Genomic DNA, 569182 nt, shown 5'->3' on the forward strand with positions numbered 1-569182 from the left:
CAAGGCAAATGCCCTACCCGCTGTGCTATCGCTCCAGTCCACAAAGAAAGCACTAATTAAATGGAAAAAGTTATACATTGGACCACATCATTACTACAAATTTCTTTTATATTAAGATACTGGTAAGGCCTGACCCTTTGCTTACTGCTTCACCAGTTCAGGTGAAGCTTTGCTCTGGCTGTTATCACTTGGCTTATTACAAACAGAGGCAGAGCCCTTCTCTCCTGCCTGGGGTCCAGCAACAATACACCTGACTTGCGCCATACTACGCACAACAAAGATCTACTCAACAGGTTACACACTGCTCACGGTTATTCTTATTGTCAATCTGTGAGGTTGTCTGGAAGAGAAAGAGGTCAACCTTTAGCTTAATTCCTCGGCATTTTCTAGGGGAGTTGACTACTACAAAGACCACCTTGGTACAGCAATAGCCCTAAAGAAACAATAAGGACAACATACAGTAACCTACCTAGTTCAGTGAGTGAAAACAATATCACCAAAGACATAAACAATACCAGGAAATCCTCCAACTGTGACTCAATGACACTGTGAGGAGGTTGTTCTGAGTTCAAAGAAACAATATTACAGGGAGTCAGCAAAGCATAAAAAGATATGAAAGTCTAAATGAAAAAATTACTACAATCAACAGTGAGAGAAATGAGTAGCATGGTAAATGTGGTAAATGTTATTTAAAAAGTCAATAGAAACACTAGATAACAGAGCAACAGAAGCTGAGCAAAAAATTGAGGATCTCCAAGATGAAAAGGAGAAACTGCTTAAAAAAACAGCAGAAATTGGAACATAGTTTGAAAAGAAATGAACAGCAAACGAGACAACTATGATTGAGTTCAAGAAGAACAATATAAGAATCATTTGAGTCCATGAGAAACAGGAAGGCAAATGTGATACAAAACTGTTCAATAAATCATCAAAAATAATTTCCCAGAGTTGAGAATTATGGGTCCTAAGATCCAAGAAGACTGAAGGGCCCCAGTGAAATGGACCAGTTAGGAAAACCTCAAGAGAAATTATACTCAAAACTTACAAAATCCAAAGATAGAGACAGAATATTCAACACAGCCAGATCAAAAAGAAAAGAAACTCACATACAAAGGAAAGACCAAAGATACATTGCAGATCTAACAAATGAAACTCTAAGTCAGAAGAATACGAAAGAATATAGTAGAAAATGGAGATGTACAAATGGAATGGAGATGTTACTGAGACCGCTAGAGAAATTCGATGATCAACAGGATGATGATGATAATGATGATGATGATGATGATGATGATGATGATGATAGTACAAAAACTCAGTGAAATAAACACCTAATCAAGAATTCTCAATCCAGTTAGATTATCATTCAGGTTTGTAGGAACTATACAGAGATTCATCAACAGATGAAAGGTTAGGGAATTCATAGCCTTGAAACCACTTTTGAAAGATGCATAGGAGAACACCTTTAAAGAACAAGAGAAACTTCCCACTCTGTGTCATTGAGCATAGCACTCACTAATGGTACATAGGTTTCCTCTACTAGATTAAGGAAGGTTGAAGACATATAGCAATCAATCATCTCGTATCTCTTCAGTTTCAGCAATGGAAAACAAATTATCAAATGCTTCCTTTCCAGCAGGTCCGACTCTAGTGGGGGGAACTCCAAACAGTAATAGTGAGATTTTTGTTTGTATGTAATTAAAGTAAAGAGAAAGTAAAGTGGAATTTATCAGCTACACAGGCAGGGTGGGGGACTGGGGGGCTGGGGGTGTGGGGGTTGTGGGGGATGTGGGGGAGGTTTACTGTGATTCTTGGTGGCGGAATATGTGCACTGGTGAAGGAATGGGTGTTCGAGCATTATGTAACTGAGACTTAAGCCTGAACGCTTTGTAACTTTCCACATGGCGATTCAATAAAAAAAACTTAACTTTTAATGATCTATTTTATGAGAATTCTATTTTCCCTTCTTTTACTTTTTTTTGGACCAAGTAACATGAAATAAATTGGTTATATGTCTGCCAGGAGGGCAAAATAAAAAGCTTTCATTTATGACAGGGAAGATATGATGATTACCATAAGATCCAAATACAAAATAAAATTTAATGCAATATATTTTAGATGCAAGGTTTAAAAAGTAGTTATGTAAATGAGAATAGGCAGTATAATATATTGTATTAAATTATTTCCATTTCTTTACTTACATGGATTAAAATCTATCACTGCAAATTGACTTGTTGATTCTCTTTCTGATGATCCTTTGCCATTTCTTTAAGCTTTGTTGGAGCAAACAATGTGAAATAAATTTGTTAGATGTGTGCTCACTGGGAGGTGGCACTGCTGTAGGTAAGGGGATGCTGGTGGCGACTTTGGTGTTGAGACACCATGTCTGAAAAAACTCTATCATGAACAACTTTGTAAATCAAAATCACAGTGTCTTGATAGAAAATCTTTAAAATAAATAGAATAATTTACAATTTAAGACACTAGAAATAGGAAATTTAAAAAGAGATACTTATAATCGTTTTTAAAAAGCAAACTATTGGAGCCAAAGTTATAAATAGTACAGCAGGGAGGCTGTCTGCCTTGCAAACTTTTTTTTTCTTTTTGGATCATACACAGCGATGCAAAGGAACAACTCCTGGCTCAAGCACTGGGGAATTACTCCTGGCAGTGCTTGGGGAACCATAAGGGATGCTGGGAATCGAACCTGGGTAGGCTGCGTGCAAGGCAAAAAAAAAAAAAGTGCCCTACCAGCTGTGTTCCAGCCCTGCCTTGCAAACTTTTAACTGCGATTTAATCCCCAGCACTCCATATGATCCTCTAAGCACCACTGAGAGTGATTCTTGAGCACAGAGCCAGGAGTAAACCTAAGCACCACTAGGTGTGGCTCAAGAAACAAAATTTTTAAAAATAGTAAATACCTAAATGAAAAGCAAACTATGGGATCAAAGCAATAGTACAATAACTGTGATAGGGCACTTATTATACAGTTTGACCTAGGTTCAATACCCAGCACCATATATGGTTCCTACGTCCTGCCAGGAATGACCCCTGAGCACAGACCCCTGCACACTGCCTGGTGTGGCTTATCACTCCAAAATTTGCTATGAAGTTTGTTTTCATATTTATAAAACTTAAATTCAATAGGCAGTCCTATTAAATATTTAATATACTCGGGCTATGGTGCCACCAACTGGTCAACCTGTACCTGCAGGCCAAGTTGCATCAGCAGCCTGATGGTGCCATTTACAGACTTGTACAGTTTAAGCTCTTTATGCATATTTGTATGCTATGTATCATAGTAAAAATGTTATACTCCGGGGGTATGGTGCCACCAACTGGTCAACCTGTACCTGCAGGGCAAGTGCATCAGCAGCCTGATGGTGCCTTCAGGCTTCCTGATACCCCAAAATTGCCATTGTGCCTTTGGTCAGACCCCAACAACTTGAGACCAGGTTTACCAAGAAATTAAATGGCCAAAATTTATATATGTGAGAGCCACAACTACAAACCACCTCCTGTTCAGCTATACAAGCTCATGGCTTTCTCAGAGTTGGGCTACCTCCCCCCACTTCCCAATATACATGGAAGCACTGGCAGTCACCCCCCATGAACCAAATCTAGCGCCACCCTGTAAGTTCTACTACTGGCCTTGCTTCAGAGACCCCTAAATAAATCTTAAAAGAGATCAAAAGCCACAGTTAAGCTTGGACCCATGCATGGCTGAACAGACCAAAGTAAATTGGAGAGGGCGGGTTGGCCTATGCCCACCCAAGCAGAGTCCCCGGCAGCCACTTGCTTCCACAATCCAAAATCACCTCTGTACCCCCAGCCTGACTCCACTGTCTCTAGGATGGATCTCATTAAGATACACAAATCACGAATCACGAATTCCCATTGATCGTCAATTTCTTGAGCGGGCTCAGTAACCTCTCTATTTATCCTATCCCTGAGATTTTAGAAGCCTCTTTCCACTCGGCCTTCCCAACAATGTTGCACTGGAGGCTCTTTCAGGGTCAGGGGAATGAGATCCAGCTTGTTACTGGCTTTAGCATATGAATACACCATGGGAAGCTTGCTAGGCTGTCCCATGTGGGCAGGAAACTCTCAGTAGCTTGCTAGTTTCTCCCAGAGGGATAAGTAGGTTATAAGATATCGCTTCTGGGAGCTTGCTTTTAAGTCTCTGGATGTTGGCCATTGATGGGATTACACACACCTGGGTTCCTCTGACGGTACCTTCGTGTGTGAGGCCTGTCCGAATGTGTGGAGAGGGGCCTTGAGCATGGCTGTAGCTAGGTTCCGGTGGTCTTTGGCCACTGGGAACTCTGCTCGGGGTGGGGAGGGAAGCTGGAGCTCATCCCCTCCAAGGGGCCCTGGGGAGGACAGCCAGGTGTGCGGGCAAGAGACTCTCTGGCTAGTCCAAAAGTAGTGAGTGGTCGCAAGGTCAACCTAAAGTCAATCTGCAGCAAACTATCAATATACAATCTGCTGAAAATTTTGTGGTGTGGATCTTAGCACACCAACAGCCCTGGCTCAGTGACATTACAGCACTGGAGGACTCTCAGGGCCCCATACTGAGCCAATGTCACCAGGGCACCCGAGATGGAGAATGTGCAGTCTCCCTGCCTACTCCAGGTGGAATCCTGGTAATCAAGAGCTTCCATGAGCAAGGCCCAGGTGTGAGGGTTCTAGGACTGGATCTCAGGGCCTCATGCAGAGAACCCAGTCTGTTCTTTCCTGGGTTCCCGCCCGCCCAGAAGACTGGCTGTCACACCCACAATTTGCCTCTAGGTGCCATCTTAGCACACCAATAGCCCTGGCCCAGGGACAGAGCAGCAAATTCCAGAAGATACCACAGCACCGGATATCTCTCTGGGCCCCACACTGGGCCAATATCACCGGGACACTCCAGATGGAGCAGGTGCAGTCTCCTCGCCTACTCCAGAAGGAATCCCAGTGACCAAGAGCTTCCACAAGCAAGGCCCTCGGTATGGGGGGGTCTAGGACTAAATATCCAGACCACATTGCAGCAGAGGACTTGGACTGTCCTTCCCCAGGTCCCAGCCAGCCCAGAAGACTGGCTGCCATGCCCACAATTTGCTTCCATCTTAACACACCAACAGCCCTGGCCCAGAGACTCCCAATTGAATCCCAAAATGGATTAGTGCCATACAAAGATGTCTTTGGAACCCAACCATTTGCAACCTGGAAGTTTACATTTATAATCACAGCCACATGAATTCTCATGATATTAAAAATGAGCAATGGAAAATAAATTATCTAGCGTCTGCCTCTGGCAGGTAGGCTTGAATTGTGGTGGAAAAATTCAAGCAAAACTGTTACTGTCACTGTCATCCCATTGCTCATCGATTTGCTCAAGCAGGCACCAGTAACGTCTCCATTGTGAGACTTGTTTGTTACTGGTTTTGGCATGTTGAATACACCACGGGTAGCTTGCCAGGCTCTGCCATGCGGGCCAGATACTCTCAGTAGCTTGCTGGGCTCTCCGAGAGGGGCAGAGGAACCCAACCTGGGTCGGCAGCGACCAAAAGATAATGCTCAAAATTAGAGAGAATTTGGGAGATTGTCTGACATAGAGGTGAGGTGAGAACTAGGATGTGGGAGTAGGGATACTAGGGGCATGGATGGTGAAAAATGTGCACTGGTGGAGGGATGGGTGTTCCAACATTGTGCGACTGAATCTCAAACATGAAGTCTTTGTAACTATCTCACAGTATCACTGTATCACTGTCATCCCATTGTTCATCAATTTACTCAAGTGGGTGCCAGTAACGTCTCCATTTGTCCCTGAGATTTTAGCAGCCTCTCCTTACTTGTCTTTCCCAATGACTGGAGGCTCTTTTCAGGGTCAGGGGGATGAGACCTGTAATTGTTACTATATTTGACATATCAGATATGCCATGCGGAGCTTGCTAGCCTCTTCCATGTGGATGGGATACTCTCAGGAGCTTGCAGGGCTCTCCAAGAGGCATGTATGTATGTATATATATATATATTTTTTTTTCCTTTATTATGATGTGTCGCGCGGGCAGTCCAGGAATATGTTCACTTATGTCTGAGGCCAGGCCTGAACGTGTGGAAAGTGGTCTGGCATGTGGCAGTTGTGGAGTAGTGGAGGCCCACTGCTGGGGCTGGGTCCCTTGGGGCTGGGAGGGCTCTCACCCCTCCCCCCCTGTGGCACCACTGCTGCGGAGTCTGGTGGCATGGTTATGCGGGCCTCATTTTATGCTCCCTTCCAGGAGAAGCAGCCATGAGTTCTGGGGGGGTGGCTGATGAGGAGATTTTTTTTTAAACTTTTTATTAAATCACCATGTGGAAAGTTACAAAGTTCTCATGTTTACATGTTAGTTATACAATATTCAAACACCCATCCCTTCATCAGTGCCCATATTCCACCACCAGAAACCCCAGTATACCCCCCGCCCCCACCCCCTATCCCCTACTGTATAACTAATGAATTTCACTTCATTTTTTCTTTACCTTGATTACATTCCATAATTCAACACAAAACTCACTATAGTTGTTGGGAGTTTCCAACCAAGAGAGACAGACCTACTACATTTGATAATTAGTTTTTCATTGCTGGAAATGAAGAGATATGTAGCCCCACTGCTACAAGTACATAACTCTCTCTCTCTCTCTTTTTTTTCCTTTTTCCTTTTCCCTTTTTTTTTCTTTTTCCCCCTCATCCCCCTTCCCGCGCCTCATAGTATGATGTACGCCACATCGCGTCGGCCAGCGTGGGGCTTTTGCTTAATTCACAGTCCAGAGAGGTGGCTGCTACATTAAAAACATTCAAAATTTCAACAAAAACTTACTGTTATTATTTGGAGTTTCCCCCCCAAGTCAGACCTGTTCAAAAGGAACCGTTTCACATTGCTGACAATTATAAATGTTAAGTCACCGTCCACGCGGTTTTGGATTTCTGTATAAAGTCCAGGGAAAATTCTGCCAGAAATTACATAGCCCAGCTCACAGTCCCAGTGCATTGCTGTAAGAAGTCTCTGAATTCAAAGTCTTTAGGCGCAGAGGGTTCGATTCGCTCTCAGCGGCTCCGGATTTATCTGGGCCGAGGGCGTGCCGGTTACGCCCCCTTCCCATGAGTTCCTGGGAGCCCCAAAAGTAAAAACCGAATACCTCTGGGTTTGGAGTCACAGAAGATGGAGCCTGCCACGTGGGTGCCGCCAGGCCGCTACTTTCCGTGCAGGAAGACAGGGTGGGGAGGAAAAAAAAATCTACCCCCGGCAGCACAGAGTTGTAGCCCAGTTCGCAGTCCCAGTGCATTGCTATCGGATGCTGCGCTGGATGCCCGAATGTGTTACATCTGTGGAATCAAAGTCTTTAGGCGCAGAGGGTCCTGATGAGGAGATTATCAGAGTTCCATCCTTGGCGTCCATGTGGTCCACAAGACAAGGTTGATCCCTAAGTGCAGTTCCAGAACTAAGCCCTTACAGTTCTGAAGGTCTGAAAGCAAGTCTCCAGTAGAAAAAACTCTTTCCTGAAAATTCTAGGGAAGAATCCATGTGTTCATGCTTTGATGCATTTAGAGGTCACCCACATTCTATGTCTCCTACTTCTTTTCTTCCATTTTTCAAAACCAACCAAATCAAATTTCTACTGGATTCATCTTCTGTGTTGACATCTCCCTCTGACCCCAGCTAACATCTCACAGTAATACAATAAAATTAGGGAGTGGTGTGAACTTCATGCCCAATTCAATCAGCATAATCAATGACTGAACAAATTGCAGTATTCCTACATTATTTTTTTAAAAAGTTATACTCTCCATATAAATGTATTATCACATATATAATACTACAGATATTCAAGTGTTAAAATACAAATTCTATTAATGAATGAAAGGGCAAGAAAATTCATAGAAAGGATGAAAGACTTGAACATATACAGAAGATAGGCATATGGTGAACAAACATAAAAGGATGCTGAATTTTATTAATTATCAGGGAAATATAAATGCAAAAGCAAAACTACAGTGAATTGCTTCAATCAAACCACCTGCATGATAAAAGTGAAGCAGCAAGAAATACCAAGAGATGGAGATGGTAATTTGTCTCTCTAAAATTAACCTTCAAGGAGGACCTATGTTCTTACATTAAATAGTATCACAAATCACGAAATCCCATTAATCACTGATTTCTAGGGTGGGCTCAGTAACATCTCATTTTGTCCTTTCCCTGAGATCTTAGAAGTCTATCTCGACTTGGCCCTCCTAAAGATGTTGCACTGGGGGCTCTTCAGGGTCAGGGGAATGAGATCCAGCTTATTACTGGATTTTGCATATGAATACACCATGGGAAGCTTGCAAGGCTGTCCCATGTGGGCAGGAAACTCTCAGAAGATTGCCAGTTTCTCCCAGAGGGAGAAGTAGGCTAAAGTAAGCTAAAGCTCTATCAAGCGGCCGCTTTGCGATAGAGCTTGCTTTAAAAGTCTCTGGATGTTGGCTGTTGGGGGGATTACACACACCTGGGTTCCTCTGCCGGTACCTTCATGCATGAGGCCTGTCCGAACGTGTGGAGAGGGGCCTCCAGCATGGCTGTAGCTAGGTTCCGGTGGTCTTCGGATGCCAGGAGCTCTGCTCAGGGTGGGGAGAGAAGCTGGAGCCCATCCCCTCCGAAGGGCCCCGGGGAAGATAGCCAGGCGTGCGAGCAAGAGACTCTCTGCATCACTCTCTTCTGAGAGCTTTGCTTTTAAGTCTCTTTCTGGATGTTAGCCATTGATGGGATTACACACACCTGGGTTCCTCTGCCGGTTAAATAGTATAGGTCTTAGAATACAAAGGGTTTGCAAAAGCGTACCCAGAAAAGAATAGAATAGACAACAGGGCAAGCAGAAATGTTCCCATGAAAGTATAGTATAAACTCTTTAGGGTTTTTTTAGATGTAGGGACATCATGAACAAAAATAGAATAGGAAATGTAAGGACATTATATTTTAAAGACAGCTCCTGATAGTGATGGGAAACATCCCATTTCCCAGTCTCCACCCCTCATGTGCCTATTGAATGTTGTTGTGCTTACTGACTGTCCTCAATGTCTCTGTCTGGGTTAACAATAGCTCACCTACTGGGAGCACAGGAGGATGATGGGGGATCGGTATTGTATTGAATAAATGACCAAGTGTCCCTAAGGTTTGGGGAGAATATGTGTTTATCTGTCTCAGTTTTGTGCTTGTCTATCTCCTATGTGTGTTTTTGTCTCATTTTCTAGAAGCCTGCTAGATGGGATCAAAGTTGCCAATCATTTGTCTAAAGCAAATCAAATTGACCTCCTTTTCCTACAACTTAGATGATAATTAACAAAAGTACTTTTCAATTAATATATCATGCTTCTTTTTGGTATATTTTACTATTGCATATTAACAAATTGTAAAATAATAAAAAAACCTTTTTATATGCACTGGGAAACCAAGACATTTGTGTGATACCATATCATAGTGATCTAGAATCAAGTTTGTAACATTCCCATAGCAAACACAAAACAAACCAACATCACATGAAACAGCAGTTATTTAACAAACTTAAATACTATGTATTGTTTTATATTAAGTCTTATTTTCTTACCCTTGAATTACATATACTTTAAGAATTTTGAATTTTCACAGATTCTGATTTAAAATGTATTAAGCAGTAAGGATACTTCTTATTGTTCACATGTATTAAGGTAAATAATATTATGTCTTAAAGAGGAAGCTAAGACCCAGAGTTAACTAACTTCCACAACAGAATGGCTTGTAAATGTTATAGTTGAAATGCTCACCTCTATCTTCAAATTCCCTGCCCTACTTATTTTTCTACCTGGATTGTGTACCTTGCCTTCTACTTCTTATTTTTCAGGTGGTGATGTTTTCAGATCTCCTGGATCTGTGCTCAATGATTACTCCTGCGGGCTCAGAGGAGCATATATGGTGCTGGGAATGAATCCAGGTTAGCTGTATGCAAGGAAAAAGCCCTACCTGCTGTACTCTCCCTCTGGTCCCAAGGGTGAAGGAAATTTTGCCAACAGCCAGCACTTGCATTTTAAAAAGTTTGAAAATGAAGTCATTGGGGATTGTAAGCTCTGTCCCAACATAGGGAAAACAAGCAAACAAAAATAATTCTGACCAATTTCTTGATTTCAAAGATTTTCCAACCTTGTAGTTGAGAGGAGGTTTATAAAATCTCAGAGACTCTCAGATATCAATCAAGTGAGTAAAGTCTGTAACAGTGCAGAGTACGACAGCAGCTGATTGCACTGTGGGGCACTTGGGCTTTATACATGGAAAAGATTTTCATAAAGTCAGAAAAACCTTCCACATGAATGTATTGGCATGAACAAAGGCATGCAGCAGGAAATCATGACAAAATGTGAGACTATTTAAGAAGACATGCCATTTGTATATTGTCTTCTCTGTGCAACTATCCCCTCTGCTTGCAGCGTGGATGTGTGAAAAGAGGTGAGTATTGCTATACTGCACTTACCTTCTCTCCTGAGATTTTGTCATTTTATGTATTCTTGTATTTATTTATTGCTTTTTGGGTCACACCTGGCAATGCACAGGGGTTATTCCTGGCTCTGCACTCAGGGGACCATATGGGATGCTGGGAATCGAACCCAAGTTGGCTGCGTGCAAGGCAAATGCCCTACCCGCCATACTATTGCTACAGCCCCAGATTTCTTCCTTTAAATCTGGATTTTTTTCTTATCAATTTGCTTCTCATTCTTTTCTGTAGTCACAATCTCTATCTCTTCCCTAACTCCTTTCCAACAGCATTTTAATATTCTTAAATATCTGTCCTCTTAAAAAGTAATGCTCCCACAAAATGCATTTTCTTCCATCTCTTATTTTTACAGTCTGATTTTTCTGCTCATTGAAATGTAAGTGGCAAATAACTGAAATAGAACATCATACTAGTTGTAGGTGTGCACATATTGATTACTATTTTATGCATTGCCTAATAATTTCTATGGCAAATATATTGCCTTTCTTTCTATTCTTAGCAATCTTTCAAATTTGCAATACAGTGTGGAATGATATATGAATGAGAGCCCACAGAGTCTATGCTATAAATTATATTCCCATGGCTTATTTATTTCATAACTCCATAAATCCAAATCTGTTCTCTGGATATATAAGTTTGATCTTGCTTTGTTTTTATATTTTACATTTAAATAAGTAGCCTAAAGCAACTGGATTTTTAAACTGTTCTGTAAAGTTGAAAGGGGACAATAGGGCAGAAAGGGAGCCTGAGAAGAAGCCCCTGAAACAACAGTAGAGGGAAATGAGCTCTCAGGTGGGTGAGGAGTGATGCTGAATGCTTTATGCATGAAACACTATCATAATAGTGAAGATAAATTTTACTGTTATAGAATGATGAAAACAAACTGGTATATTTCTGGTGGACACAGATAAACTCAGTGGAGAACAAAGTGTACAGAAAGAGAAAGCTGGAATATATGACAAAGACTCTAGAAAAGTCCTGCATGGTATTTTTATTTTGCTTGTCTTAAAGTTTTTAGACTGAATTAATGAGAATATTTTGCTTTAAAGGTATACATAGTTCTATATTGAATATTTTGTGGTATCAGAAATCAAACCCAAGGTTTCACACATGTAGCATATGCACTCAACCACTGAGTCACACCCACAGGCCCTTAGTTTTTTTATTTCTGTGTGTTCAAGAGGAACCACCCAACTGGGGTACTCAGGGGCCCTAGGGACAAGTCCTGGCATTACTCGGACAACTGAGTAGTGTACTGTTAGAGACAGGCAATGCTGTGCAGCTCAAGCTAAGGTGTGTCAGTGTCAGGGATATCCAGGCCACCCTATTAATATTTGGGGACATTAAAGGCCATATCATCCCCAGTGATGCTCAGGGGGGTCATGTGATGATGGAGATTGAATCCAGGTTGATGCATGATCATCATGCTAACTGCTGTACTATCTTCCATTCATATTTGAATTTTTCTTAAGTATATGAAGATGTAAACTATTAAATTTCTGCCCTAAAGATCTAGGGCAGTGGGTCACACAAGTAGTACAATGGATAAGGGGCCTTGCATGCTGCTAACTCCAGTTTGAACTCCGACATGCCATGTGCTTCCCTGAGTATCACCAGGAGTGATTTCTGAGAACAGAGCAAAAATAACCTAGGATAATTGTCAGGTGTGGCTCAAAAACCAAAAATGAAAAATATTTAGGAGAAATTGTACAGTTAAATTTCACCTAAATAATTCTGAGAATTCCTGGAGATTTTTAGTTCTGTTACATCCTATGCTTCATTAACTTTCTCTTATTTTTCACTTTGTATAAGATACCTCACATGTGTCTAATTCAAACAAAGATTCTTTTTCATTGTCACTGTTCAGCCATCAAGAGAAAATTGTCTGAAATTATCTTTTTCCTGAAGTGTTTTATAAGTAAGCTGATAGAGTCTTTTCCCTATTCTGATCCTTTCTCTTGCTGTATTTCTTTCTTCACTAGATCTGTTTATGGGCTTGTAATTTTTCTCCATCCATATTTTTAGAATTCAGAGGTCAAGAGTAATTATAAAATGTCCTGTAGGGCCCAAGAGACTCTCAAACGTGTGGATCTTGCATACACCATATAATCACCGAAGTACTGCTAGAAATTACTCTGGTAGTTACAGGCACCATTGGCAGGAGCACAGACCAAGCTGGAAGAGATCTATTGGCAACAGACCCTTAGAAATGTTTTATACCATGTTATGTGTACGTTATATATTAACAGGCCCATTTTTGCTTTGCCCACTTAATACCCCAAATACCACAACACAGCGCCATCTGATATATACACACTTCTCCTTGCTTCTTTCTCTATCAATTATAGAACAACTTAGTGACCGACATGGAAGCCAGATTAACTAAAATGACTGATAATTTAAGGAGACATGCTTCTTTTTGCTGGTTTTTTGCAGAACAATAAAGTAGGCAGATTAGGTGTTGTCCTGATCCAGAAATTATAAATATCTCAATAAAAGTGAATAAAAACATGTATCAAACCTTCTGCTCATTCGGCATTCCAGGATAGGTTAACTTTCTGGCTGATAGTCCTGGGGCCATTTTGGAAATGCACATGGATTTCCCTCTTTTCCCTCTGATAGTCCTGGCAGTTTCTGTACCTGACACCTACCGACTCCCCAGTACTGCTTCTACATCTCAGATCCTATGCTTGCTCATTTGTTGTTATAGGCCAACACTCCCATATTGTACACATATTTTTACTCATCATAACTTACACTCTGAACCATCTAGTGCCATATATTCTCAATGCACCTCATTCTGCACTTATTTACCCCTCCTGTCACAGAGTGAAGACCAATGAAAAGGAAAACATTCATACCCAGGCTAACGCCACAGAAACTCCAATGATGGCAACTACAAAAATTCACTCTCAAAGCAACACAAATACAATGAAGAAGCTGCATGGAAACCCAGAAAGCTCAGTGGAAAAGAAAAATAGATGGACAGCTCTACCAATATAAACCAGCTCTGCAAACTTTCAGAGAATAATTTTAGTAAATTTAGTGAAACCATGTTGAGAATGTTTGATGAGATTAAAGAAATTCATGTACATGTACAATAATGAGATATCATCATAACACCACAGAGACTGGCACACATTCAAAAGAACAAAAGCAACCAGTGCTGGCATTGATGTGGGGAAAAAGAGATGCTCTTTCACTGTTGGTGGGAATGCCAATTGGTTCAGCCTTTTTGGAAAACGATATGGACATTCCTTAAGTAACTAGAAATTGAGCTTTTTTTATGACTGCAATACCACTTCCGGGAATATATCCTGCGGGTGCAAAAAAGCACAGTAGAAATGACATCTGCACCTGAATGTTCATTGCAGCACTGTTCACAATATCCAGAATCTGGGAACAACTCAAGTGCCTGAGAACAGATGACTGGTTAAAGAACTCTGGTACATCTACACAACGGAATACTATGCAACTGTTAGGTAAGATGAAGTCATGACATTTGCCTAGAAGTGGATGGTCATGGAGAGTATCACACTAAGTTAACTGAGTCAGAAAGAGAGGGACAGACATAGAAGAACTGCACTTATTTGTGGAATATAAGATATTATAATATGAAACTAACACCCAAGGACAGTAGACACTGTAGATTGCTCCATGGTTGGAAGTCTGCCTCATGAGCTGGAGAGAAGGCAGCTGGAGTGGAGAAGGGATCGCTAAGTCAATGATGGCTAGAGGGATCACCCAGGATGGGAGATGTGTGCTGAAAGTAGATAAAGGACCAAACATGGTAGCCTTTCAGTATCTGTATTGCAAACCATAATACTCATAAGTAGAGAGAGACTAAGAGGGAAATTGTCTGCCATAGAGACAGAGGGAGGGGTGAGATGAGGTGGGGGAGGGATACTGGGGACCACCACCAAAATTATTATTGGTGGTGGAGGATGTGCACTGGTGGAGTGATGGGTGTTTGATCATTGTGTGATTGAAACTCAAACATGAAAGTTTTGTAACTGTATCTCATTGTGATTCTATAAAAAGTAGAAAGTCTAAGCATAAGAATAACAGTAGTTAAAGAAAATACTAGTATTCTAAATACTAGATTCTATATAAGAAAATACTAGATTCTATATAAGATGCAGGAAACCTTTATAAAATAATAGAAAATGGGGGGCAGTTTAAAATGAAATAGAACACACACCAGATAACTATTTAACAGGCACAATATAAGAATTATCTGAATCCCTGAAGACTGAGTGAATTCAATGAATAATCACTAGTTAAAGAAACCATAAATAATAATTTTCCAGAGTTAAAGAGTGTAGGCACCAAGATCCAAGAGGCCTGAAAGGTCCTAGAGAAAATAGGGCCAAATAGAAAAACATCAAGACATATTGTACTCAGACAAAGATAGAGACCATTGGAAGCAGCAAGGTAAAAGAAAGAACATACACACGCACAATAAATAAAAACTCCAATAATATGCTGAGCAGTTAAATGAGGCTCTACATTCCAAAAGAGACTGGTGGGATAAAAACAAATCAAAAGAAAATAAGAAAAGTCTCAATGAATGATTTTCTCACCAAGGTTATTCTCTCCAGCTAGATTATCATTAAGATTTTTAAAAAAATAATATAATGATTTATGAACAGGCAACATTTTAGGCTATTCATAGTCTTGAAGCCAGTTTTTCAAGAAGCATTAAAGGAATTATTATTAGCTTCCTGGAACATATTAGGCATTTCATCAGTACTTGTTAAATGAATAAATGAACAAATGAATAAACAAATGAACAATGTAAGCCCTTCATGTTGATCGTCTCTTACTTTCCAAGCTTTTTCTCAGAGAGTTACCTTTGGGTCATAGTGAATAGAATCAGATCCCTGACCATATGAGCAGAGCAGGACATAGGGGAAGTATTCCAGAATTAAGATCACCCTGAAAACAAAATGAGCTTTTCCGACATCCTCACTTTACTAGCAGAAGCCTCCCCTATGTGCCTATTCCTAGAAATTAAGTCTAATTATAAATCTGCCGTATTAGTTAGGCACCTGATAGTTTTCACTATTGAATTCTTATGGTTTGTTGTGCTTAGTCTCAATGGTTCTCTCTCTCTCTCTCACTCTCTCTCTCTCTCTCTCTCTCTCTCTCTCTCTCTCTCTCTCTCTCTCTCCCTCTCTCTCTCCATTAGGGTCCTCCGTGCTAATTTTTTCTCAGTGGGTATAAAATATAAAACCTGATTGCATTTCTTCAAAGAAAAGTTTGAGTCTCTGCAGGGATCTTTTTTATTCGTTATTGATCCTTTTTTCCATCTATTTCTAAAGGCCGAACCGGAGTGATAGCACAGTGGTAGGGCGCTTTCCTTGCACATGGCCAACCCGGGTTCGATTCCTTTGTCTCTCTCAGAGAGCCCGGCAAGGCTACCTCGAGTATCCTGCCCACATGGCAGAGCATGTCAAGCTACCTGTGGAGTATTAAATATGCCAAAAACAGTAATAACAAGTCTCACAATGGAGACGTTACTGGTGCCTGCTCGAGCAAATTGATGAGCAACGGGATGACAGTGATACAGTGATATTTCTAAAGGCTAATAGTGGGAAAGAAATATATAGGAATGGCATAAAGCTAGTCATGTTCAAATTTTAGTTTTTAAGTGCCTGAGATGGATTTCTCAGACCTTTTTGGTTTTGGGAAAAGTTGTTTTTAAGTGATCAGGATCCTCTACTCTCATGAAATGTTTTGTTGTTTTTTTTTTTAAGAAAAAAATAAAGGCTTGTTCTTAGGATACTTTATAGAAGAAGAACTAGATAAGAAATTCCAGCTGAAGCACCACAACTGTTGGACAAGATGTACCCACTCTCAAACTTCTTTAGTGAATACATATATAAAGACCTTATGGTCCTACCACTACCTTTGCTAACTTCCTCCCCCACCCCCACCCCCCACTTTAATTTCTTGAGGATAGAGGAAGACTCTATGGTTTGCAAGTCTTCAGTTACTTGATTACTCATCTCTTGTTTTGGCCTGTTTAGAATGTTGTAGGAAGAATACCAAGGGCTAGATAGATTAAATGGCATAATTTATTTCTTACAATTCTGAAAACTAAAGAGTTGAAAATCAAGGTGCAAACAGATTTGGTGTCTGTTAAGTCACCAATCTGTCTGACTTGCAGAGTCCGTATTTTCATCATGGCCTCTAATAATGAAGACAGGAATCATTTTTCTAGCATCTCTTAAAGGCCCAAAATCTCATTTATGAATTCTCTCCTCTCTTGGCCTAATCATATCCAAAATGCCCCACCTCCAAGCACCATCACAATTTATCATACAAATGTGTTGTGGGGGTATGGGAGGAGCATACATAGTATGTAGGGCCTCTCCCTCCTTTGACATGAAGGCATTACTCTTAGTAATATATGCCTTTCATGTATTACATTGATCATCTCTTACTTTCCAAGCTTTTTCTGAGGAGTATCTTTGAGTCATGGAGAAAAGAATTAGATCATTGACCATATGAGCAGAGCAGGACTTAGAGGAAATATTCCAGAATTAAGATCACCCTAGAAACAAAGGGGGGATTACCCACAGCTTAGAGGCTGGCTTCACGTACTGGGGGGAAAGGCAGTTCAGTTAGAAAAGTGATCACCAAGTAAATGGTGCTAGGAGTGTCCACTCAGGATGGGAGGCACACTCTGAAAGCAGACTATAGGCCAAACATGATGCCCTCTTAATACCTTTATTGCAAACCACAACACCCAAAAGGAGAGAGAGAGAAAAAGGGAATACCCTGCCACAGAGGCGGGGTATTGGGGGGGGATGGGGTGGGGATGGTGGGAGGGATGCTGGGACCATTGGTGGTGGAAAATGGGATGGCCACTGGTGGAAGGATGGGTACAAGACCATTATATGACTGAAATGCAAGCACGGAAGTTTGTAAGTCTGTAACTGTATCTCACAATGATTCATTAATAAAAACAATTTTTTTAAAAAAGGGAGCTTTCCTTATTGTACTTCACACAGCGTTTTTGCTGATCAAAGTAGATGTCCAAGACATATAAATGTATTATAATGATGCAGTATATGTATGTGTATATGTATACATATAAATGTATTATAAAGATGCAGTGTATATGTATATATACATAGTATTTACATATATATTCATAGTATTTCACTGTGTGTATATACCAGCAAGTAATGATTAAATCATGCAATTTACTACAACTTGAATGGAATTGGAGGATATGTGTAGTGAAGCCAGAAAGAATAGCACAGGATAATATCATTTATCAGTGATATATAGAATAATAAGATGAGGAATGCAAGTCATTAATGGTAGGATGTCTATATCATCCTTGACCTTAGTGTATAGAGAGGATTTTAGGGAAGAAAAAGGTCCTTGGGGAAACTAAGAGGAGGAGAATGGGAAGGAACAGGGTCTGGGATCAGGGACCCCGGGCATTGAGGTGTAGGTGTGGTCCATCTATATCCCAAAACTATAGAGTCAACTGTTAGCAGAAGATCTGAACTACAACAAACAAAAATGCTGAGGATCAAATCTGTGTCATCTGCACCAAGACAAGTACTTTAACCCCTGTAATATTTCTCTGGTCTTGCTGATATAATTTTTATATAATAGAGTAAATATGGATAGTTTGATAAATTTTGAGTATAACAAATGGTTACTTTCTTGCCTTAATTGATTTTTAAAGGACTATAATGATTTTTAAAGTATTTATTGTTTTTAGATGCATGTTTTTTACACAAATGTTAATAATATGATTAAGGAATATTGCTCTATAAAAGAATTAGTGGCCTTTGATATAATTGCATTGGAGCCTCACACAGCAGTGGACCAGAAAAATTAAACTTAATAGAAAACAATTAGAGGTTGCTCAAATTGGAGAGGAAACAAAGCCATGGAAGTTGACATCCAATTTAATTCTTAACTCTCAAATTTTGTTCTTTTCTGTCAATCTAATATTCAGAAAATTATCTTATAAATGTTGTGTTGAATAACTTTACTTGACACTGGAATCTTGAATAGACTTTTAGCTTAATTATGTCTAGAATAATTAATATTGCAATTGTCAATACATGATAATTACCGTGTTTTTTTAAAAAACCTGAGATGTTCTTAAAACCTGAGATGTACGGCACGTTTGGTGGGAGAGCATGTTTTGCATGTATCCAACTCTGAGTCTGATCACCAATGAGGCAAACAAAAAATGCTGCCTATTTAGATTTCACTAACAAAGGCAGAGGTTAGAAGGCAAAAATAAGTAAAATGGAGTTCTCATATGACCTAGCAATTTTAATTCTCAGCATCTAACACACACAGCCCCAAAAAAACATTTATTCAGAGAGATATATGCACAACTATGCTTATTGCTGCATTTATAGCACTTAGCTAAGTCTCACTTATGGAAACAATCTAAATGCTCACTACTGGATAAATAGGCAGGAAAGAATGTAGATATATGTATATATACGTATATACACATATACACATATATGTGTACATACCATGCATTCCATATATGTATCAAAATATTGGATGGGCTATGTCATGTTAAGTGAAATATGTCACATACAAGAACAAATATTTAACTATTTCATTTATCTGTGTAATATATAAAAACAGAACAAGGTAATGCACTGTTTAGGTGATGAAAAACTCTTGTCCTTTAATTATAAAGCTGAAATTACAAACATTGGTGGGGAATATTGAATTCTTTAACAACAGGGGTGTGGAGTAACTATATACTAAAACCCTAGATGTTAAAACTTTGTAAAAATATTACCGATACTACAATTTTTAAAAAGCAAAGAAAGTAAATAAGTTATTATGAAATACAGCACTATTCATGCAAAATAGTAATATCAATATAGGTATATCCATTAAACGCTTTGTATTGAATGGTTACCTGGTTTCAGGCATTGGGTTTTTATGAAGTTATTATTTAGTTTCATTTTCAAAACACAATAAGGGATCACAACTATGTCCTCATTTCAGGATTTAAGATACTAAGCAGATCATTTCTCAGAGGGATCTGGAGGAAAGAAGAGCAAAGAGAAAGGGAGGCAGAAGATAATAAGAGAAAAGGTGAGATAAGAAATAAGTTGCTCAGAATATTACTCTCCAGAAGTAATACAAATTGGTCATTAGGTTTTCTACTTTGTGTGCAGAGAATATTTAAAAATGAATCCTATTATGTGTTCAGGGTCATATGTACAGTTATGCACTATCTAACTATAGTAATTTGGTATACTGACAAGTACTTAAGAGAAAATAATATGTAGAAACTGATTTCAGAGAGCATTTGTTTTCTTTAGGTATGATATATTATTTTCACTCTGAACTCAAAATATGTAATTTTAATAAAAATGTAAATATTTTTCAAAATATAGATTTTATATGGGCTGGAGTGATAGCACAGTAGTAGGGCATTCACCTTTCACACATCCGACCTGTGTTCGATTCCTTTGCCCCTCTTGGAGAGCCCAGCAAGCTACCGACAGTATCGCGCCTGCATGGCAGAGACTTTGATAGCAAAGATAGATTTATGCAAATATTTGGGAGAGAATTTTGACCATAGGAAAGATGGTCACTTTTGAAACTGCAATTGGAAAGGGATTGTCAAGGTTCAATTTCTGGGTCCTAATTTTATAGAAAGAAAGAAAGAAAAGAAAGAAAGAAAGAAAGAAAGAAAGAAAGAAAGAAAGAAAGAAAGAAAGAAAGAAAGAAAGAAAGAAGAAGAAAGAAAGAAAGAAAGAAAGAAAGAAAGAAAGAGAAGAAAGAAAGAAAGAAAGAAAGAAGGAAGGAAGGAAGGAAGGAAGGAAGGAAGGAAGGAAGGAAGGAAGGAAGGAAGGAAGGAAGGAAGGAAGGAAGGAAGTCTGTCACTTTTAGATTTTATCCTTCCTTCCTTCCTTCCTTCCTTCCTTCCTTCCTTCCTTCCTTCCTTCCTTCCTTCCTTCCTTCCTTCCTTCCTTCCTTCCTTCCTCCCTCCCTCCCTCCCTCCCTCCTTCCTTCCTCCTTCCTTCCTTCCTTCCTTTCTTTCTCTTTCTTTCTTTCTTTCTTTCTTTCTTTCTTTCTTTCTTTCTTTCTTTCTTTCTTTCTTTCTTTCTTTCTTTCTTTCTTTCTTTCTTTCTTTCTTTCTTTCTTTCTTTCTTTCTTTCTTTCTTTCTTTCTTCCTTCCTTCCTTCCTTCCTTTCTTCCTTTCTTTCTTCCTTTCTTTCCTTATTTCTCTTTACCCATAAGTTCTATCTCTGCTTATGGTTAAAGAGAAAGGAAAAAATGTAGTTAAATTTTTAAAGAGAAAAAGACAAAGTTCTGTTTTGTACCAATTGAAAAACTTGTGACCTCAGTCATGGATGCTCAGGTGACTCTAAAGTTTGGATAGTACTTGTGTGTGTTTGCTAATATCTGAGATCAACTCTACCGGCTAGGGATGTAGGATTAGCTTGACAGGTTAGAAATTTGGATTTAAACAAGGTTTGTAACATCTCTGAATTCAAACTCTTTTCACATTGAAACTATTGAGCAGCAGAGAAGGTTCCCATTGGGACACTACAAATCCCAGAAGAAGGTTCTGCACACTCAGACGCCACTCTAGAAGAAACAGGGGACGGAGAAACCCCAACTGACTGGGGTTTCAGAAGCTACTCACTGAAAAGGGTCCCATTGAATATGATGATCCCAATGAATTAAATAGAAAACTGACTGATTGGCAAGTTTTCTTTTTTTGTACCATAAGTAGAACTAGAGTTTTAGTTTTTTAAGTGAAAGAAAGATCACGTTCTGCTCTGTACCACTGATTTATACTGTTTATCTGAGAATACTAGCATCTGCTCCAGAAATGGTTAAGAGTAGGAATGGGATTAAACAATACATTTGATTTCTATGCACCTCTCACCCCCACTGTGGGTCAGGAGCATAGGAAATTTCTTCATTCACTAGCTTCCTCCATTTCTCCAATGTGCAGAAATGAGAGTCCAGTGAGCCCCTCGTCTGTATCACCTGGCAGTCTACAGGAAGGCTGTGGCCTCCCCATGCTGCAGGTGGCACACTTACACCATGTTCTATATGGACTCTGCTCCCCCAGAACCATCAGTCTTGATGGAGATCCCCAGTGATGCTGACTGCTAATATTTAAGTACCACTACTGAAGTCATGTTTCATAGTCTCCTCTGGACAAATGCTCCCTGCTATGCTCTTCACTCTCCGTCCAGACTGGACACAACTTAGGGAACTTGTGTACTTAGTAGAAGAATTTATTACATCCTATCTTCTTTAGGTTTTAAAATGATAGAAAAACAAATGGATCCTATTAGTCAGCTGGCTGGAAGAAGGACCAAGAGAAGCAGTGCATTTATTTCTAATTGCTGCTGCAACAAATTACCACAAACGTGTCTTAAAATAACAGAACTTTTTTCACTGCTCCAGAACCACAGATCCAAAAACCAATGTAACTGGGTTGAAATCAAGATGATGGCATGGCTTTACTCTCTCTGGTAGCTGGGAAAAAGAAATTGATTCTAATTTCGTACCCATTTTGTTTCTTGGTTTGTGATCTTACTATTTTTGTTTTCAAAGCCATCTTCAAACTATTCTTCCTATGATCTTCTTCTTCATGTGTACCAAAGACCTCCTCACTTTCTTCTTATAATAAGAGGTATGATTGAGTTAGCCTCCATTGTAATATTGCAGCATAATATCCCATTCCAAACCTGTTGAATTAATTACATTTGCAAACATTTTTTCCTAAAAAATATTGACATTTACAACTGTAGGAATTAGGACTTGGATATCTTTATTACGGATAGTATAAGTCAGTTTTTGTAGCAGTATTTGCACAGTTTTCTCCAACATTGGAGTGTGTGGGAAGATCAAATTGGTCAATTCCAAGCAACTTTCCTGGAATCATGAGTCTAGGGGGCTCTGGGTGGAAATATAAGGCTCTGATATCCCTCTGAGAGGAAAATTAACTCTAGAAAGAGTTATTGTGCATCTTCCATGAATGTTAGAGTCACATTTATGTGTGCTGAAAATATACCAAATAAAACAAGATGTTAACCTGTCTTGGAAAAAAACTGTGGAAGGGAAGTGAAAACCAAAGAAATGCTCAATTTCTATTCAATGTACTATTAAAACTATGAGATTATCTTATGGTCACAAAAAGTAGGAGTTTAGTTGAGAAAAAAAACCAATCTCATCACAAATGAATGCCATCTGATATCCCATTGTTCCTTATTGAGACTACTGGGTACTTCTGTCAAGTCAGTTAAAATTACCTACAGCAGTTCTCTGCAGAAAATGTAGATCATAGATCTCAGTTCTTCTTGGCAATTTTGTTTTTGCCAAACTAGAACACAAAATTTTACATGCAAGGACTGTATGGACATATTGAATTTTAGATCGTCTGATTAATTCTGAATTGATGCTGAATTATAAGAAAAGAGACTAGTAAATAATGTAGTATACTTATATCTTTCAGTGTCTTATTTATAACTCACCTTGTTATTTTCCTATAACCATTTTAAAAATGAATTTAGAACTGATGTTAAAAATCATTGATATCTAAAAATGGTAGCATAATATTATGGATTCAATATAATTATAATAAATGATTATTACATGGATATTTCAAACATAAAAATCTTACTCCCAGATAAGTCCCTAATATTATTTATGACAGAAAGTTTAGAACTGTATTGGTATTTCTGTCATATGTCAGAATTTTAGTTTCCAAAACAACTTATTATGACACAGTCTTCTCTCTTAATGAACATTTAAGCCGTTCCTTTTCATTACTGACTTTCACTCTTCAGGATCTGCTACCCCACAGTAGTTAATCTAGCTATACTACCTCTTCTCACCCTTTGAAGAGCTCCACACTCAAGTCAGATCAGAGTGAACAGCAGTTCTTTTAAACCTGAGACATATATCTCATTTAACCAGTTTACTACTAAACTGTGTAAAAATATTTCTCCTTAAGAAGTTGAATGCCAAAGTTTAGGATGTCACGGGGAGAGGGTCGGTAGAAAGAGCAGGCCCAGCCATTTTCATTCACAGGGACATACTGATAGGATTTAAAGCAGGAGATATCCATTAGACAACTGTAAAGTTATATGCTGAGAAAAATGATCCACAATTCAAAAGAGAAAAAAAAGGATGATGTTATGTCATTTAATATCATTCTTAACAAATATGTCTAGGAAATAAAACTTGTTTTGCACAATTGATTAAATTTCAGTCATTTTCCATGTTGTGGAACTGATAAAGTGTGATAAACTTCTCTCCTGGTGGAGGAAGATATGATGATTCATTGATCTGTGGCACATTCCCCAAATGGTTCCTAGTAATCTTATTTTAACTTTTCTGTATGTCTTTGACTACAAAACATTTGTTTTCAATTGATTTCATTTGATTTTTTTGATTTTTCATTTGATTTTTTGAATCAAGTTTTCATTTGATTTTTTTGAACGTGGTATTGTTACTCTTATGCTTTCCCCACAAGTCAAATAAAATATTTAGTAAAAATTGTTTTTAAATATACTGAAAATTTTCACACTTTTAGACTCTAATGCATATACTGACTTGTAATTTGATACTGCTTATAAATCTCTCTGCATGTGTTTGGGTCATATGGCATTATTTGTGAAGATAATTTTTTTAATGTAAACATTTAAAATGTGTCACAATTTTTATCTCTCTGTCTTGTACTTATTTGAAAGAGACATTTCAAGTGACGAAAGAAGCCTTTATTGAGTTCTAAAAACTCTTATACATCATCACCTATTGAAATGTGCTAAAAATGTGAGAAAGTCTCTCCTTGTTGTTAATTTTCAGTGAAATTATAAAAGACTAATTAAACATTGAGAAACATTAATACAAAGCTCTCCATTCCTTCCTGAAATAATAACCTAAGAGAAACCATTCACTTTGTTGATTTTTATGTCTTCCTAAAAATCTGTGTACCATTAACAACTGACATAGAGTCACACGTAAAAAGCATGATGACCATCCAAAGATTTAGAAAAAACTATTTTTCAGTAATTGGTCAGTTATGAACATGGAATTTGGGGTTCCTGAAGACTGACAAAATACCCTACCTTCGACTGTTGAATGGGCTGGAGTGATAGCACAGCAATAGGACGTTTGCCTTGCACACGTCCATCTTGGGTTCGTCTTCTTCACCCCTCTCGAAGAGCCCGGCAAGCTACCAAGAGTATCTTGCCCGCACGGCTGAGCCTGGCAAGCTTCCCGTGACATATTCAATATGCCAAAAACAGTAACAAGTCTCACTTGGAAATGTTACTGGTGCCCGCTCGAGCAAATCAATAAGCAACAGGATGACAGTGACAGTGATACTACTGTTGAATTTAGTAATAATCAAACTGCATGTTCTTTTCATGAGTCTACTGGATTTGTATAGTACACTACCAGTTTACATAGTCATCTTGAGACAATTTCAAGAATCACAAACACAACTAATTCCAAAGATGAACTCATGAAACTCCTTCTTGTCTTTATTATATAATCAATAGTAACAACTATCTCATTACAAAAGAATTCTTATCACATTGTAGTTAATGTCAAAATAACCTTCTTTTTTTAAAACCAAACTCCAATAATCCTATAACCAAAATGACAGTGAAATCATAAACATATCTCTATGTCCTTTGAGTTTATTTTAGACAAAGCAGCATTTTCGTGTCCTAAATGGCTTCCAGTTTCTTAATTCTTTTTTTAAATCATCTTATTTAGATATTGGATTTGCAATGGTGTAATACTTTTCATGCATAAATCGTTCCAATATCACATCCATCACCAAACTGTCTGCTTCCCTCCACCAGTGTTCCAAGAGTCCCAAGGGACCCTCTAGCCACCTCCCTCTCATGGAAGCTCAGTTCTATGGTCTCTTAATGATTGCAACAAATCAGGTACTTGCTTTTGTCCAAATTTTGTAGAACAAATGTACAAATAAACAAAGACCATTTGTCAGCTCTCTGTTCCCTTGGAGTGAATTTAGAGACTCTAGGTTCATTCAATTTCCACATTAGTACTGGAAAGTGGACCTGCTTCTTAAAAGTTTCTCAAAAAGTAGACAGAGAGGAGAATTTCTGGGATCAGAGCAAGTCCAAAAAACAAAGCCTTCATGAAAATAGCAATTCAGAGTTTTCTGTATCCTCTGTTTATAAAGAATTCCAGGGAACATGAACATTTAGGAGAGTTCTGGAATCTAAGGGGGGAGAAAGGAAGAATGAGATTTCTAAAATGTCTAAGTAGTCTGGAGCACTCCATGGTAATTAGGAGCTTATCCTATATACAATTTATTAAACAGACTTCAATACCAATATGTCTGCTAAGTTTATTTGAGTGGAATGTAATTTCTAAGAGAACTGAAACTAGCTCCATTATTTCCTATCACAGCAATCTAACATTATTATTTTTAATTCCTCCTCACTAGGAAAAGTGGATCCCCTAAGTTTATCTTATAACTTTTTATTCTCAAAAGTGTCCCTAGCTCCAAAAAGATCAGACTTAGAACCCAATATATATTAAAATGAAAGAGCTCATGCTGAGTCAGTGATAAAGATGTGGCCTCAGTATCTCAGTAGACCAAATTTCATGCTCCATTCTGAATCAGTCTTGCTGGGCTCCTCTGAATAACACACAGAAATCCAACTATTGGGTCATCTACTGATTAATGGGATTGCAATTCAGTGGTATCAAACTTTACAATCACAACTTGTTTTACTATACATTAATCTAATTAAGTTAATGACATCAAAATACATCCTGTTCAAAGAGTCTCTGAGAATAGTGAAGCATGAAATAAACTAATGAGAACATAACTTTTCATGATATTGATAAACACACTAACTTCTCATCCTGAAGTCTAGCTACAGAAACAGCTTCTCTGCGTATTTATATGCTATAATTCTGGTGTTTCAGTGACATAAGGAAAGGTTGCTTATCTTCCTCACAGCATTCAAGCAGGCATAGGGTTTAGCAAATCACTGCTTCAGACTTGGAAACCTTTCTGGTCTTCTTGATTATATCTATATTAAGTACCCTAGGCTTATCTTAAGTTCCCATTCCTCTTCAACTAAGATATCAAAAACAAGAGTAGTATACTCATGCTGCCAAGTCTATGCTTTGCTCAAGTACTTCTTTACTGCCTGAACAAGCCTTCTGCTTAGCATATGTGAATGGATTCCAAGCAATGCCCCCTGTACTCCACCAGGAGCTGTCACTGTTGTCTCCTTTTCTTCCTCCACTGAGTGAAGATGACATTATTTATATTTCATTCCTTAACTTGCTGGGACCAGATTTCAACATGATGCCATCCTCTATGACAGATGCAAATTAGTTCAGATCCAAAGATCCATGATCTGTGATAAATTAAGATAAAATTAAATCTAATACTTGTAATAGAATATGTTTTATGTTGAAATATGACTCATGGTTTGGGGTAAGCAATTTAACTATCATCTATCCCTAACAGAACTGATTGAGAAAAATGCCTGGTTGTGTATATCTAATACAAAATACAAATGCTTAGACAGGGGCCAAAATTCCATGAAGTCTAAAGAAACCTGCATTCATGTCTGCACAAGCAAAAGTAGATATAATTTTAGACCTCTCTTTAATATTTTGTGAATCTTTGAGGAATTATTTATGCATTTTTATTGAAAAGCAAGGTTATATCTGTGCTCTGAAAATATTTCTTTCTTAATAGATATGACTTAATTCCTCTTTAAAGAAAAAAATCTATAGATTATAATTGTTTAGATTGAAAGCTAAGATTTTCAGGAACTTTTAGTGAGGAAACTAGTGTCTCAGTTAAATACCTATATTCACCAACTCTTTCTTCCCTACTTTTGTCTTTACTCAGAAGAAGTTCTACCTTTAGACTAAGGAAAATTCATCCTGTATGTGGTAAATTGTTAATCTAGTAATTGAATTCACATTTGCAAATTTCCAAAGCTTTTATTGTTTTTTCAGCCACCGATAAAATTCTCTACCAAGTCTATTTATAGCTTTCATTTCTTTTTATTTCAGTCCATTCACCCACTTTCCAAATTCCTCCCAATATATTCTCCATATTAAGACACCTTTTCTCATTCATTTCCTATTTTGTCAAGGCAGGAACAATCACAGGAAAAGGGAAATTGATTATAAGAGACCTGTAATACAAATATAATGATCTTTATTCTCCATCAGTTGAACTAGATATTAGAAGATCCCAGGAGCTTTCAAACAAGTATCCTCATCTAAATTTGTTAGTCATAAAACAATTTCCTATTTTCCTTAGGGAAAATTACTCCTTTGGGTACTAAAGCTTCATATTAGGTTTCTTTTACAATAAAACCTCATTAAGTTTGTCTCAAGTCATTTGGAAAGTGCCATAATGCCCCTGCATTAGGAGAAATGGAGAAATGATTGCTTTGGTGCTTATTTTCAGTTCTAAAAGGAACTAATATACAAATAAAGTAATGAAGTAAACAAGGAACATGTATAACCTACTTTAAAAAACAAATATTTAAATATTCATCACATAAAAATTGTGTATGTGTTAACACAGTGCTCTCATACACTGCTATCATGTACTATGTTAAAAATAAAGTTACCAGAAAGGCACTATCTCTACTATTTTATTATATTTTATTTTTACCTAATATCTGGTTTTCATATATTTAGAATCATGCATATTTCTAAACAAAACTACATGTTGTCAGATAGATGGATGACAACTCTTCATTCATAAATAAAATCTCAGTAACATTAATTTTAAAAAATGTATAAAGTTTACAGACTTCTATCTAGTGATAGCACAGCAGATAGTGCATTTATCTTGCACATAACTGACCCGGGTTTTATTCCCAGCATCCCACATAGTCCCCGAGCACCGCCAGGAATAATTCCTGAGTGCAGAGCTAGAGACCAAGAGGTAACCCCTGTGCATTGCCGGGTGTGACCCAAAAAGCAAAAAAAATAAATAAAAGAAAGAAAGAAAGAAAGAAAGAAAGAAAGAAAGAAAGAAAGAAAGAAAGAAAGAAAGAAAGAAAGAAAGAAAGAAAGAAAGAAAGAAAGAGACAGAGGGTGGGAGGGAGGGAGGGAGGGAGGGAGGGAGGGAGGGAGGGAGGGAGGGAGGGAGGGAGGGAGGGAGGGAAGGAAAGAAAGAAAGAAGAAACTGAAAAGAAAGAAGGAAAGAAAAAGAATGAAGGAAAGAAAGAAAAAAACTGCTGAAAATTCTATTCTGAAGCCTATTTCTCTCTATATCTCCACTTATTATTTATTTTAAATTTTGGCATCACAACTTACAATACTTTTAATAATAAGCCTTCACGCATAAAAAATTCCAGCACCACATGCTCTGACAAGTGTCCACTTCCTTCCACTACTGTCCCAGTGCCCACGCCATCTAGTCTCCCCACCTCCCGCACCTAACTCATAGTAAGATTCCAACTAATGACCAGTTTTCAGTTTATGTTGCCTTTTGGCACTTGATATTACCCTGCTGTATAGATTTATATTTTATATATGAGAGAGATCATTCTGTGTCTGTCCCTCTCTTACAAACTCTTTTCAGCATGATGCTCTTTAGATTCATCCACTGGAGCATCAAATTGCATGTTCTCATCTAATCTTCTAACAAAGTTTAATTCCATTGTGTATATGCACCATGTTTTCTTTATCCAATTGCCTATTAACACGAGTTGTTTCTTATTTTGGCTATTGTGACTCATGCTGCAATGAACATAGGAGTGCATCTATCTTTTCTGAATAAAGTTTTTGGGCTCTTTGGGTATATTCCAAGGAACATAATATTTAGGACACATGGAAGCTCAATTCCTAGGTTTTTGGTAAGTGTATGTATTGTTTCCAAAAACAAACAAACAAAAAATCCTGGATCATTCAACATTTTTACTAGCAGTGAATGAGGGGCTGTTTTTCATCACATGGACCTGTTGCTTTTTTTTTTTCCTTTGTGATATGTGCTGAATTTACTGGTATAAGATGACAAGGGATCAGATAATTCATTTATAAAACTTTGGACTACCTGTATGTTTCTTTGAAGAAATTTCTGTTCATTTCTGCCTTTCAAGTTTTGATTGGTTTGGTTGTATTTTCTTTAAAAGTTCTACTAGTTCTTTTTTAAAAATTTTTAAAAAATATTTATTTATTTATTTTTAATTTATTCTTTTATTGAATCACCATGTGGGAAGTTACAAAGCTTTCAGGTTTAAGTCTCAGTTATACAATGCTCAAACACCCATCCTTTTATCAGTGCACATATTCCACCACCAAGAATCACAGTATACCTCCCCTCTACCCCCACTTCCCCAGCCCCCCACCCCACCTATGTAGCTGGTAAATTTCACTTTACTTTCACTTTACTTTGATTACATTCAATATTTCAACAAAGAACTCACTATAATTGATTTGGAGTTTCTCCCCCCTAAAGTCGACCTGCTGAAAAGAAAGCATTTGATAATTAGTTTTCCATTGCTGAGAATGAAGAGATATGAGGATGAGAGGCCGCACTAGCAGCTGCAGGGTTTTGGATTTCTGTATTTTAGTACTTTAGTAACTAAGTCCAGAGAAGTATCTGCCAGAAACAAGCAACATTGTAAGCTTGTACCTCTCAGCTACTTTATATTCCACAATCTTTCTATGTCTGTTTCTTTCTTTCTGACTCATTTAATTCAGCATGATACTTTCCATGTTGATCCACTTATATGCAAATTTCATGACTTTATATTTTCTGACAGCTATGTACATAATATTCCATTGTATAGATATACCGGAGTTTCTTTAACCAGTCATCTGTTTTTGGGCACTCTGTTTTTTTCCATATTGTGGCTATTGTAAACAGTACTGCAATGAACATATAAATGCAGATGTCATCTCTACTATACCTTTTTGCCTCTCTGGGATATATTCCCAGGAGTAGTATTGCTGAGTCAAATGGAAGCTCAATTTCTAACTTTTTGAGAATCTTCCATATTGTTTTCCAAAAGGGCTGAGCCAGTCGGCATTCCCACCAGCAGTGAAGGAGAGTCTCTTTCTCCCCACATCCACGCCAACACCGGTAACTATTGTTTTTGGGGATGTGTACCAGTCTCTGTGGTGTGAGATGATATCTCATGGTTGTTTTGATCTGAATCTCCCTGATGATTAGTGATGTTGAACATTTTCTCATGTGCCTCTCAGCCATTTGGATTTCTTCTTTGGGAAAGTTTCTGTTCATTTCATCACCCCATTTTTTGATCGGGTTGGCAGTTTTCTTCTTGTGGAGTTCAACTAGTGCATTGTATATCCTTGTTATCAACCCTTTATCAGATGGGTACTGCATAAATATCCTTTCCCATTCTGTAGATTGTCTTTGTATTTTGGTCACTGTTTCTCTTGGGGTGCAGAAGCTTCTTAGTTTGAGATATTCCCCTTTTTTTAATCTCTGTTTTCACTTGTTTGGCCAGTGATGTGTCAGCTTTGAAGATAACTTTGGCTTCAATGTCGTGGAGGGTTTTGCCAACCTTGTCTTCAATGTACCTTAGGGATTCTGGTCTGATGTTGAAGTCTTTAATCCATTTTGATCTGACTTTAGTACAGGGTGATAGGTAGAGGTCTAAGCCCATATTTTTGCATGTAGTTGTCCAGTTTTGCCAGCACAATTTGTTAAACATGCTTTCCTTGCTCCACTTCACATTTCTTGCTCCCTTATCAAAGATTAGATGATCATATATTTGGAGGTGTGTGTCAGAGTATTCAACCCTGTTCCATTGGTCTGCAGCTCTGTTTTTGGTCCAGTACCATGCTGTTTTAATGACTATCGCTTTGTAGTAGTGTTGGAAGTTGGGGAGGTTGATTCCTCCCATTTTCTTTTTCCCAAGAATTTCTTTAGCTATTCGTTGGGGGCTTATTGTTCCATATGAATTTCAGGAGCGCTTGCTCCATTTCTTTGAAGAATGTCAAGAGTATCCCTATATGGATCGCATTGAATTTGTACAATGCTTTGGGGAGTATTGCCATCTTGACAATATTAATTCTTCCAATCCATGAGCAGGGGATGTCTTTCCATTTCCTCGTGTCCTCTTTTATTTCCTGAAGTAGCATTTTGTAGTTTTCATTATACAAGGATTTGTATAATGAAAACTATCTGCTAGTTCTTTATACATCTTGGTTACTGATCCTTTGTTAAATGAATGGTATGATACTTTATCCAGGTCAGTTTTGTGATTTTTTAAAAATTCTAGACATTTCTTGTCTGGTCCAGAAATTTCTTAGCTTAACATAGTCCCATTTGTTTATCTTTGCTTCAGTTTGCTTGACCACTGGCATTGAGTCATTGAAGATATTTCTGGCTTCAATGCCATGGTGTGCTCAATCTTTGTCTTTCTCAATCTAGCTGAAGAATTCAGGTCTTGAAGTATTTGATCCATTTTGGTTTGATTTTTTGTGCAGCTTTAGAAAGGGGTCTGATTTTTTGCATGTGACATATCAGTTTTCCCAACACAGTTTGTTGAAGAGGCATTCACTGGGCCAACTTTATAATATTTCCTCCTTTGTAAGAGAGTAAACGTTTATATATCTGAGGCTCTGTCTCTCGGCTCTAAATTCTACTCCATTTCTCTGGGAGTCTGTCCATACTTCACTACCAGGCTATCTTGATTACTACAGTTTTATAATATAATTTAAAAACTGAGAAGAGAGAAGACTTTTTCTTAGCGTTGTTTTATTTTGTGTGATTTATTACTCCATATAAATGTCAACTATATTAGATCTATGTCTTTAAAAATACCATGGGTGTTTTATAGAGATTTCATTTAATTTATGCAATGCTATCGGCAAGATTGTCATTTTGACAGTATTAATCTTTCTATTATATATATAAGAGATTGTTTCCGTCTCCACATGACCTCTTATTTATTTTAGTAGTAATTTATAATTTTCCTTGTACAAGTCTATACCTCTTTTATTGTGCTGGCTCAATGTTAGTTAATTTTATGAGGCAGAGAATCTTTTTGTTTCTCTTCTTTATCAAAGAAAACTTTCAAGGATTTGACCATATTCATATAATCAAGTCCGGCTTCAAGTCTTTATTTTTTCAAGTATCACCATATATAAAAGAACTTGAAAATGGAATCTTTGCTCTGCCATTATATATTACGTAGTACCTTATAATACCTTAGCACTGTAGCACTGTTGTCTCATTGTTCATCGATTTGCTCCAGCGGGCACCACTAATGTCTCCATTGTGAGACTTCTTGTTACTGTTTTTGGCTTATGGAATACTCCACAGGTAGCTTGCCAGGCTCTGCCCGGCGGGCAGGATACTCTCCGTAGCTTGCGGGGCTCTCCGAGAGGGGCTACAGTTTTACTACTCAGAGTTCCTGGAGAGGGTGGTGGCCTTCTACCAGGACCTGCTGTCCAACGGGACCCCCAACAGGGTGGTCGTGCCCAGGTTGTGGAGCGGAGCGGGCAGCACAGCCAGCGGCCAGCATGCTGGAGGGCGTCGAGGCGTCACAGATCTCCCGGCGCCTGGAGAGCCAGTGTGGCCCGCACAAGTGCAGCTGCTGGCCCCTGCCGCTCATCAAGGAGGTCCTAAGCAACACACAGAGATAGACTTCCTACGCTTTTCTCGAGGCTCTCTCCAAGCATCACAGGATCAACCAAGCCCTCAGAGCTTAGCCTGGCAGAGGGGACTTGATGCACGACCCTGCCATGAACGAGGAGCTGGAGCATCTGCTGGTCCAGGTCCCCTGCCCGTCACCCCAGTCTCAACCAATCCGGAGGTCAGCTACCTGCCTGCGGGGAACCCCCACCCCGGGTTGGCTCCCCCTTGGAGAACCCCCCTACCTTGCCCGCAAAGCGGATATGGAGAGCGACGGTTCCAACGACTAGATGGACGCAGAAGAACCCGAGACCTGAGCAGCCCAGGGGTCCCTGTGCACTGTCCCTTCCCCGAATCCCACCCAGGCCCAGGGACTCCCATCCTGCACCCTCTCTGCACCCTGTATAATACCTTTTAGCGCCAAATAATTTTTCACACCATTTGAGTGCTTATTCATCTTGAGGAACTCAGTGAATCTCATTCACTCACCCTAAAAAATCTGTTTATAAGAAAGTTAAGGAAGCCTTCTCATAAATATTTCCATCAAGTACGTTTTCAAAATTTCTTATCACAAAACTTCATTACTTTAAAATACTTGATATTCCATATTATGGTCATTGAAACAAACTCCCCTATTTCACTTCTAATCTACTTTGATTCCATGTTTCAGAATAAACAAGCTAAAATCATAGTAGTTTTGGTGACCGTCCTCACACAAATATCAATTGTATTGCCTCATTAGAAATAATGCAGTGAGCTGACCATGCAATTGCTCTGTGCTAATATTAGGTACGTTTTCCTCACTCACTGGAATAATTGCAATGATAAGCTGCTTATTCAGAGTCATTTCTCCTTTCTGGAAGTCTCAGTGGTTTCAAAGATACAGAAGGCCTCTTCTAATAGTGATAGATTATATACCAACTATTACTATTAATAATGAAGGTTATGGATATGGTTGTTGACCATATTTTCTAGGTTGACATAGATAATGAAGAACAACTTAGAGAATAAAGAATATGAAGAGATTCCATTTTTAGAAAGCAAAACATATAACCAGCTTATGAAACAAGAGTGAAATTTATAGTACTATTACTTAGTTATACTTATTTCCTTTAAGTTATAAAATTTTCCTCCGCAACATTCTAATATATCAAGTAAGAAGCAAGCAATGAAGAATTGCCATTTTTTTTTTTTAATGTCCCAGCCTCTTACAATGTAGAAAAGCACCAACCATAGCACGGTGCTTTGAGGGCAGCTCAGTCATGAGCCTGAAGGTTATCTTACTCCTCATTGTTCTTCCAAAATGATTTTGGAGAGGAAAACCTCTTGTCAGAAGTTTCCCCTAACCAAGAAACAAGAGTGGTTTCTTATCCACAGGATTCTGGGTGAGGATCTTTGCCCCACTTCATACGTTGTTTCTTCTGAAGGCCCAGCTGAGGAAGCTGCAGTGATTTTGGTCTCTTAGATTTACTGCTTCCTTCCCTGGAAATAATCGGTGCATGAGAAAGCACTCTTTAATAAATGCCTGAGTTTGCTTGTCCTCTTGTCTGTCTGACTGTAAGTTTTAGGGTTTCTGCTGAGGCCTTAACCTTTTGTTCTTACCTGCCCCGTCCAGGCCTGTGCCAGACAATGGGTTTCTCACTATCTCCAGTGATCTTGAGGCCTCACACAGAAGTTTTACTTTTCCTGTCTGACTCAGCTCAAGAATCTTTTGAGGACTTAACGACTCCAGAGGATGTTCAATCAGGATTCAATTTTGATATTGATAGAAAAACTCAAAAGTGCACAGAGGTGTAGCTGAGTCAATATTAAATTAATATATACTGTAGCACTGTAGCACTGTCATCCCGTTGTTCATCAATTTGCTCGAGCGGGCACCAGTAACATCTCCATTGTGAGACTTGTTACTATTTTTGTCATATTGAATAGACCATGGATAGCTTGCCAGGCTCTGCTCTGCAGGCGGGATACTCTCGGTAGCTTGCTGGGCTCTCTGAGAGGGATGGACAAATTGAACCTGCATCGGCCACATGTAAGACAAACTCCCTACCTGCTGTGCTATTGCTCCTGTATAGGATAATGTTTTGTCTGATAAAATATTTGTGTTTCACCTGAAAATTCCCAATTATTAACTTGCACAAACAATAAAATAATTTGTCAGCAGTGACACTCCAAACATGAGTTTCAAAATTCTAAATATATTCCAAAAGAAATTATATGTTTATCCTATCATGTGGTTTTCTTCTTCTTTTTCTTGATGTTCCTCTTAGGGTCTTTGGGTTTTTCCTATTTGTGATGGTGATGTAGGCAGGTAGATAGGGAAAGGCCCTTGGCAATGAAACAGATTATCAAAGTCTCTGGGAAGGAGAATCCTGAGACTGACCCACCTTGTGGATACAGAAAACAGACCTGATAAGACCTTCAGCCGACCCTGAGGAGGTTGGACCCCTCCCCATGAAGTTCCTGGAATTCTATCGACCTCTCCCTTAATCTGATTAAAATGTGATCCAGCCTAAAGAAAACCCAGCCTCCCTGGTAACCTCCTTAGCAACGGACTTTTACCTGGGAAGAAGCCCCCACGTGGGGGCAGGTTGAAGAGACCCTATAAAAGACACCTTGAACAAAGGAAGTGCGCACATATGCTGCCTGAGCCCACGTGCTGCTTGTGCCCACATGTCCGAGCACATGTGGTGCCCAAGCACATGTGTTGCCCGCATCACCCCCCTTGAGATGTGTACTTTCATGCTTTCATGTCCAGTGCTAGGATGTGTGTAGAGCTTCCTCCACCCTTGGAGAAGCCCGCGTTCTCTCTTGAGCGCATTACTCCTATTGTTTTTTTCCTTTCCACTTATCCCTTCCTCCTTCCCTCAGAAACCTCTAAATAAAATCTGTTACTTCACTGCTTGTCTACTCCTGAAATTCTTTTCTGCGAGCGAAGACAAGAACCCAGTAACTCTGGATCTTGGGTGGTAGAGGTGGCTGGGGAGAAAGTGATGTCTTTTTTTTTCCCTGCTTCACAGAAGTCACCCGTGGGGCCCACGGACATTAATGGGACATTTCTCTCTGGCTCTGTGTTGCCTGTTTTTTGTAACCAGGTCAACTTGTGGACTTTATGCTGCAGTTTCAGTCCCCTGAATAAATATTCAGCACATTCTTAAAGCAAGATATCACTGAAGGATACCATTTACCAAGAAGTATCTTATGAATGTAGATATAGTTTGATACTATTTAAGTGAATTTAAAGCATAAAAATTATATTTGTCTAAGCTCTATCTTAAAATATATAAACAAAAATCATGATTCTAAAACTAAAGTCTATATGTTGCATTAACAACAAAAAGTCCTAATGTGATAACATTGAATTATGCTATTTGCAAAAACTTTTCAGAATATCAAAAAAAGTAGTATTTGGATATAATATCTAAGCATAGAATTGTATGATTAAAATTTCTTTTCATTGTTGTGTCTCTTTTTGAACATAAAAACTTCATGGGAGGCCTTTGGAAAATGACTTACCATCTGAATAGCTCTCAGCCTCCCTAAAAAGTCCTGCTTCTGATTAGTCTAGTTTTGCTTTGCCAGTATAGTCAATGTCAGACATGTGGAAATGGTCAACAGAATCACCTGTGCTTGCTCTTCGCATGCTTTCTCTCTGGAAATGGCTTGGATGTTCCTGGGCTGTGCATCCTTCCTATTCATGGCTTGAGGCCTTGCATTCAGAAACTGACCTTCAGTCCGTGGGCCTTATGTCAGCATCATGCTTCACAGATTTTTATTCTTCCACTCTTAACACCATACAGGTCAAAAGAAACCTATACAAAATAGCAAAAAAGAAGTAAGACACACAAAATAACTCTGATAGGAACATTAAAAGAGGAAAGAGGTTCCAGACTAAAATTTAAAAAAATAACGGGAGAGATAAAAATTTTATTTAAGATAAAAGCAATAGAAAAGAAATTTCTTTATTGCACATAGGCCTGAGGCAGCCCTTAAGGTCACAGTAAAATTATTTTTACAGCTTGGTACAAATCCCTGGGCTCATAAGTGGACCCAATAACTGCATCCTTCCCAGGAAATTTCCTTGCACAAAATGCATTAGAAATGAATGTCTTCTAAAGAAATTTTGAGGAAATTTTAATATGGATATTGAAATTATAACTAACGAGACTATTTGTTAAAGGATAAGGTTGAAAAATAGAGTTAAAAAATAATAAGAAAGAGCTTGTCTAAACTACATAGGGATTTTGGTTTGCTCATTTGTTTTGGGGCCACACCAGGTGATCCTCAGGGATTACTCCTGACTGCACTCAGGAATTGGTCCTGGTGTTGCTCAGGAGACACATGTGCTACCAGGAATTGAACTGGGATTAGCCACATGCAAGGCAAGTGCCCTCCCCACTGTACTATCACTCCAGTCCCTAAACCACATGGAGTATTTTTAAAGGAAAAATACCTTAGCTTGCTATATCTTCCACTGCCTTGCTGCATCTTTTTTTTCTTATCTGCTTTTTACTCATTTTCTTTCTTTCTGCCTTAAATTGCCTAAAGCTAAAACTGCTTGCTGTTTTCATTAGCATTACAATTGACCTCTAGCTGGTTTTCTTATTAGACTGAGATAAAGGGAAAGGACTATCTGCTTGGTGTTGATCTCCTGCTTTGAATATCCCAGAATCTTTCAACTGGTGGATTTTTCTCCCATCCCTCTATAGTGAGCCATGCCAGGAGACAGGCAAAGGAGGGGTACTCCTTCACAGAGCCCATTCAGGTGCTGCCTGGGGTGCAGGACTTAGCCATAGTGACTTGTAGCCAGCATCTATGCCAGAGCCCCTCTAGACCATATATCCTCCACAGAATTACAGGCTTCCCATGCAAGCTCCATAACTTAGAGGGACTTAGAGTGCCAGGTCTTGGAGCCACAAAAGTCACACCTGATAGGAGGAACTATCAAGGTGCTCAAGTGCACTCACATGAACGCAGAGGTTATTACCACACCGCACCACCCAGAGATTTGCAATCTCGACAATAGATTTTCATGGATTACCTTCTTCCTTTGGGGGTTCTTCACTGCCAACTCCTAGCTGGCTTGCCAATTATGAAATAGGTGGCCCCCAAGGGTGACTTATGTGAGGGAGAGAAGAAAGATGGTCACTTTCTTCTGATTTGCTTCTGCCTCTCTGGGGCTGCTGGAAGAGTAGGGCAGATAAAGTCTGCAATGAGCCCCTTTGGGGCATGGACCAGAGCCCAGCCAGACCCACTGGGTGATCATCAAGCCACACCTGAAGTCCACTTGGTCTCTTTGGCATGGGAGCTGATCCCCACTACCCAATTTCTCAGGGAGCCATGGACTCAGGTTGGGGCAAGGAATTGCTCTTTGCAGGAAAGGAAAGTCAGTCCTTGGCATTACCTAGATTACCAGGTTCTTGTCTTGCCTCAGAGAAAGGAATTTCAGGAGTAGACAAGCAGTGAAGTAAAACAGATTTTATTTGGAGGGTTTTAGGAAGGGGAAGCTGAAAGAGAAAGTGTGTGTGTGTGTGTGTGTGTGTGTGTGTGTGTGTGTTAGAGAAAGAGAGAGAGAGAGAGAGAGAGAGAGAGAGAGAGGGAGAGAGAGAGAGAGAGTATTGCATTCAAGAGAGAATGTAGGCTTCACAAAAGGGCCCTTCCACACATTCCAGCATTAGGTACGGAAATGTGAAAGTACACATTTTCAAAAGGGGAGGTACAACACATGTGCTCAAATACATTAGGCACATAGGCTCAGGCAGCATATGTGCACCCTTCCTTGGTTCAATATGACTTTTATAGGGTTTTCCCAACCAACCCCACATGGAACGTTCTAGCTAGGTAAGAGTCCATTGATATGGTTGTTGCCTAGGGGGTAGAGTTGGGAATGGTCTTCTTGAAACTCTTTTTCATGACCTTTATTCCTGCTGGATCTTCCCTCAGAGGGTGGGTCTAGCCTTCTCCAGTCTGGGCTAGTCCTGAGGGTTCACTATCACTGTCTTCCCGTTGCTCATCGATTTGCTCGAGCAGGCACCAATAACGTCTCCATTCATCCCTGTCACGTTCAGGGTCAGGGGAATGAGGCCCATTATTGTTACTGTTTTTGGTATATCAAATAAGCCATGGGTAGCTTGCCAGGCTCTGCCGTGCAAGATTCTGCATCACTCTCTTCAGGGACTTTAGTGTTTTATAGTCTCTGAATCTTGGCTATTGATGAGATTACATGGGGCAGTTTGTGGGTGTGGCTGCCAAGCCACTAGAAAACTGGGGATTTGAGTGGAGGCCCAATCCGGATCTGAGCAGGCTTGGAGATCTCAGCCACGAGTCCTGCATACCTAGGTTCCTCTGACGGTTCCTTTATGGGTGAGGTTCCTCCGAGCATGTGGAGAATGGCCATGGGCATGGCTGTGGCTGGGTTCTGGAGAGTTTTGGCTGCTGGGGCTCTGCTTGGCACAGGGAGGGAGACCCAACCTGCCCCCTCCAAGAGGCCCTAATGAGATCAGCCTGTTGGAGAGGTTAGCCCGGAGGGTTAACCAGATTAAAGGAAGGAATTGAGGATCCTTAAGGCTTTTTCCTTCAGTTCCTTTCTGTAGGGAGGGATCTAGTCACCTAAGAGTCTGCTGCTGGAGAAGGTCTTTTTAGGTTTTGCTTTCTGTATTCACACTTAGGACTGGTTACATAATTACTTTCCAGCAATTTCATTGGCATGATGAAGGGTCTCGGAACCCTTCCATAATCTACTTGCCTATATTAGAAAGGGCTACATCTGCTCTTCCTTCTATCTCAGCAGGACCAAGAGTGTCACTAGTCCTGACTTCAGGAAGCATAAACAGCCTGTGAAGGCCTCATCTCAGCCTAGAGACTTGTACAGACCTCCAACATGCACTCCGAGACATATTTTTCTTGATCCCCATCTTCCAGGCATATACAATATCTCAGAACCCCTAGACTCTCCTCTTCTCTGAGATACTAAGGCATTTTCCTTAGGACAGACTCTGAAAAAGCTTGATTCCCTGGGAGATGACCTAGAGGCCATTTGTCCTCAGGTCCTGTGGCAGTGCAGCCTGCACTTTTCTGATAGGTCCCCAGGTCACAAGAGGTGCAGTGTGTAGGGTAAAGGCAGCAGAGGCCTTGGAGTCAGCCAGATCACCAGTGACTATCAGCTGCTGCCAAGGCTCCTGAAGAAGTGAGTCAACCTCCTTCTCACTCATCTCCAGGTCATTCTTATTCAGCTGGCTTAATCCCCTTCCTTCTCCCTGAGGCAATTCACAGATCTTTTGTTCAAGTATTAAGTAGCTGATTGGAACCTCCCAGTATCTACCCACATACCATCCCCTCTATTCGGGCTAGTGCCTGTTCATATCAGCTCAGGGTCTGGAGCTGATAATATCAGCACCCAGAGATCCTTTGCCCATCCAGGACGGGTTATTCCAGGCCTCAAGGTAGGGTCTGACATAAGGCTAAGCACAGTGGTCCTTCTCTCCTGGCTAGGCTCTCCATATATCGGAAGCACAGTGCCATTTTTATTGTGGGGTTTCTTGGAGGACAGTTTGACTTTATTGTGAAGCATGGCACTTATGCAGGTGTGTAGGATAACACTGGTTTGCCCTTCCTTCCTGGCCACAGGGAGCTTCTGTTTGTTGATTGCCCCCCAATCTGTCAATTACCTTTGCCTCTTGATCAGACTCTGCTGACTTGTAAATATTGTCTTTCTCTTCTCCTTACTGTCCTGTGCATCGTTAGCTATTTCAGAGCAATTGCGTTTTGTATGGACACAGGAAAACAATGAAAAAGACAAGCCTGTAATTTGGGAGCTTATTGATTCCAGATAATATTACCTCCTGGACATCTGCTCTCTCGATTTAAGCCTCAGTTGCCCTTACTTCCTAGATCCCCCAAAGTAGGGTCCCGATGAGGAAGTGGATGGACCCAGGCAAGCGGTGAGCTATGAGATACCCTGGCATCCAAACAGGCCTGGCCAAAGTGCCATAATACTTAACTATAAGTTAAGAGCATCGTCATGGACAAATTCTGTCATGATCCAAAAGTAATAACTAGATTTGGACCCTGCTAGGGTTAGAAATGATTAATCTGGCCTGAGCACTATAGTCTGAGTCTGTGGTGAGATGTCCCCAGGAGAGTCATCTTACAAATCTAATTGTGTCTATTACTGTGTCCATACAGAATGGCAAATATTAGGAATTAGAGTTAAGATGTTAATTAAATTACTGGTCTAAGGAAAGGAGAAACTCACCTTAAGTGCTGTTTTGTCCTCATGGGCTTAAGGTGGTCAGAAAGGCTTGAAAAACATGTTGATTGTGCTTGGGGGGGTTGTGGTTTGGGAGGCTTGGTTGGAGAAGAGGAGGTAAAAATGGTAGCTGTGGAAAGTATGTGAATAAAAGAGAGAAGTAGTGTTGGAGAGAGGCAGAGTGGGAGCTGTGGGCAGAGCGAGAGACAGAGTAAGTGAACTAGAGTTGGAGAGAGCATTGTGGAGCATGTTAGAGAAAGGGTTGGAGAGAGTTGGGAGCGAATTGCGGAAAGTAGTGAGAGTTGTGGAGAGGGTTTGGGAGAGACGAGAGATGGAATAAACAGCAACTGATCAACAACTACCTTGACCCTCATTCCTCCTTTGTCTACCCAAAGCAACAGCCATCCCTGGTGGGGAAGTAGTTCGAGAGCACCGAACACGGGCAGTGAGAGAGAGTGGCCCAAAGAGCCAGGAAACATCTGTTACTGTGTCATCACTAATAGCTCACCCGAGTGAAAGGAGTCTACACAGCCCTGAGAAAAAGGAGTTTACACACAGGTGCAGGCATAAGGGACAGCGAAGTTCACACAAGACCATTTGAATATATGCTGCAAGTTTTAAGCTTCTGCGTGGAAGGGGCTGATGCAGGCGAGGCAGAAGCAGCAGTGGCGGGTCTCTGTGTTCATTCTCAATTTCAGGTTCTTCAATGTTTTCAAGAATAAAAATACTGAATAATAAAGATGCTCAGACTTAGAGTTGAAAAGTAGAAAAGTTTATTGGAAAGTAGAAAAAAAGAAAAGGAGCTTCCAAGTTGGGGGGAGGGGAGATTTAGTATAGGACTATGTTAACTTGGCTCTTTTTGAGAGATTTTTATAGGAAAACCAGGTCTTTGTGTGACAGAGAACACAGGGAATCTATAGGGTTGTGGGGCTGGTTTGTCGTTATGGTCATCAGCCTTGGATATTGTTCATTATCTTAGTCTTGTGACTCCTAGTTCTGGGACAGAAGAATAGGGTCCTGGGTAACTCCAGGAATGTTATAGATAGGGCCTTGGGGCTGGGGTGTGGTAATTGATGGGAAGAATGGAGTTGCTGGTGAGGGGAAACTATAGGCTCCTCTTTTGTTGAGCAAGGGGAAACTGAGGCTTCCTCTTGCAGGGGGACACTCCTTTCCCCCTGTTGGCTAGTGAATGGGAACCCAGGGCACCCCTAGGACTCTCCTTTTTTCTACAGATGGAGATCTCCTCCTCCAGAATCACTCCCAGTAAGTGTATTGGGAATCACTCAGATCATTTCAGAGTTATTCGGTATCATTCAGACCATTCGTGAAACTGGCAAGCATTTGATCCTGATACTCTCAAGGACAGGTTGTTGTGTTCCTGCCCTGCTACCCACCCCAAGCCTTGCTACCTATTTTTCAAGCCTATGAAAAAATGGTGAGAACCCCACATTCTCCCCCCACCCCATACACACACATTTCCTGAGTACTCTGGAAAGTGCACCTGGCAGTTCTAGCTAGTTTGCTAGCACCTCCCTGCTTTGAGGTGGCTCAGGAGCCTTGGCCCTGGTGTATTCCCTGGATCCCCTCCTGCTAAGATAGCCAGATAACTCTGGGGGCATCCTGCAGGGTCTCTCTCACAGTTCTTTGTTCCCTGTGCATTTTTCTCACCAGAAATGGGGAGAGCTGCCAGAGTAACTTCCTTGTCTCAGTGGCCCCTGTTAGTCCCCATTCTGATGGGTGGCACATTCACTCCTTTCATTTGAAGTCAATTCATCTGTCAATCTCTCTGTTTGTGTGCGGAACACATGAGTGTTAGAGTCACGTTAAATCAGAAGTAGAAATCCTTAGACCTGTAAAGCTGAATCATTACTGTATGTTAGAGTGACATGCAACCCAGCAATGTAAAAAGTTTAGGTGTTTTTGGACCTTGTTAGATCAGGATTTAACTGAAAGGTTTCTAAATGGAATGGCATGCCTACAGAGAAATTGAAATTCTCTATCTAAATTTATTATTGTGTTAAATCCTAAAGATGAAATTAGAACAGGAATGTACTCCTTCCTGTGAAAATAGGTAGAGGTTAGTCCAGAGGGCCAAATGTGGAAGTCGATGTGGAGGTCTCTTTCTGTTCAGCAGGGAGAACCCTTGGTAGGGCAGCCGAATGAACAGACACAGAGCCCGGAGGAGGGAGAAAAGGCGTTTATTCTATGGCAATTACAGTATTTATACCTCCCTGCTGGGAGGAGGTGGTGCCGGGACCCCCAGTAGAAATGCAGGGTGTGGCACGGGATTTAGCTAGTAATAAACAAATGCTGATAGGATAAGATCAGTAAGATTAGGAGTGGCAACCTTTGCTAGGTGTGGTATGGGGTTAGCTAGTGATAGGATAAGATCAGTAAGGTAAAATGGCTCCCTACAGCCAAAGCCATTATGATCACCTAGCGTTGATTGCAAAAGTCAAATAACGTAGTCACAGCATATGAGTTAAAATGTTACTGGCTGTGAAAATAAGATGTCTTAGCCTCTCCATTTGCTTCTGTCCATATGCTTTGCCTTATTAAGAATGTGACAATTGTGAAAATTCCACCAGGTGTTTCTTATATTGTGAATCTGTAACAGTATGTATTGTAGCTTAAAGTAGGGCTCAGGGTTCTGAGTCTCGAATTTGTGAACCCACAGTGCTGTGCTAAGTATGAGTGAGATTAAAAATTCTTTCTCTTTCTGATTTCTTCGGAAAGTGTATTTATGGTGAGCATCAAGAGTCTCGGAAAAGCCAGGCATAATTGGAGAAAGTTAAATGGTTCCTAACACTTGAAGTTCTCTTGATCTTCAGAACCTGTACTGTCTAGAAAGGGTTGCAGAACTAACTGGTGTCAGAAGCTAAAGTAAGATAAGAGCTCTGTGAGACTGTAGGGATATAAAAGCTCTGTGAGACTGTAGGGCTTTATCTTACATACCACAGACAATGTTAATGAGAAATTAGGCTATTTCACAAATAACTAAGGTAAAAGAACTATCAAAATGAAGTCAAAGAATGTTTTCTTATGTTTCATAAAAATTGGCAATTCAAATGTTTCCTTGTGCTGGTACCTAAGAGTTTAGAAAAGAAACAAAGGCTTCTTTCTATGTCTAAATATACATATTTGTTTTGTTTCTACATTGGATTATTAGACTATTTGACCTAGAAAATCTTGTGTGTTGAAATAATTGTGGTACATAAAAGTAGGTTCAAAGAGTAATGGTTTAGTTTAAAACATGGGTTTCTAGAGTTATAAAATTTGCTGAAAAAACTTTTATCTTACTAGAGTTTAAGGGTTAGAATTAGCTCTTGTTACCTAAACAAGAAAACTGATCTTTTATGAGTTTTTGTCTAAAGTTATTTGCACTAATAATTTCCAAGTCAGGTTAACTTGGTTGAAAGGCAAAGGAGTGAACCAAAATCTAACACATCTAGGATTATTTGACCTCTGAGGCTTTTAGTAACTTAAATTTCCAGGGCTGCTTCGCAAAAATTAAATAATGGGGTTATCTCAGACCTCATCCTGATAGCCTGAAGTCACAGCGTAGTGTCTTGAAGTTTCAAAGATATCAGATTTTCCTGCTGAAATATCAGACCAGCCTGAGGAGATCTTACTGGAAAAAAATTTGGTTTAAAGCTCAGTGCTGCTTCAACTTTAAGATAACTTTATTTCATGTCAGTTTTATCATCAGATCTTAGATCTAGTCTTGACCTTGAGAGTGAAACCTTTGGACAACTTTAAAACTGGTTTAAATCTTTTTGTCTAGAGAGGTCTGCAGGAAAAAAATAAAAAAACAAAAAACTATCTCTGGAGTGTTGTATTGTTGACTAAAGAGAGCTGTACCATCCTGGAGCTTACCACACGTATATTCTTTAAATGTGTTCTTTGTGCAGGTGGTTATTTCCTGTTATAAGTATTTAATTATGGCAACAGTCATCAAGGTCGATAATTGCCACCTTCACTTTACAAATGAGGAAACTGAGATTTACAAAAAACATATAACTAGGAGTCTGGGATAGATCAGAACCCAGGCATGACTGTAGAACTCTCTCCTGCACTACTTAGCCCTTTCCCTCTGCTTGTTTGAATGCTTCTTCGCATCAGAGGGTTCAGGCTGCTGTTGGCTCCCACTGCAGCTCAGTGTGTGCATGGGAGAGTCAAAGCCTCATGTCTTGTGGGATAACACTGCGTTGTTCTTGCTGCTCCTGCAGGAAGTGTAAGGCTTACTGAGCCACTCCCACAACAGTACCCCTGAGGCACACCCAATTCCATCAGGCACTAATAATCCTATATTGCCTTTCTCTTTCCTTTATGTCATGTGCATGGTTTATTTAACAATGTCCTTTTTGTATAGACACAGGAAGACAGTTGATGCTATGTTTTGTAACATGGGAGCTAATTGACTCCAAAATAATATTTACTCCTGGGCAACCATATTTACTTCTCTTAAGCCTCAGTTACCTTAGTTCCTAGCACTCTAAGAGCAGGGTCCCAACGAGGGACTGGATGGACCCAGGACAAGCTATGAGCTACACGGGTATCAAAATGGGCCAGGACAAAGCGCCATAATACTTAACTATAAGTTAAGAGCATGGTCATGGATAAATTCTGTCATGACCCAAAAAGAGGTAACCGAATAAGGATCCTGTTTGAGTTAGGAAAGACTAACCTGGTCTGAGGACTATGGTCTGAAACATATAATGAGATGTCCCTAGGAAGAGTCAAACTTTAAGCTTAATATATCTCTTACTGTGTTCATACAAAATGACATTGCTAGAAATATAAGAAGTAAATTTACTATGACTGTTTAAATGGCTTACTAGCCAAGGAAAGGAGAAAGCAATAGATCCTGGATGGAATCCTGCCCTTGGGTGGATCTCTTAGTAACCTGGAGTGCTGAATGCTCAGATGAAATTTTCCTGGGTTAATCTCCTGAAGGAGAGGCTTTACATCTCTTTCTTGTTATGATAATGTTCAACAACACCTTTTTATCCCAATCTTTCATGATTTCTACATACTTATGTTGTAGGGGGTAAGAAAACAGGACTCTGAAAGAGAACTGCTCGGGGACTGGACTCTAGGACTGGACTCTGGGAAAGAAATGCTGAAGACTAGATGCTGATGACTGGATGCTAAGGATGAGATGTTGAATGTGAGGAGACTAGGGTGATGGAATTCTGATGATTGGGACTATGACCAAAACTATGACTACAATTGCACTGGAAAGGAAGAGATTGGACCATGCTGGGCAGGAGAGAGATATATACTGACAACAGGCAGCCTGCGGCCTGGTTCCTGTGTCTCAGTTCTCCTGATCCTTAGCTGCTTGTCCAGCCAGGGGAGGTGGCTCGAGGTCACCGAATGATCAAGTCCCCTGTATGTGTGGGCCCATAATATCTCATTCATTTTTCATTTTTTACTTTGATACTTACAATGTCTGTATCTCAGACAGCAAAACTTGGAAACACCTAAAAAAAAGGAATATTTCATCAAAATTCATCTGACAACTGTAATTGTAATGAAGAGTTCTGAAATCTTCTCTCCTACTTTACTTCTACTTTTGGGAGAACTCATGTTTGACTATGGATGTCTGGGTTATGGCCTCTGAGAAACAAGAATCGCTACTACCTCACTTATCACTTGTCACTTGTCATCCCGTTGATCTTCGATTCACTGGAGTGGGTGCTGGTAATGTCTCCATTCATCTGTGTTGCATGCTAGTGTGGCCTAATGATACCTGTTCACTCCAGCAACAGGAAGAATCTCAAACCATTCATTCAGGGTTTTTTCAAAGAACTCTGACCATCTCATTGGTGGGCGGCCATGCGGTCTTTTGATGTCCCGTGGAATCCAGTAGGTAACAGTTCTAGTCCAGCATCATCTCTGAATTGCTTTACGTATCTAACCCATCTGATTTTTGATGCCTTGGCAAATGAGACTGCATCCCTGATTCTTGACCATCGATGGAGGTCGGAACTCCAGATTCCTTCTCTGACTTGAGTGAAATGTGATACTCCAAGCATAGCTCTTTTGATTCCTATTTGGGATACCTAAATTTCCTTCTCATCCTGTTTTCATAGGGCACAGGTCTCTGAGGCATATGTTAGTGCAGGAAGAACAGTAGAGTTGAAAATATGTGCCCAGAGCTGAAGGTCCTTCATCCTCTTAACCACTTCTTTGATGCTCTTAAAGGCATACCACGTTGCTCTCTTCCTCCTATGCAGTTCTGGCACCAAGTCATTTCTCAAGTTGAGTTCTCGACCCAGGTACACATAGCTGCTGCATTCGGAGATGTTCATTCTGTTGAGAACAAATGAAACATCAGGGACTAGTTTGTTTTTCATGAAAATTGTTTTGTTGAGATTCATCTGCAGTCCGACCTTTCCACAATCATGGTTGAAGTCAGCCAGCATTTGTGCTGCTTAGCTAATGTTTGGTGTTATGAGAATGATGTCATCAGCAAAGTGGAGGTGGTGTGGTTCCCGACCTATTTCTTCCCATTCCAGTCATTGCATGACATTCTCAAGGGTGGCACTGAAGAGTTTCGGTGAAATGGTATCACCCTGCCAAACCCCTCTCTTTATATCAGTGATGACTTCCTTCCTTGTAGAATGGTGAACCTGGTGGTAAATCCATACACAGCTAGAGGAGGATATTGATGTACTGAGTTTGAACACACTGTTTGGCTAGGGCTTCGATGACCACTTCAGTCTCAACAGAATAGAAGGCCTTCTTTAAATTGATGAACATTAGACAGGCGGAATCTTGAACTCTCGCGAAACTTCAATGAGCTTGATCACTGTGTGGATATAATCAATCATGCTGAATCCTTTTCAGAAGCTGGCTTGCTTGCATGGTTGTCCTTCATTTAGTATTCTGCCTAGAGTGAAGAACTTGTAGATGACGGACAACAGGCAGATTGGGTGATAGTTTCTTATGTCATGGATGTCTCTCTTGTACAATAGAATTGTCCTGCCTGTTTTCCGTTGGGACAGAACCTTGCATACAAACAAGTAGTGTGTGAAGAGCCAGTCCAGTGTATTGACGAGTACTGGTGGCAGATTCTTCTGGTGTTCGGGTCTGACCTTGTCTGGACTGGGTGCTGTACGTGTCTTTACCAATGAAATGGCGTGTTGGATTACAGAAGGGAGGACGTCGGGAATGACAGGTTCATCCTGTGGAATTTGGTATGTGGGCAGGTGGATGTGGCTGTCAGAGAGATCCGAGTAGAAGTCATGAATAATCCTCTCCATTGCCCTTCTGGGAAGATGTGATAGATCCATCAGGATGTCAGAGGGCAGTCATCTTGGTCTTGTAGTTGGTGACGGATAGGTGAGCATTGCGAATACTTCTCCTGGCTTCTGCCACATCGGCCAACACTGCTGCTCTTCTCTCTTTGAGGTTTTCCTTTATTGCTTCTCTGCACAGCTTTGTGAGCTCGGATGTTAGCTTGTGGCTGCCTAAGGCTCATACCAAACCACGTTGGCAAATGAGTTTGAGAGTTTCTGAAGACAGGCATCTGTTTGTGGCTTTCCCATTCTCGGCATCTTCACACAGTCATGGAGGTGCTGAACCAGTCGATCATATTCGTTGTCAATGTTGCCAATGATGGTGTCTTCCCACATTGCCGCAATAGTGCCAAAGAGCTTCCAGTTGGTGGACATTCTGGGAGTTCTTTTCTTAAACTTAAACTTTGCAGACCTTTCTCCCCGCTCTGTGAAGAAGAATTTTGCATGAAGGAGATGGTGCTCCAATCCCATTTGGAATTTTGGGACAATAGCGACATAGGTCAGGCTAAACCTTCAATTGAATATGATTTGGTCAATATTTTTGTGGAACTGTACACCAGGAGACACCCATGTCCAGTGTTTATATTTGGCCTTCTGGAACTGTGAGTTACCATGGATGGTCTTGGTCAACATGATGAACTCAGACAGTCTCTCACCCTGTTCGTTCCATTTTAGGCCATAGGTACCAACGTGGAGTTTTTTGGGCAACCTTCTCAGTCCTATCTTGGTATTAAAACCACCAACAATGATCTTGTAGAAAATGTGGTCTTCTTTATAGATCTTCTCCAGTTCCCATGTAGAACTTCTTAATTTTTTCATTGTAGTTGTATGTTGGTGTGTAGATAATGAAGATAGAAACTGCAGGCAGTGAGCCACATCTATTCAAGTGTAATTGTCTGATTTGGGTTGTTAGGCATTTGAATGAATCTATGCTCATGGCCAAGTTAGTGTTGACAAGGATGCTGATGCCACCGACACCTCTGTTGTTGCATGTTCTGAGGAACAATTCTTCTCCAGTGTCGAAAATGGCGTGATGCGATTAATGCCTTCGTGTTTCAGTCAGACCAGTGATGTCGTACTTGATCTTCTGCTAGTTACAGGAATAAGAATCACGGGGAAAGTGTGTTAAGGGGTTAAATTTTAGAAATGGAAGAAATGGGGAAAGGAAATACAGTCTGCCTATACTCCACGTTCTCTTCATTCTGCCTGTTTTCTGCTCTGCCTTGCATCCTGACTCTTCTAACTCCTCCTGGTGAACAAAGGTCTGTCCACATGTCTACCTGAGGGAATGACATGTAATCAAATCACAGAGCCACAGATCTTATTTTGTGTCTCTGTCTCTGTCTCTCTCAAACATCAAACACACAGACCCAGTTTCTGCCCCTCAGGGATAAATTGGCTGCCCCCCTCTATCATAAAAATTTGAACAGCTGGAAATTAAAGCACAGAGTTTTCAGAATTCTAAATCTCTATCCTTCTCATAACTTCTCACCACCTGTCCCTCACAAACCCATTATACAAAAATAAACTGGTTAGTTAAAAAAATTTTATTAAAGTACTCTGACCCCTGTTCCCCAATTTCTTACTTTTTTCATCCTCCTTCTCCCCTTGATTTCTTTTGAGTCATGTCCCTGATGTGAGAAAAAAGATTTAGGTGGTTAAATATACTGTGACAGTTTAATATGCATATATACATTTTATAACATTGAGAAAATCACTTTCCATCTACTCTGTTGGTGTTTTCTTTTCATGGTCATGTTTACATATTTCTAAATGCTTGTTTACTGTGTCAACTGAAATATATGAGTTATTTTTCTTAATATGTTCTTGTAGATTACATATTTTCTTACATTTTACAACTCTGACATTCTTTGACCAATCCTGCTAGTTAGTATATTCATTCATTTTAATATACTATTGTGTGGTATATGTGCCAGATGGAATATTACTTGCTTATAAAATGGAAAAATATGCAATTTGCTTCTATGTGGATGGAACTGGGTTTGATAAGTATTTAGTAATTTGTGTGCGTTAATAAGTTAATAATGTCAGACTAGCCAGTGATAGGGCATTTGTCTTGCATGCAGACGATCGGGGTTTGATTCCTCCGCCCCTCTCAGAGAGCCCAGCAAGCTACCGAGAGTATCTTGGCTGCACGGCAGAGTGTGGCAAGCTACTCATGGCATATTCGATATGCCAAAAACAGTAACAAGTCATTTCACAATGGAGACGTTACTGGTGCCTGCTTGAGCAAATCAATGAGCAACAGGATGACAGTGACAGTGACAATTTGTGTACACCACTATTAAATCATACAGAGTATTAAAACATCTTTATCAAATCAGCACAAGATAAGTGAAGCAGCACTCTCATGCTCAGGATCTATGGCAGTATTTTTTAAAGCTAGAGTAAAACCACTTCTTTCAAAAGTCTTTCCTCTCTTTGAATTTGTATGGTGTTCACATAATCCAAAGATGTGTGTAGGTTATCAGGGAAACCATGATCTCTTGGTGACCCTGGGTGGGATATACATCCAGAAAGGGCACGTTAGAGGCAATGTTTACCATAATTAGCTGCACTTCTTTTGGAATAAATCCCAGCTATACTCTCCATCTCCACTCCAACTTCACTCTTAACAGGGGAGAGGGCCATCTTCATAATTTTACCTTTGAATTATACTCAAGGGTGCTTTGAAAACCGATTTTAAGAATTTTTATTTTTTCCCAAGAGTAGCACATCATATTTGATAGGGTTTTGTTGAATATTAACCCCCAAATTTTTAGGCTTCATCAGTGAATTGTCCCTTTTCCTCTTCCTTGTGAAGTTTGCAGTGCTCTTGTGAGCATCCCTAACCCCGGAGTTCATCTTTAACCTTTCCTTTGTTTTTTATACCTCATTGTCACTGTTCCCCAAGTCAATCTTGGTTACTTAAAAGCCAAACTTTCTGGTAATTCTGGGTTTTGTATTTATAGTGAATTACTAGCTTTTCTATTTCCCCTATAGCCTTTTCATATTTTACTATAGAGCAATGTTCTTTGGTTAAACACAGAAAGATCTTTTGCTGTGCTCCTAATATTTGGAAGTTGATTGACTCTGAAATATATATACTCCTGGGCATCTGCAATAATTTCTTGACTCAGACTCTGGTTTCTGTAGTTACTAATACCCCAAAAAAAAGGTCCCACCGTGGGACTGGGATGGACCTGGGGCGAGTGGCAAAACTACCCTGGCATCACAGTAGGACAGTCTAGAAAGCATAAATGCCTGGTCTTGATGTTAGTTGTTATGACTTAAGAGACAGGACTTCCATGGGGAAGGACAAGCTGAACTTGCCTGAGGACTTAGTCTGATATTTATGGTAAAACCCTTGCTTGCTCTTAGAGCCCAGAGAACTAAGTTTTGGGACCTTTATCTCTTACTGTGTTTATCCAAATGACTACAAGTATTAGTAAGAAGTAGAATTAATTGTTTGACTAATTGCATGACTTAATTGTTTGATATATATATGACTAGATGAAAGAGAGATGCAATATAGATATCCCCTGGAAACAGAGCTATTCTTGAGTTTATCTCCCCCAGATAATGGCCTCTGCTGGAATGTTTTCCCTCTGTAAATCACACGGTTATGCAGCCCTACACCTCTGGCCCCTTCAGATATTTTATAAATATGCTAGCAGCTCTGCATTAAACGGGTCATTTTCACCATCAATAAAGAAAGAATTTTTTTTAATTTAGACACTGATATATATATTATTATAAATTATAGTGTCCAAATTAAAAAAATAAAAAGTTCTTTTTTTTCCCCTGGGAGCTTTGTTTTTCCCTCCCTGCCCCAAACAGAGCCCTGGCAACTGAAAACCTCTGGAACCCAGCCTCAGCCATGCTCAGACAAGCCTCATGCATGAAGGAACCAGCAGAGGAACCCAGGCATATGAAACCTGGGGCTGAGATCTCCAAGCCTGCTTGGATTGGGAGTGGGCCTCCTCCACCCAGATCCCCCATTTTCCAGTAGTTTGGTAGTCACACCCACAAACTGCCCTCGGTGCCATGTAATCCAATAAAGGGCCAAGATCCAGAGACTACATAAAACAAAGCTCCCAGAAGCACAAGGCCGAAAAGCAGCTGTGGGACCTCTTAAAGTCTAGCCTTCTGATGTGCCTAAAGCAGCACACATGTGTTTGGTTTTAACATACTTGCTTATACTCTCTGATATACATTCTCCATCCCTCTGGCAAGCTGCCAAGAGTATCTTGCCCACATGGAAGAGCCTGGCAAGCTCCCCGTGGTGCATTTGATATGCCAAGTATAGTAACATTAATGAGTCTCATTCCTCTGACTCTGGAAGAGCCTCCAATCATTGGGAAAGATGAGTAAGGAGAGACTGCTAAAATCTCAGGGCTGGGATGAATGGAGACGTTACTGATGCCCGCTTGAGCAAATCGATGAACAACAAACAGGGATCACAGTGATACAGTGATGATTTATAATAGAATTTCAGACATGCAATTTTCTTCCTCCAGCCCTACCATTCTATATCCCAATCCTCCATCAATGACCCAAAGTTTCCTCCTGCCCAACAACCTGACTTTGATGGACACATTTTGAAGATTAAATATTGTAGTTTGGGACCCATGCTTTCAATGATCTTGGGTCTAGTGGTTTACATCACGGTATCACTGTCATCCCATTGCTCATCTATTTGCTTGAACAGACACCAGTAGTGTTTCCATTTTGAGACTTGTCGTTACTGTTTTGGCATATCAAATATACCACAGGTAGCTTGCCAGGCTCTGCCGAGTAGACAAGATACTCTTGGTAGCTTGCCGAGCTCTCCGAGAGGGGCGGAGGAATCAAACCCGGATCAGCTGCAGTTGTGTGCAAGGCAAATGCCCTACGCACTGTGTTACTGCCTCAGTGTTTTACATATACGAAGAAAACTTGTCTCTGTGCCACAGACAAGCCAAGATCCTCCTGTACCTTCCCCTATGTTATATCCAGACTTTCTCTCCTTTATGCACCCCTCCAATTTTCTCCTTTTTGACATTTTTGATTCTGTAATCTAGAGCCAACGTTTTTTTCCATCTTTGATACATTCTATTCCCTAGACAGATTAGTGAGAATATTCAATACCTATCCTTGTCCCTTTGATCTATGTCACTTAATACAAGATCCTCCAGTTTCATCCAAGTTGTCATGAGCTGTATGATTTCATCACTCCTTGTGACTACATGGCGTTCTACTGTATTTATATGCCACAACTTTGTCACCTGTCGTGGAACATCTGGGCTATTTTCATAAGCCGGCTATTGGAATAAAATCTGCAACAAACATATACATGGCTCTTTTCAAAATGTGTTTTGAAATGTGTTTTCAGAATGTGTTTTGTTTCTTGGGATTAATATTTTGAGATGTTAATCAAGCAACTAATTTAATTTTGAGGTTTTCTTTTCTAAGAAAAATAACCATTAACATATAGAATTGGCTGGAATATTTTTTGATTTAATTTTTTTTTAATATTTTGAATCACCATGAGAACAGTTACAAATATTTTCAGTTTAAGTCTTGGTCATACAATGACCAAACACCCATCCCGGTCATACGATGATCAAACACCCATCCCTTCACCAGTGCACACTTTCCACCACCAAGAACCCCAGTATATCTCCCATACCACCCCTCCCCCTGCCTTTGTGGCAGATGATTTCCACATTACTCTCTCTCCACTTTGATCACATTTAATATTTCGACAAAAAACCCACCATTATTACTTGAAATTTTCCCCAACAATCAGACCTGTCAAAAAAGCATTATTAAGTAATTTGTTTTCCATTGCTGATTATGAAGAGCATATATCACGTGGCTGCAAAGTGGCCATGCAATTTTGGATTTCTGATATTTTAATAATAAGTCTGGAGGGATTTCTGCCAAAAGCCTCTGGGTTCTGAAATTGATTTGTGTGCCTTTGGAATCATGGCCATTCAGGAGCCAGGAGCCATTAGTGGGCAGCAACTTTGGGCCTTGTCGGGGTGGGGAGAGGGGCTGGTTCCACCCTCCATCCCATGAGGCCCTGCGTGTCACCGCTCTCTCCTAGTTTTGGGCAGGGACAGATGCTAGATCATTTGTTTTCCATTGCTTACTTTGCATATCAGGAAATGTTGTGTGGCTGCATAAGCGGCCACATACTTCAGAGGAATAGTCCCGATCGCTACATACCAGAGCCATGCTTGTAGAAGCTCATGGTTTCCAGGATTCCATCTGGAGAAGGCAGGGAGACTGCACCTGCTCCATCTGGGGCATCCTGGAGATATCGGCTTGGTATTGGGTCTGGAGGATTCTCTGGTGTTGTGGTGCCCACCAGGTTTCTTCACTGCTGAGTGCGGCAAGATGGCCTTCACTGGAATATTTTTTACCCTCAACTATGGTAGATATTAAGTTAAATAATATAATAGTAAATAGGTTTAATTATTAAATATAGAAACATTAAGTTTAATGTATTTTTCTTAGCACATTTTTCTTAGCATGGGGGATAAGTGCAATGTAAAAACACTCGAATTGTAGTTGAGGTCACATAGGGCTGACCCTGCATTCTATATTTTTTCCCAGAAAATATTTTTCAAAAAGTCTCTGCATTTTCTAGTATTCCAACTGAGAGAGCACGGTGAAAGAGCCTTTGCCCCTGTGTTTTAGAGAGCCTCTAGCTAGAAGTACTTTTTTGTTGTTTGTTTTTGGGTTACACTTGGCGATGCACAGGGGTTACTCCTGGCTCATGCACTCAGAAATTACTCCTGGCAGTGCTCAGGGGACCATATAGGATGCTGGGAATCAAACCCAAGTCGCCCGTGTGCAAGGCAAATGCCCTACCCGCTGTGCTATCATTCCAGCCCCGCTAGAAGTACTTTTGAGTTTAAAATAATTCCTTCCTCTGCTTGGAAAGAGTCTCTGTGTCCATTCACACACCTCACCTCACCGTGGTGTCTCACATCTTCACTGAAGCTGTGTGGAAATTTAAAATTCAGGCCTTCTTAAGCAACTTTGTTGGGCTATTGCATCTTCAGAGTTCCTGTGCTCTTGGCCAAGGCTCTTGGGCAGCTCTACTTCTCCCTCTGGTTAAACAAGTTTGCTTTTATTATTACTTTCTCAGATTCCTAAAAAAAATCATAAATGCAAATCCCTATGACAACAGGAATTTTCTGGGAAACAAAGTTGCTAAAATATATTTTTGAACTATATTACTCTCTTCTTTACTAGAAAACAAAACTATCACATTTGTAGGCACCAGTTAACCTTTTGCAAATATTAATGATAAGATACTGTAAGTTGGTGGACATTGATATGTTAAAGCTAAAATGAAAGAAAAAAATTGGGGCACTACAGGGGTCAAAGTACTTGCTTAAATGAAGCTGACCAGGGTTCTATCCTTGGCATTGCACATGATCCCCTAACCACTGCCAGGAGGGATCCCTTAAAACAACTAGGTATGGCACCAAAAGAAAAAGTTTTTAAAAAAGGAAAAAAGTAACAAATTGATAACATTAATTTTTAATGGAATGTTTAACATGAAAACACGAATATTTTTCTTTTTGCATTATTACAATGCTGTTGTAATGTATTCAGTGAAAGGATAGAGAGATCAGAGATCTAAGTCTATTGTTTTTTACTTCAAGTAGCCCAACTTCAAATAATGGTAAACCATATGGAACTCTGAGCACTGTCAGGAGTGATTCTTGAGTGTATCATCAGGAGTAACACCTGAGCATCACTGTGTGTGGCGCCAAAGCTAAATAATAAATAAGAATTCTAATATACCCAGCTGTTGGTACCCACGCACGCGCGGTCCCCAGACCAATCTCCAACCAGTGTCCAGCGGAAAGGGACTCCGCCCCTCTCCACAGCTCAGCCTGCGTCTCCTGCTTCCTCATCCAGGTGCAACTCTTTCCCTTCCTGAGTTTCCCAGCCATTGGTGCCTGTGCGGTATGCGTGCGGCCCCTGGACCTATCGCCAGCCAGTGGTCAGTGGTCAAAGGGGGCGTGGCCTCTTTGGTAGTGGGTATGGCCCCGCTGCAGTGGGCATGGTCGCCGGGATTGGCGGCTGCTTATGCAGCCGCAGTTATTTTCCCCTTTACTAGTATACTTGACAGACGTTGCAATCCCCATTAACTAACTTTGTGGCGATCTCCCCAGTTACCTCAAACACAAAAGACTAGATTAACCACTAGCCTACTCCAATTGCAACAAAATATCGAAAATTCAGGAAAAGAGAGATTAGCTTTAGTGAACTGGCAGGTCCCACCTCCATACAACCATGAAAGCATGAAGAAACAGCACAAATCCCCACAGCAAGGAGAGGACGAAGAAAAAAGTCTAGAAACCTCTACAGGAGTTTCCCACAAATGTGATATCTCTGATAAAGAATTCAGAGAAGAAATTCTGAGAATGTTCATTGAACTTAAAGAAACTGTGGAGCAGTCAGCAATGAAATTACGGGAAGAAATGAGAGCAGAAATAGGAAAGCTACATTCAGAAATGTCATGAATAAAAGACACTGTAGACGAAATAAAAAACATAGTTGGAGCCCTCAAGAGTAGAAGGGCTACAGCTGAAGAGAGAATTAGTGAGCTTGAAGATGAGCAACAGAAATCCCACAGGCTACAACAAACAATTGGAAAAGATCTTAAAATAGCTCTAGGGTCAATCAAAGACCTAGGAGAGGAGGCCAAGAGGAATAACATAAGAATCATTGGAGTTCCCGAAGGTCAGGGAGGCAACCCTAATGAGAAAGCCACAGTTAAAGAAATCATTGCTGTAAAGTTCCCAGAGCTGGATAAGGCAGACATTCAGATCCTAGGAGCCAGAAGGGTGTCAGCTATAAGGGACCCTAATAAAAAGACTCCAAGACATAGTCAGAATGATGGATGCCATGGATAAGGACACAATACTGCAAGCAGCAAGGTCAAAGAAAGAAGTCACATACAAAGGAGCACCCCTTAGATTCAGAGCAGACTTATCAGAGGAAACCCTCCAAGTAAGAAGACAATGGTGGGATATAGTGAAAAAACTCAATGAAATGAACGCCTCACCACAAATACTTTATCTGGCTAAACTCTCACTCAAACTTGAAGGAAACCATACACAATTTCATGGATAAACAACAACTAAGGAACTTCATAGACTCAAAACCAAGCTTAAAAGAAGGACTAAAGGAGCTTTTGTAAGACGAGGAAAAACCCTACAAGAACAACAAACCCCACAGAAAGATGACACAAAATCCTATGACAATAATCTCTCTCAATGTCAAAGGCCTAAATGCACCAATTAAAAGACACAGAGCGGCAAAATGGATTCAGAAACAAAACCCAACATTCTGCTGCCTCCAAGAAACAAACCTGAACAGTCAGAGCAAGCACAGACTCAAAGTCAAAGGATGGAAAATAATCCTGCAAGCAAACAACTTTCTTAAAAAAGCTGGGGTTGCCATACTAGTATCCGACAACATAGATTTCAGGTTGAAAAAGATTAGAAGGGACAGTGAAGGTCACTTCCTATTTATCAAGGGATAGGTACAACAGAAAGAAATCACACTCTTAAACAATATACATCTAACAAGCGACCGGCTAAATACTTAAAATAAGTCCTAACAGACTTTAAGAAGGACATTGCTAGCAACACAATAGTAGTCGGAGACTTCAACACCACCTTATCACTTCTGGATAGATTGACAAGAATAAAACTCACCAAGGAAATACTGACACTGAAGGAAAAAATAGAAGAGAGAGGCCTAATAGACCTATACAGGGCTTTACATGCCAAAAAGAAAGAATACACATTCTTTTCCAGTGCACATGTAACATTTTCCAAAATACACCATGTACTGGGCCACAAAACATACCTCAACAGAATCATAAAAATAGAAATTGTATCAACTACCTTCTCAGACCATGGTGCACTGAAAATAGAAGATAACCACACACAGACGCAGAGAATCAAAGCAAACACCTGGAAATTAAACAGCTCAGTGTTGAACAGTGAGTGGGTCAGAAAGGAAATCAAGGAAGAAATAAATAGATACCTCGAAACAAATGTACCAAAACCTATGGAACACAGCTAAAGCTGTGTTAAGGGGAAAATTTATAGCTCTGCAAGCATTCCTTAGGAAGGAACAAAGAGCCTACACAGATAGCTTGACTTCACAGCTCAAGGCCTTAGAAAAGGACCAGAAAAAAGAACCCAAACCAGACTGAAGGAAAGAAATAATGAAAATTAGAGCAGAAATTAATGACACAGAAACCCAGAAAACAATCCGAAAGGTCAATGAAACCAAGAGCTGGTTCTTTGAGAAAATAAACAAGATTGATAAACCGCTAGCAAAACTCACAAAGAAAGAGAGAGAGAACTCTAATAAACCGAATCAGGAGTGAAAAGGGGGACATCACAACAGAAACCAATGAAATTCAAAAGATCATCAGAGACTACTTTGAAAGTCTATATGTCACGAAACAAGAGAACCTAAAATAAATGGATGAATTCCTTGACTCCTATAATCTCCCAAGACTGAACCAAGAAGACTTGGAATTCCTGAATAGTCCCATTAAAATCAAGGAAATTGAAACTGTAATCAAAAGTCTCCCCAAAATCAAAAGCCCAGGTCCAGATGGATTCACTAGCAAATTCTTCCAAACATTTAAAGAAGACTTGTTGCAATTCTCCTCAAGCTTTTCCAGGAAATTGAAAAAACAGGAACTCTCCCAAATAGTTTCTATGAAGCACATATCTCCCTAATACCAAAAGCAAACAAAGACACCAGTAAGAAAGAAAATTATAGACCAATATCCCTGATGAACACCGAAGTGAAGATCCTCAACAAAATATTAGCAAATATGATCCAATAACCCATCAAAAACTCACCATGACCAAGTGTGACTCATCCCGGCGATGCAAGGATGGTTTAATATTCGGAAATCAATCAACATAATCCATCATATCAACAAAAGTAAAGATAAAAACCATATGATCATATCAATAGATGCGGAGAAAGCATTTGACAAGATCCAGCATCCGTTCATGATGAAAATCATCACCAAAATGGGTTTTGGAGGAACTTTACTCAAAATAGTCGAAGCCATCTACCACAAGCCTACAGCAAGCATTATCCTCAATGGGGAAAAACTAAGTGCCTTTCCTCTAAGATCAGGCACAAGACAAGGATGCCCACTCTCACCACTTCTCTTCAATATAGTACTGGAAGTACTTGCGATAGCCATTAGACAAGAAAAAGAGATTAAGGGCATCCATATAGGAAAGGAAGAAATCAAACTCTCACTATTTGCAGACGATATGATACTATACCTAGAGAAGCCTAAAGCCTCTACAAAGAAACTCATAGAAACAGTAGACTTATATAGTAAAGTTGCAGGCTACAAAATCAATATGCAAAAAATCCATGGCCTTCCTATATACAAACAATAAGGCAGAGGAAAGGGACAATAAAAAAGCAATCCCACTCACAATCGTGCCCCAGAAAATTAAGTACCTCGGAATCAGCTTAACCAAGGAAGTAAAAGACCTCTACAAAGAAAACTATAAAACGCTACTCCATGAAATAAAAGAGGACATGAGGAAATGAAAACATATACCCTGTTCATGGATATGGAGAATCAATATTGCCAAAATGGCAATACTCCCCAAAGCATTATACAGATTCAACGTGATCCCTACAAGGATACCCATGACATTCTTCAAAGAAACGGATCAAACAATCATAAAATTCATACGGAACAAAAAACGCCCACGGATAGCCAAAACAATTCTTGGGAAAAAGATGGTGGGAGGCATCACCCTCCCCAACCTCAAACTACACTACAAAGTGGTAACAATTAAAACAGCATGGTACTGGAACAAAGGCAGAGCTACAGACCAATGGGACAGGGTGGAATATCCCTACACACAACCCCAAATGTATGATCATCTAATCTTTGATAAAAGAGCAAGAAATGTGAAGCAAGGAAAGCCTCTTTAACAAATGGTGCTGGCACAACTGGACCACCACATGCAAAAGAATGGGCTTAGACCTCGACCTGACACCATGCACAAAAATCAGATCAAAATGGATTAAAGACCTCAACATCAGACCACAAACCATAAAGTACATTGAAGACAAGGTCGGCAAAACCCTCCAAGATATTGAAGCTAACGGTTTCTTCAAAGATGACACACAACTGACCAACCAAGAGGAAACAGAGATAAACAAATGGAACTACATTAAACTAAGAAGCTTCTGCACCGCAAAATACACAGTGACCAGAATACAAAGGCAGTCTACAGAATGGGAAAGGATATTCACCCAATACCTATCAGATAAGGGATTGATATCAAGGGTATATAAGGCACTGGTTGAACTCTACAAGAAGAAAACATCCAACCCCATCAGAAAATGGGGCAAAGAAATGAACAGAAACTTTCCCAAGGAAGAGATACAAATGGCCAAAAGGCACATGAAAAAGTGCTCTGTGTCACTAATCATCAGGGAGATGCAGATCAAAACAACCATGAGATACCACCTCACACCACAGAGACTGGCACACATCCAAAAGAACAAAAGCAACCACTGTTGGAGAGGATGTGGGGAGAAAGGGACCCTTCTTCACTGCTGGTGGGAATGCCGACTAGTTCAGCTTTTCTGGAAAACAATATGGATGCTTCTCAAAAAATTAGAAATTGAACTCCCATTTGACCCAGCAATACCACTACTGGGAATATACCCTGAAGAAGCAAAAAAATATAGTCGAAATGACATCTGTACTTATATGTTCATCGCAGCACTGTTTACAATAGCCAGAATCTGGAAAAAACCCGAGTGCCTGAGAACAGATGACCGGTTAAAAAAACTCTGGTACATCTATACAATGGAATGCTATGTTAGAAAAAATGAAGTCATGAACTTTGCATATAAGTGGATCAACATGGAAAGTATGATGCTAAGTGAAATGAGTCAGAAAGAGAGAGACAGACATAGAAAGATTGCACTCATCTGTGGAATACAAAATAACAGAATAGGAGACTAATATCCAAGAATAGTATAGATACGTACCACTAGGTTGGCTGCATGACTTGGAAGCGGGTCTCACATGCTTGGGAAAAAGGCAGCTCAGATAGAGAAGGCAACACCAAGTAAAATGTTGTTGGAGATTCGCCAGGGAAGGGAGATGTGTGCTGAAAGTAGACTAGAGACTGAACACAATGGCCACTCAATACCCCTATTGCAAACCACAACACCCAACTGGAGATAGAGAGATCAAAAGGGAATACCCTGCCACAGAGGCAGGGTGGGGTGAGGAGGAGATGGGATTGGAAGGGGGAGGGATACTGGTTTATTGGTGGTGGAGAATGGGCACTGGTGGAGGGATATGTTTGTGAACATTGTATGAGGGAAAAACAAGTTCTAAAATGTGTGAATCTGTTTCTGTACCCTCATGGTGATTCACTAGTTAAATAATAAAATAAAAAAAAGAATTCTAATACATAATACATTGAAGCCTTATTTGCAAATAATTAATCTGATCCAACATGCATATTTGGAGTAAATGGATGCATGAATAACAAGGGTATTTTTCACTGTGTACTACTAGGAATAGCAATAATTGATAATAAAATGCAGTATCCACGGAATTTGTCATCATGTACTCGTTCAGAATAAATCCAGGTGCTACCTGTGCCCAAGAGAAAAAAATGTAGTGTAGGGGCCAGAGTGATAGCACAGCGGGTAGGGCATTTGCCTTGCAAGCGGCCGACCCGGGTTCGATCCCCTGCATCCCATATGGTCCCCCGAGCACTGCCAGGAGTAATTCCTGAGTGCAGATCCAGGAGTAACCCCTGAGCATCGCTGGGTGTGACCCAAAAAGCAAAAAAAAAAAAAATGTAGTGTAAATATAGGAATACACTAAGATCTGTTTCCCACACTGGGTAACCTAAAAGACTCCAGTTTCAAGTATCCTATTCCTATGAAAAAACTTGATAAAAGATGTATAGTGCAGTGCAAATAACCCATCTAAATTTAAGTCAGAGAGCCTGAGATTAAAGGTAAAGTGCTGAAAATGTCATATGGAACACATTCATATTTGGGGCTCCATAATTAAATACATTTTTTAAATATTTGGGGGTCTCATTAAAATACAATAGTATTACAATGCAATAATTTTGTTGATGAGGTGACTTTTTGAGTGACTTTTCTGTAAGTTTATTAGAACTTAACAATTTCATTTTCAATACTATAAAAATGTCAGTTGCTCTTGGAAAATATAGCAAACATAATTTTTAATCTTGTGAAGTATCTTTCTGCTAAAACAAATGTTACTAGAACTTAATGGATATTATAAATTGTGACATAATGTTAATCTTCCGGGGGCTGGAGTGATAGCACACGGGTAGGGCATTTGCCTTTCACGCAGCTGACCCGGGTTAGATTCCCACCATCCCATATGGTCCCCTGAGCACCGCCAGGAGTAATTCCTGAGTGCAAAGCCAGGAGTAACCCCTGTGCATTGCTGGGTGTGACCCAAAAAGCAAAAAAAACAATCTTAGTTCATCCTGGCAACTAGAACCAAACTATATTATAAGTTGGGTTTTTAAGAGACAGTGCTTCAAAATGATTCTCTGAATGTTCCTACCTTTGATGAATTAACTCTCTCACAGCAAATTAAATCTTAATTCTGGCCTTTTAAAATCACATTGTCCACTTTAGTTCCACTGATACAAACACTGCACATTTCCGATGTGTGGAATTGTTTTTCCTTTAATTAAATGAAGGGGGTGTAGTTATTTTCATCTCTCTGCACAAATTACTACCTAGTAGCAACAGAATAATATATTGTAAGTAGTACTTAGTCTATTTATTGTCCCATTTATTGGTGTGTGTTGGACTTGTGCTATTTCAGAGACACTGCTATGGTAACTAGGATCCTGACAAAAGCTTGTGTCAGAGCAGAATTTGAATATGCAAAACTGCCATTAAGTGATGAAATAAAGAACCAACTTTAATAGATTTATAAATAACACTTTGGAAGATATTGCTTTGTTCTTGGGTAAATTTGCCATAAGTTCAGCAAATTCTAAAAGGCAAATCATTGAAGATACTGGATACTGAACTGGTACCAAGCAAAATGACATGAAAAATATCAGATTACAAGTCTTTTAGTTTATCTGATCAACATCTGTTTTTTCCCATCTTGATTCTGGGGAGTCAGGTTCACAGCTTTAGGAAGAAAGTACAACCTAATATTCCAATTTTGTAGATCAGGGGCAGCTCTCTAGAGAACCAAGTCCACACGTCTAATAAATAGACATGGCTCTGCCAAGCTGGTGCCTTTGGCAAAAGTGGAATAACATTTCCAAACTCTTCACTTATCCTCTTTGGAGAGCCTATGACTTCTTAATAACTTACTTCTTATTTTAAGAGAGAGGGTGGTGTTTGGGCCACACTCAGCAGTGTTCATGGCTCACTCCAGAATCTTCACTCAAGAATCACTCTAGGAGCATTGAACCCAGGGAGACACATGCAAACAAGTACCTTACTTGCTATACTGTCTTGCCAGCCCTTTCCTCTTTTTGAAGGAAGTGCAAGGATAAGAGAAGAGGAATCATGACAAGGGAGAATACTAACTTCTGGACAGTTTCGTTGCTCCATGAGGAGTGAAGGTGTTAATGTTCCACAGTGCATGTCTTCATCTTTATGGACTGTGAACACTAGAATTAAACCAATGAAAGCAAAACTCCTTTCCCTTTGGTATTTTACTTTGGATTTTTCTTAGTAATGATGTATCTCAAGTTCTTCCCCATTTCTTAATTATGGAGAATAATTGATATATAAGTTACTACTTTCCTTTTTCTCTCCCCCAAATTCCTTCCGTTTCTTAAAGTTCTTACCAGCCCAGGCTTGTTTGAGCTGAATTGTGCCCAGGAGTAGAAAAGTGCTCACGGACCTGGTTCTCTATGAGCCATCATATAAACCTTTTACTGGTTTTTAGAGTCAGTATGACAATGATCATTTTTCTCATTTTCCAATAATTTTAGCCTTTGTTCATGACTTGAAAAGCGGAATTTATCCCACTTTCATTCTTTCTAGAAGAAATACACCTACTCTTTCTCATAATGTTTACCTCACTAGAAGCACAAAGAAAATATGGGCCTATAAAGGCTGCATACGGAAGCCTTGATGCCCAGAGAGGAGGCTACTGAAATGTTCCTAGATGCCCTGGCTAAGACAAAAGCAAACCAGGGCAAATAGCAGCATAGGGAAAATGGAAGGATTTATTAACATATGAGAGAAATAATTTCTTGATAAAAATCAAATTTTGCAAATCATGTAGGAATCATAGCTTTTCATTTTAAACATAACTCCCAGTGCCCAATAATTGAGAAATGATTATAAATTTGGTTTAGATTGGCAGGCTGATCAACCCTGACTATTATTTCAATCAAATTATTTGAGCTGCAACCAAGTTTTCCTTTTCCCACTACCTCATCCTGAATATCACCTCTCTCTTCCCACCCCTCAAGCATTTCAGTTCTTGGCTCCTTTTCATTGATCTTTCATTGATCTTACTTGCTATACTTACTCCTTACTCTACTTACTTACTCCTACCCTGAACCAGGCCTGAATGCCTAAAATGTTTTTAATGTTAAGGGGTCACTGGATCAGAAATTTAAAATGTGGAACCTGGATTTAGAGCTGATATAGCTCTTCTCAACTTTGTCACCGGTTCCAGATTTTTTAATTGGCGATGGAAATCCAAATCTCTCTCTCTCTCTCTCTCTCTCTCTCTCCCTCTAACTCTTTCTCTCTCTCTTACTCTCTCGTTTGTGTGTGGACGTGCACCTATAACCAGAATTAATGGCCAGTCCAGAATAAAATAAAATAATCATTTCTCTCCCCAGAGAAATGATCCTGTCTATTATCCTTACCAGGTAGGGAATTCACAGGAAGTTAGCCTATATTTCATACATTTCTCCTTTATTTAGACAATTCTAAATTGTGAACTATTTTCTTTGTAAATAGGTAATGCCTTTGCTGTGTGGAGGAAACAGATTTGGGCATCATGATGGACTTGTGACAGAAGATATAAAAATTTGTTTTAATTAGAATCCTTTTAGGTTAAAAAGCAGACTGAATAATATGTTCGGTGATGGTAATCTTTTGATTCTTCTGTAGTGAAGGGTTCACAATTTGGAGGGGAAAAATAGGAAGGATGGGAGGAAGGAGTGTTTGAATGTCCACATCTGGAGCAAATGTGAGAGGTGGCTTGCAAGCATAATGGACTGGACAAATTCCTGAAAAATTGTGGGAGAAAGACCAATATCTAATATGTTCTCTATTCTTAGGGGTGACGAAATACTACCCGTCTGCGAATGTTTGAGATGTTAATTATAGTACCTGTGGATGTCAGCAGAGATCTTTTTTAAAAAATAACTTAAGTGCCTAAAATCCCCCCAAGAATACAGAGCCTATTTTAGAAATGGCCTCAAAGACAACAAAGGCGAAATGCGCAAATGCCTTCTACGCAGGGTGGTGCTGGGCAACCAGCCTGCACCCAGCCTGCTCCCCCCGCGCCGCCCCTCGCCCCACACTCTGTTGCTAGGAGACATGAGGCTATACTTCCATCATCTCCATACTTGCTAGGAGATTGAGTAATTGGGCTCTGGATGTGCGTGTGCTGCTTCCCAAAATATCTCTTTAGAAAGATGTGAGAAAGACTCGGAGCCAGTCCGTGGGGTGCCGGGAGGCGGGCTGTGTCTCAGGGGGGCACTGTGGGTTTCCAGGAGACACTGAGGTTGGGTGGGGAGCACACGTGGCAGAGGGAGCGGGGGCTGTTGACTGCTTTCCCACCGCCAGTGTTAAGCGGAATCTGGAAATTAGTGGGTTCACTTAAAATTCAGGGAGCAATGTGGTTTGATTTCTCATTCTTATTATGAAGACAAAAAGAGGAGAAATATTTCAATTCTACTTTGCAGATATTTAAAGTGTAAAGGTGTGCTGTTTATAGTTATTAAGTGTTGTACCATATTTTGATTAGAAGAGGGCTGAGGAAAGAAAGACGGCATGCCATGGACCCCTAACCCCAAAACAAAACAAGCAAAAAACCCAAGCACACAACATTATTAAAATGCCAGTTTCAGCTGCATAGTGTCAAAGAATAGACAATAAAAGCCCTTAGCTCTCCCGGTTCTGGACCTTTGGAAATGGGGGCGGGGCGCTCTCAGGATTACCTCTGGTAACTAAAAGACGTTTAATAAGCAGTCTGTGTCTCAGTACCTTCATTTGTAAACCTAAAAATGTTGAGTCATTATGTGCCAAGATATGCTTCAAATCTCCAAATTTGTTAGATTCCAACTTCTAGCCCCATTTTCTTTACAGAGCCAGGGGACAATGTGTGTGTGGAGGTGTTCAATATTATTATTTAATTAATGGGAAAGACTGTAACACATTTTGAATTTTTTCAAATATGCATTCCCCTCTATATAGTAAAATATCTGACTAGCAAATTTAGAAATTAAACAACTGACTATTTTTGTTCACAATTTCCACACAAATGCAACTTAATCCAACTTGTTTGTTTGGGGGCCACACTTGGCTGTGCTCGGGGATTACTCCTGGCTCAGCATTCAGCAGTTATTCTTGGTGGTGCCAAGAGACCATGTGGGATACTGGGGATCAAACCCAGATAGGCCATGTGCAAGGTGAATGTCTTACCCATTTTACTATCTTCTGGCCCCCTCAAATCCAATATTTTTATAAGAAGCCATAGTCTGCTGTGTGAAGGGAGGCTGAAGGCACTCCCAGAGAATTGTCTCCTGGTACTTTATCCCAGTGATGCTTGGAGGAGTCAAAAATTCAATTTTTGAAGTCAATGACTAGATGCTTGAGTACAATATTAATTTTAAGAAGATTCTCTTCTAATTTTGACTCTCTTGCTAATTCTTGAGACTATTGTCAAAGCCTTTTCTGTAAAATAGGTTGAAGAGAAGCAAAATTCAATTATATATGTAAATGCCCTTTAGAATGTAAAAAGGGTGTACAGAATGTTCTACATTATTTTCACTGTGTGCCTTAGAAATTTATTCATGTATTCATCAAACGTTTTCTAAAATGTTGCTGCCACCTCGCTACTCATTCATTCACATGGCAGGACCACGGGCACTGTCAGCCATCTTCTGTCCTGACCCACAATTTCAAGGAGAATGATCCTCTTACTTACAGATAACTTAGTTTTTAGTGATGTTGCTCCCTGAGTACCTGACATTCTCTTAGATTGAGCCTCTGTGCAGTGTGAGATGCTCTCAGATCACTTTCATGAGTATGTCTTACTTTGTTCTTCATTGTCCCCGAGACACAAACCTCAGACACTTTACTTCCTGTGGTAATGAATGTTATTGCCTAATCATTGAACAAGCAGGTGTTCCTTAGGGAAAACAAATAAAAATTAAAGATATTTTTAGGTTAGAACACACCCTCCTACTCTTGACTATACTGAGAAATATATAATTCCTTTTGCCATTTCTTTCCCCTTCTCAGAAACAGCAGCTAGAACTCCATACTTAGAGCTTAGAGCCACACTTTCTCATTTCTGTTTTTAACAGTCTCCAGGCAGGGAGATTTGGGGTGTCCCTCAACTATAAGTTCTGTGATAAACTTTAGTCATATGCCCAAAACTGAAATGTTATTTTTCCTGGAGGACACACAGCTCACCTTTAATAACTCTGATCCCTTAAAAGCTTACTTTCTTTTGCCAAGAATGATTTGAATACCAGAAAACAGTCAGGGAAAGATAAGCTGATGATACTAAAGAGTAACCAGGGAGCTAAGGTTTGAGCAGTAGCTTTACCAGACAGAGCTGGGTCTCTTGTCTTTTTTCCTGGATATTTGGCAAGCATTATAGAGTTTTCTGTAGGGGGATGGATGTGGGAGGAAGAACACAAGAGAGTCATAAAGTGATGCCAAGTAATAATGAATAAGAGTCATTCTGTGTACTCCAAGGAGATCTGAGCCCATGGGTACTAGTTCCAAGGAGGCAGATGTTGAGTCAGCAATAGGACAGGATTGCTAAAGAAACTCTGCAAAAGGAAAATACAGTGGTTTGGTGGTAGGGGAGCAGGAAGCAGTGTTGAAATAAACTCACTTTCACTACAACTTGACATGGATTTCATAGACTCATATGCTATTGTTCCTCCAACTCTATAATTTTTTATTCTTTGGGACATCTATGAGAATCATTCTGATTCTCATTTACCCTTCCAGAGTCAGAAAGACCAATGTTAATTTCCATAAAAGTTAAAACTCCAAACTAAGTATTACATAATTTTGAAAAGTGCTTTTCAAATGTGCTCTCCAGAAATGTCCTGTGGTTAAGTTGAAAAGAAGAAAGTAATGAACATTCTAAAAGTATAACTAAATTATATCTATGCTTTTCCATGTGACATATGTGTGAAGTTAGTCCTTTCCAAACAAAGATTAATATCACACTCTTGAAAATACAAGTTTACCTTTAAATTTTTTTCAGGCCACACTTGGTTCAGGGTTTCAGTTTGACTCTGTACTCAGAGATCACTCCTGGTGGGTCTTAGGTGACCATATGTGGTTCTAGAGGTTGAATCCGGATAGGCTGCATTCAAGGAAAGCATCTTATCTGCAATACTATTGATCCAACCCTGATATGGGTTCATTTTTAACAGAAAACTGCCATAGTAACTCAATTGTCTACTTGGAAATAAAACACAGCTCCTTTTAAAATTCTTAGTAATCTTGCTTCTTCTGGAACTCTATTGGGACTTCCACATTAAGTAAATGAAAAATATCTTTATAGGAATATTTAAAGTATATTAGATAATGGCTTACTTCATGGTATCAAATAATAATTCAGCTAAAACTGAAGACAGAAAATTTCCCTATTAAGTACGATGTAAATAACCATTATTTCAGTGGCTTGGTAGTAATGACACCCCTTTCGGGGAGCATGGTACAGTCTTTCAAAATTACAGTGGATCTGACTTTGGGTTCTTTGAACTGTGTGTAAGAAGACCATGTGACTACCAGATATCTTTCCCATTATAGTTCTTTATTTTACAGCTTAGTAGCATTGATTGCTGATTTAGCAATCTCAAGCAGCAGTGTAAGCAACTTCTGCTCCAATACAGAAGCCAAGCCACAAAATGCCACACCTTCTTATTCCTCTTCATACTTCATCTCCTCTCTTCTCCTCCTTGCTTTCCCCCTTTTCTATGAAGTGGTCTGAGCTAAATTTCATATTCCCACCCCTTAGCTATATTTGCTATCTGGTTGGTTGTACACCAATATTTTATATACATCATAGCCAATCATATCACAAATTATGTGACAGACTAACCAGACATTCCATCTGTGCTAACTGTCATCCTCTTATTCAGTGGCCTAAGAACCCATCCTTTAGTTATTTATTTTATCTGACTACTATCACACCAATTGGATCATGGGTGAGGAACTAACTGAAGGGTTTCTGTATTTTCTCATCTGTCTTCCTCATTATTTCTTCCTTAGTTGGTTTCCTCCCCACTATTACCTCACACAAGATCCTCACAATTTCCTCAGTAACATTAGTATAGTTTTCTGACCTCATAACTTCATTCATTCACTCATCCATTTATTCAGAAGCAAGTGAGTCTCACTTGTGTCAGTAGTCACCCTGGACATTCTGAACTAATGACATTAAAATCTCTGTCTTAGTGAGAAGACATCCTGAGCTATGAATTGGAAAATTAAACCCAATTAAAATCTCCCTTTTGCCCAAATAAATCTACAGATCAATATAATCCCAATCAAAATACCAGTGGAATTTTTCAAGAAAATAATTTTAAAGTTTGTATGCAAAAGACCCTGAATAGCTAAAAGAAATTCTTAGAGAAAATAAAAATAAAGATACCACAGTTCCTGACTGAAAACTATATTACAAAATAATGGTGACTAAAACAGTATTGCAACAAAAACAGGCACATAGACCAACGTACACATATCCAAGAAATAAATCCATGCATATATATGCATCTAATATATCACTTGAGACTAGTACCCAAGGCCAAGGATAACGGGGGCCAGGAGACAGGTCAATGCTTGAAAGCTTGTCACATGTGTTGGGGGTGAAGGGCAGCTAGGATAGAGAAGAGACCAGTATGAAAATAATAGTTGGAAATGATAAACTTTGGACAGGAGCTAAATGTTGAAAGTGGATAAGAGAATATACCTGGTAAACTTTCAGTATCTGTATTGCAAACCATAATGCTCAAAAGGAAAGAAAGAGCATGAGAGAGAGTGAGAGAGAGTGAGAGAGAGAGAGTGAGTGAGAGAGGGAGGGAGGAAGGGAGGGAGGGAAGGAGGGAGGGAGAGAGGGAGGGAGGGAGAGAGGGAGGGAGGGAGGGGAAGAGTGCCTGCCATAGAGTAGAGATGGGGTCGGGGAGGGAAACTGGGGATACTGGTGGTGGAAAATGTATACTGGTGAAGGGATGGGTGTTGGAACACCATATATGACTGAAATCTAATCATGAACAACTTGTAACTCTGTATCTTACTGTGACTCAATTGAAAGATAAATTTTAAAAACTAAATAAAAGCAGAATATATTTTTTAAAAAATAATATATCACAAAGGATATAAGTCCACATATTGGAGAAAAAGAAACATATTCAGCTACCACTACCAGTGCTGAGAAAATTGGGAAGCTAGCAGGAAGAAGATGAGACAAACAAGAAGACAAAGATTAAGATGGAGGAGGAGATAAAGAAGAAAATTGATCATTAAACAATCAACTGAAAATTAATTAGATTTCTATATTAGACCTAATACCCTAAAATGTATGGGAGAAAGCACAGGTGATACCTCATTATCTGAAATATAATTGGATACTTAACTCCACTGATGAGGGAAGCAAAAACAAGAATAAATAAACAGAATTTAATGAAATACTTTTTCAGAAGGAGAAAATTTATACCAAAATAAATTTCCACAAAATAAAGCAATATAGCACATAGAAGATATTTTGCATATCATGCTCAAAGGATTTATAGCATGATTTCACAACAAAAGAACCCAATTTAAAAAAAATAGGAAATAGCCTAAATCTGCAGTTCTCAATAGAAGATATACAGATGACTTATCAACACATGAAGAAGTGCTCAGCATTATAATTAGGCAATGCAAATCAAGCCATATTGTTTTATGGACCCAAAATAGTGATAGTGGCCTATATAAAAAAGACTGGAAATAAGTGTTGATGAGTATAGTAGAAAAAAAAGAATCTCATTACACTATTGTGGAATGCAAATTGATGAAGTATCTATGGAAAGTAGTATAGAGAATTATTTAAAAATAAGTATGTAAATGCCATATTGCTCAGTAATAGACTACTAACATTTATCCAAAGTATATGAAAATAGGGGTTTGAGAGAGTACAATGGGAAGACGCTTCCCTTGCATGTTGGTAACTCAGGTTTTATCCCCAGGACCCCATATAGTATCTTGAGCACTGCAGTACTGAAAACTGACTTCAGATCTGAGTGATCACTCACCTGAACATTACTGGTTGTGGCCCAAATGCAAAAAAGCAAAAAAAATATATTAAATTACTAATTAGGAGGATATTTCTCCAAGTGTTCAAAGGGGAATTATTCACAATGACAAACACATCAAATCAACCTAAATTCTCATTGACAGACAACAGAGAAGCTCTCATGTACTTAACAAAATTCTATACTTTCATTTAAAAATATGTAATTGTGCAATGGAATACTATGCAGCTGTTAGAAGAGATGAAGTCACGAAATTTGCTTATAAATGGATAGACACGAAGAGTATCATGCTAAGTGAAATGAGTCAGAAAGAGTGGTACAGACATAGAAGGACTGCACTCATTTTTGGAGTATAAAATAACATCACATGAGGCTGAAACCCAAGGACAGTAGAAACAAGGGCCAGGAGGATTGCCCCATAGCTGGAAGACTGTTTCATTAGTGGAGGGGCAGAGGCAGATGGAATAGAGTAGGGATCACTAAGAAAATGATGGCTGGAGGAACCAGTTGGGATGGGAGATAGATACATGCTGAAAGTAGATAATTGACCAAACATGATGACCTCTCAATGTCTGTGTTGCAAGCCATAATGCCCAAAAGTAGAGAAAGACTATGGGGAATATTGTCTGCCATGGAGGCAAGGGGAGGGTGAGAAAAAGTGGGGTATACCTAGGATATTGGTGGTGGGGAATGTGCACTAGTGGAGGGATGGGTGTTTGATCATTGTGAGATTGTAACCCAAACATGAAAGCTTGTAAATTTCTCACAGTGATTCAATAAAATTAAATAAATAATAAAAATATGTAATTGTGACATTTGAGACAAAATAATGGAATTTGATTGATTATACTAATGGAAATAATAAAGTTAATGACAATGGGTGAGTAGCTTCATTCTTTTTTTTAAATTTATTTTATTGAATCACCATGTGGAAAGTTACAAAGTTCTCAGGCTTATGTCTCAGTTATACAATGCTCAAACACCCGTCCTTTCACCAGTGCCCATATTCCACCACCAAAAAAAAAACCCAGTATACATCCCACCCCCCCCCACCCCCCAAACACCCCCACTGCATAACTGATAAATTTCACTTCCTTTTCTCTTTACCTTGATTACATTCCATATTTCAACACAAAACTCACTATTGTTGTTGGAGTTTCAACACAGAACTCACTATTCTTGTTGGAATTTATCCCCCAAGAATATGGCCCTATTGACAGGGAAATATTTGATAATTAGTTTTCCACTGATGAGAATGAGGAGATAAAAAGTCGCGCAGCCGCTACTTTTTAAAAGGCTGCGCGGATTACAATTATTGTATTTTAGTAATTAAGTCTAGGAGATTTAAGTTGGAAATTGAATAATTTCCCTTTCTGGAGCAGCATGGAGCAAAAGCTTAGTTCATAGTCTGGATACACGGTTGCAAGCACTCGCTGGAGCTCCGCCATTCGACCCTGGTGGCCATGCCTTTGCACAGCCACTTGGCTGCTGAACGAGCAGGATCCAGAGCCAGCTATATGACTTGGGGTTCCAGCGAGTGCTTGCAACCATGTATCCAGACTGTGAACTAAGCTTTTGCCCCACGATGGCTAATAGAGGAAATATACTTCTTCCTTGGTTTTTCTTCCCTCCGGGAGGAGGAGGTGTGGTGTCCACCATTTTATGGGACTTTTGAGCAGGTATGAACTTGGTGGCACAGGAAAAAAAATGTGCTTTGAACTTGAAACAGCGGGATGCCTGGGCAGTCTTGGGCCGGGGCTGGTGCCGGCTCGAGCTCCCCTAAGATTCGACCCGGGTGGCCATGCCTTTGCACAGAGCCAGCTATATGACTTGGGGTTCTAGCTTCATTCTTATGTGAATTACAAATAACTGTAGTAAACAGACTGGCAAGAAATAAAACTCACTCTTAATCTCAGTGAAAACTATAATAATTCTGGGAGAGAAAGAAAGTCATTTTGATGGGTGGATAGCACTGAAGCGTTAGGGTGGGTACATAAAGCTGATACAAGTACAGAGATATTAAGCTACATTCCTGAAATTTAATATTTTTGAGAATCAATGATGGCAATAAAAGGATTAAATAAAAATAAATAACATAGTCTCCCGGAGAGCCTGGCAAGCTACTGAGAGTACCCCTCCTGCATGGCAGAGCCTGGCAAACTACCTGTGGTGTATTCGATATGCCAAAAACAGTAACAAGTCTCGCAATGGAGACATTACTGGTGCCCACTCAAGCAAATCGATGAACAATGGGATGACAGTGCTACAGTGCTACAGTGCAACACATTCAATAAATTACAATATTGTGTTCCATGCAAACATAAGGTAGTCTTACCATGCTCTGGAAGAAAACTCACTGGGGCATGTCTTTCCAGTTCACTCACCCTTCACTACAGGGATGACACATAGTAATCTAGTGGGAATGAATTTAGACCCTTAAAGATACTGCCCTGGGAGATAAATAACTTTTAAGTTGCCCCTTCTGCTCCCCTACAGTCATCAGAGGCTACAATTTGATATAAATATTGCATAATTTCAAATTTTGTTGTATCCTGCCAGTTTAGTTTTCATCATTGGCCAAGTAAAACAGCCTTGTGGTTGGTCTGTGTATTATAGCAAGCTAGCAGCTGTATCAGACTCCTCAGAATATATAGTTTGAGAATCACCAGCTGTTCTGGCATATAGGAGACCTGAAATACCAGTCTTTTAGATGGCCAGGGTTGATTGATTTATTACCTTATACACTGGGCCATAGAGCTTTGCAAGAAATATTTTCCAAGAGAACATGTACTCCATTGTTCACCCTCTTAGATTGGAATGATCTACATTCTAAATCTATTGTTCCTTTTATTATTCTTAAAAGTTTTAGGCTCTTGTCTATTGAATCCAATCTATGCTAAGTCAAGTCCAGCACCACTTGTTTTTATTTATGCAATTGAATTATTTGGCCAAATTTTATCATACCATGGAATAATATTTTCCCACTTTAAGTTTATATTAGAAAAAATAAAATTATTATTGATCCATGAAGTCAACAAATCCCTACTGCAGTAAAGAGACACATGTTCCATAATTGCTAAGATTGTATTGTGACCCTGAAAGATGTGGAATTATGTCAAATATATCCTTATTTCAAGGACATGAAGAAAGTGGCATTCCCCACACTTGAGTTGATAGTTAAAAACTCATTTCTACCAGTATAAGAGAAAAGGGTATAGTCCACAAGAATGCTGTTACACTGTCTGTGGCAAGCAATAAAGTATATACAGGGTAATAATATGTGCACTTAAATATTTCTGGATGTATACTAAAAGTGATTAGGTGTCATGACACTTCTAATTATATAGAGATGCCATATATATTTCTCATTCACATGAGAAGAGACTTTGCTATCTATTTTTTCTTTAAAATATTATTATCAAAGCCTGCTACTCAATGTAAGAGACATCAGAGACTGGGTTTGTGTGAAATAACTCATTCTGAAGATTGTGCATTTATCAGAATAGTAACAAAGCACCATTATTGCTAAATGAATCTGGCAACCCTGACTTCTGATGCCTTACCACAGTTTGAAGTAATGGGATTTGACCTCATTGGATCTGGTCCCTCCCTGCTATTTATCTAAATAGAGGTCAAACTGACTCTCAGTATGACATCATTGTATCTGTGTCTGAGAATGACTTTCATGCTGAATGAGTGGGGAGGGAGGTTCTTGGCCTACATAGCAAATATGTAACCTTAATACAGCCTTTCATATGGCTTTAATCATGGAAGTATACCAAAGAAATTAGCAAGAGTAATAGCTAATTTTGCTATAATAGCTTATAGCTTATTATAAGAGATATGTCTAATATCTCCCCAAGTTTTAGAGCTCCACTATAAGGAAACTCCATCTGTCTGCAGACTCTTCCTCCACAAAATTAATGCCTGGGCAATTGAATTTTAGAATGTTGAGTAGCACTGATGGATCTCTATGGTAATTCACACTTGATTTTGGGCTTTGGCTCAATGGCCACATCCTTACCTTGCCCTTAATGACCAAAGCCCACAAATCCCAGATTTAACTTCCAAGAAACTCTCACATCTCTTCAAGTCTTCGCACTGATGACCTTGTTGCTAAATGTTGGACTATTAAACAACTCTTTGTCAATACTTAATAGCCATAATGCCCAGATTTAAATACAAGTCACATGGTCAAGCAATACCTCAATGAAAGGCTTCACTAAGCCAATCAGACACCTATATTTTTGCCAGGTGAATTTTTCCATCGCTTTGAGAACTGAATAAACTAAATAATTACCTCCCTGGTAATTCACGTTGATTGAAGAGTTGGTTATTTCTTAACTCTGATGTCTGAATTTTCTCATCTGTAAGCTAGATATAGTGATAGTACCTATCATCTAGAGTTGAAATAAGATTTGGGTGAGTTAACATATTGTAGCCAACTGAATTATTGCCTCCTAATAAGACAACTCACAGAGTTATCCCTGGATCTTGTGACTATGGCCTAAAATGGCAAGAAAGATAAGAATATTGAACAGAGAAATTCATTCTGATTACATATGGGCACCGCATTTAATCACACAGACCCTTCTAAGACAGACACATAGGTAAGGCTATACAAAGAAGCAGCAGGAGCAGCAGGAGCAGCAACATAACCACAGATTCAGAGTTAGAGTGATGCAGCCTCAATTAAAGTAAATCTGGAGTCATTAGAGCTTGAACCACATAAGGAACAGACTCTAGGATCTTGAAGGAGTAATTATCCTGCTGACACCTTAATTCCAGACTCCTATGCCCCAGAGCTGTGAGACAATGTATTTATATATATATATTTTTTTTTTCTGTGGGTCACATCTGGAGATGTTCAAGGGTTACTCGATTCATTAAAAATGCCTGATTTAACTTATTATAAAATAATTATGAAAAAACTTCAAAAGTACAGTTTTCATCTAAAAAATCTAGGGGTTATCAAGAATTAATAAGAAAGTAGGAAGGGAGCCAGTTGATGGAGAAGAGTGTCTTGTAAAATGTATTGAACTGTATATTCAACAGAGTAGAAACATCAAAAGGATTCTATGAGTGGCCTGATGACAATGAAAGTGCATGATGGCCATGAGACCTCACACAAGCAAAGAGAAAGGAGACAGTGAGTTTCTGAGACATCAGTTCATGGCTTAGAGAGGGGCAAAGGAGCTTAAAGGAGACAACACTGCTTCAGAGACAGTTAAAGCTGCTCACATTGCGAGGGTTGAGGAGGCAGGTATAGTGAGTGCAGTGAACTCTGGTTTTCTGATACACCTCCATACCCACAGCCTCACCAATCTCTACCTGCATAAGACCTAGACTGGAAACTGATTCAGTACCCGTAGTCTCCGAGAAAAGTAAAGAAGCAGGGATAGAAGCTTATACCAGCTTCCATGTACAAGTGCACACTATATTGGCCAGTAATTCAGGCAGAAGCTTCTAGCACTAGATGGTACAAGGTGTCTAAAAAGAGGATATTCCCCACCCACCGCCCCAAGCCAAAGCTTGGGACAGGTAGATTTGGAGACACTCTTAGTCCATACCCAAGCACGGAAGGAAGAGAGCACTGGGAACTGCAAAATCACACCCTAGAGCCCTCAGGACATAGTTGATCAAATACTAACATGCACAAGCCCCCACACTTGGTAGTCTGGAAGTTCCCCACAGCGTCCACCAGTTCCTTTAACCTCTCACAAGATGGCTTTAAAATAGCCTTGATAAAAATATTTAATGATTTAAAGTAAATGAACAGTCTCTTAATAAAGAAAGAGAAAGCATAAAGAGGAAATGAGAAACCTGCCATCAGAAGGGATAGCTCCTGTAGGTAAATTAAACTCATTTGAAAGCTTCAGAAAGCAGAGTGACATACAGAGAAATGAATCAGTGATCTTGATAAAAAATGAAAGGAGTCATCAATAAAAGAAGATGAGAAAAAAGCATCAAAAGAAATGAAAAGTATACAGATAATTATGGGATAAGTTTAAAGAGAGCATGTAAGATCAACAAAGAACTACTGGTTAAAGACACTATAACTATGAATTTTCCAGAGCTGAGAATTGCATGCACCCAGATTAAAGAAAGTCAATGAGTTCCAGCTAATATAAACCCAAATGGAAAAAACTCCAAGACACATTGTAATCAAAGTAACAAAAGATAAAGACAGAGATTTGTGAAAGAATAAAGATCTTTTAAGGAAATTACATACAAAGGGTCATCCATGAGATTCACATTAGACCTATCAAACACAACTTTTTAGTCCAGAAGAGAATGGTAGAAAAAGAAGATGAATAGAATAAATATCTCAGCAGGAATATTCAATTTTGCCAGATTATCATTTAAATTAAAAAGAATTGTACAAAATTTTTTGTACAACTCCTGGTCAAGCATCAACTTAAAAGGAATGATAAGAATAATTATCATGATTATAGTTTAAGTTAATAGGATTAAAATAGTGTTAAAGTTTTTAACAAATGAACTCTGTTAAAGGTCAAGATGATTTTCACAAACACTCATAACTTCTACAAAAAGAGGACAAATTCCTTCATCTCAATAATCATTAGTTATCAATGGGATGACTCATTAATCAAGAGACAGAGAATTACAGGATGCATTAGAAAATAGATCCAGGACAGGAATGATAGTATAAGCTGTAAGGCACTTGTGTTGATGCAGCCAACCTCATTTGATCCCCAGATCCATATATTTCCTCAGAACCATCAGAAACGATCCCTGATCGGGGCTGGAGCGATAGTACAGCGGGTAGGGCGTTTGCCTTGCACGCGGCCGACCCGGGTTCGATCCCCGGCATCCCATATGGTCCCCCAAGCACCGCCAGGAGTAATTCCTGAGTGCAAAGCCAGGAGTAACCCCTGAGCATTGCTGGGTGTGACCCAAAAAGCAAAAAAAAAAAAAAAAAAAAAAAAAAAAAGAAACGATCCCTGATCAAAGAGTCAATAGTACGCCCTGAGTGAGCAGCACCAGAGATGGCCCCCAAACTAAAAAGCAAACACAAAAATAAAACTAAAATTTGGACCTAATCTTGTACCATACACAAAAATTAACCCAGAATGTATTAGAGTCCTTGATATTAGAACTAATTACAAAATATATAGAGGAAAACATACTCAGGACTCTACATGATATTGCTAGAGAGGACAAACAAAAAGAAGCAAAAATAAACAAATGGGTCTAATATCAAGTTAAAAGGCTGCTGCACTGCAAAAAAAAAAAACAGCCTGCACATTGGAGAAAATATTTGTTTACTCATCAAACCTGACAAGGAGTAAACTAGCAAAACTCAGCAGCAAAAATAACCGCATCAAAAATGGGGAGAAGATCTGAACAGACATTTCCTCAAGATATACAGATGGCCAATAAGTATATGAAAAATTGTTCTGCATCACTATCATCAGGGAGATGAAAATTTCAAAACAACTATGAGATATTAATTTACACTGGTGATATTGGCACATGTAAAAGAACAAAGTAATATTGCATAGAATGTGGAGAAAAAGGAACCATCATTCCACAATTGGTGGGTATTTTGTATTATTTTACCTCTATATAAAATAGTATGGAGACTTTGCATGGTTTCTAAAAATAAGCTCTGAAAAATTAATAATTTTGGTTAAATCAAGAAATTTGTATCTACACTACTAAGAAGTGCATTCATCAGGCAAAATTTCAAAGGATATGTTTGAGGCCTCCACTGAGAAGGCTGTCCCAAGCAAGGGCTTTTTAAAGGCAAGTGCAGGAGGACAGACCAGGGAAGTCTGACTGTGACACACGCAAAGATAAAAATGTAGGGGCCTTGCTCTGGTGGGGAGAAAGAAACAGTCTAAATATCCTTTTAAGTGCTCCTTCAAATTTACAGGGTTAGAAATGAGAGATACCAGAAGCCAAGATATGTGTTACAGTTATTTCTGTTTCTCGGTCATCCCAATTTTCTCTGCTACCCTAACTCTAGGATGATGCCTGCACTTGTTTTTTTCCTTTTGGGCCACACCCAGTGATGCTCAGGGGTTATTCTTGGCTCTGCACTCAGGAATTAATCCTGGCAATGCTCGGGGGAGCATATGAAATGCTGGGAATCAAACCCAGTTTGGCCATATGCAAGGCAAACGTCCTACCCGCTGTGCTATCTCTCCAGCCCCGACGCCTGTATTTCTACTGATAGATGTCTTAGGTCATATCTTTTAAAAATCACCGTGAATATTTCTTATCATTTTCTTCTAACACCGCAATGACAAGGCACAAGAGCTGCTTAAATATAAAGTATTGGAAAGGAAAAATATAATTCAGTTCTTTATACACACTTTTTTTCACTTTTGAGGTGCCACCATGCTTAGTAACTGGCATATTTTTCAGTGTAGATGAAGTATGTAGAACATTGTAGGATGTTCTAGTGGACATCCATGTTCTAATTCTCCAATATATAAATTAAGTGTATCAGGGTACAGAGGATTTGCCAGAAACATGTACTGGAATCCACCTATTCTCATGACTTTCATCGAATGAAGGGATCTGCTGTGACTGTACAGAAAATAGACAGATACAGACCGGATTCAAACAATAGACACTTTAAAAATAATCACTCCAGGTCACTTTTAGTCTCTTTTGGGAAGATGTTATTTATTGTAAGACGTCATTTTTATTAAATACACTGTAGTACAAGAGACTCTCCATGTCAGGTTGAGAGAAGCTGGTCACATGATTTACAAATAAAACTGTTTTTGTTGTTGTGTTGTGTTGTTTGTTTGTTTGTTTAGCACTGATATTCTGGTGTCACTTTGAGATCAGCCAAGATGCAGAGGGTCTTAGTAAAGCAATGAACCTCAAAACATTGCAAAACAAGAACCAGTAAATATTAGCACACAGACATCACGTCAAAAGGAAAAGAAAGCAAATAAAAGAATAGAGATTTCCAAATACCAGGTCACAATTTAAGGGGCAATATATATCTTCAGAGAGATATTAAAATGTGTTATATGGCCTGGATATATACAAACCTCTCTATGAACAAAAGAAATGCAGTGTATCCACATCTCTAGGCAGATTTGTAAGTGATAAAGTATTATCAATGAATACAGGGAGCAATATTTCACCATTTGTTATTTGTTAAGGGGTTACATATTTAAGATCCACATTTAATTCAAATACCATGTATTTAAAACATTTCCAGCTGTTTTATACATTTTTAAAGAGTTAGTAAGATATACAAGCTGCAAGCTATAGGTTTTTATTTTTATTCCATTTATGTTTTCCATTTTTTCCAATTCAAATACATAACTACCAGCAGCTTATGCTATGTTTGCTCCAGTATGTTTAATGCTCGATCAGTCTTTACTCAGAATCATTTTTCTAATCACAAACCAAATAAATAAAACAAGTATGGACCTGGCCTAGAATGCATAGACTAAAAAACCAAAAAAATACATCCCCACATTTTCCCAGTTCATCTCCTGAGACATATGTTAAGATGACAAAATTGTTGCTTGGTTGCTATTGTGAAATTCACAGTGTTTTGCCTACAACACACACATATATGTACATACATATGGGTTTTTTTGCTTTGCTTTGTGTTTGGGATGAATGTAGCAAGAGATATATAAATAAATGCATAAATAAAAGTTAAAGGAAAGGGGGAAATCGAATAAACTAAGTGTATTCAAGGATGTTAATTTTAGCAGTAGTGAATCATTGCAGTTCTGACAACCAGAAAATAGTCCACAATGTGCTGTCATCTTTATCTGTAAAGCTCTCCCATCTCTAATTCTTTAAAATAGTATTTGACATTATAAACCTAGCATTTCATCACTCCAAAATTAAGCAATGTAAATAACCAGCTTTAATTGTCCATTCAACTATTGAACATTTGCTTCATTGGCCCAAATGAAATCTTCAGTAGCAGTTTTTAGGGTAAACTAAAACTAAATATTAAAAAAAATCTCAGATGAAAGGATAAAATGAGAACTGAGGATGTGTGTACTCAATAATTGATAATTTAATGTTCTAAGCATTATTGAAGGTCTAACATAGAAAAAACAGAAAGTCCACTCATGACCAGAGGCTGATGTTTTTGACTCTGAAAAGAACAGCATTTTATACTTAGATATGAGAATTCCCCCCTTACCTTGAGGTGGGGCATTGGACTTCTCACCATTGACAATCAAGACCCTGGTCCCCCAACATTCCAGATCTCTTTTGGAATGCATGTCTCTTCTAGAGACAAGGGGTCACAGTGGGAAAAGATGAACATAACACAAATGTGCAAAATGTTTTAAGAAAATATATTTCCCTTTCCTGGATATTTACATAAAGAGATCTAGTTCTGTCTGTATTCTCCTTTGCAAGGAGCTAGAGAAAGGACTCAGTATATGGGGATGGCTTTGATTCAGTGGTTTTGGGAAGTTCATTATTTTAAATATGTCTTCTGCCCAGGCAGTACTGCACAGAATTGGGAAGTGTAACATAGTCTAACCATGTGGAGAACTGAAACACTAACAGCAATATGGCATTAAAAGTTTTGGTTACTTAGCAGATTTTAACTTATTCATAGTTCACCCTACTTATAATTATTTATATTACTGTATGCCTCTAAATTTATACATAAGCACATAAACACACTAGGGATGTGTGTTAGTATATGTATAAATCAAGTTATATAACACCCAAATAAATAGATGAAAATACAAGTAGTGCTGATGTGAACATATATGCATACTATGAATTCTAATATAATTCTTTATAGCATAGTTCAAAATATTTTCTATATAATGCCTGATTATGACATTTATTCAGTGTATGAGGGCTCAGCTGAAGCTATGAGCATGATTATATGTCCCATTTCCTCAGCAGCTTGTCATCTCATGATATATTCCAACAGAATATATTACATTTTGTTCTAACTGTATATGATGTTCATTGAATTTCTTAGCTTGCTTGCTTTTCTGAACTGCTTACATATATATGTCAGAGACTCCAGCAGACAGAATCATAAACTTCAGAATCAGAATTCTTCCAATTAAGTCCCAGTGGTGCCAGAAGCTAGTGTAGAGATTTCTAGTATATGATTTAACTTCTTTTAGTCTCAACTTCCTCTCCTATGAAACAATGCAAATATTTTGCTAACTTGTGTGAAAAGTGTTTGGAAAATTATCAATTGATAAATGTCATGATGTCAGATTGTGATTGAACTAGAGATTTAGGTGGCTTAATATATTTCACAGCACGCTACTAATCACTATATTTTAGGATGAGGATACTCTTAAAAATGTGAAGAGCATTAGAAGAGAGGATGGTAGAGAAACAGTGATGAATATTTAACAATATATAGTGGATCATTCATCTAATTTGAAAGCAAACTGTCTTTCAATGCAAGACGTCTCTCAAACCAGCACATACTCTTGAGACAGCAGGGGGGAGGGATACTTAGCAACATAAATAGCTATAAAACTTTGCACTTGCATAGAACCTTTCATATCAAGAAATAAAAATTCCCTAGATGAGGCTTGTCAGAAAATAAAGAGAATTTTTTTTTTACTTTTTCTTTCTTCCAGAGGAAAACACAAATCTGAAATAGAATTCCGTGTTTCCACCTTCTCATTTATCTTAAACAAATTCCTGTTCTTAAAACTACTCAACCCTCCTTGAATTTTATCCCTAAGCTTATTATTTCCTTTATTCTCTGTTAAAATAAAACAAATAACTTGCAGCCTCTTCTCCCAGAGCAGCTGGCTGGTCATGCAAATGATAGACCTATGTATGTTTTCAGATCAGTGCAGATGGAATCAGGAAAAGTTTGTACAAATCTGCCCCTTTACTGCTTCAGATGCCACAGTGTTTTAACAGTACCACGGGCCCTTAAAAGGATATATATACAAGTATATATCCTGAAGATATGGCTTTCATTATATTATGTGTTTTCTGAAGGGGTTGTTTATTCTGCAAAGAGAACAAATCAACTCCTGTGTATCCCTAGACCAGCACAGAACTTGAGGGTGCTGTAAAGTTCACCTTGTCCAACCCCTTCACATGCTCACGTGTTACAGGATTTCCTTTTGCTTTCTGTTCACTGACTGCCCCCGCCCCCTTTTTTGAGAACAGCCTTTCACAACCTATAATGGAAAACAAGGTGTTCCAGCAATTAAAGGTGCAAGCAAAATCTAAATAAAGCAATCACATTTTTAGAAACATATGAAATAAATGCCTAGGATGAATAAAAATCACTCCTATTTCAATCCAGTCTTGTTTTAAAGATGTCATGTTAGCAAAATTGCCCTCACAGAGGGTAGCAAGTTTTCTTGAGGACCAGAAATATTTTTTCTTCCTTTATATAATTAAACAAATATCTCTAAATTTCTGCTTAAATTTACAATTTCTCTTTTGCCCCCCACCCCCCGACAATGGTCAAAACATATCTCCATAGCTTGGGTCAGGGCATTGTCTCTCATTGGCATGCTGTGACTGATTTTAAAAAAATAACAAACTTATTTTAATGGACTGAAGAAAATAAAACAGCATACTGACAATGGAGTATGTTGGATTGAAACCACTCTCCCAGACAGATCCAAGAGCAATGGCTTGGCGTGCATACACTGAACATCAAAGCATGTGATGTCCCAGGGGGAGAATTCTTTTCCCTCAGGCAGAGACTCTGCCCTTCCCACAGTTCTACAATAGGTTTGATGTATCTGAGGGCATCCCGGCTTCAGGGTTCATACACATAAAACCCATCACCACCATTAAACCCAGAGACATTTATACTTGGCTAATAAACTCCATTAGCTTCCCCTAATTCTATAAGTTATACCTTTTATGGATCTGCTCTAGCTATCAGGGGCACAACATCTGGAGTGGTAGTTTCTGCACACAAGGTATTAATCGACAAAGACCATGCACAATTTTGCTTGCACAGTAAAAAGGACAGGTGAGGCAGAGGGTAGGGTCAGAAGGAACTGCTACCTGAAAAGTTCACTCTAAGAGAAACTTGCCTTCAAATGGATAGCTAGTCCAATCTTTTCAAAGTCCTTGACTTTACCACCTGATCCTAAATGAACAAGAATCCATCTATTTTCAACTGAACTTGACAAAGGCTCAGTGGATAACCCTTGAGAAGCAAACCAGTGCCATCACCATGACCTACAAGGACAAGACCAGTGAGTCTGTGATGCGCCATCTTGTGTGTCACGGAAGCCATCTTTCTCTTGCTGTTCTCTAGGGCTTCTGCTCATGGGAAGAGAATAGTCCATGGCACAAAGTGCAACAGTCTTTGCTCCTCAGAAAAGTTCTCAGGGGGAAGTTCCAAGATACATTCCTCTCAGCTGACAGTTGCTGGGCTTTTCCCAAGTAGGGGCAAATAGCAGCTGATCCCAGTAATAGCAGTGATCCCTTGTAGAGTGTGGGTTACAATAAATCTTCTTTCTCTCTGACTTTAATCTCCCATAAAGGCTTCCCAGATTGAACACAAAGTTTTCCTTTTTCACAGACAGACTGAAGCCATAAAAAAAAACAGTAATAATAATAACAGTAATAATAATAAATAAGTAGAAGTGAATCCAAAGAAACTCTCTATGTCTGTACAGCAGAAGTGACAAAGTTTAAGTCAAATATTTGTTTCCCTTTTATTCATCCACATCAAAGGCAGGAATTCAACAAGGCATTGTTAGTTGTGGTGGGCAAACTGGAGAGTCTGCTGATATAACAAATTAGGTTTGTTAAGGCCTTTGTCTATGCAGAGTTTAGAGTAATGCAGAAGCCAGATTGGTTTTGAAAGAAAGGATAAAAATTGTGAAGCTGGGAAGACTTAAAAACAAAGTAAAAAGAACAGATAAAAGACAAAAATAGGGAGCAAACCAAGGGAGATGGAAAAGGAGAGAGAGAGAATGCCAAAAAGAAGTCCATACTGTGTCTACAATGAGAAGTCCACATTGCTTCCCTCTGAAAGCTTTGCTCTGCATCTCTGTGGTTAATACTGTCAGAGTGAAGAACAACAGGTTGGTGGCATCCAGTGGCAGTTACAAGATGTTCATCCTCTTGGCCATCTGAGTAGGTGCTTTGGGAAGGGTAGGTCTGGGAGAAAGGGCTCTAGCCTAGAATATCCAGGTAGACTGGAGATGCCTTGGCCAAGTTCTGCAGGAGGGTGTGAATACCCTTGATGTTCTTCCTCATGTGGGGCTCTCTCTGCCAGCACCCCAGCATCAACTCATAGACTTCTTGCGGGCATGTTCGAGGTCGTTGCAAGACTCGGCCCTGAGTAATGCATTCTATCACCTGGACAAGAAGGAGATCAAGATAGATTCAGAAAAGAGCAAAGTGAATGCAGAGAAATGAAAGGCAAACATAGTGCTACTCATAGCAAAGCCCACTCAATGTTGACTTTTGTTGGAAGAGAGAAACCAATGAAAGATATATAATAGTTTCTCCAATGGATATATAACCATCTTTCAATCCAGACTGAGTTCATAAAGCTGGTGAAAAATAATTTATTTTTATGAACAACTCTCAAATATGATTCTAGAATGTCAAAGTGTTTTAGTTTCAAAGGCCTGAGGTGGACGTTGAGTCACTTAGTGTGAGGGTGTTCAGTGACAAGGAAACCCCAGGGTATATAAATAATAAACATTTTGTATAACAGAATTGGCTAAAAGATATAGATGGACCTGCAGAAAATTAGCAAAAGCATTAGACTGGAAAAACAAAATATTTGAATTTTTGACAAGAAGTGAGTGAAATATGTTAAAGGGGGAAGAAACAGAAATCTTATTGGAATAAAAGTAGTCTAGATGGGTTTTAAGTGCACTGGGATGTCACATATGCTATTAATTTACTAGATAGGCAACACAAAGTGAATCTTCAGTCCCATTTCCAGATTTGTTGGTGAACACTAGTCTTTTCTTTTTCTAGTGCACTTTAATTTGGAGAGTGAATGCTCTTTAGTAACAACCTCGAGATGCACAGGCAGCCATGCCATGTGGGAAGTGTAGTGCCCAACAAAACCACATAAAATCGTAATATTTTGTCCTTATTTCCAGCCTTGGGACACATAATTCTTGATTCCAATCTTGAGAGGGGAAAGAGAGGCTTGGACTGCCGCACACCTCATTGTTCGATAGCTGGTACCAGGGTTGCTTGCCATATGTAAAGATCTCCCACAACACGACTCCCAGACTCCAGACATCACTTTCTGTGGTGAACTTCCTGTACATGATGCTCTCTGGAGGCATCCAGCGAATGGGCAGCATTGTGTGACCACCAACCTGGCAGAAAAACAACAAAGAGTTATTTATCGCTGCAAAATCAAGTCTCACCATGACGGAAAAAGGTATGAAAGTGAGAGGTGGGGGACAATTTTTAACTTTGTTTATAAGTAAGACAAACATCATTTCTTTATCACCTTAAGCAACAAAGGGCAAAGAACAGGAAGCATAGTTTTACCTGTTGCTTTCAGTGTTCTTCCTCTCAAAACTTGATATAACAGAAATGATGACTAGGCAGATAGTCATTTTGGATATAATACACATATGTACTTTCAGTATGAGGGCAACTCATAACATTAAAAAGATAACATTGAACAAAATAATAAGAGGGAGTCACAATCCAAATGACACCCCCCCAAGGAGGACTCCAAGAAAAAGCTCTGACTCCTTTGAAATGTCAGATCCTCACTGCTTTAGGATGTTCTACTTGTCTGACAACTGTGCAGCTTCCTTGCTTCAACACAGCAGTGTGAAGATAAAAATTTATTCCAATTTTAGATGAGTCAAGTGAAGTTCAAGTTACTATAAATGCAAAAAGACAAGACTGCCCAGCATTTTTAATAACAGAATTAGCTAAAAGACATATATGGACCTGAAGAAAGTAAGCAAAAGCATTAAACTAGGAAAATAACTTGAATTTCTGAATAGAGGTGAGTGAAATATGAAAAATATTAAAAGGATAAAATAAGTTACAAATTCAGTTGTCAAGAATTTAGAATACATGGGGCTGGAGCAATAGCACAGTGGGTAGGGCGTTTGCCTTGCACGCGGCCAACCCGGCTTTGATTCTCAGCATCCCATATGGTCCCCTGAGCACCGCCAGAAGTAACTCCTGAGTGCAAAGCCAGGAGTAACCCCTGTGCATCGCCGGGTATGACCCAAAAAGAAAAAAAAAGAATTTAGAATACCTAAGTGATGGGTAGAAAGAGGTAGGGAGGTAGGGATAAGGCAGACTAAGTGACATGAGGACAGTATCTTTGTAAGAGAGAAAGAAAATTAATTCTGTTGTCAGACTTGTACCATTCTGTATATTCACTAAAAATAAATTATGAGGGGTGCCTTGCGTAGTGGCTCTCTCTCCGCCGCCTGTGTTCGGTAGTCTTGGGCCACTTCCCCCACCCCAGGGAGGTCGATGGCCAAGGGAGAATGAAGGAGAGAAACAAGGGCTAGACAGTTTGTGTCAGTTGTAATTTATTCCAATCCCATCTCTATTCTCCTCTGATTCTCCTCCTGCTTCTTCCTCCCACCTCTCGATTCCCCAGCCCATTCTTATAGCTTAGTTAAATCCTCAAGTATGAGGGTTTGGGGCTTACATATAGTTGTGGTCACAATCAATAGGGGTAAAATCTTTCCTTCAGGGGATGCTTCTTCTAGGACAGATACTCATATAGCAGGACGACCCACCCAAGAGTGGAATCCCATGGGTGTGTTTCCCCTCTCCTTGTCCAGCAAACATATAGGCATTCATAATAATAATCATTTTCTATGGACAGAGTAAGGGATACATTAAGCTTATAGAATTGCTCTCCTGGGGTCATCTCAATCTCAGACTACAGTGCTCAGGCCAGATTAGTCTTTCCTATCCCCAGCAGGGTCCTAATTTTGTCATTATTTTTTGGGTCATGACAGCATTTGTCAATGACCATGCTCTCAACTTATAGTTGAGTATCATGGTGCTTTGGCCTGACCCATTTCGATGCCAGAGTAGCTCACAGCTTGCCCTGGGTCCATTCAGTCCCTCATCAGGACCCTACTTTGGGGATGCTAGGAACTAAGGGAAATTAAGGCATAAGTCAAGAAAGCAGATGCCTGGGAATGTAGAATGTTTGGAGACAATTTACTCCCAAGTTACAAAAGCATAATATTAACTGTATTCCTTTGTCCATACAAAAAGGACATTGCTTTAAAGTATAGTTTATTCAAAAGACAAAAGGTGAGGAGAAAGGCACTATCAACTTACAAAACAAGTTCAGTGTCCTAGAAGAATCTGACCTTAAAAATTAACAGAATTTGATTAGGGAAAAAGCTGATTAACTGGTTTGGGAAGAGAGCATAGAGAAGTGATTACAGATAGAGAAATGAATGGGAGTGACTCGGGGGCACTGTGATGGGTGTGACTCAATACACCTAAGTTTCCTGTTGCAAGGGAGAAAGGACAAACCAATGTTAGGCCTAAAATATTTAGAGCTATATTCCAACACCATTCCAGGTCTGTAGATTTTATTATCATGATTGGATTTTGGCAAAGCATCTCTCTGGGGGAGCTAAACCCACCTTTCACTAGCATTCCTAGTCAAAATGTTAAGCTTGATGCCACAGAGTAGATGAGTTTATTGGGTGGCAGAGTTTACTTGACCTCACCAAGAAATCACAGACCCTGAGTTCTTACACTATTGCAATATAGAGCTTTTGTTAGTTGTAATTCTTGATATTTGTTTATAACCCACTAAAGAAATAGGTTAACAATGCCTGAAAATGCTGCTTAGCTCTAGAGCCCAAAGACCAGGTTTTCATTGACATCTATTATGTTCAATGATTTCAAATGATAGTCTTAGTATCAGGGGGGAAAAGAGACCATAAAAGGAAGATGTTAATATTCCAGTGTATAACATTTGCCTTACATGTGACCAACCCAGGTTAAATAAAATTCACTAAATATCTCTGAATGCACAAAAATATCCTTGAATACACCCAAATATCACAAGCTAAGTAGAGACTAGTTTGCTTCTGTCAGCATTAGATTTCCTGGCATTTATCCTACCTGTCAAAAGAACGAATTTCTCTTCTGGGACTGCCAAGATGTTACTGAAGGTGATGCTTACACCCACCACCAGGGTTTTAAAACATAATATGTATGGTACAGGTACCGATGGTCAGAAAAGACATGTAAAACTTTACCACCCTATACATTTTGGGCTGCTATCAGTCCATGAATCAAGAATATTCTGGCATACAAGGAACTATCAACAGAGACTGCACTACACAACGGCATCAACAAGAGACATCGACACTGTGGTTGCAGGAGCTATATAGCACAGACTTAATTGGAAGTTTCTGCCCTGCACCAGGTTTTTAGTGAAAAAGATATTTTCATGGTAATATTAAAAATTAAACCTAATATGTAAATTGGTGAGAGGATTGAGGGATAAAAAGAGGACTCAAACATTCTGAACCAGCACAGTGTCTTCAAAATATTCTCCACTAGCTCCCTTAAAATGTTCTTTGGTACATTTGTCAAATACACACACACACACACACACACACACACACACACACACACACGCGTAATCTTCTTCACATCTTATAAATTTGTAAAGTGCAAAGCCTTACAGTTATTTCAGGAGTTTGGTAAAAAACATTTAATTTTAACTCAGTGAATTAAGCAAATCTGAATGTGGGAAATGAGGAGAGAGAAAACCACGTATCCACGTCACATAACCAAGAGCTATGCTGACATGTCTCAATCTAGCAGGAGTGCAGGCTCTCTCCCCCACCTCCTGCCCCAAGACTTCATAGCCACATGTAAGGGACATTCATCTCCTTATTCCACAGGGTGAAAAGGTACAAATTTCCAGCTATCAAAATAATATCGTGGGAGGATGATTTACTGCACATGACTAGAATTAATAATGTATTTCATATTAGAAAGTTGCTTAGGAGTAATTTCAGCAGAAGAAAAAAAATGTGCAACTATGCTTAGTGAAGTATGTTATGGGAATTTGGGGGGTTGATTATTTCACAATGTACAAATAGTAAATTATTGACCGCCTGAAATTAATGTTACATTCCAATTTGCATACATGCTGACTAATGGTCAAGCTATCAGTTTAAACCTCAATTTAAAAGTACCCTGTATGTGCAAGTCCTTGAGTTTGATCTCCTGAAACCACAGGGACTGCACTACCCACCTCCCAGCCCACCACTCCTAGCGCTGTAATGCGGCCCTGGTCACGCAGACAGAAGTTGTGCAATTGCTTGATGAATATTAATGGACTAAATGCTTCCAAGGTGCTGTTTTCTTCTCTGTAAGTCTCACTATCTTACTTCCTCAGTGGGAAACAGTTGTTCCTAAAATTTCCAGAAAAGTCAATACAGAAAAGCCCCCCTGGGTTCCTCTCAGCAATGACAAGTGCATCAGTATTCCAAGGAAGAAGAGCAATACCTACTGCGTTGGGGTCTGTCTTACTTTGCTAAAGACAAAGCTCGTTTTCTTTAGAGGAGACAAAAAAAAATAAAATCAAATTTTGATTTACATGTTTTTCCATCTGATCATTTATTTTATCCTTTCAGTCTCCCTGGGACAAATTTTTCACTTGAATTCTTTCAAGATTTCCTTCTGGGATTTCACACATACTGTTATAAATAATGCTGTCCTTGTTCTGATAGCAAATGGGCAAGTGGTGGGAGAATCTAATCAAAGTTCAGACTAGGTTCACAAATTTGCAAAACCTGATTAGAACATTTCTGAGCTTTTTTTTTTCCTCATATTCTTTTAAGGATTTTGGAGAATTGTTGCAAAAATAGTCCTATCAAAAAAACTCAAGTCACCATTGTTTCAAACTACACATTCCAGTCAATGACTAGATGGTTGGGGAGCCTTATAAAATCACATACTGTGCAGCAGCAAACACAATGAAACATTTGTTTCATATTGTGCTACTTGACAACTGCCCTCACATCCTTGCTTAAATATTTGTGAGTTAAAATGTCATCCTAGGTATGATGCTGGGAGTCAGAACTGTTACTTTGTCTGCATAGCACTTACTGAAAGAGGCTCCCCAGTGATCAAGTTAGATCAAGTTAGGTCATTTTCCTCATGTATAGCACTAGGTTCAACTCTTGAAAGAAGGAAAATCCAATTAGCTGAGGTTTTCACTTGGACTTGGTGATTTTTAGTTTCCTCAATTCAAAAGAGTAGGTATGTAATCACCCACCACCAATTAATAGCACACTCATCTATCAAGCCCCACTCAGTTATCTCACTTGAACTCAATAGTTACCTTCTAGGGTAGACACTGTCTTATCTTCATATTACAAATAATGTTCCAAGAGTTTAAGATAGTTAAGTCACTTTCCTAAAGCCACACACTCTCTATATTTCTGGTTTCTGTAGCTTATAGAACATGTCCTGTGTTTAGCCACAAGTCTATTTATTCTTCCTCACCAAACCTACAAATGCTGTTTGATAATCTTTATCTCTTTCTTTCTCATCTATTTTCCAAAGGAGTCCTAAAGGAAAGTGCAAGTTCTCCCATTCCAAAGAATTCTATGCTATAGCTTAGTGAAGCTTGAGTGCATTGGGAAGTCCAGGTCCCTTAGCACAGCTCTGGTAACAATATAGACACTCTCATTTGGCTAACAGAGAGATTGTCTCAAGAATAACTCTTATTAATCAGTTATGATTGTAAGGGCATTAAAGTGGGTATTTGGTAAACATGCCATATCTTTAAGTGGGTTTCTTGTGAATGCTGCTATTTGAGGAGAAAGTCTCAATGTGTTTTCTCAAAGAGATCAGTATTCACTATCTTTCTACTTCCTCTTTTTACAAGTTTTTTTTTTTTTTTTTTGCGGGGGAGAGTCACGCCCTCAAAAAAAAGGGCTAACTACTGGCTCTGTATTCAGGTATCACTCCTGGCAGGCCCCGAGGGCCATTTTGGATGCTGTTAATTGAACCCTGATCAAACGTGTGCAAACATCCAGCCCATTGCATTACCTCTTCAACCTTCCTGGTTATCTTTTTAAAATAAATGATTTTATTTTTAGAAATGGTAAACACAAGCATTTTTTTTTTTTTGCTTTTTGGGTCACACCCAGCAATGCTCAGGGGTTACTCCTGGCTTTGCACTCAGGAATTACTCCTGGTGGTGCTTGGGGGACCATATGGGATGCCGAGGATCGAACCCAGGTCGGCCGCGTGCAAGGCAAACGCCCTACCCGCTGTGCTATCGCTCCAGCCCCAACACAAGCATTTTTATGACATCTCATGATGATATGTATGATGATTTGGCTAAAAAACAAAAAAAAATGTTTTCTAATTAAGATAACGTATTTATATACTCTCTAAATCTTTTGGCTTGAAAGGTATTTAAGACATTGCATTCTGGAGACAATACCAAAACATCCTTGCTGAAAATGACTTCCATTAGAAAGAAATGATTTTATTATTTTTAAATTAAAATATATACCTTTAACCATATTGAATATGATATTCATTTCTTATCCCCAAAATTGTCTTTAGGAACATCTTTGGTCACTGCATTATAATTGTAAAAATTTCCCCATGCTTAAACAATGGTTTCTTTTTCCACATTGAAAATAGAATAAAGAATTTGTAGACAAAGTATAAATACGAATTAGTGACCAGATGTATTGAAAACAGTTCTCTATCACAGCACTGCTTATGCAGATATCGATAATCTTTCTCATTTTTTACAAATAAACAAAGCATTTTAACCTCTAGTACAAGTTAATGAGGTATGCATTTCCCAGGAGTATGGAGAGGTGACAAGCTTATTAATGATTGTTCTGTAGGGTTTGACATAGAACACATGTACTTTTTCTTTGCTCTCTCAGCATCTTTTTATCTTCTACTATATTTATCTTTTTCATTGTTATTCCCTCTTAGACCATTCCTAATTCCCTTTCTTTAGTAGGGTCCTCATATCTCACTGTTGAGTCCCACTTCAAATGTCAGTGCTGCATTTAGGATTGATCGATTCATTTCTTCTTTCTGTAAATGACCATGCTTGTGGCCATCACAGCAGGGTCTCCACCCATGCTAAAATCTGGTCTCCTTTCATTATGAGTGGCACAATAATGAGTTAGAACTTTTCTATACACCCAAAACAAAGGCCTATTGGCTTTGAAATCACCGTTGATTTAAAGGTGTGTAATGTTAATTTGGCACCTCCTAAAACCAGCTCCCAAAGGCCAATGATGCTTGGGAGGCTATGTTCAGTTTTTAGTATTTACTAAAGAATTGCTACATATTTGGGAAGTCAAGCAGTTTATTCCCTTAGAAACATTCAGGTCAAAGGGGAAGCCCCATTAAGAGTTGATTAGCTGTCAAAGAGGCTTCTGGCTTCATTAAACTTTAAAATGGCTCCCAGATCACACCCTACATGCAATTGCTTTATTTCATTAGTGTCTCTGATCAGTTCCTCAAAAATTCATGAAAGCTGTAAATTTTAAGAAATAGCTAGGCTTTATCAATTATACATCACTTCTATAATACGAAGTTTAAAAAAGGAGAAACAATTTACAGAATATACTCCTTGGAGAACATTGAATCACTGTAGTCAGACTGTGAGCACTTTATAGCCTCATCCCGGAAACCAGAATTCTGCTATTAGAAAGAGTGATGAGGTGCTTAAAGAAACCAGGGGTATGTGGCTACTGGACCTGAGTAATACTTTTCAAGAAGATATTCAGACCTCTCTGGCTGGCTTGGAGGGAGCACAGCTCAGAGGTGCTCTGGGACAGCCTGAGCATCCTCTCTTTAATACTACAATTGATTACTACTATGACCAGTAAGAAGTGGTCTAGCATTAGGCTGTGAGGACACGCCTGGCTTAATTTCCTAATTAAAATGCCTGAAACACAGGTAGTCCCTACTAACATTCAGCTCTCCCCAGAATATTCTATCTTCTTCACTGTCTTTCTAATTCTGCTACTCAATTCCTATTACTGGCCCAATTACTCGCTTAACAGGAGTTGTTTAAATTTTATTTTTTACACATTTTACACACTTCTCATGATATGCTCAGATAATTTTATATACAATTCTCTCCCTTCCTGGGAGTGGCTACATATAACCTGCTCAGCCAATTCCTCGAATTGGCAAATCTGTGGAAAGCAGAAACTTCCTGTTTTAGCAGTACAGCAGTACAGAGACAAGCAACAAGACTCCCCGAGAGCATGCTAAGGACCTCTCTCTCTCTCTCTCTCTCTCTCTCTCTCTCTCTCTCTCTCTCTCTCTCTCTCTCTCTCCCCACTCCTGCCATGTGTTTCTGTGTGTGTTTGTTTTTCTGTTTGTCTGTCTGTCTCTCTTTCTCTCCCTCTGCATGTGTCTCTGTATATCTCTGTCTCTCTCTGTCTCTCTCTCTCTCTGCCTCCACTGAGTCAGCTCAGTGAGTGCACTCTTTCTCTAATAAATTGAAGTTGTTCTTATCTAAACAGTTTCACTCCCTTGGAAAATTATTTTACCAGTCCATGACTCAGACCCTGCAAGGCCCAGGTTCTGTACTTTTTTATGAGAGAGAAAAATTCCTGTTGGCATACTAGATATAACTTAAAGAACCAAAGAGCCTTAAAAATGTCTTAGAAATGATTATAGCATTACATAATTTTACTTTTGACTTTATCCAAGAACAAATAATTTTTAACCAATCACAAAAATGAAATTTGGGGCAGAGTCACTTGCATGGAGTTGGAGGGTCACTAATGTACACCACAAGCATTAACAATAATACTAGTATGAACAAATTACCTCAGTAAAATCCTTTTGGGGACGGATGCTTTGAAACAATACTTGGGACTCCCAGGGACTTCTCTGGCTGTTCTCAACCAACCCTGCCAGTAGTTCAACATGGAGGCCTGAAAGTGCAGCACGACTTAGGCCCTCCAGTGCTGGGAATTATCAGACCTCCTGATGGTACTCTGGAGCCTCAGAAACTGCACCAAAGGAAGCTAGGACTATTATTTGGTGCCAAGAATCAAACTGGGTTGAGCCACATGCCAGGCGTGCACCTTAACCCCTGTACTGTCTTGGGATCCCAATAATTAAATGTCAAACACACACAAACACACACACACACACATACACACACATACACACACACTTGATTCTAGAAGCAAGTATTCTTCACTTATAACATAATAGATAGTAATGATATGCTTTTCTACTTCCTCTCACTGCCTCTCCCTTCCCATTCCACTTTCTTTTGTCAATCTTGAAATTTTTATTATTTTATTATTTTCTAATGTTTATATTCAAAAGGATTTTTTGGTTTGCTTTGCATTTTCTTTTTGAGTCACACCTGGCGATGATCAGGGGTTACTCCTGGTGGTGCTTGGGAGACCATATGGGATGCCGGGGATCAAACCCTGGTCCGCCACGTGTAGGACAAACGCCCTACACACTGTACTATTGGCCATGCCCCTACAGAACTATTGACGGTTGAGTTTTAGGCATATAATATTTAAACACCAACCCCAATACCAATGTTTCTATACTCCAATCTCCCCACCTCCACTAACCCCTCACCTGCCATCTTGAAGGAAACGTTACAAAGTTCAGTGGTTGCAGCATAGACTTCATGATTTCAGTGCTATTTGGTGTATACTTTGGATATATAACTATAAACTCTCCCACATTATCAGTATAACAAAAGTCTTGACCCCTGTCCTCCATTACTTTCCTTTCTCAACCTCTTTCTTCCACCCTTGCTTTTCTGTCTTCTTTGCCCTTCTCTGTAAGCTCTGGGGTCATGTGTAACCTGAGATGTTCATCCAGTTATTCTGTATGACACAAATAAGTGAGATCAACTGTGTTTGTTTTTCTTTTTTGGGGTTATACACTCAAAATGATGCCTTCAAATTTCAACCAAGTTTCAGCAAATTGCATGATTTTACTGTATGTTGCAATTGTGCAGTATTTTATGCATATATGAAATATATACATATGTAATATATACCACACAAATATATATATGTATATATATTATATCTGCTATCTCTTTTTATCAACCTTGATAGGGAGTTTCCCAATTGGATCAATGGGAAAAATTGCTTGCCACACGATTGTTGAACTTATTATGGTTCATTAACAGAAACCTGTACAGTTCAAGTAGTAATGGCAGTTTGTTCCATCAAACTGCCATTGTTTTAGTGTTCAGTGTAACTGAGCTGTTTATAGACTCTGGAATATTATGATTTTAAGCCCAAGGGACCATCTGACTCTTTAGCATTAAACAACAAAATATAGCATCCTTCCTGGTGAAAAGTCTTCAGGGACCAATGTGTATTGAGTAAAGGAAATCATAAAAGAAAGAAAGCACTATGCCCACAGCATTGTCTATGCTAAGGTGATTGCATTGTGTTATTTCAGTGCCCATATTACGATGTAAAATTGTGTCTATGTAAATAGGCTGATATTCCAGTTAGCTTTTCAGAAAAGATACAAATTAATAAATTTCCAATACAGTAGGGAAGAAAAGCTTCTTGATATTGAAACAGCACTTTGCACACCAGCTGTGCCTCCTGTGATCATGGACAGTAAATGGAGAGATCGGGTTTCTGGTTGACAACACATATGTCTGCCATTAACCCCCGCATATTAGTTAACCCTGAAGACTGTCAGAATGTGCTTCCCATAATTAACCTGAGATAATCTTTATGCCCAAAGTCAACAGAAAATAAAATCATTTTCCCTCAAGGTGAACAGTTTATTCAAATACAGAAAATATTATTTGTATCCAAATAATAGAAAAATTGCCTTCTCCAGAGATCTCTGAAAGCACACCTTCCGTTATCTTTATGACCCTTTCCTGCTCTCTTGAGGCTATTCTACACTAGACAGAGACAGTGCTTTCTCGTGATGATTGTGAGAGTGATAATGAAAGGTATGCTTAATTATGTAACACCTACTCTGTATGCCACATTCCATGCTGCAGACACTACTGGGTTGGAATAATAATAAAGGGGTTAATGTGCTGACCTTGCAAGTACCAACCCAGTTCGAATCTCTGGAACCACATATGGCGCCACCAGTACTGCCAGGAGTGTTCCCTAAGTACAGAGCCAGGAGAAAGCCCTGCACACCACTGCGTGTGGCCCAAAAACTAACCTAACAAAAAACAACTCTATCAAAAATGGAGATAAGAAATGAACAGGCACTTCCTCAGAGAAGATGTATAGATGGCCAAAAGGTGTATGGAAAAAAAAGTGCACTTCATCATTTACTTATCAGGAAAATGCAAATCAAAATAAAATGTATCATCTCACACCAGTGAGGTAACACACAACAGATATTTTTAGCATGGATGTGGAAAGAAATATTACGGTGGGCAGGACACTTGGCCAGCACATGGCCAACCTGGGTTTGCTCCCCAGCAACACATCAGTCTCCTGAGATCCACAGAAGTGATCCCTGAGTGCAGAGTCAGGAGTAAACGTTCAGGACTGCTGTCTGTGCCCATAAGCAAAATGAAAGTAAAAGTAACCCTGCTTTTGAATTCTAAGTAGCCCTGGCTACTGTTTGACCCTAGGGACTCAGTCATACTGCGCTCTACAGCGGCTCAATGTAAGAAAACTCGATGCTGTCTCAAGAGTCCCATTCCCTTTGCTTATTCCATGGCAGGTGGCATTGTTCATGCTGACCTCTCATGAGGTCTCCACTCCTCCTGTGGCCCCATCAAATTCCCCCGCATGAGATAAGCTTAGAGATTGCGAAGAAGCTTGTCTTGGAGGTGCCTGGGCATCACTCATGCATAGTCACATTGGCTGAAAAGGGAAGGAGGGAGGAGGAGATTTGTACAAGGATTAACTAACATTGGTAATACCCCCTACATAACTCTCTGCTACAACCCTAATTTCACAATCTTAAGTCTTAACTAGAATTTTATGATAAAGAACAATGAAGAAGTTCAACTTTAAGTCCACTTCACCTCTAAAATAGAATTTATTTTCATCACAGCACATAATGTTAATTGAAAAAATGTTAGTCTTTGTATTTTAAAACTTCCTTTGCCCAAAGTATAGACAATCTTTAAAATTATTTAGTTGATAACTACATTTATTTAGAATGATTCAATAAAATTGTATTGACCTTTTACTGATATTGTTTATTGTTCTACACAGTATGGTTTTGGATGTAAACCAATTCTATGCCCTCCTTGAAGCTCTCATTTTAGTAGACTTTATAGACCATAGTTAAATCAATTAATACCTAAGCATAATGATGTGCTATAGTGATGAATACTATTAAGAGAGTGTAAGAGGACAGATGAGATAAAGCTTTCACCTAAAAGATCAGCAAATAATTTTATGATCATAAAATATCTAAAAAAAATCTAAAAAGATCTAAAAAATATCTAAAAAGATCTAAAATATCTAAAAAAATATCTTAAAAGATCAATATCTAAAAAAACTGAATAAAGTAAATTAATAAAACATAAGGATAAGTACAAAGGGCTTTAAGGTTCAAATAGCCTCCATGTATCTGAATGCTAAAGAGGCCATGATCATTGGAATGACTGTTGCTAGGGCTGAGGGTAGGAAAAGAGGGAGAGAGTAACCCACAGCTGACAATGTGGGATTTTGTATAATGAACATATGGACTGGAAGGTGTCTACACTACGCATCCATAACAGTATCCATATTTACACTTTATCACTATTTCTATATATAAATAATATGATGCATCCAAACAGTACTAAAGGCAAGAACTCCTTCTTTTCTCTTTCTCCCTCCTTTCGCTTCCCCATCTATCCACTCTTCATCTATCTCCTCCTCCCCCTCCTCCCCCCTCCTCCCCCTTCCTCCTCTTCTTCCTTCCCCCTCCTCCCTCTCATCATCTTCTTCTTCTTCTTCTTCTTCTTCTTCTTCTTCTTCTTCTTCTTCTTCTTCTTCTTCTTCTTCTTCTTCTTCTTCTTCTTCTTCTTCTTCTTCTTCTTCTTCTTTATTTGATCTTCATAAAATTCAGGTTTCCCTCATACAAGGCAAGTTTTTTGATGCTATTTTATAATATAGTTTGCAAGCATATGATTTGTGACCCATCATTAAAATTCCTATAATGGTTTAAAAAGGGAATGTACTAAGCAGGGTAACTAGGATATAGAAACTCAAGACTGAAGGCTTGGGGCTGGAGCGATAGCACAGCGGGTAGGGCGTTTGCCTTGCATGCGGCCGACCCGGGTTCTAATCCCAGCATCCCATATGGTCCCCTGAGCACTGCCAGGGGTACTTCCTGGGTGAAGAGCCAGGAGTAACCCCTGTGCATCGCCGGGTGTGACCCAAAAACCAAAAACCAAAAAAAAAAAAAGACTGAAGGCTTAATCAGGGTTCAATATGTAAATAAAATGTAGGCACTTAAAATCCACTACTATCACTTTCTCTTTAATATTTACCTCTTACTCTGCTACAGATATGCCTGGTAGCATGGCCGATAAAGCAAGTCAAATAAGTCAATTATCAGTTACTTTCTCTGAACCCATTTTCAGGAGAAAAGCCTTCCTTTCCTGATGCAGAGAATTCAACAATCACAGCATTGCACCACAACAGTAGCCAATGCTTTCTTTCAGAAGTAATGAATTTAAGAAGCAAAGCAGTACCCCAATTCTTTCTTTCAAAGAAAGCAGAATTGAGGAATTCAATGCCACCTAGTTCCTGAAAGAGACAGACACATTCCCGAGTGTCTCAGAACTCTGAATTTCTAGGAAGCAGTTATAGCCCCCTTTGTATTCAGATTTCAGAATTAATGGTCTCATGTTGTTCTGTCTGTCATGAGAAAGAAACTAACTACATTATTTGCTTTTCCTGATCATCCTCCCTGTATTCTATGAGTTATGTGATCATATAACCGCTGAAGTCTCCACTGGACTTCAAAAACTTATTAAGCATCCTTTGACAAAGAAACTGCTCTTGCAGTATTCCAGAGGAGAACATATTTCATAACCTTGATGTCATCACTGATGAACCAGCAGCATTATTTCTCTATACATCTTCTTTCTTGTCCTTTTGTTCCTTATTCAACCACTATGAACATTTTCCTTCACAACCCCTTCCAATACTTCTATTCCTGACTATTACACTTTGTTTCTAAACAAACATAATGTAGGTACATATTATTAGAACTTATGATTTATTGACTAATATTTACTTGAATTTACTCATATAAATTGCTTTTGTTGGAGTGGAAGAAAAACTATATTGGGGTAAGGCATTTGCTTTGGGGTCATTTGGGTCAGTGACATTTGGGTCACTGCATGCATCTGACAATGGTTTGATCCTCTGGACCCCACAGGGTCCCCTGAGCAATGCCAGGAGTGATCCTTGAGTGCAGAGCCATGAGTAAGTCCTGAACACCACTGGCTAAGGCCCAAGACCAAAAGAAAAATTGCTTTTGCTTTCTTTTAAAATGCATAAGCACTAACTTCAGACCTAGTGGTGCAATGCTTGGCCCAGTGGTGTTCAGAGGCCACTCAGGCTACACCCAGCTGTGCTCCAGAGGCCATGCAGTGCTATAATTGAACTCAGGGCTTTGTACATTATGGGTGTGCTCCACCCCCTTTGAACTATCTCCCCAGTCCTAGGAATGTTCATTTTGAGGACTTTGTGAAAAGCTAATCCATTTGCTAAACACTTTATAATGGTCACTTCATTGCCCTTCTAAATTAAATCACTAAACTTAGAACATTATTTTCAAATGGGAAAAGTGGCTACCCCTGGAGGAAAAAATTAGGCTTAGCACAAGTGGAACCCAAAGTGATCTTAATAAAGTCAAACACACTGAGACAATAGCAACTCACAGCGGCAGGAGGTCCCGCATCCCCACGTTTGAGACTCATACCAGACAGAAACCGCAGCCTGGAGGGTCAAACTCCTAATGATCTCTACTTACAAAAAGTCAGCCAGTCAGAACTGACCTCATTTTCATTGTTATCCTCTTGGGGTCTTTGAAAATTACCAGATTAACCTTGTATTTATATCACCTAGTTGTGATTAAAAAAAACTATCAGATGGACAGTTATTTAACCAGAGGGAAGCAGGTTAAGGTGTGGCCTGAATACCATCTTCCAAGTGGTAAGGTAATATTACTAACGGGAGGCTAAGAAAAGGTGGAAGTTAATTGTATGATCTCATATTTGATACAATCATATTTTGTATTTTTTCTCTTTGATTTTGGGGGCACACCTTACAGTTTTCCAGATTTTGTCCTGGTTCTGTGCTCAGGAGTGACCCACGGAGGTGCTTGGGCAACCACATGCATATGTTGGGGATTGAACTAGGGTCAGCTACATGCAACAGTCATTTTGCAGACCTATTGGTCATTATCCAGTTAATTATTCAATGAGGGCAGCTGTGAAGTCCCCACATCTGTACATTTCAAATGCCCCATAGTAACATGGGAGACATTAGAGAGACATTTCTAACTGCCTTCATTGATTTAAAGAAGTAGAAATTACACTGAGGAAACAAGAGACCTGGACAGTCCGTATTTCAAAGATAGTCTCTATATTCATCCCTAAAAATTGTATCAGACACCTGCCTTCAGAGCAAAACAAATCCTTCATGAAGCAAAAAATAAAATTAAATTAAATTAAAAAAAACTTATGATCATGAAGCGTGTAGCTACTTGGAGGGAATTGGAGGGTATCCTTCTGTGTGAAATAAGTCAGATCCAGGACAAATACAGGACTATCTAACTTATTTGTGGTATATAGATAAGTAAATCAAGGGTGCAAACAATATAAATTGATAATAATCCTTGAAAACTGAATTACAGACCTATTAGTGCCAGGCACAGGAAGGGTGGGCATGAGGGAGGTGATTCCAACCACTGGAAGTAACATGGGTCCATCTGTGAAGGATCTGAGACCCACAAATATTGGATACGAGAGGTAACAATGTGCACTCAAACCATAATTGGGTTAAAGACCTCAACATAAGACCAGAATCCATAAGGTCATTGAATAAAAGGTCAGCAAAAGCATCCATGACATTGAAGATAAAGGTATTTTCAAAGACGAAATGCCCACTGACCAAGCAAGTGGGAACGGATAAAACAAATGGAACTATCTTAAATTAAGAAGCTTCTGCCCCTAAAAAGAAACTGTGACTAGAATACAAAGACAGTATACAGAATTGGAAAAGATATTCACCCAATACCCTTTTGATTAGGGATTTATATCAAGGATATATAAGGCACTGGCTGAACTCTACAAGAAGAAAATATCCAATCCTATCAGAAAATGGGGTGATGAAATGAACAGAAACATTCTTAAAGAAGAGGTCTGAATGGCCAAAAGGTACATGAAAAAATACTCTTCATCACTAATCATCAGGGAGATGCATGTCAAAACAACAATGAGATATCATCTCACACCACAGAGATTGACATACATCCAAAAGAACAAAATCAATGGGCGTTGGCCTGGATGTGAGGAGAAAGGTATTCTTCACTGCTGGTGGGAATGCTAACTGGTTCAGCCTTTGTGAGAAAAATATGGACATTTCTCAAAAGAAAACTAGAAATTTAGCTCCCATTTGACCCAGCAATATTACTTTTGTGAATATATCCCAGAGATGCAAAGAAATGCAATAGAAATGACATCTTGACATCTTCACTTGTATGTTCATTGCAGCACTATTTATAATAGCCAGAATCTGGAAAAAATTCTGAGTGCCCTAACTCAGATGATTGGTTAAAGAAACTTTGGTATATCTACCCAGTTGAATACTATGCAGCTGTTAGAAAAGATGAAATCATGAAATTTGCATATAAGTGGATTGACATGAAGAGCATATTGCTAAGTAAAATGAGTCAGTAAGAGAGGGACAGACTTAGAATGACTGCACTCATTTGGGGAATATAAAGTTAGAATATAATGGGAGACTAATACCCAAGGCTAGTAGAAATAAGGGCCAGGAGGATTTCTCCAAGACTTGGAAGATGGCCTCACATGCTGGGGAAAAAGGCCCATGTATGGTCTTGGTTGACATGATGAACTCAGACAGTCTCTCACCCTGTTCGTTCCATTCTAGACTGTGGGTCCCAATGTAGAGTACTTTGGGTGACCTTCTCAGTCTTATCTTGGCATTAAAATCACCAATAATAACCTTGTAGAAGGTATGGTCATCTTTATAGGACTTCTTTAGCTACATGTAGAACTTCTCAATTTCTTCTTTCTCGTAGTTGGGTGTTGGTATGTAGACAATGAAGATAGAAACTGCTAGCAATGAGCCATATCTACTCAAATGTAAGTGTTCAATTTGTGTTGTTAGGTATTTGAAAACATCGATGATCATAGTCGAAAATCAGATGGGCTGGGCATGTAATGCAATTTGGAGACCACCACTGGACTAGACCCATTACTGACTGGATTCCATGGGACACCAAAAGAACGCCTGGCCGCCCATCTATGAGATGGTCAGACTTCTTCATGAAGACCCTGAACAAACAGTTTGATGCTCTTTATTTTCCTGGAGTGAGTAGATGCCATTAGGCTACACTAGCACGCAACAGGGATAAATGGAAACAGTACTGGTGCCCGCTCGAGCAAATCAATAAGCAACTAGATGACAAGTGATACAAGTGATGCCCACTGCAGTACTTATTCACAACAGACAAAATCTGGAAACAACTCAATTGGCCAAAAGCTGAAGACTGGTTAAAGAAACTGGTACATATGTACAATGTGATACTACCTGACTGTAAGAAAAGATGAAATCATTTTATTTGATGCTACATATGATTTGCTTTATCATGAAAGTCAAGTTAGTTAGAAGGACAGGCATAAACACAGAATGATTTATCATATTTCAAATATTTTTTAAAAATGTAGGGGAATAACAAATGCCCAAAGGAAACAGAAACTAAAAACTGTCTTTAGTAGTAAGTTTACCATTGGAGTAGTAGTAGAGGGAAGGACTGGGGAAGGACATCGTGACACTAGAAGGAAGAGGACACTGGTGGAAAGCATGATGCTGGGATAATTTGTGCAGGAAACCCTAGTTTTCTACAAGTAACAGTATTGTAAACCACGATTCCTAAAATAAAATTTAAAGTTAAAAATATGAATTCAGCTATGAAAAAATGTATTTAACAAAACATTGAAAGAATCAGTGGTGAGAAACTGAAGCTTTTCCTCTAAGACCATACACAAGACAAGGATTCTCAAGTACTCTCAAGGAATCACAAGATAAATAATATACATTCTCATCACTATTATAAAACATAATATTAGAATGTCTAGCCAGTGAAATCAGGACATAATAGAAAATTATTTCCATTATGGAAAATGAAAAATTAATAAAGGAAAATTAAATGGATTAAGATTAGAAAAGAAATAAAACTATTGTTATTTAAGGTGAGATATATGTCATTTTGTCATCTTAAATTGTCATATAATCATTATTTTAAGGTATATAAAATGATAACAGTCTTAGAGACAGTAGACAAATAGAGTAAATAGAGTAAAGCTACTTCCTACTATATATTTTTATATCCTATATATGAAGGAAATCATTCTATATCTGCCCCTCTCCTTTTACTAGTTTTACTAAGTAAGATACCTTCCAGTCTTATCTACCTCATCATAGCAGCAAATTTTATAACTTCATCTTTTCTTTTATCACCGTAGTATTCCATTATATATATGTTAGATAGTTTCTTTACTCAAATCTCACTATTTGCAGATGACATAATTCTGTAACTAAGAATACCTAAAGACTCTATCAAAACACAGTAAAGTGGAAGACTACAAAATCATTGCAGAGAAATCCATGTATTCTCTATATGCAAATAACTAAATGGGGAGATAATATTTGAAGTCCTAGCAAAGGTAATCAATCAAGAAAGAGAAATCAAAAGCAGTCAAAATAGAAAAGAAGAAATCAAATTGTCTCTATTTTCAGATAGCATGATTAAATACATATATAACACTTAAAAGTTTACGACAAAGCTTGTAGAAACAATGCAGCAAAGCAGCTGGCTACAATGTCAAAACACAAAAATCTGTGGCATATTTCTATGTAAATAATGAGTTAGAAGAGAAAGAGATCAGAGTCTGCTCCATTCAAAATAGTATCTTATATATCAAGTACATAGTAATCAATTTAACAAATGAAGTGAGATAGCAATATGGAAAACAATAAGACACTTAAGAAAGAGAAAAAAGACCTTAAAAATGGAAAAACATTCTATATTCATGGATTGGAAGTAAAATGATAAAATTACCTCTCATACTTAAATTATTATATAGATTCAATGCAATTCCTACCAAATTCTGATTACATTCTTCAATTACTTAGAAGACTCAATAATAAAGTTTGCATGGAATCCTAAAACACCCTGAAAAGTTAAAACTATGTTGAGAAGTTACCATTACCAATTATACTCATTACCAACTATACTGTAAATCTATAGTGATCAAAAGAGAATGACTCTGATGTAAAGATGGACTCTCTGGCCAATGATTTAGATGCTGATACCCCAAAACAAATCTGCACATCAAGAGTTCATTAATTTTTGATAAACGACTTGGGTGCATGAAATGGAGTAAATATAGCCTCTTTAGCAAATGGTGTTGAGGGAAATAATGAAGCTGGATCCATACCTTTCACCTTACACAAAAGTCAATTCAAAGTGGATCAAAAATTTTGACACAGACCGGAATCTATAAAATACAACAGAGAAAAATGTTGATAGAATGCTCCAAGATTTAGGCCTCAAATATGCTTTCTTTTTATTTTCAAAGATGCTTTATGATATGATTTCATTAGCAGAGGCAACAGAAACAAAAATAAATAAATGGGACTTATCATATTCAAATGTTCTTCTTTTTTTTTTTTTTGCTTTTTTTGGGTCACACCCGGCAATGCACAGGGGTCACTCCTGGCTCATGCACTCAGGAATTACTTTTGGCGGTGCTCAGGGGACCATATGAGATGCTGGGATTTGAAGCCGGGTCAATCGAGTGCAAGGCAAATGCCCTACCCTCTGTGCTATCATTCCAGCCTCATGACTCAACTGTTTCTGTGTTGGACTGGAGCACTAGTAGGTAGGATAGGTAGGGCATTTGCCTTGCACATAATCTACTTGGTTTTAATCTCAGGCATCACATATTGTACCCTGAGCACCTCCAGGAGTGATCCCTGAACGCAGAGACAGCAATAAGCCCCAACCACCACTGGGTCTGACCCCAAAACCAAAAATAATAACAAATAAAATTAAGTTTCTGCATGGCAAAAGAAACAAGAGCTAGAGTGAAAGACTCCTAGTTGAATGGGAGAAAATATTTTGCACAACAAAATATTGAATATTAAGCTAATATCCAAGATATATAAAGAAGTTCCAAAGATGAACAAAATAACCTTTAAAAACATTACCAAAAAAGGGGATAGTATATGGGGACAGACACATCTCTGAAAAATATGGACAGATAGTCAGTAGAAACATTAAAAAGTGCACACAATCCCTTAGTATCAGGGAAATCCAAGTCAGGATGACAGTGAGATATGAGAATGAGGGGGAGCAATAGTGCTAGTGGGGATTTCTCATCAACTGCTGGTCAAAATGCTCCCAGGTTTGACCTCTATGAAAATAAACCATGGAGATTTCTCAGAAAAATAACAAACCTGCCATAAAATGCAGAAATCCAAATTTTGTTATCTACTCCAAGTACATAAAAGCACTCATTTAAAAGGGCATAGTTTTGTAAGGGCATATTTAAATAAACCATTATTTGTTGTAGTATTTAGTACCATAGCTAAGTACCATGTTGTCCGATGACAGGTGAATAGATAATGAAGTTTCTTTCTGCAACTTAGAACTGTAAGATATCATGCTAAGCAAAGTCAGAGGAAGAAGCACAAACAACATATGATCTTATTTACAGGTGGTATTTAGAGTAACAGGACAAGGGAATGCAAGGTACTGAAGGGGGAAACCTAGAGTGCCATGGTCCTTCATTAGAAATGAAGACAGGGAAGTAAAGAAAGTAACGGAGAAAGTAGGAAGCAAATGAGATGTAACAGAGCAAGGGTCGGGGGCCTTGGCTGAGTGTTAAATCTTGTCCTATCCCATAAGAAAATAAGTGAGTGGGTTCTCTTAGGTGAATTCAAGTTCAAAAGAGAGACTCCAGGAGGCACTTGAGAAAAAGTGCTTGAGAGATTGACTGACAACCTCATATTAGAGGAACTCAGGATAGGCTTTCCCAGAGATGAAAGAAAGAAGATGTGTGCAGTCTCTAAGAAAGAATAGTAACTTTCACTACACATCAGGATATTATCAGGGAACTTCAACACTTGGCATGCTAATACACCACTATTACCTGAGTATGGATTGTTATTCCATTTGCTCTGGACTGCTAAATCCTACTGCACAAAATTCTGACATTGACTGTCAGCTTCCCTGCACTTCCATGTTTAGTTTCTGTGCAAAACAGAGTGAACCCAAGGGCTTCACACTGGTGGGAAAGGTACATAATGTAGACCACATGCGAGGAGCTGGGCAGTCAATCAGTGAGGAAACAACACAGAACTGCTATCACAGAGTTGGGGCAGTACAAAATAGCATGAAAAGTCAAAAGGGTTGGAGAAGCTGTGGAAAGGAAGTACCAACATCCCACTATTTCTTCCTTCTGGGAAACCTTATCCCACTCCAGTTTACAAAAGCACTATTACTTAAGTACTTACCTTGGTTTATGTTGAGATAGATAAACTTCACCCTAACACTTCACAAATTTGCCTTGCTGAGTATAGAATTGACCTTCATGTCAAGCTACTTGTTATCCCTCTGCTGACCATTTATCCGCCATCTTATGCCAAGAGTACTTCTTTGTGTTCACCTGACCCAAAGGTGGCAACTACACAATTCACACAGATCAATTCACACAATTGATCTGGAGCTCAAAGTTCAAAACCAGCATCACTGGGCTGGAGCAATAGCACAGCAGGTAGGGTGTTTGCCTTGCACACGGCCGACCCAGGTTCGATTCCCAGCATCCCATATGGTCCCCTGAGCACCACTAGGGGTGATTCCTGAGCGCAGAGCCAGGAGTAATCCCTGTACATTGCCAGGTGTGACCCAAAAAGCAAAATCAACAACAATAACAACAACAAAATGCAGTACTGTTTAAAAAAGAGGTGTTGAAAAATTGTATGAATCACCACTGCATCTTCTCACCACCATAAATTGCAACTTTCCCAACAATTTTTCCAATTTACCCTCTAGCAGGCCCTGAGTAATTTATTTTATATTTTGATATAATTGTTATAATTCATTAAAAATAATCAAAAATATTTCCGTAGAAGAAAGTGTGCAAATATTGTTGTATCTCACCACGAGCCATTAAGCCCTTGTTGAAGATACTACTTTTAAGACACTGTTAAAAGTTAAAGACTTGTGTGTTTATATTTTCTTAATTGATATTGGTTACCTTCTATTTTGCATCCCATCCAATGTATTTTGCTATCCCTGGTTTATCAGTGATGTAGAGTTTGAGATGTTGCCCTAGGAATTCAAAATTTTTGAATGGGGTGCTACAGCTGGAGCTCAATTTTTAACTGAATGTTGGCTTTGGGTACCCTTGATAACTCATTCTGGAATGATGTCCGGACGCATCTCTGAAACTTGTTGATCTCTTTTGAGATATACTTATGAGTCTCTGGATCATGGTCAGTTGATACGCTTATTTGGTGCCAGAGGCAGTTCATGGGCATGACTTCCCAGCTTCCTGAAGAATAGGGAGATGGGATAAGGTACCCATCTCCAGACTCCATGAGAATCTGAAGATTTCAGCAATCATGAACAACTTTATAACTGTGTATCTCATGGTGGTTCAATTAAAAAAAATTACCCCATCACAAAATACCTACTGTGATGTGACAGGTGATAATGGAGAATCTAATGATCATTTTTCTTTTATTTTTCTTCCATTGTCTTAATCTTCTCTATTTTATTTTCAATATAAACATATGTTATAAGTGACAGATCTGATACTTACAGGTCTGAACAATGATGGCTACTTGCTGGCTGTAGACCTAGAGTAAGCTCCGAATTTTCCAACTCAAGCTAGGGCTCACACTTCATTACATGATATCCAGACACCCAGCTGAGAGTCACATGCTAAGGCATAGCACTGTGGATTTAATGCTGCATCTTTTTTCTCTAGTGAGATGAGATTAGGAGGCAGACAGAGCAAGGAAATCACTTAGTTTTCTTTTCAATTTCTGAAAAATTGATCTTCTACATGACTTGTCTCTGAGCATCTGCACACTATCCCATGGCCATCAGAGTCAGCTCCAGCTCAGCTAACAACTATCACTGTCACTGTCACTGTCATCCTGTTGCTTATCGATTTGTTCAAGAGGGCACCAATGATGAGTCCATTGTGAGGCTTGTTGTTACTGTTTTTAATATATCTAATACGCCACAGGTAGCTTACCAGGCTCTGCCATGGGGGTGAGATATTCTTGGTAGCCCAGCAAGCTATCGAGCCAACAACTATCTTTTAATTTTCTTCTGTAAGCTTAGTGGAGTAAGAAGCCAAGATGGAAGTAACTGCCAAGTCTGTAACAACAATGTCTTTTAAACTGCATTAATAAATTCTGAGTGCTTAATTATTCACATTAATGGAAAGGGGGTTACATCTTTAAAAATGCATTTTCCCAAGCCTAATATTTCATGCAAAATATATTCACTCTTTTGACATTTTTATGACCTGTGTATAGCAGTTGAGTATGTTCACAATAATGTTAAAATTGAAAGAGCCTGATGATCACTTCACAATCCAATAAATGCTCTTTGTTAAGTCAATTTAAAACATCTTGCTACATTTGGAATGTTTGTTCAATCAGATATTTTCCTCTGAAAACAATTTGTATGTCTTAGTTTACTTGGATTTTAATAATTAAAAAAGTTAAAAACAGACTATTAATGTCTTTTGGGATCTCAGGTATCCATGTATTTCTTGTGCCCTAGAGAGGACTAATTACCCTTAGACAAGTGAATGTTAACTATCTACTGAATAAAAAAAACTTTACAAGTCTGGAACTGTTATCCTCAATTTGGACCTGGTCTTGAGTTTCTGTTTGATTGGCTAGATAAAGGTGGTATATTCTAGTTTTGGAAACATAGCCAACACATTTTTAGTCCATATGTTGGTTCTTTACATACTTTAATTTAGTTAGATCTTACAACAACCCAGCAAATGATGCATTTTGGTGTTTAATTTTCAGTTAAAAAAATAGGGCTCAGAGGGGATAAGTGTCTTCGAGTCCAGGTATATGGTAATGGGTGCCCAACCCACAATCTGCTCAAATTTATTTTGGTCTTTAATAATGTTTGGGGTCAGTAAGAACATATAAAAGCAATACTGCTATCTGCTTGTGTATTTGGGATTTCAGGATACCAGATGTGGCAGAAGGAGATGCATAGACCTCTCTGTGGGGTCTGGGGAACACAGGGATAAAAGAAATTTTTTCCTCATATTCTACCACTTTTATAATCATTCTGAGGGAAAAGCAAAACCTAACATCATTAATGCTAATTATTTTTGTAAATAAAGTCATTTACAGTGAGATTCATTCCAAAGTACAGTCTATAAACCTTCTGAAAGAAGACTGTCTGGATCTTAGTAGGAATGTATGAGCACCAAACGAAGAAAATCTAGGGCTATAGCAACAGTTCCTTGAGTAGTCACTTACCGTGCACATGGATGACCTGAGTTTGATCCCCAGAACCCAAGCCCCTTGCCAGGAATGATCTCTGAATGTACTGTCAGGAGTAAGCCTGAGCACTGCCAGGTGTGGTCCCCAAAATATGAACAAATAAAAAACAAATAAAATTAATTTTTCCATGATTTTTCTGATTCCAACATTCCACACAAAGTTTATCATTTGCTCTGCTGTTTCTCAGATGACCTAAGAGTTACCTAAAATCCTCACCTAGTACATCTTTCCTCTTTCCTTCAGGTTAGAGCATGTGTTATGCATTGCAAGTGAACGCTCTAAAATTCCATCCCAGCTGCACATGCGTCTAATTTGGACCACAACACACATAGGCAGGAACTCTTTAATTCCATGTTCTCTTCGATGTTCAGCAGATTTTGTTCACTCAACAAATGTTAAATGCCAGTAATAACTAACACCTTCTCTCTCTAAATAAAGCACTATTTTGAGACATCTATATGCCCATTCTGATTTAATATTTTGAGAACAGGAAGGAGGGGGAGCCACACTGATTTTGAATTTTGAATTTCAAAAGCTTATAATTGTATTAGAGTGCTATAATGGAAGCCACAGGAGGCTAAAGAGCCCAGCAGCACCACCATGGTGTGGAGATGGCAATGACTTTTTAAAGGGTTTTATGTGAGTCTTCACAAAGGAAGCATGATGAGAAACTGGAAAGTGCCATCATCGAGCTCAGCCACTGCTAGTCACCTGTGTTTACCTAGTAGAAAAGATCTTGATAGAACTCAGGGCTTAAGTTGGATGACACCCAAGAAAATTTTAATTATTCAATTGGATTGCTTATTTATTTATTTGGTTCATAGTTATTGGGCACAAAAAAAACTCTATGTGTTTAATATTTAAAAATCAACAGCAAGCAAGCATTTGTCCTCAGAATTTACAGGGGGGATTAATCAAATATCTCAAAATAAATATAAAATTAAAATGCCACAAGTGCTGTAGAGAAGTGCTATGCAGTGCAAAAACAGGTACATTGTACTTGGGACCTGTTGACTCTTATTATACCTGGAGGTAACTCTAGTGATGAAAGGAAGTGAAATCAAGATGGTGGTTAATAAATAACCAGTGTGGAAATATTTTTTTAAACTTAGCTAAATAATAGCACTGCAAAAGAGCTTATCAAGGAAGAATTTGTGCTGGACCAGTAACAAAAAGTCTTATGCAAAAATGACATTTGAGCTAAGACTTGGAGAAAACAAATTAACTAGTTGATTAAAAATTATTTCAGGCATAGTGAGTGGACCATTTTCAAAGGCCCTATGGCTAGAAGGAATCAAATATGTTTAAGGAATTTAAATAAGTCCAGTATGGCTGAAGAACATTAAGCAATGATTGCATAATAGAAGATGAAAACAGAAAATTGGATATGACCAAAGAACACAAAGAATATTGAAGATCAGTGAAAGTATTTTGTTCTTTTCCTTTTCAACAATGGGAAGTCATTAAAGAATTTAAAATAATAGCAACATTTATTGATTTCCATTATATAAGGAACTCTCAGACTACCATCTAGAGCAGGAATACAGTGGCAACAGTTAGTAAGTCTCTGTTGTCATCTGGTGATTCCAACTAATATAATGATGAGTATATTGGAGAGAGTATAATTTCTCTCTCACAAATAAAATGGTAAGTTGTTGATATCCTATGACAAATATGAAATTATGCCTGGGAGAGGGGGAGAGCCTTGGAGTGAGAGTGGCTGATTATGTCATGATGCATGAGAAACCTGGGCAGAAGTTCTGATCTGGACCAAGATGTGCATTGGAAAGTCATTGTTTTTTGCTTTTTGTGTCACACCGAATGATGCGCAGGGGTCACTCCTGGCTCTGCACTCAGGAATTACTCCTGACAGTGCTCAGGGGACCATATGGGATGTTGGGAATCAAACATGGGTCGGCCGCATGCAAGGCAAACATCCTACCTGCTGTGCTATCGCTCCAGCCCCTGGAAAGTCATCTTTGAAGCAATGCTTACTGATACAATTATAGAAGAGATGGCTTGTTACAGCAGAACTGGGGGTGGGGCATGGTGGATGGGAGGCATGAAAAATTTCCACAGTTAATGTTTACCTATGAAATTTACTTGTGAAAGTATCTAAGAAAGATTGGCTTGAATGTGTAGGGTCCCAATGGTAGTATATACCTCTGGTCAAGGAGAACAAAGAAAGAGAACATTTCAAGAAAGAAGTGGTCAACAATTGTCACATGAGATGATGGCTGAACAAGACTCATAAACTATATCACCAAAGTGATGCCACTAGGGTTCAGTCAGAGCTGCTATGTTTTGTTTTTTAAGGTTTAACTTTAAACTAACTACAGTCTCACAGTCATTATATATTACAGAGAAGCCCCATTTACTCACGACCCAACTTCTTTGACTGGAAACATCTCATATAACTATAATATCGGGAACAGAAGTGGACATTGGCACAATAAGCCTGACCATTCACGGTAAGTTCTAGTAAGAGCTACTTTGATGATGCGATGGTGCCAGGAGAGCATGCTACAGTGGATGGAGAGAGGAGTAAAAGGAGGGGACAGAGGCAGTACAGATAGTAAACATTTCCTTATTCTGTGCTAGGCATGATACCAGACACTGGACACAGTATAGAAACTTTTATATATGTAGGATCTAAACAAGATTTGGAGAACAAAGCAAGAAGATTAGAAATAGTCTTCTGACAGTTGTCCCCATCACCCTGTCGGGTTACAGAAAGCCAGGAAGCAAAAATTTTCTGTTGGTGAGTCACGAGAACCTCTGCTGAAACCCTACCAGTAGCTGGAAAGTAGGGATAACTTTCTTAGGATAGATTTTTCTAGGAGGTTTTTAGCCCAATGCCTCCTAGATTTTCGATATTATTACTGAGATGCTTTCTCGATGAAGCTCAAAAAAATTTAAAACTTGTACATATTCTAATTGTGGCTGGAGCGATAGCACAGCGGTAGGGCATTTACCTTGCATTCAGCCAACCTGGGTTCCATTCCTCTGCCCCTCTCAGAGAGCCTGGCAAGCTACCGAGAGTATCTTGCCCACACGGCAGATCCTGGCAAGCTACCTGTGGCATATTTGATATGCCAAAAACAGTAACAAGTCTCACAATGGAGACGTTACTGGTGCCCACTCGAGAAAATTGATGAGCAATGGGATGACAGTGACAGTGACATATTCTAATTGAACTTTATAAGAAACTTTGGCTGCTGGGTTGGAGTAAGATGTCCCTTACAACCTCATTTTACAAACAAATGTTGAAATCCCACTCCGGTGAATTTACATTTATAAGCCATAAAGAAGAGTCCTTCTTCCCATTCCCCATCTCAGAATTCTGATTTGTTGGCATTTCCAAGCATTGCCTTTGAGGTACCTACTTCCTGCATTGTCCTGAATCTTAAGTAACAGGTTCTGTTGAGCTTATTTGATGGAAGATATTCCATTAAGTAGTCTTGTTAAAGTGTGATCATTTTCTTCTTTCTAATATCACCCATTCAGCTATCCCCACTAGATATGCATAGGATATGCTTTATATTTGTCTTTTGTTGCAGCTGATGGAAGAGTAAATTACCAGGAAAGCATATTATGTTTATGAAATCTGAATTTTACTGCAACTCCAACACCACTGGATTAGAGTCTGCAAAGCTGGAGGTCATGTAGGCAAAGTCAGGAGAGGCAGGACGTGGAAAACCAAGGCACTGCACCTGTAGCCTGCCTCACTCAGTCAGGCGCTCTGGGAAGGGCCCTGTATGTGCCCAATCCATCTCACAGCGCTGCTGCTGTGTGAGAGACGCTGTAACAGGAGACTCTGGACCTGCATACTAATTGGCCTACTTTAATCACTTTTCCTCTCCTCCCTCCAACTGCAACAATTCCCTCCTCCAAAATAGCCTGCTCTTAGCAGAGAAGGCTGGTTGCTATGGCAACCAAACCTTCCTATGCTGGGAAAACTCACCATAGAGATGTGGGGAAAAAAATTCCACTGCTGCATTTACAAAAGGCTCAAAGGGAAGAGAAGAGGAGAACAAAAGATCTAGTAGTGAGTGTTTGGAGTTGGGTAGCTTTCCTGGTCCAATACCTCAGGTTCACTATGTAAACATTCTTCTAGACATATAAACCCTCTAAGATAACATATTCTCCATATGCAAATATCCATATTCCTTCACTCAATACAAAAGTGAGGGGAAAACCACATCAGCAACATCAATAAAACACTCCCCAACATACTCAGCAGAATATAGCCTACAGATGGAATGTGCTCTGATCAGAAGGCAGACTTCGTTACTGTTTATTATTATTTTTTATTTTGCTATAGAATTACATCTGAAATGCAATTCTTTCTCCTTTGAAAAAATGAGAAATTTAGTTGTGTGTTTTCCCTACTGAGTTGCTTCAGTAAAGTGGAGAATCTGCCAGGGATGTTTACTTGGGTTAACCTACCCCACTCAATGTGACCCAAGACTTTTCGGTGTTACTATGCAGAAAGACGCAGACCAACAGTCCGCTTCAGAAAGTAAAAAAAAAAAAATGCAATATAGGAATGCTTGGTGATTCCCTCTAAGTCTCAGGTAGCCCACAACTTCTCATGTTCTCTCAGAAACCCTTTAATTTATCCCCCTCTGTTCTTTGATGCTCCCTCCTCTGAGCGCCTTTCTTCCTGTTTCCAACGCGAGGCACTGCCTTTTGCGTCATGAATTCAGGGCATCATTTCTGGAATACCGTAAAGTTAAGTAGCTGGCACACGGTAAAGTTGAAATAGGTCTTTAGTTCTCAGAATCAAATCCAACACACACACACACACACACACACACACACGCACGCACGCGTACACGCACACTCACACACACACACACCACGCACACACACACACACACAAATGTTCTCTTTAGAACCAACGTATGGGAGCATTTCTAAAGACTGGACACGGTCTGATTGTTTTTCTGACAGTCCTGTTTTCTCAAAGTAGAGAGCAAATTCCCTCATGCCTTTATCTGTGCCTGACAACCCCAGAAACAAGCCAGGCGAGGAGTTGGCTTTGGACTTAAGTCAGGAAACCCTGACAGCAGCAGAGACTGCACTTGGAACACGAAGCCTTGAAGAACCTCACAAAAACAGGAGGCTATTGGTTTTCAGAAGGCACAAATGGTGCAGTGAAAAGCATTACTTGGTCACTTGAGTAAGATACAAAACAATGTGACACTCAACTTTGTCCCTCTTATCCCATTTTTGACACAGACGAGTAACAATCTTGACTTCTAAGCCTTGGCTCTCATCCAGACATTTCACAAACTTTTCATTTATTTCTTTTCAACAAATTTTTATTGAACATATTGAGCTCAATGCTGGGATACACAGTTGAATATTAACCTGACCTTTTATTTAGAGATAATAGAATTTTCTTACATTTGCAGACTATATCCAGTTTTCCAAAGCACTTAACACACATCATCTAATTTAATCGTGGGACCTAGCCTGGCAGAATACAGATAAAATTTGTGCTCCTAAGTAAACAATGAAAAACAGGAAACCCTCAAAAAATAAAAATAAAATAAAATCTACTAATGCCTGGAGTATTATAGTTGATAGAACTAACAACTATGAGTTTAGAAAACATAGACATTCTATGGGTTCTGAGGCACAAGGTAATCTAAGAAGCCTCTCAGATATTATTAAGTTATTCTTAGAAGAAATCTTTGAAATGAAGGACATTTTATTTAGAAAAATAATTGTTTTGTTTTCAAAGAAGACTGGAAAGAATTTATTTTCAAAGTCATGGCTTACTCATTATACAGATTCAATGCGATCCCAATATGTATACCCATGACATTCTTCAAAGAAATGGATCAAGCAATCCTAAAATTCATATGGAATAACAAACGTCCAAGGATAGCTAAAACAATTCTTGGGAAAAAGATGATGGGAGGCATCACCCTCCCCAGCCTCAATCTTTACTACAAAGCAGTAACAATTAAAACAGCATGGTACTGGAACAAAGGCAGAGCCGTAGACCAATGGAACAGGGTGGAATATCCCTACACACAACCCCAAATGTATGATCATCTAATCTTTGATAAGGGAGCAAGAGATGTGAAGTGGAGCAAGGAAAGCCTCTTTAACAAATGGTGCTGGCAAAACTGGACAACCACATGCAAAAAAATGGGTTTAGACCTTGACCTGACACCATGCACAAAAGTCAGATCAAAATGGATTAAAGACCTCAACATTAGACCACAAACCATAAGGTACATTGAAGACAAGGTGGGCAAAACCCTCCACGATATTGAAGATAAAGGTATCTTCAAACGTGACACGGAACTAAGCAATCTAGTAAAAACAGAGATCAACAAATGGGACTACATTAAACTAAAAAGCTTCTGCACCGCAAGATATACAGTGACCAGAATACAAAGACTATCCACAGAATGGGAAAGGATATTTACACAATACCCATCAGATAAGGGGTTGATATCAATGGTATATAAAGCACTGGTTGAACTCTACAAAAAGAAAACATCCAACCCCATCAAAAAATGGGGCGAAGAAATGAACAGAAACTTTACCAAGGAAGAAATACGAATGGCCAAAAGGCATATGAAAAAGTGCTCTGCATCACTAATCATCAGAGAGATGCAGATCAAAACAACCATGAGATACCACCTCACACCACAGAGACTGGCACACATCCAAAAGAATAAAAGCAACCGCTGTTGGAGAGGATGTGGGGAGAAAGGGACCCTTCTACACTGCTGGTGGGAATGCCGGCTAGTTCAGCCCTTTTGGAAAACAGTATGGACGATTCTCAGAAAACTAGAGGTTGAGCTCCCATTTGACCCAGCAATACCACTGCTGGGAATATATCCCAGAGAGGCAAAAAAGTACAATCGAAACAACATCTGCACATGTATGTTCATCGCAGCACTGTTTACAATAGCCAGAATCTGGAAAAAACCCGAATGCCCCAAAACGGATGACTGGTTGAGGAAACTTTGGTACATCTATACAATGGAATACTATGCAGCTGTTAGAAAAAAGGAAGTCAAGAATTTTGTAGTTAAGTGGATGGGCATGAAAAGTTTCATGCTGAGTGAAATGAGTCAGAAAGAGAAAGACAGACATAGAAAGACTGCACTCATCTATGGTATATAGAATATCAGAGTGAGAGACTAATACCCAAGAACTGTAGAAATAAGTACCAGGAGGTTGACCCCATGGCTTCGAGGCTGGCCTCACCTTCCGGGGAAAGGTCAACTCAGAGAAGCGATCACCAACTACATTGTAGTTGAAGGCCATGTGGGGGAAGGGAGTTGCGGGCTGAATGAGGGCTAGAGACTGAGCACAGCGGCCACTCAACACCTTTATTGCAAACCACAACAGCTAATTAGAGAGAGAGAACAGAAGGGAATGCCCTGCCACAGTGGCAGGGTGGGGTGGGGGGGAGATGGGATTGGGGAGGGTGGGAGGGACGCCGGGTTTACGGGTGGTGGAGAATGGGCACTGGTGAAGGGATGGGTTCCCGAACTTTGTATGGGGGAAGTATAAGCACAAAAGTGTATAAATCTGTAACTGTACCCTCACGGTGATTCTCTAATTAAAAATAAATAAATTATAAAAAAAAATTATTAATCCCGATTAAAGATCCTTTTTTTTTTTGGAAGACACAGGAGCTCTGCATACTGATACAATTACTTGGTGTGTGACTGGGTGTGGGCCTTTTCTTTTAAATCTGATGAGTTGCTGAAGTCAGTAGGATGAAGATGATTATCAAGAGGGATTCCTTGGGAAAAGGTGTGGCTTTTGAGGAAATGTTTAAAGATTATTTTAAATTTTACTAAGAGCAGATCAAATTTGAGCATTATTAACAATGGCAGGAATCCAGCTGAGTTTTCAGCTAACATAACTTTTTATAATACTTTCAAAAGGAGGATTACCAATGTAAATTTGAATTAAATTTATATGCATTCTACTAAAATTAGTTTAAAGTTAAAAAGACTTGAAATATCATAAAATACTGTGTGGTATTTATATAAATATATGTATAATTCATTTAGATGGCATCAAAAGTATTATCCTCGTGTACCACACTCCAAGTGTATGTGGAGACCACATGAATAGGGGACCCTCACAGCTATGACAACCATACAAGAAACAAGTATAGATGTAATGACTCGTTATTATACCAACATTCATGGAGGGCAGTGAAGGAAGTTAAAACAAAAGATCATGAGGCTCTTCGCTGAGATGCGACCCGGATGGCAGCACCTGTGTGCGGCCGCTCTGCTGCTGATCGACCAGGATCCGGAGGCAGCTAGACTACTTTTGGTACCAGCAGCTTCTTGCAAAAATGTCTCCAGACTGTGAACTGAGGTATAGCCTCGTGCTGCCCCAGGAAGGGAAATGATGCAATTTCTGACATAAATCTCCCTGGACTTAGTTACTAAAATACTAAAATACAGAAATTCCAAATTCCACGGCCACAACTTCATATCTCTTCATTCTCAGCATGGAAAACTAATTATCAAATGCTTCCTTTTCAGCAGGGCTATTTTTTTGGGGGAAACTCCAACAATAGTGAGTTTTGTGTTGAAAAATGGAATGTAATCAACGTAAAGAGAAAGTGAAGTGAAATTTATCAGCTACACAGGCGGGGGTGGGGGGGTGGGGGGTGGAAGGTATACTGGGGTTTTTGGTGGTGGAATATGTGCACTGGTGAAGGGACGGGTTTTCGAGCATTGTATAACTGAGACATAAGCCTGAAAGCTTTGTAACTTTCCACATGGTGATTCAATAGAATAAATAAATTAAAAAAAATAGAAAAAAAAAGATCATGAAACTAAACTTCAGGTATGGTAAAGGATTCATTGGAAGAATAAATTCTAGCTTTGAAACCTTGTAAAAAAAAAAGTCATGGCTTACTGACTTTAAAGAAAACTGGCAAAAAAAACTGGCAAAGGAGTTAGGAGTATGATATCCAACTTGATAGATTTGGGAAAAGTAGAAAATCAGTCTAGATTACTTCTAAACTTCAGGTCAAAATTTCTGCATGACTTACCATATAGGCTTATCATGAAGTTCCTGAAATAGACAGGCATGATAAAATGCAATTTAAAATAATGCGATTAATTATGGCTTCTATTTATATTTAGTTGCCAACCACTATGTGCTAAGAGCATATTTAAGGTCTTGTTATTTTGTGGTATTCTTTCATGTCTTATGGGGGCTGTAATGACAAAGGTTAAGCATAAGGGCTAGAACAAAATAGGTATTCCATGACTATTTTCTACAAAAATATGTGGAGACATGAACTAATGAATGAGAAATATGCCTTAGAGATAAAAGAACAGAATTTTGTGGTTATGACAAACTGGAAAAAGCAAAGTAGGATTGGTTCTGAGCTAACAAAGGATCTGATGCTCAGAGCAGAAGCCACGGAAAGGAGAAATAAAATTAAATTAAATATACCACTGGTGAAGGGACAGGTGTCGGAACATTATATTACTGAAACCCAGTCATGATCAACTTCGTAACTGCTTATCTCAAGGTAATTAAATTTAAAAAATTAATAAAATGTGAAAGAGAAATAAAGATACAGAGCAATGTAGCAACAAATGTTCAAAGGCAACATAATAGGATCAAACTGATCCACACAATTAAGCTGGGGTCAGGGGTTGAGAGATAGGGTTGCTTGGGTCCTTGGGAGAGGGAGGTGGGTACACTGGTAGTGGGCATGGTATTGGAATTTTGTGCTTGAGAAAACAGTATTAATAGTATTGTAGTATTTTAAGCCACAGAATCTCAATCAATAGAAAAAAAAGTTTTAAAGCCTAGCAGAAAATAAAGCCTTAAAAAGCCACCCTAAAAAAAGTAGTGTTTAAAGAAAATGGTGGGACAAAATGGGCGGGTACATCTGTGGAGGAAATTTTAATTTTATCACTTTATCCTACTATTGTTTTCTAAATGTGTCTCAGGTGATTTATTACTATGTAATCAAGGTACCTGTGCTGTTTGTGAAAAAGATATTTGCACTTAGGAAATTATGGAATCCCTGCCTCAGCTCCAAAAACTGCAATTCTCTGCCAATCCAAAATCAGGTTTAAACCCAGAGTTCCAGCTTATATCAAAACTGTGGCTATGTCATCTATTTCAGTCAGATAAGCCATTTGTGCTGACCTTTGCTTCTCTATGTAAGAAGTTCCTAGTCAAAATATAAGAACTGGAACATCAACATTGCCTCCCTTCCTCTGTCAGTCCTCCCTGTTTTGTGAACAAAAGACTCACACCTTCTAGAGGTTTCTCTCACCAAAGCTTCACTTGACTCTACCCATGGAGGAGCCTATAACTCTTTCTTTACTTCTCTTTACTATGGCTTCTTTTTCTGAGGAAATATACATTTGCTTCTGCAGAATCTTATGAACTCCCTATTATCCTTATATCTTTCAGAATAAAGCTAAAACTTCTAGATAGCCTTTCTTGCAAAATCCAACCTACAAGAGAATCTAGCACTACTTTTTCTGCTAAAACTTCTTATCAGATGAAGCTTTGTGATGTTATCCTTTTACAAGTAATCTCTGCCATTTCAACTAGATTTGAAAGAAATATAGTTAGTCACATCAAAGTTCTCACTCTATCTGGGGTGGGGGAGGGGCTCCATAAGCATTTGACAGTTTACAGGTAATAAATGCACCATGTTTATTATATTAGGGAAGGAATATAAGGTTTAAAGAATCAAATGAAAACTTCACAGCTTTAGAAAGCAACCATTATGTAGCTAATGTCCATTATATGTAGATTTAAAGCAAAAAAAAGTGCAAAAATCCCATCATAAAATTTCATATTTTCTCTTGCATATGTAAGATCTGAATTTTATCCCTGACACCGATTGTGTCCCTACCTCACCTTCAGCACTGCTGAATATTCCTGAGCATTTCTGAGATGACAAGCCAATTTTTCACTGTAACAAACAGAAATGTTTATTTTCTGCATAATCATCATCATCATCATCCCGTTGATTGTCGATTTTCTTGAGCGATCTCAGTAACGTCTCCATTTGTCCTAGCACTGAGATTTTAGAAGCCTCTCTCTACTTGTTCTTCCCAACAATGCTGCATTGGAGATTCTTTCAGAGTCAGGGGAATGAGACCCAGCTTGTTACTGGTTTTGGCATATTAATACACCATGGGGACCTTGGGAGGCTCTCCCATGTGGCAGGAAGCTCCCTGTAGTTTGCCAGATTCTCCTAGAGAGAGCTTGCTTTTAAGTCTCTGGATGCTGGCCGTGGATGGGATTATACAGCGCTGGGGGCAGTCCCTGGGTGTGACTACCTAGTTACTGGGAAATGGGAAATCTGGGCGGAAGAGGCCCAGTCCCAATCTGAGCAGGCTTGGAGGTCTCAGCCCTGGGTCCCACACACCTGGGTTCCTCTGCCAGTACCTTCATGTGTGAGGCTTGTCCAAACGTGTGGAGAAGGGCCTTGAGCATGGCTGTGGCTAGGCTCAGGAGGTCTTTGACCGCCAGGAGCTCTCCTCGGAGCAGGGAGAAAAGCTGGAGCCCATTCCCTCCGAGGGGCCCCAGGAAAGACTGCCAGGCTTGCAGGCAAGAGACTCTCTGCATTTTTTGCATCACATGAGGAATTTCATAGTGGTAAGTTAAGCAACTGAGAACACATTATTTACAGAGAAAAATGAAGACACAATTATATCAAGTGCACCGTTATAGTGCCTCTGATCAGAATAAAAGAACTTTCACACTGCTCAAGTTTGTGTTTCTGACCTTTTGTTTTTAATGCTTCACTATGCTTTGACCCCTCAGAAATAAATCATTTGAGCATTGAGTGTTTTGAAGCTAAGAGTAGGACAAAAAGAAGAAAAATTATAAGCACTGGATGAAAGTAAAATTTACTCTACTCTGAAAGACTAGTAGTCCACTTTCTATACCAAAGACTACCACTTGGGTTTACCTAACTTAAAATGGGGATTGAGTCTCTTAACCATTTATTTTCTAAAGCTGTTGTCATAATTCATGTGTCTGAGTCACAGATCCAGACATTGGATCTTTTCTTCTCCCACCTAAGCCAACCATTGATCTATATCAATGAGATTCTCACTGATTAGTGACAAAAGATCTCAACAATAGACAACTGGGTTGTTTCTAGGGTTTGGCTACTAAGAATAGGCTTGTGGTGAACAAGGGAGTGCAGATATCTGTTCTGAATCAAACTTTTGGGTCCTTGTAATTTCAGTGAATAGGCTAAAAGGCAGAGCTTCCTAACAATTTCCTTTCCCCTTGAAATACAAAATTGGCTCCGTTTTCCATGTATAATGCTCACTTTGAAAATCCAAAGATATCAAATCTATGATCTCATTTACAGGAGAAAGTGTGACTTTCCTCTTTCACCCTCATTAGAAACTGCCCGAGTTAATTGACTTCACATTTATCTAATAAAATCATCTAAATTTTAGGGCCCAATTAAAAAGAGAGCTGTTCTAGTCTAAAGGATACTTTAACCTTGTTTTTGGATATAACTTTTAATGACATGAGTAGAGCAGCTAAATTAAAATCAAATTTTTTGCTGGACTTAAATGTTGTAAATGCAATAGTTGGTTTCCCAATGATGGAAACAGACTCTCTCTCTCTCATCCTCCCCGCCCTTTCTCTTCTCTATTACTCTTCGCTCTTGCTCTCTCATTCTTTCTTTTCAATAGTTTATCAGGTTGTTATAATAGGACTAAAGGATCTATTGACTAAATCTGCTCAAAATATAAATATATAAATGAACATAAAACTTGTTGAAATTTGAAGTGGAAAAAGTTCTGAGGGTGACAGAAACAATTTTAGTAATGACTAGAGCAATCTCTCTAAAGAACTACCAGACAGTTTGAACTGGCATGGCAGGATTGAGAACTTTATAATTGTGTTTGAAATCTGCTTGCTAATGGGTAATCATCTCTGGACTTCAAACAGTAAATATATAATAACAAAAATTTAACCCACTTTTGCATTGCATATGACAGCCAGCTTGTCAGCAAGGGTGAAAGGGAGGGAACATGAGTCTAAAGAACACAGGGAGTTTGTGTCCAAAACTCCAGCTGCATGATCTGCTCATTAGAAATTCAAAGAGTTTTAGAGATGTCTTTCAGTCTTCCTCATCCCCCACTCCTCTCTCCTTCCTCTTCTACCCTGCCCTTTTTGGCTTTATAATTCATCCATAAGACAGCAGCCAGAAAGCTGAAAACACCTATTAATTCCACTTCTCAATTAAAGTAAATGTTCCCTGGAGGCATGTCCTACCTGTCAATACAGTCTTAATCAATGTTGAAGAAATTAATTGAAGTTTCCTTTTTCTCAACTAATTTTGGCAAGAATATTACTTTTCTACAAATTAAACATATTAAACACATACCTAAAAATATTCAGTCATTTCTCAAATTATGCTTACCCCAATCCAAGAAGCGTAGATTTCATTTTTCATGACGATAGTACAATACCATGTCTGTATTTATATCAACTAATTAGCTTAAGGTTCAGAATTGTTTATTATCTTCAAGGCTGCACAGTAAATGCAGGTTTCAAAACCTGAATTTCAATATTAACTGATACTGATGACATGAGTATAGATAGAGCTTCTTTTTTATAGAAGGGTCTAATATACCACATAGAGATAAAGAGAAGCATTCATAAAGCTTATAGAGGAATTGGTCTCAATAAGGCTCAATAATTACTTAATAATATTAATAAATGATGATTATATTATTATTGTTGTTATTTGGCCTGTTGATTACAGGTTTTTTTAATGGACTTACAAATTACAGAATTTCAGAAATGATAACTTTACTTTATTAATTGTGGGAGACAGTGAATAACACAGAGATTGATTTATACTTACTTGATTAATAATAATTCCCTATTTGTCAGACTTTCATAAATAAAAATTATATTAACTAAAGTTTGTTTTTTTCTACACACATCCTTGCAAAGACTAATGAATGATTCTTTTTTAATCTCATAATAACAACAAAGGAGGTAAGTACATGAAATGGAGTGAAGAACATTTCTTCATCAACTGATGTCAGAAAAACTGTAAAAATATGAAGCTACATGTAAAAATATAAAGCTACAACAAAATCTCATACCATTTAAAAAGTTAACTCAAAGTGGGTTTTAAAAAAAACCTGAAGGTTTGGGACCATAGCATTAGTACAGTAGGTAGAGTACTTGTCTTGCACCTGACCACATGAGATGCTAGAGTTCCATGTTTGATCCCTGGCATGTGATATGCTCCTCTGAGCATACCAGGAGTAATTTCTGAGTGCAGAGCCTAAACACTCATGGGTGTGGCAAAAATTAGCAAAACAAAACAAACAAACAAAGCCCTCAAGTTTGGTTCAGAATCCATAAAATAATAGAACGAATAGATGTGAGAGAGATCTTCAATGATTTGATTTCCAAGCAAAGATAGCAAAAACAAAAATAAGCAAATGGATCAAAATAAAATTATAAAGCTTTTACATGGAAAAAGAACTTCTATCTAATTAAAAATAAATAAATTAAAAAAATAAAAAATAAAAATAAATAAATAAAACACCATTCATTGAAAGCAAAAAAAAAAAAAAGAACTTCTAGCTAAAACAGACATCCTACTGAATAAGAGAATATATTTGGACACAATACATCAAAGGGCTACTATCAGAAATTTAAAAAGCACTTATACGCTGGAAAAGAATTGAGGGTTAAAGGTAGGTAATGGTATAAAGGATATACACAACAATCGGTATAGATCAAACCTATCTATATTGCAAACCACAATGCCCAAAAGGAGAGAGAGAGAGGTAGAGAAAGGAGAGAGAGAGAGAGAGAGAGAGAGAGAGAGAGAGAGAGAGAGAGAGAGAGAGAGAGAGAGAGAGAAGTGCCTGCCATAGATGCCATAGAGACAGGCTTGAGGTGGGGGGTGATGGGAGGGAAACCAGGGACATTGGAGCTGGGAAATGTACACTGGTGGAGGGATGAGTGTGGAACACTGTGTGACTGGAATCTAATCATGAACAGCTTCCTAAGGGTCTATCTCACAGTGATTCAATAAAAACCTTGAGAAAAAAATTAAAAAATAAAAGGCACTTAGAAAGCTCAACAACAAAAATTACAATAACCCTGTCTAGAGGGGAGAGGAGAAAAACCAACATATCCTCAAAGACATACAGATGGCTAGCACACATATGAATAAATGCTCAACATCACTGTGATTGGGGAAATGCAAATCAAAACAGTACTGAGATTATCCTCTCACAAAATTGAAACTAGCATACGTAACTAACAAGCTTCTGCACCTCAAAAGAAACAATGACCAAAATACAAAGACAATCTACAGAATGGGAAAGGATATTTATGCGGTATCCATCTGATAAAGGGTTGATATCAAGGATATACAATGCACTGGTTGAACTCCACAAGAAGAAAACTGCCAACCTGATCAAAAAATAGGGTGATGAAATGAACAGAAACTTTCCCAAAGAAGAAATCCGAATGTCTGAGAGGCACATGAGAAAATGTTCATCATCACTAATCATCAGGGAGATGCAGATCAAAACAACAATGAGATATCATCTCACACCACAGAGACTGGCACACATCCCAAAAAACAAAAGCAACCAGTGTTGGCATGGATGTGAAGAGAAAGGGACTCTCCTTCACTGCTGGTGGGAATGCCGACTGGTTCAGCCCTTTTGGAAAACGATATGGACGATTCTTAAAAAATTAGAAATTGAGCTTCCATTTGACCCAGCAATACCACTTCTGGGAATATATCCTGGAGAGGCAAAAAGGTATAGTAGAAATAACATCTGCATTTCTATGTTCATTGCAGTACTGTTTACAATAGCCACAATCTGGAAAAAAACAGAGTGCCCAAAAACAGATGACTGGTTAAAGAAACTTTGGTACATCTACACAATGTAATACTCTGTAGCTGTCAGAAAACAGGAAGTCATGAAATTTTCATATAAGTGGATCAACATGGAGAGTGTCATGTTGAGTGAAATGAGTCTGAAAGAAAGAGACAGACATAGAAAGATTGTACTCTTATGTGGAATATAAAGTAGCTGAGAGGTACAAGCTTGCAATGATGCAATTTCTGGCACATATTTCTCTGGACTTAGTTACTAAAATACTAAAATACAGAAATTCAAAACCCTGCGGCTGCTAGTGCGGCCGCTTGACCTCATATATCTTCATTCTCAGCAATGGAAAACAAATTATCAAATGCTTCCTTTTCAGCAGGTCCGACTTTAGGGAGGAGAAACTACAGATAATAATAGTGATTTTTTTTGTTGAAATATTGAATGTAATCAAAGTAAAGTGAAAAAAAGTGAAATTTATCAGTTACACAGGCGGGGTGGGGGGCTGGGGAGGTGGGGGCTGGGGGGAGGTTTACTGTGATTCTTGGTGGTGGAATTTGTGCACTGGTGAAGGGATGGGTGTTTGAGCATTGTATAACTGGGACTTAAACCTGAAAGCTTTGTAACTTTCCACGTGGTGATTCAATAAAAGAATAAATTTTAAAAAATAAAATAAAATAAAATAAAAAATAGAACAAATAAATGAATTTAATAAGATAATAAAAGAATATTAATAACACTTCAAAACAGAGACTTCAATATCTTCTTTAAATAGATCTCAAGTAGTATTGCTTCTGTATAGAATAAAATTGCCGAAATCCCTCAAAAAATGATTGGAAACAATAAGTGTTGGGGAATAGAGTATGAAATGAATCCTCATTCACTGTTGGTGGGAATGTCACCTGGTCATCTTCTGTGCAAAGCTGTGTGGAGAGCTTTCAAAAACGTAAGAATAGAACTCTAAGTTGACCCAGCATTTCTACCTCTCAGCATCAACTTTCCAGACACAAAGACATTAATTTTAAATGACATATACACATCCATGTTCATTATAATGCTTAAGACAACAGCCAGCATGTAGAAATAACCCAAATATCCGAGTACAAATGAATGAATAAAGATGTCATGATATATATATATATATATATATATAAAGAAAAACTACACAACTATATGAAAAGATGAATTCACAGAGTTGGTTTCAACATGGATTAAATTGTAGGGCAACAAATTAAGCAAAATAAGTCAGAGGGAAAGATACAAATATGGTATGTTGTCCCTCATGTATGGCATATAGAGACAAAATGAGAACGTAGACAGCACTGAATGATGACATTGGGTAATAGAAACAGTTACTTAATGGGACGATGGAATGGCGGAGAATATCAATATCAGACCAAAAGAGATATCAAGAAAGTAGTGGAAGGTAATGGGCACTTTGGTTGTGGTGGTGGCAGAAATGTGACTGGCTCATAAATTTGTTTATCAAAAACATAAATTTCAACATAATTGTTATTTCCCGAACTCTAAGAAATTATTTTTTTAAATAGCAGCACTACTGGTTTGCTCTTCAATGCACCATTATAATATTGTTAATTATTTCATAATGCATGTTCTTTTCACTCCACAACAACCTGTCAAATATTCCAGAAGATATTAATCATCACAAAAATGGAGCCCTATCCTTTCTTTGTAGGCTGGAGATTTGACTCAAGTGTTAGAGCACAGGCTAGCATGTGAGGCCCTGAACTCCTCCTCACCCCCTACCCTGCTGGGAGTTCTGGTGAGGGATTGGGGTGGGGGTTGCTTTCTCCTGAAACAGTGAGTTAATGGTGAAGACTAAAAATGACTCTGACACCAGCTCTTTGTACCTTATATCAGACTACTTCATTATGAACCATAGTTAATTTTTAAAATCATAATACGATGTGCTGTTTTGTTTCATGTAAGGATGTTTCTTAACCAAATGTCCCCATACCAGTGACATGTTTCACCTTTTAAGCTATTAAATGATAAATTATTGGGTTCCATATTTGACCAGCAATATTTTGTTCCAAGTATCTCATGTGACTCCCACAAACCCCAAAATCTAAGAATCACTCTCTTTGGACAGAGACAAGTAAATAAGCCATGTCATTACATCATCTCCAAGACAACAATACCATAATCATAAATTTAGACATGAAAAATTAAAAAAACAGGGGTCTAAAGGCTTGTAAACTTTAAGATCAAGTTGTTAGCTCATGAGCCAGAGCGATAGCAGGCAGGTAGGGTGCACCGCCCATCCCCCACCCCAAAACCCTAAGAAACAAATACCTATATCTGTCACTATAATTCTCAAAACAGGATTTGCTACAAAGTATCCAAACATCTTACTCTGGTTCCTACATAAATACAGTTATTTGTTTTCTTCATAATCACTCCCATAATATAACTTGTGTTAAAATAGCCAATTTCATACTCAATAGTGGAAATCTGAATGTCTTTTGGAATAATCATACCAATACCTTACATTATTTAAAATAAGAAATTTAAAATCATTTGGATCACTGAGCTCTTCAAATTTTGGCAGTTATTTTCTAAGGGAATAGTAATGTTACTGAATTCAGTTTCCATAAGTAGAAGAATGTCAAGGGTTCAAAGATCATTGTTTATCATCAGACACTAAGTTTAAATGAAGGCAAAGACCTGAGCTTATAAGGAAAACCCCTACTGAAAGTTCTAATAGCTGTTCTTTAAAATATTTTTCAAAGAATAACAGGCACTCTGTGGCTTTGTCCTGGATAGCACCTGCATTTAAGTGGCTGAATATTTCATTTTATGTCATTTCTCTTTCCATCAATTTTACATGGGATCATTAAGATTTCAGGGCACCATGGAAACAATTGATTCTAACCTGGAAAGACAGCATTTTGGCAAAAAGATGTCATTAAAAGACAGTAAGTTTTAAGACTAGAACCAGGGACACCTAAGAGTGCTTTTTTCCCTTTAGATTATGTGTAGGTTTTCTAAATGATTTATCAAGACCAAATCTAGAAAAGTCAGAATAGGAAATACCCTTCTCCACTTGCATATACTTGTGGTACCCAACAGAATTGCAATGTGAGAAAGAAGATACAAACGGAAAAGAATAATTCACTACAGCATTAAGACAATGTGCAGTTTGCTCAAGTGTGCTGTCTGCTTTGATCAAGGAACATAAATGCATAATTTTGTTTTATCTATATATATTTATGGAATATGGATTAATTTAGAATATGACATATCTTTAAAACTACTTAAGTCTAGGCATGCAAACTGCTTCCACTAAAACCATATAGTCATGTGAATATCAAACAAAAATACAAAGCACAAGATGAGTGTTAGGTACCCTACATTTTTATATCCTGTGACATGTGCACAAAGGTATAACTCTGTCATAATTAATTGACAAAAGGGAAAAGGGATCTCAACTTAATCCAGTTGGAGACTGGGACAGAGATGATATAGTAGATATAAGAAAAGTGTAGGATTTTGGGATGATGTTTGTATGAAAAAAAAATACTTGGGTTCCATGTGGGTTTAGATCAGATGCCTCCTTTAATGTAATGCCTCCAGTTAAAGTCAAGATTCTGCTGAGAAAGAATTCCACTCAATTGTGTTTTGCAAGTGCTCAGTCAAAAGCTGACCTGTGTCTTCTAAATTCGGCAGTGGACAGGTCTCTTCATAAAGATTTTGGCCAACAGTTACAAAACTGTTCCCATTCCTAAATTTCTAAAACTGACAACTAATATTAAAACTATCCCTATGTGTTCCATAGGGATATGTAATTCATAATCTAGACCAATAAAAAGGAAAATGATATTATGTACAAGTACTAAAAGGGGCAAAACATCCATAAGTAGCTTACATTTTCATTAATCAGAATGTCAGTGTAATGACAAAGGTCCTGGGTAAGAATTCAGAAGTAAAATCTTTTGGTTAGTTTTTTCATATTACACCAATCAATAAACTGGGTAATATCTCTCTTTCCCTTTGAAAAAGCTAGTTTCTTGGCTAAGCAATCTAATTATTTTGGCTGCATAGATTTCTCTTCAAACTAATCAATAAAAAATCTAGAAATCATGATTTTAACGCTTAAACTGCTAAGGAATTCAAAGCACATGCATATAAAAACAGTTCCTCTCTTCAACACCAGACTGAGTGAAGTCAGCCAGAAAGGAAAGATACAGAACTTAAAGATACACAGCATGGTAGCAACAAAGAGGGAACTGACATATACCCAATTGAGTTTTGGAGGTGGACTTGAAAGGGAGGGGCATTGGGGTTCCTTGAGGGAGGAAGATAGGTACACTGGTGAGAGTGTGGTGTTGAAACTATGTGCATGGTAATTTATAATTTCAGTATTCTAGATGAAAGTTCCCTAATTAATACAAAAATTTGTTTTCATAAATAAAAACAAAATTGCAGCATCAAAATCAGTGCAGTACACACAAACGTTAATTTATAGCAATACATACCCTAAAGTTATATTATGTTATAATGCAATGTTATTTCAATGAAAAGAATATTTCTCTAAAAGCAAAATAAGTAGAACAATTCCTCTCTGCAAACTCCAAACTTTATTGTATCCTATGGACATAATTGCTGAAGTGAAAAGTTTTTTAAAAAATACAGGACTGGTAGATGTTCAAAGGACTGAATTCATGCATTATAGGTGGAAGCTCTGGGTTTGATTCCTGGGACACCTGATACTCTAAGCGCTCCTGGGGAGATCTCTGGGATGGGGCCAAGGTGACCATTGAGCACTGCTAGGTGTGGCCTGAATTTTTTTAACTGTATAAAAATATATATGACCATATAAGTGTTCCTCTTATGGAGAAAAACATCTGGACATTCTCCTTTCTCAACAGGTTTTAAGATGTTCGGAGAAAACAATAAATAATAGTAATGTCCATAATGAAGTTCTAATTATTATAAAGTTTAAAACATAAATTAAACTATGTTTTCTAAATAGTGTAGAAAACAATGTATTAGGAAACATTGCTAATTGTATAATTACATATACATGAGAAAAATACCCCATATTTATGGGATTGTTACTTATACAAAAATCTAAAGTATAAATATTGAAATCAAAGAAGTAAAAATATAATTAAGAGAAAAAGAATGAGTTGCAAATATCAGAATGTGTTTGATTTTGCCGCTTATCCTTTCTGTGCTTTTTTAGATGTATCTTCTCTTTTAATGGTGCAATAATCAGAATTTATAAGAAAATATGATACTACCCTTCAGACCACTGACCCTCACAGTTAGCCCACACAATTGAACTTTCTTCCTCCCAGCAGTTTCATTTCAGCCTGCTCCCAAAAGCATGTTTCAGCATCCTAAGCTTTGATATCTCCTTTCAGACCTAATTTCAAGACCAACTATGTTGACCTGGTGTGCCATTTCTGAAGTGCAACTCGGTCACTTTGTTTTGTCCTTTGTACTTGGAACAGTGGGTGAGGGACCTCATGACTATTCAATTTCTGACTTGTCCCAAAGGAACTAATCAACTGATCTATAATCAAAGAAATCCAGGTAATAATCAGGGGAATGTTTTATCTAAGAATTTTCAAAACATTCTATTCAATTACCAAATTTTCTAGGGTTATTGAAACCGAGATTCACAGGAGTTGGTGAAAGCAGCATATCTATACTGGTATATTTTAAAAATAAGCTGACAATAATAGCCTGGAGAGATTGCACAGCAGGTAGGGTATTTGTCTTGCATGCAGCCAACCTGGGTTAGATCCCTGGTAGTATAGTCCCCTGAGCGCCACAAAAAGTGATGCCTAAGCATACAACTAGGAGTAAGCCCTGAGCACTGTGGGATATGCTCTGAACATAAACAAACAAAATAGGATGATGATGTATATCACCCTATTCCTATCTTTTGAGCCTATAAGAACACTACTAGGAGCTTATTCTAAGTAACTAATTCTAAATAAGGGGCCAGGGCAATGAATCAGTGAGGAGGGCATTTGCTTTGCACACAGCTGGCTCAGGTTTGATCCCTGGTACCTCAGATAGTCTCCTGAGCACCACCAAGAGTGAGCCCTAAGTGCAGAGCCAAGAGTAAGCCCTGATCACTACAGGTGTGGCCCCCAAATCCCAAAAATAAAAATAGTAGTGAGTTTATAAGACAAATGTGTCTCATACAAAGAGTCGGAGTGCATGCTTTTCATGGAGGGACGGCTGGGTTTGATCCCTGGCACACCATAGTCTTAGTATTTAGATACTACTGAGTGTGGCCTCAAAACTCAAAGAATAAAATAAAATAGTACATAAAAAAACAAAAAGTAGAAATCCTAAAATTGGACTAACTCTATAGAGAATTATTAAACCATTAAAATAACACAAGCAATTGTCATTTATTTTAATAAGAAAAATGATTCTAATAAAAATGAAACACTCCCAAATTAATAAAAGCTGTTAAGTTCAAAACAATTACAACTATCATGTCTTTAATACATGTATATGTATATATATTTATAAAGTATAAACCAGAGGACTTCATTATTTGTAAATTCAAAAATTTGCCATGAAACTAGCTTATAATTCCTAAATTATTAATTGTCATGCTTTCATAGTCATTCATAAGCATGAAAATAGTAAAACATTTAAAGCATCTGACATATATAATCTCAGTTAAGATAAAAAAAGGGATGCTCTTGGACAGGAAAGAAGCATTCTCTTCATAGTGTGTTTAGTGACATGTTTTTTGCATGGGTTTTGTTGGTAGTTTCACTGTTTTAAATGGACTGCAAGCATAATAAAGTATTATCTAGTGTTCTAGTATTTATTGGGTAAACACTGTTATGTACCTTACAAAGAAAGTGTGTGCAGTAGATAAGTTATGTTCAGACATGAGTAAATGCAGTATTGATGAATCAACAATCCCGTTGCTCATTGATTTGCTCGAGTGGGCACCAGTAACGTCTCCATTGTGAGACTTGTTGTTACAGTTTTTGGCATATCGAATACTCCATGGATAGCTTGCCACGCTATGCCGTGCAGGCAAGATAATCTCTGTAGCTTGCCAGGCTCTCCGAGAGGAGCTGAGCAATCAAACCTGGGTAGGCCACTTGCAAAGCAAATGCACTACTGCTGTGCTATTGCTCCAGCCCATGAATCAACAATACTTTAAATAATTGTATTGAAACAGAGTCACACATAAAACACATCCTGTTCTGAGCAGTTGATGAAAATGCTGCAGAGGCTTATAGTTACCAAATCCTATATTTCCCCTAGGAACACAGATTAGGTATTTACTAATTCAGCCACTTTATAAAAACGATCTATGACTAAACCAAGAATAAAAAAGAAAAAGTATTTCTATGTATGTACATGCATTCACACCTATTTAGGTATATGTATATATTCATTTATTTGTATAAGTGTGTTTATAATATATTAAATATGCAAACACTAGAAAAGAATTATACATATAAATGCACAAATAAACAACTATGTGAATACTTTAGGGATGATTCAGTTCTCCTGTTAAGATGGGTAACACTACTTTTACCATGAGAACATTTCAAATGGACAAAAGCCAAAGCACCCCTGATGATTGGTAACAAGATTCTTAAGTCATATAGAAGGTGAGTTTGGAATCAGTGGTCTTGTTACCTCTGTCCAACAAAGCAGGCTTGCCAGCATGCATCCTCAGTTTTCATTCTCTAAAAGGTCACCCGACATTGCACTGTCTCTGTGGCTCCTCTGAGAGGTAAGGGTAATGTCAGACCTTGCATGAGTGCACACATTACAGTCTTGGAGTTTACTTTCCAGGGAAATACGCTGCTTCTCTTAAGACTGCTACTATTTCAGTCTTCATAATATCTATTTTAAACTACCACTTGGTGCTACAGACTAAATTTTGCCCTCCAAAATTTATATGTTGAAACTCAAACTTCAATGAAATTGTATTAAAAGATGGTATCTTTGGGAGAGTTATCAAAAAGTTCCCATGATGGATCAATAGCTAAGAGGTGGTATCTTTGGGAGGTTTATCAGATGTGAGTTTCGTGGACAGAATCAATCACTGTATCACTGTATCACTGTCATCCCGTTGTTCATAAATTTGTTTGAGCAGGCGCCAGTAACGTCTCCAATCATCCTAGCCCTGAGATTTTAGCAGCCTCTCTTTACTCATCCCTCCCAAAGGTGCCACAATGGAGGCTTAAAAAAACAAAAAGGATGAACAGGGACTCTAGATCTCTCAAGTGTGAGAAAGAAATTTCTCTTGTGTTTTCATTCTAAGCCTATCATTCTCTGTTACAGCAGCCTGGACAGAACAAGAGAGAACTTCAACTTCCCTGTGATGCTATTGGAGATAAGGCCTTTAATTAAATGTTTAATATTAATTGCAATAATAAATATGGAGCTCTGATGTAGAACTGAAGTCCTGTTAGGAAAAAAGGGCACCAGAAAGTTGGATTATAGTTCTAATCATTTTAGCTTTAACTTGGATTGTCCTTTCTCCTCCCACAGGGAGTTTGGGATTATTGAGTTAGTCCCACCGCAGTGCTCCAGAGGCACTCCCAATTTCATCAAGCACCCCCAATCCTCTGTGTTCATCTTTAACTTTTCCTTTGTGCTCTTCTTCTGCTATTTGTTAATCACGTATATCCCCGAATCAGACTTGGAAAGTCAAATTCTTCTTAGGACTCTGGATTTTGTACATAGAAATGAAACATTGCTTTCCTCTTTCTTTTATATCCTCTGCATAGTTTATTTTAGTGCAATGTCCCTTTTATATAGACATAGGAAGACAGTTAATTAATGTTATGCTTTTGTAACATGGAAGTTAATTGGCTCCAAATAGTATTTACTCCTGGGCACCCATCATATTTACTTGACATAAGCATAAATTGCCCTTACTTCTTAACACTCCAAAAGGAGGGGTCCTAGCAAGGGACAAGAATGGACCTAGAGCAAGCCATAAGCTACCTTGGCATCAAAAAGGAACAGGCTAAGCACCATTGAAGTATAGTAAGTTAAAAGCATGGTCCTGGAAGAAATTCTGCCATGACTTCCAAGAGAAGTAACTGAATAAAGACCTTGATGGGGTTAGGAAAGAGTAAACCTGACCTGAGGACTGTAGTCTGGGTTACATAGTGAGATGTCCTCAGGAAAAGCCACCCTTTAAGCTTAATGCATCTCATACTGTGTTCATACAAAATGACTAGAAGTAAATTTAAGATGATTGTTTAAATGGATATTGGTTTAAAAAAGGAGAAAACAATACATCCTTAGATGGAACTCCGCCTTTGGGCGGATCTCCTAACAGGAATCTATAATGCTGAGAACTTAGATGAGATTTTTGTCCTTGAGTAATTCTCCTAGAAGAACTACCCCTGAAGGAAAGACTTTACATCTGTTCATTGTTTATGATAATATTGTACCACACTATGTGTAATTGCAACCCCCAATCCTTCATGTTTTCTCTATAACCAATGCTGTAAGACTTAAATAAATGGCCACTGATTACCACCCAGCCTGGTTCATTTGTCTGTCATTATCAGCTGGCTGGGGGGGTAGGGGAGCGGGGAGGGATGGTGATCAGTACCAAATGCACCAGGGAACCCTCAGGTCACCATGGGTTGGCCGGTGACCTGCCGGAACAGCAACATCAGAGGGCTTTCTTTGAGGACCAGAGAGGAAGTCCCAAAGCAGAAAACCAGAGAGAAGAAGCCAGAAACATAAGTGTCACAAGAAACTGATCATGCCTGACACCCTAGTCATGAGAGCTGTGAAAAAATTAATTTATGTTGTTTAAGTCACTGTTTCTGTATTTTGTTCTGGAAGCCTAAGACTTCTGTATGGTTTAGGCTGACGGTTCTCTAGTTTCTAATGTGTTAATGGGGACGGAACTTGTGCTCATTTGTATTGTTATAGTTTAGGTAATATATGACCGTATTAGCATTTATGATCTTCCTATAGTTCCTTGCCGCATCTCATCACCACCAAAGTGAACAGAGGACTTCTCACATGGATCTGTGTTTTTTGGATCCTTCTAGCAAAAGTCATAGCTCCTTTCATGTAGCTGCCTTCCTGATTCAAACTAAGCATCTCTCTACAATAAGGAGTAATGGGGTCTTCCACTATCCCTTGTGGTTTCCCCCAAACCTAGCCACACCTTGTAAACATTCTTTTTATTCAAATGTTTCAATTATTCAATTTAACTTCATATGCCAGCTATTTCCTACCATGAGACAAAACAAGAATTGCTGAGAATATTATTTTAGAGATAGGTTAATTCCAAATATTATTTTACTAGTAGAGATAATGAGACTTAAAAACTCCTAATTAACTGATGTCAAATCATATGCTCAGGGTCACTAGTGACAATTCCTGACAGGTGGCTTCAGCATGGGATAGGCAAAGCTGCTGCACTGCTGGTAATACTTGGCCATAGATGCCAGTGCCACAGTGGTGTGAAGAAATGAAAACCACGTTGGTCTCCCAGAACAAAGCTTATTAGTATTACGTTTTCTTCCCAATACTCTTTTACACTTCTTACTCCATTGCTAGTTTTGCTGCCCTTTCCTCCATCTTGGTTGTATTTCCTGAAAAGTCTCTGTTGTTCTAGGGGTCAGGAAAAGGGGGCCGGGGGAGTGCTTGTTTAGAAGTTATTGCCTAGCAACCTTTCATTCTTATTCCAAGTACATAGTCTATTTGTGTTTTTGGAAAGAAGCGTGCAAATGCACAACTTCCAATGGGTCTCAGAATGAGAATATCTTTCTCACCATTCCTCAAAGGAACTCTCCTTTCTCTAAGAGCACCCACTAGATCGTCTTTCTTTGCCTGGAACTGCTTCTATGAGCTCCCTTGGGATTGGGTGCCACCCTCCAATATGTACTCAGAGCAATCCTGAGGTAATTGATACCTCCTAGTACTTCCCAGCTTTAGCCCCTGGCCAGCTACATCAGGACAGAGCTCAGAACATCCTGATCTTATTCAAGTAGACACTTAATTCTTACACTGTCCTTTTCTCTTGTGTATTTCTATTCTGGAAAAAAATGCTATATCTAGGGGATTTCTAGAAGTGAGACTTTTAACCCCTGAAAGCACTTGTGAATCCCTTGAGCTTGCTGAAGCAAACTGAACTCAGTAGACACATGGAAAGAGGTGGTGCTAACACTGCCATGTGGAAGTTCTTAGACCACCTTTAGGCAGTAGAAATCAAGGATCTTAATTGAGATGGAAAATAAGAAAATCATTCTCCAAACTAGATATTGTCAACTGGAAACTTCTCCCCCTCCATCCTGCTGAGTCTCCATGTAGAAGGAGTAACACATGATTCTCTTATAAGTGAGGTGTTCAGAGTAATATCATTGACATTCACTAATTTTGTGCCTTGAAAAAGAAAATAAAACTTGGGATTACATGAATCCAAGTGGAACAAGATCCTTAACCACCAGAAATTTTAAATCAGCATTTATTGAATAGAGATCTTTAAGCTGTTCATAATCTAATGCTAACAGCTACTGACAATGTTCTTACTTTGAACACTGCCAAGTAGCACAAGGTCTTTTTAACTTTAGGTACAAATTTAATGAAGACCATCTCATGGTTGCATTTACATTGATACCATTGCCTCCTTATCATGCTAGAATATTTGTGATCAGGAGAATCTTTGGCTCTATAGATAATACTGGTTTGTAACATGAGAGTCAGTATGTATGCAACTGAAGAGATATCTGTCTTTATATGTTTTTGTATCCCTATGTCAATTTATTTGTTTTCATACATATAAGCATCCAAGACAAAGAAATTATAAACTTATAAGACAAATAAATAGACTTCTTTGACTAATATAGGCTATTTTTCTGAGATAAGAAGATGAAGACTATAACAACACCTAATCCACTTGCTTATTAGGTCAAGATACGAAAAAAAGTGTCCAGAAGAAAAGTATGAATGATTCATGGAAACATGTCACGGAAGAGAGAAAAAACTGTTTTTGTTTAATATTACTCCAAACAAAGCTTAACTTCCTGCAGAACATAATTGTAACTTTGTTTTCTACCCTTTCCTTATTTTTTTTGGCCACTATTGCAAATCCTCCTAGTTAGTTTTAAATCTTTTTTGTGCAGGGAAATATTTTTATTTAATCCAGAGGAGCTGAGAATTTTACTTACAATTTTAAAGTTAAAATTTATACATTATCCAGCCAGAATACAGTTCTCATTTCATAAGTGAGGCCCATTCACTGAAGCCCAAGCTGGTTTACTTTTGCAAAGATCACAAGAGTGACAGTGCAGAGATTTCTTATGACTTTCTGGTTTCAAGGAACCACAGCTGGTCAACCTAATCGAACCTGGAAGTGCTGTATTTATGTTAGCAGACCAATGCTTTTTTATTATTTGAAAGTGGTTTGAGATTTGTACTTCTGGGAATAAGGAACTTGTAACACCAAGAAAAAGGTGAAAAAAACTGCAGTATTCCCATTAGCAACTTCTTTGTAATATTGGAAGACATACTCAGTGATCTAGCAGTGACTAAATAAGTAACTGGGGAAAAAATATATGGCCAACTGTGTCCTTGGATGAATGTTCTCTCTACGGAAAAGTTGGCCAGTTTTGTTACGAGTCTGAATAATAATTTAATATCATCTGGTATAAAGTTGAATCACTTTCTGGATTTCCCTAACCTATTTATCATTTCTCCTTTTTCTCTTAACTACCCCCACTTCATTGTTCACAGTGAGTTGTGCTTCACAGCTGTGACTATTTGGGAATTCTCTTCTCTGTGACATAGAAAAATAGTTGGGCATGGTCTTCGTGCTAGTTAGATAATTATGTCAAAAATATAATGTGACACTAAGCTTCAAACATTTTTAAATAGTTCATGTATATGTAATCAATGCCTATGAAAGTCTAGATAAACTTTAGCAAGTTTTGAAGAAGCAAGAAGAGCACAGAAGAACTTACTGAAGAATACAGGATAATTTGGAATCATAGTTGATTCTGGAAGCTAAGTATTTTAAAATTTTCTTGTGCTGTATAGAAGATTAATATTTGTTCATACCCAACTTTTTAGCTAAAATAACTTTCAGAAACAACAATATAGTTACCTTTAATTTTTTTCAGAATATAAACCATGGTAATTTTGAATTATGAAGGTATCCAGAGATAACCACATCATAAACAATCTTATAATAACATTAACCTCAAATCATTCAAACAGAATGTCATTATATTGGTAGGAATCTATTTCTAAAATTTCAAAGTTATAATACTTAAATAGTATAAATAAAACCACAAAAATATATAAAATTTGTATTATAGCCCAATTTGTTATAAGTGTTTATGTTCAATCTATCTGCACATATAGGTTTACATTAGTTTTTATTAACTACCTTAGTGCACAGTATTAATAATTATATTAATGATTATAACATACATAATTAGATTTAAATTTAAATTAATTTACAGAATCTTGGGAGATAGGGAGATAGTACAGCATTTTCTTAACTATAGGGCATTTTCCTTGCATGTGGTTGGCCAGGTTTGATCCCCAGAAAATCATATGTATGGGGACTGGAGTGATAGCACAGCAGGTAGGGCGTTTGCCTTGCACGCGGCCAACCTGGGTTTGATTCCCAGCATCCCATATGGTCCCCTGAGCACAGCCAGGGGTAATTCCTGAGTGCAGAGCCAGGAGTAACCCCTGTGCATTGCAGGGTGTGACCCAAAAAGAATAAAAAAAAGAAAATCATATGTAAAATCATATGTTCCCTTGAGCACCAGAAAGAATAATTCCTGAGAACAGAGTCAGGAGTAACCCCTGAGCATTGCTTGGTATGGCCCACAAAACATAAATAAATAAGTAAATAAATTTGCAGAACCTATAATTGAAGCTTAGCCACACAAATCAGAGTTCCATAGAAAACAATTTATGAAACACTGATTTCTTTCTACACATTAGAAAGATAGAAGCCTGTGCTTTAACACAGCATGATGCAAACTCAATACGTAGTCTCTCTCCAATCCATCCCAAGACAATTAGTGATCCCACCATCTATCTAGTCATTCAAGTAAGAAATTTACTTCAGATCCTGAAATTTCCTCTATTTGGATTTTACATGCTTTATCAAGAACCTTAGTCTTTCACTATTGTCTCCTAAACAGTTTATCAACTTCTACACTTGGCTATGTCTCTAGAGCTATCCCTATTGATTGCCATAATCATGAACTCTTTCTACTTTAGCAAAAATCCCTTAGTATATCAGCTTGGAGCTACTCTAGTTATCCAGAGTAACATTGTCATTGAGAAATTTGTTTAGTCCTCAGGATGTGGGTCTTTGAATAATGTATTAAATATTTGCATATAAATCTCCAGATGTTTGTGGAGTTATTTTTTATTGTACAGTTGAAGTAGTTAGTTCTAGATCCTCCCTGATGTCCAGCTCTCTCTCTCTTTTACTGATGCCATGCATGAAATCTCTCCTTCTGGTCTTTTCTGTCCTTTGGCCTCTATTTTACAAAGACCAGGTCCTTCCCCAAGCTTTACTTATTCCAGTTCTGAGACCTTGTCCTCTGTATCTCCTTCCTGGTGCTTGCTGTCCTGTGATCTGTTGCTGAGGTTTCACAGGCTATCTCTTAAGGTCCATTGCACAGTGAGGTTTTGTCCTTGTAGTTTTTCTTTGTCCTCCATTCACATGCACGTTGGTGAGAACTGCTGTTTTTCTGCTATCTGCAGCACAGAAGAAGGATCACAGAGAAGCTGCCTTCTGTTCAGGCATGAACAAAGAGTGAACGATCCATGGTCCTCATTACCTGATCCTGATCTATGTCTTCTTTGATACCTTACTGTGTCCGTCCCCCAAGTATTCCATGACCTATTTGACTGGATACCTTCTCAAGAGGTGAGTGAATGTACCTAGACAGCCTCCCTCTCCTCCCATTCACCTCCAGGTAACAGCACTTTCTCACATACTGCTTGAAACCCTTTGTTTCTTGATGAACTCTTAGCACGATTGATTGATTAGGTCCATGTTACTTAGACCCTTTCTGAGACCACAGCTGGATTTTGTTCCTGATGCTTTATGTTGAGAACATGACCATTTTTCATTTTCTTCATTCCTTAGACTTGTCTTCTCTTGTCCTCCCCTCTGACTGACATGTCTTTACCTCCTTTTTTGAGGTCAAATTACTAGAGTTTTAGGACTCAGCTTAACGACTATTTCCTCAGCCTTCTCAGACCTCTGAAGTTAGGTCAGATTCCAATCTATGAATTTGCATATTTACCCAGGATAACTGTTTCGTAGCATCTGCCACAATTATTATTTACTTATATCAGGTATTATTTGATTCTTATCTAATCTAGCTCTGCAGGACTGTTAGCCCTATTAAGCTTTCTAATCTTCCCTTCCTTCCAACTCCCTCCTTCCCTCTTTTCCTCTCCTTCCTTCATTCCTTCTTTCCCCCTTCTCTCTCTCCCTTTTCCTTCCTTCCTTCCTTCTTTCTTCTTCCTTCCTTCCTTCCTTCCTTCCTTCCTTCCTTCCTTCCTTCCTTCCTTCCTTCCTTCCTTCCTTCCTTCCTTCCTTCCTTCCTTCCTTTCTTCCTTCCTTCCTTTCTTTCTTTCTTTCTTCCTTCCTTCCTTTCTCCTTCCTTCCTTCCTTCCTTCCTTCCTTCCTTCCTTCCTTCCTTCCTTCCTTCCTTCCTTCCTTCCTTCCTTCCTTCCTTCCTTCTTTCTTTCTTTCTTTCTTTCTTTCTTTCTTTCTTTCTTTCTTTCTTTCTTTCTTTCTTTCTTTCTTTCTTTCTTTCTTCTTCCTTTCTTTCCTTCTTTCTTTCTTCTTCCTTTCTTTCCTTCTTTCTTTCCTTCTTTCTTTCTTTCTTTCTTTCTTTCTTTCTTTCTTTCTTTCTTTCTTTCTTTCTTTCTTTCTTTCTTTCTTCCTTCCTTCCTTTCCTTCTTTTTTTTCTTTCTGTCCTTCCCTTACATTTCTTCCTATTGCATATAAGTTGCTAAAGTATTGAGTGAACCAGCTAAGCAATCCCAATTTAGAGTCTCTGTTTTATTAAAGGTCTTATAGCATTTATAAAAAGTTGTTAGAAATATGGCCAAGAATAATCTGAAACTCAAAATAAATGAGATAAAGTGAGAACTAAACATTGTTTTATAAAAATGTGTGGCTTCAGGCATTGCTAAACAATGCCCCAATCTATTCCTATCAATAGGATTAGCTGAATTTTTATGCAGACAGTAGGAAGTGAAGACAAATAAAAAGTGATAATGAAGATAAATGAACAAAAGCTTTACTGACTTTCAAAGGAAGTGAAGAAGTATGATCCAGAAACAAACAATAATCCAATTTGATTTTTATTAAGTATTTAAAGATAGTTTGAAAGTACTGAGAAAGAAATTAGGGATGGCTGGGAACAAGTCCTAGATCATTTGGTTTAATTCATTTCAAATTATTATCCAATTCCTGTTAGATTATTTGAAGGATGGAGAATGGGAGATTGCCCATGATAGTACTGTAGCACTGTTTTTCACTGTTCATCGATTTGTTCAAGCAGGCACCTGTAACGTCTCATTGTGAGACTTGTTCTTACTGTTTTGGCATATCAAATACACCACGAGTAGCTTGCCAGACTCTGTCATGTGGGTGGGATACTCTCATTAGTTTGTCCGGCTCTCCAAAAGGGACGGAGGAATTGAACCCAGGTCTGCCACATGCAAGGCAAACACCCTACCCACTGTGCTATCACTCCAGTCATTGCCCATGATACAATATATATATTGATTTCTATGATTGCTCTTGGCAAAGGTTCTACAGTATCATTTAGAAGCAGAGTCATGTAGGCTATATTCACAGCTAATCAAGCACCAATATATGCAAGCCCAACTGCCCTGATCCAGACTGATGGACTCTGATGTTATTCTTTTTGAGAAATTTTCTAAGTATTCATAAATGACAACAATAGTGCTTAATAATGACATTATATAATAGGCAATGGCTATGATGATGTCTGTGATGATAGCTAACAAATAAGGTGCCTCTGTGAGGTGGGTACTATTCAAAGTGCATGTAATCTTTACAATGGCTCTTTGGATGAAGTGCTATGGCCAATGCCATCTAATAAGTGAGGGGCTAAGTAACTTGTCTAAGATAATATAGTTAACAAAGGTGGTGATGAAATTAGGACCCAGAAAGCCTGTCTCTATGTTCTGTGTTTTTTAGGCTGCATCCTACAATCCTATATTCATGCTTTACCTTATCTAAAGTGTTTTTATTTAATAAATATATTTTTATATACAGATCTGCAATGCTCTGAAGAGTTTTTTACCTGTAGGGTATAAACTTCAGAGCATCCATGGACAGAGATCATAGGTTTCTATAGATTTGGATTATATTTAATTTTCACTAATCTCTAACAAATCTTATCATCTTAAGTTATCAGAATAAGCAACATATCACAATAATAGTGACAGTAATATGTGAGGTTGTAACCTGTAGAATAAAATAAGCTCCACTGAAGAGATCTAAAAATATTATTTATGATAATAACTCTGACATCATATTGGTTATCAGACCTGTCACCAGCACTGCTCATCACTTAATGTTTTATTATATTTTATTTTAACATGCAATAACTATACTTATTTAAGTATAGTTATTGCATAAAGAAATATGATTCTTATAAAGAAATCGTATTTCTTTATAACTCTATGTATTTAATGCATATAGAGAATTACTAATTAGTAATTCCACCACTCTGCTAAACAGAAGAGACCTGTCTTTGCATTGTCCAAGTCCAGCCTTTTGTGCTTTTCTGCTGTTTGCATGATTTTAATTGTATAAATTTTTTTTTGGATGGGGAGGGGGCAGTGGGACACACCTGGCAATGCTCAGGGGTTACTTTTGACTATGCATTCAGGAATCACTTTGGCAGTGCTCAGGGAACTGTATGGGATGCTGGGGGTTGAATCCAGGACTGCCACATGTCACATGCTCCAGCACCTATAGATTTTTCTTTCTGATATGTGTTTCAGGTCCAGGCCAATATTTTTACTAATAATGACTGACAAGTGGCAAGAAGGCTCTTCACCAACTACAAAGAAACAATGGAAGCATATCACAAAATATTAAAATATAGTATTTTTTTGTATTGTCAGCTTAAGTTCCCTTTAGGAAAAGCTTAAGTCTATGGGGAAAAAATAAACTGTATAGGCAGATGTTGCACATCCAAGTTCTTTAACATTCTCCAATACCTCAAAATATCATAGGCCTGGGAAGGTTAACCAACATGTTCCAAGAGTGACTGAAAAACACTTTATCATAACTTCTTAAAACAGAGAAGATACGGCCAATGTATATGCCCCAAGACACACACCCTCAGAATTATTCCATAAAGATCTGAGACATCTCTCACATTCATAGGCACCTGCTCAAATTCAGGAGTGGAAATCAGTTCCTCTTTACGCTTGCAAAGCCCAGGAAGGTTCTAAGAAATCACTTCTCCAAACATGCAAGGTGGAGCCCAGCATATGATACAGAAGTCTGCTTTGTTCCTATCCAGTGAGGGAAACAATAGTATACCTCATATACATATGCTTTTTTCTTTCTATAATGGTTTTACAACAGCACAAATAGTAGCATGTGTAACAGACTTACTCAGAGTCTTATTAAGATGGAATGTAAGAGTCATAAAAGTTGAGAAAGAACCCTATTCCCTCCATAGGAATGTCTTCTGACTAGTTCAGAATGTTGACATTCTTGACTTCCCAGTCAAAAATGTTGTGCTTCTGAAATACAAAGATCCTTTTTTCTTCCTCCAGCCAAAAAAAGTTGGAGAAATGGTTTTGTCCTACACTGGGAGTCTCTGACCTCAGTTAACTGTAAGGCTTTGGAGGCAGAGCTAGAAGAACTCCCATCTCATCCTTCCCACCTTCCCGGGGGAAAGGATTAGGTCTGTGCTTAGGGCAGTGAGGAGGCCCAGAGTGGGATGAAGACATTTTGCTCCTTTGAGAATAGGGGTGCAGGTAGCAGCCTTGCCGCATTAATAAGCTCTCTCATCTCAGGAAACTGACTTTCCTGAATATCATTCTCTCCATTATATCAAATCTCTTGTTGAAGATGATTGGAATTATTATATGAGGTGAGCTATAAAAGAAAGTCAATAAATATTAGTCTTCCTTAAAATACCCAACAGCAACCTTCTAAGACAGCAACAGGAGTTTCTAGATCACAATGATTTCAACAATGAAGTTTAGAATTTTCAAGAAGAAATTCACCATTTGCCCTAAAACAGCTGGGAAGAATTTAAACACCTGTGGGAGGAACCAAGGAAACATATTGATTTTGAACTTAAGTTACTCTGCAGTTTCACTTTTGGGAAAATATTCCAATGCCCTGCAAACTGGAAATCAGTTCCTCTTTACGCTTGCAAAGCCCAGGAAGGTTCTGAGCTGTGCAGAAAAGCTGAGCATGAGCTTCACATCCTCCTCAGCCTCTGCTGCCGTATCCCCGTCATCAGCAACATGTGAATGAACCAAATTATCTCCAGGGCTGAGGGCGTGGGCCACATAGCTGGGCCCCACCGTCAAAGGATCTTAGCGTCATGTTCTCCACCCCCTTAAGAGATGGCTGGTGCTGTCATAGGGCTGAGAGGGAGGAAGCCAGCCTGGAAATGCCATGTAGGGAAGAAACTGTTCCATTTCAGTTTTAGGAGTCTAAAATAGCTGCTAATAAAAAGCCTTCATACTGTGACACTTCAATACAGACACCCACAAGAATGCCTTGACAAGCTGTTTGACTTCTCACAAGCCTTTTCTTGCTTTTCCTGTCACCCACACAGATGCACAGCGGTGCAGTGACAGAGAAGACCAGCAGGGGTCCGTATCTCCTGCTGCTGTACTGCAGAGGAGGGAGGCAAGGAGGCTCTGATGCTGGCTGGTCCAGAACCAGCGTGCCACTCTGACCCTGCTGCTTATTCTGTCCTCGTGTTGTCTTCGACAAAACCTATCTAAAGAGAGCCAGCATCATCTCCGTGGATGACTTGGGAGATCCTCAAATAATTCCTGATTTGCCAGTTCAGAAATACCACAGTTCCAGGAACCTAGCCTCTGATGGAAGGAAAGCAGGCCTAGATTTTAAGATAGTGATTGGAATTCAATGTGTTTTTCCATGGGAAAAGGCTGAAAATCTCTTAATCACCATGATACCTCCTTTATTAGGAAAATAATAGATCATTGGAAAGAGAATTTTGAATAACACGTATTCTATCTTGGAAACTCGATAATTAAGATTTGTTATGATTTGTTACTTTTTAATTTTTATGATTTGTGCTTTCATGATTTGTTACTTTTTGAATCTCAGATGCTATGTCCTTCACTTTCTGTAAATGTTCTTGATCAGGAAAAAGAAGATCCGTAAGTCTGATTTCACAGCAGACTCACCTAAGATATTTGTTAAAAATATAAATTCCTCACTCTTCACTTCTCACTCTCCATCCTTCTCCCTAAGATACTGTATCAATATTTTGAAGATGAGGCTCAGTAATAAGGTTAACACAAAAATAGTCAGAGCTACTGGACTTTAGACAAGTTTGAGAGCATTAATAGTAGGTAGCAGTCTAGGTCCAGATAAGGTTACATATATCTGCTTCTATTTGCATTAAAATAACTTGAAAAATGTCTCAGAATCAGATATTATCACCAACTTCATGTTGGCATGTTATTTTAGAAAAGTCCAAATTTTAGATTTATTTTTATCTTGAAAGTAGAATTCCTCAGGTTATATGATTGTATGAAGTTCTTAGGACCACCAATGGGATTATTACCTAAAGAATCTACTGCAACTTAACACATTATAATTGTGGCATTTTAAAATGACTTTATATGTATCTAACACTAAGACTGATTATCATAGAAATCTCTTCGAGTTGTATAGCTTTTAATATGTGGAAAAATATACCAAGCAGTAATGCTCTAACTTAAATTCTTAAAAAGTTTTATGGAGAATTTAGACTTGAAATTAAATAATGTGTGGATTGGGAATGATTTCCATTCTGAAGACCAATGTTGGGTAACATCTTTACATTCAAAGACTTCCAAGAAGACTATAATAAGATCTTTCTCACAAACTCCTTTTAGGCAATTATAATCAGTAAGAATCTGGCAGGTGTGAGACATTAGAAGGTGAAGTTAGAAGATACACATCCTACCAAGTAAGTAATGCTTGTAATCAGATCATCTACTCTTCATTATACCTTCAGTTCTACATAATAGTCACACCTGCTATTCTCTTTTAAGCCAATGTAAAAATCCTATTTCTCCAGAGAAATGTTCATATTTCAGTGCATTTGCTAGGGTTAGAGATATAGTGCAGAGTTTCCCTGCATGAGATCAAGCCTAATTCAATTCCTGGCACCTCATATGGTTCCCCAAGAAGCACCAGGATTGACCCCTGAGTGCAGAGCTGAGAAAAACTCTGAACGCCATATTTATAGCCCTCAATGGCTCACCCCAATCCTATATTCTGTAGCACCGTATTCTAATAAAATAAATTTATTTCTACTTTTGACATGTATCACACAGTTCAGTATTAGAGTGATTAATTTGTATGTTTTCTCTATAGGAGATTTATGGTCTTCTCTAAGGAATATGTAACACATCTCAGTATCTACAGATTGAGAAGACAAGGAGAAGAATTTTATATACAGTACCAACTAGGACTGATCTAGTTATTATCTATGCAAAGTTTCTGTCCTTAACTATAAGATTTCAAAACCAGAAAATGAAAAATGCAGAAAATTATTAGTATTCTATTCACATATATTTTTTCACAGCCTTCTAGAACAGGTTCAAATTCTTCCTGTGGAATTTCTCAGAAGTAATAAGGAAGCTATGAAAATTTTCTCTTGCTCAATACTCACAGGAGATGGAGAAAATCTACTCTATTTCTTAAGTAATAATCTTGGTGGGCAAGAAAACTTTAATTGTAGATGAATTATTAAATAAATAAAAGTTATTTAATTTAAAGGGACTGAAACTCCACAAGCTTTTCTAAAAAGGTGGGAGAATTTTTTTCTAAGTTGTAGCTTGAAAGTGGTTCACTGATAGATTTTTGAAATGATACATTCATCACTAATAGATGACAAATGTGTTTTCTTTTTTTTTTAATTTTTTATTGTGGAAAGTTACAAAGTTTTCAGGTTTAAATCTCAGTTATACAATGCTCGAATACCCATCCCTTCACCAGTGCTCATATTCCACCACCAAGAATCCCAGTATAGCTCCACCCCGCCCCCTCACACCCCAAACCCCCCCACGCCCGTAGCCCCCCCACCCTAAGCCCCCCCCCGCCTGTGTAACTAATAAATTTCACTTTACTTTCACTTTGATTGCATACAATATTTCAACAAAACTCACTATTATTGTTTGGAGAGTCTCTCCCCTAAAGTCAGACCTGCTGAAAAGGAAGCATTAGATAATTTGTTTTCCATTGCTGAGGATGAAGAAGTGTGAGGTCGAGTGACCACATTTAGTGGCCTCTCAGTGACAAATGTGTTTTCTCACGTGAAAAAAAAATTATGACTAAAATCTATGTCATACAATTATTTTCAAGATACTAGCTAATAGGTAGTGAAGGACAATGATTCTTAAGAAATAAGAAGGATATGTGATGAGTTCTTTGATAATTTGAGTTTAATTCAATAAAAGAGATAGAGAAGTAGAGAGAATTTGGGTGGATCCCAGCAAGCATTTTAAATAGAGGAAACAGAACTGAGAATCTAAAACAATCAAGGTAGCTAAGACTGGAAAGGACAGAAATCCAAAGAAGGGAGAGCATTACCCAGAGAGAGCTCAATATCTGCAGGAGTGTCTGAATATTCAGCTGAGACTAGACCTGTACATACATGTGAGGACTCTTTCAATTATGGGAGCAGAACTTCTCAAAAAGAGCAGTTGAATTAGCGCCTGATGTTGACATAGAATAAAGGCTAGTACTTAGCTCTCAAAAAGCAGAAAGAAAACCTCATGACTCATGGGCAGTTGGGCACTATAAATCTCACATCCCTATTGGGAAATTATTAGTTCTAATAATTCTATAAACACTGGTCTGGTCCAGCCTAATAAATTTTAATAGCAACCCACAAGGGATTAAATTCTTTTAAGGCAATATAATAATATTTTAGATCAAAATTCAAAAATATTTATATGAATGCAAAAATGTCCAGCATCCAACAAGATAAAATTTACAATGTCTGGCATCCGTCCCTCTCAGAGAGCATGGCAAACTACTGATAGTATTCCTGCCTGCATGGTAGAGCCTGGCAAGTTACCCATGGGATTTTTGATATGCCCAAAGTAGTAACAAGAAGTCTCACAATGGAAATGTTACTAGTGCCCGCTCAAGCAAATCGGTGAGCAACGGGATTGTTGATTCATTAATACTGAATTAACTCATGTCTGAACATAACTTATCTACTGCACACATTTTCTTTGTAAGGTACATAACAGTGTTTTCCCTTTAAGAACACTAGATAATACTTTATTATGCTTGAAGTCCATTATAGTGAAACTACCAACAGTGCTACAAAACAATAGAAAAGGATGGCCCATATAACTCTGCTAACTCCACCCACAGGTTAGAAAGGAGAAGGGTATGGCTTTTCCAATGAGCCCCAGCTATATTTCTCCAATATAACCCATAAGACCATCTCCAAAGTAGCTTCACATAATTACAAAGGAACACCAACAAGGGAAGGAATATCCTAGAAGGGGAAAGGAGAGATCACCACCCCCAGGCTGCCACAGGCACTATGGGAGGACAGCACAGAACCCCACCACAAGGAGGAATTGAACAGAAACTTCCTCAAAGAAGAAATTCAAATGGACAAAAGGCACATGAAAAAAATCCCTACATTACTAAGCATAAGGGAGATACAAATCCAAGCAATAATGAGGTATCATCTTATGCCACAGAGACTGGCACACATTCAGAGGAACAAGAGCAACCTGTGCTGGTGTAGGTGCAGATGAGAAAGGGACTCTCATTCATTGTCAATAGGAATGCCAACTTGTTCAGCCTTTATAAGTCAATATGGACATTCTTCAATAAACTAGAAATTGAGTTCCCATTTGACCTAGCAATGGTACTCCTGGGAAAACACGCTGAGGGTCCAAAAACACATAGCTAAAGCATCAACTGCACTTTGATGTTCATTACAGCACTGTTCACAACAGCCAGAATCTGGAAATGACCTGAGTGTCGAGAACAGATGACTGAATAAAGAAACTATGGTACATCTACACAATGGAATAAGTCATGAAATGTGATTACAAATGGATTGACATGGAGAGTATCATGTTGAGTGAAATGAGTCAGAAGAAGAGGGACAGGTATAGAATGACCACATTCATTTGTGGGACATGATATATATATATATACATATATATAAACATATATATGTATATATATAATGAGACTAATAACAAGGTGAACGTAAACAGGGGCGAGAAGGACAGGTCAAGTATTGGATGTTTACCATTAGATTGTGTAGAGGGTGAAGGACACAGGTAAAGGGACATATCTGATAATGTTTCATATGTATTCCAAACTATAAGACAGAGAGAGAGAGAAAGAGAGAGAGAGGGAGGGAGACAGAGAGAGAGAGAGAGAGAGAAAGAAGAAAAATGTCTGCCATAGTGGCAGGCGGTGGGATGGGGTGGGGGCAGGGAGAAAGGGAACCAGGACTGTGGGTGGTAAAGGGATGGGTGTCGGAAAATTATATGACTGAAATCCAATCATGAATAGTTTTGTAAATATGTTTATCACTGTGATTCTATTAAAAAATACATTTAAAAATAATTTGAAAGGTGACCCATATTAAACATAAAAATCAATGAACAGAAATTGATCTAGAATTTACTCATATTCGAATATAACAAAACAAGCAACGTGAGATGATAAATTGTGAGATGACAATATGAAAAATTAAACATTATAGAAGAAAAGATTATAAAATCTAAATACAGAGTTACAGATATATGATCTGTATATAGATATAGATATATGATCTGGATATATAGATATATGTTCTAGATATAAAGATATATGATCCAAACTGATGCACATAAAGGAAAATACTCCAGTAACAGGAAAAAGATCTCAATGAGAAACAAGATAGCTTTTTGATCCTTAGTAGAGAAGAAAAGGTTGAATAAATAACCAGGGGTTGGGGGTGGGTTAGGAGCTTTCAAAGTGTTAAAATTTAAACCCAGAAATGCAAGAAATCCAATGGACTCAAGTATAAGAAATATAAATAAAACTATTCAAGGCACATTATAATCAAATTATTCAAAATTACTAATAAAGAGAAAATGTTAGGCATTTAGAGAAAAAAGTATTATAAGGAACAAAGATATTTTCTTAAAATATTTTATTTTACTTTTTGACAATTTTCTGTGCCAAATTTATTGTACTCAACAATCTTTAAGGGAAGCTGCTGCCTGCAAGCAGAGAAGAAAGACTATAAATTTATGAAACATGAGTATACCACATATATTTCTTTGCTTATCCCAAAGTGATTTGATTCTGTTTCCTGCAGTGGAGTCAAATTTTATCTAACTGTTTGATAACATGGCATTGGTCTCTTCAAGTGAGTTGAGCACTCAGTCTTGATCCATTTGTGACAATGAAATACTAGGAGGTGGATATTGTCTGCACAGAGTTCTTGAATGTTTTGGAAAACTTATGGGATTTAATTCTTGATAAGAATATTTCTTGAGGGGAATTTTTGCTTTGTGGAAAAACTATTTTTTGTGGCCATCTGACTCCCTCCATGCTCCAATTGTAGTTCTAATGTTTAGAGTTCCAATAGCTATCTTGCAGGTATAAAAACAAGATTGAGGGCATCTAAAGTCCAACCCACAGTTTTCACATGGAAAGCCTCTGTACCAATCAGATGTTATGAGCAAAATAAGTTCCATACTGGGTTGGTCCATGGCCAGAAGCATATTGCCACTTTCAGCTAAACAGGATAACGACTGATATAATCAGAAAATCAGAAAAAGGAAATCACAAATATGAACTTGTGGCTTTTTGGGGGTTCTGTTTGTTTGTTTGGGTGACCTTGCCCAGGGATGCTCAGGGCTTACTTCTGACTAAACTCAGGGATAGAGTTGAGTCAGGCAGACTTTGGAGACCATATGGGGTGCCAGGGATCAAACCCAGAATCTGCCAAATACAAGGCATGCTCCTTACCTGCTGTACAATCCTGAACCTGTGCTCTTAGGAACCCAGCCTAATTGCTTTCTTTTGTAGTCTTTACTGGTAGCTTCCTTTTTTAAAAGTATTCTGATCTGAATTACTATTAAATATGGAATGTTAGAGGTCTGACTGATGCTTTCCAAAATGGAAGAGATGGACAATGCTATCTCTTAGCACTGAGATGTGTAAATTCTCCTGATACATTAAATTCAATAAACTATACCTCACCTTTATTCCCAGTGCACCAAAAGGCATGCTTAATTTCCACATGTAGTAATTCTGTGTATAAATGCTAGTGGATGGGTCAGTGATATTATGAGTAAAGAACTTATTCAGAAGAATTAGAAAAAGTAGGGTCATTTACTCCATTCCCTGTTAACAGTCTTCCTACTTGGAAAATAGATTGGGACCAGAGGACTGGAAAAGGAAAGTACAGGTAGCAAGTTGACTTTGGACATTTTCTAAAATTCTTCTTTCTTTTAAATTTTATTAATTTTTTAAATTAGTGAGTCATCGTGAGGGTATAGTTACAAATTTACCCATCTTCATGCTTGTGTTTCCCTCATACAATGTTAGAGAACCCATCCCTCCACCAGTGTCCATCCTCCACCACCAATGAACCCAGTATCCCTCCCACCCTCCAATCCTGTCCCCCGCCCACTCCACCCCGCCTCTGTGGCAGGGTATTCCATTTTGTTCTCTCTCTCCTTTTGGGTGTTGTGGTTTGTGATAGGGGTATTGAGTGGCCATCGTGTTCAGTCTCTAGTCTGCTTTCAGCATGCATCTCCCTTCCCGCATGGGATATCCAACCACATTTTACTAGGTGTCCCCTTCTCTATCCAGGCTGCCTTTTTCGAGCATGTGAGGCCAGCTTCCAAGCCATGGAGCCAACCTCCTTGTATTATATACTACTGTTCTTGGGTGTTAGTCTCCTACTCTGTTATTTTATATTCCACTGATGAGTGCAATCTTTCTATGTCTGTCCCTCTCTTTCTGACTTATTTCACTTAGCATGATACTTTCCATGTTGATCCACTTATATGCAAAGTTCATGACTTCATCTCTTCTAACAGCTGCATAGTATTCCATTGTATAGATGTGCCAAAGTTTCTTCAACCAGTCATCTGTTCTTGGGCACTCGGGTTTTTTCCAGATTTTGGCTATTATAAACAGTGCTGCGATGAACATATAAGTGCAGATGTCATTTCCACTGTACTTTTTTGTTTCTCCAGGATACATTCCCAGAAGTGGTATTGCTGGATCAAATGGAAGCTCAATTTCTAATTTTTTAAGAATTGTCCATATTGTTTTCCAAAAGGGCAGACTCAGTTGGCATTCCCACCAGCAGTGTAGAAGGGTTCCTTTCTCCCCACATCCTCTCCAACAGCGGTTGCTTTTGTTCTTTTGAATGTGTGCCAGTCTCTGTGCTGTGAGGTGGTATAGTTGTTCTGATCTGCATCTTCCTGATGATTAGTGATGCAGAGCATTTTTTCATGTGCTTTTGGCCATTCGTATCTCTTCCTTAGAAAAGTTTCTGTTCATTTCTTCACCCCATTTTCTGATGGGGTCTAACATTCTTCTTAAAAGGTTACAAAGCTGGGGCTGTGGAGGTGGGGGGTGGGGGAGGTATACTGTGATTCTTGGTGGTGGAATATGTGCACTGGTGAAGGGATAGGTGTTCAAGCATTTATAACTGGGACTTAAACCTGAAAGCTTTGTAACTTTCCACATGGTGATTCAATAAAAGAATAATTTTTTTTTAAAAAAGGTTACAAAGCTAAGTAGCAAATTGAAGGCTTTGAAGAGTTCTTCAGAAGAAGAAGGGACTGTTTCCCTTTATGGCCTGCATTACTTTTATTGACAAAAGTGCACTCACAGCTCTGGGGTATAATTCTAGAAATGCTCTTCTAGGCCAAACATGTCTGGAAGAAAATTTAGAGATCTACTTTTTGGATCTATTTTCATAAAGTAAACAATGCAATATGACATATCTGGGTAAAATCCCTTATCAATCCCTTACAGCCAAAATGACCAAGTCCAAAGTTTTTTGGCATAGCAAACAGTTCACTGAGAAATCTGATAGTAGCCTTAACAGCTTACTTTGTTAGCCTCAGATGCATGCAAAGGAGCCTCCATTTTCTGGCCACACATTATGATATTTACACAGTTATCTTTTTTCGAATGCTATTTCCTATGCCAGAAATGCCTCCCTCCCCTCTTGGCCCAGGGCCTTTTTGCTGATAGAACAAGTTGGTGTTCATATCTTAAATACCAATTCAAATGTCATGTTTCTGAGAACCCTACTGATTTCCCAAAGTAGGCTGGTGGCTTCCTATTTAATGTTCCGAGTTTACATCCCTTTTATATTTATCACATTATATTGAAAAGTCTTTGAACTCTTCCAAGTCACATATTACACCTTTAATAAAATAAATAATACCTAGCACACAGAAGTAACTTCACAAATGTGTGCTGAATAAATAAATAGTTACATGTATAAATGAATGGATGAATAAAAGGACATTAATACCCTGTTAAAACACCAAAGCATATGTAAAATTTTCTTAGGGAGGCCTGAGTATAAACTAAGCCTAATTTAGAATCTTGAAACAATTTATGCAAATATAGTTAATTATAGAAATACTCTGAACTTAATGTTCTGATTTTCTCCCTGACAGGCAGGTTCATCTAACTGTGCTCTAAGTGCTATATGAGGCATAAATTGAAGATGATACTGCAAAATAAATAATCCTTTATGGTCCTGAGACCACTTTAATCAAAAGAGTCCAAACAGAAAAAAATCTATAATCATTCATTTGAAAGGCAAACACTTCTGGAATTATACATTAAGGGATAAAATAAAATGATAGATGAAAAAAAGAGCCAGTGTCACTGAAGAGACTTCTTTCACGAAGAAATTGTGTTGCTATGTTTGGTTCTAGAGTTCTAGAAAGAATACAAAAATGAATGTTTTGTACTTTAGCTTAAAAACAAACAAGATTTAGCTCTGGCCTATCTACAGTAAAAAAAGTTATCTAAGATAATGATTATCTTCTATCCATAGATTTACCTTTTGAACTCCTCAGAGCCAGCCCCATTTACAAATCTAAGGATCTTTTGAATTCATCTACAAAACTAGAAAAGATAATACCCTCAAAATGGCCTATACCGATCAATAGTATTGATGACCCACTAATACATGCTGTGTATTCTGCCATCTGTGTAGAACCAAGGATCCTGCATGTCTCCATCTGCCTCCATCTTAGTAAGAAGACATTGGGATTTGAGTGACTTTCTTAATGCTATGTGCTCTATATTATCACACCAATGTACTTGAAATATCGAAGGATTATAGATTGTGAGAAATTGCTTTACTTAGAGGAACTTAAGGAGTGGGGTAAAAGTGAAGTTTTTGGCTTAAAATTAGAAGGCATTCACCAGAGATGGATTGTTACTCCTCAAAGGAAAAATCAAATTGATACTTCATACAACATACAAGATATTTGTAGAATTCAGATCAGCTACCTATTATCTCTCTATCCTCTAACATTTGTTGATCAATTTTTCTTATTCAGCCATTTAGCCATATCACCAACCATTCACTCATTAGTTTATCTACCAATCTTTCCATAAATGATTACATTTATGGAAAAATTACATTAAAATAAGCCATAACATACAAAAACTAGTAGGAAAATCATAAGTGACCAAAGTCAATAGAAACTGAAAATTGATCTTCATCCAGAAGTTCACCATGGCAGGTTGATGGTGGGAAAACAGGGGGCAAAGTCTGCACTGTTACCAGGTACAAGGTGGAGCAAAGCAGTCTGGCAAGAGTGTGGTACTATAATGGTTTACATATGAAACCCTGCCATTAGCAATATTGCAAACCACAGTCCTAAAATAAAATGAAAAGGCAAAACAAAATTCTTAAGAAATAAACAATTTTTAAATGAACAGGGCATAAAAGTTAAATCTTGATTATTTCTTATGTTGTCATATTTTTTTCTCTGTTATATCGCCCCCTTCAATCCAAGGTTCTCTTCACTCCCTCTCCCCCCTCTTTCTTTCCTTATTTTTCCCTTCCTTCCTTCCTTCCTTCCTTCCTTCCTTCCTTCCTTCCTTCCTTCCTTCCTTCCTTCTTTCTTTCTTTCTTTCTTTCTTTCTTTCTTTCTTTCTTTCTTTCTTTCTTTCTTTCTTTCTTTCTTTCTTTCTTTCTTTCTTTCTTTCTTTCTTTCTTTCTTTCTTTCTTTCTTTCTTTCTTTCACCAACAGTGCCAACCAAGACTTAATCCTGGCTCTACACTCAGAGATCATTCCTGATGGTGCTCAGGGGACCAGTTGTGGTCGGTGGGCCATGAGTAAGATAAGTACCTCCCCTACTCACTGTACTATCTCTTTGCCTTTCAAGTTAGTCTTTTTGCTATTTGTTTTATCAGCTGATTTTGTTACAGCCTATCTTTCTTTTCTCTTGCCAGTAAAACTGATATTGAAGAGCTAAAGGTTATTTCTTGGACTTTGCTACAGATACCATTTTCATACTTTAGGATTCTGACAAAGACTCCTTGCTTAGCTAAATTGTAATAATTTGCTACTTTCAATTTCCACCATAAATCAATGTGCCTACTCAATTTCCTATTCTCTTCTTCTTAAGACAAAAATAAATTAAAGGATAAAATTTCCTAACATCCACTGCCACCAATAAAGTTTACCCAAGGGAGCACAAGATTTAAAAGCTAGGATTTCAGATGTTTAGAACTCTCTACTTACCAGTAGATCACATTCATTTTAAGCACATGTTGAACCCAAACAGGGAAAACCACCAAAGTGCACATTTAAAAATGTTCAGCGTCACCATGTGGCATAGTAATGATCAAGTGGGGTGAGCTACTAGGTCTCTGACAAGCAGAATGTGACAGAAATCTGGTTTAGATGTTTCCTAAATGTCAAATTTTGCCAGTGAAGAGAAGGAATAAACACAAAATAAAAGACTGTTACTGCAGAGCTGCTAATTAAAACAATTCAGAGAACATAAATGCTAGAGTAATTTTGGAGACCCACCATATCAGGCTGGTTTCAATGCAAATGTAGCTTTTCCTTTTCTCCCTTCACTGGGAAGATATAATTAGCTCAGCTGCAACAGGGTGGAGCGGGAGGCAGTCATTTCCTGGGACGAAGCTTCCCTGGGATGGGAGAACAGCTGCCACCCACCCTCCTGACACAGATTTCACTGAGCTGTGACCTGCCTGCTCGCAAGCATTAGGAGAGGAAAGTCAGCACTGGGGCCCAAGGGGTGAGTTGGTCAAAGTGGGCAGATGGGATGGGCAGTTTAAGGGACCTTTCAGCCCAGAATCCTGGGACCCCAAGCTGCATGTTGCCTCAGGCTAGGAGTTCTGTAACTGTTTCATCTTTGCTCCATCTCCCAGAAGAATCTCCTCCTGAGAAAGAACATTACAAAGAGGTTTGCCCCCTACCTAAATCCTGTGGATATGTAAAAGTCTAGCCTAGAGAAATTAAGATAGTTTAATCTTTTAGGCATCTGGCCAAAAAACAAAAGAATGTTGTTCTTCCTCCTGTGATGATTGTGAATTCTAAGCAATATTGTACGTGGAGGGTAGTCAGATTCTCAGTCTATGAGGCTGTGAGCCACTGAGGACCCTCTGTTTTTTCTCTCTTATTTCTTCCATTTATCTTAATTCTTCTGCTGTCCCTGCTTCAGGCCTGTTCACCCAGGGCCAGTCTAGATGCCTATGAGACTAGATTTTGTTTAGAGACATGTTAGACATGTTACTCTTTAGTCTGTTGATTCTAGTGCAGTCACTATTCCTCCATATAAAATAACAATGGCCAACACAAACAGCAGTAGGGCATTTCCCTTGCACGAGGCCAACCCGGTTCGATTCCTCCGTCCCTCTCAGAGAGCCCAGCAAGCTATCGAGAGTATCCTGCCCACACTGCAGAGCCTGGTAAACTACCCATGGTGTATTCAATATGCCAAAGATAGTAATAAGTCTCACAATGGAGACATTACTGGTGCCTGCTCAAGCAAATCGATGAATAATGGGAGAACAGTGCTACAATGCTCCATTATGGCAGAAGGGAGAGTTTACATTTGAGATGAGAGTCTACAGCAGCTAAAGCAGCCTCACACCCTGAATACTGATGCAAGTTTTTGGAGAAGTGAAGGGAAGAGTAAGGAAGAAAACCTTATTAAGACACGCAATAGAAATCCCAAGCTAGTAGCATTCTTATTCCCCAGCTTCCATGACAGAAGAGACAAGACACATGGAGAGGGAGAATATTAGTGCTATTCATATAAATGATCCAACAGATGGATAATAGATATCAAAGCAAGGGTGTTCACTTTATCACCTCTTGACAGATCAACCAGACTCAAGCTTAGCTAAGACATACAGCATCTAAGCAAAGAAATGGAAGAAAGGGATTTAGTAGATATAAACAGGACACTTCATCCTCAAAAAGCTGAATACACATTCTTCTCAAGTGTGCATGTAACATTCTCAAAGATAGACCACATGCTGAGCCACAAAACATACCTCCAGAAAATTAAGAATATAGAGATTGTATCAACGATCTTCCCAGACCACGATGCACTGAAATTAGAAATAAATCACACACACAAACAGAAAATGAAATCAAACACCTGGAAATTAAACAGCTCACTATTGGACAATAAGTGGCTTAGAAAGGAAATCAAAGAGGAAATCAAAAGATTCCTGGAAACCTGGAAACGAAGGACAATAAGGACACGAGTTACCAAAACCTATGGGACACAGCAAAAGCTGTGTTAACAGGAAAGTTCATAGCTCTACAGGCATTCCTCAGGAATGAGGAGCAAGCCCACATAAGTAACCTAACATCACATCTTAAGAGCTTGGAGAATGACCAACAAAAGGAGCCCAATCTGAATAGGAGGAAGGAAATAATAAAACTCAGAGGAGAAATTAATGAGATGGAAACCAAAAAAACAATCCGAAAGATCAATGAAACCAAGAGCTGGTTCTTTGAGAAAATAAACAAGATCGATAAACCTCTAGCAAGACTCACAAAAAAGGGAGAGAGAAAACCCTAATAAACTGAATTGGAAATGAAAAGGGGGACATTACAACAGAAATTACAGAAATTCAAAGGATCCTCAGAGATTGCTTTGAGAATCTTTAAGCCATGAAACATGAAAACTTTGAGGAAATGGATAAATTCCTAGATTTCTATAACCTCCCAAGGCTGAACCAAGAAGAACTGGAATACCTGAACAGACCTATCACCATCAGAGAAATTGAAATGGTAATAAAAAATCTTCCCAAGCAGAAAAGTCCTGGCCCACATGGATTTACTAGTGAATTCTTCCAAACCTTTAAAGAGGACTTACTCCCAATCCTCTTTAAGCTTTTCCAGGAAATTGAAGTATAAAAAACACTTCCAAACAGTTTCTATGAAGCAAATATCACCCTGATACCAAAAATAGACAAAGATACCACAAAGAAAGAGAATTACAGACCGATATCCCTGATGAATACAGACGCAAAGGTCCTCAACAAAATATTAGCAAATAGAATCCAATGACTCATCAAAAAGATCATATACCATGACCAAGTAAGATTCATCCCAGGGATGCAAGGATGGTTTAACATTCGCAAGTCAATCAACATAATTCCTCATATTAATAAAAGAAATAAAAAACTATATGATCATATCAATAGATGCAGAGAAAGCATTTGACAAGATTCAGCACCCGTTTATGATGAAAACTCTCAGCAGAATGGGCATTGAAGGAACTTCCCTCAGTATAGTCAAAGCCATCTACCAAAAGCCCATGGCAAATATCATTCTCAATGGGGAAAAACTGAAAGCCTTCCTCTAAGATCGGGCACAAGGCAAGGTTGCACACTTTCACCACTCCTATTCAATATAGTACTGGAAGTCCTGGCCATAGCAGTTAGACAAGAAAAAGATATCAAGGGCATACAGATATGAAAAGGAAGAGATAAATTTATCACTATTTGCAGATGATATGATACTATACATGGAAAACCCTAAAGACTCTATAGAAAAGCTTGTAGAAACAATAAGTCGATATAGTAAAGTCAGGCTACAAAATCAACACCCCAAAGTCCATGGCTTTCTTATATAAAATAATGAAAGAGAAGAAAGAGACATTAAAAAAATCCCATTTACAATAGCACCTCAGAACATCAAGTACCTTGGAATCAGCTTAACCAAAGAGGTGAAGGACCTATACAAGGAAAATTACAAAACACTACCTCAAGAAATAAAGGAAGACACTAGGAAATGGAGACACATCCCCTGCTCGTGGATAGGGAGAATTAACATGATCAAAATGGCAATACTGCCCAAAGCAGTATACAAATTTAATGCAGTCCCTATCAGGATACCCATGACATTTTTCAAAGAAATAGACAAAACACTCCTGAGATTTATATGGAACAATAAGCCCCCACAAATAGCTAAAGCAATCCATGGAAAAAAGAAGATGGGTGGTGTCACCTTCCCCAATTTCAAACTCTACTACAAAGTAGTAGTAATTAAAAAAGAAAGAAAGAAAGAAAGAAAGAAAGAAAGAAAGAAAGAAAGAAAGAAAGAAAGAAAGAAAGAAAGAAAGAAAGAAAGAAAGAAAGAAAGAAAGAAAGAAAGAAAGGAAGAAAGAAAGGAAGAAAGGAAGGAAGGAAGGAAGGAAGGAAGGAAGGAAGGAAGGAAGGAAGGAAGGAAGGAAGGAAGGAAGGAAGGAAGGAAGGAAGGAAGAAAGAAAGAAAGAAAGAAAGAAAGAAAGAAAGAAAGAAAGAAAGAAAGAAAGAAAGAAAGAAAGAAAGAAAGAAAGAAAGAAAGAAAGAAAGAAAGAAAGAAAGAAAGAAAGAAAGAAAGAAAGAAAGAGGATAAAAACAGACCTGCAGACCAATGGAACAGAGTTGAATATCCTGTCACAGACCCCCAAATATATGGCCATCTTTGACAAAGGAGCAAGAAATGCAAAGTGGAACAAGAAAAGCCTCTTCAACAAGTGGTGCTGGGAAAACTGGAAAGCTACCTTAAAAAAAAATTGAACGCTAATCTCTGTCTAATGCCAGGCACAAAAGTCAGATCAAAGCAGATTAAAGACCTCAATATCAGACACGAATCTATAAGGTTCATAGAAGAAAATGTAGACAAAACTCTCCATGACATTGAAGCTAAAAGCAACTTTAAGGATGAAACAGCACTGACCATGCAAGTGGAAGCACACATAAACAAATGGGACTACATCAAACTAAGAAGTTTCTGCACTTCAAAAGAAACAGTGACCAAAATACAGAAAGAGACCACAGAATGGGAAAGAATATTTACCCAATGCCCATCTGATAAGGGGTTAATATCCAGGATATACAAGATACTTGTAGAATTGTATAAGAAAACATCCTCCAACCCCATCAAAAAATGGGGAGAAGAAATGAACAGAAGCTTCCTCAAAAAAGAAATACAAATGGCCAAAAGGCACATGAAAAAATGTTCCACATCACTAGTCATCAGGGAGATGCAAATCAAAACAACAATGATATATCATCTCACACCACAGAGACTGGCACACATTCAAAAGAACAAAAGCAACCAGTGCTGGTGTGGGTGTGGGGGAAAAGGGATGCTCCTTAACTGTTGTTGCGAATGCCAACTGGTACAGCCTTTCTGAAAAACAATATGGACAGTCCTTCAAAAACTAGAAATTGAGCTTCCATATGACCTCGCAATACCACTTCTGGGAATATATCCCGAGGATGCAAAAAAGCACAGTAGAAATGACATCTGTACCTATATGTTCATTGCAGCATTGTTCACAATAGCCAAAATATGGAAACAACCTGAGTGCCCTAAAACAGATGACTGGTTAAAGAAACTTTGGTACATCTACACAATAGAATATTGTGCAGCTGTTAGGAGAGATGAAGTCATGAAATTTGCTTATAAATGGATAAACATGGAGAGTATCATGATAAGTGAAATGAGTCAAAAGAGAGGGACAGACATAGAGGGACTGCACTCATTTGTGGGGTGTAGGGTAGCATCACATGAGGCTGACACCCAAAGATGGTAGATACAAGGGCCAGGGGATTGCCCCATAGCTGGAAGACTGCTTCATAGGTGGAGGGGAGAAGGCAGATGGAATAGAGAAGGGATCACTAAGAAAATGATGGCTGGAGGAACCAGTTGGGATGGGAGATGCATGCCGAAAGTAGATAATGGACCAAACATGACCTCTCAGTGTCTGTGTTGCAAGCTATAATGCCCAAAAGTAGAGAGAGAGTATGGGGAATATTGTCTGCCTTAGAGGCAGGTGGAGTGTGGGAAAGTGGGGGTATATCCGGGATATTGGTGGTGGGGAATGTGCACTGGTGGAGGGATGGGTGTTTGATCATTGTGAGATTGTAACCCAAACATGAAATCTTGTAACTATCTCACGGTAATTCAATAAAATTTTAAAAATTATCTACAACAACAACAAAAAAGCAAGGTTGTTTGGAGACATAGTCCTCTTCAAGAAGCATTGCAATTTACATGCAAAAGTGAAGCCACCAGGAGTGATCCCTGAGTACAGAACCAGTCAGAAGCCTTGAGCAGTGCTGGGTGTGGCCCCCAAACAAATGATATTTTCTTAAGAATGAGGTGACATGGTTAAAATAGTGCTATTGTTTATGCTTTTGCTGTAAAAATTAATTTCATCTACTCAACAGTTAGAGTGCCAAAGAACCTCTACCATGTCTTTATGTCACTTCTAGTCTAACACTTTCCTCTCCATTCCCCAGCCTCTACCCAACTTTTGGTAACCTCAGTTCTCTTGTCAAAGCCCATGATTTTCATTGGATACTTTCTTTAATTGCCTTAACTGACTTTAAGAGTAGTCTATATCAAGGGCAGGAACTGGAGTGGGTTTTGGGATACTGGTGGCAGAAATGAAGAAGCCGGTGGTGGGTGTGGTGTTAGAATGATGTATGCAGGAAACAAGCATCAACAGTATTGCAAATCACAGTGCCTTAATAAATTATATATAGAGAAGAAGAACCTTTACCAGTTGACCAGAAACAACCAGTGGTGGTAAGGTGTTGTGAGAAATGAACAGTCATTCACTGTTGGTGGAATCTTCATCTGACTCAGCTGCTATGGAGAATAGTATAGAGACTTCCCAAGAAATTAAACACAGTTTCCCTTTGACCCAGGGATTCTATGTATTGGCCTCTACCCCAAGAACACAAAAACATTAGTTTTAAACAGATACATGTATACCTCTATTCCCTGCAGCATTATTTACAATACCCAAGATCCAAATACAAGCCAAATTCCAATGGCAGTTGAGTGGATCTCTCTCTCTCTCTCTCTCTCTCTCTCTCTCTCTCTATCTATCTATCTATCTATCTATCTCTATTTCACACACAGAGGCTACTAAACTATGACAAAAGATGAAACCTTATTTTTATCTTTCATAAGGTATCATATTAAGATAAATAAGAGGTAAAATAATAAATATCAGATAATCTCACTTTTTAATTATTATATAATCATATATAATGCTATTATGAACATCTACGTGCAAAGGTTTTCCATTAACATGATATCAATATACTTAGGCATATACCTAGAAGTGAAATGAGTTATAGGATAACTATGTCTTGACTATTTTGAGGAACTGCTAAACTGTATTGCAAAGCAGTGTTACCCTGTCACTTTATAGCTTGGAGAGATTATAAGAACCTTTCAGTTTTTCTAATTTTCTGTTATCACTTGTTATTCTCTATCTGTTTGGTATAGTCATCCCGCAAAGAGTATTGGTATCTCACTCTGGTTTTGACTTAGCATTTCACAAGTGACTAATGGCATTGAGCACGACCATGTCTATATGTTCTATTCAAATAACTTGCCTAGATTTGATTGAGAATTTTCTTATTGTTGAACTCTATTTTTCACTTTGATTTTTTTTAGTGATAGAAGAATAGAACATTGGGTTCTGCATACTTTGACTTTGAACATAAAATATAACTTTATTGATTTGGATAGTGATAATCTGAGCACATTTATTAAGCATTTATTTTGTTTCAGCCCCCTATAATTCCATATTAATGTGTAGCTATAGAGAAAGTAGTTGTTTGGTTTATAATTTTTTTCTCTCCAACTTTCCACAAAATCAGAAAATATTTTCCTTGAGGAGTAACCTATATGTATTTTTTTTTCTCCTGAGATAAGGAGATACCCACTTCCTTGGCTTGTTAGCCAAATGAGCAAAACTTTTGTGGAAATACATTCATTCATCCAGTAGTAAATTTAAACTTCTATATTTTAGATATTAAAACAGCTTTTTTATGCTACCTAAGCCAAGTAATAAAAAACTTCACATCCGTTTATTTAGGGCAGTGCTTAGGGGATGCACTCAGAGACCTTCAGGGAACGGCGTGGAGGCAGGACTGGTTGACCCTCCTGCATGCTAAGCGCAACACTAACTGGCTGGCTGTTCCCCAGCTCCCAGGAAGCTCCATTTCCAATACCTGAAGTTTCATGTTTCCTACAAATAAATCTCTGAGAACTCTTTTCATCTTGTTCACCTCACTTCTTCTTGAGATAGAAAATATAAATACTTACCAAACTGACAAAAGAAAAAACTAACAATCACAGAACACAATTCTGAAAGATAATGTATACATTTTTTAAACAATTACAGAAAGGCTGATTTGTCTAAAATGAAGAATATGGAAAATGATTTAAGAAGCTTCCACCTTAAAAATACATCAAAAAAGAAAGCAAAGGTGACAACGAACATATGTTTATGTTACCCAGTGCTAAAAGGTAGTTGATCTATACTTCTTCGGCTTTTAGGCTAAATAGTTGCAGCATATATGTATTCCTTTACTTTTTTTTTTTTTTTTTTTTTGCTGTTTTTGGCTCACACCCGGCAATGCACAGGAGTTACTCATGGCTCATGCTCTCAGGAATTACTCCTGGCAGTGCTCAGAGGACCATATGGGTTGCTGGGAATCCAACCCAGGTCGGCTGCGTGGAAGGCAAACACTCTACCCGCTATGTATTGCTCCAGCCCCGATATTCCTTCTTTTTTTATGTTCTTTCCTTTCCACTGAAAAAAAGTAACAAAGAAACCCAGAGGGTTTGAGGTGATCCAACACCATCCCTAATCTTCACTTTAGACTATCATGACTTCAGGTTTCAAAACTTTGTCCTCCTCTCTCATATCCAAGTTCCAAAATCTCAGTTAACAAATCAAATAGGCCAAGGGGCCCAATTCTGAAGAAAGGGGGCTGGGATTTTAATGACTCTTTACCTCTAACCATCAGTACTTCTAGTGGTGGACCCTGGCTGGAACCCTGCAGGTACAGACAGAGCAGAGCCTTTTACATCTCACTGAGACAGTCATCAGTCACTCCATTGTCAACTGAGACGGTTCTAGGTGGGTTTTGCCAAGTCTAGCACACTGCTATTTATAGGAACATGCCAATCTGAGGTCAAACATCCAAGCTCCAGATAGAATTTTCACAAATCAAATTCAGACCTCAAAAATCTTTTAACCTCATACCCACCAGGAATTCTCCCTCTGCCTTCATTCTGCACGTTTTCCCCAGCCCTAACCCTCAAGTTTTCCTGGGAGAATTCTCATGTTCTCTGAGAGAAAGTGAAACGTGATATACAGTAACTTCAGAGAGATATAGAAAAATCACAGTGGGTACTGTGGACTGGATTGTGTTCCTTCAAATTTTGTAGAGAGAAGCATTAACCCCCAGTACCTCACATATAGCTTTGTTTAAAATAGTTCCTCTAGGGGGTAATTAAGTTACAATGAGACTATTTGGGTATGTGCTAATCCAATTTAGTTGGTGCCTTATAAGGAGAGGAAGGTCTTGTTTGTCTGCTGCTTTGGTAGCTGTCCTACAAAAAGTGATCATTTTCAAGGAGACTAGGATCAATTTCCAGTGATATATTGCTCAGAGATGTCAGTCAGATGAGAGACCACCAGGGCCACACAGTGCTGGGGGTTGAATGCAAAGCTTTGCACACAGCAGGTATGTGCTCTGCCACTTGAGCTATTTCCTTGAGCACTAAGAAAAAATAAGTTACACTGAGACACACTAAAAATGCTACACACAGAAAACAGAATGGATGAAAACTCAACTAATTGCTTTGTACAGGCCAAAAGGGGAACCCGAAGGACAAGTCAGGCCTACCCATGTCATCTTGGACTTTTAGCCTGAGGACTGTGAGAAAATTTGATTCTGTTTTTAAAGCCAACTAGTCACTGCAGCCGTGCACAGTGATACCATGAGAGGCTCCCAAGGGAAACAGGTTCCTGAGCATCCTGAGGACACATCACTCACCCTGTAGTAGTCAGTGCTGTACACATCCCGGGACATGCCGAAGTCCCCAATTTTCACCAGGAGGTTCTCCCCCACCAGGCAGTTCCGGGTGGCCAGGTCTCGGTGCACAAAGTGCTGGGATGCCAGGTAGACCATGCCAGCGGCGATCTGCTGGGCAATGTGCAGCATCTGAGACTGAGTCAGCTCTGTTGGTGGGTTGCCCTCAGCCATGAGCACAGCATCAGGTCCATGTGCCCTGGAGATAAGTGAAAAGCAGAAGGTGTTGTTGAACTTTGGGTCTTTACTTCATGGGTATAGTGATGCCAAAATACCGTCAGACTGAGACAGAGAATAGAGAGATGCTCTACCCGCAGCTGTACCTTGAAACACATAGACTTCGTTTCCAGCGTTTAGAATACCCAGGGCCCCAGGGGCCTTCCTGTTGGTCCCCTAAACACACAGCATGCTCATGTTTTAGGTGTTCTGGAACTATACTGCAGGTTGTCAAACACTGGTCAGAATCCTTGGCCCTGTGAAGCTATTGATGTCTGTTTCTAAAAAAAGGAATGCAATAATCCAAAAGCAAACCCTGGGGTCAAGTCTGGCTCTCCTAGAGGGGCAAGGTATAATGTCATCACAGCAAACTAAATGCTCCTCTCAGGTCTCCCAGCCCTCAGGTTCCAGAGCTGACAAAGCTGTTCCCCATGCCATCCCCCACACCCCCCACCACATGCACACACACACAAACACAGCCCCATCCCACCTGTTCTTTGACAGTCTGCTTTCCAAGCTACTAGGGTATCATTTAAGCTCAATTTAGCCAAAATCTGAGGGTATCCTTAGCCTGGAAATTGCCCCCTGCCTACCTGCCTCCCCTGCATTCCCACCACTTCTAGTTCCATACCACAAAGGAGAAAGCTTTTGGATCGCCACACATTTATTTCCTTAAGGGCACGATTTTATTCTGTACACAAGGGAAATGGTATCGGCCATCACCTTTTTCTTTTATCTATACTCTAGTCTTTTGCCAGCAGTGTGAGGACTTTTGCTCTGCCTAGAGAGATAAGCCATCTCTATCTCCTATCGAACCTGCAGTCAATATGGCAGCATGGCTGTGAGTGGTACTCTCCTGAAGGCCTGAGACAGAAGCACAGGGCAGGAAGTAAAGGTATTCTTTGCTAGGGCTAAGGGATCTCTCCCTCCCAAGATAAACAAGGAAGGCTTCCTCGGGACACATTGTAGCTGTTTCCATCCCACAGTTTAAACATTTCTACAAAATTTTCTGCTCTTCGGGGAGGGAGATGCACACTGAAAGTCGACTAGAGACTGAACATGATAGCTATTCAATACCCCTATTGCAAACTACAACACCCAAAAGGAGAGAGAGAACAAACTGGAATGCTCTGCCACAGAGGCGGAGCAGGGTGTGGGGTATGGGATAGGGGGGTGGGAGGGATACTGGGTGCACAAGTGGTGGAAAATGGACACTGGTAGAGGGATGGGTGCTCTAACATTGCATGAGGGAAAAACAAGCACGAAAATGTGTGAATCTGTAACTGTACCCTCACTGTGATTCACCAATTAAAAAATAAATAAATTATAAAAAAATTTTTTTTGCTCTTCCTGAGGAAGGGAAGTTAATGATTCCCCAAGACCAAAAATTCTGCCTAGAGCTTAGACTCACTTGAGACAATGAGATAACGGGCAATACCAAAGCAAATGGTCAACTAGATAACCCAAAAGGCCTAAACCAGCCCAACCACTCTGTAGTATCCTTGTACTCTCTGTAACATTCTTGTCACTTGACAAGTTAATATAAAAACCCAATTTTCCTACTAAAAAAGCGTAAAATGAGTCATACTTAACCTAGTCCTATATTAAATTCCTCCCCACATGGGGAGTTTCTTTCTCTTCTACTTTCCAATGAAATTTTCTGGTTACTAACTCTGAGTCTGAGCACCTTTATTTCTCAATGTTTTCATTCTTGAAATAATTTCAGAACCTGGGAACCATGGATGAACGTGAGAATCACTGTTATTGTTTCTGCATTACTGCTAGCTCAAAATATTGGATGTGACCATTCCTGGGGAAGAACTTCCTGTGTTCCTCTAAGTCTTAGAACATTTGCTTTCCACTTAGCCCCTTCCTGTAACATCCAAGTAATTACACTGGGAAGTGCTTTTTGGGTGTGTGTTGGGAATGGGGGAATGGGGAAGGTATGCAAGCTCAAAATCTCTCACTGGAGGTATAAATTCTTTCAGTACAGTGACCAGGATCTTGGAGCTCAGAACTGTTTCCCCACTACTCGTGATGTCAGCAGAGCTCTAGAACTTCAGGGGGATGGGGGGACTCCTTATTCTATAAGTGGAGTTTCTATCTGTGCCTTCCCTAAGCTCTTTGAGGAAGGAGTAACTAGACTGTTCTGCACCATACTCTGTGCCCTTTTACAGGAGTCAGAGAGAATCTGCAAATAATGGTCCTCCTCAAACAGGTGATGACCAGATGAAAGGCCAGTGCGGACTCTCTGTACTGGCCTGTGGTGGGACTCTCGGGGACATGAGCTTTCCATGTCAGCAAAACCTAGTTCAAGTCTAGACTAGGGGAAAGGTGAAAATGAGAATGTTTTCATTCATCATGAGACAAAGCTCTTACTGTGCTCTCAGCAGGAGTGGAAGTAAACTGAGAAATTCAGAGGTTTTCAGAGACTCCAAGTCAGGAGGAAATCTTCACTGGTTTAATTCAGAGTGAATGAAAGAAGCTGTTGACTTGCTGCTGTACAAGACAGCAGATCTCTTCTGAGTTCTACTAAAGCCAACACAATGGCCTCATGTTGTCCTGAGGCACTTTAAAAGCCATTTCACCTCTTCCGGGATCAAGTACCTTCAAAGGGGACAAACTGCCTTCAGTACCCTGGAGTTGGGAGGTGTGACTTTATTTTTTCAATTACAAAGTGGTAATGATGACACTAACAGCTTAGGTTTATGCAAATTGAAACCTTTGAAATGCTTAGAAATACAGTATGTATTAGCTACTGTTCTTTAAAGGGCCTTATCTAGCTTCCACTCTTTGGAAGAGAATTTTAGAGAGAAGATAAAAGTTAAAACTCTAATCTTGAAAGCAAGAATTGTAGTTTAGTCCTCATTTCTCACCTAGGCCTTCACAATGTTGTTATTCAGTATATGACTTCTGGGTGATGAAACAATCAGAAAGACAATGAAAGACCTCTATCCCTAGGAACAGTGTTAGATCCCCTTCTAGGGAGAACCACTGCAGTTGACCACACATCACTGTGCCTAAGAATCTGATTCATGGCAAGAAAAACATCTTGTTCTCTGGGTTCAACTGATTTTGAAATTGGTCATGGGGTTCCAATTGCTGCATGTCCTGTGCAGGGTGCCCAGGGAGAATCAGGCACCTACTCACCTACTCTCTGAAAGGCAAGGAGAGGTAAAGTTTACATGAGATGAAAGTAAAAGAAAGGAACTCTCTCAACTCTCTCTCTCTCTCTCTCTCTCTCTCTCTCTCTCTCTCTCTCTCTCACACACACACACACACACACACACATACACACACACATTAGGAGCTCACAGAAAGATTTATTTACTTCAAAATAAATTTCTTTGGATTTATTAGGGAAGTAGACTACACCATAGGAATTAGGGAAAAATATTTTTCTTAGGAGTATTAGACCTTAACTAAACTCAGTTTCTTTTCAAATAGATATGACAAAAGAATGTGCAAAAAATACCATCATCCTTTTTCCTCTCACATACAAGAAACATTTTGTTGCCATCAGATAACACATTAGGATAACTGTTTCTGAACACTATAAATTGACTACACATCCCCAGTCTTGCTGAATTTGTTATTCAGACACACAGACAAAGCAGAGAATAGGGACCATTCCAGCAAAAAAATGAAATTGGATATGCATTTATGAGACAGAGAGTGTTAAAAATTATCTAGATGATACAAAATACTTCTCAATAACATTTCTAAACCTGGCACTATGATCTTCTACTTCCACTGTTCACTCAGTGGTAAGGTCAGCTTATTACTTAAACTGCACAGTTTCAAAATCTTCTAGTGGCTGCAAAAAACTACTAGGAATGAACCATTCAGTGTACAGAGATGTTGGAGGAGAATAGAAATGTCTAGGTCTAATCATACCACATAACAAGTAACAAAGTCCTCCAGCCAGAACAAAGAGGAAAATGTGTGAGAGAAAAAGCTGTTGTAGGGACAAATCTACTCCTGACACTAGTGCTTCAGATGAATAAATATTATTCACATTTCTTTTATAGGTGAGGTAACATCAGGAAAGGAAACCACTTTGACTCTAACACTTTCCTGTTTCTCCTAAATAATATTATTTATTAAGATATCATAGTACAAAGGATAAGGTGCTTGCCTTGCACATGTCTGATCCAGGACTGATTCCTGAAATCCCATATTATCCCCTGAGTACCATCAGCAGTGATTCCTGAGTGCAGAACCAGGAGTCCTTCACATCACTGTGTGTGACCCCCAAAAAATGATATCACAGAAGTACATATGCTAATATTCCAACTATAAGAGACAATACCATTTCAAAGAAAACAGTTTCAGAGGTAGTTGCAACTTGGAGAGAATTTTCCCATGATGACTGGAGCACTGAGGGTATTGAGGTGAAGTGGACTGGGGATCCACCTGAAGGACACAAATCTGTGATGCAGAGCAAGAAGTGCCTACCACCCCAGGCCCTCAAAACTGCTCCTGGTCTTTTTAAATTTTGTTATTTTGTTTTGCTTTGAGAACCATACCCAGAGGTGCTCAGGGCTTACTCATGGCTCTGTGCTCAGAGATCATTCCTAGTAGGCTCGAGGCCCATATAGGGTACTGGGATTTGAAACTGGGTTGGCTGTGTGCAAGGTAGAAAGCCCTACCTGCTTCAGTGTACTATTTCTCAGGCCACAGCTCCTTATCTTAAATGTATGGCTCTTATTTGTAGTTCCTTATTGCTGCTAAAAGCATTCAGGATTTTGTGTCAAGAGGTGCTTGAGTCAGCCGTGTATTCTTACTCTTGATAGCTACAGGACAGGAGGGACATTTACTATGATCCATAGTGGGTGTCAGTGACAATAGACTTCCTCTATAAAATTCAACTCTTCCTGTAATTTCTACAACTGAGGCAGTTAATTTATTAGCATAAATAATCACTAGCAGCTTCAGTTCATTGAACACTTTGCATTCACTCCAATGCTAAGACATTTCTATATTCAATCTTATTCAGACTTGCCTGCCTTGCTACATCAATATTCAGCTGAGCAAACTGAAAGACTTATCCAAGTACACTCAGCTAAGAACTGCCAGAGTCTATTTCATTTCCTCTTTTTTAAGAGGCCAGAAAACCTAGTCTGTTCCCTTAGATTCATTGTCTCCTGAAAGGCTCTACTATGATCTCTTTTATTTGGGGAGTGGTCCTCACAGTTGTAAAGTAACTTTATTGTTTCCCTACGTGATGTCCATACTAAATTGTCTCTCATTGACTTTACAAACTTTACAAACTCTTCTAAGCCCTGGTAGGCATCACCTGACAAGGCAACTTTCTAAGATGCCACCATTGACCAAAGCCCAACCAGATTAATGCTAGGCCACCTAAATTCTAAATCCTATTTAAGACCCAATTATCTTTTTTATAGATTCTATGTTCCCCATAAGGCTTGTCTTGCTGCTTGCTAGCAACCCTGCATTCCACAAGCTCATTATACCAACCCACAGTCCTGAGTCTTTTGTGTTCCCCTCCGATATATCTGACCAGCTTTTCCTAATGCTTCTGTTTTTTGAATTATTTTCATTTTATTGGATCTTCTGGCCTACTGATCTTCTGAGTTTTCTTCTGTCTTTAGAATAAAGTTCAAAAAGGTATCTTCAGGACCTCAGTCCTTCTAGCTCTTGTATTTCTCTCTCTGCTCTTCTCCTATTGTCTTCAAAAACCTTTTACTATGACCCTGATGCCTTAGATAGTATTGTTCTCTTTGTCTTAAAGAATATTCTCTTATCTGCCTGACAAACTCCTGCAGATCCACTAATTCTCCTCTCCAATGCACATATCACATGACATTTAATTTAACAAATAATCAATACAGTTAAAAATGAGTTGAACTATTAGCACCACATTGTGTAGTTAGTTGGGTGAAGAGCTGGAGCAATTCCTTTCTCTATGGTATGCAATGGTGACAGCAGCAGGCCAGACCCTTCCAGATAATAAGTTTTCCACTCTTCTCTCTCTGACCATTAGAACAATACAAGCCCACCTCCACCTCCCATCTGGTAGTCTCCCAAAGCTGTACCTGAGGAACTTGTTGAGGTCCCCATGTTTCATGTACTCAAAGACCATAATGAGGGGGTCACCCTCTACACAGACACCATAGAACTTGACGATGTGTTCATGCTGGAGATTGGTCAGCAGCTCGGCCTCACGGTGAAAATCTTTGCGTGCATTGTCACTGGCATCTTTTAGCGTCTGAAGGAAGGGACAGAAACGGGAGAAAATCAACACCTTAAATAGATGATGTGAAAACATCTAAAATGGAGAACAGCAAAGGGAAGGTTCTGCCAAGAAGGAATTACCAGTGTGGGCTCTGAGGTTCCTCAAGGGAAGAAAATTCATCTCCCTTATTACACAGAGTATCAGTAAATGGCCAAGTTCCTGAGGAAACAAAGTTAATCTTAATCACTGAGGAAAAGTGTCCTATAAGGATGCTTTCCAGCTGGAAGCACTCACACAGATGTTCCCTCATTAAGCCTCAGACAGAAGCCTTTTAGAGTCTGTCCTTCTCACCCTCATCTGAACACATTGTTTTTTCTCAATATCTGAGACCAACTGAGCTTTTGGTATGTTATGTATTGTTCACCTTTGCTCATATAACACTATAAATATTTTATATTACAGAAATGTTCAGTATAAAGAAGAGCATAAATGAATGTTCATACACCCAACTTTCAACAGAGATCATTTTGCAGTTCTAATCTGCCATACTCTACAAAGCCTTTTTCAGTTTGTCCACACACATAGCTGCCCAGTGAGCTACATGATGGCTGTTCATATGCCACCAAGAAGAAATCACACAGTATGCCAACCATGCTCTAGTGACTTTAGTTCTTGATTCACTTGCAGGAAATTGGGTGATATTTTATTTCACACACAGTGAGTATTTTGGCTGAGCTTTTGTCCTGCACCAGTAGCCATGTTGTTTCCAAGAAGATGTGAATCCAAATTCAAGGCACACATCCTCAGATATTGTGAGTAAGTAGGGGAGTAAGTTATATGTACAATTAATGTAATTCAAGTTCAGGATGCAATACTCTGGGTAAATTGGATCTCCTGAATTTTTGTTCAGTTTGTTATATTTTTTTCTTTTCTTTTTTTGGGGGGAGTGGGTGGTAGGAGTAAGCAAACATATTCTTTTTTTCATTTTGCTTTATTTTATGCTAAACTCTCTACAGAAACTAACACTTCCTCTAATTGCCTTAAGCAGAGTTTAAGGCTTCTCTCTAATGGTTATGTGACAGGAAGAGAAATTATAAGTGTACTTTTTATTGGGTCAGATGTAGCTGCTTAGTAGACTAATATCTGGTGATGTATTTTAAAGGTCTGATCATAGAACTTTTTACATTCACTTTATAATACTTTTGTTTTCTGAGTTCTCTCTCTTTCTCTGTCTGGCTTTGCACTCAGGAATTACTCCCTGTGGTGTTCAGGGATCATATGGGATGCCAGGGATCGAAACCAGGTCTGCCATGTGCAAAGTAAATTCCCTACTCACTGTACTATTGCCGCTGCCTGAGCAGTGTCTCCTAATATCACCACTAGCTCTGCTTCAAAGTGGGTAAATTTAGGCCACTCAGTGCTCAGAGAAATGCTTTGACAGAAATGCTTTCTTCATAAAGCTTTATTAACGCAGATGCCATTGAAACCTCATTTTTCTTCATTTAATAACCAAAGTGATAGAGAACCTGGGATCTGAGACTCTGATCCATTAAAGTTCTAAAAACTGGAATTATCCCTATTCCACTAAACTACTTTCATCCTGGCTGCAGAAGGAAGAGTGGAGCATTTATCTTGGTGACTTATTTAGAAGAATTTTATCTACATTAATGTTTTTAAAATTCACTCACTGCTCTTTTTGGTGAATTTCCAAGTAGAAAAATAGCAGATGAGGCAAGGAGGTAAATATTGCAAAAAATGGAAGGAAACCCCTGTCTTTACCTGATCTCAGAAAACAAAACAAAGTAACTGGGCATTTTTCGCACTTGACCTTGCATTCTTTTTCTTTTTGCTTTTTGGGTCACACCCAGCAATGCACAGGGGTCACTCCTGGCTCTGCACTCAGGAATCACCCCTGGGAGTGCTCAGGGGACCATATGGGATGCTGGGAATCGAACCCAGGTCGGCCGCATGCAAGGCAAACACCCTACCCGCTGTGCTATCACTCCAGCCCCTTGACCTTGCATTCTATGCACTTTCACTACTTCTTCTGATGACAGAAATGCTTTGTGCTTGATAACCTGCTTATCATTGACTACCCAACCCAGTGCTGAACACTAAAAGATTTTCTGATACACTCAATCTTTGTTTGTTTGTTTGTTTGTTTGGTGGTCACACCTGGCGATGCTCAGGGATTACTCTGGCTCTGCACTCAGAAATCATCTCTGGTAGTGCGAAGGGGAGAAATGGGATGCCCAGGATTGAACTCATGTCCACTGTGTGCAAGGCAAATGCCCTACTCACTGTACTATCTCTCTAGACCCAGATATACTCAATTTTTAGAATCGGTTCTAAAAGAAATGAAAAAGGAATCTTCATTTGGAAAGATAGGCTAGCAACCTAAATGACAAATGAACACAAAGGAAAGGTCACGGGAATAAGTAAATGGGAGCATAAGTGGAGGGGATTGTTTCCTAGTGTGTGTTCTCCCTGAAAATTGTCCCCATAAAGCTGCACTAGGCCTTGCATCAAAAAAGCGATTGAAAGCAACAATGGTGGTTCTATGTTGGGTCTTTCTGAACTCTAGTTTATGTCTCTCTGGAATAAAGATACCAATATGATATGTTTTGCAGAAGGACTGGATAAGTCTGCAGGTTGTAATGCCTCCCAGGTCCCTGGTAAGAGATGATATGTCAACAGTTTGAATTTGAAAGCCTGACTAGATCTGCAGTCAAATTGTAGAAAGGCCAAAAAACAGTTGGTCACACAGTAATTGAGAACAGTTGATGTAGAGATAAGGCATCCGACCCTTCCCCAACTCCTACTTCACCACAAGGCATGAGACCATCAAGCTATTCAGTCAGCTACTGTTAAACTCCTCAAAGTCCTGAAAATCTATAACCTCTATTCAGAGATTTTTTTCTTTATGCCGAGGCTTCTCAGTGTCCAAATGAGCTCATTTTGGTCCATATTTAACAGGAAGAAGGCAGCTGACACTTTTAGGTCTCTATTGCAAGATGAGAACAAATTCTGTTCTCATTAGCTGGGTAGAGCGTAGCCATAGAATAGAGTGAAGGAAAAGAATTTTGGGACAGGGGGGAGACAGACTAGAAGTGCTAGTAAGCAACTAATATTCCCACTTCCCAAAAGCAAAATACAAAGAGAAGAGATTCTATTTAGTACAGTGTTAAAGTGCTTCAGTTAAAGTTTTGAACTGAAGAGAGAAAATTTCTCTATTCATGAGACAAATTCATCTCACAAGACTGGCGTTATCATATATGCCCATCTATTTTTGCATGTTGGGCCCTTTTTCTATGTTATGATTCAATTCTATTTTAAGCAATTCCAAAAATATGGCAGTAGAAGTTGGTTAAAATATCATCTTTTTGATTTTGGCAGTCTAAGGACAAATTTTTGTAAGGGTAGAACTATAGCCAGATAGCAATCAGAAGCTGGAAAAATCAGGCTATCAATCTTGTTTATAAAAAGCACCTCTGTTTTAGAATCATGACTAATTGTCATTATACTCAGTAAGGGAACCTTGGCTAGTTCCTTGGCAATGGGCATTGTAAGGGGGAGGGGGCTATATATATTTTTTCTAATAGACATTTCCCTCCACTTGTTTCATTTTGGTAGGCACATTTCCCTCATAACTGAACATTGCTATTTTCTCATTTCTGGTGTCTCTGCCTTATAACTTCATTTTTTTCTTATTCCTGATGAATTTCCTGACACTCCCAAACTGCCTTCTTTTCTAAAGACATTCACTAGGGTATGATCTCATCAAGATTTAAAATGAGTTATTGCCAGTAGTTCATATTGCTACAGAATTAAAATGGAAATTTAAAAAGCATAAAATAAACTAAAGCACAAACCTGAGAAAGTTTTGAAGGTAAAATAAAAGCAAAAGACAAAACAGAATTGACAATTCATCAGAAAAATGTTAAAACAAATGAGAATCTTTGAAAAAAAAAGCCAAGGAAGCTTTATAATTCGTTGGTATGATTGGATATTGGAGAATGTGAAAACTGATATTTCTCCTTAAGTATCTTTACTTTCAGCTTCCAAGTAAAGATGATTTGGGATACAAATAATCATTTTTTAATTTTGGTTTTATGTTTTTCTTATGCTTAAAATGCTTTTTAGAAACCATAGAAATAAAGGTAAGGTTAAATGTTTAAAGAGAAGAAACTATTATGACAGACCTCACTCTGTCCAATGGCTGTCACAGTTCACTCTAGAGGACAATGAGCAAACTCCTAATCAAAAATGCAAGAACTCAAGACTTCAGAGCATCAGTTTTTGTACATGTGTCTAAATTCATTGAAGTTAGGATCACTGGGTTTGCACTTATTAATATTTGAATCTATTTCTTCTTCTCATATCTCCCACACCTGCAGTATACAATCCAGTAGCCAATAGGCACGCACATGTAGCTAGTGATTATTTGAAAAAATAATTATTTTAAGTTGAGACGTGCTAAAGGGCAAAATACTTAATTTTTTAAAGCAAGTTTGACTTAAATACTTCTTTTTAAAAATATAAATATGTTGAAATATTCCTACTTGAGATATGCTGAGATAAAACATTGGTGAAATTAATGTTCCTCTTCATGTTTATTTGCAGTTTAGAAAAATTAGAAAAATTTTGCAAATTAGAAAAATCTTAAGATAAAATTATTTGACTTGAATTTATAATTATTACACTTCTGTTGGAAACACTGTCCTATAAAAACTACCTCAATCAGCCATTAACGGGCCAACATGCTTCTTGAAATTATTATAAAACAACACTACACTAAAACAGAATGAAGATAACCTTCTTATAAGATAATGACTAACCAAGTATTTTAAGCAACCACAGTCACAGGGCTGCTAAGAAATTCTTCTAAGGGGCTGGAGCAATAGCACAGCAGGTAGGACGTTTGCCTTGCACACAGCCGACCCAGGTTCAATTCCCAGCATCCCATATGGTCTCCTGAGCATTGCCAGGAGTGATTCCTGAGTGCAGAGCCAGGAGTAACCCCGGTACATCGTTGGGTGTGATCCGAGAAAAAAATTCTTCTAAATAAATTTATAGAAGATTTTTACAAAATTATTATTATTAAGCAAACTAGGCAAAGTTGTGTTTTAAAAGACTCAGATTAGGAAGAGATCACATGAAAATTAGAGAAAGTGGCTGAACATAGCCATGCCACTGGACTCCACAGCAGGCTGTTTCACCAGGGGAGCCCCAAAGGGGGGCAGGTGAGAACCCTTCCCACCCCAAGGTATCCAGCCCTGGCAGCCGAAAACCTCCATAACTCAACTGCTGCCACACTCAAGGCTGCCCCCCACACATTCAGGCTGCTCCCCACATGCACAAGTGAACCTATTCCTGGACTGTGCAGCCACATTTGACACATCACAAGACACACCCTATACATTTTCCAAGAGTACCACACCACATTTGATGGGGTAAAAATAATAGGCAACCAATCATAGGAGGAAATATATATATATGCACATATATACATAAATATATTTACAGATGTATATATACATATATACATATATGTATTTATATATATGGATATATATGGAAGTTCACAAGGCTCAACCGGTAACATGTTAGTGATATCTTATATTTAATTGGCCCCTACCAAGGTAGAACAATCTTCACACTCTTTCCTCTATTAATACTTTTTGTACCATTTTCAGTATTCTTTTCATCACAAACAGTACAAAATATATTATTTCAGTTCTGCTTTGGGACAGGGATTGGGGTTTGGTATGGAAACCTCCAAAATATGGTGGTGGAAAAGTGTAATGGTGGTGGGATTGGTGTTTGAGTATGAAATGTAATCAAATATTGTGAACTACCTCATAAAATTAAAAAAAATAAAAAAATAAAATTAAGGAAATTGCAATATAGCTAGCTCTCCAATATTCCAACAAATGTAAAACTAATTAAATAAAAAAAGCATACTTAAAAATATTCAGAAAGTGCTTACAATGTAGAAACCAGTACTCTGTATATAACAACTCAATCTTGCATTTCTGGTATTTGAAAGGACATTAATTATGTACCAAATGACATCTCAAATACAAGATTCACAGCAAGAATGTTGATTGCTGCTATCCTTATTTTCACAGTCAGGCTGACTCTTGTGGCCCCGAATCTCACCAGCCAAATATTCAACGGGAAATATGAAACTGTTCTAAATCATATGTTTTAAATAGTTGCAATAATCCAGGCAATGAAATGATGGATTATTGCATACTATATCAAGTTATATATAACAAAAGTTACATTTTTAAGATAGGAAACTATTCATAGCAACCATTATGTTAAAGAAATATTGACTCAAAGGAGATAATCAGATCTCTTTTTCCACAGTTGACAACTGTAATATATTGACAGATTTAAAATACACCATATTCAATTGCCTGAGAAAATTTTACTAGTTTTAGAAGTGTAGGTGAATCCTGGTGAATTCTAGATTGGTGTTGGTGAATCCTAGATCTGACTCAGTTATGAGATGAACTATCATGCTAAAGTTAATTAAAAATCCGTATGACTACTTGAATGCATAAGCTACAAGAATATAGAGGTGTGGAAGTCATCTTCCAGCTACATTTAGTGCCAGATGAGTCGTCATTAGAGAGTCATGTACTGTTTGGTTTTAAATGTTTCTGGAAAAGTTGTGGATAAATTGGAGATAAACTGGAAAAGAGAGTTAACAAACAAATTAACAAGACAAAAAACATCTTCCTTCGAACAGTTAAAAGGTGGTTACTGGGAAAGAAACATTGATGGAGCAATTTAAATAACTGGGGCCTATAGGGCAGAAGTCTTACAAGGGAAATAGTTTCTGTCCTCCAAAGCTTGTGAGTGCTTTATACATCCATAAGCATGTTTATGCACTCACCAACATACACATGTGTAAATAAACTAGGAAAGGATGCACTTACATTGGGAACAATAGAGATCAATTAGGCAATATCTTGACAATAATGATAGCCAGGCTTCTAACAACACTATTAAGTACAATTTCTGTACCAGGAGACCTGTAAAGATGAGGCTGATAGCACTTTTGTAGCATTATGTCCTGATAAGGTATACAAACTACTTTTTAGGGCATTACTAACTAATGGGCCCCTATTAATCTTGTCATTTTCTTATTTGTGTCTTGTGGAAACAAGGATTTCACATGCCAATGTAAATGGAGAAGAATGAAAGAAACATAGGAAAATGGAGGAATGGGGAAGAGACTCCACTGTTAATCAACATTGGAGGACTTAAGCAAGAAAAGGCAGGAAGGAGGGAAGAGGAGGGAAAGAAAAAGGAAGATTGCCATCTGTATTGAAATAAACTTGCCTGAGTAGAGCACTTGAATGGATGAACTCCTAAGATTCTTTCTCATCTATGAAATGCTTCAATGCAAAGAGTTTCCCTTAGGAGTCCTTATACTGCCTTCACATATGTCCTGAGGAAAGTTACTCTTTTCCATAAGGAACCTCATTTTCATTGTGTGACTGCATTGAATGACTGGAATACAGGCAGCTCACTGGACACAAAGATGCATGGGATGACTAGACAAATAGTACTCTTCTGTCACAGGAATCTTAATGTCAATAATAAATACCATGAGAGTAGCAGTCGGCATCAAAGCCAAGTGCTTAAATGTTAGTAATCAGCAGGAGCAAAAGACAGGTGCAATGGCATGTGGGCCATGCCCACAGATCCTGAGTGAGCTTTAGATTCCACCACTATGATTCCAGATGCAGTGAGGCTTAGCTGCCCTGTAGTTTCTGTTTAAGTTAGTTTTTAAGTTAGCTTTTTCCTCTTTAAGTTAGTTTTTTTGGTTTTTCCTGTGACATCTTTTTATCCATACTCATTAACAATAATGATACAGCCTCTCCAATACAATGTTTACAGGTTATATGTGTATGATATAGACTGAGCACATTCCAGAGAATGCAATGTAATCTAGGCCTCCTGGATGATCAGAAAATTCTATTCCCTTGACCAGACAGCCTGGCAACACAACATCAGATAATGCAATAGGAGTCAGTCCTTGTACTCATACATACTTATTGGGAAAGAGTTCTCTATTGAGTTGCTAGAGTAGCATATTTTTAAAGTCTGAAGCCATTTTTGCCAAGTCATTATTACCACAATGTGGAGGAGAGAGGGATTGGGGGATAGGATAAGGGAATGGAAAAGAGAGAAGAAAGAAAATTAGATCTAAGAATGCCTAAAGCTAAGATCACCAATAGCTAGGTTTTGTAGTAGATCATACAAATAAATATCCCTTTCTGCTTAAACTGGCTTGATGTGGGTTTCCAATGAGTATTATTCTGCTCTTCTTCTAGAAACTTATTATTAAGTCTTTCTTATACTCCCCTGAGTTCAAAGAACTCACTCCAGATTCAAATTTTTATTATTTTACTATTTAGTTATTCTTTAATTATTTATACCTGTTTTCCTGAGTTTTATTTCTATTTGGGAAAGCATAAAAATTTCACATTTTGGATGCAAATAAGCATTTTGCATTACTGGCATTATGTTGCATTTCAATTTGCATCTCTAATAGTTGTGACTGGAGAAACCAGTAGAGCTCACCCTGGCTCTGCATTACCAGGGCACAAGGAAACTTCAGTCAGTGAGAGCACACTGGTGCACAGCAGGGCCCAGATGATGAGGAGTGTGACTGAGTAGCCTCATTCAGCTTTGTGAATTTATATGGCTGTATAACTTCTCTAGATTTTTGTTCCTTCACTGGCAAAATGTAAAACGTCAGCTAAATAATATTAATTATGTCTCTGCATATCTTTATGGTAATTCAATACTTTCCAAAATTATTTCTCATTAGACTACGTTATATAGCATGATACACCTATAATCATCAGCATTGCAGCTATAAGATTTATGATGATCAATACAGCACATAGGGCACTTCTTTTACACTGGCTGACTTTGGTTCAATTCCCAACACCCCATATGGTTCCCCAAGCCTCATCAGGAGTGACTCCTGAGTACAGAGCCAGGAGTACTGAGCACTGATGGGTTTGGCTCCCAAAGCAAAAATAAATTGTGACTTTTGATAACTAATCAAATAATTTCTTTACCTAGAAATTCAGTAGCCAGCTCTTCTCTTCTGCAAAAGACTATTATCACCCCCTGTATTGTACATGCGCGCGCGCGCACACACACACACACACACACACACACACACACACACATACACACACACCTTGTTTCTTGGGCTCCACCCAACTTTGCTAAGGATTTACTCCTGATTCTGAGCTCAGAGATTACCCCTTGCTGGGCCCAGGGACCACATGAGGTACTAGGAATCAAAGTTTGGTCAGCTGCATGCAAGACAAGCACCTTGCCCGCTGTTCTACCTCTTCAGCTTCAGAAAGACTATTATTTCTGTGGTCCATCTTTTCGTTATCTGCCTTTCATTATTCAACAAGCATTCTTTGCATGGTGCCATGTATTGGATAATGTGTAAGAGATATCCTGTTCACACTTGAGAGTGCATCATTCTAACAAAGGAGACTGACATCATAACATTGACAAAAACCCATGAACTCAAACCAAATTAAAAACCTCAACAAATGCCATAAAGTACACATAGAGATTCCCTAATAGCATATAGTGAAGAGTTCTGACCTACATAACAAAACCAGGTCTCTTCTGAGAAGGTCAGCTTGAGGAGAGAACTGACATATGAAGAGTAGATGTGGTTACTCCTGGGCTCATTTACATCCTTTTTGAATATGATTAAATTAATTGCCACCAGTTCTGAATATGCCACGAGGCTTAGACTGGGTCCTCCAGATATGGTACTCTATCATAGGGTTTATCTGTCAACTCATAAAACCCTTGATGAAGAAAATCATCACTTTCCTTGTCAATAATTAAAGGATTGTAAATATGCATATTAACTCATGAAAAGGTAAAAGTGTTATTATATACCTAATAAGGTCTGTTGAACTCAGATATTATCATCTTTTCTTTTAAGAAGGCTATCTGTGAAGACCTGTAATCTGCTGCAGTTTACCCTCTGAGAAACTCAACTTGATTTCCCTGATCTCATTTTCTCGTCTGCAAAGCATGAGACTTCAGTTATACCTTAAACTTCTGAAATCTTGTTTGTGTTCAGAGATTTATGTTGTTTCTAGCAATATACCTGTTAGTGGAAAAAGAGAGGAGAAACTTGAATCCTACAAATTACATTTGTGGCCATATTTTTAAAACAAAAATCAGCATGCATTCACAACACAAAAAAATGTTGTAAGAATTGGAGCTATTGAAATGCAGGTTGGGTAGAACCAAAAATAGCTAATGCAGCCACAGTTAATGCAAGGATACTGCTATGAAACGTTTCCTTGGCAATAGAGTTACTTATACATAAAGATACTCATTTTGCTCAAAGACTGGTTTCTTTCCTTCTCATCCTGTCTATTCTTCCGTTGTAATTCAGTGACAATGAGATAAAAAGTTGGCAAACCTATTTCACTGAAAAACAAAGGTCATTTAAAAATATTAAGAGAAAGGCAATAGGTTGAATTCAAGCATGCATATACTAGCAAGAGTGGCATTATCAACCCTCATGTACTACAGTGCACTACAATTGCCTTAGGATCACATCCACCTTAAATCAGTCCTATGGATGCCTTAACTTCTAAAAGTATTTCAACCAAGCAACACTAGAAATTACTGAAGCCCGATGTCTGACATTTGTCAATCTGAATGCAGAGCCTTGTGTTTCAAGCCAGTCAGCTCCTAGATTAAAAAAAAAAAAAAGACAATAGCTACTGTTCCTTAGCATGCATAATCAATGGAGCAGGGGTTGCCAGGCAACGGAGAGATAAGCTGTCAAACAGCCCTGGTGAATCCAGTCAGAGAGAAAGCCCAGCAGCCCTTAGCTCAGAGATGGCAGCCTGTGCTGACCTCGGAAGTTGTTCTCAGTTTGCTTCATTCCTGAAAAAACATTCTTTTACTGTAATCCACATTGAACATAGACATTTTCACTCCTGGGCTCATTTACATCCTTTTAGAATACGTGTGAAATTAGTTGATGCCAGCTCTGAGTATGAACTGGTCAGACTTGCCAGAGACAGTACTGCAAAAAGTCTGTGTTTTATTCTGGTGTGGTTTATGCTAGAGGTCATGAAAGATTTAACATTTTCCTTGTGTAGCTGCAACCTTTGCACTTCAGAGAGTTAAAACAGACAACCTCTCTAAACCTTTAATTAATTTAATTCCAGAAATAAGCAATGCTTCTGGTTTCAACAAAAATTTATATTTGAAGCCACTGAAATAAATATTTCTAAATGCATCACCTTGAGGGGGCCAGAGAGAAAGTACAGTAAATAGGACATTTGCCTTTCAAATCGCTATCCCCAGCATGCTATATGGTTCCCTGAACCCACCTGGAGTGAACCCTGAGCACAAAGCCAGAGTAAGCCCTGAGCACTGCTGGGTGTGGACCCCAAACCAATGATTTTTTAATTAATTAATTAATTAATTAATTAAATGAATGTGTCATTTTGAAGTTGGAATAAATGTTATCCATAAGCATTCATCTTGTCGTTTTTACTTGAGATAAAGATTTTTATTTAGATTTCATCAAGAAGAGAACCAGCGAAGAGAAGAGGTCAGGATTGAGCAGAGTGGGGAATTCTATTTGTAACAATCTGATTAAAGAGCAAACATTCTCAACAGGCCTTAATTTACAAATACCTATTGGGCAAAGTCAGGATGGATATAAGAATGAGGTCTCAGATCTGGGTCAGAGATAGGATTAGAGATATGAGTAGAGATAAAAACCAGAGAGAAACTTCCCCACCCCTGATGGCATAAGTGTCAGTACTTCTGGAGAGCATTGTGCTTGGGTCAAGGCAAACATTTACACAACATTTTCTCCAGCCCTTCATCAGCATCACTTGCCTAGGCACTGGAGACTGGCTTCAGCATATTTAAAAGGAAATACAGTATAAATAGTGAGGAGACCCAGCCTTATACATGCAATACACTCTCCTTATTATGTTGCAAGAAGTATAGAATAGTAGAAATAGAGTATGGCCCCTAATGGCTATTTCAATATTTGGTCAGTGTAGCAAAATGATTTCCACACTTCCATCTCAGATTCCCTAACCTTTCAGAAATGGCTAATATGCAAAGATTCCCACCTTCTAAAGTGATAAAGTAAATTCAGAGCCTAAATTCAGCTCCCTTTGGTGGATCCCAAATAGCCACCAACATGGACCCCAAACTGAATCCAGGTCTTTAGTCTCTCTGAAGCCCATGACTGGAACAGGATTATAAATTCTTCTGACACTAGTATAAGAATCTGTAAAAATAGAGGTAACTGTTGATCTCTTTGAACCAAGAGTCATGGGGAGTGGGTGCAGACAGCAGAAGAATCAAAGATTTATAACACTACCAAATATTCTGAACATTTTCTACCTAAAATAATGTTTAACGAAGCAACTGTTTAGTATTGAAAGAAAGAAGGAAGCAGTAGAGATGGAATCAGAGAGCCCCAGAGTCATAGAAGCATTCCCACATGGACATCTAGACTACTTGATCCCATATCTCTCTAGCATCTACTCTCCTCCCCGCTCTCTTCTACCTCATTCTCCCCTTCATTTGCCTGTGTTAGCAAGATGATGTTTACTTGGTACATGCTTCATTGATGATACCCCAGATATCTATCTACTCTTTGTACACTCTGAACTACAACTTTCTGGAGAGTCTAAGATCTCTCTAGATGGTTACTTTCGATGACAAAGTAGATACAGAGGGGTGGGGTATGATGCCACCAATAGGTCAACCTGTACCTTCGGGGCAAATGCATCACCAGACTGATGGTGCATTCAGGCTTTCTGATACCCCCAAAATTGCCGCTGTGCCTTTGGTTAGACCTCAACAATTTGGGTCCAAGTTTACCAAGAAATTAAATATCCAGAAATTAGGTATGTGGGGCCATGCCCACAAACCACCTCTGGCTCAGCAATATAAGCTCATTTATTAGCCTTATTTCAGAGACCCATAGAGACTCCACCATCTCTCAGGACAGACCTCACCAAAATGTAATCTACTGAAAATTCTCGTATGCAGTTTTTGTGACTGAAATCTCCAGACTTTCTCAGAGTTGGGATGGATTACCTCCCCACCACTTCCCAATACTCATGGAAGCACTGGCAGTCACTCCCACAAACCAACTCCAGTGTCACTCTGTAAGCTCAACTACTTGCCTTGCTTCAGAGATCCATAATTAATCTCAAAAAAGATCAATAGTCACAGTTAAGCTTGGACCCGCGCATGGCTGGACAGACCAGGTAAATCGAAGGGGGGCAGGTTGGCCTGTGCTCACCCAAAAGAGCCCCCAGCAACTGCTCGCTTCCACAATCCAAAATAGCAGCCATACCTCCAGCTTGACTCCATCATCTCAGGATGAACCTCACCAAGATATAATCTATTGAAAAATTGGGTATGGGGGTTTTGTGACTGAAATCTCCAGGCTTTCTTGGGGTCGGGATGGGTTATCTCCCCTCACTTCCCTGTACTTCCAGAAGCCTCAGCAGTCACATCCACACCCCAAAGTTTCCACTCAATTGAAAAGCTACTCCAGCCTTACCATCCCAATAAAAATACTGAGTGCCCTGAACAAACACCATGACCTCTTAGCATCTGTATTGCAAACCATAATGCACAAAAGGAAAAGGAAAGAGAGCAAGAAGGAAAGTATCTCCAATAGAAGGAAGCTGTGGATGGGGGCTTGGGGGGTTGGGGGATGGTTATGGGGAAATGGGGGCATTGTGGGAAATATACACTGGTGGAGGGATGGATACTGGATCATTGTATGACTGAAATCCAATTGTGAACAACTTTGCAATGGTCTGTCTCACGTATATCCAATTAAAAAAAATTTTTAAGTAATGTGGAGTTTATGCCCTGGTTAGTCAGTTTAATCAATGGCTAAATAAATAGCAAGACTTTTACATTTAAAAAAAAGTAAATGCAGTTTTTCATTCAAAAACTGTACTTATTCTGCAAGTTGGGAAAATTCAAGAAAGACTCTCTCTTGTTCCTTATAGAACCAATAGTATAATAACAATGAAATCTATATTTGAGTTTTACAAATGAAAAGTTGTCCTTGTTATAACTGTTTTAAAACTTGCCATTTGTACAATATTTTGTTTGACAGAAACAAACAGAAAAAAATCCCTGTATCTTATATTAATTGAAAAGCTTGTCTCTTCATTGTATCAGCCATATCCATATTCATTAGTCAGTTAATTCATTTAATAGACATTTATCTCTATATTTATTAAGAATTTATCCAGCATTTATTCAAGTTCAGTGTCATGTTGAAGGACAATAATACTTTTTGGGTTTATGTGGAAATAGGAATTTCAGACTTCTTTGTACCTCTTATGGTGGTGGATTATTGTAATTTACACCAGAATGGAACTCTGCTGACATGCCATAAATCCTTGGTTCTTATAAACATTTAGGAAGTATCTGAGATATAACATAGATCAGTGGAACAGAGGCTGGGGGGATAGGTCCTCTCTGGCAGACTCTCCAACATGAGATAAGTTCCAGCTAATCTTGGCACAAGCACTGAGCAATCAGGAAACAGTGTAGTAGTGTCTGCAAGCATTAGCGACTTGAGTTCTGGTTTATTTGTTTGTTTGTTTTCTGGAGAACATTATTTTATCTCTTTTTAATTAATTAATTTTTTAAATTAGTGAGTCACCGTGAGGGTACAGTTACAGATTTACACATTTTCATGCTTGTGTTTCCCTTATACAATGTTTGAGAACCCATCCCTCTACCAGTGTCCATTCTCCACCATCAATGAACCCAGTATCCCTCCCACCCTCCAATCCTGTCCCCCACCCACCCCACCCCGTCTCTGTGGCAGGGTATTCCATTTTGGGTGTGTGGTTTGCGATAGGGGCCATCGTGTTCAGTCTCTTGTCTACTTTCAGCACACATCTCCCTTCCCGTGCAGGATCTCCAATCACATTTTACTTGGTGTTCCCTTCTCTATCTGGGATGCCTTTCCCCCAGCATGTGAGGCCAGCTTCCAAGCCACGGAGCCAACCTCCTGGTATTATATACTACTGTTCTTGGGTGTTAGTCTCCTACTCTGTTATTTTATGTCCACAGATGAGTGCAACTTTCTATGTCTGTCCCTCTCTTTCTGACTCATTTCACTTAGCATGATACTTTCCATGTTGATCTACTTATATGCAAAGTTCATGACTTCATCTTGAGTTCTGTTTGACCCCATTCACCACCAAAAATTTAGTTTGCACTGAATTGGAAGAATAACTCAAAGTTATTGCTACTTGTATTCTTATTTAAAATAAAACCATCAGTGTGAGCACGAATAATATGCATTCTGGAGTATTTTCTTACCTTTACTGCCACCAAGATCTTGTCCTGCTCTGGGCAGAGGTTGTAACATTCTGCTAGGAAGACTTTTCCAAAGGCTCCTTCACCTAGCTCCCTTTTCAGAACGATGTTGTGGCGCTTGATATGCTGAACGACTGTAACACAAAAAAAGAATGGAATTTTTAATCAAGGCCATAGATATGATTAAATATCATTGAATCTCTGTGCCTGCACCCCAGATTCACAGGCCACGTTTCTTCTCTGAACACCAAAAGCAAAACAGGGTGGAGCTCAGTGCCGAGCCTCACACTCCCTTAAACGGCCAGACAACATCACATTGTTAGTGCTACTTTGTCATTTTCTAGTAGAACTTGCCACTCATACAGAGTCCATGCAAAAGTCTTTTCCTGGATGCTCAGTGGCATCTATTGCTGCTGCTTGTGAAATGCCAGCTAGGCAGAGCTCCAGGGTGCAGATGCTTAGGAAAGGGACTCTACAGGCACTTGCCTTACAGGCAGCCAACCCAGGGTCAGTCTCCAGCACCTCAGATGGTCCCCTGAGGCTCACCAAGACTGATCCCTGAGGGCAGACCGAAGACTAAGTCCTGAACATCTTTGCATGTGATCCTCAAATCCCCCAAAAAACAAACAAAAACATAAAAAAACAAAGTTTAGAAAAACTTTTCAAATTATGTTTCTTTACCCACACAGGGCAAAAAACTAAATAAAGACATTAAAATCCTGTCTCTCTTCCCCAGTTTACCCTATAAGAATAGAATAACAAACTGGGATCCATTATCACAGCCTGTACCCAGCCCAGAATCAGGGAACTAAAGGTCTATCACAGAATTACCCTCTGGGGACCCACGTACTCTCACATTTTATCCAGGTTTTCCCACTTGAATGCTTTCCTCCTGTTTCGGAGAAAGTAAGCAGTTCTCAAGCACCCTGAGCCCTGTCATGTGGTTTTTCCTAAGGTAAGGAAAGGTAAGGATAAATGCCTATAAATCATGGAGATATTTTCTTCTAATCTTTCTGACCTTCTTGTTTTTGTTTTATTTACTTGGTTCGGTTTTAGGGGCATACCCAATGGTGCTCAAGGTTTGGTCCTGACTGTGCTCAGGAATCACGTCTGGTGGTGCTTGGAGGACCACCAATGTGGTGTTGTATGTGGTGTCAGGGATTTATTCAGGGTCCACCATATGCAATATAAGCAACTTATCCCTTTACTATCTCTCCAGTCCTAAACTTGTTCTTATAACACTAAGATAATGACCAAATTGTTCACTTTATTAATGAATTTACAGATTGCTTAAAAGGAAGAATGAGAAGGTAATAGATTCATCATGAAAGGTCTCATATCTAGAGACTTTGCATATGTTCACCTGAATCTGGAGGGGAAAGGCAACAAAAAGAAATCTAGGCATCCACATCCTGTATTCTTGTTTAACTTTCTGAACTCCTGAATCTCTCAAGAAAGGTTCAGGAAAGGAGGGAAAATCCAAGAGCTAGGCATTGTTTATTCAAACTTTCATTCTCAGTCCAGCTTTGGCCTCCTGATGAGAAATACATCTATAGGAGGCTTGAGTCTCCCAGATTCCTTCTGTGGAGACCAGCAATGTCTAGACTGTGATAAATGCTGGCTTCCTTAGCTCCTTTGTTGGCACTTCAAAGCCTCAAAGGGGCAAGAAAGGACTCAACAGGAGAAGAGACAATATGCCACTCATCCACACATGCCCCTGGGCAATGGGGCAGGAGATAATCACAAGTCCTAAGAACCAAGTCACTACAAGGGAGGAAGTGGAAAGAGGCAAGACAAAGGGGGGGAGCCAGTTTGAGAAGCCTGAAAGGAAACACTCAGGGGTTTGCTTCTTCATCCAGAACAGCAAATGTTGATTCCCTTAGTGTAAGATTCTGCCAGTCATGACCACCTTTCTTTCTAAACTTCTTGCCCCTAAATGGCTATCAAAAAGAGATTGCAACACACTTTAGAGCTTGGAGTGTGTGGCCAGCAATGGCATTTCATTTACTCTTTCAACCTTGGCATTCCTCTACATTTTATACACAGGGAAACTGAGTCTGAGGGAATTTAAATATCTCATGGAATAGGAATCGAGGAACTGGGATTTGAATGTTGCTCTATGTGGTTGCAGATTCCATGGTTTTTTTTTTTCTTTTTTTTTTCTTTTTCTTTTTTTTTTTCCATGGTTTTTCTTTAGACTACAAAGTTTCTTTTCAGTGCTAAGCATGAGAAGAGAAATAGAAATATGTAAGTTATAAAGTAAAATAGTAAAATTCTCCCAGTATTCTTACTGCTTCATTCTCCCTTCAAAGGCCAGTATAGTGCATATGCTTCCCTAGCCCATGTGCTGCTTTTGCGTGCACGAGGCCAAGCACATGTGATGCCTGAGCACATGTGTCGCCCACATCTTCCCTCTTGAGAGTTGTACTTTCATGCTTTCATGTTTAATGCTGGGGTGTGTGTAGGGGCTCTCTCTGCCTTTGGAGAAGCCGGGGTTCTCTCCTGAACATGTTACTCTCCACTCTTCCACTTTCTCTTCCTCCTCTCCTTCAAAGAATTTCCAAATAAAATCTATTTTATTTTTTTAAAAAAAGCACAATTTCCATTCTTTCAGAGGGTTCTCCATGACCACTTTGTCTATCAAAGGATCCTTTTTAAGTATCTCACACACACGCATGCATGCACGCACGAACACACACACATTAGAGATGTTTTTGTTATATTTACCTTTGCTTTACTATGCTTTGCAAATCACTAGCCAAGAAATTGTAGTTGACTGAATGCTCTCATAATGGACTACACTTTTTAGCAATAAGTGTCTTTAAAATAACATACATAATTGAGCACTTTAGTAGCACTGTCCTTCGTTGTTCATCAATTTGCTCGAGCAGGAACCAGTAACATCTCCCTTGTGAGACTTGTTACTGTTTTTGGCATATCAAATATGCCATGAGTAGCTTGCCAGGCTCTGCCATGCAGGCGGGATACTCTCGGTACCTTGCCAGGCTCTCTGAGAGGGACAGAGGAATCGAACCTGGGTTGGCCGCATGCAAGGTAAATGTCCTACCTGCTGTGCTATTGCTCCAATTGTGTCCAATATACACAATTATCAGACAAAATGTTATTGTTTACTTAATAGACTTCTATCATATATATAGTACAAACATGCCTTTTATACACAAGGAATAACTGAAATACTTGTGTGACTTGTTTTATTAAGCTATTTACTTCATTGCAATGGGTGAGACCTGAACTTGTAGTATCCCTGGGATTAATACCTGGGAGAGGGGTATTAATATCACCAGAACAGTAGGTGTTCTATCCTCTCTTGGCTGTATCCACTTTCCTATTCATCTCCCACAAGTAATTACTAGCCAGAATTTTTGGTTAGCTATTTCTTCTGTAGACTTGCTACCAATGATATATTTCTACAAGAGATACTTGGACTTTGGTTGCATTTTAACCTATATGAATAGAATCATGCTATAGCTTCTCTTGCCTATTTTATGTTGTACAACAGTTTTCTTGAGATTGAGCTACATTTAGTTTAAATGCAATGTAGATAGAAATTATTTTACTTTTTCTATGAGATGACAGTCAGCATAAGGCTTATACATCATTTATTTATCCATTGTATGGTGATGAATCTACAAAAGTTTTCCTTTAGATTCAACTTGATATAAAATGCAAATGGTGATTAAGGTTTCACTTTAATAAGATTTCCCCCTTGATAATTTTTGTGATTTGGAGCCTTGACTGCTTTCATGTACCTCTGGGAACTCAGGGTGATAAAAATCCAAAGGTCTATTATGAGAATCAGAGCAACAATATTAACAAATGTATATTATTTTCTCAGGCTCCAGTAGCAATGCCTGAATTTAAGAGGAAAGAAATGTGTTCATTAGGCAGAGTGCCCATATAAAGAGACAAATGTAATTCTAGGAGAGAATTAGCTGCCCCATTTAAATCTAATATTTAACTCCATGGTTGTCAGATGTTCATTGGGAATTAAATTGCCACTTGATTTACTTTACACATTAACTACATCAGGATAAGTATTTAACCATTACTCTGCACTGATTTACATTTTTCTATTTTTGAAAAATGTTTAATCAGGAGAAAAACTTGCTATAGAATGGGCTTACAAAGCTACGAATAAAGCCATAATTTATTCATATTCAAAATTAAAATTGATAAGATTTTTTTTCCATGTTGAGCTTGAAAGTAGTAAATGCATCTTATCATTAAGAAGTGTGCTATATTACATGTGTTGTTTTGTTAGTTTGGAACAAAAATAGTTTATATGAATTATGTTCCTTTAGTTATTCTCCCTAAGAAAAATACATATATATTTTATAAGACTAGAAGCCACTTAGTATCATAGGTAACAATTTTGTATTTATATTTGAATTTCTGATAAATATTAAAATGCTCTGCATACAGTTGGTGAGAAAGAAATATTTATTTAAATATGTTCCAAGTAAAAAATACTGATACCCCCTGGCCCAGATGGATTAAGTAGTGAATTCTTCTAAACCTTCAAAGAAGACCTACTCCCAATCCGATTCAAGCTCTTCCAAGAAATTGAAGAAACAGAAACACTTCCAAATAGTTTCTATGAGGCAAATATCACCCTCATACCAAAAGCAGACAGAGACACACACAAAGAGAGAGAGAGAGAGAGAAAGAGAGAGAGAGAATTACAGGCCAATATCCTTGATGAATACAGATGCAAAGATCCTCAACAAAATATTAGCAAATAGAATCCAATGGCTCATCAAAAAGATCATACACCACGACCAACCAGGCTTCATCCCAGGGATACAAGGATGGTTTAACATTCACAAGTCAATCAACATAATATACCATATCAATAAAAGGAAAAATAAAACACATATGATCATAGATGCAGAGAAGGAATTTGACAAGATCCACACCCATTTATGATAAAAAAAAAACTCAGCAAAATTGGAATAGAAGGAATTTTCCTCAAAATAGTGAAAGTCATCTACCGCAAGCCCACAGCAAGCATTATTCTCAACAGGGAAAAACTAAACACCTTCCCTCTAAGATCATGCACAAGACAAGGTTGCCCACTCTCATCACTTCTATTCAATATATTACCGGAAGAACTTGCCATAGCAGTTAGGCAAGAAAAAGATATCAAGGGCATCCTAAAAGGAAGGAAAGAAATAAAGCTTTCACTATTTGCAGATGACATAATACTATACTTAGAGTACCCTAAAGCCTCTACCAAGAAGCTACTAGAAACAATAGGTTTGTATAGTAAAGTGGTAGGTTGCAAAATCAATACCCCAAATCCATGGCTTTCCTATATACAAATAAGTAAAAAGAAGAAAGAGATATTAGAAACACATTCCCATTAATAATAGTGCCTCAGAAAATCAAGTGACTTAGAATCAGCTTAGAAAGAGGTGAAAGACCTATACAAAGAAAACTGCAAAACACAACTTCAAGAAATAAAAGAAGACACTAGGAAATGGAGACACATCCCCTGCTCATGGATTGGGAGGATCGACATCGTCAAAATGGCAATACTCTCCAAAGCATTATACAGATTCAATGCAGTTCCTATAAGGATACCTATGACATTTTTCAAAGAAATAGACAAAATACTCCTGAAATTCACACGGAACAATAAATCTCACAAATAGCTAAAGCAATCCTTGAGAAAAAAGAAGATTGGTGGCATCATCTTCCCCAATTTCAAACTATACTAAAAAGTAATAATTAAAACAACATGGTATTGTGATAGAAATAGACTCTCAGACCAATGGAACAAAGTTGAATATTCTGACACACCCTCTCAAATATATGATCACTTAATCTTTGATAAAGGAGCAAGAAATATGAAGTGGATCAAGGGAAACCTTTTCAACCTTTCTTAGTGATACTGAGAAAACTGGACAGCTACATGCAAAAAAAAAAGAACTCAGTCATCCATCTAATACCAAGCACAAAAGTCAGATCCAAATGTATTAAAGACCTTAATATTATACCTGAATCCATAAGGTACATGGAGGGAAATATAGACAGAACCCTCCATGATATTGAAGCTAAAGGCATCATCAAGGATAAAACACCACTGAACAAGCAAGTGGAAACAAACATAAACAAATGGGATTACATTAAATCAAGAAGCTTCTGCAACTCAAAAGAAATAATGATCAAAATACAGAAAGAGCCCATAGAATAGGAAAAATTATTTACCCAATATCTATCATATTGGAGCTTAATATACATGACATACAACACTGGTAGAACTTTACAAGAAAAAAAACCCCAACCCTATCAAAATATGGGGAGAAGAAATGAATAGAAATTTTCTCAAAAAATAAATTTAAATGGCCAAAAGGCACATGAAAAAATGCTCTACATTGCTAGTCATCAGGGATATAAAAATAAAAACAATAATGAAATATCACCTTACACCACAGAAACTGGCACAGATCAAAACGAACAAAAACAACCAGTGCTGTTGCAGATGCGAGAAGAAAGGAACTCTTTTTCATTGTTGATGGGAATGCCAAATAGTTCAGCTGTATTTTGAAAACAATATGGACATTCCTCCAAAACCTAAATTGAGCTCCCATATAACCCAGCAGCATACCACTTCTGAGAATATATCCAATATAATACAGTATCCAGTATATCCAGTATAATATTCAGTATAATACAAATACAGTAGAAATGACATCTGCACTTGTATATTCATTGCAGCACTATTTACAATAGCCAGAATCTGCAAAAAACTGAGTGCCTGAGAACAGATGACTGGTTAAAGAAACCTTGGTATATCTATACAATGGAATACGATGCAGCTGTTAGAAAAATGAAATTATAAAATTTGCGTAAAAGTGGATGGACATGGAGAGTATCATGCTAAGTGAAATGAGTCAGAAAGAGAGGGACAGACACAGGATGAATGCACTCATTTGTGGAATATAAAGTAACATAATAGGAGAATAACACCAAAGGACAGTAGAGATAAATGCCAGGAAGATTGCACCATGGCTTGGAAACTGAACTCACATGTTGAGGGAAAAGGCAGCTGGGATAGAGAAGGGACCACTAAGTAAATGATGGTTCGAGAGATCACTCAGGATGGTAGATGTGTGGTGAAAGTAGACTATAAACCAAACATGATGGCCTCTTATTGTCTGTATTGCAAACCATAACACCCAAAAGGAGAGAAAAAGATGAATATGCCTGCCACAGAAGCAGGGGGTGGGAAGGGGAGGGAGCAGGGGGTGGAAAGGGCGGGAGGGATACTGGAAACATTGATGGCAGAGAATGATCACTAGTGGAGGGAGGGATGCTCGATCACTGTGTATAGCACTGTCATCCTGTTGTTCATTGATTTGCTCAATCAGGCACTAGTAAGGTCTCCATTGTGAGACTTCTTGTTGCTGTTTTTTGGCATACCGAATATGTCACAGGTAGCTTGCCACCAAATGGACTGGATACTCTTGGCAGCTTTCTGGGCTCTCTGAGAGGGATGAAGGAATTGAACCTGGGTCAGCCACATGCAAAGCAAACGCCCTACCTACTGTGCTATCGCTCCAGTCCTGTAGGATCACTGTATGACTTAAATGTAATCATGAAAGTTTGTAAGTCTGTAACTGTATCTCATTGTGATTTGTTGAAAAAAAAATTACTGACACATTCTGTTAAGTAACCATTTAATAACCCTATAGGTATGCAAGAAAGCAGCAAAATTCTCGGAGATTTTAGGAGGGCAGAGAACAATTAGCTTGAAACTCATTGAGCTAAAAATTTCTCTTATGGGACCCTCTGCGCCTAAAGACTTTGATTCCAGAGACCTAACATATTTGGGCATCCAGCGCAGCTTCTTACAGCAATGCACTGGGACTGTGAACTGGGCTACAACTCCGTGCTGCCCGGGGATGGATCTTTCCTCTCCACCCTGTCTTTCTGCATGGAAAATGGCGGCAGCAGCAACATCCACATGGCAGGAGCCACCTTCTAAGACTCCTAACCCAGAGGTATACGGTTTTTACACTTTGGGGTCCCTAGGGAATCATGGGAAGTGGGTGTAACCGGCATGCCCTTGGCCCAGATAAATCCAGAGCTGCTGAGAGAGAAACAGACCCTCTGCGCCTAAAGACTTTGATTCCAGAGACCTAACACATTTGAGCATCCAGCACAGCTTCTTACAGCAATGCACTGGGACTGTGAGATAGGCTATGCAATTTCTGGCAGAATTTTCCCTGGACTTTATACAGAAATCCAAAACCACACGGACATCTCTTAATTGTCAGCAATGTGAAACAGTTCCTTTTTAGCAGGTCTGACTTCGGGGGGGGGGGACTCCAAATAATAACAGTGAGTTTTTTGTTGAAATATTGAAGGTAATCAAAGTAGCAGCCATTTTTCTGGACTGTGAACTAAGCAACAGCCCCATGCCGGCCGAGAAGAGGAAATATTCCTCTTTTCCAGTTGTTTCCCATTTTCGGGGAGAAACGCAGCATGGCGTCCACCATACTATGAGGCACGGGATGGGGGATGAGGGAAAAAAAAAGGAAAAGGAAAAAGGGAAAAAAAAAGAGTTATGTACTTGGAGCAGTGGGGCTACATATCTCCTCATTCTCAGCAATGGAAAACTAATTATCAAATGCTTCCTTGGTAGTAGGGCTGTCTTTCTTGGGGGGAAACTCCAACAACAATAGTGAGTTTTGTGTTGAAATATGGAATGCAATCAAGGTAAAGAGAAAATGAAGTGAAATTCATCAGTTATGCAGTTGGGGGTGGGCTGCGGGGGCGGGAGGTATACTGGGATTTTTGGTGGTGGAATATGGGCACTGGTGAAGGGATGGGTGTTTGAATATTGTATAACTGAGACATAAGCCTGAGAACTTTGTAACTTTCCACATGGTGATTCAATAAAAAATAAATTAAAAAAATTCTTTTATGGAGAAAGAAATGAATCAATTGATTTGAAGTAATATGTAAGCAAGATTGAAGGTCACCAGCTTATGGCTACTATGAAGGGAGGTAACAGCACTAAAACTATGACTTTCAGTTGAAAAATAGTGGGGAGGAGCAGTGGAAGGGAAGGAAAATTGAACAATAGGTAACAGGAATGGGGACAGTCATGAACACTTTGATGGCAGGTGTGTGGACTAACTATACATCCATACCAGAAAGATGAACACTATTATAACTCTATTGCCTCACTTATAAAAATTATTAAAATTAAAAATAAAATAAAATTATTAACCAAAAAAGGGAAAGAAAAAAGAAGCAGAATAATTTCTTCTATTATCCTCCAGGAAAGTATCAGGAATTTTGCAACCTACCTTTCCCATCAGGACTTATCACAACCTCTTTTCCCCAGTCATCAGAAGTCCACAGTAGCATCTTGAAACACCTCTTGATATCAGTCCTCTCATCTCAATGTTTTTGCTTTTAAATGTCTCAGGCTGAGCCAGTGCTTACCCTTCACCTCCCTTGGGAACATCTACGTTTCACCACTTATAATTAATAAACTCTGTATATTTTCAACTTCCTTTATTCTTGTAATCCTAAATAAAATAATGTCTTCCCTCTGATGCCTTCTCAAACAGAAACTATCACCCCACCCTAAATCCCCACATGCTTCAGGGGCTGGGAGCCAGATTTCTGTCTGTCCCTCCTGCTGTCTAAACATAACAATTCTTGGGAATCTCTAGTGTAGGGTTTTGGACCTGCATTAGAAACATTTGGTTTTGCTTATCAGATACTGAAAGGCTCCATTTTCTGGCTCCCATTTTTCCTGACCAGCTTATCAGTGCCTTCCTTCTCAGGGCCTAAGGAGTAGAGAAGGTCAGTAAGAGTCTTAAACTATGGAAACACCAAGTGCACTTGAGCCCCTTTGCTAATTTTTTTGGGCAGTATTAGGGCTCACACATGCAAGACAGGCGTCTACCTCTGAGTCACACCCCTGACCCAGCTGCTCTTTGCCTTCAGTGTTTGACTGCACCTAAGGGTAGAGTAGCAGGGAATTTGGTTTGACTATTTGCAAAGCATTAAGTTGATTACTCTGAATGTAAAATCTTCTTACTGGAAGAATTCAGATTTTGGACAAGACCCTTCTCATTGCAGTCTAGAACTTGCATATTGCTGTCTTAAAGGATCAATAGAAATGTGGGTATATTTTAAACAAAATAGTGGGAGTGAAGTGAGTCTAATAGTTACATGACAAATAAGCTATGATGTAAACATTAAATAAATGCAAATGCCTTTTTTCATAAGGTCAGTCCCTATTCTTAAGTTTAGAAATTTGAATGGAATCACCTCAAATAAAGATGAAACAAATAAACATATTTAAGCTCCACCATAAATAGTTTCTTGATTTGTAGAAATTTTCCTCAAATATTTCATGTTAAATAAGTAGTTATATGAAATTTTATCTTTAAAATTCACCCTATAGGGTCAGGAAAATATCCCAGGGAACAGGTATGCATGCCTTGAATGTTCACTGACCTGAGTTCCAAGTCTAGGACCACATTTTCCTTGAGTAATTCCAAGTGCAGGGACTCCATACTCCTTCCAGTACCAACAGGGCAACAACACTGTGTCACCACCCTAAACATACAAGCCTTGGGCCTTGTGTGACACTCACTCTCTACAGAACTGTGTTGGAATAGCTACTAGCTTCAAAAATAATTTGCCATACCAAAAGAAGTAGATGCACTGAGAAGAGTTGAGTGTGGATGGAACATAATGCCAAACTCGTGCAATATGCAAACTGATCTATATACTCTGATATATCTGAAACGAGGATGTGGCTTAATGTCTGTGTAAATAAATCTACCTCCATAGGATCAGAGGAAAGTTGATTGTTAGCAATGGTAATTGAAATGAGTGGCTGGGATCTGCCTGGAAAGTTTTGCCATTAATGGAATTTTCCAGAAGGAAATTTGGTCTCTTTGGTCATTGGATTTATGAGTAATAGAACTGTGTAGATTTTCAGTTTTGAATGAGCTATCCAATTACAGCCACTAGAAAATGCATTTTGTCACAAAGAAACTTCAGAACTTTACAAAGATGCTTGCAATTTCAGCTGAATGAAATCAAATACCTGGTATTTATATTTCATATGTACACATATATAAAGGCCACTCTCCACACGTCCAGACAAGCCTCACACATGAAGGAACCAGCAGAGGAACCCAGTTGTGCGGGACCCGGGGCTGAGATCTCCAAGCCTTCTCAGATTGGGACTGAGCCTTCTCCATCCAGACCCCACATTTTCCAGTAGCCTGGCAGCCACACTCACAAACTGTACCCAGCACTGTGTAATACCACCAACGCCAACATCCAGAGACTATAAGACCAAGCTCATGGAAGAGAGCAACACAAAGTATCTTGCCCTCCATGCCTGGCTATCTTCACCAAGGCCCCTCGGAGGGGATAGGTTGCCTATCCCTTCCCGGCCCAAGCAGAGTCTTGACAGTTGAAGACCTCGGGAACCCAGACATAGCCATGCTCAAGGCTACTCTCCACATGTCCAGAGGAGCCTCACACATGAAGGGACCAGCAGAGGAACCCGGGGCTGAGATCTCCAAGCTTGCTTAATTGGGACTGAGCCTTCTCCATCCAGAACTCCCATTTTCCAGTAGCCTAGCAGCCACACTTACAAACTGCCCCCAACACCGTATAATCCCACCAATGGTCAACATCCAGAGACTGTAAGACCAAGTTCCCAAAAGACATCTAATGACCTTGTTCTCCTTCTTGGAGAACCTGACAAGCTACCAAGAATCTATTGCCCACATGATAGAGCCTTGCAAGCTCCCCATGGCATATTCATATACAAAATACAGTAAAAGATATATACATACCTCTTGGAGAGCCTGGCAAGCTACCGAGAGTATCCTGCCCACACAGCAGAGCCTGGCAAGCTACGTGACGTATTCGATATGCCAAAAACAGTAATGATAGGTCTTATTCCCTTGACCCTGAAAGAGCCTCCAATCAATCGTTGGGAAAGACAAGTAAGGAGAGGCTGCTAAAATCTCGGGGCTGAGTGTAATAGAGATGTTACTGGTGCCCACTCGAGTAAATCAACGAACAATAGAATGACAGTGACAGTGATACATATATTAAGACTATAGATAAAATATTAGTCCATGTCTATATCCATTCAGATGAATTTAAGTTAACAAAATAAAATGATATAACTCTCAAAGCTCGAAGCTAAAGTAAAGTGTCCTTCCCATTTCTTAGTAATGGACTCCATAAAAACCTTGAAACAGTTGACATATTCTGTTCAGTATATGAACTTAAACTGAGACATATATCGAACACTTAAGTATGCAAAGTACTATATGATCTGCAGTTAAAAGGAAGTATATTTAAATTTTTGTGGGCAGTAAGGTAAAAAGTAATATACACCCTAGAAGATAATTGTTTGTATTAGGAGCTATCTGTCTATCTCACTGGCCTAAATGTAGTACCTCCTTCAGCAGTTCTACCTCAAGCAGGCTACTGGTATGGAAAGAGAATTTCAAAATTATTAATGCCAACTCTTTTCTATTTAAACCATCAATGTGAATGAAATTAAACAGTAACATAACTTTGCCATGGCCTTACAGCAAGAGAGTGACTGGAATAAAGAACAGGTCCCTTGTTCCTCAAAAGAGTGACTTGCTCTCATTTGAGATTAAAGAGAATGAGGGTTTCCTGATATTAACACAGAGAAAAAAAGGCAATTTGATTTAGCTAGTATCTTTTTTGGAAACATTTTTGGGAAATGTTTGAAAACATATTATGTAAATCATCTAAAATGAACCAAATATTTCTTGATGAGGATTTTCATTTAAAACTACAAATAAATATGAAATGAGTGTGGAAGCAGAATGTAAATGTTAAATACTTTGAAAGATGCTTGATCCTTATTTCAAATATAAGTGTAAAAATCTTTTTAGTTAATATTTTAATGTCAATTCCAAGAGAAACATGTTGAAACAAATGAAATTATCTTCCTTGTAAAAATAAATTTACAGGAAATACAAACTATGTTTTATAATTTCATCTATGTTTTTAATAAGATATAAGTTGGTTCAATTGAAAATACAAGTGAAATCAATGCTACAGACATAATATGCACTGGGACAAAATATTCATAAATAATTATGATGAAAAAGAATATGTAACAGTGATGAGCTATTCTTAAGCGCTTTTCAGCAACAATAGCAACAAAAATCCCAGTGTTCATTACCATCAATTAATTTCCAGATCTTTGTGAAAAAGGCCAATAGTCACATTTATTTTGTTGGTGTCACCACTGTTAATTGACTTATTTGGTCACAGAGAAGTCCACTTACTTATCCTTTCCAAAGTACTATTTCAGGTGAAAGAAGAAAATAGAGAGGAAAATGGAGGTCCAACATATACTGATCACTACTGTAGGCCAGAAAAACATGCTAAGAGGTTTGTATGAGTTATATATTTCATAAAAATCCAGTAGTAGTCATCTTTATTTTCAGACTAAAATTAGAAGATGATTAGAAACTCATAGGCAGTTAGAATTCTTTCCACTATAACACTGCCTTGCTTTGGCCTTTGTTCAAAAACTAAGTGAAAGGAAAAGTGTGAGAACTTGATGGTATTCTCACAGAATTACAGCTCAGCTTTTAATAAATTTTATGTAAATAAATTTTTGCTTAGCACCAGTAGTAACCTGGGTATTCATGTAGAGCCTAGAGAAAATGATTGACTAAAATAATCTCTGTTCTCCAAGAACTCAGTGTAAAAGTGAAGAAAACATCTATAATTTTGTCATACCTTTTATTTTACCTTCACTTCATCAACCACAGATTTTAGGTACTTATGTGATGTGCAGGGAAAAAAACACAAAGGAAAGTAAAAACATAAGTCAGGAGAAATAGAATGGAAGAAAAAACATCAATTAGAAATAAAAATGTGCAGCTTCACATGTCTCAACGTTATTAACATTAGGTCAAGATTGGACTCTGAGCTCTCCCACAGCAGCAAGAGAGGTGCTCAGGGAAACACACTAATCTGCAAAATGTTAATTAGCCATCAGCAAAATCACAGACATTCCTATGGTAATTAAGATTAGTATTAATCATGGCATTCAGTTTTTAAAAGAAAAATATTCAATGAATTTTTATACTGGAGATATGCATCCTCAAAATATCCCTTGATAAATAAAGATTTTCTTAAAAATCTTAGATATCGGTAGGAGATAAACAACACAAGAACCTTCTTCAACCAAAGAACCATGCAGGGAGTCCACAGCTCTTATCCCTAGAGTATAAAAACCATTATCTTTGGGTATATAGAAGAATGCATTGAGGATGAACTTGAAAAATGGGTGTAATTTTCTCAAACCACTACTGGGCCTAGAATCCTTGAGGAATAAAAGCTATTTCATTAATAAATAATAACATATAATTACAAATAATAACATATAAAAGTAAATGAATGGACAAAAGGGTGATGATAAATAGTTTATAAAAGGTGAGGGGAGAGAAAGGGCATGGATGAGGAGTGGGGAAAGAGAAGAGTGTTGAAGAAATAGTGATTTGTCTTGGTTTATTCCAAGAGAAGGAACGGGCACTAGGTTGTAAATGATGGATAAGATTGGATCCTAGATGGCATTGAACAATTCCCTCAGTAGTTTAAATGAGTTTGCATACTAATAAGAATGATAACTGGACAAATTACATCACTGCCTTATGTATTCATTATCTCATCTATAAATAAAGAATTTGGGTATGTCAGGTTTATTCCAGCACACAGATTCAATAAACTGTGTCTGCAACTTATTTTATGTACAATTTCATAAAGAACTTTTGAGCATGGGATACAAATAATAAGACACATGAGTAGATTATCCTCATAGTGGTAGGAGGTAGAGGTCAGCTGAGGTAGTCAACCCAGGGAAGCACAGATGAACTCTGAACAGTTACTCACCCGTCTTTAATCTCCTGTCTCTACTGAATGCTCACAGTTGAGAATTATTAACCCTAGGAAAATTGAGGTCAAGACCCTGATGCCAACTGGAAGAAAAGTTGTCACTATTATATGATGTTTTCAGGAAAATAGGGAGAACAAATAGCCATAGAATAAGATCAAAGTGAACAAAAATCTGAGGCAGGAAAAAGCACCACCACAGTCCAAAGGGAGTGAAAGAGGCAGAGGAGTAGGTAGGAAGTGAAGACGTGGTGGCAGCCAATGTGAGCTGCTGGTGTGGGAGGTTGTAGCCAATGGAAGTGGGGATGGGTAGAGAGAGTGATATAGAGATAATACAGTGACTAGAGGATGGAGTCTGAGTGCAATCTTGAGGATAGAAATATTTGCAGTAATAACAATAATAGTTGAAAGTAAGAAATTAAATAGAAAAAGAAGGAAATAAGGGAGAAAAGATAGGGGAAGGAAAGTAGAAGTAGAAGGTAAAAAGAATGAATAAAAGAAGGGAAAAAGGGAGATAAATGAGGAAAGGAAGGAAGGAAGGAAGGAAGGAAGGAAGGAAGGAAGGAAGGAAGGAAGGAAGGAAGGAAGGAAGGAAGGAAGGAAGGAAGACTAGTGAGTGGAATTCCTAAGAAAACATTGAGAGTACCATAGAACAGAAAATGTAAAAGAATAGTGAAAGAAAAGAAAGTTTTTGCATAAATTACCTTCTGAGGGCCTTAGCTTTGAGTATTCATCACACTACTGGATCACTGAGAAGAGAAATACTTTCCAGAATGGACTTTTCAAAAGATTCTCCCCATAAACTGTAGTAAGCCTTCAGGTTAAGACTTGCATCATGTTTAATGATGGGCAAAACTGAAATGTAAAGCAACTTTTTATATCTGGGTGACCATCAGGTACTTAATAGGATGGCCCATAAAACCTCAAAAAAAAAGCAAATGAACCTCTCCTTCTAGACCAAATGTTAATGCCCCATACTTAGAGACAACAAAGTAGTTGTGGATGAGAGAGAGGAAGGAATAGGGCTTTAACTAACCTGAACATTATAGAAGATCCTGAACATTAAACTTTGGGAACTTCTAACATGTCAAAAGTAATTGATGTTAGAAAGTTTTAAAATGTCTTATAGAAACAACCAGGGAGCAGAAAGGCTCAGAAATCTTTCACATTTTTTGTGCTGTTAGACGGAAGGGAACAGTACACTATAAATGCACATACAGCATAGCCTTCGCTTTGACAGCCCCTAACAGCCAAAATTATATCTGTTCCACACAAGAGCATGTGGTAGAATTGGATTGATTTGCTCTGACAGCCCTCCCTGCTGGGACAATACTTGTCAGTCAGCCGGCAATGTTTGTATTTTCAAGAATAATTATGCAGAGTGGTTGTACCAAATCCTGGCAGGTGGGTTTGAGAGTCTCACCTACCTACCTCTTTCATTGTCTCTTAATTCAAAGGTTTTTCTATCTCTGAGGACACCAAATATTTTTATAGCACCTCTTTTCCTCATCCCATGCTTGTGCAACAACCACTTCAGAATTTCACATGAGTGTTTTATTTGGAGGTACCCTCCATCCCTCAGTCTACTTGTTAGGAAGTATTTTTTCTTCAATAATTATTTCACTTGCAGCCACTGAGTTTTACCAATTGACTTTCAAATAAATTGCCTTTTACCAATTACCTCTGCATAAATATTTCAGTCATGAATATATCTTTTGCTGGGGGTTGAGAAAATTTAGAAACCACATCTGGGAGTATTCAAGGACTACTCTGACTCTTGTCTTTTTTATTATATTTTGGCTTACAATACTATTAATAATGGTTTTCAACGGACATAATTCCAGCACTGAATCCATCACAGTGCCATGTGGTGTTTGATAGGAATAGGATTCAGAGCTTGGCACCTTTGAGGCATGTACTCTGCCACTGAAGCACATCTTTTGATACCCTTGTCTTAATTGTTAACAGTTCATCCTAACATACATATTAGTATCTCCTCTGCGTACAGACTTCAGTCAAGATTCAGTCATAGATCAGGTAAGTGCAATTATAGCAGTATTGTGATGAGAATATGATCAATTATAGTCACATGAAAAAAGCAAAGTGTGACCACTCAGGATAAAGTGAGTTATTAGATAAACTGGTTAGAGTCTTTATGAATAAAATACTATACACAAGTGTTCAGCTGGTAACCAATAGTAAGTCTATGAACATTTTAAGATAAGGTACCTAATTCCACTCCAGCTTCAGCAGCTACTTTTCTTGTCTGTTGACTCTGCCCCAGTCCCATCAAAAGACAGATGTTCAGTGGAGCTCACAACTAATGACAAGTGGCCAATATCAAAAGATGAAGGATCTTAGACAAAATTTAAGGCATTTCCCCATTTTTTCCAATTCTGGATGATTTTATGTCCAATTATAGTGTAAAGCAAAATCTTATTCTCTTTCCTCTTTAGTGTGATTTTTTTGGAGAACATATATTTTAAAAGACAGTATTTGTTTTCTTAAAAAAATGCAATGCTTGTAATATCTTTAAATCTTGATTTTTTTATTTTTAATCCTTATTTGGTTTAAAAACATAATATATGAGGGGGCTGGAGCGATAGCACAGTGGGTAGGGCGTTTGCCTTGCACGCAGCCGACCCAGGTTTGAATCCCAGCATCCCATATGGTACCCTGAGCACCGCCAGGAGTAATTCCTGAGTGTAGAACCAGGAGTAACCCCTGTGCATCGCTGGATGTGACCCAAAAAGAAAATAAATAAAAGTTTAAAAAAAACATACTATATGAAAAATATTATCTCCTGCTGTGGAGATTAAAAGATAAAGGAGTAAAAAGTAGTTAGTGGTCCTTGATTATCTATTTCCTAGACATTATTAAGCATTTCCTAATGGTCCTACGGCGATAAATCTATGTCTCCCTAAAAATATATATAACTGAGTTTTAGGTATTTTAAGTATTTTCCTCAAGTTCACATAGCTGGGATGTTTGCTTGCTTTTGCTCCAAAATTCATGAAGTCTTTCCCAACAGAAGACAAGTCTCTCCCCACAAAGAAAGGGCAATCTAATGACTGATACAACACAACAGTCGCAAAAGGCAGAACAAGAAACTAACATGACAGATGTAAAGAATATAATGTTAAAAAAAAAAGTGAAAACTTTGAATACAGGGTAGAGGTGGGAGGATGTCCATTTGAATTTTTCTTTGCTGTTGAGCAGGATTGAAATGCTGCTTGGAAAAGTTGATGCTTGCTGGATGTAATGAAGTATGATATTTCCAGAAGGTAGAATTACAATAACTTGATTATATCTTTGGCCTATGTATTAAGACCTGTGCACATTAGAGTTCAAAATCTGAAAACTATTTAGGTTGCAATAGTTTCCCAAATGAAATTTCCATTTGTTCAGGCGATTATCAAAGAAGCAGTGATTATCTGATTTGGCATAAACTAATTGGACTTTGTAAAGGACTTACCTTTGAAAATAGCTTAGTCATTTTACTCATGGCTTTCTACATTGCTTCTTGGGTCCAATTTACAGGACACTTTTCTTCTTGTTTCTCACTTCCTTGTTTCCAAGGAAGAAAATGTCCTCTGGACATTTCAAAAATTTCTTCAAAGATTTCTATACAGTTAGTGTAGTTTCATCTAGGTCAGTGAAAATTTTACTCCTAATTGTTTTATTATAATAATGTACACATTCAGAAGCCAGAGGGATAAACTAAAATAATATTACACTGTTCCTTATTAATACCAATTTTGTCAAGGAGTTTTAGGTGGAAGAACCTGGTCTGAATAATGAGCTCACTAATTTTGGCAGATGACCTAAGCAACCTAAACAACCTATTCATTTTGTAAATAAAAACGGCATGGCATAGTAAAAGTGGCTTTCCAGAGGCAGTCCAGGACCCCAAGTTCATCTGGCTTACCTTCAAATCCAGTGTCATTTTTGTTATAGTCTTATTTTTCTTACAGCAAAACTCTACCAACATATCAATATAAAACTCTAAAACATATATGACAAGAGAAAGCAAGGAAAATAAAAGCTGTGTGAAATCAATGGAATTCTAGAGCCTGCCCTCAGAAATCAATTTTCTGAAGCTACCAGATTGTTCTCTTTTGTCCTCCATCTTTGATGAGCTGTCAAACACTGGGTATGATTACACTGGGTGTGATCACATGTCAAAGGGCATGAAGTTGAAGATAGTTTATGACCTGTTAGCTGATTAATAACATGAGTTATTGACCTTGGGATCCTCTTCTCTCTGTCTAAATATGAGTACTAGTTTCCTGTGTTTCTGTTGGCATGAAAACTTCTAAACTTCACAGTCAATGCTACTAAGCTTTTGGAAACAGTTGTAAAATGTGCACAGCTAAGTCAGTCATGGAAACCTCCCCTCTAAAAGGACCCTTCCCACCTATTAGACTTTGGGGTCTTGCTGGTGGTAGTGCAGAGGGTCAGATGAATATGATTCCCTGGATTTTGTAATGAAAATCTCTATGGTAACTGCCTATTCTGGAAGATTTTCAATATTGACATTATAAAGGGAACTACTTATACTGGGTAATTAAAAATTCTGTATTTGTATGTTAATATAACCATTTTCACATATATTAGCGTGGTCTAAAGTATTGAAATTGCATCAAATATTAACAGACAATTATATTAAACTAAATCACTCAAGAATAAACTAATGTAAACTAAAGCACTGTCGTGCTCACTGCTGGTCTCCATATGCTCAGACCAAGAGTCACCCAGAGGAAATCTGCAACAAACCCAGGTATGCAGGACTTGTGACTGAAAATTCCAGGTTCAACAGAACCTGGAATGGGTAACCATCTCTCCCTTTTTCCTGCAACTTTGCAGTCACGTGTATAAGCCACCTCTGACTAGCACCTTATAATCTCATTAACAGCCGTGATCTCAAGACTCCTTATAATTCTCTCAAAGGAGAGCATAAATCAACATGCTATAGCCATGCCGCCAGACCCTGCACCAGGCTGTTTCATTTGGGGTAACCTGGAGGGGTCGGGTGAGGCCCCTCCCTGCCCCTAGGAAACAGCCCTTGCAGCTGAAAACCTCCAGAAATTGTGCCATGCTCATGACTGCTCTCCACACACCTGAGCTGAGTCTCACCCATGAGTGAACCTACTCGTGGACCGAGTGGCCATGACGTCTAATACTTCACACCACTAATATTCATGGAGTGTGTACCACATTTGATGGGGTTTAAGTAGAAGGCAACCAATCTTAGGGAGAAATATATTTGTACATATATATGTATATATGTGTGTGTATATATATATATATATATATATAAATACAAGGCTCAAGCTATATAACAACATGATAGCAATCTCTTATAGAAGGGCTTAATAGCCCCTGGGTGAAATACAACAATCTCACACACTTTCCTCTAAGGAAACTTTTTTGGAACATTTTCAGCAGTTTATTCATAACAAACAATACAAAACAAATTATTTCGGTTCTGTTTGGGGGCAGGGGTTGGGGTTCAGGAAGGAAACATCCAAAATATGGTGGTGGAAAGGTGTAATGGTTGTTGGATTGGTGTTTGAATATTAAATGCAATAAATTACTGTGAACTACTTTACAAAAATTAAATTAAATTTAAAAAGACTAAGCTAATATTAAATTATATCATACACTAAAGCTGATGAAGTAATCAGTTTATAAAAACTGTCCTTGTGGATATAGTTAAAAGTCTCTCTCCTTGATGCCCAGCCCTAGTAGAGAAAGCAGTGTTTTAAAACCTGAACTTTGAGAGACCAATATTTGGCTCCAGTTATTTTAAGACCAAGACTCTTCCTCCTAAAAAATTCTTGCATTCACCAACATTACATATTTTTCTAAATTTTATCCTTGTATCTTGTGAGCATATAGATAATAATAGTGAAATGAATAGGAGTTATATCATTTAACCCCAGAATAAATTCACCTATGTATGAACCTACAAGCTAAGGAAGAAAAAAGCCCATAGTGAAAAACAAGGGGGAAAGAGTCCCATAAGGAGGATGCAGAACAGATATGAAGGTGTCACACGTGAAAATGACTACAATATGCAGACAATATGCAAAAAGATGAAGCCTCAGCCATATCATCACTGGTAGCTAATTACTTGAATTATGCTTATGCATTTAATGTATGCGTTCAACGTCAATGTCTTTCCTTTACTTATAAAATGGGAATAGAAACTTCTGATTATTGTGTGTTAGAGAGAATAACATATTAATGTAAATAAAGAACCTCTGAAATATAGAATGTACTATAAGTGCTATAGGGTATGGCCACTGCTATGTAGCAATATAGTACTATCATGTGGTGTCTAAGATGGAAATTTGAGCAGTCAAATGGAATATTAAGTATGATAAACAAATGCAATTATTATATATTCCATTCTGAGTTCTACATATCTTCTATTAATAATATCTTCTATTCTGAGGACTGGAGCAATAGCACAGCGGGTAGGACGTTTGCTTTACATGCGACTGACTCAGGTTCGATTCTTTCGTCTCTCCCCAAAAGCCTAGCAAGCTACCGAAAATATCCTGCCTGCACCGCAGAGCATGGCACGCCACCCATGGCGTATTTGATATGCCACAAACAGTAACAAGTCTCAAAATGGAGACGTTACTGGTTCCTGCTCGAGCAAATTGATGAACAATGGGACAACAGTGCTACAGTGCTACAGTGCTACATTCTGAGTTCTTTAAGTCTCAGGAAAAAACTTTAATTTATTTAAAGTCTCTACCATCTGATTTTATTTGAGTATTAAAACAATTCTTTCAGAAGCAATAAAAATTTTCCAAGTTCCATGCTATAGCAAAAAAAGCAGAGACTTGGAGAAGACAAGGGGTCTTAACAATGTGACACAGTTGGTCAATTATAGAAGTAGACATCATGCATGACCTTTTGATCCCAAGTTCAAAGTTCCTCAACCAGAGAGGCACTCTGGAAATACATAATCCGGAGTTAAATATTTTTTCTGGAGATAAAAATTGTAGATAAGATACAGTGATCAATACAAGATGTCAATACAAATAAAGTGCCAACTATTTGCCTGATTATGGGATATAGTTCAGGAAAGGAGAAATTCACATTGATGTTGTTTATCAGAAAAATTTTGGAAAGTGAAAAAAGCATGTGTTCAAATGTAAAGATTGGTTTTCTTTGAGTAGGTAGGATAGTTGGGGTAGGGGACTCTTAGGAAAGGAAGAGAAACAAAGAGGCAGAGTGGTTGAACTTCAGCTGCTTTGGCTAGTGGAGTGTAATGAGAGGGGACAGGAAGTACATTTCAATAGGATGGAATGAGAGGGCAGAGAAGTTAAGTGATAGATAAGAGGTTGAGATTTGATCCTGTAAGCAGATGGAAGCCATTATAGGTATGTATGGCATATTAGATACATCAAGAAGCTGAAAAACAGTGAGGAGACTGTTGCATTAATAAAATTATAGTCTTAAAGTCCAGGTAACAACAAATAAATCTAAAACAGTAAAAATTGAAACACCAAACCATTTTACAATCAAGATAAGATCATAATTCCCTCAATTATCATACTTCACATTTTCCAATTGTAGAACATGACAAGTGCTTAGCCAAGTTTTCAAAGTTACACAGTCCAATATTGAAAAAGACAGTTCCTTAATAATTACACACATTTGTCACCATATTTCATCCTCTAGACTTCTACCCAAAACTTTACTGAAGTAAAATAGTGCTACAGTGCCCATACAGCCTTTAACAATACAGTTAAGTATGGACTTACGCCTTATGAATCCCCTCATCCCTTCATATAGCATCAGAAAAGGCTAATAAGGGTCACCTTTCAATTAATCCATATTAGCTCCAAGGAGTTGAAGAAGATGGGAGAGAAGTATAGATGTAAAGAACTCTCAAGCATGGAGCCAAGAAAAGGGACAGGCAGGAAAATGGGTGTTAATATGGCACCAGGTGTTGAGAAGAGCAAACCACTGATAACTTGGTTGTTTACTCTATCCAGAGTTTTAGGGCATAATTATGACTTTCCAGCACCTATGATTTGAACTCTTGCTCCAAAGCAAAAATAAAAATGTTAAAGAATGAAATTGCTTGACAGGTGGGTTCATAGACAAGATCTATCAGACCATAGCTACAATCACCACTCCTCTAAGTGAATTTAGTTAGTACATACTTTCCCTGTATGTACTAACTGTATGTTTTGATAGTTCTGCTATACTTTGCTTCTATTTTCATTTGCATGTGCAAGAATTACACACACAAATTACATACACACATGCACACACACACAAATGCACATTCACACACTCACCCCCTTACCCGAAACTAACAGCTGCTTGAAGTCACACCACTCTGTGGCCGGGATGTGTGAAAATAAGTGTCTCATAGGGGGTAGATAGAGGCATGCTCTGTGCAATCCATGTAAAAAGAATGAACTATTGTGTCTTGCTGCTTTGTGGATTCAGTGAGCAGAGGAATGCACAAGCTTCACTGGATAAAAAACTGTGTTCAGAAAAATTCTTTTCTTTTATTGTCATTTTGTGTGGGAATATGTTTTTAAAAAGAACTCCCAGAATGACCAACAACTGGGAGGTCTTTGGCACTATTGCCGCAATATGGGAAGACGCTGTCATTGACAACATCGACTAGGAATACAATCGACAAGTTCAGCACCTCCATGACTGTGCGAGAAATGCCAAGAGTGAGAAAGTCACAAAAAGACATCTGTCTTTGGAAACTCTCGAGCTCATTTGCTAATGTGGTTTGGTACGAGCCTCAGGCAATCACAAGCTGAAGTCCAAGCTCTCAAAGCTGTGCAGAGAAGCAAGTAAAGGAAGACCTCAAAGAGAGAAGAGCAGCAGTATTGGTCAATGTAACAGAAGCCAGGAAAAGTATTTGCATCACCCACCTGTCCTTTGACAACTACAAGAACAAGATGACTGCCCTCTGACATCCTGATGGATCTATCAGATCTTCCAGAAGGGTAATGGAGGTTTTCCATGACTTCTACTTGGATCTCTTCGATAGCCATGTCCACCTGCCCACATACAAAATTCCGCAGGATGGATATGTTGTTCTCAGCATTCTCCCATACGAAATCTGGCATGCCATTTAATCGGTAAAGAAGTGTACAGCACCTAGTCCAGACAAAGTCCAGACCTGAAGAATCTGCTGACAGTACTCATCAATACACTGGCTTGGCTCTTCACACACTACCTGTCTGAATACAAGTTCCCATCCCAGTGAAAAACCAGCAGGACCGTTCTGTTGTACAAGAAGGGAGACATCCAGGACATCAGCAACTATCACCCAGTCTGCCTTTTATCCATTGTCTACAAGTTGTTCACTCGAGTTATCCTGAATGGAATTGGCAGAACACTAGACAAAGGACAACCATGCGAACAAACTGGGTTCTGAAAAGGATTCAACAAAATCGACCATATTCACATGGTAACCAAACTCATTGAGGTTTTGTGAGAGTTTAAGATGCTGCTCTGCCTAACATTCATTGATTTGAAGAAGTCTTTGACTGACTTGGTCATTGGAGCCCTAGCCAAACAGGGCGTTCAAACTCAGTACAGCAGGATCCTCCGTGAGCTGTATTACGAATTCACCACCTATTTTCACCATTCTATAAGGAACTGGTCATCGATGTAAAGAGAGGGATTCACCAGGGTGATACCATTTCCCTGAAACTCTTCAGTGTCACATGCAAGAACATCATGCGACAACTGGAATGGGAAGGAATGGGAGTGAAGATAGATGGTCAGCAACTACACCACCGCTGCTTCGCTAATGACATCATTGTAATGACACCAAACATTAGCCAAGTGGCACAAATGTTGGCTGACTTCGACCATGACTGTGGAAAGGTTGGACTACAGCTGAATCTCATGAAGACAATGTTCATGAGAAACAAACTAGTTCCTGATGTTCCATTTGCTCTCAATGGAACAAACATCTCCGAATGTAGCAGCTATGTGTACCTAGGTCAAGAACTCAACATGACGAACAACTTGGCACCAGAACTGCACAGGAGGAAGAGAGCAGTGTAGAACGCCTTCAAGAGCATCAAAGAAGGTGTTAAGAAGATGAGAACCTCTGGCTCCAGGCACATCATTTCAACTCCACCATTCCTTCTGCACTAACATATGCCTCAGAGACCTGGGCCCTATGAAAATAGGATGAGACCACTTTTGGGTATCCCAAAGAGGAATCAAAGAGCTATGCTTGGAGTATCACATTTCACTCAAGTGAGAGAAGGAATCCGGAGTTCTGACCTGTGTCCACTTGAGGATGAGGGACACTGCCTCCTTTGCCAAGGCATTGAAAATCAGATAGTTCGGACATGTAATGCAATTTGGAGACGACCACTGGACTAGAGCTGTTACTGACTGGATTTCATGAGATATCAAAAGAACGCCTGACCGCCCACTTACAAGTCGGTCAGACTTCCTCATCAAGACGCTGAATGAATGATTTGATGCTCTTTGTGTTCTTATATTGAGCAGACACCATTGGGCTACACTAACATGTGATGGGGAAGAATTGAGACCTTCTGGAGCCTGCTGAGGCAAATCAATGAGTAACGGGATGACTCGTGATACAAGTGATATGTGGGAATAACTTCACAAATTTGTTACCTTTAGTTTCATGCAGGATAGTTGCTAAAAAACTTCAAATAGAATTGAACTCCTCTTTCTATGAAAATGTCAATAAAACTTTTACCCAGCACTTTCTAGACAAGGATATCATAGCTCCCCCAAGGGTTGCAAGACCAGAGATAAGCTCAGTGAATGATGCACTATCTTCAAAATCTCCAAACATCTTTCCTGACTGAAGACAATGATCCATGGGATCAGTGGTCACTGTGACAGGGGAGAATCAGGCCCAGATCCTCCTCCTATTATTCCATGTGAATAACACCTGCCCCAAACTCTAGACATTCAGAAACAGCTCACCAAAAACATGGACTTGAAAGCTTAATAGTATTTTATCATAGGAATTCTATGCTACTTGAAGATATCTTTAGAAGACAGATGCTCGTTTTTGGTTAAATACCAAATAGTGTGCAGATCTGATTTTTCTCACTTGGCATTGACTTCTGTGCTCCAAACTGTAAACCTCTGTCCCAAACTAACCAAAATCAAAGAGCAAGATTGATTGTTTAAATAAGAAAGGTACAGTATGAAGAAAGCTACAGGGCATTGGGATAGGATGAGACTCAGGGAAACTAATTAACAGGATAAGGAGAGGAGTGTGTGACAGGCATACAAGTGAGTTGGCAGCCTTAACTAATTAGCAACAATTAATTTTACGGTAAAAGCAAGAACATGTGTATTATCTTGTATAAAAGCTTAATAGATGTCATCATAAATCACTCCCATATCTCCCCAGAATTGACCTTGCTAGCAGGCTGCCTTGAAATCCTTAGGAATTGGCAGTATAGAGCTGCCATGCTTTGGGTTTTAGTATGTAAAGTAATGTTTTTTATGGGCTGAAATAATCTCAGTTGTACCAGTTGAGATTGGTATCATTAGGCTTTGGTATAGAAAGGCCCTAAACCAGTTGGAAAGGAAGTTAATAAATGACCAGCCCCAGATTTGGTTTTGTTAGGATTTGGAATAATAGAATCTTTGTATGAGATGGAAAGAAGATGTCATGTTTTATCCCCTATTGACTGGCGGCATCTACAGGGAATGTTACATTAAAAGAATGAGAAAGAAGGGCTCAGAGGAACATGTGCCCTAATCAATTAATAAATCCTGCTAAATTTATTGAGAAGAGGAATACTGCTGTTCAGTTATTTGGGGAATTTCCCTTTTCCCCTATTCAAACAACTTTTTAAATAATAATAAAATACACAAAGCCTATCATTTGTCAGTTTAAAGTGCGTATTTGGTGGCATAAAGTAAATTCCCAATATCTTGCAGCCATTATCACTTTCTGGTTTTCCACCCCAAATGGAGATTCGTACATATTAATCAGTCATTTATATTACTTACCTACCAGTCCATTTGTATTCTGTTTCAAAGAATTTGTCTGTGGTAGATATCTATGGTCCACCAATGGTCCACACACAGAGACTTAAAACCAAGCTCCCAGAGGAGAGCGATGCAGAGAGTCTCTTGCCCAGTGTCTGGCTATCTTCCCTGTGGCCCCTTGGAGGTGGTGGACTCCAGCTTATCTCCCCTCCCCGAGCAGCGCTCCTTGGGCTGAACACCTCTGGAGCCCAGCCATGCTCAAGGCTCCTCTCCACACATTCGGATGAGCCTCACGCATTAAGGTACCAGCAGAGGAACCCAGGTGTGTGGGACCCGGGGCTGAGACCTCCAAGCCTGCTCGGATTGGGACTGGGCCTCTTCTGCCCAGACTTCCCATTTTCCAGTAGCTAGGCAGTCACACCCAAGGACTGCCCCGGCGCCATGTAATCCCACCAATGACCCACATCCAGAGACTTAAAACCAAGATCCCAGAAGACATCTTCTAGCCTAGTTCTCCCTCTTGGAGAACCTGGCAAGCTATCAAGAGTTTCCTGTCCACATGGAAGAGCCTTGCAAACTCCCCATGGTGTATTCATATGCAAAACCAGTAACAATGCTGGGGCTCATTCCCCTGACTCTGAAAGAGCCTCCAATGCGGCATCGTTGGGGAGATGGGTAAAGAGAGGCTTCAAAAATCTCAGGGCTAGGATGAATGGAAACGTTACTGAGACCACTCGAGAAATTTGAAGATCAGTGGGATGATGATGATGATATTGATGATGATGATTATGATGATGATGATGAATCTCACATAAATGGAATTATACAACCGTTTCTTTCTGTGTTTGACATTTTTTTCACTTAACGTGAGGCTTTCAAAGCTTACTCTGTTGTCATTGCATCAGCATTGTAGCGGGTGAGCATCTTAACCAACCCTATCTGATTGATGTTCTCTTCAGTTCTCCTTAAAAGAGGATATAGTGTCTTCTGACTCAAAAAGCCACTCTGAAGCTTTGCATTGGCCAAACTTCTGTTCCTCTTGCTCAATGACCACACTGTGTTCATTCTCTCAAGCCTTTGAGGAAACTCTGATCTAAAAAAGCAGAGTAACTATAAATAGGACTCATGTTTATGGAATAGTGCTTGCTTCAGTGATCCACCAAGCCGAGAGAATGGAGGTAAAGTCAACTCACTTTTTGGAGCACTCTTTACATTGCTTACTCTGAACTAACAGAGTATAAATTCTCCCTTTGTCGAGGGGTATTCCACAATCCTGAGTTTGCATTTGAATAGCTTCATTAATCTTCCACAAATCTTTACATCTTAGAATAGATTATGATGGGAAAAGTGTTGGAGATGTGGCTTCCATTTATTTTTGCTTGCCTTCCTTCCTTCCTTCCTTCCTTCCTTCCTTCCTTCCTTCCTTCCTTCCTTCCTTCCTTCCTTCCTTCCTTCCTTCCTTCCTTCCTTCCTCCCTTTCTTCCTTTCCATCCTCACTTCCTTCCTTCCTTCCTTCCTTCCTTCCTTCCTTCCTTCCTTCCTTCCTTCCTTCCTTCCTTCCTTCCTTCCTTCCTTCCTTCCTTCCTTCCTTCCTTCCTTCCTTCTTTCTCTCTTTCTTTTTTTCTTTCTTTCTTCCTCATTCTTTCTTGGTTCTTTGAGTCACACTGACAATGTTCAGGGGTTTCTCCTGCCTCTGCACTCAGGAATTATCCCTAGAGGTGCTCAGGAGAGTGTATGGGATGCCAGGGATTGAACCTCAGTCAGCTGTGTGTAAGAAAAACACCCTATCTGCTGTACTATTGCTCCAGCCCTTGCAACTTCTATTTCTAGGAAAACAAGACAGTTCTAATTTTTTCAAGTTTTCCCACTTAAGTATCTGTAAAAACTTTGGACACTATATATAAAACAAATATGTGAAAAATTCTAAAAGGTGAAGACAAGATGGAAGAATGGCTAAAGGCATGGAGATGGAACAGTGCCAAGTTCCCTGGGTTTAATTTTTCCTCATATATCTACATTATAGCTGAATAAACCAGTGGATATAGATGTAAAAAATGTAAAAAATACTGCTCTATTCTTCCAAAGAGCCAGAAAAGGAGGAGAATAAAGACATAAAATTATTTGTTTATAGAGAAATTGTGGCCTTGTTTTCACCCATGCCATTAAAGACCACATAGTGAACCTGAACTTCTACCCTCATGGGGCTCATAGGCTCAGCTGGTTAGTAGAGAGAAGGCTAACTAGAGAGCTGAGATTCCATCGCCACCAGGTACTAACAACTGTCTCCTAAACCCCTGACACAGTATTTCTGGAGCTCATGCTGGGATCCTGGGCCTCTAAATCCACACAGTTATAGCCCTACATACTATTCTTCCCTGCAAGGGTGGTGTCAGAGTGTCCAAGTTAGAACCTAGTAATAAAGGTCTGTAACTCCTGGTACTAGAGCAGTAGTACTTGCACATTGCACATGGCACACTCGGGTTTGATCCCCAGCACTACATAAGGTCTCCCAAGGATTGCCAGGAGTGATCTGTGAGTGCAGATCCTGGGTAAGCCCTGAGCACTGTTGGATGTGACCCCCAAACAAAACACAACAACAAAAATATTATGCCCTGTCCTTTACATAAAGTGGTACTAGTGAAAGTTACCCCAAAATGTTAATGGTATTCCCATCTGTCCAAAATAAAGATATATCTCTGGAGCTGGAACTCTTACCAAATAGTAATAAGATTTACTTCTCAAATCTTCACAGAGTATGAATGAAATATCTGGATGTCTACCTTTACCTAACAATAAGAGGCTTAGCCCTCTTTTCCCCTATTGGGGTAGTCTTAGAAAACTAGGAAACACAGAAAGTCTAAATAAAATCAGAGTAGACTGGAAAACCCTAGTCTTCCATATGGAAATGAATGAAAAAATCAGCCAATATATGCAAATGCTAGGATGAGATCAATATTAGAATTATATGATGAAGATTCACAGAAAATCATTATGAGAATGCTTTTAATAAACAATTACCAAACCACTTAAAACAAATGTAAAAGAAAGCAGTAAATCTCAGTAGAGGAATAGAAGATATAAATAGATACTATGTGGTAATTCTATAACTGGAAAATACTATAGCAAAGATGGGCAAGTCAATAAATAAAACTGGCTACATAAAAGAGGGGTAGAGGAAAATATGTCACAAAAGTGAAGAATAGACTATGAAATGATCAAATCTGAGCAACAGAAAGGAAATATGTTTCAAAAAGTAAATAAATAATGCCTGAGAGAAGTATAGAGGAATAAAAACTTAAAGCTATAACTATATATTTATACTATACTACAAAGTTATACTATAACTTTATGTCATCAGAGTAAGAGAAAAGGAGAGAACTAAAAAGGTAACTTAATGATAATTAACAGAAACTTTCCAAATCTGATGGTAGACAAAAACTGAAGGTTTTAAGAAGTTGACCCCAAACAGAATAAATACAAGAAATCCACACTATAAAAATAATAGTCAAATTTCTCAAAACCAAGGACAAAAATAATAATTGAAGGCAATGAGAAAAAAAGTCCTACCTACAAAGGAAAAATTATTTGAATGTCATTGGATTTTCTACATAAAGTCACAGAGACAGAATATTATAACTCAACTTTAACCCAGAAACCCATGTGCTTTAAAATACCCTTTAGAAGCAGAAAAAATAATTCATAAGTAAACGTTTTCTCATTTTGAGTTTTCTGACTTACAATTGTGAACTAAAACAAAAATTATGACTGTCTATTTGATTGTAGATGCATATAGGAGTAAAAACAAAGAGAACTATAGAAATGGAAATGGGGAAGGAAAGAAAAGGTAGGCTCTGTATTTTATCAAAATGGCAATAAAGAATTTCTATGAACAAATATACACACTTAAATTTTACAATTTGAATGGAATGAACCACTCTTTATAAAGCACAAATAACTCACCCAAATCATTTAAGTGATGCAATACTTTTAAGAAAACTGAGTGTGCAATTAAAAAAATCCCCAAAGAGAAACCTCCAATTTTTTGTAGTTCATTGGGAAATTATACCAAATACATAAAGATAAAACCTCAACTCCATACAATCTCTTTTTGAACAAAAAATCAAAAGAAATATTTGCAAATTTATTTTGAAAATAATATGTGCATGTCAAAATCAAGCAAACAAATCACAGTAAATAATACTACAGATAACTAACCCTTGCAAATATAGATGTAAAAAGTCCTAGCAAGATATTACAAAGCAGAATTATGCTATCGATAAAAAGAATTCTATACAGTGACCAAGAAAGGTTTATTTCTAGTATGCAAAATTGGCTCAGTAATTTTTTAAAAGACAGTTAAAGGAGGGATATGTGTTTGATGATTGTGTGATTGTAACCCAAATATAAAAGCTTGTAACTATCTCACAGTGGTTCAATAACATTTTTAAAAAAGGACAGTTGAGGCTAGAGAGATAGCACAGTGGGTAAGTTTGATCTTTGGTAGCAAATTTCTTACTACTTTGGTAGTAAGAGAAAAGGAGAGAACTAAAAGGGTAACTTAATAGCAAGTGGTCCCTGATAGCAAATGGTTCCCACTAGGAGTGATCCCTGAGCACAGTTGTCAAAAACAAAATTAAACAAAACAACAATAACAAACAAACAAAAATACTAACCAGTGCAATCCACTATATGAATAGGCTGCAGAAATAAAATTCATATGATCCTATCAACTAAAGAAAGAACAATTTACAATTTCTTTTATTTTCTTTTGAACACATACAGCAATGCTTAGGTCTTACTACTGGGTTACTGGGTTTGTGCCCAGGAATAACTCTTGGTAAGACCTGAGGAATCCTATGCATGTCAGGAATTGAATCCAGGTAAGTCTTTTGCAAGGCAAGCACCCTATCCACTGTACTATATCATTCAGGCCCCAAAATTTTATAAATTTTAATGCTTGCTGAAAAGACTGAAAATGGAGTGAAACTTCCCCACAACTTGATGTAAGGCATCTACGGAAACCACACACGTCCCACAATAGAATTCATTTCTTTTACTACTGGGAATCACGGAAGACTGCTGTTATTCTTCTTCTCCTCAGTGGTGGAGTTATAGTCAATATAATGAATCAATAAAATAGAATAGCAAACTTTCATATGGGAAAGAGAGAAATAAAATCAACCAAACAAAATTTTCCTAGAAAGAGTGACTTGAGCAAGATCACGGTGTATCAACTGAACAGGTAATCAACTACATTTCCAGAAGCTAACATTGAGCTTATACCAAAGTTAAAATATAACTTTTTTGTGTACACCAAAGTTAAAATATAATGCCAATGCAATTTACTTCAAAAATGAAAGACTTAGATAGAGATATATTATATTCACGCTGAACCTATATGATGCAAAAGCAATCCTCATAAAAGAATCAAAGGTAGGGGCAAATATGTTTGCCTTGCATACCAAAGATTCTAGTTTATCTTTACACTGCTATGTAATAAGTGGCAATGCTTGGTGAGGCTCAAAAACAAAAGGCAAAAAAAAGGAGATCAAAGAAAAAATAGATCAAAGATGGAGAAACATAGATAGAATAGGTATACACACATATATTACATACATTACATTTGTAACAGAGATAAAATTGAAAATCCAAAAACAGACCTACACATGTATAGCTAAATGGTTGTTAAAAAACTTGATGAGGGTGGATCTTGTATTAATAGAGATATAAAGATATTAAGAGACAGAAAAGGGCAAGAGAGAAAACGAGGCAGATGTGGAGGAGAGCGGGACAAAGGCAGAGGCTGAAGGGGTGGGGGATCATAGAAGCTAAGGACACCAAACATTGGCAGCATCCACTGAAAGCTGGGAAAGATGATTTTCCCCTGAAGCCCCAAATGAAACATTCATTAAATGACAAATATATAGAAATTAAAGAAAGTGAGAACAGTGATTCCTGAGTTTTACTTATGGGAAGAAGAGGAAACAGTGAACTCTGTGGTGAGGAAGGTAGTCTGTGCTCTGACTATACCAATATCCTAATTGTGATGCTACTTTGTAATGTCATAAGATATTGCCAAGAAAAGGGTATAATGATCACTTTTCATTATTTCTTACAACTTTATACGAATCTATAATTTTCTTAAAGTGAAAATTTAATTGAAAAATCTCAAAGATGTTATGTCACTAGATAAGTTTTCATGTATTTTTATTTTTTGGATGTTTTTAATATGAACAAAGTGTGTTACTTGCTTGAAAGGAACAATTTGCCACAGGAAAAACATCCATTCATTGTTACCATGTATGGCTTTGGTTTCACCTGTAGCTTAAGTGAATCTCTTAAGGGTCTGACTCATGTATTATTTATCCACAAATCCCCCACAGTGCCTACCAAGCACACTACTATGTAATAAGTGTTCAATAAATGTTTGATGACTTAATTTTTTTACCAGTAATGCGCGGATTATATGAGAATGAGTATTGTGCATTGTTAAATATTACTTGTTGCAAGCTTCTGCAACTCAAAAGAAACAGTGACCAAAATACAAAGAGAGTCTACAAAATGGGAAAGGATATTTATGCAGTACCCATCCGATAAAGGGTTGATAACAAGGATATACAATGCACTGGTTGAACTCCACAAGAAGAAAACTGCCAACCCGATCAAAAAATGGGCTGATGAAATGAACAGAAACTTTTCCAAAGAAGAAATCCGAATGGCTAAGAGGCACATGAGAAAATGTTCAACATCACTAATCATCAGGGAGATGCAGATCAAAACAACAATGAGATATCATCTCACACCACAGAGACTGGCCCACATCCCCAAAAAACAAAAGCAGCTGGTGTTGGCGTGGATGTGGGGAGAAAGGGACTCTCCTTCACTGCTGGTGGGAATGCCGACTGGTTCAGCCCTTTTGGAAAACAATAAGGACGATTCTCAAAAAGTTAGAAATTGAGCTTCCATTTGACCCAGCAATACCACTCCTGGGAATATATCCCGGAGAGGCAAAAAGGTATAGTAGAGATGACATCTGCATTTCCATGTTCATTGCCGCTCTGTTCACAATAGCCACAATATGGAAAAAACCAGAGTGCCCGAAAACAGATGATTGGCTAAAGAAACTCTGGTATATTTACACAATGGAATACTATGTAGCTGTCAGGAAACATGAAGTCATGAAATTTGCATACAAGTGGATCAACATGGAAAGTATCATGTTGAGTGAAATGAGTCAGAAAGAAAGAGACAGACATAGAAAGATTGCACTCATATGTGGAATATAATGTAACTGAGAAGTACAAGTTGGCAACGATGCAACTTCTGGCAGATATCTCTCTGGACTTAGTTACTAAAATACTAAAATACAGAAACCCAAAACCGAGAGGCCGCTAAGTGTGGTCACTCGACCTCATACCTCTTCATCCTCAGCAATGGAAAACAAATTATCTAATGCTTCCTTTTCAGCAGGTCTGATTTTAGGGGAGAGACTCTCCAAACAATAATAGTGAGTTTTGTTGAAATATTGTATGCAATCAAAGTGAAAGTAAAGTGAAATTTATTAGTTACACAGGCGGGGGGGGCTTAGGGTGGGGGGGCTAGGGGCGTGGGGGGGTTTGGGGTGTGAGGGGGCGGGGTGGAGCTAAACCGAGATTCTTGGTGGTGGAATATGAGCACTGGTGAAGGGATGGGTATTCGAGCATTGTATAACTGAGATTTAAACCTGAAAACTTTGTAACTTTCCACATGGTGACTCAATAAAAAATTAAAAAAAAATAATAATAATAAATATTACTTGTTGCAATTGAGGTAAACATTAAAGAAATATGTCATGAAGCAAATGCTATCCTTCTAAAATGTAATTGGATCTCTTTGTTTTTTTAACTAGTGTTCGGTTTCTTGTTCTTTCATTTACAGTTATAACAATAGTCAATGTTCAATTTAGAAAAATTTTTGTCTAAAATGGTACAAAATTATTCACTTCACCTATATTAATGACTATACTTGTCACTTCTAATTTGCCTAGTACACTTCCAAGTGTCTGATCTTGATTTTCCTGTTCATTGCACCACCTATTCCCATTTATCAGTTTGCCTTGGATCTGTAGAAACCAGTCATGCAAACTCAGTGAAAGCATATTTCTTCATATTTCTCTACAAATACAAGGCTCCCATTCATTTGAATAGATCAGTCAGAACAGAAGAAGAAGCACTCTCTCTCTCTCTCTCTCTCTCTCTCTGTCTTTGTTTTATTTCTGTTTGTTTTATTGTTTGCATTTTTTTTTGGCAATTCCAAAATTCAAAACTAGAGCTAAGGCAAGTGTTCTATCGTGAACCACATTCCTAATCCTGTTTCTAGTCTCCCAGGAAGGACTCCAAAGGACAACTCCAGGGGATTCTCCAGGTCTCACACCAGCACCCCTATCTACCAAGAGAAAGGCAGGAACTACTTGAAGTCTACATAAGTAGTTGGGGGTTCAGAAACTCTAAAATTGTAAGACTTACAGATAAGAGCATATTCAAGTGAATTCAGGGAAAAAAAAATATCATAGTACAAGAAGGTGATATCCATTAATAATCCCCTTATATTCATATAAAATTCATACCCATTGGGGAAAAATACTAGGAAAAAATTTATCAGTCCTTTAAAAGAAAGTTATCTTATCAATAGATATGCATACTTTTCATTACCTGGTATTTATTCTTGTTATAAATTTTATACATAGACCTGCACAAAATTAAGCAAAGCTTTAAATTTGTTATCAGATAGACACAAAAATATGCATGTTATTGTTTTTTGCTAAATCAGTGTGTATTTATATTTGGTTATTGTTCTTTTAATATCAAGGAACCAAATAACAGAAAATTTTAACAAATGTCAAGTAGGATTACACATGCGGCATGTTTTTCAGCTCACTTTATGACTATGTTGTTGCTATGGAAATGACTCTGTGGTGTACCCAAATGAACTATTCTCAGGTGAAGATATTCCATCTGGGTTCACTCTATCTCCCAGGTTTCACATAGAACTATCTTGAAACTGCATTAGAAGCAATTCTACCAGCCAAGAAGAGAGTGGTGAGAAGTGTCTACTTCATACTAGTGTTATTGGTTGCAGGTGATATTTTAATTCAACAAATATTAGTTGTTCTTTTTAAGTTTAGGGGCCATACCTGGCAGTACTCAGGGCTTATTATTGCTCTGCACTCAGGGATTATTCCTGGTGGTGCTCAGGGGACAAGATGGGGTGCTGGGTATCTAACCCAAGTAGGCTATTTACAGAGCAAACACGCTACCCACTGTACTGTTGATCCAGATCCTCAACAAATAGTAATTCTGTACTAATTTCATAACTACTACAAATATCCAAACTCCTATTGCATTTTTAAAAGCTTTGAAATTCCTAAGTGAATGCTGTGTTTCTTCAGTCACATAATTTGCTATTTTTCCTTTTTAAAAAAATGCAGTTTAAGGACTGAAGAGATCACTCAATGAGCTGAGCACATGTTTTGAATGAGGGAGGCCCAGTTTCAGTTCCCAAGTGTCACCAAACTTGTCCTCCACCAACGCAAATACCCTCTAAACTTTACTTTATTAAAGGAAAACATTAAAACTGTATCTTACGATGATTCAATTTTTTTAAAAAAAGATGTACACTTAAAAAAGGGGAGAAAAACTTTTTTTTGAAAAATGCTAATGAGCAAGCTTATGTTCATCATTCATAATGAAAACATAAGTCATCAGTTGCATCAAGATCAACTAAGGAGGTCAAAAGCTACAAACTTGCAGATATATAAATGTATCTCTAAAAATAAACATTTTGATGAGAAAGGAGTAATGGGGGGATAGAATTGGGCTTTGGTTTCACAGGTAATGTGGGAGAGTGGTGTATATCCAAAGCATAGACTCAGCAACACTAAAAACATGAGATGTAAGCTGCAACCACCAAACTTTGTACTGTGCTGTTAAGGTGGCAGGTAGTGTGGGGAAATGGAGGGGTAACAGATCATGGGAACGCTGGTGGAAGCAAGTTGATACTGGTGGTGAGACTGGTGTTGAACTATTATATACCTAAAACTCAACTATCAATAGCTTTGTGAACCATGGCTCTTTGATTAAATAAAAATTTTGTTTAAAAAATCCTAGTTCAGAGCAGGATGGGAGGGGCTGTATATTCACAAATTCACAATTCACAAATGAATAAACAAAGCCATTGAAAACAACAGTTTGCTCATGTGTAGCGGTAGCAAGTGTCCTGGTGTGGGCTCAAGAGCACTAGGAGGCTGAGAACGTCTCTCAGCTGTCTTTAGTTTCACTCTTGGTATTCTAGAACCACCCTCTTGTCTTCATGTGCAGGGAGGCAGATGATTGGACACAGAGTGGCAGGGTGGATTAGAAAATTGAACTCAAAACTCTGCTGCCTTTAAGAAACACATTTGAACAGTCAGAGCAAACACAGAGTCAAAGTCAGAGCCTGGAAAGCTCTCTCTCTCTCCTTTTCTCTTTCCTTCAAGAAAATAACCTCAAGAGAAAAAATGAGCAAGATACAGAGACAGCCAATGTAATGGGAAAATTATTTATTCAATACCATCATATAAGTGGTTAATATCCAAAATACATTAGGCACTTGTAGAACTTCACAAGTAAAAACATCTAAACCCATCAAAAAACAGAGAGAAGAAATAAATAGAAACTTCCTCAAAGAAGAAATACAAATGGTCAAAAGGAACATGAAAAGATGCTCTACATTACTAATTTTCATGAAGATGCAAATCAAAACAACAATGAGATATCATTTCATACCACATAGACTGGCACACTCAAAAAGAACAAGAACCACCAGAGCTGACAAGAACATAGGGAGAAAAGGACTCTCATTCATAGTTGGTGGTAATGCCAACTGGTACCACCTTTTTGGAAAACTACATGGGCATTCCTCAAAAATCTAGAAATTGAGCTTCTGTATGACACAGCAATACTACTTCTTGGAATATACTATAGGGGCTTACAAATACACAGCAGAAATACCATCTGCATTTCTATGTTCATTGCAGCACTGATTACAATAGCCAGTGTCTGGAAACAACCCAAGTGTGCTAGAACAGATGACTGGTTAAAGAAACTACACAAGTACACAGTGGAATACTAGGAAACAGCCACCAGGAGGAATAAAATCAGGAAATTTGCTTACAAATGGATGAACATGGAGACTATCATGCTGAGTAAAATGAGTCAGAAGGAGAGGGACAGACATAGAATGACTGCATACATTTGTGGGATATAAAAAAACATAGTAGGAGATTAGTCCCAAAGACAGTAGAAACATGGGTCAGGAGGACTGCTCCAGGGGTAGATGCTTCCCTCAAGTTCTGGAGGAGAAGGCAGCTGTGATAGAGAAGAGACCGCTATGACAATGATAGCTGGAAATGATTACCCTGAATAAGAACTGTGTGTTCTGCAGAAATGCCATCTGCACTTCTATGTTTATTGCAGCACTATTCACAATAGTCAGAATCTGGAAACCCCCCACGTGCCTGAGAACGGATGACTTCTTAAAGAAACTATGGTACATCTACACAGTGAAATACTACACAGCAGTTAGGAAAAAATAAGTCACAGTGAAATGAGTCCAAAGGAGAGGGATAGACTTGGAATGATCGCACTTATTTGTGGAATATAGATAAATATAATATAAGACATATAATATAACCCAAGGACAGTAGTTATGAGTCCAGGAGGATTGGTCCAGGCTTTGTAGCTTGCCACAAGTGCTTGGGGAGAAGGCAGTTTGGATAGGGAAATCATCACTACCACAAAGATAGTTGGAAATGATAATTCTGGATATGAACTGCATGCTGAAAGTAGGTAAAGGAACAAACATGATAACCCCATAGTATCTGTATGGTAAACCATAATACCCAAAAGGAGAGGGAGAGAGAGAGATAGAGATAGAGAGAGAAAGAGAGAGGGAGAGAAATGCCTGGTGTTGAGTAGGGATGAGGGAGGGGGTGGGAGGGAAGCTGGGGATGTTGGTGGTGGGAAATGTTCACTGGTGAAGGAATGTGTGTTGGAATCTTGTGTGACTGAAACAAAACCATGAATAGCTTTGTGACTGTGTATCCCTCGATTATTCCATTAAAAATAAATTAATAATAATAATATTTAAAAGCGACAAAAAAGTAAAATGAAATTTAATAATACTTCATTGCATGCAAATGCTACTATTGATTCCATTTATCCATCAGTGATATTTTGCCCAGATACTTTCAAAGCTCTGCTTTGAAAAGTACCTACATCTTTTTATTTTATTTTACCTTAGTTTCTAACCCATATGCACGCCACCTCTAAAGTATTGCTATGGAGTGGGTATGGAGATAATATTGAGCTACACATTATGTCACTGAAGAAACTTTCCTTTCTTCAATATCCTTATCACCTTCTCTCTTTCCCTTCAAAGGGGAAGAGATGCTTTGATATACTATCCTCCCTTTCCCAGTTTCATTTTATGTTTTCAAATAAAAATAACTTTATACTATCTAATTAATTTTCAAACATATGTACATCAGTTATCTCCAGTCTCTCTGTGACTTCTTTCACTTAACTCTTAAAGCACATTTGAGCATTATCTTACTATCTACCTTCCTTTCCTTTTTTGCTTTTAAAGACGAAAATAAACCTTAATGCTTTTTAATGTTGAAAAGCATGTTACACCAGAAAATATTCTTACAAGGGAGAAAAATTCAGATTTACCAACTAAAGTGGAGAGGTTTCCTGTTTGATTTTTACTTGAATACTTTATTAAATATTTTATTTATTGTTTTTTACAATTTTTCATGACAAAACTAGAGATTTAACTTATATGTAAATTTATTATGTGAGCTAGTCTGATCACTTAACCACCAGTTATAAAATTGTTCCCATAAGAATAATAATTCAAAGTTTCAAATAACTGACTTTATTTTACCTTAACTTTGGCCACATTTGGCAGTGCTCCCCAACTCTGTACTCAGGGAGCACTCCTAGCAGGCTTGGGGGACAGTATGGGATGCCAGGGGCTGAATGCAGGTCAAGTGCCCTGCATGTGGCACTACCCTCCAGTCCCTCAAAGAACTGACTTTATAATCGAACATATGTAATGTAGAAAATGCATTTTCTCTTTCTTCACATAATGCTGATTATTTGATGTGATAGCATCAAATTTCTATTGCTCATATTAGAAAATAGACAGGGTTTGAACAAAAGCATTGACAAAAAATTTAGATGCACTCTTTAGACTAGATTGCACTTTCTTTGCTTTTCTTTCTCTTTTTTTATATTTGTTTTTAATTTTTGTTTTTGAATCCTTATTTTCATTTCTGATTGTATGCTCAGGGTTCACATGTGGTGATGTTCAGGGGACCATATGTGGTGCCTGGTGATTGAATCTGAATCTGCAGTACGCAAAATAAAACCCCTACTTGCTGTACGACTGATTTAGATTCTTGGGTGTCATTTACCATCATCCATCAACATAAATTTCATATTCTCTTTATAATATTAGTAGTCTTAAACATATAATTAAGTGCAAGCAAGGGGACAGAACAATAATACGGCAGGTAGGCTACTTGCTTTGCATGTGGGTGACCTAGGTTTGATTCCTAGCACAACATATAGTCCCATCACCAGGACTGATCTTGAACACAAAGTCTGAGTACAGTTGGGTGTGGTTAAAAAAGAGAAACAAAAAGCCATCCATAGTGGAAACAAGAAAAATGAAAGCAAGCCATGTAAAAATAATACATTCAAAACCACTGTACTTGGAGGAAAAATGGTTACTTTCCTGAGACTATTAAAATTCAAAGATATTTTTAAAGATTTAAAATAAAGAGTAGTGAGAGGTAGATCTTGCCTGTACAGTTAGACAAGTTCTCTGTAAGATCCATTAATAATTAAATTATTCAGAGCCATCTGTGCGATTCCCTGGGGATGCAGTGTCCTTGGCCCAAGGTTGGAGAAGAGGCCAACTCAGTGATGAGCTACTATGGTGGGAAGTAACTTTGTTCGTCAATACCAAAACTCTAATAATATTATAATCATGTTAACTCAGCTATAATAAAAACATTAAAAAAATTTGTTATCGCTTCTTGGCCTTTTGGCTAAGATCAAATGAAAATTTATAAGAATTTCTGAATAATAAGTGAGTTAAGGACATAGTGTTCCTATGATACAGGGAGGTCAGAAGAGCAGTTTAGAAGTTAGGGCGTTTTCCATCTTTAAGCTGTTAATGCAGTATTTATCCAATTTTTTGTCACTTCCCTTTGTCATTTTTGTTCATTTAGATTCATTTATTTAAGTGAACAGTCAAAAGCAGTTGCTTAGTCTTAGTTGAAGCTTCTGCATGTTATGCTCTAGGCAGGGAATTCTTTAGGTTCATATATGAAACCCTTCCCTGATTTCAGTCAAAATATCATAGCTCCCAGCGCAAGTAAATTTTATTTAAATACTCTGAGAAAGAGGAAAGGAAGGAAGAGGAAGAAAATAGGACAAAAGGGGGTTAGAAAGGAGAAGGAAATATTTTCCTGGCCTTTCTTCATTAAGAAAGCTTAATGCATTGAGATAAAAGATTTATCCTGCACTGTAGCACTGTAGTCCCGTTATTCATTGATTTGCTCAAGCAGGTACCAGTAACGTCTCCATTGTGAGACTTGTTGTTACTGTTTTGGGCGTATCAAATACACCATGGGTAGCTTGCCAGGCTGGGCCGTGTGGGCAGGTATACTCTCAGTAGCTTGCCGGATTTTATCCAATTTAATATAAAGTATTTTATATGATACATTTTAGTGTTAGGATGGCCATAACATAAGAATTTGGAAAAGTGAAACATGATAAAATTATGTGCTTCTAATGGGTGTAGAATGATTCTAAATAATTCTAATTTCTCCAGTCCATCTCCGTGAATACCATTCATAGTCACCGCATAATCAGATCCTGTTGTTCCACTTTCAGAAAAGTCTTTCAGAAAAGTCTTACTCATCGAGTTTTATTTACAGTAATAAGCTAGAAATGCAACACACCTGTGGCTCAGAAGAATCAAGAAGCAACAAACAATATACTTCTCTTACATAATATAAACATTCTATGATGTCCTATTTTGTAGCCATGTGAAATAAGGAATTGAAATTTTGATTTTATTTACTTGCACTGAATTTAAATTTAAATAGTTATGTGTATAGTTTTTTAGCTGGTCAGTACAGTAGGGTAGGCGAATTTCATTTCTACATTACATGGTGCCCACAGTGAGGTGGGTTGAGTTTTGGATAGAGTTAGAATCTCAATGAGATCATTTATTTCTAAATATGTAAGTAGTTCTAGTGATGAAACAATTATCTTGGATGTATACTTACAAAAGCTAGAACAAGCTTTATAGCACCCATTTTACAGGTGAGACTACCTAACATTTTTCTAAAACTAAAGGGTTAATAGTAGCAGAGTTAGTTTTCAACCCAGGGCTCTCTGACAACACAGTTCACATCTTGTCCATCACAAGAAAGCCACCAAGACTTCAGAAGAAGGAATCAAGATTCCTAGATGAGGCACCCCAAAGGTGGCGAGGAGATAGAATACATTTTGTGTTTTTGAGGGGATAGGGGACACACAAATGATACTCAGGGATATGCAGGAATATGCAGCTCTGTGTTCAGGAATGACCTTTGGCAGTGCTGAGGATTGGAACTAGGGCTTTGGTTACTGCAGAGAAGTGCATGGAGAATGCTTCAATTCCTGTCCTCTCTCTCTCAGACTTTAACTAACTTGGCTTTATTTAGGAGCCAAACCCACTAGTGCTCAGGGTTTTCCCTTGGATCTTTGCTCAGGGATCACTCCTGATGGGGTCATGGTACCCTAAAGGTTGCTGGGGATCAAACCTGGGTCACTGCACCCAAGGCAAGTATTCTACACCTGCTGTATTCTTGCTCAGATCCAGCAGATTTTCTTCAATTATTTTAAAAGCTTATTAAAATACTGTGATTTAAAATGTAATTTATATTTGAGTTTTAAAAAGCAGACATTTTTAAATGAAAGCAACTTCTGCCTTTCTACTGCTAGTTCTGTGGGTTAGTTTATGAAATTTTTTTCTATATAATATTTTGTCGTCACTGTTTTTGGCATATCAAATACACCATGGGTAGCTTGCCAGGTTCTGCTATGCGGGTGGGATACTCTAGGTAGCTTGCCAGGCTCTCTGAGAGGGACGGAGGAATCAAATCCAGGTCGGCCATGTGCAAGGCAAACGCCCTGCCCCCTGTGCTATTGTTCCAGTCCAAGTCTCACAATGGAGATGTTACTGGTGCCCGCTCGAGCAAATCGATGAAAAACGAGATGACAGTGCTCTAATATTTTGAAAATATAAAAAGTACAAAACCAGTGAATCATAAAATCATCACTGTGTCACTGTATTGCTGTCTTCCCGTTGATAATCAATTTGCTTGAGCGGGCACCAGAAACGTCTCCATTCATCCTAGGCCTGAGATTTTAGCAGTCTCTCTTTACTTGTTCTTCTCAGTGGTGCCACATTGGAGGCTCTTTCAGGGTAAGGGGAATGAGACCCGTCATTGTTACTGTATTTGCCATATTGAATACACCACGGAAAGCTTGCTAGCTCTGCCGTGTGGGCAGGATGCTGCTCTCAGTACCTTGCCAGTTCTCTGAGAGGGAGAACTAGTCTATATGAGGTCACACAGCCCCAAATACGGCCATGCACTTCCAGGAACATTGTTTTATAGTCTCTGGATCTTGGTCATTAATGGGATTACACAGCGCTGGGGGAAGTTTGTGGGTGTGGCTGCCAAACTACTGGAAAATGGGGGTCTGGGTGAAGGAGGCCCAGTCCCGATCTGAGCAGGCTTGGAGATCTCAGCCTGCTTATGATCTTATAATCTCAGTCATAAGACCCATGAATCTGCATTGTTTTAAGAAAAATGAAATTTACCCTTTGTACCATAAACAGCCTCATGCATGAAGGAACCGACAGAGGGTTGGAGCAATTACATACAGCCAAACCGGGTGAAATTCCCAGCATCCCATATGGTCCCCCAAGCACTACCAGGATTAATTCCTGAGTGCAGAGCCAGGAGTAACTCCTGTGCATTGCCCTGTGTGACCCAAAAACAAAAAAAACAAAACAAAAAACAAAAAAAAAAATTTTAAAAAAGAAGGAATCGACAGAGGAACCCAGGTATGCAGAACCTGTGGCTGAGATCTCCAAGCCTGCTCAGATCAGGACTGGGCCTCCTCCACCCAGATCCCCCATTATCCAGTAGCTTGGCAGTCATATCCACAAACTGCCCTTGGCACCATGAAATTTCATCAACGGCCAAGATCCAGAGACTATAATACAAAGCTCCCAAAAGAGAGCGATGCAGAATCTCCTACCCCCATGCCAGGCTGTTTTCAGTGAGGCCCTCAGAGGGGGGTGGATTGAGTTTCCCTCCCCTCCACAAGCAGAACCCCGGCAGCCAAAAACCTCCAGACCCCAACCACAGCCATGCTCAAGGCCATTCTCCATATGTGTGGATGAGCCTCACACATGAAAGAACTGGCAGAGGAACCCAAATATGTGTAACCAGTGGCTGAGATCTCCAAGGCTGTTCAGATTGGGACTGGGCCTCCTCCACCCACATCCCCAGTTTTCCAGTAGCTTGGCAGTCACACCCACAAACTGACCCTGGCGCCATGTAATCTCATCAATAGCCAAAATCCAGAAGCTATAAAACAAAGCTCCTGATAGAGAGCAACGCAAAATCTCTCACAGCAGAGCCTAGCAAGCTACCCGTAGCATATTCAATATACCAAAAACAGTAACAATAATGAGCCTCATTCCCCTGGCCCTGAATGTGACAGGAACAAATGGAGACATTACTGGCACCCGCTCAAGCAAATCTATGAGCAATGGGATGACAATGATACAGTGATACTATAAACAAAGGACAATAAATATATCTTAGGGGTTGGAGAAATAGTAAGTAGATACGAAATTTACATTGCACACGGCCGACCTTGTTTTGATCCGTAGCATCCTATATGTTCCACCCAGCACTTTCAGGAGTAATTCCTAAAAATAGAGCCAGGAATAATCCCTGAGCATCACTGGATATGACTCACAAAATTAAAAACTCTCTCTGTATATACATACATGTATATATATATATATGTATATTTACCTATCTATCTAATACCAACTAGTTCAAAAGATTTGCCTTATGTGTCATTCTCTCAAACTGCTCAAAAATATGTCTCGGGCCAGGGCTGGTGCCGGCTCAAGCTCCTCCAAGATTTGACCCAGGTGGCCATGCCTTTGCACAGCCGCTTTGCTGCTGAACGACCAGGATCCAGAGACAGCTATATTACTTGGGGTCCCAGCGAGTGCTTGCAGCCATGTCTCCAGACTGTGAACTAAGCTTTTGCTCCATGCTGCTCCAGGAAGGGAAATGATGCAATTTCCAACTTAAATCTACCTGGACTTAATTACTAAAATACAGAAATCCTTAATTTCTACCGCGGCCGTGCGACTTTATATTTCTTCATTCTCATTAGTGGAAAACGAATTATCAAATGTTTCCTTGTCAATAGGACTGTATTCTTGGGGGATAAACTCCAATCTGTGTTGAAACTCCAACAACGATAGTGAGTTTTGTGTTGAAATATGGAATGTAATCAAGGTAAGGAGAAAAGGAAGTAAAATGTATCAGTTATGCAGGGGGAGGGTTGGGGGGTGGGGGGGAGGTATACTGGTTTTTTTTTTTGGTGATGGTGGAATATGGGCACTGGTGAAAGGATTGGTGTTTGAGCATTGTATAACTGAGACATAAGCCTGAGAACTTTGTAACTTTCCACATGGTGATTCAATAAAATAAATTAAAAAAAACAAAAAACAAACAAAGAAAGTATATATATTAAACCTAATCCTCATGCTTCTAAAACAAGCACATGGCTCCTTCAAGACATAAAAACACATACCAGGCATCATTTAATACCTCCCATTCTTACTACTAGGAAAAGAACAGATTCTTATATTAAAACAAAAAAAAACTGATACATTGATAGCAATTCTTATTATTTTATTATTTTTACACTTAGAATAATGATTTATAAAGTTGTTAATAATTGAGTTTCAGTTCCAGTGCTAATCCTATCATCAGTGTCAGCATCCCTCGACCAGTGTCCAAAGCTCTCCACTCAACTCCTTCTCAGGCTCAGTTTCAGATTCAAATCTTATGGGTTTGGTCCCATGAGCACAGCAATGTTGGTGATAATGATACATCTAATATATTTCAGAGACTATAAAACAAAGCTCCCGGAAGAGAGCTACACAATTTTTCCTGGAGCACCTGACCTCTGTATTATTTTTTCTTCCCCCTACCCCTACCCCCCCCACACACACAAGAGCCTGGCAAGCTACCTGTGATGTATTTGATATGCCATAAACAGTAACCACAATGTGCTCTTTATGTTCCTGGAGCAAGCAGATGCCATTGGGCTACACTATCATGCAACAGGGACAAATGAAGATCTTGCTGGTGCCTGCTCAAGCAAATAGATAAACAATGGCATGACAGTGATAGAGTGAATATATTTCATATATCCACTCTATCACTGTCATGCCATTGTTTGTTGATTTACTCAAGTGGGCACCAGTAATGTCTCTATTATATTCAGCCCTGAGATTTTAGCAGCCTCTCCTTACTCATCTTTCCCAATGACTGGAGCCTTTTTCAGAGTCAGGGGAATGAGACCTATTGTTACTGTTTTTGGCATATTGAATACACCACAGGTAACTTGCCAGGCTCTGCCGTGCAGATGGGATACTCTTGGTAGCTTGCTGGGTCTCTGAGAGGTATGCATATATCTTTTATTGTATTGGGATATGAATATGCCATGGGGAGCTTGCAAGGCTCTCCCATGCGGTCACGTTCTCCAAGAGGGAGAACAAGGCTATTATATGTCTTCTGGGAGCTCAGTCTCATAGTCTCTGGATGTTGGCCATTGGTGGGATTACATGGCACAGGGGGCAGTTTGTGGGTGTGGCTGCCAAGCTACTGGAAAATGGGGGATCTGGGTGGAGGAGGCCCAGTCCCAATCCGAGAAGGCTTGGAGATCTCAGCCCGGGTCCCGCACACCTGGGTTCCTCTGCTAGTCCCTTCATGCATGAGGTTCATCCAAACATGTGGAGAGTGGCCTTGAGCATGGCCGTAGCATGTTTTATATATAAAAAGCACAGACACTTCACCTCTATGCCACCACCATGTCCAATACCCCTCCCTAATCATTGTCCCCCATGTTACCTCCCATCCACCTCATCTTACTTCCCCCTCCATTTCTCTCTTTCCTTGACTTTTTCATTTCTATAATCATAGAACAATAGTATACCTACTTCTGATAACTTTCATTTCCTTGTTTTTTATTCTATATATCATAGACTAATGAGGACATCCAGTATTTTTTTCTTTATGATTTATCTCACTAAACACAACATCATCCCATTTTACATAAGTTGCAGAAAATTGCATTTCATCATTTCTTGTGGCTGCATAGCATTCCACTGTGAATATATACCACAACTGATTTATCCATGCATCTGCCATTGGACATTTGGGTTGCTTTATTCCTGGCTACTGTACTAAATGATGGTATAAATTTGTTTTGTTTAGATTCAACAGTCACTGCCATGTGTTTTATTTAAGTAAAATGTATTAATACTTCAAAGTAAATCTGAGTTTCTAAGCGTTTTGAGTTGTGGTTCTGTGGTTTAAACATTGTGGAGTGATGTTTTTGAGAAGCCTTATAAAAAAAGACAGATCAGACCAGGGATTATTCCTCAGCACCATTACTGCAATTTAGACACTTCTGATACCTGAATAAAGTGTTAAAGAGACTAGTGAAATAAAATAAGCATGCTGTTCATAATAGTTTTATATTTTTATTATTTTATATAATTAAATAATTTTTATATCCTGTTTAATATACTATGCTTTATAGACTATGAATAATATACACTTAGGCTTATTTTATAGGACTTAAGTCACTCTAAATTTCTTAAATTATGCCAAAGCTTATAGCAACTTATATCTTCCTTTGTGGGGGTGGAGGATTCTTGTCTCTGTGTCATTTGCTGAAAAAAAAGTACTTTAATCAAATATGCAACCTGTAATTGTATATTTACTTATAGAAAGTACCAATCTATGTGTAATGTTACATGTAGTGGTGCTATTTGTACATGAAAATGTGGACCATTGTCTGCAGTTCATTAGCACAAATGTCTTCTTCATTCCTGCTACCCAATAATTTGTCTTTTGATCGATACATAGCTTTCTAATATCTACAAGTAAAAAGCCTTTGCATTCAAATAGATAGATGTTTTCAGCTATTAAAATTTTTATTTGAGAATTTGGGGAATGAAATATAAAATTACCATAAAACCTATGTTTTAACTCAATCCAGACTATCTTCTGTCATCTCTGAAGAGCTCACAAAACTATCCTTTTCATTTGATGTTTAAAAAAGATTGTAGCAATGATATAATTGCTAAAAAAAGTTGATGATTTTCATTTAGAATCACAAGTACACATATATTCTTAACTAGTACTGTTGAATGCTCCCAAAGCATGCCTCTAAGCACAGCTGCTTTGGTTCACCTTAGAATTATTGGCTGAGAAATTCACATGATGTACACTGCAAAGAGAAACCAAATAAGGCAGCCCATCAGTGCATTCTCTGTAATTTCAGAATTCTTTATAGGAGTAGCATATTCAGGATGAAAAATTCATCATTTAGGAAAGACTATTTTTGTTTCTCAGTCATCAGTCTCATGAACAGGCCAAGCAAAAAAATCCTGACAATGCTTTGACTTTGGATGGTCCTAGAAGAGAACGGCAGTAACAGGACCTCAAATAAAAACACGTGGGTTAGCTTTTCTTTCCATCTCTGCTATACATGTGAGCTATGAGACCTGGCACTGGTGCTTAACCTTAACTATATTTTCCCTGTTTAAATGAAAAGGTAGGATTTAACTACTTTCAGTGATCCCAGCACACACCAACATTCTGATCATGGCTATGAGAGAAGAAACCGTCACTGTCTTTCCTTGACACTGCATAAACTGGTCTGATTTCCAACAAGAGAGTCATTTGGTTTTGCATCTTATGAGAAAGATGTAAACGTGAGTTGATCATTTTTCATGAGATGCTCCCCAAATTCCCTTTATCTGTCTTCCCTCTTTAATGGCACCCTGACAGGTATTGTTAAGTCTAGTTTTTCCTTAAACTTTAAGTGGCCCCAAGACCTAAGAAGAGTAGGGGCACCTTCCAACCTCACCTGCCAACAATAATTCAAGGAGCTAATGACTTGAGGAGTTGATATTAGGAGTGATATTAGTTATCTGCCTAATAGCTTATGTTTGAAAGTCATCCAAAGTTTATCAATGGTTAAATGGGCTTTTAACATGTGGTATGGTAGTAGTGGCTCAGTAGTAGATGGCCTCTCTTGCAAGCAGGGGGGTGAAACAACAAATTCAGTTCTGCACTGCCTCACATGTGCAAATATAAGTTTAAGTGCTCTGCCTTTTCAGGCCCTTCAGTGCTATAACAAAGTGACAAAAGAACTATTAATGAACTAGTTTTAAGAAACATCTTCTCCTACAACCATCCCAATATTAGCACTGAGAAAACAAACAAACAAGGCACAGTCATACTATGCCAGAATCTCAATAAAGCAAGTCTTTGATCAGAAATAGAGAATACCTAAAACACTCCTCAGTAACTTAAGGAAATCATGCAGATTTTAAAGATTGAATTTGTACATAGTAAGAATTCGGTCCATTTGTTAAAAAAAATGTATTGCATCTATCCAGGTAGACAAAACATATATTCATAGTCTCATTTGGAAGATCATAAACAATTAATAAAATGGAGACATTCTTCCAAGAAAGTCATGGAATGGGGCTCTGAGACAGAGGCAGACTTCCACATACCCAGATGGCAGACTCTTCCAAGCTACTATTTCCTGGCTTTAGTAAATCTCACTAGTTTCTGTCCTTTCTCACTAAGGTAAATAGGAGGAAGCATCTACATTAAAGATGAATTTGTCTTACAAAGAAGCTTTCAAAGTGCACTGCCTATTTCAAATATTCTTATGCTGATTCCAAGTTTCCTGGCAAGACCAAGGAAGTATCATGAACTTGTCACCCTTCTAATGTCCTAGGACAAAGCCATGATTACCATAACAACAGAGACAAGCACAGTCATTGGTCATTCCTTCACAAGGCTTTTGGTTTTTTGTTGTTTTTTTGCTTTTGTTTTTATTTTTCATATTCTTCAGGTCCCCATTTTGTAGGGGTGAAATAGAATTTACCACTGTTCTTACTAACATGAGTAACTGTCAATACATGATGTTTGAACTTAAGTTCCTTAGATGATTTGTGAAGGCCCCAGGGAGAATCTGCCTCCATTTCCATTCCAACTGGGTATTAATACACTGATCACACATGACTTTAGGCATCAGTCTCAGCTTTCTGTGATGCATGGCACTAAGGCAAGTGACCCCAATGACCCAAAGTAGGTATTGGAACTATGGACTAAGTAATATCAGAAAAAGACCCATATCATATCTATGCTCCTAAGGGAAGTGGACCCGGGGTTAAGAGCCTGGGCTCACAAGGAACTCTCTCAAGCTACTCTTCTATTGATCAATTGTGTATCCATGAACAGTTGCAATGCCTCCCACACTTGGGCTGTCTCAAGTGCTGAATTGGATATGATATTAATAAAATCACTTCTTAGTGCTCTATTACCCCCCCAAAAAAAATGTAGCCAGCCAATTTTCCCCCACTTAATTCTGCTCCTACTCCTAATTTCCAGAAACTGCCATGAGATTCCACAGACCCCCTTGCCTCTTCTCTCACCTCTGTGCTGTCTCCTGATCTGGTCTGAATTCTGGACTTCTTTCTCATCATTCCCAGAGAAGGCAAAAGAACAAACATTCTGCTTTTCTTATTTTGTGTTTTGAGTTATTTTTTGATGGGAGGAGGGGGTGGGAAGCAAATCAAGTGGTAACACTCATGTAAATCAAATGTCCTATCTATTGTACTATCTCTTTGTTCTCAAATTCTGCTTCTGAAACACCCTGATGCAGGGTGTTCTGCGCTATCTCACTATTACCTTTCAGTTCCTCCTCTTAAAATGTAAAGAGGTCATTTATGTGTGAACAGAAGCAAAAATTCACAGAAGAAAAAGGTATATTGAAATGCCTTTTTTTGGTTAAAGAAATAGAGCCTTTTAAGGCATTTGCACTCTGACAGTTTCCACATTATGTGCTTATACTGAGATATGTACAAAATACTGTAGGGCATTAAATGGTTTTAGAGAGATATTGCAGAAGTATGACATAAATGTAGTATTTTCCTCACAATTTTGGGGTATTTCACAAGTCATTCAGTCAAGGCCAGTCTGGGGTGGGGTTGGGGAATTAAGGCTCCACATTCCCACTTCTGTTATTGCATCGAATCAGCATTCCTATCTGGCAGTTTTCTAACATTAAGGAGAAACAGCAGGTAAAGCAAATGCTGTTTAAAAATTAACATGGGCTTCTGCAAGATAACAATGGAAATAAGTATCTACAAAAGATATGTTCTTTAAGTACCTCCTCAACTGATGTTTTCGTCTTTGGTTATGGGATAATTCTCCAAATTCTCTCCAAAGGACAAACACACCCTTTAGACCAACAGTTTTTCAACTGGGGGGCATATATGCCCTTTGGGATATTTTATGGGGTCTACAAGTGAAAAATTGCATAAGTAGGATACCATTGACAGGTGATTAAAGGGTCTAATCAATAGGACAGGGTTAGACGGGATGGTGGGAGGGGGTCAATGGGAAGGGGCCCATGGTCAGAAAATGGTTGAGAAACTGCTTTAGACTACAAGTTTCTCCTGCTGCATCAGAGAGATGGGAAACACTTTTGGACCTTTGTGTTTCTATCTGCAACACAAATGATTGTTTGCTCACATCCTCAGAATTCAGAGACATTTTATAATGCAGCCCATAGCTGAAAGAAATCACAGGTTCAAGGGACTTCCCTCTTTAACACTTAAAGGACAACAAAAAGCATGAGTATAACAGCCATATAACTACCCCAAAGCACATGGAACCTGCCTTTCTGAAATTTGTTTTCTTGTGAGCATGGCGCTCGGACACCTGCCCCAGGAAAACATTCCCTATCCCTGGAATTTTATCATCATGCTTTCAGGAAAGGATGGCTCACAGGAGAAGGAAATCATCCTGGAGAGAATCATTGCCAAGGAAAAGCAAACTAAAAACTTTTATCAAAGACTTCTGCAATAAATAAGACAAAGGGGAAAGGGCCCAAAACTCCCAAATCTACTTCTACCTTAGAGGCTGGCAGTGTCTCCAGCTTTTAGAGAAGTGAAAATCCCTATGGAAAAAACGGTTTTGAAGTTAGGGCTGGAAGTTGCAAAGTATGTCTTTAAAAGTTAAAGACATTTTTCAGAAGAGCCAAAAGTCTCTGGAGGCTCCTGTCCTTTTGTTTCTCTTACTGTCAATATCCTGCTGTCACCCCACCCTCCACTTCCTTCTCTTTGTATTGTGTTTTCTAAGAGTAAAGCTTATTGTCTTGTGTGGCCCTATTATCTAAATTTTGTAGTTTTTCTATTATTGTTTTAATAACTTTGACTCACAGATCTACATATTTTCCTAGCATTTTATTCCAGTGGAATCAAACTATAAAAACTTAATTTTCTCTGATGTCCACCCAGTTTCCACATATTAAACTTCATTTGCAACTACTTAGAGGGAGAAGGTATGGATCAGGTCCCCATCCTGTAATTTTTGAAGCCATGCTAGAGATACTACAGACAGTTCCTGGTTTTGAGATGCCCATGATAGCATGTTAATTTGCTGACTCTCATCACTCACATTTCAATGTATTTGCAAATTAGGCTCCATAGAAAGGTTTTTTAGATAAATTATTAATCGGGTAATAATTTTATGTAACCATGGTACTTCCATACTATGAAGCTCAGACCCTTCTTACTTTGAATCAGCTGAAGTTTGTTCTGAGAGGATATTTTAGATGGGAAAGGTGGAGGATAGGACAGGGCAGAGGAATCTTCCTATGTCTGCTCTATGAGTAGTTTATGAAAAAAGGCTAAATAGAAATTGGGAAGGCTAAATTATAATAAGCCAAATAGATTGCTCAACCTCGCCTCAGCTCAGAAGTCAATGACCCATTAACTTACAAAGCTAAATAAAATTGTCTGCTCATAGAGATAAGTGTGACTGCTGCTGATCTGGTTATACAAAACTGTGTCCCAGTAAATGAAGCATGTGAGATGCAAAACAAAGGGAACTGGTTCATAGTTGGAATGCATTCAAGGCATGGATCTGCAGCTCTTTGGCTGTCTGGTGTAAGATGCTGACTGCCGAAGCTCCTTGAACCTACAATCTGCAATTGCCTCCCACCTGTTAGACTCTGTTTATTTGAATAACAGAGCACCTCAGCCTTGAGGAAACCCTTTCAGCACAGTCTGATCCTCTGGCTTTAACAACCTAATGATATCTCCTTGCAACACTTGGTTTGGGAGAGACCCCCGAGGGTGTCAACTGCTGCTGTCTCTGTTACTGGATGCTCCACATCTATCTTGGAAAAGCAGTATGACCTGTTTCTTACTGTCAGAAAAGCTTGGTGGATTTTCAAAAGATAACTTTAGTGTATTTTTGCAGGTAAGAGCAGGAAGAGGATGGGAAGCAGACAAACTCAGTCTGGTTGACCAAGAACCGTCATCCTGCTCCAGAGATATGCAGGCTCCCCTTGAATCACACTGCATGCTTTGAGGCAAACTATTTCCTCCTTTGTTTTATGGAACAATCAGAATAAAATCAATAATTCAGAATCTGATCAACAGACACAAAGGAAGATCTGCAGATAAACGTAACTGGTCCTGGGACCCACGTGCATCCAGGGTGTGCCTCGCTTTCTGGTTTCTGGTATGTGCTGACCTGCACGTCCACATCCACGTTGTCAATCATAAGTTTCTGCTGCTGCTGCTGGGAAGCTGCTCTACAAGCTTCCAGAGACTGAATGTCAAATAGTCAGAGATATCCCTCGACCAACAAAGCTTGCTCTTCGGAGGCAGTAAAAGGAGTAGAGGCTCATGGGATGGGCACATCTGAGTCGAAGTACACAAAGATATAGACCACCAAGGAATATGGCGTTTAAAAAGTGTTAGATAAAGAAGTCAAGTTCTCATACAATATTACCATGTAATTTCATCCACATGAAGCTCTAGAACATGCAGGAATAAGTCTAGGATTTTTAAAATTCAGGATGGTGATAAGGGCTGCAAAGATAGTATAGTAGGTAGAGTGTTTGCCTAGAATGCAGCCAGCATGGATTCAATCTCCAGCATCCCATATGCCCCACAAGTAGTACCAGGAATAAATCTTGAGTGTGGAGCTAGAAGTAACCTCCTGAGTATCTCTGGGTGTAGCCTCCAAGTAAGACCCCCAATTCATGATAGTGACTGATTCTGATGGAGGTGGGTGGGTGGGGAATCCCTTGAAAAGGCACAAGAGAAAACTTTATTGACCTTGATGAGATATATAAGAACATGCATTTGGGATATATAAGAACATGCATTTGTAAATATTTATGAAATACTACATTTAAGACTAGTGTTCTTCATAGCATGTGATTCTTCTTGATTTTGGGGGCTATATTTTTGCCCAGGGATCACTCGTGGAATGCTTGGATGAGGTGCTGTGCTCAGGGTAATGAGGGAGCATTCCTGGACTGCTTGGATGAGGTGGTGCTGTGTTGAGGGTGATGAGGTGCTGTGCTCAGAGTGATGAGGTTCTGTGCTTGGGGTGATGAGGTGCTGTGCTCGGGGTGATGAGGGATCACTCCTGGGGTGCTTGGATGAGGTGCTGTGCTCAAGGTGATAAGGGAGCACTCCTGGGGGGTGCTCAGATGGGGTGCTGTGCTCAGGGTGTTCAGAAGGCACCCCCCTCACCTTTGGACTTTGTCTAGCCCCTAAAACTCTTTTTCTTTGTCTCCTCTAACAGTTTTCTTCCTAAAACCCGTTCTTTGAGGCGCTGTACTTTCCAGTATGATTAATGGTAGGATTTCATGCACCCAGTGTCCCAGCACCCTCTACCTGTGTCTGTTTCCCTCTGCCCTTGTCTTAGTGCCCACTCCCCCCAGCATCTAGGGGTGATAGTGATGGGTCACATGGCATTTCTATATATGGTAGAGGATGTGGTGTTGGAATATTTTATGTAAGGAACCCTCCCATTAACAGTGAATGGTGCTTTAAATGCTTTAAATACAAGATAAATAAAAATTTTTAAGAGGAAGAAAGAGAGAGCAAGGGAGAAGGAAATAAAAGAAAGGAAGAGAAATAGGGAGGTGGAAGGGAGAAAGGAAAAGGAAGTGGGAGAGAAAGAAAAATCATGCACAAAATATGAAATTCTAGCTTATGCTTATTGAAATATTTAGTGTCTATAACTCACTCAGAAATGTTTGAGAGATGTAAACCGTAGAACAGATGGTGTTGGGGCTCAAATTCAAACGGCTAGAGCACAGGCCTGCATGTTTGCTCCCATGTCCCCCAATTACCAGTATCACAGGGTGTGGTTTGGTGGACTTGACCACGCTGCATCACTACTCCAAAACATGGAACTGCTTTGCCCACAGAGCTAGTCAGCATTGCCAAGCATAGCCCCTGAGACCCATGAGCATCACTTGTAAAGTTCCCATCCCCACAAGATCAATTAAACTCTAGATGAGAGGTGGGTAGGTAAGTATATATGTGTTCAAGGGAAAATTCTTTCTACTTTTCTTTGTGTTTCAAAGATTTGTTTACAAAATGGGGAAAAAATCAACTCAATTTTTGAAATCAGGTTTCAGATGTCAATTCATGGAACATGGTGGATGGACTCTCTCACACAGGAAGTTGAAGATGTGAGCATCAAAGCTAATGTTAGCCATGGTGGAGCACAGAGCCCTCATGTTCAGTGTCTTTTTAGATCCTCTCTACAGAACTGTATGTAGGATATCATTGGTTTGTCCTTTCTCCCTTGCCACAAAGAGTTTAGGCATATCTGGAAATAATCTCTAAACATTTTAAGACAACAGTGGTATGTCCTCTTCTCTTTGCTACAGGGAGCTTAGGTTTATCGGGTCACACCCATCATAGTGCTCCCGAGTCACTCCCATTCCTTTGTCTATCTGTAACCACTTCTCTATGTTCTCTTCCCCAACCAGTTGATCAGCTTTTCCCCTAATCAGACTCTGTTAATTTGTAAGGTCAGACCTTTCTAGGACACTGAACTTGTAAGTTAATATTGCCTTTCTCCTCTCCTCGTGTCTTTTGAATAGTTTACTTGAAAGCAATGTCCTTCTTGTATGGACAAAGAAAGACAGTTGTTAATATGCTTTTGTAACATGGGATTTAATTGGCTTCAAATATTATTCACTCCTGGGCATCTGCTTTCTCGACTTAAGCCTCAGTTGCCCTTAGTTCTTAGCACCCCAAAGGCAGGGTCCCGACGAGGGACGAGATGGACCCAGGGCAAGCGGTGAGTTATGTGCTACCCTGGCATAGAGATGGGCCTGGCCAAAGTGCCTAATGCTTAACTATAAGTTAAGAGCTTGGTCATGGACATGTCATGTCCTGATCCAAAAGAAACAATGAACCGTGTACTTCCCCCTTTTGTTAGAATAAAAGCACGGCACCAAAAAAAAAAAAAAAAGTAACGATGAGACTAGGGCCCTGCTAGGGATAGGAAAGACTAACCTGGCCTCAGCACTGTAGTCTGAGATCGAGATGACCCCAGGAGAGCAAATCTATAAGCTTAATGCATCTCTTGCTGTGTCCATACAAAATGATTAATATTATGAATACTTAGATGTTGGTTGGATAAGGAGAAGAGAAACACACCCATAAGATTCCACTCTTGGGTGGGTGTTCTGCTGAAAGAGAATCTGTCCTAGAAGAAGCACCCCCTGAGGGAAAGAACTTTACCCCTATTGATTGTGACCACACCTAGGTGTAAGCCCCAGCTCCTCATTCTTCGGGATTTAATTTGGCTGAGTGGGCTGGGGGCCAGTCCAGTGCCAGATCTGGAGAAGCTAGATTGAGATCCAGATCCAGAGGAGAAGGAGAATGAAGTAACATGGGGGAAGAAGAAGCAGGAGGAGAATCAGAGGAGAAAGGAGATGGGAATGGAATAAACTGCAATTGAGACCAACCAGCCTGGCTCTGTTCCTTCCTTTGCCTCCCTCATCATCGCCATCAACCTCCCCAGGGTGGGGGAAGTGGCTGGAGACTACCAAACGTGGGTGGTGGGAGAGATAGAGCGCTGCTGCCCTGTGCCCAGTGTGGTGCCCCCCTTCCTTTATTGTGTGTTTACAGACTGTAAAATACAATTCTCTTTGGCAGTCAAGCTCGATATGTACACACACAAAAAAAAATGCCCACAGAAAATTTGCAGACTTTGACCTGAAATAAGGGCAGATACATTTTGATATATTATTTGTTCTTAGGCTGCTGCACTATTTTAATGTATCCCTGTTACTTCCTGTGGTGAAAAATTAAACTCTGCTATCAGGGAAATGAATCAGTCTAAATTACTAAAACCAGTTACCCTACACTTCTCCTAATGCATATCTGTCTTGTTATCATATTAGCCTAAGTTCACCTCTTAAAAATACTTTTAGAGTGACACATGGGGGTGAATTAGTTTTTTTAGCAGAATATATATATTTAGCTATATATATTTATATATATACATACACATAGATAGATAGATAGATAGATAGATAGATAGATAGATAGATAGATAGATAGATAGATAGATATAGGCTAAGTCAAATAAGTAAAGTTAAAAGTCACACTCCTGGACATCTTACCAGACAATCTTTTTGCTCTTTTATATTTCTGTCACTATCACTGTCATCCCGTTGTCAATATACTTGAGCGGGCACCAGTAACGTCTCTATTACACTTAGTCCTGAGATTTTAGCAGCCTCTTTTACTCGTCTTTCTTAATGATTGGAGGCTCTTTCAGGGTCAGAGGAAAGAGACCTATTGTTACTGTTTTTGGCATATCGAATATGCCATGGGTAGCTTGCCAGGCTCTGTCATGTGGGAAGGATACTCTCGGTAGCTTGCTGTACTCTCTGAGAGGGATGTATATATCGTTTACTGTATTTGGGATATGAATATGCCACAGGGAGCTTGCCAGGCTTTCCCGTGCGGCCAATAGACTCTAGGTAGCTTGTCAGGTTCTCTAAGACAAAGAACTAGGCTATTAGATGTTGGGAAGCTTGGTTTTCTGGGAGTTTGGTTTCATAGTCTCTTTATGTTGTCTATTGATGGGATCACACAAACTTTCTGGGGGTGACTGCCTAACTACTAGAAAATGGGGGATCTGGGTGGAAGAAGCCCAACCCCAATCCGAGCAGCCTTGGAGGTCTCGGCCCTGGGTCCCCCACACCTGGGTTCCTCTGCCAGTTCCTTCATGCATGATGCTCATCCAAATGTTTGGATAATGGCCTTGATCATGGCTGTGGCTGGGTTCGAGAGGTCTTCAACTGTCGAGGCTGGCTCTGTTCAGGGCAGGAAGGGAAAGGTAACCCATCCCCTCTGAGGGACCTTGGTGAAGACAGCCAGGCGCAGGGGGCAAGAGACTCTGCATTGCTCTCTTCTGGGAGCTTGGTTTTATAGTCTCTGAATGTTGGCCACTGATGGGATTACAGGGTGCTAGGGGCAATTTCTGGGTGTGACTGCCTAGCTACTGGAAAATAGGGGATCTGGGTGGAATATTTATATTTATACTTATAAATTTATATTTATATTTCTACATGTTTTAATTTATAATTGTAGGCTAAAGGAAGATATCATAGACTTGACCATTTAAAAATTCACTTATATTTGCCTCTGGGACTTAGTCATAAATGTAGACAAGTAAGATCAAAACATGATATAACTATCAAAGTTTGTATCTCAATTTTCTGCTAGATTAGTCCTTCTGATTCTGAAGGCCCATCTAGTGATATGACAAAAGTAAAAGCTGAAACTCACTTTCCAGGAAGCATGTCCATGTTAGCATGTTAAGATTGCTAGTTAGGCCTCACAGTTCCATGTGTAGGCATAGTGATGCAATGTCATTTGGTCCAGTGGTATTAAAGTCCACCAAACCACACTTGTGATACTAGTAATGGGGCACACGGGAGAAAATGTGTCTTGTACATGCAGGCACATGCTTCAGCCCTTTGAACTATTTCCTGGCACCATACAAAGGAATAAAACAAATATTGACATGACTGCTATAGAGTTCATTTTTCTTAACTATTTGGTGAACTCTATTTTTATAGTAAAACTAAGCACATGGTTTTTGGAATAGTGTGTAGAATTCCCATGTTGCAGTAAGCTGCGTTTGAGGGTCTCTATTAATACCTCTCAGTCTCCACATATTTGTGTAAATGCCTGACTTCACTTACAATTTATTTTAATCAATAATATTCAGTGATATTGGGCTGACTTAGACTCAAACTTTCAGAAAGCCTGAAAGTTGTATTTTAAAATACAGAAGACCTGTGTTCAGACCAAGGTGACTTCTAATTTATTCAAGATATTGAATACATAGAGGAATCAGTTTTATCTTTTACTTTCCTCTAGATCTTTTAATTTGCTTTTTCTCAAATTCTTTTTCCTGCAATTTAGTGACTTAACCATCTGGTAAGCTGTAACTGATTCTACATGGTGGGAAGGTCAGTAAAGTCTGGTCTATGTCTTTGCTACTTAGGACAAAGAACAAAAGCAAAACTAAAACTAAGACTAAAACTAAGACTATGGAATGGATCCTCAGCAAATGGTCTCTAGAGCAAAATCTCTGTACCTTGCTGCCAGGCTAACTCTCTGAGTTAACAGGATGAATAAAACTGTTTCAGTACCTGTCATATGAAGATGAAAAGGGACAGTCCTTAGCATTATCAGTCATATCCTATGGATCCATTATTGATGTCTATTAGGGCAGAAGAACTAATGGGTAAGGTTCTTGCCTTGCACACATTGGACCCAGGTTTGAACCCTGATTTTGAACCCCAGTTTTGTGTAGCATATGGCTCCCACGTCCCCCCCACCATCCAGGAGTGATCCTTGAGTGCAGAGTCAGAAGTAAGCTCTTAGCAGAGCCAGGTATATTCCCCATCAAAACAAACAAAAAGAGTTATATCTACTGACCAACATGGATGGGCTGGGGTTTTTTTAATATGCACTTTATGTATTCAAATTTAACAAGACAACGGTGTAAAGAAACTGTAGTGGGAAGACACTAACCTCATCAAGGACACATTGTTATGCCAGCAAGTGGCTCTTAATAACAGTTCCCAAATAGTATTCATTGTATTTTTATAGTAATGTGAATATTATTTTACAGGGTAGAAGCTGAGATATTTTAGATGATTTGCCCAAAGTAGTGCAGGAGCTAATGGAGGGCCAGAATTAAAATCAGGCTTGTTTGATACTCCTTTTTCCACACTACTGCTGATGGTTGTTGAAAGAATCATGATAAATAAAAACATTAGGTTATTGAAACATGTCACCAGTTCTATGCCCATGCTTAAATGCAAAAACATCTTGAAGTCCTGGTTAAAGCACCAAGGGAATTTTAAAAGTACAACATGGATAATGCTTTATAAGTGTTGTTTAGAAATCATTGTTCCTAGTAAGAACATGTGGAGAGAGTTCAATGAGACAGTAAGACAACACATTAGACTAAGGAAGCAGGCTTTCAAAACTGATTTGTACTAATGATTGCCTCAGCCCCTTGCTCTTATGGGTAGAATGGGCCAGTAGATTCAGGTCTGTCCCCATTCCCTAGGTGTTTCTGTAGGGTTAGTGGTCAGATGCTGGTTGCAAGTATTAGAGGCAGAGGCCACAGGTGGCTTTGAGACCAGAGAACTTGGTTTGAATTTTGTATCTGCCACGTGCTCTTGGACTTTCAGTCTTGAATTCTTACTTTCCTCATTCAAAAGTAATTTATGTGAGATAAAAGTATGGGCTAACACTAACATAAGGTAAATATTAAAAATTTAAAATCTAAAATTTTCTTTCCCTTATACCTCTCCCTTACCTTTCCCTTATCTGTTCTCAAAGCAACTAAACCCTGCCTATGTTCATCTCTGATGTATGAACCCAAGAATAACACCTTCTTCTGCTTTCTTTGTCTTGCCTGTTGTTCAGATTATTACTAATTGTAAAGTAATGAGGCTAAATAAGTTATGTTTTCTGTGATTGTCAAGAAGCCATATATCCTAAAAAAACGGTTTTTGTCACTTTTCGTAAAATGTATTATATTTAAATCTTAAATAGGACACAAAAAACAATCATATGTCTTTCTGTTCCCCATAAAATCAAGAAAGTATTTTGTGACCTCAAGTTACATTAACAAATGTCCCCTCACAGAAAACAATATCTACAGTAAAAGACATTGGCTTGGTCCTTCAACAGTTTCCCAATTAAAGATATTTTAATTAAAGATATTTTCTCTTAATGTCAAAGTCAGAAAGTAGAAATTGGTGACAACTACATGATATCTCTGGAAAACTGGTCATGGGCAGAAAGAGAAACAGCATCATGGATTCACTCTGGACTCTATACTGGAGCTTATCATTGACATGTGTAATCTTGCTGCGTGAAGAATACTTATATAGTTCACAGGTCAAGCTCCAAAGAGACTGTCATGTATTCTGTAAGAAAGAATTCCCAAGCAGTGCTCTTGGGGTCTTAGGGCCAAACAGGTCACTGCTAGGTCCTAGTGATGGGCCCTGCTTAGATTCAGCCATGCTTTGAGGACACTTGGTCCCCTCTGCAGTTCTCTGGGCTCAAGCAGTGATGAGGTTAGAACCCAGGGCCTAGAAAATATAATGTGAGTCTATCCTGAGCTATATCCCAGGAACTGTTATATTACTATTATTATTATTATTAATTATTCATATCAGATCATGTCCTCGTGAACCTCACGTCATTGGCTAGAAGGCTTTTACCAGCTCTCATAAACAATGCAAGAAGAACATTTTTAAATCCCTTTGACAGAAAGAAAATATCTCCTGGGAGGGGGGTATCTTAATTTATTGCTGCCATTTAAAAATGAATAGGTCCCCAGGTCTTTGGCATCTATTGTCCTGATTCACCCCACAGGGGAGGAATGCAGGATGATGGAAGATAATCTTAAATCAATCTTTAAAAATTCCTTGTGATAAGCTAAGCTAGGGAAAGTGCCTAATTTAAGGAGATCATAAAAAAAAAAAAACAGATCACTGGGTTAGGAAATATACTTGGGCATTTGTAAGTACCTCTTTCACTTCTTGAAATATATTAAAATAAACTACAAAAAAAATAAAGAAGAACTAGAAGTCAATTTTATTTTAGATGAACCACATACCTTCCGCCCAAGCAAAATTTATTTTCAGGAAGAGTCCAAGCCCACGCAGAATCTTCACCTTTTGTTCATCACTACTTTTACCCTCAGTTTAGACAGAAACTGATACTAATGTTTTTCATTAAGTCAGTTGGAAAAAAAATTGCTTACCAGGTTTTACTCCTTCATCAGTCTGGCTAATTACACCCATTCACTGTTCCTTTCACACAGAGATTTCAAATTCCAGCTCTGAAAGACACACACCACCCAAAAGAAGTCTGCTTCCTCCTTCACTGTCCTTTTTATGCTATCATTGAGAAATACTTGGTGGTCCAAGAAACACAGCTCAGCATAACCAAGAAGTGAGAACTGACTTCAGGCTGATGAGTAGCATGGGCAGGCCAGAAGCCTGAGACAAAGTTAATGGGAAACAGTGCAGAGAGATGCAGCCCATCAGGAAAGGCTCTGAGCCTACAGACTTTAGTGACAATCTTAAAACATCTGTCTCTTGGGACTCAAAGTACAGTACAGCAGGTAGAGCGCTTGTTTTGCATGCTGTCAATTTGCATTCCATCTTGGAATTCCATACAGTTCCCGAGTCCCACCAGAAGTGATTCCTGAGTGTAGAGCCAGGAGTAATCTCTTAGCACTGCTGGGTGTGACCCCCAAAATAAACAAACAAGAAGTCTATCTGTCTCTGTGCAGTGATATAACAAAAGTAGATAGAGCATAGATTACTGAGGTATTGCTAAAAGTGTCTGAAGTAACAAGTTGAAGTAGCACTATATTTTGGAGATGACAAAATTGTCTTGAGCACCAAGTCTTGTCTGTGTTCAAGGAGCAATTAAATTTCTTTGACTGATCAAATGTTGCCCATGAGGAGGTTAGTGAACCAACAACTTGAAAAATTTAGGAAACAACTTTCTAAGGATCAGGAGACCAAAATGAAATTTCACTTTTAATGTAAAAGATTATAATGCAACTTTAAACTCAATAATATTATTATTGGGGCAGAGTAATAATATAGAGTGTAGGGCTTTTGCCTTGTATGCAGCCAACCCAGGTTTAATCACCGGCATCCCACATGGTCCCCTGAGCACCATCAGGAGTGACCACTGAGTGCAGAACCAGGAGTAAGCCCTGAGCACTGCTGCATGTGGCCCCAAATCAAACAAACAACAAAAATAAAGTATTATAATCTTAAGTTTTCTCCCTGTAGGAGTCTCTTTGATGTGGTTACATACCTCTACAAAGTAGAGTGTTGACAAGCCAAAATCCTATTTCTCATCTAGTGTGTTCTAAATTCTTGAAGATCTAATCTTCCTTGCTAATTATCAAAAAAGCAAGACTGCTCTTGGAAACCCATTTTGAAGTCTACAAACTTGACTTTTGTAGACCTCATAGGAAATATCTCTTCCTGACACCTTTTCTTCCAAAGTTGCCCAAACTAGCTTTGTTTATTGCTTCAGTTTAGGGCTTTCATGTGTATTTGACATTCTGCTTCTCAGGATTGCTAAAAGCAAAAGAAGAAAATAACTTCTGCTACAAGTTCAATTCACACGTTCAATTTATTGCAGCACAAAGAGCACCAGATGTAGTTCACATTTAAATGGTGTCTCTAATACAAATATCTAGGGGCTGTTGAAGTTGTGTATGTGTGTAACAGTCATTCTTTAAAGAGCCACTATTAGCTAGAGATCATGTTTCAGTATTTTGACCTAACTATTAAGAACTCAATTTCCTTTCAATAATTTGTCATTTGACTCTCATTTTCAAGGGATAATTAGCAAATAGGTTTCTGGCCTTTTAAGGTTCCCAGTCATTGAAGTCATATATAAAACTCCAAATGATTTTTGTTAAAGGAAGCTTAATTAGACGACAGGTTATGGAGCTGAGTCTCGTGAAGAGGGTCCCTCAATGAGTAAAACGTTGATCCAGGCTGAAGTTTTTTTTTCTGTTACCCCAGGCTAATTAGGAGGCAAGAACACACAATTCCCTTCAGTTTCCTTGACTCTTGATCACAATTTTATACACATATACATATGGTGGCCTTGTCATTGATTTTGAGAAGATGCATTAATTTCGGGAAACACAAATAACTATATGGTTGGAAAATATCCCCTTGCCTTGAAATAAGTTATGTAAAGGAAATATTTGCATTCATCAATATTAGCACTAGACACAGTGTAATTACTCTTTGGCATCTGTGAAAAATGAGCTTAACAAATTGTGCAAGGATCATAAGCATATGAGAAGACCACAGTTCACTAAAGACTGAAAATTATACTTTTTCACTGGTTATTTCTGCAAGAGAATGAACTTCCTATATGTGGCAGCAGAGATGCAAATTCAATTTTGAACAAAACTCATACTGTGATATATTATGCTGATGGAGATCCAGCTTCCGTCTAGACAAAATAAAAAATTTTCCCTGTGTTTGGTAAATGTGTGTAACTATGAAAATATGAAGGACAGCTATTTGTCAATATTGGATTCATGTTTTTATCTCCAATTTTTAAAAATGAAATGTTTAGTTGAAAGGTGAACTTTACTTTTGTAGACTTCATATTTTAAAGGGGTTCTTTGAACTTTTGTGAAAATAGAAGGTCCCCTGACTATGTTTGAGTATTTATTGACTCTTTCTTAAATTTTGTTTTCAACTAAGTAGCCTGTCAGGATTTTAAATTATAAGAGAAGGCTTCATTATACAACTAAAAAGAGACACTGTCTGCAGAATGAAATTGAAGTAGTTATGATAGTTTAGTAATTTATTTGGTTTATTGGTTTTTCTGACCAATATTAATTATGTCAAAGAAAGACGAAGGAGAATTTATTATGTAATGAAATCCAATTTGAACACTTTTTATTGGGATATGTTGATTCAATCATTTCTTTATTTTCAGTCCCATGATCTTGTCTTACATTATTTTGTAAAGATTAAATCACTTAAGATGAAAATTTCAACAAAAAGTTAAGAATTTGTGGAAAAGAATAAAATAATTTTTCAATAAAGTACTCATACTGTGATAAAACTATATTCATTGCAACAATTTTGTGTTATGATAGCTCTTTTGTCTTAAAGATGAAATTAACTGAGTAAATTTGAATTTAACTTTTCTTTGTAACCATGTGCAGCAACTGCAGTTTTTTTTAGTTTCTAATCAGTGCAGGCAAGAAGGTAGGGGTTCCCAGGTAACATACAGTGAGAAAAACATTGTCTGAAACCTATAATCAGCCTAAAGGCATGAAGTACATTTCCACAAAAGACCCATCTCAGGAGCCATTGAGATGCAAAATTTCATTCTAGGGACAGGGATGGTGGCAAAGGTGGTGCTAAAAATATCACAAGACCATCAAGAGCTAGAGCTCCAATCTCTACTAGCCCTTGGCAACATTCTAACAGTAGATTTGGGGGCAGACAAGTTGACTAAAACCATCTGTAAGTGAACTTGGTAGAGGAAAGATGCCCTTTTGGCTTGCGTCTGACTGAGAAGGGGACTTTCCTGTGTCAGGGCACATTTCACAGTCTGAGAAGGCTGTGTTATCTTGAACACATCTTTATTTTCCCTTTCCTCTCTTTATTTCCCATATAAACACGTTTTACTTCACCATCAGTCTCTCTGGCATTTCTATTCTTGATTCTTTTTGGTTTTTAGGCCACACCCAGAGATGCTCAGGGGTTACTCCTGTCTCTACCTCAAAGAATTACTCCTGGTAGTACTTGGGTACCATATGGGGATAGAAATCAGGTTGGCCAAGTGCAAGGCAAGCACTCTCTCCAGACCACCCTGAATTTCTTTTCTGTGAAGTGAAGCTGTTGGACCCCAGAAAGCCTGGGTAAGATTTAGGACTAACTTAAAGTAAAGTAACAACAAAGGACCAAAGGCAACACAATGAGAAAACTGATCCTCATAATTGAGTCGGGGGGGGGGGGGGAAAGTGGCTTTTCTTTCCTGCAAAGAGCAATTCCTCACTGCAGCCTGGTTTTATACTTCCCCAGATAACTGAGGTGGATACAGTAGTAGATGCCCATCTCCAAGCTGCTGCCTGCCCCCTTCACACTGTCACAAGCTTCCTAGGGAACCTCTTCTTACCAGCAACATAGTCAAATTCTTAGATTGATTTTTCTAAAGAATAACTGTAAGTATTGAGTCTAATCTGATCCATTTTGTGCTTTCTCCATTTTGTTGATTATATGGGTTTCAAATTTGTCAAATTAAACTGCATTCTTTTTTTTCTTAAAATAGAATTTTGTATTTTTGTATTACTGTTTTTAAGGTATTTGCATAAAAAAGAAATTTCTCTTGTTTTCTAGGCTTGTATCTATTTTGTTATTCATAGTATATTGTTAATACATAATGAAAAAATGGATCATAACCAAAGTTCATTTCCATATTGGGAAATTGGGATTAATGTCTCATAGAGACATGTACTTATAATGAGAACACTATACCTTGAATGCTATTGCTATCCTACTTTATTTAAAATCACAGCTGCTGGGCCTAAACAATCAAAAGCAAAGATTTCCGTATTTAGAGACCCAAGGAGTTGTTTGCTGATATGAGAAAGAAGACAAATGTCAATCAAGGAGGGATTCTCAATAAAAACGTAACAGCAATGAAGATATCAGCCAGTCCCTAAAGCACCTAACAGCATCTCACCCTACTCTATGATCCCTCAGAACGAGAAACTTCCACAGTGGGTTTGGTCTGGAGGAAGGAGTCTCAAATTTTGACATGCATCAGAAATATCAGGCCTCACCTTTACTGACTTCAAATATAGAAATGCAGAAACTGGATTGGATTCTTAGTGTTTTCTTATATATCCTCTCACTTTCCTTTGGATGCATGCATGTACACACACATACACACACATACACACACGCACACATGCACACATAACAATTCCACCACCATGACTGATAACAACAATGATTTCAAGTACAAAAGCTTTTGTTTGATGATGGCTGTCAATAGATGCCTAACCTAAGACTCAGAATTAGGTTCTGAGTCTTCCAATAGTGCTGTCACAATTTTGCTGGGCAATCTTCACAATTTGAAAAGAAAAAGACTGTGTAAAATATCAAACAGAAAGTGATAAGTAACATTTCCATCACCTTCTAAAGCTATATAGCTGCTCTCCACCGCAGGCAAACACTCCGGTTTTCAGTCTTCATTGTTTGAAATTATTGTCTATGTTGTCTGTTATTTTATCCTCAGCTGTTTAGAATGTAAAAATTGCTTTTAAGATATTAGAAAGAACTTTAGGATGTAAGCTATGGAAAAAATGAAAAAGCTGCAGCTATATTACCATAACAGTTAAATTTAATTTCCAATGTAAATTGCTTTAAATCTTTTGGGAAACAATGTGTGTGTGTGGAGGGGGGCTGCTGGGGGAAGCAGGAAGTATAAAATAAACTGGCTAAATGGAATGATTTATCTCAGGTGCAGGATAAAATAAAGAATCACACACACATATAAGGCCAAAGGAATAATTGGCCAATGGCAAGAGAAGCTCCATGTTGGCCTGCAGATTGAGTTTACCAATCAAAATGCATGCCTAGAAATGCTCAGGGGACCACATGAGGCACCAGGGATCAAAACCATGTTGGCCACATGCAAGGTCAGTGCTCTATCTGCTACACTATCTCTCCAGCTTCCAATCGTACTATAGCTTTGAGAAGAAAATACATCTCTCTTTTTGTTTGATTGGGGTTTTCTTTTGTCTTTTGGGAGCTTCACATGATCAATGGTACCATATATGGTCCCCTGAGCACTATAAGGACTGACCCTTCAAAGCAGAATTAAGAGTAAGTCCTGAGCACTGGCACATGTGCCCCTCACCCTCAAGACAAAAGGCAGTCTAACAAAACAGATGTATTTTTTCTCAAAGCTATAGAAGATTTGGAGCTGGAGAAATAGTGTAGCAGGTAGAGTGCTCACCTTGCATGTGATTGACATGGGTTTGATCTCTGGAACCACATATGGTTCTTTGAGCATTGCCAGGAGTGATCCATGAGTGCAGAGCCAGGAGTAAGTCCTGAGCACATCCAGGCAAGCAAACATGTATAGTAAGACTGTAAGCACAATAGGGATGAATTATCATTCAGTTATTCGCCAATTTTTATTATGCATCTTCAACATTATGAGCACTGTTTTAGGAGTTGAAAATGCCAATGCACTTGTTTTTCTATTTAAGAGTCAATGATTGGGAAGTTAAAAATTGTCAATAAGCAAAATTTCTATCAGTGATTTTCAATATCATTCAACAGCTATTGAATTCCCTAGTTAGATGTGACCACCTGATCACATACATTCATCAGTCAACAGAGACAATGATTATATTCAATAAGCCTAATCTAAACTTTTATCCCTCTATTCAGTCCGATCCTCGAGTTTTGATGTTAAACATTTTCAACAAATTTTCACCTGTCTTATTACTCAGAGATTTGTTTAATTTCATTTCATTGGGGACATTTTTCCATACTGGCCAATGACCCTCATATACAAAAACACACAAGTCCCATTCCAAGGGAGGCAAAATACTCAATGTTTTCTCTCCTTGTGAATATAAAAGCCATTTTCCCCTGCAATCCTATTTTGGTTAACTGTTTCGTGTGCTTAGCGGATGCTTCACAAATCTGAAGGGTGTCCCAAGTTCTGCAGCTCTGACTTAATGTTTGATGATGATACAGGGGGCCTGCAAGTTCTTAATAAACAAGATCTGACTTAAGTGAAGATCATTAGCCACACAGGTGAAGGGTGGATGGGATGGAAGGTATACTGGGGTTCTTGGTAGTGGAACATGTGCACTGGTGAAGGGATGGGGGTATGATCATTGCATGACTGAGACTTAAACCTGAAAGCTTTGTAACTTTTTTCATGGTGATTCAATAAAAAATAAATAAATAAACAAGATCTTCATTTGCCAACATAACTTTGAAATGCAATGAAATGATTCATGCCTCAAATTATAATCTTTTATAAATTATCAATATTACTAAGAGAATAAATAATGAATTAAGCTATAATTTATTAATTTTGCCATTCTAACTCATCTGGTATAATCAAATCTGAAGAAGATTGCTTTGGGACACTACGTACCATTGGGGGACTACATACCATTCTAATTACTAAAGACAAATAAGAGATACTGATCCCATATGTGGGTGTGTGTAAGCAAATGAGTGTAAGACAAAGTGCTAAAAACATCAGCTACTTAGGGCCAGACAGTACAGCAGCTAGGGTGCTTCTCTTGCTCATGGTAACCCAGGTTTGATCCCTGGTATCCCATATGATCCCCTGAACCCACCAGGAGTGATTTCTGAGGACAGAGCTAGGAGCAACCCCTGAGCATCACTGGGTGTGGTTCAAAAATAAAAAAAATAAAAATAAAACCATCAGCTACTTGATGTTCCCTGGAGCAATGATGCTCCTGATTCATTCTCTCCCATACTTCTTTCCAACAAAGGAAATGCCACTTAGCAATGTTGACTCGTATTTTTTTAATACAAGAACTTCCAAAGGCTAAATATCTATAAGCATCCATCTTGAGCACTCTTAAACATGCAGTTTGGAAACATAATCCTTTGCATGGAAAATAAAATGATATGTCTAAAGAGTGATTTGTATGTCCCCAGACTGCTTATGATTCTGGCATAGAAAGTCAATGCTCATGGAATGGTTAGTGGGAATGCATTGCAAGCTTCATTTTCTGTCTCCTTGGAACAGCCTGAGCAACTACAGGCGTGGGGTCCCTCAGCATGTCAACTTTCACTTGAATGCATGTGACCTTTTTTGAAGTCTTTGGAAAGAAGATCAAGTTAACTTTTAAAAGATTATAGAGCTGATTTCATTAAAGAAAAAATCAAGGGTCTACTCATTCATTGATGGTGGGAATGCTGACTGATTGAGCTTCTTTAGAAAACAGTATGGATATCCCTCAAAAAACTAGAAATTGAGCTTCCATATGAGCAGCAATACCGGTTCTGCAAATATACCCTAGGGGTCCAAAAACACACAGCAGAAACACCATCTGCACTTCTATGTTCATTGCAATACTATTCATAATAGCCAGTATATGGAAGCAAGATTGACTGAGAACTGATGACTGGATAAAGAAATTATGTTGCATCTACACAATGGAATACTATGCAGCTGTTAGGAAAAATGAGGTCATGAAACTTGCCTATAAATAGATGGACTTGGAGAATATCATGCTGAGTGAAATGAGTCAGAAGAAGAGGGACAAATATAGAAGAACTGCATTTATTTGTGAGATATAAAAAAAAGTATGCAACTAATATCCAAGGTCAAGGAAAATGGGCCAGAAAGATTGGCCAATGGTGTGGTTGGAAATTACCACAAAAGGTGTGGGAGTGGAGGTTAGTTAAGATAGAGGAGAATTCAGTATAACAATAATAATTAGAAATTATGACTATGGACAAGAACTGAGTCTTGGAAGTAGGTAAAGGGATATACATAATACCCTTTCAGCATCTGTATTGCAGACCATAATGCCTAAAATGAGAAGAGGAGAGAGAGGGAGAGAGAGAGAGAGAGAGAGAGGGAGAGAGAGAGAGAGAAGAAAGTCCCTGCCACAGGAGTAGGCAGGGGTCAGGGAGTTGGTTGGGGGCTGGGTGGGAAGCTGGACACTGGTGCTGGGAAACTACACTGATGGAGGGATGGGTGTTGGGACATTGTGTATAACTGAGACCCAACCATGAACAGCTTTGTAATGCTCTATCTCACAGTGATGTAATTAAATTTTAAAAAATTAAATCAAGGGTCCAATGATACCAGATGGTTTTTCTAGAAATTTCTAATATAAAACCACGGAGCCATGACTAGGGAGATAGCACAAAGGGGTCCAGGGATATAGCTCATTCCCTGCAACTGCATAACTCCCAGGAACCACATGTTTCATCTCTGGTAGCCCCAAGCACCCCAGGGGTCCTGAGCACTTCTGGGATTTCTCTAAAATGAAAAACAAAAACAAAGACTCACTAGCTCTCTGCCAAAGGAAGAAGACTTTCAGAAATAGTTGTTATTGTTTGGAACAAGAAAAAGGGAATTTTACATCCATTATATTAGCAAAAATTAAAGATTAAATATTAATCTTCATGAATGTGTTAATTAGGTCAATATTTTAGGTGTTGACTTCATAAAAAAAACTTCATTACTGCCCCCCCACACACACACACCGTGGGCCATTTTTTGTTCTTCTGTTACAAATGGGTCAAGGGCTGGCTACTCCTTTCTCTTCCGGTGTGTCACACTAGTATTTGGCATTCACAACTTCCACGTTTGAAGGTGAGCGTGTTCATCATACCTTGGTTAACTATCTGAAGAGAACAATAAGCCAACTCTTCTTTCAGTGATAGAAAATTGTCATACCATATTTTTGGAGAAGGCAAAACACACTAGAATACAAGAGCCCTAGACTTTCAGAAGCTTATGAAGGCCTGAGACTAGAACACTCCCTCATAGGAGGATGAATGTGGAATTTGGGTTGTTATTTTTCCTTCTAGTCACTCTGTACTCCAGCTTTCTCATCTATAAAACAGAGTAATAATAGCTGTCTGCAGCACAGTTAAGCATTTTGTAATCTGAAAATTTAAGTCATAGAAACTATTGAATAAAATTCATTCTATATTGGTTGTTCATAAATATAGGATGCAGATATTAACAAAAAAAATCAGTGGATGGAATCAAAGGCTAGACTTAAATGAAGCCAAATAAGATGGAATATTTTTAATTTCAAGTATTTTTAGCTTTAATTCACAAGTGTAATTCAAAAACTCCTCATGCTGGAAGCTAAATTAATAGCTAATTCATTTCTCAAAGCAATTTCACTTATTTTTTAAATTTCACTCCATTTACCCCATACAATTTCTCAGCTTTATTAAGATGGTCCCTTAACCTTCCTAGCCCTTGTATATCTTTCTTTTTTTAAAAAAAAATCTTATTCATTTCCTCTCTCTGGAGGGGTAACATATAAAAAACAAAGAAAATGTAGTGAGCAAATAAATGTGTCTGTGAAGATATATCAGCAGATAACGTAGGATGGTGAAGGCAAAAAGGAGTTGGAAAAATATATATCAGGGCAGATGGGGTGACATGAGAAAGGACTATTAGACAAGTAATGGAAAAAAGGGGAAAAAAACTGGAAGCAAATCAGCCCAGGAGTTAATGCACACACAACTGACATTGAGAAGCCAGAGGTTTACACTGGACCCAGGCCAGAAGAGACTGACTTGAGGGTTGGCTTAGGGTAAGGGAGTAAGGGCCTTTCCTATGACGGAATTTAAGGGTACACTCCAAATTCAATAATTTACACTATTTAATAAAATAGTGTAAAAATTATTGCAATTAGTGTAAAAATTATTTTAATAATATAGTGTAAAACTTTAAAAAAATAAAAATTATTGCAAACATTTGTAATGTAAAGGGTTGGGATTTAAAATTAAATAGGACATGATTCTGAGCTTTAAGGTTCATCTCGCCCTAATCCTAGTATTCTTGATCTTGAATCACTGTATCACTGTCATCCCCCTGTTGCTCATGGACTTACTCGAGCAGGCACCAGTAATGTCTCCATTGTGAGACTTGTTGTTGCGTTTTTGGGCATATTGAATATGCCATAGGAGCTTTCCAGGCTCTGCTGTGCGGGCTGGATACTCTCGGTAGCTTGTGGGACTTTCCGAGAGGGAGAGAGGAGTCGAAGCCTGGTAGGCCGTGTGCAAGGCAAATGCCCTACCAGCTTTTGATATGTTCTTTGTGTTCTGTATGAATAGTTGCTTTTCAAATTATTGTTTAAGATATTGTTTAATTTGAAAAATTGTTGTCTATATTATTGGTGTCCCTTAAGTACTGTACTGAGTGAGGGTCTTATTTGCCATAGAAACTGTTCCCAACCCTATCTGCCAGCCCAGAATGCCTGGTCTAAGCTAAATAGCAAAAATTGATGATTTTTTTCCTAGATTTAAAAAATCTAGACATTATCTTGAGGAAATTTTGTAGGATTTTAGGAATCCCCAAAAGAATTATATTCTAAAGTTATAAATTATATTCTAAAATCTATGTAAGAATAATGTGGCAAAAAGTAGGCAATAAGGAACATAGATTTTACACTCTTGTCTTCATCGGTCCACACATTCATTTCTGAATGGCTGGTCGTGGGACAAATTCCAATATAACAAATCTCACTACCTTGAGCAGATCTATACTATAAAGGTCAAGCTTCAATGATCACTCATACATATATCTGGACAAGCCCTGGATTTTCTGTACATAGTAAAAATAATATAGAATGTTCTAGGTCCACTCTCATCTTCACATATGAGAGAAGCTAATAAAGTTAAATAATATGTAGCCATCATCAATGACCACCTCCTGTCTATTACCTTAAATATTGGAGTGCAGTATAAATAAGTGCTATAAGGCAAAAGGGCCCAGTAGCAAAAGGAAGGCTCATGGTCGAAAATTTAGGAATTTTTAGGGAGTGTACACAAGTCTATAGAATAATTAGTCAGAGAATTATAAGCTTATTTTTTCTGCAACCTAGTGATAATCTTCTCATTCCAAAGATTCAGAGTTCAGGAATGTAAGATAGATATCTCACTAATAAAAGGAGTGCATTCCTCTTCCAAAACCAATGTTGATAAAGTGTATCTAGGGATCAAAAACCCACTAAAGTCTTATACATAAATAAATGAATTCCATTAAGAACTTATTAAGAAGAAAATCCAAAAACTGATAGTACTTGGGAAAGCAAAATTAGTTCTCTAGAGAGGGTTAGAGTAGTGATATGATTCATTTTTTTTCTTGGATATTAGGCATGGCATTAATGTGGCTAGGGTCTAGAAAGAAATATGGTCATTAGCATCATGATAATGATGAGAGAAAATGAGGAAGAATGATAAAAATGAGTAGATGCATCTGTATTTATGGGTCAGAGACAATAAAGTCAAGATTAAGAAAATGTGAGGCAGTCCAGTTGGCTCTATTAGCAGAAAGTAGAAACATGACTCAGTCTCAGGCACCAGCTAGTTCCTCTCTGCTTTGTTGCAACAGAATGAAGACTATATTTTACCTGCAGAAAGTAAAAATATCTTCTAAGGCAAAGGTACAGACGTCTGAAAGTCCATCTTCTTACAGGGAAAGAACTCAGGCGATAGTCTGCTCATTTTATAAATAAGCATATTATACCATCTCCTCTAAAAAATTCATTTCCTAACAGAAAACTTGCTCTTTTTATATAGTTAAGTCATTTAAGATTTTAATCATGTCTATATGTATCAACCACTTTATTGAAATGTTAAGAATTACACTTAGTGTAAATGCCACAAGTATCTAATAATGACCTTTGTTCCCTTAATGCACCCAAAACAATAAATGGTATGTTAACTAAACATGTTTAAAAAATCATATCAAACAAATGCTGGTGTCTATTCATAGCATATAGAGTAACCGATGAGAATAATATAAATACTAGGCAATGCCATTTCTATATTGAATTCTCCCTCTTACTCTTTTTGATACAAAACACGCATGTAATCATTTTAAAACTATAGAAATTTTAGCTGGAACAATAGTATAGTGGGTAGGGTGCTTGCCTTTCATGCAGCATGCCACGTTTGATCCTATCATCCTGTTTTATCCCACGAGCACTGCCAGGAGTAAATCCTGAGTGCTGAGCCAGGAGTAACCCCTAAGCATAACTGGGTGTGCTATCCCCCCAAAATAAAAATGCTATAATGATTTTTTTGTACAGAAATCAATTTTAAAGTCTATAAATCTTAATATATATTAGAATTACAGATGAGTTTATGTTTAATCTTTTTTATTTTTCTAAATTTTCTACTGTAATTCTTCCATGTTTAGTTTAAAGTATTTATTCAGGGTATCTGTCCTTCTAGTCCCAGTAATCACTGTAGCAAAAACATTCCCTTCTTTTCCTTTATGCAATAAATACTGTCTTCTACTTTCCCCTCTGTAAAGGAGCCCAGACACTCCTAAATACATAGTATACTGTGAGCAAAGGGAAACAGGCTCAGACAGAGGGCAGATCTATTATCTATCTTGAGGTGCATCTTTCACCTGCACTACAGAGCTGAACCTGAACACAGAAATCTTCTGTCCTTGGTTATTAACTTGAACTAAGAACTACAGTTAATCATGGAACAAGGCAGGGGTTCAGACATCCACACCTCATCCAGTAAAGAATTTGCATAAAATTTCTGGCTCTCTCAAGCCTGCTGTTGATCTCGAAGTCCTGCCAATAGCAATTAATTAATACATAATTCGTGTGTCATATGTATTAGATACTATAATATTTCCATAAATTAAGTCAGATCAAAGAGAATGTTATTAACAATATTTTAAACAGAGAAACTTAGTTTGTAGTATTTTCAACTGCAGAGTTCAAGGGTCAACTCTATATTTATTTTTAAAAGTCTGTTTGAATGTTGACCCACGTAGATCAAAACCATGTTTTTAAAGGGTCAGTCATATTTCTCCTCCCCATTCTTCTCTGTACTTGATGCAGAGAAAATTATTCTCATTTACTTTTCAAGAAAAGTGACAATAACTAAGAAACTAAAACAATATAACACACAATTAGGTACAACACATGAGAACACAAAGGGCACTCCGTCTGGCCACACAAAAAAATGTTAGAATGATGCAATCTAAGAAGTTCAGTCCTGGTGAGCAACCCTTTCAAGCTGGCAGAATTGATAAAGATAGAATAACTGCACTTTCAGAAGGAGGAATGCTGTCACAAGAGCTGCCATAATGGGCTGAGCTTTGCATGCAAGAAAAACTTTCTTTGTGCAATTTCTACTTAACCAAAGGGAGCACCCAACTGTTCAAAGCAGATGTGTAACAGGATCTCCTGAGCAATGCAAGAGTCTCTATCAAACACACTACACTTGTGTTTGCTGAGCTGGTCATGGCTCACATTCTGCTGGCACATGCAAGAGTGGCCAACCGAAACCAAAATGGAGGTTTGATTTGATTAAATTCATTCTGCTGGTACCCATGTTTCAGGACTGAACCTTGGGAAATGCCTACAGCAAGTACATCTTCTGGCATGTTTCTATAATGAGATGACTTGGTGGAATTGGATTGGAAAGTCTGATGTGAGAGAGATGCACAATTCCACCTTGGTCCATGATAGTTGGCCAAGGAGATAAATACAGTTTTCAGAATATCACTGTGAGTGCCTCCCCAGGATAAATTCACTGTAATTTTTCCATTTAGTTGTTCAATGTGGAGCTGGGTTTTTTAAAAACTAGGCCTAGATTTTAAATAATTAATTGGTTGTCATGTCTTTTTTGATAATATTATCCAATGGTCAAATGTATTTTGTTTTACTTAGTTGTACACATGTTTGAAAATTGGTATACTAACAAAATATTAATCTAAAAATGGTTTATAATGTATTAACATATATTAAATGTAGTTATGAAGCAGTTACTCATTTCCTTTTTTGTAAGGAAGTGAAGTTGCTTTTTAAAGGCATTATTTGATAGTTTCTTACAGCCTTCTCCAAAATTAAAATAGATAATATAATATCAACCTGTTTTACTAGCAGTAGGTAACTATGGAAACCAGAGGGAGAAAGACTTGGGACCCAGCCCTAAACAATCAGATCAATGTGCAAGACTTCTGCAAGTTGTCAAATTACTGAGCCCCAAATGAAGCAGTTCTAAAGATCCTAGAGTGTCTGCATTTTCATTCTCCTAACAAACATGTTGGACAGAATGGACTTGGATTGTTTTGAAAACGTGTGATCTGGCCTTCAAAGTAATTATTTGTCCAATAAAAAATTTAGAGGGAAATGCAGTTTTGAAAGACAAAAGCAATAGGGAAAGAACAGAGGGCAGTGCTAACATAATTGTTTCTGTCACTATAGCACTGTTGTCTTGTTGTTCATTGATTTGCTCGAATGGGCACCAGTAACATCTCCATTGTGAGACTTGTTGTTACTGTTTTTGGCATATCGAAAATGCCACGGGTAGCTTGCCAGGCTCTGCCATGCAGGCAGGATACTCTCGGTAGCTTGCCAGGCTCTCCGAGAGAGACGGAGGAATTGAACCCAGTTGGCTGCGTGCAAGGTAAACGTCCTACCTGCTGTGCTATCACTTCGGTTCCATAATTATCTCTACAGTTTTTAATTTTCACCCATGACAATTAAAATGCACTATAGGTTTATGATAGTAAAGAAGTTTGAAAATAACCTTGGATAATTCTCAGGACCCTTTCCTTTGATCTAAAGAACTAGAGTTCTGGATGTTTAGTATTTTTGCTTATGTCTACTTAAAATATCATTGCAAATATGTCCTAAATCTCTGAAATTCTGTGCAAAACATTGCCTCTACCCACTCATTTCCTTGGTAACACAATGAAAGTGCTGGTAAGGAATGTGAAGGGCAGTGGGACTGTCCTCAGTGATCCTTCAACTACTGTAAAATACTCCCTACGTTTATTACATCTTATTATATTAGTCCTAGATAGTCCTTAAATAAGTACGTATCTACAGAATTGCCAGATATTCTTGTATTCGATGGAAAAGCATGTTTGCCCACAGATGAGTTATAATACCTAGAGGTATGCAGACTGCTGAAATCAAGACATAGTCATTTCATCAGAAATGGAATCAACATGGAAAAGAACTCTTAAAATTCACCTGCCTCAGGGAGTTTTCAACCCTAGCTACACAAAGATGGCATGCTTTTCAAACAAATACATACAGTACATATTTAGAGAAAAAATTCTAATTTCATTTAGGCCATAGGTCTAGGACTCTAGCTAAGTTACAAGCCTTCTTCAGGAAAGACACAATTTTAAGAATGACAATCTTTTTCTTCAGGGGAAGCTATAATACATTCCCACCCTTCAAGAAAACACAAGACTGATGATTCGGGAGTTTTGCTGATTAATTATTTTTAGTTCAGGTTTTCCTTCTTTTTTTCAGCTCAGAAGGTATGGTTCCATGTACCCTGTTAAAACCTTTCTCAGCAGTCAAGGAGAATATAGCACAGCTGCCCCTGAGTCGAGTTTGTAAATCCTACTCAGAAACCACCCCACACTGTCAGATGACATGGTTTTCAGACACGTCTAAACAGACTAGTTGAATTAAAGACCAAATCCAGACTTGATGTTGCTGAGCTCATCAGCTCCATCTTGCCATCCTGATTGATCGAGGAGGTGGGTCTATAGTTAAAGTGGCATAGCATTTTGAGGGATTAGTCATTAGAACACACTGCTTTCTCTTTGGAAGGCAACTTCTTGCTTGTCTAGGTTTTGGAAGCTAAGGAGTGACGTCAAGATGTTGTCTGGCCAGAATTTGCAGAGAATCATAGAACTCTTCTCCATCAGGCATGGATTTAGCCTCCTTAGTTCCTGCAGTGACACAGGAGCCTCCAAATACCAAATAATTATCAGGCGATCTTGGGGTAACCTCTGGGCCCTGCAATAAAGTAGACAAACTTGCTATTGGAAAGTGCCCAGGAGCAATTCAGCCCTGTTCAGATTGCTCTAAAAACTTGCAAATGAAAAACTCATGTGACTCCTGATAGTGAAAATGTTTTGTCAGGAGGGGTAAATAATTTAGAATCATTTTTTACTTAAATGATTTTATGAATCATTGAAAGAAACTGGCTTGATTATGCTTCTTGCTTGTTGTTGTTTTTAAAACAAAGACTTGCAAGAGTGGGGGCTATCCCACTCTTGAATATGTCCAAAAGACATGCCACTATTGAATATTATTTTGCATCATGAAGTTTAAAATATAGGGTAGAATCAGTAAATTTTATTAAAAAAGTTGGATTTGGTCCTTCAAAAATGCTTGGTTATGATCTGCTGAGTTTGCCAAAAGATTTACGGACTCCACCCTGTATTTTAAATGTTGGGGAATTCACTTAAAGTAATAAATTTTCTTTTTCTCAGGTAAATTATATGAGACCCATGTTCCAACATGGCATTCACTGCATTATAACATCTTTAGGTTGGCCTGTTTCTCATATTGAACTTTCTCTCCCCTATAGGTAAATTAGGTCTAGAGTCCTTTTCTAAGACGTCTTTTCACAATGCAATTTTACATGAAAATATTATTAACCACTAACTTCTCCAGTAAAATCCAAAATGTAAAGAATTTGAAATTATTTTTACTAAGTTTCTAGTTTCTACGTTGTCACAGTATTATAGGTAATCAATAAATTTTCAATAAACTGAACTTAGATTCTACTATTTTAGTTCAGTGATATAAAATGGCCTCTTCTTTTGTAGGATCACAATTGTATTCTAAACGCAACATATTTTTAAAAGCATGTCCTTTGAAGAAAGAGAATTAAACATGTTGAGTTTTACTTCAAACTTCTGAGAAGTCCAAATAATGGTGGCAGATCATCTACTATTTTACTTTAAGTATATGAAAACAGTTATAAATTCTCTTTGAGGTCTTCTTTAACCTGTTTTTCAGCTACATTCTATGCAATTTACTTGAAGAGCTCTTCCTTAGAGGTTCTTTAGATGTCAATTATAAAAATATTTAATGAAAATAACTTAATTAAAAAGTAAAATGCTCACATTTTATAGACCCAAATTAATGTATCTCTTTGTATGTCAGATATGTGAAGTTCAAAATATTTTAACTTCTGCTTGCCTAAAACCAAGATGTTAAGAAAAAAAAATTGGCAGCTAAAAGTAAGTTTTATTTAGAGCTATTTTTGCTAAAATTGTTTTCTAAATATTTATAATTTTATTTTATTATTTTTTGTTTGAGCCATGATCAGTGGTGCTCAGAGCTTACTCTTGACTCTGTGCTCAGAGATTATTCAGGGGACCATATGCAGTGCCAAGGGCTGAAATCCAGATTGGCTTCATGCAAGGTAAGTTCCTTACCCACTAACTACCTCTTCAGCCTAATATAAATATTTGAATTGACTACTATATTATTAAAATCTTACAATAAACACAATATGATATAGGCAAGTTTAATAGTGTCAATGAAAAGGCTATCAGTCACCTTAATATTAGTAATTAATTTTCAGTAATATTTAACCATATCTGGTCAACATCAAAGGTGCATCATGTTCTAGTCTCTTCAAATAATGGTTCTGATCTCTAGGAACTGGCAGTTTTACCTTAAGTAGACTACAGAAACATATACATGGATGTGATCATATCCAGAACTTAAGGAAAGAAAGTAGATGCATTTAAGATAGAGAAAAATGTTCTGGGATTTAAAAATGACACTTAAGAAGAGAGCAGAAAACTGCTTTTATGCTCCCATTTCTTTTAAGATGTTGAAGTTCAGCTGTATTTAAAATGAGTAAATAACACGTGACTTTATCACTGAAGAAAGAAAATGCCTGTTGATGTGAGATGCTTAGAGACAGAGAACACTGGGCTGAGTAAGACCAGTGGTCTGGAGCTTCCAATAGTACTTATAAGGAAGGGACAGTCAGCAGAGAATCAATTATCTAGGTCCTCCAACAGGAGATGGAAGCTGAATGAAAATTTCATTCTCCCCAATTTTCCTTCCATTTCTTCTAAGTAGGAAAATAATAGAGTGTCTCAGTCATAAAACTAAGAGTTGTCCAAAACAATCAAACTGCAATACTATAGCTTTCTAATGTCTCCATGGATTCCAAATTAAGAAATGACCTTTGGAAACTTTCATGTGGGATTTCTAAGAGAATAAAGCACTTCAAGGAGAGAAACAGATTTAGCAACTCTCTAGTGTACTTTCTATTATAGGATGTCATTTATTTTGTGATCCATGTTTATGGATAGTGTTCTAGGATAGTAAGTGTTATCTGTGATTGCTGTTGCTGTTGTGCATTTTCCTCTTTGTTCACTTACTGAAGACATTGGTCTGGAGTATCTACAGGGTTATTCAGCTTTTTTTGACTCTAATAATAAGGAAATTAAAATTTGAATACAGATTGATTTTAGTCAATTCCAATTAAAATAGTCTCTGAGTAAATGAAGAGCCTCAGACATTTTGGGATGTGTGGTGACAGGAGTGTCAAACAACTGTTGCTAGGGAAAGCAATCAAAATAGTGACAGAATTTCCCACCAGCACATCCTGTTTGGCCACTTACAATATTTTATTTCAATGCACCTAAGTTTCTCAATGACCTTTGTGAAATGTTCATTTTAATAAGGAATGTACATTTTAAGTGACACTTTATAAATCTTATTCATCTTATAATGATAATAATAGGTCAATTATACCTGAATTTCAAATAATGCTTTTTTATTTTAAGAAATTCAATGTTCTTCACAGGTGCTACTCTACTCATATTAAATTTTCAGCTGGAATGTACAATGTGCTCCAGGTTCAGAAAGTACAATCTTATGATGCCATTTCTCCTCATTTAAGCCCAATAGTAATCATAGATTACAACATATAAATGCAAATGAATCAGAATAAATGAAAGGTATTTCCTTCTATCTAAAGCACTAATTGCTAAATTCCCTTTCCTGATATGTAATTTCTGCCCCCACAGCATAAGCATGCAATGGTTCTATCTTATCTCTTGAGAAAGAGCTGGACAAAAATGTTTAAAATAGGGTCAGAACATACACATTGATAGAAGTTATCTACTTTTCAGTGTTTTCTTATAGATTGTGCTCAATTTTAATATTTAAATGATGACATAGAAGATGTAAAAGAGTTTTTGAAAAAATTCCAAGCTTTCCAAGATATATCATTGGATTAATGTGGTTCTGAGAAATCTATTAGCTACAGGACAAGAGCTGTTGTGATGACTCTTTAGTGAATCTCATGCTGGGAACTAGAACTGAACAAGAATATAGAACTACCCAAATTGATGCCACTTGTATACAACACAACATCTTTGACGTGCATAGTTTACTCTTTCAATAAATCAAATTTAAATCTCATCAACTTATTGTCTTCTGTAACTAATGTACATGCATTCTACTGGTATGTCTGGTTTCTGTCTCTATTTCAAGATAAGCATGCCTTGATTCCAACTTTGTGTTGACAAATGGTTTTGGAAATCAGATCCCAAAAGAAACCAGCATCTACCAAAAATTCCAGTACAAGGAGGAGAGATAGTCTAATAGTTCCATAAACAACAAAGAAAAGTATCTATTCCATGAACCCAAAGTGCCAAAAATCTTTAGACATTTCACTGCTTCTCCATTCAGCCATCCTCATCTGGGACTCTGATAAACACAAATTGATACAACTATGCAGAAAATGGTCCAATATGTATAAACAGCTGTACTTACATGTGTCTGGCTTGAGCTGACTGTTGGTGATGCCAAAGTATTGGGGATTTTCAATGACAGGGATCTTGGTCATTCCAATGATAACAGCATCAGGGCCACCCTCTGAAGATGAAGGGGTGTTACTCCCATTGGAGATGTGGTGGAGTGGGCTAGCAGAGTCATCATCATTGCTGATAACTGACGCTGGGCCTGGAGTGGGAAAAATTACACATTCTCCTATAATGTTGCCATGCCTCTGTTAAGCTAAAATTCACATATATACTATCCACAGTTAAACTGCATGATTCAGTGGTCATTCATATACTCACAGAGCTGTGCAACCATCCCTACAAACTAATTTTGTAGGGATTAATTAATTTTAATTGGGATTAGTTAATCCCAATTAGCAGTTGCTCCACATTCTCCCCATTGCCAGTCCTAGAGATCCACAAGTTTACATTTTTACTCTATGAATATAACCATTCTGGATATTTCTTATCAATGGAATCATATAACACAATCTTATAGAACAGCGTTTTCATTTAGCATACACTATTTAAAGTTCATTATTGATACAGTCTTTATCCTTATTCCTTTTAGTTGCCAAATAATATTCTATTGTTTACATATGCCACATCTTGTTTATTCACCATCTGATAAACATTTAGATTGTCTCAACTTTTTGTTGGTTATGAATAATGTCACTAAGAGCATTCATGTATAAGTTTTTGGTGGACATAAATTTCAATTTCTCTTGAGCTCAGGTGGTAGCCCTATGCAAAACATTTTGAGGAACTGTCATAGTGTTTTCCAAAGTAGCTTCTCCATTTTCTATTCCCACCACCCATGTGTGAGTTACACTTTACTTCATTTTATTGTAACTTAATATTCAGCTTTCCTGTCTTCTTTGAGAGTCATTAGAAGATTTTTTCATTTCCAGTAAGAATTTAGAATTCCTATTTTAACATGATGCTGAACAATTTATTAGAAGCTGGTATCTGGAAAAATTTTTTAGAAACTCAAAGACTTGAGCTTCTTTTCCCAAACTTTAAACAATATACTTACCTTCTTTGCAACTCTACATCCACTTACATTTGCAAGATATGAAAAAATATATATGCCTCTTACTTTATGAGAATAAAAATTATTTCCCCATTATAAACACACAGTGCATATTTTTAAATATTTAATGAGTATGAACGAGTATATTGCTAAATGACCATACAACTGCCGAGCTAGAATTATGTTGGCTTGTCCTATTACTATGCTCCTATTTTTGAATGTTCCATCTATAGTTGCACCACGACTCAGTTGCCTGAAATGACAGGACATTACTGAGCATTCACATGACAAATGATGTGTCTTTTCTTTAATTGTAATACTATTTGTAGAGTAGTTTTATAGCTGTATACCTTTATAACAATAACAATAACCAAACTTTCTTATTCAGTCTCAGAATGAATATTCCTGTAAAGTAGCCCTTAAAAAATAAAATAAAATAAAATAAAACACATCTTGTCTAAGCAATGCATCCACCAACCACTTAACCAATGCTGTCTAAAACTTCAAAGAGAGTATAAGCATAATTTCCACAGAGAAGCACTGAAACAATTAAGATCCCCATGCTCATGACATACTTTCCACACAGAAAATTCTTAGATATATTTTACAAATGTTTCTGCAGTATACCAAATGGGCACCAGGGTCTCACAGAAGACCACTGGCCACTACCACTGCGATCATACTAGAAGGCAATAGGAAGGAAAGAGGAGAAAATAAAGTTAAGACAGCATTGACAACCTTTCAAGAGAAGATATACCAAGGAAAGAAAGCCTTGCTACTCCCTGGACAAGGGACATGTTTCCACCCAATCTCCCAGAAGCATCCATCATCCTTGATTTTTCCATAATCCTTAACTATTTCAGTATTAAGTATGAAGATTCTAAAAATAAAACTTACTGTATCATGTACTCTTAAATCCCCTATGAAATATAATGGTAAATTATTTCCAAATCTCCAAGTTCCAATTCTTCTTATATGGGGATTATCACAGTTTGTAATGATGACAAGTGATGACAATTGGACATTTGTCCCTAGGAGGATCTTAAACTACACAGGAGGAAGCCAGCTGCTTTTAAAGGTACTTTTTTTTTTTTTAAAAAAAAGCATTCACTCAGGAGGATGCACATTTAAGTTGCTCTTAATGATGCACTGGTTTAATTCTTCAAACAAGTTCTCACACAGCCAATTTAGAAGCCATAAAACACTCAAAGCAAGAAAAGTCAACCACCAATATGTTCATCCTGTGCTTGGTTCACCAGTGATTGTAAAGAATAGACTTCTGCCAAAAAGAATTCTTTTTTAAAAGACAATATACGAAATATCCTTTTGAATACCTTTAACCATATTTGTTGTAGGATTTATCTTCTGACAGGCCTAGATTACCCAGAGCTCCAGGTTTAAATCCAAAGAAAGAAAATAAAAATGTATGATGATGCTGTTTGTGTCTCTTGCTCTAAAGCTTCTTCCCCTCCCCCCAACCACCACCACATACCACAGAAATCCCTCAACCATTCCTAGTGCAACCATTTCCTCCCTAGAGGTTTTCAAAGCATGTTACTGCCTACGCTTCACAGGGGAGTGGGAGTTCCGTGAAGGCAGGACGTTTCTCAACAGACTACAGGCTGCATGCCTACCCCAGACATGCATGAACTGTCATGTTATAACACTCCCCAAGCTGTCAGAGGCCAGCAATAAGAGCTTCCAGAGCCCTGGAGAGAATTAGAAACACACAAATCCCACTTGCTCTAGCTCTGCTGTGGCCCAGGTGGCTATCAACATTCCCACAGCATTCAATCATTATGGAGGAGCTGGATGCCCAAAAATGATGCTGAGATTCCTCCAGAAAATTGGGCTCTGAGTCACATCCCAGGGACACAGAAAGGAGCTTTTTCTAAAAGTTTAATCAAGGGACATTCTCTTTGTTTTCTCTCCACCTCTCCGTGTGAAAGCCCCAATTCTGAGGTGACAGATTGCAAAAGAGTAGGTTTTTAGCTTAAGAGAGAAATGCTTCTGCCTAGAAGTGGTATAATGCTTTAAAGGTAATTTTCAAAAGCCTTTTTCACTTTGCCAGAAGGTTACTGTTGACAAATTCGATCAACATAAAAATCTCAGTAATTCTTCAACTAGAATATTAATTCAAATGCAGTTTCTTCATTATTGACATTGGAAATCCTAGAAGATTGATATGACTGACAAATTCGCAGAATGTGACCCATTTTTCTATGAACATTTTGATCTAATGAAGAGCACGGGAAAGTTGGAAAAGGGAAAAGCTCTCAACAGGGACAATGAGTATCTATATAATTTGACAGCAACCTGTCTGTGCCTGTCAGTGGATGTGTCTTTGTGTGTCTGTGCACGTGCTTCAAACACCAGGAAGAGACAGACAGAAGATTTCAGTCACATTGCACAATGTGCTCTAATAAATTTATCTGAAGACTTAGAAAAAAGAACATTATGAATTATTTTTTAAATAGTAGGTATGCATGCACTTGTTTTGTTTGGCATAGATAGGTATAATTATTGAGCCCACAAATAGGAGTTAGCCTTGAAAAAATCTTTAGCCCATATTTATTTTGATTTTTTTCAGGGACATAGGGGGCTTTTATTTTGATCAGAACAATTTAACATTTTTTCTTGCACATCAACCTTTACCAAACAGTTCTATCTTGGACTTATTTTCCTATGATAAGAAGCAATGGAGATTACCTGGGAAAAGAGTTTCCTTCATTCAAGATCAGTAAAGCATTAATAGTGAAGGGAGAGGTCATTGTTTTTTAAGAAGCTGTGTTATTCTGATCTTTATGATCTATGTTCTGATGCCTCAGTGTCTAAGGGCATGCTGATCCTGAAGGATCTGGTCCTTCCAGGGTTAGCCAATTCTGGAAATAACATAGGAACTGCCTGCAAGCATGTATTTAATATGCAAACCAGTGAGCCCTTAATCTCCCCCTCCAGTCACATTCCTCATTAGGTAACCCAGCTATAGTTTCTCTCTAACAGTCTACACACCCCAAAGTCAGACTTTGGACATCCCATAGCCCACTGAAGTTATTCAATCTAGTGAGTTCTAAATTTGCCTACTTTGTCTATACATTTCTTCCCAGAGAATCACAATAAAGGCTTTTGTTCAACTTTTCTCCTCTGACTGACCCAATTGCTCTCCTCTGACATCCCCATGGTGAGCAGTGCCCTTTCCTCCTGGGAACTGTGGGTAACCAACTACCTTTTCAATGACTGTCTTCTTCTGTCTATTGACGTGAGTTACAATACAACCTAAATTTTAAAGCAGCAGCTCTTCTGATGAGCTGTACTAAAAGAACAACTCTGAAGAATTCTTTTCTGCTGTGACCCAAAAGGGCAAAGCCCTGTTTTTGATGCTATCTGGGAACAGGTATCCTTCTGTAGGGCACACTGGTTTGAGAAAGTTGCCTGGTTATAGGGCTTTGTTATATAGTAGAGGAATACAACTTCGTCTTGGAGCTGAGAGAGAATTTATTGCCTAACTTATACAATCATCACACACATATGCAGAGTACCAAATTTTTTAACAGGATGCCTTTAAGATTGTTTCAGAAGAAAATCTCTGATAGACTAATAAAGTGACCGTGATGGTCTATGTCTGAAATTTATCACTGGAGAGTGGTGAACAAATCCTAAAATGGTTGAATTTAATTTCCCAATGTGGCCACATTTCCATTTTCCCCTTGCTATTTAAGGGGTTTTAAGCTGAAACATACGAGGTTAATTATGAATTGGGGTAACTTCCCCATCAGGATCTCTCTATCTCAGTCTACCATGATCTACCTAAAGTACATCATTTGTAGGTCACTTGGCATATACTGGTAGAAATCATACTGCAGGAAAGGTTTTATCATATGAAAAAGTATAAAGATTATTATCTTTATAATACTCCTTATATGGATAGGATGGAAATTATGGGGCCAATGACTCATGCCAATGAAATTACCCATGATATTTTTTCTATTTTGAAATTTTACTTAACATCATACTTGCTTTTGGATAAAACCTAACCAACAGAACCCAAGATAGCCAGACCTTAGAAACAAACATGCAAGATGTAAGAGTCTGTCTTTTCATGTCTTCTAAGCAATTTCTTCGTATTGTCTCTATATCCACTGAAACAATTGGAAGTTTCTGGAGATTACATCTGATGCCAATCCTTGTGATGCGATATGTTATCTGTACCCTTTTGGTAGCTATAAATTTTTCCATTTTCAGCACATAGTCTGAGTACAAGGAGTAGAATAGTCACAAACCAATTTGAGTGTCTATATATGTACTTATTTTTCAATACTTTTTTTAATTTTCAAAGCTCATTTTAAGCCAACTGGTGGCCACATATTATCATAATTCCATGGAGGTATTCTATGCTCAATTTTACTCTTCTTGTGGCTGGAAAAACTCCCATAGCATAATCCCTATAGACAATACATGTTAGAACTCAAGGACTCCATCATGCTTCTGCTCTGTAGGTCATGATTGGAAGCTGCATGCAGAGAGTATAAGATTTCTGGCCATATTGAGTAGACTCCACCCACCTAACTGTCCTAAAAACTTAAAGGCAAGGCATGCATTTGTGGGCCATGGATTGAACTTAGCTGTGACATTTTGATTCGCAGGTGAAAAATAAACCTTTACTTGACATCTGCAAATTTCTTTACCACTAACTCACCTTAAACATAAAAGGCATCCTAAGTGAAAGTTCTTTAGCACACAAACTTGTTGTGTCTGATTTTCAGATTGTCAGTCATGGAGAGACCAAACTCACACATAATAATGCAAAAACAAAGGAACTTTATTGCTAGCTTGAGCTAGGGTCCAAGTCTCATCTAACGCCGTGGAGTGTTGACAAGGACCCTGACTCCGAACCAGAAGTGGTTTATATAGGTTTCAAAGTTTAGCAAGCATAGAGTGTCTATATATTAAAACCTTGTTTTTTAAGGAAAATAGTCATAAATGAACACTTAATTTATCAATTCAGAATGTATCATAGCCAATGGAAGAAAGTTAAGATGTAAACATATTCAGTCATAATAGTCAGCCATTTGCTGTGCATGACAGAGTACAATTGATTTTCATTTTATCCACTTTCTTGAATACACAACATCCAAGAATTGGGGTATTAGTCCTACCCACAGAACTGAAACAAGTCAGCTTTAAAATTACAAACTATTCACTGAACTCAGTAAGAGCAATGCATCTTTTTGTAAAAAAATCTCAGCAAATCAGAAACTCCAATGAACCAAAGGGCAACACTTATTAAAAGGGTTTAAGTAGTTTCATCCAAATTAAACAATATAACTTCATTACTTATTCCTTGGAGGAAGGAGGAACTACTTACCAATACCTTGTCTTGATTTCCCAAATCTAACCATAAGATCAAAAACTACACCAAAGTATAAAATAAACTTTTAAAGAGAAGCAGAGCCCAGGATCTCTCAGCTTTCTCCTTTGGACAAGGTCAAACTCTCTCCAAAAGTTCAAATTCCAAAGTTCCAAAGTTCAAGTATTTAAACACTGGATTAAAAACCTGAAAAGGAAATCTTGAATTTTTGTCTCAAGATTTATCTCTCACCCTAAAAACATGGAAGATCAAAGCAGCAAAGAGACAGTAGCCTGTCTGGGAAAAATAGCCAATACTCAGACTAGATGACTGAGTGACTTTCTTTCTTTCTCACATTCTCTCTTCCCATTAGACTATTGAATTACTTAATGGAAAAGCAGTAGAGGTAGAAATGCACCATATGTGGGACAAAATGCTTTGTTTTCTGAAAACAATAACAGAATACAACTTTTCTGGAAAGGAGGAAGGGAATAGAAAGGAAGGGGAGGGGAGACAGGGGAAGGGAGTGAAAATGAAAAGAAGGGGGTGGGAAAGAGAGAAGCTAGCTAAACTGCAGAGGAGTCAGGCTACATGGGAGTCCTGAGAAAGACAAGGGACCTGAATTGTACATGACTACTATATGATCAAGGCAGATCACAGCTACCCTGTGCTCTTAGAATATAAGACTCCACTAGACACGTGTTAAGAAAAGTCTGCCAAATGTTTGGCAATCCTCCAGTAAATAAATCCACAGTGAAATGCCTTTTTGTTTCCTGGGTCTGGCTGTTCCTTTCTAGGTCAGTTTCACTGGGTTCAAAGTGAATTCTACATAGTAGGGAAATCCTGCAGGATGCAGACAAAAGAAATGGAGTCCAATCACCAACTCTCTCTCAACTATTAGGATCTGCATTAAGCTACAAAACAGGATAAAATTTATGTAGACGAGTCGATTGGATCAAACAGTATATAAACATTCTCTGCACCTCCAAACATGCCTTACCCCATAAAAGTCATGATCGTTATTGTTTTCACATATCACGTAATCTTCCTTGCTGAAGCTCACCAGAGGCATCCTAATTGTTCCTACAGTTGCCAAGGGCAACAAGCCAGCAATGTTTTGGAGGGATGGGGTGGGGGGGGATGTTGTTTTTGGGATCATTCTCAGGTCTCAAACAGGCCAGGCAAGCTCTTCTGACTGCCAAGCTATCTCTTCAACCTCTGTAGATAAATTTTTCAAACTTAAAAAAAAGACTTATTATTATAGGAAATTATCTTTCTCTCATACCAAGTACCAATCTGAAGTTTGGACTTTTGAGTGAAAATTGCAGATAGTTTGCTTCTCACCATATTCTTCCTCCCCCTCCTGATTCATCTTATCCTGGACAATATACTGGGAATGGGGCACTAGGAAAAAGCTGTCAGTCATTAGAGGGCTCAATAAGATTGCAAGGAAAGAGAGAAAAAGAAATGAAATGAAGTTTGGGGTTGGACAGTGAGACCTGTGCTTATGTGCAAGATTTCAGCACGGAAGGGAAGCAGACTGAGAGCTGAAACCACCAACACTGTGGAGAATACAAATGTCACACCTTTAATCTTGGTGGAGAAAATGTAAGGGGGCCACGCAGGGCTGAGACCTCAGGGCAGAAGCTAAGAAAACATGTCTAATGTCGGAGCAGCCATGCCCAAACTCTAGGGCCCACAGATTAACTGGATGATGGAAATTGAATATTGCAGCTAAAAGAATGCCTTTCTTGTATAGATATATTAAAAAAAAGGCAGTTCAGATAGACAAGGGGACACCAAGTATGGGGTGCTTGGAGGGCCCGCTCGGGATGGGAGATGCATGCTGAAAGTAGACTACAGACCGAATGATGGCAATTCAGTACTTCTATTGCAAACCACAACACCCGTAAGGAGAGACAGCAAAGAGGAATGCCCTGCCACAGAGGCGGGTAGAGGGGATGAGGTGGGAGTGGTGGTAGGGATGCCGAGATCATTGGTGGTGAGAATGGGGCACTGGTGAAGGGATGGGTACTTGACCATTGTATGACTAAAACATAAGCACAAAATTTGTAAGTCTGTAACTGTACCCATAGTGATTCATTTAAAAAAATAAAGGGGCAGGAGTGTTAGTCCAGTGGGTAGGTCATTTGTCTTGCATGCGGCTGACCCGGTTTGACCCCCGGCATCCCATATGGTCCTCCGAGCACCGCCAGGAGTAATTTCTGAGTATAGAGCCAGGAGTAAACACTGAGCACCGCAAAATACTACTACTACTACTACTACTAATAATAATAATAATAAAATTAAAAAAGAAAATTAGCAGAAATGTGAAAAAAAATTAAAAATTAAAAAATAAAATCACCCATTAAAGCTTTCTTTCCACAAATGTGCTCCAAATTACAGAAATATTTTAAGTTTTTGAGGGCCTTACGCATCCAGAGTGTGTTCTACATGCACAGTGACACAATATTCTGAGAGAATTTTATAAGAGGGAATATAACTCTGATCATATCATACAAGACTTGAAAGTTTAATGGACCAGGCAAAGCTAAATCTCACTGCTATATTTGAGCTACCTACATTTGGCATGTTCTTTCTATTGCTGAATCCCTGGCTTGATTCTTGGTTGTGGGATCTGTGCTAAGGAGTAAACCCTGTCATTGCTCAAGGTCCTATCTATGAAGATTTGAACCAAGATCTACAGAATGTAAGGCAAAGTGCCTTGACCTTTGTGCTACCCCGGTGAGCATGACAGACTTAAGCAACATCTTACTACCTACAAATTAGGGTCTAGAGAGAAAGGAGTGGGGGGTAAGGCTTTTACCTAGTGTGTGGTCAACCCTTCTAGATCGTTGACCAAAAGCTGCCTGGAACAACACAGAGCCAGAAGGAACACTTTAGGACTACTGAGTATGGCCCTAACCCCTCAACCCACCTCTCCCTGCACCCCCACAAAAAAAGCCCTACATATTAAAATTCACCAGGGAAAATGTTCCCACAGGGCCAAAACAGAAACAATTTCTCAATTTCCTGTGATGTTTTACCCATTGGAAGTAGAATCCTGCCAAACATTCTTTCATTTTGTTTAATAAAAGACACTTTATTCACTGAAAAATAAAAAGGTCCTTCAAAAGCGAGTGTAGCTGCAGTGAGCTTAAATAAAATCCTTTTGGAATCTAGACCAGGAAAGATTCTAAATTATGAGATTTAACCAATTAAGTCCACCTCATTTGAAGAAAGTCTACTCTTCCCTGACAGGAGGGGAGGAATGTGAAAATAAGAGTTAATGAACACATTAACAGCTTTAGGATGGGTCTCAAACTAAGTAAGATAAATGACAATAAGGATTGCTTTTCAAACAGCCCTCAGAGGAAACAGCTGAAATTTAGGAAGTTGAAAAGATGTATTTACAAGGCCAGAAAGAGAACCAGAGGAAGGCGCTAGAAACAAGTATCAGAGAAGAAATCGAATCTCCCCTGTGAGCACCAAATATAGCAGAACATGAGGCATGATGGTTGGATTCTGATCTCCAAGAATTGAAACTGCTGAATTATTCTTTTTCTGTAAGCTTCAGAAAAAATAATCATGTACTTTAGAAATAAGTAGGATTTATTCTATCTTAATTAGAAAAATTAAACTGCTATTTTCTAATTTAATTTCTTCTTACATTACGGTAAGATTCACCTCCATTGCAGGAAAAATATCTCTCTAACATTGTAATAGAAGTGAATGGGGAGATGTGATTCACACTTATAGGAAATGTTCTTCATTTTGGGTGCTGAAGCAATAATACAGCCAGTAGGACATTTGCCTTGCATGCAGCTGATCCAGGTTCGATTCCCAGCATCCCATATGGTCCTCTGAGCACCACCAGGAGTAATTCCTGAGTTATGAGCCAGGAGTAACCTCTGTGCACAGCCGAATGTAACCCCAAAAGAGAAAAAAATCTTCTTCATCTAAAACTTCTTATTGAACCTACTGCTCCCTGAAGGACACATGAAAGAGAAGCTCAAGGCTATCTTTTGACTATGAAAAGACCTCATGGACCCCAATATAGAGACTCATTAAGAGTTCAAGGAGCAAATGGTCTCTAACTTCAAGCAAAAAGCTAGAATGACTGGTCATTGGAATGGAAGAGAAATTAGTGCAAAAGACCACTTTGTTGACATAAAATTGTCTTCCTTTCCAACTGACATAATCAGAGTGAGTAATATTTTGCTGAAATTAATTCCAGTTCCCCAGAACACAGAACAATGTAGTTTGGCTTCAATTTCCACTTCAATTTAATCTTAATCTTTTACTTAAGAATATAAACTTTACATAAATAGCATTCCCACAGCAGAGAGCTTACTTTGAATTCAGGAAATCATGATGTAGAGAGTCCTGGAATTCTACAGACCAAGCACATTTTGCTTCAACTGCCCTCAAATTTACAATGTGTCTTATTATGCTATTCTCCATAACATTGGATATTTACAATATGACAAAAATAAAGAAACATATGCATGTTTATTGCTAAACCTGTTTGCTTTTCCATAAATCAATATTCTCCTGTTTTGTTTCCCTTCTGGATCCAAAATTATCTACACTGTCCTTGCAGTTCACTGAGTTCACCCACAGGAAATGAGAAGAGACACAGGTACAGCTTCCAGGCCAGAAACTTCAAGTCTTCACATATATACTAATCCATGATCCTACTCCTTTTAACTTGTCTGAAATGGGCTCAATACATTGAAAAATTTGAGGGGTTATTATGATGATGGAAGATGAATTTTCTGCTCATTCTCTCAGTCTTAGTTTATATATTTTGACAATAAATTGAGTTTTTCTACCCACGGGTCAACTAAGGTTACTCCTCAACCTTATCCATCCATAAAAAATACTTTTTTGTGTTAGAACCATTATTCATTTGGAACTTATATGCAATAGTAAAGAGCTAGTATATATAAGAGGGAGGTATTTGGAAGAAAACACATGTTTTTTGACTCAGTAACTATGGAAAATATCTTGAGTGTGGAAGTTACTCAGAAAAAGTAAAACTGTGGGGGCCAAAGATACAGCATAGCAGGCAAGTTATTTGCCTCACATGTGCCCAACCCAGGTTTAATCTCTGGCCACTCCACGTAGTCCCATGAGCCCTGCCAGAAGTGATCCATGAGCACAGAGCCAGAAGCAAGCCCTGAGCACCACCAGATGTGGATAAAAATCAAAGGGGGGAAAAAGGAAAGAAAAAAAGAGAAGACAAAAGGGAAAAAAAAGTAGAAAAGAAATGACTAGAATAGTAATAGAATAGTAATATGAGCCAGTAATTCCATTCCTAGATATTTAACTGAAGTAAAAGAAGTACCAATTCAAATATATTTCAAATTCTATCTTTGCTGCACCTAATTAGTAATAGCAAAGATATGTAAGAAGTTAAATGCCTATTGAAATGTCAATAAATAGAAAAAATGTGAGCTATATATCCCTATGCAGATCACACCTTGCATAATTTTGAATATTAGTCAGTTGTAAAAAGCGTGAACTATTGCATTTGAGGCTGTTAAGGTCAGACATTGAGGACATTCCCATTACTGAAGTAAGTTAAGCATAAACTTACAAATAGTGTGAGCTACACGCAGAGAAAGAAAAGAAATCAGTAAAGAAAAAGAAGGAAATGATCATAGACCTCCTCAAGAAAAATTAGAGATTGCCACAGGAAAAGAACAGATAGTAGGTAAAATGGGTGAAGAAAGAGTCCAGGGATATAATGTCCCAGTTTTTGTTTTCTTTAATTTTTTTTCTTTATTTTTTTTAGAGGACTGGAGGAATAGCACAGCAGGTAGGGCGTTTGCCTTGCATGCGGCTGACCCAGGTTCGATTCCTCCATCCCTCTTGGAGAACCCAGCAAGCTACTGAGAGTATTCCACCCACACGGCAGAGTCTGGCAAGCTACCCATGGCATATTTGATATGCCAAAAACAGTAACAAGAAGTCTCACAATGGAGACATTACTGGTGCCCATTCGAGCAAATCGATAAACAATGGGATTTTTTTTTTAGAGCATTACAAAACTGTTCATGATTGGGTTTCAATCATACAGTGTTCCAACACCTATCCCTCCACCCCTGTACATTTCCCAGCACCAGTGTCCCAGGTTCCCTCCCATAACCACTCCCCCAACACACACACTCCATGTCTATTCTTTTGGGCATTGTGGTTTGCAATATTGATGCTGAAAGTTTATCTTTTTATAATAAATGAGTTAAGGAGATATAATGTTCAGTATGGCAACTACAGTGAGTATAGTACTGCATATTAAAAATTTCTAAGTGAGTGCTGGAGCAATAGCACAGCGTTTGCTTTGCATGCGGCCAACCCGGGTTCAATTCCCAGCATCCCATATGGTACCCTGTAGGATAACATAGCCTCAGGTAGTTTAGGTTTATTGGGTTACTCCCATTACAGTGCTCCCATTCCTCTGTGTTTATTTGTGGCTTCTTTCTTAGTGTTCTGTTGACTTGTAAATATTGTTTTTCTCTTCTCCTTGAGTCCTTTGCATAGTTTATTCAGAGCCATGCCCTTTTTGTATGGACACAGGAAGACTTAGCAAATACTATGCTTTTGTAACCTGGGAGTCATTTGACTCTACATGATGTTTTCCTCCTGGGCATATGTTCTCTCAACCTAAGCCTCAGCTGTCCTTACTTCCTAGCACCCCCAAAAGCAGAATTCCGACGAGGGACAAGCCGGACCCAGGGCAAGCAGTGAGTTGTGTGCTACCCTGGCATCGAGATGGGCCTGGCCAAAGTGCCTAATGCTTAACTATAAGTTAAGAGCTTGGTCATGGACAAATGCTGTCATGATCCAAATAGTGATAACTAGATTTGGACCCTGCTAGGGTTAGGAATGATTAATCTGGCCTGAGTGCTGTAGTCTGAGTCTGTGGCAAGATGTTGCCAGGAGAGCTGCCTTGCAAGCCTCAATGTAACTCTTGCTATGTCCACACAAAAATAACTAGTATTAAGATGTTAATAAGTGTTTGGAATAAGGAGAGGAGAAAAAACCCTTAAGAGGTATTTTGCCTACTGGCAGTCAGGAAGGGCTTTGGAATGCCCCTAGGTTGTGTTCCCTTTGAACCTGACAGCCCTCAGGAAGGGCTTTCTTATGTTGATTTTGTTACCTGGCAGTGTGTAACTTAGGGGCAAGGGCAGGAGAGGAAAAAGGGAGGATAGAGATGAGAATCCAGGCTGCAGTAGATCCAGAGAGAGGACAGAGCTGAGAGTGCGGGAGATGAGAAAGATGGAAGATTGAATAAACAGTAATGAATCAGCTACCAGTTTGGTCCTCGTTCTTCCTTTGCCTGTCCTTGGCCAACAGCTGTCCCGATCCAGCCCATACACAGCAGTTCCAGAGCACCAAACGCGGGCAGTGAGACAGAGCCCCCTGGAGAGCCCAAGAGTGCACATGCCCCTTGGAGTGCTTTAGTTTTTTACAGTGCCCCGAGCACCACCAGGAGTAATTCTTGAGTGCATGAGCCAGGGGTAACCCCTGTGCATCACCGGGTGTAACCCAAAAGCCAAAAATAAAATTCTAAGTGAATAACAGATCCTGAAAGTTCTTATCACAGGGACCAGAACAATAGTACAACAGGTGGAACATTTATCTTGTCAATGGTTGACCTGGGTTTAACCCTCAGCATCCCATAGAGTACTCTGATCCTGCCCAGAGTGATTCCCTGAACACAGATCCAGGAGTAAGCCCTGAGAACCATTGGGTATGACCCCCAGATAAAAGCAAAGCAAAAGTTCTCATCGTAGGGAAAAATGTAATTATGTGGAAATAGCGGTGCCCTGCAAAGCATGGCAGTTAGACATTCTCCTTTCATGCAGCTGACCCGAGTTTGATTGATCCGCCCCTCTCGGAGAGCCCAGCTAGCTACCGAGAGTATTGAGCCCACATGGCAGAGCCTGACAAGCTACTCGTGTGTATTGGATATGCCAAAAACAGTAACAATAAGTCTCTCAGTGAGAGACTTACTGGTGCCCGCTTGAACAAATCGATGAGCAATGGGATGACAGTGACAGTGACTCTGTAGAAGTAAAAGTCAAAGATTGTGGTGACCACTTTTTAATATGTATAAATATATCCTTGTGCTATGATAACAGGATACTGACACAGGATGGCATTTTTAAGTGGGGGAGGAGCACACCTGGAGGTGCTCTGAGTTCACTCCTGACTGCATTCAGGGATCACTACCTGTAGGCTTGGGCGATCATATATGCTGCTGGGGTCCAAACAGGTCAGCAGTGTGCAAGGCAAATGCTCTATTTGTTTACTATTGCTTTGGCCCCTTTTGTGCCATTATTTTAGGGTGCACCTGGATCTGCTTAGGGATTACTCCCAGCAATGCTTGGGGGACAATATGTGGTACTAGGGATCAAAGTTGGATTGGCCACATCCGAGGCAAGTGCCTTACCTTCTATACACTCTCGGCCCTGACAACTTTTTGAACAAGTGTGAAAACGCACAATGACTGCAAAGCAAACAGTAATTATGGAAACCATAGTTCAACACTATTGTAACAATCTAAAATATAATAAAAAATTGTTCAAACAAATATAATTATGAAAATAATTGGAAATACAAAGTAAAAAATGTTTAAATAGCATTATATTTAGAATGAATATGTACCTACCCTAATATGTTATATGTCAATTAAGTCTCAATAAAAAGGTTAAATATAAACATATATGTGTATATGTATACATATCCAGTAACATATGAGTGACAGTGATGTATACATATATATATTTGCAGGTTTCTTAACTGGTATCATGACTTCCCAACTCTTCTCCCTGCTCTCTTATAACAAATTTAAACTTGTGTACTCATATACATCTGCATTTTTCTGGGAAAAAATCCACAGAATTCATTAGGTTTTCAAAAGGCTCATTAGTACAAAGCATCCAAAAAAATAGCAAAGTACACATAATAGCTTTGGAAACAAAAATAGAAAGGATATGTGCCCTGCTTTTCTATCCTACTAAAGAATGCCCTTTTTAATCAATGATAGAGCCAAGATGTTGAAACTATCTATCATTTCTTACCTAGATTTCTGTAGCAGCCTTTGAACTACTTTCCCTCTTAATTCATGTCTCACACAATCTTTTCATCATAAACATGTAAGAATTTCATTTTCTTTCTTAATACAGTGTAGGGGGTTTTGTTGTTATTGTTTGTTTGTTTTTTGTTTTGGTGTCATGTCTAGCAGTGCTCAGGACTTACTCCTTGCTCTGTGCTAAGAGATCAGGCCTTGTAGAGATCTGGGGTCCATATTCAGTGCTGGGGATGAATCCTGGGTCAGCTACATGGACTACATGGTCTCTCTGACCCTTTTACTTAATTTGACACACTCTGATTTATAACACTGTTAGCATTAGTGTTTCATGTGTACAACCTCATTTTCAAGTATGAGAGGATCCTTGCATTTTCCCCGCCACCTGCCAAACTCTAGAAGATTCCTTGGCAGTCAGTCTAAATTTCTGATTACCACCATGATATGGCCCTCTCCCTGTCTCCTATGAAAGCTACACACATACACACACACACACACACACACACACAACAAAGAAAGTTTCTGTTTCTGCTCACTTTGCTCTTTCAATCCCTCTCATCTCTCTATCATCTTAACTTTCTTATCTGTACAATATCTTGATTTATTACACTTCCTATTATTGTGATTAAAAGAGACTATGATTGTCCTTGGGTGTCCAAGGACAGTATATACAAGGCCCAGGAGAATTGTCCCATAGCTGGAAGCCTGTTTCACGAGTGAAGGGGAGAAGGCAGATGGGATAGAGAAGAGATAACTAAGAAAATGATGGCTGGAGGAATCAGTGGGGATGGGAGATGCGTTCCATGCCAAAAATAGATAATGGACCAAATATGATGACCTCCCAGTGTCTGTGTTGCAAGCCATAATGCCCAAAAGTAGAGAGAGAGTATGGGGAATATTGTCTGCCATGGAGGCAGGGGGAGGGTGGGAAAGGGACGGGTATACCAGGGATATTGTTGGTGGGGAATGTGCACTGGTGGAGGGATGGGTGTTTGATCATTGTAAGATTGTAACCCAAACATGAATGCTTGTAACTATTTCATGGTGATTCAATAAGATTAAAAAAAAGAGAGAGACTACGATTTTTTTAAAAGTCAAAGGTTGGTAGCAAGCTTGTCAAATCTACTAGTGTCATTTTTCCAACAATAAATGCTCACTTTACCTCACATCTAAGATAAACACATTTTTAAGATCTAATACTATTCCACACTTGATAAACACACTTGATATAATGCAAACTTAACTTTCTTTGGTGTGTGTGTGTTTGTGTGTGTGTGTATTATTAAGGGTCAAACCCAGTGCCTCACACTATTAAGACTTTACACTGAATATCCCTGGATAAATATAATTTTCATGGGCATTTGGGAAAACAAAAAAATTTAAATGACTCATTTTATTGAGCTACTCAGTTTATCACAATGGTCTGGAACAGAATCTGTGATTCCTCCAAAGTATGCCTAGAGGTGACTTTTTTGTTATGAAAACTTTTCAAGAAGATGTTATTCTCTTAGGTAAGACTCCCACTAAAGGCAGTGTATTAGGGAGGACTTCATGAACACTGAAAGAGAGTGAACACGGTTAGTATGGGTGCAACATTCAATGGGGGAATGCTGCCCAACCAGTGTTCAAATCCTATACACGTAGCAAAATAAGGAAAACTCATCAGTTATGGTTATTACATCCAAATGGTGAGGAAGCCATTGATCATTAAGGGGTTTTAGCTAAAATGTCCCGCAGGCGGAGTCATGGTTCTTCTAGTAGGATGTGGGTGAGCTTGTAGGCAGTGAGAATGGGAGGGATGTAGACGGAAAAGCAACACCTCTGGCTACCAGGACCTTGTTTCTGCAGCTCACAGCTATCTCTAGTGCCAGTACAGACACAATATTTAACTAGACAAATGAATAAATGAGAATAACGCTTAAAAGTCTTAACAACTAGGAAGCTATCAAGTCTAATGGCTAAAAATGTGAATTATACACTGAAAATAGAAAGCATCACTTTCATGTCTTTGTGTTGGGGCCACTCCCAGTGTTTCAGGGTTACATCCCAGAGATGCTTAGGGGCTGTTCCTGGTTCATTGTTTTGGGCTCATTCCTAGGGTGTCATGTGGTGTCAGAAATCAAACTTGGCTTTATACACATAAAGCATGCTCTCAGTCCATTAAGCTATTTCTGAGGCAAAAAACACAAGTCACTACCTGTTACTAATTTTGTATCTCCAGTGAAATGTCAGTGAGGAGAGCATTAAAAGAAAGTGATGTTGAGAACCAGCATTCCAGTTAAGCTTCTAAGGACTAGCAACATCAGACGTTGGCTCTTCCTAAACTTTGAAGAGAAAAAAAAGGAAAACAAAACAAGCAATAGCAACAGAAAAAAAAAAAGACTGCATGGCGTTGGGTGAGTCTCTTTGGTTTGTAGGTTCTGTGACTTTGTGAGAGATGCCATAAAGGTCTGTTCAAGCCTAAAATTTCCCACTCATTTTCCACTAATTATCCCTTTCCTTTGTACAATTTTTACATAATGCTGGGTATACAGTGATATAAAATAGGTACATAAATGAGTGTATCCCAGATGGGGTTGTGACCAACAATTTCTGAAGCTAGTGTTTATAGTACAAATTATCAGCACGTCTGACTGAGAATAGATAGCTACATGACTCTGTAGCAATCCTCAGTCTCAGTATTTTCAGAATGCGAGATCATGTGCAATGAAAAGCAAAGCTCTCCATTAAGTGGCCTAGATTTCTCTGGCTAAATAACCCTCAGATGGTTCACAGATAATATATTCTCATCTTGAGAGCGGCCTGTGCTCTGCAAAAGCAATTTTATGAACCAGTACTTATTAAGTATGCTACATGAAAGGAAATGCCTTAGAAATTAGATATTATTTTAATTAGGGAACAATATGTCAGCTTCTATTGCTTCATCATGAAAACAAAAGCGAACTAAAAGTCTGAAATCCAGAAATCTCAAGTGAAATAGATAAAATTTGACTTGCTTGGAATGAGGTGAAATGTCCTCATCCTACACTTTAGACATTTAGTTTGGATGGTTTGGTTCCTGGCATGGCCCTGAACACCACCTGAGCAATGTCCCCCGAGTAGAGTCAGAAGTAAGTCCTGATCAAAGTTGGCTATGACCCAAACAAAAACAAAGCAAACAATAAGAAAAAAAAACTTTTAATTTGATTTAAAAATTTAAAACAACTTCTTTTCCATCTTGAGCCTGTGGAGTATATCAGTGAAGATTTGGGTTTTCTGTATCTTAGTCATTCACAGTTAAAGAGCACAAAGCAAGCAACAGTTTTGTTTTTGATTCTGGAGGGTTTTTCTATAAGAAAGGTAGTCACCATCTTTCCAAAGTGAGTTAAAACTTAACTCACTTCGTTAACATTTAGTTAACTCACTTAGCAATTAGTTCCCATTCTTGGAACTTAGAGAATATAGAAATACCCTCTGCTCAATAATAAAAATTGACAGATATGAATTATATCAAAACTTTATCTTTTGCATTTCCTTGACCCTTTGACCTCTTTTCCTCCCTCAATTTCATCCCTTCTCGGTCCCTTCTCATCCCTATATTCTGGGGCTAAGGTGATAAATGAGATCTTTGTAAATCAATAGTGTAGAGGAGCAGCAGCACTAAATGTTCAAACTACAGAATCAACAACACTGAAAACAAGAGATGCAAACTCCAACAACCAAAGTTAAAAGGTGTCTGTCAAGGCTAGAGATGGAAGCTGGGGTGTAGGAGGGAAGCCGGGAGTCCTGGTAGAGGGAAAAAGGCACTTCTCATGAGATGTGGTTTTTAGACACCTAAAACTCAATTATAAAGAACTTTTAAATCAGGTGCGTTAATAAACTTAATAATAATTATAATAATAATAATAACTTCACTTTTCTACTGTTGCACCGAAGGAAAATTTTTAAAACTTGATAAATATATATCTATATATCTATATATATTTGTTTTTTCACTGCGACAAGCTCCCTACAGGGAAGCAAGTGATCTCTGGTTCCACAAAGAGCACTATCTCAACACTGAGTAAATAGCTAGCTGACATTTGCAAATATTCCTTTCTCTGTAAATCAGTGTTGGTTAGCACTCAAAGGCAAGTCTTAGAAAGGAAATTGGCTAATTTGGGGGGCTGGGGTGAAGAAATCCTTTAAGTAACATTTGTGTCCTCAAAGAAAGTGAACAGTCAAATAAAACTGATAGTCTGGAATAAATTTCATTCCTATCAACTTCTGTTTCCATGGAAAACCTAAACAATGACTCAGATGTCAGCTGACTGGCTCAGACCTATTCATCCATTGCTCCTAGTCATTAGTGAGGCTAACAGCAAGGACAGCTGCATATGCTACTATGTTCCGCCATCAACAAGGAGATAAAACGCATTTGAAAATACCTTTGCAAGTTCCACAGCAATTGTACAGTTGCTAGAATAGGTACATTTACTTGCATGTATATGTTAATGTTTTATATACTAGTTATACTATAAAATGTTTTGTATAATATACTTTATATTTTTAATTTATATTTTATATATGACATGCAATTTTTTTTAGTTATTCTAGACCAAAGAACTGTGGCTGGTGCTATGCACCTTACAGGACATTTTTGGTGATTGTATTATGAGGGAAATATCATTTCCTGTCATGTTTTTCCCTACATGATTTTTTTCCATTTTCAACAATATTTGACTCCATCCCTTCAATCTGGGAATGTGATGACATGTCTCATGTTATCCTCCAGAATTTTCACCTTTTGAATCACCCATCGTCTCCCTTCCCATTCCACCTCCACCTTACTCACTTGAATCCTAGCAAGGTTAGGAAATATGTGAGGCCCATGCAATAACCAAGATGCTATTCATTTGTATTATTATATACTTTATTAGAAAACACTCATTGATGAAGTCATGAAATTTGCTTATGAGAGAATAGACATGGAGAGTATCATGCTAAGTGAAATGAGTCAGAAAGAGAGGGACAAACATAGAAGGACTACAATCACTTGTGGGATATAAAATAACATAATATGAGACTAACACCCAAAGACAGTAGACACAAGGACCAGGAATATTGCCCCATAGTTGAAAGCCTGCCTCATGATCTGGGAAAAAAGGCAGCTGGGACAGAGAAGGGAGCATTAAGTCAATGATGGTTGGAGGGATCATTTGGGATAGGAGATGTGTGCTGAAAGTAGATAATGTACCAAATATGATAATCTCTCAGTATCTGTATCGCAAACCATAATTCACAAAAGTAGAGAGTATAAGGAAAATTATCTGCCATGGAGATAGGGGAGGGTTGGAAAGGTGGGTATACTGAGGACATTGGTGGTAGGGAATGTGCACTGGTGGAGGGATGGGTGTTTGATCATTGTATGATTGTAACTCAAACATGAAAACTTGTAACTGTATTTCACAGTGATTCAATTAAAAAGAAAGAAGTTAGAAATAAAAAAGAAAATACTCATCATGGAATAAAGCATGGCTGTATATGCTTAAAAGATGGTATCTAAATAAATATAATTGAGGGAAGGAGAGGTAGAGCAAGGCAAAAAATAATGAAGAGGCAAAAAATGAGCATTTTTTCATGTGCCTTTTGGATATTTGGATCTCTTCTTTGAGAAAGTTTCTGTTAATTATATCACCCCATTTTCTTTTTTTTTTTTAAATTTATTTATTTTTAATTAGAGAATCACCGTGAGGGTACAGTTACAGATTTATACACTTTTGTGCTTATACTTCCCTCATACAAAGTTTGGGAACCCATCCCTTCACCAGTGCCCATTCTCCACCACCCGTAAACCCAGTGTCCCTCCCACCCTCCCCAATCCCATCTCCCCCCCACCCCACCCTGCCACTGTGGCAAGGCATTCCCTTCTGTTTTCTCTCTCTAATTAGCTGTTGTGGTTTGCAATAAAGGTATCACCCCATTTTCTGATGGGGTTGGATGTTTTCTTCTTGTAGAGTTCAACCAGTGCCTTGTATATCCTTGATATTAAATCCTTATCAGAAAGGTAAGGGGTGAATATCCTTTCCCATTCTGTAGACTGTCTTTGTATTCTAGTCACTCTTTTTTTACCGGTGCAGAAGTTTCTTGGTTTAAGATAGTCCTATTTGTTTATTCTGCTTCCACTTGCTTGGTCAGTGGTGTTTAATCTTTGAAGACACCTTTAGCTTCAATGTTGTGAAGGATTTTGCTGACGTCTTCTTCAATGTGCCTTATGGATATTGAGGTCTTGAGTCCATTTTGATCTGACTTTTGTGCATAGTATTAGGTTGAGGTTTGCCGCCCCCTGCCCCCTGGCTTTTTTTGCATGTAGCTGTCCAGTTTTGCCAGCACCATTTGTTAAAAAGGATTTCCTTGCTCCACCTTATATTTCTTGCTCTCTTATTTAAAGATTAATTGATCATATATTTGAGGGTGCGTGTAAGGATATTCAACCCTATTTCATTGGTCTGCAGATCTCTCTTTGTTACAGTTCTATGCTGTTTTAATTATTACCGCTTTGTAATAGAGTTTGAGGTTGGGGAAGGTGATACCTCCCATCCTTTTTTCCCCGAGAATTGCTTTAGCTATTCATGAGTGCTTGTTTTTCCATAAGAATTTCAGGAGTGTTTGATCAATTTCTTTGAAGAATGTCATGGGTATCTTTATAGGGATCACATTGAATCTGTATAATGCTTTGGGGTGTATGCTTTCTTCAGAGAAGAGCCTCTGCCCATTTTTGAATCAGATTTTCTGTTGTATGAAACCATATCCTACTTAGTAGAATGTTTTCTTTCTTTTGCAGTCCAGACATTTTTATTTGATAAAGTTCCACTATGACATTTACAGCAGTTATGTTAAGTATCAAACATGGTACTTAACACATGACAGGAACAAAACAAATATTTCAGTTTCAAATTGGGTCCAGCTAAAAGAGTACTAGAAGAGTGCCAACCAAGCTAGGAAAGATGGAGTCACAAAGCAGAAAGATAACATAGTACAACTATTCACTGTCTTTGGCTACTGTTTTCTGCTGTTCTTTCCCTGTCTTGATTCTTTTCACTATGAATTTTGACTACTTTCTGTTATAATCTCCTCCAAAGTACTTTTTGCATAACTAATATTCTTATGTTGTCTCCCTGCTATATTTCTAGAATTGAATATGTTGGTTTGTGGGTTTTAGATGTCAATCAAAATTTCTGAGTGAATAATTGAATAAATAAATACATTTCAACACTGTGTTGTATTTTTTGTCAAAATAACCACATATGTTATAATATGGACTCAAAGTTGTGCTAAGCTCTGTGCTAATCATCTCTCCTTCATGGTGAAGCACAGAATCAGACAGTCACCTCTTCTGTACCTCTCCCTGTAGAACTAATAATTCACATTGCTGGATCTTTGCTACCAAAAGGAAGAGGAAATGGTATGTCCCTCTTCTAGACAGATTTATTAGTACTCAGTTTTCCACTTCTTTATTGTGCCATAGTGAACCATGTGGCCTCATGTTTAATGGTATAGTAGGAACATTTTGGGTTGCTGAGAGACTACAGGGAATACAAGTTTTCTGATGAAAACAATTGTGAAGTTTCAAGTGACACTTCCTAAAAAGCAGTACTACCTTAAAGACAGGGAGATTTCATTTTATAAAAGGATTTGAACTATATATGACTAAAATAGGACACATACACACTAAGGTATATTCAGCTGTGAACATAATTTTCAGATATTAAAAATATGCAAGAGTTTAAAATGGTCATAACATACTGAGAAATGAGAAGTGTGACCTTGCAAATAATACTCTTATAAGGACATTCTTTGTTCTAAATATATGACCCCTGGGGAAAAATTTGATGAATTAATTTATTAAAAGCTACTGTCCCTGTTTTTCACATTTTCAGAGCTTCTCTTTAGGTATCATCTTTAAGTAACATAAAAGAGTCTACCAACTATGCACATTTTTGATTTGAGGGGAAACTGGATTTTTCAGTTTAAAGTTCATATGGAGTCTGGTCAGATGTACTACTGGGGTGATTGAGCTGAATGGACTGCATCATTTTACTCAAATCGTCAACACATCTGATTATATAGTCTCATCCTTGCTTAATTTCTTCTTTTCCATCATCAGAGATAATATATAGTGGAACTGAGGACTTCATAAACTCTTTGGTGCATATGACAACACCACGGTTCATTCCATGGCCTCATGTTTGCCTAAGTGCTTTGAGCCACTGAGCCATCTTGCAAGTTCCATGCTCTGACTTTTTTATGGAGCTCAAAACACCATTTAAAGCACTTCTGAAATATTAGTTTCCGATGTTATCTTTCCTAATGATTCTTCTTCTTTCATAGTTCCAGAATTATTACTAAATGTCCAGCACTAAGAAATTTCTGGTTAGCTTTGTGCCGCCACGCGAGATCGACCCCGGAGGCAACTGAACCACTTTGGACACGAGCGACGACCCCAAAATGCCTCCAAACTGTGTGCTCGGAGCTACTGGCCCAGGCACTGCCAGTGGGGTATGGTCTTTTCTCTCTCAACTCTTTCTTTTTGAACGCAGCGAGGCAACAGCTGGTTTTTAGACTATGCAGGAAGCCCGGGAAAGCCGATGGGGCGGGACTTCTGGATCCGCCCTGTGCCGAGGATATTTAAGCACAGAGCCATGTGGGGACGCTCCTTTGTGCCGCCACGCGAGATCGACCCCGTAGGCAACTGAATCACTTTGGACACGAGCGGCGCCCCCAAAATGCGTCCAAACTGTATGCTCGGAGCTACTGGCCCAGGCGCCGCCAGCGAGTGATGCAATTACCAAAACAATTTTCCCTGGACTTCATATAGAAATCCAAAACAGCAGCTGCGCGACCTAATATCTCTTGATTGTCAGCAACATGTAAATGTTCCTTTTTAGCAGGGTTTACTGTGGGGGGAAACTCCAAACAATAGTACTGAGTTTTTTGTTGAAGGGTAAAAGATTGTAGCGATAGAATTTTAGGCAGAATTTTCCCTGGACTTTATATAGAAACCCAAAATCACGTGGCCGCGGCAGCCTAATGTCATCTAATCATCAGCAATATGAAATGGTTCCTTTGTAACGGGTTGGACTTTGGGGGGGACCATAATAGGGTTAAAGTTTGTAGTGACGTGTAATTTCTGGCTGCACTTTCCCTGGACTTTATACAGAAATTCAAAGCTGTGAGGCCGCTGCCATGGCCGAGCGACCTAATGTCATTTAATCATAACCAATATGAAATGGTTTCCTTTTAACTGGTCGGACTTTGGTGGGAAATCCTAACAAGAATAGTAAGTCTTTTGCTGAAATATTGAAGGCAATCAAAGTGGTAGCCATCTCTATAGACTGAACTAAGCCATATCTCCATGCCGGCTGAGAAGAAATATCCTTCTTTCTTGGGAAGAAACACGGCATGGCATTAACCATAGTATGATGTCCATTAAGCTGACACGGACCTGGTGGCGTGGGAATGGGATACAAGGGAATAAATTATTATGTACTTGGAACAGTGGGACGCTGGTGGAATCTCGAGCTGGGGCCGATACCAGCATATTACTTTTGGTTCCAGAAACTGCTGGCAGACATTCTACCAGACTATCAACTAAGCCAGAGCCCCACACCGGCTGATGATGGGAAATAACCATCTTTTTCGTTTTTTTTTCCCCTTTGTCAGACAGCGTGGTGATTACTAAACAGGCGTGAACTTGGTGGCGTGGGATGAGGGGGGGGGAATAGAAAAGTTATGTAACAAACAGCGGGACTTAATATCTCTACAATCTCAGCAATGGAGAGCTATCAAATGCTTCCTTGACAGTAGGACTGTCTTTTCATTTTTGGGGGGAAACCCTAGCAACAATAGTGAGTTATGTGTTGAAACATGGAATGTAACCAAGATAAATCGTAAACAAAGTGAAATTTATCACTTTCAAGGGCGGGGACTGGGGAGGCGGGGGGGGCGGGAGGTATAATGGGGTGGTTGGTGATGGAATATGGGCACTGGTGAAGAGAAGGGTGTTTGAGTATTGTATAACTGACATAATCCTGAGAGAACTATGTAACCCTCCACATGGTGATTCAATAAAATTTATAAAAAAAAAGAGAAATTTCTGGTTAATCAGTTAATGACAATTAGATAGTTTTAATAGAATTGGATGAATGAGTAGGTATTCTTCACTGTGTATATGTTATGAGCTACCCTAAGTACATTGACTCTCAAACCATAAAATTATAAAAACAGGACACTCCTGATGGATAACTAAATATGCATTAGGGATGATCAATTTTATTTGTATTCTGAGCTGAACTGTGTTACAATAAATTTGAATGTTGAAGCCAAAATCCCTATGACCATATGTGGTTATTTTAAAGAGATACCTAAGGGCCAGAGCAATACTACAGCAAATAGGGCATCTGCCTTACACATGGCAGCCCACTGGGTTTGATCCTTGGCATCCCATCCCCAAGCACAGTCAGGGTAGAGTCCTTGAGGCAGAGCTAGCACTAAGCCTTGAGCACCACAGGGTATAAACCTCAAACAAAAACAAATGAGTCAAAAAGAAAAAAAAAGAATGAAAAGAAAAAAATAAAACTATGTTTTTTCCTATAAGTCATCATAAACTTTATATGAGGAAATATATATTCATGTATATATATTCATAAACTTATAGGAGTCTTCTGTATAGACCAACTCACAAGTACTTGAACTCTAGCCTCCAAAACTGTCTGTTGTTTCAACACCTCAATCTGTGATATTTTGTAATGTCTGCCTGAGTAGACTATCAGTGTGCTGTTGTTCATGCTGTTGTAATTGACACAAATATTTCTACTTTCTCCTCCACCACAGCTGTCAATAGTTTTCATTTTGTTGTATACACACCTTTAGAGAGACTTAGTGAGTCAAGATCAAGCCAATGGTTCAAACATAATTAGCAGGCAGCAGAATTCATTTCCTGCCACCAAAGCAAGTTGAAGACAGACATGTGATTAAACCAAGCCAGGATGTTTGTTCAAAGATTGGCTAAGTACTGTTCTCTTTTCCTGCTAGATGGACATCTGCAAGAATGTAAAATTCAGAGTGAATAAGTCATGAAAGACAAGCTTGTCTCCAAGTCAAGCCATTCCAATGATGAGAACAAAATACTGAGCCCTGCCATAGTATTTGGGACCTGAATATACAGTTAGAACTTGGTATTTAGTCCCTGCTATGTTATTGTTGAGATATTTGCAATTGTAAAAGGCCAAACTAGTACAGCAGTAGCATAATAGTAGTTTTGTCAGTACATCAGTCTTGCATCACCTGAAGCTGGAATGAATGTGCAATATTCTGGAGTCCTTCTATGCACCCAAGTTTTATTACTACTGATGTTAAAGACCAGTTATGGAGATGTAAATGTCCTGTTCTTCAAAGGCCTGTTTGACAGCTTGAAAAGCTTTGAGATTTCAATGACTTTGACTCCTCTGGAGATGGGAGGACAGCCCATTTTAGCAATTTCCATGGGAATGAATAGACATATACTTTAGCTATTCAAATATTTAACTAGCGCTTTTGTTGTTGTTTTGAATCCCAACAAGCTGCAGCTGCCTGTTTGTGTGTGTTGTTTCTTGCAGGGGCTTGCTGATTCAGTAGGATCACTTGAATGCATTAATTAGCCTTCTCTCATCTTACCAGCCTATGCCTATAAAGAAATGAGCATATGCAGTTTCAATTGTGAAATGATATGACTTAAGGATAGCAGATAAGTGAAGGCTCAGAATTGCCTCATTTTTGATGGGCAGTTGTGTTTATTTTTTTGGCTGAGAGAAGTCTGCATGGCAAAGATTGTGCGTGGCTGCATGATTAATATATTGGCTATCACTATTGGCAGGCAAATGTAACACAAGCCTTGGATTAAAGTGTAACAGGGGAAATGGGGCATTAATCAGCCCAGGTTTAGTCAGAAAAAGTGAAATATCCAGAGAAAATGCAATGTTATGAAAGGTTCAAAAATGAGTATCATTTTTAATATATATCATCTAAGTCTGCTCTTATTATAACTACTTAGAGGGTTCTATGTTGTGAAGACTTGGGCAATGAAACGCTAATTCTTGAAAGAATTAAATGAAAGGTGCTAGTGGGAATAAAGAAGCAGGAAGACTCAACAGACTATATAAGAAGAAAGGTTTTGATTTAAAATTAGATTCCCACTTGTTTCTTTTTAAGTGATTAATAAGTATAGCTTTGGCCTGAAAAAACTGGATTCTATAGACAAATCAGGAAGGAAGATGAGATATTTGTCCTTAAGATTCAATTTCTCATATCATTTTTTAAGTACTATGGTATGAGAAAATATACTCCCAAAAAGTAAGTGTGTGAGCCAGAGCTTAACTCTAAATTGAATCGAGTTAACTAAGAACCCTTGAGCTTGGAGGCTGGATTCTACTTAAGTAAGTGTTCTCAAATTTAGAGCTTAGCTAGTGTAAAGTCTAGCAATAGAAATCAGACTTTTTCTCAACCCAAGTAATGATTAGAATCCTTTTTGGGAAGCTATCCCTTTCTGTAACAGCCAGAAGCAAAAAACAGCACACCTGTTAGTATTTCAAAACACTTTTGCACTACTTAACAATAACCATCTTCCTCCATTTCTCTTCACAATGTCCAGAACAGCAAACTGGCAGAGAAAGAATAATGGCTGAAGCAAATTACCAAAAACATAAGAATGTCAAGAGAGAATACTGATTTTGCGGGGGTTCCTGGGTTATTTACGTTAGGTGGGAGGAGAATAACCTCGAGAAGACAATCAACCCCTTTCCCTCTGTCCCCTTCTGCCACCCAAGCTAGAACTGTTGGGGAAATCTAGGACTGTAGGCCTTGCTCCTTGCAGCAAAGGAAAGTCAGTCCTAGACCTTACCCAGGCCTTTCTGGTTCTTCATCTTTTGCTCACCAAGGAGTCCCACTACACATCCCAGAATTAGATATGAAGCCATAAAAGTTTGCATCGCAAGAGGGGTAATGCAGTGACACATGTGCTTGGGCAATACATGGACACAGGCAGCACATGAGGTTTGGGCAGCATATGTGTGGCTTCCTTTGTTCAAGTTGGCTTTTATTACCCCCCATCCCTCAAGCTGCCCCAAGTCAAAAGCATGGGGCTTTTGACTTAGGTAAAGTCCCATGCTAGGGTGTTGCCAAGGAGGTAGAGTAGGGATCAGTTGATGTTCTTCCTTGAAATTCCTTTCCTGGATTTTGTTCCTATTGGAGCTTCTCTCAAAGTTCTCTCAAAGCTTCTCTCAAAGGTCCAGCCTTTTCTGTGCTGGTGCCGGGTAAAGGTCTTATCAGGTCTTTGTTCCTGTGTCCACAGAGTGAGGATTCTAGTGAATTTAGGGCTTGTTGGTTTTATGATTTCCCAGAAATTCATTGCCATGAACTGCCTGCCTGCCTCAATATGAAGGAACCAGTTGTCCTCTCCTTCATTTTACCCCTTAATAATGTTCTGCCTTATGCTAAGCATGGGAGGAGCCAAGTTTTTATAAGAACGCAGTCCCTTACTAGTAGTAAACCATCTATGGTTGAATTATTGCTAGTTAAAAAGGTAATGTCCACATAGCCTCCTCCAACTGCCATAACAGATGCTCCCTTAGTGAACCTTAACTTATCACTTTTATTCATCTTCCTCCATCCATTCTCCATGCTGCAGTCTAAGAGAGTTGTCAAAGTGGTAGTTAGGCTGCTTCCTGCCCTCCATCACTACTTAGTTGTTAGTCAATATCTAACAACTCAAACTCTTACTCTTGACCTTGGCTTTCTACAATGTTTTCTTTAGTTCTCTCTCTCTTCCTCTCTCTCACTCCTAGTCCCCTTTGTGAAGTCAAGAAATTTTATTTAGCAAAATTAGGAATATGAAAGAGGGGAGAAAGAGAGAGGAAAATGATGTGAGAGGACTGACAAGGAGAAGGAGGAACACATTCCAGATTGAATGTAGCTCTTTTTCCAGAGAGAAAGTAAAGGAATTTCACACCCTAAATTGGGATTCAGATCTCCCAGGAAAGGAGAAAGAAAACACATCCAGGGCAGTAGGTGTGGGGGACTCCTAGGCCAGATAGACAGTACTCTCATGCCATACTTCTTCAAACCTGGTCTTTAAGGGTTTTTCAAGCTGCCCATTTTGGGTTTCTTTCTAGGGCCATATCAAGCTGGAAACGCTGAACAAACCATAGACAAGCATGATGGATCTTGCTTCACACCAAGACCTTCAACACACACAGGGAGAGGGTTGTATGGGGGTGTTTTGAACCTTGTTAATTCTGTTAAGGCATCAGCTTTCTCCAGGGTGTCATTTCCTCTCACTACTGTGTATGTTCAGAATCTATAGCTGTTTTTTAAGAAAGGTGTTGGATATATTGGATACAGTGAACTTCTTATCTTCTTTCTTTAATTTTCAATTGTTTTCCTTTGTTTAGTCCTTCTTTATGTAAAATTTATTTTCTTATTGTTTAGATACAATGGTTATAATAGTGTTAATGTTTATGGTGTATATGTTACTGAATACCACACCCCCACACACATACAACCATCAAAGTGTCTAACACTCTCCAACAATGTCCTTCAGTGACTTCTAGCATTTCTAGTCCCTCTTCATCACCCCATGCCACCCCAATTGGCCTGATAGTAAAAATTCTGTAATGCAAGACTATGGGGTTATCATTCTTTGATATATTTTTCACTTTATTCCCTAGCAATTTCAGCCCTGACTGGTAATTCTGTTTTTATTGGGCTGTGTCTTGACTCTATGAATTTGCCAGTGACACCCCTTTCCTCAGTTTTTCCTTTCCGCTTTTCTCACCTCTTTCCTCTTTTCTATATAAGGATCATTCCCTTAGGGGCATTGTGGTGCCCCCTATATGCTGCTCCTCTCTACTGACATGACCCTATTGCAAATCTTAGTAATATCTATGAATTACAACCAGCGTTCATTTCTCTACACCCTCAATTGAAAATGAACTCCTCCAGAGAAATTCTTATTCATGCAGAGTCTAGCAAGTTGCATGTGCCCTCTGCATGGCACCATGCTCAGACCACTGTACCCTAGAGTCCAGCATCCGGCCTCTGCCTTCCATATGGCACCATACTCTGACTATCCCCTGGAGTCCAGCATATGTCCTTTGCCCCCGTATGTCACCATGTTCTGACTATGTTCCCTGGAGTCCAGCATCTGGCCTTTGCCCTCTGCATGGCACCATGCTCTGAATGCTATCCCCCAGAGTAGGTCAACTCTAGGCAAATCCAGCTTCTATGAAGCCCAAGATGTGGAAGAACTCTAGCTACTTGCCCCTTGAAAATAGCTGGGTAAATGCAACTACTCATGGCAAAGAGAACTCATCCAACTATCAAAACTATTTTCAAAAAGGCAAGAGATGGACATTGCTGCAGGTGAAGAAAACATAACCTCATTCACTGCTTGCCAACATAGAAATTTGTATAACTACAATATAAAGCAGTATTCAGGTTTTTTTAAAATTACAACCAAAAATACATATGCTAAGCAATTAGATTTTAGGTATTTACCTGAAGAAAATAAAAACACTAATTCAAACAACTACATGTATTTCCATGTTTATTGCTGGGTTATTTATAATAGCCAATATATTAAAATATATGAAAATTTACAGTAGCTGCAAAAGATGCAATTCAAATAAGTTTAAATATATAAAAATTTACAATAATCAATATGTGAAAATATCTATTTATAGGTAGAGATGTGAAGTATGTATCAGAGTACTATTCAAATATTAAAAATATGAACCCTTGCTATCTGCAACAATTTGGATGGAATTTGAGGTCACTATATTAAGCTAAATAAGTCAGACAGAGAAAGAAAAATACCATATGATTTAAGACAAAACATATGAACAAGGAAAACAAAATAAAACTCATAGATCCAAAAAACAAATTGAAGGAAGTAAGAATACAGGCTGTATGAAATGAGTGAAAGGGATCAAGAGATAAAAAATTTCAATTACAAAAGAAACATTTCATGGAGATATAATATACATCATGAAGATTATAGAAAATAATACAGGAAAATATGTGTGTTTGTATGCAAGTTACCATAGCGCTAATGATTGAACAACAGTGGAAGTGTGTTTAATGTCCCTGAGTGATAGAATTAACAATGGTTAAAAGGTCAATTTTATGCTAAATATATTTTCCCATAGTAAAAATAAAAACAAAACACTATTCAGTCACTGACCAACTAGTCACTAAGGTCCTAGGGTGGAGGACAATGGGCAGTCTTAAAGGAGAGCTAGACATCAGAATGGTCTACAGTTGAGGTAGAAGTGACTGGAATCTCATGCTGAGAGAGGAACTGTAGAGGCACATGGGCACAGGAGACGCTTTATCTGTTCATGCGTCGTCTTGAGCACTTTCAAGTATAATGCCAGCTCAGCTGTTGTGGATCCAGTGAATTAACCCATCAGTTTAAAATGTCTGGATCGAGAACCTACTGTGTGTATAATAGCATGGGCTATCTTGTAATACATTGAGCCTTCTCCAGGTACAAGGCATTTTACCATGAGAGCTAGACATTAAATACCATCTCATAAGGGAAGGAAATGAGATACAGGGAAATTTCAGTTATTCTTCAGGCAAGAAATGGAATGAGAGAAATAGGTAATTTAGCATATTAAAACGGCTGAATCAGAGGGACAGACTGACTCCTGATAGAGGTCATTTCAGGTATACATTCTCTCTCAGACCTCTCTCTACTTGTCTACACCTGGTCTTTCTTAAACTTCTGGAAAACTGGTTTTCAAAATTGAAGGTCTCCACAAGGCAATGTGTCTCCCAGTTTTGACCTAAAAAATGGAGGGATCCAATCAGTGCTGTCAGGAAACAATGCTGGATTGAGGATGAAGTGGTGTCCTGTTTATACTGAGGAATGCATTTTATCTCTGTATGAAATCTTCTATATGAAATATGATAGAACATTCACTGAATTTAGGGTTCAAGGAGAAAGGAGATTCCTATTGGCCTCCTTCCACTAGTGCACAGCATGAGCCATGAAACAGCACTATGGATGGTAATGCAGAAGGAAAAGTCATGCCAAATAGCCTGCCACAAGAGCTTAGGCAAAGCCAAGTGGAGGAGAAGGACTGTTCTCTGAGGGAATCATCAACTTTGGGCAAAGGTCTTCCTTGGAACTTGGAACTGATTTCACTGATCCACAAAGACATTAACTCAATGCACCAAAATAGTCTTTAACCTCTGACAACATAAATGAATCATCATCATCATGATCATCCTGTTGATCGTCAGTTTTCTCGAGCGATTTCAGTAATGTCTTTATTCATCTTAGCCCTGAGATTTTAGCAGCCTCTCTTTACTCATCCTTCCCATGGTGCCACATTGGAGGCTCTTTCAGGGTCAGGGGAATGAGACCCATCATTGTTTTGGCATATGAATACATAAACACATAGTTATAAAAATAACCCTGGAAGGCTTGAACATGATTTGCAGAAAGTAAAGGTTTGAATCCAGAGTGTGGGGTGTTACTGTTAAAGAGAGAAGAAGCAGAACTTCCCAGAATGCGTTCAATAGCTAGCCCAGGCCCAACCAGCCTCACTGTGCCTGTGTAGGCATGGGAGAGGAGCACAAGAAGACTGAGAGGAGTTCCAGAGTTGTCTTCATGAGTTGTGCCATCAAATTCTGGGGAAAAGATAGATAATTCTGTTTGTTGCTTCACTATTTTGTTAATAGGATACAATATATTTTCAGTTATCAAGATATATGGGTTACTAACATTGTCTCTAACAGATATATGGGTCACTAACTAATGCTTTTCATTAGATAACCATGCAGTATACTATGTTTAAATACAACCTGGGACATTTATTATTTAATTTATTTAACTAACAAATCACTGAATCACTGTCATCCCATTGTTCATCGATTTACTTGAGTGGGCACCAGTAACATCTCTATTCCTCCCAGCTCTGAGATTTTAGCAGCCTCTCCCTATTCATCTTTCCCAAAAATTGGAGTCTCTTTCAGGGTCAGGGGAATGAGACCTATTGTTACTGTTTTTGGCATATTGAATACACCACAGGTAGCTTTCCAGGCTCTGCCCGTGTGGACAGGATACACCCGGTAGCTTGCTGGGTTCTCCGAGATGTTTATATATATGTATATATATATATACACACACATGTATATGCATGCATATATACACATATATATATATTATTTGTTGCCTACTATCTGAACTCCATCAAATATGGTCTGGTAATTATGGAAAATGGGTATTAAGTGTCTTATAATGTATCTTTTTATGTCTTATAAGTCTCATGCATGAAGGAACTGGCAGAGGAGCCCAGGTGTGTGGGACCCAGGGGTGAGACCTTCAAGCCTGCTCAGATCGGGACTGGGTCTCTTCCACCCAGATTCCCCATTTGCCAGTAGCTAGGCAGTCACACCCAGGGACTGCCCCCACGGGCATATTCATATGCCAAAACCAGTAACAATGATGAGTCTCATTCCCCTGACCCTAAAAAAAGCCTCCAAAGTGGCACCATTGGAAAGGACAAGTAAAGAGAGGCTTCTAAAATATCAGGGCTAGGATGAATGGAGATGTTACAGAGACTGCTCGAGAAATTCAATGATCAACGGGATGATGATGATGATGATGAAGATGATGATGATGATGAAGATGATGATGATGAAGATGATGATGATGATGATGATGATGATGATGATGATGATGATGATGATGAAGTCTCATATAATGTGTCTGGAGAAAGCAGCCTGGAGCATGGCTGTGGTTCAGTAGTGGAGGTCAGCTGCCAGGGCTGGGTCCCTTGGGGCTGGGAGGGTTCTTACCCTTGGGGGTAAGAACTCCCGTCTGGGAGGAGCAGCCTTCAGATCTGGAGGGTGGCCAATAAGGATATTATTTGGTGCCTGCAGGATGTGGCAGGATGTGGCTTATGGGTATGATCCCTGGGTCAATGGAGATTGGGGGATAGCAGGCAGAGGATCTCTGCTTCAGTCTCGTTAAGTCCAGAGTCCAAGGTCACAAAGTTCCCATTACCTGGGTTCTGTGGGACTCGTGTGAGCCATGTGTGAGGCTCTGCTGGAGCATGCAGAAAGCGGCCTTGGAGTGTGGCAGTGGTTAGGTAGTGAAGGTCGGCTGCTGGGACTGGATCCTTTGGGGCAGGGAGGGTTCTCATTCACCTTCCCTCTGGGGCTCCCCAAGTGAAAACAGCCTGGTGCTAACAAATAACAATAACAAAGACCTGAAGGAAATGTAAAAAGCTAGATGTGGGAACCACAAGTAGAGAGGAAGAAAGCTCTTCCCAGGGAAGCCTAAAGGCAAAGGAGAAGATTGCAGAGGAAGAGGGTAGGGGTAATGGATCAGGAGGCAAGAGTTTTTCCAGACTGGAGAAAACACAGTGTGTCTGTAAATGAGGGAATGATCCAGTCCAGAAGGAAATGCAACGTACTGAGGGCAGAGGGGACATTTGCTGGAAGTTGTCTTTCAGCCAGTGAGAGACAGGCAGACATGTGGTGGGACTACTCTGGGAAAGTAGAAATGGAAGAAAGAGCCATGGAAGTGCCAAGAGGGAGGACATGGGAAGGCAGGGCCCCGGGTGTCGGACTGTCTCAGGGAAACAGAAAGGCAAGGTCAGGAGCTCAAAGTCAGTCAAGAGGAAGAGGACAGAGGGAAGGAAAGAGTTTTTCTCTTTGAGAGAAGTGGGATGCAGTTGTTGCTACCCCACTGCTTATTACAAGCATGGTACCCAGAGAGCTTGTTCCGCTAACAGAGAGCCAAGGACTCAGTAAGTATGTATGATTAGGGTCAGTGCTCATGGATCAAGACTAGGCATAGACATGACATAGAAAGGGAAGGAAAAGGAGAAAGGGGAAGAAAGGGAAGGGAGAAAAAAGGGAAGAAGCTGAGTTACAAAGCCAACTTAGTTATAAGGGTTCCTAATCAGTAAGAAGAATCAGGAAGAAGATTTTATTTTATTTCTAAGTTATTTAAGAAGAAAAGAGGGACAAAGAAAGGGGAAAAGGTAGGAAAGGAAAAGAGAAATATTGGCAGCAGAATATACCACTAATAGCATCCTATTTAGTTGCACAGGCTCCCAAAGAACCTCCCAACTTTTAATAAAGAGCAGCAGTTTGTTTGCGTTTTGTAGACACACTTGAAGTGCTAGCCACTGTCTGTTTGCAGGGATTAGAAGCAAAGGCAAAGGCATAACTCCTGGGCAGTAAAGCAGAGAAAACCCACAGGCTGCTGGGGCCTGGCTTGAAGAAGATACAGTATTCTCCAGCATCTGCTAGTGGCTCTGAGATCAGCTGCACATCAGACAAGCTAAGCCTCAGCCAGACAAGTCAGCACAGAGCTGTCATGCTGGCTAACATGCCTTCCCCAATATTTGATGTTCACTAAATAAAGGAAAATTCCCTGAAAAAGTGCCTACATGAGCCAGCCCTTCAGACGAGCTGTGATGGGCCCTGGAAATCTTGCTGGGTAAGAACATTTCAGTGTAAAAAGACAGAAAGCACAATAAAAGCTTCTCATTTCTCTCAGTCCACATTCAGTGAGAAGCTATTGTGTGTTCATCGTTGTGTGAAGCACTGGAGGTCTCAGACAAACCTGCCAATGCTTAAAAAGTGAAGAGGACATAGGGAGACAAATGAAGTCAGAAATAAAATTTGTGTTCACCCATGGTGTACTCTATTTCCAGGTATTTTAATGTTGTTTTCACCCTTCTGGTGAGCAGTTACTAGGAGAGCAAAGGAAAATGAGCTCAGGGCTTCACACACTCAGATTATCTGACAGATACCCATTAGGTTGACCACCAAACCACAAATGGAGAATGATAAATAATACATTACGTCGGTTGGATCAGCAAGAATGTGGGTTAATCATTACAGTAATAAAGGAAATGAGGTAATTTATTTTTCAAAGAGTTAATGAAATGGATGCTTCACCTTCTAGGCCTTTTTGCACATCTTGGCATCCCCTGTGTTCCCAAGCCTGAGCCCAAGTCTTAGAGCAAGACATGAATATAATCATTATGGCTGCCTAGCAGAATTTTGATTATTCTTAATAATTGAATCAATCAGATGGCAAATGGTACTGGTATATATTTGTAAGATGGGAACTTCACGTTTTGAGTAATTGTGCCATAATTTATCTCTTTATGTATGAGCAATAAATTTTACAAATAGCATATATTGTGGTGGAGAAAGGAATGTTACAGCGCTAAGTTGTACTGTTTATTTTTTTTCCCTTTAAAAGTCTTTGAATATCTTGTTTCATTGAAAAACCTGTGTTTCCCAGGTATGTGGGACCCATGACTGAGATCTCCAAGCCCCCTCAAATCAGGACTGGGCTTCCTCTCCCCAGCTTCCCAGTTTTCCAGTAGCTTGGCAGTCACACCCACAAACTGCCCCTGGTGCCATGTAATCTCATCAAGACTCAGAGACTATAAACTAAAGCTCCTGGGAGAGAGGACCCAGCATGTCCTGACCCCATGCCCAGGCAGGTAGATAGGGAAAGGCCCTTGGCAATGAAACTTAGATTAACAAAGTCTCTGGGAAGGAGAATCCTAAGACTGACCCACCCTGTGGATACAGAAAAAACAGACCTGATAAGACCTTCAGCAGACCCTGAGGAGGTTGGACCCCTCCCCATGAAGTTCCTCGAATTCCCTCAACCTCTCCCTTAATCTGATTAAAATGTGATCCAGCCTTAAGAAGACCCAGCCTCCCTGGTAACCTCCTTAGCAACGGAATTTTACCTGGGAAGAACCCCAAGGTGGGGGCAGGTTGAAGAGACCCTATAAAAGACACCGTGAACAAAGGAAGCTCACGCATATGCTGCCTGAGCCCATGTGCTGCTTGTGCCCACATGGCCAAGCACATGTGTTGCCCGCATCTCCCCTCTTGAGATGCATACTTTCATGCTTTCATACTTTTGTGTCTAAAGCTCGGTAATGTGTAGGGGCTTCCTCCACCCTTGGAGAACCTTGCGGTCTCTCTTGAGCACGTTACTCCTACTGTTTTTCTTTTCCATTTGTCCTTTCCTCCTTCCCTCTAAATAAAATCTGTTACTTCACTGCTTGTCTACTCCTGAAATTCTTTTCCGCGAGTGAAGACAAGAACCCAGTAACTCTGGGTCCCGGGTGGTAGAGGCAGCTGGGGAGAAAGTGACTGTCTTTCTCCTCCCTGCTTCCCGGAAGTCACCCGTGGGGCCCACCGACATCATCTTCACTGGGGCACCTCGGAGGGGGGCAGGTTGAGTTTCGCTCCCTGCCCCATGCAGAGCCCAGACAGCCAAAAACCTCCAGAACACAGCCACAGCCATGCCCAAGGCCACTCTCCAAATGCTCAGACGAGCCTCACCAAGGAAGGAACCTACAAAGGAATCCAGGTATGCGGGAACCCGTGGCTGAGATCTCCAAGCCTGCTCAGATTGGAACTGGGCCTCCTCCTCCCAGGTCCCCAGTTTACCAATAGCTTTGCAGTAAGACCCACAAACTGCCCCCCGCCCCTGCAAGCGCCATGTAATCTCATCAATGGCCAAGACCCAGAGACTATAAACTAAAATTCCTGGAAGAGAGTGACACAGAATGTGTGGCCATGAGACCTCTTATACTCTTGCCCACTTATGTAACAAAAATAGCACACATTTGTTTGGTTTTAACATAATTGCTTGTATTCTCTTATATGCGGGTTCAGTTGATAGAAAAACGTCAGAATGTTAATAATACTATATGGTGTTTTATTATAGATAATTTTGTTTGCTTGCTTTTGAACCATACCCTATGGTGCTTAGAATTACTCTGAATTTTAGGCTAAGGGTTCACTCCTGGTGACCATGGGGAGCAATATGGGATGCCGGGGATCAAATTCTGGTCAGCAGCATACAGGGCAAGTATCCTACCTGCTATATTATCCCTCCATTATAGGTGTTTTTTTTTTTTTCATTTTGTGGGGGACACATGCAGTGGTGTGCAGGGCTTATTCCTGACTCTAAGCTTAGAAATCACTACTGATCAGCTAGAGGGAACATATGAGTTCCAAGGATGGAACTTAGGTCAGCCGCATCCAAAGCAAGCAGCTTATCTGCTGTACGATCACTGTGACCTCTTATTTTTCATTTTCATATTTTCTGGTTTTTTTGGTCACCATTTCTAGAAAAAAAAGTAAGCATAGACAGGTTTTTATTTTAATTTCTTTACTTTGATTTGTTATATATTTAATTTTCATAAAAATAGTTCACAATAGTTCATTACAGTTAATATTCAAATACCAATTCCACCACCAAGCACCTTCTCACCACAATAGGAGAAAAGTGTGTGAAGATTGTGATTATTTTGGGTATTTTGGAAGTAGTGCTTGCCATAAGGTGCTTCTATCACAGTATATTCTCACATTATGTAAGATAATATTATACTATATTATACATTACAACAGGCTACCGATCCAGAATTTTACTTCTGAAATCTATATATACCATTCCAAACACCCAGGAAAACACGTTGAACACTGAAACCTGATCTTAACTGCTGTTGGGTTATTTGTCAATTTGATTTATTCTAGTTTGACTAGTCTTATATTTCATTACAGGTATATCACTGAATGGAACAACACAGAATTTTTCAGTCTTCACTGGAGTTGATATTCATTATCAGCACCATATTGCATTTCTAAATCCTCAAATCCCCAGTATTCAAAACATCTGATTCCAGGGGTTTGAGACTTATAAAGGACTATCCTTTGTCATTTTTGGCTATTGGACCATACCTGGGGGTGCTCAGGGATTACTCTTAGCTCAGGATTTGGGGATTACTTCAGATGGGGATCATGGGGACCAAATGCATTACTTGGGACTGAATTGGGTCAGCTATGTGCAAGACAAGTGCCTTAATTTCTGCACTGTCTCTCTGACCTAGTAACTTATAAGTTATGAAAATCTTAGACTAGGTTAGAAGGAGTAAATGAAACTTTAACATAATCTAACATTTGTGTTTTTGTTCTGAATTAGAATGCAAATTCCATAAACACACTGACTCCATCCACTCCATAGATTCTCACATGTTCCCAAGTACCTTGTGGGCTCTTGAAAATTATTCTATTCAAATTAATTCAATCCAAGAACATCCTTCTTGGGGTCAGAGTTATAGTGCAGTGGGAAGTTTTCTTGCCTTGCATGTGGTTGACCTGGGTTTGATCTCTGGCATCCCACATTGTCTCCAAAATACCACCAGAAGTGATTTTAAAGCACAGAGTAATCTCTAAGCACTGCCAGGTGTGGCACAAAAACCAAAAGAGAGAGAGAGAGCATCCTTTTTGATCTAAGACATTCTTCAGATAAAAATAAGAATATAATATCTGTTTGGAGGCCACATTCCATGATGTTCAGAATTTATTTCTGGCTCTTCACTCAAGGATCACTCCTGGCAGGGCTTATGGAACCAGATATGGTGTCAGGAATCAATCCTGGGTCAGTTTCATGCAAAGCAAGAGACCTGCCTGCAGTACTATTGCTTTAGCTTCCTAAGCATCAATTTTAAGTCAGTTGTGTAACAGTCTGGCTAAATAGCCCACAGGAATACCTACTTAAATGTTACTTTCTATCTCATCACAATATATTTGGACTTATTTAAAAAATTAATTAAAATGTTCAGAATGCACTAGAACATTTGAAGAATTTTATTTTCAACATAAGAAAAACTCAAAATATTTGACTAAGAGTAAAACAATGGTATTTGCTCCAATGGTAAGGAGCTATTTCTCTGAGGTTTCTGCTCAAAGATAGCCCCATAAACAATGAGATCCAGCATTCTGCCTTGGCACAGAGCATAACCAGACCTTTACATCTCATCTTACATATCAACCACAAGGACCAATTTAGGTTTCTGGAGTCATATCATCTTGCCAATAATTTTGGGTTCAAGATTGGAACGTGCTAGCATTTCAAGGGAGATGCTGAAACCACTTAAAGCAAGCTCTATAGGCCACAATAAGAGCAATGACTTACGTTAATTTTACACTTGTATTTTATGAAGTACATCCACATAGAAAATTTCTAAATAGTTATATCATCTTGTTCCTAGGTCAGGCTTCTGTTGCTATTTCCCACACGCTTATTTTTAGCAGTGAGATATGACCCTGCAAAAAAGCCACTATGAAGAATGTGGGAGGTGTACATGGCAGATTTTTCAGCCAACCCAGTGTGTGTCCCTTTGTATTTTTGTAGTTGATTTGCTATCTTCCTCTGAACATCATGGTACAGATTGAATAAAGTAAAAATAAAACATTATCCCATGGTTAATGATGAACACATCTCTCTTGGATGTGGAGAAACTCTCTGTTCCAAGAATAGTAATGGCTGCCATTTGCAGTCAGGCAAGTTTCCTGGACAGACTATAGTACAGCAACCTCAAGCAGATGGTCCTTGAACATGTCTCCTGTGATGATTGATGATGATGATGGACAAGCAAGGAAAGGTCTCAGCCAGGTCCTCAATAATTGCTGATAAATGATGACGGACACTAAAGATATCTATGTTAATACAAGCTCCCAGATTAAATGCTTAAAATCAAATTTTGAAGGTCTTTCTTAAGGCAAGCATGCCTGGGATAGTTTGAAAGACTGTGTTAGCAGTTGTTGTGGGTTTTCCTTGGCAAAAGAATATCCCTCAGCAAGAAGGACACTTTGGGCCCCACTCACTACTAGAAATGTAAAATATTATCGGGGCAAGAAGACTACTTTTTTCAATTGTTTTGCCTTTTAAAAATAACAAATGGGACAAGCTACATCATTCTCAGAAAGTAAATGTAGGCCCTTATTCATTAATTCATCAAAGTAGTCCTCTGCATAGGTCCACTCCTAGGAAGCTGGCTCTGAGTATGAGCACGCGCTAGTGAGTCTGTGTACTGTGTTCCAATAGATCTTTTTCATTCCCTATATTTGATAGAGTCCTGGAGTCCTAGAAGGTTCAACAATTGGACATCACTCATAACCTGAAGCCAATTGTTTTATTGGCTCAACATGAAACACTGCCTTCAGACAAGCAGTGGAAAATGAATATGAAAACCCTAAAGATTCTGATAAGTTCCAGGTTAAATTCTGCCATTGGTAATAAGGAGGGAAAGCATGATGAGGGTTAATTTCATGGAAGGGAAGGGAAAATCATTTCCTCTTTGTGAACAGAGGTTCCACTTTGGCACCCTGTCTACTTCTCTCTGGAGGCAGCTTCTAGGATAGCAGAAGGCCTGCAAACTTAGAAACCTGCATGGACTGTAGAATCAGATATCTACCATTTTCTATTTATTTATTTTTGGCTTGGGGGCCATACTCAGTGGTGCTCAGCTGATTTGAGCTCAGGGATCACTCAGGGTTGGTTTGGGGGGACCATGTAAGGTGTTGGGGATCAACTCAGGTTGGTGATGTGCAAGACAAAAGCCCTACTCATTGTATTATCACTTTGGTCTGCAATTAATTTTTATCTACGGCTGTATCACCTGGAACAGGCCTAATTTCATTTAAAATTTGATTTAAATTTCATTTAAAATTTTGTTTTAGTTGCTTTAGCTTCTTTTATTGGTTGAATAAATGCAGATATACATCAAAGTCTAACTTTCAGAAACATAAGAAATAGAATTTTGTGCATTTTCTTAATATCATATAGGGCTTAAACAAAAAGTCGTGTTGCTTATCTGAAACCCAAACTGAACTGATATTTTGTATTTACTCACAACTCTGTGAAACTTTATGATGGGCTTCTCCATATTTTGTAGAGTTCGATAACAAAATAACATCTCTCAGCCTTGATAGGAAGGTTATTGTATAGCACCATAGACAGAGGTGTCTTTGATGATAATAGCTACTGGAGTGGAAGGGAAACCCAATAAGCTATGGAGCACTATCTCACTAGGGCACTGTCTTGCAGTCTCACTACTCCCTGCAGAGTGACATTACCTAGGGAGATTTACAAACACTGACTTCATGTTATGCCACCTGAAAATAATTCATTAATTGGTCTGGGAAGCAGCCTGGAAGATAAAGATTTAAAAAACTTATGGCATGGTGGTGCAGAAGTAGTGCAGAGGTAAGGCATTTGTCTTGCATGCAAGCAACCAGGGTTTTGTCCCTGCAACCCCATATGTTCCTTGAGTGCAGAGCCAGGAGTAAGCCCTGAACACTGCAGGTGCAACCCCAAAACAAATGCAAATAAATAAAAAATCATGGAAGTATTATTTACAAAAGTCAAATCACAAAAACACATAAGGGGCTAAATGGATAAAGAAGCTTTATAGAACACACAAATATAGATAGATAGATAGATAGATAGATAGATAGATAGATAGATAGATAGATAGATAATAGATAGATCTGTACATATAATGTATTCAATATAATGTATTCTTTTATAGAATGGAATATTATTTAATCATAGAAACACAAGAAAATAGTCCCATTTGTGATTTGAATCTTACAGCATTAAAGAATCACTATGCTTAGTGAAATTAGTCATACAAAGGAAGTCTACCAACTACTTATAAGTGAAATTTGGAAAGCAAAATAAAACAAACAAAAAAACATGGAAAAAGAAGGGCTGAGGCGAGTGTGGGTAGAGGGGAAGTTACAGGAAGATCACTAAAAGGTACACACTTTCAGATATAGGATAAATCAGCAGTTGGGATGTTATTTACAGTATATAAATTCTGCTATCAAATCTTCGAAAGTAGTTTCTAAGAATTCTCATCACAAGGTTTCTTTTCCTCTTTTCTTTTTTTTTAAATTATGCTTAAATGAGAAGATGAATGTTAGCTGAGTGTACTGTGGCAATCATTTCACAATATCTATAAGTCAAAATACTACATGCTGAAAACTTGGTCAAGAATGGGTGTCACCAAGTAAAATGTGGTTGGAGTCCACGCGGGGGATGGGTGATGCGTGCTGAATGTAGACTAGAGACTGAACACAATGGCCACTCAACACCTTTATTGCAAACCAAAACACCTAATTATAGAGAGAGAGAACAAAAGGGAATACCCTGCCACAGTAGCAGGGTGCGTAGGGGGAGATGGGATTAGGGGGGTGGGGAGGGATGCTGGGTTTATTTGTGGTGGAGAATGGGCACTGGTGAAGGAATGGGTTCTCGAACTTTGTATGAGGGAAACATGAGTATGAAAATGTATAAATCTGTAACTGTACCCTCACGGTGTCTCACTAATTAAAAAAATGAAAAAATTTAAAAAATTAAAAAAAAAGAATGAGTGTCAATTATTCCTCAATATGACGGGGGGGAGAATTAATTTTCCAGGCGAAAGTTATCACATTAAGATCTCAAAGAGCTTCTTTTCTTGGTTTATAAAGGGAAGAAACTTTTAGCTCTCAAATATGTATGTTCTCAAATCATATATAAATGCAAAATAAATAATATATATTCAATTTTCTATCTGCAAGAGTAATAATTTATTTCTATTAAAACACTAAACGCATAAGTTTAGTCTCACGTGGTTCTGAAGACTGACTGTACCTCTGGATCACCTGATGTTGGAATTGCATTGCCAGATATATCAGCATCTTCCCAAGAACTACAATCTTTCCCTCACTGATGTATCAGAAGCAAAACACTCAAATTCATTAAAGAAAAACAAAACTCTTGATTTCTCTTGTAGAAAAGTGATAGCTTGAGTTCCCAATAAGAGAAAACTGCAGTTTAATGAAGGGGAGTAAACTGCCCCATCCATCATAAAGGAAGAGAGGTCATAAATCTGTCAATGATTGCAAAGGCATCTGACTGTCTACTCTTGATCTTGGAATGGAAGTGAGTAGGTGTGGGGGTCTATGGGAAATGCCCCTGTGTCAAAGTCTTCTTTCTTATACTTTTAAAGTCAAAAGCTCTATGACCCGGCAAGTAAGCATTACCCCCAATGAGTCCAGCATAAATATTACTTATTAAATCAGATCCTGAGAAGAACTTGAAAGAAAAAATGGTTAAGTTGTCCAATTTAGAGGAAGAGAAAGTCATTCTCAATTGCTGAGTATCAAACTAGAGGGCAGAAATCACAGTAGGGATTTCTGTGTCTAAGTCTAAGGGAGAAAACTTGCCTTTAGATTTGCTTAGTTTGACTCAGAAAATTTTTTTTTATTTTTTATTTTTTAAAATTTTTATTGAGTCAACATGTGGAAAGTTACAAAGTTTTCCGGTTTAAATCTCAGTTATACAATGCTCGAATACCCATCCCTTCACCAGTGCTCATATTCCACCACCAAGAATCCCAGTATAGCTCCACCCCGCCCCCTCACACCCCTAACCCCCCCACGTGCCTAGCCCCCTCACTTAAGCCCCCCACCTGTGTAACTAATAAATTTCACTTTACTTTCACTTTGATTGCATACAATATTTCAACAAAAAACTCTCTATTATTGTTTGGAGAGTCTCTCCCCTAAAGTCAGACCTGCTGAAAAGGAAGCAGTAGATAATTTGTTTTCCATTGCTATTGACTCAGAAAATTTTAAAGATACTGGATGTGTCATGGTAACATTTAAAAATCGGAGGATTTTATATAAAAATGCTGATTTCTACCTCTTTTTAAAAAATGGACAAACCTGAAAATGACTCTGTGTACTCTATAAACAAAACAAAGAAATGACTCCCTTCACATATGGCCCCCAATATCCCAGGAGCCCACTAATCAGTTGTAGTATTTTTATGACCCTATAAAAGGCATTATTTGTAATCCCTGTACTATAAATTACCCAGGTAAACACAAAGAAATTTATCACTTTTATCCAACTTTTAGGAGGGATCTTTCCTTTCTTTGTATGTCACCAACCATATTAAATAAATAAATAATTGAATGATTTAATTTTGGAGTTTTTTTAAAGGAAAAAAAAGAGATTGAGTTAGAGATACAGAAGAGATCATTCTCCTTTATTGGGTAGTATAACCTCATCTGAGTTCTCTGTAATAAGCAGGAAAATTCAGTTGTGTGGAGTGGAGGGATGAAAGATAGCTGGGAAGTTTGTGTTGTCTGCAGAATCTTTGCCTGAAGTCTGAATCTCCTTAATGGCAAGCAGAGAGAGAAAGCAGCAGCAGATCTATGGAAATGTAAAATTTCCCTGCTGTAAGAGTAAATCCTAAAAGATAAATTGTTAGCTTCCACACAGAATGAAGTTATAACTCTTTGATAAATGATGTTCTGGGTAGTCTTGACAACCAGCCTATTAGAAGTGTGCAAAAGAGGTCTTCCCATAAATCAGAACACTTTAGGAAGGGGTTAAAACAAACATTTCTCGACTATTCCCAAGATGTATGCCCAAAATGTAATTATAGACATTTGTATCAGTCTGCCATAAAGCATGACAGCTCCAATTTTACAAAATGTTAATTAAAAAATCTATTATATCCCATCCTTCTGGGAGAAATTAATATCACACGTAAGGTTGGGAGTCAATGAAATTCAGAGGCTATAAAATTAGAATGGCAAAGGCAAAAGAAAGAGAGACTTCAGAGATTAATTCATAAGCAATTTGGTTAAGGGTTTGGGCTTCTAACCCTCAAAAGAAGAAATGTTGAGGGTCAAATAAAAGATTTGGAGCTTTACAGAAGGTTGCGGGGAGAAGCCAAGAATCAGAACATGGAATTAAAAAGGAAAATCTGGTGGACTGAAATTAGTTCACCTAGAAACTCAGGGATGAAGCAATATCAAATCATTCAATCAGCAGGACAAAGACATTAGCAACTTTCAGTGATCAGAAAAAGTGAAAATTAGCTTAAAATTAGAATTTGGAAAAAGTGTTTCCTCATGTAAACATCATGGGATTAGACTCCATGAATCAAAAATTGAAAGTGTGATGGCCAAATTGGGTCAAGACAAGTTCTGTCTGGTTTGCAGAATGTTCCTTTTAAAAATGTACAGTGAATGCCAACATTTAAAAATCAGGAGATATGACATAAAATTCTGGCTTCTCTTTTAAAGGCAGATGATTTGGCAGCAATAGACCTGGGTTCCTGTGTAGCAACTAGAACTGAATTCAGACAACAAAAAGTCCGTGAAGAGAAGACTTGAACAGCCTTATCCAACCGAGTGGCATGAGCACTGGGAAAAAAAGGTCTTTTTATAGAAGACTGGTGATAAGAGGTTGAATGAAGGAATGACTGAACAGAAGTTTCTTCCTTTAAATAGAACACACTCTCCAGAAGCTCATCCGTTTAGGCTGTTACTTTTCCAGTTTCTAGAAGCAATTAAAATGTATACTTTGCTTGAGGCTATAAGATTTTCTTAGTTGGAACAATCCGTGTTGACGCTTGACATGAATTTCCCACTATAATTGCCACATATGCAAGCCACTGAAGTGAAATCACAATGCAACAACATCCTCTAAGGATTCTTAGTAACAGTCTGAAAAATGATCTTCTTTTAAAGATTTGGCATCATTATTTATCCTGCAGGAAGTAAACTGTATAAAAGAACTTGCCAAAGCCTCTTCCTGCTCTTGGAAAAGAACAAATACTTATAGGCTTATAATTGGATCATTTGTTTATCATTCAACCAACACTGAATCTTCCAAGCTCCAGTATGATGAAAGATGATGCAGTTTCATCTATGTTCAAAGATTCAAAATATATATTGAATGCATGGGTAGTAAAGGAAACAACTATCATGTGAATATTCCATTTGACAGATATGTACATTCCTAACTAATCTTAACAATCTCTGTGTTAAAACTTGTCTCTATTTTACAAAAAAGAACTGGATACTTAGATTAATGGACACAGCAGGCATTTAAACAGATCTGTTAAGTACCTGTACCATGTGAATTCATGTGTATTAAGCTACCAATCTCTTGGCTAAATTGTATTCTGGACTGATGTGGGTTTAACAGTGACCTAAAGAAAAAGATGTACAATTCTGACCCTTTAAATATAGGCAGGTAATCTTATTTGAATAAAGGCTTCTTTGCTGATATAATTTAGTATCTGAAGATGAGATCATGCTGGGTAAGTCCTATAACCAATAATAATTATTCCTATAAAATAGGAAGAGAACTCAGAAGGAGAAAGAGAGAGGAGGGTGATACAGAAACAGAGGCAGAGATTGGAGTGAAATGTATATGCAAGCCAACAAATACCAAGAATTGGCATAAATCACCAGAAACTGGAGATAGGCATGGAACAGACTTTTACCACAGGCTAATGTAAAAATCTTGGAACGAATCCTATCAACACCTCAGTTTCAGAGTTCTGGAATTTACAGACACAACATAAAAAAATTTCTGTTGTTTTAAGCCAATAAGTGTGGTAACTTCTTGTGGCAGCTCTAGTAAAGTAACACTTTAAAATGTTCATGACCCATGTACTGAAGAAGCTTCTCAGACAACTTTGCATATTCTTTTGGGTTGCATTCAGAAGTCTCAAACCTTACCACAGAGTTCAATCTCTGGGCTTCTTCCTGGTTCTGTGCTCAGGGATCACTCCTGGTGGGGCTTGAGGAACCAGTGCAGTGCCAGGAACTAAACCAGATTTGGCTGCATGCAGGCTAAGTACTTTATCTTTTGTACTATGGCTCTGGCACTGACCAAGGTTTTCAGCTCAAGGTTCCACACATCATCCTGAAACATTTCAAAAGTGAATGAATTGGAATTATATGATTATATCAATGTTTATTCTTTGGAACATGGTGGATATTCCTAACAGAAATGTGGTCTAGTGCTTTGGAATATCCAGAAATATCCTTATCAGATTGCTTAGTGTCACATGACAATACTGATATGGGAGTATATGAGAGAAGGTGCCATTTATGTGTAAACAATTTTAAGAAGAATCTGGAAGGAAGGCAGCAGTTGAGCAGAGCCTTGAAAAAGCACAGTTTATAATGTTAGGTCTTAAGTATCTCAACAGCACTATTATTTATTAATCACCTACAACATGTCACATTCTGTCCTACAGAGTTTTAGTATCTTTCCCTTTAATTCTCCCAGCTACCCAACCAGGTAGATGTGTTCCACCCAGATTTACTAAGAAAGGACACTTGAAAAGTTCAGTGTCAACTCCAAGATCATTATGATTTGGACAGATGAATATAGAAGGTAGAAAAAGAGTCAAACCAGGTAGGGTGAGCCTCTTGGGGAAACTAGAATAGACACATAAATGGGAAGGTAGGATGGAAAAGATGACTTGATGTGTGAAGTTCCTTTTGAGAAGTTTTAACTTGGTCTTCTTAGCTGTGTGGGTTGCCAGAGGTGTGTATGTGTATTGATTGGCTCAAGTCTATGTTTGGGGAAAATAATGTTAGGCTCAGATGGCGGATACATAGAAGACATTTTGACTTCGGGTGGTTTTTATGAGGTGAGGGTAAGGAAGCTAACCTGGCTTACCTGGAAATTTGGATGAAGAATGCAGTCATCAAACCAGGTGACAAGGAAAAGCCTAGGGGAGCAGACATGTGATCTTAGCTAAAAAAATAATAAATCTGATATTTTTCTTTTTCATTTGCACTCAGAATCTTCAAAGTATAGATATTCTTAACACTGCAGTTTCTGCCTTCTTTCTCTGTCTCAGATAAATTTCCCTTAAGGGATAAAGGTTGAAGTTAAGTTAAATAATTAAACTAAATCTATGAATTGTTTAAAACTCTTGATGGAGTAATATACTCTAGGTTTAAAGAGTGAAAGATGTCAAAGCATTGGTCTTTTTCTTAGCAAAGTTTGCTTTTCCTGAATCACAATGAACCATTCTCATGCATCCAGTACCTAGCATTTACAATGAACCGCAAATACTATCTGTATCTATTAGGAAATGATGAAACTTTGAGCTGGTAGTTCTGCTTCCAACTTCCTATATACCCATTTCTCCTTTCTCCAAAGAGATATGTATTTCCCCTAAGTGAGCTCCCCAAGGAATAGATAAGCTAAAAAATAACAACCAGAATTAGTCAGGCTCCATTAGCAGCTGAAAGTGGACATCAGTGAAGAATTGGTGTTAGAACATTGTATACCTAAAACCCTATCAAGAATAACTTTGTAATACATGGTGACTAAATACAATTTTTAAATAAAATGAAATAAAAGGTAAGTCAGGCTCTAAGGCTATCTAAATTCTATCCACTGATCTCATTAAGAAATGCTAAGAATGTTAACCAGACTGAACTCAGAAGACTAGGATTCAAATCTGACCTGATCTGTGATTCCTATTATCTCTGGGCTTTGGGAAGGCACAACTTCTTGGGCTGTGCTGTAAGGGAAGAGGAGGAGAGTCATTAAGAAGATGTACAAGGATGAGGCAAATTCTTCAGCAGTTATTCCATAATGACAAGTTTCTACAATGAAAATCAACGTGAAGATCCTGGCTCACTCTCTGAAGTGTGGAGATAATTGTAAATAATATTCTTATTTGAAACCTAACTTTGAGAGGCCTATATTGGCTACACTATTCAACTATTAAACTTTCTGGGAGAATGAGGGAGTAGAATCTTCCCTCTAGAGCTACGTTGCCAAACAAAGAAACTAAGCATTAAGGATATGTATTCACTTCTGAGTTCATCCCTGTCTGGAGGCCATTCTTAAACTCATAGCATCTCACTAAGATGAAGCTGAACGCTTTTTGGGAAATGATAAAATTTTGTAGACATTGGATCCCTAACTATGGTATTTTAGCCAAACCTCTTTAGAAGTCATTCAAAGGGCTGACTTTGAGACCCTACACTAGAATAAGAACTGTCAACTGTCATTTCAAAACTTTTAAGACCTTTTAGCTTCAGCTCCAGTATGGGTAATACCTATCGAGAAAAGTCTTTTACCTTATATGTAGTTGAAAAGCAAGCAGTAGCACTCATCCCGATAATCCAAAAACTGGAAGGGAAACTCCTTGCCCTGTCGCCTGCGTGTCCAAGCAGCATGGCTCAGGCAGAGCCCGGAAGGCTGTCACAGAGGCAGCAGCGGCTCATCTGACAGAGGAGCCCGCTGAACTACCTTGTGGGAAGCCATTCCCAACCCAAACTTACCATAATCCCAAGACGTGCTAGAAATAAAAGCTATCAGTGATTGACAAAGTTCCAGGCCTTTCTCTACACTCAAGATGTGACTTTTTAGACTTGTCAGACACTTAACCCAGCAAGCCTCACTCCCTGTCTGAGGAAACCTGTGAAAGCAGAGACCACACATGCATAGAGGTGATGGAACAGATGTATTTTAATAAGCCGGGTGTAAAATATATTTCCTTGGACAAGCCTTATAAAACTTGGTTTACTAGAGGTAGCGGACTCATTCATAAAGAACTGGAAAAACTCATTACTGATCCCCTTTCTACAATAACAAAAAATAAGAAAAATAGAAACCAGTGAGGTTGGAAAACAGTGTGGAACCATAGAGAGTCCAGTGGAGATTCTTTCTTTCTCTTGAGGAAAAGGTGCTCACATCCAGCAGAGCTCAGAGGTGATTCTGAGCTTGTGTTCAGGGTGCTCAGGGAGTCAATTATGTGGTGTCAGATGGAACCCAGAGTCTGCTGCATCCAAAGGAGTGCCCTACCTTCAGATTTTGTACTCTGTACAGTTTTATGTTTTCTCCCAGAGCATGCATTCCGTCCTTAAAGCCATCTCGATTTCATCCCTTCCCAGCCCCTCTCCTATTTCTGAAATAAGTCTATTTTACTTTAAAAATCTAAAAAAATTGATGTGGAGACTTTCTGTGTTTACCATATTGATCTGGAATCGCAAGTGTTAAATTCTCTTTGGAGCATGAAATATGCTGTCCTTTAGAGTAATGTTTTATAACCACGCCCAAATGACCATCTGTTGGCCTTCAGGACATTCCAAGGGGATCACAGGTGAAAATCATGTAAATGGGGGAGCATAATATGAGAATAGGGACTTAGCCTATAGCACTAGGGTGCCCTAAGAAGAAATTAAGGTGTAAAGAGAACCATGGTTGGAAAAAGTTTGAGAAACATGAATGGCTAGTTTTCCTCATGACTACAATAAAGACTTAAGGACACACTTGCAACACTCTGACACTTAATGTTTCTATTTTTATTTTGAAAGTCAAGAGTAGGAAATATACTGCTTGTGTGTAACATGTCAAATATGCCCATAACCAAGAAAATTCAAAACACAATGGCGTGCATACATGGGAGCATGCGCACACACACACATACACACACACACACACACACACACACGCACGCACTAACTCTTTTCAGAGGCTTACTGTAAGAAGGAAACTTTTAAGCTGGTTATTTCATGATTTATAGCAAAGTAGAAAAGGGAGACAAAATCAGCAGCTTCGTTTACAAGCCCTGGAAAGTGGAAGTTTCCAAGCTGTCATAAATAAGGATGGAAGTATTTGCCAAGTCTGATATTTTGCCAACTTTGAAATCCACTCAATCCTTACATCTTGGAACTCAGAACAGGACACCAAACTTTTGGGATTTGTAATAATTTCTTCTCAGCAAAACTTCTTGCTATTTTAAGGAAGTAAAAACAAAAAGCAAAAACTACAATATGGAAAGATTTTATAGGGAGCTAGGAGCATTAAAGCACAGGGAGTGCTGAGTGGCAATGATAGAACACGTGGCATGTACTGCACTGACACTGAATTTCCAGTGAGTCAAAAATTGTTTAAAGTATACACTAGCCTATCTAACATATGTGAATGTGCATGCACATGGATTATTGTGCTCTTTCTTTGCTGGTATCTTCCTATCTCTTTCTCAGTCTCTCTGTCTCTGTCTCTGCCTTTGTCTCTCTCTGTCTCTGTCCGTCTTTGTCTCTGTCTCTGTCTATCTCTCTATCTCACACACACACATATACACACTTTTCCCCTTATGAGTGTATTGCACCCAACCAATTAAAATTTTTTGGTTTTTGTTTTGGGGCCACACCCAACAGTGTTCAGAACTTACCCCCGACTCTGTACTCAGGAATCACTCTTGGTGGACTTGATGGCCATATGGGGTGTCAGGGATGGAATGTGGGTTGGCCACGTGCAAGGCAAGCACCTTACCTGCTGTACTACCTCTCTGGTTCCATTTTAAAAATTTTAATGTGTGAAAATTAAAGGAAGAACAAAGTATATCTGTGTGTTTGTGTTAAATGAAGGGAATAATAATTTTTAAATGATAAATATGAAAGAAAGTAAGAGAAGTTGGCAACCAATGTCTGGACACCTGTCATCAGTTTAAGCAGAATCAAGAGGAATTCGAGTCAATAAAAGGAGGAGCCAATTAGTGGTTATGTGAGAGTTTGCAGCCCTTGTAGCCCCAAGAGACAAAGAGAAACACCAACTTCCTAGAAGTAGGGTCAGATGCACAGCTTCCTAGGCAGATGGGTCTGATTTGTGTGACCTTGGACATACCACTTAAATGTCCAGGTCTTGCTTTATAATGTGTAAAATAGAGGTAACAGCAGCATCGAGCTTATAGATGCTGCCATTAAGTCATCCCCAGGAAGTTAAAGATAGCAACTGTTCCTATTGTGGCATTCAACAAAGGCTGGTTCATGGTGAGACCTCTCAAAGACATTTAGTATTTTCTGGATTTTGAATAGACCGTGTAATATTAAGCAGGATGATACACTAAATAACAGAATATTTCTCATTTTGGGGAACTTGCATTCACTCTGAAATATTTGCATTGAGAACTGCAGGGACAAGGATGGGCAGGGTAAGGGGCAGGTTGAAGAAACTGGTTTGGCAGTGGAGATGGAGCATAGTGGACAGATGAGCAGCATCTCTTTCCCACCTCAGGACATATGGGAGCAAAGAAAGATGGACCCCATCCAGCAGGTCACCCCACTGGTCAAAGGCACCAGAGAAGCCAGTTCTCACTAGAGCAGTGTTCAGAGAAAGGGTAATGGAGAGAGGACTGGCCTTCACCAAATTGGGTGAGGGCCAAGGGCAGCCCTCTCCATTAGGAGGATGAGGGCACAGGTAAATGAATATACTTGATAACCTTTCATTATCTGTATTACTAATCATAGGGTCCAGAAGGAAAGGGGGGAGGAGAGAGAAACAGAGAGAGAGAGAGAGACAGAGAGAGAGAGAGAAGGCAGGAGGAAACTGGGACCCTTGGTGGTGGGAAAAGTACACTGTTGAAGGGACGGGTGTTAGAACATTATATGACTGAAATCTAATCATGAACAGCTTTATAAATGTGTATATCACTGTGATTCAATTAAAATAATAAATAAATGGAAAAAATTCAGAGCCAAAGTAAATGCAGTGGGGGGAAAATTCTTCCAAGGGAGTAATCTTTGGCAAAGCTGAAGCACCTTTATTACGAGTTCTGTCTTGGCTCATGCAAACAAATCCAAGCTCCCCTCAAGGATTAAAACAAAGTTGGAGATGACAGTTTTCACCCCAGCTCCAGGGTCTTTAGTGAAATCCCATGACTTACTGGAAGCTAAATTCTAATCCTGAAAGCAAACACCCTGCCCTATATTGTCATTTTGCAGTTCAGCAAAGATGATTCACAACATGCCAAATATTGTTAAAAAAGAGATGAGAGGACAGAAAATCAACACAAAAGAGTTGTCTCTCTTGAAACAATACACACTTTAACAGAGAGCTATAAAGGAAAACTTACTTTTCATTTGTTGCTGGGGAGAGAGAGATTTTAGTGCAGTCAATACCTGCTCTGGGGGCGGGCGCTGTGTGAGACTTGACCAAGTGACTGGGAAATTAGCCTGTGCCCTTGGTCATCTCTTTCAGTCACTGGTGCCCAGATGGGACATTCGGGGACAGTGCTTTGAAGCGAGCACGCTGCTCAGATGCTGTTGTTTCTTTGTATTTCCAAGATGAAGCACAGCTTAAGCGTTATCTGCCCCTGTATTCTGAAGGCTGGTTCCTCTTCTGGAGATGGCAGGAAGTATCCGCAAAACGCTTTCCCAGTCCTTCTCTCCCTTCACCCTTCCTGGCTTTCTCATCATTGCTCAACAGAGGCAGGAGAGTGGCCGTGGATGGGAAGGACTCAAGTCCAAGAAGGATAATGGAATTCCCTTTAGAGCAATCCCCCCCCAGATAAAGCCATCTTCAGTTCTAATGGCAAAGGAAACATGCCTTCAATTTTCCTCAGTTAATCCACATCAAACATGTGCGTGCCACAACTTCTCTTTTTTCTTAGGTAAAAATCAGTAGAAAGCACATGTTAATTTCACACCCTCACCACAGACCTATAAAGTAAAGATCTGCAAGGTGGGTTTACTGGGACAGGAAGCACTTTCCTAGTGAAAGAAGTTAAACTTACTTTCTGCTTTTCCACAACAGTAATCTCTGCTCAATCACAAGTGTTGGTGGGAAAGACCACAGGGCATTTGCACAGTCCTGGGCCAGTGATTTTCAACATTCTTTACACCAAAGGATTGATGTCACTTCACACTGTAAAAAGGCTAAAGCCACTGCCTAGACACCTTGCTCGCCTCACCTCAGTCTGTTCCATGCTTGAGTCTTGCCTAATTCTTTGAGCAATTACTTTGAACAATAAGTCTTCTTGTTTATTTTGTGATTAATACCATTATTCTCAGAGGTTATTCCTAGCTCTGTGCTCAAGGATCAACCTGGGTCACTCACAGATAAAGCAAGCATGTTGGCTTTTTACTATCTCTTCAGACCCCTGAGAACTGGCATTTGAGCCAGCCTACCTGGATTCAAATCCTGATATTTTTGTTTATTAGCTAGATAAGCTGGAGCATCATTATGTTCCTCAGTTTTCTAAGTTTTAAACCGGAGAAGAAATATCATTAGTATCAAGGCTGTAGTAAAGATAATTAATACGTGAGTGAATAAACTCAACTATCTTTTAAAATATTTTTATTTGGGTTGGCATGTCTAGCCAAAGACAGAGGTCACCACACTGACACCCTGTGGATTGGAGGGGTGTATATGATGCCAGGGATCAGACCCAAATACTCACAGGCAAGATCTGGACTCTACCACTTCAGCCACATACGTGGCCCCCATTCATACATGTTTTAATACCGACAACAGGGCTTGGTGCCATATGAAATAAATACCCATTATAATTACTATAATTTAGTTTTTTTGTTAGATCCCCTTTTAAAACTAAAGGGGCTGGTGAGAGAATGTAGCAGGTTGGGCACTTGACTTGCAAGCAGATGGCCCAGGTTTGATCTCTGGCACCCCATCTGGTCTCCTAAGCCTGCCAGGATTAATACCTAAATGCAGATCCAAGAGAAAGTCCTGAGCACCACCTAGTATCGCCCAAGAACCAAAATAAAACTAAACAAAATCACCTGAGAAGGGCCAAAGACATAGCTAAATGGGCTGAGTGCCAGTGGTGAATGCAGAAGGCCTGGTTTTAATCCCTGAATACATCCGAGAACAAACCCTGAGCCCAGAGCTGGGAGAAGCCCCTGAGCACCACAAGGTGTTCACCTTTCTCCCCAAAATGTATTACATGAATGGAGAGAAAAAGCTAGAAGCAAAATCAAGTTAACACTTGGGAAAGCTCTGAAGTACTTCCACAGCTGCATCACACACAGAATGACCCATTGAGTAAAGTTCCCTTCCATTTGGAAGGCATGATTTGCACCCAGCAATCAGCAAATGACAAGAATATTCAAGTGAGCCTGTCAATTTGCAGAATTAACTGAGGTGTACCAGAGAGTGCAAACTAAAGTTCTTCCAAACATTATGAGCACAATACTAACTGTTCTCACTTGCCAGGCAATGCTAAAGACTTGACTTAACTCTCTCTCTCTCTTCTTTATTTTTTAGTTTAACACTTTTATTTATTTATTTATTTGTTTGTTTGTTTGTTTGTTTGTTTGTTTATTTATTTTTATTGCAACTTTACTCTCTTAAGAACTCAGTCAGAAGGCATGATTACTGTTACCATCATCTCCTTTTATAAATGAAGGAAGTACGAAGGGAAGTAAAAAAATCACTTCCATGGTGGAATTCTTGCTTTCCATAAACTTAGCTATTACAAGTTTTTGAATGACTAGAGACAGAGCTTTCTCAAATAACATAGTTTTCTTGGTTAGAGTCTTCTTTTTGAATCCTCCTAACCTTTGGTTTGTTTGAATCCCAAGGCTATTCAGCTTGCAAACTTAGCTCAGATTCAAACCTGCACAACCTAGGTCAAGTGTCTACAAACTCAAATTATCAAGGAAGTCCAAAGAAAAGACAAAACTCATTCTCAGCTCAGCAAATTTAGAAGGGCAGTTAGAAAAACTGCAAGTCATCAGCACTGAACCAACATGTAGAAGAGTCTGAGTCTATTGTAAGCTGGTTGATAAGACATCAGGTTACACAGGATCCATTTTTCCAATCTCTAAATCTTTGATTTCAAGCAAAACTCCTCCAAGGTTGTCTGAAGGTGAAAGCAGGCTCAAATAAATCAGAGACAAGAGTACCACAAATTTTGCTTTCAGGTTCTATCCTCCAAGAAAAAATTGAGGCAGAGACATTTTGTCTAGCAGATGGATGGAGATAAAAGGCATTGGGGTGTGGGTACCATGCTGAAAAGCATCTTCCATCCCTGCCCATCTGTCTCTACCCTTACCTCTCCCATGAAAAAAAAAAATTATTTGAACATGTGACCATTCCATGGAAAGTTTCTTGCTTTACCTTAACTTAGTTAATACAAGTTTTTTCATTATCAAAGATAGGGATACCTCAAAGAACATGGTTTTCTTGGTTTGAAATTTCTTTTTTAAACCTCCTGAACTTTTGCTGTGTTTTGCTTTCTAGTCTATGATGGCAATTTTGTTTTGCAGATGGAAGACATCTTAGGATCTGTAGTGGGTTTGAGACTCCCCCAAAACTTTCAATAGTTGTGCACACACTCTATTTTTCTAAACAGCTCTAATCTTGGACACCATCAGTGACACATGTGATAGCAGGATGTGTTTGAAGAAGACAGCAAAGGTATACAAAATGCTACTGAAAATGCAAGACACATATTGATAAATTATAAACTTTATTGGCTTGTTAAAAAAGAATGAATTCAGCAAGTACATTTATGGTCATCCACATTGTTAAAACAGTACTTAAAAATAAAAGAAATGATTATCCATTATTTACAGGAAATGTGAAAAAATGACTTTAAAACCTTTAAGTGAAAAACATGCTGGAAGAGTGTGTCAGAGGCTGTGTATGGATTACAGCAAGTAGACTTTGTCATGAAATTTAGAAAACACGAGGAATTGTTTTTCTGGGATCTCTTGTTGCTCCCTCTTTAATTTGTTTTCAAGTTTATTGAATTATAATTGACAAATAAAAGTTTAATATATTTAAATTGGACATTACGACTCGCTATATGTATACAGTGAAATACAATCCTTCCCAATTTTATGTTTGTGGCGTGTTCCATTCATAGACCAAAAGACAGTTTACATGGTCTTAAAAGCATTGTAAACTTTCTGGTTCTTTCTTTGTTTCCCACACATTTTTTCCATGAAAACTAAGATACCAGACATAACCAGCATAGCCTTCATCTTGGTGCTCACTAGTATAATCCCAAAGCTCCCCTGCACATTAGCCTAAATTAACTCAGAATGATCTTGCTGTTAACATCAGATGGCTGGGAAGTTTCATTGTCCCTGAAGACCAAATCCAGGCAATGTGCTGACTTGACTAAGAAGCTGCCTTGTGTGACAGCTGTTTTCATATCACTCTCTGGGCTGGGAATAGTGAAAACTTAATTCAGGCTGGCAGCACCCCACTGAGAATTACATTCATTACACAGTCCATTTTTCTATTGAGTCCTTAACTTTTCCAGGTGCTCTCAAATACCCCTGGCATGATGTGTAGGCACTATAGTGTGTGAGCACCACAGAGCACATTTAATGGGATAGTCACTTCAGTCCTGGTTTCCTTGGAGTCAAGACAGCTTAGTGGCTCAGCCACAGTGGCCTCTACTGCCAGTCCGGATGGGTGAGCCATGGTCAGCTTCAGGATATAACGGCCCTCAGGGGGCTATGTCTCCATATCAATAGGGGCTAGCCCTCAGAATCCAGGCCAAGAACTAAATGAGCTTCTGTTGTCATGGAAAGAAACCAGACAAAAATCAAGGGAGAAGTTCTGGAGAGAGAGTTCTAAAGCAGATGAAAGTGCAAATCATCTTTGCAATAAGCAGAAAGATTTAGTGCCAATCCTATTCAGTCCTGTGATTTCAAGTTACAATGGGAAATTTTGCTGTATTTATGAAAACAACAAGTACAGAAAATAAAAATGAACTCTCAGTTTGAGAGAATGCTAGCAAGAGAAGAAGGAGACAAGAATTTTAAGTGAATAGAGAGAAAAGAAAGGGGGGTGAGCAGGAGTCTTTGGTGCTCACCGTGCTTCTGGCAGTGAGCTCCTTCCTGATCCTTCTGAAACTGTTCTCTTCCTAATACACTGAATAATGGTGATCCAGAAAAACATCAGCCTAAGTTCTAATTTAGGGTACTATTTAGTCTTGAAGAACTTGGAGTCAAAACTCTATATCTTCTATGCTCTCTTTTCCAAGGAGTGATTGGGATGGATTTTTTTTCTTATCTTCAGTGCAGCTTTGTAAAGGTCACTCAATGGGGATGAAATAAAACCAGTACTTACAGAATATTGGTAACAAAATGCCCTGAATCAAATGTCTCTAAAAAATGTAAGATGGCAAGCATTATTCTCAATGGGGAAAAATTAAAAGCCTTCCCTCTAAGATCAGGGACAAGACAAAGATGCTCACTTTTATTCAATATAGTACTGGAAGTACTTAAGGGCATCCAAATAGTAAAGTAAGAAATCAAGCTCTCAATATTTGCATATGACATGATACTATACTTAGAGAACCCTAAAGCCTCTACCAAGAAGCTCCTAGAAACAATAGACTTGTATAGTAAAGTAGCAGGCTACAAAACCAATACCTGAAAATCCATGGCTCTCTTGTATGCAAATAATGAAAGATAAGAAAATTATATGAAAAAACAATTCCATTCACATCATGCCTCAGAAAATTAAGTACCTCAGAATCAGCTTGACTAAGGATGTAAAGGACCTGTACAAAGAAAACTATAAGACACTAATTCACAAAATCAAAGAGGACACAAGGAAATGGAAACACATCCTCTGCTCATGGATTGGGAGAATTAACATTGTCAAAATGGCAATACTCCCCAAAGCATTATGTAGATTCAATGTGATCTCTATATAAGGATACCCTGACATTTTTCAAAGAAATTGAGCAAACGCTCTTGAAATTCATATGGAACAATAAACACCCACAAATGGCTAAAGCAATCCTTGGGGGGAAAAGGTGGGAATCATCACCTTTCCCAATTTCAAACTGTACTACAAAGTGGTAATAATTAAAACAGCATGGTACTGGAATAAATACAGACCAAGAGACCAATGGAATAGGGTTAAATATCCTGACACACACTCTGAAATACATGATCCTTTAATCTTTGATAAGGGAGCAAATATGATGTGGAGCAAGAAAATCCTCTTTAACATGTGTACTGGCAAAACTGGACAGATACATGCAAAAAAATTGTGCTCACACGTCTACCTAACACCATGCACAAAAGTCAGATCAAAAAGAACTGAAGACCTCGACATCAGACCAGAATCCATAAGGCATATTGAAGAAAAGGTAGGAAAAGCCCTCCACAATATTGAAGCTAAAGGTGTCTTTAAAGAAGAAATGTCACTGACCAAGCTAGAAGCAAAGATAACCAAATGGCATTACTTTAAGAAGCATCTGCACCTCAAAAGAAACAGTGAGCAAGATAAAAAGACAGCCTACTGAATGGGAAAGTATATTCACCCAATACCCTTCTGATAAGGGGATGATATCAAGGATATACAAGGCACTGGTTGAACTCTACAAGAAAAAAAATCCAACCCCATCAGAAAATAGGGCAATGAAATGAACAGAAACATTCTCACAGAAAAAAATCAAATTGCCAAAAAGCACATGAAAAATGCTGTACATCACTAATCATCAGGGTGATGCAAATCAAAGCAATAAAATATCATCTCACACCACAGAGACTGGCACAAATCCAAAAGAACAAGAGCAACCAGTGCTGGCACGGATGTGAGGAGAAAGGGACCCTCCTTCACTGTTGGTGGGAATGCTGATTGGTCCAACCTTTCAGGAAAACAATATGGACATTTCTTAAAAAATAACTAGAAATTCAGCTCCCATTTGACCCAGCAATACCACTTCTGGGAATATACCCTGGGAACCCAGAAACACACAGCAGAAACACCATCTGCAGTGCTATGTTCATTGCAGCACTGTTCACATTACCCAGAATCTGAAAACAACCCGAGAGCCTGAAAATAGATGAATAGATAAAGAAAAATGGCACATCTACATAATGGAACACTATATAGCTGTTATGAAAAATGAATTCGTGAAACTTGCCTATAAATGAATGAACATGGAGAGTATCATGTTGAGTGAAATGAGTCAGAAGGAGAGGGACAGATATAGAATGACTGCATTCACTTGTGGTATGTAAAATATATATATATATATATATATAGCAGAACACTAATATCCATGGCCAGGGGAAGCAGGGGATAGGAAAACTGGTCAGTGTTTGGAATCAACCACAAATGTGGGAGCCAGGGGTGAAGGACAGGTAAGATAGAGAAGAAACCAGTATGACAATAAAAGCAGGGAATGGTCATGCTGGACAAGAACTGAGAGTCAAAAATAGTTAAAGAAATATTCTTGATAACCTTTCAGTATCAATACTGTGAACAATGCCTAAGAGGAGGAAGAGAGAGAAAGAGAGAGACAGTGGCAGAAAAATAAAATGCCTGTCACAGAGTCAGGCTGGGGAGTGGAGAATGGGGAGATGGGAAGGAACCTAGACACTGGTGCTGGGAAATGTACACTGGTGGAGAAATGGGTACTGGGACACTGTACTACTGAAAACAAATCATGACCATCTTTGTAATGGTCTATCTCACAGTGATTCAAGTAAAAAATGATAACGTTTGTGGGAATTTATTTACCCTATACAATAAAGAATCTTTGACTTCCAACTGATGTACCTTATGATAACATGTAGTTAGCTTGTCTCAGCTGGCTTGGCGGGTTCTCACAGGGACCCAGTTGAAGATATAGCACTTAAATCACACGTCCTGATGCTGACACACACATTTTCGTTTGCCAATGGCAACATCAGCACATGAAGGACATCCATGGAGAAAGGCAGTGTGTTTTCTCACTTAAATCTGGCTGCACTTGAAAAGACCAGGAGATATGGGCTAAAAGAAAGAGTCAGGCCAGAAAAACAAACAAAAGCAGGACTCACTAGATTGCTTAAGGTCAATGGATGGGCTGAGGGCCAGTACAGGCAGACAGCCCCAGGCAACATAAGTGAGACCAGGTCCCTCATTGTGTGATTCATGGGAGAGCCTCAGAGCATGTGGTATGAGGCTAAGTGCCATGGTTAAGAAAGCCCTTAATGATGAGGCCAGCAAGTGAGTTTCCAAGAGTGAGAATGATGCAGGGATGCTGTTTTAAGACAAAAGTAAACAGCTGGCAGGTCACCAAGATATTTAGTTGCCCTACATAAGGTCTTAAAAATAACCGAGCCAACATTTTAAAAAATAGAGCAATTTCACATAAAAATCTGAATCTCAAATTTCTCTTGAAGAATCCAAAGACGTGGAAACCTGGGTCCATCGTCCTGGTTAGAGGAAGTTGGCTGTAGCTGGGACTCAGCTTTCCTGAAGGAGTGTGTATCCACTCACTGCTTGTCTGGGACTAAGACTGCCCGTCAGGTCTTTGTTGGAGGGGGCAGTTTTAACCTCAAAACTTCTACCTACCCTTTTCTAACATTGCAAAAATATGATCCATATCATTAGGAAACACTAAATAAATTTTATAAAGGGGACATACAAGCCAAGCATGAAATGGAATGATATAGAATCTAGAAGTAAGAAATGAGAACCTCTATAATCAGGAATCAAAAAATTTAACACAATGAACCCAAGAACCATATGAGACTATTTTCTAATAGCCTGCTCTTTTCATGGTTCCCCAGGAGATGTCCATTGTTCTTGATATATTAAATTGCCTTATCTGTGCACTTCTCCCCATTTAAAAACAAAAATCTACTCCGAATGTCTTCCAATGGTTGAGTGCAATTTTTTCCTCTTTTGAGTCATCTAGGTAACTTATAAAATAGTCCTTAAACTGTTCATTGCCTCAAAAGATGGTTCCAGGGAATAAGAATTTTTAAATTGTACCAAATGGCTAATATTTAAAAAACCCTTGGTGTTTTCACAGTGACTTCAGAGCTCTCAATGTGGATTTGTTTTCTTTCAGGACTGAGGGTTTCTGCAATCAGCTAGTATCTTTGCAAATTAACACCTTTGGGAAAGATCAATATCTGAGTAGTGACAGGAACTGTCATTTAGCAGCAAGCAAGAAACTGGGTCCTCAGAGGATATTCAGACATTCCCAACCCAAGAAGAAGCTGGCCTCACATTCAAACATTATTTTGGGGAAAGAAAACTTTTGTTTATACTTTGAAGATTCTGCTGCTTGTGTAGGCATGAATACGAAGCAGGCGAGCTAAATGCTATAATCCATAGGACTCTGTGAAATGTCTGTAACCAGCAGTAATATATTTAGTGCCTTATGTAAAGATACAGTATAAAATATTCATTATGGGTCATCTTTTCATATCAAGTGTGCCTAAATGGATGCTGGTTCATTAAGATTAATGCCTTCGTTACACAGGACTCAAAAGAATGTTTCCAAACATGGTGAACTAGTGAAAATCTATAAATCCTTAAAGCTGAATTGCATAACTGGAAATGTTCCCATGAAAAAGAATTTTCAAACGTCAATGTGTGACCAGTTCAGCGTGGCATTTACGTTCATTCACTGATAGAAGAGCTGATGGTGATCCTAGCAAATGCTCTGGACCTGGCTCTGAAATCTCCCTAACAAGAAGGCTGTGAGTGGAGGCAGTTTGAGAACAGCCAGACCTATTGTGAGAACAGAAACGCCACTGGGGCACACTGGGAAAATTGTACAAAGTCCCTGCAGTGGCCAAGTGAGCAGGGGTGCAAAGTAAGACTAAGGGGAATGCAGAAATTCACATCCAAGGCCAAGCCCTCCACTCTGAAGCCCGACATTATAAAGCACGGAGTCACCACTTGCTCCTGGGCTCTGCTGGGGTCAGTGAGAGTCTCCTGTCGTGAAAAGCCAGCAGTAGGGCAGTGCTTTGTCAGAGAATGATTCTTCTTAGAATTCCATCTCCTACTCACAGCAGGCCAACCATTCTGCTCGTGGCCTTTTCAGAGCAGCGGAGCTGCAGTACTGCCATGGAAACAGCATGAGAAGCTGTGGTCTTCTCACTTTGACACACTTCTAAAGAGCTGCAAGCTCTCGGAGGGCAAACGGAAGGACAGATGCGCCAGATGGATATATTTCACCCTTTCAGGGATTCTGAAATAGACTCTGCCTATTCTAAATCAATAGCCCTGATCAAATAGCTTTCTATTTTATTTTATTGCCCGCCAGTAATCTTTAAAGGAGTCACTGGTAATGGTTGCGTGATTCAGGACCTTCATTGCCAGTGAAGGGAAGCAGGGCAGAGTGACATTATGGGTCCCCATAGAAATGGGATCTGTGGCTTTAACTCTTTTAGTAACTGCATTGTGGTGCTGAAGTGAAATTTTCTGAATTCAGTACTGAGTAAGCAACACAAGATGATGCTAAAGTAAGTAATAATGGAGATTATACTGTTTAGTGTACACTTATTCCTAGCCCTAATGGAGATCTGTGTATATTTGCAGTTCACCTTTAATAAACAGAAACAATAAAATCCCTTATAATATGTCTAGTAGGTTCAACAGCATACCTTTCAGAAGAGAAGTACAATCCAATGGAATTTCATTTCAGTGTTATATTTGAACAATTGCAAGAATGAAAGAAAATGATTAATTTAAGATGATTTCTTGAGTTTCTGCTGAGCTGCCCCAGTCACAGCTCACAATCTGCCGACTTCATGAAGAACTTCCTGCAAGCCCCTCCCTCCTCTACCAGATCCCCCAGACAAGCTGCCCTTCCTGGGAGGAGCCCAGGCCAGTCCCAAGAGTCCAGCTTACAGGGAGCATCAACCAACAAGCACCACTTCCCCTTTTTCTGTCTCTTTTCTTTTATTTCAGCTACCCATCCAGTGGGATCTTATGAAACAAAACAAAACCTAAAAGAAACACAAAATAAAACATAAGTCATGCTCAAAAGAAAATTCAATGGAAATTAACATATAAGTACAATCACTTTTTAAAGAATGTAATAAATAAACATCAAAATCAAGACAACATGAAATATGCTTCAAAACAAAAAACAATATATAACAGAACACAAATTGGAAGGAAATGTACATCTGAATAACTTTAAATTTAAAAGTTATTTCACATGGCATACAAAACACTGAAAAGAAAGGTAAAGGATTTCAGGAGCTGGCTTTTTACAGCCTATATCAAATGTTGACATATGAATTTAAGGATATAGCTGTACTCAACACTTGAAGAATTTGTATAGAGGAAAAATATTCAACAATAAACACACACCAAAATCCTCATTCTCTTTCCCCACCTCATCTTGCCAAATTTTTTTTCCCAAAATAATACATTAATAAGTACTTTTAATAATTACTCAGCAACCCAAACAAAGGCTACACTGCTTTAACTGGTAGTACTTCCTAATTCTACAAGACTCAAAGTCTTTCTTGGGAAACTTCATATCATATAACTAATCACTCACCTACATTTAGTTAAGTAGCACTCTTTGCATTTACTGCATATATGTAAAATGTAAAATTAATTATTTGGCATGTGATTCATAGCATATAACATGTAACATACTGCATGTATTTATTACAGAGACAATATAAGATATAAGTAGCATTGTAGCACTGTCATCCTGTTGTTCATTGATTTGCTCCAGTGGGCACCAGTAACGTCTCTATTGAGTGTATGGATATTAAACAATAAAGATGAAGTATGGTGCAAACATTTACTGTGACTTGAACAAATGGTAGCTATTGTGACAGATAACAAAAGGTAAAGATAATGGAGTTACTTGACCTCAAAAAAATTCTTTGGCTAATGATGTATAAGTAACGTGCATAGTAAGGGGCTGGAGAGATACTACAGCAAGTAGGGCACTTGCCTTGCTTATCTGACCTGGGTTTGATCTCCTGCATCACATATGGTCCCCTGAGTTCTGACAGGAGTGATCTCTGCATACAGAGCCAGAAGAGAGTCCTGAGCACTGCTGAGTGTGGTCCAAATCCCCCCCCACCTCCAAATAATAAAGAAATAACAAATAAATTGACTCTGTGCCAGCTCAGTTTTAGGATCTCTGCCCAATTCATCTTTTAGCTTTTACAATAGCCCTAGTAAATAGTTCTGATTGTTCCTCTTTGCTGCTGAGAAAGCTGAGACCCAGAGAGAATGCGGTTTGCTTGAGGTACAAGAGCTACTCTGTGGTGGAGCTCCGTTTTGCCCCCAGCTCGTCTGATTCTGGGGTCACTCTCAGGAAGATGATCTGTCTCCACACTGGCCTTTACAGTCTTGGCAGGTACTCCTCCAAAGAGGATTTGTTACGTAATTAGCATGGCTCTTCATCAGATTCAAGTGACAAATAGATGTAGTAGAAAATCCCAAGATGTTTTCAAGTTCATCTTTGGAAGGCACTCCAAAACCCAGCCCTCCAGACTCCTGATCTTCCTCAACCTGCTGTCTGGTCTGCCAAGTGCTGCTGTCACCTGGCCCCAGGGCTGTAATCACCAGCACCAATCTGCACCACCACTCACAACACAAAAAGAAACTAAGGAGCTTTTCTCTGCCATTTCTTGCTCCTACCTTTCCAACTCCCAGGAAAAATACTCTGTACGAACACCAAACACCACTTACAGATTTAATCACCCAGAAAGCAATACAAATTTAGCGGAGAGTCAGTGGCACTGATTAATTCTCTCATATCCCTGACTCTCATTCTCCTGAGATGTTCAGTCTCCAGGAAAATAGGAGCTGTACAAGTGAAAGAGGGTGCTGTAGCACGCAGCAGGAGCGTACCAAGTCAAATCACCAAACACCTTAGCTACTCCTAAGTTATTAAGAGGGTGAATCTCAAATTCCTTCCCACTGAGACAGTAAGATTAATATCAGGATGTCAAGTCTTCCAACAAACAGGAGGAACTTGGTGAAGCAAATAGAAGAAATTACCCCTAAACAAAAACAATTCATTGATGTAATATTGCAGTTCTTCTGCATATTTAATTTTAAAAGGCCTCCCATTAAATATAGCAGCAGCACCGACAATATCGTAGCCCTGCTATCACCATTTTTATCCCTGATAGATTTATGGCACAGATTACTGGCATGAGAGTAATGACCATGGAATCAGGCTTCTTTTGCCTCCAGTTTCTAACCCAATGCCCACTATCCCCATCTCTCTTAGACCTTCCCATTTGTTCACTTGGGTGTTGATGTGCTTTGCTGGATAGAAGTTAATTTAGACCCATATATTCAGGTTTTTGGCTGCATTCCCCTCTGTTGAACCCACGGTAGCACCTGTACCTCTCCAGCCTTCTTACACTTGGCCTGTCATGAAACGATCTTCTCAGAGAAGGACATCCCTCCTCTCTATACCTATGCAATATACAGAAGCGAAAACACAGGGCAAAGCCCAGACTGTACCAATGATCGGAATTCTGCAATATCAGTCAACCTTCAAACTCTCACTACATCAAACCTCAAGGAAGGTTAGTGAGTCTTCTCAATGCTTTCTCAATGGCCTCCTCCTCCTTACTGTTGACAAACTAAAGATGTACTATCATATGCCGAAAAGCTCAGATTGGCTTAAAGAGCTGACTCATCATAAGAAATGCATCTCATGCCTATATTTTCAAAGGATTGAGCGTAAACTTCACTTAGTATGAATTCAACTATATGATCTAATGCTATTTTCCCTCTTGTGTTGTAAGAAATCCAAAAGGCTGGAAAAGTAGTACAGCAGGTAGGATGTTTGCCTGTATACAGCCAACTCAGGTTAGAACCCCATCATCCTATATGGTCCGCAAGCACTGTGTGAAGTAATTTCTGAGTGTGAAGTCAGGAGTAAGCTCTGAGAACCACTTGATATGCCCCTCATAAAACAAAGAAATTTAAGAAAGGGGCCACAAGGGATGCAGAGTGGAAAGTAATGCAACTTGAAAGGTACTTGACTTGTGCACAACCAACTTGGACTGGATCCTCAGAACTGCATATAGTCCTGAGAGCCCTGCCAGGAGTGGTCCCTGAGCACAGAGTCAGGAGTAATCCCTGAACACAGTCAGGGAGAAGGAGGAGTAAAAGGAGAAGGAGAAGGAGGGGGAGGATGAAGAGGAGGCAGAAGGAGAAGAAGAAGAAGAAGAAGAAGAAGAAGAAGAAGAAGAAGAAGAAGAAGAAGAAGAAGAAGAAGAAGAAGAAGAAGAAGAAGAAGAAGAAGAAGAAGGAGGAGGAGGAGGAGGAGGAGGAGGAGGAGGAGGAGGAGGAGGAGGAGAGGGGGAGGAGGGGGGGGAGGGGGAGAGAGAGAGGGAGAGGGAGAAGCAGAAGGAGAAGGAGAAGGAGAAGAAGGAAGAGAAGGAGGAGAAGGAAGAGAAGGAGGAGAAGGAGGAGGAGAAGAAGGAGAAGAAGGAGGAGAAGAAGAAAGAAGGCCACAAGAAGATGATATAAAACAATAAATAATTATTTTCTTTTAGTGGGGGGAAGCTTTTAGACCACAAATGGCTGAACATCTTGTGGGTTTAGCAGCCAAACGAGCTGTCTAGCTTCTGAGCCTGAAATACAGATATTTGACAATGTGACATTCTGAAGCATTTGCAACATTCTGATGGTGCTTGGTAGTTAAGGGGAGAACAGCTCCTTGATCAAAACAACTTCAAAGCAACTTTGCACCATTGCTTCACCAAACTGAACTAAATGAGAACAAGGAAAAAAATAGGTACAATCTGAGAAAGATGAGGGGAAGTTGAAAGCAGAGAAGAAATACCTGTGTGTGCCCCTGAACTTAGTCTGCTATTTTGTGACATGGGATCTGTCCATCCACCTTTGCAAAGGGGAAGAGTAGAGAGGACTGGAGGTCAGAAAAGCACTACTTTCTATGTCAATAGCTTCCTATCTATTTAAATTTATTTACATTTAAACATGCACATTTCCCTCCTATTACTCAGAAGCAATCAGCCATAAAATGGCAATGATCTGCAGTACATTTAAATTAACAGCAATTTATCTGGAGCAATTTATTTTAAAGGAAAATTGCTGAATTGAAAAGAAGCAAAGGGAATGGAAGAAAATGCAGCTGCTATCTAAAAAAGCAAATCTTATCGCAGTTGCCATTTGGAGAGAACAAGTAGAAAACTGCAACTTGGGCATCTACTGGCTGTGGTGCTACTTTAGGGCTGTCTGGTGGGTAGGAGAGCAGTACAGTAACTGACCTTTATTGTAAAGCAAAGAAAATGCTTTCAGATATTTCTGAAAGATGTTTACTAAGTAAAATCAAAGAACAGATTCTGATTGCTCATAGCATTAGGTGCATGGAAAAGAATGGGTGAGAAAGCTTCTCTCACAAAGTGAACCTAGTTGCAATTCTGTTAATTTTAGCACCTGGGCTTAAATGTCTACTGTCTAAAGATGACTTTTGCAGAACATTGAACATCTGTTGGATTTTTGCACCAACTATCCCATGTGCTTATATCCTTTCTGTTTTATAGGTTTTAGGGGTTTCTTAGCTCACATGTTTTCTTAGCTCTTGTGTGTGATGTGCTATGCTCAAGGTTACCCAAAAAGGGAGAAAGAGAGGTAAAATCTCAACTCAGAGACTGCATTTTGGATGGTTACAAAATTCTTATCTGTATCTGTTACAGAAATTTATAGACCTTTAATATGTGGTGTTATCTCCTCTGGAATAAGTTTTTGAACTTCACTTAACCATCTCTTTAGCTTCCCAAAGATGTGATTTTTTTTCACACTATCCCTTATTTCCTGAGGTCTTCCATGAATCAAGCTCTCTCTTCTTGGCCAATGAAATCCTTAGCCACTCTTGAAGATACAAGCTAACACTCTCTCTTCTTAACTTTTTAACCTCAACTTCTATGGCATTCTTCCCACTCACAAGACCCAAGTACAAGTTTCCTTTTATTTAAGAAATATTTGATTTCTTTCTGGTTTATCTTCCTGCATCTTACATTGTAAACCACAGAAGAGCAGGAAGGGCATTTCTGTGAGAGCCTATGCCACACTGCCTCACGAAATACCAAGCTCTAAGTACAAAATAGCTATGGTTAATTTTATTTTACTTTTTTTGGGGGGGTCATACCCGGCGATGCACAGGGGTTACTCCTGGCTCTGCACTCAGGAATTACTCCTGGTGGTGCTCAGGGGACCATATGGGATGCTGGGATTTGGCCGCGTGCAAGGCAAATGCCCTACCCACTGTGCTATCACTCCAGCCCCGGTTAATTTTATTTTATTGAATATCTTTGATACAACAAAAAACCAAAGCAAAGGATTAGGAAGTAGCCAGATGATATAGGATCTACGATTGCTTACTGTTGATTGAGGTGATTACAATTCATTTCAAAGCTTCCATGCAAAATCACAGACTTCCTCTTAACTATGTTGAAAGTCACAGGATTTGATGTATAGACACACAGAATACTTTCTGAAGCACTGAAGATCCTGGGGGAAAGGTACTACACTTTGTTTGTTCTAATTCTCACAATAATCAAAATTACTCGGGTGTGAGAGTGGGATGAAGGCAGTTCTTGTCCAGTTGTTCTCTGGAGATTAACTAAAAACAAATGGCTGGGGATGATCAGCAAGACGTTTAAAGAAAAACTCTAGATTGACTTTACAAAATGAAATTTAAGGGACTTGAGAAACAGTAAACTGTGCAGGGTGTTAACCTTGCACATGGCTGACCTGGGTTCAATCCCTGGCATCCCATGTGGCCACCAAGCACTGCCAGGAATGGTCCATGAGTGGAGAGTCAGGAGTAAACCCTGAGAATTACTGGGTGTGGCCCAAAAAACAAAATAAAACAAATGAAGTTTAGTTCTGAGCTAAAAATTTAAAGCAGGAAACACAGAGTTCTTGGCAAACTACACTGTGTAAGGAAAGCCAAAGTTATTACACAATAAAAAATTCAGTGATTCTAAGGAGGATGTGAGTTGATCAGCACTTGAAGACAAGTGTCCAGGGGTTCAACCACTAATGAGGATGTCAGTGAATGCACAAAAGAGGAGAGACCCACTCAAAGACGTCATTGCCCCTGCACCCATGCTTAAAGGAAAACTGCTGTAAAATAGAAAATAAAAACATGGAATTCATTGTTTGAGGGGGATTATGGTATTCTTAAGGCTTTCACTGCAACCACACAAAGACACCCAAATTAATCTGTCATTGTCTTGTAGAGTTTTGTCTAATCTGGTTTACTGTATTGCAAAATCCATAGGGTAGCTCTTTGTAAAGTGAAATGACATGGTCTCCAAGACACTGTTTCACCATTCTGCACCTAAAGAGGCTTGGCCCTGGCTTCCTCAACACACACCATAAGTTTCTCATAGATAAGCACATGCTCACTGCTACAAATGTACACATTGAACCTAGACTTGTATTTTGCCAAAATACTGTAGCTGGTGGTTCTTCTCAATATATATAGCCAGAGTGCTAGGACTGACTGTGTAAATAAGATATAGGATCATTACTCAATCAACTATAATGACCTGTAAAACCACAAGAATTAAACATACACTATGCAAGTTAGAATGTCTCTGGACAATTCTGGCCGAGACTGTAGTTCATAGAGGAAAACAGATCTGGGAATGAATTTCTATAAAATGATGCATAAAATGAGTAATTGAAAGCAAATATACATAGTTCAGTGTCTATCCGATGACGACAGTGATGACAGTGGTGATGGAGGTAGTAATAGCAAAAGTAATAGAGAAGGCAGAGAGGAGTAGCAGGTGGAGGAGTTAAAACAACCATAGCAGTTGTCTCTCCAGTTTCAGAGGCTTCAAGTCTGTGATGAGGGTGATCACAGTAAGAGAAAAGTGAAAAGAAAATTGGCAAGGCTTCCAATCAGAATCACATATCCAGGTCCTAGAGTTTTAGCTGGTCCAAGAAAGAAGAGAGTAGGGGGCCAGAGAGATAGTACAGTGGGTAGAACACTTGCCCTCACACAGCCAACCCAGGTTCAATCCCTGGCATCCCATACAGCCCCCAAGCCCTGCCAGGAGTGATCCCTGTGCAGAGCCAGAAGTAAGGCCTGAGCACTGCTGGGAGTGGCTTGCAAAGAAAAAATAAAATAAAAAAAAAAGAAAGAAAGAAGAGAGTAATATATATGAAGTTCATCCTGGAGTAACACTATTTTCACCCAGCAGTATAAGCAAGGCTTCAGAGAAAAAAGAGTTTGCAGATATTTAACATTTATGACACTTTCTAAAGAAGCAACCACTAGGGGAGTGCAGGGACCCCTTCTACTATTGCAAAACCAGAAAGTCAGACCATAAATGACTCAATTAAAGGAGGAAAAATAATCTTCCCTCGAAAAGAGGTGCCTTACAGATGGAATAGAGAAGGGATTGTTAAGAAAAATGATGGCTGGAGGAATCAGTCGGGATGGGAGATGTGTGCCGAAAGTAGATAATGGACCAAACATGATGACTGTGTTGTATCTCAGTGTTGTGTTGCAAGCCATAATGCCCAAAAGTAGAGAGAGGATATGGGGAATATTGTCTGCCATGGAGGCAGGGGGAGGATGGGAAAGGGGGGGTATAACCAGGATATTGGTGGTGAGGAATATGCACTGGTGGAGGAATGGGTGTTTGATCATTGTGTGATTGTAACCCAAACATGAAAACTTGTAACTATCTCATGGTGATTCAATAAAATTAGAAAATAAAAGAAAGAAAAGAGGTGCCTTAGTTAATCTTACCTCCAGTTAAAATAACTAAGTGCACAAGAAGCAGAAACTTCAGCTAAAGCACCCAGGTATTCCAAAATGTAAAAAAAAAAAAAAAAAAAAAAAAAAAAAAATGGATGATGATGGTGTCCAGGAACTAACGACAAAAAAACAAAAACAAACAAACAAAAATATCACAAATCACTCACATTGGCTTGAGTGAAGGACAAAAATCGAAGCTTTTGTTCTGTCTGATAATGGACATCTTGGAAGGAAGTCTTCATCATCCTATGGGTGGGGGCCAACAGTGGAGAACTGCCAAAGTTCATCTTCCCAAACCTTAGCTCCTGCCTTTCAAGGATTAGAGTTCAGTTTCCCAGCCCGTGGCAGTTTCTTTTCTCCAGATGTCTCTGCCATATCATCTTCTCTTTGGTTCCCAGTTGCTCACAGCATCAGTCCCACAGAACCACTCCAGACTGCCAGGCTGCAGATCTGCTCCCAGGGCTATTGCAGATACCAGCAGGAAGTCGATAGGATTCAGAAATGCTTCTCAGCTCAGACTTTTCTCCAGAGAAGTGGGTGAGCATGAGGCAAAAAGAAGAGACCCTTCAGCCAAAACTGCCTCTCCTTCTGGTGCCTTATCCCAGGATCACCATCACTTTAGATCAACATTTCTCCAAAGAGGGTAATATCACCCTCTGGAAAATGCTGGAACGATCCAGGAAACAGTGGTCGGGATGCAGCTGGGGGAGGAAAGGTTCTGATGGTGACTGAAAGAAGAAAATTTCCAGGAGAGACTGAGAAAAAAATCATCTTTTCCAAAAAAGGAGGTGTTAGGCCAAATAAGGTTGAAAAACTGCCTTAGAAATTACTTTATAAGAACAGGAATTAAAATGCATCCTCCACAGCAGCTGAGATGTGAGGGCCATTGCTGTTGTCTGCCATGGAGGCAGGGGAAGGATGGGAAAAGGGGGGTATACCAGGGATATTGGTGGTGGGAAATGTGCACTGGTGGAGGGATGGGTGTTTGGTCATAGTGTGATTGTAACCCAAACATGAAAACTTGTAACTATCTCACGGATATTCAATAAAATTTTAAAAAACAAACAAACAAAAACCACCATGGCTCCAACCTGCTTTGCAATAGTTTACCTGGGACAATTCTTGGCATCTTTCAGTAAAGGTTAAACACTTAAACTCTGGAGAAACACACCCAGTGAAGTCCCCAGAGTCCGTTACCAGCAAGGTTTATAAAGGAATGTTCCAGAATGTTCAGAAGTCTACAGGACTATCAGCCTACGCAGATCACCAGATCAGAAGCTATGTTATAACAGTGTTAGCACACCAAGTAGAAGCCCTCAAGATTCTGGCCCCATAAACACTACGCACACCCCTTATAAAGGAGCAGATGACCTATTTCAAAAATCCTGGATAACAGAGAGCTTGGCCCATTTATTTCTACTAGGACAAAACCCTTTTCTTTTTTGGTTCAGTGCTTCCTTCTCTCTGGCTCTGCACTCAGGGATAATTCCTGGTGAGGCTAGGGGAACATATGTGTGTTAGGGATTGAAACCAGTTCGGCTGCATGTAAGACAAGCACACTCTACAGCCCCTCCATTAAGGGCATTTTATTTATTTATTTTTTATTTTATTTTATTTTTAAACATCAGACAGGTCACCAACATCCAGACGTATGTCACTTATTAATCCTGCAGTAATAAAGCACACCCCATCATGATAAGACACCAAATTGTATTCTAAAATTATCTTATATAACTCAGTTTTGCACTTTAAGATAAAACCTTCCTGGGCTTCCATTACAAAACAAGGACTTCTTAAGACTATACTTTCAGGGATCATTTCTGCAGTATGTTACAAAACAAGGACTTCTTATCTACTAAGAAATAAATGCTTCAAGAAGCAAGGAGACAGTAAAGTGGTTCAGTCTTGGCTGCGCTACTCTCAGGTGTGTTCCTGGGATGCTCGAGCCATCTGTTCATAACTAAATAATCCCTCTTGGTGCTTTGCAGATTTCTATTCATAGTCAAGAGCAGTATGCACTGGACATGGCCACAGTCAGCTCAACATGTGAACTAACCACAGCCATGGTCAGTTCAGCACGTGAACTAACCATGGCCACTATCAGTTCAGCATGTCCTCTAGCCATGGCCACAGTTGGTCAGCAGGTCATTGTAAGTGATCACCTTCAACTGCATATTTAGCCAGGGGTTGTAAATGTATTTTTGTGCTAAGTTATGAAATTATAAAATAACACAAGGGAGCTTTGCTTGGAAATTCCATCTTTACATTCTCCAAAAGTATTGGGCTCAACCAGACAGAGTTCAAACCCCTGGAGGTGCTGGAGGAGGGCTGTACTGAGCCATGGAGCTAAATCCAAGAGCTGCCTCTCCTAGCTCCCGCCCCTGCTCTCAGCTGTCTTAAATGCCAAAGTGGTAGCTGCGGGCTGGTAGGATCCTCCTATGTCTGAAGACTGGCAAGTGCCAAGGAGTTCACTCCCTGGTGGAAAATGTGGGAAATCATTTCATTCTAATTCCTCAGTTCTAGTTCTAGAACCACAAAAAATATCATGCAAAAGGATTTTACCTTCATCCACAATTACAGAAATGTATAATCCCACTATCCCACTATATATGTGTGTATGTGTGTGTGTATATGTATGTATGTATGGATGGATGGATATATATCCAGCTTGCAATTCTTCAAGATATCTGACCCAACTGTGCAAAGGCCAAGGTGGGTCTCCAGTCTCCCTTTATAGGTCCATATTTAGTTCTGAGGCATTGCAAGTTTCTGCCTATCTAGGATCTTTTAACAGCAGCCAAATGAACCAAACTCTAAATTTAACTGGGTAATTGCACCTAAATTGCAATCACAAAGCCCCTTCAGAAGATTTAGTCAATTTCTTGAGGGAAAAAGTAAATGTTTTACTATATAATTATAAACCTAATTAACATAAAATAAATTAATTAGAAACATGCTTTGGTAATGAACACCATGGTTTCAGCTATTTAGTGCTGTATCTTCCAGATGAGCAAATCCTTGAGAAGGCAAGTTTGTGCTTTAAACCTGTTTTATCTCATCTCTCCCACCCCAAGTGAACTGTTCAATTCTCTGTTTAGAATATGTAGCAGGATACATAATATTGATTCTTTCATCAGAGATCACACACACAACAAGGGATTATAGACTGAAAATGTCCCTTCATCTTGGGCCCATAAAATTCCACAGAATTCAAATGAAGGTGCTAATCTTTAGGGAGAGAAAATCATTACCCCAAACCAACATAACCACCATCTTCACAGTTGGCAGTGAGCAAAAATAACAGATGATTATCCGAAGGAATAGATTCTTTTTTCCAGAGTATAACGACAAAAATTCACCTAGAGCTGATATAACCATCTGCCACAGATTGTTCCACATCATTTCTTTGCTTGTTTGTTTTTTAATTCTGAGACAGAATTCAAAAATAATATTGGCAAAGAAGAATGATTTCACAAAAGCGACCCAGTTTTCAACCTATATTGCTTCAACTACTATCCTCATCCATCCCCCCTACCCCATTCACCCCACCTGCTTATGAAATGAGAAGGTTGAGAAAAGAAGTTTCTGAGACAGTCTGAAAGGCACAGGATAAATTTGGTAAGTTGAAAAAGATTTGTCCTAATTTTGTCTAGTGTCCATATTTTCTTAGATCTACAAATACCTCTCATGCTTCTGTTCCCCTTAATCATTGTAAAGGCAGAGAATAGTTGATGTGCAAAATCTGGCTGCTGGAAAGATATAAGAAGGGTCAGAACAGAGATCCAAAACTCAAAGGATCCACAGGAAAATAGAGCAATTTTTCTCAACTTGTTTCTGTGTCCTCAATTGTTAAATCAAGGCTGGGGCACAGATTAAATAAATTAGTACACAAGAAGTAGCACTGTAGCTCTGTTGTCCTGTTGTTCAATGATTTGCTCAAGCAGGCACCAGTAACGTCTCCATTGTGAGACTTGTCACTGTTTTTGGCATATCGAATACACCATGGGTAGCTTGCCAGGCTCTGCTGTGACACAAAAAGTACAGATCATATAATGTGTCTGGCACACTTTCAATAATGATGACCTAATTATTTGGTCTGGATCTTTACTTATTTAGTATAAAAGTGCCATGCAGCATGCAAAAAATGAACTGGTCATATTCCAATAAAACTTTATTTCTAAAAACAGAATATAGGTCACATTTGTCTAGTGAGAAGAACTTTGATGCAATTGCTTGTCTTATGTTGTCGTTACCTCTTTTCCTTACATATTTTCCCAGCTTAAGCATTTTTCTTAAATTGGTGCTCAAATTGTTTTAATATTCTTACTGGGATATTATTAATATGCAATGGAATATTATTTATTGTATACTTAAAAGAAACACCAGGTGTAAATTTATAAAAGCTCATATAGGAATCAAAATTAAGCCAATAAAACATTCCCAGCATGTTTGGGCAAGTGGGGGGTAATTCGGCTTTACTCAAAAGAAGTAAAAATTACACAATTCATCAACAGTTTTCATGAGATTTCTTTGAAACATCTTTGAAAGTTTGTTTCTTAATATGGTGAAGTGTGAATCCTATCAACCTATTTTCATGCAAGACAAGAATCCTAACCACTGTACTATCTCTCCAGTCTCTATACTTTAAAAAAAGGAAAAGACAACCAAAAAAAAGCTACTTCACTTTAAGGGTTAAAAAAGACCCAAGTACAAGAATTCTGCTCCAAGGGCTGGAGTAATAGCACAGCGGATAGGACATTTGCCTTGCATGCAGCTGACCTGGTTTCGATTTCCAGCATCCCATATGGTCCCCTGAGCACCGCCAGGAGTAATTCCTGAGTGCATGAGCCAGGAGTAATCCCTGCGCATCACTGGGTGTGACCCAAAAATAAAAAAAAAATTCTGTTCCAGAGCTGCCCACCATCAAAGTGGTATATCCCTCAAACTGAAAACCAGGCTAAGGAATTTTATAACACCAAACGCAGTCCCCGGGAGAAGGTAAGCCGAAGGTGTCACTGGCAAAGCACAAACATGGGGGTCCTGCTGTCAACATGTCTCATTCACCCTTTCCCCCATCCCACAGACTAAGGAAATTATGGGGCACCAGCCCAACAGATCAGATCCAAGGAAGCCTGCTGACCTCAGAAAGGGGGTAGGTTGGGGGTCGTAGGAACAGGCTAGAGAGGGCAACCTCGTTCAATGCTCGGCACCCCATAGGACCACCCAAGTCTGTCCAGGAGTGATCCCAGCAGATGCAGAGTGACAATGCAGAATCAGTGGTTAGCCCTGTGGGGGCCATACCACAACAGGGCCCCCAAACAAAAAGTTTATATATATTACATATAATACATATAAACACATACTCTGGTATACCATATATATTAACACTATGATTGGCACTACAGAGAGTATCCCACCCGTATGGCAGAGCCTGGCAAACTACCCGTGGCGTATTCAATATGCCAAAAACAGTAACAACAAGTCTTACAATAGAGATGTTACTGGTGCCCGCTTGAGCAAATCAATGAACAACGGGCGACAGTGCTACAGTGCTACCCTATCTTGTTTCCATTATAATTGACTTGGCAATCGAAGACCTGACAGGCCACCAAATCAATTGCTCCCTAAATTAATGTTATGAATCAACAAGTTTGTGAACTTTCAGAAATAGAAAATAGATTATAATCCAATGACATTACAGATTAATATAGTTTTCAAACCAGTTTATTGCACTCTCTCTTTGGTCTCTACCTGACCTTTGGCAGACATTGTGGAATTCTGGAATCTTGTCCCATATCTTCCTCTACCCTTGAAGGGAAAAATCAATATATTGATTTCCTAGCATCCTGTGAAGCTAAGGTGGACATGTGATAGAATTTTGGCATTGAGACACAACTAGAGATCTGGAAGCAGGACCTCTATTCTTATATTAAAAAGTCATGTCAAGAGTGCTTCCTTGTTACTCTCCTTCATTTATACTAGAAGTATAGTTAACATCTCAAGGAAGCAAACTGCTTCAATGATGATGGTTATGAACAGCAACAGAAGAAGCCTACCTTAGGAGGATAGCAAAAGAGTTGGGTGGAGCCAGATTTTCTCTGTTTGTGTCATGAAGCCACCAGTGGGGCTGGGTGGTGAGTGTGAGAGAAGTGACCTAAGGCCATTCTTTGGCCCCCTGGTGAGCAGCCAAATCTCCATATCCCCAGAAGGATTGCATAAGTGGCTCTTAGAGAAAGAAGATGTATTCAGTAACAAAAGTCAGGATCTGAGGAAACTTTGGGCATGACATAAGAGAGGAAAACTGAAGAAAAAAAAGATGCAGAGTGACAACACAGTGAGTCAGACACTGAAAAGGACTTCTTCTCCAGAGGAAGCTCTTCCCAGGATCACAAAGTCCCCTCCTGTCATATGAGGGTTTGGGAATTGAGAAGAGCAGCTTTTTCCTGCTAAGACCTTGGGCAGGACCTGACATATGTTCCCACTTTTCAATGCTTCATCACATGCAGAAGTAAGACAGTGCCATGTTTGACTCTGCTGGCCTTCGCTATGGTCTCACTGGGTTTGCAAAGAGTCTGAGGTGGTGAGTGAGTGTGTCAAAGTGCCTGTGCAGTCAAGAGGGGACAAGAATGGACAAGACAGTCAACACACCTGAAAATCAGTTGTTGGACAAGGAGGACATAGGCCTGGAAATGTACCTGTGTGTGAAGCCATCCAGAGTGGAGACCACAATGTAGGACAAAGAGCAGGTTTAAACAGAAACAATATGCCTGTATTTGACCATTGTTTTAACAAAGACAAATGATAATTTCATATGGCTTAAAGTAATGATTGCTCAGAAAAAATATATTATTAGTAGTATTGTTGTTATTGTGAAAGAAAATAGTAGACTTGGAATAATGGGATTTTAATTTGAATTCAGCTGACAATGATATTTAGTGATTTTCTATTAGTTTAGTCACTTCAAAAAAATCCAATAAATATTTTAACTGAGGTTTTTATTTATAAAATAAAACTGACATCATGGAGCTAACAAGTCATAAGAATAACATTGGTACTTTTTATTTTATGAAGAGAAAAAGTTCACTTCATGATCAGTTCAGTATAATACAAAACTTATTTGAAGTGTGGTAATCGAATGTTAATCAAATAAAAATGTGAACACTTTTCAGTGTATGAAGGGTCATGATCTACTGAAAATTGGGATCTGTCTCATTAAGTAATTATAATTAACTGTTCCTCAGATTCTGCAGTGGAATTATGGCAAAAATTGAGCAGCTTTTAATTAAGAAACAATCAGATTTTCTTTTGCACATTCCATGATTGGAAAATGGAGTAAAAATAACTATGTTTCCAGGCTGAGAAATCATAGGGTAAAGAAACTTCCCCTCAAATGCCTGTCTGCTCATTGACAAGCTTAAGAGAAATAAATTTCTGTCTAAAACTAAGTGTTTTCTTGTTGTTTTACCATATTCCAAGTGGTTACATATGTTGAAAGTGTCTAGACATATTTCAGACTTGAGTTGAATTACAGACCAAGTATTTCAGACTCAGAGATAGTTGTGAAAAAAAAATAAAAAGCCTTGTTCTCTCAAATATTACATTCTAATCTTCAGAGTGGTAAAATCATAGGATGGTAAAATTCAATTAGAAATGGGAATTTCTTCACTGGTTTTGTTCTAAATTGATAACAAAACACTATTCTAAGGGCAATGTATAGAAAGGAAATACCGTGGTCACAAAAACATTTGAAAACATGCTATTTTGACTGGATCAGCATGGGCTCTCTGGAACTTTCCAAAATATCTATACCTCACATACCCACATCCAGGAGAACTCATTCATATTGCATATATACATACATATATATATATATATATATTTGCTTTGAAATGTCTGAGGGGATTTGTTTTTTGTGGGGGTGTTCTCTTTGTTTTCTATTTTGATCAAGATATGAAAAAATAATCAAATAGCAAGGCACAACCAGTAAACTTCAAGAGTTATCTAACTAATTCTGATTAAAAGTCTCAAATAAAGAGATGACTGAGGAAACAGTCTCTAGGAGGATGGGTTATAAAGGAAACTCCCCCCATCTTTCAGTTACTACTTTAACTGCTGAGTGGAACAATTATCACAGTTCTTTTCATGGAGTGCTTCCTAACTCATCCTGTTCAGCAGAAGAAATAAGAAGCCTACGTGTTTCTGTCATTTGTTAGGCAAAATGTCTTTTTAAAAAATTAATTAATTAGTTAGTTTATTAATTTATTTATTATTAACTCACCATTAGGGTACAGTAACAGATTTACACATTTTCATACTTGTGTTTCCCTCATACAATGCTTGATCACCCCTTCCTCTACCAGTGTCCATTCTCCACCAGTGAACCCAGTATTCCTCCCACCTCCCAATCCCATCCCCTCTTCCCCCCCTCCCCACCTCTGTGGCAGGGCATTCCCTTTTGTTCTCTCTCTCTCCTTTTGGATGTTGTGGTCCACAATAGGGGTATTGAGTGGCCATCGTGTTCAATCTATAGTCTACTTTCAGCACATATCTCCCCTCCCGAGTGGGTCATCCAACCAGAGCTTACTTGATGTAACACCCAAGAATAGTAGAAATAAGTACTAGGAGGTTGGCTTCATGGCTTGGAAGCTGGCCTCACATGCTGGGGCAAAATGTTTTTGTTGAAAAGCCTAGTGTAGCTAGTAAATGTTAATGTTAAATAGATGTAATATGGTGTGACACCACTAGGCAAATCCCAAGAATACAATGATACATTTTCAAGGAAAGAGCTAACTAAAGTTTGATGCAGAAATAACTGAAAAGGAAAGGCATTTACACTGAATTTTATAAACTTCCTACATTCTGTCTTGAATCAAATGATTCTTTCAACTCTTCAAAACTCTGTTGTAAATTTCCCTTCAAATCTCCAGCACTGTTTTCTTATTCTTCCTCCTTCAACATCTCATTGGCTCTACTCAAAACCATATCTCCTTGAATTACCTCTATCAGGATGGATGATTAGGATGGCTTTCAAGCCCTAAAAAAAGACTAGCTGACATAGAAACAATATCAACAATGACCTTGAAGGTATTGATCAAGCTGTTTCTCTGTTACACAGATAGGGAAATTAAGCAGTCTGCTAAATCATTAATGTATGCCTTTTATGGTCTTCTATTCAACCCACCCCCATCCATCGGCCAAACCAAGAATCAACATTTTAAATTTTGGTGAGAAATATGAAAATTTTTTCATTTAAGATGTTCAGTAACAACAAAAATCCCAGTGTTTCAAGGGCTGAGGAGATAAGTCAGAGGACCAGGATGTATGGCTTGCATGTGGTGTTGATTGTGGGGACAACATGGTCAGCGAGGCACTGTGCATAAAAATAATCCCAAACCAACCCCCAAATGCGTTATTGGGGACTAGGAGTGTAGCAGAAAGAGAGCTACTATAAGGGTTACTGACACTGCAGATGGTCCTCCGTGCATCACCAGAGGTTACTCCTGAGCATAGATCCAGGAATAGTCCTAGAGCAATTCTGGTTCTTTGGTTTTGCTTGTTTATATTTGGTCATTCCTGGTCATGCCCAGAGGTTATCCCAGACTCCATGTTTGGGGGTCATTCTTAACAGTGTTCAGGTAAAGGTCAGATAGATGATGTGGTGGAGCCCTGTCCTGATGCACACACACTGCCCCCTTTGAGCTCTCCCCTTGACCCTTACAGTGGCTTTCTTGTGCTTTGACAGGTTAATCTTGAATGAAACTCTAAGAGGCCAGATAACACTGGACATTCATTGCAAGTCACTGGTATCTGCCCAGATTGGAATCCTGGAATCACTACCACACATGTAGACAAACTTGTTCATCACCACTTTGTGCCCATCTTCCTCATCTAATTCTGGAGCTTGTGAAGAGTGTTAAGTAAAAGCATGGAAAACACAGATATATTTTTGGATTAGTAAATATCAGGGTGGTTAATTTTCTTTTTGAAAGACAAGATTTTAAACTTGATAAGAACAGTGGACTCTGAGAAAGTAATTCTTAGTTGAAATGGGTTAGCAGGGCACAATGTAAGGGACTAGAGGTTTGACTCCACATGTCTTGGCTTTCTTCAGAGTCCTGTGAGACTTTTTGGACTGTGTGGGCATGTTTCTAAGATAGTTTTAAACTCCCTGAACAAAGTTGGAATAAATTCTGCTGTATACTGTCAGGGCAGAAGCTTTAAGTGTCAGTCACCAATTTGACTGAGAATGAAGTGAGTGAATGACCTTTTTCTTCACCCTTTCTAGCAATAACTGACTCTTGAAACTGATGTTTTGTTTGGTTGGTTTTAGGTTTTTGTGTCACACCTAGTTGTGCTTAGGGCTTAACCTTTATGGAGTTCAATGCTCAGGGGTCATTGCTGGTATCCTTGGGGGATCATATGCTGTACTGGGAATTGAACTAGGATTGACTGCAGATAAGGCAATATCTCTACTGGAGTTCTATTTCTCTGGCCCCATGAAGTAGATATTTTAAAAACAGCCCTACAACTAAAGCTTTCAGTACATTTTTCTAATGTAGTTTAAGTTATTAACGAATAAAAATTTCATAAAAAGAAGTAATACACAACAGACAAAAAGCACATGTCATAAACACTAGGGTTGGGTATTTCTCAACCTGGCAGTTTCCATAGACTATTTCTATGAAGGTCCTACTAGAAATTTACTCTTCTATAAAGAAGTTTTAAAAGCCTAAGCCAGCCATCTTTCCCCCTGAATCCTCACAGCAGTAACTCTTTCCCTGAACAATATTGGTCCTTGAGTCATAAAGAAGCTTCTTGACTACAAAGATTATTATAGCAATTCATAAATAATGCCATTTTATTGCAACTTTCATGAGAACAATTGATTCCAGATGGGACTACTGTGTGTGTGTGTGTTTGCATATTCTCCCTATATCTGCATGAGTTTTCTCCAAGTTCTCTGAATTTCCTCGCATGTCACAAGAAGAGCATGTGAAATTCATTGATGTGTCTTGATTGTCCCAGTATGAATAGCTGCACATATGTGTGAGTGAGTGGACCCTCCCATTGAAGGGTTGGGCACAGTCCAGGGTTGGGTCTCACCTAGAGCCCCAGAATCCTGAGCTGGAATGAGAGGGTTGGGAAAAATGAATAAAGAATAGGATATATATGATTGTTTTATATTTGCAAAGTTTTAGGTCTTTATTTAGAACTTTGGTGGGGTTTTTTAGTATAAGCAGAAAATGCAGTAGAATTTCAATTCTTGTTTATGTCTTTAGCATATGCAAAATGCTTTCTCGGCATACCATTTTGCTTAAAGTCAATTTCCAAGGAACTCATCAATGACATTAAGTGAAGACTTGCTATAGTTATTCAACATTGTGACCACACTCTTTTCTCCATACATTCTGGAAATGAACTTGTAGGATAATATTGGTTTGTCCTTTCTCCCATAGGGAGCTTAGATTTATTGGGTTATACCCATCACAGTGCTCCGGAAGCACTCCCATTCCTCTCTGTTTATCTTTAATCTCTTCTCTGTGCTCTGCTTCCCCAATTGGTCAATCTCCTTTATCCCCAAAGCAAACTCTGTTGACTTGTAAAGTGAGATCGTTCTAAGGACAGTGGATTTGTATTTGTAAGTGAAATATTGCTTTTTTCTTCTCTTTATGTCCTTTGCATAGTTACTTTAGAGCAATGTCCTTTTTTGTATAGACACAGAAAGACAGTTAATGTCTTTTGTAACTTGGAAGTTAATTGACCCTGAATAACATTCACTCTGGACATCTATTTTCTCAACAAAAGCCTCAGGTGCTCTTAGTTCCTAGCACCCCAATAGCAGGGTTCCTATGAGGGACTGGATGGACTCAGGGCAAGCTGTAGTTACTCTGGCATCAAAACAGGCCAAGACAAGCGCCATAATACTTAGCTATACGTTAAAAGCATGGTCATGGACAAATTCTGTCATGATCCAAAGAGTAACAACTGGATAGGACCCTGATAGGGTTGGGAAAGACTAATCTGGCCTGAGCACTGTAGTCTGGGAACTATAGTGAGATGTCCCCAGGAGAGCCACCCTATAAGCTTAATGTATCTCTTATTGTGTCCACACAAAATGACTAGAAAGAGTATTTAAAAGTAAGTAAATCTAAGACAGTTGTTGGACTAAGGAAAGGAGAAACACACCCGTAGATGGTATTTCTGCCCTTGAGCAGACCTCCTAGCTGCAAGAGATCTTTGTCTTATCTTACAAGAGCTTCCCTGGGAAGGAAGGGCTTTCATCTGTTGATTGTGGTACCTCACCTAAGTGTAGGTGCTACCTCCAATGCTTGGAGGCTGGGCTCTAGACCAAGGCTGCAAGACACAGAATGTCAAGACACAGCATGCAAGAGACTAGCATGTGTGACAGGAGAAAACAGGAATGAGGGGCAGTGTGAGATTGAAATGTGGCTCTTAGTGAGACTCGAACAGGCACGTGGGGAAAATAGAATAAATGGCAACTGATCACCAAACAGCCTGTTGGCCCTATTCCCTCCTCCCGGCATCTGTTGGCAGTGACTGCAGGCTAAGTTGGGGAATAGGCTCATGGCCACCAAATGCACATGGCAGGCAAGAGAGACCCATGGTCACTTATTTATTTTGTGAACTTACACAAACCGGTGATTACATGCATTTAGATTTAGGACACAGATCCTCAGCCTGTTAACCAGTGTAGATAATAAAAATAGCTGAAAGAGTACAAACAACCAACTCCAGAAAATAGCTGGTTTGATCTCTGTGCATGATTGTGGTTTTAGATCTAATATTCTTATTGTTTAAACGGGGGAAAGAAATGAAGAAAATCCTTTAAAAACTTCTGCAATGTTATGCATATTCTTAGATTACTGCTAGTATCATCTGTTTATAGGTCTCCGGAGAAATACAATGAAAGGAAAAAGAAGGGGCCTTCTCTCACAAAAAGCAGGAACTTGAATTAAATGGTATTTATGAATTTCAAGTTCCTCTCTATCTCTACAACCTCCTAGAGAAAGTGATTTCTACTGTATAAATGGGTTTTCCAAAAATATTTTACAAATGTTCAATTCTCAAAGTAACTAAACCCCACGAAGGAAAAAGCACTCAAGATGTCATCAAGGCCCAAAGGGCTTATGTTTTTCCAATCTAAATTTAAATTCTAATAGCTCAAATGGATTGTACTCTAGAATTTTGATTTTGGATATTAGAATTTTTTTCATCCTTGTCTGCAGACAGCACTTAGTTAACAAACTAATTACTGTACATCCTTCTGCCCCAACATCATGAGATGTTGCAAAGAGCAAAGTCCTTGCATATGAGACCAAATGAAGAAGTATTTATCGAGTTTGTGTCACATAAATGAATAGTTTTTAAAAAGTATACCAAAAACATAAATCAGAATGAAAGCCCCATCTTTCTCTTCATACATAGCCACATGCACACGTGCATACACACATACACACACACACACACACACACACACACATACACACTCACTCACTTACTCCTATTTTTCAATCTTTAGATTCTGCTATCCTTATCTAAATGATTTGGCCATAGTCAACTTTGTTATCAGTCTCATCTGCAGGCTCCTCCTCTAACCTCCTCTCACTACCCTCAGTCTGCTTTCTACAACATGCATTTTGTATGTTGTATTTCCTTTTTTTTTTGCTTTTTGGGTCACACCCGGCGATGCACAGGGGTTACTCCTGGCTTTAAACTCAGGAATTACTCCTGGCAGTGCTCAGGGGACCATATGGGATGCTGGGAATCGAACCTGGGTCAGCCATGTGCAAGGCAAATGCCCTACCCGCTGTGCTATTGCTCCAGCCCCTGTATGTTGTATTTCTACAAAATACCATTGTTGATACTTGTCTATCAGTTCTTCAGATTCATTTCTATCCATGGGAGATGATAGCAGCCTTCAGGGGATGACCTAAAGCCACTCCAGTTTCTCTTCCTATTCTCTCCACCCCATTCTCTTCTCTAGCCAAACCAAGGTCAAAGCAAGAATATGAATTCCACAGCTTTCTTCAGAAATTCATGTCTTAGGATGGGGAATTCCTACCTGGAATCTTCCCACCTTCTTTCTCCCTGTCTTTCTTCCCAACTACACTTTATAAACTCCAAAGCCCTCTCTAATGATCTTCACTTTGGACTAACTTCTAGACAAGTTTAGATGTAGTGCTCTCATGCAACTGTGAAGACCTTGCATTTCCACTGTCACAAAGCACCTTCAAACTCTATGTAAAATGCTAGGACTGGAGCGATAGTACAGCGGGTAAGGCGTTTGCCCTGCAAGTGGCTGACCTGGGTTCGATTCCCAGCATCCCATATGGTCCCCCGAGCACCGCCAGGAGTAATTCCTGAATGCAAAGTTAGGAGTAACCCCTGTGCATAGCTGGGTGTGACCCCCTCCCCCCAAAAAGAAAAAAAAATTGGCCCCGGCTTTGTAAGTTTCTACTACTGTATATGCTTCTGGGGCACTGTAAAATGACCCCAACACTTAAATACAGATGCATGTACGTAAATTAGTAAAGGAAAGCAGGAAGGAGTAATAGTACACACATCCTCCAGAGGTGAAACTGACTCAAAAAAAGAGCTGAGAATTATTCAGAGCTGAGCTGAGTAAATCATCTGATTGATGAAGCTGGGGAACATTATTTAAGGTCTAAAACCAGTTCAGCGAAAATATACTTTGATAAAAGACCGTTGTCAAGAGAGCAAAGTTAATCATTGTGCATATAAAATGTCCCTTTGTAGACTGCTTAACAATCCTGATGGTGACATGACACTGCAAGGGTACTATCATTTACACCCACAGCATCCTGGGCATGAGCTATATGAAAATGGAAAGTGTGTTCCAGTTCATGAGGCATGATCATTCAATAAAGGATGCTCCTGGATCATTTTTTCCACATCCACAGGTTCCATTCAAATGGTGAAAGTGCAAAACGGGCTACAGACTTTGTCATAATTACAATCACAGCAATAAGTATTACTGAGAAGAGGGAATTCAAGGAAACACATAAAACTGTTTTACAATTCTGGCCCCTACAGTGGGGTTGCAACTCCATAACTAACTTTTGCCTTCCCTTTCTCCCACTTTCATAAAGGCTTTTACAAATATTTCTGAGATCTAAATTTCAAGCATGTTCAGTTGAGAAATCTCTAAAATGAAGGGTTTTTTTTCTTTTTTTCTTTTTTTCTTTTTTTTTTATAAAAACCGAATCCTGGCAAGCCCACAGGTCTGGCTCAGCAAGAATTCCCTGTCGGACTGGAGATAAATTGGTAGTTAATGAGACAAATAGCATAAAGTCTTCATTTGGCAAAACTTAAATCTCATACCCAGCGATTCCTTCTTACCAACAATTTTTTCCTAGACAATCTTATAATCCTTTAAGCAATTCTCTCTAATACAACTATTTACTTTTAAAATACTCTCCAAGGTATTAGGTAAAAGTCTTCCATTAAAAAATCATTACAAGTAGCCTTGCTATAAATGACTTTACCAGCTAAGAGAGTCCCAGGTTAAAGTGAAAGACTCTATTACCATAATAAGGGATTAGTTGGCAGCTTGGTGAATCACTTGAGTTCAGTCACATAAAAAAGACCCTCACAACAGGATGTCATCTTCTATTTAAACAAAACAGGCTTTAAAAAACAAAGAACTCTCCATATCAATGACATTTCTACATTGACCCATGTGGTTTTGCAAATTCTTGGTACTGTTTCCACCAAGGGGCATTTTTCTCACTGCACCTAATTTTTTTTCAATCTTTAAGCTAAGTTTGAAGTATAAGAAAGTAGAAGAGAGTATCTAACTTTAATTGATAAGTAGGGGTGAGGGGGCAGAGCAATAGTACATTGAGTAGTGTGCTTATCTTCCAAAGGCCTGGCCAGGTTTTGATCCCCAGCACCCCATGTGGCCTCTGAGCACTGCCAACTATCTTTCTAGCTCCAAGGATTTTTCTATTTTTTAAAATTATTTTTCTGTGAGCAAGAAAATTTTTATTGAAAACAATTACTTAGAAAGATGAGAGGATAATAATTGAGGAATACTGGTTGAAAGAAGAATATGGACTTGAAAGAGCACATATGCAAACAAGCAAAGAGATAAGCATTCAAGAGAGACACATGCTAGAGAGAGCAAGCGGAGGCCAAAGTTTGAGTACAGTGGTAGGGTGGCTGCCTTGCACACACCTGAACAGGGTTCAACCCCTAGCACCCCGCATAGCCCTCTGAACACTGTCAGGAATGATCCCTGAGTGTAAAAGTAGGGATCAGATGTTCCTCCCCCCAATAAAAAAGAAAAAAGAAAAGGAAAGAAAGAACAAGAAAACAAGGGACACATGTTGGAGTACATGGCAGTGAAAGAGCAAACAGGGATTGCCCTTTTAAAATATGGCTTCTCAAAGTCAGTCTCCTTCTTTTGGGCTACACATTTGCTTTGCATACATAAGGCTTAGTCACTAGAATACAGTATCAAAGTTATTTTGCTTTGGAAAAAAATTAATAGAGAGGAAAAGAATAGAGAAAGAATTTTTTAAAAAATAGCATTTTACACTGTAGCTCTTGATACTCTGACCAAAAATAAGCAGTGTGAAGCTTCTTACAAATGTTGGCAAAAAGGGATACAAATACAGGATTGCTGTGAAAATTCCACCAGAGACACATCTTTTTCATTTACTTGTCAAGACCATCTCATAAAACGTCCACCGTATCTTTGAAATTAAGACTCACCCATAAATGCTAGGAAACTTTTCTTTTCTAAATAAAAAGAGAGAAGAAGAAAAAAATCCAAGAATAACATTTTGTTTCTATCTAGCCAGTACACTAGCTTCGAACTAGTATGAACACTGACTCCTGGTCAGTGGGGTGTCCAACAGAATAAGAAATAAGGTCCTTGGAGATGGGATTATATAGTCTTTTGGTTGTTTTTATTTTAGCTGTTCCCTGTTCCCATTAGAGAGTGTCTTGCTGCAACACCAAGTATAGTATAGGAGAAGAAAAAATTTACACTGCTAAAAATGTTGCCAAACTAGGAAGCATAGATCAAGTCTGTTGGGGTTTCTATTAGTTAGGTGTGTGCATGGACTGTGAGATGGAAGGAGAAAGAAGTTATAAATCAGGCGAATGTCAAGAGCAATCACTTGGCTGCAACTTTACATTAGGAATATTGTCCTACCTAGATGCTACTGTTTATGTAGAGAAATAGGATGTATAGAAAGATGGAGAGAAATATTCAAAGCTGCCATTTAAGTGGCTATCAGCACTGCAAGACCTCACCGACTTGTGTTGTTAACGCTGAACACAGTCAGAAGTGTGCTGTTTTCTCCTTGGCATCTGCCTTTATTTTTCTCATCAGGGGATACACTTTTATTTTTGACTTCATCAAAAAAAGAGAAAATGGGGGTGAGGAGGTGGGTGGAAGTGACTGCTAGAGCATGCCAGAGGAGGGGTCTTTCTACTAGCCTAAATGGCAAGTCATGTGCTCCTTCCCCTTGCCTGCTACTGGATTCGATTTATATAGAACTCCCCTGCCACCATGGAAATAGTTATGTTTTATAAATAGAAAAAAAAAAAGAAAAGAAAAAACGCTCCAAGTTTTAATGGAAGCTCTTAATCAATGTGGCCAGGCTTCCAATAGAGTTGATGTAAAACCTTCAGAATGTGAATCTAAGTTTGGTGGATTTATTTATTATTATCACTCATGAATATTTTGACTCTTGTCCATGTGCCTGGAGACCTTGGCAAGATGAGTAGTTTATAAATCTGATAAATAATTGAAATCTCTCAATCAATCTCACCCAAGGGAGAGAGGGAGAGGCACTCCTACCTGCACGAACATTAAGCTTTACTTTGCTGGGAAATGCCTAGGAAAGCTCATCATCTCACTAAAAGGGCAAGTGCAACAGGCTTATGCCTTCTATAGATCCCACAGTGGCAGAAGAGGGGAGAGGAAATTAAGTTAGTGCCCCATATGGGCATAGGTAGGTGGGAAGATGAAAATGTCATGAGGGTATTTGTGAGGTAAAGTCCACTACTCTGGAAAAGACAGGCCTTGTCCAAGGGAAACTTGCTCACTGTTTGCTTCATCAGAATTGCAGGCTCACACTTAGATTCTCAAGAAACAATCTTCTCTCAAGACAGTTCTCAAGCAGTTCAGAGAAGAACGTCACAGAAGTCTGAGGTCATTAAACTGAACTGCAGGGGAATTACAGGGTAAATCTCTTAGAGGAAAGCAAGAGGATTTAACCTGTTCTTGTTCAACCTCTGATGCCGGTGACTTGTTCCTGAATTGGTGATTCATTAGGATTCTACAGATCATCCAATTATAAGGTATCATCACTAGCTGGCAGCTGAATAGTCTCCCATCCTTCTAAAAATATCAGTGACAAACAGACTGTACCTACAAGCCTCTCACAGAAGAGAAATATGCTGAGCTATCAGCTGGTTTATTTAAAGAAAGCAAATAGACAGGCTGGTTGTATCCACAGTGTAAAGGAAGACTTTCATAAAATGAAATTATACTATGGAAACATTCTTCAGAATACCATCTTGGTCATTATCCTGCCTTATAGCCAGTCTATGAATCACCAAGAGCAAAGAAAGCACACTTGCAAAGGGTTATCAAAATTAATGTAAAAATAAACTGCTACAAAGCCAAGAAACAAAACTTCATGGACACACTTCCACAGCTGAAAACTCTGAAGGGGGTGAGCTGGGTCCCACCTTGCCAAAGCCCTGGCAGTTGCACCCACAGCTAGAGTTAAGTCAGTGGCTCAGCTCCACTTCACTAATATCCTCTACAGAGACACCAAATTGCAAAACTTTCAGGTAACTCAGAGGTCAGGTCAAGAACCCTGGGTGTCCTTTCAGAGAGGGGATGGGCAGTCTCCACTTCCCTGCTGTACATCTGGAAGAAATTCCCAGAATTCCCTGAGCTGGAGGGAATCCCAGGATAAATCTCTGGGATACCCACCTCTCACAGCTGCTGACATGTCAACTCATTGGCCCAGACCAGAGATCCTGAAGTTTCCAAATTCCTCGATACTGGAATTCCAGTCAGAGCACACCACACCAAATCACACAGAGAAAGTAACATAGAAGTGGATGAGATTCAACACACAAAAACAATAACACAGGAGGCCCGCTATTTAGGATAAAAAAAACCCACTCATACTTGTATTAATATAACTTCTCATTTCATGAAAATAAGTTAGCTGAATACCTGGACTGGAAGTTATTTACCTCTTCTATCTGACAGAAAAAAAAAAAAACCTTACTTTTTTCTATCAGAAATGACCAAGTAGGGACCAGAGATATAGTAGAGTAAATAAGGTGTTTGGTTTGCACACAGCCAACCCAGGTTCTGTCCCTGGAACTGCATACGGTCCTCTGAACACCTCCAGGACTAATCCCTGAGTGAAGCAACAGGCACAAGCCTTGAGCATAGTGATGTATAGCCCCAAAACAAAATGAAACTTGTTTAAATAATCAATTTTTACATGACTTGCAAAAAGGTATTTATTGATCATAAATCTACTAAAAACTATAATTTAATACCTATTGTTGGGAGATATATTCTCCACCATCCCTTTGCATTTCTGTATGTCTTAAAAATAGAATCACTTGCTGCCTTTTGTTCTAAACTACTATTATAAGAAAGTCTGAAAAATAAACATCCTAGAAGACAGAGATAGCAACTCTGGAACAAAGGAGAAGAATGCTTACTGATCATTATAAAACACTCAGACACTCAGAATTTAAGAAGTTACTAAGATGAAAATTGAAGTACTGTTACACTTTATTAAAAGTCTCCCTGTGAAATTAGGCAAAATGAGCATAAAAATAATAATGGTTAACCTTATTTATTAATCTTAATGCTCAAGTACTCTTGAGTGTATGGGTATTCTTAAGTTGTGGGTCGTGACCTCACATGTGGAGAGTGAAATACAGTAACTGAAGGGGGGAGTTGTAAAAATTTGGTTTAAAAAGAAATGTCTTTATAATTATTATCAGTGTTTGATTTTTATACCTATTTTGTAGACCTATATAACCAAGGTTATGGACAAATTTCTTGGGCAAAGAGAGTAGGGTTTTCAAATTCTAATTCAAGATCCAGAGTCAGTCCAAGTTTTTAAAAAGGCCAAAAATTTTATCCAAAAGAGACATTTGCATGTTCATTGCATGTGCTATCCACAACAGCCAGAATTTGGAAACAATCCAAGAACAGATGACTGGATAAAGAACCTATGGGACACAGACCAATGGAATACTACTAAGCTATAAGAAAAGATAAATCATAAAATGTGCTGCTGCATGGATGGATCTGGAGAGTACTGTGCTGAATAAAATTAGTCAGAAGGAGAGGGAGAGGCACAGAGTGATTTTTCTTTTCTTATTTTATTTATTTATTTATTTATTTATTTATTTTGCTTTTAGATCACACCCAGCGATGCACAGGGTTACTTCTGGCTCATGCACTCAGGAATTACTTCTGGTGGTGCTCAGGGGACCATATGGGATTCTGGAAATGGAACATGGGTCTACTGCATTCAAGGCAAACGCCCTACCCGCTGTGCTATCACTCCAACCCCGAGTGATTTTTATATGGGATATGAAGAGACATGGTAAGGGAACAGGAAATGTGTAAAGAAAACTGAGGGCTGATTTCCAGTAGGAAGCTCACACAGTGGGTCGTGGGGCAGGGGACACTGGGACAATGATGGAGGGAACTGACACTGGTGGAGATTATGGTGTTGGAAGCTTTATGTACAAAACATATAAATAAAAGTTTCGGAAATCAAATGCTTAAAGTAAAAGTTTTTAAAAAGAAAAATTTGTCAAAAGTCACTTGCTGGGTTAGAGAGATAGTACAGCAAGCAGGTAAGGTATACAGCCTTGCACACAGCCTTCCTATGTCCACCTGACTTTGATTCCCTCCATTACATATGGTTCCCTGAGTCCTGCCAGGAGCAAACCCAAGCATAGGATCAGGAGAGAGCTGTGAGCATTGCTGGGTGTGCACCCATCCCCCACAGTCACTAACTGCTGGGCCCAAAAGTTTACACAGGGGCCAGTCCTCAGAGCACAGGGTCTCTATCTTTCGTTCTTGTTGGAATGTCCAGGGAACTTTTAAATTTCCCGACATCTTTCTAAAGTTTCTAATATTGTAGCTGAGGGAAATATCATAGCCGCAACAACTAAGTTAATGTAAATGGTGGGGTTGGGGCCCAGGCTTCAGTAATTTTGAGTCTATTCAGGTGATTCCAACATGCAGTCAACTTTGAGAACAATTGCTCTAAAGCAGGGAGTTTCAGATATTCAGAAATCCCCAGTTAGTCATCTGGATCAGAAAGAGGCAGATCTGTTCAATTCCCAGGCACCACACACACGCACGCGTGCATGTGTACACACACACACACACACACACACACACACACACACACACACACATACACACACACATCCCAAATGATGAACTGGATTTAGTAGGTTTAGGATGAGAGTCAATAGTCTGCATCCCTGGGCACCCTTCCCCCTCCTCCTCCAGACTTAATCAGCTTTATTTTCCTCTTTTGAAACATAGTAATTAGAGGAATTAACAGTTGAAAGAATGTAATATTTTATTGTAGTGTGGGTAATAGTTAAAAGAGACCTCTTCTCTGGAAACAGAGCAGAAGGAGTCTCTGTTCCAAGACCTAAGCCTCAGGACACTTCTTAATTCTCCATCTTGGCATAGCTGCTTCTTGGTCTCAGGGCCACATTTTAAGATGGCCATTGGCAAATAATATTAATAACAACAACAACAACAAGTCTTTCTGTCTTGTCTTTTTCACTGGGGAAGTTAGTGCACCAATTTGAAATATGCAAAAGAGCAAACACCAGAAACTTGAAAGAAAAAAAATAGTGCAAAGTAGTTTAGAATTTCCCAGAAAATATATTTAGTAGCACTTTTGCTTTGCTTTTATTTCCTTTTCTCTCTTTGATCTCTGTTCTTTCCATTCTGTCTACCAAAAGGACAGCCAACTGGCAGGTGTACTCTCATTGTTCCAAACACTAACCCAGGTGCTAGTCCTCAGACAGAGTCTCCATCTTTCCTCATTATTTGAGTCACCAGAGAATCGAGTGATGTACCTTTAAACAGATTCTGTGTTCTTATAAGTATAGGGCATCCTATGTTAAAGGAACTCAGATGATTCTTTTCTGTGGACTATCTCAAGCCTTTAACAATCTGTTGTTCTCTCTGATTCAGGAAACAGAGCTCTCCACAACTGCCTGTCATAAATCTAACCCTAGGAACCAACCCATACCCCATGACTGTTATGAGGAATTTTTCTGAGAAAAAAAAAAAACTCTAATACGAAGATTTTGGATGCAAGAGAAAGCTGTTGAGTTTAAATCTAAGAGATAAATCATTTAATCTCTTTGAGCCGTCAGTGTCTTTGTGTGTAAAAGGAATCAATGCTTTCTATCAGGTGGTATACAGGCAGGACAAATGAGAGGTGTGCAAAGCTCCCTTTCCAGTCCAGCCCTGCAGTTCATCAGTGATGATAATATTCATAATTCTGAACAGAAAAGCATCTGTGTTGCTGGAAAGTTCCCACTAACCTGTTTTCCAGCTTCACCATTTCGGAACCAGGCATACGTCTGCTTCCATATTCTCAAACCCCAATAGTCCCTTGCTGCCCACTAGATTAACTTTGTCTGTGGTCAGTTTCAACAGATGACGTTTGCCAAACGAATGAGACAATTAAAGGAAATATTAAAACACTAAAGGTCACAAGGTCACAAGAACAACCAAAGGCCAGAAGAAGGCCAAGTGCATGAGGGGCACAACCTGTCCTGCTTAAGACTGGCTTTACCTTCCCGAAGAAATGTGGCCTCAGGTGAGTAAAACCATGTTGCTAAATTCCAGTCTCCAAAGTGAAAAATAAAGATAACAGATCTTCCTCACAGATTCCTCAGGGGAAAATTCAGACTATATGTAAAGAAGTTATCATAGGACCTAGCAGAGAGTTGGAACACAATAAGAAAATTTAAAACAAAGTTGAGTATTCTTTTTGAAGCTAAGGGAAAAATTGATGCTGTTCCAAAAATCTAATCTCTGACTTTCAGACAAGAGAACTGTATCCTATACTCATCTTGGGAAATCCAGAAAAATGAACATACATAGGATGGAGAATTTCTAATACAAATACTGGTAGATGTAGTTTTAATGTTATAGGACAATGGGGGAAGAAAGAAATACCACCCAATGCATTTAAAAAAAATTAAAATTCTCAGTGAAAAAAATTTACTTTTTTTATAATAGTTCTGTGATAGTATTGCCAATGGGGCATTTTCCGTGCATGCAGCTGACCCTGGCATCCCATATGGTTCCCCGAGCACTGCTAGAAGTAATTCCTGCATATAGTGTCAGGAGTAATCCCTGAGCAATGCAGGGTGTGCCCCCAAACAAAAACAAACAAACAAAAATGTTCTGCATAAGATGTCCCCATGCCCTAGCCCTCCTCCGGCAGCTGGGAAAGATAACATCCTGGTGGCCAGACTCTTACCTCCTTCACCCATAATGCATTCTTTCCACACCCTTATAGATTATTAATCCATTGTCTGTCTCCTGCATTGCAAATGGAAGCTCTACATGCAGGGACTCATTCCATCTCCCGCTAGGGTTTATATAAGTTGGCCCTTGGCAGATTCGCAGTATCTGCTGCAGGAATTAACAGTGTCTACACGAGTTATTTATTAAGCATGTCTGCTAAAGGATTTATGGTATATTAAAACAATATGATGACCATGAGACTAGAATTTTTAAAAAAATTAGTAATGCTATTTTAACTTACATGAATGCTTTATTAAGCACTTCCGACTTTAACAGTAAACCAAGAAAAAAAAATTAAAGAGTTTGACAGGAGCCAAGAAATCAAAATAAGTATGATTACTCTCAACTCTTTACATTTAAATGACTTCTGTCTTCCTTGTCAATCCCTAAATTCAGTATCTCTACCACATCCTTAGGACCTATTTTAAACTTCATAGTCATAGGACTGTCCTTTAAATGCTGGTGCTGATCCATTTCTCCATCATCAGCCCGTGCTATTATTGTCTCAAAATTTTCACAGCAGCAATATCCAAAGTACCCAATACAAACTCCATGCTTTGAAAGGACCCTTGTCCATTGTGACTCCACCTTGTCCATTATGATTCACCCTCCAGATTCCTTAGGGCAGACATCCCTGGAACTTATTTTAATGTTTCAGGATAGAAGAAATGAATGCTCTGTTGTGTGGGACTAGACTACTTAGAATATCCCCTGTCCTGACCCCTGCTTCCATATCAGTCTGCCTCTAGAATACCAACTTTTTGTTTTGTTTTGTTTTTGAACCACACCTGGTGATGCTCAAAGGTGGCCCAAAATCTGAAAGAAAAAAAAAAAACAAACCAAACTCATGGCTCTGCACTCAGGAATTATTTCTAATGGGCTCAGAGGACAATATGGGTTGCCAGGGATCAAACCTGCATTGGCTGCATGAAAAGTAAATGCCCTATCTGTATGTATGTACAAACACTTGTCTCTAGTTTCTGGCTCATTGTATACTCTAAGTGAAATGTTTATCAGAAGAATAAAAGGATGTATGTTCATTGTTACAAACTTCTTTTCCCATTATTACCCCACCCAACTGCTTCCATATTGGTCTGCCTCTAGAATACGAACTTACAAACTTTCCATTTGTTTGTTTTGATTTGGGGCCACATCTGATGATGCTCAGGGGTGGCCCCAAAACAAAACAAAACAAAAAAATCTCATTTCTCTGCACTTAGACTTAAAATAAGTATGATTACACGCAATGGCAAGAGTACCAGGAGACTGAATCAAATTTAATGGAATATCTGTGGGCACTATTTTTGTTTATTTTGTTTTGGTTTTAGTCCGTACTAGATGGTGCTCAAGTCTACTCCCGACTCTGGCAGGCTGAGAAGATATGTGACACCAGAGATCAAAACTGGGCTAGCAATTCTATAAACAAGCACACTTTAAAGAGAGGTTAAGCCACGGCAAGAGAACACAGCAGAGCTTGGAGTCAACCCCAGATTATATTCCTCCACCATCCTAGCTACCTGGGTAAGAGGAAATTTTATTTTTTCTTTGCCATTTCAAGAGTGTGTTCTCTTCCCGAGTCCACTCCATCATAATTCTCACCCTTCTATGATGTTTCCAAGTGACTACTGGATGGCATTTGGCTATCAAACAATTCCCAGCCTGTAGACACAATCCACATTCTTTTATCTTTCTGATTATCCTGCCCCAACTTCCTGACCAAGTGTTTCCACTGCTGTCTAGTCATATTTCTGCTACCCATGTTGTTTGAATGACTTTGAAACAATGTGCACAATAATTTATCTTTTTAATACTGAGACAGAATTGCTTAATTTGAAGGTTTTTAAAGCAATATGAAGATTAGCAGGAAAACAAACTATTTTAATAAAATAGGCTAAGCAGTTTTGGGGTGGTTACTTAACCAAATACAGGTCTATTCAAAACTTTGTATGTCCTGTGAATATCAGAGAATGGTTCTTGGAGGAGGCAATGCCTAAGGTTCACCTTAAAATATAGTAAGGAATAACCAGGCAAAGGTTGGAGGAAGAATTCACACAGAAAGAACAGCCTATAATGAGTATACCAGTCTATAGAAATGTTAAGTCTCTAAGTATCATTTTCATGTATCCTTGCTGAAAATTGCACATTTGTGTGGCTTGTGTTGGAAATGAATAATTTAAAAAGGACCTGACTCAGATGCTAGATTGGAGTCCACTTAGATAACCCTGTAATCATTGCCATTATCCCTTTCTTCATTTTTTTCTTAAGCATCTCTGCATGGAACAGACTGATAGCCTGTGTAAGAGAAGCTGGGGCTCTCAGGACACAGTGGTCCATCTGGGGGCCTGAGAAGGTAATTTTCTAAATAGCATCCTGGCACAACACAAGTCTAAGCATTATCACCACAAAGGAAAGCTGAGAAAGAAGCTTCCACCCCCTCCTAAAGTGCATCACTAATGCCCTATCATGTTTTCACTTTTTCCTGTATTTCGCTTTGCTTTTATCCAACTACCTTCTGTTATGAACTGGACAAAGATCTCACTGCATACAAAACATTGCGATCACTGATTCAAATACTTAGTAGAGCTGATATCAATAAAATTATCACTCTAGAAAATGCTGTTTAATGTTAGGTAATATATTTTGTTCTCTTACTAAAGAGACTGTCTTCTTTAAGAGTACATAACTGTAAATATTGACATTGGAATGCCCCTTCTATAGCGCCTACAAATAGACATTTTAGTACTCCAAGGATCTCAAGGCATCAGAAAGCTAGGTGCTAATGAAACTGACACATTAAAACAAGAGAGATCTGACTGTGGTCTGCCAATTACCAGCTTTGTGATTTGGGCACATTAATGACTGTCTTTGGACTTCAATGAACACAACCTTAAAGTAAGATTGATTATGACTGCTAGAGATAATGCATTGCACAGGGGCCATTCTCAATCAGTTGATAGTTGTAATCTAGTCCATTACTGATTTTTAAATTAAAATTTAAGATCACACACTTGCACATATATGGCCCAAATTAGCACACAAAATATATATCCATTTTGAACATGCTAATGTAACATTTAATTCCTCACATAGCTTATAAATATTTTTGGCTTAAGTCAGTTGTTCAGAAGTACCCCAAAAGCAATAAATGTTCATGGCAAGTAACTTGTCAAAGAAGAGTCCCAAAGGAGAGGAGAAGCAGAAAAGGGAAAGAGGAAGAGAGATAAGACTCCATGTCAGATGGAGTCGCCTCAGCCTGGTTCTGCCAACAGTGCTGGAATAAAAGTTACTCTACAGACTCTACAGAGAACATGTAAACTTTCCCAGTGATTCTGCAAGTCTAAAGCCTTTCCTGCTCCTTCACTATGGCAGAGGAAGGTTCTGATGGAAGGGAATGGAGAACACACAACTCCCAGCCACTTTCAGGTGTGTGTGTGTGTGTGTGTGTGTGTGTGTCTGTGTCTGTGTCTGTGTGTATGTGTTTGTGTTTGTGTCTGTCTGTGTTTGTGTGAGTCTGTGTGTTTGTGAGAAAGAGACAGAGACAGAGACAGAGGCAGAGAGAGAGAAAGACAGAGAAAGAGAACTGACACTGGGATATGGGCTCAACTAGCCCTCTGTAAAAGGTTCCTGGTACTGTCAGGAGCAAATGTATAGTGACAGTGACAACACACAGGACCAGTAAAGGAAGTATGTGGCCACTGGGGTGTGGCGGCTCAGACAGTATCTGCAACAGTCATCAAGAGAGTTTCATGAAATTGTGTCTGCTGAGTCAACCTTCTGATCATTAAATTTGGCTCACCACCAAATAATGTACATTTAACAATGCTTTCATTTAACTATGTTTAAAGAAAATATTTCCTAGTAACCCAAAATTTAAAAGAGAGGCTTTTCATTAGAAAATGAACTCCTATAAGTGTGCATCTGGAAGCATCCTGAGTCTTGTGCCTGGACCCCGGTAATCTCCAGCATGGCAGGGTAAGCTGCACGGTGTCTTCGGGTCATTGCACTGGGCCACCTCCCACTTGCAAAGGGGTCCCAAGGCCTCCTGAGCACCACTTGGGAAATAAGCAGCCTAAAACAAAATGTGATCTATGTCTGGAGAGAAAGCACAGCTGATAAGACACTTGCCTTGTATTTTGGTGACCCCAGTTCAACCAATTCCCAGCATCACATATTGTCCCCTAGCACTGCCAGAAGTGATCCCTGAGTGCAGAGCCAGGGTAAGCTCTGAGCATTGTTTCCCCAAAACGAAACCAAATCAAACATATAAGGAGCTCTTCAGCCACTTTTACAGCCAGGACTTTCTGCTGAGGAACAGATACAGTGCAGAGACCCCACGGAGGGGAAGCAAACAGGAAGGGGCAGAGGCAAGAGTCCTCTGACAGGGAGACCAACAGTAACCCCTGCTCCTTCACATCTGAAACTAATTATACAAGGACTCAATTAGCAACCCATACTGCTTATACATTGCAGGATGCCATATGACTTGTCTAAACTATGCATCTGTTGAGCACACAGTACAGATATGAAAGACATATTTTCATAAATTCTTATAAATTGTAATAATTTATTCCTCTAGGTATTTATCTGTAGAAAGGAGTACACTGACTTTAAGGCCTTAGTAAGAAAACTCTAAGGAGACAAAGACTGGGGAGGAAGTTTGGGTCACAAGTTCAAGTAAGGAAAAATGGATGTATAATTTTATTATAAGTGGCACAGAAACATGAACTACCAAAACAATTTCTAATAACATTTGCAATTAATTTGTTCAGGTCATGAACATTTTCTTACACCCCCTTTAAATTGTTCCAACAATGCTTAACTTGGCTTTATAATTTAAGGCAATCATGTCAGCACATCTGGAATAATAGAATCGGAGCAGAACATACCTTCCAACTGCTGTATAACCAGATATTCTAAGACAAAGTCCTGAAGAATTGTGAGAGGCCCTACAGACAGATTAAAGTGATGATTTATATCAATCATGTAGATACAAATTCCAATTAAAAATGAATAAATAGCAAGTATGGCAATGGCAAGAAATGGGGGCTGTTTCCCCTTGCAGGGACTCTCAAAACACTGTAGGAGCTTAGAAGATGAATGAGAAATGGTCCCTTGAGGACGACAGGGGGAAAGAGGACTTAGCTAAAGAATGGCCTGGATGTCCTGCAGCAAAACACTCCATCATCACTTTAGCTAGAAAGTATCTGTGAAGCATGATCACTTCATGATAAATATTTGTTGAAATTGGTGTTGAAATGACAGGATGAAGCTACTCAGACTGGGTGTCTCTCCGTTCTTGTCAAATTTGAGTTCTAAGAATTCTATGATTATATTTCTCTGCTTTCCCTGTTTTTTTCATTTATATTGTTGCAATTAGTAATAATTGGATATGTAGAATGATATATTGAACAAAGGGGAAAACTAAGAATTCAAAACAAAATTAATACTTTCCAAGAAAGACAGTGGCTACTGTCTTTTCACTCATGGAGCTTTATTATGCAGGTCTATATACAGCAGACTTGTCTTTTAAAATATGCTTTTAAAAATGTAAGTATTGTCCAACTTAATGTCTTAAATATGCTAAACCATAAAAAGAATTATTATTGTCATCCTCTCAGATTTTAGCTCCTGAATAAACTTTTTTTCTCATGTAAAAATTTGTTAGGTTGTAAATAAGAAAATAACTATAATAAATGTTCATTGCTGGGCACTTTATAACGTGAAAGTCTACATAAATCCAATGAAGACTTGAGAAGAATTTGATTCCCACTTAATACTAGTGTGAAGGGTGGAGGATTCTGCTCTGTACCACTCAAAACCAGAAGAAAGGGGCAAGAGTAGGGTAAATATAGAAGAAGAAAACAATAGGTGACAGTCAAACAAATACTTCCTGTAACAAAGAAGTGAATACTTAAGTAGAAAAAATATGCTAGTAGGATCTGATCAAAGCATTGACCTATTCCCCTCACCCCACCCCAGGATGTTCAAGAAAGACTAATCCTGATCATAAAGTTACAAAATCATTAGTAATTTGTTAAGAGGTTAATAAGCATTAAAACCAAGTGGAATTTTCTTCTCTAAAAATGCAGTTTCCAAGCCAGGTATAAGCCCTGCACACCACAGGATATGGCCCTCCAAAACAACAACAAAAATTTTTAATTGTTCTATTATGCATTTAATTTTCAGTTATTACGTTTTCAAAGACTTGTGCACTCATTTTGTACTAGTTTTATTTTCAGTAGTTAGAAATGACAACTACTCAAATGCCCATATTTGAATGGATAAACTACAGTGATATAGCCCAAGAAAAACACATTAAGCCAATGAATTTGAGACCAAAATACAGTTTATTTATTCTTTTGATTTTTTTAGTTTTACATCATAAAACACAAAGTAATAAGGCTATGTGTGCAAGCTCATTCTGAGAGTGTAAAGTGTCCTTTACACTCTCTGGGTTCAATATCTTCACCTTTCTAATTAAGATGCTGAATAAGCCCTAAGTTCACCACTGGCTTTCACTGACTTCGATTCTACCAATAAGCACAAAGGTATAGAAGATAATCATAAAGAAATTGTCTATTTCAAGAAAAAATACAATCACTCTGACATGGAGGGTTATGAGTGAAAGACAACTAAAGGACAATATACTAATGCTTAGTCATTGTCATAAGAAAAAAATAGAAAAACCCTCACTATCTCCTTGCTTAGCTCCTTTGAAACAAAAAGTACATAAAGTAAATTATATTTTGTAAAGTAAAACAATATTCTTGAGAGAGTAATGCAATAATTGTAAGTCTTTTGTGGAATTCCATTAGCTTCCCCAATATACGTAGAATTATAATTTTTAAATTTGAAATCTTGATTCAAGGGCAGAATGCACCCTCTCTCACTTCCTCTCTCTGTCTTTCTCTCCCTTTTATCTCTCATTTCCTCTCCTCTCCTTATCCTCCCCACTCCCTCTCCTAGTCAGAGATCATTTTATAGAAGCCCTATTTAACTTATTAATAAAAACAGAACATTCTGCAACAGTTAGAAATTAAAATGAAAAGATATGGATACACTAAGTGCAAATTGGTTCAAGTTTGGGAAAAGAGAATATTTGATTGAGGCCAAAGCTATTATTCTACAAATAATCTACCGTTTGCAAAGGGGGAATCGCTTACATTTACAAAGAAAATATCTAGCAGTCAGCATGTTTAAAATATGATCCAATTTACATTAATAGTATAACAACCTGATATAACATGCTTTCAGATATGGGACAATAAAATGTTCACAGCATGTGAACTCAGTTGGAAACACTGTAAAAGACTCATTGGACACCTGATTCTAATTGAGCCCTGCCAAGGTTGCTGAGGTCCACAACGGTGACTGTAGACAGAAATATCCCCTCCTTCCTGTCATTCACTCTTCTACAATACTCCTACCCCAAACTCTGTTCAAGTCCCCATTCTTTTTCTCTTTTACTGTCATTGCTCTGAAATGACTCTTCTGCCATTCATTTAGACTATTCATCTCTTACTAAAACTGAAGTTAAAATAGGGCCACTCTTCTCTGCCCCAGATTCTTTCTCTCCTCAGACCACTCCCAGTGGAGAAGCAACAAACAGAATATCTTCCACCACCACTGGCCCATGGAATCATGTGAGTCCCTCAGTGTCTTAATCTGTGTTATAATAATGTTGATAAAAATTAACTGTTTAAGGAGGAATTAATTCCCTATCAAACCTCTCTTCTGGGTCAGAGAGCTAGCACAGAGGTTGAGGTGCTTGCCTTTCAGGTGGCCCACTTTTGAGCCAGGCCCTGGCACCACCTATGGGAGGACCAACAGGAGTAGCTCCTGATTACAGAGCTATAAATAACATCTGGGCACTGCTGGCTATGGCCCAAATTCACTCCACCCCAGAATTCTCTTTAATCCCTAGCAGGCTGTAGAAAGATTAATAATAATAATAATAATAATAATAATAAAGCAGCCCGTGCATAGACATCCATGGCTTTTCTAATGCAAAAATGAAACAAAAGAAAGAAATATTTTTAAACTCCATTTAAACCCCATTGTGTCTGAAAAAAGTAAGTACATAGGAACTTAAGAGGCGAAAGATTTATACAAAGAAAATAATATGTAACTCCTAAAAGAGGACATTAGCAAATGGAAACACACACCCCACGTTATGGGTGGAAACGTTAGTATTGTCAAAATGAAAGTCTTTCCCAATGCACTGTACAAATTCAATGCAGATACAGTCCCGAAAAATACCCATGATATTTTTAAAAGACATAGATCAAATACTATTAACATTTATTTGGAGTAGCAAAGCCCCAGAATGCTAGGAAAAAAGAAGATGAGTGATATCTTTATCCCCAATTTTAAACTATACTATAAAGATGTACTAATCAAAACAGTGTTAATACTGGAATCAGGAAAGACTCTCAGACAAATGGAATAGAATTAAGAGCCCAGAGACAGATCTTTAGGTATACAAATGATTAATCTTTCAGCAAAAAATCTGAAGTGGAACAAGGACAGCCTCTTCAGAAAATGGTGCCTAGAAAATTGTTTGGTCACATACAAAAAAAAAATAAATTCTGATATCTTTCTAATACCATACACAAAAGCCAAATAAAAATGAATTAAATATCTTAATATCAGACATGAATCCATAAATTATATTGAGGAAAGTGGATAGAATACTTCATGACATTGAATGTAGGGGTATCTTCAATGATTCAATGTCATTGGCCAAGTAAATGGAAGCAAAGGTTAACAAATGCAACTACATCAAACTATAAAGCTTTTGCACCAAACGAAATATGATGATTAGAGTAAAAAACAAAACAAAACACCCCACACTGGGAGAAAATATTTGCCCAAAACTCATCTGACAAAGGGTTAATATCCAAGATATATAAACACTGTAGAATTTTACAGGGAAAAAAAAATCAATGTCGGCTTTTCTGCGCGAAAAATGGCAGCGACGGCAACATCTACGTGGCGAGAGCCACCTCCTAAGACTCCCAACCCAGAGGTATGAATTTTGCAGTGTGTGGCTCATAAGCGATCATGGGAAGGGGGCGTTACTGGCACACCCTCGGCCCAGATAAGATCCAGAGCTGCCGCGCGTGAAATGGACCCTCTGCTCCTAAAGACTATGAGGTCTTCTAACCCATTTTGGCACCCAGAGCGGCTTCTTACAGAAATGCATGTAGACTGTGAACTGAGCTAAAATATCAGAAATCCCAAACCACGCAAGCTCATAGAGTCTTCATTCTCAGCAATGAAAAGAAATTATTAAATGATGCCTTTTTAGCAGGCCTGATTGTTGGGGGAAAATTCCAAACAATAATAGTGAGTTCTCTGTTGAAATATTGAATGTATTCAAAGTATAGAGAGAATAAAGTGAAGATCATTAGCTACTTAGGTGGGGGCTGGGTGGGAGGGGGGTATTTTGGGGTTCTTGGTGGTGGAACATGTGCACTGGTGAAGGGATGGGGGTTCAATCATTACATGACTGAGACTTAAACCTGAAAGCTTTGTATTTTTTTCACAGTGATTCAATAAAATAAAAACTTTAAAAAAAAATCAGTGTTGGGGCTGGAGCAATAGCACAGCAGGTAGGGCGTTTGCCTTGCACTCGGCTGACCTGGTTTCGATTCCCAGCATTCCATATGGTTCCCTGAGCACCACCAGGAGTAATTCCTGAGTGCAGAGCCAGGAGTAAGCCCTGTGTATCACCGGATGTGACCCCAAAACCAAAAAAAAAAAAATCAATGTCATAAAAAATGGAAAGATATGAACAGAAATTTCCTCAAAGAAGGCATAGAGATGGCCAAGAGGTATATGAAAAAATTCTCTTCATCATTTATCGTCAGGGAAATGCAAATCAAAACAATGAGATATCACCTCATTCACTGAGACTGGCACACACATCACGGAGAACAAAACAACTAGTGTTGGTGAGACGTGGGAAAAAAGGGACCCTCAACAACTGCTGTTGGAAATGTCCACTGATTCAAATATTTTAGTAAACAATATGAGAAAAGAAAATCTGAGAAAAAAACTAGGTATTGAGTTTCCAAATGACCCAGCAGTTCCACTTATTGACATCTACCCCACAGGTCCAAAAACTATTCAGGAAAAAATTTGCCCTCTTATGTTCACTGTAGCACTATTCACAATAGTCAAAAATCTGGAAGCAACCCAAGTGTCTAAGAAAAGATGACTGGATAGAGAAACCACGATACAGTTTTACAATGTAATTAACTTGGCTACAAGAAAAGAAAGTCTTGAAATTTACTACTACATGGGTGGCTCTGGTCAGTATCATGGTCAGTAAAATTAGTCAGGAGAGTGACAAACACAGAATGATCTCTCTCATATGTAGGATTTAAAGAAGCATAGTAAGGAGATAACAAATACACAAAAGCAACAGAAACAGAACTGGTATCTAGTAGGAAGCATATCACTAGAGGGAGGATGGAAAGCAAGTAGGAAGTGGGGTTGGGGCACACGGGGTCAGTGGTGGAGGGGGGCAGAAACTGGGGGAGAAGGATCTGGTGCTGGAATGTTTTATCTGACCATTTTTAGTATTGTAAACTTGGTGCCTAAAATAAAATGGTCAAGTTATATATAAAAGAATATATACTGGAAGACCAATATCCAAAGCCTGAAAAAACAGGGGTTAGGAGGACTGTCCAATGACTGAAATCTACCACAAGTGTGTGTGGGACAGAGGGTAGGAAAAATAGAGAATGGACTAGTATGACAATAATAGTTGCAAATGATCACACTGTATAAGAACTGAGTGTTAAAAGTAGGTAAAGGGATATATATATATGATACCCTTTCAGTCTCTATATTGCAAACCACAATGCCCAAAAGGAGAGAAAGAGGGAGGGAGGGAGGGAGGGAGGGAGGGAGGGAGGGAGGGATGGAGGGAGGGAGGGAGGGAGGGAGAGAGGGAGAGAGAGAGACAGAGACAGAGACAGAGAGACAGAGAAGAAAAATACCTGCACAGAGGCAGGCTGGGGGAGTGGGGTGCTGTGATGGCAGGGAAACTAGGGACACTGGTGCTGGGAAATGTACACTGGTGGAGAGATGGGTATTGCAACATTATATGACTGAAACCTAATTATGAACAGCTTTGTAGGGTTATATCTCAGTGATTCAATTTTTAAAAAATCTTTAAAAATAACAAAGAATAAAATGAAATGTACAAAATAATCTGAAAATAAAATTATATATATATGAAAGCCTATTTTATACAAAGATTTAATTTTGCCAATTGCAATTACCTCCATGCAAAAATCCAGAACCATATCAGAAGAGGCCATGAGCCCATGTTTACACACTGAAGCAGAGATTCTATGGGCAGGAAGTTCTTTTGCTCCCCCTGGTCCTGCCTTTCCTTTCTGCCACTTCCCTACCATAAGTGTTTCTCCTGAAAGAAACCACCATTGCTTGCATACAGAATCAGTCAATAAAACATGTTTCTCATAACGCCAAAATAGTTTAAGCAGATGAATTTCTCAAAGAACAATAAAAGTAGTAATTTTCAATGTTCAAAATAACTTTTAATAATTTATACATACTGTCTTTAAGAACTTAGCACTGTCTTCTTAGGACTGTTCATCTATTTCCTGGAGCAGACACCAGTAACGTCTCCAGTGTGAGACTTGCTGTTACTGTTTTTGGCATATCGAATACACCTCAGAGAGCTTGCCAGGCTCTGCTGGACGGACGAGATACTTTCTCAGTAGCTTGCTGGGCTCTCCGAGAGCGACAGAGGAATCGAACCTGGGTTGGACACATGCAAGGCAAACGCCCTACCTGCTGTGCTATTGATCCACCCTTTAAGACCTCTCAGTGTCTGTGTTGCAAGCCATACTGCCCAAAAGGAGAGAGAGAGAGAGAGAGAGAGAGAGAGAGAGAGAGAGAGAGAGAGAGAGAGAGTATGGGGAATATTGTCTGCCATGGAGGCAGGGGGAGGGTGGGAAAGGGGGTGTGTATACCGGAGATATTGGTGGCAGGGAATGTGCACTGGTGGAGGGATGGGTGTTTGATCATTGTGTGATTGTAACCCAAACATGAAAGCTTATAACTATCTCACAGTGATTCAATAAAATAAAAAAAAATAGAACTTAAGGGATTAAAATACTCATATGTTTCATGAACTTTATGTTTATAAAATATTTACAAAGTGTATATTTATTATAATTATTAATTCAACTAATCAATCTTATTATATGCTAAAAACTCAGAAAACCTTTTTTTGCAATTCAGATATAGTATAAATTCAGGCAGCTTTCCCTCTACACTCTTTTCCTGAATAATGTTTTGTTAGAGTATACATCTGAAAAATGACCAGCACTTATATTGATCTTCATCACTGTATCATTGTATCACTGTCATCCTGTTGTTCATTGATTTACTGGAGAGGGCACCAGTAACGTCTCCATTACACTCAGTCCTGAGATTTTAGCAGCCTCTCCTTACTCGTCTTTCCCAATGATTGGAGGCACTTTCAGGGTCAGGGAAATAAGACCTATCGTTACTGTTTTTGGCATATTGAATATGCCATGGGTAGCTTGCCAGGCTCTGCCTTGTGGGCGGGATACTCCCGGTAGTTTACTGGGCTCTCCTAGAGGTATGTGTATATCTGTTACTGTATTGGGGATATGAATACGCTAGGGGGATCTTGTCAGGCTTCCCAAGCAGGTAATAGACTCTCGGTAGCTTGTCAGGTTCTCCAAGAGGGAGAACAAGGCTTTTAGATGTCAATTCGAGAGCTTGGTTTTATAGTCTCTGGATGTTGGCATATCTTGAAAACAAAAATGATGTGAAAAAATGTCAAATGAAGAAGCACAGAGATGAAGAATGACAAAATGGCAGGGAAACATCAAAAGTTTGGGGAAATAAAGGAGAATTGCAGACAGAAATCTGGTGGATTTTCCAGTCAGAGTGTCCTTCACAAAGTAGGTCAGAATGTGTAAACAAGATCAGAGTGAGTTCACCACAGGACTTAGGAATGATCAAAGATGCCTTAATACTTTGTCCCAAATTTTTCTTGTTTGGGTTTGGGTTTGGGACCACAATTGGAGGTGCTCAGGGCTTTTTCTGGGCTCTGTGTTCAGGGATCACTCTGGCAATGCCAGGGAACCACATGCCATAAGTACCTGGGATCAAACGAGAGTTGACTTTCTCCTGACTTTTAAATTAAAAGTCTAATTTCCTAAAGGATCATTTGCTTTGTGATGCAACAAGTAATATGTAAACAAGTTTGCCTGTGCTTCTTACATTATGTTATAGTGAACTGCCCCAGACAGGACAGGCAATTTAGAAAGAAGTTCCAGATTAATCATTCCTATACCTGCAGATTCGTGTCTGGGTCAGCACAAATTCAAGTCTGAGAGGCTGCAGCTGCTTCTGCCTCCCATGTGGCCTGATTCTGAAAGTTTTACACCCATTGTATCTATGCTTCAGGGAATACTGAAAGTAAAAAGCTTTATTGTCTGACACTCTTTTCTGAGGTTTATATCCCACTTTATAAAAGAGAATGAACAAAGCTCATTAGGGACTTTGCAAAACAGAATTTTTAGTTGTTTTAACAGATATCTTTTTGTTTCATTAATGGTACTCTGGTTCCATAAAGTTAAAATGGTGATTTTCGTCTCTCTGAAAATGTCACATTCAAATGATTCAAATGCCTTTATCCTATATATGCATATGTATGTGTAAAGACAGTAATATTTCACACCAAGCTTTTCTTTAGAAGAAATTTCAAAAAGATTAAAGAACTTTTTTAAGAAAACATTTCTTTTAAATAGGTTTCTACTTTTTAGTAAAATCAGTGAAATCAACAATGAAAAGCAAATCTGCAACGTAAAGAAGGGAAGATCTGCCCAAGCAAGATGTAACATGCAGAAAGCAAGAACAGCCTTGCTTCTGTGTGAGTGTCAATATAGATTACAGCATGGCATGCCAGTCTCACTGCTTTATATATGATGTCAATAAAAAAGAAATTTAGTGTAAAGGTATGGTATGCAGATTTGTGGCTAGAAAGATTGAATGCAGGGAGGGTGTTTGCCTTGCATGGAGCTGACCCAGGCTAGGTCCCCAGCCCCACTGTGGGTCCCCTGAGTCCTCTTGGAGTGATTCCTGAGTGCCGAGTCAGGAGCAAGCCCTGAGAATCATGGGGTATAACCCTCAAAGAAAAATAAATAAATATAGGTATACAAATTCTCACATTTAATTTGCAGTTTGTTGTGTTGGAATTTTCCAAAGAAATAAAATAAAGTTTAAAATGTCACATTAGGCAATATATGATTAACATGAATGAACAAATAAAGACTAAAATTGCAAAATTTATTCTAAGATCTTGTAAATAAATATTTTAAATAATGCCAGAGAGCTCAAAAAATACTGTGCATTTCAAATGTTGTAATAAAAATAAAGCAAAAGAATACCCTCATATATAGTGATGAGATGTATGTTGATAAAGCATTTATGTAATAGTTTATCAATATTTTAAATGTGTATCTTTTCTCAACAATCCATTTCCAATATTAAGAGCCAACATGTGAATTTTTTTTCTGAAAATATGTTAAAAAGGCAAACATCTATTAAAGGAGAAATTAAGAGGCTAGAGTGATTTTATAGCAGGAAGGGCATTTGCCTTGTACAAGGCCAACCTGGGTTTGCTCCCTGGCATTTCATATAATGCTCTGAGCCTACCAGGAATAATTCCTGAGTGCAGAGCAGGAGTAACCCATAAAAAAGGGGAGAAATTAAATCAGCCCATAAATAATTTTAATAATTAATATTATTGTAGTACTGTAGCACTGTCATCCCGTTATTCATCAATTTGCTCGAGCGAGTACCAGTAACATCTCCATTGTGAGACTTTTTGTTAGTGTTTTTGGCATATCAAATATGCATATCAAGTAAGCTCTGCCGTGCGGGTGGGATACTCTTGGTAGCTTGCTGGCCTCTCCAAGAGGGACAGAGGAATTGAACCCGGGTCAGCTGCATGTAAAGCAAACTTCCTACCCGCTGTGCTATTGCTTCAGTTATTATTCATAGAATTGTTAAATTTCAGAAAATCTCTTAACTGTTCCATGTACATAACCTCAGGCAGTCTATATCAACCTATGAGGTGGGCTACAACTATTGCTCCAGTTAAGATAGAAATATTGTGGCAAGGTAAGATAAGAAAGGTCCTAAATTTAAGTCATATAGCTTGTTATGAGCAGAATTAGGTTTCATACCCAAATAGGCTGAAATCAAATGATTCCGAAACACTATTAGATAAAATATGACATGGGACCAGAGTAATGACACAGAGGGTTAGGTCCATATTTCATTTCATGCAGTCAACCCAGTTTTGATCCTGAGTACCACATAGGGTCCCCCAGCACTATCAGAAGTGACCACTAAGTGAACATTTAGGTGCAAGCCCTAAGCACCACTGATGTGGCTGCTCCACCAAACACAAAACTGTGGGTTTTTTTTCTGTAGGTATTGTTCGAGAAAGCTTTAGAAGTCAAACTGCTACCTTGAAAAACACAAATAAGATTGACATAATACCCTTTTGGAACCAAAATTCTGTTTGATTATGTTCATAATAAATGAAGTTGTATCTCTTTTTTGACATTTTTATTTTTTATTTAGGTACCATGATATACAGTTATTTGTAGCTGAGTTTTAGGTACATAATGTTCCCCACCTATCCCATTACAAGTGTCAACTTGCCTCCACCAATGCCACCACCCCATTTCCCTCCTACCCCAAAGTCACCCTCCTTGATAGGGCAATTGTAAGTTTGGTTATTGTGATTTGGATACCCTGCTTTGAATGTTGTTGCTTCTGTGGTTGATATACATGTAGTTGAGCAAGACTTCTCAGTCACCAGTGTGTCTGCAGCCTCCTCCCTGGCTCCATTACCCTTCACCTCTCTTCTTGTTTCACCCTTTTCAGTGTCTCTCCCTCTCTCTTCTCAGTTCTATAGTTCAGGTTACAGGGTAATGTGGGTATCCCCCTTTCAATGCCCTGCTTTCCCTTAACCAGTTATTCTCTATAACAGATAAGTGGGTTTTTATAAAATATGCATTCCAAAGGTTAAGAAAGGTTATTTCTAGGGATCAGAGACACTGCAGCAATTAGGTTGCATGCCTAGCAAAGGCCCCCAAAGATTCAATTTCTGGAATCACATGGTCCCCTGGCCACAGCTGGGTGTCGTCCAGGAGCCTCCCAGAACCAGTCAGCTAGCTGGGGAAGTCCCTGCACCATGAGACTCTTACATTATCCAGTGGCCTAGAATTATAGGAGGCTTCTCAACCTCCCTGAGCACTCCCTGAGGGCCCCCTTTCTTGGCATGCAAATGAAAGTTATCTTTGGAGATGAGATGGCATGTGCTAGGAGAGGAATATGAAGTGAAACTTCTGTTTTTAGTTCAATTTATCTCTGAACTGTTTGACATTGTGAAAAACATAATACGTTCATGTGTCACTATCATTCTTTCACGTTGTTTGTTTTTAAAAAATAGTGTGTGTGTGTTTGTGTGTGTGTGTGTGTGTGTGTGTGTGTGTGTGGTGAGGGAGGGATATGAAAAGCAATTTCTCTCCACCTATGTTTCTACAACTGTGTTCTGGATTTTGGTCACATTTTTGGCCTCTTTCAAACTTTGATCCAAATATCTGTTAAATTCAACCTTTTAAACTTTCCAGAAATGTTTTCAGTTCATATAAAACACTTTAACCTTCAACCTCTCTAGCTATGGTCCAACCATGTTTATGACTGTTTTTAAGTAACCACATTTTTGGTCACTATTGAAAGACATTTAGGAAGTCATCTCTAAGAGTGGAAACTTGAACTGTGAACCTAGAATCTGGAGTTAGGAAACCCTGCTTCATATTCTTAGGCTATACAGCTCTTTGGTCAAGTATCAGTTGGAAACATCTAATGTTCAAACAGCAGATCACAGATTACTGGCTTAAATGCAATGACAAGAGACTACAGAAGAAAGTTGTAGGCTATTGATACTGGAAGAGAAGTTTCCTCCAATTACTTTTGTAGGCTACTTTAAGATCACTTAGCTGTTTAATCCAGAAGAACAAAGGATAAATTTGTACGTAGGGAATAAATATATGTGAACATCCATCAGCAAATGCAATTACTTGCACAAAGCTGATGCACAATTACTTGCACAACTTGACTCTTCCCCCTTGTGATAAATGCCAAGTCCCCTCTGTTGCCCTATATACCATCAGTGCCATGAAGTGCAATCCACTCTTTGAAGACTGGATGCTTCAAGTTCCTCTTCCTGCACACGTCTGCATCTTTAATGAAAAGGCATCAAGAAGAAATGAGTGCTAACAACAGGACTTGGTTACAACACAATTGAGAGCTTTCCAAGGTTTTGTTGACTGTTCCTTTAGCAAAACAAAAGTCTGAACCCTGTTTCAGTGAAAAGAAACTAAAAGCAGCCTTAAAAGCAAAGGGATAAAAAGTATTGACCTGTATGGATATTGGTATAGACAAGAGATTTAGATAGATTTAATACATACATATTTATCTACATCAAGCATACATATAAATAACACTGTTAGCAATAGCCAAACACCAACAGAAGGGTTTTATTGGCGGGGGGGGGGGGGGCTCTTGCAATTATGATAACTAAAAATTTGGCCAAAAGTGAGAGCATGATACATAGACCAAGGTGTGGAAAAAATGACTGTGGAGAATCCTATCTGCTTAACATCTCTATTGAAACAGATCCCACAGCATGGCTACTGGGTACTAGCAACAAGAAACTCAAAATGTACTAATTTATAATGAAAGAGCAATCCTACGTTAACATCAAGATGGGAACCACCACCTGGCAGGTCTGTTGGCTTGAAAACTAGACAAAGATAAATATTTAATACCATATTTCAAAGGCAGAGACAGGAAGACATTGAAGAATTCACATGCAAAATGGAGGGCAAAGTGGATCCTCCAAGCCTAAACAATAGTAATTATTTGAAGTGGTATGTAAAGCCTAAATATCCTAAGACAAAGTCCAGGGCCATTATTTGTCTGGAATTTTTTTTTTTTTGCTTTTTGGGTCACACCCAGCGATGCACAGGGGTTACTCCTGGCTCTGCACTCAGGAATTACTCCTGGCGGTGCTCAGGGGACCATATGGGATGCTGAGAATCGAACCCGGGTTGACTACGTGCAAGGCAAATGCCCTACCCGCTGTGCTATTGCTCCAGCCCCAAGTCTGGAATTTTTTATGGGGTGTGGGGAGAGGGGTGGATAGAGGCCATCTTGGACACTTTGGTGATGAAATAAGGGAACTATGTATACCAACACCATAAATATCAAACCCATTGTAAACATACTACTTTAGTTAAAGTGAACAAAAAAAAATTAAGATCTCTCTTTAATTGTTCATGTTAACTGGTCTCCAATCACCAAACAAATATGGTTAAAAATTAAGCCAACTATTTACTGAGAACCAACTTTGGGACTGGCACTTGGAAAGTATGAGTGGACAGGACCAGTATGATCATCATCCCCAAAGAGCTCTAGCCTGATCCACCTCCTCTAGACTACACTCTGCTTGTGGCCTCAGTGACTCATCAGCAGAGCAGAGAAAAATACGAAACAAACACCTACAAAGTTTATAACCATGTCTGAAGAACACAACTCTTGAGCTATATTCCAAAACCCAGGTTTAAGTCACTATCTTGTGATTCAAAGATCATTTTCCATCAGAAGTAACTTATATTTGATTCTCAGGCAATTCCATAAAGCTTTAGCAGCACTGTTTTTGGCTACAATGTGATTTAAAGGGGGTTTGATTCAGATCACTCTGGTCCTTCAAATCGACTGTTTTGAAGCTTAATTTATAAACCATTGGCTACTAGCACAGACTGAAAGAATGGATCCTTAAAATGGAAGTGTCCATTGCTAAGGCTAGGCAAAGGCTTGTGAATACTTAAATACTCAGACTCAATCTAATCTATTTTCATAACAAAAGAATCTCCCTGTAGACACATAGGAAGACAATAATTTCACTGCAAGTGCTCCTTTGCACCTCAGCCACTGACTCCCATTGACTCTCAGCAGTTTCTGTAGTTCTGACCAAGGTTATATACATTTCACACATCCCTTCAGAAATCACAAGTGGCATATTTCCTGGATATTTTGGGAGGTCTAGTGATATTTTCCAGACTATTCTCTTTTTAAATTTTTTTTCTGCAGCAATACTAGCTCTAATAGCATTTAAAATACATTAACTTACATTAATTTTTAAATACTGGCTTTTATGTAGTTTTGTTGTACTTCCGATCAGTCTCATCTGACCTTATAGATTTGCCAAATTACCAGTTCAGCCTGGTTAGTAAAACAATAATAATTCAGTTTAGGATTATTTTATTTAAATCATGGTGCAAGCTGAAAAAATAGAAAAATAAGCTATTCAAACAAGAGCATGAGTTTCTGAGACTTTTTAAAAATTATTTTATTTATATTTAAACCTAAGAAATGAATTGGCTTTTTTCTGGATTTTGAGACACACTGGTGATGCTCAGGGGTCACTCTGGTTCTACATTCGGGAATTACTCTGGTGGAGCTCTGGGGACCATATGGGATGCAGGGATTGAATTCTGATCAGTCAGAGCGTGCAAAGCAAACACTTGCCAAGAAGTACTATTGCTCCGGTCCCTGAATTATGTTTAGAACTAACAACAAATAACAGTGTTTAAAAGAAAGTCATTTAGAGCACTGTGACAGTTTAGCAAAATTTCACAATACATTAAGAATACTCTTAATTTATACTTGGAAAATGTAGGAGCTATAACAACAATTACACAAACACTTTTATATTAATACTGGAATCTTTTATGAAATGCAACACAAACTAAAATGTCTAATATTTTTGTTTCCTTCTATCACTGTCTTAGAGAATATAATCTAATAGCCAAACTTTGTAGCTTTGTGTTCTTACCTCACCCTTGCCACTCTCTCCCACAACAACAACAAAAGGAGCCTAGAAGAACTCCCCTGAGTTCTGAGTGTCACTGCTTAGAGGATGTGATAGCCTACTCTGTGACAAGTCACCTGGCCACGTTCTTTGCCTTATAAATATCTTTGTACCAATAAGGAGCCCTGGACTTGGGTTGGACAGGACTGCACTGTGGGGAGGCTTTGTTGATCTATAGTCACCTTTCTTTTCAGGACCATAGTATCTTCCTTCCTTCTGATGACACAGATCTGTCATTTTCTATGTACATGATTTATGTCCAGTGGATGTTCTTGAACCACACATAACTGTGCCCCTTATTCATGGGAATGAGTTTCCTAAACAACTCATAAATATGCATCTTCTGTTCTATTGCCTGAACTCTGCCAGATATTAAACTAGATCCTCACTTCTTGTAAGTGAAGCCAGAGCAATAGTTGTGCTGGTTAGGAATACTTTCCAACCTAAGTGACTTTTTTTGCCAGTGAAACCCTTTCTCTATTCAGATGTTCCTGTGCTTTTTGGATGACAGGAGCATATTAAGAATTTAGAGATAATTCTGTTTTTTCAATAGGAAGTTGGACTGAGAACAGGTTCCTAAATATCATTCTAGGGATTCCCAAAATCTTAGCTAAACTCACAAACATCTTCCCTCCAAAGAGCCACGGAAATGATTCCAAACTAAAGCCTGCACTTAAGAAAGTGATAGTACCAGAATCTGACTCTTTCCAGTACAATTTATACTTGTGGACATTCATTCCAAGAACCTCTAATGAAGAAAGAAGCTGATCAGAATAGGGGAGGCACATGTCATGGCAGCAGGCTCAGGACAGTAGCAGGCTGTCTGTCAGCTAGAGGGGTAAGACAGGTCTGTGAAAGGCTGGGAGAGTTTTGTTTGCACTAGAGCATTCTAGCATAGATCAGCAATTCTCCAAGAAGGCTTGGACCAACAGTAGTATTGCTGAACATTGGAAATTTTTAGAATAGGCCTTTTTCTGGCCCAACACAGACCTATTTATTTGGTTGGAACTCTCAGTATGGCTCAGAAGTCTGTGTTTTCATAGAATTCCAGAACCTTATGAAAGAGAGTAAAGTTTGAGAACCCACTGTAGGGTTTATTAAATTAACTTTCATTTTTAATAGACCCTTTTACCAGCATTACTCATAAATGAAGGATGAGAGATATCTTAAAAGTCAGACATCAACATTCCAAAGGGGAATCTGAATGAGGGGTAGGAATTTCGGTTTGTTTATTAGCCCATTATATCATTGCTTATCCTGTTTTCTTTTAATTTAGTCAACAGTTGGTACTAAATCAAGCAAGAGAAGAGAAAAACATCAGAGATAGATCTGACCCACAGAAACCAGGATATTCTGTACAATTTATCACTATTTAAATATCTTTTCCAAGTAACAAGCACCAAGAATAATAATTGCAGTGAACTGTACTGCTTAAAAAAATTTACCAGACTTTCTGTCCAACACAACTAAGATAACACCAAATCTTTTTCACAGTTTTTCTAAGCCAGGGGATATTTATAAGATCACACACACACAAACAAAAATTCAATAATAACATAATAGTCAACTCATGAGTATAAACTTCAGAGCAGATGTCTTTAAACCATTGGGACACTTGGTTATTTCTATAACAAGAACATTTAAACAAATATCTGGTAAAATTAATTCACAATATTCTGAAAGAGACAAATAATCTTCTGTTGGGTAATACAGTCCATAATAGTTAATAGGACATGAGGAAAATTTCTGCTAAAAGTAAAATAGGGCTTTAACAGGCATTAATGGATATTGTTTTGTTTCTTAAAACTATTTAAAGATTTAGATGGCAAGAATCGACGAAACCAGCAATAAAACTGAAATCTACCACAGAAAAACTGAAAACCAGATGTACTGGAAGCAGAAAGGGTCTTTTTACATAAAATAAATATGTTCATAACTTGCCTATTGCCTCTTAACCCTACCTGATTTTCTGGAGGAAAAGAAGAGCTCAGGCACTTTTTTGCGTATGCCATTTTTTTAGCCACTTGATAATAAGAAAGCAGTTGTATGTCTTCTGAGGCAATAGTCCTTCACGGAGAGTGGAGAGTGCTGAGTAATCAAAATTATTTTTCTCTGGTTTTATTTGTATTACCACAATCATTGTTGAGATTTTATAAATCTTAAACCTAGTCATTGAAAATCTAGCTGCTTCCTTCTTGAGTGGTAATTAGCATTACTCACAGCCAAAAAATGATTTCAAATATTAAGCAAAATAAACACAACCCTTCTTACCTTTCATGCCAAATTTGGAGTGTCTTGCCAATTTCAGCAAAAAGAGCATTACTACGAGACAGAATCCCACCACAGATGCAATTACTACCACAGCATAGACCTAGAGAAAAGATAGGAGGGGAGTTATGATCATGCTAATTTTCTCCCTGTATCCATGCAAGGCAGAGGACAATAAGGATGATAGTGATAGTAATGAAAGTTAATATTTTTGAATGTCTACAGCTTGCAATTTTATGAGTAATATTTAGATGAAATCACTTAATCATCTACAATTCTATAATAAAGTATTTACAAATGAGAAAATAGAAATTCAAGCATATAGAAATGAACATTCAATAGACATGTATATCACATAAAGATATAGATATTACATTCCTCTTTGGGGCTGTGATTGTTTGGGGGCTACATCTGGCAGTGCTCAGAAGTTACATTGGCTCTGCACTCCATAATCACTTCTAGTAGGCTTGGAGACCATATAGGATGCCCGTGGATCAAGTCTGGTTTGGCCACATTCAAGGCAAATGCCCTACCCACTGTACTATCTTTCTGGCCCTAAGTACATGTCTCTCTTGCTCTCTATCTATATGCATACATATATATGTGGGTATTTATGTCTATATGTATATATACATATATATATTTATGTAGTTACTAGCTATCTGGAGGTGAAGAGAAAAAGATAACACAAAACACTCGCAAGTATTTTAAGCTGGTAATGATGCACTAGGATTTACATTATTGTATCTACTAGAAAACTGTTTGTAATAATTTCAAAATATTAGATACCAACTGTTCTTAGATAAGAGGGTATGCTAGAACTATTTTTCAACTGGGGGCCAGTCAACCTTTTTGTGAGACTTCAGGATATTCTAAGAGGGCCAAAGGTGAAAGAATATCAAAGGAGCCATGGCCAACATGTAGGACAAGGGGACCTTAGGCAAGAAACACGTTTGGAAGGGGGACATAGTTCCCAAAGTTTGAGAAACACTGTCCTAGCACAGTAAGCTGGGCTGGAAGGAGCAGGAGGGCTCTTGGGGGTGAGTTCAGCTTCTGAGAAGCCATTAGGTTATAGACTTGTGACAGGTTCACTTTCATGTATGTATGAAATAGATCAATTGAAAAATGGTTTCTAAGGTTTTAAATTAATTATACTAATTACAAAATGTGTGTTGCATTTTGTACTAGGATTAGGTAAAGAGCTACGAGAATCCTGTCACAACCCCATATTGGATGATCACAGAGGCAAATAGTCAAGCAATAAGTACACATGAACATTTTAGGGACAAAGATGAAAGTAGGACAGTATCTCTCCTGACACACTAGAACAGCCTGCCTCTACACACCCCAATTCTCTAATCCAGGACCGGGCAACTTTTTCTATGAAGATCAGGTAGTAAATATTTTAGGGATTTAGAGTGTCTCTTGTTATGATTCCACTCTATTAGTATGATCTGAAAACAATTGTAGGAAATATGAATGGCAATAAAACTTTATTTATAAAGACAAATGGCCAGCTAACCTGGGGAATTTACTGATTTCCATTTTCAACTTACATATCTAAGATCTTTCTTAGTCAAGATAAATTTCTTAAGCTTTACTGTGTTATTTAGACTGATAAGTTAATCCTCAAGACATGCAGTATTTTTCCCATCTGTGCTAATCATTACTACTGTTTCCAAGCATTTCTGCTTTTCCCAAAGAAACAAGAAGGTGAATTTTGGATTAACTTTTGTCTTCTTTAGGGAAAGATATATAACTTGACTAGTTCTGATCAATAAGTTGTAGCCTGTATAGCTGCAAAGCTAACAGATCTTGACACTGCTCAACTGCAACTACAACTTAGTATGCTAAGGCCTCAATCAGGGCAATGCTGTTCACATATTTGGGCATTTGGGATTGTCACAACTAGACAGGAGGATTGCTATAAGCACCTAAGAGGGTAAAGTCACAGGTACTGCAAAACCTCTTATATCTCCCAGGGCAATTATCCTCTCAACTCATTTCGAAGTGTCCATGTTACTAAAGTGCTTAATACAAAACATTCGTGTTTTTGGTGGAGCGAGTAGACCTCACCAGCAGTGCTCAGGGCTTACTCTACGCCTTCATGCCCAAGGATCACTCCTGGCAGGGGACTATATATGGTGCTGGGGTTCAAACCCATGTTAGTTGTATGTAAGGCAAGCAAGCATCCTATTACCCACAATACCAGACGCAGTACACACAGTTCCATCCCCAATCTGTTTCTGTTTTAAGTCACTTAAGATTTGGAAAGATTTATTTTGTTTTACTGCAGAGCAATTTATCCTGGTTGAGGGACCGTCACATAGTGAAGGCAGTATCAAGTGGGACTTTGAGCATGGAAGCCAAGAGTGGATGAGAGGGCTGAGTATTTATTCACATTGGTCATCCACAAATAAGCAATTGTGGAAACTCTAGAAAGGAACAGAGAGTAAATATTTCCAGCTTTGTAGGCCATATGATCTTGGCTGCAAAAGCAGCTACAGACAATACATAAATGGATTTTCAGAGAATGTATGGTGAATATATCAATATGCTTTACTGGATTTCTGATACAAATTTATCTGTATTTACTTTTCAACATCATAAATATGTATAAGTGCCACTTTGTGTAACTATCATTCTTCTATTATTTTTTCATATAAGTTCATTGTCACTGTATCACTGTCATCCTATTGCTCATTGATTTGCTCGAGCGGGCACCAGTAACTTCTCCATTGTGAGACTTGTTGTCACTATTTTTGTCATATCGAATATGCCACAGGTAGCTTGCCAGGCTTTGCTGTGTGGGCAGGATACTCTCAGTAGCTTGCTGGGCTCTCCGAGAGGGACAGAGGAATCAAACCCGGGTCGACCGTTTGCAAGGCAAACGCCCACCTATTGTGCTATCAGTCTCTCTCACAGAAGTTAAAATGTAAAAATACTTTTTAGCCTACTGACCACACATGACAGGTCTGAGTCAGATTGAGCCAACTGGCCCCCAGATGACAGCCCTGGATTAGCCTTGCCCACCTCAGTGGAGGTAAAGAGAGATCAGTGGGTTTATAGTTCTGACAGAAGCAGAACTCACAGAATATGGGACTGGAAACATGACAAATGAGGAGGAAAGAAGAATGGAAGAAAATCCATTTTGAGTTTTACATCTGAGAAGTTGATAGCCAATCCTTCCATGAGTAATTTTCATACTAACAGCACCACTAGCAACTAGAGGAGTATGCAAAGAAGAAACAAATAAATCAAAGGTCATTAGTCCCTTGATCAACTGCCTCTTGGGTGAAATCCACTGCAACATTAAGACTTCATCATGCCATACTTTCATCCATGCCAAACTTTCAACCATTACATTGTCTTTGCTACTTAATTTATAAACAAGACTAGATTTTTCTTTGAACAAGACAACATTCTGGTTTTAGAAAATTTTCTTCTATGCCTTTCTGTTAAGTTCTCCAAAGGTGATGCCCAATTTACAGCTCAACAATAAAAGAAAATATTGAAAATATGCATTTCAACAGCTCTGCTCTTTGCACATTTAAACATTCAGAATGCTCAGATCCATCACAAGAAATAGCTACTTATTCCACTCACCGAGAGATGTTCACGATCTCTTTTATCATCAGGAGGGATTTCATTACTTCCATTTGTGGAGTCCCCAAAGTCACTTGCTGCAGTTCCATAATCTTTTTATGTTAGAACAGGGGAGACAGAATGAACCAAACAGTAGTCATTAGGCTGCCAACAAACATGAGGCCTTTGACCATACTGAGACCAAGAACAGAGCCAATAAATCACAAAATTTCCAAACCTTTGGCAGCAAGTCTGGCAAGAACTAGCAACTGCCTCTTGGGTGAATATGAAGATTGCCTATGCCAAACTTTGATTCAGCCAGGTCTTTAAATTGTTTTTGCTACTCCATTTCTAAGCCAGACTGGTGTTGTTTTTTTTTTCCCAAGTCAATGTTCTGTTTTTTAGGAAAATTTAATGGAAATACAAAAAAAGAATCAATTGTCTAATGGTCAGATTTATAAAACTGAGGGGTCTTCAGAGATAGAGTCCCATTGCTGGTTTTACAGCTGATGGTATCAGGGGAGAGTCGACTGACTAGACCCAAGTCACTTGAGAAGGCAGTACCTAGACTTGAAATCAGCAATAGTGATTTAGGGCCACTTGCATCTCATTTGCATATGTGGCAATCACTTAGTATTAGAGTGTGGAATCTGCATTAGTGTGGGAACTCAATCCACTTTGGGGGGAAAGTTTTGAGTTGTCAACACACTTGTTTCACAATTAGTGATCTGTGATCTATCTGTCACCCCGTTGCTCATTGACTTGTTCCAGCAGGCACCAGTAACGTCTCTCATTGAGAGACTTATTGTTACTGTTTTTGTTTCACAATTAGTAGAAAATTATGTCAACGAGATATTTGGAATTGACAGGCTATGTCCTTAAGTCACCATATTTCAAATGTAGTTACCATCTTCTGATTCAACTTGGGTCAGAATGAAGATAACTTACATATTTTGTGCCTAGCCAAACATTTATACTAATAGGATTATATTAAAGACTCTGAAAGTTTTGCAAATGATGTTGCATATAAATGTTTTCTTTTTTATTCTAAATGAATATGTACTCTTCAATTTCCATACTGAATAATTTTCTTAAACCAGACTGACACCAAGAAAAACAATTTAAATAATATTTTAATTAGCAAAGCGTTTTTTAAAAAGTAAATGAAAATAAAAATTCATCTATTTTATACCTTTGCTGTTTTTTGTTAATTCCAAAATTACATTTTCATAATAATATTTATTCATTATAATATATTTGAGAAATTTTAATAAAATATATTTGAGAATTCTTCTGTTCATATTATATACAATCACTCATAAAAATTACACCATTAAAGTATCTAAAGTCAGTATCATGACATTTTAAATCAATGATCCAAAGTGGGATCAAGGGCCAATAAAAAGTTAATTTTTAAAGTCCTGAAATTACTGGAAAGAAGTATAAAATGTAACTTTTAAAAAATGAATCACCACTAAAATCTACTTATCTACTACAGAATTTGATACATTGTTTAAACAAATCAAAAGAAATAGAATCAAGTTGCACATACATAGAGTCATGCAAACCACAAATCAGATCTACACATATATAATTCCATATTTCCTAGTTAAAATTAGCTCATTAAATACATACATTTAAGCATCCATAGAATCACTTTACAGAAAATGTCAATGTGTATGAATATAAAATTAAAGGACAGAATGCTTTATAAAATAAGTACAACTTTTTAATCCATCTAATTTTTTATTCGTACTACATTTTAAATTAAGACTTGAAATTTAGCACAGCATTTCCCAAACATAGGTTTTCTGGTCATGGGTCATGAAGATGGTGGGAAATTTGTTTAAAATGTATTTTTACACACATAGAAAAACATTGCTGGCATCCAATTAAAATAGCAAAGTAGAAAGTAGATATTCATTTAAAAGGTAATATTTGGACTCTTTGGTTTCTCCTTTCTCCATTCTCATTTTTTTCAAGAAATTTTAGAGCATTCACCAAGAAAGCTTATTTAATCCCCCCAAGGGTTGGTCTGGTTCTCAAAGGTTAATCCTTTCTTCTCATCAATAATGAAGGCAAGATGGCCCAAAGAGGGTTGCTGAGAAAGGTCTCTTCTTCTGGAACACTTTCAGTAACTCTTTATCCCTCCCTGTTTTCCCATCCATGTGAATGGTAGTAGACCCTCTCTAGGTCCTATCTAGTAATTATAAAAAGAAACTGTCTTCAGCAAAACTGGCACAGTGGGGAGTACAGAGATGAAAAAGCTTAGGTTCCTCATGACCTGTTTGAGCTGTTGATTTACCAACCCAACATGTGTGCTAACTGTTAAAGCTGTTGTCTGTGGGTTTCTTTATACAAGAAACAATTTTGAACCAGGTTTATTGTCATAGGCAGAAACTGATAAACAGATGATTAGTTCCCAATTATGGAAACATGTTTTTTAGGAGGAATGAATTTATTACTTCCAAGAAAAAACATGAGAGAGAAAATGCCATTAATGGCACTAAATATCAGGGGAGAACAATAATCTATATTGAATGAATTTTAAAGCATTTTGTCCTATGTGATGCTTGAAGTAGATAGTAAACAGAACTTAAAAGTACTATTTTAGTGATTTATTTAATTTTAAATAAATGGTTTGAAAAATTAAAAAATAAAGTACAACATGATAGCTACCTGGGTCATAAAATAGATCAGAGTAATTTGAGCTTTCACCTAAAAAGCAAAACAAAAATTTGTAAGTATACAATTGGATTAAAAAATTACTAACTGATACCAACTGAATAAGCTCAATACATACCATTTGTTTTAACCAAATAGAATTTTTTTTTTACAGGAACAGTAAATAAAACCATTAACTGTTTCCCTTAAAAGTCCCACAATGTTCACACCTCTAAAAAAATAAATTAATCAAGAGAAGTCACTAACATTTTGTCCTGGAAAACCCTCTAAATTCAGAGGGCTGGAGAGATAGTACAGGATTAAGCCATTTGTCCCGCATGTAGCTGAGTACAGATTGGAGTTGAGTTCTGAACACTAACAGGTGTGGCCCAAAAACCATAAATAAAACCATTGCAGAATAAAGTGAATATGAAATTTTAAAAAATTATTTTACAGTCTATTATAACAGCCATTTTTAATGAAAATTTTGATATTTCTATTCCAGAGACAGATCAGCAACAAAACAACAAATGCATTTTATTATTTTCTGATGGTTTGTGGTAGTTACTTTTATAACATCAGGGGGACTGGAATGCCCAATTTGGTGGTTCTCAAGGGATACTCCTGGATCAGTGCTCAGGGGTTACTCCCTGGTGCCCTAGAATAACGATGCAGGACTGAGAGCAAAACCCAGGCCTCCTGCATGCAAAACATGTACTCTATCCCACTGAGCTACCTGATAAAAAGCACTTCATGACTCACTTCATATAATGTTATAAAAATATGTGCATCATACACAATATCATAAATACCAATGGATATCAATATGGATTTGGTTTTCAGGGGAGAGGGAGTTTGGATGTATGATAAACTTTTTTTTGGCTCAAACATGAAACAGAAAAATAAATCAGTTTCTCTATTGAAACTTCTTATGCTTCTGACCATGCAAATGGAAGCAAACATAAACAAATGGGACTACATCAAACTAAGAAGCTTCTGCACTTCAAAAGAAACAGTGACCAAAATACAGAAAGAGCCCACAGAATGAGAAAGAATATTTACTCAATACCCATCTGATAAGGGATTAATATCCAGGATATACAAGACACTTGTAGAATTGTATAAGAAAAACCCTCCAACCCCGTCAAAAAATGGGGAGAAGAAATGAAAAGAAGTTTCCTCAAAAAAGAAATACAAATGGCCAAAAGGCACATGAAAAAATGTTCCACATCCCTAGTCATCAGGGAGATGCAAATCAAAACAACAGTGAGATATCATCTCACACCACAGAGACTGGCACACATTCAAAAGAACAAAAGCAACTAGTTCTGGCATGGATGTGGGGAAAAAGGGACGCTCCTTCACTGTTGGTGTGAATGCCGAGTGGTCCAGCCTTTCTGGAAAACAATATGGACAGTCCTTCAAAAATTAGAAATTGAGCTTCCATAGGACCCCGCAATACCACTTCTGCATCTTCTGGAAATATATCCCGAGGATACAAAAGAGCACAGTAGAAATGACATCTGTACCTATATATTCATTGCAGCACTGTTCACAATAGCCAAAATATGGAAACCTGAGTGCCCTAAAACAGATGACTGGTTAAAGAAACTTTGGTACATCTACACAATGGAATACTATGCAGATGTTAGAAGCGATGAAGTTATAAAATTTTCTTATAAATGGATAAACATGGAGAGTATCCTGCTAAGTGAAATGAGTCAGAAAGAAAGGGACATAGAGCGACTGCACTCATTTGTGGAGTGTAGGGTAGCTTCACATGAGGCTGACACCCAAGGACCATAAATACAAGGGCCAGGGGATTGCCCCATAGCTGGAAGACTGCTTCATGAGCGGAGGGGAGAAGGCAGATGGAATAGAGTAGGGATCACTAAGAAAATGATGGCTGGAGGAACCAGAAGGGATGGGAGATGGATGCCGAAAGTAGATAATGGACCAAACATGATGATCTCTCAGTGTCTGTGTTGCAAGTTATAATGCCCAAAAGTAGAGAGAGAGTATGAGGAATATTGCCTGCCATAGAGGCAGGGGGAGAATGGGAGGGGGGGTATACCCGGAATATTGGTGGTGGGGAATGTGCACTGGTGGAAGGATGAGTGTTTGATCATTGTGAGATTGTAACCCAAACATGAAAGCTTGTAACTATCTCACAGTGATTCAATAACATTTAAAAAATTAAAAGAAACTTCTTATGCTTTGCACTGTTTATGTTAAATGAGAGAGAAATGTAAAAGTATACTAAATTAATTTTAGGGTCTGAGTCTGTAGTTACTAACTGATACCAATTGAATATGCTCAATACATGCTGAATATCTGTATGTATATCTGAACATTATGTTTTTTTAAGCACTGATAAAAGAATAACTGCAAAATAACTACTTTTTAAAAAAATTTCTTCAACAAGAATGGCAAAAATTTTGCTGTTTACTCTCTATTCAAAACTAAGTGGGTCTCTGTTTGAAAGCCTTCTTGGAAAAAAATGTTAGTGCAACATTTAAGTGATGACAAAATTATTTCCAAAGCTACTTACTATGCTTTTAGTCTTCATCATGTAAAAATACAAAACTTAATTAAGCATAAAGTTTGTTCACTTATCATTTTATTTTTGAACCCTTAGCAGACAAATGCTATTTAAAACTAAGTGAATCATGAGCAAATTTTCTGCTGATGTGGTCCTAACAAATAATGAAGGTTAGTGTGAATGAAGAACCAAATTAGAGTGTCCCTAATAGTAAAATCAGAAATTCAGCACAATTAACTAGAATTCCTTCTTCTCCCTCCCTCCCCTCACCTCCCTTTCTTCCTTTCTTCCCTTTATTTCTTTTCTTTTCTTTTTTCTGTTTATTGTTAGCTATTTACTGTATTACTGGGATAGAGTTAGTTTATACTATCATTAAAATTCAGTGTATAGTACAAGGACTGAATAACTAAAACATATTTTTATAAACATTACCAAAGCTCTAGTTTCCATCTACTACCATGTATGGTAGTACAATTGACTACCTTTGCCCATTTCACTCAAAATACCAACTTCCAGACACCTTTCTTCTTAGAACCTCCATTTTGTTCTTTAGATCTGAGTTTATTCTAGCATTTACTTAAGAGAAAACAAATTTTCTTGGCACTATCCAAAACCACATATTTGATATGCCAAAAACAGTAACAAGTCTCACAATGGAGACGTTACTGATGCCCACTCGAGCAAACTGATGAGCAACGGGATGACAGAAATATAGTGATCCAAAACTGTGCAGGATACAAATTGGGCAGCCACATAGTATGGCCCTTGTGTCATTCTTTGCAAAGACATTGGTTTCGGTTAATTTCAGTTAATTTTTAACATTATTATTCCAAAATTTACATAAAAACATTTAAATTACTGCATATTTTATATAGTATCAGTGTTTTTTAAGCAGAGGTGAGTTTTGATAAGAGCTTTCTATGTGTCTGTGCAGTTTGAGGGATTAAGTGAATAAAATACTAGCAAACCCCAGTGACAGTTCACATGCTATTTCCTTATGTAAGAAAAAAGATTTAAGAAAATGGATGGAGATTCCTCGCATAGTGACCTGGTATTAGAAGGTATTCTACCCTGCTGAAGTAAAGAGTCTACAACACTGTGAAAAGGACATGAAAGACCCCCACTGATTGCTCATCCGCTCACTGTGCCCTCAACCTCCGAAGCATAATCTAAATCTGTAAGGGATCAGCCCAGAAAACTACACTTTCTGATCTTACTCTACATATCAAGGACCTAGAATTATCTCCCAAATACCCTCAGTCCTATCCCCCAGGCCAGGCCAGATTTTCCCCTAGAACTGTGAGCCAAATTGTGGGAAAATCACTAGTAAAAAGACATTTTTCCCATTCTGATGACTATCTTTGTATTTTGGTCACTGTTGGTGTGGATGTGGGGAGAAAGGGACTCTCCTTCACTGCTGGTGGGAATGCTGACTGGTTCAGCCCTTTTGAAAAACAATATGGATGATTTTCAAAAAATTAGAGACTGAACTCTCATTTGACACAGCTATACTACTTTTGGGAATATATCCTGGAAAGGCAAAAGAGTATAGTAGAAATGACATCTGCACATGTATGTTCATTGCTGCACTGTTTCCAATAGCCAAAATCTGGAAAAAAACCGAGTGTCCAAGAATAGATGACTGGTTAAAGAAAATTTGGTACATCTACAAAATGGAATGCTATGCAACTGTTAGAAAAATGAAGTCATGACATTTGAATATAAATGGATCAAATGGATCAACATGGCAAGTATCATGAAGGAGAGGGAGAGACGTAAAAATATTGCACTCATCTGTGGAATATAAAGTAACAGAGTGGGAGAATAACCCCCAAGAATAGTAGTGATAAGGGCCAGGAGGTTTACTCCATGGCTTGGAAGTCAGCCTCAAATGTTGTGGGAAAAGGCAGCTCAGATAGAGAAGAGAATACCAAGTAAAGGGTATTTGGAGGATCAGCTATGGTTGGGAGATGTGAGCCAAATATAGACTCTAGATTGAGCACAATGGCTACTCAATGCCTCTAGTGCGAACTACAATACCCAAAAGGAACGAGAGAACAAATTGGAATGCCCTGCCACAGAGGTGGAGTGGGGTGGTGGGAAGGATACTGGAATCATTGGTGGTAGAGAATGGGCACTGGTAGAGGGATGGGTACTCGATCATTGTATGACTGAAACACAAGTTTGTAAGTCTGTAACTGTACCCCACGGTGATTAACTAATGAAAAGTAAAAAATAAAAAAAGACATTTTTACTCAAGATCCAAGGAAGGGTGAGGACTGAGCTAGGACAGATGTACCCTCAAGTGCGAAGAATGTCGTCACTGCTAGCTGCTAACACCAGACAGTTCTGTAAGAAAGTAAAAACACTGAGGAATCAGGGGCAGATTTATTTAGGACACACATTGTAAGAGGCACAACAAACTTCACTGCCATAGAGATCTGATTAGCCTTGTGATCAAACAGAAAGTGATCTCCCAATCATATAACTCATAGAAAAATCCCAGGAAATTCCAAGAGTACAAATACAATTAACTCAATACAGCAAATACATGAATAGAAAAAATGAGATTTAAAATGGGATAAAAAGAAATAGGTTCACCTATTTTCTAGAAAATAGATAATTTTCCAGACTTTTCTTCATTTATGTCTTTCCTACCAAGTTTATCACACATACACATAAAATAATAAAATATTACATCATGTCTAAACTTTCTAAAAAAAAATATGTCTTCCTAACTTCATTTTTAATGGATTTATGACATGTATTGTCACTTTTCTTTGATTGTCAGTAATAGCCAAATTTAGTGCAGTTTTATTAAACTTAAAAAGAATTCTACTTTAGAGGCTGGAGCAATAGCACAGCAGGCAGGACATTTGCCTTGTATGCGGCTGACCCAGGTTCGATTCCCAGCATCCCATATGTTCCCCTGAGCACTGCCAGGAGTAATTCCTGAGTGCAGAGCCAGTAGTAACTCCTGTGCATTGCCAGGTGTGACCCAAAATAGCAAAAAAAACACAAAAGAATTCTACTTTCAAAGAAAAAACTTTGAAAAATCACAAACCAATAATATAAGGACTATTCTTTGCAAATAAAAAATTTCTTGGTTTCTAAACAGTGTTTTCTTGCTGAGGGGAGTCTATCTGTTGAATTTCACATTCTTCTTCCTTCCTTTCTTCAATAGTAGGGTCAGAAACACTGGGGGCTCACGTGACTGGGTTTGATTTCCGGTCAACTAATGTGTTACTGCAGCAACTAGATTTTGCTTCATCTGTTTCATCAGAGTCTTCTGTAAGAATAGAGGGGTGAGAGCCTTGGGTTTGGAAACTTAAGAGCTTCACAAAGCTTAATTAATTAATATTAGTACTTTAGAGACATACAGAGCTCTTTGAGGATAAATCTTAATTATCAAGATTATTTTGAGTTCATAATTAACCCACACTCTTCTGGGTTATTTAAGGTAAAAATAAGAATATTTCTTTCCTTGGACTTCCAATAAAAAGAAAGAATTCCTGACCAATAACCTAAGGAGTCAGCAGGGAAGGGGATTTTACATGTTCCTAATGTATAATGGTGGGAGAAATTTCCTCCTCTACATTCACTGGCCCAATTATCTACTAGTCTAGGGATCACTCTAGGCTCCAGAACACTCTGGTTCATCCAGATGTCAAGAATCTTTTGATAAAACATCACAAATGAGAAGCTGTGGGGAAAACTCTTTCAATATTTATAGTCTGTTATTTTTTTTTCTTTTTTGGGTCTCACCCGGCGATGCACAGGGGTCACTCCTGACTCTGCAGTCAGGAATTACCCCTGGTGGTGCTCAAGGAACCATATGGAATGCTGGGAATCGAACTCAGGTCTGCCACGTGCAAGGCAAACGCCCTACCCACTGTGCTATCATTCCAGCCCCTATAGTTTGTTATTGATGCACATTTTGCATAGGAGACAACTGCTCCTCCATGAGGAAGCATAAGTCACTAACTCCCACTGCTTCAGGATTCTTGATCTGTGACATGTTTCCTGATGAGTGGGCAGTATAGCATTCTTTGTATGTACCTAAAGAACTGGAAGCTTTAAAACATGGGAATTTTATTATCAAGTGCCTTGGGTAAGGTTTTTTTTTCTAAATCCACACTATTATAATACGCATGGGTAGTGATCACAAATCAACATACTTTTATATATATACATGACCTTGAAAATTCTTAACTTGCATTATCTGATCAGAAGGCACTAGCAGAGACTTCTGGTTTCTTTATCATGACAATGAATCTCTCTGTGATTACTTTCTTTTAAATTCCATTTTTAAAAAAGACATCCTCGGGGCTGGAGTGATAGCACAGCGGGTAAGGCATTTGCCTTGCACACAGCCGACCCGGGTTCGAATCCCAGCATCCCATATGGTCCCCTGAGCACCGCCAGGGGTAGTTCCTGAGTGCATGAGCCAGGAATGACCCCTGTGCATTGCCGGATGTGACCCAAAAAGCAAAAAAAAAAAAAAAAAAAAAAAGTCATCCTCACTACTTCTAACCGCCACTGTGTCTCCATGCATACCTTTGTGTTCAGGAAGGGCGTTTTTGATATGTTGGATTAAATTCTAATGAGAACCACAGAATGGATCGATTTCATCTTAGACAAGTCTTATTTTTGTCCTGTAAGCTGAATAGGATACAGCAGGATCTTTGGAGAATGCTCTAATGACCCTGAGCATCCTATATTGTATGCCTTCTCTATTCTTTTTCACTTTTCACTCACTTACTCAAACCTCTTTAGTCATATATTGGACTCATTCCACTTTCTGTAAATCCAAATAGAGTGTATCTCTATGGGCCAATTAGTCAATTAATTTTTATCACTGTTGATATTTTCAGAGAGTCACTGAAGAAAGTTTGATGAAGCCTGAGTAGTTTTTCTAGGAGTTTCCCCAGATTCTGAAAGTTTTCACAGAACCAAACCATCTGGAAACCTGTTGGAAATCCAGAATTGAAGGCCCTTCTCCAGAACTATAGTCAAATATGCTTTTTATAGGATCCCAGATGATTCTTCTTTTTAAAGATTATTTTGTTTCTAGTGGTTTTCATGTTGCTATTTTATTGTCTGTTTGTCTAGGGGTTATTCCTGACAGTCTTCAGGGCTTACTCCTGGCTTTCTTCTCAGGAATCACTCCTGAGAAGGAGTCGAACTGAGAAGGAGTCTTCTCAGGAATCACTCCTGAGGACAAGGGATCGAACTGAGGCCAGCACACATAAGGTGAACTCTCTCTCATACTGTCTCTCTGGTCCCTTCTCTTAAAAGCATAGGCAGCCTTAGTCTACAATATTACATGATGTTCCACTGAAGTCAAAAGGTCCTAGTGGGATATAAATTGTGTTTTTATCAACAAAACACAAAACAAACCTTAAAAAGGCAAGGTACACCAATACTAATAGATGCAATAACTATCTGGCATCAGCTGCAAAAATACTAGGGTGAGCGTGAACAAAGTGAGAGAACATAGCTACCCATCTGGAGGAACAAAATGTCGGCTCTATTTTCTTCCTAAAGGACCATTCTAGAGATATCACATAGTGGAGTGGCAAAGCTCTAAGTTCCTCTTCTTTAACTCAAGTCCAAGTTTTTAGAAAAGGGAGGACAATGCCAGCACCAAAAGAAAGACATTTCTGGACAAAAAATAATCCCTAGTAATTTTAGAGCATAAACTTACAATTCCTGTCTTAGGAAAAGCTCAGGCCCTGTAGCCAACACTTGCATGGCTCATCTTTAAAAACTACCTAAGAAGGTATTAGATTCCACAGAGGAAGAAGATCAGGTTCAGAGGCAGTAAGAAAACTAAAAACCATACAAGTCCTGGGGGATGGAATTTATATTTGAATCTGACTGAGTCCAAACCTGCATTTTTTCTTCTTGGTAAAAGTTATCTTTTGATTAATGTGTCGAGTAGGACCTGACTATGCTGAAACATCTAAGTTCAAAAACAGATCTGAAGATTTGGAATATTGAATCTAACTTGATGTATCTGAAAAGCAAGATCATTGAGATTCTATCAATTGCATTTAATATTCTTGTTAATGATTCCACAAAAAGGAGAGCTTCAGTCTTCCTTGCCTATGACTCCCACATCTTCAGGTGACATATTCTTTCCCTCCTACCATATGGTATGTCTGACTTGATACCTGAGTGGAGACATACCTGGGAATTAAAAGCTCGTCTCTTACAGCCAGAGAAAGGGAATCATAACAATAATCAGAAAAATAAAACCAAGTGTTTCTACATATTTTAACCCTTTGTAGGTGATAGAGGTGTTTTCCTCCAGGGAACTGAAGGGTGGTTGTGGATTTACTTTTCCTGTCTTGCATCTAAGCCCTGCCACATTCCTAAGAGGCAAGTCCCAAATGTCTCTGCTCTGTAAACAGCTACAGGATAGGCCAACATTTCTCATAGGAAAGTGTGAGGACATTTTCCTATGCCTCCAGAAAGATCTGCCATTCATCAAAATCCTATATTCTAGAACTGAATCTTTTGCAATGTTGATTCACATTTTAAGAGTTCGAAGAAGAGATAATAAGAAGAGATATCTAAAATTTTTCTTTAGGGACAAATTACATTGCCATAATCTTGCCCTGGGAACCAATGGCACTATTCTGAGAATTTGAACTATGTTCACTGCAGGTGGAAGGCTAAGAGGAAAACTACCCGATACCTGTAGAGAAGATGAAAACATGATTCGAATGATGGAAGGATGCAAGAGGTATTTGGGTTCAACCCATACACCCAGAGGTGTGAGAGCAAAGGCACATAAGTGTTGGCCTTGAGTCAGATAAAGGTGGATTGGGAGAAAATGTGTCTTAGAATCTGCCAATTGTCTTGCTTACCCTGGTTGGACAGAGGGATCCTTACAATAAAAAGATCTATTCCTGGTGCTGAGGCAACAACTTTTTCCACCAGTTGGCAAAGAGGCCTATATGTTTAAGTCCTAAAACTGCAAGAGAAAAAACTACAGACAGAGGAATAGCCAAGAACGCATAATGATATCCAGAAAATATGATCCTCAAACAGAACAAAACAAAGATTCCCAGGTCTCACAAGCACAAATCTACAGTAAACACGCTTCCCTGCCATCTGGTCCCCATGCCCATCCCACATGACATACAGAGAGGGGCAGAAACCACACCAGCAAACTCCATGCCTACCCCCACACTGCACACTGCCAATCTCAACTGGGAGAAGAGAGAAGTCTTGCCATTAAATCAAGTCCAGACTTTTATTTCTAACTCAGATGGTATAAAAATCTTACTTATTTGAGAGTTTTTCCCTCTGCAATCTACAGAGACCAAATAACTGTTACTGACAATAGGCAGAAAAGTTTTTCTCACTTCAGAGTCTTACCCAGAGAATGACCTTCATTCTGTTGCACAATGGGTTACTGGGGTCTTTAAAAATTAAGAAATGGCAAACCCCAAGCCACATCTGAGATTCAGCAAATCAGAATTCCTAAAAGTGAGCCCTATGATATGTATTAAAGGAAAGAGAATCATAATTAAAATGTCCAGAGAAGACTACACCCAGTGAATACATTTTAAGCGATGAATATGAAAACAAGATGGAATAAAATTAGTGTGCCCATCCCAAGTTGTGTTCTTTATCTTCCTAGAAGAGTAATGCCACCTTTCTCTTCATGTCATTCTGAAATTGGAAGGTGTGTGAACATAACCTCAAACTAACCAGAGCTGAGTTCAGTTCTAAACACAGGTTCCAAAAAGGATTCATTGAGCCCTTTAGTTTGGGAGAGTGTTCCCTTTTCTCAGCCACTAGCCAGGATACCATTAACAAACAGTGAAACACTGGCCTGGTGTCTAGTGATCCTGAAGATAGATGAAGGACCTGATAACAATAGGGCCTCCCCTTAGCTCCATATCTTGTGCTCAAATCTGAGATCTATGAGGTCCTGTCCCTCGGAGATACATTGCATGGGAATTTTCCTGCCTGCACATCCACAAAGTTTGTTGGTGGCTTCTGCCCTGTTTGATGCTGGCTCGATCCCCTTCTCCCTCCACATGTGAAAAGTAGAGGAGCTGTTTCATGTCCACTGTTTCCATACCAAGCATAAGGAAAAGCAGTCAAGAATATGTCCATCAGTCCTTCTGCCTGGCTCACCTATTTGCCTTTTCTTTTGAGACTTTTTGTGTTCATTTGCTTTAGCTCCTTACATTCTTCTCTCTCTTCAAATAGAGAATTTGCTCTATCATATCAATGGGCCCAAGTTCACCTCTCCTGAAGCACCCTGATTCCAATTTGGGGGAGATGAGAATTAAAACTTTCTTATCAATTACTATAAGAATATAGCATAAATATCAAAGGAATATAAATATGATAATGAAGAGCCTGTTGTTCTTATATTAGAATGTTTAGATCAGAAATAAAATTATGTGTGATTATATGTTTATATGAGTATATACATGCTATATATTTTTTCTTTAGTTTTAAAGGGGGTAGAGGGAATGGAAGCAATTCTAAGAGAGACCATTATCTCTATGCCAAAGCTTCAAATCTCACAAATAACCACAGAGATTCTATTACAGAAGGCAAATGAGTTCACTTTCCAAATGGCCACCCTGTTTTATGGATCACTAGGGCAGTTATGTCCACTAATGCTTTAGGTCATGTCTCTTTCATTTACACTTTCACTTATTACTCCTTAATAGTTGGGGGAAGGGGAAAATTAATGTTTTATAAAAGCAGAAATTTTCATTTTAAAAGTAAGTAAATGAACAAGAAATAAGAAAGGGAGAGGAAGAATTTCTTTATAAAATTTAGTCTCAGTTTTATATTTGATAGATAACTACATTTAAAGGGAATTTTAAGAGAATCTAAATTACTTTATGCTAGACAATAGTTTTTCTTTATTACTGTTTGTAAAAAATAACAGAAATGTTATTTCAAAATGAAATCAATTGAATAAAAAGAGTTAAATTCTACAAAATATTGACACTGTATAGAAACATTCAAAAGAAAATAGATGAAAATCATGTCTGAAATAATGGCAGCTGCGCTCCACTGACAGAGCTGCTCATCTACCAAGGGACACAGGCCACCAGTCATATGTGTTGCAGGCTTTGGGCACCTACATCAAGGTGGGCGTCTGCATGTTTCTGGCATTTAGGGAGATGGGATGCAGCGGGGTGGAGTTGAGTGAACTTGGGGGGCAAATCTGGGTCCCTGCGTAGGCTCTGGAGCTCTGACCCTCATCTGCCTGGCTTTTCTTTAGTTCTCAGGGGCCTGAGCTGGCTAGCTGGCTGCACTCACGCCCCCTTCGCAGGTATGGATGGGGTTGCCCATGACATAGCAGGCAAAGATGGCATTCCTGAGTTCCTGCCAGAGCCTGACACCTCACCTATCAGGTATTTCTTTCTAGACTAATTTTAAGACATTTAAACACCAGACCTTCACTCTTAATCTTGCTCACCTCGAACAGCTTTAAAAAGCAGTAATGCAGGGGTATGGTGCTGCCAGCAGGTAAACCTGTACCTGTGGGGTGAGTGCATCAGCAGCTTGATGATGCCTTCACACTTCCAGATACCCCAAAATTGCTGCTATGCCTTTAGCCAGACCCCAACAACATGGGGCCATGTTTACCAAGAATTAAACGGCCAAAAGTTAGATATGTGGGAGATAAACCCACAAGCCATCTCCAACTCAGCTATATAAGTTCATTTATTGGCCTTATTTCAGAGACCCATAAATCTCAAAAGAGATCAAAAGATGCAGTTAGGGCCTGTAGTACCCAGTCACGGGTGGAAACCCATGACTGAGAGCCCCAGGCTCACTTGGATCAGGACTAGGGCTCCTCCCCTGAGGTCCCCAATTTTCCAGTAGCTAGGCAGTCACACCCACAAACTGCCCCTGGTGCTATGTAATCTCATCAATGGCCAAGACCAGAGACTATAGCTCCCGGAAGAGAACACCACAGAATGCCCTGGCCCCGCGCCAGGCTGTCTTCACTGGGGCACTTCAGAGGGGGCGGGTTGAGTTTCTCTCCTGCCCCAAGCAGAACCCCAGCAGCCAAAAACTCCCAGAACCCAACCATTGCCATGTCCAAGGTCACTCTCCACATGCTTGGACAAGCCTCACCAAAGAGGGCACGAGCCTCACTCAAAAAGGAATGAACCTCACCAGAGAGCAGACTGGAAGGAAAACCCAGATATGCAGGAACCTGTGACTGAGATCTCCAACCCCACTTGGACTGGTACTGGGCCTCCTCCCTCCAGGTTCCCAGTGTCCCAGAAGCTTGGCAGTCACACCCACAAACTGCCCCTGGCGCCATGTATTCTCATCAATGGCCAAGACCCAGACAGAGACTATGAACTAAAGCTCCCGGAAGAGAATGACACAGAATTTCCTGGACATATTCTGTCTATAACAAGCAATATAAAACAAATTGTCTAGCATTGCCTTTTTGGCAGGTTTAAGTGGTGGTGAAACTGGTGTCAAAATATCGAATGTAAACAAAGTAGAGAGAGTATGGGGGAAATTATCTGCCACACAAGCAGGGGAAGGGTTGGAATGGGGGTGGGGATGGGGAATACTGGGGATTTGGATAGTGGAAAGTGTGCACTGGTGAAGAGATGGGTGTTTGATGATTATATGACCGAAGCTCAAACATGAAAGCTTTGTAGCTGTATATCATGGTGAATCAAAAAAATAGGGGGAAAATAATAATAAAATAATAAAATAAAGTTAACATTCAGAATAGAATAAAAAAAGTAACATAGAGTTCATGCCCAATTCAATCAGCCTAATCAATGGCTGAATAAATAGCAGTACTCCTACATTATTATTATTTTGTTTTGTTTTATTTTTGGGTCACACCTGGTGATGCACAGGGGTTACTCCTGGTGGCTCATGCGCTCAGGAATCGACCTGGCGGTGCTCAGGGAACCATAGGGGATGCTGGGAATCAAACCCAACCCGGGTTGGATGCGTGCAAGGTAAACGCCCTACCCACTGTACTATTGCTCCAGCCCCAGTACTCCTAAATTATCAAAAAAAAGCAGTAATGGATAAACACAATTCTAATTTTTAGCTAATAGTAATATAAAAATAATAAATTCAGTTTTGAGGCAAATGTGATGAAAGATGTCGACAAAGTAGAAAACTGAAAGGATATCTGGGGACTCTCTCAACGGCAGGTATAACTTTTCTATAAATCTAAAATTATTCATAAGAATATAAAAACACTAATTTACAAAGGTATTTGTACCCCATATCCATCTATCACAGTATCATTCATAAAATTTAAGAGTGGGAAATAGTCTCATTGGAAAACAAGTGTATTAAGATGTGTTATATAACCAAAACAGAACACCACTCTACTACACAAAAAGCAAAATTGCCATTTGCAATAATATAGACAGACTTATAGTGAATTCTTAGTGAAATCTGTCGAAGAAAAATAAGTGTTCAAGTATTCCATTTTAGATCCTCTCCAATATAGATTATTTCTTGTGTTTTGATAAATGCCAGTCTAACAGATCAGTGGTGATGTTTCATTATTGTTTTGGTTTGCATATGCTTTATTAATCCATGCTGAACATCTTTTCCATGTCTATTGGTAATCCAATTGTTGTCATTATTGGTTTTTTGGGCCACACCCAGTGGTACTGAGGACTTGCTTTTGAGGACTTGCTTCTCAGGGGTCACTCCAAGAGATGCTCAGGGGACCACATATGTGCCAGGAATGGAACCAAAGTCAGCCATGTGCAAAGAAAGCTACAAAATCCCGGTACTCCAGTTCAAAACCTGTTTCCTTTGGGCAAGTTAATCAGATATCACGCTCCTTTTAAAAAATAGCTTATTTTTATTGTCTTTAGTGCTTATATGTTATGAATTATTTATTTCTTGAGGATATTAAACTTTTGATGGATATATGATTCACAAATATCTTCAAAGAAAATCATATAATGTGGAGAAATATAGATGTCATTTGATTTTTCTAATATGTGGCATATAAAACACAAGCAATCAAATAAAACATACAATAATTTCTGGATAAAGAGAACAGATTGGTGGTTACCAGAGATAAAGAGGGATAGAATGGAGATTAATTATTTTGTAAAGAGATAAAAATATTCATGATATTGCATACACATATGTTGAACTACAAAGCTATACACCAAAATCTTACATGATGTTATAAACCAATGTTGCTTCAATAAAACATCATTTACACAATAAAATGCTCATGGAATAGCATAATATAAAGTAGATCAATGCTCAAAAATTATCCTTGCTATTACCTGGGCACACACTGAAATTCTCCAGTCTATCCCTGATACCCAGCAATCCTTTGGTCAATGGAAGTTATGAGTCTTAGATAAACAGTTCAGGATCTGAGAAAAATGGACATCACTTCCCAGGTGAGCAAAGAATTCCAGGAAGTGTCTTCTCATCCAGGGATGAGCAAATTTCTGAATTTCAAATGGCCAAGGAACTACAAAATAAATCTTAAATGATTATATTCTTACCACAGCAAGTCCGTGGATTAGTTTTGCATGGGTTTTTATTTTTGTGGGTATAAACTACTATTAAACAAGTGAGACAAAATCATATATGCATATTTGATTACTTAAAAAATGATTCCCCATCATCTCCTTGGGAAGAACAAAATTCTTGGTGTTGGAAAAAAGTATAAAGACTGAAGCGATGAGCTGGAACTGAATAAGGTCTTAAGAGTTCTTGCAAATTTTTTACTGTCTTTTGCACATTGCACTCATGGTGAGGCATGCCTAATATAAATGCTCCTTTTCACCAGAATAGATAAATATCTATTTATCTACTTATCTACTATTTATCTATTTATCTACTTATCATAGGAAAAATCTCCCAACTGGCTTATAGACCCATAAGAAGACTAAACAATGGAGTTTTGAAGTACTAGATTTGGGGGCTAGTTTACTATTCACATGATTTTTGCCAACAACGAAATGATATAGCCAATCCTCTCCCCAGAAAAGTACCTCCATTTCCAGGCCAGCGCATGAAGTGAGCAAAAATCTGTTTTTCATCCTTCCCATACTCATTCTTGGCTACTAACTTGTAGTCCCCATTATTCACGTGAGTGGGATTATCCAGCTGGAGGCAGCCATGGTATTCCGTATGATTGGTAACATGGATTTTGGTACAGATGTATTTGGACTCGTTCAATATGGCCCCTTTATAGAACCACTGAAGCGTTGGTTTGGGGTTGCCTTTCACAGTGAATGGAATGCACCAGTGGTGGTCTGAGGTTGGAGATTCGAGAAATGTGATAGTTGGAGCAACTAAATTGAAAAAGAGAGAGTTAATAGCATCAGAAAGCTCAGAATTTTTCCCATCTCCAGATCTGTGTCATTGGTAGAAGATTTTATTCACTTATTATTTGGCTTAACAAAACACATAACAAGGAACTCTGGAATCCACCCATACTTTGTATCCTCATCAAGGCTAATTGAACTTCCTGTAGAGAGCTTCAGAAAAATTATTTTCCCTGTCCTACCCATGAATAATAAGTTACTTTTCAAATCTATTCAGTATGGGAACTAGGTCCAAACAGATCCAAGAGATTTCTGACAGTGGGATAGGTTTATTTCAGGTGAACTTTGGTTTGAAAAATATATGCCATTAATATTACATAAAACAGACTATATAAAACAGATAAAATAGATCAATAGAATGAATATTGCTACTTGTACTGGTATTGATTATTATAAAGCATCATACATTGAGATTTGTCATTGACTGTGAGTAGCAAATGCTATTTAAAAGCAGAACTTTTCATTATGGTACAATTCACTGTTTGATATGATTTTAGATGACTATGTTTTGATCCCTTTAATGTCAACATTTGAAGATCATGTTTGAACTTAGTCACACAGAAATTACCTTAACTTTAAGTAGAAAACACTTTATGCTTTGAGGAAACAAACATCATCAAGTTAAAAACCATACAGAAGTTACTTATCCTGAGTGAAGGAATTTATAATCCCTCGCTATGGCTTTTTATGTAATCCTACTTTGATAATTATAAAATCAAGAAATGGAAAAGACCTTCAAATTCTCATAGCATCATTTCTCAGATGAAGAAATTCAAGTCCAATATAGTTAAGTGAATTGGTCAAAGTCACTGACCAAGCAGAGCTGGAAGAAGGATCATGAAGTATCAATGCATAACCCAGTAGTAGCCTTTCCCTATCATAAACTTTCTCTTGGTTATGTAAGTTTATTGTGTGAAGGGGAAAATTTCATACACTATTACAAATATGCTGTGCAAGGGATAGTTATCTCAGTTGTTAATATTGTTTATCACTTTTCCTTCCACTGTTTATCTTGAAATATAAGGTTAATTCTTCAGAGGAAGGCAATCATAAATACATTATCATAATCTAAAGAACTTTTGAATTTGAGTACCATTATCTCACAATACATCCTAGTTTTACTCAGAGAAGTTCTTTCAGAATATCCAAGAAGTAGCACAGCTGATAAATTAACTCAATTCACCTTCAAAAATCTACAGGATAATTTCCAGTTATCAGAGAAACTCCTTAGAAATGAGTATGTGGTATTTCTAAGCTCTGCAAATGTACAGGATCATACCTTAAGAAATGCATTATAATATTATTTAAACATACAAAGTTTAAGTTTTATCAGCTGTATTTCATAGACATCCTTAAAATAGTCTTTAGAAAGTAGTACAGTTTTAAACATATAATGGCATCTATGAAAATTCAATTCAGACACAATTTTAGGGGGCTCCGTAGTCATAGACCCATGTAAGGAGCACAAAGACAGACATATTTATAGGTCTGTGTTACAAAGACAAAGGGCACACTAAGAGAGAGATAACAGTCACCTCTGCTCACCGTTCAGGCCCCTAGACGCAGGGTTCCTTACTCCTGCTACCAATCTCAAGTAAGCTTTTGATGAGATGCTCATTTAAGAACTTAAGTTGGAATATTGTTGCCTTTGTATGGAAATAATATTGACTTCAGGCTTCCTTGGGATCAAATGATGAGAAATTAGGAATATATTAACCCACTGGGCCTCATAGAAGTAACAACAGGGCATAGTGTAATTGGTGATTTGAGCGGTTCACTCCAGCAATCAACATGAAATATGTGCTGTGAGTGACACTAATATATTAATACTATGTGTCTAAATGTGTGCAATGCTAATTTATACTTACATGCATGTACAGTCATGTTTTCTCAATCAAATTTCAATCCAAATGAAAACATCTTAATTTATATTCAGAATTTGTGATGATCTATGACTTTTAGCAGAATATATGTTTATGATGAAAATTCATAATGTAGAAAAACATATATGTTCTCTTATTTATAGTTCCAGGAAATAATGCACACACGATTAAGGAGTTTCATCTCAGTTTCAACATATATAGAAATTTAAAAATTATACAAGTTTTTAATTTCAAGTTGCAGGTGATAATTGCTAATAATTTAAGTAGGACTTTTTCAAACTTCCTATAAAAACTTTAAGTTAAACGAAAGAGGTTTTTATGTTCTGATTGTATAATTAGGCGTTTGTGAACAGCCCAATACTTCAGGAGCTCAACTTTAAACTTCCTTTTGCTTTCACAGAGGAAAAAAATTAGAAATGAATTAATAATAATTTAAGCTAAAACTTATTAATAAGAAGAGGAAAGCCAGCTCAAAGTATATGCTGTGAAGAAAAGATGGGGGGAAATAACAGAAGACAAAGTTAAGGTTGAAAAAGAACCTTCAAAACACAAGCAACGAGCAAGAGAAATGAGCAGAAATAGGACAAGAGAAAGAAGCAGATAACAGTTCTTAACTAAGTACAACACTGCGAATACTCTCTAAACACACTTAAGCAAGGGTGCCTCACAACACAAGAAGGTGTGGCAATAATCATTTCTACTAAAAACATATGCCAGTCTGATTACGTACAATGTACAGTGAGGTTGACAGAATCTTGATCTTCTCCTACAATATTTTCTGCCACACACGAGATTTGTTTTCCACTGTCATCAGATGAAATGTTAGTTATCCTTAAGGATCCCTGTGTGTGGCTTGTTTCATTCTATAAATAAATTAACAGACAAAAATAAACTTTATTAGAGCTGACCCAAAAGTGACAAGATTTGGTTTTTTTTCCCACTAACTAGAGGAAAATACACTGTTTAGAGGGTTTCTGACCTGAGTCAAGCTCAAACAAAAGTTTAAGTCAGAGGTTATTCTGTTTCTCATATTTCAATTGTTTAATATGTGGATTATTTTGGTCTTTGCATTCTGACCTACATTCCTCCTAGGGAAAAGAAAAGCAGGAGAATAATTCACCTTGCTCACAATGAAACAACAAATTCATGAGAGAAAAGGACTCTCCAATGTATTAGGTATTCATATTCAAGTACAAACCTCCATTAGACTTTCAAAATAAAGAATGAAATTATCTATGTGTTCATTTGAATTGTTAAACATCAAGTGCTAAGACACACTTGCGTTTTATATGGCCTAAAATTTTATTTTACTTAACCTTTTATTATAGTTCAGGTAGCATGATTGCATCTTAAAATTTATGGTACTCATGTACAATATCACTAACTGTACCCCACAACTTCCAAAGTGCCCAAGGTCCCCACCGCTGTCCCTGTGTCCCCTCAAGTCAGATCTTCATTCACCCCACAAGCCTGTCTCTATTTGTTTGCCAGTTTCATAATCCAAGACCAAGAGTTTAAGACACACTTAAGAAAGCTGTCTATAAGCACAGCCATACACAAGTCTTACCATATGTTTGGAAATCAGATTACCAACATCCCAGTACAGATTTGGGACTGGATCGCCTGCAACACTACAAGATAAAGTGACAGATGTTCCTTCCTCCACTGTAAGGTTGGGTGCAGCCAGATTTGCAGATGGCAATCCTGTGGGATGAAAGAAACACAAGAGACAGACGCAATTACAAACTGAAAACTATATATTCAAATCAAGACCCATTTACTCTCAGGCTGATTGATTGTTCTGAAGTAGGGTCAAGCTAATAAGTTTAAGGGATTTAGTGAACAAAAAATGTATAGCAAGACAATTTGAAACTGCAAATTGTCACAACATAAAATTATTAATGTATCATTATTGTGTTATTACAGCTAATGTTTAATTAAAAAAATACCACTAGTGTACCTATTTCTCTGTTCTACAATTACTAATCCAGTGTTTTTTTGGTTTTGTTTTTGTTTTTTATTTTGTGGAGGTGGAGGGTGGGGGAGGATGGCGACCACTAGTGCTTAGAGGGTCCTACAGGCAATTCTCAGCCCAATGCTTCATTGCAAATGCAGTTGGATGTGCTCCTGCTTGGGTCTCACTAAACTTGGATCTAGGCTGTCACCTTGCCTTTCTATGAATCTCCAGGGCTGCACCTGTTGACTCTTGTGGCTGGGCTGGACACAAATCAATTCAGATAAAAATTTGAAAGACTGAGGTAGATAATACAGGAAGTTTAGTCAGCAAAGCATTAAAATATTCCAAAGCAAACTAAGTTGTATGTCATTACTATGAGAAAATTGGTCAAGCTATAATTAGAAAAACATGAATTCCAGACCACATGAAAAGTCTTTTAAAAAAAAATTATTAGTGAATCACCGTGAGGTACAGTTACAAGCTTATAAATGTTTGTGTTTGCATTTCAATCATACAGTGATCGTTTACCCATCCCTCCACCAGTGCCTATTCTCCTCCACCAATGTTCCCAGTATCCCTCCCACCACTCCCACCTCATCCCTCACCACTCCACCCTGCATGATGGCCACTCAATACCTCTATTGCAAACTAAAACACCCAAAAGGAGAGAGAACAAAAGGGAATAACAAGTTTTTTTTTTTAAAAAAAACCCTGAGAAAGTAACTGTTATCATCAGACAAATTGTTGAAGCTTGTGATTTTTAACATTTAAAGAAAAGATAATTCTTATACTTTTATGTATGTTTCAGAAGAGAGTGTTTCTTTATGGATGAAGCTATTGCTTCATTAAGCTATCAGAACTAGAAATCAGTACTGCATTTTTTCATACATGATTGATATTCATTTTAGGGATTTTCTTAGTATCAGAAACTCTACTTAAAACTGCACTTAAAGGTCAAAAATGATAGTGCAGAAGATAGAGCACTGCCTTGCATGCATCCATTCTGGATTCCATTCCCTGGCACCCCATGGAAGGCCATCCAGGAATGATCACTGAATATAGAGCCAGGAATAAGTCCTGAGCACAGCTGGGTTTGGCCCAACAACAATAACTATAACAACAACAACAACAAAGCTGCATTTATCAACCCTACAGCTGTGTACTATGAACACAACATTAACTTAGAAGCAACCCAGAGGTCAGAAGAGGAAATTTGTTGTCAGCAACCACTAAATTATAATTAACCCAACCACCTAACCATGTCTAATCTACCACCTTCAAAATACTTTGTATAAATCTTTTCTCTATGACTCAATCCATCTTTCCTGAAAAAAGCCATTATTCTTTATGACACAAATGAGACCGGATCAAGACATTTTTAATTGTACATATCTCATTATAGTCCTACCTTTGGTATAAAAATTCCAAGCAATACCTGCCTTTCAGTGACTAGTGTGACCACTTTCTGGAACCATACAACACAGAACAACATTGTATATTTTGCCAAATTTCCTAAAGACCATCACTATTCTGAGAAATACAAGACAATAAAGCATAGGAATGGCCCAGAGACAGTGCAGTAGGAGGAATAAGCACTGGTCCCGAAGTCAGGAACTCTAAACTCTAAAGTAGGCTCTGTTTTAACGTTAGATGAATCATTTCTCTTCTCTTAAGATTAAGCAAAAGAGTTTTCTCTTCCTCCAACTCTAATAATCAGTGCCATCTCATATGACAATTAAGTATTCCAACTTATTAAATATGATAAGGGAATGTTTGTACAGTTTAGAGCAATATTAGATGCCAGGGAAAAGAGGGTCATTGAGGGCAGGAATTAGTTTCCTTTTCATAAGACATTTAGTACTCATATCTATAGAATCTTGTCTTAAATTTAGCAGTTGTTAAAAAAATAGAATAGTAGAATAGAATAAAACATAACTTTAATGTACTGGGAATGTCATAAATATGGGTTGAATTGTTTTCACTTCCTATTACTTGGCCTACCTCCATTAGTAACATATCTGAGCTGTTAAACATGTTAAGCATTAGAAATATATGGTTAGCTATAAATGCAAAGCCAGTCCAAAGAGGAGGAAAATTGTGAATTTTAAAAACTACAACATAAAGTATTTTCTTAACATTTTAATATCAACTATATGTCAAAAGGGAAAACATTTTTGAGATTAGATTAATAAAATGTAATTAACACTGAAAGTACATTCTTCACTTAGATAACATAATAAATTTTAGCTCTACTGTAGAATAACATTAGGTTTGTCCTTTCAGCCTTGCCACAGGGAACTTAGCTTACCTTAAAGCAATGTCCTTTCTGTATGGACACAGGAAGACAGTTAATATTATGCTTTGTAACGGGAGTTGATTGACTCCAATAATATTTACTCCTGGGCATCTGCTTTCTTGACTCAGTTGCCCTTAGTTCCTAGCACCTCCAAAACAGGGTCCCGATGAGGGACTGAATAGACCCAGGGCAAATTGTCAGCTACCCTGGCATTTAAATGAGCCAGGCCAAAGCGCCACAATACTCAACTATAAGTTGAGAACATGGTCATGGACAAATGCTGTCATGATCCAAAAGTAACAAAGAGACTAGGACCCTTCTGGGGTTTGGAAGACTAACCTGGCCTGAGGACTGTGGTCTGGAATATGTCCTAAGATGTCCTCAGGAAGAACCAAACTTTAAGTTTGATATATCTCTTACTGTGCTCATACAGAATGACATTGCTAGAAATATTAGAAGTAAATTTACTATAACTATTTAAGTGGATTACTGGCTGAGGAAAGAAGAAAGCGACACACCCTAGATGGGATCCCACCCTTAAATCGATCTCCTAGTAATCTGGAGTAATCTCCTTAGATGAGATTTTATCCTTGTGTTAATCTCCTGGAGGAGTGGGATTACCCCTCTGTTGATTTGTTAATGTTCAACCTACCTTTGTACCACCATGCTATGTTATTGCTATAGAAACTAAGACTATAAGAGCAGAGGGGGTCAGAGTCAGCAGTAAGGGTTAGAGTCAGAAGTAAGGGTCAGAGTCAGAAGTAAGAGTCAGAAGTGAGAGCAAGTGGGTCTCCAGAGAGAGAAGCAGAAGAGCTCTAGAGAGAGAATAAGAAGGTCTCTGGAGAGAGAGATTGGAAGAGAAATCGGAAGAGAGATTGGAAAAGAGGAGTTTGGAAGAGAGATCAGAAGAGACCAGAGGAGAGATGACAGAGACAGAGAGAGATCAGAAGAGATCAGAGGAGAGACTACAGAGACAGAGTCAGAGACAGAGAGACAGACAGAAGAGAGCACAGTGGCACACACAGAAACAGAGCACAAAGGAGGATCAATCCCAATCTGGTCCATACACAGCGGCTTGAGAGCACCAAATGAGAATGGCAAGAGAGATAGAGAGAGAGGAAGAGAGAGAGAGAGCCGCTCAAGAGCCATCGAATACACGCATCACTCTTGAGCTCACGTGCGTTTGAATTTTTTACACTCTACTACATATAATAATCTGGTTATTTGATTTCCCCAGGATCTTTTTCTGTAAAATAGGTAAAATAAAACTACTTCATGAGCATCCTTCAACATAGAAATGCTTTTATTTTGGAAAAAAAACTTCTTTGACACACCAGTTGTAAGATTTAGATATCTATTTTAAAATGCATTTAAATAAATTTTTAATATCATTTCTTTTGGGGGCCATATCCAGTGGACCTGGCTCAGTCCATGTACAAAGTGAGCACCTGACCAGTCGTTCTATCTCTTTGGCATATTCAATATTAAACAAAAGTTTTGGTCATGTTGTTTAATGAGTATAATTCTATAAAATTTATGTATTAAAATATTTAAACCACCATATAAAAATAGCAGCTTACCTCATCTATGTAGCATTATTCTTATTCCCCAAACATTCATTTTCTTAACATTTTTTGTGAGTCCACACCTGGCATTGCCATGGCTTGCTTACTCTTGGTTCTATGCTTAGGGGTTAGTCCTGGAGTGCTCAGGGACCAGGTAGGGTGCAAGAGATTAAACCTAGTAGGGCATGCGCAATGCGAGCACTCTTCCTGCTGTACTATCTCCCCAGGCCCTCTGAGCATTCATTTTCCATCTGAAACATCCTTTTTGACTATTTATCTCTGCATTAGAAAATATAATGTTTGTTTTGTAACTTTATGATTTTTCTCTTTTAATATCATCTGTCACTCTATCAGGAAAGATAAAAACTAAGATTCCTTTCACACAAGTTCATACCACACTTTTCTTCATGTCCTATGCTATGAAATAATGTCTCTATATGGAGATAGCAAGCACATAAAGTCCACAGAACCATCACATATACTGCTTACCATATTTTATGAAATTTAAATAGCACCAGTTAAAACATAAAATTCTGTATGCATTCAGGGGAAATAATAATGTTGATTCAATAATTATACACTACTTTCTCACCATTCAGATATCCTAGGTCTATCTTTTCTAGTTGATAGTTATTTTACATTGTTCTTTACACAATAAAACTATTTCCTATATTTTTTCTTTATCTTTTTGATAGCACAAAAAAATAACTGGAGCGATAGCACAGTGGGTAGGGTGTTTGCCTTGCACAAGGCCGACCCAAGTTCGATTCCTGCGTCCCTCTTGGAGAGCGCAGCAAGCTACCGAGAGTATCCCATCCGCATGGCAGAGCCTGGCAAGCTACCCCTGGTGTATTCAATATGCCAAAAAACAGTAACAAGTCTCACAATGGAGACATTACTGGTGCCCGCTTGAGTCTCAAATTATAAACTCTTGTCAAACAGTTTGTGATTCTTGGCTGTTCACACATCTTACAAGAGTGACATGCTAGAAGTAATGTATAGTTATTAACTGTTAGGTTCATTTTGGAAGAATATCATTGATCTATTTGCAAGATAACACTTGATGCCTACATTATTAAATCATTTTGAGGAAGGCATTGGTCAAACTACTCAGCTAATTATTTTTTTACAGAATCCACCTTAGAAGAGGAATAAATATGAAAACATCACTATTCAGTGTATAAATTCTTTTCAATCTGGCGTCACAGACTCAACTCTAGTGAGAATTTCTCAAAACCTTTGTTTTATCCTGCTTAGAATAAAAGCTTAATTTTTCTGCTGAGGGGGTGAGAAGGGAGTTGGGGGAGGAGATGATGCAGTCATCCACTTCCCATTGCTGAGCTTATAGGAATTCTGCAATAAAACCCAAGTTTCCTCTTGGTTTTTGGCATTGCCAATTTTTTTAACCAACTATTTTTGTCTCAGGACTAGTTATTCCTCATCCACTGTCTTTCCTATTACAATACTGTGGGCTTTACCAACTCCTATCTCATTCCTATACTTATAGATCTATCTGTTTTTTTCTTAAGGAACCATGAAGCTGAGGCCCTAAGAACAAGTCCTGGTGTTTTCAATAACATTGTTCCAAAATAAAGCTAACAGTTAATAACTATACATTACTTCTAGCATGTCACTCTTTTAAGATGTGTGAACTGCCAAGAATCACAAACCCTTTGAGAAGAGCTTATAATTTGAAAGACAAATATAAAACTATTCAATGGTCTTCTCTGCCAGTCAGCATGGAGGTGTTGACTCCAGTACTCATCTCTGGGATGAATTTCCTGTTTTTTATAATTTCAAGCAATAATTTAGACATTTTAAGCAGAATTAAATTAAAATAGATTATAAATAAAAATGTTAATATCTCGTATAAAATCTAATGTATTTTTATTCAAGTCCAAGCTGATATAACTAATAATTCTAAAAATGTTTAATATAGTAAAAATACTAGTATTTATAGGGTATTACCTTATCTATAAACTTGTCCACTTCCTTAAACTGTCTTATTTAAGCCTTACAACCATCTCAAAGTTAATTATTTTGCACTCAATTAGTAAAAAGTATGAATGGATGTTGGAAAACTCAAACACCTTTTACAAAGTTGCTCTGTTGTCCTGGCATTTCAACTTAAGATTCAGAGTCTTAACCACTACACTCTGCTACCTCAGCTAAGTATATTAAACTGCAGAGCAGAAATACAACATATTCAGAATCTAGGATTTGGTTCACTTAAAAACATAATTTCATATCTATTTGTGAGGGAACAGTGAGTCTCCTTTATTTATAGAGAAATTGTATCACCCTCTCATAGCAGTTTCCAAAGGAATCTGTTCAAAATTGGCCAAGTCTAGATCTTTGAAATGTAAAGTCTTCCATAAATGAGTAAGCATCTGACTCACGTTAATTCTACATTATTAATATACTGGCCAAAGATTCAATAATGGAAAAAACAATCTGTACTTGAAATATCACTTGAGGTTTAATTAGCACAATAAAAATGAATTGGAAAGCATGAAGAGCCAAGGCAGAATAAACTATTTGCCAGGCACTACTTCCTGGCTTAATAAGATTTGAAATCTCGGCACAAGTACAGAGCAAAGCTCAGTAATGCTTCCAAGAGCTTCTAGCTCTACCATAATAGGGTCTGATTTAAGCTTTAGAGCTATCATTCTTTGCACTCTGAGAAACATTATTGGAGGTCTAGAGATGACCAATGAGCTCTTCAGGCATTCAGATGCCTCTGCAGCCACATCTCTTGATCTGTCTTTGATCAAGAAGGACACAGAAGCCTGTGACCCTCAGCAGAAATAACCAACTATCCTGAAAAAAGCAGACTTACTGTAGATCAGAGTTTCCCACACACAAGAGCACATTTGAATCACCGATGATTTTGTTTAAAATGTCTTTTTTCCATAAGCCTTAGTTAGTTCTTTCCACAGGCCCTACTCACAGACTTCTTCCATGGGCATTCTTTGAATGGCACAGATAATAAAATGAGAATCAGGGAAGTTGTTCACTAGACACTTATTCCTCAATTCTTTAACTGCATGGAGGTTTGAGTGAATGTCTAGTTTAGAGGACTTTTCCCAAAATATTTTCTGTGGAATTCTAATTATTATAATCCACCCATATCCTTTGCAGAGGGGAGGTTAAAAGGAATTATAAAATTTGAAAAATGCTACCAAGCTGGAGAAATAGTACAGTTTGTAGGCACTTGCCTTGTGTGCAGTCAACCTGTGTTGAATCTCCTATACCACCTCTGATCCCCTGAGCACCATCAGGAGTGATCCCTGAGTAGAGTCAGGAGTAAATCCAGAGGACAGACAAGTATGCCCACAAACTAAAAAGCACTTTTTAATTTAAAATATTATGGCAAATATAATTCTATCTATAATGCATTAACAATATTAAAAGTTCTGATAAGTCCTGCTATAAAGGAGCCATTTAACTTTAATTGATCTTACATTTGATAAGATTATATGGATATACACAATTTTAGTTGTAGTTTCATTAATTTTAGAGTCTTACAAAATATAAGATATATATATTTAAATTCAATATAAAATGTATTTAAAGTTCTATTCACAAAAATGATAGTCATAACTCTAAAATATGATATTTTGGGCATTAACTATATATTAAATCTCATATTAAATATGAGTCTGCCCCCTTGCCTAGCTGTCTTCACCAGGGCCCCTCAGAGGGGGGCGGTTTGAGTTTCCCTTACTGCTCGAGCAGCCATGCTCAAGGCCACTCTCCACACGCTCGGATGAGCCTCACACAAGAAGGAAACAGCAGAGGAACCCAGGTGTGTGGGACCCGGGGCTGAGATCTTGAAGCCTGCTTCGATCGGGACAGGGCCTCTTCTGCCCAGGTCCCCCATTTTCCAGTAACCTGGCAAGCTACTGAGAGTACCGTGCCCACACGGCAGAGCCTAGCAAGTACCCCATGGTGTATTCAATATGTCAAAAACAGTAACAATGATGGGTCTCATTCCTCTGACCCTGAAAGAGCCTCCAATGTGGCACCATTGGGAAGGACAAGTAAAGAGAGGCTGCTAAAATCTCAAGGCTAGGATGAATGGAGACTTTACTGGCACCTGCCTGAGCAAATCAATGAACAATGGGATGACAGTGATACAGTGATTAAGTATTTTCTACATATTTTACTCATAGTCCTAAAATTTTCAGATATTAGATGCCATTTGTATTCCTATTTCCAAATGAATAAGTTTGCAAGTATTCATAAGTACTATAACTAACTATCTAATAAATGGGAGCTGTTTTGATCCACATATGTCTACCCATGGCTTTAACAAATATAGTGATTAGCTGCCTCTGGTACTGCACTTGTCACTAACATTCAGTCTACCTGTTAGTGCACGATTCATGAGAGTTGACCATAGGCCCAAGATCACTAATTCAAAGCATAGGGGATTTTATTTTCTAATATCTGGAGAAACTTAATGTCCAATTCGATAGTTCTTGGTTATTAGCTTTGTTTTTCAAGTTAAAATGGGAGGTAAGACTAGGATACTAGAGAAGGATGCACTGTTAATTGCCCCTAGCAAAAATGCAACAGAACAGAAATGATCAAATGATTTTGGAGAGGCCCTCCAGAAAGAAGTGTGCAGAGATCTGATATTCTAAGTGAGTGTCAGCTGCTATAAAACAAGTAAGCCAACCAAACACAGGCGACATGCCTAGGGGAGGGTCAAAGGAGACCCAAGGACATGCTGTACTTGGCTGCAGGTGGCAGATGGCTGATCAAGGAGGAATTCACTGCATGCATGGGGAATCTGAGCACTGCAAACACACCCACACCCAAGCCTCTTAAATCTCCACCTGCACAAGGCCTAGGAGGAAAGCCACAGTCATTGAAGCATCTGCTAACACTTCAGCCAGATGCTGTGTGCCTGAGGTGATGTCAGAAAAATCGAAGGTATGAGAAGGGACACTGAAAACATTGGTGGAGGGAAGTTGACAATGGTGGCTGGATCAGTGCTAGAATATTATTTACCTAAAACTCAATTATGAATAACTTTATAAGTCACAGTGCTTTAAAAAGATGTGGGAAAAGTAAAACAAAACAAAACAAAAATTTATTACCATTCCCCAATCCCCTTCTCGACGTGAGGTGGGGAGTGGGGTATCTACCGAGTTATATGTCTGAAGCAACACAGCCAGGCTGATCAGCCAGATCTCTGTATAACAGGAGCTGGCGCTGCACAGGCTTGTCTACACAAAGCTGGAATTTCACCCATAGCTTTCATGTACATGGAAGTAGTATCAGACAGTGCTGATTTCAGTTCCGAAAGGGCATAAGAAAAACGGATAATAATTAGTTCATGATCAAGAAATCTTTATAGAAATATCAAAATTCAGAAAGCAATTGCTAATAGACCTGAGGAAACATAGTGACAGTAAAACCACAGTGACTTGAAATTTTAGCACCATCTTCTCACCACTGGACAAATCAGCTAGGATAAAATTCAATAAATATTGACTATAAGGGAATAAACAAAGACATGAACCTAACAGACATGCACAGAGTTTTCTTCCCCAAAAACTACAGTACAGATTTTCCATCAATGTATATGGGACACTCTTCAAATCAGACCATATACTGGGATATAAAGTATGTCTTCATAAAATCAAGAATATAGATAGCGTTTCAACTGTCTTCTCAGACTACCATGCTATGAAAGTACATTTATCACAAACAGAAAGTGGAGAGCTCAGACACTTAGAGACTAAACAAAGCACTAGTTAATAACCAATGGCTCAAAAAGAAAAATAAAAGAAGAAATCCAAATGGCAGTGAAGATATAAGTTACCAGAACATAATATATGGGGCACATTAAAAACTACTCTGAGGGAAGTTCATAGAAAGGTGTTAATAAGAAACAAGAAATGGTCAAATTAAAAACCTAACTGAACAACTTAAGTGACTAGAAAAATATCAGGCAAGGAGGCCCAAAGCAAGCAGGAAATAATAAACACTACAGCAAAAATCAATGAGAAAGACGCCAAAATAAATAAATAAATTAATAGTACAAAAGATCAAAGAAACCAAAAGCTGCTTTTATAAATAATAAACAAAAATTTATTCTGGTTAAATAATTAGACAGACTAACAAAGGAATAAAGAGGAACCTCTAATAAACTGAATTAGAAATAAAGGGCAAGACATTGCAACATATACCACAGAAATTTAAAGGATTAACAGAGTACCATTAAAAAAATAACTTTATGCCACAAAATTGGAGGACTTTTAAGTTATAGATAAATTTTTAGAATTCTATAACATTCCAAGACTGAACCAGGAGAAAGTACAATATGTGGACAAACAAATCTTAGGTTTTCTATTACTGGCCTAAAACAAAAGAAATAGTTTATAGCAATATTATAATGAAATATATGGACTATAAAATATTGTGGAAACTAAAAGTAAAACTTAAATTCAACTCATAAAATCAATTTACTTTATGGAACCAGCCTCCCCTCCTAGGGGTCTATAAGCTGACTTTTGTAATCAGGTATTTCTTATTTTGTCAATATTTTGTCATTTTATCGTCAGTATCCTGAGGAGCCTCGACATTCAAAATTTAAGATCGAAAAGTGGGAAGTTAATGTTGTAGTTAACTTCAACAGGAAAATCAAAGGCAAAACTGATTTTACACTATGGTACTGTGTTTTATGTAATAATTGTACAGTCCTTCAACTTTTCAACTGAAATTACCATCTTACATTCATTGTTGGAATAGCATTCTCTGACACTCAGTCCTAGTAAGATGGATTAAAAGATTGCTTTGATACAACCTTATACTGAGAGAAATACAGCTTTTCTGAAATACATTTGCCATTTAATCTTTTTAATTCTTTTTGGGTCACACCCACCTGCCAATGAACAGGGGTTACTCCTGGCTCTTCACTCAGGAATTACTTCTGGTGGTGCTTGGGGGATCATATGGATAATGGGAATTGAACCTAGGTCAGCCGCGTGCAAGGCAAACACCCTACCCACTCGGCTATTGCTCCAGCCCCCTTGCCTTTTACTCTTAACTGAGCTTTTTATCCACTATTAACACTTCTTGGAGAACCTTCTTCCAGAGATTTAAAGCACAAATATAGCACACAAAAATTAAAGTAGGAAAGCCCATTTTTCTTTAGTAGTCCTATCTAGCCAGGGGAAGTGATTCAGATTTTAATATTGCAAAAGTGACTACTAAAAATCAACCAAGAGCACAGGCACTGAGTGGAAGAAAACTCAGATAAATGGTAAATGATCTCAGTGAAAAATACTAAGAGTTGTAAAAAAAAAAAAAAAACCTCTTGTTTTTGTGGTAAATGAGGACAAACTGGCAAATAGGCATTTTCAGCTTGGGTTTGTGTGGTTCCGTATCTGCCTTGATAAGCAATGTTCCAAAGCATCTCTTTTTTCCCAATCAATTTGAAAATTATATATGAATGTTCTTACAATTAAACACATTTTTCTAAGGTTAAAAAGGACCTTGTTGAGAAACAGATCCTAACATGTTTCACAGCATGAATAAATTTTCAGTAATTCACGGCAGGAGGGACTGTTAGAGAAATATTGTGAAGCATTTGACTGCGCTGCTAATGGGGATGCAGCAACTGCACCTCCGGCCCCACCTGTCACCTTCGTTCAATCACCAAGGACAAAAGGAGAAAAGAAGAAATGATCACTGTATCACTGTCTTCCCGTTGTTCATCAATTTTGCTCTATCAGGCACCAGTAATGTCTCCATTGTGAGACTTGTTACTGTTTTTGGCATATCAAATACACCACAGGTAGCTTGCCAGGCTCTGCCGTGTGGCCAAGATATTCTCAGTAGCTTGCCAGGCTACAAGAGGGACGGAGGAATCGAAACTGGGTTAGCTGCATGCAAGCAAACGCCCTACCCGCTGTGCTATTGCTCCAGCCCATCACCTTCAGGCTGTCACCTGAACATCGCTCCACCTGTCACCTTCATTCAAGACATGAAATAATTCATCCACAATAATATAAATGTTTGTTAAAATTTCATTAATTTGAAATATTAGCACCACTATATAAAAAGTTCATTCCAATTTGTTAACATTAAACGATTCAAGCTTTGAACAATAAAGCAAGCACAAAATCAAATGTCTATAATATTCAAGTGTCACCTATAATATCCCGTGGCATCTTAGAGGATATAAACTTCTTTACTAATAAAATGTGAGGAACATGTTCACTGCAAAATACCCACATGATGAAATAGCAAAAAGCAAAATTTTGGGTTCAATTTTCTGGCTACCCTAAACAACAAAACAAATCAAACTATTCTAACTTCCTACTCCTCCTTCCCCAGAGTACCTGATCACAAAAGGAGGTGGAGGAGGCAAGGAAGGGGAGTCCCTGAAGAAACAAAAAAGGGTAATCAGATTGAGGAAAATCGCCACAGCCCCAAATGAGCAAACTGAACATACTGCACTGTGAGTTCTTAAGTGGGTGTGCAGTGTGTGCGTTTTGTGGCTGAGAACTGCCTCCTGGCCTCCCCAGCAGAGGAGCAATGGGGACCACAGACTGATGGTCAAAACGGCCCATTTAATGCAGAGCTATTAGCATACTTATTGAACACTGAGGTGGGTTGAGGTATAGGACTGCATGTAGGTCTGATTGATCATTTACAGAGGTAAAGCGTTTTGACAGACACAGTTCTCTGGAGGGATTAACTCAAGGAGATATGTCTCCCTTGCTACTAGTAAATATTAAACAATTAAATTTACTTATTAATGCTTGCAGTTATCTGCATAAACACAGTAAGAGATATAGATTCCAAAACTTAGTTCTCTGGGATCTGAGGGCTTCTACCGTAAATCCCAGAGTAGGTCCTTGGGCTGATTTAACTCTCCCTTCCCCATGGGGGTCCTGTCTCTTAAGTCATAACAGCTTGCATCAGAGGACTGTGCTGATTTATTGAATTCTCCACACTTAACATAAATGTTTCCTAATTCACTGGATACATCATCTGCATAGTTTATATAATATGGGTAGTGGTACTCTTGTCAGATTCCCTTCTTCACCAAGACAATTAGGATAAGTAATAGCAACTAAAAATCATTGATTTAAAAGTAAATTACCACAATTGGGTATCTGCAGGCTTGCCAGGGGAATATTCTTGTTCCTTTCATTTATGCAGTACAAATCTTGAATTTCTGGGGTGGATTTAGTCTCCTGAAGAGTCTTGATCCACATAATATCACAGGAGCATGCGAATGGATTGCCAACCAGGATCCTACAGGAAACAAAAATGAAACCTGGTCAAGTTGCTGTTTTTAAAAGTAAGTTTTTATCTACTCTGTGTGTACACAATAAAACATTATGAATTTATTAAAGCAGTCTTCTGAAATCATAACTACCTTTGTGCCATGATAGCACTAATGGATCATACTTTTATCTAATACCTGACAAATATCTGCTCCATCTAAATGCCATTGCAGAGGCTAAAGAATGGATAATGATATAAGTGAAACAAGATAGGAACAGAAATATTTACAAAAGAGAATTGTAAAGGGTATCTCATAAGATGGAGAAAAATAAGGTGCCATAAAAAATACATCACAGTTATTACATTATGCATATTATATTACATTAAGAGAATTTTAGGTAAAGATGTCTATGATAAGCTTTCAAGTAAATATACATAGCACATTCTGATCATGCTAGAGATTCAAATGCTCTCATTTAATAAGCCCAGACTTCATTGGGGGATGAAGATCAATTTTATCTCAATTTCAGATGAGCCTCCCAGTATAATGCTAAGACTAAATTGGCACTCCCAGTTTTCTGCGTTATACAGTAGCTCAGTGTGATTGATGGAAGAAACTTGCAGTGAATGTGAGTGAGAGAATGTGAACGGAAGTTCTTGGACTACTCCCCCAATACCCTGAAACACCCCACGCTCAGGGTTTCTGAAAACAAGGGCAACTGAGCTCCTGATTGAACATCACAACCCTGTAAAAGAGTCTGCAAAGAGAAAGCCACCATTCAGCTGTGTTGCCTGGATTCCCACCGCCTGCCATTGGTGAAAGAGGAAGTAGTCCAGAGGAAAATAAAAACCACAAGAAAAAAAATCTTTAGATGCTTATTTATAATTCTCAGTGGCCTATTTAAGATAAATTCCATTTATGGTAATGAGCCTTTAAATGAGGTCATTTAAAATCGTTACCTAGGCTCTTCCTGGTATTAACCGCAATACTTCAGATTTCCGTGAGGACAGCATCTAGACTTTGCAACATCACTTACTCCTGTGGTTTTCTGGTTGGGTTCTAAGAATCTCAAGGCTCCCTGGAGACTGTTCTGGGAGTTTCTATGGGGAAAATGTAGTCATGCAGACTCATTTAATTTGTGTCTGCTTCATCACTTCCAAGCATCCCACAGACAGTGAAATATGATTAGATGCTACTAGATATGAAATTTAATGCAGAAGATATTCACAAGGATTAAACTCCACTAATCTGTTTCCTGGAGTAAAACAAGTCATGCTTACTCATAAGAAACAATAAATATGTGATAATATAATCAATTGTAAGGGCGGCAATACTCAGATAGCCACACAGCACCTGCTGAGAGTGATTTCTTTTGCTAGCTCATTGTGCAAAATCCTGTTGCTGTTGTAGTGCATCCCATTTGCTTGTTTAGATCTCTACCTGTCTGGATGGAGAGTGAATCCTCAAATACAGAAATTGTGAGGCTGTGGACTGGAGCGATAGCACAGCAGTAGGGCGTTCACCTTGCATGCGGCCGGCCCGGGTTCGATTCCTCCGCCCCTCTCAGAGAGTCTGGCAAGCTACCGAGAGTATCTTGCCCCCATGGCAGAGCCTGGCAAGCTACCCCGTGGTGTATTCAATATGCCCAAAACAGTAACAAACAAGTCTCATAATGGAGATGTTACTGGTGCCCACTCAAGCAAAATCGATAAGTGACAGTGACAGTGGGACTGTAGCAATAGCACAGTGGGTAGGGTATTTGCCTTGCATACGGCCAACCCAGATTCGAATCTCAGCATCCCAAATGGTCCCCTGAGCACCACTAGAAGTAATTCCTGAGTGCAGAGCCAGGAGTAAGCCCTGTGCATTGGCGGGTGTGACCCAAAAAGCAAAAAACAAAAAATACAGAAATTGTCCTTGCATCCATGACCTAATCTTTATTAGTTTAATTTGTAACAGACACAGCATTAACAATTGTTTAATAAATTGATTAAACGTGTTGCAAGCAGAATTCTGAGATATGTGAATTTGAAAGCAGAGCTATCATATCATTATCAACCCACAGAGAAAATGTTCTTCCGTGATTCTTGTATTTTAACATGGAGTATCTTACACCATTTCACATATCATTCATAAGTTATCCCTGTGTTGAAATAGCAATACTTCAACTGTCTGAACTGAGTAATTCCACTTGCTAATCATTAAGACTTTTATCATGGAAACGTGATTACTACCGTTTAAATAATTTCTCCAGTAATGGCATTTTCTATTCTACACCACTGTGTTTGTTTGTGAGTAAGGGGTGAACCCTACAATACAGACAACATAAAATTTAAGCAAAAGCTGTTACCTCATATTCAAAGGGCATATCTCTGTCTGCTAGACAGAGGCTCTGTTTTAGAAATTCACGGGTACCTTGCCCATAAATGGCAGTAGTAGATGGAGTTCATACATAATGGGATACACTTTGAAGTTTGGATTTTTAGTCCTCAGCAAATTTTACATTTGCACTACCATTTTATAGCTAAAGAAATTAGGGCAAGGGGAAAAATATTAAATGCAGTGGCATCCCTGAAAAAAACACTCACAAAAAAGATAATGTGGGTTAAGAGGAATGACCTCTTTCCCAGTGTTCCTAGATAGCAGTCATCCCTGGGATTGTTAAAGTTCTAATTTTCTCCTTTATTATTTATTCTTTGAATCACTTTCTTTCTTTCTTTCCTTTCCTTTCCTTCCTTTCCTTTCCTTCTTCTTCTAATCTTTGACATTCTTTTATGGATTTTCATTTTATTCACTACACCGCGGTCTAAGTGCCATGGTTATAATAGTATTAACATTTATAATAGTGGTGTACACAGTTGCTGCAACCCCCTGCCACAAAAATGACCAAGACCCTGCATCACTGTCCTTATGTCATTCTCTATTCTAGCTTTCGTTTCCCTTTAATCCTCCCCACAGTGCTCAATAACCTCAGTTTTGTAATGAATGACTAAGCATTTGTCACTGATACTGCCTTTCCATTTTTATTTTCTTTCTACACAGATCTATGAGATTATTTGGAATTTGTAGTTCTCCCTTTGACTTTTACCCTTTAACATGTTACCCAACAATTCCATCCATGTTGTAGCAAACTGTAAGATTTCATCTTTATTTCTTTCATCTTTTCTACAGTTGTATAGTATTCTGTTCTGCATATATACCAGAAGAATTTATCAAATGGGTTTGCTTTCTACTGGAGCCTGGACATAAGAGGTATCAAGTAGGCTCTATGATATTTATTAAATATGTAACCACTTTCCACACAAACCTATTTATTTGCTTCCTCCCTTATAAAACAATTATATATTGTATATAAAATGATTAAATAGAACAGCATATAGACTTATAAATTACATATTACCACAGATGCATCTATTGTTTCATTACTGACTCATATTTTCATGAGGGAATAAAAGAAGTGAGTAAAATCTGAGAAAATATTTTTCAAAAATTCTTACATAAAATACAGATTTAGGAATTGAAGAAATAGTACACACATTAATGCTCTTGCTTTGCATATGATTGGCCTGTATTCAATCCCTGGCACTCTATATGGTCCCAGCACCAGCAGGAATGATCCCTCAGCACAGATCCACAAGTCTGTCTGGGCATTGCTGGATGCAGCCCCAAACCCAATAAAATATAGATTTCAGTAACACTCAGTAAGAGAAATATAATTGTCCATTTCTTCCAAAATTTCCCCAAATATTACACAAAATGATAACTTACAGTTCAGACAACTCAAGATGACGGAAATGTTTCCTAGACAAGCTTGTCAATTTATTTCGGGTAAAATTGCTGAAAAAGAATAAAAAAGTAAATTCAAATGTTACATTTTAAGTATATATTAAAATAGATATTTTATTTTTTCAAAATTTATTTTTTTATCTTTCTACATGCATTACTGAGAGATCAACAATCTCTGACATGAAATGATGGCTAATTTTTGGCATCTCTTATAATTCTTATGGAGAGGGGACACAAATTCACATTGTATGCTTTTAGCTCTTTTACATAAAATTTAGTTTTTCATACGTGGGTCCATTTATTTTTCAATTCACTGTGAAATTATAAAGTTATTTATGATTGGGTCTCAGGCATACAATTTTTCAGCACCAATTCCTTCACCAGGGACCACTTTATTTCACCAATGCTCCACACAACCCCATTTGCCTCCCATTCATCACTCTGCTTCTATGAGAAGTCATTATACATACATTTAATAACAGGATTAGATCAACATTTAAAATCATAAATTCACCAAGAAAAATATGCTTTAAAAATACCCCAGATAAGATTCAGAGCTGATGCATGCGAAATGGACCCTCTGCTCCTAAAGACTGTGATTTGAGAGGTCTTCTAACCCATTTTGGCACCCAGAGCAGCTTCTTACAGAAATGCATCTAGACTGTGAACTGAACTAAAATATCAGAAATCCATAGAGTCTTCATTCTTAGCAATGAAAAGAAATTATTAAATGATGCCTTTTCAACAGGCCTGATTATTGGGGGAAAATTCCAAACAATAATAGTGACTTCTCTATTGAAATACTGAATGTATTCAAAGTATAGAGAGAATAAAGTGAAGATCATTAGTTACTTGGGTGGGGGCTGGGTGGGAGGGGGGTATATTGGGGTTCTTAATGGTGGAACATGAGCACTGGTGAAGGGATGGGGGTTCAATCATTATATGACTGAGACTTAAAAAAATAAAAAATAAAAATAAATAAAATAAAAATAAACAGCATATGGTAAAACTGGACAGCTACATTTAAAAAAAAAATGGGCTCAGACCTCTACCTAACACCATACACAAAAGTCAAAACTAAATAGATTAAAGATCTCAACATCACACCAGAATTCATAAAGTACATTGAAGAAAAAGTTGGCAAAACCCTCCATGACATTGAAGCTAAAGGTATTTTCAAAGATGAAACACCACTGATCAAGCAAGTGGAAACAGAGATAAACAAATGGGACTATCTTACACTTAGAAGATTCTGCAACTCCAAAAAAAAAAAAAAAAAAAAGCCAGTGACCAGACTACAAAGACAGTCTACAGAATGGGAAAGAATATTTACCCAATAGCCTTCTGAGAAAGAGTTAATATCAAGGATATACAAGACACTACTTGAATTCTGTCACTGTCACTGTCATCCCATTGCTCATCGATTTGCTCAAGCGGGCACCAGTAACGTCTCCATCTTGAGACTTGTTGTTACTGTTTTTGGCATATCCAATACGCCACGGGTAGCTTGCCAGGCTCTGCTGTGTGAGCAAGATATTCTTGGTAGCTTGACAGGCTCTCCGAGAGGGGCAGAGGAATCAAACTCAGGTCTGCCGCGTGCAAGGCAAACGCCCTACTACTGTGCTATCTCTCCAGCCCCCAAGCCTTTTGGCTAAGATCAAGTGTAGTTGAACTCTACAAAAAGCAAACATTCAATCCCATCAGAAAATGGGGCAACGAAACGAACAGAAAAATTCTCAAAGAAGAAATCCAAATGGCCAAAAGGCACATGAAAAAATGTTCTTCATCACTAATCATCAGGCAGATCAAAACAACAATGAGATATCAGCTCACACCAGAGAGACTGGCACACATTCAAAAAACAAAAGCGAACCATACCAATAGCAGCCAACCTTTTGGGAACCACCTCTTCTCCCCCTATCCAGGTACCAGCCTGGTGGGGGTGCTTTCTGGAGTTATGGCCATAGCAGCCACAAATTATTCTCCCCCTCCATATCTGATAAGAAGCATAAGTTATCCTCTTAGGTGGAGCTTTGACTAAGGCAGCTTGATTACCAGAAACACGTTAGGCCAATAAGTCATTAGCCCCACCTCAATTAATATGACATCAAAAACACAATAATAACAGTGAGGGTCAAGGTCTAAACTGCACAGGTCACAAAGGTACAGCAAAGAAGAAGCCCACCAAACGTAGTTAGTGAAAAGTCTAGCCCAGAAGACCCAAACAGTAATGAAGTACTAGACAACCTCTCTGACAAGGAATTTAGAAGAGAACTACTGAGGATGCACAGGAAGCTAAAAGAAGCAATGGAACACACCACCAATAAAATGTAAGAGGATTTGAAAGCAGAAATGTGGAAAATGCACACAAAATTACAAATGGAAATGACAGATATGAAAAACCTGGTACGTTAATTGAAAAACTCAGTGGAAGACCTCAGCACCAGAGTAAAAGCTGCTGAAGACAGAATCAGTGAGTTCCAGGATGAGGTGCAGAGAATCTTCAGACAACAGCAGAAAATGGAAAAGAGACTCACAATAAATGGACAGATGTCAAGAGAAAATCGGGTCGAAGCCAAGAAGAATCACATAAAAATGATTGGAGTCCCAGAGGGACAGGAAGAAAAACCTGAAAAAGAAGAAACTGTCAAAGACATCATTGCTGGAGATGAAGAGCACATGCAACCAGATTCAGGAGGCCCAAAAAGTACCAGCTAGAAGAAATCCAAATAAAAATACCCAAGACACAACCTGATCAAAATGACGAGAACCTTGACAAAATTCTGAAAGCACGAAAATCAAACAAAGAAATTGCCGATAAAGGAGCATCCTTAAGATTCACAGCCGACTTATCTGATGAAACCCTCAGGCCCAAAACCAGTTGTGGGATATAGTGAAAAACTCAATGAAATAAATGTCTCAACATAAACACTTTACCTAGCCAGACTCTCATTTATATCAGAAGGAACAACACAGTTTCACAGACAAACAACAGCTCAGGAACTTCATAGACTCAAAACCATGGTTACAAGAACAACTAAATGGGCTACTTTAAGACAAGAAAAGCCCATCAAACACACCAAACTTCAGCAGGAAGAAGGGACAAAACCCCATAACAATAATCTCTCTCAATGTCAATGGGCAAAATGCACCAACTAAAAGAAACTGAGTGGCAGGATGGATTGGAAAATTGAACCCAACATTCTGCTGCCTGCAAGAAACATATCTGAATAATCAGAGCAAACACAGACTCAAAGTCAAAGGGCAGAAAACAATCCTACAGGCAAACAACTCCTTTAAAAAAGCTGGGATGGTCATTGTAGTATCTGACCACATTGATTTCAGACTGAAAAAGGTCACAAGAGACTGTGAAGGTTATTTCTTATTGATCAAGGGATCTGTACAGCAGGAAGAACTCACACTACTAAATGTATATGCACCTAATGAGGGACCAGCAAAGTACTCAAAACAACTACTCGTAGGCTTGAAGAAAGACATTGATAGAAACACAATACTAGTAGTAGATTTCAACACCGCTTTATCACCGCGCTATCACTTCGTAGATCAACCAGATTCAAGCTTAGCAAGGACATACTTTATCTGAGGGAAGAAGTGGAAGAAAGGGGCTTAGTAGATATATACAAGGCACTTCTTCCACAAAAAAAATGAATACACATTCTTCTCAAGTGCACATGGGATAGACCACATGCTGGGCCACAAAACATACCTCCATAAAATTAAAAATATAGAGATTGTATCAACAATCTTCTCAGACCATAATTCACTAAAAATTGAAGTGAATCACACCCAGAAACAGGAATTCAAATCAAACACCTGGAAATTAAATAGCTTACTACTGAGTGAGTGGCTTAGAAAGGAAATCAAAGAGGTAATCAAAAGATTCCTGGAAATGAAAGAAAATGAGGACACAGTTACCAGAATTTATGGGACAAGGCAAAAGCTGTGTTAAGAGGAAAGTTTATATCTCGACAAGCATTCCTCAGGTAGTAAGAGTGAGCCCACATAGGTAACCTAACCTCACAGCTTTAGAGTTGGAGAATGAGCAACAAAAGGACCCCAACCCAGGCAGGAGAAATGAAATAATAAAACTTAGAGCAGTGGGGCTAGATCAATAGTACAGCAGGTAGGGAGATTGCCATGCATGCAGCCAACCCGGGTTTGATTCCCAGCATCCCATATGGTTCCCTGAGCACTGTCAGGAGTAATTCCTGAGTGCAAAACCAGGAGTAACCACTGCGCATCACTGGGTGTGACCCAAAAGAAACAAAAAGCCTTAGGGCAGAAATTAACAAGATGGAAGCCCAAAAAACAATCTGAAAGAACAATGAAACCAAGAGCTGGTTCTTTGAAAAAAAAAAAAAAAACAAGATTGATAAAACTCTTGCAAGACTCACAAAGAAAGGGACAGAGAAAACCCTAAAAAACTGAAAAAGAAATAGAAAAGAGGACATCACAACAGAAACTACAGAAATTCAAAGGATCCTCAGAGATTACTTTGAGAATCTTTATGCCACAAAACAAAGAAACTGCGAGGAAATGGATAAATTCCTGGATGCCTATAGCCTTCTGAGGCTGAATCAGAAGACCTAGGATATCTAAACAGACCTATCACCATCAAGGAAATTTAAACAGTAATAAAAAGTCTCCTCAAATACAAAACTCCTGGCCCAGATGGATTCACTACTGAATTCTTCCAAATCTTTAAAGAGGACTTACTCCCAATCCTTTTAAGCTTTTCCAGGACATTGAAGAATCAGTAACACTTCCAAACAGTTTCTAAGAAGCAAATATCACCCTGATATCAAAAGCAGACAGAGATACCACAAAGAAAGAGAATCATAGGCTGATATCCCTGATGAACACAGATGCAAAGATCTTCAACACGATCCTAGCAAACAGAATCCAACAACTCATCAAAAAGATCATACAACATGACCAAGTAGGATTCATTCTGGGGATGCAAGGATGGTTTAACATTTGCAAGTAAATTAACATAACCCAACATATCTATCATTAACAGAAATAATAAAAACCATATAATCATATCAAAAGATGCAGAGAAAGTATTTGACAAGATGCAGCACCCTTTATGATGAAAACTCTCAGCAAAATGGGCATCGAAGGAACTTTCCTTTTTTAAATTTTATTGAATCACCATGGGATAGTTACAAGCTTTCATGTTTGGGTTACAATTTCACAATGATCAAACACCCAACCCTCCACCAGTGCACATTCCCCACCACTGTTATCCCCGGTATACCGTCCCTTTCCCACCCTCCCCCTGCTTCCATGGCAGACAATATTCCCATAATCTCTCTCTACTTTTGGGCATTATGGATTGGTACACAGACCCTGAGAGGTCATTATGTTTGTTCCATTATCTACTTTCGGCATGCATCTCCCATCCCAACTGGTTCCTCCAGTCATCATTTCCCTAGTGATCCCTTCTCTATTTTATCTGCCTTCTCCCCTCCACTCATGAAGCAGGCTTCCAGCTATAGGGCAACCCTCCTTGCCCTTGTATCTACTGACCTTGGATATAGTCAAAGCCATCTACCACAAGCCCACAGCAAGCATTGTTCTAAATGGGGAAACTAAAAGGCTTTCCTCCATGATTGGGCACAAGGCAAAGTTGCCCACTCTCGCCACTCCTATTCAGTATAGAACTGGAAGTTCTGGCTATAGCAGTTTGGCAAGGAAAAGATGTTAAGCGCATATATATAGGAAAAGAAGAGGTCAAGCTATCACTATTTGCAGACGATATGATACTATACTTAGAAAATCCTAAAGACGCTACAGAAAAGCTCCTAGAAACAAAAAAAAAAATGTACAGTAAAGTGGCAGGCTACAAAATCAACACCCAAAAGTCCATGGCTTTCCTAGTATAAAAATGAAAGAGAGGAAAGAGACATTAAAAAACAATCCCGTTCACAACAGTAGCTCAGAAAATCAAGTACCTTGGAATCAGCCTAACTAAAGAGGTGAAGGAACCTATACAAGGAAAATTACAAAACACCACTTCAAGAAATTAAAAAGGACACTATGAAATGGAGATACATCCCCTGATCATGAATAGGGAGGATTAACATTATCAAAATGGCAATACTCCTCAAAGCACTATACAGAATTAATGTGGTTCCTATCAAGAAACTTGCGCCATTTTTCAAAAAAATAGACAAAACACTCCTGAAATTCATATGGAATAACAAACCCCCACTAATAGCTAAATCAATCCTTGGGAAAAAAAGAAGATGGGGGCATCACCTTCCCCAACTTCAAACTGTACTACAAAGCAGTAGTAATTAAAACAGCATGGTATTGGATTAGAAACAGACCCGCAGACCAATGGAACTGAATTGAATATTCTGTCATAGACTCTCAAATATATGACCACTTAACCTTTTATAAAGAAGCAAGAAATGTGAAGTGGAATAAGGAAAACCTCTTCAACAAGTGGTCTTGGGAAAACTGTATAGCTACCTGCAATAATAATAATAATGATGATGAGATATCATCTCACACCACAGAGACTAGCACACTCAAAAGAACAAAAGCAACCAGTGCTGGCATGGATGTGGGGGAAAAGGAATGCTCTTTCACTGTTGGCGGGACTTCCAACTGGTCCAGGCTTTCTGGAAAACAATATGGACAGTCCTTCAAAACCTAGAAATTGAGATTCCATATGACCCCACAATACCACTTCTGGGAATATATCCCAAGGGTGCAAAAAAACACAGTAGAAATGATATCTGCACCTGTATCTTCACTTCAGCACTGGTCACAATATCCAAAATTTGGAAACAACCCGAGTGCCCAAGAACAGATGACTGGTTTAAGAAACTTTGGTACATCTACACAATGGAATACTATGCAGCTGTTAGGAGAGATTAAGTCATAAAGTTTTCTTATAAGTGGAGAGATATGGAGAGTATCATGCTAAGTGAAATGAGTCAGGAATAAAGCGATAGACATAGAAGGACTGCACTCATTTGTGGAATATAATATAACATCATATGAGACTGACACCCAAGGACAGTAGACACAGAGCCAGGAATATTACCCCATAGTTGGAAGTCTGTCTCATGAGCTGGGGGAGAAAGCAGCTGGAAGAGAGAAGGGATAACTAAGACAATGACGGTCGGAGTAATTGGTTGGGATGAAATTTGTGTCCTGAAAGTAGATAAAGTACCAAACATGATGGTCTCTCAGAATCTGTATTGCATACCATAGTATCCATAATAGAAAGAGAGAGAGAGTAAGAGGGAAATTGTCTACCACAGAGGCAGGGGGAGAGGTGGGCCAGGGGAATGGAGGAATACTGGTCCATTGGTGGTGGAAAATGTGCACTGGTGGAGGATGAGCGTTCGATCACTATATGAATGAAACTCAAACATGAAATTTTTGTAACTGTAGCTCACAGTGATTCAATAAAAAATAAAAATAATTTTAAAAATAAACAGCATAATTTTTGAAATCATCAGAATCAAAACTCTGAAGATTAATTAAATTTTACACATTTTTATAAAGAATTTAAGTACAAATTCTGCTGCATTTTTTATCTATAACTTCTAAAATAACCAATTAATGCCATGATGAGAACACAATGAACAAATTAGGAAATAATATATCAGATTTTATCCCAATTATTTTAGCAACATGTCAAAATAGGAACTAACTAATCTATGAAAAACATCATGATCATGATTTAAAATGTAACAATGTGCTCCAAATATGTATTTTTAAATTTTAGATGAGTTTCAATTTTGCATCTTTATGGCTGGGAGATGGTTGAGGTTCTAAAGTGTCTGCCTTGAAATGGTGAGGTATTAAGTATAATATTCAGGCCCACCACATGCACTGAAGGCAGTTCTAGTAGCTCTATTTGTTCCTGCTGCCACAAACATAACCACATATTTCAGAACTATTTCAGAACATAATAATCCGCCCCTCTCGGAGAGCCTGGCAAGCTACTGAGAGTATCTCGCCTGCACGGCAGATCCTGGCAAACTACCTGTAGTGTATTCGATATGCCAAAACAGTAACGAGAAGTCTCACAATGGAGACGTTACTGGTGCCCACTCGAGCAAATCGATGAGCAATGGGATAACAGTGATACAGTGATTTCAGAACAGAACCGTCAAGCAACAGAACTAAAGAGTTCCCCAATAAGTACAACTAAACGGTGTGATTCCCAGACCACAACCAAATATGCAAGCATGGCCATCAAGTATGTATGAAACTTTCAATTACTGCAACAGTAGCATTAACAGAGAGAAAAAAAATCTGTGACTTGTGCATCATTCACCATTAGAGGTGTAAGTATATTATCTACCGTCCAATTGGTCCTTTAACAAGATTTATCCACCACCTCTTTTAGAAAAACCAGGTATATAAGCAATAAAACAATAAACTTATAGACTATAAAAACAATTAGAAGCTACTTAAAATTAGTGTCATTTAATTCAATGGAAAGAATTAGAATTCCCAAAGATGAGATACTGAAGTGAGAAACTCAGAACCATAATTCTGGTAACTCACTCCCTCCAAAAGTTTATTTATTGGTTGACTATATTTAAAATTTATTCAAATGCTCAGGCCTCTAGACATCAAATTCACAAGTAACATGAATGGAGCACAACCATTAACTTTTATGAAAACAGTCAATTTCACCTACAAATCACCACCAGTCTTTTTTTCGCATGTTTCAGCTCAGGAAAACAAATGTTGGACTGAAACCCCAATGAAGGGACAATCTAAGGAGACTGTAATCCTAGCTCCTTACCTAGTTCTTTGTGTCAGTCAGTCCAAGTAAATAATGGGTTGAAGTGCCCTGGTATGTCTGCCCCTCTTAGGAGAGGTCGAGTCCCAGGAGTGAATGTCCAAGCATTAGAGCTCAAGAATACATGTGTCCATTTCCCACTTCATTCTCCACTGCCATTTCCACACATCCCAGCCTTGACCTACACAAGAGTATTCTTTTACGTGTTTGCATGTTCTCTGAGCAGGTTCTCTGGGGCTGGGCAGGAATTAAAGGTGCTTAGAAATAAATTCAGTGATTAGGGCTCTGGACAGTAACTATATGGCACTAAATGTAGTCTGGGTTGGAGAAGAAGCACAAAAATATTCTATTTAAATTTTCTTAAAACCTAAGGTGAAATAAACTGTTTTACTGCACAAGTTTATACAGCTGGACAAACTCAGAAAGAGAATCAATATAGTCCAGGGTAGAGAGAAACAATTTAGGATTACTTTATATCAAACCTACTGGGTTGATATTCTGGAGTTTCTATGAAACAAATCAGGGTGAAGAAATCAGCACTCATGGCTGCAGTCAGGAGCACAAGTTGGAACAAAGGTCTAGACAGGTAGATCTAACTTAATTTTCCTAATTTAGTTTCCTGCCCCATACTATTTTTAAAATCCAATTAACTTTATTTTAATACCATATATTGGCACATGGGGATCTCTTTCATTAGACAAAATAAAGATTACTATAATTTTAGGACTTCAAAATTGAATATTGTATAATTCATTATTGCATAATTCATTATTACCACTCATGAGTAGTTCTTGCAGTGAGATCAAAGACTGGACTCCCTAGATGGTTATATTTAAAGCAACTTCCTAGACTCTGTACTTCTCTTTGCTTTTCTATTTCCAAAGGACACCTCTTTGGAAGATAGGGCAAAAGGTAGGTTTTATCTAATTATGCATAGCACAGGAAGTACCATTACAATTTATTCTACCATATATTACCATGAAAAAATTAGACAAGTAGCTTTGGTTTTCATGCATCAAGGAAAGTGAAGAAGTTTAGGAGGTATAGAAAAATAGAAAACGCTGATAGATTAGCATCTACTATATAAATCACAGCATTAAAGGAAGTGAAATGTGACTGTTGAATAATCTAGGTCTAAAGTCAACTGCAATGAAATACCAGAACTTAGCCACATAGATCACTAATTATATTCAACTGATTTGCATTAGAGCATTCTAATTCTTTTTTACATACAATTTCTCTCTTGTAATACTGTCAGGGCCTACTCAGACAGCATATTTGTGCAGGCAAATCAAGTAAAAATAAGATGCCAAAAAGTATTTAAAGGAAATGTGTTAATTAGGTTCCATAGAAAATTCAATGTGGTTTGCCAATTTTCTTAATATTTTAATTCTACATACTTTATTTTTAAACTTATTTTATTATTAGGTTACTTATAAAATATGAAGTCACAAAATTGGCTACATGAAATTTAGGCTTTTCATATCAACAAATCTCTGCAGGTATTCAGGTAGTCTATACTTAAGAGGATTATCACTGTATCACTGTCACTGTCATTCCATTGCTCATCGATTTGCTCGAGCGGGCACCAGTAATGTCTCCAAGTGAGACTTGTTGTTACTGTTTTTGGCATATCGAATAAACCACGGGCAGCTTGCCTGGCTATGCAGTGCGGGAGAGATACTCTTGGTAGCTTGCCAGGCTCTCTGAGAGGGACGGGGGAACTGAACCTGGGTCAGCCACGTGCAAGGCAAACGACCTACCCTCTGTGCTATCGCTCCATCCCAAGAGGATGATATCTTTATATTTTTGGCCTGGATATCAGTTGAAAAACTGTTCTTCCCAAAGAAAAGAAAAAGAACAAATGCTGTAAGAAGTAACAATTTGATGGGTCAGGTGGAGAAAGCATAGTAGGTAGGGTGTTTGCCTTGTACACACCTGACTCAGGTTCAATACTCAGCACCTCACATGGTTCCCAAAGCTCACCAGGAATGATCCATGAGCACATAGTCAGGAGTAAATTCAGCACATAACCCCAGTGCTCGGTGGGGCCCAAAAACAGAAATAAGAAGAAATGATTTTCTAACTAAGTGGATAGCACACATTTGGGTTTGTTTGTTTGTTGTGTCACACCCAGCTATACTCAGGGCTTATTCCTGGCTCTGTGGTTAGAGATCACTCCTGGCAGTGCTGGAGATTGAACTGGGCAGGAACATACAAGGCAAGCACCTTAATTCTGGTACACTCCTCTCTCTCTCTCTCTCTCTCTCTCTCTCTCTCTCTCTCTCTCTCTCTCTCTCTCTCTCTCTTCTCTCTCTCTCTCTCTCTCTCTCTCTCTCTCTCTCTCTCTCTCTCTCTCTCTCTGCCTCTCTCCCAATAACACATATTTTGTTTCCTCTACTTTTAACATGGCCTGGAGTCAACATGGAGTTATAAGCTGGTCCCTGAATATATATGGTCCTGAAAATCCCCTAGGATTTTCTACATCTCCTTCTATGTCTATGACATAGGAATGAGTAAGATCTCCACTACTTACCATCAGAAAAAAATCACATGAGATAATGCAAGTGAATTAGCATTATATTGCTAGGTAAACTTAGACTATGATGCACACATAAGAATCATTGAAATATGATTTTCAAAACCAAAATGGCCAATGAATTCAAGCAATATCCTTTTTGCAGAAGTTTCCATTGAACTCCAGTATGGGGGACACAAATCTGAGCTCAGAGAAATGTTTAATAAAGACACCTCTCAGACAGCCCAGGTCTCATTTATTAAATGCCAGAGCCTAAAAATGATTTAGCAGCAAATAACCAAAGAGCTCCCATCGTCCATATTCTCATTTAATGGCACTCAACAAACACCAATTTGATTTCAAGAAAAGCATTTGCCCCTGTCAATAATTGTCTGAACTTTTATCATACCATGTGATCCATTTTCTCCATTTTTATCTATCATGACAGATAGCTTTGAGAAAATGAAGCTTTAAAATATGTTCTTTTATAGAGATCAGGGGAGCATTAGTAATTTTAGTTCCCTGAAAAGGCCAAGGACAAGTCAGGGTTTTTTGTTTTGTTTTCTTATTGCAACTAGTTTGATGTTTTCCAGGAAACATGTGATGATTCCAAGAAAAAGAATCATGGACACTATAACAGGACAGTTCTCATATCATATTCCTTGCTGTTAAACTACTACTCTGTCCAAGATGGAAATGGCCCAGAATTCATGAAAGAAAATAAAGACTGTTCCAAGTAGCCCTCTGAAGCTATTCAGTCATCAAACTAAAATCAAAGCTAATGGTTACAAGATATTGTAACATGTATAATTTTTTAGAAAAGGGTAGCTTAGAGTAAGAAAAAAGGAAAATAAGGGGAAAGAGAAAAAGAATGAAAATAGAGACTCAAATAAATTGTGTAATGAAAAGTAAAATAAAAACAATCACTACTTACATGTGCTGTAAATCTCCATTTTTCAGGAATGCTTTGTGAGCCACAAATTTTAATCCAGAATCCACAATTGTCCTGTAAAAACACATAAATGCGTGCATGTCAGAACTAAACAATGGAGGTTCCCCTGATGGTATAAAAAAAAAAGTTTGGAAATTAGGTATGCACTTCTGAGAACTCACAGATTTTTCAATCCCACGTAAGCTTCAAGATCACCTTCATTGATGATTTCTAATCTCTTCTGATTTGCAATGTAACTGTAAGGGGAAGAAGAATAAAAATCAGAATACAGGCAATATGAAAAAGAATGGGAAACTTTCATCCAACCTCACCACAGTGGCCAGGACATTCATCTCCATTTATCCTAGTCCCCTTTCTTTATTCGTTTTAAATGCAGTAAGAGAAGCAAAACTAAATAATATAGAATAGAAACCATGAATGATTGGATTTTCAGGCTGATGGTGAATTCACTAGGTTCATGTTTTCTTAATTTTTGATTACTTTTTCAGCTAGTGATTTCAGTATGCGCCTCATTTCAAGATATCTCCTTTGTATTGAGGTGAAAATAGCTTAGAAATTCATCTTCATTCTCAGAAAGGTACGTCTTATGTGATGGTCATGGGTTTGCTACTGTGATCTGGGACAAATCACATCTCTCTTCACATCCCAAAGCAGCCATTCCCTCTTTTTAATCTCCCTGAAGACATTACTATCTTAGCTTACCCTCCTTCCCCCCTTTTCTCCTTGTTATTTCTTTTCTTAGCTCAGCAACAGCCATTTCTACATGTGTAATAATATCGTTATTTCCTTTCAGAAAGTGCATTTTTAAAAAACCCACGTGAACCTAATGCACTCTCTATAGGAACTATTGTCTTAACCAACTGCCCAAATCCTCAAATTAGGGAGTGAACTGATAACTTGGGCTGGAAAGAAAAGTCTGGCTGCTTGAACATGATGATAACCACAACTGAGCTCGCTCTCTCGCTATCTCGCTCTCTCTCTCTATCTCTCTCTCTTTCTCTCTCTCTCATAGAAATATTATTACAAAGGAGGTCTGGGATTTCCATGGGAAATGTTTAATGCCATAGTAAACACTCCCAAGAATAAATTAGGACATAGAAAGGAAAAAGAATTAAGAGATAAAAAGAGAAACTTAACCCTTAAAGTATCACTTTAGTATTTAGATCCATACATCACTGAGGTTAGAAGTCACTAACAGAAGATTGATCCAAATTTTAGTAATTTGCAACCAAGAAAATTCTCAATAAAACAAAGACAAAGTTCAAATCCTGCCACCATGGAAATTTCTATACTAATTATTCATAAAAAGTTCTATGTGCAACAGTGAGTATGTATATATAGATAAATCTGGAACTAGAAGATGTTATAGAGGTTAAGACACCTTGCATGCAACTAACCCTCGTTCAAACCCTAGTGCTGTATATAGTCTCCCAACATCACCAGGAGTATAGAACCAGGAATAAGATCTGAACACACCAATTGTTACCCCAAAATGAAACAAAGACCGTAATAATAAAGGCAAGAATAAGTCCTGAACACACCAAGAGTTACCCCAAAATAAAGAAATACCAAAAATATATTCTATTTCATAATTTTCAATGTGCATAACAACATCAAAAAAGTACCATGCACAAGTCAAATATTCAAAAGATGAAACTAATGACTTGCTATCCTAGCTGGAGAGCTAGCTTGTCACATCTTCCTGGCTGTCTGTTTGGATGTCTAGCTGGATGGCTGGTTGATTGGGTTCTAGAAGAGATTAATGACTAAATATGTAGACAAGACTTGCAGTTTCAAAGGATGTAAAACAAAAAGTTGTGCCAGAATAGGTTTTTCCCTATCTTTTTCAAAAAATTTAAGAAGTATGACATATTCCAATTAAGACAGAAAAGACAATTTTGTAGCTCTGCCATCTCCTGCCAAAGCCAGATAATCTCCTCATCGGCCACCCTCCAAATCTCATGGCTGCTTCTCTGGGAAGGGAGCATAAAATCATTCCCCTATAACCATGCCACCGGACTCCACACCAGGCTGTTTTCCCTCGGGCGCCCCAGAGGGGGGGCAGTTAAGAGACCTCCGTGCCCTAAGGGACCCAGCCCTGGCAGCCGACCTCCACTACCCAACTGCCATCACACTCCAGGCTGCTTTCTACACACTCGTGCTGAGCCTTATGTATGAGCGAACATATTCCTGGACCATGTGGCTGCTTTGCGACATGTCATAAGACACTTCCTACCCATTTCCACAAAATCATAGAGGGAAATATATAACTGTGTATCTCTCGAGAGCCCGGCAAGCTACCAAGAGTATCCCGCCCGCACGGCAGAGACTGACAAGCTCCCCATGGCATATTTGATATGCCAAAAACAGTAACAGTAACAGGTCTAATTCCCCTGACCTTTAAAAAGCTTCCAATCATTAAGAAAGATGAGTAAGGAGAGGCTGCTAAAATCTCAGGGCTGGGAAGAACGGAGAAGTTACTAGCGCTCGCTCAAGTAAGTTGATGAACAGCAGGATGACAGTGCTAGCTCTGCTATTACAAACATGACTCAAAATGACAGAAATAATAAACAATTCTGAATGGAAGAATTAGTCAGTAGAGGTCTCTTCTACACAATCTAAAAAGGTAAAAACATATACATTATGTTGTTATTGCAAGCTATACATATATAAGATTGTCACGGACTTTAAAAAAAACAAATTTTAGAAAGGACCTCACGGATGACTCAGTGGTGCAAGTGTCTGCCTTATAAGTGTAAGGCATGGGTCTGATTCCCCAATTCCATCCACATGTGCTCAGCAATATCCAGTGATTCTGCTTTCTGGTGTCCCCAAAGATACAACACCATGTACAACCTACAGTCAATGTAGAAAAGCAACTAAAATGTGTGAACCCTGGCAAGCACAATTAAAGACATGTGAGCACGACTGCCAAGTATGCAACCCCCAGCCAACGTGTGTGTGAGCACCACAGCCCCACACCCCTGGTGAGCACTACAGTAAAATGTGTGAGAGCACCACAACTGAAAATGAGCATTAGTGCGAGGGAGCACATGTCAAAGTCCTGCAATGCAGTGTATGAAACCCAACAAGCACCACAATAAACTCTGAGAACAACATGCCAAGCGCATGTGATGCCTAGTCATTGCAACAACAAAGGGGAATAGGGTGTAAAAAGGGATGTATAAATGCTGAGAAAGAACAAAATTGCAGCGAAGAGAAATTACTCTCAGAGTTGACAGACATTTGTTTTCCATAAAACAGCCTCCAAGACAGAGGGTATTTTCCCCCCAAGACCTTGAAATATTTAAAAATTATCACACATAGGGGCCAGAGTTATAGGACAGCAGATAGGGTGTTTGCCTTGCATGGGGCCAATTGTAATTTGAACCCTGGTACTTCATATGGTCCCTTGAGATCTCCAGGAGTGATCACACACACACACACACACACACACACACACACACACACACCATGTAATCAACATGGTAACATGGGGCAGGTTTCTTTGGAATGATGGTCAGGAACCCATCCACCACCCCAGCTGACTCAGACTGGGGAATGTCACTGTTGTGGAATCACTGAGAGTTCTTTAGTCTCTTCACCTGCTCATTGAATTCATATATAGGTATTTGCCCCAAAGGCATTTCCACACATTCACATATGTCACTGTCATCCCGTTGCTCATCAATTTGTTCGAGTTGGCACCAGTAACATCTCTCATTGTGAGACTTATTGTTACTGTTTCTGGCATACCCAATACGCCATGGGTAGCTTGCCAGGCTCCGCCATGCAGGTGTGATACTCTCAGTAGCGTGCTGGGCTCTCGGACAGGGGCGGAGGAATCTAACAAGGGTCGGCTGCATGAAAGGCCCTCCTGCTGTGCTATCACTCCAGCCCACATGCACATAAGGAGACATAAAAAGAAGGGCCATTGCACTGCGGTAGGTAAGAATCAAAAACTGAAAAGAAAAAAATGACTTCATCAAATAAAAAAAAATGAGGCTCAGAAAGAAAGATACAATGACTCTTGCCTTGCATGTGGTCTACACAGATTTCATCCCCATGTACCACATATGTCCCCTGAACACCTTCAGGAGTGATTCCTGAGCACAAAACCACTAATCCCTGAGCACCATTGGGTGTGGTCAGAAATGAAATTGGTGTGTGAAATGTATGTGAACTAAACTAGAACTTTATATTGAGAAGAAAAACATCTTCATGCTAAACCAAAAAGAAAAACAAGTAAAATTTCTTGATGTATACATACAATATAAAACAATTTATATGAAGTTTTAATATATACAGAAAATAGGGCCAGTGAGTATAGTGGGTAAGATACTCATCCTGTACTCAGCTAACCTGGGTTCATTTCCTGGAATAGGGTATGATCCCCTAAGCACAGAGCCAGGAGTAAGCCCTGTGCACTGCTAAGTGTGTCTCAAACAAACAGAAATACACAGAAAACAATACCACATGATATTCATAGTTCAGTACGTATGTGAAGGAAAAGGTCACCTTGGGAAAGAAGAATGGGTCTGAAAGAAGCACACTATTTCCTTTACTAAAATATAAAAGCTTTGTATAAAAAATACAAAATGTTAAAGCGCCAATTCTGACTATAAGCAAATGCATGGTTCTATTACTCTTTTTGAGGTTTTTAAGTTTTAAAGAATAAAAAGAGAGAGAGAAGGAAGAAAGGAAGGGGAGAGAAGCAGGCAAGAGAGGGAAGGAGGTAGGGAGGACCAGAGGAGGGAAGACATACAAGTGAAATGATCTCAAAGAGCTGGACTCCAGGGCTTCTCAGTTACTCAGTGATCAAAGACTCCAGAGTTCAATTTTCCAGTGACTTCTGACCCCAAAAGAAGTCTAAAAGCCTCTATTTCCTGTTCCAGTTTGGGTCAGAAATCAGTAGACTAAAGAGAATATTGGGCTGCCCCCTACTGGTAACTTTGCTTCCCCTAAACCTTGTGACTCCAAGAGCTCTCCCACCTTATCGCACCAATGAGGAGCAAATGCAGTGATCAGTCCAGGGTTAAGAAAATAAAGATTAAAAGCCAGTGCAGGGCAGATAACCAAAAGAGGAGCTGATAGGCAATGGAGAAGACCTTCCCCCAAAGAAGCATTTCCTATCACGCTGATCAAACTGTGGCCCAACACAGGGTCTTTCACTGAGTCAAACAACTCCAAGAAGACTCTCATTGCCTGCTAAGCAGTGTGAAGGCCCATCCCAGGAGCTTTCTCTCTGTGAAACATCTAACTCCTCTGACTCCACCCACTATTCTAGACAGTTAGGTCCCAGGAAGACACAAGCTGTCCCCAGAAGAACCCATGTCCTTGATGTCTGATAGGAATTGTCATGAACTCAGCATATCTTTGTTTTTTTATGATAATCTCAGCCTCACTACCCCCACCTCAGGTAACCTGTAGACTTAGATTTCATTCGTACTTAATTTGCAACCTTAATAGTGACAATGAGAATATAGATATTATCATTTATTGTATACTTCTTATAAATTTCTCTGACTTTCCTCCTGGAAGTCCCAAACTTGATGCCCTGACCCCTCAATCAGCATGCAATATGGAACCTGTTCACCTTCAACCATACTGTTTTTCAGTGTATGCCCTCTATATGCATTATATAATGCATTATACGTGCATTATATATATATATATATATATCTTGTTAGGACATCATAAATTTTGAAAACTTCTTTCACCTTTTGTTTTCACTTTTACTATATTCTAGGGACTGGAGCGATAGCACAGTGGGTAGGGCTTTTGCCTTGCACGTGGCCGACCTGGATTCAATAACTCTGTCCCTCTCGAAGAGCCCGGCAAGCTACCAAGAGAATCCCACCCGCATGGCAGAGCCTGGCAAGCTACTCGTGCCATATTCAATATGCAAAAAACAGTAACAACAAGTCTCAAAATGAAGACATTACTTGTGTCAGCTTGAGCAAATTGATGAACAACGAGACCACAGTGCTACAGTGCTACAATTCTACTGTATTCTAAGACAAATATTCTAGGACTTGTTCAATAAATTGACTTAAATCTAATCCAGGACCTTGAAATATGTTAAATGCTGCCTGATACATTTGTAGGAAACACTGAAAAATACTTTCTCCAATCAGAACAATTTTATTTCATTAGTTGGAATCTGGACTGGAGCAATAACATAGCAGGCAGGGCATTTGCCTTGCACACAGCTGACCCAGGTTCCATTCCTCCATCCCTCTTGGAGAGCCCTGCAAGCTACCAAGAGTATCCCACCCACACGACAGAGCCTGAAAACTCCCCGTGGCATATTCCGTATGCCAAAAACAGTAACAACAAGTCTCACAATGGAGACATTACTGATGCCGGCTCAAGAAAATTGATGAACAACCAGATGACAGTGCTACAGTGCAAATTGGAATCTGGCCACTTATCTTCCCTTCTCTCCCCTCCCATTCCTCCCCTCTTTTCTCTTCCCTTCTTTTCCCTTCCCTGCCATTTGTTGTGTGTATTTCAAGGAAGGAGCAAGAGCTGGCTGAAAGTTCTAGAAACATGCTTTGCTCATACATGTTCAATATGGGCCTTAAGCACCACTGGGAGTAGCCAGTGTGTGCCCAACATATGACCCTCAAAAAAGAATTAATTTTATATAACTGTACACCTGGACAGTTAAGTCCTCAAATAGAGGTTGAATTAAGCATTAGTCCATCAAATTCATAGTTCTCCTGCTTGAATTTTTGCTATTCCACTGTGAAAGACCAGACATATAATATATACATGCATGAAATACTACAATTGTGATTATAGAAAATAACCCCAGTTCTCATGTACAAAACTCAAAGAAACAAAGAACAGGGGAAGACAGAGAAACAATTTCTAAGAACAAATTGTCTTATCATCAAGTGAATTTAGAACACAAATATACAACATAGTTACATCAAATACTTATTTTTGATTTTAAATGATAGTGACTAATTTCCCTCAAATGATGAATATTTATTTGTCACTGAACCCTGAGTCTCAGAAATGTTAAGACTGGCAAGAGTCTCCAAACACCTTCAAATCTAATGGTTCTTGATCTTGAAGGAGGCAATGCTCCCTTGTAACAGTGCTCAATGCCACCCCACTTAATAAGTAGTTGAGAGAAGGTTCCAAGTAGGGGAATAAGTAAATCACAAGATTTCCATGGAAAAGACTGCAAGATATAATTTGGAATGTGAGTGAAATATTAAGTGTAGAAACTAGGTCATTGAGGGCCTTGAAGTGTCTAGAAAGTTGACAAGGAATTTGAGCATTAACAAAGTCTGTACCTTGCATCATTTCTTTTACCCAACTGTCTCAAATGGACATGAGGGACCTTCACTAGGACATATTCCTTAGGATCAAATTTTAAAAATCCTCTCCCTACATCATAGCAGAAAGACCACTGGTTACTTTCTGGAAAAGAAGAAAGAAAAGGTAATTTTGCTAAAACTTCACAGAAATAGTTTTGAATTAGAGGTTCCTAGAAAGGATACTCATCCCCTTTTAAAAGATCATACATTGACTTCAACAACCTACCAAATAACTCTTCCAGGTAATCTTCCTGAATAACGAAGAAAGGTTTTTAGTGCATCCTTTCTTCATGTGTATCAGCTGAATAGCATTAGAGCTCAAAAATGAAATGTCCATTTGCTTAGGTTTTATTACCTGAAATATACTTTGATGATACATTAAAGAGAAACGGAAACAGCAGTCGCTATTGCTAATAGCAAACAGTCAAACCAGAGTCACTTCCATGTGCTCTGACCACCTCCCATTCTTACTAACCAAAAAATAAATATTTAAGTTAAAAAAACTAAATGCCAGGAAAGACTAGGAAGTGTTTAAAGGCTTAATGCCATGGTCTCTTTTGTCACAGGTCAAATTGTCACAGGTCAATTGCCTCTCAATTGTCACAGGTCTCTTTCATTCATAAAGAATACTGGAATCCTTAAAAAATAAAACTGCCCTTGGGGACAGGAGAGATAGTGGAGTAAGGCTAATCCTGGAGTAAGCACTAATCCTGGATATATACCCAGTACCACAGGAGTAAGTACTAATCCTGGGTAGGTACCCAGAACAATATACAGTCCTCTGAGCACTGCCAGAGTGATCCCTGAGCTCAGAGGCCAACGTAAGCTCAGAACACTCCTTTTGGGTGTGTTCCAACAGCAAATGAAATGAAACAAAATAAAAAAAACTGCCCTTGGTTTGTGGTCATACATCAACATTTCTGGATCCAGAGTAAGGCAGCTTCAGTTTGCTAGCACACAGGAAAGTGACTCTGCGATGCAGACCTCTGCTCTTAGGAAAGGCTCCAACATCCAAACCATGAGAACAAGAATGCACATACCCAGTAAGCATGCTCAGAATGGCAGCCCACAGCCTACGCGCTCATGCTATTTAGTATTAGCACTGTTGTTTTCTTTCTGGCCATGGGCCTAGAAGTAGCAACGTCATCTACTAGGGAGGGTAAGTTATTTCCAAGCGTCAGAGTGCCCAAGGACTATGCTCTTTCTTAGAGCATTACTGGGAGAGTGGCACAGCTGCTTCTGCCTTCCAGATGAGGAATCTAAGTCCCCAGCATGGCATGCCCCTCCCCAAGGCCACACTACAGCTCTCTGTGGACCGAGCACAGGTCTCTGAGCCTCTGTGTCTGAGCTCATGTCTGCTACTCCACACCACAGAAGTCCAGCACTTTCACTAAATAGTACTTTCTGAAATGATTTTTGTTTGTTTGTTTGGGGCCACAATTGGTGACGCTTAGAGGTTATACCTGGATTTGCTTTCTGGAATCACTCTTGGTGAAGGCAAGGTATTGAACTAAGGTTAGCCACATGCAAGGCAAGTGCCTTACCCACTGTACTATGACTTCAACCCCACTTTCTGAATGTCCAAAAAATAAATCTTCACCAAGAATCATAACATAGAAACAAGTCAATTAAATAGGAATAAACATACCTCAGAGGATGTTCTTAGGCCATAAGAGAGACATTTAAAAATATTCTTACTTTCCTTCAAATGCCAAGCTCTAAGAACAGCAACTTCCTGGAGGAGCCTAAATGCCCTAGGAATTTAAGAATCCAAGTCCCTTTAAAATAGTGAGTAATACACTATAAGGACAAACACACTCCACCAACTTCATCTCTACTAGCTATGACCTGGGACAAGCTCCAACATCTCAGTTTCCTTGTTTGTAAAATCAGAGGACAACAGTTGCTCATAAGGTTGTTGAGAAAATTACAAAACATCCTCAGCACACTGAGCACCTCACTTAGCAGAGAGCAGGGGTGAAGGTGATCCAGCCTGACTTAGTCATTCAACAAACTGCTTCTGCTTGATCTAAACTGAACCAGTGTCCACATCTGTGGGCTATAGAATGTGGACCTAATACTGTCTCAGTCCCCTTCAGCATACAAATTCTAAGAAAACTTCAACAAACTATTATGATGAAAAATGCAATTCACAATCTGTGTTTTTTTCCAAAGATTGGGTATTTTTTCTTATCCACCTGTAGCAATAAGGTAGCTTCCAGTACCAGGAAGTCACAAGTTAGGAAAGAAAAATGCATTATAGAAAAAAAACTTAGTTTACTTCATAAAATATATCTGTTATTACCAGGAAATTTAAATTAGTCTGACTTATTACACAGCTCTCAGGCAGATTTAGGACTAGAGAGCAGTCTTCAAAGTATGTGAATGCAAACCATATAAATTGACTTATTAGAAATCACATGCAGTCTAAATTTATTAACCATGGAGTGCTTTTTCAGGGTTTCTGGGGAGAAAACACTACTGTGCTTAGGGCATATTCTGGGCTCTGGCTCAGGGATCACTCCTGACAGTGCTCAGAGGACCTTATGGGATGCCAGGGATCAAACTGTCAGCTGACTGCAAGGCAAGGAAGGACCCTACCCATTGTACTATCTGTCCAGCCTCCTATTTTGAACTTTGATATTAACTACTAACTTTTCAAAATGTAACATTTCTATGTTCAAAAACATATGAATTTCCATAGTCTCTTTACAAAAGCTGAATGATGGTTCACCAGTGCAGAGTGGCATTTCCTCCAGGCAGCAGGAGCTGAGCGGCACAACCTCTGGGAGTCTGGAGTATTTTCCCAGTTGTCCACATTCTCCACTTACATCAGTTGTTTCACTGACCCTGCAAAGCCTCTGACACTTGACTTCATTCTTGCCGGTGATTCCCTCTGAGACTCCTACTCACCTCTTACATTGGTATGCCACCCCCAGGCACAGAAACATAAGGCATCTCATCAAGTAAAACAGAAAACCGTCGTTAAAAAAATGTTACTTTTCCCTATTTCAGAACCTCTGGAAATCTTTAAAATTGACACAGACATAACCAAGTGTTATACTTGGCAAGTCCTCAGAAAGATCAAGAAATGTGCATTTGCCTGACCCCAAAACAAAGACACACACACAAAAGTATTCATTCCAGCTAATTTACATATGATTTCTCAGTTGGGTACCAGAGTTATGATACAGCAGCTAAGACACTTCTCTTGCATGTGGTCAAACTGGGTTCAATGCCCAGCACTGCCTATGATCTCCTGAGCCTCTCTAAGAGTAATGTCTGAGCACAGAGTCAGGAGTAAGCCCTGAGCACAGCTGAATGTGTCCCAAAAACAAGCAAACAAAAATCTGTCATGTAACAATGAGAAAAAAATCTGCCTCAATGTTCTTTAACTTCTTTTGATGACATCACTGTATTGCTCCCGTTAGAGGTACCATGATTAATGAAAGGAGATTTAGAGGCTAAAAAAAATGGGGGAAAAAGTGATCAAAACATATATTATGATACAATTTCACCATATTATATGAAGAGCATTAAGACAGAAATAATATGAACTATCATCAAATAGAAGAATCAAGTTCTTTATAAGGCCAAGGTTTTCTTTTTGGCAAGTGCTCTTTGATTTTGGACCTATAAAGCCTTCAGAAACATTACTCAGTTAGGGCCTGGAGAAATAGGACAGGAGGTAGGGATTTGCCATGCACCCGGTTGACCTAGTTTGATCTTATGGTTCCCTGAGCCCACCAGGAGTAATCCCTGAGTGTAGAGTCAGGAGGAAGCCCTGAGAAATGCTGGGTATGCCCCCCCCAAAGAAAATTAAAAGGAAGGAGGGAAAGAAAGAAAAAGAAAGAAAGAAAGAAAGAAAGAAAGAAAGAAAGAAAGAAAGAAAGAAAGAAAGAAAGAAAGAAAGAAAGAAAGAAAGAAAGAAAGAAAGAAAGAAAGAAAGAAAGAAAGAAAGAGGGAGGGAGGGAGGGAGGGAGGGAGGAAGGAAGGAAGGAAGGAAGGAAGGAAGGAAGGAAGGAAGGAAGGAAGGAAGGAAGGAAGGAAGGAAGGAAGGAAGGAAGGGAGAAAGAGAGCGAGAAAGAAAGAATGAGAGAGAGAGAGAGAGAGAGAGAGAGAGAGAGAGAGAGAGAGAGAGAGAGAGAGAGAGAGGACTACTCAGGCACTTGGGTGGCTTGAGGCATACTCCACAGCTCACTTATCCTGGCAGAGTTCACCCTGACAGCAGATCAGGCTCTTCCCCGGCTGAGAAGCCATTTGATCACACCTGCTCTGAACTGCGTCTAAGCTAAAACCATCCACTGTGCTCTGTGGGAAGAACTCAGGGCTCCCAGTCAGGCATCTGTCCACATTAGGGGCAAGACTAAGGCTCCTTCCCCAGCATGCCTGGATCTGCCTGCTGGTACCTCCCGGGCTCATCTTCATCTTCAGACAGTGGCTTCCACCTGGATAAGCACACTACTTGTCAGTGTAAAAGGATGTCAGCACACCATCTGCTTGTCTGCTTTCCAAAAAAGAACACACAGAGCTGGCCTTAAAGGAGCAAGATTAGACTGTCCAGGCTCTGGTCACAGCAGACAACTTCAAACCATCTGCAGCCCGCTTAGAGCAGAGACTGCTCTCTGAGGCTGCAGAGCCTCTGGGTTGCATCAGCATGCTAATGACAGTCAGAGAGATTAAATTCTTGGACCACTTTAACCCCTTTGCAGAGCTGATACTCTTGTCACTTCCCCCAACTTTTGCTCACTCCTCAGAAAGAAAATTAAATCTGCATCTACATTTTTTCATAAAAGCTGTGAACTACCTTGCTTATCCTTGCAGAATAAATTTCTTTCAGAACACAGTGCCAGACAGAGCTATGTTCCTGTGGAATTAGCAGGCATTTTCCTTACTTATGATGAATTTCTTTTTTATCGCCAGGAAGTTAAAGGGAACAATGAACTCTATTCCAACAACTGTCAATCATTAGAGTTAGAGTTTGTGTCTCTATATTGCTTCCTCTCTCCTCATTTTCACCTTCTAACTTTTTGTATAAAGTAATTAATATCACTTATACAACTACTGATAAAAAATTAATTGAGACATTTCTAATGTGTTATCAATTCACCTCAAACAACTAAATGCTGCTAATGCCATGAAATTATCTTATCACTGTATCACTGTTATCACTGTGTCATCATCAACATTGCTCATCAATTTGCTCGAGTGGACACCAGTAACATCTCCATTGTGAGACTTGTTGTTACTGTTTTTGGCATACCGAATATGGCACGGGTAGCTTGTCAGGCTTTGCCATGAGGGTAAGATACTCTCGGTAGCTTGCTGGGCTATCTGAGAGCAGCAATCGAAGGAATCGAACCCGGGTTGGCCGCGTTCAAGGAAAATGCCCTACCTGCTGTGCTGTTGCTCCAGCCCCCCAAAAAATTATTTTATAGTGGTTTTAAAGGAATTGGTTAGGAAATAATGTTTCCAGTTTTTGCACCAGAGTGGTGGATATTGGTTTTAAAAATTAAGTTGTCTTGCAACTTTAATACAATGCAAAAATTATATTTATAAAAATAACCTCTTTCCCTATTAGTGCAGGCCAACCAATGCTTTCTTTATGACTAGTGAGGAACTTGAAATGATTCTTCCAGGTCTTAATCATTCTAAGAAGCACTCAAGTCAGCGCTAAATACAGCAGAACAAACACATTTTGAAAGCAGTTGGTCTCTAGTTAGGCCAAATTATTCCATATGAAGAGAATTTTAAAGTTTAATATTTCGTCTCCAGCTTCAGGAAAGATCAAGCACATGGCACCAAAAACAAACTAAGAATCAGGCTTAACATCATGAAAAGAGAATGATTCAAATGGTAAGAATTTAGGATCTCTGTGAAGGTCTGTTTTGATTTGGGCGCAATTTTCAGCCAACATTTATAGGCTGTGGGAGTAAGAAGTGTGATCAATGTAAGTTGCACTTCCAATTTTATCTTTAGTGGTTTCATTTCCCATGAGTCTTTAGCCTTTTTTTCCCTCAAGAGGTTAGAGATTAATTATTTAGTTCAACTACAATGAAGCTTCTGGGAAAAGAATCACAAGCCATAATTCATTGGGTAATTTCAAATCAAGTAAATTTGTTATGGAAAATATAAATTTATTTTTAAAAGCTAGTATATGTGTTCTGCATACAGAAAGCCTGGGTCCAACCCCAGCACCATATGGGTCCCCAAACACCTTGCTGGGAATAGCTTCAAGCAGTAGCCCCAGCAGATATGGTCCCTCCACAAAAATATTTATAAATAAATATCTTTTTAAAAATATAATTGGGGCTATGGGGACTGGAGCAATAGCACAGTGGGTAGGGCGTTTTGCCTTGCACAAGGCTGACCCAGGTACAATTCCCAGCATCCCATATGGTCCCCTGAGCACCACCAGGGGTGGTTCCTGAGTGCAGAGCCAGGAGTAACCCCTGTGCATCACCAGGTGTGACCCCAAAAGCAATATATATATATATATATATATATAATTGGGGCTATATGGAGCAGTGCTCGGGGCCACCAAAGCTACTCCCCATGGTGGGGACAGCACATGAGGTACTGGGAATAGAATCCAGGGTATCTAACACACTAGGCATGTGCCAGTCACCCTGCTCTTATCTCAGATACCTCAGACCCCACATGATTGTCCCAGATACCCCAGAGCCCTTGTTCTTGTCCCAGACACCCCAGAAACTCTGCTACTGTCTCAGATACCTCAGACCTCCTGCCCAGATACCCCCAAATCCCTGCCATTGTCCCAGACCCTGTCTGTGCTCTTGTCCCAGACGCCCCAAGCCCCCTGCCATGTCTCAGGTGCTCCACTCTCAAACAAATCTCTTTTAATTTAAGGTATGTAGCAGGATTTTTTTTAAAAAACTTTACAGTTTTGAAGCACCCAGAGGAACCAGATTCATAGAAACACACAGGAAAGAATGGCTGTCAGGACGGAGTGGGGGTTGTGTATAAAAGGAGTTGTTGAACAGGTAGAAAGTTTCCATTTTACAAAATAAAGAGTTCTAGAGCTATTCATGTGATAGTTATGCCACACAATGAATACATTTAATGTCACTGTATAGCCCATTTTTATTAAGATGCCAATTTTATTGTATTTTAAAATATACATGGACTCTAAACTATCTTAATTTATTTGCTTATTAGAAACACTCATTGCATAAAAATAAATCAATGATAATATTTACCATGTTTTTTATTTATTTTAAGACCTTTCTTAAAAGGCCTTGGAAATAAAGAGTGAGAATCGCAGGGTTAAAACAGAAAATGAAGTACACCCCTAGACATCACAACAACAAAGGGAAGAAGGGGTGATTAAAATAACTACCCATGCTGAGTGGGAACAAAAGTACACCAAAGAGAAATAACTATCAAGGGACTGACAGATATATGTCTTCCATAAAAAGCCTCCAAGGCAGTGGGGTATTGCCCTCCAAAGACCCTGAAATTAAATTCAAAATTAGTGTACATGGGAGCCAGAGTGACAGCACAGCAGGTAGGGCACTTGCCTTGCATGCCGAGAGACCCAGAACACTTCTGGGGTGACCTTGATGGCTCCTGGCACTGCAGAACCTCAGCAGTGCCACATCTCAGGCTCTGAGGCTGACCTGCCAGACCACTTGGCTGAGTATCATCATGACGACAGGCCCCTTAGGTTCCCTGAGCATAACTTGGGAGGACAGAAAATGATTTTGTAATTCTTTTTACAAAGATTACATATTGCTTTTATTATATCCAACTTTTAAAAAATAGCATTCAAGGGATTGGGGATGCAGTTCATGTTAGAGCACTTGCCTTGCCTTTGGATTTGACTCTCTGCACAGCCTGTCCCACCCCCAAATTAACTTTTAAAATACACTTGGAGTCTAAACTATCATTTATGTGCATATTAGAAACACACTGCATTGCATAAACATAAATAAATAGATGATCTTTATCTCAAGAGAGAACTATGTTTGGGGCATTATTCAACACAGTGTGTTCATCTATATATTTCCCCCATTCTATTTTTAAAAGTCACCAATTTCATACATCAATAATCAGCTGCTTTAGGAGAATTTTTGCAAAACAAAATTTTTGTAAGCTCAAGTTGTTATAAATACAAAAGAAATATCACAAAATACCCATTGGTCAGACTAGTGCACATTGGTTACAATGACACAAAGGTTTTGTTTGCTTATTTGGTTTGTAGGGGTCAGGGAGGCCTAACAAGCGACACCAGGCCTCCACCTGACTGTGCTCAGGAGCAGCCTCAGTGATGCTCAGAAGACTAGATGTGCTTCAGAGGGCTGTACCAGGATCAAGGCGAACCCCCGATTCTCTTTCTGATCCCAGAAACAAAATACATGTGTCTGATGGTGTTTAATAATAACAGCTGGACCACTTGTGTTTATACTCCTAAAGTCTGCAGCCTTTTTGGAAACAAAGGAGGAAAAAGAAAAATCCTAGAAGGAGAACATCACTGAAATCTGAATCTCACACAAAATCCCATTTTGAGCGTAGCTCTATAACTGCAGTCACAGGGAAGTGACAACTGACCTGTAGGAAACTCAGGACAGAAAAGGTTCATCTTCCTCCTTAAACCTTTTAGTTACAGAACAAGTGTGGCTGGACTGACGCTGTCACCAGATTTGTGTCTGAGCTGCATCTCTTTCCCTCAGCTGGGCCTCTTCCCCTCTTCTGCTTCTACCCCCCGGAGCGGAGCGGTGCCTCTATCCTAAAGGATACAGAACCTGCCTGCCCTCACCACAACATTGTCTTTCACTGATTAATTCCATGTGAGTTATTTACATAAACATCTTAACACAGTAACTTTATAAAAGACACTTGCAGCAATTTACATAGTGATGACTCAAAGAACAATAAGTACTCTTTTTGTTTGTTTGTTTGGGGGTTACACCTGGCAATGCTTGGGGTTACTCTTGGCTCCACACTCGGAAATTATTCCTAGCAGTCTTCAGGGGACCATATGTGATGCTGGAGATCCACATGCAAGGCAAGTGCCCTACCTGCTGTATTACCTGATCCAGCCCCAAGTACTCTTTTTAGGGATTTTATCATGTGATTTAGAGAGAAATGGTGCGTTCACGAGTGCATGGCAACATGCATATGCAAGATGTGGAGAGTTTGGGCATACAACTAGATCTTGAGGAGGCGCAGTAAAATAATACCTGTATGGACTCTCCTTCTTTCTTTGTATTCTAAAGGTGTGTGCATAAAACTACCAGGCATGCCCATAGAGTTTAAGTGACCTATTCCAGAACTGAGAAAAGGGGTACATGCACGGCCCTGAAATGGGTAGAGAGAAAGCAAGCCGGAAGCAGCACAGTGAAAAGAATCACTGTGAAGCCAATGTGAGAGAGAGAAATCCAAAGCTCAGTGCAAGAACCTGAGTGAGAAATGCAAAAGGCAAGAAGGGATATCACAGAAACAGGTCTGAATTTCAGCATACAGAGTTTTTTAAACTTGTCACGAAATCATGTTTTTAAACGTGCAAATGTAATAATAGCTTAATTTTAAAATGGCAATATAAAGCGACGAGAAATTCATAAGAAAAAATAATCATGCAAAAATAACCCTGAACATTCTGAAAGCAAAACTTCCAGTAGAAAAATATAACAATGTGGAGCTTTATAAGATAAAAAAGATCAGTACTAGAAAAAGACTGACAAAATAGGAGAGTACCTCCAAACAAGTCCAAATTCAAAGGTTATATTTGTACAGAGCCAAATTTTTATTTTAAATTTTTGAGGGAAATGTAAAATTAATAAATCAATTAGTGACTTCAAGACCTGAACTTTGGTTACTTTGCTACTTTGGAAAAATAAACATTTTGCTACCTCACTACTTATAGTTTTTAACTCTAGATAAACAAAACTTTATAAACAAAGGTATTAAATTGTAAGTATAGGCTACATAGGATATTTATTTTATATTCTGAAAGAGGAGGTACTCTTCTTAGCCACACTTTTAGCATAGAAGAAATTAAAAATAAATTTTAGTGGAAAGATTAATTCTACATTGAAGAGGAAGAAGGAACAGAAGAAAGAGAAGAGAGAAGTGGGTAAAGGAGGATGAAGGGGAGGAGGAGTAGAAGGAGAAGGAGGAGGAGGAAAAGCATGATGAACAGGATGACAATGAGAAGGAATATAAGAGGGGAAGAAAAAGGAGGGGGGGAGGTGGGGAAGAAGGAAGAAGAGGAGGAGGAGAAGGAGAAGGAGGTGGAGGAGAGGAAGGAAAAACAATTAATTATATCATCAATATAGAAGACAAAGCATTCAGCATCAGACAAACATTTTTATTGTTGAAGAGATTTTATGGAGAAAATAGTACAGTGATAGGCACATGCTAAGTTGGGTGCAATTCCTGACACGACCTCATCCCCCAAGCACTAGTGGATGAGACTCTGGGTACCCCAACACTACTAGGACAGCCTGAGTATTCTCAGTATGCAGGAGCCCAGGCAGCAATGTGTCCTGACAACAGCCTGGTTGCCTGAGGATACCAGTGGAGCTCTGGCCTCCCTCCTGAGCACGGTTTGGGAGACCCCCCCATTTTAAAAAGAGAAAGCTTTATGAATCTTTTTCTTTTAGTAAAGACCAACATAATACAAAAAAATGAAAATAGGTAGGTGGTATAATAATGTAGTTCACTGAAAAAGAAATATGGTTTTAACACATATTTCAACCTTCATGATCACTAAATAATTACAAAAATGATGAAACTTATTTTCAGGAATATAACTGACAAAGTCCAAAAGTTTGATTACAAACTGTATTCCCTTAGCTGTAGAAAAACAAATGTCCTTAATTCTAGTTGCTATGTAGCTCCAGTCTAAAATTGGTTGCTTTTTCTGATTTTTTTTTTGAGTCCACAGCCAGTGATGCTCAGTGCTTGGCACACAGATATCACTCCTGGTAGGGCCTTTCGAAGGAACTGTAAGTAGGTGCTGGGAATGAACCCGGATTGTCTATGTACAAGGCAAGTTTACTGAAGACCATTTCAACTCATATGGCATCCATGTAGAGAGAGAACAAAAATTAAGCAAAGGACACTAAGTAGGACATGGTTGTAGCATTGCAGGCAAAAACCATGATAGCATATATCTATGTTTGAATCTAAGTGTTTGTTTGATATTCATTTGCCTTTGAAGACTTCAAAATTGATTAATAGAGACTTGGTCACTCTTCCATCAAATTCCAAGAACTTAGTAGAACTAAATAAACACAAAGAGGAAAGGGGGAGGATGGAAGGACAGAGAAGAAAAAAGAAAAAGGGAGAGGAAGAAAAGAGGGATAAACAGAAAGAAGAAAATGAAAAATTCAGGCAGTGGAGATAGAATTATCATCACTATCATCACTGTCATTGATTTGCTTGTTGATTTGCTCAAGCGGGCATCAGTAATGTCTCCCTTGTGAGACTTGTTGTTACTGTTTTTGGCATATCAAATATGCCACAGGTAGCTTGCCAGGCTCTGCCGTGCAGGCAGGATACTCTCAGTAGCTTGCCGGCCTCTCTGAGAGGGATGGAGGGATTGAACCAGAGTCAGCTGCATGCAAGCACTATCCGCTGTGCTAAGAATTGCACAATTTTTTTAAAAAATGGGAAATCTAGAAAAGTGAATTAGCAAGACTTGAAGACTGAATGAATACAGAGGCAAAAGAAAAGTTAAAGTCTCTGGCCTTTATTCCTATGTGGCCAATAATATTATCTATTAAGGTAGGGAACACTGGAGATGGGTTTGGGGCAACATCAATTAATTTTACTAGGAAATGTCAAGTATGACAAACTATAATAAATCCAAGAGGAATGCCCAATAGGCAGATGGGCACATTAACCCAAAGGTCATCACTGATACTTGATGAGGACAGAGAGTAAGACATGATTAGCAGGAAGAAGTCAACAGATGTTAAGCATGAGGGTGGCACAAACTTGGACAATCCAGGAAAATAAACAATCCTAGAACAGAATCCCAAGGGACACCAAGATTCAGGAACAGAGCAGGGAACCCACAAGTAACATTAGGAAGTGACAGAGGGGTGGGAAGAAAAACAGGAAAGTGCAATAACTAGAAGTCAAAGGGGAAGAATGCTTTGGAGGTAAGGAGAATGAAGTGATGTTCTGGTAACCAGTAATTGCTAAAATGACAGAGAGATATACCTTGAATTTAACCTCTTGATAATGACTGGGGACGATAATAGAAGATGAGTTTGGTAAAGCACTAGAGTCCAGTCTCAGCACTCAAAAGTAAAGACTTAGACAAAGAATATAGACCATGGGCACAGAGACAGTTATAGCACAAGCTTTGCATGTAGCCAAGCCTGCTTTAATACTCAGCCCCATGTGGTCCCTCCACATCAACAATCACAGCACTAGACATCCTCAAACACCACTGAGATGGGCCAGGTAACCCCAGCACCACAGGGCCTGACCAGCACTAAATCATCTAGGCTCTTAGGCTTGGCTGGAAAACACAGGGAGAGGCCCCAGGACCCTTGAGCATCACCTGGGAGACATCCCACATTTCTACACCCAAAAGAAATGTAGACCAGTTTGCCACAGAGAGGGGAAAGGATTATAGCTAAAGAATTGGGGGGAAGAAAAGGAATATTGATAAATTTGGAAAACTGTCCCCACTTAGATTCTGATGTTTGCAAGGAAAAGAGACATTACAGGTGAGAAAGGGAGAGACATGGAAAACAATTAATGGGATGAGATCTTGTAACAGAGTATTCAGCTTCCCACAAAAGTATCCAGTCAAATCCATCCTTCTTTCCTTCAAGGTTTAAGGAAATGTCTGATGAAAAGCAAAATGTAGGCAGTTTGCTCAAATGGAATATGAATCAATATGGTCATAAGAACCATATGTAGATATGGTCATCAAAAATTAACTACTAGAGAGCAAAATACAAAACTCAGTTGGGTGCTGCTATCTTAGGAAGCGGGGCTGAGAACTGTCCTCATCTGTGCTACACTTTATCACCCACCCCAACCCCATTCCTGCTACTATCAGTGAAAACCTTCTATCCTTTGTAAAGGAAAGTCTCCAGATGCTGAAACAATCACAATACTTTTGCTTGCTTGTTTGTTTCTGTTTTGAGGCCACACCCAGCTCTAGTCACACCCAGCTCTGGTCATGCCCAGCTCTGGTCACACCCAGCTCTAAAACAATCACATTGCAAAGTGCACTGACTGTTCTTATCACATATATTAAAATCCGAGTTTATGAACCTGTCTTGCCTACTAGACATATGCTAAGACAGGGTCTTTGTCTCTTTATAGTACCTGATTTCTCTGCTACATTCCAGTGTTCTCTATAAACACTAGTTGAACAAACTAATGTAAATCTGAATTAGCTCGCCAAAGCCCACAAGACAAACAGGAAACATGGAAAACAATTGAAGCCAGGGAAAAAAAGGAAAACCTGATGGATTTAAGATGAAATTTGACTTCAGTACAAGCCTCTGCTTTGGGTATCACTGAGGTGGCAATGATTAAGAGGAAACCAACTAGGATTAGCCCAGATGTGGGCCTTGAGTAGTCTGAAAAGGGCAGAACTCACGTTGTGGCAGGTGTTCCAATCATACACATCTGGGTTAGTTGACTAAAACTGATTTAAGTGCAGATTAACAGTGAGTGACAAGGAAACTATCTCCATGGTGGAAATAGGTGGAAATCACTAAGAAACTAGGGAAGTTCTGCCACCCATAATGGCAGGGAGCAGGCAAGCTTCAAAATCATGTGATCTGGATTACAGAGCTGGACTGAGGAAAAAACAATCTGTGCCACCGAATCACCAAGAGTTCAGAGCTGAAGCATAGTACAGAAAACAGGGCAGCTGTCACGCACATGCTGACTTGGGCTCCATCTTGATGTTCAATCTGAACCCCTGAGTACTCCCCGTCAGGAGAGAACCCTGAGTACAGAGCCAGGAGTTAGTACCGATCACAACTATGTGTGGCCCAAAAGCCAAATAAATCACCGAGAGTTCTGCAGCAAACCCTGGGTTAGCCTGGAAGAGGAGGCTAGGGAGAATTCCAGAACAGAAAATGAAATACTAGTTCCTGTGACTGACTCAGAAGAGTCTTTCCGAGATCACTAGTCTGAAAAATCCCATCCCCCACATCAGAAAATTCAGCATCACCTAGGATTGCACATTCTAATACTTGGGAATGTGGATGAACCCCACTTTCTATTCTCTCTCCCATGACCCCATTCAGTAACATGCTGCTCCTGTAGAATGACTCTGTAAACTCATCAAGACAGGTTTACAGGTTTGATCAGAGCAACAGTGATGTGTGTGTGTGTGTGTGTGTGTGTGTGTGTGTGTGTGTGTGTGAGAGAGAGAGAGAGAGAGAGAGAGAGAGGAAAGAGTTTTAATTAGCAGATCAGAGGCTATGGAGAAAATATAAAAAACATCAAAGAAACAAAGAAAAGAGACTTGAAGAGTCACAGAAAAAAGAGTCACAAAAAGTCACAAAAGTATAAAAGAAATATGGTCAAAATATGGTTAAAAAATTCTCTTCTGGGGCTGGAGCAATAGCACAGTGGGTACTGTGTTTGCCTTGTACATGGCGACCCAGGTTCAATTTCCCACTTCCCATATGGTCCCCCGAGAACCACCAGGAGTGATTCCTGAGTACATGAGCCAGGAGTAACCCCTGTGCATTGCCAGGTGTGACCCCCCTGCAAAAAAAAAATCTCTTCTGAATTCTTTGTGTGGCAGCATCAAAATTCAGTAGGAAAGTGGAGGTAGAAACATACTGAAAAGTGGGGCTGGAGCAATAGCACAGCAGGTAGGGCGTTTGCCTTGCACGCAGCCTACCTGGGTTCTTATTCCCAGCATCCCATATGGTCCCCTGAGCACCTCCAGGAGTGATTCCTGAGTGCAGAGCCAGGAATAACCCCTGTGCATCGCCAGGTGTGACCCAAAGAGCAAAAAAAAAAAAAAGAAAGAGACTGAAAAGAGAGCTGTGCTTTGGTTTGTCGTAATGTATCAGAAAGATGGACAGTTTTACCTACCTAGCCAGAGAACTTAGAGGCAATCACATCAAGCTCTCCTACCCTCTCTCCCCACTCCCATACACATATTGCAAGGGTGAATAAGAAGTGAAGGGAGCTGTTCCCACAGAGAGCAATAGTCAGAGTCCTTGCACACCAGCCCCCTGGCCACCTCATGGCATGGATGGTACACATGAAGTAGAGAGACAAATTTTGTGACAAAATTAGAGCCTAGAAGATTCTGTCATTTTAGACAGCACTGAGCAGACAGGTAGATGCTGGAGGAATGGCAATGTGTCTCTGAGGAAGTAATAAAACCAAGATGTCACTTAAAGGCATTACTCACCCACCAACCTGAAAGTAGTTAAAGCATGAAAGTTAAGACCCACTTTGTGGATACAAGAACTGAGGCCTGATAAAATTCGAACTGGCGCCAGTGCCTGATCAGACAAGGTCGGATTCCCTCCAGAGAGAATCACTAGAATGAAAGACTGATGAAAACATGAAGGTGGACCACCAGAAACTCAAAGCTCTTCCCCTTAACAATGGTCTAGCAACAGATTCTTATCTACATGGAAAGCCCCATATGGGTGCAACTTGGGAGAAAAATCTCTAAAATCAACTTTGCAAAGGCAAGCAGTGTGCATTCTCCATCTTGAGAAACACTTGCTTCTCAATCCAATGTGTTGTACATTCTCAGCTCTCTCCTCCCTGGGGAAACCCATGTGTTCTCTCTCTCTCTCTCTCTCTCTCTCTCTCTCTCTCCCTCGCCACCCTCTCCTCATAATATCTAAGTAAAATTGATTTCATTGGTTTCATTGGTTTAATTCACTATTCATATCCTGAAATTCTTTGCTGCCAGTGAAGGCAAGAAACCCATAAAGAACAGTGATGGAAACTAGTACTGGCTTTCTTTTCCTGTATTGGACAATTTCTCGCTTAAGTCTGAGTTTTATGTCTTCCCTGAGAAACTGGGAGGCAGGGATTATTTCCCATGTGAGATAGATCAAGTGGGACTCAGTAGCAGTTTGACCACTATTATGCGGAGCTGGTGAGTGGTAAGGTCTGGTTGTGCAGACACTTGTGGAAGACTTTTTCAGTCCTTCCTAAGGGTTCCCAGGTGATCACCATGTGTACAGAGGGAAGTGATGGACTCCCCACACTTGAGGCTGCTACCTCTCTTCTCCCTACTTCCAGGGTGACTCACACCAGGACCATACTTCAGAAGTTAAACAAAAATCTCATTTTCTTTTGAGTTAAATCATATGGCTGCACAATTGTAAAACAATTTTATATTATATATTTACTATTGCTTATGGACTGGAGCAATAGCATAGCGGTTGGGCTTTCGCCTTCCACGTGGCCAACCCGTGTTCAATTCCTCTGCCCCTCTCCGAGAGCCCGGCAAGCTACAGAGAGTATGGAGCCCGCATGGCAGAGCCTGGCAAGCTACCCGTAACAATAAGTTAACAATAACAACAAAAACAGTAACAATAAGTCTCTCAATGAGAGATGTTACTGGTGCCCGCTCAAACAAATCGATGAGCAACGGGATGACAGTGACTATTGTTTATAATGATAAGTGACCAAAGAAAACAGACACAAAGGATCTCTGAGTAATCATGTTAGCAAAGGGAGTCAAAGTATCAACACTTAGAGAAAAATATTTCATCAGGTTCCCACTGAGAGAAATTCAGAACAAAATTTAAAATCTAAAAGGTTTAAGAAAGCAAACCCTCAGAGCCAAAGAGATAGTATAGCAGGTAGGGCATTATCCTCAGTACCTCATTTGGTTCCCCAACTACCACCAAAAGGGATCCAGGAGTAAGCCCTAAGCACACCAGATGCAGTCCCAAATCAGAAAAAAGAGGAAAGCAGATGCATGCCTGGTCTGAGCAAGCTACATAGTGGTATTTAAACATGTATTTATATATCCATAGGTGTAGGACACAGGCACAAGGCTCTCTGGATGAGTTTAAGTGTGGTCCGGAGAATTACTGGAATATACAACTATGGGAAAGAGTGGGACACTAAATAAAAAGTAAGTCCTTATTGCAGTAAAAATGAGAATTGCCAGTAGGGTGTGATTCTTACATTTTTATTCTGTATAAAAATATACCAGATTTCCAGGATCACAGGAATCACTTCTGTTCTAATAATATAAAAGATTGCAAAGGAACAGATGATGGAAGAAAACAAGAATGCAATGAACCCCAGTGAACCTCCTTTCCACCAAGTTGTTCAGTCTATGATTTTATGGGGTTTTTGGTTTGGGGGATCATAGCCTGTGGCATTGGGGCTATGCCAGGCTTGTGTTCATGTTCATCCCAAGTGTCATAGGCCCATGAGGTAACAAACATCAAACGGGGGCTTTGACAAACACAAACACTTGAGCCACTCGAACTATCTCTCTAGCCTGCTCCCTAGTCTGTGAACATGTACTGGGGTTAGCACATCTCCCCTAAAATGTCTTAGGGTCTAGATATTTTAACCAATGTAAAATATTAACCAATGGATTCAGACAGAACTTTTAAGTGAGACATGGATCGATCTAGAATTACACTGTGCTTGACTGAGGGTCCTGAGTAAGACAATCAATTTGAGCTTGAGTTGTCAAGACCTTACTGTCCACTTCAGAGCAAGATTGCCAAACTATCTGTCACATATCTGGAAAGTGCCATCCAGGTCCCAGGAGAAAGGTCTGCATGGAAACAGAGGTGTGCTCTTAAAGGAAGCTCTGGGCAACATTCCTGTTTGAAAAGTATATTCTGAATGAGAGTCAGCACTCCTTAAACTGATCACTGGCTCAGTCATCGGTCTTGGTGCAAAGAACAGTCAGGGAAAAAGAGAAGGCGGGGAGAGAATAAACACTGTCGAGATGCAGTTCTTTTATGGGAACTGAGGCAGTGCTTTTTCTCATAGAAAGATAAATAAAGTCTTTGTCATGGGATCATGCACTTTTTAATCACTGCATCTCTGTAGAGATGAGTTCATGCAGACTTGGCCAAACTGAGTTTGTTTTTGCATTCCTAATGTTGCTTAAATGGCACTCTACAATTCAGGGACGGCAGCTAAGGTAGAGCCTTGGGATGCTTAGGGAAAGCTTTAAGTACCTCGGAGTCTCTAAAACATCATGGCCTTCAGGAACCCTCTTTGTTACCCTACATTTATGCAGAGGGAGACAGCTGACCAGAGGTCTCACAGTGTCATACTACCACCTCCTTTCCATTTCATTTAATTTTTTTGTTTTGTGGCACACCCAAATGTCCTCGGGGTTTATTCCTGACTCTGTACTCAGGGATCACACCTGGTGGGCTTGGGGGACCATAAGTGATGGTGAGGACTGAACCTAGGTTGCCTGCATACATGCCCTACCCACTGTATTATCTCTGCAGCCTTTCACCAAAACCTTTTTAGAAAAAAAGTCATTCAGTACCCCCTCCTCAGGAAATCTACCTCATTTAAACAAGCAAACAGAAAGCACCTCCTAATCACACCTGAGCTACTACTGACCCCCTAAATCATTCAAACATCAGGGGCAGGGATGAGGGTAATGACCCACTTTGAGAAACACAGAAGAACATTTCTAGGGTTCCTTCTGCATTCCTCATTCAATGACCTTGTAATTTTGGACCCAATAATCCAACACTAAATTGTCAATAGTTTAGTGACTAGCAAGGTGCATTTTAAAAGTACATGTTTGGTGGAATTCAGAATAGACACTGAAAATACAGGACTCAAGGACATCGAGTTCTGCCACATTTCACACTGCCTGGCACCAAGCACTCCATTTTACTTTCTGATATTTGTGTATCTGATATTTCTATTATCTCCCCAAGAGAAGCTTCATGCAGCTTCAGAGGCAGAGTAAACTTGTCTGGGTTTCAAAATCAGATTTCTAGACCTATTTCTGAAAAGCTCAGGACCAGGGCTATCAAGAGGCTTATTAAGACCTTGGCCTAACTGCAGTATTACTTTTCTTCTCAGGTTTAGCAGCATTCCAAAATATCCATTCCTTCAGCTCTAGAATCAATACTTATGGCTTCCCAGTACTTTGGTCAGCCCAGGGAGCAAAGTAAGTGGTGGGAAGACTCCCCGCTTTTGTGGGATCTTTGCCTTTGTTAATGGAGATAAATGAGCAATAAAACATAAAGCTAAATGTATACGGCTACTGTGGGCACAGAGCTCTGCCACCTAGGGATGAGGATTCCACAGAGAGAGTTGTTTTGTTTGTGTTTTAAATAACTTGACCAATAGATTATGAAAATGAACATTCAGACCAGAGAGATAGTAGATGGGTTACAACAAATACCCTACATGTGGCTGACCCCAGCTGATCCCTGACACCACATTGTCACTTGAGTACACCTCAGAGAGGCTCCCAAGCACCATTGGGTATGGTCCAAACTCCACCCAACACACATACACACACACACACACACAACTGTTTATCAATTTCCACATTTTTCTTTCCTTCTTTCTCACACATATTAAACAAGCAAAACAATTGTATTCTGACTAAATAATCTCTTACCCCAATTACCCAATTAATTTATAAAACATCGAGAAACATAAAGTTGCCCCAAAGGACAGGAAGTATAATGTCACCAACAATATTTGAAACTACAAGGAGCGGATCTCTGGAGAACCGGTTAAGTGAACCTGAAGGACAGTGTCCTCACTATCCTCACTAGTGGCCTCCAATAGTGACCCCATAATGTTTCTTCCCTAACAGACAAGATGAGCAAAGAGTTAACGCTGGAGGCACTTGCTTGGTACCAAAGGCTGCAAGAAAAGAAAAAGAACAAAAGGAGAGAAAAAAAAATTCTCTTTCCCCAGTTAGACAAAACTCTAGGTTTTATACTCCTATGACCTAGATATAATCAAAGAGATCATACAGAATGTTCCTGGGGAGAAAAAAGATCTTAACTCTCAGCTACTTGGACAACTTTTCAAGCTCAGAAAATGTCTTTACAAGGGAATACTGAAACAGACACAAGCAGAAGCTTATGTCTAAAAACAGTAAATGATCTTTAACAAAACTCAACCTCAGCATCGGGAACCTAGGCCCACGTTGTCTCAACTTCCCATTACTTTCTCTAATAACATATAGCCCAGATTCTTAAAAAAAAAAACTCAGTGCTTTTAATTCCCACAAGGAAATATCACTTTTCGGGGTATTTAATATAAATACTATATACAAATATAAAATAGTATATATTTTCATGCATAGTAATGAGAAGTGATGGGAGTAGGGGCATTGGGCTGAAAGGGTCTTAGAACTTTTCAACTATTTTCATCAGTGTAGTAGAGACATCCATAACGGAGGATGTACACACCAGGTACAAACTCAGACTTCAAACACTCCTGCTGGGCTGGACTCTTTCATAATGAAGACAGGACATTCCCAAATCCAGCTTACAAATTGTATTAACTAATGGATATTGCAAATTAGACTGTACTATATATAAACAAGTTTTTTAACAAATCCAGTGTAGCTTTGGAATCACACTTAACATTTACTCTGTGGTGCTTTGTCTTTGTCTGGGGTCACACTGGCAGTGCTCAAGGGCTCTTCCTGGTGAACTGAAGGAGGGAGTGGCCCACAGTTGCACTCAGGAACTGTGTGATTCTGGGGTACACAACCTGAGTCTCCTAAATGCAAAGCATCCACCTTAAGGTTTTGCACTCTCTCCCTGGTCCAGCTCTGGTTCTTAATGCACAGTTCAGAATTCTAGAAGCTCCAATGGAGGAGGGCCCAAGAAGTAATAGCAGAGTAATAAAGACAGATGGATTTCACTGAACTCTCATAAATGACAGGGACTGTGTGGGGAGTGAAAGTGGGGGAGAAGGAACATTGGTACAATTAATTTCAGTGGAAAGCTTAGGGGTAAGAGGGCCAAAATTGATGTATTAATGACATAACATTAGTCACTCAACCAAACCAACAAGAAATTTTACACAGCAGAAAAATTCTATTTATGTTGCACTAAAAAGAAAAATATTAGACTTGTCTATAAATATTATCTTCAAATCAGAGATTTCCACCCAATAATAACTTATTTTTAAAAAGTTCATCATTGAATTTCAAAAAATAAAATATGGACAATATATAATTCATGGCCTTCTCAAAAAAATCTATATTTATTTAACATTACTAAACAATTAACAATTGGTTTAGATGGTAAATTTTAAGTCACACATTTTGAACACTAATAAAAATGCATGACTTATTTTTCACCAAGTCTTTTACCACTTGGGTATGATAGAACCATATAACGTGTCGTTTGCAGTGAATTTTGGTACTTGATACAACTGAAACTTTAGTGCCCAGTTACATAATTCCAGTAATTGGCTTTAATCTAGAATTCCAGTACTCTGTGACAACAGTATTGCTTTTAAATTTAAATGTTTGGCAGCACTGCCTTAGTAACATTTCCCCGCCCCAGCCCCAGATAATAGACTGGAACCTACCAGAGGCTGGTCAGGTTTAGTCTATAAGACAGAGATCTCTCTCTTACAGACCTTGATAAAGATCACGTTAGTTGGTAAAGAGTATGAAACAAATGTTGTGGTGGGAAGATTTTTAATAAAGCAGATCCGAACAATGACTTCAAAAAGGAACTATAAACTGAAAATATACATGTTAAAACAAAAAAATCTTTCTCTTAATTTATATGCATATTTTTCAAATGCTTCTGTATTGGCTTCCACTGAACCCTATGAGGCAGAGTGAGCATATTTCCTCTTAGTGATAAATGTTAAAAGATGCACTATTTTAATGAAACTGAAAATATTATTTCAATAAGTTTATCATAGTTTATTTACTAATATTACTACTATTTAAAAAAATTAAGGTGGCATCAAGTAAGCATCATTAAATTAAAACTTTAAAATGGGTTATTTCAGGGCTACCACTGGATCTAATAATGAAGTTTGAGTGGTTTTTTTTTAAAGCACAGTATTTTGGTTCCAAGTGAAGCTGGTATTCAGTGCCCAAGGATTTTCAAACTGTTGAGCAAATATCAGTATGTAAGGAAAAGAGAATAAATGGTGCATAAGATGAGAGTAAAACAAGTTCATTGACTAATGTCATTTTGATATCAAAATACAAAAATTCAAAATAATTAAATGAAGTGCTTTTCTCAGCAAGTTTGTGTATACACTTTACAGATAAAGAAAAATAGACACTGATTAGGCTCAAACAGAGCTGAGAGAAGCTCACAGAAGCACACTTTTACTTCCAGTTTTGACTAATGCAGAGAAATAACCTACTTCCCCACCCCCAAACACTTAACCCTAGTCATCACTCAGTTCTCTCAATCTCAATAGCTTTCCAAATTAAAAGGGAAATAAAAATAAGGGTAGAGAAAGAATTAAAGAAATGGACAAAGATTTTGGTAAAGATTGTTTAAATCAATTTTTTAAAGTCTAAAAATATGAATCTGCCATCAGAAAATAAACAGCAACCAGATAGAAAAACATCTCTGCTCAATTCTCATGTATTTCACGTAAAATTTCATTTTATTTCAGCTAAACAGTAATGTTTAGTTTTCTTTCCTTTTTCATTGCTGCCACCCTTATATTAGTGAAAATAATAAAGTGGACAGGATTAGCCTCATCTCATTGCCTTCTTCATTATACATCTCTCATCTAATACAGAGTGTTAAGATAATAATGATGATAATAAAGACAGCCATCTCACTGTACAAAGGCAATTCCTAATGTCTCAGAACAGGCTGAAGGACCCTGAATCCCACATAACCTCCTCCATTTGACTACTGATACCCCAGCTCATGAAAGAGACACAGATGCTGCGCAAACGCCACAAAACCTGGGCCTACCCAGGTAAGCTCTGGCCAGCACAGACCAGGGCCTCCGCACTTGGGTCCCTGCCTAGCCTTGGCCCTGAGCCCTGCCCGCTAGCATCCCTGCTCAAGAATGAGCCTGAAGCACCCTTTCTGGATCCAACCTGACAGTTGAATCTCCAGGTGTTTCTCAGCTCTGCTAGGCCCCACGTTCCCGTTTCCCTCAGTTCTGTAGCCTATGCCTCATAAGACTATCACCAACAGAACAAACAACAGATTAAGGAAGATTGCTTACCTACATTACAAAATATGTCATCTCAGCTAGGATGGCAGAAATTGGGTGTATGTGTGTGTGTTGGGGGTGGGGGTGGTTTCTCCTGGGGGCAGGGTAGGGGGAGGCATGCGCATTCATCAGCTGAAGGCCACATCCTGAGCCTGACTTTCACAGCTGCTGGTCCTGGGATAGTCCTTACAGGGATGAATCAAAACCAAGTGCTGATGGAACATGTAGATTAGCAAAATTCCCTTTTTTAAAAACCAACTGCATCTCTAGTAAAGGTGACCAGGAGTGCTGGACTGTTTGTGCATTCCTGCTTGATTTGTCACGAGGCTTCAGAAGAGAAGGGCAAAGGCACACAATTCTGCCTTTTTTATCAGACCAAGACAAGTTGAACCTCTCCAGGATTTAGCAGTCCCATGTTTAAGGCAGTATTCACCAAAAATGCACACTGATTCTTCACCCAACCTAGTCCAGGGAAATTATTCAACGGAAACATAAACTGTATAATCCAAATGGCCTCAAAATTATATCTCTGGGAAATCAAGTCCAAATTAAATTAGACCAGGCTTTTAGACTTCCAAAGATCACATTTTCTTGTTTGCGCCAGCTCATTTCAACACTCAGAACTTCTCTTACAGATCATTTTCAAAACCATCTCTGGCTGTTACCTCTTAAGCAAAATCTGATATATAAAATTAAAAGGAAAATTTGGTGAGGTCCAACCCTCAGAGAAAGATGTTAAGGGGGGAGATTCTGACCTCCTTCAATAGATGCCAAAACGTTCATTATTTTAACCTCCTTTCTAGCAAAAACAAAACCAAACATCTCCTTTCTATACTCCTAGCAAGCCATATACATAGCACCAAACGAAACACAAATGTCTAAAACTAAGTGTATCCATATGGAGAATCTTAAAGCACACCTAGAAGGGCTCTGAAAGACATGAGAGTCCCTGTTCACAACGAACAGGTCTGTGTCCAAATGCTTATATTCAATTCTGACACACATAAGGTGTCAAACCACGCTGGTCCCCGGCAGATGAGGCCAGCACCTCTCCACTTTGCCTCCTCTTTAGACTTGAGACATCCAGCAGTCATGCCCCCACTGGCAAGCCCGAACTCTAGGGGGACAAGGAGAGAACGAAGAGGCCAGGCACTCACATTTCGGTTATGTTCTCGGGGTCTGCATTGTTAGTGTCCAATCTGGGAAATGCCACGATGCCAGGAGAAGCGTCGCTGCACCAGATTCGAGAAGCGCTGCACTGGCAGGACGCGGGGCAGGCGAAGGCAGCCCTGCAGAAGGCCAGCGCCAGCCAGCAGAAGCCCCAGAGGCGCGCCACGGCAGGTCCGTGCCACCTCGTCCGGAACATCTTAGACGTCAGCTCCAGCCCAAGTGGGCCCGAGTGCGTGTCCCCGCGCCGCGCTAGGCAGCCCTGGCCGCGCTGGCCGCGCTGTCGCGTCTGGGTGTTGGGTGCCGCGCGCGTCCCGGTGGGCCGCACCGTTCACAGGACCCGGGACATCGCCAGCTGCCTCGCAGGGGGCGCTGCCGCGTCTCCGGACTCCGTCACGGCCTCTGCTACATGGCCCGGCCACCGGCACCCTCGGCTCAGGCTCCCGGCGACGCTCGGCAGGATCCGGGACACACCTCGGGGCTGAGGACAAACAGACTAGCATCAGACAGAGCGCCCGAGCGGGGACCCCCCACCCCTCGCTCCTCCCGCTCCCGCGTCGCTGCCCCCAAGCCGGCCGCAGGCTGGACCGACGGACGCGCGGTTCCCGCCCCGGGCTCAGCCCTCCCGCTCGAGGGCACTGCGCCCCGGGCCACCTGCGTGCCCACCCCTCTCCGAGGCACTAGCCCCGAGTCAGGCCGGACCACGGACCCCGAGCACCCGGGCGCGGAGACGCCAGCGCCTGTGGCTCGCGCGGGAGCCCCCAATGATGCTGCAGAATCCGCCGCCGTCGCCGAGCTTGGGGGGCGCGGGCAGGTGGCGCGGCGCGTCCCACCTGGGGAGCCCCGGGGGGCGCGAGGGCAGAGCCTGCGGGTCACCGTCCGCGCCGCTCACCAGCTCCAGCTCCCGCTGCCAGCGCGCACGGCCCAGCTCCAGCCCGATCCCGAGCCGCCGCCGCCTCGGCTACTGCTGGCGAAGTGACGTGAGGGCTGACGCAGAGCAGGGGCAGAAACTCCAGAAATTAGTCTGAAATCCAAAAACACACTCGCGCATCCACACGGCCCAGAACACCCTCCAGACAAAAGCGACAGGAGGGGAGGGGAGCCGGAGGCGAGCGGGCGGGGGCGGCTGGGGGCCCTGGCCTGCGCGCACGCAGCCTGGGGGAGGGCACCCGCGCACACGCACACCAGCGGCCCGGACACGCACGCCCGTGTGTGTGTGCGTGTGTGTGTGCGTGTGTGTATGTGCGTGTGTGTGCGTGTGCGTGCTCACAGCCAGGTACCTCGCCGCTCCGCCCTCGGCTCCCGCTGCAAGGAGCGGTCCCTGCTGCAGTCACTGCGCAGCCCGAAATGGAAACCCGGCTGGGTGGGGCGAGGGGGCGCGGATTCTTATTATAGGAACCCTCTCTGCCCCCCCCTCCTCAGCCCCCGAAAGAGCAAGCTACCCTAAAAGCAAATGCATACTCTAACAGCACAACGCCGTCAGCCTCGGTCCCCAAGCAAACTGTCCCCGTTCCCGGTCATCAATTTGGAGTGTGGGCTTGGGGAGTGTCTCCCTGTGGGTGCTTGTACAGAGAGAGGGCAGGGGCTCTCCGTATCCACAGCCCCCTGCCCGCGTGGGCCTTTTCCCTGCGGGTTTCTGCCACCGCACGCCGGGAAACAGACACGCGGAAGGAGCGGGTCTCGCCTGACGCAGACTGGGGCGCAGGACTGCGCGGGGCTGCGGGGGCCTGTCCTGGGTCGCGCCGCATCACTGCTGCCGTCCCACCAGCTCGCAGGATGGAGCCGTTCCTAGGCTATCCCCCCCCCCCTCCGGCCCCCCGCCCCGGAGGCCCAGTCACACGCGGGGTGCGCCCGCCTTGCCCCCGAGCCGTGCCCGGCGCGTTTCGCGTGCGCGCGGGTGTGCGTGGACCTTGCGGGGCGCCCACGCCCGCCGCAGCGCGGTCAGCCCCAGCTCCCAGGGGCCAGGCGCGGCCGGGCCGCGGGGTCTCATCGGGGACGAACAGGCAGTCAGGGAGGGCCGGGGGGTGACGCGGCTGTTGTACGTGCAGCCCAGGGCTGGCTGCGGGGCGTTCGCGCGCGGGTCAGCATCCCGCCTTCACGCGCGCCGCCCGGGAGGCTGCTTTTCCGCAGTCATTTGCGGGAACGCGGGGAGCTGCGCCGCAGTGCTGCGCTCTCGGGGCTCTGGCGCCCCCGCGCGGGCGGAGCGGGCCCTGCACGCCGGGCTCTGGTCCCGCGGCCGACGCCGGCGGGGGACGCGCTCCGGCTGCCCGAGACACGCGCGGCCCCGCAGCGTCTGCGCGCAGCCCACCCGGCTCTCCCGTCCGGGGCAGGGGCAGGGCTCGGCGCCAGGAGGAGGGCGCGAAGGCACTCCATCGGAAGCCCTGGAAGGCGGCCCCCTCACCCGCAGAGGCTGGGGCGGGGACGATGGGGAAACGCTCGCGTCTAAACGCTCTGCTCCTGGCTCTGCACCGGGTCGGAACGAAGCCACGGGGGCCGGAGAGGAACCCGAGCGTTAAGTGTAACGGTGGGAAGAAGCCTCCCGCAGCCCCCAGCATCTCGCTGTCGTTTCCCAAGCGGTCGCTAGGCTTGGATGGCGTATGCGCTGGACGCCAGGGGAAGCGAGTTTATCTGCTGGGCCTCTGCCCCTGCTGGGAGAGGGTGAGCCAGCTGCGACGTCGAAGGGCACACATGTCTTAAGACACTCACGAAGTTAGAAGCCTTCGTCACCCTTGCCAGGGAATTGAAGTGGAGTGTCTGCGGAACACTGGGGAGGGGATGGGCAAAATCTCCCCAATTTCCCTCCTCCACCCCGACGCCCTTTTTCTCCAGAAAACCCGTTTGTACTCAATGCAACATTCCAAACGTACTGTGTTGGATTATTTTTTTTCAATGTTTATTGTAATACATAGGGTGTTCAAAATGTGTTATATGTCTGATGAACAAATGAGATGAATTGCTTGGGACCCGAGAACAAACCATCAGTGTGGTCAGGTTAGCCTTTTGCCCTTTAGGCCTAAGCAAACCCGAGTTCCCAATGCATCTCCTTCATCTTCACCATCCTTTAATTTCTCCTTGGCACAGTAGTATTCCCTTCTCTAGCACTTACTTACGTGGCATTGTTGAGCACAGGGCTTCCACTGATATGGTGCAGCTCACGGTGGTAGTGCCAGAGCCACATTCATGGGGCCATGCGGTACCAGGGTTAGAACTCAGATCCCACGGCACAGACCTTCCCCACTGGGCTCTCTCTCAAGGCCCTCACAGTGCTCCTTAAAACTTGACCTTCCGGTCTGAATTGCTACATACTCTTCAAATCTGGGCCTGGGAAGACCTGCCTCATTCATACTCAAAGGCCACTGGGGAATCAAGGATTGTTTCATTAGTGATAGAATTATGGATTCATCTCAAATGTAAGATCTACAAGATACTTTGGATGTTATTTCAGGGGAATTCATACCATGACTTCATAGGAAGTGATGGACACTTTTCAGGTGTACAAAATGAAACAGGTTTTCTGCGGTCAAAAGGAACTCTTCAGAACGGAATTGAGAAATCACACTCTTGCTATTTCTGGGCCACGATGTAGCTAGAGCAGAATTCCACAAGCTATTTTGACCATGGCTCATACTAACAAATGACTATTATATAGCAATGCAATGTACACGTGTGCAATAAATTAAAAGTATTAAACAAAACTCTTAGGGAATTAAATAATTTTTATTTTCTGTTTTCTGTCTGAAATTTTTTGTCTGTTTTGAAACCACGACTGAGTGTCTCCTAGAAATTGAAGAGCTATGTGGTGCTGGGGATCAAATCTGGGCCTCCTGCGTGTAAAGAAGCATGTTCTCTCTTCCACTGACCTATCTCCATGCATCCCCTCTCTCTCTGTTATTAATTTTTTCAGCTTGTTTAGGATCAGACCTGACTGAGCTCAGGGCTTACTCCTGGCTCTCAGTCTTGGCAGGTCATGAGGACTCTTGTGGTGCCAGATTTCAAACCAAAGTCAGCAGAAGTAAGATATGTGCTTTCTTTCTATATCTCCAGACCCCCCTCCGTTTAATACTTGTACTAATCCAAGAAGTTGATTTTAGTATCCAATAATTGAGTTAAAAATGTAAAAACAGGAATATACTTGGCTTCTGCTACTAAGATATAGTTATAGTCAGTATTTCAACAAAATATGATTAAAATATAGTAATAGTAATAGGTTAGACTCCTCTTGGAGAGCCTGGCAAGCTACAGAGAGTATCCCGCCCGCACGGCAGAACCTGGCAAGCTCCCCATGGTGTATTCAATATGCCAAAAACAGTAACGTCAAGTCTCACAATGTAGACATTACTGGTGCCCACTCGAGCAAATCAATGAATAACGGGATGACAGTGCTACAGTGCAGGTTAGACTTTGAACCAAACTATCAACCCATTGAGGTAATTATATGAACCTGTTTTCAAAACAATGGACATAAGACAATGAAAGCAGTGTCATATTAAGCACCTGAGTTGAGGAGTGGGAAGAATCCAGAGAATTGAGGAGGGCAGAGTTCCTGGTTCAGACTAGGAGAAAGTAGTTTTGTATAGAGTGAGAGCACAGTGAGACGCAGTACAAAAGAAGACTGACAGACGAAAGGGAAGGCCAATAAAGCTGAGGGCATATTCTCCAAGACAGATTGGCCAGGGACGAGAGAAGATATACACCGATTACCAAACCAGGAAGGAGAGAAATGAAAACTCAAGAGAATTGATATTTTAAAAAATAAAATTAACTTTATGCAAACAAGTGAAGACTTAAACGAAATATATGTACCCTTGAGAGATAAAAGCTAACAAAAGTTCACAACGGAAAAAAAAATTACCCGAGTAAACATGTATTTAATTCAGACAGGTGCCTGCTCAAGCAAATCGATTGAACAACTGGACAACAGTGCTACAGTGCTACTGTGTTATTTTATGTTTTTTGTTTGTTTGTTTAATTGTTATTTTATATTTTTATTTATTTTGTTTTTTCAAATTTTGTGTGTGTGTGTTTTGGGTCACACTCAGAAATCCTCAGGGGCTACTTCTGGCTCTGCACTCAGGAATTACCCCTGGTGGTGCTTGGGGGACCGTATGGGATGGCAGGGATTGAACCCAGGTCAGCTGCAGGCAAGGCAAACAAATTTTTATTTGTTTTAATGTAGATATCAATATAACTTGATAAAATTTTAGGATTAAAATTGATTAGATAACAAAGCTGCAAATATCAATAGGTATAGAAAATCAATTTATGTGAAAACTGTTATATCTGATCCCAGGGTTGTTAAATCCTTGTCTAAGATTTTATTAAGCTGTCTGTTGCTTTAGGAAGTGTCACTCAGCCCCCATGGTCGAGAGACTCAGGGTCTATGGTCTGGGCCAATGAACCCCACATGGTGATGGCTGTGGGAGGTGGGTGTGGTTCTTGGGACTTCTGAAGCTATAGGGGTTGCAAGAAGGCTGCCCACCCAACTCTGAAACAAACATCAGAGTTCTCAACAAATCTCAGACACTTTGTTTGTAGTTAAAACCCTTCTCCCACAGAAAACAGTTAAGGAAAAAAAAAAAACCAACATTTTTCATATATAGTTCTAAAAAGAAAGTTAATAGGAAGAACCACTTTTGAACTCATTCTATCAAACTATTATTACATTGATATCAAAATCAGAAAAAGACATTATAAGAAAACCACATTGGTATCTATCTACCCCTATCTCTAATCCCAAAAACAAAAACACTAACTCAAAAGGATATTCACATTCATTTCAGTGGTTTTTACAACAGACAGGATATAAAAAAAAACCCACATTCTAGAGACAGATGCATTATTGTTTACCATTACTGACCTATCACCTTTCCAACTCTGCTTTGCCCTGGCTGGCCCAATCCCAATTAGGACTAGATGCTGCAGTAAGTTAGGAATGACTCGTTAAGTGTAGGTGACAATTCTGGGGTGGGTGTGGGGGGTGGGGTGTTAGATTTGAGACTGGATACATGATATCATTTTACCACTTTACCTTGTAAAATGTGCTCAGACACACCCTACTGGGTCACTATGCAGGGACAAGTCTTATCTGCCCTGGGGCCTGTTGTCATGCTCCACATCTTCCCCTTTTATTTAAATTCAAAATCTATTGTATTAATAATAGGGAGATCATAAAGGTTAACCCCAATTAAAGGAGCATTACCTTCTTATTCCCTTAGCTAGTAATCCATAAAAATTGTCATATTAAATTGACTTCTAGTCATTTTGTCTGAACACAGAGATAATATTAAACTTAAAGGTGGTTCCTCCTTGGGACATCTCATATCAGAATATAGTCCTCAGGCCAGATTAATCCTTCCCAACCCTAGTAGGGTCCTTGTTCCCTTTGTTACTACGCCTTTGGGTGTTAGTAACTAAGGGCAACTGAGGCTTAAGTCAAGTAAATGGATGGCCAGGAATGAATATTATCCAGAGTCAATTAACTCCCAAGCCACAAAAGCATAGCATAAACTATCTTCCTGTGTCTATACAAAGGGACATTGCTCTGAAGTAAACTATGCAAAAGGACATAAGGGAATGAGAAAAGCAATATGTGCACATATATTACAGTTGGGAGTCGCCACAAGTAGGAAAATTCATTTTTAGGGGCTCATATTGCTGAACTGTAAATTGATGGACCAATGCCTGAGTCATCTCTTGAAGATATATTTGAGAAAATCTAAATAAGCAAGGGGCTACAACTAATAAACAGAGAACCACAATAAAGGGGGTAAAAAAAGCAAATATCCAAGGCAGGACTGAGGTAATGAACCAGGAGAAGACCGGCTGGTCATTGAAACATTCTCTAAGATTATCTCGAATTTTTACCACATTCTTGATATTATCCTCAACTATCCCAGATTAATTAATAAAATAACAACATTGTTGACCAAGAAACATACAAACCTCCCCTTTGTCTGCTCTCATTAAATCCAGTGTTCTTCCATTTTGAAGAACAAAATTTTCCGAATTCTAGGAAAATATGGATAAAAAAGGGTTAAGATACCCACAAGATTTATATATTTCATTGACCTACACATTCCTTCAATCTTTGCCCACTCCATCACTTCCAGGGGACTGCATTTTGTATTATTAAATTTTTGGAAGTTCTGAAGCTAGTCTGGAATTGTGGCAGGAAAGCCTGTTATCTTTACATTTACCAGGGTACAATGTTATGGATTCAGACTATCATGCTGACATCTGAGATTAACCCATTATAAATCTTTGCTAAATTGCTCTAAAAATTTTAGTTACCAAAAGCATCAGAGATCAAGTAAAACACTGGTAGGATAAGTTTTGCAACCAATATTATAACTCCAGAAACTCATGTTCTAAACTAAACCATTACTCTTTGAATCTATTTTTATGTTCCATAATTATTTCAATTCACATTCTAATAATCCAATGCAGATACAAACAAATAAATATATATATATACATAAATACATATACATATATATAGACATGCCAATATAAGAAAACCTTTGGACCAATTTTTAAGAAACATGAGAAAATTTTCTTTGGCTTTACTTCAGTATTTCTTGTACCTTAGTTATTTCAAATCATGAGCTTTCTACACCAGATACTTTAACAATTCCAAAAGGATACAAACAAGTGTTCAGACACAGAAAAAGTCCCTTGGTTTTTTCCAAACTTTGATATTAGCATAAAAAAGTACATGAACTACCAATGTTTATAAAAACATGAGAAAACTTTGTTTTTGGTGGATTCTGTACCTCTATTGTTTGTAAAATAGCCTGATTTTTCATTAAAATTGGCTGAGGCTTATAAGATGAAGACTTGCAATCTCTGAACTTTTATTTCATTTTAATTTCAGGCTCTAGTTCCACAGCTCTTTCTAGATAGTGCAGATTCTGAAGCTCAAAAGAATTTCAACTGTCAATAACCATTAATGTTTTTCCAATAAGAAATTTAGATAGAGAATTTCAATTTCTCTGTAGGCTCAACATTCTGACAAGAAATCTTTGTTTAAACCTGGTCTTACAAGTTCCAAAAACACCTAAAACTTTTACATTTCTGGGTTGCATATCACTCTGACCTCTCTTGATGATGATGCTTGCCCAGATTTAAGGATTTCTACTTCTGAATTTAACCTGGCTCTAGCATTCGAATACTCTACACAGACAGACAGACAGACAGACAGACAGAAAGACAATAGACAGACTACAAACACCACACGTACATGTGCACACATAATACTTGATTGCTCATTCTGACCCTTTAAGAATGGCAGGGATAAGACTGATGGATTAACAGCCTTCCTATTCTCTTTTATATCAGCATTGTTTGGAATAGTCAGAGAGCTTCATGGTTCCATACAAAATTAAACTGCATTTGCTTACATTCTGAACAATGCCATTAGAATTTGTTTTACTGAATCTGCATAATGTTTTGGGAAGTATGGTTATTTTGACTGTGTTAATATTTCCTATCCATGAACATGGAACATCTTTCTATTTTCTTTTGTCCTCTTTTACTTCTTAAAATAATTACTTCTAGTCATTGATGTATAAGTCTTTCACATATTTTGTTAAATTGATTTTAAATTGATTTGTTAAATTGATTCATAAGTACTTGATGTCTTTTGGACACAACTTTAATTATTTTGCTTTCTTTTTTAGTTACTTTTCTTCTAGTTGCATATTAGTGCAACATTTTTGTGGTTGACATTGTAACTTGCAACCTTACTGTATTGGTTTTGTGTGTGTGTGTGTGTGTAATCTTTTGGATATTTCTGTATATTATCATGTTATCTGCAAATAGTGATATTTTAACATCTTTACAATTTGAATGCCTTTGTTTATTTTGCTGGTCTTGCTGAAATAAAATATCTCACTTTAAAAAAAAAACACAAACTGATGGATTGAGAAAGGAAGGACCAGCCCCCAGGGCAAAGTTAGCCCTGTCAGTCGATTGGGAACCTTGCCCCCTGTTTCCCAGCCTGACCAGTCTATTTCCTGCTTACTAAAAATGGGTCCAAAAAGCACTTTTGATAATATAAAGCCGGCAAAATAAACTATGACGATGTTGCTGTAAGCCTCAGATGGTACCTTTTTTTTTTTTTAATTGACTCTCCTCATTCTGAGGCACAGAGTTAGAATTTTCTTATCAGACATGGGGATCAGTGTCAGTCCTGGATTATTGGGATGATCCAGAAAATTTTTGGTGGGAATGGGAAAGGTACTAAGGTCTTCAGAGGGGACCCATCCTTGTGGGTTTTGGACTTACAGTCCTTCTTCCAGTGATATCCCTTCTGACATCGAGGGAAGAGAGTTTTAGGTTTGGCGGCATCTACTGGGGCAGGGAAGGGGCTTCTGGGGACAGTTTTTTCTCCAGTGACCTATCTCACCGCAAACAAAGCAACGAGGGTTGTTCATGGGATTATTCTGCAAGGTGGCAGTCATTGCTGCAGCATGGAAAGAAGATGAGCCTACATCTTGTGTTTTTATGATCCAGTCCTTATAATGAGCATGCCACATGCCCTCTCAGGCATGCTTACATTCAGGAGTCATTCCATCCAAGACCAACTGATGTACCATTTCATCCTTAATGATGGGTTCTGAGACTTTGCATGGAATACTTTCTTTGACTCTCTGAACAAAGTCCTGAAAAAGCTCTGTTATTTTCTGCTGCAGGGAAGTTAGAGACACGCCAGAGGGCCCGTCAGCACCAGGCATTAGCCTTTCCCAGGACTGATTAATGTACAAGTGATTTTGAGCTAAATAGCCCGGGGCTGTTGTAACAGGGAGTGCGGGTCTTTAGCTACACCCTTCCCCAGCGGGTGATCTAGGGTCCAAGTTGGCAGGGCACCGAGCGTGCATTAAGGCAGTCAGTCTCCAAGCACTCATCTCTATAAAAAGCTTCTCATTGAAGAAAAAGAGAGGCCGGGAGAAGGGCCCGAGCAAGTTCTGCCAATCGTGGGGAGTGTTAAGGATAGAGAAATGGTGTATAGCATCGATTTGGTCCAAGGCACCCTAGCACCATCCTCCTTAATGCCAGTACACAGATCCTTAAGTTCCTGAGAAGAATAGGGCATCCATATGTGTACTGGATAAAGAGAGGTTATATCCTGCAGGGCTGCAAAGTTTACACCTGATGGCTCAGGATAAGGGGCAGGGTGGGGGCGGTGGGAGGGAACTGATGGCAGGGTCTGAATAGGGGAATTAGTGGACTCAGCAGGATAAAGGAGTATCTGGGGTGTCTGTCCTCCTGGGGAAGTATCTGAGGCCTCCTGTGGAGTTCCTGCTTCCTCAAAAGATCTAAGGCACTTGGTGAAGGGCAGAAAAACTGGCAAAATGGTTCAGGGGAAATACTTATCTCTCACCTGAGCCCTACAGGCCAGGGACTGGATTTGGGACCAGGTGGATTTGGTGATCCAGGGAGCGATCTCACACACATGTCCCCCCAAGACCTCACCCTGAGACCGGCTAAGTTCCTTTTAGCTAGTAGCCCTCATGGTTGCAGGTAGCGGGAGGAAGAGGGGAAGCCGGGTGAGGGAAGGGAAGGGCAACTCTCTGATGCCTGCCTGGCCAGACCCCTTGCAGGATCTTAAGGTTCCCTTGGCATTGGAGCGCAGGTGTAACCCCCCTGCCAGGCTGCTCCCCTGCGGGGCAAGTCTTCAGCCCTTACAGGATCCATGGAAATGCAGGTTGGAGCCCACTCAGATCCCATAGCTGAAGCTGTGGGGCCTTATTCAGTCACTCTCCAGTCACTCACTTGGCGCCTCACTCACAAGGTCAGAATTCAAAGGTGGAAGAAGAGGCTGCTCCAGCTCTTGTGCTGGCACGGGCCGTGAATGAACTGCGAGAGACAGCTCCCAATTACATGTAAGTGCGTGGATAAAGTGGAAAGAAAGACCATAGGACAACAGTGACGGGCCATGGAGGAAAGAAGGGTACCAGAGCCACCTTCAGATGACTCCAAGGAGTAGCAAGGCCAGACACCATCAGCTGCTACCCTAGTCTCACAGATCCCTCGGGTCCTTAAGGACCAAAAGAGTCAGGAAGATAATGAGACAAGGAAAGATGGTTGAGGGACTGAAGAAGTTCGGTATTCCCCCAGATTCGGTCAGGAGAACTCACCCACCCAAAAAATCACTGATTGCCTTTGTAGGTTTCCCACGTTCGGGTGCCAGATATTGGGGAACAGTTTTTCCCCAAAGTGCCCAGACATGTTGCGCATTGGGTCGGGCAGATGTGGGACGAATCACTCTGGAAGACAGCTGATGGCCGCTCACTTTATTGCCAAATACACACACATTTTGTAGAGGGTCTCGACTTAAGAGGATGGTCCAATCACATGAAGTTTAGCATTACTGACCTATCATCTTTCCAACTCCACTTTGCCCCACCCAATGCCAACGGAGGGCTAGATGCTGCAGTTAGGAATGACTCGCTCAGTGTAGGTGACAATTCTTGGGGGGTTGGGTGAGAGGTGAGACTTAAGGCAGGATCCTTGGTGCTTGTAAAATGTGCCCAGACACTCCCTACTGGGTCCTATAAAAAGACAGGTCTTATCTGCTATGAAAGGACAGATCTTATCTGCTCTGGCGCATGTTGCCATGCTCCACACCCCACAAATGGAGTTTTCATACACTGCTGGTGAAAAAATAAAATTATAAAAATACTATGGAAAAATATAGCAGCTATATTTAAAAGCAAGGCACATAATCAGTCATTCCACTTCTATGTACTTTCAATAAAAGAAATGAAAACATATATTCATACAAAGACTTGTATGTGAATATTAATTGTTAGACTCTTTGTTAGTCATAAAACTTCAAACATTTCAAAGCATTTACTGACAGGTGAATGGATAAATAGTGACATATCTGTTTAATTAAATATTCTTTGGATAGTAGAGTGGAGAGAGCACTTGCCTTGCACACAGCTAATCTGAGTTTGATCCCTGGCATCCTAATGGTCCCCTGAGCACTGCCAGGAGTAACCCCTGAGCATCACCAGATGTAAACCTCAAAAATAAAAATTTTTTAAAATGTTACTCAATAATTAAAAGCAATATGCCATGCATACCTACAGCCATATGAATAAATGTACAATTAATTTTGCTAAGTAAAAGAAGACAGACAAATTAAACTCTATGCTGTACTAACTCACTTTTTATAATGTGGAATTGAGCTATTATGACCATGTGGAGCAGTGACTCTTAGTGAGGGTGGAGAGGAACAGACATTGAAGAGCTGAGGGTCACAGAGAAGCTTTAAGGATGACAGAAATGATTAAATTATAGATTAAAGTTGGGTTAGTTTATTGTATGTCAATTTTACCATGATAGTTACTTTTAAAAGCAAGCAAGAAACATTGTTTTAGATCTTTCTAACATAAGCTCTTTGAGTCATTGGATTGATAGTAGAATTTCCTATTATAGGAAACAATTATTATTTATTTGATTTCTTTGGGGGGGGCACATCTGGTGATGCTCAGCAGTTACTTCTGTTCTTCACTCAGAAATCATTCCTGGCAGTGCTCAGGGCACCATATAGGATGACAGGGATTGAACCCAGGTCAGCTGTATGCAAGGAAAGCACCCTATCCGCTATGCTATCTCTTTGACTCCTAGAAAAATAATTATTAAATTGAAAGGGGTTGTTTTGTTTTGTTTTGTTGCTTTTTGGGTAACACTGGTGATGTCCAGGGGTTATTCCTAGCTTTGCCCTCAGAAATTACTCCTGATGGTGTTTAGGGGACCATATAGGATGGCGGGACTCAAACCTGGGTTGGCCGCATGCAAAACAAATACCCTACCCACTTTATTATAGCTTTAACCCTCAGAAATATTTTTAAATAAAATTATTGTGTTGTTATAATTTGAAGGCTATGTAATTATTTTTACATCATGGGAAATTTTGGGGAAACCATGATTAAAAAATAGAGATGATAGTCTATATTAAGTACTTCAAGAAGATATAGTAATCATATATAGAAATAGCCTGAATACCCATTAATAGTAAAACGATAGATAATTATATAAGCTAAAAATATTATAAATTACAATACTTATGTTCTCAGTATATCTAATTAAAAGTTACAATTACATAATATTTCAAAATAATGCCTATAATATTACATAGTGTCATCCTGTTTTTATAGTCTCTCCCTTTGATGGATAGAAATAAAATCTAAATAAACAAATTTATGACCTAAATACTATCAATACTCACACTTCGCCCTTTAATGCCCTATTTTATAAAAAAGAATTCTTGCTGCCATCAACAAATAACTCATTTATTTATTCCTCAAAAAAAGAAATCTACCCTGATATGACTATTTTTGGCTACCCAGCCCAGTTTATTATAATCAAATTGTTTTGAGCTCCACCTATTTGACATTTATAATCCATGCAAAGAATTTTGTTGATAGCCAAGTTACCACTAGAGTTAAAGGAATTAACAAAATATTATTTCAGCTATGGTAGCAACCCATTATTAACTAGTAGGTTTCTATCAGGCTATTTCTAATGAATTAGACCAGGTCATACTAGGATACAAAGCATTTAGGATTTATTGTACATAAAATGGTAACATTTCATGTACTTTTTTCATTGCAATGATTGTATTGTAAATGTGTTTTATATTAAGATTCATAATCAAATAAGCTTGAGATATACTGGCAGATCACAGTGCATTTATCAGTCATTTACAGAAATTTTACACAAATGGATGCAGTTTTAAGTCTGCTTGAGCACTGTTAAATCAAGACATTAGCAGTATTTCAAAGATTGTGTAGTCCTTAGTCCACTATCAGTTATCAATTCCTTGAAAGCAAACATTCATTTATTTGTTCCTCTGACCTTGACATCTAACACAGATGTTGCAAGAAGCTTAATATATGTTGCTTTAATTAAACTTAATTTTATTGTTTACACCTTTAGTGACTATTTTATTTTATTGTATGTCAAATCTTGGGGCTGGAGCAATAGCACAGAGGGTAGGGTGTTTGCCTTGTACTCGGCCGACCCGGGTTCGATTTCCAGCATCTCATATGGTCTCCCGAGCACTGCCAGGAATGATTCCTGAGTGCATGAGTCAGGAGTAATCCCTGTGCATCGCTGGGTGTGACCCAGAAACCAGAAAAAAAAACCCAAATCTTAATTCTTAATTATTTTCATCCAATACTCCTATTTTTAATTTCTTAGATGCAAATGAAAAGGAACATTTTTTCCAAGTCCTACCCTGTCAATAATCAAATATAATTTTTTTACTTCCCTAAATATCTCTAAGTATTGAATCTGTACCTTATTACACATTCTCAGCATTTTCATTATCAGGGTTGCAATCTTTAAGGCTCAATATCCTTCTTGACCTATGTTTGAAATATGAAGCCAATAATCACATGGCTATTAAACCACAATATGCCCAGTCCAAATTGAGATGTTCAAAAGTATTATATTCTCTACTTATAGTAAAAAATGCATTTTTAAAAAAAATGCGAAGGAACCAGAAAAATAGTACAGAAAATAGGGTGTTCCCCATACATGTGCAAACACAGGTTCAATCCTTAATATCCCAGACAGTGCATTGAGCACCAAACAGACTAATCTCAGAGCACAGAGTTTGGAATAAGCTCTGAGCACCACTATGTGTGACCCCCCCAAAACACATGAATAAATAAAAAGAGTATAAAATATCTCACTATTACATATTGAGTTTGTGCTGAAAAGACAGTATTGGGGATGTGTTGAATCACATAAAATGAAACATCAAAATTAATTATCTGTTTCCTTTTTAATACTTTTGATATAGAAAATACTTTTTCTTGTTATTTCCTCATTACTCAACCTTCATAAAATCTCATTGTCAGTATTTTTTAATTAATGATATAAATCATTGTTTTTTAAAGTTTTCTCTTTTTTTGGTTTTTGTTTTTGTTTTTGCTTTTTGGGTCACACCCAACAATGCACAGGGGTTACTCCTGGTTCTGCACTCAGGAATTACTCCTGGAGGTTCTCAGGGGACCATATGGGATGCTGGGAATCAAACCCAGGTAGCTTACCCTCTCTTCTATCACTCCAGTCCCTGTTTTTTTTAAGTTTTCTATATAATCTTTTAAAATTGAATTTGCCATCCATAATTATAACTTTTTTCCTATTTTTTACTCATAGGTCAAATATACATGTTTCCATGTACCTATTTAAGCAATTGATAGAATATATTTAACATTACAGGTCTTAACATTCAGTTAGAGACATTATCTAGGCTGACATTAATAATTAATTAATTAACTCCTTAATTAATTCATTCATTTTTATATGAGTGTAACTATTTAAATAGTTAAAAATTCAATCCATCGAACTGAATTTGTGATCGTGTGTCTTGACCCTTGTTCTGGGTTAACTAAACACTACCCAATTCAATAAATAGCAAGTTAATATTTTTCACAATTTGTTTGTTTGGGTTTTTGTTCATAGTATTATTTTTACTTACCATGGCTTTTATTTTGTGGAATCACCATCTCTGGCCCATCATCATGAAACTCATTTTTCCTGCCAAATCCAGATGTAACATTCCAATCTAATATCAGTCTATGTTTCTGACCTGGAACTCCATTTGTTCTTTTTGGCTCCTGTTCTATCATTTTCAATCTGCTTCTCCCAATGAATTTTTCTCAAATACTATATCAGCACTTGGTTTAATGTGTGATGAATTCCTCCTTCATAGCTTCTGCTTGTGTCAGTCATAATCCACCTAGCCAATTTCATATTCTATCCTGTGATGGAAAAGATTAGCAGGATAATTTTTTAAAAAAAGTGTAAAACAGGTAAATGTTGCCCCCTTCTCACTTTGCCAATTGGACTTATGTCTTAATTGTCATTCAAGTGGAGCAAAGGAAGTGTCCTTCTAAAACTCAGGCAAACTGGACATTTATCTTGTATTTTGTCAGGGAAAACATCGTGAAAAAAGTAATCAATTAATTAAATAGGTAAGTGAAAGGTGGTTAAAGGAAGCTGGATGAGTGGTAATTTTGGCATTTATTTGATTCTATCTTGTTTTGAAAATTGGACATTTTCTATTCTTCCATGTGTTGTCCCTCCCCAAGTATTACCCACAGCTGTTCTGTGCCCATAAACAAGCGCTGTTATGACCTTTCCCATATTTTTAGCCAGGTAAATATTCCATAACATCTCCTAAATGAACTCATTTTTAAAATGTCAAATTCTTCTTAAACACTTTGCTTCTGTGATTTCCAACATAAAAATCCTTTTACTTATGAGAGAAGAACACATAATATAAAGTGGATAACATTACATTGTCTCTAGAATCTGATAATGTACCAATGCATGTCAACCTATAGGCTTGTCTCTTCAAGCTTCTTCTTACTCAGTCTGGTTCAAATATTTTTGTGTATGATTTGTTATAAGTTTGATGCATTCAGACAATGTTTTTTTGCCATTGTTCTCATAGGATTCAAGTACTCTATTGTAATCAAAACTTAGTTATGTAGCATATTCACTTTGAGGAATATAATTTGGTAGTGGTACGATGTGGCAATTCTGTATGCTTATTCTGTAGACTTTAACATTATTGTAAATTCCTAAATGGAATATACATAAAATCCACAAAAATATTACAAAAATATTCATTACTTTCTCTTGATATTATCCATACTATAGAATCAGATTTTGTATTACATAGAGAGCTTTGCTTCTCTCCAATCAATATTTTATATTAGATTAAGACAGTCAAAAGATTTTACCTAGGTTTTTTTTCAAAAAAAGTTTCCTGGGGCTGGAATGATAGCACAGCGGGTAGGGCATTTGCCTTGCTTGCGGCCGACCCGGGTTTGATTCCCAGCATCCTATATGGTCCCCTGAGCAGTGCCAGGAGTAATTCCTGAGTGCAGAGCCAGGAGTAACCCCTGTGCATCGCCAGGTGTGACCCAAAAAGCAAAAAAAAAAAAAAGTTTCCAAAAGTCCAGGATACATCATCTTCTTAACATCTGGTATGTTGTAGAATTGTTTGCAATTCTCCAATTGTGTTCCAAATAAATCTGACATAATTCCATGACCCTATATTGAATGTCGTTCCTCATCCTTCCTCATCCACCAAATACTAGGAAGCCTTATAATATCCAAGCAACATTTTTATGGACATCATCAATGGCTTATATAGAAGTATTTTAACAGAAAAGAAAATCAAGGGGACAGAATTAGGATATACTATTTATAAATTAAAATAATATGTGCACTGGTGAAGGGATGGGTGTTCGATTATTGTATAACTGAGACTTAAACCTGAAAACTTTGTAACTTTCCACATGGTGACTCAATAAAAAAATTTAAAAAATAATAAAAAATAAAATAATCACAAATGCTGATAATTGCTGTAGTATTCTTTTCATATAATTAATATATATCCTATATAAATGTATTTACTATAGCATATTATATAGTATTTATATAGAATATCAATTTATATACTATATAGATTATCATTTTTATCACTTGTCTTCTCGTTATTCATCGATTTGCTGGAGCAGGCACCAGTAATGTCTCCATTCATTTCAGTCATGTGCTAGCATAGCTCAATGGCATCTGCTCGCTCCAGGAACACGAAGAGCCTCAAACCGTTTATTCAGGGTTTTGGTGAAGAAGTCTGACCATCTTATAGGTGGGCGGCCACGCGGTCTTCTACATCCCGTGGAATCCAGTCAGTAAAAGCTTTTTTTAATTTCTGCTCTCATTTCTTCCGGTATTTTCTCGGCTGTTCGTTCCATTGTCTCTTTCATGTCCTCCTTTAATTGAATGGATACCTGTTCCATCATCTCTTTCAGTTCATTGAACATCTTCAGCATTTCATCTCTGAATTCTTTATTGGAGAGCTCAAGTTTGTAGGAAAGACCTATTGAGGCTTCTGGACTCCTTTCATCATCCTCTCCTTGTGGTAGGGATTTGCAGCATTTTTTCATGTTGTTGTGATGGTATGGAGGCATGACCTTCAAGTTCACTATCCCTATTACCTCTTGTTGTGAGCAAGGTAACAAACAGTTCTAGTCCAGCGGTTATCCCTAAATCACATTCCATGTCCGGCCCATCTGATTTTCGACACCTTGGCAAATGAGAGAGCTATATAGATTATATACTATATAAATATACTATATAATTGCCAGATACATCTTTTCAATTATATAACTTCTATCCTATGCTCAATCAAACTTTTTTCTCATGGAAGACAAATACATTCCTTCACAGGAAATTGTTAGAGTGGTGCAAGGAAAATATCTCAATAGGCAGAAATTCAAGCTCTGCATGCAGGAACGCAGGGTTCAATCCCCAAATACTATCAAGAGCAATCCCTTCGCACAGAGCTTAAAATAGCCCATGGGGGCTGCTACATGGAGGAGCTCCCACCAAAACCAACAAAACAAAGGAAACAATAAGTAAATTATGTACACAGTGTTTGCTTACATTTCTCTAGCAAGAACTTATTAGCCTTTATGACAGCCATGCTTTCATTATAAAGCAAGTTGGTAAACATAGTTATTCACTCAACAGAGAATGACTTTTTAGCCATGTTTAATTACTTATGTGGAGGGAAAAGAATACTACGTCAATTACTACGTCAATTAACAGCATTTGTGATTGTTTTCTATCTAAAGCTGAAAAAGATAGAGCCTACTTATGCTGATTATATAATAATTGAGTTAAAAATGTAATTCAATTGATAATTAAAACTCCTAGTTATATTGTGACATCTGCCTTTTAGGTCTTTGAGTGAAAATAGTTCTTTATGTTGCATCACACATTTCAGCAAACTCTAAAGTCAAACCTAAAAAATAAAAAAAAACATGATCTTCCCGAATCCCAGCCAGCATCTTGGACCCAGACCATCCTAGGCCTCCCTCCCCCCACCACCACCATCCTCAGACTGCATCCCTGGCCAGTGGCATGCCGTTCCCCAGCACTGCAGCTGTTTTCTCTTCTGGCCCAGGTGTGTGACCTCCCTCAACCCACCCTTTCTATGTCCTAGCCAGCTTCTGGGACCCAGCTATAGCTCAGCTGGGGACAGCATGGCCTATGTTATAGGGGGCATGACCTCCATGAAGTGGGCATGGCCCCTTTTGGAGCCGCCACAGTTATTTTCCTCAAACCCAGTCATCTGTTGTTACATCTCATTCTTCATTACCTAAATCCGTGAGTAACGTCCTAGCTATCCAAAACACAGTAGGCCAACAGGTTGCCAGTCTATTCCAATTTCACCAAAATACCAATGAATACAAGCAGCTGTATAAGCCAAATATAAAAGAGCACATTCTCTGAAAGCATCACTGGAGGTCTCATGTGAAAAATAGAGGAACATTTGAGAGGAAGGACATGTTCTAAAAGGGGAAAATAATAAAAAGGTGACCATAATTGACGGAGCCCATCCAGAATCCTTGCTCACAACAAGAGAGAAATAGGGATAGTGAACTTGAAGGTCACTCCTCCATACCATCACAACAATATGAAAAAATGCTGCAAATCCCTACCACAAGGAGACGATGATGAAAGGAGTCCAGAAGCCTCAATAGGTGTTTCCCACAAACTTGAGCTCTCCGATAAAGAATTCAGAGATGAAATGCTGAAGATGTTCAATGAACTCAAAGAGATGATGGAACAGGTATTCATTCAATTAAAGGAGGACATGAAAGAGACAATGGAATGGACAGCCAAGAAAATACAGAAGAAATGAGAGCAGAAATAAAAAAAAGCTACAAAAAGAAATGCCACGAATGAATGATTTGGTAGTTGAAATAAAAAAACTCAGTGGGGGAAGGTGGGTGGCACTGGCCCCTCCTGCCGCCGAGATTTGATCCTGGGGGCCACATGTGTGTGCGGCCTCTCCGCAGCTGCACGAGCGTGAATCCAGACTCAGCTAAACTACTTTTGGCATGGGCAGCTCCTCGCAGAATGTCTCCAGCCTGAGAACTAAGCTGTGGACCCATGCCCGCCCAGGAGGGGAAAGGTATTTCTCTCTCTCTGACTCTTCCTTTCAGGGGATGAAGGGCATGGTGACAGCCATATTATGATGACCACAGATGGGGTTTACAAGCTTGCAATGATCCAATATCTGGAAGAAATCTCCCTGGACTTCGTTGTTAAAGTACAGAAATCCAAAACCGCGCGACCTCATTTCTCTTCACAACAGGTCTGACTCTAGTGGGGTACTCTTAACAGTAATAGTGAGGTTTGTGTTGAAATATTGAATGTAACCAAAGCAAACAGAAAGTAAAGTGAAACTTATCAGTTACAAGGTGGGGGTGGGGTGGGGGGCGTGATGGGAGGTGTACTCTATGGGTTTTTTTTTTTTTTTGGTGGTGGGATATGGGCACTGGTGAAGGGATGGTTGTTTCAGCATTGTATAACTGAGACTTAAGCCTGAAAGCATTGTAATTTTCCACATGGTGATTCAATAAAATAAAATTCTTATTAAAGAAAAAAAAAACTCAGTGGGTGCCCTCAACAATAGAATGTCTAGAGCAGAAGACAGAATCAGTGAAATGGAATATGAGGTGTAGGAAACCTACAGGTAAACAACGAACAATGGGAAGAGACCTCAAAATAGCTGTAGGGCAAATCGGAGTCCTAGGGAATGATTTCAAGAGTAACAACATTAGAATCATCAGAGTACCAAAAGGACAGGAAAGCAACCCCAATGAAAAAGTCACAGCCAAAGAAATCATAGCTGAAAAGTTCCCAGAGCTGGAGAACGCAGGCATCCAGATTCAAGAGCCTGAAGGATGCCAGCTAAAAGGGACCCTAACAAAAAAAACTTCAAGACATATCATAGAATGAAGGACTTCATGGACAGGGACACAAGACAGCAAGCAGCAAGATGAAAGAAGGAAATCACACACAAAGGAACATCTTTAAGATTCACAGCAGACCTATCGGAGGAAACACTCCAAGATCAAAGGCAATGGTGGGATATAGTGAAAAAACTAAATGAAATGGACGCTTCACCAAGAATACTTTATCTGGCTAAACTCATTCAAACTCGAAGGAATGATACACTATTTTGTGGATAAACAACAGCTCAAGAACTTCATAGATTCAAAACGAAACCTAAAAGAAGGACTAAATGGGCTATTGTAAGGCAAGAAAAACCCCTAAAAGCACAACAAACCTTTACAGAAAGATGGCGCAAAAACCCATAGCAATAATCTTTCTCAATGTCAATGGTCTAAATGCACCAATTAAGAGACACAAAGTGGCAAAGTGGATTCAGAGACTGAACCCAACATTCTGCTGCCTACAGGAAACACATCTGAACCGTCAGAACAAACACAGACTCAAAGTCAAAGGATGAAAAACAATCCTGCAAGCAAAAAACTCCCTCAAAAAAGCTGGGAGTATTGCACAACATAGACTTCAGGTTGAAAAAGATTGGAAGGGATAGTGAAGGCCATTTTTTACTAATCAAAGAATATGTACAGCAGAAAGAAATCACACTCCTAAACGTGTATGCATCCAATGAGGGACCAGCTAAATACCTACAACAACTGCTAACAGACCTTAAGAAGGACATTGTGAGCAACACAATAGTAGTTGGACACTTCAATACTGACCTATCACCTCTGGATAGATTTAGAAGATTAAAACTCAGCAAGGAAATACTGGCTTTGAAGGAAGAAATAGAAGAGAAAGGGCTAATAGACCTATACAGGACTTTATATCTACCCCCTCCCAAAAAAAATTATATATACATTGTTTCCTATTTTCCAGAAAGACCATGTGCTGGGCCACACAACATACCTCAACAGAATCAGGAAGATAGACATTGTATCAGCTATCGTTTCAGACCACGATGCACTGAACATAGAAGTTAATCATGTACAGATGCAGAAAACCAAATCAAACACCTGAAAATTAAACAACTCAATGCTGAACAATGAGTGGCTCAGGAAGTAAATCAAGGAAAGAATCAAAAGGTACCTGAAAACAAATGAGAATGAAGACATGAGCTACCAGAACCTGTGAGACATGGCTAAAGCCATGTTAAGGAGAAAATTTATAGTCCTGCAAACATTTCTCAGGAAGGAAAAAAGGGCCTACATAAATAACATGACATCACAACTCAAGATTTTAGAAAAGGACCAACAAAAGGAGCCAAAACCAGGCAGAAGGAAAGAGATAATAAAACTTAGAGCAGAAATCAATGACATGGAAACCCAAAAGACAATCCGAAAGATCAATGAAACCAAGAGTTGATTCATCGAGATATAAACAAGATTGATAAACCACTAGCAAGACTCACAAAAAAAGAGAGAGAGAGAACCCTAATAAACCGAATCAGAAATGAAAAGGAGGATATCACAACAGAAACCAAAGAAATTCAAAAGATCATCAGAGACTACTTTGAAAGTCTGTATGCCATGAAACAAGAGAACCTAGAAGAAATAGATAAATTTCTGGATTCTTATAATCTCCCAAGACTGAATCAAGAAGACCTGGATTACCTGGATAGTCCTATTAATATCAAGGAAATTGAAACTGTAATCAAAAGTCTTCCCAAAACCAAAAGCCCAGGTCCAGATGGATTCACTAGTGAGTTCTTCCAAACATCTAAAGAGAACCTATTGCCAGTACTTCTCAAGATTTTCCAGGATATTGAAGAAACAGAAACTCAAATAGTTTCTATGAGGCTCATATATCCCAAATACCAAAATCAAGCCAAAAACACCACAAAAAAGAAAAATACAGGTAAATATCCCTGATGAACAAGGACATGAAGATTCTCAAAAAATCTTAGCAAATAGAATTCAACAACTCATCAACAAATATCATACACCACAGCCAAGTGGGATAAATCCTGGGGATGCAAGAATGGTTTAACATTTGGAAACCAATCAACATAATCCATTATATCAACAAAAGAAAGGATAATAAAGATAATAACCACATGGTCATATCAATAGATGCAGAGAAAGCATTTACAAGATTTAGCACCCATTTATGATGAAAACTCTCACCAAAATGGGTATAGAAGGAACTTTCCTCAATATAGTCAAAGCCATCTACTATGTCAATCATCATCCTCAATGGGGAAAACTAAAAGCCTTCCCTCTAAGATCATGGACTTGATAAGGATGCCCACTCTCTCCACTTCTGTTCAATATAGTACTGTATGTACTTTTTATAGCAGTTAGGCAGGAAAAAGATATTAAGGGCATCCAGATAGGAAAGGAAGAAATCAATCTCTCACTATTCACAGATGATATAATACTATACTTAGAGAACCCTAAGACCTCTACCAAGGAACTCCTAGAGAGAATAGACTTGTATAGTAAAGTTTGCAGGCTATAAAATCAATATCCAAATGTCCATGGCTTTCCTATTCACAAATAATGAGAGAGAAGAAAGTGACATGAAAAAAGTTATCCTGTTCCCAATTGTACCTCAAAATATCAAGTACCTCAGAATCAGCTTAACTAAGGAGGTAAAGGACTTGTACAAAGAAAACTACAAAATGATACTTCAAGAAATAAAAGAGGACACAAGGAAATGGAAAGATATCCCCTGCTCATGGATTGGGAGAATTAACATTGTCAAAGTGGCAATACTTCCCAAAGCATTGTACACATTCAATGCGATCTCTATAAGGATACCTATGACATTGTTCAAAGAAATGGAGAAAACACTCCTGCAATTTATATGGAACAATAAGCCCCCACGAAAAAGAAAATGGGAAGAATAACACTCCCCAACCTCAATCCCTACTACAAAGGGTAATAATTAAAACAGCTTGGTACTGGAACAAAGGCAGAGACACCGACCAATATAACAGGGTTGAATATCCTGACACATACCCTCAAATTTATGATCATCTAATCTTTGATAAGGGAGCAAGAAATGTGAAGTGGAGCAATGAAAACCTCTCCAACAAATGTGCTGGCAAAACTGGACAGCTACATGAACAAAATGGGCTCAGATCTCTACCTAACAACATGTACAAAAGTCAGGTCAAAGTGGATTAAAGTTATCAACATCAGACCAGAATCCATAAGGTACATGGAAGACAAGGTTGGCAAAACCCTCCACAACATTGACGCTAAAGATATTTTCAAAGATGACACCCACTGGCCAAGGAAGTGAAAACAGATAAACAAATGGGACTATCTTAAACTAAGAAGCTTCTGCCCTCAAAAGAAACAGTGACCAAATTACAAAGACAGTCTACAGAATGGGAAAGGATATTTACCCAATACCCATCTTATAAGGGGTTGAGATCAAGGATATACAAGGCATTGGTTGAACTCCACAAGAAAAAAACATTCAACCCCATTAGAAAATGGGGGGGGTGGAAATGAACAGAAATTTTCTCAAAGAAGAAATCTGAATGGCTAAAAGACACATGAGAAAATACTCTACATCATGAACCATCAGGGAGATGCAGATTAAGACAACAATGAGATATCATCTCACTGGCCCACATCCAAAAGAACAAAAGAACCGGTGTTGGCATGGATATGGGGATAAAGGGATTCTCTTTCACTGCTGGTGGAAATGCAGACTTGTTCAGCCCTTTTGGAAAACAATATGGACAATTCTCAAAAAATTGAGCTCCCATTTGACCCAGCAATACCACTCCTGGGAATATATCCGGGAGATGCAAAAAGGGGTCATAGAAATGACATCTGCATTTGTATGTTGATTGCAGCACTGTTTACAATATCCAAAATCTGGAAAAAAACAGAGTGCCCAAAAACAGATGTCTGGTTAAAGAAACTTTGGTACATCTACACAATGGAATACTATGCAGCTATTAGAAAAGATGAATTCATGAAATTTGCATATAAGTGGATCAAGATGGAAAGTATCATGTTAAGTGAAATGTTTCAGAAAGAGACAAACAGAAATATCGCACTCATCTTTGGAATATAAAGTAACAGAGTGGCAGAATAACTTCCAAGAGTAGTAGAGATAAGGAACAGGAGGTCTTCCCCACAGCTTGGAAACTGGTCTCACATGCTAGGGGAAAAGACAGCTAAGATAGAGAAGGGAACACAAAGTAGAAGATGTTAGGAGGACCTCTTTGGGTGAAAGATGTGTGCCAAAAGTAGGCTATAGACCAAACATGATGCAAACTACAACACACAAAAAGAGAAAGACAAAAGAGAATGCCCTGCTGCAGAGGCAGAGTGGGGTGGTGGGGGATGAGGTTTGGGTGGTGGGAGGGATACTAGGAACATTGGTGTAGGAGAATGGGCACTGGTGGAGGGATGGGTAAACAATCACTGTATGACTGAAATGCAAACACAAAAGTTCATAAGTTTGTAACTGTACCTCACAGTGTTTCACTAAAATTTTTTTTTTAAAAAAACCCTATGAAGCCAGAAAGATAACTCAATGTGCTGAGCACACACAAAGCATGTGATTTATTATTTATTTATTTGTTGTTTGGGACACACTTGATGTTGCTCAGAGTTTACTCCTGGCTCTGTTCTCAGGTATCATTCATTCCTGTGAGCTCAAGGGACCATTTGTGGTACGAGGGATCAAACTTGGGTCTGTCGAATGTAAGGCAATTTGCCTATGAGCTGTACTATATCTGCAGCCCAGTGTATTTTTTCCCAAATTCTATTTTATTAAAGAACCATGAATTACAAAGATATTCATGGTTGGGCTTTTTACATACAGTGTTCTATCACCAATCCCATTATTTGGGATTGTCAGCTTCCGTCTACCACTATTCCGGATTCCCTCTACTACCAACCCAGTCCACCCCAGCCTGCCATCTTGACAGGTACCTTTTAAATTTGGTTATTAAAGCTTGCAATTTGGGTCTTGCAATTTCAGTGTTGTTGACTCTTTGGTTTGGATATGTAGCTCTATTGTCCCTTATAACACCAATGTACCTGAATCTCCTTGACCCTGTTGCTACTCATCTATCTATTATTACCTTCCCCATCACTCTATTTTTCTATTTCTTTTCCTCTCCTCAGTATATTATGAGGGCAAGGATGATCTAGGCCTCCCTTTTTTAAACAATTGCATTTCCTCCTCCACTTACTCTAAAACTACCACATATATGAGATATCATCCTGTGTTTGTCCATTTTCTGGCTTCATTTAACATATCTTCCAGTTCAATACATGCTGCAGCAAGTTGTGTTATTTTATCATTCCTCACAACTTCATAGTATTCCATTGTGTGTGTATATGTATGTATCTATACCACATCTTCCTGAACCACAGATTGGTGGACATCTAGGTTGATTTCAAATCTTTATTATTTTGCTGAGTTCTGCAATAAATAGTGGTGTACATATGTTTCTTAGAATGAATGTTTTTCTGTCCTGGGGTCAAAAGTGGAAATGTTGTATTGTAGGATAGCTCAATGTTAAGTTTACTGAGAACTCTCCATACTATTTTCTATAGGGCTTGAACAAGTTCACTTGTTACCAAATCCCTGCCAACACAGATTGTTACCACTATTTTCGATGTATGACATCCTCACTGGTGTGAGATGGTATCCCTTTGCCATATTGATTTGCATTTGCCTACTCGTAAGTGATGGTGAACATATTCTCATGTGTCCATTGGCCATCTGTTAGTCTTCTTCAGAGAAGTGCCTGTTTATTTCTTCTCCCCAGTTTTTGATGAGGTTCTTGGATTTTTGATGCTAATCTTTGTGAGCACTTTATATATCCCAAATATCAACCACAATATCAAACTAATACGTTGACCTCAAATACTTTTTACCATTCAATTATCTGTATTTTTGTTTTAGAACAAGTTTCTTTTGCCATGCAGAAATTCTTTAGTTTGATTGGTCTGTGGATCTGCCTTTGGACCAGTACCATGATGTTTTGATTATCACTGCTTTATAGTAGAGTTTGAGTTTGGGGACGGTGATGCCTCCCATTGTCCTTTTCCCAAGAATTTCTTTAGCTATTCGTGGGCGTTTATTGTTCCATGTGAATTTCAGAAGTGTTTGCTCCATTTCTTTGAAGTTTTTCATGGGTATCCTTATAGGGATTGCATTGAATCTGTACAGTGCTTTGGGGAGTATTGCCATTTTGACAATGTTCATTCTTCCTGTCCATGAGCAAGAAATATGTTTCCATTTCCTCATGTCCTCTTTTATTTCATTGATTAGCGTTTTGTGGTTTTCTTTGTAGAGATCCTTTACTTCTTTGGTTAAGCTGATTCCGAGGTACTTGATTTTCTGGGGCACGATTGTGAAGGGGATTGGTTTTTTTATGTCACTTTCCTCTGTTTCATTATTTGCTTATAGGAAGGCCATGGATTTTGGGGTATTGATTTTATAACCTGTGACTTTACTGTACAAGTCTATTGTTTCTAAGAGTTTCTTGGTAGAGATTTTGGGTTTCTCTAGGTATAGTATCATATAATCTGTGAATAGTGAGAGCAGATCAATGGAACAGGGTGGAATATCCCCACACACAACCCCAATTGTATGAAAATCTAATCTTTGATAAGCAAGAAATGTGAAGTGGAGAGAAAAAAGCCTCTTCAACAAATGGTGCTGGCATAACTGGACAACCACTTGTAAAAAATGGGTTTAGGTCTAGACCTATCACCATGCACAAAATTCAGATCAAAATGGATTAAAGACCTCAACATCAGACCAGAATCCATAAGGTACATTGAAGACAAGGTTGGTAAAACTCTCCACGGCATTGAAGCTATTGGTATATTCAAAGATGACATGCCACTAGTGGAAACAGAGATAAACAAATGGGACTATATTAAACTAAGAAGCTTCTGCACTGCAAAAGATACAGTGACCAAAGTACAAAGACAATCTACAGAATGAGAAAGAATATTCACCCAATACCAATCAGATAACGGGCTGATATCAAGGATATACAAGGCACTGGTTGGAATCTACAAGAAGAAAACTCCCAACCCCATCAAAAAATGGGGGATGGAAATGAACAGAAACTTTCTCAAGGAAGAAATACAAATGGTAAAATGGCACATGAAAAAATGTTCTTCATCACTAATCATCAGAGAGATGCAGATCAAAACAACTATGAGACACCACCTCACACCATAGAGAATGGCACACATCCAAAAGAACAAAAGCAACCGCCTTTGGCATGGTTGTGGGGAAAAAGGGACCCTCCTACACTGCTGGTGGGAATGCCGACTGGTTCAGCCCTTTTGGAAAACAGTATGGTCGCTTCTCAAAAAATTAGAAATTGAGCTCCCATTTGACCCAGCAATACCACTTCTGAAAATATATCCCGGAGAGGCAAAAAAGTACAGTCGAAATGATAACTGCATACGAATGCTCATTGCAGCACTGTTTACAATAGCCAGAACCTGGAAAAAAACCTGAGTGCCCGAGAATGAATGATTGGTTAAAGAAACTTTGGTATATCTACACAATGGAATACTATGCTTCTGTTAGAAAAGATGAAGTAATGAAATTTGCATATAAGTGGATCGACATGGAAAGTATCATGCTAAGTGAAATGAGTCAGAAGAGAGAGACAGACATAGAAATTGCACTCATCTGTGGAAAATAAAATAAAATAACAGAATTGGAGATTAACACCCAAGAATAGTAGAGATAAGTACCAGGAGGTTGGCTCCAAGGCTTGGAAGCTGGCCCCACATGCTGGAGGAAGGGGCAGCTCGCATAGAGAAGGGAACACCAGGTAAAGTGTGGTTTGAGGACCTGCACGGGATGGGAGTTGCACTCTGAAAGTAGAATATAGACCAAACACAATGGTCACATAGTGCCTCTTCTGCAAACCACAACACCCAAAAGGAGAGAGAGAGAACAAGGGGGAATGCTCTGCCACAGAGGTGGGGTGGGGTGGGGGGATGGTGTTGGAGGGTGGGAGGGATACTGGGAACATTGGTGGAGGGGACTGGGAACTGGTGGAGGGATATAAACAAAAAGCAAACATGAAAGTTCACAAGTTTGTAACTGTACCTCATGGTGATTCACTAATAAAAAATAAATAAATAAAATAAAATTTTAAAAAAGAAATTCTTTAGTTTGATACTGTTCCATTTATTTTTGATTCTGTTGCCTCTGACAGTGACATTGGAGCATTGAAGAGCATTTTACTTCTTTCTTTGAAGTTCAGATCTTGGAGTATTCTGCCTGTAGATTCTTTGATGTGTTTTGTGGATTCTGGTCTGATTTTCGATCTACTTTAAATTGACTATTGTATAAGGTGTGAGACATGAGGCAAGTTTAAATTTTTTGCATATGGTCACTCAGTTTTTCCAGTGCCATTTGCTGAAGAAGCTGTCTTTACTACTTTTCATGCTCTCAGTACTTTTGTTAAAAATTAGCTGGCCACATATCTAGAGGATTACTCTTTGATATTCTATCCCGGTGAGAGAGTCTGTCCTTATTCCAATATCATGCTATTTGGATCACTATTGCTTTATAGTATACTTTCAAGTTATGTAATGAGGTAACCCCCCAGTTTCTTACTTCAGTATGGTCTTTTATGATGCCATACAAAATTTATTATGAACTGTTTTAAATCCTTGAAGAATGTTCTTTGAATTTGAATAGGGACTGCACTGCATCTATTTAGTAGTTTAGGTAAAATGGTCACTTTGACAATATTGATACTTTCAACCCAAGAGAATGAAGTATTTTTTCATTTTCTAAGATAGTTTATTTCTTTCTTAAGTGTCTTAACATTTTCATGGTATATATATATATCCCACCATTTTTGTTAAGTTGATTCCTAGGTATTTGATATTCTTAGACACTGTTTTGAATGGAATAGATTCTTTGATCTCTTTCTCCTCTGATTCATTATTTGTATATAAGAATGCAACAGATTTTTATGTATTGACTTTGTAGCTGGACACTTGACTTTAATTTTTGTGTAATGACTTTGTTGCTGTCTGTATTGGTTTATTGTCTCTGGAAGTTTTTGTGGACTCTTTTGGGTCTTCTGTGTATAATGTCATGTCACCTGCAAATAGAGATAATTTAACTTCTTCTTTTATAATTTTACTCCTTTGATTTTCTTTATTGCTTGATTGCTTTTGCTAGGACTTCTAATACAATGTTGAACATGAGAGGAGACAGTGAACATCTTTGTCTTGTACCTGATCTCAGTGGGAAATATTTCCATTTTTCACTATTTAGAATATTTCCTGTGGACTTGTTATAGTTAGCTTTTACTACATTGAAGAGGGTTATTTCCATTCCTAATTTGTGGAGGGTTTTTATCAATAACGGATGTTGGATTTTGTCAAAATATTTCTCTGAATCAATTGATATGATAACATAATTTTTATCTTTTCTTTTATTGATGCAGTATATTAAGTGATTTCCATATATTGAACCATCCTTTCATCATTAGAATAAATCCATTTGATCATAGTGTATGATATTTTTGATGTGCTCTTGGATCAGTTTGCTAAGATTTTGTTGAGGATTTTCACATTGATATTAATCAAGAAGATTGGTTTAAAGTTTTCTTTTTAAAGAATGTCTCTGGGGCTGGAGCAATAGCACAGCAGGTAGGGCATTTGCCTTGCACGCGGCCAACCCGGGCTGAATCACAGCATCTCATATACCCCTGAGCACCCCTGAGCACCACCAGGGGTAATTCCTGAGTGCAGAGCCAGGAGTAACCCCTGTGCATTGCCAGGTGTGACCCCCCCCCAAAAAAAAAGAATGTCTCTGTCTGCTTTGGGTCACTGTCACTGTCGCACTCATCCTGTTGCTCATTGATTTGCTCGAGCAGGCACCAGTAACATCTCCATTGTGAGACTTGTTACTGTTTTTGGCATATCGACTACACCACGGGTAGCTTGCCAGGCTCTGCTATGAGGGCAAAATACTCTCGGTAGCTAGCGTGGCTCTCTAAGAGGGGTAGAGAAATCAAACCCGGATTGGCCACGTGTAAGGCGAACACCCTACAGCTGTGCTATCTGCTTTGGGTAACAGTTTCATAGCAAGTGTTAAGAAGGATTCCTGTTTCTTTGATATTTTGGAGGATCTTAAGGATTAACGGCAGTAAGTCTTCTCTGAAGGTTTTGTAAAACTCACCAGTGTGCCCATTTGGGTAAGAACTTTGTGGGGTGGCTCTTTATTACTGTTTCATTTTCCTTGCTTGTGATTGGCCTGTTCAGACTTAGATTTTTGTCTTTGTTCAGTTTTGGGAGATTACATGTTTCTCAGAAATTGTTCATTTCTTCTAAGCTCTCTAACTTAACTTCGCAGAGTTGTTTATAGTAAGTTCTCATGATGTCTTGGATTTCTGAAGAGTCTGTTGTAATTTCTCCCCATGTCTTTTCTGGTCCTTTTTATTAGAGTACTTTTTTTCCCCTTGTGAGTATAGCCAAAGATTTGTCTATTTTATTTAGTCTTTCAATGAACCAGTTTCTGGTTTTATTGATTTTTCAGTATTGCTTTCTTAGTTTCTATATCATTGATCTGCTCTGGTTTTTGATAGTTTCTTCTTTTTGTTGGTTTTTGGGTTCATTTGTTATTGGTTCTCCAGATGTTCAAGATATGCATTTACACTTTTTTCTTGAGATATGTTGATTTTCATCTTTCTTTTTTCTTTCCTAATGTAGGTTTGTATTTCTACAAGCTTCCCTCTAAGTAGCACTGTAGCACTGTCGTCCCATTGTTATCGATTTTCTCAAGTGGGCACCAGTAGCGCCTCACAAGTCATCTGAGTATGGCTTTTATTGTGTTCCATAAGTTTTGATAACTTATTTCTTTGTTATCATTAGTATCAAGGAATATTTTTATCTCTCCCTTGATTTCCTCTTTGATCCAGCTATTATTTAGTAACATGTTGTTAAGTTTTTAGGTGTTAGAGTTTCTCTATGTCTTCATTTTATGATTAATTTCTATCTCTACGGCATTGTATGTTGTCTGTTAGAATACTTAGCATTATTTTTACATCTTTGAATTTATGTGGGTTTGTCTTAAGGTCTAATACGTGATCTATTCTGGAGAATGTTCCATGTGCACTCAGGAAAAATGCATTTTTGGCTCGTTGAGGATGTAAGACCTTGTGTATATCCACTGGGCCTAGTTCTTCTAGTTCTTCATTCAGTACTCTCAGGACTTTACTGATATTCTATCTATTGAATCCGCCCAGTGGTGACAGTGGAGTATTTAAATCCTCCAGTACTACTGTATTTCTGTCCATATATTTCTTTGTGTTTGTGACCAAAACCCTCATTAACTTTGCTGATCTTACATTTGGTACATATATGTTAATTAAAGTTTGTACTTTTTGATCTATTGTTCACGTAACCAATAAGTAGTGTCCATCCCTATCTCTAATTACTTTCTTTAGACTGAATGGGGTTTGGTCTTATGGCTATCCCAGTTTTTTTTTTCTATTTACTATTGTTTTGTCTGATTGTTTTTCATCCTTTCACTCTGAGCTGTGCCTATCCTGTGATTTTAGATGTGTTTCCTGTAAGCAGAAAATAGTTTGTTTCCTGATCCATCAAGCTACATTGTGTCTTTTAGGAGAGAGAATAGCTCAGTCTGTTGACATTCAGAGAAATTATTGATATAAAGGGGTGTGTTGCCATTTTACTCTGTGACGTTGTTGCTTCTACAATTGACTGTTGTGTTATATAAACGCTATTTCAGTGTTTCACTCAGGGCTGGTTTAGTAATAGAAAATGCTGTCAGCTCTTATTTGTCTGAGAATGTTTTTGTTCTTCCCTCCTATCTAAATGAGAGATCGGCAGGACAGTGGACTCTAGGATGAAAGTGTTTTGCAGTGAGTAATCTGAAAAAAAAAAAAAAAAACAGTACATGACAGGACACTGGTGACTCAGAGATTCTACAAGGACCTGAATTTATTCCTGTATTGAGTGCTCCAGAACTGAAGAGAACTGAGGCAGAATGGAAGGCAAAAAATTATAGAAAAACAAAGGAAGCTTATACTTGATAGCAACGGTACTGTGGGATAAGGTACTGTGGAATTATTCCATTAAGAATAACAGAAGGACTAAGGAGTTGGACAATTGCTGAATTGAGAAACTTTATGGTGGAGCAGCAGGGGAGAATGGGCCCCGGGAGGGGAGAAGCACTCAGGCACTTTTCCTGAGCTTTTCCTTTCCTGGGCAGCCTCGGCACCCACACACTATTTCTGACTGAGCAGATATCCAGAGGCAGATGTTAGGCCTGCCACATCACCACAGGAAGTTTTCACAGTCTGACAAAGGCTCCCAGAGATGCCTGCTCCGCTACTGCTCAGGCTCCCAGGCCCCACAGTGGACCTAGGCACTCATTCAGAGAAAGACCCCAAGAAAACACTAGACACTAAGAGATTTTTTTTTGTTTGGTCTTGAGTCACATGTGGGAACATTCAGGGATTACTCCCTGCTGTGAGCTTAAGGGCTTCTATGTGATTTGGGGGATCAAACCCATGTCAGCTACATACAAAGCAAGTGTCCACTATATTATCTCTTACTCTAGTAAGAGATCACTCTATGAAAACTTGGGGATGCTGACACACATAATAGCACCTACTCAGGAACTATCTAGAGCAAGGAAACCTTCTATTATTTTCTGTACTCAGGCAGGGAAGAACTTTAGCCTTAGCCAAGAATTTTCTTGAACAAGAACAACCCAGTGCTTTCCAGGGCTTCTCCATCCACAGCAAGGACAGAACCTGTTTTATGGGCAGAAAAACTGTTAGAAGCAGGCAGAGAAGAGAATTTTGACGAAGTAAGCACTTTCAGTTTTTCTCAAGAATGCAAAAATATGCCACATCTGGCAGGAAACCAGAAGGTTGGAGACTACCCAACTGTAACAGTCTGCAGCAGCCCGGGCCGCCTCCCTGTGGCTTCAGTTCACAACATCTATGCCATCTCCCAGGAGTCTGACCCCCCCGGGTGAGAGTGCCATAAACTAAGGTGTGGGAAAGTCATGCCTACAAACCCGTGTAATCAGCTGATACAGCCTAAGACCCCTGTGCAGGTGTGGGTGCAAATTCTTTTTATTTTTTTAAATTTTATTGAAACACCATGAGATAGTTACAAGCTTACAATCACACAATGATCAAACACCCATTCCTCTACCAGTGCACATTCCCCACCACCAATATCCCCAGTATACCCTGGTATTCCCCCCTCTTTCCCACCCTCCTCCTGCCTCCATGGCAGACAATATTCCCCATACTCTCTCTCTACTTTTGGGCATCATGGCTTGCAACAGACACTGAGAGGTCAATTCTATGCAGAGCATATAGTGAGGGAAGATCCCCTCCTTAGTAAAGTAGGGTGGCCTACAGATCTCAGGGTGGCATATGTAAAATCTAGAACAGCACACACTTCACTTTCCATTTCCTCTGCCCCCTCACTGCAGGCAGCACTCTTCAAGTTTCTAACATATACCTGCGCCAGCTCCTGCAATTCATTACCCTCTTAAGGTGATAATGATTCAACCTACAAAACAGAAAGCCCAGCATTTAAGGCCCACATTCTAGGCCAATATCTTGCAACTATCCACAAGCCTCTTACATCAGGTCTGGAAAGGAAAGTTGTTTAGTCTATTCCACAGAAATAAACACAGAGCAGCAAACATATAGAAGACACAAGAACTTACCCCAATTGATGCACCAAGACAGAACCCTGGGAAAACTTCTTAATGTGATAGTGAATTATCTGAAGAAGACTTCAGAGCCATAGTCATAAGGATTCTCATTAAAGTTAGAAAACTAATAGATTTATAATGACAACTGCAGGGACCATAAAAAGATAGGGCCAAACAAATCAAAGAGTATAAAGGTAGTAATTAAATGTAAAAGCATAAAAACAAGGCTCAAAAGTTCAAGAGTAGAATAGGCAAAACCGAAAAGTGAGTAGGTGGACTAGAATATAGGATGTCGGAAAACATCCAAAATACCATACAGAAGAAAAATTAATTTTTTAAAAATGAAGGATACATAGAATACTTGTGGGACAACATAAATTTAAACATTTATATTTTAGGTTGTCTTGGGGAAAATGGTAAGAATCCTTTTTCAAAGATGAAAAATAGGAAAAAAGTTATCAAATAGAGGAGCAAACAGATATCCAGATACAAGATGTTTGGAACGATTCACAAAATAAATTCAAACAAATGCACACCAAGATGCATTATATTAAAATCACAAGAAAATAAAGAGAGAATCCTAAAAGCACCTTAAATATAGGAAAACATATAATAACAAATAAGGAAACCCACATAAAACTGTCAGCATATTTCTAAGCAACACCTTTACAGGGCAGAAGATAGTCTTCAAAGTTCTGAAATGAAAAGAACTTCATCCAAAATCCAGTAAGCTGTCTCTCAAAGTTGAAGGAACAAAGAGTTTTCAGACTAACAAAAGTTAGAGGGTTCTTTTTTAAAAAATTTTATTGAATCACTGTGAGATAGTTATAGGCTTTCATGTTTGGGTTGCAATCACAAAATAATCAAACACCCATCCCTCCACCAGTGCACATTCTCCAACAATATCCCCAGTATAACCCCCTTTCCTACCACCCCTGCCTTTATGGCAGACAATATTCCCCATACTCTCTCTCTACTTTTGGGCATTATGGCTTGCAGCACAGACACCGAGAGGTCATCATGATTGGTCCGTTATCTACTTTCGGCATACATCTCCCATCCCAACTGATCCCTCCAGTCATCATTTTCTTAGTGATCCCTTCTCTATTCCATCTGCCTTTCCCCCTAGGGTTCTTTTTCACCAAACCCTCACCAACACAGATTGTTCCTAGTTTTGAGGTTTTTTTTTTAAAGATGTGCCATTCTTGGAGGTGTGAGATGATAGCTCATTGTTTTCTTGATTTGTATTTTCCTGATAAGTTCTGCTGTGCCCACTTTTATTTGCCTGTTGACCATTTGTCTGCTTTCTTCTCTCATTTCCTGCTGGCGGGAATATTATAAGATTCAACCCTGTGGAAAACAGTATGGAATTTCTCAGAAAAGAACAAATCTGTCGGATAACCCAAAAATTCTGCTTCTCAGTGTGTACCCCAGGACAAAAAAAAGTAATTCAAAAGAACTTATGCACACTGAAGTACTTGGGTACTTTGATCCCTGCTTCTCCTTGCTCCCATCTATCTTTCTTTATGTGGCAGGTTATGGACGGGGGTGAGGGGGTGGGGTTGGGGGAAGGAGGGTTGGGGCTGGGAAGCAACTGGTGGATCTTGGTGGAGGCAAGAGGACTCTGGTGGTGAGATTGGTGCTGGAACACAGTTTGTCTAAGTCCAAAATATGAAAAACTTTGTAAGTAATGGTGCTTTACAACAAAAAATATTGCAAAAAAAGGACAAATTGATTCAAAGAAAAAAAATTAGTGTGGAAGTAAATGAGCTAGATTTCAAAATGCAATGCAAGTAACGACACTAGAAGCTGGTTCTTCTATGATAATGATAAAGAAAATTTATGAACACTTGTGTGCTCATAAATTAAAAAGTCTGGATGAACTATACAAATCATAGACTCATAAAAACTTACATATTTGAATCAGGAAGAATTAGAAAATTCAAACAGAGTAATGATATGCAAGAAAAGTAAGGTACTAGCAAAAACATATCCACCTAAAAGTATCTAATGATTTTACAAGTGAGTTCTACAAAGCTTTCAAAGATGACTATATATAACCTTATCTTGTTTCTTCCCAAATTATGAAAAGATGGCATACTTTAGGCAAAAAACAAATAAATATATATATTTGTATATTAATGGTTTATCAGATGATTGATGGATAAATATTCTCTCCAAGTCTATGGGTTATCTTTTTAATCTAATCATAATTTCTTTTGTGGCTCAGAAGCTTCTTAGTTTTATATAATTTCATTTGTTTATCTTGTGTACGTTAGTTTGCCTAATGGCTCTGAATCATTGAAGATACTGCTAGAATAATTGCCATGAAGGATTCTACCCAGCTTTCTCCATTAAAGCTTATGGATTTAGTCCTAATGTCAAGGTCTTTAACCACTGATTTCATTTCTGTGCATGGTATTAGATAAGGTCTGAGTTTATTATTTTTTTATGTGACCAACATGTTTTTCCAACACCATTTGTTAGAGGTTTTCCCTACTACACTTCATGTTTACCCTTTATTAAAAAATAACTCTCTATATACCTGAGGATCTGATAGTCTTTATTTATTCCAGTACCACACTGCTTTGATTACTACAGCTTTATAGTATAATTTGAAGTTGGGGAAAGAGAAGCCTCCTATCTTCTTTTTTCTAATTTCCCTAGAATTGCTTTATTTATTCTAGTGGTTTTATTATTCCATATAAATTTTAATGGAATTTGATGTATATGTTTAAAAAGTGCCATGGATAATTTTATAGGGACTGTGTTGAATATGTTTAATGCATTGTGCAAGATTATCATTTTGAAGTGACTAATACCTCCAACCCAACAATAGGGGATGTGTTTCCATTTCTTCATGTTCTCTTCCAACTCTATCAAAAATGGCTAGGAAGGGGTGGGAAGCGTGATGAACAGACTCTTCCTCTGAGAAGACACACAGATGGATAAAGATATATATAAGAATAATCTGAATCGTTTATTATCAGGGAAATGCAAGTCAAAACAACAAACTCACCTTTGTGAGACTGTCATTCAACACATAGAACAAAAATAACTAGTGCTGTCATGGATGGGAGAGTGGGGAAAGGGCACTTCTACACTACTGGCAGGAATGTTGACTATTCCAGACTAAGGAAAATAATATGAACACTTCTCAAAGAATTGGGAATTGCGCTTGCAAGTGGCCCAACAACTCTACTTCATTATATCTACCCTAGAGACCAAAAACTTTATTCAGAAAGCACACCTGCTTTTCAACGTTTATCGCAGCAAAATCTGGAAATAGTTCAACCATTCAGAAATAGATTCACTTATAAAGAAACTATGTTACATATCACTGTATCACTGTCATCCCATTGTTCATTGATTTCCTTGAGCAGGTACCAGTAATGTCTCTATTACACTCAGCCCTGAGATTTTATCAGCCTTTCCTTACTCGTCTTTCCCAACTATGGAAGCTCTTTCAGGGTCGGGGGAATGAGACCTATCATTACTGTTTTTGGCATATTGAATACACCATGGGTAGCTTGCCAGGCTCTGCCATGCATGCAGGATACTCTCAGTAGCTTGCCGGGCTCTCCAAGAGGTATGTATATATCTGTTACTGCATTTGGAATATGAATACACCATGGGGAGCTTACTAGGCTCTCCCGTGAGGGCAAGACAACTCTCGGTAGCTTGCCAGGTTCTCTGAGAGGGAGCACTAGGCTATAAGAGGTCTCTTCCAGGAGCTTGGTTTTATAGTCTCTGGATGTTGGCCATTGATGGGATTACACAGCGCCAGGGGTAGTTTCTAGGTGTGACTGCCTAGCTACTGGAAAATGGGGGATCTGCGTGGAGGAGATATATGATATACATGTATATAAAACATATATACATTACATATATACAATAGAATAGTCTTCAAATATAAGAGATAAATCATGCAATATACTGCTACACTGAAAAGATTTGGAAAGTATCATGCTGAGTAAAATTAAGTCAGAAGGAGAGATACAGACACAATAATCTCACTCATATATAGATTATAAAGAAACAAACAGGGGACTAGCAAGCACAACAGAAAATAGTAACTCATTTTCAGTAGTAAGCCTAAGAGTGTTTGTGGTGAGGGTGGGTGTCAGGGGAGGTGTGGTGAGGTCACAGATGGGATGGGAACACTGGGAAAATGGTGGTGGGAAGAAGACACTATGGTGGAAGCTGGGATGCTGGGATGACTTATGCAAGGAACCCTACTATTAACACTGTTCTAAACATGTGCCTAACCAAAATAAAATTTAAGTTTTTTTGTAAAAGTAAATCTGATAAGAGAGCATCACAAAAAGTGTTTAACATCTGTAAATCAATGGAATGTACTACATCAATGAAAAAAAAGATTAAAAACATTATGATCATATTAGTATATACAGAGAAAATGCTAAAATTAAACACATTTGGCAATCATGAAAATTTTGTATCTGATGTCGATTCAATAAATTTATAAAAGCTTAACAAGATGGGGATAGAAGAAGCATAGCGCAACATAATGAAGGTCATATGTAACAAAAATATCACTAATAGTTTTAGTGACAAAGAATGAAATGCCTTTCCTCTATGATTTGGGATTAGAAAAGGATGTCTTCTGTTACCATTGTTATAAAATAATATTGTAAACCTAAACCACAACAATTAGGCAAGAAAGAGACAGCAAAGGCATCAGATAGTAAAGAAGTCAATCTATCACTATTCACAGATGACATGATTCTATATTTAGATTATAGAGCCCTAAAGGCTCTACAGAAAAGCTCCTAGAAATAATAGGTTTGTATAGCAGAGTGTCAGGTTACAAAATCAGTACCCAAAAGTCTATGCCTTTCCGGGGCTAGAGCCATAGTATAGCAGGTAGGGCCTTTTCCTTGCACGCAGCCAACCAGGGTTTGATTCCCAGCATCTTATTTGGTCCCATGAGCACCACCAGGAGTAATTCCTGAATGCAGAGCCAGGAGCAACCCCTGTGGATCGCCGGGTGTGGCCCAAAAAGCCAAAAGAAAAAAGTCTATGACTTTCTTATACACAAATAATGAAAAAGAAGAAAGATATATTTTTAAAAAATCCCAATCACAATAGTGCCTCAGAAAATTAAGTACCTCTGAATCAGATTAACTATAGAGGTGGAGGACCTATACAAAGAAAACTACAAAACACTACTTCAATAAATAAAAGAATACACTGGGAAATGGAGACATATCCCCTGCTCATGGATCAGGAACATTAACATCGTTAAAATGACAAATATCCCCAAAGCATTGTACAGACTTAATGTAGTCCTTTAAAACTACCCATGAAAATTTTTCAAAGAAATAGACAAAACATCCCCAAAATTCATATGAAGTACTAACCTCCCATGAATAGCCAAAGCAATCCTTGGGAAAAAGAAGATGGGTGGCATCACCTTCACCAATCTCAAATTGTACTACAAAGAGGTAGTAATTAAAATAGCATGGTATTGGAATAGAAACAGACCTGCAGATCAATGGAACAGAGTTGAATATTCTGACACAATCTCTTTAGTGTATGATCACTTAGTCACTACTTAATAACACAAGTCACATGTATAGAGCCTAATATATTCTACTAAACACTGCTAGAAACTAATTTCTAATACTGTAATATTATGGATTAAAAAGCAATATATAAAAATACATTGTCTAAATACACAAAATAGAAGTAAAAGAAATAAACTAATTTATTTATTTATTTATTTATTTAGGTTTTGGGCCACCACTGGCAGAGCTCAGTGATTATTTCTGGTTCTGTATTCAAGGATCAATCAGGGGACCACATGCACTTCAGAGGTTAAACCCAGGTCAGTAGCATGCAAGGTAAGTGTCCTAACTGCTTATTTTATCTCTCCAATCCTAAAACCAAGCCATTTATAATTGCATAGAAGACAATGCCATCAAAAAGAAGGACCTTCACATAAATTTAATAAAATAGTGAAAGTGTTATATAACAAAAGCCACTTAACATTGCTAGTAAAAATTTAAAAATTATTTTTTGGCCTTGAGCTGCAAAAATTGACATTGTTAAATTGCTAGTCCAGCACAAAATAAATTTACAGATTCATTGCAAAAGCAATTCAAACACCCATGGTATTATTTAGAGAAAATGGACAAACATGAAAATTTGTATGAAACCTCAAAAGAATAGTGAAAACAATCTTGAACAAAAAAAAAGAAGATGGGAGGCATCACATTTCTGATTTTCATGTATACTTCAGAGCTATATTAATCAAGACAGCATGGTGTTAGACAAAAAAATTAACACACCAATCAAGGAATAGAATTGAGAGACCAGAAATAAATCCACATTTACATAAGACAAGAGTACATAACAGAGAAGGTAAATCTCTACATGTGATGCTGGAACCTGGAAATCTACTTGCAAGTGAGAGAACACACAGAATCTTCATATCACTGAAGTCGTCTTGTAATATTATCTTCCCATTAGAAACTCTTAGGCTTGGGTTTCAGCCACAAATACACTACCTTATGGATCCTGTGCTGCCTTTTGGCCATACAAATTGCCCATTTTAAACTTCAAATTAATCTACATGTGCAAAGAGTAAGACTTCAGAATCCTTAAACAACTCCCATACAGAAGGCAGACTCCTTCCCTAGATTTTGTACAGTCATAAAAGGAAACTTCTAAGACTCAATCATAAAAGGAAATGGCACTTCTGCCTCCCACACTCAGAGTAGGAGCCTGAAGTGCCAGTAAGAGACCCAACTATCCAGGAGTTAGAATGGATACCTTCGGCCTAAAAAAAAAACAAAAAACAAAAAAAAAAACACTCTATTAACACACAGTTGTTGATCCTTGTAACCCAAAGGACTCCTTGAGGCTACACTAAAACCAGAAGTATCACCAAGTCAGAAAAGAGCTACTTGGGTTTGAAAGATAGTACAGCGGGTACTGTGTTTGTCTTGCTTGTGGCTGACCCAGGTTCGATCCTTGGCACCCCATAGAGTCCCCTGAGTGATTCCTGAGAACAAAACCAAAACCAGAAATAAGTTCAGAATACTGTTGGTTGTGCCCTCAATTCTTAGACCCTGATTTATAGGGAGATATTGGGTTTTAGACCTACAATTCCCTCAAGTTACATGCATTGCTAAGAAATGTAAATATGAAGATGAAAAAATTACAATTTGCATCTAACAAGAATTCCTATGCAGAAAAACTGGGAAAAGTAGAAGTGTTTCATTTCCATTGGATGCTATTGAAGACAGTGCAGGGACAGAGAGCCCTATTAGATATCAGGTAAGGAGGCAATGACACTGGAGATGAGTTTGAAAAAACACTCTGAATTTCAGGAAGAAGTGACCAAAGGATGGCATAAGTAAATGCAAGGAAGCCAAAAACAGCATGGCACGTGGGTGGAACCTCTTCTGCTAAGTGGTAGACACTACCACACCTTTCCTTCACCCTCCCTGGAAAATAGCATCAACTATGCTGGCAGAGTCTGTACTCCTAGTTCACCCCCAGCAATCTGAAGGATTCACCCACAGCTGTCTGAGGATTCATGGTGATTCCTGCAGCACCTGCATCTGACATACGCTGAAACTTCCTCAAGTATTTTCATGGACATATTTCCTTCTGTTCTTCCTCCCTTCTGCTACCAGGGAACCTACTACTAGATGAAATTTTCAATGAACATACATCTTTAGATGAATTTGAAACTGTTCTGCTTAAATCTGATGAACACAGGGACCCTCTTGCCTAAAGACTTTGATTCCAAAGATGTAACACATTCGGGCATCCAGCGCAACATCCGATAGCGATGCACTGGGACACCAAACTGGGCTACAACTCTGTGCTGCCGGGGGTGGATTTTTTTTTCCTCCCCACCCTGTCTTCCTGCACGGAAAGCGGCGGGCTGGCGGCACCCATGTGGCAGTCGCCATCTTCTGTGACTCCAAACCCACAGGTATTCGGATTTTACTTTGGGGGCTCCCAGGAACTCATGGGAAGGGGGCGTAACCGGCACACCCTCGGCCCAGATAAATCCGGAGCCGCTGAGCGCGAATTGGACCCTCTCGCCTAAATACTTTGAATTCAGAGACTTCTTACAGCAATGCACTGGGACTGTGAGCTGGGCTATGTAATTTCTGGCAGAATTTTCCCTGGACTTTATACAGAAATCCAAAATCGCGCAACTTAACATTTATAATTGTCAGCAATGTGAAACGGTTCCATTTGAACAGGTCTGACTTGGGGGGGAAACTCCAAATAATAACAGTAAGTTTTTGTTGAAATATTGAAGGGTTTTAATGTAGCAGCCACCTCTGGACTGTGAACTAAGCAAAAGCCCCACGCTGGCCGACACGGCGTGGCGTACACCATACTATGAGGTGCAGGAAGGGGGATGAGGGGGAAAAAGGAAAAAAAAAAAGGGAAAAGGAAAAAGGAAAAAGAAAAAAAAGAGAGAGAGAGTTATGTCAACAATAGTGAGTTTTGTGTTGAATTATGGAATGTAATCAAGGTAAAGAAAAAATGAAGTGAAATTCATTAGTTATACAGTAGGGGGTAGGGGGTGGGGGCGGGGGGTATACTGGGGTTTCTGGTGGTGGAATATGGGCACTGGTGAAGGGATGGGTGTTTGAATATTGTATAACTGACATATAAACCTGAGAACTTTGTAACTTTCCACATGGTGATTTAATAAAAAAAAATAAAATAAAAAAATATAAAAAAAATAAAAAATAAATCTGATGAACACAAAGTTTTACAAAGTCTTTATCACGGATACATTTATGAAGTCATTCAAGTGAAAATAGAAAATTATTCTGTTAAACAAAATTTCCCTCTGCTTAAGATTCTATTGTTTTCAAGTATGGTTTCTCTTTCTTCCAGTAACTTCTGGTGATTTGACAGACCTTTTGCTGTATAATATAAATATCATTTCTGTCCAGGTTCCTTGGAAATTATGCAATGCCCTTTGCTAACACAGAAACTGCAGAATGTCCTCCCTCCTAATGTCCTTTAAATGTGTCAATAAATCTTCTCTACCTCTGAAAAACATCTTCTGCATATATGCTGTTATTTTTTATGGATTAAGAGATAAGGTCCTTGGGAAGTGGAGGGAAACTGGGGATACTGCTGGAGGGTAGTGGGGGCTGGTGAAGGGATTGGTATTATACCAAACTCAATCATAAACAATTCAGTAACTTTGTAATTCATGGTGACGCAGTTAAAAAAAGAAAAAGAGAGAGAAGTCCCTAAAAGCAAATAGAAGCCCCATGCTTCTCATTTCCTTTTAAAAGAACCCATTTTTTTTTTTAAAAAAAAAAGGATAATCAGCTTCTGAGGCCAATTAAGCCAATTCTTGGCTTTCTCTACTCCAGTAAAGTTTTGATGATATTCAAAGTATTGTTTGGTCTCCAAAACATGACTCAGACAAATCTTTCTAACTCAAAGTAATATCAGTTTGCCACTGAATACCTTTTAGATTTGGAAGGAACATCCAGAGGTCTATACCCAATAGTCTTATGATTCAACAGCAATTTCAACTCTGTTTCTGAGCATCTATAAATATTATTAAAAGGCAGATTATAAAATTGTTTATAAAATAAATGGAGTATTGGTTTTGGGTTTTTTTTTAAATAAGTTTTATTGGATCAACATGAGATAGTTACAAACTTGCATGATTACGTTTCAGTCATACATTACTCGAGCACCCATCCCTCCACATTTTCTACCACCATTGCTTCCGGTGTCCTTCCCATCACCCCAATCCCATCCCACTCTCTGCCTCTGTGGCAGGTATAATCCTACTTACTCTCTCTCTAATTTTGAGTGCTGTAATTTAAAATACAGATAGTAAGAGGCCATCGTGTCTGGTCCTTGGTCTACTTTCAGCACATGTCTCCCATACCAGGCGATCCCTCCAATCATCATTTACTTAGTGGTTCCTTCTCCATCCCAACTGCCCTTTCCCCCAACACGTGGGGCCAGCTTCCAAACTGTGCATGATTTGCCTGGCCATTATCTCTACTGCCCTTAGGTTTTAATCTCATGTTATTACTGCACCCAAAAATGAAGTCATTCTATGTATGCCCCCCTATTTCTGAATAATTTCACATAGCATGAAACTGTCCATGTCCATCCACTTATATGCAAATTTTGTTATTTCATCTCTTCTAACAGCTGTATACTACTACTATTCCATTGTGTAGATGTACCAAAGTTTCTTTAACCAGTCATCTGTTCTCAGACACTTGGGTTGTTTCCAGATTTTGGCTATTGTGAACAGTGCTACAACAGACAAATAAGTGCAGATGTCATTTCTACTGTTTTTTTTTTTTTGCATCTCTGGTATATATTCCCACTCTCTGGTATATATTCCCAGGAGTGGTATTGCAAGGTTATTTGGAAGCTCAGTTTCTAGTTTTTGAAGGAACGTCCATATTGTTTCCTAGAACGGCTAGACCAGTTGACATTCCCACCAACAGTTAAAGAACGTCCCTTTTCCCCACGTCCACTCCAGCACTGGTTGCTTTTGTTCTTTTGAATGTGTGCCAGTTTCTGTGGTGTAAGATGATATCTAATTGTTGTTTTGATTTGCAACTCCCTGATGATTAGCGATGTGGAACATTTTTTTCATTTGGAGCCTTTTGACTATTTTTATTTCTTTTTTGATAGTTTCTTTTCATTTCTTCACCCCATTTTTTGATGGGGTTAGAGGTTTTTTTCTTGTAAAGTTCTATCAGTGTATATATCAGTATATCCTGGATATTATTCACTATCATCACTGTCATCCTGCAGTTCATTGATTTGCTCGAGCGGGCACCAGTAATGTCTCCATTGTGAGACTTGTTATTACTGTTTTGAGCATATTGAATATGCCACAGGTAGCTTGCCAGGCTCTGCTGTGTGGCAGAGATACTCTAGGTAGCTTGCCGGGCTCTCCGAGAGGGGCAGAGGAATTGAACCTGGGTCAGCTGTGTGAAGGCACACACCCTACCCACTATGCTATTGCTCTAGCCCTTGATATACACATATATATGTATATATATACACACACGTGATATATATCTTATGGTATAAAACACATATCTTGCATATGTAAAGCCCTGAGTTCAGTCATTGGCGCTGCATGACTGTTCAGCAAAGAGGAGTGCCTAGATCACCCTTGGCTCCAGAGAATAGGGAAAAGTACATAGAAGGAAAGAAATTGAGGGGGAGGGAGAAGAGACAGACAGAAAGTAGGAAGTTAAAGGTCAAGGGGATTTAGGTATATCAGTGTCAAGGAATGGCATAGCTAATTATCCAAACCACAGAGTCAACAACACTGAAATCATGAGACCCACACTTTAACAATCAAAATTTTAAATGGTGCCTGTCAGGATGCCGGCTGGGGATGGGGAGGTGGATGGACCCTGAGAATACAGGTGGAGGAAAATTGATACTGGTGTTGGGATCGGAGATGAACACAGTATGTCTAAAGCTCAACTATGAATAACTTTGCAAATCATGGTACTTTAATAAAGAATTTTTTTAGAAAAGAAACATACACAGTAAAACTGAGCTAATCCAATTCAATAAAACATTTCCCTTAACACAGAGATTAAAAACTTTCCAACTTTTTTTGTCTGTTAGTTTTGAACACCCACCTAGCAGCACTCAAGGGCTGACTCCTGGCTTTGTGCTCAGGAATCACTCCTGGCAGGCTCAGAAGACCAGATGGGGTGCCAAGGATAGAACCAGGGTTGGCCGAGTACAAGAGTGCCCTATTGTTCTGTTCCCCCCAATCTTTTGCTTTGTCTCATTCTACATTTTTTTCTTTCAGCTTTCTGGGTTACAACGTGGTACTTTAGGCTTACTCCCAGTTGTGCTCAGGAATCATTCCAGGCAGTGTTTGGGGGAGTATATGTGGTGCCCCAGGTTGAGCCCGATCAGCTGCATGAACAAAACCTCAACCCCTGAGCTATCTCTCCAACCCCTGTTTTTATATTTGCTTTTATATTCTTACAGGAAAAAAGGAAAGCACATTTAAAAATCTTGTCCAAAAAGATACTCTAAGCTTTGTAAAGAAAGATCATTACTATCAGTTGAAAAATTCTTTAAACCATGTATCCTGGCAAAAGGAAATATTAAGTATAAATATTTTTAATTTTGGAAGTTTCCCAATAATCAACGCTGACACAAAATGTGGCACTGAAGTTCAGGAACATGATAAAGCAATTGGCCTGGTTTTGTCCCCACATAATCATTCAGTCACAACAGAGATTGCAACGTGGGTCTCCTGGGAGTAGAAATCTGGTAAATTTGGTTACTTTTTTTGTGCCCACCTTGTTGATTACAAGACTAGTTGATATAATAGTGTTAATGTTTGTCTTATATTAATAAAATTATATTAATTTAATATAATAAAATTATATGAATAAATACATTTGAATATAATAAAGGGCTGGAATGATAGCACAGCGGGTAGGGTGTTTGCCTTGCATGCAGTCGACCCGGGTCTGATTCCTCCGCCCCTCTCAGAGAGATGGGCAAGATACCCATGGTGTATTCAATATGCCAAAAACAGTAACAATAAGTTTCACAATGGAGACATTACTGGTAACTGCTCAAGCAAATCGATGAATAACGGGATGACAGTGACAGTGATAGAGTGAATATAATCAAATTATTAATATTTACCCAATACCATACTTGACGGGTATTGTCCCATTCTGTAGGCTCTTTGTGTATTTTAGTCACTTTCTTTTGAGGTGAAGAAACTTCTTAGTTTGATATAGTCCCATTAGTTTATGTTTATTTCCACTTTCTTAGTCAGTGGTGTTTCATCCTTAAAGATGCTTTTAGCTTCAATTTCATGGAGGTTTCTGCCTACATTTTCCTCTATGTACCTTATGAATTAATTATTGAGGTCTTTATTACACTTTGATCTGCTTTTGTGCCTGGCATTAGACAGAGGTCAGAGTTCATTTTCTTGCAGGTAGCTATCCGGTTTTCCCAGCACTGTTTGTGGAAGAGCCTTTCCTTGTTCCACTTCACATTTCTTGCTCCTTTGTCAAAGATTAAGTGGTCGCATACTAGAGAGGCTGTGTCAGAATATTAAACTCTGTTCCATTGGTCTGAAGGTCTGTTTCTATTCCAATACCATGCTGTTTTTATTACCACTGCTTTGTATTGCAGTTTGAGATTGGGGAAGGTGATGCCACCCATCTTCTTTTTCCCAAGAATTTCTTCGGCTATTCATAGGGGATTATTACTCCATATGAATTTCAGGAGAGTCTTGTCTATTTATTTTGAAAAATTTCATGGGTATTTTTAAAGGAATTACATTAAATCTGTATAATGCTTTGGGGAGTATTGCCATTTTAACAATATTAATCCTGATCCATGAGCAGGGGATGTGTCTCCATTTCCTAGTGTCCTTTTTTATTTCTTGAAGTAGTATTTTGTAGTTTTCTTTGTATAGGTCCTTCACCTCTTCAGTTAAGCTGATTCAGAGGTACTTAATTTTCTGAGGCACTATTGTGAATGGGATTTTTTTAAATATCTATTTCTTCATTTTCATTATTTGTGTATAGGAAAGCCATAAACTTCTGGGTATTGATTTTGTAACCTGACACTCTGCTATACAAACCTATTATTTCTAGGAAATTTTCGATAGAACCTTTAGGGTTCTGTAATCTAAGTATAATATCATGTCATCTGTGAATAGTGATAGCTTGACTTCTTCCTTTACTATCTGGATGCCCTTGATATCCTTTTCTTGCCTTAGTGCCATGATAAGCACTTCCAGTACTATATTGAATAGAAGTGGTGAGAGTGGGCAACTTTGTCTTGGTCCCTATCTGGAAAGGCTTTTCCACATTGAGAATAATGTTTTCTGTGGGCTTTTGGTAGATGGCTTTGACTATATTGAGGAAAGCTCCTTTGACTCCCATTTTACTGAGAGTTTTTATCATAAATGGGTGGTGGATCTTGTCAAAGGCCTTTTCTGCATCTATTGATATTATCATACTGTCTTTATCTTTTCTTTTATTATGTATTATGCTGATTGACTTGTGAATGTTAAATATCCTTACATCCCTGGGATGAATCCTATGCGGTCATGGTGTATGATCTTTTTGATGAGTCGTTGATTTTATTTCCTAGTATTTTGTTGAGGATCCTTGCATCTGTATTCATCAGGGATATGAGCCTGTATTTATTTCTCTCTCTTTTGTGTGGTGCCTCTGTCTGCTTTTGGTATGAGTGTGATACATGCCACATAGAAACTATTTGGAAGTGTTTCTGATTCTTCAATTTCTTGGAAAAGCTTGAACAGGTTTAGGAGTTAGTCTTCTCTAAAGATTTGGAAGAATTCACTAGTGAATCCATCTGGGCCAGGACTTCTGTGTTTGGGGAGACTTTTCATTACCGTTTCAATTTCCTTGATGGTGATAGGTCTGTTCAGGTATTCCAGGTATTCTTGGTTCAGCTTTGGGAGGCTATAGGAATCCAGGAATTTATCCATTTTCTCAAGGTTTTCTTGTTTTGTGGCATACATTCTCAAAGTAATCTCTGATTAGCCTTTGGATCTCCGTGGGTTCTGTTATGATGTCTCCATTTTTGTTTCTGATTCTGTTTATTAGGGATCTTTCTCTTCTTCATCCCTTGTGTGTGAGTCTTGCTAGTGGTTTATTGTTCTTGTTTATTTTCTCAAAGAACAAGCTCTTGGTTTCACTTATCTTTCAGATTGCTTTTTGGATTTTCATGTCATTAATTTCTGATCTCAGTTTTATTATTTCTTTTCTCTTGACTGGTTTGAGTCCTTTGGTTGGTCATCCTGGAAGATCTTACTTTGTGAGGTTAAGTTACTTTTGTGGGCTTCCACTTCCTTCCAGAGGAATGCTTTTATTTATTTATTTATTAATGACTATGCAGCATTTATTTATTTTTTTTACAGGTTCAATTTTACTTGAATCTTAGATTTCACTTCTGTTTGATTTTCATAAAAAACATTTTAGTTGGAGAGAATAGGAGTTTCATGTCATTTAGATATTTCCTGATAAATCTTTTTTTTAAAATTTTTTTATTGAGTTACCATGTGGAAAGTTACAAAGTTTTCAGGTTTAAGTCTCAGTTATACAATGCTAGAACACCCATCCCTTCACCAGTGCACATATTCCACCACCAAGAATCACAGTATAGCTCCAACCCGCACCCCCACACTCCTAGCCCACCCACGCCTCTAGCCCCCCCATCCTTAGCCCCCCCCCCCGCCGTGTAACTAATAAATTTCACTTTACTTTCACTTTGATTGCATTCAATATTTCAACAAAACTCACTATTATTGTTTGGAGAGTCTCTCCCCTAAAGTCGGACCTGCTGAAAAGGAAGCATTAGATAATTTGTTTTCCATTGCTGAGAATGAAGAGGTATGAGGTCGAGTGACCACACTTAGTGGCCTCTCGGTTTTGGGTTTCTGTATTTTAGTATTTTAGTAACTAAGTCTAGAGAGATATCTGCCAGAAGTTGCATCATTGCCAACTTGTACTTCTCAGTTGCATCATATTCCACATATGAGTGCAATCTTTCTATGTCTGTCTCTTTCTTTCTGACTCGTTTCATTCAACATGATACTTTCCATGTTGATCCATTTATATGCAAATTTCATGACTTCATGTTTTCTGACAGCTACATAGTATTCCATTGTGTAGATGTACCAGAGTTTCTTTAACCAGTCATCTCTTTTGGGGCACTCTGGTTTTTTCCAGATTCTGGCTATTGTAAACAGTGCTGCAATGAACATAGAAATACATATGCCATCTCTACTATACCTTTTTGAGTCTCTGGGATATATTCCCAGGAGTGGTATTGCTGGGTCAAATAGAAGCTCAATTTCTAATTTTTTGAGAATCTTCCATATTGTTTTCCAAAAGGGCTGAACCAGTTGGTATCCCACCAGCAGTTAAGAAGAGTCCCTTTCTCCCCACATCCACGCCAACAACGGTTGTTTTTGTTTTTTCGGGATGTGGGCCAGTCTCTGTGGTGAGAGATGATATCTCATGGTTGTTTTGATCTGCATCTCCCTGATGATTAGTGATGTTGAACATTTTCTCATGTGCCTCTGAGCCATTCGGATTTCTTCTTTGGGAAAGTTTCTGTTCATTTCATCACCCCATTTTTTGATTGGGTTGGCAGTTTTCTTCTTGTGGAGTTCAACTAGTGCATTGTATATCCTTGTTATCAACCCTTTATCGGATGGGTACTGTGTAAATATCCTTTCCCATTCTGTAGATTGTCTTTGTACTTTGGTCACTGTTTCTCTCGAGATGCAGAAGCTTCTTAGTTTGAGATAGTCCCATTTATTTTTAGAGCTATAAAATTTCCTCTTAACATTTCTTTTGCTGTGTCCCATAGTTCTGGTAACTCATGTCATCATTCTCATTAATTTCAGGAACCTTTTGATTTCCTCCTTGATTTTCTTTCTAAGCCACTCATTACTCAATAGTGAGCTCTTTAATTTCCAGGTGTTTGTTTTAAATTTGTTTCTGGGTGTGATTCACTTCGATTTTTAGTGTGCATTATGGTCTGAAAATTGATAAAATTTCTATCTTCTTAATTTTAAGGAGGTATGTTTTGTGACACAGTGTGTCATTAGGCTTGTTGAGTTTCTGCATTGTTTTACCATAGTGATATTTGCGCTCTGGAGTTTTTTCTCATGTTGTTGTGTGTTTTGACCCCTGCAATTGGGTTATCTTTGTGTGTTGTTGTGACTTGTTAATAGATATGTATTAGACCTGGGTTAACTAGTACCTCAAACGTGGAGTGCATAGAAAATAAATTCTTCACGCAGATGTGCTAACATCCCTGTGGGTTGTGGTTAGGGGTTTAAAAGGTATGCTGGATGAGTAGATGGGTAGGGGGTGACACTAGGGGTCCACACAACTGATGGAGAAAGTAAGGTCGGCCAGTTGCAGGGGGTGAGGGTCTGGTTAGATGCTGGGAGCTTTCCTTGGGGTACAGGGCTGGAGTGGCAGCATGGGGGATAGGTCACTGGCCAAGGCGATTCATGCACATGATGGAGGAAGTAGGGTTAGTGCTGGAGGGGCGGCGACTCCTAGTATTGGTTTTAGATTCTCAGCTTGCCTTACTGTGTCTTCAACTCCACACTCAACAAATGGGATAATGTTGTTACACATTATTGTGTGGGACAATGTATGGGATAATGTGTGAGATAATGTGTGTGGCTCATATCCTGTCCTATAAGCCTATTAAATGATTAATTTGATGCTATCACTAAAGTCTGAAATTGTAGCGCTGTAGCACTGTAGCACAATCGTACACTTGGAAGTTGGAGGAGGAAGAAGAGAAGAAGGTGCAATAAGAGGAGAGGGAGGTGGAGGAGAAGGAAGAGTAAGGTGAAGAGGAAAATAAGGAGGAAGATGAGGAGGAAAAGGGGGAGGAAAAGGAGGAGGAAGAGGAGGAACAGGAGGAGGATGAGGACAAAGAGGAGAAGGAGGAAGTGGAGGAAGAGAAGGAAAAAGAGGAGGAGGAGAAAGAAGAAGGAGAGGAGAAGGAGGAGGAGAAAAAGAAGGAGGAGGAGAAGGAGAAGGAGAAGGAGGAGGAGAAGAAGAAGAAGAAGAAGAAGAAGAAGAAGAAGAAGAAGAAGAAGAAGAAGAAGAAGAAGAAGAAGAAGAAGAAGAAGAAGAAGAAGAAGAAGAAGAAGAAGAAGAAGAAGAAGAAGAAGAAGAAGAAGAAGAAGGAGAAGGGAAGGAGAAGGAGAAGGAGAAGGAGAAGGAGAAGAAGAAGAAGAAGAAGAAGAAGAAGAAGAAGAAGAAGAAGAAGAAGGAGAAGGGAAGGAGAAGGAGAAGGAGAAGGAGAAGGAGAAGAAGAAGAAGAAGAAGAAGAAGAAGAAGAAGAAGAAGAAGAAGAAGAAGAAGAAGAAGAAGAAGAAGAAGAAGAAGAAGAAGAAGAAGAAGAAGAAGAAGAAGAAGAAGAAGAAGAAGAAGAAGAAGAAGAAGAAAAGGAAGAAGAAAAAGAAAAGGAAGAAGAAAAGGAGAGGAGGAGGGTGAAGGAAAGGGGGAAATGAGAGGAAGAGGGAAGATGTAGAAGAGGGATGAAAGAAAGGGAGGGGGAAGATGGATGGAGAAAAATTAAAGGCAGTATTTTATTATATTGTTTTATTATATGTCATATTGTATTATATTTGTCCTTGTCAACACAAACTTAGCCTTGAGCATTGATTCGTTCAAATGCCTAATAGCCCGAATCGGATGCTTATGTTTGAATAGATGTGGCTCGTTGCCAGCAGTTTTTATCTCCGTCCTTTATGCACCAACATCCAACTGCCACGAAGAAGAAATTCAGAAGTTCTACATGGAGCTGGAGAAGTTCTATAATGAAGACCGTGCCTTCTACAAGGTCATTGTGGGTGATTTTAATGCCAAGATAGGACCTAGAAGGTCACCTGAAGAACTCCACATCGGGATGCATGGCCTAGAATGGAACGAACAGTGTGAAAGACTGTCTGAGTTTATCATGTTGGCCAAGACCATCCATTGTAAATCGCAGTTCAAGAAGGCAGAATATAAACGCTGGACAAGAAGTCTCATGGTGCACAGTTCCACAATGAAACTGACTACATAATATTCAATCGACAGTTTTTCCTGACCAATGTCATTTGTCTCAAAATTCCAAACGGGTTCAGACCACCGTCTCCTTTGTGTGAAATTCTACTTCATGGAGCAAGGAGAGAGGGATAAAAAGTTTAAAAAGAGAACACCCAGAACGACCACCAACTGGGAGCTTTTTTGCCACTACTGCAGCAATATGGGAAGATGCTGTTGTTGACAACATCAACAAAGAATACAATCGACTGGTTCAGCACCTCCATGACTGTGCGAGGAATGCAGAGATAGAGAAAACCACAAAAAGTCGATGATCTTCGGAAACTCTTTCTTTTTAAAAATTTTTTATTAGAGAATCACTGTGATGTACAGTTACAAACTTATGAACTTTTGTGTTTGCATTTTATTCATACAGTGATCTGTTACCCATCCCTCCACCAGTGCCCATTCACTCCACCAATGATCCTAGTATCCCTTGCACCACCCACACCCCATTCCCCACCACCCCACCCTGCCTCTATATCAGGGCATTCCCCTTGGTTCTCTCTCTTTTTGGGTATTGTAGTTTGCAATAAAGGTATTGAGTGGCCATCATGTTCGGTCTATAGTCTACTTTCAGCTCGCATCTTCCAACCCCAATGGGTCCTCCTGACACCCTCTACTTAATGTTCTCTTCTCTATCTGAGCTGCCTTTTCCCCCAGCATATGAGGCAAGTTTCCAAGCTGTAGGACAGACCTCCTAATCCTTATCTCTACAACTCTTGGGTGTTAGTCGTCTACTATGTTATTTTATATTCCACAGATGAGTGCAATCATTCTATGTCTGTCCCTCTCTTTCTGACTCATTTCACCTAACATGATAGTTTCCACGTAGATCCATTTATACACAAATTTTATGACTTCATCTTTTCTAACAGCTGCATAGTATTCCATTGTGTAGATGTACCAAAGTTTCTTTAACCAGTCATCTGTTTTTGGGCACTCTGTTTTTTTCCAGATTGTGGCTATTGTAAACAGTGCTGCAATGAACATAGAAATGCAGATGTCATTTCTACTATACCTTTTTGCCTCTCCAGAATATATATCCCAGGAGTGGTATTGCTGGGTCAAATGGTAGCTCAATTAATAATTTTTTGAGAATCATTCATATTGTTTTCCAAAAGGGCTGAACAAGTCAGCATTCCCACCAGCAATGAAGGAGAGTCACTTTCTCCCCACATCCATGCCAATAGTGGTTGCTTTTGTTCTTTTGGATGTGGGCCAGTCTCTGTGGTGTGAAATGATATCTCATTGTTGTTTCAATCTGCATCTCCCTGATCATTAGTGATGTAGAGCATTTTCTCATGTGTCTTTTAGCCATTCAAATTTCTTCTTTGAGAAAATTTCTGTTCATTTCCATCCCCCATTTTTTGATGGGGTTGGGAGTTTTCTTCTTGTGGCTAAAACCAGTGCCTTGTATATCCTTGATATCAACCCCTTCTGGCTGGAGTGATAGCACAACGGTTGGGCGTTCGCCTTTCATGCGGCCGACCCGAGTTCTATTCCTCAGCCCCTCTTGGAGAGCCCGGCCAGCTACCGAGCGTATCGAGCCTGCGCAGCAGTGCCTGGCAAGCTACCCGTGTGTATTGGATATGCCAAAAAGAGTGACAATAAGTCTCTCAGTGAGAGACGTTACTGGTGCCTGCTCAAACAAATCGATGAGCAACGGGATCAGTCCCTAGTCAGATGTGTATTGGGTGAACATCCTTTCCCATTCTGTAGACTGTCTTTGTATTTTGGTCACTGTTTCTTTAGAGGTGCAGAAGCTTCTTAGCTTAACGTAGTCCCATTTGTTTATCTCTGTTTTCACTTGCTTGGCCAGTGGTGTGTTATCTTTGAAAATATCTTTAGCTTCAATGTCGTGGAGGGTTTTGCCAACCTTGTTTTCCATGTACCTTATGGATTCTGGTTTGATGTTGAGATCTTTAATCCACTTTGACCTGACTTCTGTACATGGTGGTAAGTAGAGATCTAAGCCCATTTTTTTTTTTTTGCATGTTGCTGTCCACTTTTGCCAGCACATTTTGTTGAAGAGGCCTTTCTTTTTCCAATTCACATTTTTTGCTCCTTTATCAAAGATTAGATGATCATGTATTTGAGGGTGTGTGTCAGGATATTCAACACTGTTCCATTGGTCTGTGGCTCTGCCTTTGTTCCAGTACCATGCTGTTTTAATTATTACTGCTTTGTAGTAGAGATTGAGGTTGGGGAGGGTGATTCCTCCGATATTCTTTGTCCTAAGAGTTGCTTTAGCTATTCGTGGGAGCTTATTGTTCCATATAAATTTCATGAACGTTTGCTCCATTTCTCTGAAGAATGTCATGGGCATCCTTATAGGGATCACATTGAATGTGTACAATGCTCTGGGGAGAATTGCCATTTTGACAATGTTAATTCTTCCAATCCATAAGCAGGGGATTTCTTTCCATTTCCTCATGTCCTCTATTATTTCTTGAAGTAGCATTTTGTAGTTTTGTTTGTATAAGTCCTTTACTTCCTTAGTTAAGCTGATTCCGAGGTACTTGATTTTCTGAGGCAAGATTGCGAATGGGATTGCGTTTTTCATGTCACTTTCTTCTCTCATTATTTGCGTATAGGAAAGCCATGGACTTTTGGGTATTTATTTTATAGCCTGCAATTTAACTATATGAGTTTATTGTTTCTAAGAGTTTCTTGGCAGAGGTTTTTAGGGTTCTCTAAATATAGTATCATATCATCTGCAAATAGTGAGACCTTGATTTCTTCCGTTCCTACTTGATTGCCCTTAATACCTTTTTCTTGCCTAACTGCTATTAAAAGTACTTACAGTACTATATTGAACAGAAGTGGGGAGAGTGGCCATCCTTGTCTCATCCCTGATTTTAGAGGGAAGGCTCTTATTTTTTCCCTATTGAGAATGATGCTTGACATAGGATTGTAGTAGATGGCTTTGACTATATTGAGAAAAGTCCCTTCTATACATATTTTTTTGCCAGAGTTTTTATTATAAATGGGTGCTGGATCTTGTCAAATGCTTTCTCTGCATGTATTGAAATGATTAAATGGTTCTTATCTTTTCTTTTGTTGATATGATGGATTACATTGATTGATTTCCAAATGTTAAACCATCCTTGCATCCCCGGGATGAATCCCACTTGGTGTGGTTTATGACCTATTTGACGAGTTGTTGAATTCTGTTTGCTAATATTTTGTTGGGAATCTTTGCATCCGTGTTCATCAGGGATATTGGCTTGTAGTTTTCTTTTTTCGTGGTGTCTTTGTTTGCTTTTGGTATTAGGGAGATATGAGCCTCATAGAAACTGTTTGGGAGGGTTTCTGTTTCTTCAATTTCCTGGAAAAGCTTGAGAAGAACTGGCAATATGTCCTCTTTAAATGTTTGAAAGAATTCACTAGTGAATCCATCTGGACCCTTTGATTTTGAGTCTGTATTTGCTCTGGCTGTTCAGGTGTGTTTCTTGCAGGCAGCAGAATGTTGGGTTTAGTTTCCAGATACATTTTGCCACTCTGTGTCTCTTGATAGGTGAATTTAGGCCATTGACATTGAGAGAGATTATTGTCATGGGGTTTTCTGTCATCTTTCTTTGGAGTCTGTTGGCCTTATGAGGTTCTTCCTTGTCTTACAATAGCCCTTTTAGACCTACTTTTAAGTTTGGTTTTGAGTATATAAAGTTCCTGAGCTGTTGTTTTTCTGAGAAATAGTGTATAGTTCCTTTGAGTTTGAGTGAGTTTAGCTGGATAAAGTATTCTTGGTGAGGCGTTCATTTTGGTTTTTTCACTATGTCCCACCATTGTCTTCAGGCTCGGAGGGTTTCCTCTGATAGGTCTGCGGTAAATCTGAGGGGTGCTCCTTTGTATGTGATTTCCTTTTTTGACCTTGCTGCTTGCAGATTGTTTCTCTATCTACAGCATCAATCATTCTGACTATGATATGCCTTGGAGTATTTTTATTCGGGTCTCTTTTTAGTGGTACTCTTCAGACTTCTTGGATCTGGATGCCTGCCTTCTCCAGCTCTGGGAAGTTCTTAGCAATGATGTCTTTCACTGTGTCTTTTTCATTGGGGTTACTTCCCTGTGCTTCTGGTACTTCGATGATTCTTATGTTGTTCCTCTTAAAATCATCCCCATGGACTCTGATTTGCTCTATAGCCATTTTGACACCCAAGAATAGTAGAAATAAGTACCAGGATGTTGGCTCCATGGCTAGGAAGCTGGCCTCATGCTGGGGGAAAAGGCAGTTCAGATAGAAAAGGGAATATCAAGTAAACTGTGGTTGGAGGACCCGCTCGGGAGGGGAGATGCGTGCTGAAAGTAGACTGTAGATTGAACACTATGGCCACTCAATACCCCTATTACAGACCACAACACCCAAAAGGAGAGAGAGAACAAAAGGGAATGCCCTGCCACAGAGGCGGGAGGGGGGAGGGGGGGATAGGGCTGGGGGGGGGGGGAGGGATACTGGGTTCACTGGCGGTGGAGAATGGACACTGGTAGAGGGATGGGTGCTCAAACATTGTATGAGGGAAACACAAGTACAAAAATGTGTAAATCTGTTTCTGTACCTCATGGTGATTCACTAATTAAAAAAATAAATAAATACAAAAATAATAATATAAACTCCTCTAATTGCAACATCCAAAGGTGTTTCTCTACATGCAGCTTCCTGGTAACAAGAATAGGTAGATAAAAGGTTGAAAAACTGTGAAGCAAGCAAAGACATTTCTTTGCTATGGCAACACAGGTATGACACACATAAGGTTAAAATAAGAAAGAGTGGCAGGCACTGAAAACATCAATCATACATCTCCAGGAGAGGCTGCAGCATGAAAAGGGTGGGGTCACTGGAAAATTCACTGATCCATTGACTGTGTCCATGCAAAGTGACCACGACACAGACATGGATAGTTGAGGAGATTAGATTAAGTCAGGGGTGGAGACATCCTTTGAGAAATAAAATATCATAGGTAATAAATTTAGCAAATAAATGTGCTGTAAAGAAGTTTCTGGCATAAACGGATGCAGAAAATAAGAAAATAAATTTGTGTCCTACAGAGGTGGGGATACTATTCTAAATATGTGGCAAGTGGTGAAAATAAGCAATTCTGTTTCTACGCATAGGCAAATAGTCTGTGCTTTGTAGTAGTCTCTAGAAACTTGGACAGTTAGTATATTCCCAAATTCTCCAGGGTCCTTGTAATGAGATAAATAAGCATCTCTGGTTGTGAGGAAGAAGAAAGGGTCTTGTAAATATTAAAAGTTTAGGAATTTATCTTCCTGCTTTGTTTGTGCATTACAGTCTATCTTAGTCACTACATCATGGTAAAAATGCTTTCAATAGAAGCGAATGGTGGAACATTTTCAATTCCATCTCATAAAATTGGTAAAGTTTGTGGAAAATTATATGATTCATGTGCCAAGTCCACATACAATTGAATGATTAGTCATAACCTTAACTACTTTCACAAAGTAGAGAAAGGATATGGTATGTAATGCTATGGCAGAAGTTAATGGAGGTGGAACTGGGTGATTTTGAACTCTATAGAAAATTGTTTATAACTTTATTGTTCAATAAAGTCTTGAAAGTTTGGATGATCAAACAAGTATTGTTTTTTCAACAGCAGACAATCTCCTTGGCCTCCATGGGTGTGTTTACAACTTTCACCCAATCTAGACAATCCACTATGTCATTTCTAACATTTTATTGTGGAGGGAGGTTGCCAGAATCCAAGTTTTCATGGGATTCAAAGAACAAATTGGAGACATCAGACTGGGAAAATAGTACAGCAATCTGATTTTTAAAAAGGTCTTCTCTGTGCCAGAGAGATAACACAATAGGCTGAGCACATGTTTTCCAGGCAAGATGTCCGGCTCTAATTTCTAGCACCATGTGATCCTCAGCATCCACCCTTTTAGAACCACCCCAGCGCCCACCCTGGACAAAGCTGGGAGACCCTAGGCATCAATAGGTGTGGTACCAAAAAAGGTAAAACAAAAAGATATCTTTCATTATCTGTAAAGCCATAACTGGGGGGTTCTTGTATAAAAACACAAATAGAAATTTCTAGATTTCTCAATAGCTGTGAGAATGCATATTGTTTTGTAAAGTGCACTGACTTAACTTTATTTTTTTCTTTTTGGGTCACACCCAACAATACACAGGGGTTACTCCTGGCTCTGCACTCAGGAATTACTCATGGTGGTGCTCAGGGGACCATATGAGATGCTGGGAATTGAACCCGGGTGGGCCGCATGCAAGGCAAATGCCCTACCCACTGTGCTATTGCTCCAGCCCCCCGACTGGACTTTCTTGCAGCAAGAGTTATAGAAGCTTTCTTGGAATAAAAATGTCTAATATCTAATGTCAGCAACAACTACTGTGCCATAATTTCATGGGTTAACACATACACACATACACAAACACTTATGTTTTCTACCCAGCTCTGAGAGTGATGGAATTGATCTCTGACCAAATATCACTCAACTTCTGAAGAAAATAAGCCAAGAGAGTATTTTATTTTTTTATTTTTTTTTTGATTTTTTTTTTTTATTAAAGAAATATTTTATTGAACCACCGTGAAAACAAAAAAAATACAAAGCTTTCAGGTTTAAGTCACAGTCAAATACTGATAAAACCACCATCCCTTCACCAGTGCACCCGTTCCACCACCAAGAACCCCAATACAGCCCCCTCCCAACCCACCCCCATCTAAGTAGCTGATGATATTCCCATTATTCTCTCTATATATTGAGTACATTTCATATTTCCATACAGAACTCACTATTGTTGATTGGAAATTTTCCCCAACAATCAGGCCTGCTGAATAAGCATCATCTAATAATTTCTCTTCCTTGGTAAAAGTGAAGACTTTGAGTCCGCGCGGCCGCTATTGCGGCCGCGCGGTTTTGGGTTTCTAATATTTTAGCTCAGTTCACAGTCAAAATGGATGGCTGCAAGAATCTGCTCTGGTGCCAAAATGGGTTAGGAGACCTCAGGATCACAGTCAGTAGGCGGGAGGCTCTGCTTCTCGTGCCGCAGCTCTTGGTTCATCTCTGGGCGGAAGGCGCGCCGGGAACACCTCCCCTCCCAGGATCACCTACAGGCTACGTCACTAAAGAAAGTCCTACCTCCTGGTGTAGGGGTCTTAGAGGGTGGCTCTCACCACGTGGCTGCTGCCGCTGCCGCCATTTTCGCTCAGAAAAATAGGGTGGAGAGGGAAAAAAAAATCCCTCCCCGGGCTGCACGAGGTTGTAGTTCAGTTCGCAGTCAAAATGCATGGCTGCAAGAATCTGCTCTGGTGCCAAAATGGGTTAGGAGACCTCAGGATCACAGTCAGTAGGCGGGAGGCTCTGCTTCTCGTGCCGCCAAGAGAGTATTTTAAAAGATTTTTCAGAGACAGTGTTTGTTAAACTCAAACTCTGAAGGCTGAACACTTTAACAATAATCTTCAAATCTACTAAATCCATCTGGCTTTAATTCTCTCATTTGAGTCAACACAATAGTTTGAGGTGATGTCATTTGTGTCCAGTGTGATATTTTAAGTAATTATTTTTAAGGCTTGATTGTTAAAATTAGGCAAGCATTACACATTGTTGAAATAAAATCACTACTGAAGGGTTTATATAAACTTCTAAAGCAATGAGCCTTAAAAACTTCTATTATGGAAAAAAATAACTCCAGGTCCTAGTTGGCATATACAATTTACTTTACTAACAAAAACCTCAGCAGAAATTCTTACATATGAAACTCTTTTAAATTGATCAGCTCCTTATTAATTCTACTTTAGCATCTCATAATTTAGATCCACTAGATCCATTTTAGTCTGTTATATTTAAGTGCTTCCAACCTCTAGTTTTAAATTTCTCAGCAAAGTATATATATTACATTGGTCTCTTATAAGCCCCTCAAATTTAATATGTCCAAATTTGAGCTCATCTTTAAAAAGTATTTTTAAAGAATTCAACTGAATATCCTTTCACTCCTATGCTTAGAACATTAAACAATTTTTTGCTCTACTATTCTACTATGTATAAATATTTGTTAGTTTTTATTCATTGTTTTTGAAAATAACTCCCAAATTTATTTTTTTGTGGGGGAACCATCATTCTTACTCTAGCTGAAACACAGATTTCCCCCACTGTATAGGAATAGAGCATTTAATGACACTTTCCATAAGTTAAAATGGCATAAATTGAAACAGCAATTACCATTCATTTATAGAGAGTTTTGGTACTTTTTTTTAGCATTACAAGGTCACATGGTCCCATCCTACCCAATGACTTTGTCAACTGGCATGAAATTACTTTAAAATATATATTTCTGGCCAGAGTGATAATTCAATGAGCTGGAGTGAAAGCTGTGCAGGGCAGGTGACCTGGATTCAATCCCTGGTGCCACATGGTCCTTCATGTATCACCAGGAGAGTCCCCAAGCACTGAAGCTGGAGTAGACCCTGAGCTCTGCCAGGTGTTGTTAGGGACTGACCTCCTCTGAGATCTGTGACTGTGGCTACCAAACACTGAAGTCTGCCCAGAGTCCATCCACTAACCTCCAGACCACGTAGATGACCTTCTACTTTATGACCTGGACACAGAGATAAAACAGAGTTATCCCCAATCAGTCATGTTCCTAAAGCCACACGTGGGCAAGACCAGAAACCTTTGCTCAGATACAGCCTCTAGAATGGGACAATCTCATTGAGGATTCATATCTATGGACTCATTCTGTGAACTGACTCTTGTGAATCGTATTAAAGTTACATGATGGCTGATTGTGATATGAAATTGTGATATGAAATGACTCAAAAACTATATAAAATGAGCTTTATTTATAGCCATCACAGAGTCCCACTGCCAGCCAGGATACAAACCACCCAAATTATCATAATAATTGCAATCAAGTACCAAAAATTACGTTCCATGTGGGGAGTATCCCTCAGCTCTGTTCTCTTGACAGATGCTGACTTTCTCAGTTTTGCATTCTCTTTTGCATCAGTCAGTATACTCATATGCTCTATCTGCACTTGGTTTCATTATTAGCCCTTCATCACCAATCATCCTTATTTCTCAGATACTCATCATTGTGTCCAAGAGAACAAGAATCGAAACCGGGAACACCCATCTAAACACTGGTGTAGACCCCAAATAAACAAATGAAAATAAACTGAATTCCTTAACTACTCATTTCTAGATTCAACCTGGCCTAAAATTTCTCCAAGATCAAGACCTCTTAAGAACTTTCCTCCTCAGTTCTCTTGGAATTCACTAGGGAGTTTCAAATTATGTTGGGCTCTGCTTGCTGACTTGTTAAGCATGGACTCTATTTCTTGCCTACCAATTTCACTTAAATGAGGTCCTGAATATGAATTTTTCACATTAGCATTCTTTTAGTTGTATTCCCATTTTTCCTTCATGCACACCCTCATTTGATGGAAGCAAACAGTTTAATCTCCCATACACAGTGTTCAAGGCCCTTCTTCCTAAGTTTTGTTCATTCTGAACATGTTCATTTGAAGGTCACTTTATTCTCCACCTCCCTTTCCATACTTTCTACCAGTTATGAAACCAAGAGCCTCAGAAGCTTGGCTCAGTAATGCTTCTGCATTGTATACCTTGTGATGCTTCAATGGGTTGATTTCCCTGAATCACCATCATTTGTTGCACTTATATAGCTATATTTTATGTGCCTTGTATTCCCTCAAATATCCTTACTTATGACTAGATTTTAAAAATCTTCAATTTCTGTTCATCTTTTTATCTTATACCATACTTCCTTGCTGAGAAAATATTCCACCCACCCTGAAGGTCTTAATTTTGTTATCACCTCTCTGAAGAAGCCTCTCATGACTCTCCAAGGCATTTGATCATCTGGAATTCTCATACCTTACTTCTGACTCTGAGCTCCTCCATGACCATTCTCTGCTTACATGTGCTTAACCCACAGGGATGCAAGGAGCATCATGTCTTATTCAGTCTTGTCTATTTTGTGTGACTCAAGTCCCATACAAGGTCTGTGTAATATTTAACATCCAGAGGCTAGAATAAATTTAGCCATATTAAGTTTGGTTTGGGATCTGAGAAATAGTGCAGCAGGGAGGGCATTTGATTTGCATGGGGCTCACCTAGGTTTGATTCTTGGCACCACATATGGTCTCATGAGCACTTCCAGGACAGATTTCTGAGTGCAGAGCCAGAACTAAGCCCTGAAAAGAACCAGGTGTGGCCCTGAAACAAAACCACCAATCCAAAACTAAAAGAAATTTGTTTCTAGAAGATGGTTCATTTAACCTCGCTTGGCCCTCAATATTCTAGAAGTAAGGTAACTTATATCTGGTGTTATTAGTCACAACAGAAAAAGAAATGACAGCAACGAGAATGTCCATATTAGAGAAATGTTGAATAAACTATGCCATAGTCACATATACATTGCAAACAACCATTTGAAATTAGATTTGTGAATGTCTGAAATAGAACAGAACACTTGAGTTTCATGTTCTTCAACCGATTTGCCTATACTATTAATACAAAGGTCAAAATGAAAACGACAGTGGTAGCACACCAACCTGCCCTGCATGAAGTCTAGCATCTCAGAATGTGATCCCATCTCCTACATGCCACTTGTAAGGTCTGAGATGCTCCCCTACCATTGCAACAAGATTAACAAACAATGGGGGAAGGAAAATAATTTCATCCTTTAAAAATGCAGGTTACATATAACCAAAATTAAATCACATTTTTCAAAGAAAACAAAGTATTTTTAAGTATTTATTAAGAGCTTTATAGTAAAATTGTTTTCCCTTCTACTCTTCATTTTTTAGAATTAAATATGTGTATTTTATGGTCGAAAGAACACAGCATATTTTAAAGCTTGCAAAACCTATCATTCCAAGCTCAGTTTATAACTTATGCTTTTCTAAGTCAAAGTTTTATTCAGATAAAATTTTGTTACTTTAGTTTTGAGTATGATAGTTTCCCCTATTTTTTCTTCTCAAGGTTAATATCAATGTCGTTCAAACTTCAGGTCTGCAAGCTGAGTTGGTTTTATTCAAAATGAAATAACAGTTGCTGTGTTAGAGAAAGGGTTTTTGTTTAAGGGTGTGAAATGGAACCAGAAAACTCTGCTGTTCACAGCTTTCCACCTCTATAGGACTAGTCCAAGATTCACCAACAATGTGGAAATTATCACTTTTCTCTAAGAGCAGCATTCTTTTTTTAACATCTTTTTCAGCCCAAGAAAATCTACTTTATCCTTTTTTTCCTCTCTCATTGTTAATCTGTTCCACTTTCTTTCTTTCATTTTTTATTTCCTTCTCAAAAATCAATTGCAAAGCACTTGGATCTTTTCAAATTTTGGCGAAAAGTTCAAATGACCACTCTGGTTTTCCAGGATAAGACAAAGTCTTCATTGACTTCCAAGTTTTTCTTTGGTTTCATTTGTCTGTGGAAGAGCATATCAAACTAGTGCACAAGTATTTTTCCCACTGAGGTCTACATTATAGTAATTTAATTCCATGGTCATGAAGCTGCTTTTCTTAAAATTTTCTTTCCTTAGCCCAACGAGATTTTTCAAAGGGCTAATATTCATTTTTTGCCTTGTATGAGGCTAAGAATCCACAGAGTCCCCCTAGCATCAATATGAATAACCCTCCAGACTGATTCAGGAGAGGCTCCCAAGCACTGCAGAATATGGACTCCCAATCTTTAAAAATTTTATCTTAGGAAAATAAATATCTTTGTTTTTAACTTTCCTTGGTATTCCTCCTCCTCCTCCTCCTCTTCCTCTTTCTCTTTCTCCTCCTCCTCCTCCTCCTCCTCCTCCTCCTCCTCCTCCTCCTCCTCCTCCTCCTCCTCCTCTTCCCCTCCTCCTCCTTCTCCTTCTCTCACTCTTTTCCATCTTTTTTGTTGCTGTTGCTACATACATAATTTATTTTGGGTTCATCACATGCTACTATCTAAGCACAACGATGATGATACAAACTTACTGCTGAGCTCATTTTGAAAATTACTTTTATACGACAATTTTCCAGGGTCAAATCTGGCACATCAAGTAGGGTGCTTGTGTTCTGTGCTGCTGACCCAGGATCAGGCTCCAGCACCTCATATGACCTCCTGAGCCCTGCCAGGAGTGATCCCTGAGGTCAGAACCAGGAGTAAACGCTGATCACCTCCAGGTATGGGCTCAAAAGGAAAAAGAGGGACAAGTTTCCAGACTTATAGTAATAGTAAGTTTCATTCCCATAGTTCCTATCTAATTAAAATATGCATCACAATTACTTAATTATTTGACCAGTGAACTTACAGAATGCATTGATCAACTGGTTCTCTAAGTTGATGAAATCCACAAAAACTTTTTAATGGTGGGCTAGGTAGTTAGTCGATAGACTTAACTGTGAGAAGGAAAACTAGTTTATTGTATGGATGATGGTCAGGTACTGCAAAGCTATTTACTTTTGAATAAATAAACAATGTTTCAGAGACACCATCATTTTGTCAATGCATAGTTTGACTGCCTCAAGGTAGGAATGGTCAGGGTAACATCAGGACTCAAAGGGAAACATCCTTTGAGTTTGTTGAGTTGTTGGTGGGGAGTGACCAGCACATTTTTTCTCAAAAGTTCATTGAAATCATTAAAGAAGAAAATTGCTGTGCGAAACATGTGTTTATCTCCTAGAAAAATAGAAGCAAACGATCAATGAAGATGAGATGTTGTCATGGAAACAGTTTTTTTTCTTTCTAACATTTACCTTTCAAAGACTTTTGAGACTTTGATGGTCATTGATTTTTAAAATAATTTCCTAGATAAATGACCCTACTTATGAACATTGTTCATAATTGGGGCAACAAAGAGTACAATGCAGAGTTTGAATTTAAATAGTTGTAATTAGAACTCTCCATAATTTTCTTTAAAATTGAATTTTTACCCAACTATTTAAGGACAGAGACAAAGAACAAGTCTTTGAAAAAATCCTTTATACACTCATACCTTCATTTACTTAGAGAACAATAGCTAATAGGTTGCTAGAACAATAGGTGGGAAGGAGTATGGAAACAAAGAACAAATCTCATAGATATTTTTGGAAGGTCCAAGAGAACTTCCTAGAAGGCATAATATACCAGCAGAAAGAGGCATTTCTCATTGAATTCCAAGGTGGAAGTCATCCATATGTATTCCAGGGAAAAGCTGCTTCATTTGACATCAGCTAATCCAGGTTAATTCTCTCATTAAGAAGAATCCAATATATGAAGAGGGCACGGAAGCAAAAACATTGCTCTGATGATAAATCTTGCCTGCATAAAGCTAACCCTGTCCCTATCAGCAGCTGAAACCTAGTCCTTTCTTGATGTACTCTGCACCTCGAGCCTTGCTGGGTATTTCTTACCTAGATATTTCATGCTGTAGATGTCCTTTACCTCTACATATTACTGTAAGTCAATCTGTAGTAATATATTAAGCTCAATGGAGAGAATATTACTATGGAATTTTAAAGAGGCTTTGAAGCTAGATTCCCTGGCTTAAAATTCTTACTGCACTCCGTAGTGAGTGGCATAGTGAAGGTCACCTAATCACTCTTAAGTTTCATCGTCCACAAAAAGAGGAAAATCATAGTAACATCCTCAAAGTGTTTTTTGTGAACAGAAATGTAATGAAGGGAAATGTTTGCATAGTTCAGTATGTGCCTGCCACTTATACTTCATTGCATTCCACCAAATCACTTGTAGAAATTCACAAAAAAATTAAACACCAAATTGAAGTTTCTTATACTAATATCCATGTCACCATATGGAGACTTGTTTATAATTTCTATTCTCTCAGAAGTGGATTCAATCAGAAATCAACTAAGTATCAGCTATGCTGTAATCTTCCTGACAAAACCTGCCTTTCTCTCTAAGAACAATAACCTTGAAATAAAAAAATATGACTTATTTTTGCCTAGTAAAACTACATTATTCATGTTCCCATTTACTTATAAAATCTCTTGTTGCATTGCTCTTTGAAGTTATTTCTTTTAGCTTAAATGCTGCCTGATTCATGAAATGTTGATTAAAGCCAATAATATTTTTCTTTACTCAGTTAAAATCTCAGTGATGTTTTGTGACAGTAGTTACTTATTCTGACTATAATAGATTGATTTAGACTTGCTAACTTTCACATTCAACATACCACTTCTTAAATTATATATTAAAAATGCAGATGTGTTAAAAGGGGAAATAATCTTGGAAAAGGTGAAGGTTTCAGTGAAAAGAATCTTTACTATAAATACCTAAACCTTTTACATGCTTCATGAAAAAGTGACTGTCTGAAGGTGAATGATTAGCTTGTATGGTTTTCTTTCCTGGGGAGTGCGCAGTCTGCAGGTGTAAGATCTGCCAGATTCTCATAAGCTTTCCTGTCCAGCTCAGACTCTGTGGTAGGCCCCAAACAATGAGTGTGCAGAGCAATGGAAAAAGGTATCCCGTGTTTTTCTAGAGACTGGCTGATACTGTTATATCTTTGGAGTATAATGACTTCTTCTATAAACTCTGCTACCTCTCACTCCCATTCAGATGCTACATCAGCAAAGAAATCTTCTGCTATCCCAATTATGTCCTAGTGACTCTTTACAGAGAACCAAATCACCAAATTATCATCATTCCAACTTCAGCCAAATTTGGTTCATGTAGAAAATACCCCCCAAAAAAGTTTTCAATATTTATTTTTAAATATTTGAAAATTTTTCTATGAAGGAAAATTTTTCTTTTGAACAATTTTTATTTGAAATATTTAAAATTTTTTAACAAAACACACACACAAAAATTGTTTTTTATTAGATATTAATGTAAAGCAGAGATTCACAGTAACCATCAATGTTCATTCTTATAGGCCTTTTTTCATATGCTTATGTTAATACATGTGATGTTATTATTTTACAAAATAGAATCAGACTGTACTTTGGGGAACAGATTTTCTTTAAAAAACAGTACTATCAGGGGCTGGAGCAATAGCACAGCAGGTAGGGCGTTTGTCTTGCACGCGGCCGAACCGGGTTCGATTCCCAGCATCCCATATGGTCCCCTGAGCACCACCAGGGATAATTCCTGAGTGCATGAGCCAGAAGTAAGCCCTGTGCATCGCCGGGTGTGACCCAAAAAGAAAAAAAAAGTACTATCATCTATGTTCACACATGTAGAAATACCTCATTTGATTACCATCTATAAGACATTTCTTTGTATGAATACTCCATAATTATTTCCACACAAATAGGCATTCGTTTGTATCTGGTTTATTATGATTATAAAATAACTTTATATTGCTTCATTTGAGTTTACATATTGAAATTTTTGAGAGGGCATAAATTTAAGCTTCATACTACCATTTTTGTCACATCTATTTTGATAGCTTAGAGGAATATAAAATAAAAAGTGAGACTGAACCCACAGTTATAATTTAGATTTTTAGATAGTAAGGACCAGTGAATCATTTTCTGCTAAATATTAGATTTTTGCCAGAAGTGGTGAGGAATTTCCATTCTTTATCTATTCTCTGTCACTTTGTGATCTTAAAGGTAAGTTAACTTAGATACTGGGTGATGGGGGAAAGATGAATGATAATTGTAGGATTACTCAAGAGTGGGATTGATTCAGTAAATAGCCACATAAATGGCTGTTTTTTTGAAGAGGTCTCTTTGCTGAAATAGGCTTCTTCTGAATGCTGATAGTAACATTTGCAATTGTTTTATGTATTTGAACAGTGTGTTACTACATGTTCTAACATAGCCCAACCTTTTTTTTCCTACAAAGAATGCTTTTATGACCTTTAATAAGATCTTTTTGCATAAAACCTTCTTTGGTCAAAGTTCTAAAAAGTAAACTATGACAAAAAAAAACACACCTAAATCCAATCAGTGTCTGTTTTACTGCCTTGTTGATTTGTCCGATGGTTCAAATAATTTTGCTAAGGTGAGTTTACCTTGGCAGAAGCTTCTTGGCCCCAAGAAAAAGTTTAAGAATTACTGTGCAATGAGTAGGAGACTAATATCCAAGAATAGTAGAAATAAGTACCAGTAGGTTGGTTCCATGGCTTGGAAGTTGGTCTCACATGCTGGGGAAAAAGGCAGCTCAGATAGAGAAGGGAACACCAAGTAAAATGTGGTTTGAGATCCTGCCTAGGAAGGGAGATTTGTGCTGAAAGTAGACTAGAGACTGAACACAATGGCCGCTCAATACCCCTATTGCAAACCACAACACCCAATTGGAGAGAGAGAACAAAAGGGAATACCCTGCCACAGAGGCAAGGGTGAGTGGGGGGGAGATGGGATTGGGGGGTGGGAGGGATACTGGGCTTATTGGTGGTGGAGAATGGGCACTGGTGAAGAAATGTGTTTTTTAACATTGTATGAGAGAAAAACAAGCTCGAAAATGTGTGAATCTGTATCTGTACCCTCATGGTGATTCACTAATTAAAGAATAAAATAAATTTTAAAAAAAGAATTACTGTGCAATTTCTGTCAGAAATTTTCTGTAGAAAAGGTGTACTTGGCTTGCAAACGTCTTGTGCATTTGTTTATTTTAAAGGACACAGATAATCTTTGGGAGACAGTTAGAGAGAACTTTGGTGTGGAGGTCTATAGAAAAAAACACATTCTACAAATACAAGAAATAATAGAAATCAGGAAATTGATGGAATCCAACAATTGGAATCCAACAATGAAGCTAGTGGTTCATAGCTTCATTTCTCCAATGAAGATGAAAATGGGAGACATGTAAAAGTGTTCTTAAAAAATTAAGTAAAACAGTTTATTTTCCTTTAGGGTTATTCTTTTTCCCTTGCTTGAAGAATAGTTACTAAGTTTTAACTTTTTCCATTTATATGCCCAGGAACACAAACAGACAAGATGAGAAATTACAGCTTAGGAGTTCTTAGACCTGAATGTGTTAAGTAAGGCCCATCCACTTAGCTCATCAAAATGGCAAACTCAGCCACTCACTTTACCAAAATCCTGATTCCATTCATTTAGGTTTGTGACTCCAGTTTATCAATCCCAGGTGACTTGCACATGTGGCTAGAGAAACCATAATTTGGATTGGTGCAGAGTTTGAAAACTTCTATTCCTAGTTCATTAGTGAGTTTTACACAGTCAGCCAAGCTGTGTCAAAGCCACATTCATTGTGTCCCAATTTCAGCCTATAACGCGAGGTTTGTTGTATTTTCCACCTACCTCATTACCCATCACATGTGAGTTCATGAGCTAATTAATGCCTGTGAAGTTGTTTAAATTTCTAAGGATAAAGGCGCTATATTTCAAGTATTATCAAGTATTTATTTCAAGTATTACAGTGACATTTTGTTTAGAAACTAATTAAAAATGGTATTAAAGTAGGCAGGTAAATGGGGCAGAAGGAGATCCTTAGCAACAAAGTTGAATTTCAAGGAGTCAAAAGGTCCAAGTGGGACTAGAGCAGATAGGGCATTTTCCTTGCATGCAGCTGACCTATGCTCAATCCTTGGCATCCCATAGCTCAGGGCATCCTGAGCCCACCAAGAATGATCCCTGATTTCAGAGCCAGGAGGAAATTCTGAGCACTAAAACAAAACGAAACAAAACAAAAAATAGAGGTAAAGGGACCCACCAAGGAGTAGTCAGTACTTTCCTTGACAACGCCCAGTAACAGATTCCACAGTGGGGCAACTTGGAAAGATCCTGAAAGACTAGCTCTGAAGAAGTGAGGCACAACGTCCTATACTATCTCAAGATGACCTACACTTGTTGACTCTGAATATGCACTTGGTTTTCTTTCCTTGTATGGCCTGCACCTCATCGTGGATGTCACTCATAAGCAACTGCCCTGGGCATGCCTCCTTTTTCCCTTAAGTATATGGTTACTAGGGGCAGTTGCTCCCAGAAACAGAGTGGACAATTCCTTTATTTAACAATAGCTCCTGCCTCATTTCTTTGCAGTAACTTGCATTTACTCTGAATTGTGTTCCTGCTTCTCTTTCTCTCCTTTCTCAAATTTCCACAATCAAATTTCTTTATTTCACTACTTGTCTTCTGAAATTCTTTCCTGTTGAGAATAGACTGTGGGTCTGGAAAATCTGGGTGGAGATCAGACTGTCTTTTGAAATTTTTATTAAAGAGCCATGATTTATAAAGTTACTGATAGTTATGTTTTAGGCATACAATAATTCAACACTAACCCCTCCACCAGTATCAACTTCCCTCCACCAGTGTTCCCAGATTCCATCCCCACCCCAAACCCCGCTTCACCCCTGCCTGTCAACTTGACAGGCACATTGTAAAGTTTCAGTGGTTGCCTCTTAGTTCTTATGCTTTTGGTTTTGTTGAATCTACAAGCAAAATGCCAGTAGGCAAATGACAAAATATTCAGCATCACTTATCGTCAGAGAAATCCAAATCAAGATGATAATGAAGGTCAGGCTTCAATGTTTCCACTATGCAAGAGCTCTTGTGGGTGGGCATTTGTGAGTTTTGAACTCTTTCATAAGTGAGGTCATGGTGGTCCACGTAGGAAGATGGTATTGGCACACTTACTCTTTTACCTAATATGCCCCATCTTGACTCCCTGTGCTCATTTTAACACCAGTAATTCTGCTGTAAAGATGTGTTAAACACAACACAGATTCAATCACATTACATGGCTTTTATATTGAGAGCAATGTGTTTGAACCTTAACTTTGACTTAAAACTTACTTATATCTGGGATCAGAGAGTAGCATAGTGGGGAAGGCACTTGCCTAAAATGAGGTAATCCTCAGTTCAATTCTTGGCACTACATATGACTCTGGAGCAAACTAGGATTATCTCTGAGCATCAATGGGTGTGCCCCCCCCCAAAATAAAACTAAAGCCTGATTGACATGATGGTCACTGGCCTTTTTAAGTTGTTGCAATGCTCTCCTTTTGCATAATGCATGCAAACCCTAATTTGACAGTCCAGTGTTCATTATTCAGGGTTTGATCTGACAAAGGAAAAGTGTCTATATATAACAGCACATATATATTTATATTTATATACATTTATGTCTATACATAGCGTGTGTCCATATAGTACATATACACATACACTAGTTGTGAATAGAATAAATGAATAGTCAATATAACAGCTTAGCTTAAATTGATACATGAAAGTACACAAAACTTGCTATCACAATGAAAACAAATAACATGAGAACTGGTCCTCAGTAGGAAACATGTCAATTGTGGGGGCTGGGAGATAGGACAAGGAGGATGCAACATATATGGTGGAGCAAGCATTCAACCGGAGGAGGATGTAGTGCTGACAGTAAAGTATTGTGCATGAAACCCTATCAGCAAAGGTACTGTAAACCACATTGCAAAAATTTATAGGTGTGAAGCAAGTGGGAGGAGGGGTGCATTGGTAGAAGGAAGTGGGCACTGGTGAAGAAATTGGTGTTGAAGCACTTTATATATATGAACAATATGATGAAATATTATATATAAACATTATGTATAACCCAATCATGAATGACTGCAATTTCAGTGATTAAATTTTTAAAAATCTTAAAAAGAATTTTTTTTCTTTTTGGGTCACACCTGGAGATGCACAGGGATTACTCCTGGCTTTGCACTCAGGAATTACTCCTGGTGGTGCTCAGGGGACCATATGGGATGCTGGGGATTGAACCCGGGTCAGCTGCGTGTAAGGCAAATGTCCTACCCACTGTGCTATTGCTCCAGCCCCCAAAATTTCTTCTCAAAATTAAAAAAACGCATTCTAAATTTTTCCATCACATACAGTTTTATGATACATCACAAGGATTGTCAGTTGAGTCAATTATTGATTTCCAGTTGAGTAATTTATACAGGGAAAAGCATAGATATTTCCAGAGAGCTTAATTATAGCATTAGTGAAGAAAAACTTATATTCAACTTACATTTTTTGTTTGTTTGTTGGCCCTAGCGATGCACTCAGGAATTACTCCTGGCAGTGCTCATGGGACATATGGAACACCAGGGAACAAAACTCAGGTCAGCTGCATGCAAGGCAGATGCCCTACCCACTCTACTATCACTCCAGCCCTTCAACATATTCTTTTTTTAACCACTACACTGATTTGACAGGACAAGTCGGCTAATTATGGGCAAGGAAACATGACAGTGGAAGCGGAGGGGAGGAAGAGATGGACAATATAACTGAGTACAATTGGTCATTTTAAATCTCATCTATGTGAGACATCACCAGTCAAATAGGAGGAAGGAGATACCTACATAAATGGGAAGGACATTCTCAGGGGGAAAACCCAAATTCACTACATCACAAAGAACTTGTACTGATCCTTTAGATTGTACCATTGACCTTTTATTTGTGAGAGTTTGGTGTTGTATAATTCCCTTATGTTTTGGAACATTCTGATGTTTCTCAGAGTTAAACTTCCCAGGTGGCAACCAAGGTCAACCTAATTTATTTCTCCTTCTGCTGCTGAACAGAATGAAAGCAACCCTCTCTGGATATGTTACCAAAACCCAGCTTCTTTAGCTCTCATGAAATAGAAAATCATGTAAGACTAGAGCTGTTTTTCACAGAAGAACTTTAGTGAGGGAAGGAACTTGTGAAAGGACAGGGAAGGGAGTTTGTCTTTGACTGTTGGGGAATGAGTACAAGCCAGACTGTCTTGACTGACTCAAAGACGAAACCATGATCACGAGATCTAAGCTCTAGTGGGTGGTGTTCCAAAGCATCTAGCCAATGCAGAAACTCCAAAGTCTATTCCAAGAAAACATTGTACTTAGTTACAGGAACTGAAGATGGCTACTGTTTAGTAAATGCCTATTTAGGGTCTGCTGTGAGCAGTGCTTTGTAAAAAACATCTGGCAGGGGGCAGCTCTCTCCAACAGCTGTGCCCGGGGTTCAGGGGGTTGGTCCTGGGCTGCTCGCCCAGCCAGGGTGAAAGGCCCAGGCCATGGGGCAGACAAAATAGAAGCCAGTTGATTGATCAATTGCCATTTATTCCATTCTCTTCAAGCGCCTGTTCCAGTCTCTCTGAGTTCCCCATTTCTCCTCTCTCCTCTCTCTCCTCTAGCACTCTTCCTTCCTATCTTCTCACTCCTCCATTCCAGCTCTCTGGATTCTGTGCCTCCCTTCATTAGTCTCCCCATACTTGTCTCTCTCTACCTTGCCCTCTAGGCTACACAGTCTGGTAGCAAAATCAACATAAGCAAGCCCTTTCTGACTGCTCACGGGCAAAATACCTCTTAAGGTGTTTTTCTCTTTTCCTCAGTCCAAAACCTCCATCAACATCTTAATACTAGTTATTTTTGTATAGGACTGTATATATAGGCAAAATATACAAAATATACATATTTTGTAAAGGGCTGGAGCAATAACACAATGGGTAGGGTGTTTGCCTTGCACATGGCCTATCTGGGTTCGATTCCTCCACCCCTCTCTGAGAGCCTGGCAAGCTACTGAGAGTATCTCGCCCGCATGGCAGAGCCTGACAAGCTACTAAGCTGGCAAGTGGTGTATTTGATATGCCGAAAACAGTAACAACAAGTCTCACAATGGAGACATTATTGGTGCCCGCTCGAGCAAATCGATGAGCAACGGGATGACAGTGATGACAGTGATGACAGTGACTTTTGTATGGAAACAGTAAGAGATACATTGAGGCTTGTAGGACAGCTCTCCTGGCAACATCTTGCCACAGACTCAGACTACAGTACTCAGACCAGATTAATCATTCTTAGCCCTAGCAGGTCCAAATCTAGTTATTATTTTTTGGATCATGACAGCATTTGTCCATGACCAAGCTCTTAACTTATAGTTAGTTAAGTACCAGGCACTTTGGCCAGGCCCATCTCGATGCCAGGGTAGCACATAACTCACCGCTTATCCTGGGTCCATCCCATCCCTCATTGGGACCCTGCTTTTGGGGGTGCTAGGAAGTAAGGGCAGCTGAGGCTTAGGTCGAGAGAACAGATGCCCAGGAGGAAAAATATCATGTAGAGTCAAATGACTCCCAGGTTACAAAAGCATAGCATTTGCTACTGTCTTCCTGTGCCAATAAAAAGGACATGGCTCTGAATAAACTATGCAAAGGACTCAAGGAGAAGATAAAAACAATATTTGCAAGTCAACAGAACACAAAGAAAGAAGTTACAAATAAATACAGAGGAATGGGAGCACTGTGGTGGGAGTAACCCAATAAACCTAAACTACCTATGTTATCCTACAGTGCACGACTAGTGAAGATGGACAGAAAATCACCGAGTTGATGGAGTTGCTCACCATCTATCATCCCAGGATAGCTGTAGAGCAGACAGGTCGTTTGTTCTTTTTTCTATAACTCTACAAACAACAGTGTTAGGAAATTTTCCCCTGCCTGCTGGGTGGAATGTTTGCAGTTAAAGGTCTGGTTAGCGTGTATTAAAGGACCTGTAATCTGGCAGATGTTTTGTCTTAAACTACATTCTCTGATGGGTTGAGGGTCCAGTCCAGTTCTCATTATATTACATGTATTCCTTTAACTCCTGGTGGAACCATTTGATGGGATCTCCCTTATGCATAGGACTCAATGACAAAATGGACTGCTTTGACAGTAAGTGATAAAAAGTGGCATAACTGCCACATGTTGGTTCAATGACCATTTATGGGTAAGACAGCACCAGCTGGATCAGAAGGAAGGGAAAGAAAGGGAGAATAAAGAGAGGAAGGAAGAAAGGAACATACAAGTAAGCTCCTATTAATCTACCACGTGTGAGAAATTCGACGATCAACAGGATAATGATAATGATGATGATGATGATGATGATAATGATGATGATGATGATGATGATGATGATGATGATGATGATGATGATGAATTTCTATTTCTTAAGAGTCAAAAAAGCTGGGCTATATTCCGAAATCAGAATTCTGGGCTGCATCTATAAGCTGAGTGTATCTATAGCAGATAGATAGCAGATATACACTCCCTTATTAAAATTAAGCTATACTTTATATTGGACAAATTAATCTGTCTTTACCTCAGTCATTTCATTTAAAATTTGGAATAAGAAGGCTAGAGAGATAATACAGTGGTTAGGGCGTTTGCCTTGCTTGGCATCAATCCAGGTTCAATCCCCAATTTTATTAATGCTCCATCCAGTATTTCCAGGAATTATCCTTGAGTCCAGAAGCAAGAGAAGCCCTGAGATTAGCCAATGGTGGTGCCACCATCCCTGTCCCTGCCAAAAATATTACTAATAAAAGTTAGGATGAGAGAAATAAAAGCCTGTGGCTTGTGTGATTGTTGAGTTGGTGAGTAAACATAAAATATAATTAGAAAGTATACAACATATAATCAGTGCTGCTGTTGAGAGGAATATAATTATATGGGATACTCCCCATATAGCCCAAATTACGAAAATATGTATTACTTTTAAGCTCTGTTTATATTACTTATGCTTCTCTAAAAATACATAATAAAGCACATATTTGTCCATGATTCTGCCCCAAACTTTCCAAGGCCAGTGAAGTAAAAATTATTCAAGTTTTAAAACCTACTTCAAGATTCTCCCATTATATCATCACACTTCAAAAATTCGAAACATTTTGGCAAGTGCAAGTGTCAGCTCTAAATAGGACTTATTCCAGAGCTCAGTAATAAAAGATACCCTGGCATTCATGAGGAGGAAGTGGCTACATGTAGGATATAATCTTTGGCCCATTACTTCAGCTAGAGAAACTGCAAAAGCTTCATTATAATTGCATGTCCTAGAATTTTGCAATTTCCTTGTTCATAACTTGTTTCTGGATTTTAATTCCATAACCTCTTAGCAATTCCGTTAGTCTCTATTCTAGAAACACTTAGCATAACTGCATCCTTCAGAAGAGAAACCCATTTTCACAAAGCAAAAAAGACTTTGTCCCAAAACACTCTACATGTTTCTTACTCTCTTCATTACTGCAGTTACTTTGAGAAAAAGGAACAAGAATCAGGAGTGTCAGCATCATCTAGACACTGCTGGCATGCACCGATGGATCCCAACAAATTATTATTTTACATAAGAGATAGAACAATCAAGAACATTGGTGGTTTTTTCCTGAGAGGAGGGGAAGTTTGGGCCATACCCGGAAATGCTCAAAAGTTACTCCTGGTTCCACACTTAATTGCTCGTATTGGTGCTTAATGGGACCATACAGGATGCCAAGTATCAAACTCAGGTCAATAGCATGCAAGGTAAATGCCATGCCCACTGTAATATAGCTATGGCCCTTGACTTTTTTGGTTTTGGTTTTAAATTTTTTGGTCACACTAAGCGTTGCTCTTACTCCTGGGTCTGTGCTCAGGAATTACTTCTGGCAAGCTTGCAGGACCATATGGGCTGCCAGGAATCAAACCAGGTTTGCTGTGTGCAAGACATATGCCATATCCACTGCACAATCTCTGTGCACCCACCTCTTCCATCCCCTCGAATTGCCTACATAACTTTACTTCACTATTTGTATCTTTCCTGAGTTTTTTTCCTGCAAGGTTGAAACTGGGAAACCTAGACAGAGGTGTAGGGTGATTTTTCTTTTCTGCAAAGAACATCTTTTGCTCCAGCCTGAGGCCATGGCAGTGATGATTAAGACAATCTCAGAGGCAAACTGGCAACATCCTATGGGACTGGAAACCCTGGTCCACACTATGTGGTTTTGCTTGCAAGATCTAGTTCTAACCTTCCCAGGTACGTCATCAGGGAGATTATCTCCCTTACTCCCTGCTTCTACTATACTCCTCACTCTTGTCCTATCTAATAGAAGCAAAAATGGTCAGACTCTTGAGTAGTTTTGGTATTTTTTCAAATCCATTGTGAGATGCTTATTGAGAGTTCTTTGGAATAAGATGGGTCATATACAATTACTTTTATCTGCAAATATAAACCCACATTTAAAAAGAGAACAATAGGGGCTGGAGTGATAGCATAGCGGGTAGGGCATTTGCCTTGCACGCGGCCGACCCGGGTTCAAATCCCAGCATCCCATATGGTCCCCTGAGCACCGCCAGGAGTAATTCCTGAGTGCAGAGCCAGGAGTAACCCCTGTGCATTGCCAGGTGTGACCCAAAAACCAAAAAAAATAAATAAATAAATAAAAAGAGAACAATAAGTATGCTAAAAGTAAAGTTTTTAATTAGCTTTTGTTTCTTTTTTTAAATTTTATTGAATCACTGTGATATAGTTACAAACTTTCATGTTTGGGTTACAATCTCACAATGATAAAACACCCATCCCTCCACCAGTGCACATTCCTCACCACCAATATCCCAAGTATACCCCCATTTCCCACCCTCCCCCTGCCTCCATGGCAAACAATATTCCCCATACTCTCTCTCCAATTTTGGGCATTATGGCTTGCAACACAGACACTGAGAAGTCATCATGTTTGGTCCATTATCTACTTTTGGCATGCATCTCCCATACCAACTGGTTCCTCCAGCCATCATTTTCTTAGTGATCCCTTCTCTATTCCATCTGCCTTCTCCTTTCCACTCATGAAGCAGTCTTCCAGCTATAGGGCAATCCCTCTGGCCCTTGTATCTACCATCCTTGGGTGTCAGCCTCATGTGATGCTACCCCACACTCCACAGATGAATGCAGTCCCTCTATGTTTGTCCTTCTCTTTCTGACTCATTTCACTTAGCATGATACTCTCCATGCTTATCCATTTATAAGCAAATTTCATGACTTCATCTCTCCTAACAGCTGAATAGTATTCCATTGAGTAGATGTACCAAAGTTTCTTTAACAGTCATCTGTTTTAGGGCACTCGGGTTGTTTCCAGATTTTGTCTATTGTGAACAGTGCTGCAATGAATATATAGGTACAGATGTCATTTCTACTGTGCTCTTTTGCATCCTTGGGATATATTCCCAGAAGTGGTATTGTGGGGTCATATGGAAGTTCAATTTCTAGTTTTTGAAGGACTGTCCATATTGTTTTTCAGAAAGTCTGGACCAGTTGGCATTCCCAACAACAGTGAAGGAGCGTTCCTTTTTCCCCACATCCACACCAGCACTGGTTGCTTTTGTTCTTTTGAATGTGTGCCAGTCTCTGTGGTGTGAGATGATATCTCATTGTTGTTTTGATTTGCATCTCCCTGATGACTAGGTATGTGGGTCATTTTTTCATGTGCCTTTTGGACATTTGTATTTCTTTTTTGAGGAAACTTCTGTTCATTTCTTCTCCCCATTTTCTGATGGGGTTGAACTTTTTTTCTTATACAATTCTACAAGTATCTTGTATATCCTGGATATTAATCCCTTTTCAGATGGGTATTGGGTAAATATTCTTTCCCATTCTGTGGGCCTTTTCTGTATTTTGGTCACTGTTTCTTTTGTAGTGCAGAAGCTTCTTAGTTTGATGTAGTCCCATTTGTTTATGTTTGCTTCCACTTGCATGGTCAGTGCTGTTTCATCCTTAAAGATGCTTTTAGCTTCAATGTCATGGAGAGTTCTGCCTACATTGTCTTCTATGTACCTTATAGATTCATGTCTGATATTGAGATCTTTAATCCACTTTGATTCTTTTTTAAATTAATTCACCATAAAATACACAGTTACAAAGTTCATAATTGTGTTTCACTTATACAATGTTCCAACACCAATCCCTTTAGCAGTGTACATTTCTTGCCACCATTGTCACCAGTTTCTCCCTGCCACCACACTCCTGCCCACCTCTATGATAGGCACTTTTCTTCTCTCCCTATCTCTCTCTCTCCCCCCTCTTCATGTGCATGCGCTCTCTCACTCTCACTTTCTCTCTCTAATCTCCCTCTCCTCTCTCTCTCTCCCTCTCTGTCTCTCTCTTTCTTGCTCCCTTTGGGCATTATAGTTTTCAATGCAGGTACTGAAAGGGTATCATGTATAACTGCTGAAAGTAGGTAAATAGATAAAAGTACATTTTTGATGTACTTTCCTGTAGGATAACATGGGATTTGTCATTTTAGCCTTGCCGCAGGGAACTTAGTTTACCTTAGAGCAATGGCCTTTCTGTATGGACACAGGAAGACAGTTAATAATATGCTTTGTAATTTGGGAGCGGATTGACTCCAGTATTTACTCCTGGGCATCTGCTTTCTCAACTCAGTTGTCCTTAGTTCCTAGCATGCCAAAAGCAGAGTCCTGTTGAGGTATGGAACGTACCCAGAGCAAGCTGTGAGCTACCCTGGCCTCGAAATGGGCCAGGCCAAAGTGCCACAATATTCAACTATAAGTTGAGAGTATTGTCATAGACAAATGCTGTCATGATCCAAAAGTAACAACAAGACTAGGACCCTGCTGGGGTTAGGAAGACTAACCTGGCATGAGGACTGTAGTCTGGAATATATAGTGAATGTCCTCAGGAAGAACCAAACTTTAAGTCTGATATATCTCTTACTGTGCTCATACAGAACGACATTGCTAGAAATATTAGAAGTAAATTTACTATAACTATTTAAGCAGATTACTAGCTGAGGAAGGAAGAAAGGAACACACCCTGACACACCCTTGTTTGGACCCCACCCTTGAGCGGATCTCCTAGTAATCTCATCAAAATCCTTAGATGAAATTTTGTTAATCTCCTCAAGAAATGGTCTTACCCTTCTTTGTTGATTTGTTAATGTTCAACCTACCTTTGTGTCACCACCCTGTGTAATTTGCTATATAAACTAAGACTGGGGGGCACTGAGGGGAGACAGAAGAAGATGGGGAGACAGAAAAAGACACACAAGAGAATACACAGAAGACACGGGAAGACACAGAAGCAAAGGAGACAACATAGACAGAAGAAGACACAGAAGCAGAGACAGAGAGAGGTCGGAAGAGATGAGAAGAGAGACTACAGAGAGAGAGACAGAGAGACAGACAGAAGAGAGCACAGTGGCACACACAGAAGCAGAGCACAAGGAGGTGCCATCCCGATCTGGTCCATACACAGTGGTTCAAGAACACCTAACGTGAGCAGCGGGTGTGAGAGAGAACTGCCCTGAGTGCCCGCGGACAACAGAACAACACCACACATCATTGCGTCTCCCCCTCCTGCGCGTGCTGCCCTTGTGATTTTTTACACTCTCTCAGTATGACAATGGAGCAAAGATATAGGCTTCCATTTTTTGCTCCATCATACCCTCTGTCATTGTTCAAGATGGCTGCTGGATCTCTAACTGATCCTTCTATTTCAGTGAAAATAGAAGAAATGCCAGAAAAGAGAACAAATAATGCATGTCAGTATTTTCACAAATTTCACAAATACTGGAGTCTCCCTATTTTTCATTTACATTTACACAGAATCATCCAGGTACTTTGACCACCGATATTTGTTCCAGTGGCCGCTCCACACTACCACAGCACAATTACAATTTGCTTGCAGTTCCCAGAACAAACAGAATGGTAAATCGCTTCTCCAACTGATGCTGCAGCCTTAGCCAGACTTCCTCTGTGGCGCTAGACATCTCACACTGAGACTGCCAGCTCCTCCAGAGTCTATACTGAGGGGAGAATTTTCTTTGTCTCTGTTTTCTTTCTTTCTCCCTATCTGATACATTTGCTAACATCTCAGCATTGACTTAGGATTATTAAATAAGTTTAATTTGAATAAAATTTTTACATTATTAACTACATTTATAATGTTATATTCATATTTTAGTGCTACTATTATTATGTTCTGAAAACATGAACTATATCATCTAGAAATGAGAGAGAAGCCCGAGATATTTATATGACAAAACCCTGATGCTAACTGAGGATTTTAAGTGCACATTTACCATGGGAAACTGCTCTGGTTTCTCATCTCCTTGTTCAGTCTACCTACCTGGGAGTAGGTGGAGTATCCAGCAATTTCAACTTCTCCATATTATTCTGAAATTAAAAATAAGGGCCCCAGATGGTGTGGTTGGACTTGACGGCCTCGCATTCCAATGTGGAGTGTTTCTTTCTAGGATGAACATAGGTCTTTCTGTCTCTAATAAAAGCAATTCTTTGAAGACATTGGCAGCTCAAATGGCATATGATCCACCCTGTTGTCCTTAGCACCATCAGGAGTGATCCCTAAGTACAGCGCCAGAAGTAAGACTTGAGGTTATGGAATGTAATCTAAACACAAACAAAAACTGGATCTTAACTCAGATGCTACTTCTATGGGCTTTTCTGCCTTTGCTGTAAAGGAAACAATACTCCTCAGAGCTCTTTATTAGTGGAAAAAGATCCTGATATGAGTCTTTTATAAAGCTGAAGAGACAACTAAAACTTTCAGAATGAGGAGGTATGCCAGTACTAATTGGGGCAAACTTTGTAGCGGTGAGGCTGGATTTGACGATCTAAAGTGAATCACTCTGTCTCAACTAAGATTTAACTTAAGTGTCATATCCTCAACCTCATAGGTACTCATTCTGCAGGAAATGACTGCATAGGTCTACATCATTTAGCGAAAAATAACACTCAGTTTTAACCATTACCATTGGATTATATGCATTATTTAGACATTGGAGATGTGTCATACCTTTGTATGAAAAGCTAAAGTAAATAATATGTTTGCTCTTTTATCACAATGAAAAAATTATCTCAACTATTTTTGATACATCACTATAACTTGTCTCGGTTAAGGACTTTTAACCTATCACGGTAAAAAAGGGAGAGATGGCAGGGAAAGGAAATAATGTGTGAGTAGAGTATGTCACATCTATGTGTAGCTGGGGACTGCTGGCTATCAATGGGAATGAAGAGAATGAAAAGTACAGAATGTTCATGTACTGCCCATCCTCAGGCAGGCAACTAATTCCTGTGTATACATCTAGGCAAGGGGCAGAGATGAGCCTACAGATTAGTAATAGCCATTAATAGCACAATAGCACTTGAAAATCAATAAACCAAGATTATTTTGACCAGGCACCCTAGAATAAGAATAAGGATCAGAGTTCAGTGTAAAAGTATACACTACCAGCTGCAGGGCTTCTCATCTAATAACTAACAACAAAAAAATTTTCTTATCAATTTTATATGCCAAGTATTGTACTGTCACTAGATTAAAAAGTACATGGCATGCAGCCAGGGCCTTAGAAATCCATGTAAGATAGGCAGTCTATAACAATATATACAAAAAATGTTAGGGAAATGTACTAAGTCCCATGGAAGGATGTGCTCACTGTTCTGTCTTCTACTTGAAATTGAGCCTCTCTAACATTAAATATTGTTTGAGAGCACAGGGAGTTCACACACACACACACACACACACCAGTTATGACACAAAACAAATGAACACACCAACTGCAAAGGAACATGTTTTTGCAAAATGTGTGAGACCTCAGAGAAAAAAGGAATAAAGTGCAGCATTTACTTTTCTCTGGATGACCTGCCTCCAAACACATAGTGAGACACATATTATTTTTTAAATATTATGTTGAATAAGGAATTAAGATTCAAATATCCTCAGACACTTGGAAGTAAAAGAATAAAAGCCACAGTTAGTATTATAGATGATACCATCCTTACTCATGGAGTATCAGAGACAGAGAAAGAGTTTAGAAGACTCAGAGAAGATCAAGGACTTTTAATGAGGTAAGTTATATTGCCTTTAGCCAAACCATGGAAGGATTATTTGCTTTGATAAAAGAAAGCCAGGAAAACCCTATTATTGGGCCTACTGACAGAGAATTATATTTGTGCTCCAGGCCTTGGACAGATATAACTAAGTTTCATATATGCCTGAGCCATGTGAAACTTAGCTCAGTGAGTCAGGAACTCAAGTATACCCTTCCCCGCATGGTGTCATGGGTGAGTAGTGAGGGTTATAAGCACACATCATTGGGGGTTGAATTCAACTTGTATTAAGTCATTCCTTCACAAGAAACATTTTCTTTTTTTGGTTGTCCTTTTTAATATGCAAATTCCGAGGAGAATTAATAAAAGTTAGCCTTCTCAAATTTTATGACTTATCAGAATCATCTGTGAAACATTTTCAAAATGAGCCCAACCCAATTAAATTCTGGCTTGAGTGGATTTAGCATGAGATACAGGGATCTGTGTCCCTAGTGACTTCATTGTTGGCTCTAGAGAGCCCAGGGAGCATGTATTTGACTATTCAGAAGCCCTGTCTACTATAGAAACTAGGGGCTGGGTGGGTGTAAGCCTGACTGGGATTAAATTGATTTTTCACATATTTTTATAGCTATTTAGTAAAAGTGAATAAAGCTGGGGGCTGGGGAGAGAAAGGGAGATTTTCTAAGTAAAAACTTAAAAATTAATGAGATCAAGATGTGGGTTGAAATTTGAAATATAATTCAAATTAATGATCGTAAGCCTCAGAATACCTGCTTTATGAGATTGGGAGTAAGGTCCTAGGTCATTCTGCCTGTGTCACCTGAGTGCACGGGGAACCAAGTGAGTGAGCACAAGTGGTGTTCAAGCCCCTGAATCACAAAAACAAAGAAAGTAGAAGGATAATGCATTAATAATTAAATAATAACAAGGAGAGGTTGTTATATTATGTCGCATCAAATTCACGTTGGGGTGTCAGAGACATTTGCTTCTTGTTTGTGTGCCTTTCCAAAGTCTCAAATTCCCTTATACTAGGCGTTATTACATGTCTAGTTTTGACAGGGAGAAAAAGATGTATCACTTGAAGAACTAATTTCTAAGAGTTTCTCTGACTCCATTTTTCCCCTAATGTGGAGCTCATATATGAAAGCGAGTCACTTGACCTCAATTGGGCTTTGCATGAGTCCTAACTAAAGTTTTGTGCTGTTGAAGAAATTTGTTAATAATGGAGTATCCTTACCACATCCTCATCTAGTCTAAACCATTAGTGTTTGAGAAAGGACAATAGATAAAATCTTGGTGGAATGAATCCTATTCATTCCAATATTAGTAGTTATAGATAACAGTTTTTATTTTCTAGCACTGTTGTCAGTATTCTTAACTCTTAAAATCTGTTTAAAGATGAAGAAATAAAAATAAACTTCAGGCATATTTATACATCTACTTTTCATAATACCTGCACATGCATACCAAGTTCCATGGAGAGTTATATTTGACAAATGGTGGGTGAATGTGTGTGTATGTGTGTATGTGTGTGCTGTTATTTTTAGGAAGTTAAAGATCTTAATATTTCCTAGGAATCCCTGGAAAGAATAACAGTGGGACTTATTGACAATTCTCACATTTACTGACTCATTATCGACCTCATTGGGCTGGAGTGATAGAACAGCGGGTAGGATGTTTGCCTTGCATGTGGTCATCCCGGGTTCAATTCCCCTGTCTCTCTTGGAGAGCCTAGCAAGCTAACAAGAGTATCCTGCCTGCACTCAGGGCCTGGCAAGCTACCCGTGGCATATTCAATATGCCAAAAACAGTAACAACAAGTCTCACAATGGAGACATTACTGGTGCCTGCTGGAGCAAATTTATGAACAATGGGACAACAGTGCTACAGTGCTATTGAGCTCATTAGAGTTAGTTTCCTTTGGTATAAAGAGACTAGAAGAGCTGAGCAGATGTTCTGGCCACTCTGAAGCTACTTGATTTACAATGTGACACCAAATTTATGGAATCGACTGGGGAACCTCATTGGCTTTTAAAGTTTCAGGAAGGGAAATTTCATGGGTTTGAGTCAATCCAGGTTCCATGTTGCCAAGTGCTCTGCAATGGAAAGTTTCTGTGAGTTTCCCAAAGGATAGCTGTGAATGTGAGGGGAAGGAATGTGCAAGGAACAAACTGAAAGCAATCTGCTTTACTCCATGGCAGGATCAACACAAGGGTCAATATGGAGAGGAAGCATAGAGAGGAATTTCAAGAAGAAAGGAAGGAAACTCCATTTCTCAGATTAATTGTTTCCCCTAAATTTGCTTCCCACCTTCATCCCTCAAGCTCCCCCAGCCTGGGGAGGATTTAGAAGCCATGTTTACCACAATGAGAGGACATATGTGCTGGAGTTCTGCCAAAGTTTGTATCATTCTTTCTACAAGCTTCCTATACTTACTGTGCTTGCAATAAAAAAAATGGGGTCTCTGTGGGCTAAAATGAAGTTGGTGATGAGTGAGCTAGAGAAAACCAATATTTCAAAACATAGGGTTGAAAAGCTTATATTAAAGCAATGCACTTAGCAGTTGAAAATAAAGTTTTAGTGCAGCAACTTGAAAGAACACAATCTTAGCAATCTATTGTTTTCTACTTCTAAATGGAATGCACAAAAATTGCATTTCGAAAGGTCTCTTTGAACTTGTCCCTTGATACATAATTGGCCTTGAAGTTTTTCAGATATTCTTGGGAAAAATAACAAAACCAGTACTCTAGGGTTCCATAGGCATTGCATGACTCTTTGAATGAATGGAAGGATGAGTAAGTGGTCAAAAAATGATCAAGAGAACAATGGGGAAAGATTAGGGCAACAATGAAAAATACAGTTTAAGAAATGTTTCTGAGATACTAGTTGAAGCATCTAGTCCTAGACAGAGCTGACAACATGAAATTAAAAAATTCTGTGTGACAACAGTTATCACAAATGAAGTGAAAAGACAGCACTTTGGAGGAAAGGAAAATATACTAAATTTGGGATTGTTCTGAAAGTTATGTAGATCTCCTTTAAATCTATAAGAGAATTATACTTAAAAGTTAAGAGTCAAGCCTATAAATAAGAAATTTTTCAGGATTACAAATGTTAACAAAAGGATGGAAAAATATGAAGAGAAAAATAATGAATCATAAAAAATAAAGGAAGGCAATTAACTGGCAGATATTATGTTTGACCATTAGCTTGTCAAAAAATAAAGATATAAATGACTTCAAATGTTAGAAAAGCTATCAAGACACATGTATTTGTGGGGCCATGCAAGTGACTCAAAACCTAGAGAACCGCTTTGCATGAGTGAGGTCCTAGGTATGACCCTGTCGCTACCAAATGTGGTTCCGGTAACTCCGGATAACATGTGGATGCAGAAACCATAGCATAAAATAGCATAAAAAATATCTAAGCATTCTTGTTCAGTGCAGGGAAAAATGCACTTGTATATGTTTCCTATGTAGAGGGGAAATACAATTTGGCAACAGTTTTCACAGTTTTAAAGTGTCTGTACTTTCAGTAATTTTACTGTTACCAAATTATCTGAAAAAAAAATACTTGCCCAAAGAATTTTAATTAAGATGTTCTTGGCTACTTTATTATAATAGTGAAAGCGAGGGGTGGAGTATCCAAATATTCATTAACAGGGAATGTAAAAGTATACTGTGATTACACATGGTATAAAGAAATTCACACTACTACTTTGAAAAGAATATCATAGACTTTAACACACTTATATAGGAGTATGTCCAAATCAAGAGTATATAATAGGCTAAAGTATAAATCATGTGACTGCGTGAAATTACATAGAGGACTAAGGACTCATTGGTTCAGTGGTAGAGCATCTGCCATGCATGTTTGAGACCTGGCTTTGAACCCCAACATGGCAACAATACATGCATACATCATAGAAATAATTTCACTGGCTAAAGGACTAGAAAGATATCTATAAAATTGTTAGATCACTTTTGTTTGCGCTAGGCAAAGTTATGGAGAAATGGGGAAGTTACTTTCATGTTTTTCTTCAAACATTTCCATGTATTCTCTATTACATGGAATTTAGAAGACAGGAAGTTATTCAATCAATGAATTCAATTGATTTTATTGCCTGGAGAATTAGAATAGTGTAGTACTAAGATCATAAGCTCTAGAATCATGTTTCCTGATTTTAAATGCTATTAGCCCTGCCCTATTTTGCACTGTGACCTTGTACAGTTATTTTCACACTCAAAGAGGGATTGTATTTTACACATCTGAGTTATTTCATACAGAATTGTCTTTTTCTTCCCAACTTGCCTCACAAATAATATACATCTATATCATTTATATAGATGTATATATAATATATAAATAAAATATAGACAGCTACAGCCAAATGGAATAACTTCTGAGTTCTTGGGGGTGGTATGCAGGATTACAATTTCAACTATCAAATGTCTTCAGTGTTACAGATCTTTTTTCAACAACTCTGTAAAAGATTATGTAGGTGTATCTCTGCTGCCTAGAGCACATGTAGACACATGAACCTGTGCATGTGGAGCTATAGTCTCTGTCGTGATCTTCCTCTCCTCACCACTTTCTCCTGTCTCTGTTTATGCCCTCTTGGTATGTGCTGTCACACAATCTAATGTTTTCTCCATTGTCTTCTCCTGTGATCTGTGTCACCTACTCTGTGCCATCATCATCACCTGCCAACCTAATGTCCTAGACAGTGATCTATGTTTAAACATATTATTTATGACCATTCTTAGTTGTTTCTGTTATGTGATTTGCTACACTCCATGTAAGTGAGGTTTCTTAAATAAACAGAGTAACAACAAAAACAAAAAAAAAACAAGCCAGTCAACTGAACCAAACACAAATGAGGTTTCTTGATTACCTGGATATCCAGATAATCCTTATACATATAGCCCCTAATTAGCAGTTCCCAAGGCTTACTCCTGTCTGTGTGCTCACAGACCATGCCTGCTGGTGCTCAGGGGACTATGTGCAATGCTTGAGATCCAACTAAAGTCAGCTATGTGCAAGGCGAGCACTCTTCCCCCAGTACTATCTGGCCCAACAATATCTCTTATATAGGGAATCTAAAAAAGTAGAGCTTGTAAAATTAGAGAGTAGGATGGTGATCATCAGAGATTAGTAGGTGGGAAATGCTGTTTAAGGATGCAAACTTTAAGTGATAGACAAAGAAATCTCAGGAATATGTCTACAGTATTGTGATCAAATACAATCCTAGATTATATACTTCAGGTCTGAGAAAAATAAAGTTAATGGTTCCCACCACAGGAAAAAAAGAAGAAATGATAATCATTTGATTGATAGAGATATTAGCTAATACTTCTGTGGCAAACATATTGTATTATATAAATGTGTCAAATCAACATATTGTGCATCATAAATTTATACGATGTTACATTACACTTAAATGTGAATAAAAAGTTTTTTAAATAAAGTTGGTCTGGTAATCTTTTATACCTGTTAGCATTATTAGTAATGTTACTTTGGGTGGAAATATTTCTTTTCTTGGGGTTCCAATCATAATAATGAGTTTAGCAATAAACATAAACATAGTAAATTTTGATTATTGTTTATATTTTAATGAACATATAGATAATGTTAATTAAAATTTACAGAACAAAAAACACATGTGACTAGCATTGATAGTACAATAATAATAGTTGTTCAAAAAAGCAAAAAGGGAAGAATCCTGGCCAGCAGGCGCCGCAACACCAGAGAATGCTCAGAGCCCCAAACCGAGCCAATATCACCGGGGTGTCCCAGAAGGAGCAGGCACAGTCTCACCACCTTCTCCAGATTGAATCCCAGCAACCATGAGCTTCTACAAGCAAGGCTCCGGTATATGGGGACTGGGACTTTTTCTCCAAACCACATGGCCACTTATGTGACTGCATGACCTTTCCTGATATACAAAGTGAGCAATGGAAAATAGATGATATAGCATCTGGGTTGGAATATCCAAGCAAAATATAATGCACAAAACTATAGAGAGTATCTGAACAATTGTCTGCCGCAGAGACATGGTAAGGACTGAAATGGAAAAGGAGGGGATGATGGGGATATTGGTGGTGGGAAGTTTGCACTAGTGGAGGGTTAAGTGATCATTCATTGTATTGCTGAATATCAACCATGTGGCCTTGGGCAGAAATGCGTCTTAATATGCATTAGGTTTCCAATGTCAGACCACCCCAGGTGGGAATGGGTTTCCTGCCTTGGCCTGTTTTCCCTGATGGCTCGGTCACCGCTGACATCTTCCAGAGGCCTAGGGACAGCCAGGGAAGGGCCCGCCATGACAAGGAATGTGGGGCTTCATGGGATGGAGGCAGAGCTGCTCCTTTCCCCCACCCTGCCCCTATGAGACCCCAAGTTATCACCCACAAACGAGCCCTCTGGCTGATGATTGAGCTGCTTATCAGCCATGATCCCAGACACTCAGAAAAAGTCAAAGCTTAGAACACAGCAGCTTTTGGCAGAAATCCTCCCAGATTTAATTATTAAAACTTCAGTATTACAAAATTGCATGGCACAATAATGGCCGCACATCATCATATGCAATTCATAATCAGCAATAGAAAACAACTGTCTAATGTTGCCCTTTCAGCAGATCTAAGTGTTGGGGTAAAAATCCCAAATGATAATGGTGAGTTTGGTGTCAAAATGTTGAATGTAAACAAAGTAGAGAGAGAGAGTAATGTGGAAATTTTATGCCACACAAGTAGGGGAAGGATGTGGGAAGCGGGGTTTACTGGGTTTTTTGGTGGTGGAAAATGTGCACTGGTGAAGGGTCAGGTGTTTCACCATTGTATGACCAAGACTTAAACCAAAACCTCTGTAACTGCTCTCACGGTGTTTCAATAAAAAGGAAAAAATAAAGCAAAAAGATAAAACTAATAACTAATTTTAAAAATGAAAAGAGACATTCACTTACATTTCTTAATTTAGCTGGTTGAGCATTTGATAATGGAGAATCACTTGATTCTATCTAAAGTTTTTTTTGAGATTTTTTTATGCATTTTATTTCATTAAGTAGTTCAGTTCAATAGTTCATTACAGATAATATTCAAACACCCATCCACCAGCAAGCATCTTCCCACCACAATAACAGGGAAGTGTGTGAAGGCTG

The 569182-nt window shown here is 38.8% G+C and overlaps 1 protein-coding gene, 1 non-coding gene and 1 pseudogene across 9 annotated transcripts; 2 read left to right on the forward strand and 1 right to left on the reverse strand.

Annotated features, from left to right (window-relative positions):
- Positions 1 to 80907: 80907 nt before the first annotated feature.
- On the reverse strand, positions 80908 to 479681 carry NTRK2 (neurotrophic receptor tyrosine kinase 2). Of its 8 annotated transcripts, none has more exons than XM_055135520.1 (18): positions 479190 to 479681; positions 478288 to 478778; positions 446834 to 446908; positions 446655 to 446726; positions 434385 to 434453; positions 430488 to 430642; positions 417110 to 417246; positions 416273 to 416405; positions 413324 to 413626; positions 397781 to 397819; positions 395123 to 395214; positions 391520 to 391619; positions 273126 to 273314; positions 190418 to 190548; positions 174849 to 175021; positions 168538 to 168772; positions 87402 to 87560; positions 80908 to 86574 (listed from the first exon to the last, which is right to left on the reverse strand). In XM_055135520.1, exons 2-18 carry the CDS (start codon positions 478494 to 478496, stop codon positions 86389 to 86391), a joined length of 2457 nt encoding a protein of 818 aa, XP_054991495.1. In that variant the 5' UTR covers positions 478497 to 478778; positions 479190 to 479681; the 3' UTR covers positions 80908 to 86388. The 8 variants fall into 8 exon arrangements, with proteins under 8 accessions (XP_054991495.1, XP_054991430.1, XP_054991564.1 ...); XM_055135455.1 differs by having other exon boundaries at positions 479131 to 479681; XM_055135589.1 differs by lacking the exon at positions 479190 to 479681 and adding an exon at positions 479007 to 479140.
- LOC129401203 (small nucleolar RNA U3) lies at positions 347389 to 347473 on the forward strand (annotated as a pseudogene).
- A 14457-nt stretch (positions 479682 to 494138) lies between the features above and the next one.
- On the forward strand, positions 494139 to 494264 carry LOC129400976 (small nucleolar RNA SNORA27). The gene has a single exon (XR_008628018.1). It is a non-coding gene; the product is annotated as a small nucleolar RNA SNORA27 (small nucleolar RNA).
- Positions 494265 to 569182: the final 74918 nt, after the last annotated feature.

This window comes from Sorex araneus, chromosome 1 (genome assembly GCF_027595985.1).
Source record: "Sorex araneus isolate mSorAra2 chromosome 1, mSorAra2.pri, whole genome shotgun sequence".
NCBI lineage: Eukaryota > Metazoa > Chordata > Mammalia > Eulipotyphla > Soricidae > Sorex > Sorex araneus.

What these genes read in the sequence shown, in the direction of transcription:
- NTRK2 (XM_055135520.1), bottom strand. Translation starts at nt 478,496, where the DNA reads ATGTTCCGGACGAGGTGGCACGGACCTGCCGTGGCGCGCCTCTGGGGC. An exon ending in CCCGAGAACATAACCGAAAT is followed by an intron (nt 446,909 to 478,287) that starts GTGAGTGCCTGG and finishes TTCCCCTTACAG; the next exon opens with TTACATTGCAAATCAGAAGA. An exon ending in AATGGAGATTTACAGCACAT is followed by an intron (nt 434,454 to 446,654) that starts GTAAGTAGTGAT and finishes ATTCTTTTTCAG; the next exon opens with CAATTTTACCCGAAATAAAT.